The sequence below is a fragment of the Stegostoma tigrinum genome, chromosome 29, assembly GCF_030684315.1.
Source record: "Stegostoma tigrinum isolate sSteTig4 chromosome 29, sSteTig4.hap1, whole genome shotgun sequence".
Lineage (NCBI taxonomy): Eukaryota > Metazoa > Chordata > Chondrichthyes > Orectolobiformes > Stegostomatidae > Stegostoma > Stegostoma tigrinum.
This window is the reverse complement of record NC_081382.1, coordinates 33,534,659-34,027,626: the sequence shown is the minus strand read 5'-3', so window position 1 is coordinate 34,027,626 and position 492,968 is coordinate 33,534,659. Positions and strand designations below refer to the sequence as shown.

The 492,968-nt window shown below is 40.2% G+C and overlaps 8 protein-coding genes across 20 annotated transcripts; 5 read left to right on the top strand and 3 right to left on the bottom strand.

Moving 5' to 3' along the window:
• Positions 1 to 15,734: 15,734 nt before the first annotated feature.
• LOC125465599 (kynurenine--oxoglutarate transaminase 1-like) lies at positions 15,735 to 64,030 on the bottom strand. 7 transcript variants are annotated; one of them, XM_048559302.2, is made up of 13 exons: positions 63,710 to 64,023; positions 57,658 to 57,716; positions 55,614 to 55,755; positions 51,066 to 51,215; positions 50,446 to 50,532; positions 49,290 to 49,415; positions 38,685 to 38,805; positions 36,906 to 36,982; positions 28,976 to 29,065; positions 27,445 to 27,631; positions 26,878 to 26,954; positions 25,825 to 25,911; positions 15,740 to 17,434 (listed from the first exon to the last, which is right to left on the bottom strand). In XM_048559302.2, exons 2-13 carry the CDS (start codon positions 57,708 to 57,710, stop codon positions 17,363 to 17,365), a joined length of 1,269 nt encoding a protein of 422 aa, XP_048415259.1. In that variant the 5' UTR covers positions 57,711 to 57,716; positions 63,710 to 64,023; the 3' UTR covers positions 15,740 to 17,362. The 7 variants fall into 7 exon arrangements, 6 of the variants coding, with proteins under 6 accessions (XP_048415261.1, XP_048415260.1, XP_048415262.1 ...); XM_048559299.2 differs by having other exon boundaries at positions 15,741 to 17,434; positions 63,693 to 64,022; XM_048559301.2 differs by having other exon boundaries at positions 15,741 to 17,434; positions 63,732 to 64,021.
• On the top strand, positions 63,285 to 125,298 carry lrrc8aa (leucine rich repeat containing 8 VRAC subunit Aa). Of its 3 annotated transcripts, none has more exons than XM_048559295.2 (4): positions 63,285 to 64,000; positions 75,470 to 75,593; positions 110,631 to 112,779; positions 114,989 to 125,298. In XM_048559295.2, the coding sequence occupies exons 3-4, from the start codon at positions 110,635 to 110,637 to the stop codon at positions 115,262 to 115,264; spliced, it is 2,421 nt and encodes an 806-aa protein (XP_048415252.1). In that variant the 5' UTR covers positions 63,285 to 64,000; positions 75,470 to 75,593; positions 110,631 to 110,634; the 3' UTR covers positions 115,265 to 125,298. The 3 variants fall into 3 exon arrangements, with proteins under 3 accessions (XP_048415252.1, XP_048415251.1, XP_048415253.1); XM_048559294.2 differs by lacking the exon at positions 63,285 to 64,000 and adding an exon at positions 64,165 to 64,292; XM_048559296.2 differs by lacking the exons at positions 63,285 to 64,000; positions 75,470 to 75,593 and adding an exon at positions 88,340 to 88,541.
• A 6,510-nt stretch (positions 125,299 to 131,808) lies between these two features.
• On the top strand, positions 131,809 to 134,471 carry LOC132206042 (volume-regulated anion channel subunit LRRC8D-like). The gene has a single exon (XM_059638303.1). It carries the CDS (start codon positions 131,809 to 131,811, stop codon positions 134,296 to 134,298), a length of 2,490 nt encoding a protein of 829 aa, XP_059494286.1. The 3' UTR covers positions 134,299 to 134,471.
• A 7,211-nt stretch (positions 134,472 to 141,682) lies between these two features.
• LOC125465266 (volume-regulated anion channel subunit LRRC8D-like) lies at positions 141,683 to 144,097 on the top strand. Its single transcript, XM_048558546.2, has one exon. The coding sequence runs from the start codon at positions 141,683 to 141,685 to the stop codon at positions 144,095 to 144,097; it is 2,415 nt and encodes an 804-aa protein (XP_048414503.2).
• Positions 144,098 to 148,100: 4,003 nt separating this feature from the next.
• Positions 148,101 to 178,560, top strand: phyhd1 (phytanoyl-CoA dioxygenase domain containing 1). Of its 5 annotated transcripts, XR_007250287.2 has the most exons (14): positions 148,101 to 148,411; positions 149,868 to 150,235; positions 152,341 to 152,410; positions 157,258 to 157,416; positions 164,933 to 165,008; positions 166,635 to 166,682; positions 167,383 to 167,438; positions 169,687 to 169,749; positions 173,819 to 173,840; positions 174,858 to 174,986; positions 175,782 to 175,898; positions 177,020 to 177,146; positions 177,295 to 177,475; positions 178,236 to 178,560. XR_007250287.2 is itself a non-coding variant. In XM_048559307.2 (12 exons), exons 2-12 carry the CDS (start codon positions 150,209 to 150,211, stop codon positions 178,294 to 178,296), a joined length of 885 nt encoding a protein of 294 aa, XP_048415264.1. In that variant the 5' UTR covers positions 148,101 to 148,411; positions 149,868 to 150,208; the 3' UTR covers positions 178,297 to 178,555. The 5 variants fall into 5 exon arrangements, 2 of the variants coding, with proteins under 2 accessions (XP_048415264.1, XP_048415263.1); XR_007250286.2 differs by lacking the exon at positions 152,341 to 152,410 and having other exon boundaries at positions 150,027 to 150,235; XR_007250285.2 differs by lacking the exon at positions 152,341 to 152,410.
• On the bottom strand, positions 178,126 to 189,835 carry dolk (dolichol kinase). Its single transcript, XM_048559298.2, has 2 exons — positions 189,750 to 189,835; positions 178,126 to 185,325 (listed from the first exon to the last, which is right to left on the bottom strand). The coding sequence occupies exon 2, from the start codon at positions 185,146 to 185,148 to the stop codon at positions 183,577 to 183,579; it is 1,572 nt and encodes a 523-aa protein (XP_048415255.1). The 5' UTR covers positions 185,149 to 185,325; positions 189,750 to 189,835; the 3' UTR covers positions 178,126 to 183,576.
• Positions 189,836 to 189,849: 14 nt separating this feature from the next.
• Positions 189,850 to 285,410, top strand: nup188 (nucleoporin 188). The gene is made up of 45 exons (XM_048559293.1): positions 189,850 to 189,926; positions 197,854 to 197,908; positions 198,441 to 198,514; positions 199,591 to 199,675; positions 200,166 to 200,246; positions 201,392 to 201,436; positions 202,532 to 202,624; positions 202,887 to 203,006; positions 203,887 to 204,098; positions 209,965 to 210,079; positions 211,586 to 211,786; positions 212,507 to 212,596; positions 213,553 to 213,618; positions 214,622 to 214,741; positions 215,027 to 215,153; positions 216,095 to 216,250; positions 217,581 to 217,707; positions 218,076 to 218,163; positions 219,449 to 219,525; positions 225,043 to 225,157; positions 226,817 to 226,937; positions 231,125 to 231,191; positions 231,296 to 231,424; positions 235,008 to 235,141; positions 236,568 to 236,674; positions 240,624 to 240,713; positions 240,900 to 241,016; positions 241,131 to 241,300; positions 248,275 to 248,344; positions 255,822 to 255,889; positions 260,214 to 260,409; positions 261,590 to 261,667; positions 262,039 to 262,124; positions 262,505 to 262,650; positions 266,023 to 266,210; positions 266,316 to 266,516; positions 268,268 to 268,360; positions 270,259 to 270,417; positions 271,925 to 272,062; positions 272,237 to 272,311; positions 274,163 to 274,372; positions 275,180 to 275,311; positions 277,013 to 277,086; positions 281,215 to 281,344; positions 283,355 to 285,410. Exons 1-45 carry the CDS (start codon positions 189,898 to 189,900, stop codon positions 283,532 to 283,534), a joined length of 5,235 nt encoding a protein of 1,744 aa, XP_048415250.1. The 5' UTR covers positions 189,850 to 189,897; the 3' UTR covers positions 283,535 to 285,410.
• A 3,252-nt stretch (positions 285,411 to 288,662) lies between these two features.
• rapgef1a (Rap guanine nucleotide exchange factor (GEF) 1a) lies at positions 288,663 to 491,209 on the bottom strand. Its single transcript, XM_059638379.1, has 27 exons — positions 490,940 to 491,209; positions 413,329 to 413,471; positions 407,504 to 407,682; positions 389,525 to 389,672; positions 387,459 to 387,547; positions 386,012 to 386,164; positions 383,855 to 383,972; positions 382,431 to 382,617; positions 379,891 to 380,400; positions 361,727 to 361,929; positions 356,927 to 357,100; positions 345,218 to 345,472; positions 335,174 to 335,266; positions 332,903 to 332,926; positions 332,549 to 332,646; positions 329,204 to 329,312; positions 321,038 to 321,113; positions 319,416 to 319,510; positions 318,584 to 318,666; positions 315,609 to 315,794; positions 315,130 to 315,214; positions 314,384 to 314,478; positions 309,062 to 309,140; positions 308,518 to 308,619; positions 302,728 to 302,825; positions 296,028 to 296,156; positions 288,663 to 295,534 (listed from the first exon to the last, which is right to left on the bottom strand). The coding sequence occupies exons 1-27, from the start codon at positions 490,962 to 490,964 to the stop codon at positions 295,384 to 295,386; spliced, it is 3,687 nt and encodes a 1,228-aa protein (XP_059494362.1). The 5' UTR covers positions 490,965 to 491,209; the 3' UTR covers positions 288,663 to 295,383.
• Positions 491,210 to 492,968: the final 1,759 nt, after the last annotated feature.

Sequence of the window (492,968 nt, the reverse complement as noted above, 5' to 3'; positions counted from 1 at the left end):
TTAAGTACTTCAGTTTCATACTTACATGGATTTAAATTATTCATTAAAATAGTTGTGTAAAACAGTTATTTAAGTGAATTGTTGATCAAAATCTGTGGATTTAAAAAATATGTCAACTGAATTACTTCATGGATGCATTTTCATTGTCTGATTTCCAGCTTTAATACCTATCAATTCTGTCTCTTTTGCCCATCAGGCAACCACATCAATTCATTACTTAAGAAAATCTTTTATCTTTTTAAAAATAATTTATTACTAACTTACATCCATTTCTACGATTGCTAACCCTGCTCACATATATCTGGAAATAATTAAAACTACATGTTGAAGAATTTCTAAATTAATACAAATAATTTTGTAAGTTATTAAAAAGTAGTTATAGCAACAGAATATCTATTTCCCATTTTTAAAGTACTCCATTCATCACAAAATTGATTTCTCACACTTTTCCCAAACCAAGGTGCACACAGGAAATGGGCAGTTGTTTAAAATGGTGCATCCTGGCATGACTTATCTGGCATATGTTTGGTGCAAATTGTGAGTTATTTGAATAGAAATCAAGATAAAGTCATATTCGTTCAGCCTTTGGCCCAAACTGGTCTGTGCCAACCAAAATGTCCATCTACCTTAAACCCATTTCCCTGCACTTGGCCCATATCCTTTGAAACCTTTTCCATCCAATATTTGTTTAAATGCCTTTTAAATGTTGTTAATGTCCCTGCCTCAACCACTTCCGTTGGCAGCTCATCCCATGTGCACCACCCACTGTGTAAAAAAAATTGCCCCTCAGGTTCCCACATGTTCTTTCCCCCCTTACCTTAAACTGATGCCCTCTAGTCCTTGATTTCCCCAACCTGGGAAACCATCAACCTTCCTGGTCACTTTAAAGAACTCTGAACAAATTTGTGAGGTACATTCTCCCACGCACAAAGCCATACTGACTATTCCTAATCAAACCCTGTCTTTCCAAATGCATGTATATCTTATCCCTCAGAATTTTCTCAAATAACTTACCTACCATAGATGTTAAGCTTATTGGTTTGTAATTCCCAGGTTTTTCTTTGAAGCCCTTCTTGAATAAGGGTGCAACATTCGTGGCTAATGATGATACAAATATATCAGCCAGGGCCCCTGCAATTTCTTCTCTAGCCTCTTGCGGGTTCTTGGATATATTTGGACAGGACCAGGAGATTTATCCACCTTCATACATTCAACACGTCCTCCACTGTGATATGGGGGACATAACACCAGCACTTCATCAGAGGCTCACTGATGATGTTACCTAGAATGGTGACGAAACGTCTGAAAACTAACCTTCCAGCTCAGCGAGCAAACTCACATCCAGAAACTCAACCTGAGCTACTAATCTTCTCAAAACTCGCTGATCCTCCACCTGTTCAGGTTCTTCCTTTACTATTTCATCAAACAGGGTGTCAGCTAACTGGACCTCAACTCTTTTGTTTTTTTCTTTAGTTTTTCCTTCTTGCTTTAACTTATGCCTGTGGAATCTTGTCACCACATTGTCCAAGTGTCTAGGGTATTTTTCTTCTAACTCCTCAGTTCCCTGGTTTTCCTTCAGCTTCTCCACAACAAAGGGTATCACTCCCTGCTTTATCTGGCTAGGTCGTTTCCAAGAACAAACAGTATTCCTGGAACAGACACTCTTTCAATCACTTCCCCAGTCTTGATTGAACTTTCAAGCTTTATCTTACGCAGCGAAATGCTGAATCTCTCCCCATTTATTCCACAGGTTATCACTCTCTCGGGTAACATTTCAGGAGTGGAAATGCTGTCATCTCTTACTGTTAGAGACTGACCAGCTCCCATTTCTCTCAACATTTTAACTTCTTTAACTTCTCCCCCTGTTCTTCCTCAGTAAACCATACCAACAAGAGGTGAAGTCTTTTAAGAGATCAGGCACTATCTTACTATCCAGCCCATGACTAGTCTCGGCACTGTCCTGCAGCTCCTCAACTTCTCTCGGGATTTCTTTCACAGTCTCAACTAATCCCACTGGTTTAGCATCTTTTACCACATCCTTCTTCCCAGTGAAACTCTTAATACACCAGCACTGTGAACTTGTACGTCACCCTCTATTATAGTGGAAACACCTGAGGCCTTTCATCTCTTGACACTAGTTGATTCCAATTCTAGCCTGTTTGCTAAGTCTAAAATATATCCTTCCTCTGTCTTCCTAAACTTTCTTGGAAAATTTGGGAAGTATTTTTGACCTCCAGAAACTCTTTAACAATGTTAAGACCACTTCCCCACTTCTGCTTTAACCAACCACAAGTAACCAAAATTACACACATTTTCCACTTCTCACCTAAGTTTTATTTAAAGATCCAGGACACTAATCACTAATCCCCAAGTCTGGTTAAATCTACTGGAACCTTTCATATACCGAATCTGTCCAAATCCATTCAGATACTGGACATGAACTAGCTAGATCCTGGACTTGAGCCCCCAAGCTGTTGTGAAGCAGAGGTCAACCCCTCTCTGACAACTAAAACCACAACACCCAAACAGAATCACCTCATCTCATAATCTGTTAAAGGAAGCGCCTCTCACCTCAATATCTGTTATAAAGGAGCAGTTAAATAAAATAAAATAATTTTATTCACTCTATAATCAACAAGTAATAAGTTATTTATCTAATTCCATCAGTGAACAAATTAACAGAATTACTATAATACCAAACAACTCCCCCTGAACTACTAACCAATTCTGAATAAAACAAAATTCTAATGGTATGCTGTTCCAATAGATACAAGACCCACTTAAATAAAACAAATTGATTTTAAAAATTTAAACATAATCTCTCAAAAATTACACCCAGGGTACATCATCTGGAATGCTCCACACCCTCTCTACTGATCCTCAGTCTGGAACGCCTTTCCCCATCAAATTCTTTTGTCAGGAATGCCTCGATCCATTGAATTCTTATGTCAGGAGTTTAGCTAAGAGTGCCACTATGCCTTTATGAAGATAATGGTTAGTCTGAGAGCTAAGAGAATTCTGTCAGAGCCAGTGATTTTCTTTTTGGAGCTACTGATTGTTAACTCTAATAAATGGCAGTTGCTCTCTCACCAATTTTCAAATCCCCTCTTCTTTTATACCTTTGATGACCTATTGATTTCTTACAATAGGATTGGTCCTAGGTTGTCAAAACCATCATATATAAATTTAATTGCTTTTTAGTTTCTAAGCGCCTGGTTTAAATTAACAGGCTGATTTTCAAACTGGTTGCCTTAACAACAACACAAACAACTCCCCCAAGTTGTTAACCACATAGCCTTTTGATATAGTGTTTCAATTTCAGAAGATTTCTGTACACCTGCCCATTTCTTTTAATCTCCAAGCCTTAAAAAAAACCTTAAAGGGACCATGCACTCCTCCTATCATTTTACAAATATCAAATTCTATGTTCTGCCTTCCAATCTACAAATACTCTACCCAACTTCACAACACTTGGTGTGCTTTATGAAACCATAGCTGAATTAAGCACCTCTATTGCAAAATGGCTCAAAGTGGTCAGGCTCACCATATTATTCTGCTGCTAGGTCAGTATTGTACATATATGAATTTTTGGACTCCTCCATGAATACTCCCTAATTACCTATTGTAATGCACTATCAACATGCGCAATGCACATTGTCATAATTAAACATGGACTATCCATCTTGGTCTGTGTCTTCCTCTGCAAGTGCCTTCCACATTTCATTAACAAAATGAAAATAGATTGTGTCTCTGAAATTTGAGCAGAAGATCACCATGACTTTCACTGGATTGTGATGAACCTTTCTACTCCCAATGTTGTGTGGCCAGTCAGTCAAATGGCCTGCTGCAGAGTCCTAGTATCCATCTGATTCAGCTAATGACTAGACTGGCTTTGGGCAAGTTTCTTTTACATAGTAATACGGATGCTAAGTCAGCCTAACAGCTACAGTTAAAGTTCTATGTTAGTGTTGCATTTGAAACAGGACAATGTAATTACACTGAGGGGCTGGAAGTTCTGTCACAAGTATTTCACTTCCTGAATCCCCAAAATCTGTCTACCACCAACAAGACGTAAGTCAGGAATGTGGCTGAATACTCCTTACTTGTCTGGGTGAGTGCAATTTCAACAACATTCAATCTTGACAACATCTAAGACAAAGCAGCCCATTTGATTTACATCCCATCTAACATCTTCATCATTGTTTCCTTCCATCATTGATGCAGAATAGCAGAGGAGTGTACAATGTAAAAGATGCAAAGCAACAGCTATCCAAAACTCCTTAGGCAGTACCTTTCAAACCCAAGACCTCTACCATCTAGAAGAACAAGGTCAGTAGACACCACAAGTTTCCCTCCAAGCCACTCATCATCCTGACTTGGAACTGTAACGTTCATGAATTTTCTTATGCAAATGTCTAGTTCAGCTTTTATCAACCAGGAGGCTTCCATTAAGCCTGAAGAGGGGAGACCTGATCAGACAAGTTCTGATGATGGCAATTTAGTGATGTGTTATTGCTGTAAAACCAACCAGATGGCACAGTAAGTCAGAACAAAAATGTGTTAATTACCAAAAGAGAGACCACATTACAACTGCTTCCATGGCAATAATAAACAGCAACATTGCAAGAATGGAGTTCACAATCTTGAAGTGCATCCTGAATACTTAAGCAAGCGATTCCAGCTACTACCAATCACTCAACCTAGAGACTTTTGAACAAAGGTGTTGGTAAATCAACAGTAATTGAACATGCTGCAGATTATTTCATTGGGTGTTGAAACACAAATTATAACACATGCAGTGACATGCCTCCAACTGAGAGAATACTGAGGTGGTAGAATTGTGTGGACCCATGATGTCTAATACATGGTCAAGTTCCTCAGATTCTCCATTGTTGTAATTAGATATGTCAAAAAATAACCCCTCAGTAATGTTTAGGATGCATTTTGCATGCCAAAGAATGGAAGTACTTTTTCAAGTTGAGATGCTTCATGCAATTGAATAGTTACAACAACATTTTTGGGGACAGTTATGAAGGCATAATTGTTGTGACAGTACACCTCAGAATTAGTCTTGAAGCAAGCCCAGAAAATTGTGAGGCCAGACCAGTTCCTCTTGCTGATAACCCAGGTTGCAGAAGAAAAATACTAGAGAGAGATAGGATGCTCATGAAAACTAACTGCAGTCAACCTGAGTGGAAAAATACTGAAGTCAATGAAACAATGAAACAACAAAGAGACTATCTAATTACAACAAATCAGCTGATACAGGATGAGCAGAATCCTTCATTGGGGAGGCACGGTGGCTCAGTGGTTAGCATTGCAGCCTCTCAGCACCAGGGACCCGGGTTCGATTCCCACCTCAGGCAACTGTCTGTGTGGAGTTTGCACATTCTCCCTGTGTCTGTGTGAGTTTCCTCCGGGTGCTCCAGTTTCCTCCCACAGTCCAAAGATGTGCACGTTAGGTGGATCGGCCATGCAAAATTGCCTGTAATGTTCAGAGGTGTGTGGGTTATAGCGGGATGGGTGTAGGTGGGATGCTTCAGGGGGTGGTGTGGACTTGTTGGGCCAAAGGGCCTGTTTCCACACTGTAGGAAATCTAATCTAATCTAATCCAGCATAAACTCTCAACATTTCTGTATTGAGTTAGGAGAAGGCAAGATTTTCACAAATTTAATTTGTCTCAGACTTAAGCGCAGCTTAACATGAATTGACAGAGCCACCAGAATCTCATGATAAACAAATGCATAGAGTTATACTTTGACATGATGTCTTCTGATGATCTAAAGTCTTAACAAAACCTTTCAAACCTACAATATAATTTTGGCACAGTTCCACACCATTCATCCAATCAGGATGATCTGTTCATTGCAACTAAAAGAAGAGAATTTTCAAGGATTGGATGAAGTGCTAAAAAGACACAATTATCATAATGTGAAGAGAGAAAGGAGGAAGTATGCCACTGTCCAAAAGAAACACTGAAAACAGGAGCAAATGTAGACTATTCAGCATGACCATTGCTGATTCTCCATCTCTCCCCAAATTCTTTTGACACCAGTAGCCTCTGGAAATCTAGGTAACGCATCTCAACCTGAAAAACAAGTGTCCTATCAGTGAAAAAGAAGGTAAGGGCTACATTGGCTGTTCCAAGCCAAAAATGGATGACATTTTATTGGACCCTGAATGACGTGGGCTATGAAAAAACTGAGAGAATCACATGGGAAGTCAAGGGTCTTTCCTTGACATCAAGAGCAACAAGCTACATTTTCCAATCTAGGTGTTGAGAGAAATTCTCACTAGGGAACAATGTGAGGCCTATTAATGGGGATTATTAGTCATTTGCACTATTACAAACACCAAATGTCACTTCATCAGTATGTACATTCCTACTTAACCACATGCCAGATAGACACTAGACACACAGAATTTCCAAGCTGAAAGTCAGTGGTTATGTGCCAATTCCAGATCAGCATTTGGTCCTCTAGGGTGATATCCTGAACAACCAACACCAACATCTCAAGGTATGCACTAAGTCAGTGGCCACATGCACCCCATATACACAGACACTGACATCCAACATGTCAGCCTCATTGTATCATCCGTCCACTTACAGTACTCTCTGCATTGTAATAGTATACATTGGGGTGCAGACTATAAAGACACTTTCCGTGCTGGGACAAGCACACAGCTCACATATTTGACCAGACTGTATCTCAGGGCTGCTTGCTTTCTTAGCATTTACTCACTGAACACCTAACTGGATGCTTACTGCATCCCTGCCTGGCCTTGCTGTGACTTGTCTTTTCACACTTCGGCCAGAACTTTAAGGTTCAGAGCTGTTGCGCTGACAGGTAACTTGTCATCAGATATGAATCAAGGGGGTGTGTATCTTACATTATTGCTTGTCACTTCAGTAAGCTCACATGTGGTTCTGATATGGAGGAATTCAGGATGCAGCCTGTTTCACCGTGTGGAATTCTGGGTGGCTTAGTCACCTCAGAAAAGAAAAAAAATTGTTGAAGATGCAGAATAGCTTATACAGTCCAAATGTGTTAGTCTTCCTCTACATTCGAGAAGAGAAAAGTGCAATGTTGCTTCATCATTGGTGCCTCCAAACACTATAGGATTAATCCTGGCTTACATAGAAACATAGAAGATAGGAGCAGGTGGTGGCCATTTGGCCCTTCGAGCCTACTCTGCCATTCTTTATGATCATGGTTTATCAACTCAACAGTCTAATTCTGCTTTCTCACTATAACCTTTGTTCCCATTCACTCCAAGTGATATATCTATATCTAGACATCTCTTGGATATTGGTGATAATGGGAACTGCAGATGCTGGAGAATCCAAGCTAATAAAATGTGAGGCTGGATGAACACAGCAGCCCCAGCAGCATCTCAGGAGCACGAAAGCCGACGTTTCGGGCCGAGACCCTTCATCAGAGAGGGGGATGGGGTGAGGGTTCTGGAATAAATAGGGAGAGAGGGGGAGGCGGACCGAAGATGGAGAGAAAAGAAGATAGGTGGAGAGGAGAGTATAGGTGGGGAGGTAGGGAGGGGATAGGTCAGTCCAGGGAAGACGGACAGGTCAAGGAGATAGGATGAGGTTAGTAGGTAGGAGATGGAGGTGCGGCTTGGGGTGGGAGGAAGGGATGGGTGAGAGGAAGAACAGGTTAGGGAAGCAGAGACAGGTTGGACTGGTTTTGGGATGCAGTGGGTGGAGGGGAAGAGCTGGGCTGGTTGTGTGGTGCAGTGGGGGGAGGGGACGAACTGGGCTGGATTTGGGATGCGGTGGGGGAAGGGGAGATTTTGAAGCTGGTGAAGTCCACATTGATACCATTGGGCTGCAGGGTTCCCAAGCGGAATATGAGTTGCTGTTCCTGCAACCTTCGGGTGGCATCATTGTGGCAGTGCAGGAGGCCCATGATGGGCATGTCATCAAGAGAATGGGAGGGGGAGTGGAAATGGTTTGCGACTGTGAGGTGCAGTTGTTTATTGCGAACCGAGCAGAGGTGTTCTGCAAAGCGGTCCCCAAGCCTCCGCTTGGTTTCCCCAATGTCTTGGTTTCCTTGTTTGCTCCACACTGCCCTCCAGCCCCACCACACCCGGCACCTTCCCCTGCAACCGCAGGAAATGCTACACTTGCCCCCGCACCTCCTCCCTCACCCCTATCCCAGGCCCCAAGATGACTTTCTATATTAAGCAGAGGTTCACCCGCACATCTGCCAATGTGGTATACTGCATCCATTGTACCCGGTGTGGCTTCGTCTACATTGGGGAAAGCAAGTGGAGGCTTGGGGACCGCTTTGCAGAACACCTCCGCTCGGTTTGCAATAAACAACTGCACCTCCCAGTTGCAAACCATTTCCACTCCCCCTCCCATTCTTTAGATGACATGTCCATCATGGGCCTCCTGCAGTGCCACAATGATGCCACCCGAAGGTTGCAGGAACAGCAACTCATCTTCCGCTTGGGAACCCTGCAGCCCAATGGTATCAATGTGGACTTCACCAGCTTCAAAATCTCCCCTTCCCCCACCGCATCCCAAAACCAGCCCAGTTCGTCCCCTCCCCCCACTGCACCACACAACCAGCCCAGCTCTTCCCCTCCACCCACTGCATCCCAAAACCAGTCCAACCTGTCTCTGCTTCCCTAACCTGTTCTTCCTCTCACCCATCCCTTCCTCCCACCCCAAGCCGCTCCTCCATCTCCTACCTACTAACCTCATCCCACCTCCTTGACCTGTCTGTCTTCCCTGCACTGACCTATCCCCTCCCTACCTCCCCACCTATACTCTCCTCTCCACCTATCTTCTTTTCTCTCCATCTTCGGTCCGCACCCCTCCCCTCCCTATTTATTCCAGAACCCTCACCCCCATCCCTCTCTCTGAAGAAGGGTCTCGGCCCGAAACGTCAGCTTTCGTGCTCCTGAGATGCTGCTGGGCTTGCTGTGTTCATTCAGCCTCACATTTTATCTCTTGAATATTCACTGTTTCAGCAGTAACTACTTCCTGTGGTAATGAATTCCACTGGCTCACTACACTTTGGGTGAAGAAATGCCTCCTCATCTCTGTCATAAATTGTCTACCCCGAATCCTTATACTGTGACCGTTCGTTCTGGACACACCCACCATCAGGAAAATCGTGCCTGCATCTACTCTGTCCAGTCCTGTTAGAATTTTATAGGTCTCTATGAGATCTCCCCCCTCATTCATTTGAATTCAAGTGAAGACAATCCCAACCTAGTCAGTCAATCTCTCCTCATTCATCAGACTCACCATTCCTGGAATCAGTCTGGTAGGCCTTCGCTGCACTCCCTCAAGAGCAAGAGCATCCTTCCTCAGAAAAGGAGATCAACATTTACACAATATTCTATGTATGGCCTCACCAAGACCCTATATAACTGCAACAACACATTCCTGCTCCTGTACTCAAAAGCTCTCACAATAAAGGCCAATATACCATTTGTCTTCCTTACTACTTACTGCACCTGCATTCTTACTTTCAGCAACTGATGTGCAAGGACACCCAAGTCCTGCTGCACACACCCCTCTCCCAACTTACAGCAATTTAAGTAGTAATCTGCCTTCTTGTTTTTGTTTCTGAAGTAAATAACCTCACATTTATCTAAATTATACTGCATCTGCCATTGATTTGCCCACTCACCCAAACTATCGAGATTATGCTGAAGGATCTCTGCATCCTTGTCACAGTTCACCCTCTCATCCAATCTCGTATCATCTGCAAACTTGGAGATGTTACATTGTGTTCCCTCATCCAAATCATTAATATATAATCGTGAATAGCTGGGGTCCCAGCACCGAACCCTGTGGCAGTCCACTGGCTGCTGCCTGCCATTTGAAAAGGACCCATTAATTCCTACTCTTTGTTTTCTTTCTGCCAATCAGTTTCCTATCCGTCTCAATACACTTCCCCAATACCATGCAATTCAACCTCACACGTTAATCTCTTATGTAAAGACTTGGTCAAACACTTTCTGAAAGTCCAAATATACCACATCAACTAGCTCCTCCTTGTCAACTCTACCCATTACATCCTCATAGAATTCCAACAGATTCGTCAAGCATGATTTCTACTTCATAAATCCATGCTCTGTCTGATCGTGCTACTACTTTCTAAATGTTCTGCTATAAAATCCTTGACACTGGATTTGAGAATATTCCCCACTACTGATGTTGGGCTCACCAGTCTATAATTCCCTGTTTTATCTCTACCTCCCTTTTTGAATATTGGAGTGATATTAGCCAGTGTCGAATCTGCAGGGAACGTTCCAGAATCTATAGAATCCTGGAAGATGACCACCGATGCATCCACTATTTCTAGAGCTACCTGCTTATCAGGCCCTGGGATTTATCTGCCTTCAATCCCAACAACTTTCTCAGCACCATTTCTTTCTTAATATTGATCTGCCTCAGTTCTTCCCTCTCTCTAAATCTTGTGTCCTCCAACAATTCTGGTATCTGATTCGTATCCTCTTTTGTGAAGACAGAACCAAAGTATATATTCAGTTCCTCAGCCACTTCTTTGTCCCCTATTATACAGTCCCCTATTTCTCTTTACTGATGTTTCTGTACCTATAGAAATTCTTCGCATCAGCCTTCATCTTCCCTGCAAGCTTACTTTCGTACTGTGTTTTCCCCTTAATTAATCCCTCGAACCTTCGTTGCTGAATTCTAAACTGCTCCCAATCCTCAGATTTATTATTTTTCTTGCACAATCTGTAAGTTTCTTCCTTGGGTTGCATACTATCACTAATTTTCTTTGTAAGCCATTGTTGGCACTCTTAACTATTTTGCTTTTGCGACAGACAGGAATAAACATTTGTTGCAGTTCTCCCATGCGTTCCTTAAATGTTTGCCATTGCCTATCTACTGTCATCCCTTTAAGTAACTCTCCCTCATCTAACAAGGCCAACTCAAGCCTCATAACCTCTTGTTTCCTTTATTAAGGTTCAGCACCCTTGTCTCCAAAACAACAACCTCATTCTCCACCTTGATAAGAAACATTCTATCATGTTATGGTCACTCTTCCCCAAAAGGTCTCACACAGCTAGATTGGCAATGATTCCCTTCTCATTACACAGCAACAGTTTAAGATAGCCTGCTCTCTATTTGGTTCCTCCACATACTGGTCAAGAAAACCATCCTGTATACACTCCAGGAAATCCTCCTCAAAAGGCATTTGTCCAATTTGATTTGCCAAATCTATGTATAGATTAAAACCTCCCTTTATCACATGCATGTCTACTTTTCCTGGCCAGCTTGACAGCCATTTCCTCATAGAAGGTGGGGTGCAGAATCTTTATATAAGGCACATCCTTACTGGTGTTGGTTCTCTTGGCACAACTGTGGGCCTGCTGATCCTGCAAAGAGATAGTGTAAAGAATTCAAAGTGATGGGAATGGTACAAAGCAGTTATGAGTACGCATAATCATGCGAGATGGTGAGCCACCCCCAGTGAGTGAATAAGAAGTGCAGTGGGCAGCAAGAATAAGTCGTTACGTAGGATGAGGTAAGCATGAATCTTGGGTGCACATCATGATGTGATGCTGAGGCTTGCAGATAATGATGTGAGGTGCCAGTGAAGTCGACGAGTTAGGCTGAATGATGATTCTGTTTACTTCTTGGTGATGCAGAGACTCAGCAGGTCTGGCAGAACTCTTGCAGAAACACAATATACATTTTGCGTCCAATCTGACTCTTCTTCAGAACTGAAATTAAACATTAACTGCGTTCCTCTTTCCACAGGTCCAGCCAGGCCTGCAGGGTTTCTCCAGCATTTTCTATTTTTATTTGAGCCAATCACTGAGCTATTTTCATTCAGTATTTTATTTTGTAACTTCTAGTTGAATCCACAAAATCTGATTTTATTCTTTCAAAAAAACAAACTCAAAATCTAAGTTGAGACTCTAGCAACATTGGAAAGAATGTAAATAAATGAATATCTGATACGAAAAGGAGTGTCACAAAAATAAGTTAGGAATACATTTGCACTGAATTCACAAAAATGACGAAGAAAGGTAAGTGTGATAGCCCTTAATATCGTGGCTGGATTTGATACAGTGTAGCACCAAGGAGCCCATGCAAAACTGGATTCAATGGGAATCAGTAGAACACACTCCCCTGCTTGAAGTCCATAAGACCATAAGACATAGGAGTGGAAGTAAGGCCATTCAGCCCATCAAGTCCACACCACCATTTAAATCATGGCTGATGGGCATTTCAACTCCACTTTCCTGCACTCTCCCCGTAGCCCTTGATTCCTTCTGAGATCAAGAATTTGTCGATCTCTGCCTTGAAGGCATCCAACGTCCCAGCCTCCACTGCACTCCCAGGCAATGAATTCCACATACCTGATACAAAGGAAGATGGTTGTGGTTGTTGGAGGTCACTCACTTGAACTCCAGGACATCTCTGCAGGGGTTCAAGGTAGTGTCCTAGGCCCAAATATCTTCAGCTGTTTCATCAATGGTCTTCCCTCTATCATAAAGGTCAGAAGTGGGCATGTTCACCAATGATTGTGCAATGTGCAGTACCACTCAAGTCTTCAGATACTGAAGCAGTCAATGTCCAAATGGAGCAAGATCTGGACGATATCCAGACTTGGACTGAAAAGTGGCAAGTAATATTCAGGTCACACAAACACCAGGCATTGACCATCTCCAGTAAGACACAATTCTAACTACCACTCCTTGACATACAATGTGTAACCATCACTGAATGCACAACTATTAACACTTTGGAGTTTACAAATAACTAGAACCTGAACTGGACCAACCATATAAACAGTGGTTACAAGAGCACATCAGAGGATCGGAACACTGCACCGAGTAGCTCACCTCCTAACTCCCAAACGAAGTCCACCAAGGCACCAGTCAGGAGTATGGTGGAATACTTCCCACTTGGCTGGAAGTGTGGAGCTCCAACAATACTCAAGAAGTTTGACACAATCCAGAACAAGCAGCCCATTTAATCGGCATCACACCCATAAACATTCAGTCACTCTATCACTGGTGGTCTGTAGCAGCACCGTGTACTCTCTTCAAGGCATGCTGCAGAAATTCACCCAAGATCCTTATACAGCTGCTTCGAAACCCATGACCACTATCATCTAGAAAGATCAGCGTAGCAGATACAGGAAACACCACTGCCTGAAAATTAACCTCCAAGCCACTCATCATCCTGACTTGGAGATATTGCACCATTCCTCCAGAGATGTTGGGTCAAAATCCTAGAACTCCCTCCCTAACAGCATTATGGGTCACTGATACAGCATTATGGGTCCACATGGAGGACTTGGACTGCAGCAGTTCAAGAAGGCAGCACAACATCATCCTCTCAATGGAAAGTGGGGGACAGGCAATAAATGCTCATCAACACAACATTCACAATCAAGGATAAAAGAAGTTGTTTTGCAAAGTATCTAGCAGTACTTTATATTAAAAATTCATAGCATAAGATTTTACCTTAGAAGCTATTATTGATAAAACATCAACAAATGAAATGATGTTCAAAATTTGTTTGATACGGTCAAATTTTTTTTGTTTTATATCCAACAAAAATTAATATATATTCAACACTTTTTAAAATTTTCAATAAATTTTAAATTTCCTGCTTCACGGAGAATAGTAGCAAGAAAATTAGATTGATTCTCTACAGATTGATGCAAGTAGAAGTCTTAGCTGCTGTTTTTGTTGTTGTTGAGGACAGGATTACTACTTCTTGACATATTTTTCTCCCTTATCATTTCCTGAGTCCACCAACATTACTACCTATAATCATAGATTGAAAATTAACTCAGTTCTCTCCTACATTGCAGCCTCGATTTCATTTCTAAAGTGCATAATTGTTCTTAGTGTACTGACAGATGACCTAAGATGTTAAAAGGTCCTTTTTTAAATCCAATCTCTTTCTTTCCTTACATAATGCACAAAACCAAAACTGTTAACAATCTTAAGCAAAAACAGGAAGTGCTGAAAATACTCTTTGGTTCAATCAGCATCAGCATTTCACAATGACATGCTACATTTATCCACTGAATTGCTTTTACTGCATTTTAAAATTAAAAATCTTTTGTGAAGACTTCAGGCTGCCTGAGCTTGAACCTTGTGATGACACTTAACTGCAGAGATTTTGTGCAGTTTAAGCAGGTTTTGTAGTTTCTTCAACAACATTTGACAAACACTAGCCAAATGACAAGGCACTGTTTTTCATCTCAAGTAAAATCCAAATCAGTTACTTTTACAAAAATAATTACTGAAATTCTACAAGACAAGTTTTGAAACTATTCTTGGAAAATTGAATTCTGTGCTACAGCTCGGAGCTTCAACAACAGAAGCTAAAGTTTTTGTTTAATCAGTCCAGTAGAAGGGGGGCTTAGGAGACACTGCTGAGTGCCTTACATTTGGAACTAAACCATTCACCCAATCACATCCTCCCCCAAATACACACTTACCACTTTGCCAAGCACACTGGCTACAAGATGTAGTGTGGCGGCTCATCAATTCTTCAACATGAACTCACAAACACAAACCACACCCACCTTAAAGAACAAGGGCAGCAAATGTATGGGAATACCCTGATCTCCAAGGCACATTGCATGGGAATGAAGTAATGTATGACTTTGGTGGAAAGTAGACTTGAAGCCAAAGATCAGTCTCAATGTTGTTAATTGAGGGAGCAGCCTTAAGGGTCATCTAAACTACTCCAGCCTCTAATTCTTGTGTTTCTTTTGATGTGTTATTCCAGGATTCATTTTTTTCCAGCAGTCCAGATTTTCACTTTCTCAAGTCAAAATGTCAATCTGTTTAGGTGAAATAATAATTGTCCAAAAAGATGAAACCAAAATACTAGTGGCATCAACTGGGGATGATTTTGTTTATCTCCATCTTTAGGAGCATGAAATCAGGATCAACCACCAATATCCTGCAATCATTTGTCCTAGGCTCTGTGGAAAAAGGGGCAGTGAAACTGATTGGATGACACTTTCAACTTATTCTATGAGTGCAGTCTGGTATGCATCACAATTCACCCCTTTGTCACAATCAACATTTTTATGTGGAAGGAGCTGACAATAAACCTATAAAGTATCCTGAGCATTAAAACATTACTATGTCAGCATGTCCTCTCTAGCAGAGAAAGATGGCAACAAGTCTAAATGGGGCACGCTCTGAACAATTGTGTTCGGCAAGATAGGTTGAATTATCTTGGATTCCTTTTTATTTAAAATAGCAAAGGTGGCCAGGGAACTGTACAATTTCCCCTCTAGAACTTGGGTTCTGTCCTGAAAATTTTTTTGTTTGTTGGATATAATGCTATGTGGGAAAAAATTGTGGCATCTAAATGGCATAAAATCTCAACATTAGCTACTAGGTATTACTAAATTGATAATTATAAGAGACCATAAGAATAACAAGCATAGAGAATGTCAAACTAATACAATACAGCAAAGTAATTGGAATTTACCTCTCTGTGTTAAAACTTAGGAGTCTGATGAGATTGGTGACAAAAGTTTAAGTATTTTCAATTTCCTAACATGGAGATCCTTCAATTCAAAATGAACATAGAAAAGAACAAGAATATATATTAAAACATTTAGGAAACTAAATAATCAAACCCTTCAGTCACTGTTTCCTAGGAGACTGCTGGATGGGTGGATGGGTTGCCCCATTTTCCAGGTGTTAAAAAGTATTTCATGAACTATTCTCATAAATGAAGTCAATGATTTTGTTTTAAAATTACGTACAGGAAGAATATCCCGCGATTGCAACGTAGAAATTACTTATAAGCGTTGCCGCCAAAACTTTAGTGAAAAATAACAGATTTGAAATTAGTGATGACAAGACTAGGGAAACACACTGCAATGAAATTCATGCTCATTATCGTGTCTTATTACAATGCTTATTTCTGTATGTGGTATTCTGCAAAACATAAGCGGCAACTGCACTGTGTGCCTAAACATCAGTGACAGTCTCCTACTTAAGAGACAGAACCATCTTGGCACTGCTTCAGCCTCAGCTGAGATGTCTCACAGGGTTAACATATGATGTGGGTATTTGACCTGCTGATAAATTCATGAACAATGCAGACAGGTGTATGAACACTGTATTAGATCTGAAACGGTTAAAACAGAACAGTGCGATTCGCATATTATAGAGTTGCTGGCAGATCAGCTTTCAATATTGACAGCGTGAGACCAAACATCTGGTCTTCCTCAACATCTTTGTGACTAAGTACTAAACTGAAATAAACGATACCTTGTTAATTACAGGAGACTCTTTTAAATAGACCAGGAAGTCATTTTCCTATATTTATACAGAAGATGATAGTGGCAACATTCAATGTGAGCAGCAGCTCGTATAGCATATTAAGCTGACATGTCTATACAAAACAAAACTAAGCAGATACGTTAAAACATCAAAAACATTTTTAAAATACATGCATTGTTAAAACATAGTTAACATTTTTAATTCAAATTTATGTCCTCACATTAACACACAGCTGAATTTAAGCTAATCATGTAGAACAGTGAAAATAAAAACAATTTCCTATGCAGTAATGAGTTTCCTGCAGAACTCAGTGCAATCATCATCAATCTGCAAGTTGCACACACATAGCATTCTGCTCACTTACAAATGTGGAAACTAAGTTAGCTCAGTCTTAACCTACATAATCAAACTGCTGTTTAAAAAAAATGCACAGCAAGTAACAGCTATATGTAATCAATTATTTAACCAACCATTTTAAATCATTCCACAGGTGAGGCACCAAGTAAACACAGTGGTATGCCTACCTCTGGGTCATAAGAACATGTCCAACGGATCGATAAAAATTCATTTGAAGGGGTCTTGTGATGCAGTGATAGGATTTTTATCTCTGGACATGACAGTCCAGGTTCAAATACAATCTGTCCTGGAGTGCATAACATGACTGAACAGTTGATGAAAAATAATTAAATGATGCACTGTATTGAAATATACACCTGAAAAATTGAACATTTCAGTACTAATACACTAATAATTACACTAAGATCAAAACTCACACTGCTTTAATATTTGCAGCCACCGACTTGGTTTCAGATTTCACCAGTTTCTGCAACATTCCCTGGCAAAGGCACTCCAGTCTGTCAATATTGCTCAAGTTAGGCATGGGGCTGGCATTGGAGATCCCTTAACTGGAAGTTTAAGAGCTTCTGTCCATTTCATGTTTCATCCAGGCCTCAAAGCATGGCAAAAAAAAACCATCCTCAGCAGCATCTACGGTCATTTTCTGATCAAATTAGACTATGATGATGCATTTGTGCATAGATTTGAAAATCGTATCTTTTTTTAAGTAAGAGAAATACAACTAAAAATGGGTCAGCAATGTACTTTTCCACTCTTGAAGAATCTGTTCTGCCTTGCTTAAAGTTGAGTCCTCCTAGAGAATATAAAAGAGGAAAATGGTTTACAGATTTTATGCATTACATTCACTTAAACCTTCTCACACATGCTTCTACACCTGGGTTCAAATGTAATCCAAGTAGTTAAAGATTTTCACTCCTCTAAATGTCCTAAGAGAAATAAGTTTATATTTAACACAGGTTTAGCAGATACAAAGCAAATGTAGGGGTGCTTTCAAATTCAGTGTGATAAGCAGCATTGCAACTCTGGGCAACAAGTTAACACAGGGTAAGAGCTGATCTTCCAAAATTGAATCAGAAACAAAGTATGCATAAGGGAAAAGACATCCTCCATGTTGATTTAGCAGTGTCCTGCCATTGGGTATAGCTAGGAAACCATTTTCTAATTAGAGTATTCATAAGCAGGAGAAAAAGTCACACAAAAATAATTGAACAACACAACTTGGTAAGAAACCAAATTTGCAATAAAGCAAGGTTGCAATTATACGCAGCTTTTATAATTACAAAACATCCCAGCACTTCATAACTGAAAAAGGAGTTCTGAAATACAGTCAATTTACTCACAGCAAAGCTTCACAAACAGTATTGAAAAATGACAATTATTTTAAAAGTATATTGAGGAATATAAGCTGGCTGGGACACTAGAGCTCATCTGCTTTTGTTCAATTAGTACCATGGAATGAGTTGTGTCTAACTTAGGAAGCAGCTTAATCTTCTGTTCAACGTCTCATGTGTTAGAATCCTCACTGGTATTTCATTGTTTTTATTCTTATTTTGTTAGCTGGATTGGAGCTGTGAACTAGGAATCATGAGCCAAGGAACTTAGTGATACAGCAAATGGTAAAAGGAAAAGAACAGACCAAATAAGTTTTTGTTTATTGATGAGGCTAAGCTTAGAGGTTAATTGCAGGCTTACTCTTGATTAAAAGTGTCCTTACAGATACAGCAACACCAGGAAGAGCACTGTATTTAAACAGGTAGCAGAAGTAGGCCATTAATAAACTCATTACTTGAACATTGGTTCAGATAATTCTGGAAGAGACCCTATATTCATGCAGATGGCAAATGTTGAATGATAATTGAGGTCTTAGGAAAAGATGGTCAATCATCAGGGCAGAACCACGGCTGGTATTGAACTGCGCTTTTTGGTGACACAGCATGAATATTTGAAAATTCCCTGCCTAATCTCCCAAACCAGTTTCTGAAAGGCCAAAGAGTAAAAAGTTGAGTTACAAATATTACTATCTTTACCCGACTCAACTGAAAAAGTGACTCTGAACAATGTTTCAGAAAGGCAACCAAGGAATCCACAACAATGCTCATAAAACTACTTATTTCGAAAACTATTAAAGTAATCTGGCAAGTTTTATAATTTTCCTTTATCTATCCCTTAACTGTATTTGCCTGAGTTTTGTGTGATGGGAGCTGAAAAAAAATTCAGTTTTAAAATAAACACATTAATTAGGTTATCTTGTTACTTACTTTTATCTCTGGTAAAGTTACAGTAGGGAATCAGACACCAGGTTTGTACTCAGACTTAAGATGGCACTGGAAATTGTTCGAGTTTTTAAGCATGTTAGAAGTTTCCCTGGCACATTTGCAGAGTACAACTAAAGCTAAACTATCAGAGTTAGCCAGCAGATTAGAAATAAATTTGTTGAAGCATGTTAAGAAGGTAAACGGCATGGTGGCTCAGTGGTTAGCATTGCAGCCTCACAGTGCCAGTGACCTGGGTTTGATTCCTGCCTCAGGCGACTGTCTGTGTGGAGTTTGCACATTCTCCCTGTGTCTGCATGGATTTCCTCCGGGTGCTCCGGTTTCCCCCCGCAGTCCAAAGATGTGAAGGTTAGGTGGATTGGCCATTCTAAATTGCCCATAGTGTTCAGGGTGTGTGGGTCATAGGGTGGGATGCTGCAAGGGGCGGTATGGACTTGTTGGGCCGAAGGGCCTGTTTCCACACTGTAGGGAATCTAATCTAAACATTAGAGATTTATTAATGAAACACTGAGTTTAGTGGAAATAGAGAGGCCAGGTGGTATAGGCAGTACGTCAAAAATATCACTGAACACTGAGTTTCAGTTCAAGCAAGCAGAAATGAGAAAATTGAAAAAGGAATTCCAAAGTGCAGAAAAAGGAAGGGAATTCCAAAGAGAGTCCGAACTTAGAAAACTGGAATTCCAAAGGGAAGAAAGAGAGAAAGGGAGAGACAAGAGCAAAAAAGGGAGGAAAGAAGGAGAGAAAGAGATAGAACAAGAATTTAAATTCAATCCACTGCAGCTTTGACAAGTAAAACCAGAGATTTGGGAAAACATGGAAGATGACAGTTCTAGACATAATCCAAGTTCAGCCAGGAGATGTTAGAGATTGTGCAGGCTTTGCCAAAATTTGAAGAGAAGAATCTGGAGTGATTTTTCATGTCATTTGAGAAGGTATCAACACAAATGAGCAAAAGTAGATTGGATCCTGCCCCTCCAAAGTAAATTCACTGGTAAAGAATGAGAGATTTATGCATTCCTGTCAGAGGAAATAAATTCTAGGGATTCTGATGAGTGAAAGGGGACACTTGAAGTACGTAAGAGTTGGTGCCAGAAGCACACAGGCAAAGGTATCAGAAGTTAGAGAAACAGCCTAGACAAACCTATACTGAGCTTTAAAGGGTTAAATAAAATAATTTAACCCCCAGATTGTTGATAGTGATGGATTCAGTTATGGTAATGTCCCATTAAATGTCAAAGGGCAATGGTTAGATTTGTCTCTTATTAGAGATGGTCACTGCCAGACATTTGTATGGTGTGAGTATTATTTGCCACTTTTCAGCCCAAGGTTGGATATTGGCCAGGGTTTGCTGCATTTGCACAAGGCCGGCTTCACTATCTGAGGAATCATGAATGGTGCTGAACATTGTGTAATGATCAGCAAACATCCTCATTTCTGACCCTGTGATGGAAGGGAGGTCATTGATGAAATAGCTGAAGATAGTTGTGCCTAGGAATTCCTGTAAAGATGTCCTGGAGCTGAGAAAACTGATCTCAAGAATCATAACCATCTTCTTTTAGACCAGGTACAATTCCAATCAGAGCATTACAGACCAGTTAGCCTAAATCTGTGGTGGGGAAATTGTTGAGAGTCTAGAAATAAGTTTGGGGTAACTGAATACCTTGAAAATTTTATGTTAATCAGGAAAAGCAACCATAGATTCATGCCAGGTAGGAGGTGATTTAAGGTACTGGACAGGGCAATGTCTATGGAAAAACAAACAAAGGATTGCAGAGATTGTAGGAACTGCAGATGCTGGAAAATCTGAGATAACAAGGTGTAGAGCTGGATGAACACAGTAAGCCATGCAGCATCGGGGAGCGGGAAATCTGACATTTCAGGCCTTGACCATTCTTCTGAATTTGGGTCTAGGCCCAAAACATCAGCCTTCCTGCTCCTCTGATGCTGCATGGCCTGCTGTGTTCATCCAGCTCTACACCTTGTTATCAAAGAATTGCAGATGCTGGAAATCAGAAACAAGAACAGAAATTGCTAGAAAAACTCAACAAACATAGCAGCATCCTTGAAGAGAAAGAAAGTTAATGTTTTGGGTCCAGTGACCCCTGTTCAGAACTGACTGTAGCTGGGAAAATTTTGGTATTCATACTGAACATGGGATAGATGGAAGGAGAGGAGAAAATGGTAGGTGTAGATGGAGTCCAAAGAGAGAGAGAGACACAGAGGCGAATCAACAGTTGGGCAGACAAAGGAATAGGTAAAGGTCAGCCTGGGAGAATCAACAGCTGCTAATGGGAACTAGTAGTAGCTGACAATAGGTTGGTTGTGGTAGCAGCCTGTATAATGACAATGCCTGGTACATCAGGACATGGGAGAAGGTGCTCAGGCTCTAAAAGTATTGAACACGACATTGAGTCCAGAAACCTGCAGGGTCCCCAAGCAGAAAATGAGATGTTCTTTCAGCTTGCACTGAACTTCACTGTAGCAAGCCTGAGACAGACACGTTGGCTAGGTGTGTTAAAATGGCAGACAATAGGAAGCTCAGAGCCATTTTTGTGCACATGCCAATGGATATTGTTTATATGGACTTCCAGAAGGCATCTGATAAAGTCCCTCACAAGAGACTGCTAACTAAGGTTGAAGCCCATGTAACTGAGGGCAAATTACTGACAAGGCTGGGAAATTAGTTGAGTGGCAGACAACAGAACGTAAGGATAATGGAGAGGTACTCAAATTGGCAGAACATGACCAGAGGTGTCCCATAAGGATCAATGTTAAGTCCTCAATTACTCACTATTAATTAACAAGTTGGATGATGGCATAGAAAGTCATACATCCAAATTTGCTGTTGACAAAATTAGGCGGCATTGCAGACCGTGTAGATGATAGCTTAAAATTACAAATGGGCAGTGATAGACAAAAGAGAAGGGACAAAACTGTGGCAAATGGGAGTTCAATATAAGCATGTGCAAGGTTATCTATTTTGGACCTACAAAGGATGGACTGGGGAGTTAATAGATGGTATGAATTCAAATACAGTGGAGATCCAAAGGGACTTGAGAGTTCAGATAAATAGATCTTTAAAATGTCACAAACAGGTAAAAAAAAAAATCAAGAAAGCTAACAGAATGCTGGCCATTATACCTAGAGGACTGGAATACGGGAATGCAGAAGCTATGCTTCAGTTATACAAAACCTGGTGAGATCCTGCTTGGAGGTCTGTAAGTAGATTTGGGCACCACACCTGAGGAAGGATATGTTGGCATTGGAGGAAATACAGAGTAGGTTTACAAGAATGATACCTGGACTTCAAGGGGTAGGTTATGAGGGGATATTGTACAAATTAGACTTGTTTTCTCTAAACTTTAGAAGGACAAAGGGTGTTCAATATTCTATGACTTTGCCAGGAAAAGATAGGATGGATAAAGATAACTTATTTCCACTGTTTGGAAATTCTAAATCTAGGAAGCATAGTCTGAGAATTAGGGCCAGATCATTCAGGAGAGATGTTAGGAACAGTTCTACATACAAAGGGTGGTTGATATTTGAACTCTATTCCACAAACAATAGTGAATGCTGAATCAGTTGTTAAGTTTAAATTTTAGATGGATAAAGTTTCATTGAGCAAAGGTGTGAAGACATATGGGCCAAAGGCAGATACATCAAGTTAGGCCACAGATCGGCCATGATCTCATTGACTGATGGAAGAGGCTTGAGGGGCTGCATGGCCTCCTCCTGTTCCTATGTTCCTAAGCAGTGGAAAGATTTTCCTCTGATTCCTACTGACTCCAGTTTTGCTAGATCTCCTTGATGCTACACTTGGTCAAAAGCAGTCTTGATATCAAATGCAGTTCAGCATTTTTGCCCATGTTTGAACCAAGGAGCTGAGTGGGCCTGGCAGAACCCAAACTGCACATCAGTGAGCAGGTTGCTGCTGATATTGCTAATTATCAATTCCTTCACAATTATATACAATATCACTCCATAAGTTTTTTAAGTAAACAATACTGCAAAACATTTGTCTGTATAATTATATTTACCATATAATTACCTTATCTCTGCCCAAATATTTGACTTTATACCTTTAGTCAGACAATCTTGGTGGTATCACTATTCTCTTGGAATGTTCTCTTCAGACTTAGAAGAATAGTAGTTTTTAGTTCCCTGGGAATGTATTTCTGGTACTCCAAGTTCTCTTCTGAACTGCAGGTCCTTGAATCCCTTGCATCTCTTTATTGGAGGATGTGGTCTGTTCCAGAGCAGGCAATTTGTATTATTTTCTCTTCTTAATGATATCTTCCATGGAGCTGCAGGCATCATACCTTCAAATTATGTTAGTGGATTTTTGTTTTCAATTCACCTAAAGATATTTATTCTCACCAGTAGATGTGAGCTTAAATAGTTATATTTTTCACGTAAACTTGATTAGTTTGCCTCAGTGACTGAATTATGGGTGAAATCAAATTGTTCAATTTCTCAAATAAAACACAAAACTGCAGGTGTTGGAGATCTAAAACAAACAAAAACAGAAATTGCTGGAGAAACTCAGCAGAGCTGGCAGCATCAGTGAAGAGAAAATAGAACTCATATTTTGAGTCCGGTGACCTCTTTCAAAACTGATTCTTTCTGAAGGTGGTTTACTGGACTTGAAACATTAATTCTGATTTTTCTTCATTCACTGGTCAGATCTGTTAATTTTCTCCAGCAATTTCTTTCAATTCCTCAACTGTATTTCTTGAATGTTCCTGCTTATTTAATGTGATATTGGTTATTGAGGATTCTTCTTTGGGAAGCAGGGAGGTCAGAAATTCTACTTGAACTTGTCCCTCCCTAGTAACTTCAGCATCCAATATGGTGACATCACAATTAGCAGTTCACCCTGAAGTGTTACAATCTGACACAATTCAGTTGCCTCAACTGTTTGTTGATGCCTCTTTTTAGTCTTTCTTCTTGAAATGTGTTGGCACCTAGAATCTGTACACTTTTCGCTTTTGATACGAGTGGAAAAAATTTCTACCAAACTACTTTACCCTCGGCCAGACCAATTGTCTGTGTGAAGTCTGCACATTCTCTCCATATCTGCGTGGGTATCCTCCGGGTGCTCCGGTTTCCTCCCACACTCCAAAGATGTGCAGGTTAGGTGGGTTGGCCATGCTAAATTGCCCATAGTGTTCAGGGATGTGTAGGTTAGTTGGGTTATAGGGGATGGGTCAGGGTGGGATGCTCTGAGGGTCAGTGTGGATTTGTTGGGCCAAAGGGCTTGATTCCACACTTTAGGGATACTATGATCTATTACAGTAACGACTTTCCATCTCATAAATGATATAAAATAAATTTCTTATTCCAGTGTAATTAATTTCAGGAGATTCAGTTTTTTTAGATTCCACCATTAGCTTACAAAGTCTAGTGAAATCTTCTACCGTCTGTCCTTTCATCTTTTGATGTTTAACTCGCCTCCAGCTTTTGAATGGTATTCAGGGCAGTACATGCCTTTCAAATCAGGAATGAGTGACTATTCCTGAATATATATAGATTTTCAAGAATTTAGTGACCCTATGTTAATGACTTGAGATTTTCTTGTAGTATAACTTTAAGTACAATGCACTCTGTTTACTTCTTTAAACTGTCCAATGCTTATATGCTCTAACAAACTGGGTTCACAATTTCTCTTGCTTTTTGCTCCCAGATTGTCCAAACTGCTCTCTGTTCTTTTAGTTCCATTTTATTTTTCTTTCTAGTTGTCCCTCTTGGCATCCTCTATGGCAGTAACATCTGATCTGAGCTATCAACTAGTTTTTAAATTTATCATCCTCTCAGCCTGAATTACTATGCCATTTAAAGTTTCCCTTTTGTATCAGAACTTTTAGTTTTAACTCATGCAATTGACTGCCTGTTCAGTCACTGGCTAATCTTGGACCTGGAAACACTTCCACAGACCACCACCTTGTGATGCAGCTTATACATTAGCTTTGGAACTGCAGACTTCTTCTGTTCCAGAACATTCCTTACTGGGTTTGAAATGCGTTCAGTGATTTCTTGAAGTATTCTTCAGTGTGGGATAATTTCATGCGGTTTTTGTTCAGGTTTGCTTTCCTAACAAATCAGCAATATCTTCTCACTTGAAGTATTTGGGGTTGTCAGTTGGACCGGTGTTGCTGAATTCAATCTTCATCACGTGATGATTCACCAAATTGTGTACTGCTATCTATATTGTCTCAGCATGTGGGGTTTTTAGGTGTTTTCATGTTCTAATACACAAGAGTAATTATTTTCTGTTCTAATGGGAAGAGTCTTGTAGAGTAAATAAGGTGTAGTTTATTGCATCACTGCAAATATTTACAGGTTATAATAGGCATTACATTACCACAAGTACAGCTGGGAGGACCTGGCTTGAGGTATGTCTCCCACAAATTCCTATCTTATTCCCCATCATGCCTTATGACATCATTGCAGTGAGTGATGCTTATTGCACTCACTCATTCAGACCCTCATATAACAAGCACCTCAAACACTCCCACAGCACTGAGATCTTCTGACCAAAAGAGGAATCGGCTACCATTGAACCATAGCTGAGGAATAGCTTGGGCCACTGGAGTTGTATCTATCTGAAGTGTGAATGCTTCCTGAACAGATTACAGGAAAATGGAAAATAGTCAGTATTATGTGGCACAGGCCTGCATACTGCTCAGAACCTGAATGATGTAGGGAACAGAAGATGACAATGTAGCACAGAGAAAATTTAAAGTCGGGTAGAGTTCTGACAGTACACTGAACCAAGTTATGGGCCTCATTATTATTACAGCTTGCAAGACTTACATTCCCTTTTAAACAAATAAGAGTTGAATAATCTCTACATTACAGGTGTGTCTCGATTTGCTTAAAAACTTCAAAAGATGTTCAAATCATAGCTCACCTTAGCAAAGCAAAAGCGTATGAAGTTTTCAAAGCCCTTTTTGTGCTCAGAAGAGTAGAAAGCAGAAACTGGAATTGTGACCAAGCCCTGTGAACAGAAGTAACAGCAAAGAGTTAGAAGTTTTTTGTGCCAATTAATTTAGTGGGATTCCATTCACAATCCCTCCAGGTGGGAAAGGAAGTACACTGCCTCTAGCCAATCATGGGCTTTGCTGGAGCACTGCAGCAGGCCTAGGTCAGTACTGTTAGCATGTCTGAAAGATGGTTAATTGAAATTGCAAACAACTGGAAGGCTGGGTGATCGTATTTCCGAGCACCCTCACTGTATGTTCCATTTGTTCTTTGTTCCTTCTCCTTATTTATCAAAAATATTAAAAAAACATAATTTTCCCACCTACTTCTGTTCTGAAGATGGGTCAACTCTGTTTCTTGTTCTATCGATGCTGCCAGATCTGCTGTATTTCTTCAGCACTTTTCTATTTCAACTATGTTATCTACGCTTGTAATTTATCTTTGGGGAGTCCAGTTATCATTCTGGTAAATTGACACCACGCTCCCTTGAAGACAAGTTCACCTTTCATTAAATGTGATGCCCAGAACTGCTCACAGCATTCTAGGTGTAGTCTAAATGAGGGTTTTGTATAGCTGCAGCATAACTTTCACCCTCCTGCAATCTAGTTCTCCACCAACCTTTTCAATTATTTTTACACTGTTCATGACATTTTAATAATTTATGTACTTGAAAGATATCTTGAGACATCTCTTTCTAGATTGCCATCATGAAAATATGAATTATTCCAATATCCATTATGACCAGTGGCCAACATACCTGGTTATTAGCGCATGAAATAAAGGTTAACCTGGATGATCCACAAATGTTTGAAAATTTCCCAGACATACAGAACTTCGAGCCACAAATACAAAGTTGCTTCATGCATTTGATAAAGATTCTCCCAACTGGTTGTCCACGTTCAGAATCAGTGAACAACTACAAATTTTGGTCAGTTATATTCAACTTTACATGAGTTAGCCCCATCATTTCACACTTACCCACCTTATTAGTTATGAGCCACTTCACAAATCTATAATCATATGGCTGCTCAGTGTCGGTGGAGACTGGCAGATCAATCTCTGATTGAGGAAAGGTACAAAACAAGAAAGTCAGCTATTTCACACAGAATAATCCAGTCCAATCATATTATAGTTTACAGCTCAAATACACATCAGTGAAGGCCAGACATTTCCTATCTGATAAAGAAGAGAGAGAAAGAAAAACACCTAATTCCCAACCAGCACCATGTGCATCTTAACAGCCAGGTAAGTTCATGATTGCAATGGGCCAAGCACAGTTCATGGTTTGGGGATAATTATATCTTAAAATAACAAGAAATTTCATTCAAAGTTAAATGGAACCAACAAAATTAAATAGGAAACCAGGCATCTTTGTTTCTTCTCTCTACTTCGAAGACTGTATGATACATGGTCTCCAGAACCACATTACCCTGATTCCATACTACACATTGGCTAGACTTTAACGGGCCTAGAAAATCTCAATTTCCTATTAGAGCGCTTATATACAGTTAGTTGTACTTCACTTGTGATAACCAATCTGATTACTCACTGACTGCTGAGATGTCCACAATCAAGAAGTAACCACCCTCTGGCACAATTGGCTTTAGCCCCACAGAAGAGAGGCAGGCAGCAAGCTGGTCACGTTTCAATTGCAGTTCCTGACGCAAGTTGGTAAAATAACTGTCTGGTGCTCCTAAGCGTGCAAATTCTTTTACAAATCCTTCTGCTACAGCTTGCTGAGTAGAGAAAACCTTTGTTATTTAAATAGGTAATTTACTTCAATGACGATTCAGATTCAAAAGCCATTTTTGTACTGTATCATATACTTCAGTGCTGCAAATCTACAAAATGCTAAATTTCCACGGAGGGTGGCAGAGGAACAAAGAGGCAAAGGTGGGATGATAACAGGAAGTAACTAGAATGTCTTTGGTCCAAAGGTTGGGTCCAAGATGATCCTTCTATCAGTTATGATAGAAACTAATCCATGGGTGAAGCAGTAACTTTATGTCTCTGCCTGGCAAATCCACAGTATTTTAGACAGTTACTGATAAATGACTAGTGTGGCTCATTGTTAAGTCAAAAATTTGCTTCGATTTGTTCTGAAGGAAGAATGGCTTTGAATTTGGCTATGTTTATCATCAACATTATTGCCAGGTGGCAGAATTAGTGCAGGCACACATAGACATACGGCGTCACTGCCAAATGATGAATGGCAGCTGCTCTGCCCACATATTCACATGGCCTGGAGCTTTTAAACATGGTCTTGCTACAACAAATGGTCAACATTATTCCAGTCCAAACACAGTGTATTCCATGAGCGGAAACACGCTCAATATCATTCTCATGCACATATAGTTCCAACAGCTGATAATCACCTTTGTGCTGTTTCAGGGAATCTCCTGTTTTAAGACTGAAGTTGTAAGGCCACAACACACCCCACCCGCATCTCACACTTGCAGGCAGAGACAGCAAGATTCACCAAGTGTTAATGGCCAAGGGACAGGGATGCTGTGGGCGCTCTGACCCTTTGGGTTCAGATTTTAATATGTTGTACACTTTATATTTATTTGATTGACCCACCGCACTCTGCTGCTTTCTTGGTCTTTGCTGGTTAACTTGGTGTCTGCCTGCAGTTTGTCCACCTTTCTTTTGAGTGTCAGATTTCTGTGCTGTTGCTGCCTTCTTAGCAATCATCACTGTCATGACCTTTTTCAGCATTTCCCATGCATGTGTAAAGGCTTACTGGCACAACAGGTTCCTGTAATTTGCTGACTGATATAATGAGGGTCATCTGTATATGTACACACCAATTGCTATCTTTGGCATTGGGAATACATATTCTATTTGAATTCAGCTGTGGGTCTGAGAAATCACAAAAAGCCAGAAAAACTATGGTAAAGAATCATTAATGCTATAATAATTGGACAGGATGGAGCTTTTTCAATGAGAAACTTTGTACACTAAGAGGAAAATAGTAGGTGAGCTCCACACACTGCTCTTCATCTCACTGGGTATAAAACCAAATTTATTTCCCATTGTACAGCTTTGCTGTGAAAACCAGTCTCTTTGGTACTTCTCACCTGTGCTGCAGTGGCACAATGATAGTTTGAGTTCTGATGGACAGTCTGCAAATGCCTGATGATGTCCTTAGGTCCAATTGCCCAGCCAACCTACAATAAGCAGTTAGATTGAAAATCACAAAATCTTGTACCAGAAAATAGTTAGAACTTTGAATTTTATACTTATAACGAAGTGCAAACTGATTCTTGCAGGGAATTTTTTCTATTATAATCAGCGCATTTAACTCCTAAAGCGTGCAACTACAAATTAACACAAAATTACAAGCTTAAGTGCTGTTCTGAAGAAGGTCATACATGATTTGAAATGTCAATTCTGTTTCCCTCTCCACAGATGCAGTCTGATCTGGTGAGATGTCTTGAGCCACTCTTTTTTTATTGATAGCTTAAACTCTGGTTTCAGCTATAATGCACTCAGAAAACTGCACTGTTGCTATTACAGAGACTTAGTTAAGGGAGGGACAGGATTGGCAGCTTAACGTTCCAGGGTACAGATCTTTCAGGCAGGATAGAGGGGTATGTAAAAGGGATGGGGGAGGTGCACTACCCGTTAAGGAGAATATCACAGCTGTATTGCGGGAGGACATCTCAGATGGCTCCTACAGCAAGGTAATAGGAGTAGAGCTCAGGAACAGGAAGGGTGCAATCACAATGTTTGGGGTTTACTGTAGACCTGCCAACAGCCAGCAGGAGACAGAAGAACAGATATGTAGGCAGATTTTGGTAAGATGAAAAAATAACAGGTTATTGTGGCGGATGATTTTAAGTTCCCATATATTGATTGGGACTCACTTAGTGCTTGGGGTGCACATAGGGCAGAGTTTGTCTGGAATATCCAGTAGGGTTTCTTGAAACAGTATGCAATAGGAAAGGGGCCATATGGACCTAGTATTAGGGAATGAGTCTGGCCAGGTGGTCAACATCTCAATAGGGGGGCAGCTCGGGAACAGTGATCACAATTCAGTAAGCTTTAAGGTACTGATGGGTAAAGATAAGTATATTTGTCAGGTGGAAGTGCTAAATTGGGGGAAGGCAAATTATAACAATTTTAAGCAGGAACTGGAGGATATGGATTGCAGGCAGATGTTTGAGGGTCACATCTGGTATGTGAGAGGCTTTCAAGTGTAAGTTTCTGGGAACTAAGGACCGGCACGTTCCTGTAAGGTTGAAGGATAAGTGTGGCAAATTTAGGGAACCTTGGATAATGAGAGATATTGTGAGCCTAATTAAAAATAAAAAGAAAGCATTTATCAAGGAGGATGGGAACACATGAAGCAAGGGTGGAATACAAGGAAAGTCAAAAGAAACTTAAGCAAGGAGTCAAGAGGGCTAAAAAGGGTCATGAAAAGTCATTGGCCAACAGGATTAAGGAATATCCCAAGGCTTTTTCTACATATATAAAGAGAAAGAGGGTAGCCAGGTGAGAAGGTTGGCCCACTCAAGGACAGGAAAGGGAATTTTTGTGTGAAGCTAGAGGAAATGGCTGAAGTATTAAATAAGTAGTTTGTGTCAGTATTCACCAGAGAGAAGAACTTGGTGGATGATGAGTGTGGGGAAGGGTGTGTTGATATTGAGATCAAAAGGCAGGAGACATTAGGGGGTCTTGAAAAACATTAAGGTAGACAAGTCTCCAGGGCCTGATGTGGTATACCCCAGAATACTGAGACAGGCAAGGGAGGAAATTGCTGGGGCCTTGACGGAAATCTTTGTATCCTCACTGGCTATAAGGGAGGTCCAAGAAGATTGGAGAATAGCCAATGTTGTTCCTTTGTTTAAGAAAAGTGGCAAGGATAATCCAGCTAATTACAGACTGGTGAGCCTTACGTCAGTGGTAGGGAAATCATGGGAGAGGATTCTTCAAGACAGGCTTTACTCCCACTTGGAAATAAGTGGGCATATTAGCGAGAGGCAACATGGTTTTGTGAAGGGGAGGTCTATCTCACTAACTTGGTTGAGTTTTTTTGAGGAAGTGACAAAGACGATCGATGAGGGTAGGGCAGGGAATGTTGTCGACATAGACTTCAGTAAGGCCTTTGACAAGGTACGGCAGGCTACACAGAAGGTAAAGTCACACAGGGTCAGAGGTGAGCTTGCAAGATTGATAAAAAATACTGGTTCGGCCATAAACAACAGAGGATAGCAGTGGAAGGGTGCATTTCTGAATGGAGGGCTGTGAGTAGTGGTGTTCCTCTGGGATCAGTGTTGGAACCTTTGCTATCTGTAATATGTATAAATGATTTGGAGGAAAATTTCACTAGTCTGATTAGTAAGTTTTCCGATGGCACAAAGGTTGGTGGAATTGGGAGAGTGATGAGAACCGTCAAAGGATATAGCTGAATACAGAGTGGTTGGTGACTTGGGCAGAGAGATGGCAGACGGAGTTTAATCCGGAAAGATGTGAGGTGGTGTATTTTGGAAGGTCTAATCCAGATAGAAAATATACAGTAAACGGCAGAACCTTAAAGAGTGCTGATGGGTAGGGGGATCTGGGTGTACAGGTCCACAGGCCACTGAAAGTGGCAACACAGTTGGAGATTGTCGGCAACAAGGCATATGGCATACTTGCCTTCATCGGCTGGTGCAGTGAGTTTCAAAATTGGGAGGTAATATTGCAGCTTTATAGAACCTTAATTAGAAAAAAAATGAAAGAACTCCGAATGCTGTAAATCAGGAACGAAAACACAGTTGCTGATAAAGCTCAGCAGGTCTGGCAGCATCTGTGAAGGAAAAAACAGAGTTAATGTTTTGGCTCCAGTGACCCTTCCTCAGAACTGATGGTGGCTGGGAAAATGTCAGTTTATTTGCAGAAAAAAGGGGAGGGAGATATGGCAGGGAGTAAATGATAGGTTACAGCCTAAAGAGAGAGAACAGCAGTTAGACAGACAAAGAGTTGATAATAATCAGGCTGGGAGGGTGAATAGTTGTTGTGGGGTCTATTAGGGACTAATAACAGGTAGTGTGTAATGACAGGCTATGTGGTAACAAGGCCTGGTGTGTGGGGTAGGGGGCTGGGACATGGAATAGTTTAGGCCCTGATATTATTGAACTCGACATTGAGTCCGTAGGGCTGCAGGGTCCCCAAGCGGAAAATGAGGTGTTGTTCTTCTAGCTTGTGTTGAGCTGCGCTAGAACACTGCAGCAAGCCAGAGACTGACATGTTGGTCAGGGAGCAGGGTGGGGCATTAAAGTGGCAGGCAACGAGTAGTTCAGGGTCTTTTTTGCGAGCAGAATGTAGATGTTCTGCGAAGTGGTCAACTCGTCTACGCTTCGTTTCCCCAGTGTAGAGGAAACCACATTGTGAGCAGTGAATGCAGTAGACTAGATTCTGGGAAGTGCAGGTGAAGCATTGCTTTACCTGGAAGGTGTGGTTGGGCCCTTGGATACTGGGGAGGGAGGAGGTAAAAGGACAGGTGTTGCACCTTTGCCGGTTACAGGGGAAGGTGCTGTAGGGCTGACGGGGTTTGGTGTTGGGGGTGAAGGAAGTGTGGACCAGGGTATCCCTGAGGGAATGGTCCCTGTGGAAGGCAGCCAAGGGAGGGGAGGGGAATATGTGTCTGGTGGTGGTATCTTGCAGGAGGTGGTGGAAATGGCACCTGACGATCTTCTGAATGTGAATGTTGGTGGGATGATAGGTAAGGACAAGGGTAATCCTATCGCTGTTGTGGGAGGAAAGAGAAGGCATGAGGGCTTAAGTGCTGGAGAAGAGTTGGACCCAGTTCAGGGCCCCGTCGGCCACACAGCTGGGGAATCCTCAGTTGAGGAAGGAAGTGGCCATTTCGGATGCTCCCTTGTTGAAGCTGGCCTCATCTGAACATATACAATGGAGACAGATGAACTGAGAGAATGGGATGGAGTCTTTACAGCAAGTGGAGTGTGAGGATGTATCGTCCAGGTAGCTGTGGGAGTCAGTGGGTTTTAGTGGATATTAGTGGCCAGTCTATCCTGAAAAATGGAAACAGAAATGTTGAGGAAGGGAAGGGAGATGTCAGAGATAGACGAGGTGAATGTGAGGGCAGGGTGGAAATTGGAGGCGAAATTGATGAAGTTTTTCAATTCTGGATGAGAGAGGAAAGCAGCTCTGATGATATCATCAATGTATCGGCAAAACAGTTGTGGGTGGGGCTGGAATAAGATTGGAACAACGAATGTTCCACATAACTCACAAAGAGACAGGCATAACTAGGCCCCATGTGGGTATCCATGGCCACCCCTCTTTCCTGAAGAAAATGAAAGGAGTTAAAAGAGAAGTTGTTGAGGGTGAGGAAGAACGTGGCCAAGTGGAAGAGAGTGGTAGTGAGTGGGGATGGTTCAGGGCTTTGCTCCAGGAAGAACTGGAGAGCCCTAAGGCCCTCCTGATGGGGAATGGACATGTAAAGGGATTTCACATCCATGGTAGGGAGGAGGCAGCTGGAACCGGAAAACTGAAAGTTTTGAAACTGGTGAAAGCCGTCAGAGGAATCACGGATGTACATGGGTAGGGACTGGACCAGGGAGAGAAGACTGAGTCAAGGTAGGAAGAGATGAGTTCTGTGGGGCAGGAACAGGCTGAAACAACGGGTCTGCCCGGACAGTCCTGTTTGTGGATTTGTGGGAGGAGGTAGAAGCGAGCTGTGCGGGGCTGGAGGACTTGCTTGGAAGCAGAGGCAGGGAGATCACCGGATGAAATGAGATCAGTTACTGTAACAGATACAATGGCTTGATGTGTCATGGTGGAATCACAGTCCAGGGGAAGGTAGGAGGAGATATCTGAGAGTTGGATCTCAGCCTCTGCAAGGTAGAGGTCAGTACGCCAGACTCCAACAGCACCACCCTTATCGGCAGGCTTGATAACAAGTCAGGGTTAGATCTGCGTGCATGGAGTGCAGACGGTTTGGAGGGAGACAGGTTGGATTTGGTGAGGGGGCAGAGAAATTGAGGTGACTAAATCACCTTGACAGTTCTCAATGAACAGATCGAATGCAGGTCGAAGGCCGGAGAGTGGGGTCCAGGTGGAGGGAGAGTGTTGGAACTGGGCGAAGAGGTTTGTGGGACGGGGAGAGGACTCTTGTACAAAGAAATGAGCATGAAGGCAAAGATGGCGGAACAAGAGTTCGGCTTCATGTCATGCCCAAAATTCATTCAGGTGGGTCGCAAAGAAATAAAGCTGAGGCCTTTGCTGAGTACAGAACATTCAGCAGAGAGCGGAAGGTTGGGAGGGATGGTGAATGCCTTTCAGGAGGTGGAAGGCTTGGGGTGGGGATGGAGTCAAAGGGAAGGGGAAGAGAGGAAGGTTCCAAATGGCTGTGGGTATCTTTGAATTGTTGCATCTTGTGGGCCTTGTTGCCTGAAAGCAAAAGAAAAAGTTTCTTGTTAGCATGACGAATGAGCTGGAGTGTGAAGTTGAACTGCAGAGTGGTGCAACCCTGAGCCAGTGCGTTGCGATGCTGTTGGAGAGAAAGGTCAAGAGTGCGCATGTGGTGCTGCATGGCACTGAGTATAGATCTCAGGATGCAGCGAGAGCAGCTGTCGGTGGAATGTTGAACATTATGGAGGTATCTGTGATCCTCGGAGAATTCAAAGCACCAGGGTTGAAACTAAGTTGGAATCCATGTGGGGTGAGTCTGAGCCAGAGGCAGTCACTGAGGAATGTGATATGACTGTAGAAACGAGTTTTAGCAGATACTTGGTCAAACACGAGGAGTGACAGTGAAATTAACGTCAGTGGGCAAGAAGAAAGATTGAAACGGAAATCCCATCGGAGAGAGGGGCAGAACTTCTTCAAGGTGGGTATGCCTGAAAGAGACGTGGCAGTGAGTTAAATACCAAATTAAGAACAAAAGAACTGTGGTTGCTGTAAATCGGGAACAAAATCAAGGTTGCTGGAAAAGTTCAGCAGGTCTGGCAGCATCTGTGAAGAAATAAACAGCGTTAACATTGCAGGTCCAGTGACCCTTTCTCAGAACTGATGGTGGCTGGGAAAACATCAGTTTATATGCAGAAAACAGGGGAGGAGGATGGGGGAGGGAGTAAATGATAGAATAGAGCCAAAAGAGAGAAAAGAGCAAGATAATAAAATGTGAGGCTGGAAAAACACAGCAGGCCAAGCAGCATCTCAGGAGCACAAAAGCTGACATTTCGGGCCTAGACCCTTCATCAGAGAGGGGGATGGGGAGAGGGAACTGGAATAAATAGGGAGAGAGGGGGAGGCGGACCGAAGATGGAGAGAAAAGATACTCTCTCCACCTATCTTCTTTTCTCTCCATCTTCGGTCCGCCTCCCCCCCTCTCCCTATTTATTCCAGTTCCCTCTCCCCATCCCCCTCTCTGATGAAGGGTCTAGGCCCGAAATGTCAGCTTTTGTGCTCCTGAGATGCTGCTTGGCCTGCTGTGTTCATCCAGCCTCACATTTTATTGTCTTGGAATTCTCCAGCATCTGCAGTTCCCATTATCTCTGAGAGAAAAGAGCAGTTGGACAGATAAAAGAGTTGAAAACGATCAGGCTGGGAGGGTGATTAGTTGTAATGGGGACTATTGGTGACGAACAACAGGTAGTGTGTAATGGCAGGCTATGTGGTAACAAGGCCTGTGTGTGGGGTAAGGGGCTGGGAGTTGGGGGAGTTTAGGCCTTAAAATTATTGAACTCTATCTTGAGTCTGGAGGGCTGCAGGGTCCCCAAGCAGAGAATAAGTTGTTGTTCTTCTAGCTTGCGTTGAGCTTCGCTAGAACACTGCAGCAAGCCAGAGACAGATATATTGGTCAGGGAACAGAGTGGAGCACTAAAGTGGCAGGCAATGGGTAGTTCAGGGTCTTTTTTTGTGAGAAGAACATAGATGTTCTATGAAGCAGTCACCTAGTCTACGCTTCGTTTCCCCAATGTAGAGGAGACCACATTGTGATCTCCTTAATTAGGCTGCAATTGGAATATTATGTTCAATTATGGTCACCACACGACCAGAAGGATGTGGTGGCTTTGGAGAGGATACAGAAAAGATTTACCAGGATATTGCCTGGCACCGAGGGCATTAGCTATGAGGAGAGGTTGGAGAAACTTGGGTTGTTCTCACTGGAATGTCCGTGATTTAGGGGCGGCCTGATAGAGGTCTACAAGATTATGAAGGGCATGGACAGAGTGGACAGTCAGAAGTTTTTTCCCAGGGTGGAAGAGTCAGTTACTAGGGGCCATAGGTTTAAGGTGTGAGGGGCAAGTTTTAAAAGTATGAGGCAGGATTTTTACTCAGAGTGTGGTCAGTGCCTGGAACCCGCTGCCAAGAGAGGTAGTGGAAGCAGATACAATAGTGGCTTTTAAAGGGCATCTTGACAAATACATGAATAGAATGGGAATAGAGGGATACGGTCCTCAGAAGGATACAGGGTTTTAGTTGTAACAGGCAGCAAGTCAATGCAGGCTTGGAGGGCCGAAGTGCCTGTTCCTGTGTTGTAATTTTCTTTGTTCTTTTCTTTGTTAAAACTAGTTATTGAGTATCTGGGTGTAACATCACAACAACCGTCAATGTGTCAGGCATTGAGATTAACTTTGCGTCAACTCACATCTGTAGTTTCCAATGATCATTGCTAAAGTGCAGCGCAGTGTAGTGCATTGAAATAACATGACTCAGTATATTAGGTCTGAGAATCAACTTCATCATTCCATCACACTGCAGCTGGTCCCAAATCTTGCTGCAGCTCCAGTTCAACAGATAAGGGTTAAATCAGTTCAGCCATTGTAATCAAAAGCATGGGAAGAGTTTTCAAGTGGTCATAAATCCCAAATCATACTAGTTATTTATACAGCTATACCCTATTTTCCTTCTAGAATTTACTACTGCATATGCAGGGATTCAAGGTTTTATCTGTTGTCAGCAGACAGCCCACTATTATGTCCAACACAATTGAAGTTTACTATAATGGATGCGAGTCAAAGTTAGTAAAATTTTCTGACAACTTTCTCCACTCACCTTCCACCCTGTAGCACTAAAGGTTTTTCCTGCACTTCCAACAGTGATTGTTCGCTCCCACATCCCTGGCAGGCCAGCTAGGAATAGGAACACATGAACAGTAAATCATTACTGGGGATGTCTGAGAAATGGGGAGAAGAGAAATACTACAGGAGTAAATTTTGAAAATCCCCACACACTGGTGTGGAGCATGATTAGAAGGGTATGTCGAAAGCTACAGCTATAACTGCATGGTTCTCATTTCCCATATCGTGGTTGCTGATTAAGGCTCCATGCTGAAAAAGTTAAACCTCAAAAAGTACAAGCCCAGCAAATATATATGTTACTATTCATCTGTAAGAGTAATAATTGATTAAACTACAATATAAGTTAGCTAAATATTTACTATCTAAATTATTTCTCATCAGTCCACAATTGCTTCAAATAAAAGGTGTCACTAAGGGTATATACATTAGTTCTGGCAATGCATTCCTTATTGTCAGACATGTGAAATATTGTGTGTCTTGGACCTACTCAGACCCTCTCCATCACTTCATTTTGTGATATGTTAATGATGAATTTCCTTCTCTTGCCGTAAATGGAAATTTTCATTAACCTTGCATTCAATTGCCACTTGTTTCTAACCTTCAGGTCCATCTTTATCTCTTCCCTTCCTTCAATTCTCTGACTCAATTTCTGGGGATAGGTAATGCACCAATACTCAGTACAAGCTCAGAAACATTACAGCTTTTTAGACTGCTTTTCCTAATACCCTGTTTTTTCTAAGTTCTCAAGTCCAACCTCTAAGCTTCCCTGTTCCTTTCGCATCTGTTCTGAAGATGCATTTTCCTTTGCTGTGTTTCTAATAAGTCTTCATTTCTTCTGAAGAAAGGACTCCCACCCCAGATAATCCCTGTGGATGTGGGTGATAGGACCCTTCACTGGGTCGATCTTATATGTTGCACTTTTGCTCTCATCTCTTGCCCTCCCTCTCTGAACTCTAATTGAATTCCCCTTGCCCTCACCTTCCATCCATAAGACATAGCAGCAGTCAAATAATGTCTGCTCTGCCATTCAACGAGATCATTGCTGATCTGTGTATCCTTACTCCATTTTCCTGCCGTCCCGCCCCAATAACCCTTAATTCCCTTGCCAATTAGAATACTTTCTATCTCAGCCTTGAACTAATTAATGACCTAACTTTTACAGAACTCAGCAGCAAGGAATTCCACAGATTCAGTACAATCGTAGAAAAGAAATTCCTCCTCGCCTAACCCCACCACACCACTGAATTCGACAGATCATACTCTTACACTTCCGTCATCTCCAGTATGATGCTGCCAAACACATCTTGTCCCTCTCCCCCGATATCATTTTCCAAAGGGGCCATTCCCTCTGTAAAATCCTGATCCATGTCTCAGTTACTTCAACTAGGGCATTTCACAGTATCTTTCCATGCAAGTCAGAGAAATGCAACACTTGCCTTTTCACCTTGTGTCTCCTCACCACCCGAGACCCCAAATACATCTTGCACGTGAAACACAAGTTGATGGACTTCTTAAAAATATAGTCTACTTATTCAGTCCACAATTTGATTTACCCTACGTTGAGAATATTAAATGCAAATTAGGTTACTGTTTTAAGAACAGCTCTGATCAATTCCCAAGTGTAGCCCTCATCTTCAGGCCACCTGTTATTTTAATTCTCTGCCTTAACTGGTTGCTAAAATCAAGTTCTGCCATTCTAGAATTATTCATGTTCATGTATTTGACTAAGAACACATAGATGACGCTTTCTTACCAATCCGCACATGCCTGTTTGCATCATATACCAGCCATTCATACACCTCGTCACTAATGCACAACACATTGTGTTTCAGACACAGATCTGTGATCATCTGCAACTCTTCACGGTTGAAAACCTAAGAGGTAAAACAAAGAGAAATTGTTAAGTAATAACTTTGAAGTTAATGGAAATCAATCTAAACTTCCTTCTTTCTTTGTGCCATATCCGGCTAGATCAATTCTTCTTTCATCTTCCTTGTCGCTTCCTTTTCCAGTCAGGTCACAGAAATGACTCCATTCCTGTCTGCTCATTAGAGAGGAATGTCAGTCACAAGCCAGAATATTTGTTTCCACTCTCTGGGCTAAAGTAGACAGGACGGTTCAGCCATCCACAAACAATAGATGTCTTATCAAACACAATCTGCAACCTTCATTTTCATCTGGGATTTGTTTTTGAGTATTGTATTTTGTGACAAAGACAAACAAAATAAGTACACCATGTCACTGACTATTAAAAATAATTTACATTTGTACTAAATCTCATCATACTTCAAGGTCATCCCAAAGGACTTCCCATTAATTCTTGTTGAAATGCTTTGTGTTATGTCCAATTTAAAGACTTTGTTTCGTAAAATACTTAGTTCACCACTGTAGGCAGTAGTAAAGGCAGGAACAGAATACTGATTGTGGATGATCAGCCATGATCATAATGAATGGTGGTCCTGGCTTGAAGGGCCGAATGGTCTACTCCAGCACCTATTGTCTATTGTCTACCTTTAACCAGTTTTGTAAGAATTGTCGATAGATTGCAAATATTCAACCTGCCGAAAGGATTGTTTCAGATCGAGTGTCTCAACATTTCCTGCAGATGGCTTTGTAAAATGGATAGGAATTTTGATAGAGAAATTATTTTCTGGGAGGGGCAGGTGATCTAATGCAGCCAAAAGAAACAGATAAGCGTGGTAGGCAGGCAGGAACTCACATGGTCCTCTTGGTCTGCAAGCAGAGTTGCAAAGGCACTTACCTCTTCCACACAGCAGGCTCACTGCCCTTCAGCTGTCAGTCCACTGGGAATCTTAGAATCACAAAACTTTACAGCACAAAAGGAAGTCATTCATTTAATGTATGTGTCAGATCTTTGAAAGACCTGTCCAGTTTAGATCACATTCTATGATACTGTAAATTAAAACTCTTAAATATCAATATTAAGTCTTCCCTTAATCTCATCTGCTCTAAGAACTTACCAACTTTCTCCAATCTCTCTACATAACTAAAATCTCTCATCATTGGCATCATCCTGGTAATGTCCCCAGTTTTCTTTCCAAGACCTTGATATTCTTCTTGAAGACCATTATAGAGAACCGTACACACTATTCCACCTGAAGCACTATCTGAAAGGTTGGCATAACTATTTTGTTTTTGTATTTACTGTCCAACTTACATAGCCAAATACCATAAGCATTATCAATCACAATGCCAGAAGTCACACAACACAAGGTAATAGTCCAATAGGTTTATTTGAAATCACAAGCTTTCGGAGTACTGCTCCTTCCTGACAAAAGAGCAGCACTGAAAAAGCTTGTGATTTCTAATAAACCTGCAGCATTATAACTGGTGTCGTGTGGCTTCTGACTTTGTCCAGTCCACGTCATATTTATTAATCACCTCATCAGCTGCCACCTTCAAAGATTTATGTATACACACCATTTGATCCCTCTACTCTTTCTTTTAATATTTACTCATGGGACATGGACATCACTGGCTGGCCAGCATTTCATTGTCCGTCCCTTGTTGCTTTTGAAAAGGTAGCGAGGTGCTGGCTTCTTGAACTACTGCAATCCACATGCTGTAGGTTGACCCATAATGCCCTTATGGAGGGAATTCCAGGACTTAGATGCAGCGACAGTGAAGGAACAAGTGATATATATACACAAGTCAGAATGGTGTGTGTCTTGGAGGGGAACTTGCAGATGGTAGTATTCCCACATATCTACTGCACTTTCAAAGGACAAAGTGGTCATGAGTTTGGAAAGTGCTGTCTAGGATCTTTGGTGAATTTCTGCAGTACATCTTGTACATAGTACACACTGCGGCTTAGTGTCAGTGATGGAGGGAGAGGAAGCTTGTAGATGTGATGCCAATCAAGCAGGCTGCTTTGTTCTGGATTGTGCCAAACTTCTTCAATGTTGCTGGAGCTGCAACTATCCAGGCAAGTGGTGTATTCCACCACATGCCTGACTTGTGCTTTGTCAATGGTCGACAGACTTTGCGGAGTGAGGTGATGAGATATTCTTGTAGCCACTGTGCTTATGTGATAAGTCCAGTTTCTAGTCAGTCGTAAACCCCAAGAATGCTGATAGTGGGGGATTCAGTGGTGGTAATACTATTGAATGTCAAGGGGCGATAATTAAATTGTCTCTCATTGGAGATGGTCATTGCCTGGCATGTGTGGCACAAATGTTGCTTGCCACTTGTCAGCCCAAGCTGGATTTTGCCGAGATCGTATTACATTTGAACATGGACTGCTTAAGAACTGGATGAGTCATGAATGGTGCTGAACACTGTACAATCATTGGTGAACATCCCCACTTCTGACCTTATGATGGACGGAAGGTCATTGATGAAGCAGCTGGAAATGATTGGGTCTAGGACACTACCCTGTCCAGGGAGATGCCCTGGGGCTGAGATGGCCTACCTACAACAACCACAACCATCTTCCTATGTACCAGGTATTAGTTCAACTACTGAGGACTGCCTTCTGATACTCATTGATTACAGTTTTTCTAGAGTTCCTTGATGCCACTTTCAGTTGAAAGCAACTTTGATGTTGGGGTCTGCCACTCTCATCTCACCTCTGGAATTTCTCTCTTTTGTCCATGTTTGAACCAGGGCTGTAAAGAGGTCAGCAGCTGAGTGGCCCTGGCAGAACCCAAACTGGGCATCACTGAGCAGGTTATTGCTGAGCAGGTGCTGCATGATAGCACTATTGCTGACACACTTTACTGATGATCAACAGTAGACTAATGGGGCAGTAATTGGCTGGGTTGGGTTTGTCCTGCTTTTTGTGTACAGGACATAACTTGGTGACTTTCCACATTGTTGAATGGATGCCAGTGTTGTAACTGTACTCGCAATCCTCTTCCCTCAACATAGTACCATTTATACTGCCTCTGGATGTTGTTTCTCTCAAAGTTTATCACTTTATATTTATCCCCATTAAATCTGCTTCTGCCAGTGTCTGCTCCTTTCACCCATCTATGTCATGAGGTCTGCTGTTATTTATAGTGTTGCTAAACTTGTATCACCATGTGCCTAAGGCCATATCATCTCCGTATAATGAGCAAAGCAATAAACCTAGTTCTCTCCAGACAGATAACTGGATAGCATTAATTTCTTCACCTTTCTCTCTTTCTTACAATTTCTGTCGTTGTATAGCAGCAACTGCCTTTTTACATTCAGGTGATAAAGATAGGCAACTGTGTCAGAAGTTGTTGTGATGCCTTTCTATTTTTGAATCAGGCACTGAGTTGTCCTGAGTTTCATATTCTATTCTGGGTAACTAATGTGATGCACACTGCAGAACTTACAATTTTCTATCAAGTATCAACACATCAGCAATGTTTTGCAGAAAATGCAGTATTTCATTGCTCATTTGCTTCAGGAAAAATCAAAATCAGAGGAAGGATGTGAAAAAAAATTCATTCAAATGTTCTTATAATACCTGTAGGTGGTGCTATGATAAAGGTTTTGTTACTAACTGCTGCACTAAAACCCAGCTGCCAACAAGACACTAATACTGAGTTTATATGAGATAATGGGAACTGCAGATGCTGGAGAATTCCAAGATAATAAAATGTGAGGCTGGATGAACACAGAAGCGGAGGCTTGGGGACCGCTTTGCAGAAAAGCGGAGGCTTGGGGACCGCTTTGCAGAACACCTCCGCTCAGTTCGCAACAAACAACTGCACCTCCCAGTCGCAAAACATTTCCACTCCCCCTCCCATTCTCTTGATGACATGTCCATCATGGGCCTCCTGCACTGCCACAATGATGCCACCCTAAGGTTGCAGGAACAGCAACTCATATTCCACCTGGGAACCCTGCAGCCATATGGTATCAATGTGGACTTCACCAGTTTCAAAATCTCCCCTTCCCCTACTGCATCCCTAAACCAGCCCAGTTCGTCCCCTCCCCCCACTGCACCACACAACCAGCCCAGCTCTTCCCCCCCACCCACTGCATCCCAAAACCAGTCCAACCTGTCTCTGCCTCCCTAACCGGTTCTTCCTCTCACCCATCCCTTCCTCCCACCCCAAGCCGCACCCCCAGCTACCTACTAACCTCATCCCACCTCCTTGACCTGTCCGTCTTCCCTGGACTGACCTATCCCCTCCCTACCTCCCCACCTACACTCTCTCCACCTATCTTCTCTACTCTCCATCTTCGGTCCGCCTCCTCCTCTCTCCCTATTTATTCCAGTTCCCTCTCCCCATCCCCCTCTCTGATGAAGGGTCTAGGCCCGAAACGTCAGCTTTTGTGCTCCTGAGATGCTGCTTGGCCTGCTGTGTTCATCCAGCCTCACATTTTATTATCTGAGTTTATATGATTTGGGTTTTCCTTCAAAAAACCAGCTATTTACTTAACTTAAAAATACTAAACATAATAAAATGGGGTGGTAAGTGAAATAATTCCACAGTGACCCCTATCCTGTCACCAAGTCACCCTTTACTTGTGCATAATACTTGACATTTGTTTGACTTCCTCAGAGCCAGCTCTCAAGAGTGAACAGGTGTCTGACATGACTGTTAATGCCTGTCAGCCAGAGCTCCCTGGTTAACAGCCCCAATCAGGGAACTCGTATTCAATGAGGTGCATTTGGCTGACCTCGTAATAATCACTACATCCCTCCTCGTTTAAGTCCTGGGACATAGGCTTGTTCTTTATCTTATAGCCTCTCTTGGGGCATTTTTGTACTGGGTCCAGGTCCTCTAACTCAGCTTCAGATTCAGGCTGCATATACCTGACTGTCACCCGCCTCTTGGTCCTGGAGTGTTTCGGAAGAGACTTATCCTCTTTTTCAGACGGTAAAGGTCTCGCGGCTGCAATATCTGCCATGATCATCTCAGACTCTGAGGTTTCTTTGATGCTAGATGGAAGGAGAAAACCCATGGGCTCCTACAGCCTTTCTGACTGTTCTGAAGAGCAGGGTATGTTTTGCTTACCCATGCAGGGCCATTTCTCTGGGTTTGATGCCAAATTTCATCCCCTAAAGAAAACTGTCTCTTTTGCTTTGAGTCCTATGTCCAGCACTGATGTTCCTGATGCCGTTTCAGTCACTCCCACTCCCTTTCCTCCCCTTCCCCAGATACAGTTTGGTATTGAGTGATAGTGTAGGCTGTTTCTTTAAGCCTGCCTTCAAAGTTTGGAGACAAACCATTGGACAATGGATAGTATGGACCTGTCCTTCTATGCTGACTGCCATTTGACTTGAGGAAATACTCAAATTCCTGTAAATGACAGCCCATTATCTGTGACCAACACTTCCGGAAGCTGGTGTATGGCAAAAAATGATCACAGCTAATCTATCATTTTCCCTGTGTTTGACAAATTAGCTCTATGCACATCCAACCACTCTGAATGAGGGTCCAAGATGAATAAGAACATTGTGCCCGTGAAAAGGTTGGCACAGTCAATGTGTAAGCAAGTCCAAAGTTTATCCAGCAATTCCCATGAATGCGGGGAAGCTGCTGGCAGTAATCTTTGTCCTTGTTGGTACTCCCGGCACTGGCCCATCAACACAACTATGTCTACATCCAATACTGGCCAGCAGACATGACTTCTTTCCGACATCTTCAGTTTTGACACTCTTGGATGACCACGGTGGAGTTCAGCCAATATCTGGTATTGATCTTTGCTTGGTTCTTGGTCCCCACAATAAAATGTCATCCTCCACAGTGATCTGGTCTCGCCAGGTCCAGAACGGTTTCATTCTGGTTGTAATGGCCCTTTTGATCCCCCTCTCTCCACCATCAGCACCAGCTGTTTTAGTTTGTCAGATCAGCTCTTTTTGCATCCAGAGTCTGATATTGTCAGCAGTAACCAAAAGAGAGTGTCCAGAAAGTTTAAATAACTTTCTGGTGGTGTATCTGCTGGTGGGACGCAGTTCAAGGCATCCACATTTCCTACTTGGCATCCTGGATGTTGTTCCAACTTGTATTTATAAGCACTCAGAATGAGAAGCCACAGAATGAGAATCTGACCTGAAGCTATGGGTGGCACAGCCTTGTCCTCTTTGAGTTGCCCTAGCGGGGCTTCATGGTCTATTATTATTAGAAATTTACTTCCATAAAGGGGTATTGGTGAAACTTTCTCATGCCAAAGATGACTGCCAAACCTTCGTTCTGTGAGCACATCTGTGTTCTGCATCAGCCAGAATCTGAGAAGCATACCTTATTGCGGATGCTCTCCATTGGGCCGTCCATGAACCGAGAATACCCCAATATCATACAGGGGAGGCATAATATGTCAGCACCAGATCTCACTTGAATACCAACACCTTAGGTGATGACAAGTGCTTCTTCACTTCCCGATAGGCCGTATCTTGGCTGTGTGACTCTTTTCGAAGGTTGACTCTTTTTCAATAGCAGATATATGGGTGCCAGATTGGAAGCTAGGTTACATATGAACTTTCTGTAGTAATTCATCAATCCAAGGAAAGACCTAAGTCCAGTACAGACATGGGAGCTGGGGCACCTTTCATCACCATCACTTTATCTTCCAATAAGGGTAACCCAGCCTTGTCAACTCTGCAGCCCAAGTAGGTTATTTGGGGTGCTCGGAAAACACATTTTTCTCTCTAAGACGTACATCCACCTGGAACGTTTAAGGACTTTGCCCATGTTCTTGAACTGCTCTTTATTAGCCTTCCCTGTTATTAGTACATCATCCAGATAAGTTGCAATCTGGGGCAGACCTTGTAAAATGTTCTCCATTGTCCACTGAGAAATTCCTCTGGCTAACAATACCCCAAATGGCAGTGTCGTCTACTGCGACAAATTCTTATGGATATTAATTACAGCCAACTTCTATGAATCCTCAGCTAACCGCAGGCACATAGGGCTCATGGCTAGCTTCGTGAAGGACAGACTCCCACCAGCTTTACGTGTAAGCCCTCTACACAAGAGATTGGGTATTTATCCAGCTGCAAGAAGCTGGTTACTGTGTGTTTAAAATCCCCACAAAGGTGAACCAAGCCACTGGGCTTCACAATTGGTATGATCGATGCAGCTCATTCTGAAAACTGTATTGGTTTGATGATTCCTTTGCTTTCCAGCCTCCTAATTTCTGAATCTACTGTTGCCCATAATGTAATTGGCACTGGGTGGACCTTGCAGAGTCATGGAATTGCTTCCAGGTCAACATGCAAGATGGCCTTGGTTCCTTTGATAGTCCTTAGACCTTCCTGAAAAACCTCTGGGTATTTAATTAAGACTTCATTCAGGTAGCCATTTTATAATTGAAAAATGTTAAGCCAATCAAGGTGAATGTTTCTCAACCAGTTTCTCCCTTTCAGGCTTGGGCTCGAACCTTTCACTGCAATCAGTGGTAACTGAACTAGCTGCTTCTCATATGAGACCAGAACCGAAGTTGTACCCTTAATCTGTAAAAGTTCCCTGTTTAGCTGGTTTATTACATAAACATAAGGCTTGGAGTCCAGCGTAAATTTTGTGAAAGAGTGGTTCTGCAACCACTGGTGCAGCCATGCAGTGTTTTAGAGGGTAGTGTGTCCTCCTACTGTGTACAGGAATGAAACTAGCCACCAGAATACATGAACACCAGCTGGCAGCAAAACGGCACAACAAACTCTCCTTATGAACAGGGTGATCATATAACCAGATGTTTATTTTGATTTTTTTTCTGCAGGATGTTGGTAAGCAATTTAAAAGGTTCAAAGCCAGATGTAGGTGACCTTTCCAGGGTGTGCACTCACCTGGATACCAGCTTATGCGTTATCTTACTGAGTTCAGGCCTAGTTGGCCTTTTTTGCTGTCGAGTCCTCATAGCCTCAGTAACTACAACGGCTTCCCAAATAACAGCATGATGCCAGAAATGCTTACCCCAAACTCAAAGATGACTTCCGTGAGCAAAATCCTTCAGGAGTGCATTTTTTTCTTCACTGAATGAACTCCACAGAGACCCCTATCAAGTCACCTCGTCACCCCTTATTTACATATGCATACACTAATCCAGCTTCCTCAAAGCCAGCTCTGAGTCAACAAAACCTCTGACACTCCTGTTTGTATCGGTCAACCAGGGCTTTGTGATTGGAACCAGGTTAACAGCCCCAATCAAGGACCTGATATTCTATGAGATCTAGCTGACCTCACTGTAATTACCACAGTAAGCCTGCCACCGCAAATCTTCTCCAGAATGTTGTTCCCCAAATCTATAATTCTGCTTGAAAGTCCAATAACAATGTATCCTGCCTACTGAAGATAGAATTAGCTAAGCTTGGTTAACCCTCTGGCTACTTTGCCCCCCAAAATCCAGTCAAGCCTGACCCCAAGTAAAAGTGGCACTATATTATTGGTAGTGCTCCTGATATAAATACTGTTTGAACAGGACATTTTATTTCCTGACAGTAGAGGTTAATTGTTCTTTATCTAGAAATTGATTTCAGCCTGTTTACACTCTGGAGGTTTTGCAAACATGTTTTATGCCATATTTAGTCAATTTGGCAAAAATGACAATTTTAATCTGTGACTGTGGACTTCTCACTGGGAATCTCTCTATTTTAATGCTTTGAAGAGAAACAAGGTGAATAAGAGGGAGCTAAATTGAGAAATAAAAACAGAAATTGCTGGATAAACACAGTTCTGCCAGCATCTGCGAAGAGAAAGCAGAGTTAATGGTTCAGACCCAGTAACCCTTCTTCAGAACAGCCAAGTTGACACACAGCAGAGGATGTTTGTTTCTACGCATGTAAGCTATATACCCACTCAACGGAGTTGGCAGACCAAGAAAGTCTTATTCAGTTATCTATATGGTACCACTTCAGGAGAAAGCACTTCCCAAGCAGGCAATGGGGAAGATGTGTTAATTGCTTTCTGAAGCCCCCATCCAGCAGAATAATAACAATATCTGTTTCTAGAAATATCACAATTGCATGAGGTTGTTGACTTGCTCACCGAGCAGGCTTGTTTTTGTTCAGAAGTTTTGTCATCACGCTAGGCTACATCATCAGTGGAGCCTCCGATGAAGCAATGTTATTCTTCCTTTCTGTCTGTCCGACGTAATGTTTGTGGCAGTCTTTGTATGGTATTTTGTAAACCACGCTCGTTCTGTATGTTGGTGGGAATGGGGTCTTTAATCCTTGTGAGTGCTTGTCGTAGAGTGGCTGTGGGCTTGTGTGCTACAATGATTCCTAGTGGTCTTAAGAATCTTGTCACTTCTGGTATGTTCTTGATGTAGGGCAGTGTGGCCAGTGTTTTCAGGGGTACTGTGTCCTCCTACTGTGTACAGGAAGGAAACTAGCCATCAGAATACATGAACATCAGCTGGCAGCAAAACAGCACAACAAACTCTCCTTATTATCGGTACACACAGAGAGTGAAGGCCATCAGTTTAACTGGGACAAAGTAACCATTGTAGCACAAGCCAAACATAGACACACTTGAGAATTTCTAGAAGCATAGTTCTCCACCTGTAAAGCAATCAACAAACATATAGAATTGGACCCCATATACAAACGCATACAGATCAAAACTGGAAATGACACTACTCACCATGACGGATCAGACAGTATAAATTCCAAGTGGAGTAGAATAACATAGCGTCATTGGAGGTTCCACTGATGATTTTGCCTAGCATGGTGATGAGACATCCGAACAAAAACAAGCCAGCTCAGCGAGCAAGTCAACAACCTCACCAACAACCCGAGCTACAGATCTTCGCCAAAACTTTAATCGCAATTGCATTTTTGCAACCGGATCCTTCTCAACAGCATCAGGTAAAATTTGCCATGTTTCTTAGGGAACAACTTAATCTCTCCTCCTACACAGTTCCTGCATTCAGTTCTGGGGAAGGGTCACCAGGCCTAAACTGTTAACTCTGTTTTTTTTCTTTCACAGATGCTACCAGACCTGCTGAGCTTTTCCAGCAACTTTGTTTTTGTTCCTGATTTACAGCATCCGCAGATCTTTCAGTTTTTATTTAATCTCTCCACCTCCCTGCTCTATTTTCCTCTCCTGCCTTCCTTGGTCAAGTTATCCATCAACCTTTAATCTTGCTCAATCAAAATCAGCACTAAGTATTGTCTATGTGCAATTCCACATGTTTTTATGTTTAAAGACTATGTCATTGAACAAACATTACCAACAAATGAATCAAGCTTTCCGATTCAACACTTCTGTGAGCTACTCTTCAAATGTATCTACTTCGGACATTGATCAAATGAAGAGAAAAACGCACGTGATATTTTGTTCCTAGGTATCCTGAAAGTGAAAAGTTACATGTAGCAGGTGTACTCCAAGATATGGACTTGAATCAACAACACTAAACCTTAATTATTGGCAGTAGTCATAACACAGCCTATAACTGCACAAACACTCTTCATTCTTACCTTGCCAAGAGGGTTATTTGGAGTATTAACGACGATTGCTTTAGTACGCTTGTTAAACTTATTTGCTAGTTCAGCAGGATCCAATACCCAGTCAGCACTGGTCATCAATCTTCCAGATACAGGTTTCTGAAAGAACGTTAGGTAACCTTTTAACTTTGTAATCTGTGCGGAGTATTTATGTATAAGACAGTCAACAGGAATCCATTCCTGAGCTGGCCCTTTCATCCAAGGAATCTAATACTTAACTCCTACCCCTCTTTTGATGTTTAGCTTTGCTGCTTGAAAAAAAGGTTCTGTGAAGTTAAGCAAAATAAGCTAGTGCATCTAAAGATAAAAGTCCTAAATAGACTTTCAGTTACTAAATAAGGGACAGGAACTGGCAAATTCAGCCCCTTAAACCTACTCCACAGTTCAAGAAGCTTATGGCTGAACTGACTGGAACTTCAAACCATATTCTTACTTACCCCTAATATCCTTTCACCCCCTTGCTTAATATGAATCCATCGAATTTTACCTTAAAAATATTCAAGGACTCAGCTTCCACCACCTTTTCAGGAAGACAGCTCCAAAGACTCAAGATTCTCAAAGACTTTTTCTTTTGACTCTTCTCTATTTTAAATGTGCAATCCCTGATTTTTAAATTATGACACCCAAGTTCTTGGTTCCCCTGCAAGAGTCAATATCCTCCATTGTCCCTCCAGATTTTAAATGTTTCAACCAAGTCACTCCTTACTCATCTAAACCTGAGAAGATACAAGCCTAGGCTGTCTAACCTTCACACTCCATTTGAGAAAGCCTTATTTGAACTGCAGTGCACTTACATGCTTTTTTGAATAAGAACAATGCTGTGCACAATATGCCAGATTAGATCTCACCAGGCCCTGTACAACTGAACCATAATCGCTTAACTTTTGTATTCAGTTCCCCTCACAAAAAATAATATTCTCCTTTCCTAACTACTTGCTGTACCTGCATGTATGTCTTTTGCAATTCATACACTACAACACCCAGATACATCTGGGCACACTTTTAATGCGAAGCTAGGAATTAAAACACAAATGAATACTCCGTGAAACCTGAATTGTATTATCATTCTATTCAGTAAATTAAAAAACGTATAAGTTACCAATAGTTTAATTTGGCTGTGGAGACTTACTGGATGCAGTGGGATATATACAGGATGGCCACCTGCCATTCGCACCATTGACTCATAACAATCAAAGAACGGTTCAATGATAATGACCTGTATTGGAGTAGAGAAAATGGTTTCAATCATGGTTGGAATTTCTGACTGATTTCCCACTCCGTCCCTCATCTACCAACCAGACACTAATGGTAATGGTAGCAGACTACTCATAACCACAATTAAAGTGAGCTCATTTAACACAGATCATAACTATATTTTGTTCATATGACAGAGGTACACTTCCAATGTAGCCACTGAAGTAGCAGTCAGAGATGATTTTCAACAGAGGTTGATGCATATTCAATTTTGCACATTAGCAGTGGTGCTAAATGGGAACGTTTCCTTTATCTGTGGAGTCATTCAGCTCTACTTTTTCAGGTAGTTAATTATTTAAAGGATACCAATAAAGATAAATTTTATGAATTAACAATCCAAAAGTTAGAAACCTTTAATTTAAATGCTCTGACTGTCAGCTTAAAGATGATTCAACAGCAATCAAAATCTCTATAAAAGCTAATACTATCATTATCAGTTCTCTGCTTCAATACAATGAATCTAACATTTCTGGGACATTACCAAATACCACGTACTTCATCTTCATCATCAATCAGTGCCTGGAAGAAACAGAATAGGGCTTCATATGCCCCAACTGTCACTAGAACTTCAGTGAATGGTTCAATGTCTTGTTCCAATAATTTCCCAAAGAACTTTGCTAGGATGTTCACTAATGGTGGGTGACCCTGGGAAGGGGTGGAAGAAGTGAGAAAGAATAAAAGAGAACTGTGTGTGAGGACTGATGTAACACTTTTTTTACTGAATCTAATATGTAGAAGGTTTAATATCAGTTAATAAAAATAGGAAGTGCTGGAGAAACTTAACAAGTCTAGCAGCATCTGTGCAGACAGAAACTCAGTTAAAGTTTTAAGTCTAATTGGACTCAAAATTTCAAAGCTGTTTCTCTCTCCACAGAATTTGCTAAACCTGTTAAGTTTCTCCAGCATTATCTGTTTGTATTTCAAATCTCCAGCATCCAAAGTATTTTGCTTTTATTAACATTAGTTCAGTCAGGTGGTACAAGAAATGACCCATTAGTTTGCAAAAATATCTTTTTAGTCAATAAAGTCTTATAGAATAGTTTAAAATTCTAATTTATATAGCGTGATTAAAAATAAAACATACTTTAGTTATTCTTGTTGCATATAAAGGTCAATTTGTCAGTTTGCTCGCTGAGCTGGAAGGTTAGTTTTCAGACGTTTCGTCACCATTCTAGGTAACATCATCAGTGAGCCTCCGACGAAGCGCTGGTGTTATGTCCTGCTTTCTATTTATCTGGTTAGGTTTCCTTGGGTTGGTGATGTCATTTCCTGCGTTGGTGGTGTCATTTCCTGTTCTTTTTCTCAGGGGATGGTAGATGGGCTCCAAATCAATGTGTTTGTTGATGGAGTTCCGGCTGGAATGCCATGCTTCTAGGAATTCTCGTGCGTGTCTCTGTTTGGCTTGTCCTAGGATGGATGTGTTGTCCCAATCAAAGTGGTGTCCTTCCTCATCTGCATGTAAGGATACGAGTGATAGTGGGTCATGTCGTTTTGTGGCTAGTTGATGTTCATGTATCCTGGTGGCTAGCTTTCTGCCAGTTTGTCCAATGTAGTGTTTGTCACAGTTCTTGCAAGGTATTTTGTAGATGACGTTCGTTTTGTTTGTTGTCTGTATAGGGTCTTTTAAGTTCATTAGTTCATTAAGTTCATCATCTACAAAATACCTTGCAAGAACTGTGACAAACACTACATTGGACAAACTGGCAGAAAGCTAGCCACCAGGATACATGAACATCAACTAGCCACAAAACGACATGACCCACTATCACTCGTATCCTTACATACAGATGAAGAAGGACACCACTTTGATTGGGACAACACATCCATCCTAGGACAAGCCAAACAGAGACACGCACGAGAATTCCTAGAAGCATGGCATTCCAGCCGGAATTCCATCAACAAACACACTGATGTGGAACCAATCTACCATCCCCTGAGAAAAAGAACAGGAAATGACATCACCAACACAGGAAATGACATCACCAACCCAAGGAAACCTAACCAGATAAATAGAAAGTGGGACATAACACCAGCGCTTCGGAGGCTCACTGATGATGTTACCTAGAATGGTGACGAAACTTCTGAAAACTAACCTTCCAGCTCAGCGAGCAAACTCACATCCAAAACCTCAACCTGAGCTACAAATCGTCTCAAAACTCGCTAGTCAATTTGTCAGTTGTGTAAGCAGAAGTCAGAGTCAATTTTATTTAGGATATGGGCAACAGAAACAAAAAAACCTGTATTGCTCATATCACCAGATCCCTTTTATTTTACAACTTGTTAAGTCACTTTAGAGGGATTACAACTGAGTGACAGCTTCCCCTCCATGAAATTCATTAGTGAATTAGATAGGTTTTCTAGTAATCCATCTTCAAAGGTGATTTGTTCCTGATTGGGCTCCCAAGTGATCTTTTTCGCAACTGCTTGAAAATTGATCTCCCGTTTACTAGCCTATTACCATAAACACTACCATTTCTATTGTAACCATAACTCCTATACATTTTGACCATTGGCTGTCATAATATGGTCACTTGTACTTATGCCTCTCAGGTGGTCATGTGCCTTATGTCTGTGGGCATGAAATCACAAGCCAGTAGTTCTGAAGCATTGCCAGAACTAGAACAGCAACAGGAAAGAAAAAAATAAAAACATAAAAATAAACAAACAGTCGTTATTGAAAGACCAATGAGGCTGTTTCTTAAGCATGCCATCTATACCATAGTTATATCATGTTTTCAAAGTAGAAAAAAAAATGTTGAGATTCCTCAATTAGGCATAAAAGTAAAGGAGAGATTTGGAGCAGAAACCAAAAACTCAGTCAAGAGATGGTGTTTATTAAATGGCAACATGATTGTGCATGCACAGATTCACAGTGCTAAGTCACTGAAATGCGACAGGGGATGTCAGGAACCAAGATTGCACTGCCCATGTAACACAATGAGGATTGATGCTGCTTGGAACAGACGCCTGAGCAGTCAACCAGTGTAAATGTGGACTGCAGCCTGTAGATTGTTACAGAGACCGAGACACAGTGGGTGTCAATATAATTACAATGTCAGGGACACAACCAGTCAACCTGTGGCGGCATTTTAGACAAAAATATTAAAAATTATTTTGATTGTTTCGAAGCTGCCTTCAAAGCAGAAGAAGGTGACAGAAATGGGTAGAGCTGAGACAGTGGAGGTAATTAAACATAGGAAAAAATAGTTAGTGTGAAAACATATGTTGGGAAACCTGTGCAAGATATAGAATAAGATATAAAGAATCAAATATATGCATTTATGATTTGCTGACTGAAATTTTACATCACTTTTAAAATAAATAAGACACTTAGCTTTATTGATATATATTCATTGATCTGCAATAAATCAAGGTGTCTACACTTTAATGACTTTGATCTCATACTCAAGTTGTTATTGGGAAATCTACTCTGAGATACTTAAAACAAGATAAAAAGGATTTCCTACTAGTAAGCTGAATTTATGATTAGGGCATTTATGTTGTATCATCGCACCTGTATACTAAAAAAGCGCCTTTCCATTTTGGGATGGGAAAAAACATAGAGAACAGATCAGAAAAGAAAAAGAACATCATCCAAAGAGATGCGTGAGAAATGTGTATGGTCATTGATGAGGGAATTTTTAACCTGACTTGTTTTGTGGACAGAAGAGCTAGAACATGGGGCACGGCAACTGAAGGCACAGTCACCAAGGTGAAGCATTTAATATTGAATATGCACAAGACATCAAAATTAGAGCAGGGGAATGCATTTGAATAGTCACGTTTAGAAGTAAGAAATGCATGAATGTGGGTTTCAGCAACAGGTGAGCTGAGACAGAGGCTGTGCTATGAAGGTAGAAATAGGTAATTTTCATGATGGCACAACTATGAGGTTGGAAGCTCATTTTGAGATTAAATACGACACCAAGATTGCAAACAGGTTAACTTAATCTAAGATTGCTGTCAGGTAGAGGAATGGGGTCAGTAACTATAAGGTTAGAATTGAGACCAAAAACAATGGCTTCAGTCTTCCTAATAAAGAAATGGATGAAGTTTCTGTTCATCCAACATCGGATAATGGATGAGCGGTCTGATAATACCGCAACAATGGAGAAATCAAGAGACATGGCGGTGAAGTAGAACTGAATGTCATTAATGTTCCACACTGTAGGGAATCTAATCTAATCTAAAAATGGCATGACTTCAGATGATCTTGCTGAAGACAGCAAGTAAATAAGAAATAGGAGAGATAAAGGAATGATCCTTGATTAACACATGAAACAATAGTGCAGGGACAGCTAGAGAAGATTAGTTAAAACATTAGATTCTTTCCTCTTTAAAGATTTTTCTTTTAAACTTCATAGCCATCATTCCTATTAGTAATGACTCTTGTATGTATTGGCCACTTGCTGACCATCCTTCAATTGTGAATCTTAACAGTGAATGGCAGTAATTTATAGATGTGCAAAGCTTAATTCTGATGTGCAACTCAGTCACACCTTCCATTGAAAAGACAGCAGAAACAGGTGATTTTTACATCTCTTGAGCTCAATGTTGCACAGGCCGACTGTAATTGTGCACTAGATATACTCAAAACAGATTGTGAATCTTCTCGACATTATCCAGCAGAGTGCCATAATTGATTGGACAAGTGGTGGGGTGTACTTTCTTACCATTCATCATTACCACCTTGTCTGTTGGAGAACTCATAGCCAGTAGCCATTTCAAAATGTCGGGTATGAATGCTTGTCAATAACAACTGAAAAAGTCTGCAGAAGAGATTTTTAATCATTTGGCTCAATGAAAAAGTCAGAGGATTGTTAGAACTTACATTTAGGATTCCATAACCCTGCACATTTTGTTATCATAATGAACATTCAGCAGTGTTAACGACCAGTAATCTAGCAGGACAAACAAATGTCTTTTGGGAGTAGCCATTCAAGATATCAAAATACACTAAAATTGTTCTTCTAAGTTAATTCAATAACTGCTGTACATTGAATAATCCCATTCTTTGATATATTACTAAAAGTAAATACTTACAAAAGCCCTGGTATACTGGTTGAAGTCACCATTTATGGCCCTCGTGAAAGCATCTTTTAAAAAATTTGGAGGGGAGAAGTCAGGAAATCCTTGCCCTAGGTTGACAACTGCATGATCAGCAGCAAGCTGTGTAAATTCGACCCTGAAAATGTTGGAAATAAATACACATTAGAATTCTCTTTAGATGCTTCCACATCTCTTTCTCTGATACAATACAACACAACACAACACAACACAACTACCTTGCTCAGAGATAGTAAGAACTGCCGATGCTGGAGTCAGAGATAACATATAGTGTGGGGCTGGAGGAACACAGCAGGCCAGACAACATCAGAGGCAACACTTGAAGAAGGGTCCCAACCCGAAACATCAACTTTCCTGTTCCTTTGATGCTGCCTGGCCTGTTGTGTTCCTCCAGCTCCACACTGTTATTACAACTGCCTTGCTATAAAGGTAATAGGCATCACTAGCAATTCTGCTTAGCAGCTGACTGCCAACAGGTTCAAGAGCAGTCAAAGTAAACAAAATATCAGATTTTTCTCTGCTTTACAAAAATTGACAGAATCACTTCCTTTTGTATCTTGCCAAAGGCCACAACAATTGCAGCATCCTCTGTGATACTTGAAACTTACTGGGGATATTTCCCATGCATCACTGTTCAGAGATGTTATAACATATCTCTGGAGCAGGTGGGATTTGAACCTGGTCCTTCTAGTCCATAGGGATACTACCATTGTGCCACAACAACCCTTGAAGTATACTGGGAGCTAAATTAGGTAATGGCTGAAAAAAGGCACAATTTACCAGCATCCATTCAGTAGAAATACAGGCAGCATAGTATCACAGTGTTGGCTGGTTGCAAAGATCAATAGATCAAAGCTGATACATGTTAGCACTTCTTAAAGATATACTGCATTGTTTAAAGCCAGCCTGTTCTCTAAACTCGGAGGTACATTCTGGGTGGTGCAGGTACTGGGAATCTGGAAAGTAATGTGGGTGCAGTCAATGCAATACTGCAAAATGAAGAAAGCTGCAACCTGAGTAAATCAAGAGCTCATTCCACTTGTCTTTGATAAGAGAAAATGAAATTAACTCATTTTGAATAGACAGTCCCCTTAAAAACAATGAACAGCAAATTGTGAAGTTGTGCTACTATCTCCAGCACTAGCTTGGAAGAAGATATAGAAAAGTTTATTATCACAGGTGCCGTCACATTCACAGGCCACTTGGCCTTTGCCTCTGTGGCTGCAGTCATGGCACCTTGGCAGACTTCAGAGAATACTACCCTGGAGAAATGCAGATGTCCATACTGCTTCTGGCTGAGGATCAGGTAGGAAAATTGCTACCTATGGACGCTGTGAGGAAAGGCCACTTCCTGAGAGCCCATCACCCTATTCTAGCATCTTGTCCTGCTCCACATATCCTCTTCTCATTTTCCCAGTCATGCTCAATATCAAGGGGCGTTCCCATTCATGTGGCTATGCCTGGAGGAACAGGTTTACATAAAAGCCTTGAAATGGCAAAGGGTCGTCAGCTGTGAATGTTTGGTGATCCCTTTAAATAGTGCTGGTAGGGATCCTCCCTGCTGTTCAATGTATGTTCAACATGCAAACTTAAGTGAGAGCATGCAGTAGACCATTGAGCTATTTGCATCAGATCAACATGGAATACTGACTGATGCCACAATGTCCCATTCCCGTTCCTGCTGACATGTTTACCAGCATTTGTACAAAGAATGACTAAGGGCACTATGGTCAAAGAACAAGTGCTGAAAGTCCACTTTCATGCAAATTAAGACTTTTCTTTTGTAAAACAAATTTGAAGCAACTGTAAAGTTATTTTAACCAAAACTGAGATGTGAAATTGTAGGGGATTTCACAAATTCACCCTCACTTTATAAGTACTCAGAGTAGATAATGTGAAGAATCTTGCCATGGCCATGGCAAATTGTATCGAATCACAACTGATATCTAGCAATAGACAAGATTCCTCAATGCCTTCTTACAGTCAGTAAATTTCTCCTGTAGCCAAAACATTAATTTACCAAATATTCTTGTCTAATCCTTCAATTCTCCGCGAATGTATCTGCCGGGACATTGTTACCTAAACAGTGCAGATAACAGATTTTATTTACAATTGTCAAATTCAAGCACATAAATAATGAAAAACAATAAACTATAACAAATAAATGAAATTATATCTTGTACATGATCAAGGCATGAATCAAAACAAAAGTCTGAACATTCCTGCATGAAAGAAACAAAATTTCACAGGGCAATGGGATTCCTGTCTAAAGAACAAAATTCAAAAGTAATGAGGTAACATTAAACTTCAACAAATCCTTAGTTAGATCACAGGTGAAGGTCTGTCTGTACTAAGAAAAACAGATATAGAGACGTTGGAAAAAAGTGCCTAAAAATCATACAGATTCAATAACTAAGATGTTATAACTATTAGGATAAATAAAACAGGCAGGGCTCTTTTCACTATGACTGAGAGGTGAGTTTGATAGGGCTAATTTACAGATGTTTCCACTTGTAGCAAAGTTTAAAACTCGGGAACATAAATTTACTAATAAATCAAATAAGAAATGTAAATGATTTTTTTTAATGAAGGACGATAGTGGAGATGTAGAACTTGCCACCAACGAACAGCTCATGCATTTAAAGGAAAGCTAGTTAAGCACAAGGAAAAAATTAATAGGGTATTCTAATTGGCTGAAATGATGTCAAATGGGAGGAAACTGGATCAGTGGTCAGAATGGCCTGTTCCTGTGATGCAAAATTTTATGTAACACATGGCAGAGCTGGTATTGTGTTTGCTACACTGTTGCAGAAGTCAGCAGATCTAGTCAGCAATCCACATATCAGTTGAAATTGATTATTACAAAGTACAGAATACCTGCTATAAAATGGATACATAAGAGATATGAAAACACTGTGCCAATCCTTATTGACCACAGGTACTTCTGAAGCTGCTGCTGGAATGTCAATGAACCTGGCAGTAAATTTGCACAAACACACGCAATGATAAGAACTGGTTATTCCTTTCATATGGTGGTTTTTGAGGAATAGATTTTGATCAAGACATTGGCAAATCTCTCCAACTCTTTTCTGAAGAGTAATATAGGATCTCTAACATCCACTCAAATAGGCAGATGAAGTTCAGTTAATGACTCATCTAAAATTTGGCATTTCTTCACAATCTGTTCTCCCTCAGTTATACAATGAAGTGCCAGCTGGATTAGGTGTTCAGGTCAGGCAGAGGAGTCTAAACCAAAAACCTTCCTAGAAATGAAAGCATACTAATACTGAACCACGCTGGCACACACAAGTAATAAACAGACAGAACATTAGTGAATGAAAAATGAAGGTATAATGCAACAAAAAGCTGAAGAGAATGAACCCTATGTATTATATCATTAGTTGATATTGAATATCAAGAAGCGTTATTTCCTGAAAAGAGGAATGAATGCAGCCAGCTGATTTTTGGCCTCCAATAGGGAATAGCGCACACGTCAAACAGTTTTTCTACTTTAAAGACACAATATAAATACAAGCTGTTATTAACATATCATTTTAACCTTATGCAAAAATACCTTGTACTTAGTTATTTCAACACTTCTGCCGTTTACTATGACATGCAACAATGACCCAATTTCAAATAAAGTACCTGTGGATAGAAATTATACAGCTAAGTTTGTCAACCATCTCAACCACTGCAATAACCTGAATAATTTTTTTAGAACTTTACTTTCCATCCAACAAAATGGAGTCTTGTATCACTAAATTCTCCTCTGATGAAATCATGATTCTCAGTGTCATCAATCTTCACAATCAACAATGGTTTCTTTCTTCTTCTCCACTGACTGGATTGACAAATGACTTTGTTACATGAATGACCTCAAATAACTCAATCAGACTTTATAGCTGTTATCAGACTGAAGGCAACACAGGAAAAATATCACTATTTGTCTGTTATCTTTAGATGCTAACTGGAATCCTGAATATCTTTAATATTTTGTATCAGAGATAATGGGAACTGCAGATGCTGGAGAATCCAAAATAATAAAATGTGAGGCTGGATGAACACAGCAGGCCCAGCAGCATCTCAGCAGCACAAAAGCTGACGTTTCGGGCCGAGACCCTTCATCAGAGAGGGGGATGGGGTGAGGGTTCTGGAATAAATAGGGAGAGAGGGAGAGGCGGACCGAACATGGAGAGAAAAGAAGATAGGTGGAGAGGAGAGTATAGGTGGGGACGTAGGGAGGGGATAGGTCAGTCCAGGGAAGACGGACAGATCAAGGAGGTGGGATGAGGTTAGTAGGTAGATGGAGGTGCGGCTTGGGGTGGGAGGAAGGGATGGGTGAGAGGAAGAACAGGTTAGGCAAGCAGAGACAGGTTGGACTGGTTTTGGGATGCAGTGGGTGGAGGGGAAGAGCTGGGCTGGTTGTGTGGTGCAGTGGGGGGAGGGGACGAACTGGGCTGATTTTGGGATGCGGTGGGGGAAGGGGAGATTTTGAAGCTGGTGAAGTCCACATTGATACCATTGGGCTGCAGGGTTCCCAAGCGGAATATGAGTTGCTGTTCCTGCAACCTTCGGGTGGCATCATTGTGGCACTGCAGGAGGCCCATGATGGACATGTCATCTAAAGAATGGGAGGGGGAGTGGAAATAGTTCGCGACTGGGAGGTGCAGTTGTTTATCGCGAACCGAGCAGAGGTGTTCTGCAAAGCAGTCCCCAAGCCTCCGCTTGGTTTCCCCAATGTAGAGGAAGCCACACCGGGTACAATGGATACAGTATACCACATTGGCAGATGTGCAGGTGAACCTCTGCTTAATATGGAAAGTCATCTTGGAGCCTGGGATAGGGGTGAGGGAGGAGATGCGGGGGCAAGTGTAGCATTTCCTGCGGTTGCAGGGGAAGGTGCCGGGTGCGGTGGGGTTGGAGGGCAGTGTGGAGTGAACAAGGGAGTCACGGAGAGTGGTCTCTCCGGAAAGCAGACAAGGGTGGGGATGGAAAAATGTCTTGGGTGGTGGGGTCGGATTGTAGATGGCGAAAGTGTCGGAGGGTGATGCGTTGTATCCGGAGGTTGGTGGGGTGGTGTGTGAGAACGAGGGGGATCCTCTTTGGGCGGTTGTGGCGGGGGCGGGGTGTGAGGGATGTGTTGCGGGAAATGCAGGAGACGCGGTCAAGGGCGTTCTCGACCACTGTGGGGAGAAAGTTGCGTCCTTGAGGAACTTGGACATCTGGGATGTGCGGGAGTGCAATGCCTCATCGTGGGAGCAGATGTGGCAGAGGCGGAGGAATTGGGAATAGGGGATGGAATTTTTGCAGGAGGGTGGGTGGGAGGAGGTGTATTCTAGGTAGCTGTGGGAATCGGTGGGCTTGAAATGGACATCAGTTACAAGCTGGTTGCCTGAGATGGAGACTGAGAGGTCCAGGAGGGTGAGGGATGTGCTGGAGAGGTCACCCTCCCTCGACCTCTTCGTCTCCAACTGCCGTCGAGACATGAACCGCCTCAACCTCTCCACCCCCCTCACCCACTCCAACCTCTCCCCTGCAGAACGGGCAGGCCTCCGCTCCAACCCCAACCTCACCATCAAACCCGCAGACAAGGGTGGCGCAATGGTAGTATGGCACACTGACCTCTACATCGCCGAGGCCAAACGCCAACTCTCCGACACCTCCTCCTACCGCCCCCTCGATCATGTCCCCACCCCTGAGCCCCAAACCATCATCTCCAACACCATTCATGATCTCATCACCTCAGGGGACCTCCCACCCACAGCCTCCAACCTCTGTTCCCCAACCCCGCACGGCCCGCTTCTATCTCCTTCCCAAAATCCACAAACCTGCCTGCCCTGGTCGACCCATTGTCTCAGCCTGTTCCTGCCCCAACGAACTCATCTCCATCTATCTGGACTCCATTTCCTCCCCTTTGGTCCAGGAACTCCCTACCTATGTCCGTGACAGCACCCACACCCTCCACCTCCTCCAGAACTTCCAATTCCCTGGCCCCCAACACCTCATTTTCACCATGGACGTCCAGTCCCTAAACACCTGTATTCCGCATGCAGATGGCCTCAAGGCACTCCGCTTCTTCCTGTCCTGCAGGCCCGACCAGTCCCCCTCCACCGACACCCTCATCCACCTAGCCAAACCCGTCCTCACCCTCAACAACTTCTCCTTCAATTCCTCCCACTTCCTACAGACAAAGGGGGTGGCCATGGGTGCCTGCATGGGCCCCAGCTATGCCTGCCTGTTTGTAGGTTATGTGGAACAGTCCCTCTTCCACACATACACAGGCCCCAAACCCCACCTCTTCCTCCGTTACATTGATGACTGTATCGGCACCGCCTCTTGCTCCCCAGAGGAGCTCGAACAGTTCATCCACTTCACCAACCGGTTGTTTATTTCAAGCCCACCGACTCTCACAGCTACCTAAAATATACCTCCTCCCACCCACCCTCCTGCAAAAATTCCATCCCCTATTCCCAATTCCTCCGCCTCCGCTGCATCTGATCTGCTCCCACAATGAGGCATTCCACTCCCACACATCCCAGATGTCCAAGTTCCTCAAGGACACAACTTTTCCCCCCACAGTGGTCGAGAACGCCCTTGACCACGTCTCCTGCATTTCCCGCAACACATCCCTCACACCCCGCCCCCGCCACAACCGCCCAAAGAGGATCTCCCTCGTTCTCACACACCACCCTACCAACCTCCGGATACAACGCATCATTCTCCGACACTTCCGCCATCTACAATCCGACCCCACCACCCAAGACATTTTTCCATCCCCACCCCTGTCTGCTTTCTGGAGAGACCACTCTCTCCGTGACTCCCTTGTTCGCTCCACACTGCTCTCCAACCCCACCACACCCGGCACCTTCCCCTGCAACCGCAGGAAATGCTACACTTGCCCCCGCACCTCCTCTCTCACCCCTATCCCAGGCTCCAAGATGACTTTCCATATTAAGCAGAGGTTCACCTGCACATCTGCCAATGTGGTATACTGTATCCATTGTACCCGGTGTGGCTTCCTCTACATTGGGGAAACCAAGCGGAGGCTTGGGGACCGCTTTGCAGAACACCTCCGCTCAGTTCGTAATAAACAACTGCACCTCCCAGTCGCAAACCATTTCCACTCCCCCTCCCATTCTTTAGATGACATGTCCATCATGGGCCTCCTGCAGTGCCACAATGATGCCACCCGAAGGTTGCAGGAACAGCAACTCATATTCCGCTTGGGAACCCTGCGGCCCAATGGTATCAATGTGGACTTCACCAGCTTCAAAATCTCCCCTTCCCCCACCGCATCCCAAAACCAGCCCAGTTCGTCCCCTCCCCCCACTGCACCACACAACCAGCCCAGCTCTTCCCCTCCACCCACTGCATCCCAAAACCAGTCCAGCCTGTCTCTGCCTCCCTAACCTGTTCTTCCTCTCTCCCACCCCAAGCCGCACCTCCATCTCCTACCTACTAACCTCATCCCACCTCCTTGACCTGTCCGTCTTCCCTGGACTGACCTATCCCCTCCCTACGTCCCCACCTATACTCTCCTCTCCACCTATCTTCTTTTCTCTCCATGTTCGGTCCGCCTCTCCCTCTCTCCCTATTTATTCCAGAACCCTCACCCCATCCCCCTCTCTGATGAAGGGTCTCGGCCCGAAACGTCACAGTTTCTCCGCCAATTTGTTTTTGTTTCAGATTTCCAGCATCCGCAGTTCTTGGTTTTAATTACTCGAATGTTTAGGAGTGTTCTTTCACCGCAGATGCTGCCAAACATGTTACCCCAAAACTTATTCTCTCACGTTGTATCTCCTATCACAGGTGGCAGCTCCCACACTCTGCTATCGAAAGAAAAAGAAAATACTTTAAAAAGTATTAAAACCACTATTTAAAATAAAATCCCTTTAGACAAAAAAACCAACAACCGTGCCCGTTAGAGCGGTGGGTCTGACATCTAGAAACTTCAAGGCATTTACGTTATCAGTCAAACTGCCCTTCGGACTCTTAACTGTCTTCTATTTGTATTTTTTTCCTATTCTTCTCTCCTTTCAATTTTTCACGTACTGTCAATTGGGTCTCACTTCTTTTTTCTCTCTCACTCACTCAGGAAACTGAGACCAGCCGAATTGATTGATGTCAACGTCCCCAACTTCGCTGTCTTCTCGGTTGGGAGCCGCAGTATGACGCAGCTCGAAGGGCGGACCTTGCTCTCGGGGAACACATCAACTGGGCGGATCCTTCGTCCAGGACCCAACAGCGTGCGGCACACCGGACTCAAAGAGGTGTTACACACTCACTTTCGCTTCCCTTCCCCGCACCCGTTCGCGGACAAAACGGAGATGGCTTGCTGCTTTCCTGCGCGTTAAAAAAAGGTATCCGGTCAGGCTCGCGTGTGATTTTTGTTTCCCTCTGAGGAAAATGACGGAACCGAATAAGTTTATCAATTGGAATATGTACATTTTGGCGCAAATTCCCCAACCGGCGGATGTGCAGCTGGCGAGGTTGCGCGTGACGTCACTTCCGCCGGGTGGGGGAATGTTTGTTCCTGAGGGAGAGAACAGCCCCTGTACCCCCCTCCAAACTAAATAAACATATTAACTTCGAACAGGGACTGGCAATGTGGGTAAAGCCCGCGGATGTAGAGTGCGGCCCACTGCTCGGGAGGTGAGCTGGGATTGCGCGATGTGTTTGTGTTTCATTCAATGATCCGTCCTGGCTTAGTGTTAACCGGCATCAGCTTGGATTTTACACCTCAGAGTTTATGGGAATGGCTGGCATGCTGGGAATAATAGCGTGTGATCGGATAGGACTGGCCGGCACCCTGGGAGCAACTGGGAGTAATAACCTGGGAATGGCTGGTAGTATGGGATCTGTTGGGACTGGCAGGCTGTGTGGACTCTGGGCAATTGCAGGCAACGGGGCTCTGATAAGAATGGCACTCTGCAATTTACCTGAGAGTGACTAGCAGCTAGGACTCGGATGGGAATTCCTGCCTGACTAGGCTTATATGTGAATTGAAACCTGGAATCTGATGACAATGGCTAGAAACCTTGGAATGGCTGGGATTAACAAATGCAGTTCTAATGGGAATATATTGCTAGCCACATACATTGGTGATAGTCAGCTGGCTATTCTGGTAGCTGTGAGTCAGGAATTTGTACTTTAGTATCTTTGGCTAACAACCAGAGTTCTGATGTCCATGAGCTGACAGCTAGGGAATCAGTATACATCAGCCTGGTAACCAGATTATTGGTGCTTCTGCATTGGATTTGCATATTGATTGTAGTTGATAGCTCTGGGTCATAGACCCAGGGCTTGTAAGTGCTTGCAGTGTTTAGAAGCTAAAGTTTGGGGATCAGTGGATGTGGAATGATACTGCCATGATTGGGGCATCTGAATTGCAACACCTAGTAATTATTTTGACATTCAGCATCAGATGAGAATAATTAATCATGTTTTCTGCTTCTGAAAACGTGAGAATATTTTAAAACTTCCTTGCTCACGTCTCAAATCACAGCTGGCTTCATTCAAGTATCCTCGCTAATCTACGTTAACTCCTGTTTAAGCAGCATCTTGGCTCTCAAGTATGAGCTTTGATTTTGAATCTTTCCATATCTCTGCACCTCCATATCTTTCACTTCAATATCTCTGCACCATCCTCCAGGTGCATCCTCTAAGAAGTCTGTGTGTTTCTAACCCTGGCCTTTGTGCTTCCCCAGTTTTAATTTCTCCATGACTTTTCTTTCAGTTGACTAGATCCTAAGCTCTGGCATTCTCTTAAAACCCTTGCCACACCTCTTTGTCTCTACCTTGCTTTTGTCTTATTAAGGCAGTAGTTGAATCTCTTGCTTTGGCCAAATGTTTAGTCATCTGACATTTCTTTTTATATGTAGCACAGTGGCTTACTATGCCTTGTAATGTTCCTGTGAAGCATCTTGTGATACTTTGTTGCATAAAAACCATTAAATAAGTTGTTATTAAGGTGGCAATGAACCCAGAAATGATAGATAATCAAATTTAAATTGTACAAAATTTGGATGGTTTACAGTCACACAACTGAAAGGCACCAATGCCATAACTCAGTAGGAAATCTGTTGCGGTGGTCACTAACTAGCTTGCAGCATTATACTTCACTTCATTGTGACTAAATATGTAATACTTTACAATAAGCAGGTCTAAAATGTAGGCACATATTTTGTTGTTCATTGCTACCCAGCAGTCTGTGCTCCAAGTGCTTTTCTGTGTAGACATGTGATGAATACAGATCAAACATAACTGTTAATGCTGCTGTGATTGATTAAACTTCAGCTTGGTAATATGTCTATCTGCTACTCATCAGTGGGTTGCTATCCTCACATGCTATTCTCCATTGCAGACATTTATTTCTTCAACCGAAATATAGATGGGCTGTGCACATGGCTGCTGGAAAAAGAGTGTTTAGCAAGGCTGAAATATTCTTCATATTGGCAGGAGTTATTGTCAAGAAGCTATCTGGTGATTCAGTTGAGAACTGATTGAGCTCATAATTGAGTTGATAGACAGTTGGTATATTTACAGCCAGGGAGCCAAGGCACAGGGACTGAATGCAGGTGTTAGTTGTAGTTTTCTGGTTTATGGCCATTGCGAAAAAATGAGATTTGTTGTTGCAGGCAATTCATTCATAGACTCGATTTTCACAGCATAGAAGGGAGCCTTACGGCCCATTGTGCCTGTGCTGGATATCTCGTTACTGCCCAAATGTTACAAGTGTTTCTGACTCAGCCACTTTATTTTAGGCAGAGAAGTTAAACTCCCACCACACTACCCTGTGGGTGAAAACATTTGTCTTCAGTTCTCCTCTGGACTTTCTATTCCCACCTTAAATCTACACCCTCTGGATATTGACCCCTCTATAAATGTGAAAAGTGCTTTCCAATCCACCCAACTACATTTTCATAATCTTATAGACTAACCCAGGCAACAACCTGATAAGTACCCTGTGTACCTTCTCTAGTGCAATCTATAATGTGTTGCCCGGAATTACACACAATATTCCTGTTATGGCCCAGCCAGTTCCAATGTAACGTCCCTGCTCTTGTATACTATACCTCAGCTGCATACATATCCCATATACATTCTTAGCCATCTTATCGATTTTTCTATGTCACCTTCATGAATCTGTAGATGTGCACACCAAGATTCATCTGGTCTTCAGTACTCTCAGGTCCTGCATTCATTGTGAAATTCCCTGCTTTGTTAGCATCCCCAAGTCCTTTAACTCTCATTTTTTCAGAGTTCAAATTTGAGTTGCCACTGCTCTGCTCACCAGACCAGACCATTGATCTCCTACAGTTTATGGTTAGCCTCCTCACTAATTACCATACTACCAATTTTTGTGTCTACCATTAACCTCTTGATCATACCCTCCCCATTTAAGTGGAAATCATTAATGTATACCACAAATAGCAGTTGCTTGAATGTTCAACTATGTGGAACCCCACTGGAAATATTCTTCCAATCACAGAAATGTGCCTCTACCAACACTCTCTACTTCCTTCGTCAGCTAATTTGAAACCAGTGTCCCAGTTTGCCTGTGGGCTCTTACATTTTTGTCAAGTCTTGCTGAAGCCCATTAAGGCCAAATCAAATGCACTGCCCTCTTTATTAATACTTTGTGCCAGTCTTCACAATGCTAAAGGTATAGATATCAAGATAAAGGGCTGTGAAATATTAGAGGAAATTAACAGAGAGTGAGAAGATGCCAGCATGGTTAGCAGCCTCAAAAATGGAGAAATCCACAGGCTGGAATGAGATATGTCCCAGGCTACTTATTTTGATAACATACTGGCAATAGATTCCCTTCTTGAACGCATGATGAATAACCAGTGATGTTTTCAGCACTGTCTTTTGGATAAAACCAGATATAGGGAAGAGATCTTTGATTTAAGTGAGAGTCAGTGGAAGAAAATTACAGTTAACTGCTTCTGGTTGTAATTTGGGTCAGTCATACGTATTTTTCTTAAAAATAGTCTGTCACCATATGTGGGAACAGAAAAAGTTAGTGTTTCAAGTGAAATCTGACTTCTTCTGAAAAAGTCATCCGACTTGAATGAGAGACATATTCAACTCAACACATTAACTGAATTACTCTCTCCAAAGAAGCTGCCAAACCTGTTGATTGTTAGATAATAAAATGTGAGGCTGGATGAACACAGCAGGCCAAGCAGCATCTCAGGAGCACAAAAGCTGACGTTTCGGGCCTAGACCCTTCATCTGATGGTCTAGGCCCGAAACGTCAGCTTTTGTGCTCCTGAGATGCTGCTTGGCCTGCTGTGTTCATCCAGCCTCACATTTTATTATCTTGGAATTCTCCAGCATCTGCAGTTCCCATTATCTCTGTTGATCGTTACATCATTTGCTTGTTTTATTTTAATTTTAGATTTTTACTTTTATGTGAGTGTTTCACAGTTTGTCTTGTATGTTCTTTTCATGAGATGTACTCTAATATTTACACAGGTGCTTTTTTAAATGTGGTAACTGATGGAGATAGGAAAAATAATTGGAGATCTGTAAATTTGTGTCAATCATACTATTTAAAAATAGAAAATCAAGCTTGTACAACCTTTTCACAGTGGGTCGTGTGTGAATGGAATGAACTGTCAGAGGAAGTGGTAGATGCAGGGACAGATACCACATTTAGAATATGTTTTGACAGGTACATAGATAGAAAAGGTTTACAGGGATATGAGCCAAACAGAGACAAATGGGACTAGTTTAGTTTGGGAATCCTAGTCAACATAGGTGAGTTGGACCAAAGGGTTTGTTTCCATGGTGTTTAACTCTGTGACTCTTTGAGTCTGCTGAGGAAAGCAAGGGAGGAGATATCCAGACAAGCTCCATCCAAGCTCTGTGGCTGCACAGCCACTCTGAGGATCTGTGTACACCAATCAGTGTGTCAACTCATTGGTAATAACTTCCAAAACTGAATATCAGTCGGGAACCTCAGAGGACCATGCAGAAGGTTTTTAAAAAATGACAAAGAAAGGATGGACCAGGAAATTAGAGGCTATTAAATGCAACCTCAATGGTGGGGATATTAAAAAGACTTCCGAGACACCGAATGTATCTTCACTTGGAGACATGGATAGTCAGCATGGATATGTTAAGGGAATGTCACCTTTGACAAATTTGATTTTTTTGAGGTGTTCAAGAGACCCTAGCACCTCAGGCCCCAGATAGCTTAACCCCTGCCTCACTCAGTAACCTGGAATACACCCACACATTTATCCACTTTCTTAAAGGCTGCTAAACCTGCCTCTGTCCGTTAATTTCTTCAAATATTTCGCAGTCCTCCACCTGATCTCTGTACCCATGATGTCCATTTCCATTTTGAACATCATTGCAAAGAATTCATTGAGAACTGTTACCACGTATTCTGGGTCCATAGACAGCTTACCTCTATGATTGCTAGTGAACTGTACTCTTTCCATAGTTAGTCTGTTGCTCTTTGTATTTTAAAAAAAATCCTACCCATCTTTGCTTTCTCATGTCCTGTTAGCTTGCCCAATTTCCTCTTTTAAGTTTCTCCCTTGCATACCTAATATACACCTCTAGGTGCATTGCTGCATTGAGCCCTTAGCTTTTTCTTTCACTTAATCATGACTTTTATGTGTATTGATGTCCATAGTTCTCTAGTATTGAGTCCACTCTTTGTCTTTACAGGAATATACTTGCCCTAAACTTCCGCTGTTTCTTCCTTGAATGCATTCCACTGCCCTGACTCAGTTTTATTGCAAGTAGCTGCTCCTGGTCCACTTGGGCTGAATTGTATCTTATCTTAGTTGAATTAACCTTTGCCAGTTTAGAACACTTATTCCTGCCTCATCCTTATCCATAACAATCCTAAATGTTATTGACTTATGGTTACTGCTTTCCATTTGCCTGGATATAATTCTGAATATTAGGTCTAGACCTGCCCACTCTCTTATTGCTCCTGAATCCAGTTTAACAACTTTGCTCACACCTTAACTCGCATTATAAAACTATCCTAGTTAATATTTGGGTAGTTAAAAATTTCCTGTTATTATTGCCTTATTATTTTTCTGTTTCTCTGACATTTTGTTTGCATATTTTATCCTCTATCTCACTGTTTGGGGGAGGTGGGTCTATAATACATGCCCAATTGTGTGTTTGCCCCTTTTGTATTTTTAACTTTCACTCTGATGTAGTGATTGGAGCGAGGTTGACCAGGTGGATTTTGATGAGTGGGACCCCTAATTGGGCCTATTAACCTGTGCCAATCAGAGACCCTTAGCTGACATGTAAACAGGAGTCTGAGTCTCCTCACTCTCAGGTCTGGCTCTGAGCTAGCTGGTCAGACTCCATGTGCTATGCAAATGTAAATCAAGTGGATAGTGGACTCTGTGCAGTTATTTCACCAGATCATCTAAATACCCTTCAATCAGGATTGTTAAGCTGCCAGTTTGCCCATCATTTGTCCCAGTGTGAACCATGACCTCTGGCAGTTCACCCACTTCCTTCAGAATTCCCTGCAGTTGTTCTTTGACATCTGTGAACTGGCATTCAGGACGCAACATACTATCTTGGAGTCATGTTGACAGTTGCAGAGGTCGCTGACTAGTTTCCCAATTAACAAATCCCCAAATGTCATTAAAATCTGAAAGAACTGCAGATGCTGTAAATCAGGAACAAAAACAAAGTTGCTGGAAAAGCTCAGCAGGTCTGGCAGCATCAGTGAAGGAGAAAACAGAGTTACTGCATCACAAAACCAGCCCACCTCGTCCCTGCCTCCCTAACCTGTTCTTCCTCTCACCTATTCCCTCCTCCCACCTCAAGCCGCACCTGCATTTCCGACCTACCAACCTCATCCCGCTTCCTTGACGTGTCCGTCCTCCCCGGACTGACCTATCACCTCCCCACCTATACTCTCCTCTCCACCTATCTTCTCCTCTACCCATCTTTGGTCTGTCTCCCCCTCTCTCCCTATTTATTTCAGAACCCTCTCACCATCCCCCTCTCTGATGAAGGGTCTGGGCCCAAAATGTCAGCTTTTGTGCTCCTGAGATGCTGCTTGGCCTGCTGTGTTCATCCAGCTCCACACTTTTTGTTATCTAACATTTTGGGCCTGGTGGTTGGGAAAATGTCACATTATTTGCAGGAAACAGGGAGGTGGGTGGGGTTGGGAGTAAATGATAGGATAGAGCCCAAAGAGGGAGCTAGGCAGTTGGACAGACAAAGGAGTTGCTAATGATCAGGCTGGGAGGGTGAATAGTTGTTAATGGGGACTGTTGGTGACTAACAACAGGGGGTGTGTAATGGCAGGCTATGCGGTAACAAGGCATGGTTACCCATCGGGTTCTCGGGACCCTGCAGCCCTCTGGACTCCATATTGAATTCACTAATTCTAGGGCCTAAACTCTCCCATATCCCAGCCCCCTACCCCACACGCCAGGCCTTGTTACCACATAGTCTGCCATTTGCTATGTCTCACCCCTTTGTTCTTGAGAGTTTGCATTTGTGACAAAGGAGTGCATCTTTAGATGGGGTGAGATATTATTGCTCTCATATCTATGAGCAGTTGCAGTTTTTTGAAGTATGGACAAAATGTGTCGGCTTAACTTGTTATTCCTTTTTGTCTATTGGAACTAATTTGCTGAAAGCTACACTGAATTAGGACTCTGACGTCCCATTTTTCCTGATTAATATACAAATATTTAGACAACACATTTTATAAAAGAAAACTATTTTTAAACTCTAATATTTCCATTTTGGTGAGGCTGCAGACATGGAGGCCACAGTGCCTCTATTGTGCAAGAGATCCGAGAACAATAAGTTCAAGGTAAGGTTCACTGACATCCTTTTAAAATGTCCTTGTTCTGTATTGAAAGTCAAAATCTTGCTGTGCGTTGGGATTAAGAATATTCAAAAAATTGTGGAGTTTGGAGCCGTTTGGCAGTCATGCTGTCTGATGTGAAAGGAAGTTCTATTGAAAACTTCTCATCAACTGGCTGGACTCTTCCTATTGTGTTGCAGTCCATTGCCAAGATTTACACCTGCAATTGTTCTAAGATGTGTGTAGCAGTGAATCTGACGACAGACTTGGGAGCTGAGATCTAATAACATTTGAGGCGTAGCAAGTACCCATCCTGTCCTTTTACTTTGTATACAGTTTTTAATTTTATTATTTCAGCAGTAGAACTGGACTTTTGACTTGCTTTAAAATTCTTCTGGGTAGTTCAAAACACCACTGTTTTTAGCTTTGATTATTTTCTCCCTTTTGTATTCGGGATCCTTTCAATCTGTTTTTGTTGCAATATAGTTAAGGAGGTCTATCCGTTTTTGGCTCTTCATACAGTTGTTACTTTATTACCAGAATAGACCTATGACAGCCTCCTTGTGAGCATGTCCTTTTTAACAATGGTTTCATACAAATATAATTCACTGTGTGATGAGCAGTGGTGATAAGTGCACCATTGAGCCAAAAGCACCAGTTTTCTTTTCAGCAGTGTTTTCCAACACAGCATGTGGTGTTGGATAATACCAAAGCAACAGGAATGTGATGTAACTTGGTTGACATTGTGATTCCCATTGTGATTCGTCCTCGGTTTTTGTTATATCCTTTATAATGGAGCCTTTTCCACATCTTTTAAAGGAGCACCTCTGAGTGATGATTTGCCCAGAAGGCAATTTAAAAATAATGGAGGCTTGTGAACAACTCATTAGTTTATTTACCCATTTTGCAGGCTTAAAATGGAGATGCGAGATGCTTTAACACAAGTGCTACTTATTAATAGATGTGAATCTTTTGACTTATGATTATTTCTCTTTCTTTCTAAATTTGTAATTCTGTTTGTACTACTGCTGATGTGAAATTCTATGAACTTGCCAGGCATTTAAAAACTGCCAAATAACTGCCATTTCACAGATTTAGTGATTAAATCTATGAACCGTATAGAAAGAATGAGGAATAAACATGCACCTTCAATTATACTGTGCAACTTGGAAAAGGTACTTTTTGTTTTCCTCCAGGGTCAATAGTGGGAATGGCAGAAAAGAGGTTGAGAATTGTAATAGTGTAAAAATGCAACCACAAACTACCTACTCCCAAATATGTTACATTAGTCTGCCTATTTCAAATTTATAGGAGCCACTAAAGTTCTCTCTTTCTCCTTTTGTGTCCTAATGTAATTTTCAACTGATATGAAAAACTGGAGGAATGCACCTATTGACCAAACAATTATAAGTATATCCATCGCAGAATTTAATCTTTGTGGTTAAGATTGTTCAGTTTGAAATCTATATTGATTTAATATTCTCTTTAAAGTCTAATCATTGACTCCATTGTTAGTCAATCTTAATACCTAATTTATCCCCATTTCTGTTTCGTACGTTGAACTTGAAATTGTCAAAGGTCAGTGTTTCCTTGATTGAAAGTCTAGACTCTGATTATAAACCCAACACTGACACTGCGCAAAAAGTCTGTAAACAGAATGGTGCAGATTATAAATCTTACTGATATTGATGCATTAGCATAAAAGTGCTGTTTGTTGGAATCTCTTCCATTTCTGGCTATCTGAGGTTTTTTAAATCAACTGGATACCTGAAACAGGCATGAAACACAGTATGTAATTTTAAGTTTTCTAACAAAATTAGTGTAGAAAGTCTGAGTCTTTTGTTTTTGATATCGAGTTCATCCCAAGTACCCAATCTCAAAGTTTAGGCAACAGTTGTTTCGTGAGAATGTAGTCCTAAGTATGTTGATGAATCCTGCTGGTTTTCTTACTTGCGTACATTATTGCTTTACTTTACAATTTCTTTCCAAAGCACCACTCTTGAAAGTGTTGATTTGTGCAACTGGAGCACAATTCCCCAATCAGGAATTGTTTTATGGCAGAGATAGTAGAAACTGCAGATGCTGCAGAATCTGAGATAACAAAGTGTAGAACTGGATGAACACAGCAGGCCAAGCAGCGTCAGAGGAGCACGGAGGCTGACGTTTTGGGCCTAGACCCTCCTTCATTTTCTGAAGAAGTGTGTAGGCCCGAAACGTCAGCCTCCCTGCTCCTCTGATGCTGCTTGGCGTGCTGTGTTCATCCACCTCTACACCTTGTTATCTCGTTGTTTTATGGCAGTTTGTCCACATAGATGACACTTACATGTAAATCTTGACAGTGATTGTTCATTCAAGCAGATCTTGTCCACACCTGTTGCTGTCATAGTAACAGTCAGTGTACCTAGTAATGGTTGGATTTTTCTCCTCCTAATATCTTATCTTCGGTGGCCAAGTTCAGCACTGTTGCTGCGAGCAAACCAGCAGACCAGAGAACGATTTCCCAAAATGTGAACTCCCCAGCAGCAATGACTACCACAGAGATCTAAGCAACTCATAATCGTGACTTCATTTATATATGACCCCTCCCCTCCACTTTAGCCCATTCTGTCTTCACTAGTCTCACTTAGGGTTCTCAACTCTTTGCAAGCCTAAGTGGGATTCACTGTGGGCAAAGGAAACTTTTTGGGAAGCACTAGTTTAGAGATTGTCTGAGCTATAAAATCAGAATGCTCCTAGGGTCAGAGTCATTAAGTCTGTACCTTTGAAATAACGTGGAATTGTGAGTTTCTCTGAGATGTTTGCCATTTTAGTTTCTGGGGAGAAAGTTTAAAAAACTGACGGGGTTAAGCTGAATTCTGTTTCAGAGCTGATGTCTACAGGTGCAGTGCATGTTCTGCTTATCAACAGAATGAGAAGTTTATTATGAGGAGGCAGGCTATTGATTATTTCAGATACTTTTTTGCCTGTATGTTTGCTGAATATTATAGTTTTATTTTCGATGGAATGTGAGTATTTTTTCTTTCCAATCACTTAATTTCCATAATTTACCTGCTCCATTTAATTTTATGACTTTCAATGAACCTATACAATAGACAGTGACTCTGAAGAACTGAATGGGCCATTTTTCATTCTTGTCTTTTGTCAAGATCAGTTTTCGGGACAGAAGTTCATATAATGGCGAAATTTATGGAAATGACTATTGTAATTTAGCAGTTAATCCAAGGGGTAAAGCTTATCTTCGCATTTAATGACTTATGAGCTGGACAGTAGTTTGCATCACTGAAACCAATATTTTGGTACAATTCAGGATATTTTAGAACAGTCTCATGTGCATTAGAATTTATGAATTACTTCTATATTGTAAATAAAGTTGGGGGAGATCAAAATATCAGTAGAAAAATCTTAATGAATTTCAATGTGGAAACTTCACTAATGAAAGCATGGTACTCAGCAAGTCTGACAGCATCTATGGTGAGCGAATCGGAGTTAAAATTTCGAATATGGTACGATCCTTTAGATCCTTCCTCGGTTTCAGTATTGTCTACAAGTGGAAGCCGTTAATCAGTATGGTCCTTACATTGCCACTTACAGGTTTGCATTTCTCAAGTAGAAATAATCCTCTAGATATAAATTTTGAGATGGCCAGGTGATAGACATCTTGTTGTGAAGTACCTAATTGAGACGGGACTCAGTGTTGCTCCTGTGTTCTGTTTATATGGTGTCACACCAACTCTGTATACAATGTGGATGAATTTCAACTGATGCTAATCTATCATAGCAGTTCACAGTTATCACTATTTAAAATTATGTTATTGAAGAATCTAATAGAGAGCTTTAATGAACATGAATCAGGAATAAAATGCCAGAGTGGGGAGAGTTGCTTCAAGTGAGTATTGGAATAAAGTACAAATTTCTATGGCGGTCAACTGAAAGTCTTTGACCAATTGCTTTACATTCTACATTGTCAAGTAATTCAGCTTTCTAATTAATTCTGTCTGTAAAATTTCAGTACTGGCAATTGCTCCTATGGCACTGAGAGAGTACAACGTGCCCACAGTTGGTGGGGATCGAGCACCGAGGGCTGTCTGCCTGGTACACAGAGCATCAGAGTATAGATAACAGCCAGCAACACGGTAAGTGAGATGGAAGTGTAAATCATTCACTGAACAGAATGGGAGAAAAGATTAAAACTTTTAGAAAGCATGCAGCCATTTTTGTGTATTGCTGAACTAAAACTATCTAAGGATCAACGTCAGAATTTAGAAATAATTTCTGCTCACAAAGAAATTCTGAGAAATTCAATTTTTGCACAGAGAAAAATCCCCTGTTAAGCACAACAAGTATTTATATAGTTTTCCTTAACATGTAGATTGACGTAAGACTTTAAAACTACTTTTGCACGAGTCAAGAACAATGCATCAAGCATTAAACTGTGTTTCATTTAGGATTTTGAGCCATAAAAATACAACTTGAATGGTTTATGAATTCAGCTGAATCCTATTCCTGTACTCTGTGTTTGTGTGCTATTTTGTCTAAACACAGAACACTTGATCAACAAACATTAAAAGTGTGACTTGAGTCATTGCAAGTGATATAGGCTGAGGGAGCATGAGAAAAGATAATAAGTTATGGAACAAAACATACAGGCAGGGTTGATTTGTAGGATCAGTCAGCATCCTGCAAAGAACTAATCTCCATCTTCAGCCGCACCAACAAATCAAACTTCATATTGGATCTTCATTTTCAAAGTAGTGTCTGCTAGCTAGAATACTTGACAGACTGCTTAATAAAGCAAATGAGCTATATTTAGATGCAAGTACAAGTAACTATGTTGTCGGTTCAGATATTACACTTATCTGAAAAAGTTATGCTGAGATTTGTTGCTAGTTTTTTTAATGTGTTGTATCTTTAAAGCTAAAGTGATTTAATGTCCCTGAATGGTATGGATTTATGTAGTCCATTCAATTAAAAATATTGGATTTGGATGGCCTGGTATGTGACTTCCCTGCAATGTAAAGAAAAAGGTTGGACAGCTAGTCTGTTGGTCTGTTACTCCCTTAGTTTTTGAGGACGAGGCCAAAGTGAAGTCAACAGCCAAACCTGAGACAGTTACACTTCCTGTGAAAGAAAAGCTGTTGGAAATCAGAACCAATGAAATGTCGCTGGCCTGAAATATTAAATTCATTTTTTTAACACACATGCTGCCTAGTTACTGAGTATTTCCAGTATGTTTTTGTTTCTATTTCAAATTTCCAGAATTTGTGTTCTTTTGCTGTAGTAACAGATTCCCCCTCCGGTTTTAGTTGCATAAATTACCTCATAGTACTGAACAAGGCTGAAATTGGTGAGGGGGCAAACTGAAAGACTTCACAGAAGAATGTGCTTTGATCTGTTTGGAGTTCTTTTCGACATGTACATTAAACTGTGTTTCATTTAGGATTTTGAGATTTCAATTTTTTTTGCTGTTTCTATCCATCACGTTACTGGTATCATTATATTTTCTTAATGAGATCAATTAGAAATGTAAACGTGTTCACGTTATTAATTGTTGTTTCTGTCTCACTTCAATTATAATGTACAGCATCGACCTTCACCACAATAAATTTCAAATTTAAGTAAAATTTGACTTTGCCATATTTGGTAAGGTGTAATAGAGTGTAGAACTGAAGACAGTGCAAATAAACTAGCTGTTGTGTCATTTTATATTTGAACTGACAATTGAACCATAGTGGTCTTTACAATTCGATGCACTCCTAATTTGTTGAAGAAGTATTGTCAAGTTGGAAAATTACAATGCAAATTTGCCGCTTGGGTATTGTCAATGTTACCTTTATAAATAAATTATAGACCTGGTTGTGTGTCCAGACATGTGCATATAATATTTACATATAAAAAGATAGTAGGTCATCATCCCTATTATAAGACACTCTTTAAATTAGTACTGTACCTTCTGCACATTGATCTGATTGGTTGTCACTATACTTCCATGTATTTTTAAACTAAATGTTAAGCTTGATCATCAGTGAATGTCAGATTATTCACTTCAATATTTAATATTCTTTACATAGTAATCATTTCACTCTGAATGGGTAGTCCACATGTGACAATAAAATCTACTTCTAATTCTAAAGATCATGTTGTGTTAACCCATTGATAATTACTTATGAAGTGACCATTTCAGAGGTCGGTCAGAATCATTGCACTATTTATTTCACTTGACAACAATGAAAATTCTGAAGGTATAAATTTCGCCAGCACTGGAAACACATCCAATGCCTTTATATTCCTTTGACTCTGCAACCTTGCTTCCTCAGCCCAATGATTTGAAGTTGTGCCTTTAGTCAATTATGCTCCATGCTCTGGAATTTGCTAGATAAATCTTTCTAACTCAATGCACTTTTTTTAAAGACCTTGTCTAAAATCCATATCTTTGTTCAAACGTTTGATCATCATTTGTATATTCTCCTTTAACTCAGCCTTCATTTCTTTCCTTTTAACTGTCTGATTGAAGTACCTTTTGGAATTTTCTTCATTGTTAAAAGTGCCATATAGATAAAAGTTATTGTTGTAATATTGACCAAAGAAGAGCACCTACAGTAGAATGTATGGACCCTGTAGGAGATAACACTGTGATGTGCACAGGACAGATTTTTTTTCTAGTAATTCCATAAATGCTTAATATTTTATTAGGTTAAAAAAATTCATCTTGGCACAGACTGACTGACGAGGATATTGAGTCAGTCAAGATTACACATTTGCTTGAATCCAAGCTGTCAAAACATCCAATTCCTGCAGACATGTCCTGCACTAAATTTATGTGAGGTAATGTCATCTATTTATTCAGAACCAGTGTTAAGAGAAATCGATCTCCTACCATGTGAATGAAATATATTTTTGACTAGTCAATGTTACTTCATGCACTTTTGTGCAGCTGATGATCTCTGTTTGTAATATAAGGATCAGCCATCTGCTAGTTTTAGTGCAATCTGTAATGTATGATTTGTATACTTCAAATGCAACTGTCGAAAGAATTCTAAAATAGACAGGTGGCATGAAACAAGTATTTTGCACTTAGCAAAGTGAGGTTTAGCTCCATCTAGAATACAGTTTGGAGTTTTGGTTATCATTTTGCAGGAAGAAAAGGAAGCGAAGCATTTGAAGGGAAAAGTAAACAATAAACCATCTGTTTGACACCTGGAAATAGGACATTTAAGCTATGAGAAGAAACTGCAGACAGTAATTTTGGTTAAAGTAGAGGATAAGACTGAAAATTGATATGATTAACACGAGCTCAAATAAACTATTATGAGATAACAAAGTGTGGATCTGGATGAACACAGCAGGCCAAGCAGCATCTTAGGAGCTCAAAAGCTTTACCTTGATTTCACGAGTCAACTGTGATAACAAGGAGCAGAGGGAAAGATGTATAGAAAAATCAGACATAACTTCAAGCTGTGGTTTTTGGAAATGAGCAGTGAGAAAATTATTTGGATTTTTATAGTAAAGTCTAAGACGAATCATATGGACCAAATGGTCTTTTCTGATCCTCTGTCATCCATTCTTTCTAAATAATAGCTTTCAAAAGCATATAGAAGGTGACAGATTTTTCTAATGCAGTAATTACACTTGTGAAACAAAGCAGCTCCAAAAAACTTGCAGCTTGCAACTATATCATGCTTTACTATGACAGAGATTACATGTAGTAGTAAAACGCACCAAATTTGAAACTCCGATCACCTGATATGGCTTAGGAAAGGTGGTTACAAGAGCAGATCACAGGCTGGGAATCATCTAGTGAGTAACTCACCTTTTGCCTTGATACAGCCTGTCTGCCATCTGCAAGACACAATGCAAGCTTGTAATGAAATATCCTCAACTTGCCTGGCTGTATTCAGCTCCAACAACAGAAGAAGCTTGACACTATCCAGGACAAAGCTGTCCACTTGTTTTGCACACCCCTGTTCATCATCTTCAACACTCACTCCCTCCTCCTCTGGTACATCGTGATGGGCATTATGTACCATTTACAAGATGCACTGGAGCATTTTACATTGGCTCCTTTGAAAGCACCTCCCCAATCCCCAACTTCACTTTTTAAGACAATGGCAGTAAATACATGGAAATACCACCCACTTCAACTTGGACTGAGCATGGCTTTGTGTGAGGAAAGTCATGCCTCACAAACTTGATTCAATTTTTTGACGAAGTCACCAAAAAGATTGATGATGGCAGAGCAGTAGACATTTTTACTTGGACTTTGGTAGAGCCTTTGACAGGGTTCTGTGTGGCAGACTAACTTGTAAATTTAGGTCATATGGGATTCGGGGGAGTTTGCCAATTGGATTCATAATTGGCTTAACAGCAGGAGACAGTGTGTGGAGGAATGTTGTTTTTCAGGCTAGAGACCTGTGACCAACGGCATTCCACAGGGATCACTTCGGAGTCCTCTTTTGTTTGCCATTTTTACAAATGGCTTAGATGAGAATATAGAAGGCATGGTTAGTAAGTTTGTAGATGACGCCAAAATTGGTAGCAGAGCAGACAGTGAAGAAGGTTTCCTAAGATTACAAAGGGATCTTGATCAATCGGTTCAATGGACTGAAAAATGGCAGATGGAATTCAGCCTGGATAAATGTGGGATACTTCATTTTGGCACAACAACCAGAGTAGGGCTTATACAATTAACGGTAGGGCCTTCGGTAATGTTGTAGAACAGATGGACCTAGCGGTTCGGATACATAATTCTTTGAAGTTTGTGTCACATAAAGACAGGGTAGTTAAAAAGGCATTTAGCATGCTTGCCTTCATTGCTTATTCCTTTGAGTTTCAGAGTTGTGAAGTCATATTGAGGTTGTACAGGACATGGGTGAGGTCTGTTCTGGAGTACTATGTCTAATTCTGGCTGCCCAGTTATAGGAAGGTTATTATTAAACTGGAGAGGATTCAGAAGAGATTTACCAGTATGTTGCTGGGTATAGAAAGTTTGTGTTATAAAGAAAAGCTGGATAGGCATGGACTTTTTTCACTGGAGCTTAGGAGGTTGAGAGGTGAATTTATAGAAGTTTATAAAATTATGAGGGGTATAGAAAGGGTTAATTGTAGGTTTCTTTTCCCTAGGATGGGGGAATTTCAAAACTAGGGGACACATTTTCAAGGTGAGAGGAGAGAGATTTTTAAAAAGACTTGAGGGACAAATCTTTTTACACATAGGGTGGTTGGTGTGTGGAATGAACTTCCTGAGGAAGTGTTGGATATGGGTACAATTGCAACATTTATAAGATACTTGGATAAGTACATAAGTAGGAAGGGTTTGAAGGGATATGGGCCAGGAGAAGGCAGATAGGATGAGTTTAGCTTGGGATTATGCTTGGTGTGGACTGGTTGGATTGAACAGTGTTTCTGTGCTGCATGACTCTGACTGTCCTGTCATTGAAAACTATGCTATGGCTCCTTCAAAGTCACTGAGTCAAAATCCTAGAACTCTCTCCCTAATAGCACTGTGGATGTAACTGCACCTCAATGATGAAATCAATATCCTCCTTTAAGAGAATGTAGGAACTGCAGAATCTGAGATAACAAGGTGAAGAGCTGGATGAACACAGCAGGCCAAGCAGCATCGGAGGAGCGGGAAAGCTGACGTTTTGGGCCTAGACCCTTCTTCAGAAAGACTCTTCAGAAGAAGGGTCTAGGCCCGAAACGTCAGCTTTCCCGGTCCTCTGATGCTGCTTGGCCTATTGTGTTCATCCAGCTCTACACCTTGTTATCTCAGATCCTCCTTTAAGACCTTTTAAAATGTACATTTTTCGTCAATCATTTGATCTTTGTATCTATATTAACCTTTGACTTAGCTTTTGTCTCTTTCCCTGATCACTGTCTAAAATACTATTGGAACTTTCTACTTTGTAAAAGGTGCTGAATAGATACAACTGGTTGTGATTGTGGTTTTGCAGTTGATTATATTGACCAAACATGAAAGCCTACAGAAAAGTGTCAGAGCTCTGCTTGAAGAAACACACTTATGTGCTTGAGACATTTTCTTTTTCTGACAATATCATAAATGTTTAATTGAAAACAGTTCTTCAAGAAGGCAGCTCGCTACAACCTTCTCGAGGGTAATTAGGGATCTGGGTTCCAGCAGCACCCACACCCCTTGATCAAATATTTTAAAAATCCTCAGTCATGTTTTGTAATCTTTAGAAATCTTGCATCAGGTGATTGTCTAATTCAGTGAATCGTTCACAAGTCAGCTGATGTGATACATCTAGTTTCCTTTGTGCTTGCCAGATCTGTAATGCTTATAAGATTGTGCAAAGCTGACCCTACTCAACCATTTGTTTTACAGTTGTGGTTTTAAGATTACTACACTTGCAGATCATTTAACAAGAAAATCCAAAAGGCATAAAAACCGTTCAACCCATCATCCTACTCCATTCAATGCTCTTGTATGGTCTTTTATTTTATGACACCTATTGTTCCATTACTTTAGGAACATGAAGTTTCTTCGATCTTCCCTGAAACAAAAAGTAATTGAGCAATGGTATTATACTTAGAATATAATCTTAAGTAATTTCTAGACAAATCTTTAAAACTAACTTATCAATGAAATATTAACTCATCTAAGACCGTTTCCATATTATTTTTATTTATATTTCCAAGTCCTCAAAGCTGGAGTAGTGTTGGGGCAGTACAGTTTTGGGTGCAATACTTCAAGTATGATATCAGTGCATTAGATAGGGTGCAGAAAGGGTAACAAGGATAATTTCAGAGGTGAGTTAACTTCATTTATGAAGATAGACTGGAGGTTAGGACTCTTTTCGTTAGAGAGAAAAAGATTGAGGGGGATTTGATGGCTGATTTAAAATTTATGAAGGATGTAAACAGGGTATTTGGAGGAAACTGTTCCCTTTTAGGAATGCAGTTAGTTTATAGTGGCACAGTAATGGGTTAAGTAAGTTGGCAGAAAAGTTGGTAAAGGAGTATAATGTGGGAAAATGCAAAGCCTTTACTTTTGAAGGGAGAACAAAAGAACAGAGTAACATTTAGGTGGCGAAGAACTGCCAAAAGCTGCAACACAAAAGGGTGGTTAGTGAAGTTAGATCACATGGGATGCAGGTGGAGTTAGCCAATTGGTACAAAATGGTTTGAAGTTAGGAGACAGAGGGTGGTGGTAGAGCGTTGCTTTTTGGACTGGAGGCCTGTGACTAGCAGTATGCTGAAAGGACTGGTGCTAGGTTCAGTGCTATTTGTCATTTATGTAAATGATTTTAGATGTGAAAATAGGAGGTATGGTTGGTAAGTTTGCAGATGACACCAAAATATGTGGCATAGCGAACAGTGAAGATTTTCTTAGAGTGCAAAGGATTTTGATAAGCTGGGACTGGGCTGGGGAGTGGCAGGTGGAGTTCAGTTTAGACAAATGAGGCGTTGCATTTTGGTAAGGCAAATCAGGACAGGACTTGAAGAGTTAATAGCAGGGTCCTAGGGAGTGTTGCTGGACAAAGACCAAGGAGTGCTGGTGCATAGGTTATTGAAAGGTGGTTAGACCTGGTGGTGAAGAAGGCATCTGGCATGTTTGCCTTTATTGATCAGAACATTGAGTATAGAAGTTGGAAAGCCATGTTGCAGCTGTACACAGCATTGGTGAGGACACATTTTTTGGAATACTGTTCAATTCTGGTCACCCTTCCATAGGAGGGATGTTGTTAACTTAAAAGGGTGCAGCAAAGATTTAGAAGGATGTCGTCAGGACTGGAAGGTTTGAATTATAGGGAGAGGTGGAATAGGCTGGGGCCATTTTCCTGGACTGTCGGAGGTTCGGGGCGAGCTTACAGAGATTTATGAAATCATGAGGGACGTGGATAGGGTGAATAGCAAAGGTCTTTTTCCTAGAGTGGGCGAGTCCAAAACTAGAGGGCATAGCAGTAAGGTGAGAGTGGAAAGATTTAAAAAGGACCTGAGGGAGTAACTTTTTCACATAAATGGTGGTGTGTACAGGGAATGAACTAGCAGAGGAAGTGTTGGAGGTAGGTACAGTTACAACATTTAGAAGGTATCTGAATGGTATATGAATAGCACAGGTTTGGAGAGAAATGGGCCAAATGCCGGCAAATGTGACGAGGTCAGAGTAGGATGTCTGAGTTAGGTGTACTTGTGCATGAACATTAGAAGCAAAAGCACATGTGCAGCAAATAATCAGGAATGTTAATAGAACGTTGGCCCCTATTTCAAGAAGGTTGGAATGTAAGAACGAGTAAGTCTGAATGCAGTTCTACAAGGTGCTGGTGAGATGAGACAACACCTGAAGTACTGAGAGTAGTTTTGGACCTCTTAACTTAGGAAAATATGTTTTCTAATTGGAGGCAGTTCAGAGAACATTCACTTGGGTGATTCCTGATATGGAAAAAATGCCTTATAAGCAAAGATTAGGCAGGTTCCAACTCAACTCGTTGGAATACAGAAGAATGAGAGGTGATCTCACTGCAATATGTAGGGTTCTGTTGAATGGCAGAGCAGGCTTAAGGGGCCTAATGGCCGCCTACTGTTACCATTTATTTTCACCTTATGATAAAAGGATAGAGGATGAGGGGACACACATTTAAAGTAATTTGCAAAAGACGTAAGTGTGATTTGAGAAAAAAAATTTTCAGTGAATGGTTTGGGCCTGGAATACCTTGCCTGAAAATGTGGTGGAGTGAGACATTCAGAAGTACGTTGCATGATTATTTGTATGGAAGCAATATGCAGGGTTTTGGGGAATGCACAAAAATGGCACTGGTCATATTACTCGTTTGGAGAGCTGACACAGACGTGATGGGCCAAATGACCTCTTTCTGCTCCACTTCAATTTTGTGAAGTTTGGTCTTGTGACTTGTTTATTGTCATATAATACAGAAGTCCAATTGGAAACTGTTTTCTCCTGAGTTAAGATAGCATGTTTGTATGTGATGGGACCAATATTATTTGAGCAATGAAGTGTTTATTTCCTTGAAATTTGCTTGTTATGCTTTCAGCACCATTGAAAAAAATTATCCTTCCACTTATTAATCTTACTTCCTAACAAAATAGTCATTTAGGATTCAACTTTCATAGAAATATTGAGGGCAGTTTCCTTAAGTCTGTATAGGTGTGGTGGCATGCCCATTGGAGTTGGAACATATCGAAAATCTGGAGGATATAAAATGTTTTCGTCATTGTCCATAGATTCAACACTGATCTATTCTTTTAATTCACATAACATCTTTTCTAAAGCATTTTTCATTCAAATCCAGTGAGTCTTCATTTTGAGCAATTTATAGTATTTGAATAACAATTTGTATCAAATTGTCCCACAGCTTTCTGCCAAGCACTCAACTCTACCCTCTCACCAACCCCTCCAAGGCCATCCCTGTCACATGACATTCCACCCTGTTTTTTTCCATGGTATCTCCGTCCCACTTTTGTTATCCCTATCGTTTCCATCCCAAGCCTCGTGGAAACAATCTCTAACTAATGTAACTTGTTGGGTTCACCACTAAGTACTTCATTTGTCTACTTCTGTTCCATCTATAAGCAAGAACACTCCCAAGTGGTATTGTATATTTCTCTGATACAACATAACACATCTATACCACTTAATAGAACACACCCAATTATTTCTGCACGCAGAAATTCACCAAAGATCCTCAGACAACGCCTTCCAAACCCACGACCGCTTCCATCTTGAAGGACAAAGGCAGCAGATATATGGAACACCAGGACATTCAAATTCCCCTCCAAGCTTCTCACCATTCTGACTTGGAAGTGTATCACCATTCTTACACTGTCCTCGGGTCAAAATTCGGGAATTCTTTCCTCAGTGGCACTGTGGGTCAACCCACAGCGGGTGGACTGCAACAGTTGAAAAAAGGCAGCTCACCACCACCTTCGCAAGAGCAACTGGGGACAGGCAATAACTGCCATTGATGCCCATATCCCTCAAATGGGTAAAAAAAAATCTGGCAGATGTGTATTTTTTAAATTTAGCTTTATTTATTTTCTGGCCTGGTCATTATTTAATCATGTTAGAATCTGGGAAACAAATTCTACTCAAGGTTGTATTTTTACCCTAAGAATGCAAATTGAGTCCTGTCTAATTATGTTGTGTTCAGGTTAATAGTGCAGCAATGTAGACATTTAGTCTTTTTAATTTAAAAAGCTGAATCATCAAAAAATTGAGTTAATAGACTTTGAGGAATGGATTGTACTTGGACAAGAAATTATTTCCGGGTAACTTTGAATTAATGAATGCCTGAACAATCCTGGATTTTTTTGTATATTGGGACGGAAAGAAAGCAAGACACGGGCTTAGCGTGAATGGGTTTTTGGCAAAGGTGAAAAAGGATTCCAATATATTGTTCTCGATTGTCCATAAAGTCTTTAATTAATGTGAAGCAGATATCTGGCCTGCATCAAACAGTCATTTAATTCCAAATTAACAGACTATTCTAACCCAAGACCACTTCTTGATAGTCATATTTAGAATATTGTATGAAATACTAGATGCTTCAACTTGTTAAAAGAATGCCTTGAATGAAAAGAATAAGAAAATAAATTTTGGATATTTGAAACAACTGAAGACACGTAAGTGCACAGCTGGTCCTAAAAATATCTAAAGAGAAATGACAGATTAGCTTCTGGGGTGTTTTCTGCTTTTATCAAAAAGAACAAGAAAACACTGAAGAGTGCACAGAGGGATCATGGTGATAAGTAATTTGTAATTTAGACTCTCATTGTGAAGAGACCAGTTATTTAAATATGGGCTTTGGGAAAACTGAAGGGCGGTAGAACAGAATTAAAGGTTAAACAAGGTGTACTTTATAGAATTAGCTAATCAAATTTTCTGCAACCATGATTTCTGTGTACAGTAGAAAATGGACAACTGTGTATCACAGGAGTTTAATTACGTCATTGGTGAAATGTAATTCTAATAATTTAGGTGATGACTTTGGATTGATTCCTCGGCATTCTTCAGTTTTTTCCTATTCCTTGTGCTTTTCACTCCCAAAATATTATCTCGATTCATCCATGCTAAACTGTATCTTATACTTGTCTGAGTATTCCACCAGCTTATTATCTTGATATGGCATTGCTTTTTGCTCAGTAAACAGTTTCAGCTATCAAAAGGGGCAAGTTTAACTGTTTTGAGGAACAGGCATTCACCAACATGGGAAATTTTTCACGTTATCAACTTTGTGCCCACTGTGCTCTTGAAACTTGCCTCGAATATTTTCTGTGATTTGGGCTATCCATAATTATGTAATATTTAAAAACTGTAAACTTTAGGCTTGAGACTACACTGGGATGTAACTGAATTCGGAATGCTGGAAGGTAACACATTTCCTTTTTTATTTACCACCTGGGTCAGAGTTAACATTACAGTTGCAGCTGTCAGTGGGATGATGCTATTTCAAAGCCTTTTGAGGGTCCTGAATATTGACAAATGAATGTCCCAGATGTTATGCACCATGAAGATAGAGAGCTTGGGGATGTGTTGAAATGAGAACAACCTCTCTCTGTCAACGTCAGTAAAGCTGAAGAACGATCATTGACTTCAAAAAGAAGGGAGGAGACCATGCCCCCACTTACATAACAGAACTGAGGTTGAGAGGGTGGAGAGTGTCAAGTTCCTGGGAGTGATGATAACTGACAACCTGTCCTGGACTTCCCACATAGATGCAATTGTCAAGAAGGCACAACAGTGCCTTTTCTTCCAAAGGCAGCTCAGGAAATTCGGCGTGTCCTGAAGGGCCCTCACCAACTTTTACAGATGCACCATTGAAAGCATACTATCTGGGTGCATAACAGCCTGGTGTGGCAACAGCTGTGCCCTGGACCGTAAAATTACAGAAGGTAGTGTGCACAGCCCAGACCATTGTGGAAGCCAACTTTCCATCCGTTGACTTCAATTAGACAGCCTGCTGCTGCGGAAATGCTGCCAACATCATCAATGATCCATTGCACCCTAGCAGTGCTCTCCCACAACATCTTCTGTCGGGCAGAAGATACAGAAGTTTGAACACACACCTGCAGGTTCAAGAACGGCTTCTTCCCTGCTGGAATTAGACTGATGAACGGACTCTGTAACCTCAAATAATGCTGTCTTGCTAATGTTGATCTTGTCTCATGCACGGTCGGTGCGATGTAACTTGTATGCCTCCTAATTTTTTTTTTGACAGTATGCTCTGTATATCCTTGCTAACTATGATCTGCCTGTACTGCTCGTAAATGAAGTTTTTCACTGTATTTAGATACCCATGACAGTAAATCAAATCAGAAGTCATGATTTCATGTGCAATTATGTATTTGAGTAAGTGAAAACTGTTAATGATTATATATTTCTTGAGTAATGCCTTTTCAGTCACTATAATAAATAATTTCCTGATTAGTAAGTTGTGTTTACTTTGCCTTGAATGATTTTCCCTATAGCATGGATTTGTCGCTATTGATGTTTTGCTCTTGGAGCTGTAGTTGCTGCTATGCACACTTCTGGAATCTGCAATCTTTTGTATAGGTGGAAATGACTAAAACATAGTTGCTTACAAATATATGCCATTTTTAAAAAATGTACACCTATGCCTGTTGCATTGATTTAAGCACTGTGTATCGTATGAATAGCTGTGTATACATACTTAGCATGTAAAAGCTATTTCAAAGTTAAGAGAGTTTAAAAAATTAAATGTCATAGCGGTAAACTGCAAATCTAAATTCTGAATCTCAGTAGCTTGGGTGTGGAAGCAATATGTAGCAGTCATCCGACGTTAGAGAGGAAATGAAAATTGTAGAGTCAACACGGTCATGGTCATGCTCTTCAACAGCTGCAGTCGCAAAGATGTAGGAGTCAGTTGCGTGTCCCACTGAGAGAGAGATGCATGGTTCACAGAAACCAGTAGTAGAGAAAAAGACTTTCGGGTAGGAGAGAAAGCATAAAGAATAATACTGTGTCTTGTTTTATTTTTTTAAATTGGTTTAATAGTCATCAACTTCCATGTAATCAAAATGGAAACTATTGCATTCTTCAAGAAATGCCACCTGCTTCAAATTTAATAAGGACTTATCTGTGTCAGGTCAGTATTTTTAATATATACGTACTGTACATTGGGACAAAGACATCCTGTTCAGGTTCACAGCATGAAACTAAACTGTAGATTATCCATTGTTTCTAACCTGCTGCTGTTTTTGAGCACAGCATACTGGCTTTTGGTGACCTATATTGTTGTTAATGTATGTTAATATTGCCATACAGCTGCATTCACACAATGTTTTGTTTCCATAAAAGCTATTATCCTTAAAAATTATGTTTAAACTGATAATTGCAGCACAGTTTCTAAAGTATCCATTATCTTACATAGAACATAAACAGCTTCTAAATTGTCCTAGAATGGTGTGCAAGTAAGTCCTCCTCATCCAAAGAACTGGAAAAGTAGTAAAAAGGTACATGCCTGCACCAGTATCATCTGTGACTGAGGCTGTAAGCATCTACTTCTTTGGCTATCTTGATCCATGATAACTTTATGCTTTTGAGTTGGGTTGGGTGAGTTTTATAATAAAAGTTGCTAATTCTTTTAAACTTTGAATATGGTTTAGTTACCAATGGCGATTGAATATTTTTAAATGATTCCTGCAATTCTTTTCATGTTCACGTTACTTAGTAACTTGGACAGTATTGATGTGCATTATTTAAACTCTTCAGTTGTATTACGTACCTTGAAATTATAGCTGCATTTTTTCTTTTGCAGCCGAGTATGACAGACGCCATTAGTTTTGGGCTGGGGGTGTGTGAGGAGGTTAATGTATCCATTTCCATGTAATGAGCCAAAGCCAATGTAACACTACACAATAGCACGTTGTTAGTTGTACACTGAATCTTTGCTAGTCGCATTTAAACATTGTGTGGGAAAATCTGGCTCCGTTCGTTGAAGTAAAGTCTTGGCAGACAAACTTAAATTGAATTAGCAGAAGAATTGTTATAAGAACTTCAAGCCTCGATAAAGGAGAAGCTTATCCATCTGTGTGACTTTTTATTGCCAAGTTTAAAGGTGCATTATATAATAGTTTAATTAATTGTGAATGCTCATGTAGGGACTATTCAGTTGTACTTTTAACCATTAGCTTGGTTTTGATTTATAATGTCTATTTTTGGTATGCTTCCACAGCAATGCTTGTTATTGTCTGTCTGTTGCTGTAGAGTCTTAGGTTTCCTTGATTAATGCTGAGAGTTGAACCTTTTGAAAATATGATTATTTTTTCAACCACTAAAGGTTTCACTTACTCTGCAGCTGTTCATTGGACAGGAATGTTGTGCGTTGCTGGTTGTTGATAATGGGAATTTGCTGTGTAGAGAGAAACTAAATTTGTAGGGTGAAACTTCTCAGTTTTTAAATTCCTAAATTTTTTTATAAATGTTAGTTTCTTCTGCTTTTACACTTACTTCACTGTATGTATTACCTGAACGATCTCTGGCTTCAGATTCATGAGTGTATGAGAGGACTTTCAAAATCATTACTGTTGATCTCCACAGGAAAGTGGTAATTCCACATGCAGTTTGTCTTCAGTGTAAAAACAAAATGATATAAGATGTTGATCAGATATTTATACTACTTTAGTTTCATAATTCAAATTTACAAACAAGGTGTTGTTTCCTTTTCTACTTACTGTCAGAATAAAATCATGGCATCACCTAGATCGGAAATTTTATTTTCCATAAACCAGGCTAAAAAAGAGGACAGTGGAGCAGTTGACACCAAGCTGTACTTCCATCATGGGAAAATGTTGATGTTAGAATTGTTTTTTAGCTTGAAAAAGAATCTGAAGGCTTTTTGTTCTCATTGAAAAAAAATTGTGGTAAGTTTAAACTGAGTGCGTGTAAAGAAATCTGTTGTTTTGATTTGCATGCATTTGAACTTATTCCAGCCTCCAGGAGACCAGTGCAATGTGAGAGGGAGAAAAAAAACACTACTGACGTTCTCACCAGTTGAGAGATTCCTTCCTTGATTTTCTTACAAGTATGTGTATATTTTGAATGATAGATGCTGGAATATCAGAGCGATTGACCAGACTCTTTGCTTTTCCTCAAAAGGAAACATCTTGCCTATTATTTTGTTTAAAGCATTTATCTCAAAATTGACATTAACTGCACACATCAGATTAGTTTCTGTCCTCCAGTTTTCCATTTCCTAAACAGGTTGTGGCCTTCAACAATTTAATTTACAATTTTCTGGGTTGTTCTTTGGTATGCCAAACAGGAAGTGGTCTGCAACTGTCTAAACTTATTCCTCATGGGACAGTTGCAGCCGGCAGAGAGGAAATGTTCATCCTGTCAGCCAGGAGTGAATTTGTCCACGAGTTCTAAGGGGAAAAAATCCTCAATTTCATTAGGTTGACCACTTTCCCAAGAGCTTGTAAAACTCCAATTCTGAGATATTTTGACCAATGTCTCAACTATCTCTGCAGCCTGCTCCTTTGAAACCCTTCAATGCAGGCCAAAAGTCTGACTTTAGCTTTTTGTAAATTCACACACAGGATGTAGACATCTCTGGCTGGCCAACATTTATTGCCCATCCCTAATTGCCCTTGAGAAAATGGTGATGAGCTGCTGCCTTGAACAGCTACTGTCGATTTGGTCTAGCTATACCCACAATGCCATTAGGGAGGAAGTTTCATTAGTTTGTCAAATACTCATAATAGAGAGTGTTACATGATCTTTCCTTCCATTATCTCTTACGTTTGTTTACTATGTTGTCCACTATGCAGACCAATGTTAAATATTGTTTTAAATTATCAGCCATTTCCTTTTTCCCCATTATTAATTCCTCCTTGCAAAGAGTCACAGACTTACTTCAACTACTCTCTTTCTTGTACAGACCCATAGGAGCTCTTGTTTGGTTTTGTATTTCTTGCCAATTTATTTTTATAATTTTTTTTCCTTTATTATCTTTTTAGTTGTTTCTTAATTACGATAAAATAAATTCAAAATCCTACCTCTAGTTTTCACCATTTAGTATCCAATCAAAAAGTAAGGTATACACTGTTTAACCATCCCTGTAAACCACAGGTAGTTTGTCCTTCGCATCATGTCAGTTTGGACTGGAATAATGTTTTTCTGAACTTTAGTAAATATTCTGTTTAAATATCTGACACTGCTAATCTATTGAATTTCCCCTTAGCCTGTTTTCCTTGCCCATTTTTGACAACTCTTTCATCAAATGTCTGTAATTGCTCTTACTTAAGTTGCGGACACCAATTGCTGTCCCTAAAATTGAAGTTGAAATTCAACCACTTTGTGGTACTATAATAATTGTACATATAATCTGAGTTTAGAATTGGGGTACGAGAAGCTTAAGATGGAGATTTTTAGCAAGCTTAAGCAGAGCATTCAGAATTGCAGGAGCAAGAGGTTGAAGATCTTGCCTCTGAAGGCATAGTGGAAAGAGGTAGAAATGCACGGTAGAACAGGTTTAAAAGAGCGGTGGATGCAATTAAAAACATTGTATATTCTCATGCTATAGTATTTAACCAGCTAGCTGATGTCTTTCTCTGAAAGTTCACCAAAAATCTGGCCTGGGTACTGATTGTTTCCCGTGGTGCCAAATTTCATTCCTGCTTTTTGACAACTGATTTATCTGATATGATTTGAGAGTCTAGAAACACTTCCATTAAGCACCAAATATATACCTCATCAAATTAATAAGTTAAAATCAAAATTCTCAATTAATAAGCAATCATGTTTATGTTATTTCTTTTACTGAGAAATTTTAATTCATTATCAAAATTGGATCTTTTAGCTAACAATTTCAATAAAGTATTTTGAGTCTGTTTCAGCTTAAAAATTAATTTACCATCACAATTAGCCAATATTGAGTGGGAGTTCATTATGACTTAACATAACACAAGTTTTTCAAACTGAAGGTGAGAAACTTCCATTCTCACTTACACTTAGTAACCTTTTATGCAAAAACAGACCAGCAAATTCCATTAAATCAGTCAAGTGAACTGCATGATTCCCTCTTCACACTGTGATTAATCTTTTACATTCTGTAAAATTATTAGCCTGGATATTGTTGTGGTAATGACTAATAAACCTGTCAATGCTCACAATCATTGCTGCAATTAAACAACTTTGGGAGTGTGCACATTAGTAGAATAATGTGGAAATTAGGCGTTGTTATCACTGATTCTGTTTGACTCCAGCACATTTGTTGTAAAGGCTCCTAAAAACTGCAATCTCCATTTCAATTATGATTTGGCAAAAAAATCCATTCTTGCACTTTTAATCTCACTTTAAAATCCCTTACAACAGTTGCATCTTTTTGAGAGGGGTGTGACTAGGATCTAAGCGTAGCCTGTTCAAAATTAGGGCCAGCCAAGGTACTTAGCAGTTTAATAAAACCTAATTTTGTAATTTTGGAATATCAATCGCTATGATTTTTTAAAATTTGTTTATTTTGATTTTAGCTTCTATCTTAATACTATTGTAATCATTTAGTTTGCTATTTGAAAATCAAAACACTTCAAGGTGGAAGTAGGACTGGTTTAGTTTGGGAGCGTGGTCAGAGTGGACTAATTGTACTAAAGGGTCTGCTTCCATATCGTATGACTCTATTTAAAAGGAACCTGAGGGGCAACATTTTCCAAACAGGAAGGTGGTGCATGTGTAGAACGAGCTGCCAAAGAAAGTGGCAGCAGACATTTGGACAGGTACACAGATGGGAAAGGTGAAGAGGGATATGGGCCAAATGTAGGTAAATGAGACTAGTTCAGTTTAGGAAACACGTTTGGCAATGGACAAGTTGGGGCAAGGATCTGTTTCTGTTCTGTATGAGTCTGATGCTATGAATCTGAAAGACTCAGTAGTTTTAACTTCCTGGCTTGTTATGTGTTAATATTTCAAATCTGCCTACTTATTGTTGCTACCATACATGCCAAGGCATCTCCTTGACTTGGGCGAGGTTCAAACTGCTAGGTTAAACTGTCTGGAAATGGTTAACTGTAAAAGTGATCTTTCGATCTGTGAGCAACCTTCTTAGCATTTAGCAGCAAGTGCCTTTGCTTCACCACTGAACACACAATCTGTGACATTGCCCTTTAAGGGGCAGAGTACTCATGTGCTTAGCAAGGAATGAGCTGACAGCTGTGCAACATTATTTTCAGGTAAAATCAGAATGTTTGAGGATGCACACAAGTTAACTTTAAACTTGTTCTGGAACATCAAGGTTGGTTGCATGCCTGAAACTGTACTTTGTGCATCCTTTGTCCTGAAGACAGATTGTAAGACTGTCAAGATGCCTGTTGATTTCAGATAACGTTATCTGGATTGATTATAAAAGAGCCCATTGATTAAGAAAGCAGTGTTGGTGCTTCAGGATTTTGGCAAGCATTCATCCACTTCAAATTTATCAGTGCATCTCCTTCTGCAACCCTTTTCTATTTGCTCTCCTCTGGCAAGGATTCAACCTTGTTTTTAGTTGTTTAGTGACACATATATTAATTTAGTTTTGACTGTCCTCCTTGACAATGAATAGAGATCTGGGTGATGGAAGATTTTGGACCTATACCTAGCACAAAGCTTGTGGTTGTTGGAGGCCAATTATCTCTGCTCCAGGACATTGTTGCAGGAGTTCCACAGACTGTATTGTATACCTAGCTAGCCTCATCTGCTTCATCAGTAATCTTCCTTCCATCACAAAGTAAAATGTGGGGATACCCATTGGTGATTGCACTGTCTTCAGTTCCATTCAGAATTTTGTGTGAATGAATTGATCCTAGTCCATGCCGACATGGAGGAAAATAAGGACAGCATTCAGGCAGTGACCGAACAAAAACCATGTTGCAGCTTTAGTAATTCACTTACTGAACCAGGAATGTCTATAGCAATTCTACAACACGGTTGTCAATAGATCAGCCAGTCTGCCTTATTAGTGAGACTTGGCCACTGGGCTCTGGGATTCTTCCTAGTTGGCTTTAGAAAGTAGGGTGTTCCTGGTTGCACTAGTGATAGGAAGCCAATAAGCATTTTGAGTAGATAAGTGGAAGGGTGCTGAAACTCCAACATCTCAGAACACTTGCAGGCCCATGGGCACCTTATCAAATCTTTATGTACTTGGTAAACAGTACTTGCCCCTCTGTAGGAAGGGAGTGCAGTTAACATTGGCCAAATGGAACCTGTTTATGGATTGTTTTCAAGTTAATGCTTTGATGTTTTGGGCATGTCTGTAATTTGTTTGACCAGAAACAATCTGTTCCGATCAATATTAACTACAACAACTGTTTAATTGCATGTGCTAGGAAAGCAGTATAAATTAAAATATGTAGCACTTTTATATCACTTTTGTGCTGTACTATCAATGAGGAATTTGGTGTAATCCCTAGTATGTTCTAAGCAGACTTAGACATAGACTGCTATGTAGCTAAAGTACTGCTTCAGGAGACACTGCTGTGATTATTTGTCAGGGTAAGCTAAATGGCTATGCTGCAATTAGGACATCAAAAAGGAACATTGTGAAATACGTTGGAACTCTGAGCACAATTGTGGATTTATTGAAAGGCCTTTTGTGTGCGGGATAACATGGTGTGAAGCTGGATGAACACAGTAGGCCAAGCAGCATCAGAGGAGCAGGAAAGTTGATGTTTCGGGTCAAGACCCTTCTTAAAACTGTCCTGCTCCTCTGCTGCTTGGCCTGTGTTCATCCAGCTTCACACCGTGTTATCTCAGATTCTCCAGCATCAGCAGTTCCTACTATCTCTCTTGTGTGTGGAGCCGTTTTTCTTGAAATTTGTTGTTTTGTTTTGAACACAGCAAAGATTTAATCATCGGTTTGTTGGAATAGATTAATTGTGCTGCTGAGCACCTGATTGCACAGTGTGTACTAGCAAGACTCATTCTAGTTCATCTGTATATCATAATTTCCAGGAGTTTGTTCGAATAAGCAATTAGGATGTGTAAGAAGGAAATAAAAACAGTGTTGGAGGAACTCCTCAAAGAGGCATGTTGGACTCGAACTTTAACTTTGTTTCCCTCTCCACAGATGCTGCCAGATCTGTTGAGCTTCTCCAGCACTTTCTGTTATTGTTTCAGATATTCAGCATCTGCAGTATTTTCATTTTTTTTCCTGTAAAAAGGAAAATTGGATAGTGACTCATCCTGGTCTACTTTCCCATAGCTAGCTTGAGCAGCAGTGACAAAGGTCAAATTCCAATAACCTGTATGCAAGCCTTCTACAGTTGAAAATACTTGCTGTTGCAGCAATAAAATGCACAGGCGTATAGATCACATAACCTCATTCATGCATTTGATTATAAAGGATGAGCAACCCACTTTCTTTAGCTAAATGACTGGGCCATAGACGTGGGATGAAGCTTGAAGAGAAAGCATCAGAAATTTTAAAACCTATTTTAAAATGTGGAATTTATAATGGATCAATTTGACTTCCATAAATACAAAATTAGTTTTTAAAGGTCAAGTGAAGCTGTTCAGTATAATTATGATGCTACTAAAATCTTAGTTGCAACTGCATGAACAAAGTGTAACTTTTACCAAGGGTTTGTACAGCAAAAATCACAGCACACAAAAGCAAGTTCTCAATAACTTAGTGATTTCCAATTGATTGCAAACTGAAGAAATTTCAACAGGGTAACCATGGAGAGAAATTGAATTGCTAAAAGCGATTTTGGGATTTTTTTTCATATTTAATGATGCATATTTGAACTCTAGGAGGTGTTGTCCGTTTGAGAGGAGTCATAGTGATGAACGCTGACAGTTTTGCTGCATGATTAACAGAAAATCAGACCCATGTGGTTCATCATTTAGTACATTAACAGCTTCTCCCAGGTGAACTGGCCTGTACATGTCCCCTGATCAACGGCCACTTCTAACAGATTTTAACAACTTTTTGCAAATTGTTAATTGCTTACTACTTGGAGCCTAATCTCTCACCTCCCATTTGGAATAAGTCTTGACTGTTTTCAATTTCTGAGATACTAACAGCTTCTCTGTTGAATGTAATTAAAACTAGTGGATAATTAGTACACTTTACTCCCTGGTCTGCGCACTGTACTTGATAACATCATTGTTGCCCGATGCCTGCCAATCCCCTTGACTTGCTGGCAGATTTAAACTTGACACTGGAAAAGAGGACATGTATGCCAGAGGTACCACTAATATTTTTGTGCCACTTTCTTCGAGATTTGCCTCTATCAGACTGGGGCAAGTGAAGTGTGCATGAAGGTATCTCAGACATTAGCAGAGATACTTGATTGGACTGCAAGCCTGAAGTATCTACAGGTCTGAGTGCTACTAAATATACACAGTTGCAACGGGACAAATCTTTTCATAAGTTATTGGTATCTCTGAATTTTCAGCAGATCAAGTACATTCAAGTTTTAATGTGTCTCCTTTTAACCTAAAGTAAAATTGGAAATGCCAGAAGCACACCAGCTTGGAGGAATTCCCTTGAGGTCGAACTGTGGTGGTAATAAGCTACAAACAGCAACCTATTGAAATTAAATGATAGTTTTCATGCTAATACATAGTAACTCTTTATGAGCCACAGTGAAAAAGACAAAGCAGCCGCAGCTGTGAGGAGAAAAAACAGCTGCTGCTATAAAGGGAAGAGGATCGTTTTATGTCAACAAACAAGCAGGATATTTGAGAGTAACTTTTCTGTTCCAAGGGAAAAGAATAGAATGGACATGACTTTTGGAGATTGAAGGAACAAGGACTCACCAAGGTGAGCCTTGTTGTTAGAAGTCAAGTATGTGGACTCAGGCAGAGTGGAATGACTTGTGAAGTACATGAGAAGTCTTGACTTAGTGTGTTGGGAATCATTAAGCCTGCAGGAAAGCCAGGAATAACTTGCTAATTGTTTGTGTAGTACTACATATCTGACAGCGTGCAGTGCACAGCAAAAGGGATTGTAAGACATCTCACAATTGCATTACTTAATGTAGAGTTACCTTTAGTTTATCAGCTGATGGTACTACTGGACAAGTAAAATGGCTTGATAGATCATAAGCTTTATTCTCCTGTTGATTACTGTGGTAGTTAGTCACTGAACACATTTATGTGAGCCTCTTTTACCATAACTTTATTAGGCACAAAGGGAACAAAAACACAAAGCTTGTGGATATATAATAAATTTAATTTTAAAATATCTTAGCGTATATACTCAACTATTTCCCAATGATATCCTTTCAGTCACTCCAAACCCAGAGGAAGATCGCTCCAATTTTAACTGGTTAATCTTTCGCCTAACTTTTTTTTCTAAGAGATAATGGGAACTGGAGATGCCGGAGAATCCAAGATAATAAAGTGTGAAGCTGGAAGAACACAGCAGGCCAAGCAGCATCTCAGGAGCACAAAAGCTGACGTTTCAGGCCTAGACCCTTCATCAGAGAGGGGGTTGAGGAGAGGGTTCTGGAATAAATAGGGAGAGAGGGAGCGAGGGGGAGGCGAACCGAAGATGGAGAGAAAAGAAGATAGGTAGAGAGGAGAGTATAGGTGGGGAGGTAGGGCGTGGATAGGTCAGTCCAGGGAAGACGGACAGGTCAAGGAGGTGGGATGAGGTTAGTAGGTAGGAAATGGAGGTGCGGCTTGAGATGGGAGGAAGGGATGGGCGAGAGGAAGAACAGGCTAGGGAGGCAGAGACAGGCTGGGCTGGTTTTGGGATGCAGTGGGGGGAGGGGACGAACTGGGCTGGTTTTGGGATGCGGTGGGGGAAGAGGAGACTTTGAAGATGGTGAAGTCCACATTGATACCATTGGGCTGCAGGGTTCCCAAGCGGAATATGAGTTGCTGTTCCTGCAACCTTCGGGTGGCATCTTTGTGGCACTGCAGGAGGCCCATTATGGACATGTCGTCTAAAGAATGGGAGGGGGAGTTAAAATGGTTCGCGACTGGGAGGTGCAGTTGTTTATTGCGAACCAAGCAGAGGTGTTCTGTAAAGCGGTCCCCACGCCTCCGCTTGGTTTCCCCAATGTAGAGGAAGCCACACTGGGTACAATGGATACAGTATACCACATTAGCAGATGTGCGGGTGAACCTCTGCTTAATATGGAAAGTCATCTTGGGGCCTGGGATGGGGGTGAGAGAGGAGGTGTGGGGGCAAGTGTAGCATTTCCTGCAGTTGCAGGGGAAGGTGCCAGGTGTGGTGGGGTTGGAGGGGAGTGTGGAGCGAACAAGGGAGCCACGGAGAGAGTGGTCTCTCCGGAAGGCAGACAAGGGTGGGGATGGAAAAATGTCTTGGGTGGTGGGGTCGGATTGTAGATGGCAGAAGTGTCGGAGGATGATGCGTTGTATCTGGAGGTTGGTGGGGTGGTGTGTGAGGACGAGGGGGATCCTCTTGGAGCGGTTCTGCTGAAACAGATTTAAGACTCCTGTAGAGTTTTGATGGTCTGAATTCCTTCCAGTGTGACAACCAAGAGAATTCTACAAACTTACTCAAACTAGAACTTCTACAAACCTAACAAAACTACCTTGCTGCCAAGGTTAAACTGCTCTCCTGAACTGAAATCTTCCTGCTACTTCTCGGATAAAACTGAAGTCTGGTTCTTCTGAACTGAACCTGAGGTAAACTACCAGTGTCTTCTGATTACTTGTTTTTCTGCAAGTCACCAGCTCAGTAGTTTAAACACCTCTTCAATCAATGCCACTGGTATCTAACTAGCCACTTAGTCACATGCCTTATTTGGAAATGATGTATTTTTTAAAAAAAAGTTTATCTCCATGAAACTAAAGCCAAAACCCATCAATCTCCATTTAAAAATCAAAGTTTCCAAATGATGATAATATATTTTGCACCCTAATCACAATTAACTGCCCATTAATTGCTGTTTACTCCATATTGACCTTAGATTGCCTGTTACATTAAGGTCTTCAGATGTGAAATCCTGTCCTTTGGTCGTCTGGGAAATTCCTTTTTTTTAATTGATCTCTATGGAGGGTGTAACAGTTTTTAAAGGATCTTTATTTTATTTTGGTTATCTGTTTGCTTCTCACCGACATAGGTGAGGTAGATGAACATGCGATATGCAGTTTAAAAAGTTGCAAAGCATCCATAGTGCCTTTAGTTGATTGAAAAGCCTGCTTTGCCCAAAATTGCCATAATCCTACCGAAGGAACAGAAAAGCTAACTTGCTGCGCTTATTCCTAATTAAGGTAAGATATGTGTAGATTAACTAGCTTTATTCTATAACTAAGAACAAAGGTAATTTTTTTTAGAAAAAGGAATCAGTTTTAATTGTTGAGTGAAACTTCTAACTGCTGTACAAACAGTGGTGTTTTTAGCGGAGTGGTGGATTGTAGGTTTGAATACCTTTTCTAATATTTTTATTCATAGCTGATAGTAAGGCTGTCCTTGCATTGTCAGTCCTGCTGACCTCTAAATCAGTTATCTGAATTCTGTCCCAGCTCTTTTGTGAATAATAAGTTCATTCTAGGAGGAGGCAAGAGAAAGCATTTAAAGCTACCAATCTGTTTTCTCATATGATTCCAGTTTACATTCGCAAATTAATGTGGTCCCTGGTGAAAACGCAACCAAAGCAGAAATAAAGTAATGTAGTGACATTCAGCGCATGGTTATTAAAGTTGTCATATTGTAGATGAAAATGTACATCATAAATATGAAAATCTGTGTTTAATGTACTTTTAAGTGGTATTATTTTTATATACTTACGTGGGTTTCAATGAATCTCTCCATATTCTCCAACGGCAGAAGACTCAACCAAAGTTTTTTTTTGATGCCTGCTGCCCCAGATCATTATGCACACGTTACCTGTGGACTACCCTTCTGCACTTCGCCCCACGTAAACTTAGGAATCATATAAGCGACTGCTGCTCTTTGGCCTTGATAAAAGTGGTATCTACACATGTGACTGGCTACTCGGGTAGTGGCCATTTAAGTGAGGCTGTCACCAAAAGAATTCTTGCATCTGCCACACTTGGAAAGGAAAATGAGAGCAGTAGCTTCTTATTTGTGACTTAAGATCTTCACTGGGTATTTGTGAACCACGCCCCTACCCTCATGCCCTGTTCCAATCCTCCCCTTCGGAGAGAAAGTAAATACTTGGCTGGCCATCACTTCAGCTTCAGTACGATTTAGGACCTAGTCTTGGAGGTGGAACTCATGACCCCATATGTTGTTTCTGTGATCCTCACAGCATCTGCATTTTGGGAAATGCTGATTTAAAGCTTTTAAACAACAGTTTTGAAGGAATTGCAAGATTAATTGTAGTGAAATACAGAGGTAGCCATTCAGAATAGTTTGCAACAATTTTTTTTATCACATTTTGCTACATATAATGCACATTGATATTCATGTTCATTGTGTTCTTAATCCTGAATGGGTCGGCTGGTGGGCCATCCTATAGGGAGGGAATCATAAAGAAGTTGTTCAATTGGAAGTCTCTGTTTTGGACAATAAAAGACATGGCAAGGTTATTAGTTGGAAGAGGAGGGGAGACACTGGTCAAGAAAGAAAGTCACTGATATGCTCTTCTATAGCCAGAGGAGATGCATCGAAAGTCAGAATTTTCTTTAATTTTAAAGGCATTGAGCAAGCTTAAGTTTAACAGATTGACATAGAGTGACCTGGTAACAGCATGAAATGTCTGAAATTCTGGTGGTTTCTAGAAGTAGAAAATGGACCAATCTGAGCTTCTACTGATACACTTTTTATGTATTGTTTTGACTTTTGTACTACTCACAGGACTTACTATTGGTATTGTACGTGATGTTACTTTGCAACATGCAGTATGACTAATGTGGCTATGACTTTTGGTGTTTCATATTTGTGAAAGAATGCCACACACTTAGTTGAAGCTAAAAGTTGAGGATAAGGAATTCCATGTAGAGGCTATTGGAGGCAGGCAAAAGAAAGATATGGAAAATAGTCTTGTCTGCTTAGACTTGGAATACATGCTTCCTGATCTGCCAAAAAAATTGTCAACCATGGTATGCTATTTTCTTGCTCAAGGTGGTATGAAATCAACCTTAAACTCCACTTTGATACTAACCATGCCAACATTGAAAATAAACCACCAGATTATTTTGAATACAAGCTCTTTCAACTGAAGTAACAGAGGAAGGTAATCAAAGAAGTGCAGTCGTAAACTTATAGTTAAGTTTTGGTAAGAATCCATGATCTCGGAGACGAGAGCTGCATGGATTTTGACTGACTCTGAATCTCATTTCAATACCAGTTGCACAACTAACATTTCTTCTTTGTTTTGCTGGGCTACGTGACTGAAATATTTGATGAACTCTGTGTTCAATGCTTTTTTTGTAAAGTAAGAGCTGTAATTTTGGCATCATAGATGACAAAGTATTAAGTGTAACAAAAAATTTCAGTAGGGAGCAATTCCACGATGGAAAACAAATCTAGTTACCTTTCTGACATCATCTTTTCTGTTATGTGCACAACAAAATGCTGGTCCTAGACCCTTATGACATAATTCTGAGGCAACTGTCTCAACTTTATCCAAAATTCAGTGTTTGAAAGAGAAGTGAATAAACTGCTGTAATTAACATGGTTTTGAAATATGTTATTTTGTCACAAAAGAGAATTTGATTGATCGGTGATTGTGGTTAGTAACTCTGTTTTGAGTGCCAATTCTAAAGTTATGTATCTTGATCAGTTACATCTCTTAATTGAAAGAATTCCTGCATTGTCCCGAAGATACTTTGATGTTGCTTGTCCACTTTGTCTTAATGTATTGCTGTGAAATTGATTTTTCTTTGCAGATGCTTTTTGATGGAAGAAAACAATGTTGAAATTGAATTGTTTTTATGTAAAACTGAAGTTTAAGCAGAGCAGCTGCAAGTTGTGCACTAACAAATGAGCTCATTCTACTCCTTTAAGATAGAATTGAGTCATAGTGTCTTTCTATGTTCAAGTTTAGTAAATTATATACTGTTAGTACAGTATTATTTATGATACTTGTCTTAAGAAACATGTTATATTCATGGGAAAAAATTCCTTGTTCTCTTCTCTATACAAAGAGAGTTGAAATAGGTCATTGTCAGCAATACAGATCACTATCAATGAAAATTCTTGATGTAAAATAGGTTGCCACTGGTGTGTTGACGTATGGATGGTGCATAAGTTCACTTCTGTGAGATTTGCAGACTAGGTGATTGTCTTATTGTATAATTTCACAGCCATCTGCATTGATTGACTGTATGCTTCACTATAAACGGGATTGTTCATGCCATCCATTCATTTGGCTGATCAGTACTTTTTTTGTGACCCAGGCTTGAAGGTGTTAATGTTTTGATTTGATGTCAAATTAAATTCGTTATACCAGCCGTTATTATGGGTATACAAAGGGTACATTTTGACCCTGTCAAAACAAAAACTTCAATAGCACAGGTATACTCATGTATCATAGGAAAAGGTAGTGAAGACAACAGTTTTATTTGCTGCTCCAGTTATAGTTCAGGACCCTGCCTTACTTTTAAAATGATCTGGAATGTACTACCCCTAAGAGCATGCTTGAGACCGATACAATTGGAATTAGTGTGTGGTTGTTAAGGTCAATACTGGGTTGTTGACATTATAGTTAATGCATCAATTAAGATATTTTCACTTGTTATGGGGATTTGTACATTTCAGCCTTTAGTCATCTTAAATGCAACATACTTGCATGCACATAGTTGTAATGTGACACACTGGATATAGCACTGATATCTAGTAGATCCTCCAGTGAGTTAGGACTCTGGAACAAGTAAATTCTGAGAAGTGCTACAGGAAGTAAGCGTGTCTCCATATAACAACTGGGCAATTTCCTGTTGTACCATGATAATAAAGTGTGAAGCTGGATGAACACAGCAGGCCAAGCAGCATCTCAGGAGCACAAAAGCTGACATTTCGGGCCTAGACCCTTCATCAGGGAGGGGGATGGGGAGAGGGTTCTGGAATAAATAGGGAGAGGGGGGAGGCAGACCGAAGTGGGAGAGAAATTCCCTGAGGTTGGTCCAGAGGGAGGAGGGTTGTACCATGTTGTATCATGTAGTCTGTTATGTGAAATGGAGTTGTAGATTGAGGATAAATGGACATGCAAATGAACAGTCAGACATCACATTTATAACCATGCATTCTGTAGTTGGAATCTCATAGCAATCTAAGCGACGTGTGCTATGGTGAGATGTTGGGCAGATTCAGTTGAGAAGTCTGGCCAGATGCATATTGCATATCTTTTATTCTTTTGACAAGTGGCATGGCAAGTGTCTTGCTAGGCAGCAGTGAGTTGCCAATTGACAGTGATTAAAGCAGATTAAATGCCTTGTTGGTGGCCCAAATCATTTTGTTAATATTCAGCTTCCTAGTTACCAAACTTGCCAAACAGGCTAGACGAAAGTGCAACATAGAAAACCCACAGGTACTTTGCAGATTAAGTTTGCTGCTTGCTCCAAACAACCACCGTGTTAAATACCAGGCAGCAAAATCCACGGGCAGTGGCCACAGAGACATTGGCAGCTGACATGTGTTAGCCTCTAAGAATCCTAATGGCACATGTGTGATTCACTTTTTGGATGCTTCTGCACTTCACTGCTGCACCAGCATTTGGGTTGCACCAGAAACTATTATTGTAATGCTACAGTAAGGACACTTTGCGCTTAGAGATATGTATTTAGCTCATGGACTGCACCAGACTGCATCTCTCGGCTCTTCACTCACTGTAATTGTGTTCACTCACTCTGAAGATAGAGACTTATAGAATTTTACAGCATAGAAGGAAGTCACTTGACCCATCGTGTCTGTACCAACTCCCAAAAGAGCAATCCAGTTCTCGAGCCCTGTATCTGTAACCATCTAAGATAACAAAGTGTGAAGCTGGATGAACACAGCAGGCCAAGCAGCATCTCAGGAGCACAAAAGATGATGTTTCGGGCCTAGACCCTTCATCAGAGAGCCCGAAATGTCAGCTTTTATGCACCTGAGATGCTGCTTGACCTGCTGTGTTCATCCAGCTTCACACTTTGTTATCTTGGATTCTCCAGCATCAGCAGCTCCCATTATCTCTGTAACCATCTAAATTCATCACTATTAAATATATATCTAGCTCTCTTCTGAAACTTTTTATGGAGTCCGCCTCCACCACTCTACAGGCAGCATTCCAAATCCTATCAACTCCGAGTAAAGGAGTTTTTCCTCATCTTTCTTCTAGCTCTCTTGCTGATGGGATTACAATATCAAAAAACCTAGTTACTGACATGCCAACTAGTGGAAATAGAATATCTTCCTTTACCCTGTCAAAATTGTTAATAATTTTGAAACCTTAATAAGATCACTTGTTAGTCTTCTCTGCTTCAAGGAGAAAAAGCTCAATTTCTCCAATCTTTCCTTGCATCTAAAATCCCTCATTCCTAGTATCATTCTAGAAAATCTCTTTTGAACTCCAGGGTCTTAACATTCTTCCTTAAATAAGTGCCCAGAATTCAACAGAATACTTAGAAAGTGGTCTGACCAATGATTTGTAGAGATGTAACATCACTTCTGTTCTTTTGTACTCGGTGTCCTGCTTTCATTAAACCTAAGGATCCTGTAAGCCGCCTTAACAACAATTTCAACTTGCCTTGTCACCTTCAGGGAATTGTGTACATGAACCTCAAGTTCCCTCTACTTCTGTACCCCTCTCAAAGTTGTACCATTGAGCCTATATTCTTTGTGTTTCTTCTGCCAAAATGCATTGCTTCATATTTCTCTGCATTGAATTTCATCTGCCAGCTGTCTACCCATTTGGCCAATTTTGCCCATGTTTCTCTGAAGTCACTCAACTATTCCTCACAATTAACTTCTCCCCAGCTTTGTATCATCTACAAAGTTAAAGATTTTGCACTCAATACTCATCTCAAATGGTTTTATATAAATAAGAAAAAGCAAGGTCCCAATACTGATCCCTGCGGAACACCACTTTCAACTCGTCTCCAATCTAAGAAATACCCAACAATCCCAAACATTTCTGATTTGCCATGCGGCACTGAAGTGGATGCTTTCTGAAATTCAAAATAATCAACATCCTCAATACTATCCTCATCCACTGCCTGTGTCACCCTTTCAAAGAACATAATTAAATTTGTCAGAGATAGCCAAGCATTGATAAAGCCATGTTGACTCGAGTATTAACTTATTTTTCTCTATGTATATTTATCTATCTCATTTTATGGCCTTCCACCATTGATTTCAAGCTGACAGGTCTATAGTTTCCTGCGTTATCCTTTGCCGCTTTCTTAAACAATGGTGTCACGTTTGCAATCTTCAGTCCCCTGGATAGGCTTGGAAAATTTCTGTCAATGACTCTGCAATTTGTTTTCTTATCCCTGTCAGTAATCTAAGATGCATCCACGTGAACCTGGTGACTTCTGTACCTGGAGTGCTGCCTGCCTCTTTAGTACCTGTTCTTTATCTATCACTATAATGCTCACTTCCTCAAAAGTCAAATTTCCAACTGAGCCATTGTCACTGTCTTCTAATTTGGTAAAGACAAAAGCAAACTATTCATTTGGTACCTCACCCATATCCTTTTGCTTTAGTGAGCAGTTGACCCTGCTTGTTCTTTATGGTCTAGACTCTATCCTTCACTAATCTTTTACTGCTAATATGTTTGAAGAATATTTTACCATTTATTTTAGCGCAGGCTGCCATCCTTTCAACATGCCTCCTCTTAGTTTTCTTTATTCCAATCTTAATCTGTCTCCTGCGTTTGAGATATTCTTCCTGATTTGTATTGACATTAGTTTGGTATGCATCATATGCCTCCCTTTTCTTCCTTATTTTCTCATCAATATCATTAGTCATCCAAGGTCCTGTAGCTTTGGATACCCTATGTTGACTTCTCATGGGTATGTACCTAGCTCATACCCTATTCACCTCTCTTTTGAAATTTTCCCAATTCTCATCCACTGTTTTATCCACCAAAATGTGATTCCAATCAACCTGCGCCAGTTTAGATCCCTAAAATGTCCCCGTTCCAGTCTTGGATCTTACTCGTTGACTGATTTTTATTTTTTCTAACTTAATATTAAACCTTATTATATTATGATTGCTATTTCCCAAATGCTCCCCCACTCTGACATTCTCGACTTCACCTGCCTCATTTTGTAGGATCCAATCCAGCACTACTCCCTCCCTGATTGGACTGGTAATATACTGTTCCAGAAATTTCCCCTGTACACACTGTGGGGATTTCTTCCCTTCCGTACCCCATACACTGCCTCTTTCCCAGTCTACCTAGGGTATTGAAAGCACAAACTATCACAACCGTGCTTGTCCTGCAGATGATTGTTATCTGCCTACAAATGCTTTCTTCAACTTCTGACTATTTGGAGTCCATAATAAATACCTAAAAAGGTCATCACTCCCTTCCCTGTTTCTCACCTCCCAAGCATGTAAATTCTAGTTCCAGAATTGCCTTTCGCTGAAGGACATTGACACCATCTTTGACCAAGACTCGTGCACCAAATCTCCCTTTTTACCTGCTGTTCTTCTGGGTCCTCCATGATCCCGTTTGCAGTTGTGGTGACTGAACCAACATCTCCCAGAATCCTCCTTAGTCGTTTCTCACTGCCTCCCTCTGTTCTTCACAGCATCCCTGCTTTGCACCAACTTGTTTTGCCTTTTTATATGCCGCTCGCTCAGCGAGAGATAGACTCGTGTTATTTCTGTCTTGCCTTGCTATTTAGCACAGGAAGAAAGCTTGTCATAATTGCCAGTATGCCTTAATCAAGTCAAGGAGGATAGCAATTGCTCAAGAGATCCTGGCACATTAAGTCTAGAGTGGTCTCCAATATCAGTCCGTGACCTGCACAGCGCCCAACAGTTTTCACATTTTCTGCCCTGTTGTGAGTTGTTTCTCTCATTTAATGAGAGAGAGGCAGTTATTAAAGAAGGCGAAAGTTGGTGGTACAGCTGCTGTTTTTGGTGAAAATTGGAAGGTGTCTTGAGCAAGTGAGTAGGCAACACAGAGGGCACACAGGGCTCTTGCTGACAGAGATTGGGAAAAATGAAAGCAAGTGAGGGATGCTGTTGATAGTAGTGAGAGTAATAGGGCATGAGCCTGATAAGGAGGGTACAGTAGCAATGATTGTGTTAATGTGAGGTATTGGAGAAAAGATAGTGGCACTTATGCTGGCAGATTGATGCAGGTCATCAGCCTTTCCTACAATATGATGTATTCCTCCAGATAGCTTTAACTCTGGTGCTACCTCAGGCCAGAATGGTGTGGTCTGGTTTCAGGGAGTCCAATGCTGGTCCTGGAAGAGGAGATCCCATCTATGCACCACTGGTCTAGCAGGATCTCCAGAAATAAGTGGGTACCAATTTAACATTGAGATGAAGTTGGGGGGGGGGCAGTGGTTTCTTCTTTTAGAGGGTTCTGATTCTCTGGAACTCCTTGCCACAGAGAGCAGTGCAAGCAGAGTCCTTGTCTGTATTCAAGGCTGAGGTGGTTAGATTCTTGATCAATCGGGCAATGCGGAAAGGGCAGGTAATTAGATTTGAGGAATATTGGATCAGCCATGATACCATTGAATTGTAGAGCGTGCATGAAGGGCTGAATGGCCTACTCCTGATCCCCCCTCTCATAGTCTTATGATCTTATTTTAGGGGATTCAGCCTAATAGAAGAACAGCTCTTGCTTATTGTTTGACCCTGATCCCAAATGTTTCTTTTTCCTCCAGGAACTTCATTGATTAAATATTGACATACGTAAGCAGAGTACATGGTGTACTAAATGAAAACACATCAGGCAGCAGATAAAAGCTGTGCAAAGTTGGGAAGTAGAGTGCCCGCTGAAGTTGGGATGTGCAGCACAAAAAAAACTGAGGAAATAGAGCAGAAACATCCGAGCGAGCAATTTTAACTAATTTTATATGGGTTTAAATTCTTGTTTAAATGTATGAGTCGCAAATCCATTCCAAGATGACATTCCACATTAAGCAGAGGTTCACCTGCACATCTGCCAATGTGGTATACTGCATCCACTGTACCCGGTGCGGCTTTCTCTACATTGGGGAAACCAAGCGGAGGCTTGGGGACCGCTTTGCAGAACACCTCCGCTCAGTTTGCAACAAACAACTGCACCTCCCAGTCGCAAACCATTTCCACTCCCCCTCCCATTCTCTTGATGACATGTCCATCATGGGCCTCCTGCACTGCCACAATGATGCCACCCGAAGGTTGCAGGAACAGCAACTCATATTCCGCCTGGGAACCCTGCAGCCATATGGTATCAATGTGGACTTCACCAGTTTCAAAATCTCCCCTTCCCCCACTGCATCCCTAAACCAGCCCAGTTCATCCCCTCCCCCCACTGCACCACACAACCAGCCCAGCTCTTCCCCCCCACCCACTGCATCCCAAAACCAGTCCAACCTGTCTCTGCCTCCCTAACCGGTTCTTCCTCTCACCCATCCCTTCCTCCCACCCCAAGCCGCACCCCCAGCTACCTACTAACCTCATCCCACCTCCTTGACCTGTCCGTCTTCCCTGGACTGACCTATCCCCTCCCTACCTCCCCACCCACACCTTCTCCACCTATCTTCTTTACTCTCCATCTTCGGTCCGCCTCCCCCTCTCTCCCTATTTATTCCAGTTCCCTCTCCCCATCCCCCTCTCTGATGAAGGGTCTAGGCCCGAAACGTCAGCTTTTGTGCTCCTGAGATGCTGCTTGGCCTGCTGTGTTCATCCAGCCTCACATTTTATTATCTTGGAATCTCCAGCGTCTGCAGTTCCCATTATCTCTCCCTTACAGTCAGGCATCTGTCTTTTCAGTGTTGCTGTGAAAAAGATCCATTTTATCAAAGCTTTTTGTCTTAAACTCATCAGGCCAATACACATGGATTACCAACATAAAGAGAAAACACTGCATATGAGAGGAGACAATGGATTAGTTTGCAGTGGACTCTGTTGCCATGAATAATGCAATAAAGATGACTGACAGTTAATCACCAAACTTTATTTAAATTTTAAACAAGGTAGGTTGAATCAGATTGGCTAAGACTTTGCCTGGAGAAATGAACCAAAAAATGCTGTCATTTAGGGACAGTAGGAACTGCAGATGCTGGAGAATCCGAGATAACAAGGTGTGGAGCTGAATGAACACAGCAGGCCAAACAGCATTTTAGGAACAGGAAAGCTAACATTTTGGGCCTAGACCGTTCATCAGAAATGGGGGAGGGGAAGACTCAATGTATATACATGTTCTTTTTGTTTGCAAAGAAGAAGGTGTGTACTAATATATGTAACTTCTAGTGTAAGCAAGTTTGCCAATACAAAGTTTGCAATTCTAAATAATTTGGTCATTGTCATTCTTTGCATGCTCAGGATTATTTAGCCAATGCTGTCCAGACTCTGAATCACATCTAACATTGCGCATTATAGCAAGCGTGGCTTGTTCTCCATGGCAATGCCTCTGCCATCTAGAGTCCACCTGCCAATAACTCAGCACTGTCCTCTCATACAGTATAAAAGTTGTTTACTCTTTACATTGATATTTTTGTGAATTGTCCTAATCAGTGCAAGATAAAACGCTTCAAGTTCTGTACCACCAGATTACTATTTGTATGTCTTTTTATTATTGAGTGTCAGTAAGCACATTGAATACTTATGTTAACAGCTATAAATGCTGTGAATTTTAAAAGTACCATGTTTGATTTAAACAGTTTTTTGTTCTTTTTCATTTAACGTGGGAGTGCTTTTATCAAAATTATTATATTGCATTTGATATTTAATCATTGTGATGCTTGAGGAAGAAACATTTTCATCGTGTGAGCCATTCACTTGTGGTTTGTGGTCCTTGTACATAATCCACTGTAAAAAGTTGGCATTGAGGAGCATTCAGATTATGCACAATTTAGAAATAGTATAAACACATTGCATAATGGTTCTATCCTTACATAGTGGCATTTCCCCAGCTTTTATGAACAAACCTCAGTTCACTTTTATGCATTTACCTGTTCTTCATTCAACACCTTAATTTGTTTTTGCTTTGTTTTATATTATCTAAAATAATTTTTCCATGAAGACATAAACCAAGTTACGAAGAGTAAAATCTATAATTATGCACCTGTGTATGTGGTGTAAAGATTTACAATGCTTACTATTATCCTTGTGAGATCCTAGTTATTAAAGCTCTTTCTGTTACTTATTTCTTCTAATTTTCAGGTGCATGATGATTCCAGTAACGGAATTACGATATTTTGCTGACACTCAGCCTGCATACCGCATTTTGAAGCCATGGTGGGACGTGTTTACGGACTACATCTCCATTGTAATGCTAATGATAGCAGTATTTGGTGGCACACTGCAGGTCACGCAAGACAAAATGATCTGCTTACCTTGCAAGTGGGTTGCAAATGATACATGTCTTGAACCCTTTGATTACCCAAATGCAACACTCCCGTCATCTTCAGTCATTCCCCCGTTTTCCAGTGAACCCACAGGTATCCAGTATGACTTGGACCGCCACCAGTACAACTACGTAGATGCAGTATGCTATGAGAATAAACTTCATTGGTTTGCAAAATATTTTCCCTACCTTGTACTTCTACACACGCTGGTGTTCTTAGTATGTAGCAATTTCTGGTTCAAATATCCTCGAACCAGCTCAAAGCTGGAACACTTTGTATCGATCCTTCTGAAATGTTTTGACTCACCATGGACAACAAGGGCACTATCTGAAACTGTGGCAGAAGAAACTGACCCAAAGCAGTCTTTTGCTAAAATGAATGGTTCAATGGCAAAGAAATCCTCTACAGTGAGTGAGGATGTGGAGGCCAGTGTACCCATGCTGCAAAGAACAAAATCCCGCATTGAGCAGGGAATAGTCGATCACTCGGAAACAGGTGTATTGGATAAGAAGGAGGGAGAGCAAGCTAAAGCTCTGTTTGAAAAAGTAAAGAAATTCCGCACCCATGTAGAGGAAGGGGATATAGTTTACCAGCTCTATATGAGACAGACTATTATCAAAGTAATCAAATTTGCTCTTATTATTAGCTACTCACTTTATTATGTTGATGATATAAAATTTGATGTGTCCTGTATAGTGAACATTCAGAACCTCACAGGATACAATGTGTATCAATGTGCTCATCCATTAGCTACACTGTTCAAGATCCTTGCATCCTTTTACATTAGTTTAGTGATTGTCTATGGACTTATTTGCATGTACACACTCTGGTGGATGGTACGCCTTTCTTTGAAAAAGTATTCATTCGAGTCAATTCGAGAGGAGAGTAGCTACAGTGATATTCCTGATGTCAAGAATGATTTTGCTTTTATGTTGCATCTCATTGATCAGTATGATCCATTGTACTCCAAACGTTTTGCTGTCTTTCTGTCTGAAGTCAGTGAGAACAAATTACGACAGCTCAATCTGAATAATGAATGGACCCTAGAAAAACTCCGCCAGAGGATCATGAAAAACTCTCAGGACAAACTGGAACTCCACCTCTTCATGCTGAGTGGAATCCCAGACACCATCTTTGACCTGACTGAACTGGAAGTGCTCAAATTGGAGATGATCTTGGATGTCACCATTCCTCCAATTATTGCCCAACTTACTAACCTCAAAGAACTCTGGTTGTACCACACGCCAGCAAAGATTGAGGCACCAGCTCTTGCCTTCTTACGAGAGCACCTGAAGTCACTACATATCAAGTTTACAGACATCAAAGAGATTCCTCTGTGGATTTACAGCCTGAAGAACCTCGAAGAGCTTCACCTAACTGGGAACCTGAGTGCAGAGAATAATCGCTACATCGTGATTGATGGCTTACGGGAACTCAAATGCCTCAAAGTTTTGAGGTTGAAGAGCAACCTAACAAAGTTGCCACAGGTTGTCACAGATGTTGGAGTCCATCTGCAGAAATTGTCTATCAACAATGAGGGCACCAAGCTTATGGTCCTCAATAGCCTGAAGAAGATGGTTAATCTGACAGAATTGGAGTTAATCCGTTGTGATCTGGAACGAATCCCACACTCCATCTTCAGTCTCCATAACTTACAGGAAATCGATCTCAAAGACAACAACTTGAAGACAATCGAGGAAATTATCAGTTTCCAGCACCTACGGCGCCTAGTCTGCCTTAAGCTGTGGTATAACCATATTGCCTATATCCCCATTCAGGTTGGCACTTTGACCAACATGGAAAGGCTCTACCTGAACCGGAACAAAATTGAAAAGATTCCTGCTCAGCTGTTCTATTGTCGCAAGTTGCGGTACTTAGATTTGAGTCATAATAACCTGACATCTATACCACAGGACATCGGGTTCCTTCAGAATCTGCAGTATTTTGCAGTCACTGCAAACCGGGTGAGTGTGCACATTCAAGTCTTAATAAATATATGTTCACTATTAGACTAGATTTTCATCTCTTTTGCCCTCTTCCCAATTAAATGTTGGAAAATCTGAAGTCACTGCACCTTACTCTGTTTCCAAGCTGCTAACTCCATCCCACTGTTTGGCGGTAGTATGAGACTAATCCAGTCTGTTTGCAATCTGGTGTCACATTTGACCCTGAGATGAACTTCCTACCTGACATCAGTGCCATCCACCAAGATATCCACCTTCCATTTTTGTTACATTATTCTGTCGCACTCCTATCCCCGTGCATCAGCTGAAACCAAAATTTATGCCTTTCGTCGCTGTAGACTTGACTATTAAAATACAGACCTGCTGGTCTCCCATGTTCTACTGTTCAAAAAGTTGGAGTCATCCAAAACTCTGCTGCCCATGTCATGACTCTATCCAAGTCCCATTCAGCATGCCACTCTGTGTTCTTTGTTAGCTCTTAATCGAGCAATGTCTTGATTTTTAGAAATTCTTATCCTTCTTTTCCAATCCTTCCACATGCTGGTCTCTGAAATACCGTCCTGCCCAAAAAAACCTCTGCAATATCTGTGTTCTCCTATAATTCCTGCCTTTTTGGAGTCCCTGATTTTAGTCACTTAATCATTGCAGGCTGTGCCTTCAGTAGGCCTCAAACTCTGGAATTCTTTTGGTAAATCTCTCCCCTTTCTGCTCTTTCTTTATTTAAGTGACTCCTTAAATTCTGCCTCTTTGACCAAGCATTCTTCCAGCTACCCTTGTCTCTCTCGGCATAACTCATTATATAATTTGCCTCTTATTGTCTTTGTGAGGAGTCTTGGCTCACTTTTTATATTAAAGGCAGTACATAAATTAAAGTTGTTGTTCTGCCTATCGTGAATGCTGTCTTCTAATCATTATCATAGAACAATCTAAATATCTTATGTACATATATCACTAATATTATTGTTTGCTAACCCTGTAAAAATGTCTGCTAAGTAGACCTTGCCTCCACTACCATGAAGGTAACAAATTTTGAAGGAAACTTAACTGGGATCAAATCTCTTCAGCCTTGATAATGAAATGTGAGGCTGGATGAACACAGCAGGCCCAGCAGCATCTCAGGAGCACAAAAGCTGACGTTTCGGGCCTAGACCCTTCATCAGAGAGGGGGATGGGGTGAGGGTTCTGGAATAAATAGGGAGTGAGGGGGAGGCGGACCGAAGATGGAGAGAAAAGAGGATAGGAGGAGAGTTCTGGTTTTGATATCTAATATAAATGCTTATATGGTTTACAGTATGTTTTTTTTAATCTTACAATTTCCCTTTTTTAATTTATTCACCTTTTAGTTTCCAAGTAAGAACTGAATTATTTGTGTTTTCTTTAAGTGGTTGATGTTGAGGCCTTTTAGGCTTCCCCTCAACTACTTAGTGCTGTGGTTCCTTGAACCTTAAAAATAAGGCTGTTAGATTACTCTGGGCAGCATTTTTCTTGTAATTACAGCAGTTGAGATTTGCCCTTAGTATGACAATGATGAAAGCCTTTTTAAACATGGCTGTAACATGTTCTTGCACATGCTATAGGTGAAGTTGATTTTGTTTTTGTTTCTGTTTATTTTTAATTTTCAGTACATAATCTTAAGCCTGCTCATCAAAACAGTTCTAGGAAACAGATGAATGCTCACCCAGCTCCGCGCTCTCACCAGCAGAAAGATGGAATGACACCCGGCTGCCTAAAATGAAATAAGCATTAGAAATAATTACTTCCAAAGAAAAATTCTCTGAAGTTTACATTTTTCTAAATAAATCACCCAAGCCATTCAGTTTAAATCATACTATTCAAAAGTTATGTTGGACAACTGGGGATGTATGCTATAAAAGTGGATATCGTAAAAATATTACTTTAATTTTAGTTGGTATTCTGTGGATGCATAAAGCCCAAGAGCCAAATATAGGCATAAATTTGCAAATAATTTGCTGGAGGATACTGCATGTTTAATTGTATGTCTTCTGTAGCCAGTGTGAAAATTATTTCCTCCAAAATTCAAATGTTTATACTATAAATTAAAACTTGGAGAGTTCCCAAAATTGTCTTTGGTATTCTCTGAAATAACAAGCATTTTCTTGATAAATGCTACTTCAGCCAGCATGTGCAGCAGTTAAAATATTTAACATTATTGTTCTTTATCTCTTATTTTCCCTGTCATACCATGCAGATTGAAACTCTGCCACCTGAACTGTTTCAATGTCGTAAGCTCCGAACTCTAAACCTAGGGAATAACTGCCTGATATCACTGCCATCACGGGTCGGTGAACTGACGAGTTTAACGCAACTGGAGCTTCGAGGAAACAGATTGGAGTGTCTCCCTGTAGAACTGGGAGAATGCCGACTGCTGAAACGAAGTGGCCTCGTGGTGGAAGATGATCTCTTCAATACACTCCCATCTGAGGTTAAGGAGCAACTGTGGCGAGCAGACAAGGAACAAGCCTGAATTTTATCAATGTTGTAAGGAGGAAATACATATGTTGCCAAGTTTTCAGCAGATTTTGAGGCCTGCTGTACTGGAATGATTGAGCAGATCTCCTATTGGGTATAAACAGGAAATATATCTTGTTTTCTGTTCCGGCAACTGGTGCTGTCCAAGTGGAGCAGAGCAATAGACAAAAAGGAATGCCTGCCAGTAACTAAAAGAATCATTTAAAGAAGTAGCTGGGTTAAATATCTTAACACAATTAGTATTTCTGCTTTAATGAATCACAAAAAGCTAATATGTTCATAGCCATGGCCTGTCAACAGACCAAATTTGCCAATGCCTTGTTATTTATTAATTAAGCTGGTACAGTATGAGGGACCGGTACTGTAGCTGCCCCAAAGAGGCAGTACAATCTTTGCATGATACTTTTTTAAGAAAAAGAAGTCCCTTTTTGATCATCTTAGGCCAAATAAAATACTAATTTCTCATTAAGCTGATTTTTTTTGAAGCATGGTGACTGAACTGAATTCTCAATTTCACATCCCTGCCATCAATCCCTTCCAAGTAGAACAAAACACTACTCTTGAGTTTTGCTGGCAAAAGATTTGAGGAGAGGAGCTGTTTTCATGACCGCTCTTTTGCAGATATATGCAATATTCTGAGAGGAGTGAGTATTCAACTTTAGGGACTGTTTGGTCAGGTTTTTTTTATAAAAACTGTTAAATAGCAAAAGGTTAGTTTTTTTTTTAAAGAAAGGTTCAATTTAATTAAGTTGTTGGGGCACTTCCCTTCATTTAAAAATACTGAGGAAATAAAGCCTATTTTCCATGACACATAACTGTGCTTCAAAGATACTTCAAATTACAATACTTAAGATAAGGTATAAACATGAGAAATGCTCCTTTACTCATTTGAGGGAAGAGACCAGTTAGTTTCTAACTTTTATTGTAAATCATAAGCCATTTAACTTTGGGTAATGTGATACAGGTTCAGTACCTAGTTTGTGCTAAACACTGATTTCAACAGCTTATGTAAGGAAATGGGTAGGGGGTGGGAAGTGGGATTGCAGTGCAGAAGGCACTGTTGAAAGGGCAGAAGTGGTGAAATTGAGCTGAGGGTTCCTACTCTTGTTTACTCTTCAGTGACCCCTGCTGGAAATGTATTTGTATGAACCACAGTTACGAATGGAATCAGGCTTAGTTGGGATACTTCTACAGACATCCAGCCTGCAGTGATTGTCAAGGTTCACAGAGGAACAAAGGGTATTTGGCGATAATATCCAGAAATCATTGTACCCCAGCACTTGAACAGTAAAAATTTGAAATTGAACTGTTCACTTGAGGAACTTAAATATTTTTCTGTGCAAAATATTTCCCTCATCCATAGTGTTTTGTATCTTTTATGTTCTGTATATGCTCCAGTGGTTAACTTTTGTAACAGCAATGTATTGAACCTACATGCTGCACTCTGGCTACTGCCCATGAGAATTGCCCTTACTATCTGATTTCTTACCATTCCAACTTTTAATCCTATAATGTTTTTCTTCTGTGCCATTTCTCTTCTAAATCAGGTTCTGTGTTTTAGAGTCCTGGTTTTGCTGCCATACTTTTACTTACAGAACAGACATCTGTTCTGTGAGTGCTTTGTTGGCTTTCCTGCTCATTATCTGTCATCCTTGCACTTCTCTACACTTTGCCCTCATCCCGCCAGAATCTGAACAATCAAATGACTTTTTTTTTAGAAAAAGGCAATTTGAAAAAGATCAATTAAAGATGAAGATCAGAGTGAGAAAAGGGCAGAAGTAGTATTGAGAAGCAAGTAGGGATATCAAAGGCATGTAGGGAAAGGAATAATTTTTCTTCAAAAAATTCATAATCAGTCAGTAAAGTGAGAGCGGTTTGGGTGGGATCCATATAAACGTCCCTGAAATACTGTTCAGCAATTCGTGATTTTCCAGTATTTTCTGCTCCTTTTGCAAACATTCACCAAATTTTCTTATTTCCAATTCCTTGTGATTATGTGAGTTCTATGCTGGCGGGTACATGGATAATATGTGGATTATAAGAGTACTGTGTGGCATAATTTTTGGAAGAAATGGCATTTCGAATAGTGGTGGCCCTGGATCAGCATGTCTGTCATCTAAGGTACCTAGGTTCAAATCCAACCAGAAATGGTCAGACCAAAGTGTCTTTCATCTGCTTGCCCTTCAGACAGTTTCCAGTAGACTTGGGCTATCTGCACAAAATTACGTACATTTAATTGCATACTAATTGTCAATGTCACATTGATAGGCATGGGTTGAAAAAAAATTCACACCATTGAAGTCATACTGTTCTAACAAGGCTGGGGCAAACTAGAGGGAACTTTGATTTATCTAGATATGCCTGAATGCAGCAGTTTGATACTGATGCAACGATCCCTCAATCAGGGTAAAGGAAAGGTAGATTTCCATTGTTGGCTCTGTTTTAATGTTTTCTTAAGAAACTGTAATGCTAAGTTTCTATTTTTGTTAATGCTCAAATGACTAAAAAAAGTTGCAATTATCCTATTTACTCACTCAAGAAAGAAATAATTATTGCAGTGTGCTTTTAATGAGATTGGCCTGCCTTGTACCCACGTTGGATGCTGTATAAGATTTAATTATTTCTGAATTGTCATTGATGCTAAGACTTCAGTTCTGTGTCCTCAGGGGTCATTAAAACCTCAAACTAGTAGCAACACTTTTCTCAGGTTTGTTATTTTGATTGTTGAATTCTTACATGTGTAAGTGACTGTAATTATACTAGTGTGCTTACACATTTTTTCAAAGCAGTAGAAAGTATTACTCAATGCCGTGAAATAGGCTTTATTTACAATTTTCATGTTGAAAGCCTACTTTTATTTCTCTTTAAATGTAACCAGAAATGTTGTTAATTTCATGTCTTAACAGCCCTATTTTAAAGCTGCAGTGTTTTTCAATGGTCAGCATCTCAATCAAAATGTCATAAGATATCTTAATAATAAACCCATCCATTTGGAATTTACCTCTTGTCAGAACAGTAAAATCTGACATTTTTACCTAGAGCAGTTGAATTGCTAGGAATAAATTACAAAATTATTCATATTTTGTTGATTTGTAATTATTTGTGTGTTTTAATTGGACAGCTATTCAAATACAATTGGAAAGGGATTTAATTGGTCTCTTGCATTTGCTTTAGCATTGATTTCTCTCTTGCTCTCTCTCGCTCTCAGTCTCTCTCTGTCTCTCTCTCTCTCTCTCTCTCTCTCTTCCCCCCGCACCCACTTCTTTCTTCATCCCCATTTGTTTGCACAAAAGCAAATAGTAAACCATATTTATATATTGTGTCTTTTTTTTTTAAAAGAAAACATCAGTAAGGATTACTAATTAATGCTAAAATGACTTCCCGACCTTTTTGGCTCCCAAATCAAAGTATTAACAAACTTTACATTGAGTTTATACATTTTTAAAATGAAAGCGTGGATCTGCTATATGTTCTTAAATTTAACATGATGAAGAATTAAAAGATGAATTCCGACTATGCCACACTAACCTTACAAATATGTTTGTTAGTTACCTGTCCATTGCCATTGAAAATGAATAAATAAGCATCAAGAATGTACAAAATATGCAATTTCAGAATAGATATATTACAAATATGTATTATAAGTACCTATGTAAATCTGTGTGTAAATTATAAAGTTGTATAAAGTTATACATAAATCATTACATAGTGTGATTTTCACTGTAATCTTTTCTCCTTCTAGCATCTGTAGACTCGCCATTTACCTTAGTGATGTATTTTACTGCATATTACTGCTGCTCTGACTTTTAATGTCTTTGTTTCTGATGTTGCTTGCCTCCACACATAGTCATTTTGCCTGCTAAGTGAATAAGTTGACTTCCCTGCTCGTCCCACCCATCTCTGCAGTCAATAATATTTGGAAAAATGTCATTGACCTACAGATAACCAAGAATGTTAAGATTCTAAATACATAGTCAACTATGGAGAATTCACTCCACAAAGAAGAGAGAATTTATCTGATGTCTCAGCATCTCTTTAAAATGTCTAAACAAGCTTTATAATCGTTGGAACAGTAATTCAATTAAAGTGAAGTGAATGCAGGAGCCAAATTATGCACAGCATGAATGTCCAGTTAATGAGTGGAACTTTCAATTTCATGGGAGGGCCCAAGATTATTAATTGACCATAATATACCATTCTTTCTTTTTCCTCCTGTTGACTTCGTAGGATTATCTAAAATTCGGTATAAATCTTTACGTGTAAATGTAACTTTTTTTTCTACAATCACTCCACCATCATTTGACTGTCCCTCCGGTTTACCTGTTAATGATGCATATTAGTGCACATTGTCACAGCCGTATCTTCTGACATTTAATTTGGTGGGAGGGAAGATGTTGGCTAAATAAAGGAAATTTCCATGTTTTTTAAAATATGCTATGATTTATTTTTGTCAACTTAAATATTATTCATCAGACAATGTGCTTGCATCCATCATGGGACCTGAATCCACAGTCCCTGACTCAGATGCCAGCAGTGTAAATAACTAAGCCAGAACCGTATTTTTTTTTCTTTCCTGGTGTTTGACTTGCTGCATTTTTAAAAAAATTTTGGGATCGACAAGAAAATAGGCTGGAATTTTTTTTAACAATGGGAAAGTGTGTGGAGAAACAAATGTAAGATTAGAAAGCAGATAAATAAAATGAGACATACACTTGAGTAAATCCATAGTTAATGCCAGCTGTGTGATCAAGGAGACCCCCAACACAGTATGACAGACTAATAGAGTTACTCAGTAATTTATAATTTTAATCTTGTTATATCAACCACTGCTTGAGGCTATTTTAATGTGTGAAGACTTCAGGCAGCTGAATTATTAGAAGAGTGGTGACAGTTAAATAGGAGGGAACATGCAATGCATGACAAAGGATCGAATTCCATACTTCTGTCACCAAATTGTTTGGGCTGATTTGTTTCACTGGTGCTGTGAGACATGAACTAATGAAAAATAGAATAGTTCTTAAACCAACAATGAATACTCGAAAAACTCAGCAGTTCTGTCAGCATCTGTGCAGAGAGAAACAGCTCACCTTTCACGTCTGTTATGTCTCTTCTTTCGAACATCTTTACTCAAGTATAATAATTCTTGTTGATGTTAGCATTTTTGATTAACCAGGTCATTAATTGAAATCCTTTTTTCCATTCTAACATGGCAACATCATACAAATGAGGCATAATTTTCTCTCCTGCCATAAGTGATCTTTTTTTTTCTAAGATGTACATGTTTTCAAACCCAATATTATTTTAACTGATTCATCTTGCGTTGTACAATATTCATTGCAAAGCCAGTGGGAACACCATGGAGTTAGTTAGATAGAAATTGAAGTGCTATTTAAAGAAACTAAAATTTTAAGAATCTAGTTTTTTTCTTTAATTGGATACTAGTTTTGATTCACTATTCGTGCTGAGTTAGCTGATATCAGGACAACAGGCAGCATACACACTGCACTTGATTTTCCATGGGCTAGGGAGGGAAAATGTCAACCGATGCTTCTGAACCTGGTTATTATCTAGTGCTTTCGGTTGGAAAGTGGGTATGTATGGGCAAAGATTGGATTTAGCTGATGCCTGGCCTGTCTTCTGTAAACAAATGTCTCTACTACATCACTGTCTAGGTTTTCATTTTTGAAAAAGCCAGTGGGCTGCAGTGTTAGAAGGCTACCCACAGTCAGAGTTTTACTACCGTTGGCAGGAAAGATTTGGCAACAAAAGCAAATGTTGTGGGATATATGGTTAGTGATCAATGAGTTATGAATATACCAGTATGTATATATAGATTGGCTTTCAATTGACATATTTCTGATCAACTTTGTTTCCATTTCTTCTCCTCCTTACTGGCATTTGGTTTTACAATTGTTCACTCATTCTCTGGAACACTTCCCAAGTTGTCATTTATTTTAAAAATGTTCTGGGAAGTGTAGAAACGCTAACACATTCATAACTGTTTTCTAGTTCACTTGGGAAAAGTACTAGTGAATTATAGAGTCATAGAATCATACAGCTTGGAAACAACTGCTTCAGTCTAACTAGTTCACACTTAGCGTGTTCCCAAGCTAAGTTAGTCCTACTTGCCTGCCCTTATCTAAAAGTCTTTTAAATGTTGCAACTTTACCTGCATCCACTATTTTGTCTGGCAGTCATTCCACACGCTAGTTGCCTGTCATCCTTATTAAATCTTTCTTCTCTCATCTTAAGTATAAGCCTCCTCACATTGAAATCCCCTACCCGAGGAAAATGATCCTTGTCATTCATATTATCTATGCCCCTCATGATTTTATAAACCTCAGTAAGGTCACTTCTCAAACTTCTATACTCCACTGAAAAACATCCCAGTCTTTACAGTCTGTTTTTATGTCTCATGTACTGATACCCACACAATGTTGTTGGGTGGAGAATTCCAGAAATTTAGCCTAGCAATGATGGAAGGAACAGGAATGTATGTCCAAATTGATATCACGTGTGGATTGGCAAGGAACTTGGAGTGATGTTCCCATGGTTTGGTATGCTTCTCTCTTGTTTAGAGTTTGAGAGCCCAAGTCAAAATATGAGAATTCCCAATCTTTTATGTGTCATGAAAATGATCGTCTGCAGGCATTTCAACCAGTGCTGCAGCCAAGCCTGAACTTGTCTTGCATCTGGCACCTTCATGTACACACTTCCAACAAGAACTCTGTGTTGAGACTCCAGTTAACTTTTGCCTCCATAATTCAGGTTCTGAGGCACCTCCTCTGCCATCTTAATTGAGATGAACCAGATTAGTAGTAGCATGGAATTAAATTAGTAACTTTTCTGCTCTGAATATTTCAACTGAACAAGCACACCTCGATTGGCCACCCGATTTATCACAGTTGACAAGTTTAAAGCCTTTTTTGCTTTAAAATTTTGAATGAGAGGGGTTGACTTTCAAAGCAAATCCTGACAGGCTTCTTTTGTTCTTTTAGTCATTCGTCAGATGTGGGTGTGGCTGTCACTGGCTGGGTCAGCATATGTTGTCCTGGAGAAGGTCGTGCTGCGCTGCTCCAGTCCTTTGTGTGCAGGTACACCCACAGTGCTGTTCAGAGGAGAGTTTCAGGATTTTGACCCAACAACACTGAATGAACTAATTACTTAAAATTTGAATATACTGTTTACATCTGGAAAATAAATGAAAAAAGTTTCTTTTTAAATAATAATCAGAACCAAATGCAAGTCTGAAAGTAGGGAGCATTTTTAAATCCAAAAACCTCTGAAACAATTAGGCACATTTCTCAAAATAGTCAAAAAGCATTTCAAGTTGAATAGTTGTGAATGTTGATAAGATTTTACTTCATTGACTTTGTGTCAGTGAAAAGAGAACTTTTCCCTTCAATGTAAAACTCTTTGGTGGCATCTCTTACTCAGAAGCACCCCTAAAAATGCAAATATATGAAACTCAATAGCAAAATTGGGAGAAGAGATGGAGATAACTAAAGAAATAAAAAGTCAATGTTAAACAAAAGGAAATGCTTTTTAATTGTGGATAACATGAAGTCATCTAACTTGTGTGCAAAAATTTGTATTTAATTTAGTCTTTTGTATCTAAGTATTCCAATATCAAAAGTATTACTCTTCTGTTTTGGCAAACTGCAATCAATCTAGTTTCTCATTCATGCCTAAGGCACCTTGTTATAATATTGTACATCTTTTTAAAAATTACAAAAACAGATACAACATTTGAACATTTATGTGCAATAGTCTATGGTCCTATGATGACAGATATCTACCTGGAATGTGGATCTAATTCTCTTTCCAGATTTGCATACGTGCTTCCCTTTTACTCATCAATTTATAAATTCCCCGGGATCTTTCTTCCAACCTTTTTCAAATGTTGCTAGTGCTTAGACTACTTGCTTTGATTTGATTTGGTTTGAAACTGACAATATTCCATGGTATTGGAAGATTCAATACAAAAATTAAAAATTTACTACTGACCTCACTGCACTGCCTTAACACTAAGGAATGATTTGGCCGTAACTGTGAGAACTAAAGTCAAAATGCTGGCACTGTCCTCTCAAAAATATCTGTGTGAAATTATAAGACAATACTGCATCTGTGATGGATACATGTTGCTTTATTTATAGAAATCCTTCCAATTTCATCCCCAATTGTACATAACTAAATGCATATTGGTAGATTGCCATTGATGTCATATGCCTCCTCTAGCTCCCTTTCCACCACTGAAAATCTCCATTTGTGTGTTTACTAATTTTGAGTCTAATTTGCATTAACTCCCAATTCATTCCGAACTCAGTTGCCTGGATTCTAGCTCAAACTAAGTTCTGTCCATGTAATTGCTGAGCCTTGCTGACACATCATCCAAAAGCAGTTGTCCTCATCCATAAATCCTTTCATTAACTCAATGCACCCTGTCTTCAAAACCTTCTCCCCTCCATTTTAATCCTCTACAGTGGCAGATTGAAATTTTTTTATAGTAAGGTGAAGACGTAACTTGAGTAAGCTGTAGTATCAGAACACTATAAAGCATTTCCGGAAATTTAAGGCACAACTTAACTTTTTGTTTTCTGTCCTCAACTTAATATGTAGATGAATTTTAGGTGATATAATTTTGAAGTGTTTGAAAGGTTTCAGAGGGTGTATGAACCATGTTTCCACTTGCTGGCAATTTTTTAAAGTTTTGAATTATCATTAGAAGAATAAAATGGTAAATTAGGATAATTTCATACTGAGGGCCATTAATACAATAGAATATGAAGAATAGAAGCTACAATTAAATAGCAACAGTCAAAAAATTATTACTGCCACAGTCACACATTTTCATTAGTTGTTAGTTTGATAAGTCCTAAAACAGTATTGATTACGTCATTGTTTAAAAAGCAATGTATTTTGTGATTAAAGAAAAGTTAGACAATTATTAAGAGTCTTGCTCAAAGTGGAACTGTGCTAACTCAAGATTTCAGGATTGATGTTTTACTGCATAATGTAAATAATGTGTGCATTTACACAGGAACATTGTTTATTAAGGAGATTGGGAATTTTAAAGAACCTTTCAGTTCCATGTATATTTTGACAATACTGGCCAAAGCAGATTTTGCAAAGATCATTTCATTTTGTTATCTGAAATGGTGTTAAACTACCTTTATTGTTTGAATTGTTTTAACTGCTCAAGTCACATTTTTATATTAAAAATTATGCTATTATACAGGGGGGGAAAAAAGTGTGTTTATTTTTGACTTCTGCAACATATGTTCCCCTCATTATTTTTTGTCATTTTGGGAATCTCAAAGTCGAAAAGAAGAGGTGGTGGCCTGCTGGTATTATCGCTGGTCTGTTAATCCTGAGACCCAGATAACAGCCCAGGGACCCGGGTTCAAATCCTGCCATGTCAGATGGTGGAATTTGAATTCTATAATATATCTAGAATTAAGAATCTGTTGATGACCATGAATCTATTGTTGGCTGTTAGAAAAACCCATCTGGTTCACTAATGTCGTTTAGAAAAGGAAACTGCCATCCTTACCCGGCCTAGCCTACATGCGTAATTTGGTTGACTCATAACTTCCCTCTAGGCAGCTTAGAGATAGACAATAAATGCTGCCTTGCGGTGACACCCTTATTCCATTAATGAATAAAGGAAATCATTTAAGGCACAACTTAAATTTTTGTTTTCTGTCCTCAGCAAAATCATTCTTCGTGAGTCCAAGGCAGAAAGTGCCAGATCATAAATTTTTTTGAACAGTGTTCATGTTATCCATAGGCTGGCCCATGAGGAAACCACTTTGAGTATTGATTTTTTTTAAAAAAATGGACGCTTCCCTGTCTCATTATTCTGTTTCCAAAAACAGTACAGACAATCCCACCAGGAAGTGACTGGTTGTGTAAATGTCAATTACGAATGCCTATTCAAACTTTTACGTACTTGGTAGACCAATTAAGAATGAAATGTCTGACTGTACTTGAATCTAGTAATGCTTAATAAAAGTTGTTTTAATTTTTTTCAGAGGCATGAAAAGATTTGTAACATTACACTTTTCCTGACTATTTTACCCATTTGTTAGCATCATTTTACAATGCCATGAGTGTAACACTTCCTTTAATTTGTTACATCTTCTTGATATTACACTCCTACTGCACACTGTAGACTTTTCTCCCCATTTCCCACACTACTAATTTCATGTTGAATTAAGAGTGACTTCGAACTATAAGTCTCCGCCCATTATGAACTGTATTGAAATTATCAAAAACAAGCAACAGTGAAAGGAAGCTTTCGCCGTACAAACATGGGCTGTATTTGAACCTAGATTCCAGTAGTAAAAGGTCAGTATCTAACCTGTTCTGTCCTTCAATTAAGTTATAATTGTCAGTCACCTTTTAATTTTGAACTTTTTAGGAAATAAACCAGAATTACAACATTATCAGTATATAGAATCCCTACAGTACAGAAGCAGGCCATTTGGCCCAGCAATTCGATTCTCTCAGGCATTCCACCCACACTCACTCCTTCCCTTTAACACTACAGTTCCCACAGAAAAGCCACCTAGCCTGCACATCCCTGGACACTATGGGCAATTTGGCGTAGCCAATCCACCTAACCTGCACATCTATGAACTGTGGGAGCATGTGGACAAAACCCATGCAGATGGCCACCTAAGGCGGTGATCAAGGCAGCAGTGCTAATCCCTGATCCACTATACCACTTCATGCAAACTGGTAATAGTGTTATTTATGTTAAATTGTTAAAAGTGCAAAAAGTGGTACTGTTGAAATATTAGAAGCACTTCAATTGGTCTACAAAGCCACATTTGCATAATGAAGATCTCCGAATTGCCACAACAGTTCAGGAGCACTAAAAGCCAAAGGCATCAGAAGGCAATGATAAGAATTTTAATGTCAACTCTGGACAGTAATTAACCAAATCCCAACCAAAACCTAAAACAGGGAACTGATGGAGTGACACAAATTAGTATCAGGTATGGAATACATTACCCTGGAAATGTGATAGAGGCAGGTTCAATGCTCGTTTGAAGATCAGATATAGGAGCAATGGTCTGATTGGCCTCTTTCTGTGCCATCATTATTCTGTGATTCTGAGAATCCAGGACATAGGCCATTCTATTTTACATTCTGTATCTTTACCACGTAAGCTTGGTACATTGCAGAACATGGAAAAGTTATAGATGACAAAAGCCCATTGAGGTATATATCTTTTGTTGTCCAGCTCTCAAATGACAGCATCTTTCTGAATATCCCTAGTTTTCAGTCCTTAAATCTATGTCAGTCAGAGCTGTTGGATTTATGAGTGTACTATTGTAAAACAGTGATCAGAATACTCCCTTGGTTTTTGGTGTGAATGTCTGGCTTAACAGTGCTTTCACATAGAATAGAATTCCTACACTGTGGAAATAGGCCCTCTGGCCCAACAAGTCCACATGGACCCTTGCAGCATCTCACCCAGACCCATCCCCCTATAACCTATACACTCCTGAACAACTACAGGCAATTTAGCATAGCCAATCCACCTAGCCTGCATATCTTTGGACTGTGGGAAGAAACCAGAGCTCCCAGAGGAAACCCATGCAGACACAGGGAGCATGTGCAAACTCTGTACAGACAGTCACCTGAGGCTGGAATCAAACCTGGGTCCCTGGCACTGTGAAGCTGCAATGCTAACCACTCAGCCACCATGCCGCCCATTAGTGTTGGTTTAGCCGCCTTCTTCTGCCTAACTACTGTGAGGCATATGCATCACCTAGTCTACAAAAGCTTGGAGATCCCTGGTCCAAGCCAGTGGAGGGCTGATTTATCTGATCTCAGGCAAAACAACTCCATGGCATACTACAACTAGCTTCAAAGTTACTAGACTAGTGAGAGTAAAAATCAACCATTTTCATTCCTTAAGGGACCTTGTTGACAAACTGTATGTGTATGATCATCAGCTTAAGCTGGAAATAGAGACCTTTGATACTCCTCATGGTTCAACAGCTTGCTATGATACCATCTAGGCTGATGCTTGAAGAATGGACTTTTGGATAAGACTGGATGGCATTTGGCATTGACAGAACTACACCCCAAACTACACCAACATCCTCAAAATAAGGCAGAGAAAAATTACCTATGTCTATCAGACTCAATTATCATGCTGTGTTAATACTCCAGAAAGAAGTTTAATAAGGGGACGAAATACCACAGTGCAACACAGGAGGGCATTTGATCTGTTGTGTCTGCACTGGCTCTCTGAATGATTCCATTTCTTGCCTTTTGCCCTGTAACACTGCATTTTCCCTTTCATGAAAAGCAGGTGAAAGATCAAATGGAATTGTGTTAAGTGAATATCATGCATGTAATTTTATATCCAGTGAGCTAGGGGATCCTTTTGAAATAAAAAAGTGAGACAAATTGCTATTATAATTTTTGTTTCTGCAAATGTGAAGTTGTAAGACTATTGAAAATAGAATAGTAATCCTTAGGGGTAATGGAGGTCACCACCAAGTTTCCAATGGTTGGCCATACTGTTGAGAAAAAGACCGATGGGCATTGAGGCACTTCCCATGGGAAAGAATTAGGAAAAAGTAAACCTTCTAAGGACTGCTACAGATCAGTAAGGTTGGACCATGAAGGAAAAAGCAGGGCTCCCTCCCACCTGTGCTGTTGATCAGACATTGTATTAGTCCCAGCAAGTAACAAGTAAATAGGAAGACAATAACTTAAAACAGACTTGTACCTTCAGCAAGAAAGCAGAAAAATACACAAGAACATAAACATTGACAACTCTGGCTCATTCAACTCACGCTAAGATAAACATATTTCTGAACTACAAAAGACTCAAAGGTTATGGGAGATGGCCAGGTAATTAGAGATGAGACCAAGTTCAGATTAGCTATGATCTTGTTGAATGTTAGAGCAAGTTCAATGAACCAAATGACCTACTTCACTGAATCTTCAGGCCTAGACCCTCACCTCAGCTTTTGTGCTCCTGAGATGCTGCTTGGCCTGCTTTGTTCATCTAGTTCCACACTGTTATCTTGGATTCTCCAGCATTTGCAGTTCCCATTATCTCTGACCTACTTCATTTCCTGATTCTAATTTTCTTATGTCAATGTCATAAAAGGCATTCTAAATACAATAGGTTTGAGCATGTATGTAAAGTTCTTTGAATGCAGGCAGAATTCTTTAGATAGATAAGACCTTTTTCAGCTCAACAGTGCAATTAAGAGCAACTTATCATAATGCCCTTCACATAGATGAACACTTTACAAATATTTGGTTAGGAAAGAGGAATATACTGAGTTACAGAAACAGGAAATTTTAGGAGACCAGAAGTATGTTAAAACAATTTTGAAAAATTCACAAAAATAAGCAGTTTATTTGTATGGAAGAGGGTGAGTATTGGTCAAACTTGGTGATTCGACAAAAGGCAGACACAGGATGTGATACTGCCACAGTCAAATAGTCTACCAACATTCAATGTTGAGAAAGACCATATGGATGAGGTGCTAAAAGGTTGTAGACACCAATAGAATTGTACTTCCATGACAGTCAACATTCAGACAAAAACAGAGAAGTTAAAAAAAACAGAGACAAGAAGGTAATTATATTTCTAATTACAATGAATGTGCTGATAAATATTTACTTTTTCTTGTTTCACACTTTAGTCTGTATTTACTCAGCAATTTATGAAACCATACTTATCAGATGTTTTATTAGGGGGCAGGATTATCAACCTCAAATGTTTCCCTTTTCCTTATCATCACTGTTGATAATAGATATGATTTTAAAATACTTATATCAATCCAAAATTTACAAAGAATCCATATTTAGAGATTACATTGAAATTAATTGAGTCAAATGAATTAAGAACATGATGACTTTTATCAGATAAGGAACAGAAAATCTGAAGTTTAATGGTTTGAAAAGTGCAATAGGTGATACTGCTGTTGAATTATAAACACTAAAGGAAAAATAGGATGATTAAATATGGCTTACTGTACAATCAGTTACATTTCAGAACTTCAGTGTCAAAATGTGAAAAAGGTATGCACAAATACTTCAATATTTCAAAGTTATGTGATTTAAACAAGTTATTCAAATTGTGTCATTAAACAAGATCCATGTGGATGAATCGACATTGAACCCAAAAAATTAACTTAAAGAAATCAACTCTTTCTCCCAGTAGAAACTCTAAAAGCATATCAATACAAATTTGAGATAATAATGTGTAGAGCTGGATGAACACAGCAGGCCAAACAGCATCATAGGAGCAGGAAAGCTTACGTTTCGGGCCTAGACCCTTTCTGAAGAAGGGTCTAGACCCGAAACATCAGCTTTCCTGCTCCTATGATGCTGCTTGGTCTGCTGTGTTCATCCAGCTCTACACCTTGTTACCTCAGATTCTCCAGCATCTCCAGTTCCTGCTATCTTTCTCAATGCAAACTTGTATCTTTTAAGAGTGAGAAGAATTACTTTGTCTCATCTTCAAACAAAAACACTATGATGATGTCAATAATACATCCTGTCTTAGCTACTGCATAGTCAGTGGTATTTTCATATTTTAAGAACAGTCATCATCTTTGACCTCCACAACTAACCCTTATGCATTAGTCACTGACACCATCCGATCCCTTGGCACTGGTATTGAATCAAACGTTTGGTGTCTTCTTTGAACCTTAACTGAGCAACTGGGCCCATATTCTTCCCATGACCAAAACCACATATTTCCACTTCTATAGTTCCCATCTCTGCCCCTACCTCAGCTCATCTTCTGCTGAAACCCTCATCTATGTCTTTGTTTTAACACCTGTAGATTTGCCTAATTCAATGAGCTCCTAGGTGGCCTTCATTTTGCACTCAACATAATTTTCAGCTCATCTAAAATTCTGCTGCGCTATCATAATTCACATTAAGTCCCAGTTTCCCATGATCCCCATGTTAGTTGACCTATGATTGCTGCCTTCATTTTAAAATTCTCATTCTTGAGCCAGGTTTCTCCATGGCCCTTGCATGCCTCCCTAGTCATGTAACTTGCATCCTTGCAAGATCTTTACACTCTTCTAAGTCTGGCTGTCACGCTTTTCAGATTTTCATCAATTCATCATTGGTGTCTGTGTTTTCAGTTGCTGAGGTTGTAAGCTATGGAATTGTTTCCCTTCACTTCTATGCCTCTCTGTATCTTTGGCCTCATCTAAGATGCTCCTTGAAACCAATTTCTTTACCAAGATTTTGATCATCTTAGTAGCTCCTTATCAGGTTAGGTGATTGGTCAGCTCAGTTGCTGATTAGCTGGTTTGCAATGCAAAGTGACACCCAACATTGTGGGTGCGATTCCAGTACCAACTGCAGTTCACATGAAGGCCAACCTTGCCCCTCACTTGATGTGTGGTGACCCTCTGGTTAAACGACAAATTAAACATTCATTATGGAGTAGATAGGATGGATTACTGACATCCAGGTTAGTGTTTTTGGTTGAAAATGAGACAAAGTGATTCTTTTCATTCTTAAAAGATACAAATTTGTGTTGGTATGTTTCTAGCGTTTCTGCTGGGAGAAAGAGTTGATTTCTTTAACGTAATTTTTGAGACCAATGTTCTCTCAACCACACCGACCTCGTTCAGTGACAGAATCCAAATAACTTGTTCAAATCACATAACTCTGAAATATCAAAGTATCTATGCATAGCTTTTTCACTCTCTCTCTGTAATGAGAGAGAGAGCCACGCTATGGTCTGCTAAAACAATGGTGACTTTACCTTTACCTAGCAGGTTCAGTGTTGGCTTTTGTTTGGTAACCCTTCTTTGGACCACCCTAGTTTTTGTTTCTATTTTAAGACCCACTACATAAACATAATTATAAATTGTTATTGATAGCTGTATTAGCTTTTAAGAAAAATACTAGCCAAGCAAACTTTATAATTTGTAAAAAGCATCATATTTTAGGTATTGAAAAGAAGACTTGCATTTGTATAACCTTTCATAACCATGGGACATCTCAAAATGTTTTACAGCCAATGAAGAACTTTTGAACTGAAGTCACTTGTAATTTAGACAATGCAACAGCCAATTTGTATACCACAAACAAAATGTGAGAGTAACCAGATAATCTGTTTTTGTGCTGTTAGATTAGGGATAAAAATGGGTGTGGACACAGTGAAGAATTTATTTGCTCTTCTTTGAAATAATGCCTTTGAATCTTTTGCATTTGCTGGAGTTAGCAGATGGGACCTTTGTTTAATGCCACATCCAAAACGTAGCATCTCCAACAGTGCAGCACTCCTTCGGTACTGGCATACCAGTCTTGATTATTTTTGTGCTGAGGTTTTGCAGTGTTACTTAACTTTAGGACTCAGAACAGGGAAGAGTATCACCACAGCTGGGGCAACCTGGTTCTCATTTCTCCATTTCCTTGTGGTTGGTGACAGATTTGGTCCATTCCATTCTGTGTTTGACAATTTCCCTACCCAAATTCAAGAATGAATCCTAAGAATAATGTGCCTCTTCTTCTGTGTGTTCAGGTATGTTTTCCTTCGAGGAACTTTCTTCAGTGAGCAAAGCCCCTCCATCTTTCCGAATCTTCAAGCCCTGGTGGGACACTTTCATGGATTATCTGGCCATAATCATGTTGATGATTGCTGTGTTTGGAGGCACCACGCAGATATACAAGGACAAAACGGTTTGTCTGCCAATCGAGGATACTTCCTCAGACAACAGTAGCCAGTCATATCCCGAAGACAACTCAACCATGGAAGAGCAAGCTTTTGCTGCCTATAATGTTACAGGCATTCGCGATTTCGCTCGGCTCTCACATAGAGATGCTGTCTATGCAGTCACCGAGGGCAAAACCAACCTGGACATTCAGCAGTACCGTTATGTCAACCGGGCATGCTACTTTCACGCAGTACCCTGGTTTCCCAAATATTTCTCCTACTTCATTTTGGTGCACACAGTGGCCTTGATGATTTGCAGCAACTTCTGGTTTCGGTTTCCGAAGACCAGCTCCAAAATGGAGCATCTGATCTTCATCCTGGAGAAGTGTTTCGAGTCCCCATGGACCTCTGACGTACTGTCCCTCGCTGTGACCGAACACAGCAGCAATGTCAATGTCAAGACACAGGAGAAGCGCAAGAGCATGACGGCGAGCTTCAAGCCAGTGTCGCCGGGCATCAGGGACTCGAGCCGTGGCACCACCCGCAACATCCCAGTCATCCAGAGGCAGAACGAGCTGCTGGACAAGAAGGACTGGGAACGGGCCAAGGCTCTGTTCGAGAAGGTGAAGAAATTCCGGCTGCATGTGGAACAAGAGGACACCATCTACAAGCTGTACGTGGGCCAGCTGCTGTTGAAAACTCTGCAGTGTATGATCATCCTGTGCTATTTCGCCATCTTTGTGGAGGCAGTATCGTTTGACATCATCTGCCGGCCTGGCACCGAGATGGTCACCGGATATGGAGTCTTTATCTGTACATTCAGCATTGCCTTCCTACTCCGGAGGCTGTTGCTACTGTACCTATGCCTGGTGGCCATCTATGTCTTACTGTGTGTCCGCACTCTATTCTGGATCATCCGTACACCCCTCAAACAGTACTCCTTCGAGAAGCGCGAGAGTCAGTTCAGTGACATTCCCAACGTGAAGAATGACTTTGCTTTCCTGCTGCACCTCATTGACCAGTATGACCCCCTGTATTGTAAACACTTCTCCACCTTCCTGTCTGAGGCCAGTGAGAAGAAGCTCAAGCTGCTGAGCCTGAACAGCGACTGGACGGCGGAGAAGGTCAGGCAACAGCTCATCCGGGGCAGCAAGGTGGAACTGCACCTCTTCATGCTCACCGGCATCCCCGAGGCGGTCTACGATGTCACCGAGATCCAGGCCCTCAAGATGGAGCTCTGCACCGACATCAACATCAGCACCAAGGTGACCCAGCTCGTTCACCTGGAAGAGCTCCGCATTGTCAACTGCATCGTCACCATCAAACCCGCCGCCCTGTTCTTCCTCGGCAACCAGCTCCACCTGCTGTCCGTTACCTTCTCCGACCACGAGGAGGTGCCCGAGTGGATCGGCAAACTGACCCGCCTCCGAGCCCTCTCCCTGATCGGCAATGTCAACGCCGGCGACAAGAGGTTGGAGCTGGAATTCCTGAAGGAGCTGCGCTACCTGAAAACCTTCCATATCAACAGCAACCTCATGAAGGTGCCGTTCAACGTGCTGTACGTGGCGCCGCACTTGATCGAGCTGTGCATCCTCAACAACAAGAACAAGCTGGAGATGCTGCACAATTTGGGCAGCATGTTCAACCTGGCCCGCCTGGACCTGCAGAACTGTGACCTGGAGGCCATCCCGCACGGCGTCTTCGGCCTCTCCAACCTGCAGGAGCTGAACCTCCAGGGCAACGAGCTCACCGTAATCGAGGACATCGAAAGCCTGCAACGCCTGCGCAAGTTGTCAGCCCTCAACCTCAGCTTCAACAAAATCAAAGCCATTCCGGATTCCTTCAATTTCATCAGTAGCCTCGAACGCTTCAACGCGTCCAACAATCAGATTGCGACGTTGCCCAACAGTATGTTCACTATTCCAAAGTTGCAACATTTAGACATGAGTAATAATCGCCTGGTTGCCATTCCTTCGTCCATCAAGTATCTCAAAAACCTCAAATACCTCGACTTAAGCTCCAATCGATTGGAAACCTTGCCAGATGAGCTCTTCCAGTGCAAAAAGCTCAAGACCCTGAAGCTGAACAATAACCTGCTGTCGTCCCTCAGTGGGAAGATTCAGCAGTGTTCCCAACTGACCAGACTGGAACTGAAAGGAAATTCCCTAGACGAACTCCCAGTTGAGATAACCCAGTGTAGCAAGCTGAAACAGAGTGGTCTGATAATAGATGAATACTTGCTTGAGGCACTTCCCATGCAAATCAAAATAGGCATTAGTACTAATCCTGAACCCATGAGTGACATCAGGCTATTAACCCCCAACAAGATGTCACATGCTGAATTGGAGCACCTTGCATAAAACAAACAATGTGACTAACCAAATATTCTTTTTCCCATGGTAATCCAAAGAAAACAAAACCCACTTTAACTGTAGCAACAGCGACATATTCTGAAAATGTATCCGAACACAAGCAGACAGACTCAGCTAAGATTAAATATTAGTTCACAAGTTTGTGTTAGAACATAATTTAGTGTGGCCTATCCTGTCAAGACACTATTAATAAAATAAAAGAAGGATTTGCCATTTCTGTATGTTAAACAACTAATATGAGAGAAGATACAACCCAGTCGATGCAATATCCAACATTGGGATTCAATAGCTGTTGGTGAAATTCTGAACAAGATGCATCCTGAAACATTTTAGCTTATACAAGCTAGTCACAGTTGAACATAAATACAATTCAAATAAAATTTTAAAGAAGAAGAGTCCATTTTTCTGGTATTGAGGTATATTTTGTGTTTGAATTTTAATCAGTAATCCACATTTCACATTATCAGGAGTAGCATTAAGGTGTCTAGCTTCAAAGTAGAATGTATCTGCTTCACAGTGATATTATACTTGCTGGATAATTCAGAAATCAGATACTAACCTCACTGCTAAGGTGGATAATAGGACACCCCAGCAGAAGGTTTCTAACACCAAATAAGTTTCACCTGGTGTGGAGTACAACTCCAATCTGCAATGAATTCTATTTAAAAGGCTTTAAAGGACTTTTGTATTGCTTTCAAAACGTATAAATTAACAAAAAAAGTGCTGGAGAAACTCAGCAGGTCTGGCAGCATAATTTGAGACTGAGAATGAGTTTATGTTTGAGTCCAGTGTGACTCTTCTGGAGAAACCTTGATAGACACATTAATCACCTTAGTTAGTAAGCTGTAACCTACAGGCAGGGGTTAGCTCAGTTGTTCTGGATGGCTGATTTGCAATGCAGAGTGATGCTGATAGCCAGGGCTCAATTCCTGCATGGCCGAGGTTACCAGGAAGAACTCTTCTTCCCAATATCTCCCCTTACCTGACGTGTGGTGTCCCCCTATTTAAACCAGCAGCAGTCAATTCTCTCTCTAATGGAGTCAGCAGCCCTGTGCTCTAGTAAGACAATGGCAATGTTAGGAGTCAGTAGCTCGGCCTCTGGGACTATGGCAACTTTATCTAACCTGCAGCCAGGTACTCATTCCACCCCCTAACCAGCCTTTGTGAAAATGGCTTGTGAATGGGGTGATATGCACAAATCAACATGCTAATTTGAAATTGCAGGCCTGCTATCCTTTAATCTAGTTGCCCACTGGCCCTTGAAAATCCTGTCATCCTTCATTTCTTTCTATGTCTTACTAACCCTCCCTTTGGACTTGCACTTTTTGCAATTAAATCTCTACTGCCCTCTGTCCTATCACAGATCTTCCGTTTTGTCATATTCCCTCTTCCCTCCTTCACTTACATAAAACCCACATAATTTTCTAGTTCTGATGAAAGGACATGACATCTAAAACACAAACTTTATTTCTGTTTCCACAGAGGCTACCTGACCTGTTGTGTATTTCCAACATCTTCAGTGTTTATCTCATATTTCAAGAATCAGCAATATTTTGTTTTGTAGTATGAATTTGGTAATCTTGCCTTTTTGTCTCAGAAATAGAATCATAGAATCATAGAATCCCTACAGTGTGGAAACAGGCCCTTCGGCCCAACAAGTCCACACTCATTAATTCACAGAATCCCTGAAGTGTGGAAACAGGCCCTTCAGCCCAACAATTCCACACCTACACTTGAAGCATCCCACCCAGACCCATCCCCTACAAACCTCCTCATCTACACACCCTGAACACTATGGGCAATTAAGTACGGCCAATCCACTTAACCAGCACATCTTTGGACCGTGAGAGGAAACCAGAGTACCTGGAGGAAACCCACGCAGACACAGGAAGAATGTGCAAACTCCACACAGACAGTCGCCCCAGAACCCGGGTCCCTGGCACTGAGCCACCGTGCCACCCCAAATGTGTATGGAGACAGTCCAGCTTTTTATTAAACTCACAGCTCACAATCCATTCTACATTGTGAGCCACAGTCTGCACGAGGAGAACATTTGAAAAATAACATCAAAAGCTCCTCCTCAAGCCCCCCACATCCCAGCAATGTCTCCCCACTCCGATACTGAGTTATACCTGCCAACCACCCATTTTGGCCCTTCAAGAACCCTACCCCAGATGTTGGTATTTCCAAGCTCATTCAGCCACTATAGAGAAACATTTACCTACAGCGATTGCAGTTTTAGTAAGTAAAACTGTAGAAGAAGTTAATTATTTATTATTTTCCACCTTCTTAAAATAAACTGTTTAGATCAAATGCTAATAAATGCGTCCATCATCCAAAATAATTAATGTATAATAGCAGAAACTTCAAGCATTTTGAATCCTTTTAAACTTGTATCAATAAAATTGACAGAAAAGATCAGTGAGTCAGAGTTGTCAATCAGGTGATGATTTCCCTGGATCTCAGGTACTTCCAAAAAGTGATGGATGTTTGGCTTAGAGGCTGATTGTACAAATAGAATATAATGTGAGAAAACATGAAATTGTCCATTTTAGCAGGGAGAATAAGAAAGAATCATAATGAAGTGTCCTGACCTGAAACGTCGACTTTCCTGCTGCTGTGATGCTGCCTGACCTGCTGTGTTCCTCCAGCTCCACGCTGTATTGGCTGGTGAGACTGTGGCTGATGCAATCAGCACAGTATTGGTCACCTTATTCAAGGAAGGATGCAAATTCATTGTCATAGAGTCATTGAGCAGTACAGCATGGAAACAGACCCTTCAGTCCAACTCGTCCATGCTGACCAGATATCTTAAATTAATCTAGTCCCATTTGACCCATTTCCGCTAAACCCTTCCTATTAAATGTTGTGATTGTACCAGCTTCGATCACTTCCTCTGGTAGCTCATTTCATACATGTACTACCCTCTGAATGAAAATATTGCCTCTTAGCTGCCTTTTAAATCTTTCCCTTCTCACCCTAAAACTATTCCTCTAGATTTGGGCTCCCCCACCCTGGGAAAAGACCTTGGCTATTCACACTATCCATGCCCCTCATAATTTTATAAACCTATATAAGGTCAACCTTCAGCCTCCGATGCTCCAGACAAAATAGCCCAGGCTATTCAACCTCTCCCGATAGCTCAAACTCTCCAACCCTGGCAACATCCTTGTAAATTTTTTCTGGACCCTTTCAAGTTTTACAACAGCTTCCCTATAACAGGGAGTTCAGAACTGTGCACAGTATTCCAAAAGTGGCCTAACCAATGTCCTGTACAGCTGCAACATGACATCCTAATTCCTATACTCAATGCACTGGCCAATAAAGGCAAGTGTACGAAATACCTTCTTCACTGTCATGTCTACCTGGTATTCCACTTGCAAGGAACTATGAACCTGCACTCCAAGGTCTCTTTGTTCAGCAACACTGCCCAGGACACTACCATTAACTCTATAAGTCCTGCCCTGATTTGCCTTTCCAAAATGCCATACCTCGCATTTACCAAAATTAAACTCCATTTGTGACTCCTCAGCCCATTGACCCATCTGATTGAGGTTCCATTATATTCTGAGGTAACCTTCTTTGATGTCCACTACAAAATTTTGGTGTCATCTGCAGACTTACTAACCATTCTTCCTATATTCACATCCAGATTATTTATAGAAATGACAAAAAGCAATGAACCCAGCACCAATCAGGGATGAAGTTTAGCGAAGGTTTACTGGACTAGTACCCGAAATGGATATTGTCCTCTAAGGAAAAGCTAGTTGTAATTTACTAAGTTAAGAGTAAGAGAAACCTGATTAAAAATCCTGAAGGGTCTTGCCAGGATAGATGTGCAGAGGTTTTTTTATCCTTTTGAAGGATAGTTCAGAATTCGGGGTCACTATTTAAAAATCAGAAATTGCCCATTTAAAACAGAGATAAGGCAAAATCTTTTATTTACGTGTGTTATGAATTTTTGGAACTTCCCTTAAAAAATGTTGGAAGCAGAGTCCTTAAATATTTTTAAGGAGTAGTTAGATTCTATTTAAGCAAGAGGTGAAAAGTTATCAAGAATACACGAGATTTGAGGCTACTGAAAGGTCAGCCATCATCTTATTGAAAGTCAGGCAGGATCATAGGGCTGAATGGCCTACTCTTGTTCCTAGTTCAAATGTATGATTGATTATAATTTCTTTGTTTATAGGATATATGTGTTACTGGATAGGCCAACATTTATTGTCCATCCCTAGCTGCCCTTGAGAAGATGATGATCAATTGCCCCCCTGAACCAGTGCTGTTAAGAAGGGTATTCAGGATTTTGATCTCATGACTTGAAGAAATGGTGATATAATTTCAAGGCAGGATAGTGTGTAAGTTGGACTTTGTACAATGCTATGACTATTGATCTGTGCTTTAATTATCTGCAGTATGCTCTATTGCTTAGTAATATACCAAATGGGATATGTACCCACTATGGTATTTTAAAAAAAGAAAAATCTTCATGCCTTGAATTATGCAACACACTTTCTTTTAGCTGCATAAAATGATATTTCAAATAAACTGTTTTAAAGCCTGTTGTATTTTGTTAACCTAACAGCAGAGCTCCTCTGGCATTGCTTCCTGGTTTTCTGGATGTACAACGATATTAGTGCATTCACCAAGCCTGTCCATTTTAGATCATGATTTACTATTAATCAAATTAATTCTCCACAATGACGTAGTCCAAATATGCAAATATATCTGATCATAGGTACTCATAAATACAAGAGTTCCCTTAAATATTTCTTGCTTCAGGTCAGATCCAACAATAAATGCATGTTGGTCTCTCTTACCAGTCTTCCCACTTATTTTAAACTATTTTATACATTTAACAAAATAACAAAATATGTCAATTGGTTAATGACACCAGGGTATCTGCAATGTGAAATTCAGATCAGTCCTATGTTCAAAGGACAGATGACAATCAATAACCATCTGTTATTAATGTCAAAGTCTGATTTTTTTTATTCATTCATGTGATGAGGGCATTGTTAGCTAGGCCAGCCAAACGGAATTTAAAGAATTGGAATATTGAAAACAATCAAAAGTTCAAAATTCAACATTATCAATAGAAACATTCTAAGTCTATTCGTTAGAACATCATCTATTTTTCTGAGGTAGATATCACTCAAGTTTCAAAATGGTCTGAACATGTCTTACTCACTTTGCAATTTTAAGTTAACATATGTTGTTTTTTTTAAACCATTAGATTAAATTCTGATGTTTATTGAAAACACTAGCTTCAGTCTTTACATTTAGACAAATTCAAACGCCTGTCTTGAGTAAGTAAAAATATCTGCCACAATAGTTTCTTCCAGTATTGCATAAAGTTTCTGTGTATTCAGTATGTGGATGAACCAACTCGAGAAGGAGCAAAATTTAACCTTCTCTTGGGAAACAAGGCAGGACAAGTGATTGAAATGTTAGTGGGGGAGCATTTTGGGCCAAGTGATCATAATTCTATTTGTTTCAAAATAGTTATGGAAAAGGATAGATCTGATTTAAAAGTTGCAGTTCTAAATTGGAGTAGGGCCAGCGTTGATGGATTTAGACAGGAATTTTCAAATGTTGATTGGGGGAGACTGTTCACGGATAGAGGGATGTTTGGAAAGTGGGCAGTCTTTAAAAATATGAATTCAGAGACAGTATGTTCCTGTTCGTGTAAGAGGCAAGGCTGGTAGGTGTAGGAATGCAGGATGGCTAGAGAAATTGAGGCTCTGGTCAAGAAAAAGAAGAAGGCATATGTCAGATATAGACACCTGGAATCATGTAAATCCTTAGAGGACTATAAGGTCAGTAGGTGAAATCAGGAGGGCAAGAAAGGGGTCATGATACAGCTTTGGCAGATTGTTAAAGGAGAATCCAAAGAGATTCTACAGGTACTTTAAGGACAAAAGAGTAACTAGGGTAAGAATAGGGCCCCTTAAAGATCAATGGGGTCATCAATGTGCGGAACCACAGGAGATGGGAATGTTGATATTAGAGGATTCATCGATGTTAATGCCAGCGAATGTCAAGAGGAGATGGTGAGATTATCTCTTCTGCAGAAAGTCATTACCTGGTGTTTGTGTGGTGAATGTTTTACTTGTCACATGTCAACTAAAGCTAGACTACTTTAATGGACTGCTTCAAAATCTGTAGATTTCTGAATCATTCAAAGCATTGCACAACTCTCCACAAAGACCAGCATTCTTGACCTTAGGTCAGAGAAAACATTATTGACGAACAGCTGAAGATGTTTGGGCCTACCTGAAGAACTTCTGCAGAGATGTCCTGGGATTGAAATGATTAATGTTCGATGATTAGAACCACTTTCTTTCATATTAGATATACATCCAACTAGTAGAGATTTCCCTGATGTCCACTGCCGTCAATTTTCTAGCAGTCTTTCTAGGTATCACATTCATTCAAAAGTTGCTTTGATGCCAAGAGCAATCATTCTCAACTCACCTCTGGAATTCAGTTATTTTGTTCATGTTTGGAATAAAGCTTGTCAACTGAGACATCTGGAGGTGGGTGTATGTAAATTGAACATTGATGAGTAGGTTATTGCAAAATAGGTGCCACTTGATAGTATGGTTTATGAACCCTTCAATCACTTCTTTGACGATTGACAGTAGATTGATAGAGCAGTAATTGATTGAATTAGATTTGTTCTGCTTTTAGTAGGCACACCTGGGGCATTTCCAGTTTAGCATGCTTAGTCCCACGTTGCAGCTTCCACAGGTTGGCATCTAATCTTTAGCTGTGCTTAATGTTGATCCTGATATTCTCTCCCACAGTTCTCATTGAACCAGGGATGGACACCTTTTAAGTTTTTAGTTTTCGGTTACAATTTAAACTCAAATCCTAACATTCATTTGTTTGATCTCAGACTTTAATCGTTAGGCAACAAGAGACAGTATAACGCAGTAACTCAGGAAATTTCATTTAAGTTATGACATAATACTTATAAAAGCAGGTCAGTGACTTTACTGGTGTATTATAATCCTTGTTTCTCAGTTTGCCTTTGGGGTAGTGTTAACTTCAGTAATTCCATGATCCTCTTTATAAGATTGGCTCTTTAATTTCAGATTTATTAATTAATCACATTTAATTTAAATTCCCCCGGTTAGTGGTGGTAGGATTTTAATTAATATCTCTGGGCCTCTGCTTTGTAGTCATAGAGTCATACAGCCGGGAAACAGACCCTTCAGTCCAACCATAATCCGAAACTAAACTAGTCCCACCTGTACTAATAATTTTATTGCTACAGTCTTGTAATACCATTGCAAAGCTACCCTTCACTTAAATGTTTACAAAATGTACGTTTCAAATATTGTTTGAAATTTTTGCATTTATTTCAGGTATGTTTTCGTTCAGTGATGTTTCAATTTTGGAAGACAAGCAACCAGCTTACCGGGTCTTTAAACCTTGGTGGGACACTTTCATGGATTATCTGACGATTATCATGTTGCTTTTAGCAATCTTCGGATGTAGTATTCAACTTTATATGGATGAAACTTTCTGTTTGCCTCACAGTGAGAATGATGAAGCCAAACAAAACACACACCATGAGATAGTTTCAACCTTGCAAGATACTCCAAAAACATCTGATAATAGTGCCAATTCAGATATGCATACGAAATCTAATCCATCTATTTCTGTCCAAACTGGAAGGGTTACAAAATTGTATATTTGGCAGTACTGGTATGTCAATCAAATGTGCTATAGTCAAATCCCCTGGTTTACTCGGTTCTTCTCTTATCTGATTTTATTCCATACGGTTGTCTTAATTATCTGCAGTAACTTCTGCTTCACATATCCTAAAACAAGTTCCAAATTGCAACAATTTCTTGACATTCTTCAAAAATGTTTTCAGTCACCCTGGACAACCAAAGCACTATCCACAGCAGTCTGTGTAGATTCTGGAGAACAGGAAGAAGCTAAAATATCACAAAAAACGAGTGAAAATGACAATGATGAAATCAGTGTTAAAGGAGATTCATCTCTTGCTAAAATTCCCACACATATTCACTCCAATGTTTCAGTATCTGGCTCAAGTTTGGACAAAAAGGATGCAGAGCAAGCCAAAGCTTTGTTTGAGAAAGTAAGGAAATTTAGACTTCATGTTGAAGAGAAAGACACGATTTATAAATTATACGCTGGACAAACATTGTTCAAAACAATACATTGTTTAATTATCATTGGATACTTTCCAGCCTATATCTATGTTGTTGACTTCAATAATTTATGCGAACCTAATGCACTAAAGTTGGTTTATTATAAGGCTTTTGATTGTACCTATAGTACTGCTCGTTTTATTAGTAAAATGGCCCTGCTGTATCTAGGTTTAGTGATTATTTACTGGATTCTTTGCATCCACACAATATGTTGGGTTTTCAGAAATCCTTTGAGAAAGTACTCCTTTGAGAAAAAAGTTGAAAGCCAGTTCAGTGATATTCCTGATGTAACAAATGACTTTGCTTTCTTGTTGCATTTGATTGATCAATATGACACACTATACAGCAAACGTCTCACAGTATTCCTCTCAGAAGTGAGTGAGCAAAAACTAAAATTGCTAAGTTTAAATAATGATTGGACTGTGGAGAAAGTGAAACAAAATGTCACAAAAACTAAGAAGGACCAGTATGAGTTGTATCTCTTTATGTTATCAGGAATTCCTGAATCTGTCTATGAAGTTACGGAATTGCAGGTGTTAAGGTTGGAACTTTGCAGTAATGTTAAAATATCTAATAAAATAACTCAGCTGGAGCATTTGGAAGAAATCTGGCTCTCACATTGTGTGACTGAAGTTACACCATCTGCTTTGATGTGGCTGAAATATCAACTGAAGAAGGTGGGAGTTAAATATGTGAGTCGTGATGAAATCCCTGATTGGATCTACAAACTGATTGACCTCAAGGAGCTGTATCTCACTGGAAAGCTAGCCATTGAAAAAAAAGCTGTGGAACTGGAACCAATGAAGGGGCTTCGCTCTCTGAGAGTCCTTTACCTAAAATCAAGTCTCTCTAAAATACCCTCCGCCCTCATCGATGTTGCATTACACCTGCTGAAGCTGTGCATTCATAATGATAAGACCAAGCTCTCAAGTCTGAGTATCTTAAAGAAAATGATCAATCTGAACCAAATTGAACTTCACAACTGTGAATTGGATAAAATCCCAACTGCCACTTATGCTTTAACCAATCTTCAAGTCTTAGATCTTAAAGGTAACAACCTTACCAAAATTGAGGATGTTTCCAATTTACAATATTTGCAAAAGTTATCCTGTTTGAAATTCTGGTTCAATATGATCAAGACTATTCCCACAACTATTAGTTTAATTAAGAAGCTTGAGTATCTGTACTTAAATAACAACCACATTGAGGTTTTACCAAAAGTCCTTTTCACAATTGATAAACTGCGTTACTTGGATTTACACAACAATAATATTTCTGTGCTTCCAAATGATGTTGGAAATCTCAAAAACCTGTATAATTTGGATTTGGGATACAATAAAATAGAAACTTTACCAGATCAACTTTTCAAATGTAACAAGCTCATGACCCTGAAACTGAGCAACAACTTAATCTCGAACATCAGTGGGAAGATCTCAAAGCTCAGCCAACTATCTCAGCTGGAACTTCAAGGAAACTACATGGAAAAGCTTCCAGTGGAAATAGGACAATGCTCAATGTTGAAGTTAAATGGACTTGTGATAGAGCCTCATATTATCGAGTCACTTCCTTTAGAAGTAAGAGAAAAAATGGGTGGTAGTTAGAACAAGAAGCACCAGCTGTTGGTAGGTTAGTTGTAAAGAAGTTGTTATCTCATGAGTAAAGATTCTGGATGTAGAAAAAGCAATCAACCAATTTGAACTAAATCTAGCTTTTGTATCACAGAAAGATTTTGAATAAAACATATACCTCTCATTCAGCCTAATATTGTTACATGTTAAAGATTATTTTTGTTGGTTAGAAAGACATTGGTTCCTAAGTGGCATCAACATTATGTACCATTTGTCAAACGCTAGCCTGACTACTATCCAACTTCTGTTGTTGATTGGTATGGGTTAGCTAATTATTACAGGAGTAGTAAATGAAGCTGAACTAATTGTTGGGAAACAGACATTCTGACCTTGTGATAGAAAAGAAATCATCTATGAATACAGCAACCACCATTCTGTTTCCACTCTTTATCTTCAAATGCATTTTCCCAACATTATCAATAGAAGATGTATGTTTGAGTTTTCAATTTCACATCACAGCAGAACTGTGGTCAATTGTATAACATTCTGCCACATTGAGGTCAACATAAACCATCAATCAAGTCTTGTAGTTTGCTGATCTGCGCTAGCTCCTACTTGGTAACCTGACACCAACTGGTTTAAAACCAGGCACTAGGTGGAAAATTGTTGTAAGTGTATTAACTTTTTAGGATTTTGTTGGTTCACACTGACTGACTGCACCTATATTAACATAGCATGTGTCCTTTATTTATAATCATCACAGGGAACGTAAATGCAATGGGTCACAATTTATTCAAACTGCAACAAGTGATGTAAGAGTGGTTTCATGTTTCAAGAAGTTCCTCTAAAACCAAATTTTGACTGAGTTTAAAATGTTAGGGGACTGTTGTCCTCACTGTGTCATAGCAAGCGTACAATAAATTGTACAACTTACTGATACAGTTAATTGAACTAAAAATATTTTCCACGTTTCCCAGGATTATTCAGCGATTTTTTTTTAGCTTTACCTCCCTAAATTATGAATTGAATTGAATTAGCTTTATTGTCACATGTACTCAAATGGTTACAGTGGAAACATTTACAATCACCTTATTACATTGCCATCTCAGGTACAAATTTACCTAGGTACAGATACTTAAGATCAAATCCTTAGGAAACAAAAAAACAAATTAGAAAAGTAAAGAAATAAATTGTCCCACATTACAGCTCATAGGAATAAATTAGAAAAATAAATGTATTGCTTTACTCCTCTGTTTAGAACATGAATTGAAGGTCTATAGGAGTGATCTGGGAGAGGTGTAGCTTTAAGGATTAACAACGACATTAGTTTAATAAAAGAGACTGTGATCAGAGGAAAGCAGATAACAAAAACTTTATGGTATAGGATTGATAAACAGAAAAGGATTGAATATTGCAGTGATGTGGTAGAATGTCCAAATGCAGAGATTAGATAAATTTGTAACAAAGCAGAATAATTTCAAGGGCAGATTTTAATTTTTATAGAGATTGGAATAAGCAGAAAGATAGCCAATTTCTTGAATGTTTTGAAGGTTGTTGGAGAAAACTATGAGTCCTGAAATGCATAAGGTGTAGGTATCTAAATCGGAAAAGAGTAAGTATAGTAACTGGCAGACATGGAGATTGTTTTAGAATCAATGATTAAGGAAGTTATAACTGGGCACTTGGGAAAAAAAATCTCAAGATAATTCAAAAGAGTCAGCATTGGTTTGTGATTTGGAAATGGTGTTTAACTAATTATTGTAATTCTTAAGTAACATGTACTGCAGGTGGAAGGCAGCTTTTGATGTACTGTCATTGGATTCTCAGAAGGCCTTTGACAAGGCGTCACATACAAAGTTATTGCATAAACTAGGAGCTCATGGTGTAAGAGATAACATCACAATTTGTAGCAAAGATTGACAGGCTACCAGAAAACAGAGAATATACATAAATGTGGTAACACAGCGTAGAGTTGGAGGAACACAGCAGCCAGGCAGCATCAGAGGAACAGGAAAGTAGATGCTTCGAGTCGGGATTTTTTCCTGACCCAAAACATCAACCTTCATGCTCTTCTGATGCTGCCTGACCTGCTGTGTTCCTCCAGCTCCACACTGTTTTGTCTCTGACTCCAGCACCTGCAGCTCTTGCTATCTCTCATATACATAAACGTGTCTTTTTCAGATTGACAGCATTTAGCCAGTGGGGGCCACAGGAGTCTGTGATTTGTCCTCATCTTTAGACAGCCAACCTAGATTTGCAAACAGATAGGTTATCCCTGATAAACTTGATTGACATTTTTTAATAGGTGATTAAATTCATGGATGTTATTGTATGGACTTCAAGGGCGCATTTGATTTTCTGTTCTAATGAAAGATTGAGTGGGATGCCTGAAATATTAAAACAGGAATGTGAAAATATTAGAATACCTAAAATACTAATTCTATTTCTTCCTTCACAGATGCTAGCAGGCATGTTGGGCATTTTCTGGAATTTTCTATCTTTTTACCCCTTAGAAGAGACAGTGCGTTAGAAGCTAAAGCTCATGGTATTGACAACAAAACATTGGCCTGCTTCGGAAATTGGCAAGATGCAGAGAATGGGGATAAAGGGCAGGTCTTCTTAATTAGCAGGCTGTGATTAATGATGTCCTACAAAAGCTTGATGATGTTGACTTTTCATAGTATGTGTTCAAGATTTTGATGAAGAGATGGAGAGCCATATTTCCAAGTTTGCCATTGGCACAAAGATAGGCTGTGCTGTAAGTGGTCTAGAGGGAAGTATAAAATTACAAAAAGAAGGGTCTTGTAGTACAGTGGCAGTGTTCCTACTTTTGAACCAGGAGGCCCAGGTTCAAATCCTAAAGAAGGGACTAGGCCTGAAACATCAACCTTCCTGCTCTTCTGATGCTGCTTGGCCTGCTGTGTTCATCCTGCTCTACACCTTGTTATCTCTGCTTCAGAGGTGTTGTGATAACGTCTCTGAATATACAATGCCCTAGTGGAGTATTAGGTTTAGTTTGGGAACCACACCTTAGAAAGGACGTTGCCTATGGAGAGAATATAATGTAGACTTACCAGAATGATACCTGAACACCAGTGGCTAATTTACAGAGAAATATAACCCAAGCAAGGGTTGTATTTCTCGGAAAAAGGTTAATGTGCCAGTTTGTTTTTCAAGATATTGAGGAAAACATGAATATTAGACACTGAGAGACCATTTCCTTTGTTGGAGGTGGGCCTTTTCGAACACCCATAAAAAGAACCAGATCTTCAGAAGTGGAGTGAGGAGATGGTTCTACCTATAGGCAAAGGGTGATAGGAGTTCTACAAATGGCATTTGATGTCAGATATTAATTTTAATTCTGAAATTGATAAATGACTGTTTACCAAAGGTATTGAAAGAAATCAGATGAAAAGCAAGCCCAAAGGCGTGAAGTGGCCTACTACTGTTCTTTTTGTAGACTATATTTAAATTGTGGTCTGGGCAGAGTTCCTCTGTGCCTGGGTGTTTTGCTCGGTGGGTTTTCCAGTGCCATAGTGCTCCAAGGTCACTGCTGTCAGGTTCTGTTTTAGGCAGTGGCCTGTTCACTGTTCATATTCGCGTGCTACCTTCAGGCAGCAACAAATATATGGTCATTCTGTTAGAAGCTGGAGGTTCTTACTGTCGCTTGCTGGAAAAGCTGGGTGGGTCTGCTAGCATATACGGAGAGAAAGAGTTAATGGCTCGGGTCTGGTGACCCTTCCTTAGAACATGAAAACATTCGGCCTGACAGCATCAGATCACTTTTTGGAAAGCTGACTACTTCCCAAATTCGGCCTGAAACACGCTTGAAATCTGTCACATTACTGTCAGTGGATTTCCCCGCTTCGCGTTGTATCCCAAGGTTCAAAGGTTTCTTGCCTAGTTTTTGCAAAGGATTGACCTTTATTAATGACTAATCAGCTTAGATTTTTTTCTCTCTCAGTTAAATGTGTAACCTTTGTTTGGGTCATATGGTAACCACAATACCAGTTTAAATATCTGTTGTGGGATTGAATCGTTACAGCTATGAAGTGTTTATCTTTACACGCAAACATACAATCCCTTTGAAGGACATTAGTTGAAGCTAAGCGCAGGTTAATCCTCTCACTCAGCGTGACTTTGACTGAGTGCTGCAGCGTGGCTCATTCCAGAGGACCAGGGTGATGTACTGAGGAACGCACTAAAGCTTGGGGCAGCTGCCGCCAAAGCTCAGTGGGGAAAGACCCCCCGTCTAAGGAAGGTCTTTCTGCTGAAGTTAAATGGGGATCCATTCAGTTATCAAACTCTCCCAACACCTTAAATATGTGTAAATATATTCCTGTGCAAGTAAGTAATGCCTGTGATTTAACAAAGTATGGAGCTTTAGGAGCACAAAAGCTGACGTTTCGGGCCTAGACTCTTCATCAGAAAAGGGGGGTCGGGAGAGGATTCTGAAATAAATAGGAAGAGAGGGGGAGGCGGACCGAAGATGAATAGAGGAGAAGATAGGTGGAGAGGAGAGTATAGGTGGGGAGGTAGAGAAGGGATAGGTCAGTCCGGGGAGGACGGACAGGTCAAGGGGGCGGGATGAGGTTAGTAGGTAGGAAATGGAGGTGCGGCTTGAGGTGGGAGGAAGAAAAAGTTAGGCCGGCTGGGACCAGCTGGGTTGGTTTTGGGATGCAGTGGAGGGAGGGGGAGATTTTGAAGCTGGTGAAATCCACATTGATACCATTGGGCTGCAGGGTTCCCAAGCAGAATATGAGTTGCTGTTCCTGTAACCTACGGGTGGTATCATTATGGCACTGCAGGAGGCCCATGAGGGACATGTTGTCTAAGGAATGGGAGGGGGAGTTAAAATGGTTCGCGACTGGGAGCTGCAGTTGTTTATTGCGAACCAGCGGAGGTGTTCTGCACAGCGGTCCCCAAGCCTCCGCTTGGTTTCCCCACTGTAGAGGAAGCTACAACGGGTACAGTGGATGCAGTATGCCACATTGGCAGATGTGCAGGTGAACATCTGCTTGATGTGGAAAGTCATCTTGGGGTCTGGGATGGGGGTGAGGGAGGAGGTGTGGGGGCAAGTGTAGCACTTCCTGCGGTTGCAGGGGAAAGTTCCGGGTGTAGCGGGGTTGGAGAGGAGTGTGGAGTGGACAAGTGAGTCACGGAGAGAGTGGTCTCTCCAGAAGGCAGACAAGGGTGGGGATGGAAAAATGTCTTTAGTGGTGGGGTTGGATTGTAGATGGTGGAAGTGTTGGAGGATGATGTGTTATATCCGGAGGTTGGTGGGGTGGTATGTGAGGACTAGGGGGTTTCTCTTTTGGCCATTATTGTGGGGGCGGGGTGTGAGGGATGAGTTGCGGGAAATGCGGGAGACACGGCTGAGGGCGTTCTCGACCACCGCGGGAGGGAAGTTGCGGTCCTTGAAGAACTAGGACATCTGGGATGTACGGGAGTGGAATGCCTCATCTTGGGAACAAATGCAGCAGAGGTGAAGGAATTGGGAATAGGAGATGGAATTTTTGCAGGAAGGTGGGTGGGAGGAGGTGTATTCTAGGTAGCTGTGGGAGTCGATGGGCTTGAAATGGACATTGGTTTCTAGGTGGTCGCCTGAGATGGAGCCAGAGAGGTCGAGGAAGGTGAGGGATGTGTTGGGAGATGGTCCAGGTGAACTTGAGGTTGGGGAGGAAGGTGTTGGTGAAGTGGATGAACTGTTCGAGGTCCTCTTGGGAGCACGACGCGGCGCTCATAGAGTCATCAATGTTGTTTGTTGGATAGAATCAAACTCCAATGTTTGTTTCTTCATTAGCTGCTGTGCTGAATGGAACTGCTTCAGAGACTGTGTATGCATACAAAAATGTTTTTGGAACAAAAAGACGTGATGTGGCAGCAAGTTTGAGTGAGTGACTCCCTGTGGTAGGCGAGGCTGTTCAGCCGAACTCTATCCCTTTCGCCATTTCTTTCTCAGTTCGGTTCCTCGGCTCTGTGAAGCGAAACGATTTGAAGTAAAAGAGATAACAAGGTGCAGAGCTGGATGAACACAGCAGGTCAAGCAGCATCAGAGGAGCAGGAAAGCTGACATTTCGGGTCGAGACCCTTCTTCAGAAAATACCTTGAAGTATACCTTGTAGTAAACGATTTGACGTAAACATGGCCAGCGTCGATGTCAGCGCCGCGGTGAGTGACATTCACCCCGTCGAAAGGAATTCGCCAACTTTAGCAAGTCCCCTGGGAAAACTGTGTTGCCCTCGCGCGCTCTTTTTACTTTGTTACTAGAAATTGTGTCGAATCTTTTTTAATACCGCGACTTGTGGGATACAACGCGAAGCGGGAAAATCCACTGACAGTAATGTGACAGATTTCAAGCGTGTTTCAGGCCGAATTTGGGAAGTGGTCATCTTTCCGAAAAGTGATCTGATGGTGTCTGACCGAATATTTTCATGTTCTGAGGAAGGGTCACCAGACCCGAGCCGTTAACTCTTGCTCTCCGTATATGCTAGCCGACCCGCCCAGCTTTTCCAGCAAGTGATAGTAAGAACTGCCGATACTGCAGTCAGAGATAAGTGTGGAGCTGGAGGCACGCTGCAGGCCAGGCAGCATCAGAAGAGCAGGAAAGTTGAGACCCTTTTTCTTCATAAATGCTGTCTGGCCTGCTATGTTCCTCTAGCTCCACACAGCTTTTTCAGCAATCTGTTTCGAATATTTTAAGACTTTTACGATAACATCATGTTATATCAGATTTAAATATATCACTATTGAATCCACGTTTTACTGGTCTTAAATTACGTTAGATCAGATTAATTTTGCATTATTCCAGATTCAAACGACATAGATATATATTGAAAGCATGTTTCACTGAATTTAGTTCCTATTTTATATGGCACTACATCGCAAATCGTAATCTCAGTTGCAGTTTACAGCCACTTTGAACCAGAAGTGCTGAATGGATCTATCTTTTCATCCACCTGAGGTTGCCAGTATCACAGACTCTGGTTTTCACTCAGTTCGATTCACTCCATTGATAAAGAGCTGAAGGTGTTGGATATAGCAATGACAATGAACACTAACAAAGTTCTGGCGATAGTTGTACAGAAATTGTGTTCAGGAGCAAGCTGTATCACTAACTAAACTGTCCCAGGACAGTTACAGAGATAACAAAGTGTGGAGCTGGATGAACACAGCAGGCCAAGCAGCATCTTAGGAGCACAAAAGCTGACGTTTTGGGCCCATCAGCTTTTGTGCTCCTAAGATGCTGCTTGGCCTGCTGTGTTCATCCAGCTCCACACTTTATCTCAGATTGTCCAGCATCTGTAGTTCCCGTTATTCCAGGACAGTTACATCTAGCCAGCAATGTGAACAGTTGCTCAGGTATGTCATGTCCGATTAAAACAGGACAAATTCAACCTGGCCGATTACTGGTGTTGTCTAAAGTACCACCAAGTGACATTTACTGGCAATAACCAGCCTGCAGATGTTCACAAATAAAAACAGAAATTACTGGCAAAAAAGTTGATGAAACGTCACCAGACCCTGGTTTCCTCCCACAGAAACTGTTGGTAAAAAAAAGTTGATGAAGAATCACCAGACCTGTTGATTGTTGCCATCAGTTTCTGTTTTAGTTTCAGGTCGCAGGCATCCGCAGTTCTTTGTTTCATTTTAACAGCAGATGTTCAGTTTGATTTCCACCACAGCCACTCCACTCCTGACCTATTACAGCCTTGATCCAAAAATGGACAAAAGAGCTGAACTAGATACTGTGAGGAGCTGGAGGGACACAGCAGGTCAGGCAGCAGAGGTGCAGGAGAGTGGACGTTTTGGGCTCAAAATGTTGACTCTCCTGCTCATCTGATGCTGTCTGACCTGCTGTGTTCCTCCAGCTCCACACTGTATCGACACTGACTCCAGCAGCTGCAGTTCTTGCTATCTCCAAATGGGCTGAACTCATTTGATGATTTGAGAGTTACTACCCTAAACATTAAGGCGGCATTTGACCAAGTATGGTGTCAAGGAGCCCTAGCAAAATTGGAGGAAATGGAAATCAGAGAGAAAACTCTCCAATACCAATGGAGGGATGTCATTACCTAGCACAAAGTAAGATGTTAGTAAATGTTCAATATCAATCATCTCAGTTCTGGGACAATGACGCAGGTATTCCTCAGGCTAATGTCCTGGGTGCATCCATCTTCAGCTGCTTCATTAGTGTCTTCTCCTCCATTATAAGATCAGAAATAGGATGTTCTCTGATAATTGCACAATGTTCAGCACTGTTTGCAACTCCGCAGGTACTGAAGCACTCTGTGTCCATAAGTGTGAGCATTGAACAACATTCAGGTTTGGGTGGATAATTGGCAGGTAAGTTTTACACCACACAAGGTTCAGCAATAACCATCTCCAACAAAATATAACCTGAACACATATTGTTGACATTCAAAAACGTGACCATTACTAAATTCCCCCACTATCAACATCCTGGGGTTACCATTGACCTAGTCCAGCCAAATAATTACGACACTTAGACGTACGGGTTAGAAACTGAGAATTCTGCAGCAAATAACTCACCTGCTAACTCCACAAAACCTGTCCACCATGTACGAGGGACAAGGATTGTGATGCTATGCTCTGCACTTCCCTGAATCAGTACAATTCCAAACAACACTCAGAAGCTCAACACCTTTCAGGCCAAACCAGCCAGTTTTGATTGGCCCTCCATCCACCACATTTCGCATTCATACTCTGTATTACTGATATACAGAAGCAGTAGTGTGTACTATCTACATATCACAAAGGCTTATGTTTGCCTCCTTATGGGATATGTGGAGCATTCCTTATTCCAGTCTTACTTTAATCCCCCTAACTCCCCACAACTCTTTTTCTGTTACAAGATGACATGATTTTGCTGCTTCCCTCTCTCATCCAGAATTGGAAAAAAATGATCAACTTTACTTTCAATCTTCATCCTTTCCTCGCCTTCACCTGATTCATTTCCAACTCCTCCCTTCCCTTCCTTGACATCTGTTTCCATTTGCAGCATGGGGCTGGACAGTGATATCTGCTACAAACATACCAATTTTGCCTAGACTATATGTCCTCACAATCTGCTTGCTATAAGGACTCCATTCCATTCTCCCAGTTTCTTCATCTCTGTCACAATTGTTCTGATTATGCCCTTCCGCAGCGGGGGTGGGGACAGTGGGGAGAAGGAGAAGGAGAAGGAGAAGGGGGGGGTCTCCAGAATGTTCATAATTTTCTTCAACTGAAGATTCCTGATTGCTGCAGTTGACAATCCCCTCAGCCATATCCGACTCATTTCCTGCACTCCTACCCATACCCCTTCCCTTCCCTCACACAGCACAGATGGAGTTTCCTTCTTCTCACTTTGTACTTCACCAGCCTCTACATACAAAAGAACAATAGCTGCAATTTCCACTACCTCTAGGGGTGTGCCACCATCAGATAAATAGCCACCTCCCCCCCCCTTATCAGCATTCCACAGGGACCGTTGCCTCTGGGATAACCTGGTTCACTCCTCCTCTATACCCAAAACCTCCTGCGCCTCGACAACACTTCCCCATGCAATTACAGAAGATGCAGCATTTACCTGTTTAATCGCTTGATTCCTGACTATCCAAGGCCCAAGCACTCCTTCCCAGTGAATAAGCAATTTACCTGCACTTCATTCAATCAAGTGTACTGTATTTGTTGCTTACAATGTGATCCTCTCAACATTGGAAAGATGAAATGCTGACTGGGTAACTGCTTTGCTGGACACCACCGCTGTATCTGTAAAAATGACCCTGAGCTTCCAGTTGACTACCACTTCAACACACTGCCATGTTCCCATGCCAGCCCTATCTCAGGCCTACTGTAGTGCTCCCATGAAGTTGAGTGCGAGGAACAACACCCTCATCTTCCACCTCGGGTCCTTTTAGACCTCAGGACTAAACATCGAGTTTAATAATTTCAGGACGTAAACATCATCCTTAATGTTTATTAACCACTCCCCACACTCTCAGGTCCTGTTGTTTAAGGGCTGCTCCCAGCACAAACAACCCATTTTCAACTATTCACAATCCTCGTCAATATTGATTCAGCATTAACTTCTCTCTGACTTACTGTCAGCAATCCACATTTCTGTGTCCTTTCTTTCTCTCTCTATGGGTGTCATGTCCAACTATCTATCTCATTCCTTCACACTCTCATGTCCCATCAAAAGCATAAATACCGTCTTTTTCCAGCTGCTTTCAGTTCTGATGAATGGTTTGTGGCTTTGAAATGTTAACTCTTTTTTCTGTACACAGATACTGCCAAATCTGCTGAGTTTTTCTAGCACTTTCTGTTTTTGTTTCAGATCTCCAGCACCTGCGGTGCCTTGATTTGTATGCACAAAGCTTTATCTGACTGCGCCTTCCACGGCAATAGCTTCGACCATCCCAAAAGGGCAAAAGAAGCAGATGCATGGAAACTTGCATCTGCCTTGCATGTTTCCCTCCAAAACCACAAACCATCCTCATATGGAACGTTATCACTGTTCCTTCTGTGTTCATTTCCCATCTTCAAGCGATTATTGAATAAGAAGTTAGAGCAGAAAATGTAGTTAAATACATTCCCCTGCCCCAACCCACGAAAGTGCTGTTGCAAATTGTAGTTCCCTGCCACTGGTTGCACTGAAACCTGCAAACACTGTCATAGAGTCATATAGCATGGAAACAGGCCTTTTGATCCACTAGTCCATGCCAACCATATTCTCAAACTAAACTAGTCTCCACTTGCCTGTGTTTGGCCTGCATCCTTGTGAACCGTTCCCATTCATGTACCTGTCCAAATGTCTTTTAAATGTTGTAACTGTACCTGCACCCACTACTTCCTCTGGCAGTTATTTTGAAATATTAACCACGCTTTGTACAAAATTTGGCCCTTGTGCTTTTTAAAATTTTTTCCTCTCAGTGTAAATTTCTAAGCCAAGTTGCTATTAAAAAGGAAGAGGTATTGAGCATCTTGAAAAGTATTAAGATAGATAAGTCCCTGGATCCTGCTGGGGTCTATCCCAGAATATTGAGGGAGGCAAGAGAACAAATTGCTGGAGCTCTGACAGACATCTCTACATCCTCCTTGGCCATATGTGAGGCCCCAGCAGACTGGAGAATAGCCAATGTTGTCCCACTGTTTAAAAAGGGTAACAGGGATAATCCAGGAAAATGCAGGCCTGTGAGCCTCATGTTGGGGTAGGGATATTATTGGAACAAAAATATCAGGGACAAGATCTATAAGAATTTGGATGTAAATAGACTGCTTAATGATAAACTGCATGGTTTTGTGCAGGTGAGGTCGTGCCTCACTAACTTGATTGAGTTTTTCTTGAGGAGGTGATGAAGATGATTGATGAGGAAAAAGCGGTTGATGTTGTCTATGTGAACTTCAGTAAAGCCTTTGACAAGGTCCCTCATGACTGATTGGTACAAAAGGTGAAGTCACATGGTATCGGTGTGAGTTGGCAAGTTGGATATAGAACCGGGTCAGTCATAGGAGATAGAGGGTAGTGATGGAAGGATGCTTTTCAGAATGGAGGGTTGTGATCCTGTGCCTTGGATAGTCTGGGTTTGTTTTCACTGGAACGCAGGAAGTTAAGGGCTGGCCTGAAGTTTATAAGATTGTGAAAGGCATAGATAGGGAGGAAAGTATGCAGGTTTTTCCCAGGGTGGATCAGTCAATTACTAGGGGATGCAAGTTCAAGGTGCAAGAGGTAAAGTTCAAAAGAGATGTGCAAAGCAAATTTTTCTCAAAAAGGGTGGTGAGTGCCTGGAATGCGTTGTCAGAGGAGGTGGTGGCAGCATTCAAGAAGCAGCTTGAAAATACAAGAATAGGAAGGGAATAGAGGGATATGGATCCTGTAAGTGAAGACACTTTTAATATGGAAGGGCAAAATGTGTTGGTGCAGGCTTGGAAGCCAAAGGGCCTGTTCAAGTGCTGTATTGCACTTTATTCTTAAAAATATGTCCCCTTAGTTTTGAACTTTTCAGCCTGGTGAAAAGATCATTGCTATTTCCTTATCTATACCCCTCATGATTTTATAAATCTCTATAAGGTCACTCCTCAATCTCCTGTGCTTTAGTGAGAAAAGTTCCAGCTTATTTTTGTACTCAGATGTCCATTCCTGGCAACATCCTGGTAAATCTCCGCTGAAATCGCTCTAATTTAATAACACCCTTCCTGGAGTATAATATTAGAAAATATGAAGTTGGCAGGAAGAATAAAAAAAGCAGAAATTACTTAAATATAGAATGACTGCAGAATTCTGAGTGGAAGAAGGATTTAGGTGTTCTAGAGCATGATTTTTCAAATCATTTGTATGTAGGGACAGAAGCTAATTAGTAAGGCGAATGGAATGCTATCCATTATTATGGGAGGAATTGAACACACAAGTAACAATTTTGTTTCAGTTATGTAGGACACAGATGAAGTCATATCTCAAAAACAGTGTACATTTAAGGAAGAATGTATACATGTTGGAGTTCAGAGGATGTCTACTAGATTAATACCTGGAATGAGTGGTTGTCTTATATGGGTATTTTAGGCAGACTAGACTTGTTTCCTTTGATGTTTAGAAGAGTGCGGGGTGACTGTATATGATCCTTAATGGTTTTGACAAGGTAGATGTGGAAAGGATGTTTCCTGTTGTGTGTGTATCCAGAACAATAGGGCATGGTTTTAAAATTAGAGGTCACCCTTTTAGGACAGAGATGAGGCTAATACTTTCTCAGATGGTTCAGTGACTTTGCAATTCTACCTCAGAAAGTAGTGGAGGTAATATCATTAAATACTTTTAAAATAGAAATAGATAGATTCTTGTTCGGCCAAGGAATTAGAGGTTATTGGGCATATATGTGAATGTGGAATTCAAAACACAAACAGATCAGCAATGATCTTATTAAATGACAGAGTAGGTTCAAGGAGCTGATTGGCCTGCTTTGTGTCTGTCTCTGAGTGTGTAGCATTGCCTCAGTAATGCATTGATCTATAGGCAAGATAATGTGCTGAACTCTTCTGATTTGTCACTTAATCAGGTTTGTACCTGTAGCTATCTAACACAAAAATGTGAAGGTATTGTTAAGTTAAGCTGACCATTTATAAAGAGGTTAATAAGATCAAGTTCTGATCCCATTTGTCTGTTACACATTTGCTGTTTTTTTCCCCATCTTCAGCTCAGGAAAGATGGCTTTGTTAAAATCGATGGATTTCTCACAGAAGATGAATGTGACTCCCTGAGAAAGCGGATATTAGAGATTATTGATGAGATGGATGTCGCCAAAGAGCTTCGCACCGAATTCACAACGCAAGCATCGGAGCAGCTTAAAGCACAGGTTGGGACAGCAATGGGGAGGAGTGGGGGAGGTGCGTGTATGTGTTGCTTAAGAGTGACACAGAAATCTGGTTTTCTCTTGTATCTAAACATAGAACATAGAACATAGAACAGTACAGCACAGAACAGGCCCTTCAGCCCACAATGTTGTGCCGACCATTGATCCTCATGTATGCACCCTCAAATTTCTGTGACCATATACATGTCCAGCAGTCTCTTAAATGACCCCAATGACCTTGCTTCCACAACTGCTGCTGGCAACGCATTCCATGCTCTCACAACTCTCTGCGTAAAGAACCTGCCTCTGACATCCCCTCGATACTTTCCACCAACCAGCTTAAAACTATGACCCCTCGTGCTAGCCATTTCTGCCCTGGGAAATAGTCTCTGGCTATCAACTCTATCGATGCCTCTCATTATCTTGTATACCTCAATTAGGTCCCCTCTCCTCCTCCTTTTCTCCAATGAAAAGAGACCGAGCTCAGTCAACCTCTCTTCATAAGATAAGCCCTCCAGTCCAGGCAGCATCCTGGTAAACCTCCTCTGAACCCTCTCCAAAACAATCACATCTTTCCTATAATGGGGCGCCCAGAACTGGACGCAGTATTCCAAGTGCGGTCTAACCAAAGTTTTATAGAGCTGCAACAAGATCTCACGACTCTTAAACTCAATCCCCCTGTTAATCTGCTGCACAACTTGTATTTTCAACTTCTCCCTTTCAGTTGCAAGAACTGTTGGCTTGTTGGTTTTCAAGTTATGGAGTCATAGAGATGTACAGCACAGAAACATACCCTTTGGTCCAAATCATCCATGCTGCTCAGATATCCTAAATAAATCTAGTCCCATTTGCCAGCATTTGGCCCATATACCTCTAAACCTTTCCTATTCATTTACCCATCCAGATGCCTTTTAAATATTGTAACTGTACCAGGCTCCAGCATTTCCTCTGGCAGCTCAATCCATACACGCACCACTCACTGTGTGAAAAAAACTTGCCCCTTAGGTATCTTTTAAATATTCCCCCTCTCACCTCAAACCTATGCCCTCTAGTTTTGGACTCTCCCACCCTGGGGAAAAGACCTTGGCTTTTATGCTTGAAACCAAACAGCAGAGGCAGTCAACTGTGTAGTTCACTGCTCGGTCAGACAGCTGTGCAGGTTTACTTCTGTTTGTTTCACCTCCCATATGATCACTGCTTTGTCTCTCTTCCTCCTTCTTAAATTGCTACTGTTTGGGGGAAAAAAATCAGAAGTTCCAAAACAATGCAACAGCTTATAAATCAGGAAGTACTGCTCCTAGAATTCAAGGAAATCAGATCCAACACTGAAATTACCTCAAAGGAGCAGCTCTGACAGCTACGACATTTTCCCATCCTCCAATTTGGATTACCCAGAATCCTAATTAAGTGAGAAGAATGTAATGGAATATGACTCCACATCATCTCTTTCTGTTGAGGACTGCATGTAAATGGAAATGAGAAGACATTAATGCCTAAAAAGCATTGATTTGAAGATCTTAAGATATTTGTTCCTTCACTGATATGGATATGCTGACAAGACATAACCAATAGATCAGATCTAATCCTGCCACATCCAGTGTGGGCCTTCTGTGGTCCCCAGCATCACAGATACCAGTCTTCAGTCAATTTGATTCACTCATGTGATATCAAGAAATCGTTGTATACACATACTGCAAAGGCTAAGGGCCCTGACAACATTATGGCAATAATGCTGAAGATTTGTGCTCCAGAACTTGCTATTCCCCTGGCCAAGCCTCTTCCAGTACAGTTACACTGCTGGCATTTACCCAACAGTGTGGAAAATTGCCTAGGTATGTTCTGTACATTAAAAAAAAGGACAAATCCAACCCTGCCAGTTACTGCCCCATCAGTTTACTATTGATCACTGTAAAATGGTGGAAGGTGTCATCAAAAGTGCTATCAAGCAGTATCTGCTCAGCCATGACCTGCGCAGTGTCACCCAGTTTGGGTTCTGCCAAGGCCACTCCACTCCTGACTTCATTACATCCTTAGTTTAGACATGGACAAAAGAGCTGAATTCAAGAGGTGAGGTGAGAGTGACATGCAAGACTGCATTCACCCGAATGTGGCATCAAGGACCCCTAGCAAAACTGGAATCTATGGGTATCAGGGGTCAACTCTCCACGAGGAGTCATATCCAACACATAGGAAGATGGTTATGGTTGTTGGAGGTCAGAGATTTCACCTTCAGAACATCTCTGCATGAGTTCCTCAGGGTGGTGTCCTAGGCCCAACCATCTTCATGTGCTTCATCAATGATCTTTCTGCCACCAAGGTCAGAGGTGGGGTTGTTTCTCAATGATGGCAACATGTTCAGCACCGTTTGTGACATCTCAGATACTGAAGCAGTCCATGTTCAAGTGCAACAAGATCTGGACAATTCAGACTTAGGTTGACAAGTGGCAAGTAACAGTCATGCCACACAAATGACAGGCTATGACCCATTACCCAATAAGAATCAATCTAAACATCACCCCTTGACCTTCAAAGTGTTACCATCACTGAATCCCTCACTACCAACATCCTTGGATTTACCATTGACCAGAAACTCAACTGGCCTCACCACATAAACACTGGTTACAAGAGCAGATCAGATACAGCAGCGAGTAACTCACTGCCTGACTCCTCAAACCCTGTCCAGTATCTACAAGGCACATGTCAGGAGTGTGATGAATACTCCACACTTGCCTGGATGGGTTCAGTTTCAGCAACATTCAAGAAGCTTGATCTCATCCAGGACAAAACAGCATGCTTGATTGCCACTGAATCCAGTGAACACCCCCACTTCTAACCTTATAACAGAGAGAATCTCATCAATGAAGCAGCTGAATTTGGTTGGCATAGGACACTAGCTTGAGGAATCCTTGCTGAAATATCCTGGAGTTGAGATGATTGATGTCCAACAACCATAACCATTTTCCTTTGTGTAAGACAGGACTCCAACCAGTAGAGAATTTCCCCCACCCCGTACCTATGACTCAGTTTTTCTAGGGCTCCTTGATTCTACATTCGATGTTACCTTGATGTCAAGGGCTGTCACTCTCACGTCACCTCTGGAATTCAGCTCTTTTGTCCATGCATGAGCCAAGGTTGTAATGAGGTCAAGAGCTGAGAAGCCCTGTTAGAACACAAATTACAACTTTTCTACCTTGCAGATTATTCGAAAAGTCTATCACATTTTAAGTAAAGAACTTCTTCCCAGTAGTTGCTTTCAGGTTATTTTTCATGAATACATGTTGAAATAACTCCACAGAGGTTGGTATCCCGTTGCCAAGTCACCCTTTATATACACATGGTGAGTCCTTGACACTGACCCAGCTCCCTCAGAGCCTGCTCTGAGTGAACAGAACCTCCGACACGCCTATTCTTATCTGTCAGCCAGGGCTTCCTGAACAGACCAGATAAACAGCCCCAATCAGGGAACTCATATTCTGAGTCGGCCTCTTGGCTGACCTCATTACAGTCACTACATTCCTCCCACTCTGAGAGTAAAAACTTAGGCTTGTTCTTTATAGCTTCTCCTGGGGCGTTTTAGCACCGGGCCAGGTTCATCTAACTCTGCCTCTGATACGGACGGCACGTGATGCATGTTAGCTCACCTCTTGCACCCAGAGCATCTTTGAAGAAATTCATTCTCTTCTTCAAGCAGCGAAGGCATTGAGGTGGCGACATCTGCTGTGTCCATCTCAGATTCTGAGGTATCTTCAACTCTTGATGGAGTGTGAGAACCCATGCGTTCCAGAGCAGTTGGAAAGGCAGTCGAGGAGCTGGGCACATTTTGCACACACACCATATGTGAGGTTGCAACTTTCATATCGTCCACGTGCTTGTTCAGGATTGTTGCACCTATCTGAACTTTAGACGTCACTGCACCTGACCTACCATTGACCAAGCCTCATACCCATGCAAGGCCATTCCTGTGGTTCCTGCACAAACTTCACTCCTGAAATAAATAATCTCTCTCGCTTAGTGGAGTTTTGTGTCCAGCATTGGCATTTGTGATGCTGTTTCACCTTGCCCTTGTTGGCACTCTGGGCATTGCATCCAAGCTGGCCAACAGACATAACTTCTATCCAATATCTTCATTTGGGAAACCCCTGGATGAGTCTGGTGTATCTCAGCCAGTCTCTAATTGCAACCTGTGCTTGGGACAGTCACTCTTACTCACCATAATAATGTGCCATCCTGTTCTGTGATCTGATCTCTCTTGGTCCAAAAAGGTTTCAGTTTCCAGTTGTGATGGCCGTTTGATTTAGCTCATCACCACCAGCTGTTTCAGTTTTGCCAGGATCAGATCTTTTTGTGTCCAAAGTCTGATATTGTCAGCTGTGACTGGAAGTGCGTCCAGAAAATGTAAAACCATTACAGAGTCTTCGAGTGACAGTACCACCAGTAGTGTATCTGCCAGACTGAGGTGGCTGAATGCATCTGCATTTGCTACTTGGCCTCCCAGACAGTATTCTAACTTGCAATTACACATACTTGGCATTAGAGCTCACCACTGAATTCGGCCTAAAGCTATGAGTGGCACTGCTTTGTCCTCTTTAGGTAGACCTTGCCGGGTTTGTAATCTGTTATTATTACAAATATAGGTCTCTAAAGGTATGGGTGGAACTTCTTGACTTCAAATATGACTGCCAAACCTTCCTTCTCTATCTAGGTATATTTACACTCTGAAATAGCCAAAGTCCTGGATGCATATGCTATTGGATATTCCTCTCCATTAGGCCATCTATGAGCTAATACCACTCTGGTGCCTTATTGCATGTCAACACCAGGTCTTGCTTGGGATCATGGTGTGCTAATGCCTTAGATGATGATAGCTGCTTCTTCAACTCCCTGAAAGTTATGTCTTGGCTACGTGACCATTTCCGAGGCTGACCCTTTTTAAAGAGTTGATGCAAAAGTGCCAGGCTGGAGGCCAGGTTACATATGAATTTTCTGTAATAATTTGCTAACCCAAGGAAAGACCTAGGCTCTGGTACAGATGTAGTAGATGGGGCACCTTTGATTGCCCTCACATTATCTTGCAACAAGTGTAACACTTGGGGTGCCTGGAAGATACATTTTTCCCTTCTAAGGTATACACTTGATTGGGAGAAATGTCTAAGGACTATGTCCAAGTTCTTGAAGTGTTCCTTATTGGTCTTCCCTATTATTAGCCTGTCATTAACATTAACAACATTTAAAAGGCATTTGGACGAATACATGGATAGGAAAAGTTCAGACTGATATGGGCCAAATGCAGGGAAATGGGGGTGGGCATGGATGGACACTTTGCTTGGCATGGACCAATTTGGGCCGAAGAGCCTGTCTCTGTGCTGTAGGACTCTATGACTCAGTGACTCTAACTGGATAACTGGTAACCTGGGAAGTCCTTGTAAAATGTTCTCAGTCATCTGCTGAAAAATTGCACATGCTGACAATACTGCAAATGTCAGTCTCGTACATTGGTACAACCCCTTAAGGACATTAATTGTAGCATATTTCTGGAAATCCTTATTTAATTGCAATTGCAAGTATTCATGGCTCATTTCCAGCTGTGTGAGGGACAACAAAGTGGACTGGTTTGATGATTCTTTCTTTTTCAAGCCTCCTGATTTTTGCATCAATTTTTAATCGTAAGGCAAATGGCACTGGGTGGACCTTGCAGAGTCATGGAATTGTTTCCTGGTTAACATGCAAGGTGGCCTTGGATGCTTTGATAGTTTCTAGACCTTCCTGAAAATGTCCAGGTATTTAATTAGGGCTTCACTCAGGCAGCCGTTTTCTAATTGAAAAATGTTAATGTAATCTAGGTGAATCTTTCTCAACCAATTTTGCCCCATGAAGCTTGAGCCCAAGCATTTTACTACAATCAGGGGTAACTGAACTAGTTGCTTCTCATAAGAGACTGCAACTGAAGTTGTACCCTTAATTTGTAAAGGCTCCCCAGTAGAGGATCTCAGTCTAGCTGAGGTCTTGTCCAAACTTAAGGGTTGGAGTCCAGAGTGAATTTTGTTTAAGACTGATTTTGTGACCACTGAAACAGCTGCGTCAGTATGGACCTCCATTAGAACCAGGTGACTCTTTAACCAGACATTTATTTTGATGGCTATAATTTGGATGTTGCTGAGCAATTTAACTGTTCCAAACTGGATGTAGGTGAACTTTCCAGGATGTGCAGTCTCCTGGATACCAGCCTATGAATTCTCTTATTCAGTTTAGGCCTAGTGGGATGCTTTTGCTGCCTCAAGTCTGCATACTGTCATCAACTACAATGGCTTTCTGGCCCGGATCATGAAGAAAGCTGAGGCTTGGCTTTGTTTTGAGGTTTTGCTGTAGGGCTGACCTAGAGTCCCTCTGTCTGTTCATGTCCTGAGTGAGGCTGTGCAATTGCCTTCACTCAAGTAGTGTTCCCCAAGCTCAGTTGGCTGGTGAAGGTGTCCACTTCCATCGGCATAACATGCAACTCATGTGCTCCACTTGCCATGTTTTCCAGTGGTAAAGCCAGTTGTCGTGCCTGCTTGAAGTCCAGTTCAGCTTCAGCTTGTAGGCTGTTTTGCACAGTTACACCATTCAGCCCATATACGAAATGGTCTCTCAGCATCTCAATAAGGGTTAATCAAAGTCACACGTCTCTGCCAATCATCTTAACCTAATCAAAAATCCCAATACGGATTTCCCTAGTTCTCAAATTGCCAAGTTAATCCTATAGCATCTCACAAATAGAGGAAGCTTAGGTTCATAATATTCCTTCACTAAATCTAACAACTCTTGAAAGGTTTTAGTATCTGGTGCCTCAGGGAAAGTTAGGATCCTAATATTCAAAAAAATGCAAGTCCACAAGCAGTAAGGAGAATTACTTATTGATTTTCATCTGCCCCACTGTCATTTGCCCAGAAAAAATAATGCATTATTTTGACATACTGAGCCCAGTTTTTTGACAACAGAATTGAATGTGTGAAGCTTCCCAAATAATGGCACAATGATAGAAATACTTAACCTAACTCAGAGACAACTGTTGCAAGCTAATTTCTTAAGGAGCGTGCTTTTCTCCCTCCGCCATGGAAATAACTCTACAGAGGCCGGTATCCCGTCCCCATGTCATCCTTTGTTTACACATGGAGAGTCCTTGACACTGATCCAGCTCCCTCAGAGCCAGCTTTCAGAGTGAATAGGATGTCTACTACTCCTGTTCTTATCCGTCAGCCAGGGCTTCCTGCTTAGACCAGATTAATAGCCCCAATTAGGTAACCCATATTCAATGAGGCCCATTTATCTGACCTTGTTACAAATCATTACACATGTATTCTGACTCCCCGACTTTAAATGACCATGAGAGGTTGAAATTAACTAGTTTTTCTTCGTCTCATGATTCCTGGTTGGCCTAAAAAATGCGGGTAGCAAGTGTGTTGGAGTTTGGATAGTGGGTCATTCATAAGAATTTCTGCTTTGTTGAGCACTAAGTGTTAATTGTTGCCACATTTTATTTTAGGGGAGCAAAGAGTACTTCTTGACTAGTGGGGACAAAGTCCGATTCTTTTTTGAAGAAGGAGTGTTTGATAGCAAAGGTAAAGCCTAATGCCACTTGTATTTCACGTTAATTCATACGAGAAAAATTGCATGTATTTGGTCTTCACATTGAAACAAGTCACATAACAATAAACTGCAGTGACTACAATAATATTCCCAGGTGTATTGGTCATCAGTAACATCCTGGAAATAGTCGTGAAACATGTGGCTGGTTCATCCATCTTCAAGTGCTATTAGCTAAGAGTAAGACATTAACCAAGATGCAACTGTGTTTAAATCCTGAGATTCTTTTATCTTTAGACATCAAGATTATCTGCAGGAGAGAGGTCTCTATGTTTGTTCAATATTGATCTACTCATCACCACCACCACTAGATGATATGATTACTTTTCTCTGTTGTGTCATGTGAAAAGCACCTGCCACAACTTTAAGAGGAGAGAGAGCTGTTCAAGTCATGAATGGCTTTATTATGGTAGATAAAGAGAGATCCTTTCCTTTGGTCAAAGGATTGGTGCTGAGGATGCAATCTTAAACTGCATAGCAAAAGTCCTGGATGCAGCATGAGGAAGCTTATCGCTTACACATGCAAACTGCTATGATCTGGATTGTTCTGCCTGAAGGGATGCTGGTAGGAGATTAAACAATAACAGTCAGAAAAAAGTTAGTTAAGTATTTGAAAGGTAGAAAAAGAAATTACATGGCTTTGGGCAAATATTTGGAGAATGAGACCAACTAGATAAGGGGTTGAATGACCTCCTGTGCTATAACATTCTGTGATTCTATGGTTTGCTCACATCTGAGACTACACTGGCTGTTTAGTGGTTTAGAACATCGAAGGATTTGAAAGGTGCTAAATGCTAATTCATGCCTCTGATAATTTATAACATATCTCAGTATTATAGGGTGAAACAATGTGAAAAGATGGGTGGTTTATTTCCCCATTTTTATTTCTGCAGATGACTAGTTGGCAGATTTCCTCCTTACCTTAACCTGACATTCTGTAACTAGTGCCTCGATAGCAATGAGGACTGTAGAGCTATGACTTTCCCACTCCACATGGCCTCTACTTTGGTAACACTCTGAGATGTCAGGGCTGTGGTTAGGAATACAGTAAACTGTAACTGTCGACTCTTGTCAGTGTACTCTGGTGTATATTGCATCGGACCTCCAATGAGCCAGCATACGCATTTTGTTCTTTATGTCTCTGGCTTCAGGGAAAGAAAGAAAACTTTTTACACTGATTCCTTTTGGAATATTATTCAAAGAACACTGCTGTCCTCCTGCACCTTATGTACAATGATTTTTTATGCCTCTGTTTTGACAGTAAATAATACATGACATATAATGACAAGAATTCAATATGGCTATTTGTCGTCTTTTGATTCATCTGTTCACAGTATAATGTCAAATAGAAGTGATCACTTTAAATGGAGACTTAGCACATTTGTTTTCATTCTCTGCCTCCCTAATATGTGGAATGAAGTTATTTGTTAGCCCAGGCTAACAGCACAGGTATCATCTAAACTTGGGCTCTTGTGCATGTCCCAGCAGGAAGAGTCTTTACCAACTGAGAAACCAGCTAGTCAAAAATCCTTCCATAGAAAGATGTTCTTACTCAGCCAGTGGTCACAAAACTACAAGTTTTCATTTTTCTCTTCATTTAGGCAACTTTCTTATACCAAAGGAGAAGTCTTTGAATAAAATTGGCCATGGTAAGGTCACTGCTTTATATTTTTGGGTAATGTAGAGAATAATTCCTTTCTTTTCATTTTGAGTGCAAGAACATCCCGCTGAGGGGAATCGCAGCATTCACTAAAAGATTTAGTGAAGTTATTAGATTGCAAAGATCCAGCAAAACACTCACAAACCGGATTGAGGCGCTCAGTGAATTGCAAAGCTTTCCTGTCTGCTCAGTCAGGCTGGTTTTTAATTTGCTCACTGGGCTTTCTATTTATCTTGCAGCAATTGTTAGGGAATGGTTGATTGTTTTGCCACTTTTTAACCCAGGCAAACTGAGACCAATTTAAGTAACCACACTGCAGCAAACTTGAAATCAAATGCATTGAGTTCTTTTGTTATTGTAGGAACACACGTTCTTTATTTTGAATGTATGTCTTTCAAACCAGTTAGAAATATCAGTTAGGAAGCATTTAAATATTTTCCCAAGTAGCACACTGCTTTACAGTTTTATAATTCTGCCAATCTCTGCTTTCTAGGAAATCTGTACAAATTGGCTTCATATAAAACCTTATGTCAGTTGGGCCTTTGTCCTCTAATGAAATCTAATTGATGGCACAATAGAGTTTAGATTATATTCTAAATTTGAATGCTAATGATCCCTAATTCCCGTGTTTCACCTTAAGTAAGAGGGCTCACATAGACACTCACCGATAATGTGATTCTTCTCCACAGCTCTTCATGCCTTGGAGCCTGTATTCAAAAATATCACCCATTCACTGAAAGTGCAGGTGGGTCTTTCTTGAGTCTACCATTAATGTAGTGTCTGACAGTGGCTGGCAAGCGGAACTTGTGTATCAGTGAAGCTTGATATAGACTATTGTCAAGTCACCGAAATGCTTTCTGTTATTTTTTATGAGCTAGAAACCAGGTAGAAATAATCACAATGTTTGTTGAATCCAATTTTAGGAACATTTTCCCATCCCCAACCCAATGAATTGTTCTGTTTCAGGTTTAGAAACCTAGGAACCCAAGAAGGCCATTTGACCCGCGAGGCTGTTCCGCCATTCAATAAGATTATGGCTGATCATTGAGCTCAAAACCCTAACTCCATCCTCCCCCCATATCCAATCATCCTTCTAGCCACAAGAGCTATATTGAAAGAGCTTCTTGAAAACACCTAATGTTTTGGCCACAATCATGTTCTGTGGTAGTGAATTACATAGGCTTACCACTCACTGGGTGAAGAAATTTCTCATCATCTCATTCCTAAAAGGTTTACCCCTTACCCTTAAACTATGATCCCTTTAACTAAGACAACCCCACCATCAGGATCATTCTTCCTGTATCTAACATGTCTAGTCCTGTTAGAACTTTCTTTTTTCTCTGAGATCTCCTCTCATTCTTCTAAACTCCAGTGAATACTGGATGTGAGTTTGCTTGCTGAGCTGGAAGGTTAGTTTTCAGATGTTTCGTCACCATTCTAGGTGACATCATCAGTGAGCCTCCGACGAAGCGCTGGTGTTATATCAGCGAGCAAACTCACATCCAGAACCTCAACCTGAGCTACAAATCTTCTCAAAACTCTCCAGTGAATACAATCTTAACTAACTTAATCTCTCTCATAGGTTCTGTTATCCCATGAATCAACTTGGTTAACCTTTGCAGCACTCCCTCAAGAGCAAGAACATCCTTCTTCAGAGACCAAAACTACACACAATATTCCAGGTGTGGCCTCACGATGCCTTGTATAATTGCAGAAAGGCATCCTTGATCCTGTACTCGAATCCTCTTGTTATGAAGGCCAACACACAGTTTGTGTCCTTGACTGTGTTTTAAGTGTGCAACCCTGTATTTCGCAATTATGCGCTCTAGTCCTAAACTCTTCGACAAGTGGAAACAAACTTTCTGCTCCTACCTTTATGAGTCCCCTAAGAATCTTGAATGTAGATTGCCTTTGTTCCTCTGTAACCCAGCGGGTATAGGTGCAATCAATTCAACCTCCTCTCATAAGACAGCCCCTCTATACCCTGTATCAGTAATGGATCTTCACTGGACTTCCTCCAATGCTAGTATATCTTTCCTTAGATAATGGGTCTAAAACCACCTATAGTATTCCAGCTGAAGCTTTAGTATTTCGTTGTAAAGCTTTAACAAGACTTCAGTATTTTTATCGCTTTGAAATAAAGACCAGCATTCCACTCACCCTCTCTATTACCTGCTAGACTTGGATGCTGGTTTTTGTGATTCATCCATTACATTTAAATAATGCAACAGTTTTTGCTTCCTCTACATACTTGTGCTTCAACCTATGAATATCAAAGATTCCTGACTTTGCCAGTTTGAACATGAACCCTTTGGCCTATTGCCAATTTGACTTCATTGTCCAGATTTACTTATTCAATGCCATTACTATTTGTCTGTCTGTGCAAGAAGCAATTTAAGGTTTTCCAAGCCTTTAATCAGTGTTCTGCTCCTGCAGATCAGTCTCAAGTCTTGAAAGTCTTCTTTGTGCCTCAGTTGTATTCCTTTTAACCTCACTTGCTCCTCCATAGGGGAGAATGGACAAACTAACAAAGACTCCCTGTTGTTCTCACTTGTGAACTCCCTTTTGTGACTCACTCACAGGACGCAGGATCACTGGCTATGCCAGCATTTATTGTCGAGAGGTCAGTTCTGAGTCAGTCACATCACTGTGCATCATCTGTGAAGATTACTGTGTGAAGACCAGACCAGATAGGAATGGCAGGTTTTCCGTAAAAGGGTTATGAACCAGATGGGTTTTATTCCACCATCTGTCATGGCAGCATTTGAGCCCGGATCCCCAGAACATGATCTGGGTCTTTGGATGAATAGTGAAGCAATAATACCACCAGGCCAAGGCCTCCCCAGTTTATCTGAGTGTAGATTTAACATACATTTTGAGAACAGGTAGCTTGGCTGCCCTCATTGCTCAGGGAATCATTTGGATCCGACAGAATTAAAGAAGGACTGGAACATGTGCATCCATTGAAATGAATCTGTGTCTCTGTGTGACAGGAGATAGCCCAGAAGTTGGATCTAAAGGAACCGGTCATTGTGCAAAGCATGTACATCTTCAAGGTATGTGAGGAGGTTATTTCCCTGCACCTACTATTGGTGAAATGGTAGAGTTTGAAGTTGACATTTTAGACTTTTTGAAAGACACAATAAATCAAGCAGAGTCAACATGGTTTATGAAAGGAAAATTGTGTTTACAAGTTTTATTCGAGTTGCTCGAGGGCAAATTGAGCAGGGTAGGTGAAGGAGAATCAATATATATCATGTACTTGGATTTCAAAAGATGACATTCAAACATAGGAACAAGGAACAAGAATAGGTCATTCAGCCCTTTGAGCCTGATCCATAATTTAATGAGATCATGGCTGATATGATTTTAATCTCAATTCTACATTTATGATCTATTGTTCCCTGGCTTTTCCTTACCACCTTTCATAAATAGTGGCACCACATTAGCCAACCTCCGGCCTTCTGGCACTGCACCTGTGGCTATTGATGACAGATGCCTTTCCGCTCATTCCAGGTAAAGGTTTTGATAAAGTGTCACATAAAAAGCAACGCAAGATTAAGAGCTTAGAAGAATGAGGGTGATCTTACTAAAACATACAAGATTCAGAGGGGTTTGACAAGGTAGATGGTGAGAGGATGTTTCTCCTTGTGGGAGAATCTGGAACTAGGGGTTTCACAATAAGGGCTGTCCCATTTCCGACATACATGAGAAGGAATTTCTTCTCTGTGAGGGTCACTAATGTTTTAAATTTTCCACCCTGGAGAGCAGAGGAGGTTAGACTATTGACAGTACTCAAGGCTGAATTAAACACTTATTTGTTCGACAAGGGTTATGGGTTAAGCTACAGAGTAGAATTAAGGCCACAGACATATCAACTGTGATCTTCTTGAATTGCAGAGCAGACACTCGGAGCCAAATGGTTTACCTCTGCTTCAATTTCTTATGTTTTTATGAAAGATAAGAGAGGCCCTGATGCAAAACCTTTGCTAGAAATACATCTTTCAATCAATTGTTTCTGATGTACTTTTTGTTTTTAAAGCAGTTCTTAAGTGAGAAAGTATGCAATATTTGCATGCCTTGCTTAAACATAGTTGAAAATAAATGTTTGTTTGGTTTTGTGAGTGTTTTATAGTTTGGAGCTGCGAGTTATAGGCCACCTAGGAGTAGACAATGGACTTGAAATTTTCCCTGATGGCTCTGCTAGTAGCTTATCAGTAAGTGACTCTATCAGTAAATGACTGAGTCATACAAATCAGAACAGACTCTGTTCTCCCTGTGACTTGTGTTCATCGTCAGAAATCACACAACACCAGGTTATTGTCCGAGATAATAAAATGTGAGGCTGGATGAACACAGCAGGCCAAGCAGCATCTCAGGAGCACAAAAGCTGACGTTTCGGGCCTAGACCCTTCATCAGAGAGGGGGATGGGGGGAGGGAACTGGAATAAATAGGGAGAGAGGGGGAGGCGGACCGAAGATGGAGAGTAAAGAAGATAGGTGGAGAAGGTGTGGGTGGGGAGGTAGGGAGGGGATAGGTCAGTCCAGGGAAGACGGACAGGTCAAGGAGGTGGGATGAGGTTAGTAGGTAGCTGGGGGTGCGGCTTGGGGTGGGAGGAAGGGATGGGTGAGAGGAAGAACCGGTTAGGGAGGCAGAGACAGGTTGGACTGGTTTTGGGATGCAGTGGGTGGGGGGGAAGAGCTGGGCTGGTTGTGTGGTGCAGTGGGGGGAGGGGATGAACTGGGCTGGTTTAGGGATGCAGTGGGGGAAGGGGAGATTTTGAAACTGGTGAAGTCCACATTGATACCATATGGCTGCAGGGTTCCCAGGCGGAATATGAGTTGCTGTTCCTGCAACCTTCGGGTGGCATCATTGTGGCAGTGCAGGAGGCCCATGATGGACATGTCATCAAGAGAATGGGAGGGGGAGTGGAAATGGTTTGCGACTGGGAGGTGCAGTTGTTTGTTGCGAACTGAGCGGAGGTGTTCTGCAAAGCGGTCCCCAAGCCTCCGCTTGGTTTCCCCAATGTAGAGAAAGCCGCACCGGGTACAGTGGATGCAGTATACCACATTGGCAGATGTGGTTATTGTCCAACAGGTTTATTTGAAAACAAAGGCTTTTTGGCCATTGCTGCTTCTTCAGGTGTTTATGGAATCATAGGATGGTGGCACCACAGAAAGAGGTCATTTAGTTCATTGTATCTGTGTTGGCTGCCCACAAGAGCAATTCATCAAGTCCTACTCACCTGCCATTTCTTCATAACTCTGCATTTTTCCCCGTCTTGTGAAAATAGTCCAGTTCTATTTTGAAAGCCATGATTGAATCCACCTCCACCACACATTCAGGCAGTCATTTTCCAGATCCTTGTCATTCATTGTGTGAAAAGGTTTTTCCCCAATGACCTCTGGTCCAAATGAAAACAGTTTATCCTATTTGTTCTGTCCAGACTGCTCAGGATTTTGAATACCTCTGATCAGATCTTAATCTTTGTACCAAGAAAACTGCCCAGCTTCTCTAATATATCCATGTAAATGAAATTCCTTATCCCTGGAACTCTTCTCATGAATATTTTCTGCACTCAGTCCAATGCCTGCTGATGCTTCCTGAAGTGTGCCCAAAATTGGACACAATACTCCAGCAAACATCCATCTCACAGCTCCACTTCTTGCCTTCAAACAACCGCCAAACCTTAACCAGACCATCATTTACAGCAAAGTAACCAGCCTCCAGGACAACATTGACCACAACACCAGACAACCCTGCCAGAGCAATCTCTGCAAGACATGCCAGATTATCAACATGGACACTACCATCACATATGGGAACATACGCCCACCACGCACATGGCAGATACTCACATGTCTCGGCCAACGTTTTCTGCATCATACACTGTAGGCAAGGATGCCCTGAGGCACGGCATATTGGAAAGACATGCAGACTCCCTGGACTGCAGTGATACTGGCCCTTGATCTTGACCATCCCAAATGGATAACTGACTGTGCACAAGCTACTGAACTGTAACTGCCCATTACTGATGATACCGGGGCCACAGACTGTCAGCAACCCCCTTGACTCCACTGAAGACTGGACTCCTTATACTTGGGAGACATGGCCATTTGACTGAAGCACACGTAGTATATGTGCTGCGTAGGCACTAGGCATGTGCTATAGGTCTGAGATTCACATATAACTGTGCCATATAGTAACATGTTCACATTAGTGACAGCTGACAACCCAGCTGGCTTTGTGTCTGCTCTGACTAGCTAGGTAAGACAGAGTACTGTGAGCCTTGTCCAATCTATGAGATGGGTGCCTGTCCCTGCGCACAAACTGTCCTTCCAGTTGCATTGCAATGAGAGGTGTCAGTGTACTCCAAAGTGCAGGAGTGTACTGTGAGTGGACCAGAATGTCCCACGATAGTGCAAAGAGGCTGGCATATGTCAGTACGTGTGGGTGAGGAGCCTGGGTGGCCAGTGCCCATGCACCATATCCTGTGGTGTTCAAACCAGTTGTCCAAAATGGAGGTCTAGAGGAGCATTGGTGAGCTGGAGTCACCAGCCACCCGCTTCAACTCTCATGTCAAGAATTCTCATTATCTAGCTTCTATTCAATGCATGGCAAAATAGGAATCTGCATGTTAATGAGGTGAGATCAGATAATAATGGTGATAAAGATCAATAATCCCCATTAATAGGCCTCATCACACACGAGCAAGAATTTGGACTCTATGTGCAGAACTCAGTTAGAAAACTGTTACTCCATACATCAAGAAAGGCCTCACCCAACTTCTCCCATGATTCTTCTGAATTCCTTGCCTGAGCCCAGGTCGTTCCGGATCTGGGGAAATTCTGCGCTAAAGGTTTCCAGTGAACACATTCCGACATTTAATTCTGAGGTCACCTATTATCTTTTTGTAATGTTCTGAAACATTACCTCATGGGTGTATACTAACGTCTTGATCTACTTGATGATGCAGTGCATGAGATGACAGTGTATCTTTCATGGAAGTCTACAGGTTATGTCAGGTGGCTAAAGTTAATCACCTTAAGTGTCCTGTACTACTACTGTAGTGTAAGCTTGTACAAATGCTAACAATATGTTTCTCTTTTTTTCTCCTTCTTCAGCAACCACAAATTGGTGGTGAAGGTATGGCAAAATCATCTTCCCTGTAACATCACACACCTGCCACTCAGTTGTCCTTGTGTTTGCTCTGTCAATCCAACTGGATAACCATGAAGAGCATAATATTCCCAATGCAATAACTGTGACTGATTTTTTAAGATTATAATTTCATTTCTTCAACAATCATCACTTTACTAGATTGATTATTTTTCTTCCTCTATCACTTTTGTTTTAAACAGTGAGAGGGATGTGAGGGACCATTACTGATGTAGTGAAAGATAATCTTGCCAGAAATCAAAGAGGAAATGGAATGGTGTCCTCTCTTGATCAACTGAATTCACCTCAACAATGTTTGAATTCAGAAGTCCCAATACAGTTATATAGAGAATACCCCTGGAATGCTTTGTGCAATTTTGGTTTTCCTACCTGAGAAGGATATACTTGTCATAGAGGGAATGCAGTAGGGATTCATTAAGCTAATATGAAGAATGGCAGGATTGTCATATGAGGACACATTGGTTTGATTGGGTCGGTACTCAGTAGAGTTCAGAAGAGTGAGAAGGGATCTGATTGAAATATACACAAAACTAAGCAGGCTAGGCAGACTAGATGCAGAGAGAATGCTTTCCTTGATTGGGGTGTCTGGGACCAAGGGTCACAGGTTCGGGATATGGTGAAATTATTTAGGATTGTCTAGGGCTGAGATGAAACATTTCTGCAATCGGGGGTTGTCACCCTGTGGAATTCACTACCACAGAAGGCTATCAAATTCAGGTTGTTGGGTATATTTAAGAAAGAGATTGATAATTTTTTAGATGGTAAATGTATCAAGGAGTGTAGAAAGAAAGTGACGATACAGAGTTTGGATAGAAGATCAGTTATGATCGTATTAAATGTTGGAGCATGCTCGAAGGTTGAATGGTGTACTCCTGCTCTTAGTTTCTCAGAGTTTCTTTTGGCTGTAAATTGATGATCTGATTTTGATGACAATAAATTCATCCCTTATTTCACTCTGATCAATTTTGTTTTCACTGTCCCCAGTGACCCCTCATCAGGATGCCACATTTCTATGTACAGAACCTCTCGGGCGTATTATAGGGTTTTGGATTGCACTGGAGGATGCGACTGAGGAGAATAGCTGTCTTTGGTTCATTCCTGGTTCCCACACAGGTAGGACTCTCAGTGACTTGACATCTCTCATATATTTTAGTGATACCTGGATGCTATTTTAAACTAACTTTGCACGTTGACATTATCTGTTAGTTATGAAATGCAATCTCATCCATGCTGCTGGTGAAATTTTTGTTTTGAATTTGTTCAAGGGATTTGGGCATCACAGGCTGGGCCAGCATTTATTACCTATCTCTGGTTGCATTTTGAGAAGGTGGTAGTGAGCTATCTTCTTGAACTGCTGCAAACCATATGGTGTGGTGTACCCACATACTGTTACAAAGAGAGTTCCAAGGTTTTGACTGAGCAACCAGTGAAAGGATAGGGATATATTTCCAATCTGGGATGGTGTGTGACTTGAAGGGGAACTTATAGGTGGTGGTCCCATGCATCTGTTATTCTTGCCCTTCCTGGTAGTGGAGTTTATGGGATTGGAAGATGCTGTTGAAGGAATCTTATTGTTTTGCTGCAGTGCATTTGGTAGATGATACACACTGCTGTTGCTGTGCATTAGCAGTGGAGGGAATGAATATTTAAGGTGATGTATGGGGTGCTGATTAAGCACGCTGCTTTGTCCTGGACAGAAGTCATTCTATGGGCAGAGTGATGAGATAGGCAAAATAGGAGCCTCAAGTCATTCTTTGTGTTTTTCTCGAAACAAGCCTTCCTCAGCTGGGATATAGAAAGTAGATTTAAAAAAAGGTGTAACAGTAAAATTCACATACACAAAAACATTAATATCACAGTATGCTTCATACCCAATATACAATACTTTGTTTCTTTCTGACTTGACAGCTGGTATTACCCGGAGGATGTTACGTGCCCCTAAAGGAGAATATCCTTTGCTCAAATTTGTTGGAAAGCAACCTGATTATCGAGATGATCAATTTATCCCTGTTCCTGTTAAAAAAGGTAGATGCAAATTTAAGATTGTAATGAAGATTGATTGTAATGCTTCGTATTGTATAGTAACTCTATTATGTGGGGAGCAGGACAGAGTTACTGTTGCAAACTCTACTATGTAATATCAGGGAACATGACAAGCATTTGAGTGCCTCTGATGCCAAAAATACATGTGATCATCTGCATAACTGTGGGGATAAGTTACTACAATAGATTTGCTTCTCTAAATCTTGATATTATTTAATCAATGAGTGATGTAACTCTGTGTTGATTTTCACAGGAAAAGAGAAAAAAATTATAGCAGATAATTTTGAAAATACTGGTTAGAAATTATGTGCAATGACATGAAACTGACTTTAGCTCAACTGTAAAGCAATGCTCCACCCTATGGTAGGAAATGTTCTGGCATCCCTGATTTTTTGCACAATGGCTGTGCATACATAGGGATGAAAGGGGAAGCAGCAAGGCTGAACCAACCTGGAAGGAAGCAAAGATGAATTGACACCTGACTCCAGGACACTATCTGAGAGTTGGTGGAATGCATTTTCAGTGTAAATCTCGAAGCAGGCCTGGTGAGCATTTCTCAGCTGGTGTTTGCAAGTAAAGCAGGTGCATTATTAATAACACCATGAGTTATTGACTTCAACAGTGGCTGAACCTTCCAATTAGCCTGATGGGAGTGCTGCATTGTGCCCCTTTATTTGACGTTCAGTAGTTTACAAACTAAAATTACCTGGTGTTTTTGCAATGTGTGAGCATTGCTGGTGCTTTGAATTTCTCAATTATATCCAAAGGAAGGTTTTCAAATAGTATCTGTGGCTTTAAATTGCAGGGTTTCTTGCCCTGATGTTGGGAATGAGATAACTATCTGTAATATAGATGCCTAGATTTCTAGCCCATACAGGCAGCTGAAGCCTCAGCCTGAACAAATTTGGTGCATCTGGTGTCCGATACCACACCAGGAGCAGAAAATCCTTATGAGTCTCCGTGCTACTGGGATTATTTTTTATTTAATGGTAAACATGCTGCAATATAAATATATAAAGGCATGTATGTAAAACGTTTTTAACTTGAATGTTAATATGAATAGTGTCTAAACTATCTGATGCTGGATGTTTTGCTGTATGCAGGTGGTCTTATCCTTATTCATGGAGAAGTTGTGCACAGAAGTGCTCGAAACACATCAAATAAATCACGGCATGTTTATACCTTCCACCTGATGGAATCCCAGGATAGTCACTGGAGTGAGGAGAACTGGTGAGTGGAATTGCATTTACAAGATTTCAATGTTGATTTGATTATTTTAGCTTGGATATTCTCCTGCACTTAATAAAACCCTCCTGCTGAATATTTCTTGCATTGTCAAACAATGGTGGTCTTGTCCGAATGGTGAATTCCACTACAGTCAGTCTGTTACCAGCTTCTCAAAGGTCTATTCATCAAGATGGTACTTGGTCAATAGGAACAGAGTATGCTGCAGTGAAATGTGCCATCTCCTGCCTGGGTTGAGTTAGAAGACTCTTTCGGTGAATATTGAAGGGATGCATTCTCCCTCCTGGACTTCATTTTGATGATCCTAACAAGTGGTGAGGAATCTGGACAATTTACTTCTTTTATTCATTTCAGTTCATCCATCTATTTCATTTCAATACATTCATTCATTCAGTCAATCTATGCCACCGTGGGAAGGAAAGCCCAGGAGCGGTTTTTGCACATCAATACTTGGAAGTAAAGTTCAGAAAGCTATTCTTATAAAAAGAAAGTGTACCATTAGCTTAACAGAGGTGGGAATGTTATAAAAAGTGTCTACAAAACACTTTGTTACAGCCAACACAGGCTCATTATACCTATGTAACCTTATTGATAATTGTCTCACTACCCCTTTCTTTCCCCACTATTGACCTGTAATTCCTTACCCTTCCAAGTATTTCAGTTCTTTTTTCAAAGTTAATCTGCTTTCACTCCAAACAGTCTCCTCTTTTTGCCTCTGCATCTTCTGCCGATCAGCAAAAATATCCAGTCCAGAACTGGAACACAGTTTTAGTTAAGGGGAGACTTTTTCAAGTTGTTGCCACCTGGATTGCACTGCTTGAAATGGGAGTGAAAGCAGATTAACTTTGAAAAGAGAACTGAAATACTTGGAAGGGTAAGGAATTACAGGTCAATAATGGGGAAAGAAAGGGGTAGTGAGACCATTATCAATGAGGTCACATAGGTATAATGAGCCTGTGTGGGCTGTAACATTGCACGATTCCTTCATATGAAACAGTGTATGATTGAATAAAACTTGCTGATTGTTGTTTAGGTGCATGTGCTGAAATATGCTTTTGCTTTTCTTAATTCCAGGTTGCAGCCAACTCCAGAACTACCATTCCCATTTTTATACTCTTCACCTCCATCTTTTTAACCAGAGCCAGTGCAATACAGAAATACATTATGTGTTCAGGTGTAATGTATTCTGCTGTTAGCTGTAATGAATAATATTTTAGATTGTGATGACAATATATTTACAAAATAAATCTCATTATGATGAACTATTTTTCAGTGGCGTGCTCATGGATTTAAGTAAATTGTAACCCTCTGCAACTGTCTTTTTGCATCCTTCCTACTCTTACTGTGATTTGTATTGACCTCACATTTTACCTATTCTGGAATAAATTTGCAATTCATCTATCCTATGCTTTGCTTGATTCTCTTCTAAGAATTTGAATTATTTTAAAAAATACACATTTGTTCAGATGGAAATTTGTAATATGCAACCTCTAATAAAAGGTAGAAAGAGTTTGGAAGAAGATTTATATCAGACTCAAAACATTTTCCACAAATGCTGCTAGACCTGCTGAATTTTTCCAGCACTTTCTGTTTTTATTTCAGATTTTCAGCATCCATGGTATTTTACTTTTCTCATTGGAGCTAGTTCTTTCAGTATGTTGGAGTAAATTTGTCAGAAATTGAGTAAAGTCTTGCACCCTGCTTGGATGCCTGAGGATCTTGGCTCAAATACTCAAGTATTCATTAGAATTAGTAAGTTTTGGGTAACTTGTTTACAACTTTGACAGTATTTTGTTGATCCCCAAGATATGGAAATAGTAATGATAGAGAGCTAATAAGAATGAAAGAAAGAAAAGCAATAATGCAGGATGAATGATCAATAGATTCTGATTTTATTCTTGTTTGACATTTTATACTTCCAGTGAATACAGTCCAAAACTTCTGTACTTCACTACAGTACAGCTCAGCATAAGGATGCTGATTGGTGACCAATATATGATGAAGTGCAGCATGTTCAGAAATAGACTTTTGAACTGGCCATGCTTAAAGATGGGGTGGGAGAGAGAGAGAGAGAAAAAAAGAGAGGCTGGTGGATGAATTACACTGCAGTTTGTACTGTTAATATATGTTGCATCTGTGGAGGTATTGCTCATTGGGCGAGCATGCAAATGGAAGCTCTGAGAAAGGGTCTGTTTGCATGCTGTATGACTCTATCAGAGCTCAGTAGGCTTTGCTTAACCACTTTATTAGAAGTGTGCCCTAGAGTAGTTCAAACCTGAATGAAGGGGCTAAAATTATAAACTTTTTAAACTGGGAAGTTTAGGTGTCTGTGTGCATGGGTATTTCTGAAAATTTGTCACAGGATGTAGAAGTCACTGGCTAGACAAGCATTTATTGTCCGTTATTGTCCATCTCTAACTGCCTTCAGAAGATTAAGTCTGATTTTGAATTTTTTCTTGCTGCACTTTTGTTTCCTTTCCTGTTTTCCCACTTCTCCCCTTCTCATTCCAATAGTTCCTTAGAGATGATTTCAAAACCTTGATTCCTCTGTGGAATACAATAACAGTGATCAGCCTCTGATCGCTGATTGTTAATTGTGAAAACGCAGATACATAGCATAGACATCTCTTCTCATCACTGAAATAGATGGAATGGTGGTACTGGAAAGAGGCTACAAGCAAGAGACAGAGTGTAGGAGATGGTGTAGGAGGAAGCAGAGGTGATATTAAAATCAGCTAGAAGACAGAAAACGCTACAAAAACAATTACTCACGATTCATTACAACTAGTATGTGAAGACAAGAGCTATGTTAAAACAGATACACTATCGGTGCAACATTGTAAAAATAAAACTAATTTAGCTGTCAGGCACCATGCAGTTATGTGAAGGTTCTTTTACATATCAGAAGTTAACAAAGCATTTATTGAGTAATTGCAGCACATGGAATTTAACTATAGATTCATTTTTACATGGTTTATTACTATTTTCTAGCCTCACAGAATCTTCTGTTTGTAAATCTTTTGCCATTATAAACAGTTATGCATGCATCTTATCAAAGGTTTACAATCAAGACATTTAATTTTAGTAAATTTCTTAAAGTCAACAGTGTAGATCATAATTTAAGTCAAAGAAAAAGAAACCAACTTTGGGGAAATATTTAACTTGTGTTCAGCCGACGACAGTGCTTGAATTTATCTGTCTTCCAGCAAACTTAAGTAAGAAGAGACAATATCCATTTTGTTGTATTCAATGATGTGTGCTTATTTTTCTTGGAATGAAATACAAATTTGGGCGACTAGCCATAGGGAAAAACTACAGTATAAAATTATTGGTTTCCTGCCATCTCCACTGCGGGTATTCATTTGCTGCTCCTCTCATTCGACAACTATCCAGTGTATGGACCCATGATCATTCTTCATTTACAAGCCTACCTCACCATGAATACATCGTATCCAAGTTTGAACCAACTCTACGTTGATACAAACACTCCCATCTTTCTCACTAAAGTCACTAGGGTGTAACTAGGACCAAGATACCTAGCTTATTCCATGACCTGATAAAATATTATCTAATATAACTGTTTTCATATTCTCTATTCTTTCATGGGATGTGGGTTTTGCTGGCAAGCTCAGGATTTGCCTTGCCCAGCCCTAATTGATCTTGAACTGAATGGCTTATTTGAGAGAGCAGTTAAGAGTCAATCATGTTGTTGTGGGTCTGGGATCACATCTAGGTTACAACAGGTAAGAATGGCAGTTTTTCTTCCCTGAGGGCATTTGTGAGCCAGATGGGTTTTTACAACAAATTATTGATAGTTTCATGGTCACAATCACTGAGACTATCTTGGTATCGGATTTATTAATTAGTTTAAATTCCATTATCGACCACAGTGGGATGAACCCATGTCCCCAGACATTAGCCTGGGCCTTTAAATTATTAGTCTAGTGACATTATGAGTAAAACCACTGATTCCCCCATTTATGCATTATTTGAAAATAAGGTGAATAGTAACCATTTAAAGAGATGGTTGATCAGACAGCTCTGCTCATTTAAACGAATGTTTTGCAATAAGCAGCAATATTTCACTCCTCACAATCCCACCCCACCAAAAAAAAGTTTATTAAAAAGTTCACCAGCCAATTATTGAGTTAGTAATTTCTTTCATCCAGGAGATGGAATTTCTCTGGTGGGTATTAACTACTGTCCAATTAGAAAACATGGGATAAACTAACAACCAACCGAGTTGAAATAGTGAAATTTGGAATATGACACTCATATCACATATCAGCAAAAGACAAGCATAAATGTTTAAAAATAAGTTAGTGCAAAATGTGATGCAGTTGTGAATTTGTCCTTGAGCAACTAAAGATCATTGTAGGCATTTTTTTGTCGTGCATGTGTCTGACACATGGGTCTTTCTGTATTCTTTTTGCAACTTGCATTAAAAATTGATATTTAAATAGTGCATTTGACATAAGAAATGTATCCAAGGTGTTTAATAAGGGCATAATAAGTTAAAAATTTACACCAAACCAAAACCAGAGCTTTTAGAATCATGGACCTGACAGGGCAGACAATGAAGTTGTTTCTCCTGGTTGAGAAATCAAGAACATGGGCACAATCTCAGGTTATGGTGCGATTGTTTGGGACTGTGATGGGGAGAAATGTATTCACTCAAAGGGTAAAGGTTATGAATGCTCCCTCATTATTTACTTAAAGCTGAGATAGACAGGGAGCATGCAGGAAAATGGCATCGAGTCAGATGATCAGGTGTGATTTTATTGAAGGGCAGGGCAGGTTGAATTACTCTATCACTTAATTCTCTTCCTGCTTTTTCTGTAAGATTATATACTAATCACTGCTGAATGGTTGGCAACTGACTTCCAGTTTCTGTTATTTTCTGGATCAGTACCTGTAAGGTGGACAGAATGAACTCTATTGCCAAATCTTTACCCATCTAACCTTCTCTCCGCTCACACTGAGAAAAATCCTTCACTCCGTTCAGTGCTTCTTTTCCAAATGACAGATCACAATTTCCTTAAATTAATGAAGTATAAGAGATTAGGTACTATTTTGTGTATGTTCTGCATTGCTCCATGTTACTCTAGTAACAAACATACCTCTTTGTACCGTTGCTACTTGACGTGGTTTCATTAAGAATTAATGTTCACTCCATTTACCGATATGTACACTGTATAGGTTTTAGCCATGATCTTACACTGAACAAAATCTTAAGGTCCATCAGGCATAAGTCACATAATTAAGTTTGAGATGGTTGCGGTGTGATCTATCCATCTCAATCACCAATTATCAGCAACAAATCCTAAACACATTATTATCACAAGATTTTCTTGTTGAGACGACAGATAAAGATTATTTTCCCCCTCAATCTCCAGCATTTTTTGTTTTCAGTTTTGTAATTTGTTCCGCTCCATTCGGTAATGCCAGGTTGGGGAGGTGAAAGAACATTTTATATTGAGATTATGTCATCCTGGCCTAAAATCCACAAGGACGTATCATCATCACGATTTTCTGGATATGATCAGGAATGGTAATGGAGACTGGAGATGCTGGAAATCTGGAACAGAGACAGAGCATTTTGGAAGGACTCAAAATTTTGTCTGGCTAACTATCAAAGGTCAAAGGGTAACCCTTCCGCTTTCACGCTCAATCAGAACACTTAAAAGATTAGACCTTAAATATTAACTTTGTCTTTTTGTTATACTTTGCAGGTCAGACATTGAGTGTTTCCAGCAATGCGGATGTTTATCTCAGAATTCAGTAGTTGCACTATTTTAAAGCGAATTGTGACTTCCAACTGTGTGAAAAAATGTATGTCAGAAATATAGAGCATTGACATGATTGCATCAATGGTTGGGGTGCACAATTTCTGTTTCATTTTTGCTGAACAGAGAAAATACCACTCGACAAGAGTTCCCTCTTACTGATGACCTGTGTTGAGGTTCATGTGAGAGACAGCAGTTGTGGCCTTTACCATTCTGATGCTTAAGGCACAGTTCTTTGCTCATTGCTATAAACAAAAGGTACACCTTACGTTTCAAGATCTTCCTTTCTTTATAGATTCTGGATGCTCTGGCTGATTTATTTTAATTAATTTACCTAGCCAGGATGAGCTGGTTAAATCGATCTAGACTAGAGAACAAATAAGTGACGTTCCTGGAGTGTATGGCTTAATTTCACTTCGGAGAATGAATTCACTGTTGGGAAAAGCCTGGACACATTCTTTTATATTAGAGTTATCATTACTTTACAGTAATAATTTATCAATTAGATATTAATTTGTTTGGAATCACCTCCAAGTATAATGATTTCCTTTTTTTTGGGTAGTATCTGCCCTTGGACCAGCAAAAACAGATAATATGCTGCAATGTCAGTGTACATCCAATTCTCTCATTCAAACCATTAGCATAAGGAAAAGATACAAGGGCAGTAAAAGATTGTCTATTTGGTCAGTGTAAGCTTCTAGCAGGGAGACTATACCAAGAGACCCCACGATCCAGGTGTAGCTGCCATTCAGACTCACTGTTTTATCAAAGATCAGAATCAAAGCAACAGCAATGATTTGGGCAAAGACAGAGGTTGCTGTACCTTCAAAGGTTTTCTTTGTTGCAGGCCACCTAACTTCTCCCATTGTGCTTCCAATAGCAGAAGCCAAGGCGTCGCCAATGCCCACAGCCAGAACCCCAGCGTATGGAGCCAGTGCTACCTCTCCGGGAAAAAAACTCTGTGGAGCAAACATACCAGGGAAAAGCCATACAGGCAGGGTCAGTCCTAGCAGCAAGTAAATGTGTGTCAGGATCAAAGGACCACTATCACGGTCATCAAGGAACAGGGCTAGCATTGGTCTCAACATCATTCCGAGTGGTTTAATCCTAAAATGCCTTATATATTCCAACATCACAAATGCAGCAAAGCAAACAACAGCAGCAGCATAGAGTAGTGGACGATCATAGATGAGACCAGGGACATAGGTTGCCACTATGATGAAATGAAAGCTTTTCCGCATAGCAGTTGAAGCTTTGTACTCTTTAGACCCAGATGATTGCTTACTGTTCTGATGAAGGACAATGATAGAAGCAAGAAATGCCAATGTGACCCAGTAGCTCAGTAGGTAGATTCTGGTTCTGGTGGATGTAAGGAAGTTGAGAAGCCAAGAAAAAAGATGGTTTCTGGTCAGCCGGTAGAACCAGGGCACCATGATTCCCATTCCAAAAGCCACAGCGGTCACATGGAAAATCAGGGATGAAAGCCAGGTTTTAGAGTCCATAAAACAGTATAAGAGAGTAAAAACAAATCCCAGAACGGCCATTCCAACCACAGTCACCAAGAGGAATGATACGAGTGGATCACATCTACCATCTCCAAAAGTCAAAGACCGTTTAATGAGTTGGTTGGTGACTATACTCAAACCTGACAAAAACAACATAACTTCTCCTGGGGTGAAGCTCTGTGGCATAATATAAAGGACAATGAGAGAAAGATAAACAAAAATTAATAATATTTCCAGGATTTCGATGACCTCAGACACTGAAAGAGCGTGCTTAAGGGCATATATTATAGCACTGGCTACAAAACCATACAGAATGCTGGTATTCGTGGGTCGAGGCTTTGTGAGGCCTAAACCGAGTAATGAGATGAACAGAGCAATAGCCATTCCTGCAGCTGAACACACAATGCAGAACCGCTCGAACTGTACATTTCCAACAGTTTCCCACTGTTCCTTTAACACAATTCCTAGCAGAGGCAATACCACACTGGCTGGTAGCAGGCCACTACTAAAGGTCGATCTATATTGAAAAACTGCATTTCCGGACTTTAGTAACCTGTCCCACTTATGCTGAACATAATAAGCCTGAATCGCCAAGGCAAGCGTGCACCAGGTAAAGATGTTCCAGATCACAGCGTGGACAGACAACACGATGATGAAAACAATGAAGGACTCCACAAAGACAGGATTTTTCAACATTGCTGCAAGACTTTTCTTATGATGTACACCGTACTGAGGAAAGTTTTAATTATTGTAGAATCCCGAAAAGCGTTTGGGGTTCCATTTCATCTGGCAGAAATTATGTTGTTGAATGTTCCCTTTCATTGAATTTTCTTCCAACTTTTGCAACTGGGTAGATCTAACTGACTGCCAGACCTGGAATAGAGATTGTAACGTAAACTGTATTAGTTACAGTTAGATTATAACCTAAAAGTGCCAAATGTTATAGTGAGGCTTTTCATCCACTTGTGAATCAGCCGAAGGAGTCTCAGTAAATCAATTACAAGGGTGAAATTCAACAGTTTGTTAGACATGCCAAGTACTGCTTGGAAATGCCATCAGATTAGAATAGATTGAATGCAGGGAGCCACAAGTTAAGAAGCAACAAATACAAAAATTCTACTGAAAACAAGTAGTTACTGATGCAGAATCACTAACGTTATAGTACTACCGACAGCATCACTTTGCTGAATTAAGGGTACTTGGACTGAGCAGGCTTCAGCTGCCTGATGTATGTACCATCTATCTGATGTAACTAACTGGAAACAAACATTCTATTGACAAAGAGCATAGACGATGTGTGGTATCTGCCACTGCAGCAGATGCAGTGTACAAGTTCTGCCCTCATAAATTTAAGACAAGAATTGATTGTGCACTGTGTTTTGTGTTCTCTATTGTGACATAGGAACAGGAGTAGACCATTCAGCCTCTTGAGCTTCTCCTGTCACTCAATAAGATCATAATGGATCTGTATCTTAATTCCATATATGCCATTGCTAACAAAATCTATCAATCTCAGTTCTGAAACGTTCAACAGACCCAAAGTCAACAGCCTTTTGGGACAGAGTTCTGGACTTCTGTCAGCCATTATGTGAAGAATTGCTTGCAGACCTCACCTATGAACAGCTGAGCTCTATTTTTAAGGTTGTGTTCCCTAGTTCTGGGTTCTTTCACCACAGCACAGTGTGGTCTTACTAGCCTATTTTAATCATCTTCAAATGATCTTTAATCTTCCACTGATATTCTGAGTGCCTTTTGCTGGGTCCTAAATCAGAGCTTTGTTCAACTGTAACATTACTTGTACCTCTTTGTATTCCAGCTCTCTTGAGGTATAGAGACCAATATTCCATAGCCTTTTAAATCAGCTTCAATAAAGTTACACCAAATGTTTTTCTTTACTGAATTATTCAGACTTCCTACCCTTTGTGATTCTGGGCATTTTATTCTGTTCTTTCGTCAACTGTCTTTTTTCTCCCTGGTGACTAAACATTTTGATTTCAAGATCTCTGTCCAAATACAGTGCTACATGTGAAATTCACTCTTCTACCATCACCCACAGATAAGAATAACATATAATTCATAGATTAGTTTCCTATTTCTGCTGGTAAGGTTTTTGTTATATCTTTTGAGCTTGAAACAAAGCATGCGAATGAGCAACAAGATATTTGATTAGATATATGGAAGCAGGAAGTTTTCTTTCTTAGGAAAATTATGACAGATTTTAAATGCAGTAGCTGATTATTTTTTGTACATATGGATAAAACTAAACCTCTTCACAAAATACAATTCCTCTTATTGGAAGTGGAAACCTGGAGGGATGGCTGTTCAGTCATACAGCACAGAAACAGACTCTTCAGTCCAACTGGTCTGCGCCAACCAGACATCTCAATATGACCTAGTCCCATTTGCCAGCATTTGGCCCATGTCCCTCTAAATCCTTCCTACTCATATCAATGTTGTAATTTAAAGTCGCCTAAATGGCTTCCTCTGGCAGCTCATTCCATACATGCATCACCCTGTGCGTAAAAAAAAACCCCTCGGGTCCTTTTTAAAATCACTCACTTTAAACTCTTAATAATAAAATGTGAGGCTGGATGAACACAGCAGGCCCAGCAGCATCTCAGGAGCACCTGAGAAGCTGCTGGGCCTGCTGTGTTAATCCAGCCTCACATTTTATTATCTTGGATTCTCCAGCATCTGCAGTTCCCATTATCACTTTAAACCCTTTAAGTTTTGGACTTCCCCACCTTAGGGGAAAAGACCTGACTATTCACCCTATCCGTGCATCTCATTATTTTATAAACTTCTGTAAGGTCACCCCCTGGCCTCTGACACTCCAGGGAAAAAAGCCCTAGCCTATGCTGCCTCTCCCTGAAACTCAAATCCTCCAGACACCGCAACATCCTTGTAAATCTGCGCCTTCTCAAATTTAACAATGCCTTTGCTACAGAAAGATGTCCAGGATTGTGCATAGTATTCTAAAAGTGGCCTCCCCAGTGTCCTGTACAACCACAGCACAGCATCTCAATTGCTACACTCAATGTTATGGCCAGTAAAGACAAACATGCCAAATGCCGCCTTCATCATCCTGTCTACTTGTGACTCCACTTTAAAGGAGCTACAAATCTGTATCCCTAGGTCTCTTTGTTCAGCAACACTCACCAGGACACTACCATCAGTTCTCAAAGTTAGGATTTGTTTAAAAATGAAGCTTATAATTAATGTTCATTAAAACCAAGTTCTAACTGTAATTTGAAAACCTAGATTTTAATAAAAGGACAGAGAAAATGAGTTTGCAAACCTTGGACTGCAAAATACCAAGGCATATTGGAGAAAATCAGTAAACAAAAACTTTAAGTTTGAATATCACGAATTCAAGACAAGTAAAAATCATCAAAAACTGCTCATTCAGGACAAATGAGAAATCACAATTACCTAAAGTTTAGACAATTTTTTTTACATCTCATCATTAGTCTATTGTTTGAAAGAACTTGCATTTATTCAGCACCTTATGTAAACTCAGGGTGCCCTAAACTCTTTACAGTCAAGTAAATACTGAATGTAGTCACTGTGGCAACTTAGTAGGCAATTGGCAAACAGCAAGGCTACACAATCTTCGATGAAATAATGACTAGCTAATCTGTTTAGTGATAGTTGAAGGATAAACATTAGCCTTAACACTAAGGGGAACTTGTCCGTTCTTATTCCAAAAGATGTTATAAATCTTCAACATTCACCCAGTATATCAAATGGGGCCTTTTTTAAAACCTCCCTTCTGAAATAACAAACTTCCAGCAGTGTAGCATTCCTTTAGCATCACACTGATCTGGATACCTATTGTGTTTAATTTTCAACAGTGGGACTTGAACCAACAAACTGACTGATTAGTGAGGGATCTACCACTGAGTACAGACTGATTCAATTTTTCAGAAATGAGATTCAAGAATTGATGTTTATTGCTGTATCTGCAGCTACTTAACTACCATAATAGTGAAAGCTAAATGCATTTAACACACTACATATGACTTTAACCAGTGTTTTGTTGAAAAGCAAAATTTAAGTGAATGTCATTACAATGTATGTACTTCTCCTTCTTCACGAATAACAAATGAACGACCATCAGTGAATATAGTCCATTCATAAGAACAGAAACAAACCCAGCAATTTTTCATTGTTCTTCGAATTTTAGAGTCTAAAGATATGCTTGCAACTTGTGACGTCACCGTTATATACACACGTAGGATGTTAAGAGGGTATTAATACCTTGATTTGATTTTTAGTCAGGAATTTCATGGCTTTTTAAACACATTTGGGAGTAAATTTTGTTTTAAATTTAACCAGTGAGAGTGACTGGCCAATGTTGAAAACCCGATCTTTGATAATCCCTACGCAAAAAGTTTAATGTCAGCAAGTAATCAGTTTCAAAGACACCAACTCCTAGTTATTTTTCCAAGGGCACATCAAACAGTGGCATTTGAAACCAAATTTACAAAATTTCATTCTACTCGAATGAGACAAGGAAAGTTTGAGAGTGTATTTAGATGGAAACAGTTGACAGCAACCCATTGGCAACAGCGGGGTTCAGAAAACAGATTGCACATACTCAGTACAAAATGTCCAAGCAGGCAAAATAAAATTAACAATCAAGAGTTTAGTACTCAAATTTCAATTGTTATATTAGGGGTGTCAGTCAAATATAGCAAACCACTGGTAGATAACGTAAACTGATAGTCAAATAAGTCTTTCAGCACAGCAATGGTTTGATTAAGCTGTTCATTTAGTTCCAGATAGATAAGGTACACACCCTAACTGTCCAGTTAAAATTCAAACGAGAGGGAGGGGTCGGAATATCGTTTAAAAAAAAAAATCAGACGAACGGTTTACAAAACATGGATTTTAGCGGAGTCAAACAGTAAAAGAAATAATTTTCTCAGCCAGATCTCTATAGTGGCCTTCGATAAAGAATAATAGCAAGGGATAGCCATTTATAAGAATTCGCTGGTGCAAGAAAAGCGTTCGATTACTCGTAGAGAAATGAAAATAATGATAGAATGAATATTACCATCTAGCGGAAAAGAAATCTAGACTAAAACTAATGTGCATATTTTTTTAAGAAAAACCAATCTCACCAAACGCAAGAGAGGAGCAGGAAGGCTGAGGTTTCAGGGATAGACCCGAAACCTCAGCCTTCCTGCTCCTCTAATGCTACTTAGTATACTCTATTCATCCAGCCCTACACCTCATTATCTCAGATTCTCTAGCATCCACCTTTCCTACTATCTCTCACCAAATAGACTCACCTGTCACCTTCCAGGAGGCGGCCATAATGAAAGGCCAATCACGTGACACGAACAGTACCGTTGAAGTCACGTGCAGAGGGCCGTGGCACCCATGGATGGTCACGTGCAGTGGGTCGGCTTGGATGTTGGTCACGTGAGTGCGTTGGCAATGGCGGCGGCGGCGGGCCCTTACGTGAGGTAAAATGAAATATATGAAACTTTATTTTTTTCTTAAAAAACAAAATGGAAAGCACAGTTTGAGTTTGCGCCGATCAGTTCTGCGAAGCAAGTGTGTTTTCTCGGAAACAAGACCCGGTGGCCGGTATTTGTCTGTCTATCTGTGTGTGTGGTTCCTGTGGGAGCGCGGGGCTACAGTTGGTAAATGGATGAGAACGCGGTGAACACGAGTTTACGTTCAAACTCTATCGTGCCAGGAAAGGGTTTTGGTTCTTTTGGGATCATAATTTTAGATTTTTAACTTGTTCACTTCGTAGATAGACCATTGTACATTGTGGCTGTACCGGTAACTTATTTTCCCCTCGCTCCGTTAAGGGACACAAATTTACGAGAATCTGACAGGAAACTGTTTCTGTTCTCTCAACCCCCCACCCCCTTCCTGTCGCTCAATGATCTGAAAAGTTCTGCAGTATCTTCAAATAGCACCTGATACTCTCGGGTCGTTACCAACACTGAAAAGCAGTTCCAGCGTCTATAATTTAGAAGTCCATACATCTCCACAATTCAGTTTTAGTCTGCCCATCTAATCTGTGTCTGGCTATTCCAGTTCAAGATATAAGGAAAGTTTAGTGCAGTGCAATTTCTTTCCTATAATAGTGTCAATGAGACTGACTGGTTACTGGGATCGTACTTTTGTTTCAATTGACTGTATTTCAACATTAAAAATACAGTTTTCTTGTTTAAAAAAAACCTCTCCTTTTATTTTCTCCCTCATTTCACCCAGTGGAGACAGTATGAGGAGCTAGTACTGTTAACACAACTTTTGTAGTGCTTGGTGAGTTCTACAGTTAGCAGCCCACGCAGTTACAATAGTTTCTTGTCAGTGATGGTGGAGTAAACTTGTTATCATCTTGATATGAAGTTCAGATTTTTTTTATGGATACTTGATTAAATATGGCCAATATATCATGCAACCAGAATGTGGGGAGCAAAGAATAGTTGATGTTTTAAGTGCAAATATTAACTTTTTTGATTTTGTTCTTCAGTGACAGAACTTTAGGTCGTTTGATTTTGAAGTGTCCTTTTTCTGCTGAATGATGTTGGTGCTATCATTCAAGAGACATTCACTGAGCTAAATCGCCCATAGGGATGTGTAGATTAGGTGGTTTATAGAGGGATGGGTCTGTGTGGGCTGTTCTGAGGTTCGGTATGGACGTGGAGGGCCAAAGGGCCTGTTTCCACACTGTAGGGTTTCAATGATTCTGTGTCATCTTGACAATTGTGCAGGACAAATTTGTTTGTTCACAGGATAATTTTGACTTGCACGATTAAGTGGTACATCCAAGGTGTTTTTCCTCAACATTTCCTTTCTCTTCCTCTCTTTTTTCCCTTAAGATTTCCCTTTAAATCTTTTTTCTTTTGAAGTTTTTAGTTACCTGTTGTAATATTTATTTGGCTTGGTTTAATTTTATCCTGTTACCTTGTGTAGAGCTTTGGGATATTCTCCTGTGTTCATGCTCGTCATTCCAGCACTGCAGCTGGTTACTTGGCTCTTTGATTCCACTCTGAATTCTGTATAAATGCAACTTATTGTTAATGAGTCACATTTTGTGGTATGCACTTCGTGCCACCTGCTTGATGTATGGTATGTTTGGGCAGCACTAGCTTCTTTGGCCATCAAATAAAGGGTTTAGGGACTGCTATTTTGCCACTGGTCTACCAACTCCCTTTATGTATTATGTCTTTAAAGTTAATATCTGCAATTTTCTTTTGCTGCCCCAGTCCCTGGTGTAAAGTTTCTTTTTAAAAAAGCATTTGTTTGAAAATTATTTTCAATCTTAAAATATTTTCTAGGGATTAAAAGAAGTTTTGTTTCTCCTCAGACTGGAGCTGCTAGCTTCTATTGTAGAAATATCGAAGCCCCAGTGTGGAAAAAGGCCATTCAGCCAACAAGTCCATGCTGACTCTCCAAAGAGCATCCCACCCAAATTCACCACCCCACCCTATCTTTGTAAACTTGTATTTCCCATGGCTAGTTCACCTAACCTGCACGTCTTTGAACTGTGGAAGGAAACTTCTGGACAAAATCAGCACAGACACAGACACAGAGAACGCACACAGGCGCCTGAGGCTGGGATTGAGCCCAGGTCCCTGGCGCTGTGAGGTGTGCGTCCGCTTAAATTTAACAAGGAGTTTTTAATAGCTTTTGGGTCATGCAGGATTCATGTATCCTCTTTCAACATGATTTGAATCTGGGTCAGAATTCTTAAAATTCACTCATGGGATGTGGCAATGCTGACCTAGTCAGCAGTACCTCCACTAAATTCTCTGTAAGTGGTAAAGTACCTTCTTGAAGCACTGCAATCCACAGGGGTTAGATACACTGACAATGCTGCAAGGAGAGGAGTGTGCAGTATAGAATAGGGCCTCCATGTTCCAAACCTGAATAGCAAATTCCGATGAATTTTTGGCTCTGCTTTCTATATCAGAAAATATCTACTAAAATTTGGAGCTGGACGATAGCAGAATTAAACACAATGACATACAAATTTGTTAGTGTTAAATTTGGATTCAATAAAAACAAAACATTTTCAGTCTTTTTATCAAGACAAGTCATTAAAATTTAGAGATAATGCCATGGGCACCCGCATGGGCCCCAGCTATGCCTGCCTCTTTGTAGGTTACGTGGAACAGTCCCTCTTCCGCACCTACACAGGCCCCAAACCCCGCCTCTTCCTCCGGTACATTGATGACTGTATCGGCGCCGCCTCTTGCTCCCCAGAGGAGCTCGAACAGTTCATCCACTTCACCAACACCTTCCACCCCAACCTTCAGTTCACCTGGGCCATCTCCAGCACATCCCTCACCTTCCTGGACCTCTCAGTCTCCATCTCAGGCAACCAGCTTGTAACTGATGTCCATTTCCAGCCCACCGACTCCCACAGCTACCTAGAATACACCTCCTCCCACCCACCCTCCTGCAAAAATTCCATCCCCTATTCCCAATTCCTCTGCCTCCGCCGCATCTGCTCCCACGATAAGACATTCCACTCCTGCACATCCCAGATGTCCAAGTTGTTTAAGGACCGCAACTTTCCCCCCACAGTGATCGAGAACGCCCTTGACCGCGTCTCCCGTATTTCCCGCAACACATCCCTCACACCCCGCCCCCACCACAGCCGCCCAAAGAGGATCCCCCTCATTCTCACACACCACCCCACCAACCTCCGGATACAACGCATCATCCTCCAACACTTCCGCCATTTACAATCCGACCCCACCACCCAAGACATTTTTCCATCCCCTCCCATGTCTGCTTTCCGGAGAGACCACTCTCTCCGTGACTCCCTTGTTCGCTCCACACTGCCCTCCAACCCCACCACACCCGGCACCTTCCCCTGCAACTGCAGGAAATGCTACACTTGTCCCCACACCTCCTCCCTCACCCCTATCCCAGGCCCCAAGATGACATTCCACATTAAGCAGAGGTTCACCTGCGCATCTGCCAATGTGGTATACTGCATCCACTGTACCTGGTGCGGCTTCCTCTACATTGGGGAAACCAAGCGGAGGCTTGGGGACCGCTTTGCAGAACACCTCCGCTCAGTTCGCAACAAACAACTGCATCTCCCAGTCGCAAACCGTTTCCACTCCCCCTCCCATTCTCTAGACGACATGTCCATCATGGGCCTCCTGCACTGCCACAATGATGCCACCCGAAGGTTGCAGGAACAGCAACTCGTATTCCGCCTGGGAACCCTGCAGCCATATGGTATCAATGTGGACTTCACCAGCTTCAAAATCTCCCCTTCCCCTACTGCATCCCTAAACCAGCCTAGTTCGTCCCCTCCCCCGACTGCACCACACAACCAGCCCAGCTCTTTCTCTTCCCCACCCCCCCTCCCCACCCACCCACCCACCCACCGCATCCCAAAACCAGTCCAACCTGTCTCTGCCTCCCTAACCGGTTCTTCCTCTCACCCATCCCTTCCTCCCACCCCAAGCCGCACCCCCATCTACCTACTAACCTCATCCCACCTCCTTGACCTGTCTGTCTTCCCTGGACTGACCTATCCCCTCCCTACCTCCACACCTATACTCTCTCCACCTATCTTCTTTACTCTCCATCTTCGGTCCGCCTCCCCCTCTCTCCCTATTTATTCCAGTTCCCTCTCCCCATCCCCCTCTCTGATGAAGGGTCTAGGCCCGAAAGGTCAGCTTTTGTGCTCCTGAGATGCTGCTGGGCCTGCTGTGTTCATCCAGCCTCATATTTTATTATCATTAAAATTTAGCTTTAGTTGAGCAACTTAATGTTGTGGTTTTGTCTGAAATTGAATTTGAATGGGATTCACATCTCTGAGCAATAGCCAATGTACAGCAAGTAGCATAGCTGACTTTCACAACTTATTCTTATCACAGATATTCAGCAGTAAAAGAAAAACCGTAGGAAATGGAGTGATCTTGATTGTACTGCTGTGATGCTCAGTTTAGGTTCTGCCAGGGCCACTCAGCTCCTGAGCTCATTATAGCCTTGGCTCAAACATGACAAAAGAGCTATATTCCAGAGATGAGTGTGACAGCCCTTGACATCAAAGCTGCATTTGATTGAGTGTGGCATATAGGAGCCCCAGCAAAACCGAAATCACTGGGTATTGGGGCCAAACTCTTCACTGGTTGGATTCATACTTGGCATACAGGAAAATGGTTGTGATTGTTGGAAGTCATTCATCTAAGTCCAGCACATTGCTGTAGGAGGTGGCCCTTATAGAGGTTTATAAAATCAGAGGGATATAAATAAGGTGAATGGCAGATGTCTTTTCCCTAGGGTTGGGGATTTCAAGACTAGGGGATATATTTTTAAGGTGAGAGGAGGAGGATTTAAAAAAGACAAGCAATTTTTATTTGTGGTTTGTGTGCGCAGTGTACTTCCAGAGGAAGTCGTGGGTTTGGGTGCAGTTACAATGTTTAAAAGACATTTAGATAAGTACACGAATAAGAAATACTTGAAGGGTTATGGGCTAAGTCCAGGCAGGTCAGACTAATTTGATTTGACATTATGGTCAGCATTGATTTGTCAGACTGAAGGGTCTGTTTCCATGCTATATGACTGAGTTCCCCAGTGTAATATTCTACGCTGAGCCATCTTCAGCTACTTCATTGATGACCAGCCTTCCATCGTAAGTTCAGAAGTGAGGATGTTTGCTGATGATTGCTCAATGCTCAGCACCATTTGCAACCCCTTGATACTGAAGCAATCGATGTTCAGTTGCAGCAAGATCTGTACATTATCCAAGCTTGGACTAACAAGTGGCAAGTAACACTCATGCCACACAAATTCAAAGCAGTAATCATCTCCAATGACAGACAATCTTATCATTGCACCTTGACATTTAATGGCATTATCATCACTGAATCCTTCACTATCAACATCCTTGGGGTTACCAGTGACTAGAAACTCAACTGAACTTGCCACATAAACACACGGCTACAAGAGCAGGTCAGAAGCTATAAAAATACTGTGGCAAGTAACTTGACTCCTCAAAGTCTGTCCAGCATCTACAAGGCACAAGTCAGGAGTGTGATGGAATACTCCCCACTTGCTTGAATGGGTGCAGCTCCAACAACACTCAAGCTTACACCATCCAGGACAAAGCAGCCTGCTTGTTTTGTACCCCATCCACCACGGACACTCAGTAACAACACTGTATCATTTACGAGATGCACTGCAGAAATTCACTAAAGATGCTTAGACAGCACTTTGAAAACCACGACCACCATCATCTAGAAGGAAGAAGGCAGCAAATACATGAGAACACCACCACGTGTCAGTTCCCCTCCAAGGTATTGACCGTCTTGACTTGGAAGTATATTGCTGTTCCTTCCTAACCCTGTTGAAATCCTGGAATTTCCTCCCGAAGGGTGTTGTGGGTCAATCAATAATATGTGGACTGCAGTTCAAGAAGACAGCTCATCACCTTCTCAATGGCAAATAGGGATGGCAATAAATGCTGGCCATCCGCTGATACCTGTGTCTAATGAGTGAATAAAAATTGCTTTTCTGGAAGAAGTAACAAACATTTGTAACGTATCAAATATACATGAAATAAAAATAACCGGGGTAAAATTAAACTTAGTTGCGACTGAAGCCTAAATTGGCAATATGTGCTTCAGGATGATTACAGTGCTGAAATTGATAGTTATTTGTTAGAAGAATACCCAGACACCCCTCTCAGGTTTGCTGCATTGCTGCCGCGAAGCTCAGAGCAACCTGGAAGAGTAGCACCTCGTTTTACGCTTGGGGTCCCTGCAGCCCTCTGACTTGATATGGAGTTTGGGGCTTGACCTCTCCCATGTCCTTACTGCAACCATCCACCCCAGGCCTTGTTATCTCACTGTCTGCTATTACACGCAACTCATTGTTAGCCACTAACAGTCCGCATTAATAGCTATTAATCCTCCTATTCAGATTGATATCCAATTCTTTCTCTAACTACACTTCTCTCTCTTTGGGTTCTATTCTTACCTATTGTTTACTTCTCACCTCCTTCCCCCCCAACGCTAACTTCTATGTAAACCAGCTTTGCTCTAACCCGAAACATTGACTGCTCCTTTTCTCCAAATGCTGCCTGCCTTGCCATGTTCTTCCAACCTCCTGTTTGTCTACCTTGAATTCCAGCATCTGCAGTTTTTTGTCTCTAACCAGATTTCTTCACTGCAAAGTCTCTTCGAAGGATGTCCACTTTGAAGGACTTTCCTGCCTCCCTCAGATGTGAACTCAGTGAGTCCCTTTCTCACTGCCACACTGCTGTAACCTCTTCAGCCCACGAACTCTGAAGAAGGGTAATACCCGAAACATTGACTGCTCCTTTCCTCCACATATTGCCTGGCTTGCTGTGTTCTTCCAGCCTCCTGTTTTATCTGTCATTTTCCTGGCTACCATCAGCTCTGAGGAAGGGTCACACAGCCTGAAAAGTTAACTCTGATTTCTTCCCACAGATGTTGCCAGAACTACTGAGCTTTTCCAGCAATTTCATTTTTGTCTTTAATTTACGGTCAATCAGGACCGCACTTGAAAATGTTTGACTGAAGGTTTTGGGTCAAGGTGTCGGGTGAGCAATGTAGCTTTCAAGGAACAGTTTGCTTTTTCCATTTTGAGTTCAGAAATCATTTAATAAAGAGGGATGATCTTATTGTCTGCTGTTGGAGTATTGGCTTAGTGGGCAGTATTGACTGTTGGAACCCCTTTTCTCTTCTCTTAAATAGTGACACAGAATCTTTTGGTAGCTGGTTCCCCATTTGACAATGGAGCTTCCCTTGATACAACAGTGAGGATTATACATATGAAAGCATATTGGAGTTTGAAATCTGATCTAATTCAGAATGAGCTCAACCTGATATTACTGTTTCTAATAGTATTTTATTGTGTGCTTAATAAAATCAATGAAGAACATCTTCTCAAGCTTTCGTTGGGATTCTAAGTTGCAAAAGTTCTGACTTACCTAAATGACTTACTTAAAATTAATCTGAAATTAAAACATTTAAAGTATATCAAAATTATGTAGAAACAAAGATCTTGCAATAATGAAAAACAGTAGCATCAGTGTTCATTGTAATAGTCTGACTATGAAGATGAAAACTCCTTTCTCTGGCAACATGAAAGCCCTATCTGAAATTAATTTATCGTTTCAGTTCATATTGTGCATAATGCAGATATGATGAGCTGAATAATCTCTTCTGTGTTGATGGTTTCCAATGGTTCTATGCTAGAAATATTGTTTTATCATTACGATGTTGGTAAAGTTGGGATTGTGATTCTGTGGTAATTGGGTGAGTGTTCAGGTAAAAGTGACATTAGTGTTAACTTTTAACAATGTGATATATAAACCTTCTGTTAGTAAACACCATTTGTACTCTGGCTTATGTTTAACAAGTGTCAATTTATTCACAGAAGCAGTCGAGAACTATGGACAGTTTTACTGGGGAGGTCAGCACTAAGAGAGAATGTAAGTTCAACTCAGTCACTTTGTTATTTAAAGTTGGGTACTCCAGCTTTTTGTGGTTTGGTAATTTCCCATAGTTATCAGTAGAGGTAACACTGATTCAATGATGTAAATAACCCTTTGACGTGTGGCACCATTGGGTTAAAATAATTGGAAAGATTCTAATGGGGTGTACTTCATAACTATTGATACTAATATGTTGCCCTGTTTGTAGCAATAGTTCTCTATGCAGTTTGCAGATCTTTGAGGTATTCAAAAGCAAAATGATCCTTTGCATTTAGAAATATCAATGTGTAAATCAGTGTAACCTGTTAAAGCCTGGCTGTTGATCAGTATCAAGGCTGGTAGTAGCTTGTTGTAAATTGACACTATCAATAGAGGAAGATGGAATGATACAACAAATATTGAAGAAACACCTCCAAAAATCAATCAATCCGCATTGATTGTAGTTCTTAGGAAGGATCAGTGAGATTGATGTAAAATGTGATGATAAACAGTTATAACATTAAATTTGTATCACATTGTTTTCTTTCAGGATCAGATTGAAGCTGAGTTGGATCGGCATTGTGAGCGGTTACTAGCTGGCCTGTCGTATTACAAACCTCCTAGGTAATGACAACTTGTATTTTTATAACATCACAGTAAGACTTTTGTTGTAAGATTGATCTATTTAGTTTCCCCACATTTTGGAGTACTGTCTGTCCTTTGATAAAGTATTGTGTGTAGACATTAATGATCACAGAGAATAAGAACATAAAATGTAGAAGCCAAAAGGATGCCCCTCTCTGTATAGAACCTGCACCACCATTCAATGAGTTCTGGATGTTCTGATGAACCTGAGTCCACTTTCCTGCCTTTTCCCCATAACCTTGATTCCTTTACTGATTTAAAAATCTGTCTCTCGGTATTCCATATAATTCACAACCCAGCCTTTACAACCCATGGTGGTAAAGAATTACTGTACTTTGAGACAAAAAATTAGAACATAGAACATAACAGAACAGTACAGGCCCTTCGGCCCTCGATGTTGTGCCGACCTGTCATACCGATCTCGAGCCCATCTAAGCTACACTATTCCATGTACATCCAAATTCTCCGCCTTTTCAAAAATGGGACCCCTTATTCTGAGATTATGCCCTCTTATCTGACAGTCTCCCACAAAGGAAAACAACCTTTAAGCATTCACTGTCAAGTTCTGTAAGAATCTTGTTTCAGTAAGGTGATCTCTCATTCTTTTACTTTCCAATGAGTAAAGGTCTAATTTATGTAACCTCTCCTCAGAAGACATGTCCTTCCAAATTTCATGTCAGCCTAGTGAACCTTCCCTGGACTCCACAGTGCCACACTATCTTCCTGCATAAGCAGATACATTTCCTCAATAAATGTAAATGACTTCAAGGGTAGGCATTTTGGTTGAAAATAAAACATATGGCATAACCGTTATTGGTCATAAATCAACTTAATGAGGGTCATCAATGGGTTTGAAAAACCATAGGGGATATAGTCAAGTGCTGGGAGTACATCTGATTTTATTTGTGAAAATTAATAAATTGGCTCTAACAATTGCTTTTCAGATAGGACATCCTCCTGATCAATAGCTAATACCATTAAGTTTATCTACAGGTAATGCATTATGTAAATAAAGGGAGTCAAACTGAAGGAAAAGCTGTTTAATTCTCTTACAGTATGTCCTCTGAAGAGAAGCTAAAAACTGATAAAGAAGTTTTAGCACCTTTGAAGGAACTTGGGCTACGGATCAGCAAATTCCTGGTGCGTACTACTGTCATATTTTGGCTAATAGTGAGTGTGAATGCAGACCTACAATGGAATGTGTTTCTGACTGAGAAGAAATGGAAATCTCCATCAGGTGTAATTGGGCAAAATAAATGAGGTTACAGATATTTGAACCCATTTTCAAGAGCTTGGAAACTCTAATTCCACAATGACCTAAAATAAGGTTTTATTTTATTAGCAGGGGACTTTAGCTTTAGTATATATTTTCATTGCAAAGCTTTTATCATCATTCGTTTTTGTAAAGCCAGCAATTTGATTCAAAATGTTTTGATTGTTTTCTAACCCTCATACTTCATTCATGCAGCAATGCTCGTCTACTTCAAACCAGCAGTTTTGTAGTTAAATTCCATCACATTTGTTTTATCAGACAATGTGATATTTTAAAGAAAAGTGTGAAAAATGCACAGCTTTTTTTATTTCTCCACCATTCAGTTGTTCTAATTCTTGGTTTAATCTTGTTGGGCAGAGTTTGGACGAGCAGCAAAGTGTTCAAATATTACAGTCGTATCTACAAGAGGATTACAGAGGCACACAGAGCTCAATAAAGGTACAGCAGTTTTGACAGGGATGGCTAATAGATCAAGCATAGGTCGATAATCCTTTATTTTGTCCATACCCTGTTTATTATAATTTGTGGCTGTGCATGTGTGGACAGCTAGTGTGCAGACTGTATGATGTGCAATAGCGTAGCAACATGTATACTCTTCAGTAAAGTAAAACTTCATCAAGAATATGGTATCATATGAGAGAGGTTTTCTTAACTACAGTGATTTTCCCTTAGCATCGCTATAGAAAGTAGACAAATTATCGACTAGCTATTTCTTGTAACTTTAATTTATGTGACGATACTGTGGCTTTAAGGGTTTTTTTAAATGAAGAGGTGCTGAGTGGTCTGTTCCTAGCCAATAAACTAAACAGCTTGTGAGGCCTTGGGGTTTTTTTTTAAGAAGTTGGAATGATAGAAGCAGCGTGAATGGGTGGAGTCAGGCTCCTACAGAACCAGGGTTTTAGCTTAGTTTTCAGTATTTGTTGAGGTTTTGGAAGCTGGTTGTGGAACTTGCTACATCATTCTCTCTGGTACAGCTTTAAAAACTTGGGTTCTCTTCTCTCTTTCTATGAGAATCACATGAGAGACAATTTGTTACTGGATTTGCCTTTGCCAAGGGTGTGTTTGAGATGATACTTTTATTGGAATAGTTGTTGTTTAGTAGTTAAATAATCTATCATTTCTGTTAAGTTTTCCAATAGAGTAAACGTTGTATCAATGCTTCTTTCATTTGTTTGTATTTTTGGGCGTAAAAATAATGTATGTTTTGCTAAAAGCTGAGTAGCCTGACCAGTCGAATAACATCTGGAACATGGCATCTTACACTTGCCATGAAAATAGGTTAAAAGTTAGGGTCAGGGCTATCTCCTTGGTACGTTTGCAGTGGGTTTGGTCTCGCCCCATAACATTTGGTCCAGACCTGAAACAACCCCATTGATAATATATCTTCTATCATTAACTGTTTTGCCATGTAGACTGTAGACCAATAGTTGAAGGTTAGAATTAGTGTTTGATTTAGCCTTGAATTTCTGAAAGAAATACAGCCTTAAATTCACAGCTGCATGGTTTAATGAAAAAAAAACTTATTGGGAGGTTCACGTGGGATGTATTCCATATTTGCTTCATTTCTTTCTTGTGTTTTTCAGGCAGTTTTGCAGGATGAGAGACAGAGCCAGGCCCTGCAGCTGAAGGTATGTTATGTTTAAACTTAACAATAACAACACTTAGCTGCAGTCAATGAGAAGGCTATGATAATGAATATTTGAATTTGATCTCATTTACAAACTCCAGTGAGTTCTCAAACTTGTACTTCTTTGGGGAAATATTAAGTGGAAGTCGTTATTCCACACAAAAGGAGGTAAAAGAGGATCAGTGTTCCTGCATCAAAGGTTCATATTTCCTTACTGCATGCAGTATGTCCTGAAGTGGAAAAGATAAAACCAGTATTTAATACCTTCACTTGAAAGACACTTTTAAAACAAAAATCAACATATTTAAATGAAATATTTTCCCAGTTTGTAAGTTATTCTTCAGTGTTCTATTTTCCCTTAACCTGTGTATTTACATTAAAAAATAGACTTAACATCTTGTTTGATTTTTAAATGTTCATTTCTCAGATACTTAATTCACATTTGTTTTCTAAATCTGGAGCACTGACTGACATCTGGATATACTGTCTTGCCTAATTGAAGTACTGAAATAGGAGAAATTGTTTCCAATGGGACACAGCAAAGTAGAAATTAATGTATAGATGGTGTATGGTCACTGTCGTCTGATCCGAAGTTGTCTGAAATCAATAATTCGTTTCAGCTTCAAAACCAAGAGACATGAGGAAAAAAACGTTGTGTTGGTTTTCTTTGTAATAACCTTCTTTAGTTCTGGGGTTTTTTTTGATGACAGCTCTGGGCAGTTGTAGATCTCTTGATTACAATTACTTTAATTGATCTGCTTTTGGCATGATGACTTCTGTTAATTCTTTTGTGGTCGAAATCACAAAAGCCAAGCCACTGGACATTTGCAAGTGAAATCAATTCTTTTGTTTAAAAATCATGTTTAAAAATATTCAACTTAATTTTTCTGCCTGCTGATTGCAAAATACGTGGCTTGAATCTTTTAGTCTTTCATGAATTTGAGTCGGTCAGCAGTGAAATAGCAATACAAAAATACTTGTTTCAGAAAAATAAAACTTGATTATTTTTGATCAGCTTGAAATTGGCCAATATTTCTTGTAATCTCTATTTTCATTGCTTTTCTTAATTTTGTATTTCTTGCCTTCCTTTACTTAGATTGCCGAATACTATTACGAAGAAAGATTGTACACGCTACGCTGTGTTCTGTACTTACTTACATATTTCCAGGATGAAAGACACCCTTACAGAGTGAGTTGAATTAATCCAGAAATGGACTGTTCCAGTGAAATTTGAACTGCATAACTCGGTGAAAGATTATTGGGTAATGTTACAGAACCAACTGTAGATTTAGAGTTAAAAGTTTTGATAATCTGTGTTGTAGTTATGAGTGTGTAAGAAATCACTATAATTTTCATTGTACACAGAAAATCAATAATTGTAACAGAATTGCGTGAAGGTATTGGGTATATATTAATGGCTGCTGAGCTATTTCTATTGATTTATTCCTCAGGTAGAGTATTCAAAGTGTGTGGATAAGCTGGAGAAGGAACTGGTCGTGAATTATCGGAAACAGTTTGAAGAATTGTTCAGAACTGAAGCTCCAACTTGGGAATCGCACGGGAATCTTATGGTCTGTAAATCCCCCAATCTTGTATTTTAATGTTTGTATGCTGTTTACCTCCACTTTCCCAAACTATTAATTTCTGTTGCTTTATACTTTACATGATACAAGAAGTCAGAAACATTATAATTGTGTCTTTTGATTTGGCCATTGTTGATCAGTTAGCAGGGATCGTGTTGCTTCTGCTGTTTTTCTTCTCGTACTTTGAAGCTCATTGAAATTGGAAAACTGATTGTAATTCTAATATATGGTGCTTGTTTTATCACATTTGTCTATTTTGTTCTATGAAAATAATATCTGCAACAAAGAAATCTTGTGTAATTCTAATAGTTAAAATGAGTTTGTATTTCTCTTTAAATGTCATTGTTAAGTCATTTAATAAGATCATTATAAAATAAGTTAAAAGCCACATTGACTAAACACTATATTTTTGTAGGAAGCGCACGCTATAAACTACAGCACAGAACTTGCCTTTTACTGTTTCAAATGATTCAACAGTTTTTTTGCTTCACAGTTTTACATATGTTGTCTGAAGTGTTCAATCAATTCTTTTGGTACTTCTCTAAAGTGATTTTTTTAGCTCCGTGGGGTTTATTTCTGTACACATACTTTCCTAGCCTGATGTCTGGTCACCCAAAAGACGCGTTGTACCTTCTTCCCAATAAAACGATCAACCCAACCAGATTTACTGCCAACCGAATTCACAATGGGCCCAATGATCTCCCTTCAATCCCCAATTTTAACCTTTGTTAGAGAACCCAAAATAGTAATCTTGAGAAACCTCAATTAAAACTCAGTCACGCGTGCCAATGCTTCTGTTTCCTGATCAAGCTGCTGTCAAGTGGACCAGACCACTTGTAATATCCCTTTTTTTTGGTGTTTTCTGTAGACAGAGCGCCAAGTGTCTCGATGGTTTGTACAATGTCTAAAGGAGCAGGCACTAATTTTGGAGATAATCTTCCTATATTATGCCTATTTTGAGATGGGACCAGAAGACCTGCTGGCTTTTGCACGAATATTTAAAGAGCAAGGTTTTGGAAAAAGGCAAACAAACAGGCATCTTGTGGATGAAAGCATGGATGGACTGGTTGATCGTATTGGGTGAGTACATGTTGGATGAAAAGATTGATAAATGATTGATTAAATAGTTATATGTGATGTTGAAATACGATTATAAGAAGTAGGAGCAGAAGCAGGCCATTCAATCTGTTGACATCTTTGCTGTTCAATAAGATTGTGGCTGATCTGATGATTTCCCCAGAACTCCTGATTTATTTGCTGTTTTAAAAATGTCTATTTCAGCTTGCATTTGCTTAAAGCCCTGTACAGTAAAGAACTTCACAGATGCGCTACCCTCTGAAAGGCTACGTTTGACTGAGTGTGGTATTTCGGAACCAGAGCAAAACTGGAATCAGAGGGTATCAGAGGAAATGCTCCACTGTCTGGAGTTATACCTAGCACAAAGGAAGATGGTTATGGGTGCTGGAGGTCAGTCCTCTCGGCGCCAGGGCTTCCCTGCAGGAACTCTTCAGGGTAGTGTCCTAGGCCCAACTGTCATCAGCTGCTTCATCAATGACTTCTCTGTCGTAAGGTCAGAAGAAGGGATGTTTGCTTATTGAGCAATGTTCAGCACCTTTTGTGACTCCTCAGATGTTGAAGCTGTCCGTGTTTGAATGCAACAAGATCTGGACAATATCTAGGCTTGGCTGACAACTGGAAAGTAACATTTGCATCTCTCAAATGCCAGGCTATGATCTTCACCAGTAAGAGGAAATGTAACCACCAGCCATTGACATTTAATGGCATTACCAGCACTGAATCCCACACAATCAATATCCTTGGGGTTATCCTTGACCAGAAACTCAGTGGACTCACCACAAACACAGGGACGATAAGAGCAGGTCAGAGTCTAGGAGTACTGCAGCGAATAACTCATCTTCTATCTCCCCAAAGCCTGTCCAGCATTTAAAAGGTGCAAGCCAGGAGTGTGATGGAACATGCCCCATTTGCCTGGATGGATGCAGCTCCAACAGCATTCAAGAAGCTTGACACCATCCAGGACAAAGCACCCAGCTCAATTTGCACTGCAGTCATGAGCATCCACTCCCTCTACCACTGACACTCAGTACACACTGCTGCTACTATCTGTCAGATGTACTGCAAAAATTTACCAAAGATCCTTAGCCAGGACCTGCCAAACCCATGATCACTTCCATCTAGAAGGGCAAGGGCAGTAGATAAATGGGAACACCACTTCTTGTAGGTTATGCTCCAAGCCACTCACCATCCTGACTTGGAAATGTATTGCAGTTCCTTCACTGTTGCTGGGTCAAAATCCTGGAATTTCTTCCCTAAAGGCGTTTTGGGTCAGCACACAGCAGGTGGATTGCAGCAGTTGAAGAAGGCAGCTTATCGCCATCATCTCGAGACCAGCTAGGGATGGGCAATAAATGCTGGCCAGTCAGTGATGCCCACATCCTGTATATGATTTAAAAAAAAATTCTTCCTGATCTCTCTCATAAATATGTGACTGCTTATTTTGAGTTTCAACATAAGGAAATTCCTCCAACCTAGAATCAGCGTGGTGAGTTAAAATGGTACGTGACTGGGAGGTACCCGGTGTGGCTCCCTCTACATTGGGGAAACCAAGCGGAGGCTTGAGGACTGCTTTTCACAACACCTCCGCTCGGTTCGCAACAAACAACTGCACCTCCCAGTCACGAACCATTTCAACTCCCCCTCCCATTCTTCAGATGACATGTCCATCATGGGCCTCCTGCAGTGCCATAATGATGCCACTCGAAGGTTGCAGGAACAGCAACTCATGTTCCGCTTGGCAACCCTGCAGCTCAATGGTATCAATGTGGACTTCACCAGCTTCAAAATCTCCCCATCCCAAAACCAGCCCAGTTCGTCCCCTCCCCCCACTGCACCACACAACCAGCCCAGCTCTTCCCCTCCACCCACTGCATCCCAAAACCAGTGCAACCTGTCTCTGCTTCCCTCACCTGTTCTTCCTCTCACCCATCCCTTCCTCCCACCCCAAGCCGCACCTCCATCTCCTACCTACTAACCTCATCCCACCTCCTTGACCTGTCCGTCTTCCCTGGACTGACCTATCCCCTCCCTGCCTCCCCACCTATACTCTCCTCTCCACCTATCTTCTTCTCTCTCCATCTTCAGTCCGTCTCCCCCCCACCCTCCCTATTTAAGATGCTGCTTGGCCTGCTGTGTTCATCCAGCTTCACACTTTGTTATCCTACATGTTTATGGATGAGTCATATTCACAGCTGAGCAAGTTCTTTGAATGTGTAGCATGCATATTGTTTCAGCATGGTGCTTTACACACACATTCGTAAGGCCTGATCTGAAAAGATTTCTGATTGGTAGGATTATCAGAATTGGCTTTGTTTTGCAGATGAGATCAGGAAGCATTGATGGTTGAGAAGTCTGACTTGGTTGAGTAGTTTTAGTTCTCGTGGCAAATTGTATTCCATTTACTGTCTCTAGGTCGAGGAATTAATTGACAGCACTTTTCAAGGCCGCTAATATATTCAGCTTTTGAGCACTTCATGTACTCCTCTGCGCTGAAATAGGTGCATGATGAGAGTGACCTAATTTTATACAAATTTTTTTTAATCAGATGCTGGTCCAATTTTTCTTTGCTTGTAAACTCTAACTTAATGCTGTATTTGTTAATGTTGCGACTGTTTAAATTTTACTTTTTAAATAAATATATTTCTAAATTATTGACCAAGGTTGTGATAATCCCAATATGTGATGACTAGCTGGGCACAAGGAGGCTCCATTTTTAGTGAAAGCACTAAGCTAGTACTCTTCTTTACTGAGCAATGTTACTTTTGCCAATGATATTTTCCTGTTGCTTTGCTGGATGAGTATTAAGCAAATAAAGGGCGTGAGAAAAGGTTAGTTTTTGTGTAATTGTCACATGACATTAGACAAGTCTAGAAATCAAGTCTTAGGACAGATTTCAAATAGGAGACCAATATTGGAGTGCTGAATGGAGGTATTAGCTTTGTGCTGTGCTTATTTCTTCTATGAATGTGGGTACTGCTGAAATGGCCAGCATTTATTTTCATCCTTAATTGACCTTTGGTTCCCCTGGTGAAGAAGGAGAGTAGAGACAACCCTGGTAATTATAGACCAGTGAGCCTTACCTCAGTTGTTGGAAAAGGTTATGAGAGAGAGGATTTATAATTATCTAGAAAAGAATAATTTGATTAGGGATAGTCAGCACTGTTTTGTGAAAGGTAGGTTGTGCTTCACAAACCTTTATTGAGTTCTTTGAGAAGGTGACCAAACAGGTAGATGAGAGTAAACTGGTTGATGTGGTATATATGGATTTCAACAAGGCTTTCAATAAGGTTCCCCACAGTAGGCTATTGTACAAAATATGGAGGAATGGGATTGTGGGGGAGATAGCAGTTTGGATCGGAAATTGTCTTGCTGAAAGAAGACAGAGGGTGGTAGTTGATGGGAAATGTTTATCCTGGAGACCAGTTACTAGTGGTGTACCGCAAGGGTCGGTGTTGGGTCCACTGCTGTTTGTCATTTTTATAAATGACCTGGATGAGGGTGTAGAAGGATGGGTTAGTAAATTTGCAGACGACACTAAAGTCGGTGGAGTTGTGGATAGTGACGAAGCATGCTGTAGGTTGCAGAGAGACATAGATAAGCTGTAGAGCTGGGCTGAGAGGTGGCAAATGGAGTTTAATGCGGACAAGTGTGAGGTGATGCACTTTGGTAGGAGTAACTGGAATGTAAAGTACTGGGCTAATGGTAAGATTCTTGGTAGTGTAGATGAGCAGAGAGATCTCGGTGTCCATGTACACAGATCCTTGAAAGCTGCCGCCCAGGTTGACAGGGCTGTTAAGGCATATAGTGTTTGAGGTTATGCTGCAGCTGTACAAAACTCTGGTGTGGCCGCACTTGGAGAGTTGCATACAGTTCTGGTCACCGCATTATAAGAAGGATGTGGAAGCTTTGGAAAGGGTGCAGAGGAGATTTACTAGGATGTTGCCTGGTATGGAGGAAAGGTCTAACGAGGAAAGGCTGAGGGACTTGAGGCTGTTTTCGTTACAGAGAAGAAGGTTGAGAGGTGACTTAATTGAGACATATAAGATAATCAGAGGGTTAGATAGGGTGGATAGGGAGAGCCTTTTTCCTCGGATGGTGATGGCGAGCATGAGGGGCATAGCTTTAAATTGAGTGGTGAAAGATGTGGGACAGATGTCAGAGGTAGTTTCTTTACTCCGAGTAGTAAGCGAATGGAATGCTTTGTCTGCAACGGTAGTAGATTCGCGAACTTTAAGTACGTTTAAGTCGTCATTGGACAAGCATATGGATGTACATGGAATAGTGTAGGTTAGATGGGCTTGAGATCGGTATGACAGGTTGGCACAACATTGAGGGCCGAAGGGCCTGTACTGTTCTGTTATGTTGTATGAATTGAGCAGCTGGCTAAGCTGCTCAGAGGACATTTTAAAGTCAACCACATTGCTCTGGATTTGGACTCATGTATAGACTTGATAAAATGACAAAATTCTTTCCCTTGAGGACATTCATGAGCAAATAGCATTTTACAACAATTGCTGATAGTTGACATGGTCACCATTACGAAACCAGCTTTATACCAGATATATGAACTAAATTCAAATAATACCATCCGTCTAGTCCCAAGGCACTATCCCCAATCTCTGGATTACAAAACCAGTGGTACTGCCACTCTGCCTAGCTCCCTCGTGTCGTGAAGACATTTGACACTTTTTCTTCCAAATGTCCAAATTATTTGACGACAGAGATCCTCCATTTGGGTCTGTCATAGTTCTTTTTCCCATGTATTGAGATCTAAATTTGCACGGTTTGGGGTTGACTTTCAGATGGTGTTTTTACATCTCACTTGACTGTAACCTGTTGTGCCAGTTGCACTACTCAGCTCATTGTTGAGTATTGCCTTTGGTATCCTGAAATCTTCCATACAAGCTGAGCTATGAGCATGATGCTGATGTTAAGCACACAGCACTGCACAAGAACTTCGGTTATGGGAATTTCGTCCTCTCACTTGTATTGGCAAATTTCACTGATCATCGTTTCAAGGCAGCCATAGTTCTTTATTTAGTTTTTAAAATGTATTCATTTGTGGGATGTGGATGTCGCCACCTGGCCAGCATCTATCACTTGTCCCTAGTTGCCCTTGAGAAGGTGGTGGTGAGCTGCCTTCTTGAACTGCTGCAGTCCATCTGCTGTGGTTGACCCACAATGCCATTTGGGAGGGAATTCCAGTATTTTGACCCAACAATAGCGAAGGAAGGGTGATATATTTCCAAGTCAGGATAGTGACTGGCTTGGAGGGAAACTTGGAGATGGTGCTGACCTTGTCCTTCTAGATGGAAGTGATCAACGTTTGGAAGGTGGTGTTTGAGGATCTTTGAATTTCTGCAGTCCATCTTGTAGTACACACTACTACTACTGAACATTGGTGGTGGAAAAGCAGTTTACAAAGAACTGTCCTCAGACAGTTTCAAGTTTCAAAAGGTAATGTCAATTGCACCCTGTATAGGTCTTTATTTTTGCAGGAACGTTCTTGAATTTGGTGTGCTGCAAAAAGTCATGTCTACTGTTTTGTAATCTTTACTGAAACTACACTGATTCTGGAAAAGCACATTCTGAGAAAGGTGAGTGGCCATCCAGTTATAAATGATCCCATGCAACAATTTTTCCTACTGTTGACCAATTCCATGATGGCCACAAATGGACTTTCTCCCTTTCTATTTATAAAGTTGCGTTATTGAGGAACCTTTATAATCTTGGGAAACAGTATCCTATTTTAAAATTAGACTGAAGAAACTGGTGAGTGTGCTAACTGTGTGAATCACTCCATATTTAAATGCTTCAGATGCTATATCCATTCTTCATGACATACAAGCATAAATACTTCCTTCTTCAGGTATTTCAGCTCATTGATCCTTGTGGAAGGAATGGATATAGATTTCCTACATAAGTGTGCTCTAGAGGAGCGAGTAGAACAACATCAGTTTGCTAATGCTCGGGAAATTTGCCAGGTAATCTTTTCTTCCTTTCTGACTGAGGGGTTTCATGTTGAGTGCAGTGTAATTGAAGAGAAATAGAAAAGACCCAGCCAAATTATCTGTAGTCAGAATGGCTAATTTTAAGTTGATTAAGGCTCATTGTGGCATTGAATGCTGTAATTGCTTGCAGATTACAATCTAATATTTTAATATAGTTATATGTGGAGTCTGTGATTAGTGTTGCCTGCTTTAGTTTGCACTATTAGGACCTGGAGTCTCATTTAGCATCGTAAGAATAATTTTAACTGCATTTACTGCACTCGGTGCCCAGTCTCCAACTTGCAGTCTCTCCCTACTGTTCTTGGTCAGTACCTCCTGACTGATCAAGTGCTGGCCAAGTACCTATTGGGGAGAAAGGCCAAAGTCCTGCTGGTGGCCAAGAGGAGCAGCCCCCACCAAACTGTGGCCCGACCCGACCCTGAAGGTGATGGTAGTCAGCAAGAGGAGGGCTCAGATCCTTGCCAGAATCAAGCAATGGCCTCACTAGGTGACCTGGAGCTCAGTGAGCAACTCTGCTAGCTTGGACCCAGAGAACAGCGCCTTGAATGTACTGTTGGTTTTGTTGAGATGATTTGTGAGAAGAATGTTATGTGCTTCCAGATTGTTAAATTTTTATTTCAGGTATTTCATTTACCAATTTGAGTTAAAGGGCGCAAGTGTAATGTTTGTGTTTTTCTTTCTGCAAAGAAACCCAACTCCAGTACTATTACTGATTCCTGCAGGAATCAGTGCTTCACTGAAGATTGCAATTTTCAGGAGTGCATCCTGAGTTTTTGAGGACTTTCCTGTACTTGACAACTTTGACTTTCATTCAGATGATTGAACAATGAAAGTCAGTTTATGTTTGAAATGCTAGCTGTTGGTTTTGTGCAAAAATAATTTTTCTTGAAATGCTGTGAGTATGCTTTAATGGAACATGTGTGTATTTTTAAAGAAAACATTTTAAAGTAGTTGATGTGATTGTGAAGATAATTGTAAAGTTATCAATTAGATTTTCCAATGCATTTGTCTAAAGCTGACCAAACTGTATTAGAATTCTGTATTTTAAAAACATTTAGTTTTAGAATAGGTTTGCTGACTAACCATTTTGGTTGTAAATGATCAGTGGAAAATCATCTAAATCAGAATCAAACATTTTGCCAGAGATATAAAATCTATCTGTTCGTTTGTTCCAAAATTATTTGATTGCTTTTTTTATGATAGTTATATGACGACAGAGGAATAGCTTTTTTAGAAGATGTGAAAACCCTAATGTAATCAATCTCCCATGTTTTGTAATAGTTGAAAATTGTTTTTCAGTGGATTGATTTTCAATTTTCTAACATTGACCTGATTTATAAGCTGTAAATTGCATGTCATAATCACATGACAAATTCTGTATTTTGCTGCTGTTTTCAGCTTTGTGACACTCTGTGTTAATCCCCTTATTCATAATTAGTGTGATACAAATTTTATTGTGCAATTTATTTTTTATTGAAGGAAATGGACAAGTTGCTGTTGACATTAGGGGACATACCACATCATGCACCAGTGCTGTTGTCTTGGGCTTTGTTGCGCCATACGCTGAACCTGGATGAATCAACTCCTGTAATCAGGCGCTTGGGAAGTACTGCTATTCAGCAGAATGTGTTCCAGTTTATGACACAGATGCTGAAGGCACTCGGCAGTGGGGGAAACAATGTGAGTATGGTAGTGTGGGAAAGTAATCTAATACTATGTTTAACAAAGCTTGTCTGACCACTGTTTAAAACTGAGACCGTGATCAGTTCAGCGAATTGATCCAGAGGTTGTGGATTAATTTACTACCTGCCTTATCCTATTCAGCCAAAGAATCATGATTTTTGCATCATTCCTATCTCAGCCATGTAGATATGGGGCATATCCAATTGAAAGTAAGATTGCAGTACCAATCTGTAGAAAGAATGATGAATTGGAAAAACAGATCACTTGTGGTCCAAGTTGTCAGATGAAAGAAATCAAGGACATATTAAGAATTGGGGAAACACGAATAGTATAGGTGTTTTTCTGAACATGGTGCAAAGAAATAAGGATGATACAGTGAGAGAAATTTGTTTGGGAATGGATATTTTATTGTTTCTAAAATTAATCATGTTCGAGGTTAAATAAGGTAATTTAAGAGATATAGTTAACCATGTATGATGCTGCAGATGAAATTTGTTGTGTAAAGATGCTTGTTCTCTAGCAGGAGAGGTATTTACATGCATTATTTTAATTCTCGTGAAAGTTGGATGTTCAGTAAATTTTAACAGCAGAATAAAACTGCCATTATTTTCAAGGTCTTTTATTCTACTTTTTTTACCAGCTGAATTGTAGGATACTTGTGTCTGCCTCAGTTTTCATGCTTTAAAGATGCAGTGAGAGAACTCATGTGTTTTTCAGTGTACGGCGAGTACTGCACGGATGTGTATCTATGGACTGCTTTCATTTGTGTTGACATCGTTTGAAGAAGAAACTTTGGGAGATCAGCAGGTAGAAAATGTGACATTTGTGTTGACTATTAGCATATACCTGTAATAGCCTGGTTGAAAACTATACATAAAAATATTACCAGAAATATTAAATTAATTTTAATATTAAAACAAAGGCTGATACAACTTTAAATTTAAGAAATGCAAAATACTGCAGATGCTGAAAATCTGAAACAAGCATAGATGCTTGAGAAACTCAGTGGGTTGGGCAGCACTTGTAGAGAACAAAACAGTTAACGTTTGAAGTCCTGTATGGTTCCTGTTCTGAAGAAGTCATATGAGACTCAAAATTCCCTTCCTGTCTCGCGCACAGTGTTGTTGGTGTGCCTATACCAGATAGACTAGGATGGTTCAATACCACTACCTTTAGGACCATTAATGGGCAATTATTCCTGGCCTTGCTCACATCAAGAGCCAGGAGTAAAAATAAAAAAGCATATTGACTAATGTCTAGTAACTCTGTTAATTGTTGAACTTCATAGTATGCAGAAATGCTGTCTATGAGTCAGACCTGCAAGTAGTAATTAAAGAACAATTTTTCTATACACGAGTGTTTTATCTAAAAATTCCAGCAAGTTTATAAATAAATTTATTACTGGCATTAGCAAAGGGATTTCTTACTAAGTATACAAAGTTTAGCTGAGTTTTTTTTTAAGATTCAGTTCCTTTATACTAACTTTATGCAGTCCAGTCCAGCTTTGTTCATTAATGGCAAGATTATTTGAAATGTTTATTTCTAAATGAAAGGAAAGCAATCCAATTTCAATGTTGCAATTGTAAGAAACAATGATTTGTTCCTAGCAGCTGATCTTTTGGGCATGATTGGGAATTGGCACAATTCTCCATTCGGTTTATACTAATTCATAGTTGTTTGGATTTAACCTTGTATATTGGGTGCAGAGCTATTCTTTATTTTCAGAAGTACACTGATTTAATCCAGTTTTTCTTCTCTTCTAGCACTTGATTGATGTTGCCTGTGAGGTATTCACAGCCCCTAATCTGGCAGAACTTTTTTGGGATACTGTAAGTACATCAGGTTGTATCTATCTAAAGATTATAAAGATGATATGATATTGAAACCCCAGGCAGTTTCAAAAAAACTTATTGCAAGGTGTCAAATTCCTGCCAGCTGAATTGCTGTAATGGTCATCTTGGGAATAGCATCCCAAATTTAATTACAAATTCCACAGATGTTGAAGCAATTATTTTTCCTCTGCCCATCCATTGGGAAATGAAAATTATTATTCCTGATCCACTAATGAAGAGCTTTCTCTTACTGCCTTTGTGAAAGATGTTGGATGTATCTTCTGTAGTCTAACTTTTTTTTTCCGTTTTATTTAGCTGCATGACAACAGTGAGGCACAACTGATGAAACATGGTTCTCACAAGGTTTCTAACAAAAATTGAAACTTGGTTTCTGAAAATGGTTTAAATTGGCATCAGACATTCAATACGATATTGTTTTAGGCTTCACTTTCATTTAGTATAGTTGTACATTTTACAGTAACTGCATTTTTCTAGATTTGCCTGATATAGGTGATCTGGAAAAACGTGAACTGAAAATAAAGCATTAATCACTAGGAAAATAGTGTCTAGAAAATAGAGGAACTGGATTAATTGTGGTGACTGTCATTTTATCATGCAGCTACCTATTTTGCATGGGAATGTAGATAAATTTTATGTTTTTGCCAAGTTCCTGCATTCTTTCTTTTCCTATGGTCCTCGGGGGTCAGGTGAGGGGTGGTTCTGATTATTAAACCATCTGAGTATATTTTGGACGTTCCATATCTTTTCAAAATAAAACTTGAGTAAAGAGTTTCTTAATCTTATTGCACTCTATTTCCTTCACTCTTTGTACTTAAAACTTTTACAGCATTACGTGCTACAAGCATAAATACGAGGAATGGGAAAAGCCCAGGAACTTTAAGTGTTTCATTTGATGAAATTAAATTGAGATGAGTTTTACCTTCCTGACATTGTGTGAACTCTGATGCCCTTTTGCATTGTTTTCTTTTCTGATGTCAAGGAGCCCACAGCAGGTATTGCTATTTTGTTGGACAATAATTGTGGAATGTTCCCGCAGTCAATGGCACCACTGTTACAACTACTATCTGCACTGATATCCGATAAACCCACTGCTAAAAAGGTATGCGTAGGCTTACTGATCAGTTTTTAATGAGATTCAAGAAGGAAACTACTTTAAATTTATGCTCTTTATTTAGAATGGGTCTTAATTCAATGAATTTTCATAATTTTACTCTATTTGGGAATTACACAGCATTATTGACTGCAGTGTAAAAGAACTGGAACTAATAGAATTAAAACTCTTAGTCACATAAATTGTCTGTAGAATATTACCAGAATTCTTTATTTTCTTATTGCTGGCATGAGTGGGTTTGTGTCCTGTTGGTAATTTTTTTTTGTTTTGAAGGTTTACAGTTTTTTGGATAAAATGACGTGTTACACAGAGCCATATAAACATAAACCACACGATGTACTTTCCCATGAGGATGGGACCCGGTGGAGGAGGCAAATGCCAAAGCTGCTTTATCCTCTTGGTAAGGTGTTTTGTACTTCATTCAAATCTTGTACTTTTATTCTTTAAAAAAACAATTACAGCATTTAAAAAACACTTGGGCAGGCACATGAATAGGAAAGGTTTAGAGGGATATGGGCCAAATGCAGGCACATTGGACTAGTCAAGTTTGGGAAACTTGATCAACATAGACAAGTAAACTGAAGGGCCTGCTTCTGTGCTGTATGACTCTGATATGGATCATGGACTGAGATCTAAGACTTGTTGAATGAAGAAGCAAGCCTGAAGAACTGAACTTCTGTGATTGATGTTGTCAACTTCTTTTTCTCAGTGTTTGTGGTTGGATAATTATTAGAGCCGTGAATATAAACATATAAGTACCTTTTGCATATAATTGATGTTCTTATTTAGAATTGCAAGTGACATTTGTAAAATTCGTTTATGTACTCAGCAAAATACTTTTGATATAGCATCTTCAAGGAGGAGGGAGAGGGAATTATAGTAGAAAGGAGATCACTCAGCTTGAGAATAATTTGTGATCTGAGAAGGAAGCAGAAATAAATGAACAGCATTGAAACCTGATGCTTCTAAATGCTGAAGAAGTGTCCTTTTTTAACCTAAATTTCATATTTTCACTCTGGGATCCTGTTTCTTGGATAAATGACCCAGTAGTACTGTATTAACCAGGTCGAGTTCATAAACAAGTATTATCCTTGATGTGCTGAGTACATTATTTCACTAATGAACTGAAATAGCAGACTTCATGAACAGTCTTTTCAAATATAGCATAAATAATGGAACTAGAATATAAATTACAAGGAAAGCATTGGGGAAAATTTGCTATCATTGAGCTTCCATCAGTTAATATTGATATGTGGAACTATATTCTAAAAATAGACATTTATAAACCATTATTAAAAGTAGTAATGCCCATATGTAATTTGCATTTTTATCTAATCCCAGGCTCTGCTCAGGCTAATATACGCATGCCTCAGGGTACGTATGGACATGTAATTCCTGCAGTGCAGGGTTTTCTGGTACGTTGGGATTTCTCGTATAGCTCCTGGACAGTGTTCACTTGTGAGATTGAGATGCTGTTACATGTGGTTTCAACAGCAGGTGAGTTTGATTGCATTTGCCTTGTATCTGAAATATAACCACTTATTGCTGTTATACCCTGTAATTAATTTTGGAAGTAGTTATATATTGGTGAACGTCTGTGTTCAAAAGGAATTAAAAAAATCACATTCTGACAAAAAATTGGAATTAATGACCTGGATTTTGCAGTTAGTGCTAAAGCAGTGGTGTTCATTGCTGGTCTCTAAGAAAGCTGCGTGCTAAGGATCTTATGACCTCTGTGACATAGATTTCCTCTTTCTCCAATGTTAGTTTGAATTGAATCTGGAGCCAAGTTAAGGGGATCTCCAGGTGCCCAGTATCAGTGATTTCATCAAACAAGTAAGCGGGCATTCACCTTGAGAGATTCTCTCAGGCTACAAACCAGGAAGGAAAAATGCAGTGATTGACTTTACTCTAATTAATGTTTAGAAAGCAAGGTAAATTATTGGGTCATACTTGGGATTAAAGTAAAAGCTGAAACATGGAAAATATAGGTACGTTTGGTATTCTAAAAGTTAGCATTTGTGGGACCAGTGAGACCGTTCAGTGATGTTGAAGTTGTTATCTTCATTAACTAAAAGTTCAATTATACTTCAGTGTATAACTTTTAAGGGTTTTTAAAACACGACTAATAATCTAAAAGCCAAGTACTTGTCAATTCAGTGTATTCTCGGATCTTCCAATGATGCATCCTTTAGGAAAGTGTAGCGTTATTGATTGATACTTTTGATTTGTGTGTGTGTGCCGCGCACGTACCAGAGGTTACTAGTAGTTTTAGAGGAGTGACGACCATGAAGGCTGACAATTATGGTGTAATTACTTTTGCAAAATCTGGGCCAAAATGGTTTGTCACATTTCTTGATGAATGCCGTTTTCTTTAATCATTAAATGCTCACTTTTCTGTGTTAATTGTATAATTATAATAGTGATATCTCAAATTATTTAACCATTGTTGGTAGTAGTATTCAAAGTAAATTTGAAGGTGTTTTCAGGTGAAACAACTGTAATGTTCCGTATATGCCTTCAGCAAAAATTTTAACAGCTCATTTAGATTACATAATCATCATACTGATTTCCCAGGCAAAGGCATTTGGAACTCACCTGATAGCAGTTGACTTTTTGCCAATTACATCAAATTTAGTTAATACCTTGCAAAACATGACTTATGAAACCAGATCCATGAAAATAGCAATAATAAATTGTTAATTTTATCTATGGTATTATTTGACAACAGGCGTTTTGTTTGTTTAACATTACATTAATTCTTAAATGGTTAACTTACGGGTGTACTTTGGCAGATTTTATATATAGTGTTGTCTTTTTGTACCAGATGTTCTTCTTCATTGCCAAAAGGTCAAACCGATTATTGATTTAGTACACAAAATAATCAGCACGGATTGGTCTATTACGGATTATCTGCTGCCAATCACTTCTCGTCTGTACATGTTAATCCAAAGGTAAAATATTTTTATCTGTATTTTTATGAAACCAGAAGAGTAAAATATACAATATTGCATTTGTCAGTAAAACTGATATAGTACAACCGTAGTGTTGTCTGTATATGACTGGACTTTGGCATAGGTGAACAGAATTGACTACTAAATTGCTTCAGCATTGGGTTTTTCATTTTACCTAAAAACATCTTTATTCCTGAATCAAGTTTCCCATTTTGCAAAAGATGTTAAACACTTTGTCATTTAGTATCAGAGTTGTTCATGCAGCGCAATGATGTAGTGCTAAATTAATTACTCGTCAATTTTAATCTTTAGATTTATAATGGCAAGTGTGAGTTGGTTTATACTAATAGTTTTTCTGTTTGTTGCAGGCTTAGTTCTGTGCTAAATCCTCCAACAGATGTGATTGCTTCATGTGTAAATACCCTAACTGTTCTGGCCACACGGATGCCAGCCAAGGTAAAATGCTGTGGACGTAATGGGCAACGGTTTTGTGTTAGAGTACATACTTAAGGTCATCTGGAAGCCACGGAATTTTTATTTTCTCCCATCTTTTTAGGTTTTCTCTGTGCTAATGAACTCCTGCTGGTTGAGAGTGTGGGCAGGCTAACTGTTCCCAATCCTCTGCAGTTCCAATCTTAAGATAGCTGCTCAGAAGGGCATGGATTCAGCGGAGGTTGACTCGCTCTTTTTCTTTTTACCTTCTTCTGTTCTCTTTGAGGGAAAGCTCTAAGCTTCTATTTGGCAACCTCTTCCTGATACCACAGGTGAGATTAGCAACTCACCATGTGAAGAACTGTGGGTGTGACCTCATCTCCTATGTTATAGCTTCGATTCTTTTGCATTATTTTGTCATTCCATGACCAGATTGTTTCTGATGTGGACACTGTCCCTTCTGATCTGAAATCTACGCCTTTTTACTTTGGCCACTGCAGTGCAAGAACCTGCAAATTAACAATAATCTCAGCTGCAATTTGGCCACTGATTTCGGGATGCCCTCATGCTATATTTCGTATCATTTTAAGATGAAAAGAAATTGTGAAAATATAGGCCAGAGATTCAATAAGCTGAAAATTAATTTAATCTAGACCGACAAAATACACAAAAACTAATTTATATGCAAAACACCTATGCTTTATTACAGCATTTAATCTGAGCGCTCTTAACATTTATTTCAAGATTCAGACATTGTATATGAATAAAAATGAACCAAATGTTGAAAATTTATCAGCTGAGCCTTGTTGTTTCACCAGTGTGTTGTCTTGAGCTATAACCTTCAGAAAGGGATTTCGATGAAAAATGCACCACACATTGAAAGCTGCTTTATGAAAGCTTTGTCAGAATCCAGCAAAAACAAAAGAATCTGCGGAAATACCTTGCTTTTATCCACTTAATTTTTGACAGAATGTAGACAAATTTTGAAGATAACACCAAAAACTGAAAATAAATCGCAGCCCAAGGAGACCAAACAGTTGGATTTTTCACATAAGCATAACAAAGCCATACTTGAGTCAGAATTATGGAATAGAAGAAAGGACTTCATAAAGCAATTTATTTGAACTATTAATCTGTAGGTATTGTGCTATTAACTAATGACTTAGATTTTAAGAAATACTGTTTTTAAATTACTTTGCAGTCTTAAAACACTTTGCTTCGTTTGAGTGCATTCTTTGGTTAAATGCAGCTTATCTATTACATTATATACTTAACAAATGAACTGTCTTAACTTCTGTTCTCTACTTAGGTATGGGCAGATCTACAGCATACAGGCTTTTTACCATACTCTGTGACACAAGTCACTGGGATTGCTCAATCCCTCAGGTATTTGATTATATATTCTGCTACAAAGTCTAAGTGTAGGATCCAGATTACTTCAGATTAATGACTGAATTAGTTTTTGTAACTTTTAATTACTTTACTTCCTTATTCAAAGAACGGAAATTCAAGCTTCCAGTTAAAACTGAAAGGATGACACGAGATTTCATGTTTTATGCCTTTTTATTGCAGTAATCAAACTAAAAACACTATATTCACTAAATAATAATTCAGAAGGCAGCTAATACTTTAAATTACAGACCAAACATCTACCTTTGCACAACTCAAGAAACCCCTTCATAGGTAAACTTCACACTATCTCTAAGTAGTCTTTTGATTTTTCCCAGATCTAATGAAATGATTTTTTTGTTCAATTCCTTATGACCTCAACCTTGTAACTTTTCACCCTGCCACTGATCTTTATGGTGAGTATTTTCCATGCAGCTTCTTTCCATGGGTAAGGTTAGATGAATCTTCGCACATTGTTCCAAATGTTCATGAATTTGATCTTGTCAATTATAGTGAGAGTTACCATAACATTCTTGCCCAGTGAACAGAAACTTTTAGCCTTTTTAGTCATTTCACCTGAATTCAGGCACAAGCATCTTCTGGAGTTCAAAGCTATCTTTTAGAAACTTTCTTTTTTATTTGAATGGATCCGTCAGTCCTTTGAAAGCCCTTAATGGCAACATGAATCATGTGGGCCGTGAATCCAGGAAGAAATACTGATTAGTTGTCTTTCAGCTGAACTGTCTAAGGACTTAAATGGACAGTTTAAAGCATAAATATTTAAAACCTGACACGCTCAACATCTTGGTGTAAATATAGAGACTACCATTCTGACTGCAGTAGGCACGGCTGATACTGTTATCATCAAGTGTGCCGCCTTTCCAACAAAACAACTTGGGTCCTCAATCTTTAACAGCTATATCACTTTGACCTGTTGGCAGGGCCACATTCAGGATAAGGCACATAACTTTTTGTTTTTTTACTTAATTATTTGTAGTACACAGTCATCTTCTCCTATCCTTGCAGCTAACAAATTCTCTTATGATCAGTAATGTCATCTTTGCATGCCGATCTTGTATAATTTTAAACTGAAATTTACTGCTGACTGGGGAAATTGTATCATTAGTTCCAGTATTTACAAAATATTTAAAAATAACTTTAAGACCCTCATTATTTCCATGTTGGATCAATTGTTTGTTTTAAATTTAAAGGTTGGTAACTTTTTTATTAGCTAAAGCTATTAAATGTTGCAAGCAGCTCCTGGGCGAACTTCCTCAATTCGTTGTGGTTCCAGACATGATCTCCCAAAATTTTAAATTCCTGGATGAGGGCGGAACAACTGGCTCCCTTTTTTTTAGTTCACCCTAACTCTTAGCTTAGTTGAAACAAGATTAATTTTGAACCAATCCCTTCCCTTTCTACCACTCTCCCAGAACCAAATGGCCCGTTGTGTTATATGGAGCCAATATAGCTAGGTGTTTATTAATTACTACATGCAAAAAGAAATACTAAAGCAGCATTTATACATGTGGATTAGAAGGGAGATGAACCCAAAGAGTTATAAATAAAAGGTTTAAACTAATTCAGCAGGGGGATGGGAACCAAAATTGTAGTTCGAGTATAGAGAAGGTTGAGAATAGGGAGGTGCGAAATAGAGTTTCAGGGATGCAAGATGGCACTGGCAAGTAAGATGGTTAGTTTGAAGTGTGTCTACTTCAACGCCAGGAGCATCCGAAATAAGGTGGGTGAACTTGCAGCATCGGTTGGTACCTGGGACTTCAATGTTATGGCCATTTTGGAGGCATGGATAGAGGAGGGACAGAAATGGTTGTTGCAGGTTCTGGGATTTAGATGTTTCAGTAAGAACAGAGAAGATGGTAAAAGAGGGGGAGGTGTGGCATTGTTGGTCAAGAACAGTATTACAGTTGCAGAAAGGATGTTTGGGGACTTGTCAACTGAGGTAGTATGGGCGGAGTTTAGAAACAGGAAAGGAGAGGTCACCCGGTTGGGAGTTTTCTATAAGCCACCGAATAGTTCCAGAGATGTAGAGGAAAGGATAGCAAAGATGATTCTGGATAGGAGTGAGAGAGACAGGGTAGTTGTCATGGGGGACTTCAACTTTCCAAATATTGACTGGGAGCCACTACAGTTCGGGTACTATAGATCGGTCAGTTTTTGTCCAGTGTGTGCAGCAGGGCTTCCTCACACAGTATGTAGACAGGCCAACAAGGGGTGAAGCCACATTAGATTTGGTACTGCTGAATGAGCCCGGCCAGGTGTTAGATTTGGAAGTAGGTGAGCACTTTGGTGATAGCGATCACAATTCTGTTATGGTTACTTTAGTGATGGAAAGAGATAGGTGTATACCACTGGGCAAGAGTTCTAGCTGGGGGAAAGGCAATTACGATGAGATTAGGCAAGATTTAGGGAGCATAGAATGGGGAAGGAAACTGCAGGGAATGGGCACATTAGAAATGTGGAGCTTATTCAAGGAAAAGCTCCTGTGTGTCCTAGATAAGTATGTACCTGTCAGGCAGGGAAGAAGCTGTAGAGCACGGGAGCCGTGGTTTACGAAGGAAGTGGAATCTCTGGTCAAGAGGAAGAAGAAGGCTTATGTTAGGATGAGATGTGAAGGCTCAGTTAGGGTGCTTCAGGGTTACAAAGTAGCCAGGAAAGACCTAAAGAGAGAGCTCCGAAGAGCCAGGAGGAGACATGAGAAATTGTTGGTGGATAGGATCAGGGTAAACCCTAAAGCTTTCTATAGGTATTTAAGGAATAAGAGAATGACAAGAGTAAGATTAGGGCCAATCAAGGATAGTAGTGGGAAGTTGTGTGTGGAGTCAGAGGAGATAGGGGAAGCATTAAATGAATATTTTTCGACAGTATTCACTCTAGAAAATGACAATGTTGTCGAGAATACTGAGATACAGGCTACTAGACTAGGTGGGATTGAGGTTCACAAGGAAGAGGTATTAGAAATCCTACAGTGTGAAGATAGATAAGTCTCCTGGTCCGGATGGGATTTATCCTAGGATCCTCTGGGAAGCCAGGGGGGAGATTGCCGAGCCTTTGGCATTGATCTTTAACTTGTTGTCTACAGGAATAGTGCCAGATGACTGGAGGATAGCAAATGTGGTTCCCCTGTACAAGAAAGGGAGTAGAGACAACCCTGGTAATTATAGACCAGTGAGCCTTACTTCAGTTGTTGGTAAAGTGTTGGAAAAGGTTATAAGAGAGCATTTATAATCATCTAGAAAAGAATAATTTGATTAGGGATAGTCAGCATGGTTTTGTGAAGGGTAGATTGTGCCTCACAAACCTTATTGAGTTCTTTGAGAAGGTGACCAAATGGGTAGATGAGAGTAAACCGGTTGATGTGGTGTATATGGATTTCAGCAAGGCTTTCGATAAGGTTCCCCACAGTAGGCTATTTTGTACAAAATGCAGAGGAATGGGATTGTGGGAGATATAGCAGTTTGGATCAGAAATTGGCTTGCTGAAAGAAGACAGAGGGTGGTGGTTGATGGGAAATGTTCATCCTGGAGACCAGTTACTAGTGGTGTACCGCAAGTGTCGGTGTTGGGTGCACTGCTGTTTGTCATTTTTATAAACGACTTGGATGAGGGTGTAGAAGGATGGGTTAGTAAATTTGCAGACAACACTAAGGTCGGTGGAGTTGTGGATAGAGACGAAGGATGTTGTAGGTTAGAGAGACATAGATAAGCTGCAGAGCTGGGATGAGAGGTGGCAAATGGAGCTTAATGCAGACAAGTGTGAGGTGATGCACTTTGGTAGGAGTAACCAGAATGCAAAGTACTGGGCTAATGGTAAGATTCTTGGTAGTGTAGATGAGCAGAGAGATCTCGGTGTCCATGTACACAGATCCTTGAAAGTTGCCACCCTGGCTGACAGGGCTGTTAAGAGGGCATATATGGTGTTTTAGCTTTTATTAATAGAGGGATTGAGTTCCGGAACCATGAGGTTATGCTTGCAGCTGTACAAAACTCTGGTGCGGCCGCACTTGGAGTATTGCGTACAGTTCTGGTCACCGCATTATAAGAAGGATGTGGAAGCTTTGGAAAGGGTGCAGAGGAGATTTACTAGGATGTTGCCTGGTATGGAGGGAAGGTCTTACGAGGAAAGGCTGAGGGACTTGAGGCTGTTTTCGTTAGAGAGAAGAAGGTTAAGAGGTGGCTTAATTGAGATATATAAAATAATCAGAGGGTTAGATAGGATGGATAGGAAGAGCCTTTTTCCTCGGATGGTGATGGCGAGCACGAGGGGGCATAGCTTTAAATTGAGGGGTGAAAGATATAGGACAGATGTCAGAGGTAGTTTCTTTACTCAGAGAGTAGTAAGGGAATGGAACACTTTACCTGCAACGGGAGTAGATTCGCCAACTTTAGGTACATTTAAGTCGTCATTGGACAAGCATATGGACGTACATGGAATAGTGTGGGTTAGATGAGCTTCAGATTGGTATGACAGGTCGGCACAACATTGAGGGCCGAAGGGCCTGTACTGTGCTGTAATGTTCTATGTTAACGTGGTTTAGTGTAAATAGTTTGTGAAGAGCATGTTGGGTTGCACTGGCAGTGTTGCTTTTAGCAGTTGAACAGTTGATTTTCGAGATTTAGTTATGTAGCCTGATGGAAAGTCCTTTTGTCCTGATTGCTTTTATAAAACTGCATTGAAGCATTCTTAGTGAAAGGTCTTTGCTTGCTTCAGAGCATAACTTGGGGGTAGTTCTTTTGACTATGACACTTACAGCAAGCTAACGCATAAATCCCGGCTGGTACACGAGCATTCAATTCCACTAGGTTCATTTGAAAGTGATGTTGGTGTGTGAGAGGATCAAGTCACAACTATCGTTGGCTGGAGATCGTCTTAGGTAATGTAGACACCATTAGAGATGTGTGCAAGCTTGATTTCTTAAAGCACTGAACTAATTGTGCATGAAGGAAGAAACTTCAGAAATAAAGGTTACATGGAAACACCTTTTGTTTTACTACAGTTGCTCTCTTGGAGCCATCTATTCCAGTCATCCCTCTGCGTACACCCCCCAGAAAAAAATTGAACAAATTTTATTTTCAGTCCATTGAAATATGTTAAATTATCATGTGCAGCTTAATTTCATTTTTGTTGAAAATTTCTTTTAGTATGGGTGATGGCTGTGTACTGGCTTTGGAGATTTGTACCAAACTTTGCACCGTCTCTCCTCTGACTTTTGTCTTGATTCTAAATACTCCTTTCTTTCCCCTGCTCAATCTAATGAGGTTTTAAAATGCTTTCTGTCCCTCATTTGTTTTGCTTTTTTACTGTCCTCATGGGGGAAACTGATAAATTTTACATTCAGCAGGGCATGTCAAATGGAATTGGTTCCTACTAGCGTATTGACTCTTGACACTGCAGCTTTCTCTAAATTATTTCTGAGGATTGCTTCGCTGCATTGAATTTTGTTGTAATATTGATGGAGAAACTGGACATACAACAATCAACATTTATTTCTTGAAGGGCTGAAGGAATGCAAGCTGGTAGTTATGGTAACCTGCTGCTGAGCATTGAGAGACCTCAGGGCGAGTATAGTGTCACAATGGCCTTTCTCCGACTGGTTACAACACTTGTCAAGGTAAAGCTTCTGCTTAGAATGCCTGTGCTTAAATTGTTTTTGTTTTGTTCTGGCAATTAAGTAATCTCTCTAAACCAAGCTGTATTGGAGATAGCAAGAAGATTTTTTATTAGTTCATGATAAGTTAGAATGTTTTTCACTGTTGCCCCAAACCATGACTCAGATGATCACTTTAAATTATTTCAGAATAGTTGTGACTTATTTCCTGGGTCTGTCACCTTTCCAGTCTGAATCCCAGAATTCAATCCATGCACCCAAGGGAGGATGGAGAGAATTGAAAACTTAAAACGGTGTTTCATGCAAAATTATACTGCTGCAATTGGTTCACATAACCTTATCATTGTATGTAATCTGACACAAGTTTTTGTTTTAATCACCATTACCGTTCTCTTTGCTTCTTTTTCACCTGGATAGTGAAAATTGTTTTTGACATAGCCGAAAACTTCCAGTAATTCAGAAGACAGCATGTGCATAGAGCAATGTTTGAAGCATTTATGATGTTTTGTGTTACGTCTCTGAATACTGCAGTCTGTTGGATCAAAAATTATGGATATTTAATAGATCAGTGGATAGATTGATTCTATAGGTTCCTGTTAGAGAGCTTGGAACTCAAGTGCTGTATTTTTATTACTAGTGTTAGTAGGCGAAGTGCACTTAAGTGATGGTATCAGTTATTTTTGACTGGATCGTGGGTTGTCCAAACTAAAGTTAAAATAGTTCAAACTGAAATGTTATAGTAGATGTTATTATATATTAGAACCCTTACACTGTGGAAACAGGTCCTTCAGCCCAACAAGCCCACACTGACCCTTGGTGCATCCCATCCAGACCCATTTTGCTTGGGGTCTGATTGGAAATTGCTAAGCTACATACAGTAATGGTAATTACCTGTATCTAAGATTGCCCTTGTGGCTTTTGAATTTAGTTTGATTCTCAGTTCTATAGCTCGACCTTTGGCTGAGCGCATGCAGTTCTATTGCTGCGTTCAGACATGATCTGTGTGTACTTAGTGGAAATTTCATGAAGCAAGCAAATATAGAATCAAAATTCAATTTGAAAAGTATTGATGAGACACTCATGGTGTTTGTACTTGGACTGCTGAATTATTCTCATGTGTTATCCTTCTCACAGTAAACTGAAGTAATTATTGACATGAATCATTTGTTTTTATAGTTTGCAAGATCAGGGCCATGTGATGATATCTCCAGTCATTTTCAGTGCATACTGCAATTAGTACATGGTTGTGGTGGTGGTGTTGCTCAGCATGCTATTCCATATATCTGATTAATCCAGTCAAAATAGGGGATTGTGGAAAAGTGAGTTGGGTAATGTGTCAGCAAATGAAAATTGGAACTGCTTTGCATGTTATAAAAAACACAACAAAATTAATGCCACTGCTGGAACTACTAGGGTAGCCTGCAGTCCCCTCCATTCTTCTTAACTACATTATGGGTTGTACATATTAAATATAAAAAGTGGCGTGGTATTGGAAAAATGTTGCTTAAAATCGTAAGGTAGCATTCATGGTGTTAGCCTTTTACTTGGTTCAGTGTTTAGTGTCTTGTTTTGCTTTTGGCAGTACTGCAGTACAGTTGAATCTAGACAATCAATTTAGTGTGTGCTTTTCACATGCCGTTTTGTTTTTGTACTTTCTAACAGGGGCAGCTGGGGAGTACTCAAAGTCGAGGTCTTCTGCCTTGTGTGGTCTTTGTCTTAAAAGAGTTACTGCCAACTTACCATAAATGGCGCTACAATACCTATGGCATACGAGAGGAAATTGGTAAAAATTCTTGCACAAATGATGTAAACCTAATCTTCAATTAGAGTTCTAGACATATAGTTGAAAACAGACCCTCGGTCTAACCAGTCCAAGCCAACCATCTTCTCCAACTAAATTAGTCCCACTTGCCTGTGTGTTCTGATTTGAATGTCTTTTAAACGTTGTTACTGTCCCAGCATCCACCACTTCCTCTGGCGGTTATTCCACATGCTAACCATTGAGTTTTTACAAAAAAAAAGTTGCCCCTCATCCTTTTTAAATCTTTGTCACCTTGAAAAATGCCCACTAGTTTTGAAACCACCCCCCCCCCCCCCCCCCCGGCAAAAACTTAGGGAAAAGATCTTTGCTACTCACTTTATCTATGATAGTCATGGGTTTATAAACCTCAGTGAGGTCATCACTCAACCTCCTATGCTCCAGGGAATATAGCCCCAGTCTCCCTTTATAACTCAAATCCTCCTTTCTTGGCAACGTCCTGATAAATCTTTTCTTAACCCTAGCTAATTTAATAATATCTTGCCTAGAACAGGGTGACCAGAACTGGACAAAGTACTCCAGAAGAGGCCTAGTTAACATCTTGTGTATTGTCAACATGATGTCTCAACTCCGATACTTAAAGGTCTGAGCCATGAAGGCAAGCATGTTAAATGTCTTCTTAATGGCCCTGTCTACCTGTGACTCAAATTAACAAAGAATTATGTATCATCACCCCTCAGTCTCTGTTGACAACAATGCTCAGAGCCCTCCCCTTAATTATGTAACTCCTGTCCTTGTTTGTATTGCCAAAATGCATACCATTGTATTTATCAAAATTAAACTCCATCTGCCGCTCCTGAGCCCATTGGCCCAATTGATCAAGATCTGTTGGTAATTTTAGATCACTTTCTTCACTGTCCACTATACCACCAATTTTGGTGTCATCTGTAAATTTACAAACCATGCTTCCATTCTCATTGATATCATTTATATAAATGACAAGCAAAAGAGGACCCAGGTCGTTCAGGCCTCCAGTCCAAAAAACAACACACTACCACAACCTGAGATCGTAGGAACTGTCGATGCTGGAGAATGAGATAATAAGGTGTGTAGAGCTGGATGAATACAGCAGGCCAAGCAGCATCAGAGGAACAGGAAAGCTGTCATTTCGGGTCTGGACCCTTCGTCAGAAATTTTCTTTCATTAGAAATTTCTGAAGAAGGGTCCAGACCAGAAACGTCAGCTTTCTTGCTCCTCTGCTGCTTGGCCTGCTGTGTTCATCCAGCTCTACACCTTACTACCTCCACCATAACCTTCTGTCTCCTTCCACAAAGTCAATTTGGTATCCAGTTGGTGTGCTCTCCTTGAATCCCATGTGATCTGACTTTATTAATTAATCTACCATGCAAAACCTTGTTAAAGACTCTGTATCTACCACTCTGCCCTCATCAATCTTTTTGGTTACTTTCTCGACAACAATCAACTTTGTAAGGTATGATTTTGTTTGCAAAAAATCATGCTGACTATCCCTAATCATTCCTTGCCTCTCCAAATGGATGTACATCCTATCTTTTAGAATCACCTCCACCATTATACCTAACACTGATGTCAGATTCGAGTCTATAGATCCCAGGCTTCTCCTTACAATCTTCCTTAAATGCATGACACTAGCCACCCTGTATCCTCCAGCAGCTCACCTGTGATTATGGATGGTACAAATTAGGACAAAAAATTTGTATAACACCTTCATGTGCTGCTTAAACTTCCAATACACTTCGTATATAAAGAATTCAATTGTGTAATTATTGTTTAAGTAAACACAATTGCCATTTTGGTCCTCAACAAGCTTCCATTTAATGATTGTGAAGTGTTTTGGCAGTGGTAAATTGGGCAGCAATGTCAATCATCAGAAAACTAGGAGAACTACTTCTTATAATGACATGAATGCCGCAATGATGTCTTGAGCCATTTGAGCAGTCAAGCAAAGCCTTCTTTCAGTATCTTTGGTTTCTTTGTATACAGGCACTACGTTGTCAATGTTGTCAGATTAAAGCATAAAATTTGTGACGAGTGTAAATACTGCTATTTGAGAATACCTTTTATTACCTATTTAATCAACTAGTACCTAAAATTATTTATGTCTGCATTACCATAGCTACAACAGTATTCAAGCTGTCTATACAGCAAGCGTTATTGGATAAGAGAGGTTTGCAATGTTAGTGCTTTTTCAAGGAATAGTCTCCAAGTTTGTAAAACCCTGGAGTTGGAAATGATTTGGTTGTCAAGAAACTTGCATAAATTGTTCGCAGCAAACAACTGTGCTCTAATATTTTAATGATATGTAAGTTGTATTAAAAAACTAATTTCACAATTGTGTCTTCTGATGTTTCATAGCAATAATCTTTAACTGCTGCATATTATACCCCTGTAATGAGGCTTGCTTGCAATTCCATGCTTTGGCTCCTGTATGGCAACACCCATTAAGATAATCGCTTCCATTGGTGAACATCTCAAATTTTCATTTCTTCAGGCAACAGTGTGTTTGGAACAATTGTCTAATACTTTCACTGTCTGAAATGGCTTCACATTGTTCAATTAGCTAATTTAGTTTAGGCAAAATGTACGAATGGGCTTGATACTAACAATGTGAGAACAGGCAATATTAAATTTGAGCGCAGTTTGTGCCACTACTTTGAATTTTTAAAAATTTGAGTCTGCTTTCAAACCCTTTGATCAGAATCTTGCCCTGAGACTGAAAGTTTGTGTTTCCAGGAGCAAAACCATGGTTTACTAAGGTGAGAGAGCCTGCCAAATTTTCTAGCAGTCAGGCAGCTAATTGGCTGCTGGCAGACTTCCTGATGAAATTAGGACCCCAGACCAGAATGTCCTGGCTGCTAACAGTCAGCCAGTCAGACTGGTACATTGTAGCACTGCCAGCAGAATACCCTCTGGGCCTTAAGGGCATGTAATTACCTACTAGAAAGGTAACTGTGTCTTTGGGGTGTTGGTCAGTGGGAGAAGGAAGCAGTGGCAGAAGAAATCCTCTCAGCCAAACCCTAGCCCTCAGCCCAGTTCCTTGTAGATTAGTACAAATTGAAGACTCTGTCCCACCAACACTCAGCCTGCCAATATCTGATAACGGAGTAGGCTGACTTTGTTTTTTAAAAAAAAACAATGGATGCTGGAAATGCTAAACAAAGACATAAATTGCTGGAGAAACTCAGATCTAGCAGCATTTAGCAGCATTTGCAAATAGAAAAGTTACGTTTCGGGAACCAAAAACAGAAATTGCTGGAAAAGCTCAACAGGTCTAGCAGCATTTATGGAGAAAGATCAGAGTTAATGTTTCAAGTCAAGTGACCCTTCCTCAGAACTGGTTTTTAAAACTTCAGCGATAATGGGAACTGCAGATGCTGGAGAATCCAAGATAACAAAGTGTGAAGCTGGATGAACACAGCAGGCCAAGCAGCATTTCAGGAGCACAAAAACTGACCCCACAAAACCCCTTCAGGGTCTAGGCCTGAAACGTCAGCTTTTGTGCTCTTTTAACATTTCAGGCCCAGTTTCTCCAGCAGTTAGTTTTTGTTCAATAGTTTGTCCTTCTCTTCTCCCACCTGGAGTTGAAATAATTGCAGCCCAGATGGGATGACCCCTTAAGTGGTCATTAATTTTGGTTTACCACTGTTCTCTTTGATTGAAACCACTTCATACCTGCCACTTCTGTGCCTAAAGGTTTGCACTGTCTCAATGAGGTTCATTGAGACTTGTTAATACACTCCTTACTCCCAGGCACTGTTCTAGTTCAAAATGTACAGCCTCACATTGCTTCTTACTTCATATTCTGAAGTTGATCTTTCAGAAATGCAAGGGTTTGAGAAAATTCCAAAATCTTTGTCGCTTCGAAATCTATAGTAATTGTGCACCCAAAGTGAGGAAATACATACGGGACTCCCAGTCTCCAGTCGAGCATGGAAACTCTTTGCAGCTGCAAACCTCTGTGAACTTCCTTTTTTTTGTCATAGATGGCTGTTTTGTTGTAGACAAGTTAAGTATTAGAAATTATGGGTGAAATGATATTAATTTCTAGTTCTTCCTATTTTCTATTTTCTATTCTATTTGTCATTATTTAAGATGAGCAACATGTGTAAGTATAAACCTGCATGATGCAGTTTTATTGTTTATAATTTCATGTTTTTCAATTGATATTGTAGGTTGCCTAATTTTTGAACTTATTTATACCATCCTGCATCTGAATTCCTCAGAGGAATCACAAGGCAGGTACGTTACAAGAATGCAATTTTGTAATCTTTTGTTTTTGTGAGCTGCTGAGAAAGATGCAGTTGTATTACACAAAGCTTAACTTTTTCCTTTCCTCCATTTAGTAGTTCACTCAGTCTTCAGTCTTTGTGCACACATTGTTTGGCAAACACAGAAGCAGGGCAAGCCATCATAAATATTATGGCTGTTGGGGTGGACACCATTGATGCAGTATTGGCAGCACAGCCTAACAGGTAAGTTGTAATACAGAATTTGGTTAGGCAAGCTGTAGTTTATATCAAACTACTGTAGACTTTTAACAGTGACAAAGCTCTGATTGTAACTAGATAACTTAACTTAATACTGCTTAATACAAAATACATGAGTTTACAAACTTTGTAAAAACTTTTGTATATGAGGGGTATTGTACAATTTAATTGATATAGAAAAACATGCTAAACTTCAAATCTGCTATAAGCAGATGATTTAAATTTGTTTTTGTGCCTACATTTAATATGCCATGTATTTATAGAATAAATTTTGCCAAAGGTTATGGGGACAAAGCAGGATTAGGCTGTTGAGTTGGACGATCAGCCATGGTTGTGAAGAATGGTGGAGCAGGCTCGAGGGGCCGAATGGCTGCCGCCTCTTCCTGTCTTCTATGTTTTTATGTTTTACCCATTCTATTTTCTAATAGCCTCATGTACCATGAATGATACATGAATATCTCTGCAGGGAAATATATTTTCTCTTTTTCTCCTCAGCAGTGATCAGTATCTATTTTGCCAAGATACAATGTTTAGTTATGCAGTTCGGTCTTTTACAGTTATTGTTGTTTCGCTGAATGAAGTTACAATAATTTAGTGCTAAATGAGAGACCTTTTGTGTGATGAAGTGATGCTTGCTGGCACCTTTGAAACTACCCAAACTTGTTTCACATGAGTCTTATTTTTGACCAAGGAGAGAAATGTGTATTACAACTTTTGCTGTGTCTTTGGTTACTTAAAAAAGAACGCATGAGATCAAAGCATTACAAATAATGTGAAAAGCAGGACTTTGTGAGAGGGTTGGAAGACAGGTTTTATAGTGGGGAAGCTGTTCTTGCTGAAAGTGCTTCACCAAATGCTAGATATAGAGGATTTAGGTTGGGTGAGGAAAAGATTTTTTTTAAAAAAAGAGGAAAATGGCAAAAATCTAATAGTGCATTTGAGCAAAACCAGGTATTCATCATTAATAACTTCCATTTAACAAGAACATTGACAGCATGGGAGATGTCAAAGCACTTGAGAGCCATGGTACTGTTTTGAGTGTAGTAATGGTTCTGACCTAGGAAATGCAGTGGCTAATTTGCATGAAGTAAGTTCTGGCAGACAGCAGATTGTAAATGACCATATAATCATCTTGGTGTGATGTTAAATGAGGGTTAGCCAAGTGTCTGGAGACAACTCTCCTCTAATTTGAGACACTGCCATGGGTTTTGTTTTGGGCAGAAGGCAGAGGGACCCTTTGATTAATGTCTGATCAGAAAAATAGCATCTTGGACAGAGCTATGTTTCCTCAATAGACCAGTGAATTGTCAGCTTTGATAACTTTAAATGGTGTGAGTGTAACTATATTTTATGACTTGAAAAATAGACGCCACTTATGCTATAATGTTATTTGGTCAAACTGATTTGCCTTTGCTGCTGAAATAAGACAGGATGTGGCCAATGTAAACTGAGAACAGTTGCTTCTGGGTAAATCCACAGTGGCAGGTGTGATCAAAATGGAATTGCTGAGAATGTAGGCCAACATGGTCCCTTTAGGATAGGATCTGGGTACAACAAGCCCAAAGAACCGTGGATGCCTAGCAATATTTAAGACTAAATCAGGAAAAGAGAGGCTTTCAATTGATCCAAAAGGAGCAAATCCATGGAGTCCTTAAAGTACAGAAGGGCAAGGGTGAACTTGGGAATGCAATTAAGAAAGCAAAAGGGGCATGAAAAATGCTGATGGTTAAGATTAGGGGGAAAAGCCTAATATGTTCTGTAAGTATATTAAAGGGAAGAAGATAATCAGAAAGAGTAGGGCCAATGAGGAACTAAGAGGCAATCTGTTTGGAGCTGGAGAATGTTGGTAGGGTGCTAAACAAGTACTTCACATCTATCTTCACTTCGAAAGAGAAGGATGTAAGCACAGAATTCAAGAGGAGATACTGTGTGGTTCTTGAGCAGTTTGACATTAGAGAATGAGGTGGTATTGGAGGTTTTAGTGGATACATCCCCAGGTATGGATGAGTTTATCCTAGATTGCTGTGGTGGATGAGGGAGGAAATTACAGGGACTTTGACCCAAAATTTTAATTCCTTCTACAAGAAAGGTGCCAGAAGACTGGAGGGCAACTGAGAGGGTTACACTTTTCAAGAAATGTGGTAACAATTATACCAGAGAATTAAAGACCAGTTAGTCTCCCATCAGTGTATGTTAACTCCTAGAGAAAATTCTGAGGCAAAGAAATGACCTCCACTTGGAGAGACAAGATTTGTTCAGAATCGTCAGCATAGCTTTGCCAGAGGATAATTATGCCTAACAAATTTGATTGAATGTTTCAAGTAGGTGACCAGTTATGTAGATGAGGGTAGTGCATGCGAGCTGTTTTCAATGTATTTCAGCAAAACCTTTAACAAGGTCCCATGTGGGACACTGATAAAGAAAGTAAAAGCGCTTGGGATTCAGGGTAAATTGGCAAGTTGGCTTAGTAGCAGGAGATGGAAGGCGGTTGTGAAGCTGTTTGAGAGACTAGGGTCCAGTGGCGATAGCACAGGGATCAATACTGGATCCCTTCAATGTTCATGATATATAGAAGAAAATGTTGGCTGGAGATGAAAGGATTTAGGTAGTCGACAGTGAGGAAGAAGGTCCCAGGTTATACAAGAACATAGATGGGATTGGTTTGGTAGGCAGATCAGGGCAGATGAAATTTAACCCAGTGTGAGGTGATGGACTTTGGAAGAAGTAACAAGTCCAGTGAGTACTCAGAATGGCAGGACTAGGATGCTCAGAGGAAAACGGGGTATCTTGGGGTCCTGAATCAATAGGACAGATTATTAGTGTGGTTAAGATGGAATATGGGACACTTGCCTTTATCAGTTACGGCGTAGATTATAAGAGCAGGGAGATTGTTGGAACTGTACAGGACTCTGGGTAGGCCACAGCTGGAATACAGTGTGCCATTCTAGTTACTACATTGTAAAAAAGACATGATTACACTGGAGGGATATAGAGGAGATTCGCCAGGATAATGCCGAGGATGGAGTAGTTTAGCTATTGAAGAGAATCTGGACAAGCTTGGGTTGTTTTCTTTAGAGCTGAGAAAACTGAGGGATCTGATTGAGGATCATTGACAGGGTAGATAGTAAGCAGTTGTTCCCCTTAGTTGAAATTGAACAGAGTCATAGTCTTAAAATGAAAAGCAGAAGGTTTAATGAGGATTTGAAGAATATTTTTATGTTGAGAGGGTGGTGAGAATCTGGAATGCAGTACCTTGGGGAGGTAGTTGAATTGGGAAACCTCCAGTATCTGGATAAGCATTTGTAATATCATAATGTTCAAATCTAATGGCCGAAGTGAGACTAGTATAAGTTTAGAGTACAGACTTGTGTGTGCAGACTTGATGGGTTTAAGGACCTTTTGTGTGCTGTATAATTCTCTGATGCAATTAGATAAATTCTGAGGACTTTGTAAATATGAAATTTGCCTTATCTATCATGTTGAGTACTTGTGCAACTACTTGTATTGACAATGTAGAAATATAAATTTTATCCAGTTTTTCTATCTTTTCTTTTTCTCCTCCCTGCAGCTGTGGCTCTGAAGGATCAGGCCAGACGCTCATTCAGACAATCAAGTTAGCATTTTCTATAACTAACAATGTCATCAAACTGAAACCGTCATCAGAAGTAGTTTCGCCATTGGAGCAGGCCCTGACACAACATGGTATGTAGTAACAGGGATGCAATGAATAATTAGAAATACCATTTGAGAACAGGATGGGATAGTTACTACTGTTAATGTTATGCAGTAAATTTTAACTGGCAGTGTATTATTACAACATAACGGGTATCATTTACTGAAGTAGTAATTTCAAGAAGACGTTAAATACACATATAGCGATAACATGATGTGGAGCTGGAGGGAACACAGCAGGCCAGGCAGCATCAGAGGAGTAGGAAAGTTGATGTTTCAGGTTGGGACCCTTCTTCAGAACTACCATCTCTGAAGAATGGTCCCTACCCAAAACATCAGTTTTTCTGCTCTTCTAATGCTGCCTGGCCTGCTGTGTTCCTCCAGCTCCACAATGTGTTATCCCTGACTCCAGCATTGTCAGTTCTTACTATCTCTGATTAAATGACACCTTTTGGGTTTACAGAAAGAAAGACTGAAATTAACCACTTGCAAATCAGGAAAAAAACATGGAAGTTTATCTTGCTGTGTATGTGTTAATTGTACCTCAACTGTGTTCAATTCTATGGGGTTGGAGGGCATTAACTGAGTACATAGAGGCACTTACTGAAACAGTGGTATAGCTCAGTTAAGGTGTGTACACTTGTCATGTTCTGCTTTGTGAATAAAAGTTAAACTGAGTAAAGATTGCCTTTAGAATTATTCTTCAACTGTCTGTCCAGATTTAAAACAGTAGGTATTCCTCTAGTCTTAGTCACTCTGATTTGAAATGCACAAACGACTTCTGAATCTGGTGGGATTACTGAATATAATTTGTCCAGACAAATGTTATCTATGTTCTGAAGAAGAGTGCTATTAGACTTGAAACGTTAACTCGTTTCTCTCTCTACAGATACTGTCAGAGTGCTGAGTTTCTCCGATTGTTCTTGATTTTGATTTCTGTTAACCCTACACTGCTTCCACTGAATGTGGTCTCTGCTTTGGAGCAATGAGAGTGTAAATCAGTTTATATTAATTATATTTTCTGTTGCTTCAGTTGGATGGTTTTGCCATTTTCCATGCTATTTTTCAAGCTGGGTGAGAAACATTGCTTTTTCAAGTAGAATTAGACAAGTTTAAGTTTGTGAAAACAAATCTGGAAGGCAAAGACACAAATAATAAAGACACTGTCCGTTTCTTTGGGCAGACTGTGATGTAGAGGGAAACAGAAGGATTGTCCACAAAGTTTACATGTGTAGACTTGGTCTCAGTAGTGACATATCACATCACTTGCTCTTCACTCCCATCTATTCATCACTGACTTCCGAAAAATTAACAAATAGCAAAACTTTTGCTGTACCTTCTGTAAAGTCTGGTGGTATCAAATTGATATTCGGAAATAAGTTCTTGCAGCCAGATAATACTAAACTTGTTTTGCTTTGGTTTTGGTTTAATTTTACACTTATGTTAACTATTTCAGGTACCCATGGTAATAACTTAATAGCAGTTTTGGCAAAGTATATATACCACAGGCATGATCCTGCATTGCCACGCCTTGCTATCCAGCTCCTGAAGAGACTTGCAATGGTGGGTTACATTTTAAAGTTCTTGCGTCCTATAACATGTAGGAGTAGAAGTCAGTCATTTGGCCCATCTGGTCTGCTCTGTTACTGTGTGATTTTGGCTGATCTGATAATCTTCAAGTCTGCTTCCTTGCCTTATCCCATACCTCTTGATTCTCTCACTGATTAAAAATGTGTCTCTCAGCCTTGAATATACCAAATGACTCAGCCTTGCCAGCTGTCTGTGGTTAAGGAGTTTACAGGTTGACTACTCTTGGAGAATATGGGGAAGGGATTAGGTATCGTTATTATCACTGTAGAAGTGATTTTTGACAAACTAATGGGGCTAAAGACAGAAGTCCCCTGGTCCTGATAGCTAGTATCCTAGGATCCCTAAAAAAAAAAGCAAGAGATAGTGGATGTATTTGTTGTAATTTTCCAAAAATAGTCAGCTGCTGGCGAAGTATTAGCGGATTGGAAAACTGTTAATGTCATCGCTCTTCAAACAGGAAGGGATGCAAAAAGCAGGTCGATTAGCCAAATATCTGCTTGTTTTAAAAGTACTGGAATCAACCATTAAGGATGTAATAGCAGAATACTTGGAAAATCACAGTATCTGACTCATGAGTTTTTTTTGTGCAAGTCTACATTTGATTAGATAGAGGGGAACCAATAGATGAGTTGTACTTGGACTTCTAGAAGACGTTTGACAAGATACCTCACAAAATGTAAAGTCATAAGATTAGAGCCCATTATATTGGAGAGAGTGTGCTGACATGGATAGAGAATTGGCTCGTGGGGATACAGGGTTCGTTTTCACGTTGGCAACCTGTGACCAGTGGGATTCCACAGGGATCAGTGCTGGGCCCACAACTGTTCACCGTATATTTTAATACATTGGAAGAAAGCGAAAGTACTATAGTCAAGTTTGTACATTATACTAAAATAAATGAAAAGGTAGGTTGTCTGAAGGATACAAACAGTTTACAGAACAATATTGATAGGCTAAGTAAGTAGACAAAAAGTTGGCAAATGGAGTATAATGCAGCAAAATGTGAAGTTTGTTCATTTTGGAAGGGAGAAGAAAAGAACAGTATTAAATCTAAAGAAACTACAAAAAGCTACCTCACAAGGGGATATGGGGAGCTTGTGTATGAAACACAAAGCCAGCACACAAGTGCAGCATGTAATCAGGGAAGCTAATGGAGTCTTGGGCCTTATTTCAAGGGGCTTGAGAATGAGAGTAGGGAAAACTGTACAAGCTGCTGGTGAGACCACAACTGGAATACTGAAAGCAGTTTTGATCTCCTCATTTTAAGGAAGTATATTGTTTCCTTGGAGGCAATTCAGAGAAGGTTGACTAGGATGATCACTGATATGGAGAGTGTGTCTTATTAGCAAGGGCTAAACAGGTTGGGACTCTACTCACTGGAGTTTTGAAGAATGAGGTGATATCATTGAAATATATAGGATTCTTAAGGGGCTTGACACTGTAAATGCTGAGAGGATGCTCCCCCTTATGGGCGAGTCTAGGGCCAGAAGGGGCAGTCTCAGAATAAAAGGATGCCAATATAAGACTGAGAAGCAGAAGGATTTCTTCTGAAGGGTGAGTGTCTTTGGTATTCCTTGCAACAGAGAGTTGTGGGGGCCAAGTCCTTGTGTATATTAGAGGCTGAGATACAAAGAACAAAGAAAATTACAGCACAGGAACAGGCCCTTCGGCCCTCCAAGCCTGTGCCGATTAAGATCCTCTGTCTAACCTGTCATCTATTTTCTAACGGTCTGTGTCCATTTGCTCCCTGTCCATCCACGTACGTGTCCAAATATATCTTAAAAGACGCTAACATGTCTGCATCTACCACCTTTGCTGGCAACGTGTTCCAGGCACCCACCACCCTCTGTGTAAAGAACTTTCCGCGCATATCTCCCTTAAACTTTCCTCCTCTCACTTTGAACTCATGACCCCTAGTAATTGAGTCCCCCACTCTGGGGTGGGGGGGGGGGGGGTGGGTGCGGTGGGGGGGGGGGGGGGGGAAAGCTTTTTGCTATCTACCCTGTCAATACCCCTCATAATTTTGTAGACCTCAATCAGGTCCCCCCTCAATCTCCGTCTGTCTAATGAAAATAATCCTAATCTACTCAACCTCTCTTCGTAGCTAGCACCCTCCATACCAGGCAACATCCTGGTGAACCTCCTCTGCATCGTCTCCAAAGCATCCACATCCTTTTGGTAATGTGGCAACCAGAACTGTGCACAGTACTCCAAATGTGGCTGAACCAAAGTCCTATACAACTGCAACATGACCTGCCAACTCTTGTACTCAATACCCCGTCCAATGAAGGAAAGCATGCCATATGCCGCCTTGACCAGCCTATTGACGTGCGTTTTCACATTCAGGGAACAATGGACCTGAACACCCAGATCTCTCTGTTCATCAATTTTCCCTAGGACTTTTCCATTTACTGTATAGTTCGCCCTTGAATTTGATCGTCCAAAATGCATCACCTCGCATTTGCCCGGATTGAACTCCATCTGCCATTTATCTGCCCAACTCTCCAGTCTATCTATATTCTGCTGTAATCTCTGACAGTCCCCTTCACTATGTGCTACTCCATCAATCTTTGTGTCATCTGCAAACTTGCTGATCAGACCACCTACACCTTCCTCCAAATCATTGACATATATCACAAACAACAGTAGTCCCAGCACAGATCCCTGTGGAGCACCACTGGTCACAGGTCTCCAATTTGAGAAACTCCCTTCAACTAGTACTCTCCATCTCCTGTTGCCTAGCCAGTTTTTTGTCCATCTAGCTAGCACACCCTGGACCCCATGTGACTTCACTTCCTCCATCAGCCTGCCATCAAACGCCTTACTGAAGTCCATGTATATGACATCTACAACCTTTTCCTCATCAATCAACTTTGTCAAGTCCTCAGAGAATTCTATTAAGTTGGTAAGACATGACCTTCCCTGCACAAAACCATGTTGTCTATCACTGATAAGCCCATTTTCTTCCAAATGGGAATCGATCCTATCCCTCAGTATGTTCTCCAGTAGCTTCCTTACCACTGATGTCAGGCTCACCAGTCGATAATTACCTGGATTATCCTTGCTGCCCTTCTTAAACAAGGGGACAACATTAGCAAGTCTCCAGTCCTCCGGGAACTCACCCGTGTCTAAGGATGCTGCAAAGATATCTGTTAAGACCCTCGCTATTTCCTCTCTTGCTTCCCTCAGTACCCTGGGATAGATCCCATCCGGACCCGGGGACCTGTCCACCTTAATGCCTTTTAGGATACCCAACACTTCCTCCTTCCTTATGTCAGCTTGACCTAGAGTAAGCAAACATCTATCCCTAACTTCAACGTCTGTCAAGTCCCTCTCCTTGGTGAATGCCGATGCAAAGTACTCGTTAAGAATGTCACCCTTGAACAGAGAATCAAGGGTTATAACTAATGGGCTAGAAAGTGGATGCGAGGAATGTTGGATCAACTGTGATCCTATTGAATGGAGGGACTGAATGACTTACTCTAGTGCCTTTCTGTAATGGTTTTATGGTGTAGACAGTTGCTTCAAGCTGTGTTCAAATTATGTGATTGAGATTTGGCATTTCTGAAAGGCTAGATAATGTTTTATCATCACTCCCCAATATCCACCATTCTACTTTCGACCAGTTGATAACTAATTTCTGACATTGAGAGGATTAAAGGAATGAGTGGGGAGCTAGATGTGATGAGAAGCGGAGCAATACCTGATTAGTGTGGAAGGTCTGTTTACAGTTCCTTTGCCTGCTTCTGTTACCCCAGTGTGTTTGATTAGATGTTATCTCGCGAACCACGCCAAGTTGTTTTAGTCCTCTTTGTTGAGTGTTTAGATTTTGAGACTGAAGGAGACTAGGTGGTGACAAGACAAGTACTCCACAAAAGGAATGTGAATTTTTGCATTGAAACATTTCTTACTTATTTTCCAGGTGGCCCCGATGTCAGTGTATGCCTGCCTTGGAAGTGATGCTGCAGCAATACGTGATGCATTTCTTAATAGACTGCAGAGCAAGACAGAGGTTCCTGCTTTGTTATTTCACAAGATGTTAATGCTAGTGTTTTATGCTATTGGCTCTGATACCAGCAAATATACAATGCACGAGGCGCAGTTAGCATTCTGAAAGGAAGCTTAACGATGAGAACTCTGCGAGCATGTTCTTCCAGGTGTTTAAACAATTTTTTAAACATAAATTTCTGTGATTTAGGACATGCGGATTAAGGTGATGATCCTGGAGTTTTTAACAGTTGCTGTGGAGACGCAGCCTGGTTTGATTGAGCTCTTCCTCAACTTGGAAGTGAAAGATAATGCAGTTGGGTCAAAGGTGAGAAAAGAGACCAGTCTGTCTGTTGAGGGCCAATCTCCCAGTTGAACAAAAAGCTGAACAGTGTCAGTTTCTAATTTTCAGTTAAGTCAGTTTTATGGCGTATATTCACAGGAGTTTATCCTGGGGGAGTGGAGCTGTCTGCAAGTGATACTGGAATTCATCGACTCCAAGCAACAAGGAAAATATTGGTGTCCTCCTCTAATCCATCGTGCTGCCATTGCTTTTTTGCATGCACTCTGGCAGGATCGTAGGGACAGTGCGATGACCGTTTTGAGAGCCAAGTATGTTTTTCTTTCCTATAATTGCAAAGTATTTATTGTTTTATTCACAGCCTTGTATCTATATTTTTGTCCCCACGGCAGCTATGTTTCCTAAGAAAGTTATCCATGGCTAGAATCCAGATAATATCTAGAATTAGTTGCGTTAATCAGAAAGCTGTTGGATTACAATACAACTTGTTTTCTTGGGAACGATCAAAATAGTCCTTGTAATTGAGATTCGCAGTCTAGCTGGCTTTAAGTAAGCTCTTGTCAAACAGGAAGGGTGTTTTGCTGTAATAGGGTTAATAGTCATGAGTTATACTATGATGATAAGTTTTTCTGCTAGGAAAGTAGAATTGTCTGCACTTTACTGCAGATTAATCTAATCTACTCCAGACTCTGGATTTTTTACTTAATGGGCTCTGAGAACTGCTGGGATGGCCAGAATTTATTGCTCATTTTCAATTGCAATTGAGAAGTTGGAGGAAAAGCTGCACTCTTGATGGTCCTCTCACAATCCTGCTAGGGAAGGAGGTCAGGACTTTGTACCAGTGACAATGGAGGAGTTGATCTGTTTCTGACAGGTGCTGTTATGCTCAAGTACTTCCTTCTCCAGTGTTAGTATTTACCATTTGTTGTGCAGTGAGAAAAAGCTAATTTTTTTGGTTTTAAAAAAAATTCTTTATGGACGAGTGACCATATTATGGTGGGCTTTTCCATTAAGATTGAATGAATGTAATGAATTTTGATCTGAATCAGAGGTAACTAACTGTGCGGGGAAATTTGATTGTTTGGGGTAATACCTTTTGAAGATCTGATGGTATACAGGTGATGGCTAATAATTCAAAAGTTTGTGTGGTTTACAACAAGCATGCAATCCTTAAAGGCACAAAACCCAACAGGACAAGTGAGGCAACAGTAACAAACAAAGAATATTAAAACTTGTGTTAGATCAAAGGAGAAGACTTGTTTGCTTGTTGTATAATGATCCCAGCTGATGGCAGTACTGGATAAACCAGACCCCAAAGTGAAACTTGGTTTGATAGAAGATGAGGTTTATTGTTGCAACTTGGTTACAGTGGTCATTGGTAGCCTCTTGTAAATATGTGAATGTACTTTTAACAAAAGAGCACCAAAATGTAATACATGTTAGAAAATTACGACATATTTTGAAGCAGTTGTTACACATATGAGGGATTCAACCCTATTGCTCTCATCAACCTTACGGATACTCAGACTTCAGTGAACAGTCATCCTGTTTGCACTTCATGGTTTCTTAAATTGACATAGCTGTTCTTGATTTATTTCTGGCAAACTTCTGCATTTTCTCAATGCTGGTTTCTTTTGGTCATGTCTCTTCATGAGACCTTTGAACAGCTAATGTGGCTCACATACAGAACATAGAACATAGAACAATACAGTCCAGAACAGGCCTTTGGCCCTCGATGTTGCGCCGTCCTGTGACCTAATCTAAGCCTATCCCCCTACACTGTAACATCGTCATCCATATGCTTATCCAAGGACTGGTTAAATGCCCCTAACGTGGCTGAGTTAATTACATTGGCAGGCAGGGCATTCCACACCCTTACCACTCTCTGAGTAAAGAATCTGTCTTAAATCTATCACGCCTCAATTTGTAGCTATGCCCCCTTGCACAAGCTGACAACATCATCCTTGGGGGGAAAAAAATCTCACTGTCCGCCCTATCTAATCCTCTGATCATCTTGTATGTCTTTATTTAAAAAAAACCCTCTTAGCTTTCTTCTCTCCAACGAGAACAGACCTAAGTCCCTCGGCCTTTCTTCATTAGGCCTTTGCTCCAGACCTAGAAACATCCTGGTAAGTCTCCTCTGCACCTTTTCTAATGCTTCCTCATCCTTCCTGTAATGGGGCGACCAGAACTGCACGCAATATTCCAAGTGAGGCCGCACTAGCGTTTTGCACAGTTGCAGCATGACATCATGGCTCCGGAACTCAATCCCTGTACCAATAAATCCTAACACACTGTAAGCCGCCTTAACAGCACTATCGACGTGGGTGGCAACTTTAGGGATCTATGTATGTGGACACCAAGATCCCTCTGCACATCCACACTACCAAGAATCTTTCCATTGACCCAGTATTCTGCTTTCCTATTATTCTTCCCAAAGTGAATCACCTCACATTTAACTGCATTGAACTCCATTTGCCACCTTTCAGCCCAATTCTGCAGTTTATCCAAGTCTCCCTGCAACATTATTCCACACGGTCCACCACTCCACTGACTTTAGTGTCGTCTGCAAACTTACTAACCCATCCACCTATTCCTGCGTCCAAGTCCTTTATAAACATGACAAACAGCAGTGGTCCCAAAACAAATCCTTGAGGCACACCACTAGTAACCGGACTCCAGGCTGAATATTTTCCATCAACCACCACTCGTTGCCTTCTTACAGAAAGCCAGTTTCTATTCCAAACTGCCTAAATCTCCCTCAATCCCATGCCTCCGTATTTTCTCCAATAGCCTACCATGTGGAACCTTATCAAAGGCTTTACTGAAGTCCATGTACACCACGCCAATTGCCCTACCCTCATTCACATGATTGGTCACCTTCTCAAAAAACTCAGTTTGTGAGACACGACCGGCCCTCGACAAATCCATATTGACTATCTCCAATCAAATTGCTTGCTAGATGATTAAAAATCCTATCTCGTATAATCCTTTCCAAAACTTCTCCAACAACAGACGTAAGGCTCACTGGTCTATAATTACCTGGTTCATCTCTACTGCCCTTCTTGAACAAGGGCACAACATTTGCAATCCTCCAGTCCTCTGGTCTAAGCCCGCAGACAATGAGGACTTAAAGATCAAGGCCAAAGGCTCCGCCACCACCTCCCTCGCTTCCCAGAGAATCCTCAAAAATCCCATCTGTCCCAGGGGATTTACCTACCTTCACACCTTCTAGAATTGATAACACCTCCTCCTTACTAACCTCAATCCTTTCAATTCTAGTAGCATGTAACTCTGCCTTCTCCTCTACAATATTCTCCTTTTTCCTGAGTGAAAACATGAGAAATATTTGTTTAGCACCTCTCCAATCTCCACAGGGTCCACACACAACTTCCCATTTCTGTCTTTGACTGGCCCTATTCCTACCCTAGTCATCCCCTTATTCCTCACATACCTATACCTATGCTTAGTGTGGATTCCTTAAACATATTTTCCACAATGTGAATAGGAAATATTTAGAAGAATATGGGCCAAATGGGCCTAGTTTAGTTTGGGAAACTTGACTGGCATGGGTGAGTTGCACCAAAAGATCTGTTTCTATGCTACATGACTCCCTGACACAAGTTAATTTAATTAACGTGCTAAATTTAAATGCAATCCTGTTTAGTTATAGCCTCCATTCTCTTAAAGATCAACAAACTGGCACAATTAACAGATAAATCAATAGAGAAAAATAAATGAATTTGACTGGCCAGTTCACTTGAGCAAACTGCATAACCTGTAACATCAACAGCTTGTGGGATTATATCTTGCTTGGTTTCTGACACAGATCCATGCAGATAATTTGCAGTAGGGTCTAAGGAATATTCATTTAATTCTTGTAACTATTCTCTGAACCTTGATAGGCATCTAGAGCGCGATCAAACCTGTGTCCTGTAGCTTTTGCAGGCACAATCGTTCTGACCCAAACGCAGCCCAGAAATCAGTTCAAACTCTGGCCTGTCCGTTACAGACTAATCGTCTGCCCAAGAGGTCCCAGTTAACATTCAGCATGTGCCATCTGTTTGGGGCATAAGACCTGTCTGGGTTCAAAGCATCTATGGAGCACTTTCTAAATCGGAAGCAATCTGCAATTAACTTTCAAGCCTGGCCTCAAAAGCACATGTTTGTTCTCACTTGAAACCAGGCTGCTGCCTTCAGTATGAAGGTCGTACTTCAACACTCAACTCAAAATTCATAGCTCCTAATCAAAAATGATAAAAAAGATAATATAATTTGAAAAATTAGCAAGGCTTCTAACACCAGTTTTTTTAATCTGTCAAAATTCTATTGATTCTTGAACAATTTCTGCAAATTGGAAGGCTGCAGATGGCTTTCCTTCTGTTTAAGAAAGGTAGGAGAGAAAAGAGAAGAACGGTTAACCTGATTTCTGTAGTAAGGAATATCCTAGACATAGCAAAAAAAAACGTAATAACTGGATGCTTGGAAAATAATTTGAGCAGAGTCAATATGCATTTGTTTGACAAACCTGTTGCGTGTTTTTGAGGATATATGTAATAGGGTAGATAAGGAAGAACGTGTCGGATATTTGGATTTTGAGGCTTTTGGTAAAGTTACATAAAGGTGGTTAGTGATCAAAATGACAGAGCACAAAGGGCAGGGGTTAACATGTTGGCATGGATTGAGAATTGTTTAACATAAAACAGTAGAAATAAATAGGCAATTTCAGGTGGCTATTGGAATACTGTAATGATCGGTGCTTTGGCCGAGCTTTTTGCAATCAATATGAATGATTTGAATGTAGAGATAAAATGTATTTCCAAGTTTGTAGATGACGCAAAACTAGATGGTGATGTGACTTGTGACTTGTGAGGGTGATATAAAGAGCCTTCACAGGAATTTGGACAGGCTGAATGTGTGAGCAAGAACATAAAAGAGCGAGAGATAATGTGGAAAAATGTGAGTTTATCCTCTTTGGCAGGAGGAATGAAGGTGCAGAGTATAATTAAATGATGATAGATTGGGACGTATTTTTGTCCTGAATTGAGAATGCAAATATTATGTTATTCATGTCAAGAGGATTTGAGTACCGGAGTAAAAATGTCTTGCTTCACTTGTATAGAATGTTGATGAAACCACACTTAGAGTATTGTGAATAATATTTGTCCCTTTACCTGAAGAAGAATATGCTTTATAGCAGCATTCAAAATATATAGTTCATGAGCAAATCTGACACACAATCTCCTAGGGAAAACCATTCGTGAAGGTGACCAATCATTGGACAAGTCACACCTGCAATAGAATAAAAGGGAATTGTGAGGAATTGCTCCTCAATCACGTGCTGGTTTGCTATATCGGTTGCCGATAGGTTTGCAACAAATGCAGGAGGGAAACAGCCTGTTGTTGTAGGAGCAGTGAGGGAGTCTCTGTTGGATGGGAGTCTGGGAACTAGGATCTAGAATCAAGGTGGGGGTGTGTGATTGTGAGGCGCAGTTAAAGAAGCCTTGGTAAGCTGTTGCTGTGTGAAACAACAGCAAGAGATGAACATAAAGGCTTGGAAAGTAGTGAATATAGTCAATGAGGTGATCCACTATTAAGGGAGATCTTAGTTACTAAGAGTTATTTCAGAGGCTTTGGAGAAAATGCTTACAAAGGTGTTCCAACAAGGATTGAAAAATTGAAAGAAATTTGATTTATTGTCACATGAATCTTGTTACAAAATAGTGAAAAGTGTCGATAGTGTTGCCACTGCCAAGTGCTATTTTAAAATTCTGAAAAATAAACCAAAACACACATTACAGAGGCGGAAAAATGAAGAAATGGAGTAAGTATCCTATTAGGTCCTGACGATTTTTGTTAAGCGCTCCGTTATGAGTTCCCTTTGCTGCGCTACCGCTCCAGGAACGAAAGTTGCTACACTTCAACGCCATCTTGCCTCCACTAGTACCCTCACCACTGTTCTCTTGTGGTACCTTGCCAGTACTATCACCACTGATGTTGCTGGGTACTGCACCAGCCTAAGCTTGCCATTGCCACGAGTCTGCTTCCGGCCTAACTCGCTGATGCTGCCAGGTCTCGTACTAGGCCCAAACTCACCACCTCAGCCTCTACAAATCTGTACTGGACTTGGAAGCTACTGGGAACGCAAACTCACCTGTGCAGTAGCAGCCATGAATCAGTGCTAGGGTGTCCTCAATGATGCAGAAGCTGCCAGGAGCCCAAACTTGTGTCACCTGTCACTGCCACAATTCTGCACTGCTGGGCCCCCTTGCCACCGAGCTCTTCACCAAGAGCGAGGTAAAATCAAATAGAAGAGGGGGAAAAGAAAAGCAAGAAAACAGAGTAAGTGAAGAATTGAAACACAAAGATAAGCAGAGCGGATGAGCCCCGGGCTCAGGAGCCCTACTCCACTGCCAATGGAGTCTTTAAGATAAATGGGCAAGAACAAGATCCAAATATGGAGTGGATGTTCACTAGAAGTCCATTTCCAAAGAGGACAAGATGGGTGATCAGAAACTGTTGGGAATTAACTTGGGTTACATTTGGGTAATAGATGGTTTAAAACCTGAAATTAAGAAATTCACAGCAAAACAAACAATATCAATGCAGTTATCATTGGAAAAGAGAAAAGTTAGGGAGGGGACCGGAGTAGGATTAGAACAAAGCTTTTTCCTCGTGTCTTACAATACGTGGAAGTGCGTAACTGTGCTGAAGATAAAAATAATAAAGTAATTTGGAGTAATTCCTGTTTTATTTGCCTCTTGCAGTAAAGACATGGCGTCAGTAGGCACAAAGGAAAAATAAACTTTCTTTCAAATTGTTTATGTAGATAGCTGGTCTGTATTTAGCATTTTTGTTCAGCTAAATTATAAAGAAATGATTTTGAAGTTACATTGCGATCACTTTCATATTGCAGGATCCTAACATGTCCCTTTGCAAAATCCTATGTTGGGAGCTCAAAAAAAAGTGGCATTTAAATTCAGGCATGCACCAAGCTCCTGACACTGAATTGGAGCTTTCCTTCATTGGTGAATCAGTAGGCATTTTTGGATTGGTACATTGCTTAATTTTATCCTGTGAGAAAACTTGAGAATTGAGGCAAGTTGATGAAACTAAAACACTAAGTTGCTGTCTTAGTTGAAGCAAACAACAACAAAGGAGTACTTTAAAATCCTGGAATTTACTGGTCGATGTGCTTAAGTAGCGTTCCTATTATCAAAGCATTATTGTGGATACAGTATTTTGTTTGAAACTACTATTGTATGCAATGGATTTTGTTTTTCAGAGATCAATTCTGGGAAAATTTGACGTCTGTGCTTTTTGGAGAACTGCCAGCACCCTGTAACATTACAGAGGTATAACTTGGAACCATTTTTTAATAGCCTGATTTTCAGTAAGTTACTGCTACTTTCTCCAGGGAGCAGCATTTGTCTCCATTCTGATCGTCTGCATTTCAGTAGGAAGCTTTGGTTGCCAATTTCTGTAGCAATGTCACCACCTCAGCCTCTACAAATCTGTACTGGACTTGGAAGCTGCTGGGAACGCAAACTCACCTGTGCAGTAGCAGCCATGAATCAGTGCTAGGGTGTCCTCAATGATGCAGAAGCTGCCAGGAGCCCAAACTTGTGTCACCTGTCACTGCCACAATTCTGCACTGCTGGGCCCTCTTGCCACCGAGCTCTTCACCAAGAGCGAGGTAAAATCAAATAGAAGAGGGGGAAAAGAAAAGCAAGAAAACAGAGTAAGTGAAGAATTGAAACACAAAGAAAAGCAGAGCGGATGAGCCCCGGGCTCATGGTTGAGGGAGGGTCAGGACTGGCAATTCAGCATTCTGGGCTATAGAATGTTTAGGTGAGTCCTGGTGGGGTTTGGTGTAAAAGAGGAGGTGATTTTACAGTATTGATCGAGGAGTCAATTACTGCAATAAGGAAGGATGATATCTCAGAAGGATCTTCAATTGAGGCCAAGTGGGTGGAATTAAAGGGGACAAACACTTCTTAGGGCTGAACTACAAACCCCTAAACAGATAGGATGAGATTGAAAGACACATAGGCAAATTTCAAGTGTAAAACTAATGAGATTTCAACATCCACTATCTTAACTGGTTTACATAATGTGTAAGACTTAGGGCAGAATTCTTAACATTTGTTCAGGAGAGCTTTTTAAGCTAGCATGTGGAAAGCCCAAAAGTGAATTGCCTAATTTTAGGGAATGATAAATGTGGTAATAGGAGAACATTTTAGTGATAGTGACCCTAATTCAGTTGGATTTAAAGTAATTTAATGAATGGGGACAAAGAAGGACTGGAAATAAAGACTGTAAATTGGAGGTGCGATTGATTGGGGTGGGGTGGAGCCATTGCTGATCTTAAGACAGGATCTGGGTGCACATAAATCCACAGCATAGCAGTGGGTGACATTCAAGAGTTTTGGAAAGTGTGTGGCAAAATATGTTCTCATAAAAGTGAAAAGGTGGGACCCCACAAGTGCAGAGAATCCAGGATGTCAAGGATTGGATAAATAAAACCGAAGAAAGTTTGTGTTAAATACCGAAGGCTCCAAACAGCTGATGTCCTAGTGCAGTACAGGAAATGCAGGGATTTGCTTTAAATGAGAAATTGAGAGTGAAGAGGGATGTGAAGAAAAAACCAGGTAGCAGTTAAAGTCGGCATTTTATGTATTCATTAGGGGTGAGAGAAGAGACAGAGAAAGAAGGCAGCTCATTAGGGAGCCAGAAGACACAATTGAGGTTTTAAATGAATACTTTACATCTGTGTTCACAATAGTGAAGGACAGCATTGGTTGAGAAATCAGGAGTCTGTGATCTACTTGACCAAATTGGCATTGAGAGGGAGAAGGTTTTATTTGTTTCAGCAGGCATGAAAGTGGATAAATCCTTAGGCTCAGCTGAGGTGTATCCAAGACTGCTGAGAGAAGTAGGGAGGATGCTGACATTAATTCATGTCCTTGCTGGCCACAGGATGGGTCCCTTGGACTGGAGGACAGCTAATGTGATAGTTCTTAAAGAAGGGTGGTGGGCATAAACGAGGGAACTATAGCCAATGACATCTGTGGTAGGGAAATCCTTGGAAAAACTTTTGAGGAGTGGAATTAATCTTCACTTGGAGAGATAAGAATTAATTTTATGGAGGTGGCTAGATGTATATAAGTGGGTAATGTCGTTGTTGATGTCCATGTGGACTTCATAAGTCTTTTGATCAAGTCTCACATGGTGGACTTATTAAGAAAGCAAGGGCCCGAGGAATCCAGAGTAGAATGGCAGACTGGATCCAAAATTGACTTGCTTCTTTTTGTAACCAGAAACCTTTGTGCAGTGGCGTACCACAGAGTTCACTGCTGGATCCCATGCTGTGTGTTGTGTAGATTCATGTTCTGGATGTGAGTATAGGAGTAGTAAATGCACAGATGACACAAAATGTGGTGAGGTAAATACTGAGGAGGAAAGCCTTAGAATACAGGGTAATGTAGATGGGATTACCAGTGGCAGATGGAATTTAATTCTGAAAAGTACAAGGTGATGCATTTTGAAAAGACTAGCAAGGCAAGGGAATATGCTTCAAAAGGTAAAAACCCAAGACAGGATCAGAGAACCTGATGTGAATGTCCAGAAAGCTTTGACAGCAGGAGGCCAGGTAGATAAAGTGGTCAGGGCATGTGGGATACATGTCTTTATTAGTCAAGGCCTTGAATACAAGAGCAAGGAGGTTATGATGGAGCTGTATGTACCAGTAGTTAGAGCGCAGCCCTGGTCACCACACTACAGGAAAGATGTGATTGCACAACCGGAGGTGCAGATGTGATATACCAGGATGGGGTGGGGTGCGGGGAGAAGCAGACTTAAGACAAGGAGCAGGAGGTTGAGATGGCATTTGAGGAAATTGTTTTTCACCCAGAGGGCTTTGCGTGCCTGGAACTTACTGCCGAAAAGAATGGTGGATTAAGTCAAAAATTACACGACACTAGGTTTATTTGAAATCAGCAGCTTTTGGAGCGCAGGCCCCTCCTCGGGTGCAGTGAGAGGAGAGTATGCAAATACTTCATAGGCAGAGAGATCAAAGAATCATATAACTGGTGTGAGTGGAGTGAAGAAACCCAAATTGTCTGGCTGACTGCCTCCTGTTGAATCTTTAATCATTCATACGTTCCTGCATTCTAGAAATTGCACAAGTAGGAAACGGAGAACTGTTAGTTTCAATTGATGATATCTGTTTGAAGTCTGCTCCAAGATAAAAGTTTCATCAGTATCTGCCTAATTTTCCAAACTTCAAACAGACAGACCGATAAGAATATACAACAGGTGACATCTCAACTCAGGCACTGAGTTTTAAGTATGATGCTTTGTCCAGAGTCTGTCTCAGAGTTTTAACCTGGAATCAGGCTAGTTTTGTTCCTAAAGCAGAAATTTATAAAATGTCACACTGACTGTGACTACAAATTGTGCATTTCTTGAACAAAATAGAATAAACAAACATCTCTGAAATGATTCACCCATAGGTTTATATGTATGTATATATGTGCATGCGCGCTTGCTTGCTTGCTTGCTTGCGAGAGTGTGTGTCAGTGTTCAAAACTTTACAAACTACTTAAGGTAGAGAAATCATAAGTTATCAAGGTGATAGCATCAAAACAGGACAGTAAGGAAGATTTTACAGATATAAAACATTCTGATGGGGTCACTTGTAGTGTGACATGAACCCAAGATCACAGTTGGGGCTATTTTCATGGGTACGGAACCTTGGCTATCAGTCTCTGCTTTGTTGTCATTCTGCATTGTATTGCATCTTGGAGGACGTTTACCTGAATATCGGATGCTGAATGCCCTTGACTACGGAAGTGGCAATTGTGTAGCATTCATTCATCTGGTGGCTTGGCATAATCTTGCCAGTAAACCATGGCTTGGGGCATCCTTGCCTGCATTGCATGAGTTAGATAGCATTGGCCAAGTCCATTGATTGTCTCATTGGACTCGCTGTTGACATCTTGGGAATTGTTGAAGAATTCCCAGAGCCTCATTTGCCTGATGCATTCCTATGTCTGCCGCGAGACCAGTGGGGTCCGTTTTGGCAGTGGGGCAGAAATTGAGCCCTCGGCTGAGAACTCCGATTTCGTCCAGTGGAGGGTTTGGTCAGATAAGTTGATGCGTTTCGCTACACTAGTGCTGCTTTCAACTGTGGTATCAGGGGAGGCTCGGTTACTCCTGGTGGTGATGCCAAGGTTCTCCAGCTCCTTGTTCTTGGTGTGCATGTATTTGGTGTAGTTCCACTGGCTCATCTGCTTGGCAGTTCTTCTGTATCTTGAGCGTAAGCTGAGAATGTAGACCCTGTCTTGATTTCAAGGTTGTGGCGCCTGCTGTAGTGTTAGTGAATGTGATGATTAAGGAGTTTGTGAGATGTGTGATGGCAGAGTCTCAGCGTAATGTGTTGTATGTCAGCTTGGGTGGGTTTATGATCTGTAGTCCTTCAAGATCTTCTCAGCTTCCTTGCATTTCTGCAGAAATTTGTCTTGTTGACATGTGCGATCTTGGAGATCCTCTTCATTTTGAGCTGGCTGCTTGTGGTATTGATAGTAGCCATCATGTGGAGGTGCTGGTGTTGGATTGATTCCAGGTTAAAACTCTGAGACAGACTCTGGACGAGACTTCACACCTACAATTCAGTGTCTGACCTGAATGTCATCTATTGCATATTCTCATTGTTCTGCCTGTTTGAAGTTTGAAAAATTAGGCAGATGCTGATGAAACTTTAATTATCTTGGGGCAGTGACTAGAATCAGATTCCGGAATTTGCTGCTTAATGAATTGAAACTAGCTGAGTTCTCCATTTCCAACTTCTGCAATTTCTAGAATGCAAGAATGATTAAAGATTCAACTGAAGGCAGTCAGTCAGTCACTCTAGGTTTCACCAATGTCCTGTACAGCTGCGACATAACTTCCCATCTTCTAAACTCAATGCTCTGATTGTTAAAGCCAGTGCATCTAAAGCTGCCTTCACTGTGCTGTCTACCTGTGACTCCACTTTCAGAGAATCGTGCACCTAAACTCCAAGGTTCCTCTATTCCACTATGCTCGTTAAGGCCCTACCATTACCATGAAATTCCTACCTTGATTTGCCTTTCCAAAATGCAACATCTCACACTTATCTACATTAAACTCCATTTCCAGGTCTACTGCTCCAGCTGATAAGACCCTGCTGCTATTTCTGATAACCTTCCTCACTGTCCACGATACCACATATTTTAGTGTCACCTGCAAACTTACTTATCATGCCTTGTACACTCTCAGCCAAATCATTGCTATAGATAACAAACAACAATGGGCCCAGCACCGACCCCAGAGGCACACCACTATTCACAGGCCACCTGTCTGACAAGTATCCTTCCACTGTTACCCTCTGCTTCTTACCATCAAACCAATTTTGTAAACAGTTTGCCAGCTCTCCCTGGATTCCGTGTGATCTAACTGTCCAGAGCAACCTACCATGTGGAACCTTACCAAAGGCCTTACTGAAATCCATGTAGACTGCATCTACTGCCCTGCCCTCAGCAACCTTTCTGGTCACTTATTAAAGAACTGTAACAAATTTGTGAGGCATGATCTTCCTTTCACGAAGACACATGCTGACTACCCCTAATCAAATCCTGTCTTTCTAAATGCATGTGTATCTTATCCCTCAGAATCTTCTCAAGTAACTTACCTACCAGGGATGTTAGACTTACTGTTCTATGATTCTCACCTGTGGCTAGTGATGATGCACATGTATCAGCCAGGGCCCCCGCAATCTCTTCTGTAGCCTCTTGCAGGGTTCTTGGATATGTTTGGACATTTGTCCACCTTCATACATTCTAATACTTGCAACAGCACCTCTACTGTGATAAGGACTGTCCCCAAGACATCTCTGCTAACTTCCCCAAGTTCCCAAGTCTTCGTGTCTTTCTCCATGGTAAGCACAGGAGAAATATTCATTGAGGACCTCCCCTATCTCCTAGGGTTCCACATATACATGTCCACTTTGGTCCTTGAGGTGTGCTATTCTGTCTCTAGTTATTCTTATTCCTTTAATATTCTTAGAATCTCTTTGAATTCACCCTAATCTTCTCGGCTAAAGTTATCTCGTGCCCCCTTTTTCACCCTCCTGGTTTCCTTTTTCATTAAAACCCCCACGTACCTCCAGGGATTGCCTTGATCCAGCTGCCTGTACCTGAGCCATGCCTCTTCCTTTTTTCTGATCAAAACCTCATTATCTCTTGTCATCCATGGTTTCCTGCTCTTGCTAACCTTATCCTTCATCCTCACAGAAGTGTATAGATCTTGAACTCTAGCTATCACGCATTTAAAGCCATCCCACTTGCCAGAGGTCTCTGCCTGCAAACAAACTACTTCAATCAACCCCTGCAGGCTCCTGTCTAATTCCATTAAAATTCACCTTGCTCCAGTTTAAGACTTGAACCTGTGGATCAGTTTTGTTCTTCTCCATAACTATTTTAAAATTAATAGAACTGTGGTCATTAGTCCCAAAGTGCTCCCCCACTATCACCTCAGTCACCTGCCCTATTTCCCAAGAGTTGTTGAGTTTTGCCTCTTCCCGAATAGGATCCTCTATAATACTGCTTGAGGAAACTTTTCTGAACACTTCTAACAAATTCCTCCCCATGTGAGCCCCTAACACCGACAGTCTCAGTCTGTGTTGGGAAAAGTAAAACTCCCCTGCTATGACAACTTTCTTTCTCCTGCAGGTTTCCACAGTCTCCCTGCATATTTGTTCCTCTAATTCCTGTTGACTGTTTGGGGACTTAGTACGACCCCAAAAATGGCACCATCCTGTTCTTAGCTCCACTCACAATCTCACTGGATGATCTGTCAGTTATTTCATCTCTGACTACTGCTGTGATACTCCTGCTTAGCAAAAAATGCAACTCCTCCTTCCTTCTTTCCCCCACTTCTGTCTGTCTAAATCACCTGTGCCCAAGCACATTTAAGCTGCCAGTCCTGTCTCTACCTTAGCTATTACAGAAACATGGCAATGATGTCCCAGCTCCACGTACTTATCCATGCACTGAGTTTATTGGCCTTACCTGTCAGCTGTCTTGTATTGAAATTGACACAATTTAATCCAACAGGCATTCCTTGCTCCCTGTTATGTTCCAGTTTGACCTGTCTCTTCAACTTGCTATTTCTGATTACTGTATCTCCTTCTGGCTTCTCACTTGCCTCCCTGCCAATCTAGTTTAAACCTGTTAGACTATAACCTGGTGCCTTGTGAATTTTGACTTTATCCAACCCAATCCCAGCAGCTACACGTTAAAAGATGGTGAAGGTAAAAGCACTCGACATTGAAGATCTACGTAGATGAGCACTTGAAATGCCGTTAGCATATAAGACTACAGACCAAGATCTAGAAAACAGAATTAGAGTAAATGAGTGTTTGACTGAGACAACAAGATGGGCCGAAAGGCCTCTTTCCATATTGTAAAAATTCTGGCAATGAATAACACTGCTGAGGTATTATGTGGCTTCCCAATTATTTTTATCAACACCTTTCTTGAAGCTGCTATTTATGTCAGAACTGTACTGAGTTGGGTGGGCTTTCCTTATCATACAAGTACTATTGAGATCTATTTGCCAACCTTTTAAGCTCTTGCCATCACCTACCAAAATGATGACTGGTCCTTTGTTTCATTTCCCCCTTGCCTCCAAAATGCGTGGCAGTAAACTTCATAGTACCTAAAAGCAGATGAATATCTATAAGCGGATGTGAAGTTAATTCAACCTGGTCAGTATTAATGAATTTTGTAATAATAATATATTCTGATACAGAAGAGCGTATTGGAAACGTGTGCCTTCACCCTGAAGATCATCTGCTTGGAAATTTACTATGTTGTCAGGTACAATTCTTCTTTTTTTTGCTTCTTATTTCCAGGAGATGTGGGCCTTGTTGCTAAAGTCAGAATACCCTTGATCTGATTGGCTCGCAAGGCAATTTCAGAGGCCAGTTAAGAGTCAACAACCTTATTGTGGGTCTGGAATCACATGTAAGCTGTTGGATATGAGGATGACAGATATCCTTCCTTCAAGGATGTTAGCAAACCAAATGGGTTTTTACAACAATCAATTATAGTTGTCATGATAATTCCATTTATTGCCACTAGCTGTTGGGGTAGAGTTGAACCCATGACCCATCAACCCACATCTTTGCATTGCTAGCCCAGTTACATTATTATTCCACCACTTCCCTGATTCAGAAACAGTAACAGTTTTTTCAGCAGGGTTATTTATTAAATAATAATCTGTTCCTGTGTTGAGATACAGGTGGATTACATCATGATGCTGAAACATCCATGACCAAGAAATTCCACTGGCTTAAGTGAATTAGAGACTGAAAGTAATCCTATCTGGTGTACCTATGCTGCCTCCTGAGTTAGGAATTTTACACACTTCTGCACTTGAGGCACAAATACTGCTTAATTAGACAATATATACTGACCTATGTTGACTCCTGATCTTAAAACTTATCGCTGTTTTCAAATTCCTCTACTCTCCCTAAATCCTGCAGCCCTACTCTCCTTCATTCTCTGTATCATGTATTCCTCTTACCTTTTTGGTTGTGTGCTGTAAAAACTTATGTGGCAATGATGTGAAAATTGTTTTGAAGAAACTTTGGGCATCTTCCTATGCTTCATAAATACCCAGCTATTGTTAGACTGCAGCAGCAACTTCAGTGAGGTCTACTAGTTCTTTTTAATTTGTTCAAGTCAATTGTAGCAATGTCTGGAAAGTAAATAAAGCAGTCATCACCTGATGGGACTCCTCTTTGATTAGTTGGAACAAAATTTGGAGATTTAGGATTAATGTTGCAAGCTGCGCCAACATATGAAATAAGAGGTGATGTAGACCATTTGGCCCCCGCTCTACCAGTCAGTAATAATATGGTCAGAGATAATGGGAACTGCAGATGCTGGAGAATCCAAGATAATAAAGTGTGAAGCTGCATGAACACAGCAGGCCAAGCAGCATCTTAGGAGCACAATCTAGGCCCGAAATGTCAGCTTTTCTGCTCCTAAGATGCTGCTTGGCCTGCTGTGTTCATCCAGCTTCACACTTTGATACCTGTAATAATGTGGTTGATAGTTTGTGTTTTGAATTCCGCATTCCCACCTGCCCCTGAACCTTTGATTCCTTTCTAACAATAATCTGTCCACCATGCTTTAAAAAAAATTCACACTAGCCCCAATTCCACTGTCTTCTGAGGCAGAGGATTCCAAAGTGTGTCAACCCTTAGGGAGGAAAGGATATCTTTACCTCAGCCCTCAAGGGAAACTTATAACTTTAAAACTGGTTCTGCACGTACCATAAGAGCAAACATGCTTTCCATGTGCACCTTGTCAAGACCTTTCTGGATCTTGCATATTTCAACTGAGTCACCCCTCCTACTTCTAAACACTTGTGGAAACAATCCTAGTCTTTGCGATCTTTCCTCATTAGGCAACTTGTTCACTCCAGGTATCAATCTAGTAAACCTCTCCAGCACCTTTTGTCATCTCCTTTAAGTAAAACCAAATATTATTTGGAATATTGCGTGCAGTTCTGGTCGCCCCATTACAGGAAGGATGTGGAAGCATTGGAAAAGTGCAGAGCAGATTTACCTGGATGTTGCCTGGTCTGGAGCACAGGCCCTATGAAGAAAGACTGAGGGACTTGGGTCTGTTCTCATTGGAGAGAAGAAGGCTGAGAGGGGGATTTAATAGAGACATACAAGATGATCAGAGGATTAGATAGGGTGGACAGTGAGAGTCTTTTTCTGAGGATGATGACTTCAGCTTGTACAAGGGGGCATAGCTTCAAATTGAGGGGTGATAGATTTAAGACAGATACTTTACTCAGAGAGCGGTAAGGGCGTGGAATGCCCTGCCTGCCAATGTAGTTAACTTGGCCACATTAGGGGCATTTAAACAGTCCTTGGATAAGCATATGGATAATGATGGGATAGTGTAGGGGGAGGGGCTTAGATTAGTTCACAGGTCGGCGCAACATCGAGGGCCAAAGGGCTTGTTCTGCGCTGTATTGTTCTATGTTCTGCGTTAAAACTGCACACAGTATTTAAGATGTGATCCCACCTGTGCCCTGTATAACTGGAGCACAACAACCTTACTTTAATGTTCAATTCCTTTTAAAGAATAGCATTCCATTAGCTGCATTAACTACTTGCTGTACCTGCATGTTAATGTTTTAAGATTCATGCACTAGAACACCTAGATCCCTTGGAATTCTGCTGTCATTCTCTGCTAAAGTAATACTTTGTATTTTTTATTTTTCCTGCCAAAGTGAATAGCTTCACGTGTACTTTGCCAATTTTTTGCCCACACACTTAAGCTGTACTTATTTTGTGTAAACTCTCGTCTTCACAGCATTGTTATCTGTCGGTCTTTGTCATCTACAAATTTAGCTGCCATGCTTTCCCTCGACACCTCATTGATGTAACTTCTAAAATGTTGAGGCCCCAGTACAGACCCCTCCCACACTCAGCTCCTGCCAGTCAGTTGCAGACCTATTTATGTGCACTTTTCTGTTAGTCAGCCAAACTTCAGTTCCTGCTAATATGTTACCTTCTACACCATGCGCTTTTATTTTCTGCAATAACTATTGTGGCATCCTATCAAATGCCTTCTGGGAACCCAAATACATCTACAGTATCCCTCTTACCCACACTGTTCCTTCAGTGAGCCCTAATGAATTGACTATACATGTTTCCCTTTCATGAAACAGTGCTGAGTCTTCCCAATTCCCTTGTTTTTCGAAGTGGCCAGTTACAACCTCTACTCAATTCCATCACCTTCTCCATGATGGGTTTTGAGTTAACTGTCATACAGATTCCTGTTTTTTGCATCCCTCCCTTCTTGAATGAAGTGTTTTTTTTTTGCTATTTTCTAACCTGATGGAGCTTCTTTTGGATCTGGGAAATTTTTGAAATCTTAATCTCATGCATCTATTACTTCATTAATTGCCTTTTTGAAAACTATAGGATTAGTCACATCTAGACCAGAGCCTTCTCTGCCTGCAGCTACAGCAGTTTGCTTAGCACTCCTTACCGAGTGATTGTAGCTTTACTATGTTTATCTCTTCCCTCTTGCTCCCCCCCCACCTCCTGAAATATAGCTGTTACTAGACATTCTTTTATCCTCTACAATGAAGATTAAAGCAAAATATTTGTTCCTTTCACCCGATACTTCCTTATTTACTGCTAATACCCATTCTCCAATTGTAGAGCACCAGCAATCGTGAACATAGACCATTACAGCACAGTACAGGCCCTTCGGCCCTCGATGTTGTGCCGACCTGTCATAGTGATCTCAAGCCCATCTAACCTACACTATTCCATGTATGTCCATATGCAGAAACTCTTGTTATCTGCTTCCTATTTCTAACTAGCTTCCTCGTACTCCAATGTCTTCCTTCGGACAAAATGATTTTTAGTTGTTCTCTGCTGTACCTTTTTTGCTGTGACCAATTATTTGACCTGCCACACACCTTTTGTGCTTTTCCCTTAAGTTTAATGCTTTTCCCAATTGCATAAGATGACCATGGATGTGAATCCTCCCTTTATAATTTTTCATGGTAGTAATATACTTATTCTGAGCATTCTGAAATATTCCTTTAAACATCTGCCACTGCATCTGTATGGATCTGTCCTCTAACCTATTATACAAGTTCATTTCAGCTAGCTTTGATTTCAGGTGCACGTTGTTGACTTTAATGAAGTTTAAAATACCAGTATATTGCACCCAGTGTTTTCCCTTTCGAGCTGCTGCCGAGGAGATGTCTTTACTCTCGGTCACTAACCACTACTGTCTCAATATCAAGCCTAATTTAATGTGTTCGGTCCAGTTCGAGTGTGTGTATCTCTAAGAAACTCTCAAAAGCATTCTGTGATCTCCTTATGCAGACTACTATTGTCAGTATGATTTTTCCAGTTTATATGTGTTGAAATTACCAATGACTTTCACTGTCCCTTTACAACAAGGGCACAATATTTTTGTTTATCTTGCCCAGCATTGTGGTCACTGGTAAGAATCCTGTAGACCTCTCCCACTAGTGACTTGTTTCTGGTACTGTTACTTAGCAGTGGTACATTATTACGTTTCTGAAAGTATGAATTAGGAGCTGATGACTATTGTTTAAATAGTCATTGATTTGTATTTTTTTTTCTGTCAGGGGTTCTCTGGACCAATCTTTAAAGCATACACTGAAGATGTTCTTTGAGAAGAAGCGGTATGAATATTGGTCTCACTACATAAAATCTCTTGTTACGCATATGATGGAGACAGAAACTGAGGGGGTTGCTCCATTTCTGGAGTTCCAAATGATAATCTCTGCATGGAGAATGGTTCTCGTACTGGCTACCAACTACGTAAGGAAAAAATTCTATTTATTTTGAGGATTAATATCGTTTTAGGAAATTTGTCATCATTATATGGTAGTGACATGCAATCTTCTAATTTTTTACTTGGATTATCTCTGGACTTGACATGGACTTCAAGTTATAGCCCTTTGGTTTTTCTTTATATATTCTTTCATGGGATGTGAATGTCACTGCGCAGGCTACTATTTATTGCCTGTCTCCAATTGCCCAGCGGGCATTTGAAAGTCAATCGCGTTGCTTTGGGTGTAAATTCACATCGGCCAGACTGGTTAAGGATGGCAGATTTCCTTCTCTAAAGGACATTAGTGAACAGATGTGTTTTTCCTGTCAATTGGCAATGGTTCACGGTCATCATTAGACTCATAATCTCAGATTTTTATTGAATGCAACTTCCTGCCATGGTGGGACTTGAACCTAGGTCTCCAGGGCATTTACCTGAATCTCTAGATTAATAGTCAAGTAATAATACCATTAGGCCTTCACCTCCCCAATATTTTGAAGCAGTGTCAACCAAATTAGTGAAGTAGCCAATGCGGCAGTAGTCAGGGAGCACTTTATGAAAACAGGATTCTCATAGTGCTTGATGCGCAGCTGACATTTTAAAAATGTTTCTTGGACGTATGTAAAATGTGTAGATGGTATGCCTTGCTCTGAGAACATTGAGTTAACCATGTAGTGTGGAACAGGAGCACATAAGTAGGACAGACTATACATCACCCCATTTGGTTTTTAACTGTAATCTCACACAATTAAAATTTTCTGATATTTGCCAAATAATCACCAGTTTTTCCAATGCAATTCAACATTTGAACCCCGTTTGTTTGGATCGCTGCCTGGTTGCATAACTATTATTCTACTGCCCCCATGTGCTCAGTTATGCAAATTGCAATATGCTCTGGTGACCATGACCAAACTTCCCATTTTCAGTGAAAAGTTTGAACAATCTCTGAGCCAGTCTTTTTGTTACTCTTTCTTCAGGCATGTAAAAATGGCAGTAGCTGTATATGTAGCCAATTGAAGGCCATCGTCCCCTTTCTTTAAATTTCATACCCAATCTACAATGTTAATACTGCTGCAGATTAACCGTTACATTGAACCACTTACATTGTGAAATAACATGCAAATAGCAAAGAATAAAGCTCAATTTTTTGGCTATTTTCTTCCCCAGGTGGAGGTGATGCATCTGTGTGATAATTCACTGCGGCTACAGTTATTACAAGATGTTCTAGAGGGAACCAAAGTTTTGGTAAATTCTTTTGTAATTTCGATCAAATTCACAGTCTTAGTATTGCTGAAAAAGACTTTTTTAAAACTTGTTGTTTTGTACTCATCAGTACAATTTGTAAGAAGTACTGTTCTAAAAGGAAAACCACATATGTACTGAATGAGAGGAGAGCGCTGTTTGTCAGGTGGATTCTGGTCAAGATGTTGCTATGGATATTAATTCACAGTTTTAAATTGGGATTTGAGAACATGTTCAGCACACACAAACCCCTCTTACACATTTTCTGATAAGCAGTTCTGGATTTATATTTGTTGGAAGTGTGCAAATTAGTTTTAAGTCCACCCTTTTATACTGGACTCTTGCTTTCTAAAAAAAAACTTTCTTTTTGATAGCTTCTGGTGCCTTCATCTGCCTCATGTTTGCGAATGGGATCTATGTTGGCAACACTCCTCCTAATCTTGTTGAAACAGTGGAAAAGGTAGGAAGCAAAAATATGCAATTGAAGATGGTTTATCTGTTCAGGTTTTGAGTCACATCTTTTGCATTTTTTTTAGCATGCATTGTGCACTTTGGTTGGAATTGATGCAAAATGTCACCTGTCTATTGCCTGTTATTTACTAGAAATTGCTAAAAATTGCAAGAAAATACTGTGCTTCATGTATATTAAATATGTTCAAAAGGGCGATATTATTTTCACTTTCCAATTCCAGATCTGAGAGTATATGGACAGCATGTCTCTGGATGTTGCTTTGTTTCTTCTATTAATCTTATTTAAAGAAAAGTGTATAATGCAGTTCGTCCCATAATGATGTAATGGTGCAGAAGACTTTTTTTTCCCAATTTTCTTTCCCTTTTCAGCATCATTGTTCAAGTGTCTAAAATTCTGGACCCACTGGACCAAATTCTAGAGAGTCTGTCACAGAGTAACCAGTACTTTATGGAGAAGACAAAGGCAAAAATATTTTCAGCTATCATAACTACTCTTCAGATCAAACGGCTACGAGGTGAGATTATCATTTCTTTTCTCAGTACTTCCAGAGATTGTACCCTGCTACCTTAAATCAGTGTTCAAGGTATTGATTGCCATGAAAAATAAGTGTATGCCTAATGGCTAAAGGTTAGCATCCTTAAAAGAAAATAGAATGGGCTCCACTTGGAAGAGGATGATGCACATCTAAAGCTGAGATGCAGGGAGCATTGGAAGACATGTAATTTGTTCTTGTAAAATTGAGAGTGATGATCTGCTTTAGAAAATGGCCATGGTTAGTTTAATATGCTTATTGTCAATTACTCCAACATTGGTGCCATAGTCGATAAACCGGCAAAAATTATATACCTCCGATATCGAAAGCTTGCTGTTTTGTCATGGTCTCCACAATGTCCAAGTAGTCACTTGACGGTGTGAGTAAGAAAGCTTGCTACTGCTAAGTTTTATTTAAGGCAATAATGCATTATTTATTTATGCTGGAAATAAAATATGACAGAGCCTGTGCATTACATTTCTATTGCTTAGTGTGTTGTTTTAAATTGATGTAGACCTCTTGATCAACTAGTATACTCCTGGTCTCGTAGGTGCTGGTTAATAAAAGGTTTGCTGTACTTATAATCTCATAGCCCCTACCTTAGTACATGCCACATTCTAAAACTGACACTAGGCACACATCTGTTTGACTGCAAAAAAACCAACATGTAGCCTGGTAATTTCAGGATTTAGCCTTCCTGGAAAAATCTGAGTAGCTCCCAAACAGGATGGGCCAGAGAAGATATGGCCACATGCCGTGCGAGTTGAAATGAGGAGTAGTTTAAATTGTCACACTTAAGAGTATTGCCACACATACTGAACCTCTTCCCTGAGCAATTCATTCCCAGTGGCATAACAGCCATTCATACTGCAACAGCTGACAATTGAATTGATTGTTAATCTCCCCATTGAATGTAACTGCTTCCCGTACTCTGTGGATTTTAAATAAGTGGCATTGATAACATTGAATTATAATACTAAAAAGGTTTGTGAAACAAATACTTTTCAAGGTTTCACTGATTTTTATAGAAGAAAATTATTGTAGTTGGTAAAATTCTGAAACTTAAAGCGGAAAATCTGTCAATCTTTCAGATTTGGCAGTATCTATGGAAATAAAAGGTTAATGTGTCAGGACTGTAACTCTATATCTGAGTTTCTGAGCAATTGTTGCTCTCCAGGGAGTTGGTATTGGTCTGGAATCTGAGAGATGATAGTTGAATGAGATTTGTTGTGGGCAGAGGCACTCTGGATGACCTCAAGTTTATGTTGGTCAGCATGTGGGATGGTAAGTAGTTGTGTATTGGAATAGTCAAGTTTAGAGGGGGGGAGAAAAAGAAATGGAATGGAGGTTGCCACAACCGAAGAGCTGAGGTAGAGTGATGTTGGGTGTTGAAACAGAGTAGAAGTAGACTGTCTTAATGATGGCACAGTTGTGTGTTTGGAAGCTCATCTCAGGATTGGGTGTGGCATCAAGTTTGTGAGCAGTCTATTCACCCTTAGACTGTTACCAGGGAGAGGGGTAGAGTTTGTGAAGAAACAGAGTTTGTAATTGGATGGAAACAATGGCATCAGTAGTACCAATTTTTAATTAGAAATTTCAGTTCATTTCGTGTTTGATGTCAGCCTTACAATTTAGAGTCTATGGTAGGTCTGAGGGAAGTGGAGTGCTAGTGGATATTGTCAGTGCACACGTGGAACTTGATGTGCTTTTGGATATTATTGCTGAGGGGTAACCTGCAGATGAGGAAAAGCAGGCCGAGGATAGGTCCCTGGGGGTAAACCAGATGCAGCTTTGTAGCAGTGGAAAGAGCCAGTTGATTCTCTGGCTACAATTAGACATGAATGGAACTGAATGCAGTCCCATCAAGTTGGGTGATGGTGAGAAGTTTGAAGAGATGGTGTGACTAACTGCCACAAACTGGAAAAGGAATAGCTTACCTTCTCAGCCATTTGTGGCTAACAGCCATTTTTGTTCTATGGGAGAGACATTTTTAAGTACAAATTATGTTAAATTGTATGTTAGAGATCATCTGAACTGATTGAGTTCTGGGAAACATGATCATGACAATATATTTGCAGAATTTTCAGAAGTAAGGATGGTTGAAATAATATAACAAATTGCAAGAGCATTAAAGATCTGATGAAGGGTCTAGGCCCGAAATGTCAGCTTTTGTGCTCCTGGGATGCTGCTTGGCCTGCTGTGTTCATCCAGCTCCACACTTTGTTATCTTGGATTCTCCAGCATCTGCAGTTCCCATTATCTCTATTATGTAAGAGCATTAAGGTCAATTGCCTTTTGAGGAGAGAGGTGATGGTTAATGCATTTTTGGGAAATAACCTGAGGAGAGATCAATTAATATCAGCTGACATTGAATCCAGGAGGTGAGGTTTGATCAGAAAGTTGTTGGGAATGGTGCTAGGAAAGCAGGAGATGAGTCTCAGGCAAGATGAGTTTGGAGAAAGAATGAGTGTAAATAGGAGAAATACTAGGGAGAGAAACAACTGTAAAGTTAAGAGCATTAGGAAGCCTTGGCAGTGTTTTAGCCTGGTGGATCGGCATAGAGAAGGAAGTGAGAGACAGCAGATTGACCAATCTCAATCAGAGACATCCATGACCCTTTATCCTTGCTGGAGGTGGGTGGAAGAGACATGAGAAGAATTTAATACGCTGGCTTGCGATTGAGAAAAGAAGCAGAGGAAGGTAGGGAATGATGGTTACCTTTTGTATTCCAGCCTGATTATGGAATAAGGAACCATTTTCACAGATGAGAATATAAGCTGGTGCTGCTTTGAGCAATTTGCCCAGATCTGGCATGGAATGTCTAAACAGTTTTTTTTTAAAACCATATACATTAAAGGCTCCAACTCTGAATTTAATAACATGGAAATGAGGTTTAGTGCTGAGCAAATGGTAAGGTGAGAGATAGAAATATTTTTTTTTTGGTGTGAGAGCATTGAAAGTGGAGGTGAGTGTAATTGAGCAGACCAGTAAAAACGAGTTTTACAATATTTTCAATTGTGACAGGTATGTTATTTAGAGGAAGGGTCACCAGACCTGGAACGTTAACTCTGATTTTTCTTCACAAATGCGGCCAGATCTGCTGAGCTTTCTCAGCAACTTCTGTTTTTGTTCCTGACTTGCAGCATCACAGTTCTTTCGGTTTTTGTTGTTTAGAGGGGTTGATTTGCTAGAAGCAAGTATTTATGTTGAACACAAAATTTGTAAAATTGTTTTGTGTTTTATAATCTACATCTTATACACACTTCAGTTTTAAAACTTAGTCATCTTTCCTGTTTTTCAGTTTATTTGCAGTTACCTACCAGTGTACAGTTCATAACTTTTAATCTTTTTTAGTTTCTGACATCTCCCAGTATTCTCAAATGCTCCTTACTGTGTGTGAGACCATACATAACGAGGCGATTGTTCTGTTTGACCAAACACATCATGCACTGACAACAGGAGATGCTGGTCTGTCTGATGACAAGGATTGTATGGAGACAGATTGTCCACCACGGTTACAGCACAAGGACCAGAAAGATGGGGTAAGAGAGAAAACCATTCTGTGTTTAAATACCAAGGAGAGGGCTGACCCAAGTGTAATACCTTGACATTTAGGGCTGTGTTAAAATTAATTATCTTGTCTCTAGGTATGTGTGCTGGCTCTGCATTTGTCCAAAGAACTTTATGAAATGGATGAAAGTGGCAACAACTTATTTTTGATTACCCGGAAAGTTCCATTCCTTCCTGCCATGCTTAGTACCCTGGAACTTAGCCTTCGAGTCAAACAAAACCTACATTTTGCAGAGGCATCTCTGCACTTGCTTTTAGTACTATCCAGAACTCAGCAGGTATGTAGTGTTTTAATCCTAATAATAGTTTTAATGATATCCAGCTGTCTGTTAGGGTTCATAAAAATACAAAACCCTAGAAATTGTTGACAGATCATGCATTAGCTGGAGAGAGGCAGTTGACATTTCAGGTTGGTGACCTTCTATTGGAAAAAGTTTCGAAGGTCATCAACCCGAAATGTTAATTCTGTTTTGCTGTTGGACCTAAATTGTTCGGAGAATATGTCTTTATTTCAGATTTACAATATTTTGCTTTCGTATCTGTTAAAATTGATTTAATGTTTCAGAAATACAGTGCAAGTTAGAAAAACAACGTATCTACATTTATACAGTTCTTTTCCAGATACCCCAAAGTGCACCACACCACGGAAAACACTTCTGAATGTTATAATCACCATCGGAGAGAACTAAGTAGGGATGACCAAATTTCGCTAGGTTCCTCTATTCTGTTGGCTTAGGACTAATTAGCTTTTATTATTCTGTGGCCCAACAGAAGTGGATGGAAGAAACTTCAGAAAAACAGGATACTCCAAACCTGATAATGCTAGGTGTTCAATCTAGATTTGTCCATAAGCATGGACCACACTCTCGTCCTGTTGGTCTTGTTTCCATTTTCACCCAAATGAAAAGAAGGTGCGGCGATAGAACTGAGTATCATACAAGTGTAATTCTATGAATCTTAGTATGTGAAAGTAAAGTGAAACGCAACACCTCTGTTTGAGTGTGTATTGATCTTTCAAAGTTAAGTAGAAGTTGTCATTCCAAGCAACTGGTTAGTATCTAAATTTGTGTTCTCTCTTTATTATACTGTGATGTATAATTTACATTTCTTTGCTGACCTCTTGAACAATTGTAATCAAGTTGAGTTCTCATTTGAATCCAGAAATGCTGATGGTTATTCAGAATACCAGTGTGTGCTGGCCCCTTACTAGTCATGATAATGCTTATGGTTTCAATAAGTTTGCCTTTTCTTTGTATTTTTGATGATATTTAAGATCAGAAGATCAAATGGTGTATATGAAATCTGTGACACTGAAGGTGGTGCTGTTAAGAATGCTTTAAGTGAGATGTATGTACATTTTATAAATATGTCAATTATAAAGAATCCTTATGAATTTGTACGGTTGAACACTGAATTTTCAAGTAAAATATAAAATATATTCGGCACCTCACAGCAACAAGGTCACACAGCACATTTGTTATAAATTTCCCCAGGACGTTGCATAGATGCAATTTAAAGCAAAATAACACTCTGCCACATAAAGTAAATATTAGGCCAGATGACTGCAAGCTTAGTCACTGATGTAGGTTTGAAGGAGCGTCTAAAAGAAGGAAATGAAGCAAAAGGGTTTATGTGAGGGTATTTCAGAGCTTGGTGCTTTGGCAATGAAAATATGGCTATTATGGTTGGATCAATTAAAATTGGAGATGCCCAAGAGGCTGGAATTAGAAGACCGACATCTCAAGATTGTGGATCTGGAGGTGATTACATGGAAGGATTTGAGAACAAGGTTGTGAATTTTAAAATCAATCTATTTGCTTGACTGGGAGCTGGTATAGGTCAGTGAGCTTAGGAAAATAGGACTTGGTGTGGGTTGAAACATGGATGGTAGTATCTTGGATCATTTCATTTTGTTACTTGGCTGTTGACTGTGGTATAATATGAGCAATTACTTCAATGTTGTATATTTAGCTATAAATTAGTTCATGTGAAGAAATTGTTCTTTAATTTCAAGCTTTTGTGTTTTCAGGGAGCAGCCATAGTGGCAGGAGCTGGTGTCCTACCAAGCATTTGTCTGCCGCTGCTAAGTGTTTACCAGCTTAGTACCAATGGAACTGCCCAGGTAATGAGCACTGACATGCAGTACAAAAATGACAGGTGTTGTTTGGAGATCACTGTGGATTTCTGTGTATGGCGAACACTTTACACGTGATGTGCATACCTCTGTACACATCTCATTAAATTATGTTTAAATTAAATCTTGTGTCGTTGAAATTGTGTCTTGTATTGAGAGGTTGGATTCAAAGAATGATTACGGCTCACAAGTCCAGTTCATCCATTGTTTCTGTGCTGTTTCTTTTGAAGGAAGAATTCAATTAAAGCCACTCACTGTCGACTTGTAATGTTGAACATTCTTCCTTCTATAGTTAATTCAACTGTCTTAAATTTACAGCCTCCATATTCTCAGGCTGTGCATTCCAGCTCCTAACCACTAAATGTGAAGATGTTTTCCTCATGTTGTCATTCTTTCTTTAGCCAATTACTTTAATTCTGTACCCTTTGGTTTTAGATCAATGGATAGGACCAATAGGAATAGTTTCTATTTATTCTGTCCCACCTGTTTGCAATTATGATATCTCGATGAAATCTGATTTTGATCTTCTCTTCAGAGGTAACAGTCATAATTTGTCCAACCTAGCTATGTAACTGAAGTTCTCGTCCCTGGAACCATTCCTATAATCTTTTCTGCACCCCTCTTAAATCTTAAAAGTGGTTCCCAGAACTGAATGCAGAGTTCCAGTTGAGACCATGCCAGCATTTTGTACAGTCTTAATGTAACGTCCTTGCTTTTGATGCTTCTGTCATAACTAGGAGAAAAAGTACCTGAGTGAACCATTGGGATTAAAGGCAAACAGGTCCCCAGGGCCTGATGATCTACATCCTGGGTACTTAAAGGAGGTAGCAGGAAAGATATTGGATCCACTGGTTATAATATTCCAAAATTCCCTGGTTGCAGGGAAGGTTCTTGAATTGGAAAATTGATAAATGTATTACCCTTATTCAAAGATGGAGGGAGGCAGAAAATAGAACACAATAGACCACCTGTCATTGGGAAATCGTTAAAATTCAGTATTAAGAAGGTAATAGTAGGATGTTTGGCAAGTAAATACATCAGCATGATTTAATGAAGGGTAAATTTGTGTTTGACTCATTTGCTAGAGCTCTTTGAAGATGTAACAAGCAAAGCAATAACAGGGATCCTGTAGGTGCAGTATATCTGGACTTCCAGAATAAGTTTAAGGAGTTTTTTTTTTTACAAGTTGAAGTGTTATGGAGAGTGGGTAGAAAAGTAGAACTGAAGCTGAGATGAGGTCACCTGAGGCCTGATGAGCTGGGCTTGAATGGTTTTGATTTTTTTTAACATCCACAAAATTCGTATGTCCATAAGGTTCTTGATAAATCTGTTTTATATTACTGATTTTTTTTGTTTCAGCTTTGGTCCAATGTTTTGTGTTCCAATTGTTTAGAAACAAATGTTAATTTTGACAGTTTCTTAATTTTATTACTCTGCGTAGCTCATCTAGTTCTGAGTTGACTTGTGTTCCATATCTTTTTTCCTCAAGTAGTATGACTGTCCCTGTGTTGTTAAAGAAATTCTTCAACTTGAAATACCTCTTTAAAAAAAATGCAACTGCTGTCTTTGTCTGCTATTAAGATGTTGAAATATGCCTATAGCTCCATGCTTTTCAAACAATGTATAAGTTGTGCAGCTCATAGAATATTATATATTTCCATATTCTCCTGAATGCAGCACAAAGTCTTTTAAGTAACTGGAGGAGTTGTGCTTATAGCTTACCAGAAACTAATGTATTCATATTTGTCTATAGTTTCACTAATAAAGATGTCTTATTAATTTCTGTGTTAGTTAATTCAAATATTTAAAATGACCTAAAATAACACACTGCTTATCAGATGGTTAATGTCTTGACTCTTTTTTAAAAAAAAATTTCTGTAAATCAGACTTTGGGATCCTCACGCAAGTCTCTGGATGCCCCCTCCTGGCTAGGTGTTTATCGGCTCGCCATGTCACTCATGGAAAGACTTTTAAAATCACTCCGCTACAGCTTCCTTTCAGAAGCCTTAGACTTTGTTGGGGTTCATCAGGAGCGGATATTGCAGGTGGGGTCCAGTTTTTTTCTTAGAGTTTAAAACAGTGCTAAACTTGTAGAATTTCTTTGAACTAAAGATTCACTTTCTTAACATCTTTCCATAAATTCCAATTCTTTATTTTTACAATTATTTCTGTTTAGCATTATATTGAAGTGGAACATATTTCTGGGGTGTGGTATGTACAGCATTGTATTTATTGAAAATGCACAAAATGCTTTAAAAATGAAATTCATTGTTGCTGAACTGTTTTGCTGATTGTCCCTCTTGGGAAGTTTTCAAAATCATGAGCAGGCTGGATGGAGTAGATGGGGAGAAAACTATGTTCCAGCTTTAAAAGGAATGAGAGGATATAAAATTCAAGGGATTTACAAAAGAAGCAAGGGAACTTTAGGGGCATTTAAACGGTCATTGGATAAACATATGGATGATAATGGAGTAGTGTAGGTTAGATGGGCTTCAGATTGGTTTCACAGGTCGGCGCAACATTGAGGGCCGAAGTGCCTGTACTGAGCTGTTACGTTCTGTGTGGTAAACTTTTTCACTATGAATACTTAGGGTGTGGAATGCACTGTAAGTGTAGTGGAGGCACGTTCAATTGAGGCATTGAAGAGGGTATAGCATTATTATTTGAATTTTTAAAATGTGCACGTGTATTTTGGGAATTTGAAGTGGAGGTGCAAAGTGCTGAATGGCCTCCTATGTTGTAGAACTTTGTGATTCATTCAGGGCCTTATACTGTGGCTACAGTATAAATGCCATTTAACCTGCTGTTCTGACATAACCGTTGATCTGTCCATGCATAATCGCTTGCTATTCAACTAAAAAATGTAAGAAAGGGTGTGCTTGCCCTAGAGGGGGTGCAGCAAAAGTTCATCAGATTGATTCCTGAAATGGTCTTATTTTCAAATGATGTTGAGTAAGATTTAAAATTTTCAAGACTGAGATCAATAAATATTTTAGGTACTAAAGGGGATCAAGAAGTGGATGTAGGAGAAAGTCAAATTTCAGTCAAGACCTTTTTTGAATGATACAACAAATTTGAAGTATGACAGATAACGAAATGTGAGGCTGGATGAACACAGCAGGCCAAACAGCATCTCAGGAGCACAAAAGCTGACGTTTCGGGCCTAGACCCTTCTTCAGGTCGAGGCCCGAAATGTCAGCTTTTGTGCTCCTGAGATGCTGCTTGGCCTGCTGTGTTCATCCAGCCTCACATTTCGTTATCTTGGATTCTCCAGCATCTGCAGTTCCCATTATCACTGAAGTATGACAGATACTCAGTTTGGATGTTTAGATTAGATAGATACCTTCCAGGCCTCTAGGTGGTGCACTTTCTAGAATAATAATGTGGTCTCTGTGGCATATGTTGCCTCACCAACAATTGCTTTCTGTCTGTTAGTCCTGGGTTGACATGAATAGTTAGGTCACATTAAAATTATGAATAGATGGAGCTGTTAAGCACTATGTTGATTTTGTGCATCAATGTTCTGTCTTATCTTTAATTCTTCTTCCATAGTGCTTGGATGCAGTCCGCAAGGTGCAGAGTCTGGCTTGCCTTGATGAAGTTGATCACACAGTTGGGTTTATTCTTCAACTCTCCAACTTCATCAAAGAGTGGCGTTTTCATCTGCCACAGCTCCTTCGAGATGTACAGGTATGGTTTAGCTCAAATGCGGTTGATCTTGAATTTCAGCGATCACTTCCCCTTTTTGAATAATTGAAAGTTGAAATCCTGTCACTGCACTCTTTATCTTAATGCCTAGTGCAGGACAAATGAGATTTCTGGGGAAGAGTTGACGTAGTTAACCACCTTTTCTGTTTATTACAGGTGAACCTATGTTACTTATGTCAGACATGTACTTTTCTGCTTCACAGCCCCAAGGTGCTTCAACACTATTTGCAGGTCAGTACATACTATCTTTTAATTTGACTTTAACTGTGATTGTGAAATGTCAAGTACTTAATGCCTCAGTTTACCATATAGTGCTATCAGATGATATTTGTCTTCTAAATTTTGCTGATGGTATAAAGGTAGAAAAATAAATTGTGAAGAGAGAGCACAGTCTGCAAGTGGATATTACTGTCGATAGATTAAGTCAGTGGGCAAACATTTGATGGAATATGTGAATTTGTCAACTTTGGCAGGAAGATTAGAAAAGCAGCATATTATTAAAACAGAAAAAGATTGTGGAACTAGGAGGCACGAGGTATTTGGGAATCCTGACACATGAATCACACACAAATGTACGCAGGTACAGCAAATGTTTTGGAAACAAACAATGTTAGATTTATTGCAGGAGGAAAGGAATATAAAAGTAGGAATGTTTTTCTACAGTGGTGTAGAGTTTTGAGGCAACATTGAAGTGTTCTTCTCATCTGAGAAAGCATGTAAATGTAATGGAAACAATTCAGAGAAGGTTCACTTGACTGATACCTTGGATGGAGTTGCATTATCCTAATGAGGAAAGGTGGATGCTGGAAGGATGCTTTTCCTTGTGAGAAAGGGCTAGAATTAGAGGATACAATTTTAAAAATGAGAGGTCTCTCATTTGAGATTGATATGAGGAGGAAATTTTTCCTCTGTTGAGTATTTAGAATTCTCTTCCCCAGAGAGTAGTGGAAATTGGAGTCAGTGAATATTAAGACAGAGGTGGGTAGATTTCTGACTAATAAGGGAGTCTGTGGTTGTCAGGGCTCGACAAAAATGTGGCACTGATGATATCGTTGAACAGCAGGGCAAGCTTGATGGTCTGATTGTTCTAGTGTATGATTTGAGCCTTTATGTAAAAGCATTGTGGTTGTTTGAATCTTGGGCTGTGGGTTTTGGCATTGAATTGATATAACCATTCTTTTGGCAATCTGCTTGCTAACCATTTCCTGGTGGATCAGGTTTAGAAACAGCTGGCCAAAATAGAAAAAACATGTTCTTTAATTTGTCCTCCTAGTCTAGAGTTTACTTTCTGTCCCAGAGCCCTACAAGTGAAGAGGAACTGGGTTCTTTTGCTGGTCTGGCCAGAATCACAACAACAGGGTCCTACTCTTGATGCCTCTCCCTGAAAGTATATGGTGTTAGCTTACGATAGGGTCACCTTGGATAAAATGTTTCAAAATGAGTGCCAATCATACATGTACACACATGAATCATGGCCAAAGAGTGACTGACAGTGGAAGTCAGTGAGGGTGTTAAATTTCTGGAGGCAGGATGATTGAAGTTGGGCAGGGGGATATAATTTGGGGGTTTAAATAAAGACTTCTAAAATTTGATCTGGTATCAGAATTTCGGAGACTGAGTGAAATTTGTTGCAAACTCATTACAGAGATTTGAATTCTAGTAGTTTTATTTCTGGCAATTATAGATGTCTTTATTTGCTGATGAGGCAAATCTTGGAGAAGAAATTTGCCATTTTTAATAGTGGTCATGGAGGTTTCTCACAGATAAGTTGCCTTACATGGGGGGAAAAGTAAAAAATGTGGAAAAACAAATGTTTTTGTGTCTGCTGCATGTTTAAATCAAGTCATTTATATGTGAAAAGTGTTGTGATGAAGGATTGACAATTGTATAAAAATGAATTGAGAGAGTTTCAGTTCAGACTTCAATGACACTGGTGTACAGAAATGGGCAATGCAAGCTTACTTGTGTTGCAATTTTAATCAAGAAGGTGAAGCCAGTAATCAAGTCGAGTTTCAAAAGTTGAATATTTAATCCCTCTGAGAAAACGAACAATAGTTTTGTCAAATATAATTGCCTTCACAGGTGAAGAATGGTGATTCTATTCCGTCTGCAATTCTCCCTCGACAACCGAAATCCATTCAGACTCCATTGAAACAACAAAACACAGAAAAAGAGGAAATGGAGCAGCGTGCACTGCTGAAAGTACAATCTAGTTTGCTTAGGATTCTGAGTAAGACGTTGGCAGCCGTTCGACATTTTACTCCTGATCTCTCCCAGATATTGTTGGACCAGGTAAATAACTATTGTCTGTGAATTCCTGCCATAAACATAGTATGGCTGATTATTTAATAGAATTCTAGTTTGATGCTCTTGGTTACTGAGATTCTCAGTGTATATTTAGTATTATGCCTCACTGGCATAACATGCTGGAATCATGATCTATATAAATTTTTCATGCCGTTCTTGGAAGTCTGATCACGAAATGCAAATTTTGTTATGAATAGGAGTTTGTGAATGTCCGTTCAATATTAGGCTTTGAAATCACTTAAAATAGTTTACCAGTAGTGGTGATGGCCTAATGGTATTATCGCTAGACTGTTAATCCAGAAACTCAGCTCATGTTCTGGGGACCCGGGTTTGAATCCCACCATGGTAGTTGTTGGAGTTTGAATTCACTAAAATGAAGAATCTACTAATTACCATGAAAGTACTGTCGATTGTCAGAAAACCTCATCTGGCTTGCTTGAAGGAGGGAAATCTACCGCCCTCACCTGGTCTGACCTATGTGTGACTCCAGACCCTCAGTAGTGTGACTCTCAGCTGCCCTCTAAAGTGGTCTAGTAAGCCATTCAGTTCACGTGCAGCTAGGGATGGACATTAAGTGCCGTCCAGCCAGCAGCATCCATGACCCATAGTGAATAGAAAAGTTATCTAGTCAAGTGTTATATTGGAGCATCTATATAGGCATTTAGGCTTAAAAAAAAAACTGCAGGAATCTTGCCACCTGATGCCAGGACCCTATTTGCCAAATACATAAAGTAGAAAAATGCTAATGGACACCTTTCCTAAGTACTTAATTGAATTATTTCATTTGTGTAGTCACTGGATCTGGCTGAATATGATGTGCTCTTTGTCCTGAGCTTTACTACTCCGGCATTTGATTCTGATGTTGCTCCATCGTTTGGTACTCTACTAGCAACGGTGAATGTTGTCTTGAACATGCAGGGAGAGGTAAGAGGCTCAAGTGTCATAACCTTAATATGGCAGTCTGATGGCACACGCATAAATCAATGATGGCTGAAAATTTAGGCTACAGACATTCATTTTTGATTTTATTTTACAGTTTGCATTTCATCTTCAGAGGTTTCCAGCTGCTTTCTCAGAGTAATGAATCCATATCGCCTTTACTATATCTAATTTTCTCCATTATGAAATCAGTGACACTTGCTGGAGTTCCACAACTATTGGCAGCCTTCCAGTACATCGTGCTAAGATCATTTGTGTTTTGAGAGCCTTGACTGTGACCATTAGTTTGATTGAGGCTAGCAGATATCCTTACTATACTTTCAGAATTTCAGCAGATCTTACTTGTATACACTGAGCCAAACTGTGATGCCAACATTGCTATCTTGTCAAGATCTGGCAATTCCGTACAACTTTGGGAATCTAATGCACGTTGTTTATTTGAATGACGTAGTTTACTACCATGTAGTGCATTTACTGACTGAACTATTAGGAAATCTCAAGAATCAGCTTTGTTCAGCATTTTTTGACTGTTTCAACGTTTCAATGTAAACGGAATGCACTGTCAGTTTACTCATGGCCATTAATTGCTTACGGGATTAAGTGTCTATTCCATATGTATGGTATAAAATTTGTTATCATTTCTATGAGTTGCTGGACATAATAAAGGAGGAAAAGAATTTTGTGTTCGGGATTTTAATATATTTCCTGACACAGCTATTTATGGCCTAATTTACATCAGGATCTGCCTCCAAAAAATTGCTTTTAATTGATTTCAGGATTTGCTTATGTAGCAATTAGACATCTTGGTCTTGAATGTACCTCAATGATCGATACAAATTACTGGATTAATACATTGTATATTATGTGGGACACTGTTTTTGCCCTTTGTCAAGAGATGTGCTATCCTGTGCTATGAGCAATGATGTGGCATTTGTCCTAGCTTAATATTGTAACTATACCTGTAAGATTTGACTGTACATCCCCTGCAAATCACAAACCATTCTTCAACTTCTCTTACCAAAAGTTGTTTCTGCACCCTTGTAGGATGTTATTTGAATGGCATTTGGGAGACTAGGAGAAACATAATTAATTTGCCCTTTTGTTTCAAAACAATCATAACCACAAAGCAGTTTCAGGCAAAGCTTACTTTTCCATTATGTTTACATTTTACATTGTTTGCAAGTACTTTTTTTCTCATTATACTGAGAGCATCTGCAGCAACGATCAACCTCTTGTGATTTGTAGACAAAATGCATAACGGAGAAATATCTCTGGTATGTGAGCGTGTTTTGTTTTCCTTGTAGATTCTTTGAGTTTACTAAATTGAAGCTTCACTTCATCTGGAAGTCCCAGAAATGGTGAAGGATGCAAGGTTGTTGCTTCTAATGGTCATCAAGTGACCTCTGCTGGCACATCTGTGACTTGAGTGTTTTGGATTTGCTTAGTTGTTTAAACCCAAGTTGAATAGTCTGTACAAACTGGCTTACGAAGGATGATCAGCTGAGTGAGGTACCAGAAGGCAGCCACCACAAGTAGAACATGAAGGGGAAATAAAAGCAAAAACCTAAATGCACAAGTTTACAAACGGCAAATATATGCACACTAAAATGTTCGTTGTCTTGAATGAGAAGGTGGCATGAATGCTGTATTTCTGCATCTTTCTTAGATGTTTTTTGTTCTTTGTAGATTGATAAGAAGAAGGAGCCCTTATCTTTGAACGTGGGGCCACTGACTTCAACTGAAGAGGCAAAGTCATTAAAGTAAGTTTAAAGAGAGAAGCTGTTGCATTTTAACTTCAGCTACAATCTCAAAACAGTTTACTGCCAGTTGCAGTATCTCACCAGCATTGAATGAAGCTTGTTTGGGTGACAGACTACTAGAAAAACAAACGCAGTTAATTAAGTCTGTGGGAACAAACTAAGAAACATTTTTGCCATGAAATTTGGCAATGTACTTTGGGGAAAATCTGAGATAAATATCAATCAGACTCCATGCATTGCCTAGTCTTGGTTACAGCTGTCTATTGTATTCTTGTGTGATGGGATGTTTGTTGATCTGGCATGTGTAAATATTTATGACTGGATGATTATTCAAAGTGTTTGTTATGAATTCATAGAATGGCTTATGTACAGTTGACCATGAATAAACAAATTGTCTGACAAATTAACTTTTTTTCTAAAGATAGTAGTAGTATCAAATAACTAGTAAAATCAGTTCTGTTATCCATCTTTCCTTTTCCTGTGATGTAAATTAACTTAAGATAATAAAATGTGAGGCTGGATGAACACAGCAGGCCAAGCAGCATCTCAGGAGCACAAAAGCTGACGTTTCGGGCCTAGACCCTTCATCAGAGCTCTCTCTGATGAAGGGTCTAGGCCCGAAACGTCAGCTTTTGTGCTCCTGAGATGCTGCTTGGCCTGCTGTGTTCATCCAGCCTCACATTTTATTATCTTGGAATCTCCAGCATCTGCAGTTCCCATTATCTCATGTAAATTAACTTGCCTGGATTTCACTTGTGGTATAAAATAGCTGCCCATTCATCCCTAAAGAAAACTGTCCACTGTGGGCACATCTTTGATCTGAAATATTGTAAGCTTTTGTTATTTGCACCTCAATGATTTTGCCACTGACTGAAATACAGGTACTCGTTGACTCATGTGTAAAATATTAGCTTGGATTTTTGAGAACGAATGCTTTATATTTGTCCTTAAGCTGTATCCATTGCTGTCAAAACTGAACTTGTTGCTGGAATCTTCTCGTCTTCAGCTGCGTGCTGCTGAATGTCTTCCTGGGTCACTTCAGGTGGCACTAAAAGCTGCCATTATAGTGTGGATTAGAGTCACATATAGGCCAGATTAAATAGCAATGGCAATTTCCACTGACCTTTTGTGAATATTAGATTTTGTTTTACAACGATCCAGTATTTGTGTACATTTATTCCGGTGGTGCTTTTTGTTCATGGCCTGTGGCATTGCTGGGTAGACCAATATTTATTGCTAATCAATTTAAATACTGCAAACAACAGAACTGAAGGTTAAACTTTTGTCTTTAAGCTTCTTGTATTTCAGTCCTGATGAGTTCAAGTGATCAGTCAATGAAGGGCAGTGGAGACCCTCCAATCTCTGCTACATTCTCATGATAGCAGTATGACAAATCAGTTGTCTTGCTTGTTTGCTTTTAATTAGTTAACTAAAACAGTTCCTGTAGCATCTTCAGTGCTAATTATAGTCCAACCAATCAGCAGTCCCATATGTCATAGAGTCTAGTTATAGAGATGTAGGTGGTGTTCCCATGCCACCGCTACCCCACATTTCTTGATGGTTGAGGTTGTTGCAGTTTTGGAATTTGTTATTGCAGGATTCTGGGTGTATTGTTGCTGTGCATCTTATAGATGCTGCAGGATCTCACTGGTGAAGAAAGTGAAATGTTGAATGTTTGTGGGTCCCAATTAAGTGGGCTCCTTTATCCTAGATTGTGTCAGGCTGCTTCAGTGTTGTTGGAGCTACATCCATTCAGACGACTGTAGAATATTTCATAGCATGCTTGTGGACAAGCATTGGGGATATGAGAGGTGAATGACTCACCATAGAATTCATAGTGTAGGACTTTTTCATAGTGTAGGACTTTCTCATGTGGCCACTATTCATCTGGCTATTTCAGTTCAGCCTGTGGTCAGTGGTAACCTCAAGAATGATAGTAATGCTGCCATTGACCTTGATGTTCGATTGTTAGATTTTCTATTATTGGAGATGGTGATTGCCTCGCACTTGTGTGTTATGAGCGTTATTTGCTATTTATCAGTCTAAGCTTGGATGTTCCCCATGTCTTGCTGCCTCTGGGTATGGGCTGCTTCAATTTTGAGGAGTTGTGGATGTTGCTGCACAATACAGTCATCAGCTAACATTCCCATTTCTGATCTTGTCATGGATGATAGTTGGGCCTAAAATGTGACCCTGAAATGTTTCTTCAGTGATATCCTTAGAGTGTGATGATGGGACTTCCAACAATTACAGCAATCCTCCTTTTATGATAGTCATGAATCTAACTAGATGACAGATCCTGCATCCTTTCCCGGATTTGATTCCTACTTTGCTGTGGCTCCTTGACACTATTTGATCAAATGCTGCATTGATGCCAAGGGCAGTCACTCTCATAGCCTCTGGGTTTCAATGCATTTTTGTCCTTACTTGAACTGAGGTTGTAATGAGGTCAGGAGCTAGTTGGCCCTGACCAAACCTACATTGAGCTGCAACGAACAGACTATTGCTGAGCACATCGGGCTTAATAACACACTCAACACTTTCCATCACTTTGAGATTTGACTGATAGGATAGTAGTTAGCTTTCTCTGGACATACCTGGGTAATTTTCCACATTTCCAGTTGGATGCTTGTCCTGTAGCTGTATAGTGGGCTAGTTCTGAAACACCTCCTTTGTGAGCGTTGGAATGTTGAATCATGATGTGCTTAATTAACTGAATTTAATTTCAGACCTCACATTTTAGTATTTCTGGGTTCTGATATCAACAATAAATTTAGATAACCTCCAGTATGAACTATTTCAGAGTACTTTGATTTCTCCTTTTTATTTGAGGCATTCAATATTATCTTTTGAGGTTAATCTTTCATAAGGGATATTAATCTCTGCATTATTCCAATTTTATGTGTCATGGACTATGTAAATAATGTGGTATCTACTGATTCTACTTGGCATAGGTTCAGTAGTTAAGGCCCATTCCCATGTGTTTGCATGTCTCGGTACAGCATCCTTCCTACCTTCTAGTATGAGTTCTGCCTTTGTTCTACGGGATTATGTTGGCTCATTTTTATAAACACGCCGTTGCAATAACTAGCTGGGGGAGGGGGGTTTTATCAGCACAACTACACCCAAGGGGAGCAAAATACCTAAAAGTTTAAACTGCGTTGATGTTGGAAATTGGAAATGCTAGAAGTTCTGGTATGTGGGGCAACTGCATAATCTGCACTTCCTCAAATTAAGTCAGTTGTATTTCATATCATAAATGGAGGGATTTTGATTCTGTCACATTGCTGTCTGAAGTTACCACAAGTAAAATGTAATCTGGTGGATTTATTTCCACCATGAGCCTGGAGATTTGTTAAGAAAAAAATTCTTTGCAATTCCTAGACCATACGTGTTGTATAGCTTAAAATACTTGTCTAAGAGCCAAAGTTTTATGATCCAGGAGGGTAATTTAATACATAGCAGCTGTTCTTTGGTTTATTACATATTTGCTCAAAATTCAAAAATGTCATTTAGTCAGCTGTAATATTTTATATGGCTTTTAAGTAATCTTCACAAAAAAAAACAGACCACTGGTCAAACACTTATCAGAATCACGTCAGTAACTTTGAAGGTGCTTTGACCCAGTGATTGAACCTTGAGTTTTGCCTGAGTCCCAGGTTTTGGTTTGAAGCTCTACTCCAAAAACTGAAACATCAGCTTAGATAATGTGCTCGAATGTTGTACTGACTGGGTCTGAAGTCTGAGATGTTCAAATGAAACATAAGTTGCAACTCTGTGCTGTCAGGTAAAAGGTTTATGGCACCAGCTGAACAAGAATGGAGCTCTCCCAGCCTTCCTGGTGTTAACTAAAGTGTCTGCTATGCCTCTCCACCAATTACTTAGGCATATCTAAATGCATGTTCTATCATACTTTACGTGGTTAGTTACCATGCCTCAATAAATTGTCTTTCAATCTCATTTTTCTGATTTGCTACTTTTTCAAATTTATATCTTTAATCATGGCAAGTTGGAAAAGTGTTCAGATGCCTCCAGTGGCTGAATTCATGAGATTAAAGAGGGCTTAATAAGTGCAAGTTCCATTTTTCCCTTCCCTAAAGAGGCTAATCAAATCCTCTTGCATTGAAGGTCCCTTCTGATGTTCACGATGGAAAACTGTTTCTATGTGCTGATTTCACAAGCAGTCCGTTATCTGAAGGATCCATCTGTTCACTCACGTGATAAGCAGAGAATGAAACAGGAACTAAGTTCAGAACTGGTAACTTTTCAGTTTTACACTGCTCTAAACGGTTTAATAATTACAAATAATACTGTGTATTAGTTACTCTCTCTCAAAATGCAACTTGCTTGATATCTAACTTGTTTCCTCATTTCAACACATCCTGAAAAGTTTATAGGAAAATAACTTCACAAATTGTGATAAGAAACATTGAGGAAAAATTGTAAAAGCAATCTCCATTTCAATGTAATTTGCATTTACCAAAGTTGACTAAGTATAAATGAGATTCACATTGGCATTCTCTTTCGCCAACATCAACAAAAATAAATCAGCAGGAAAATATAGTGTGCATGCATGTGTATCCATAATACAGTATAGAAATTAATTGCAGATCGCTTCTTACCCTATCAGTTTAGAGAATTTCTTTTTCCAACCGCTTCCTGTGTTCTAATTCTTGAGTCTTTGTTTCCAATTCGGGACCTTATTCACACTGGTTTCTTTAGCATTTTTACTGCTCTGTTCTGTAATGGTAATTATCAATTTGCATAAAAAGTACTTCTGCCTAGGCCCTAGATTGCATTATAGAATTGGTGAGAGCTGGAATGTTCACACATCAGATATGATTATCAAACTATAGGTTGGAAATTTGTCTGGCTGCTTTAATTTTATCCCTTTATAGAAAATAAAATTTAAAGCCATACTGACATGAAATTGAGTTTATGGGTGCTTTATACAACAGAGGACATTAAAATATTTGGCATGTTATCAAACCTGCAAAGTGGTGAGTAATTTGAATACTTGAACACAATTCTGCTGTTCAGTCAGTTCTATTCAATTTGGAAATAAAGTGTAACAGAATAGCTGTGTGTACTAGAAGGTCCAGCTGGCTTGGGTAATTGGTCACAAGTAATTTCCCATTGTACTTTAAACATGAAATTTTTCGGGGACTTGACAGGGTAGATACAGAGGGGTTGTTTCTCTTTCTAAAGAGTCTTGGACCCAAGGACATAATCTAAGAGCAAGAGGGTCACACATTTAAGACCAGTGAAGAGAGATTTTTCCTGATGGTTGTGGAATTCTGTATGATCGACTATGAGGCTGGATCATTAAATGCAAAAATGCAACCTAGCGGTATTATCACTGGACTGTTAATCCGGAGACCCAGGATCAAATCCTGCCATGGAAGATAGTGGAATTTCAATTCAGTTTTTTTAAAAAACTGGAATTAAGACTTTAGTAATGACCAATAATGTACTGATTGTCGGAAAACCCCAACTGGTTCACTAATGTCCTTGTGAAGAAAACTGTCATCCTTATCTGATCTGGCCTGCATGATTCCAGACCCATGGCAAATTACCCACTCTCAATTACCCTTTGGGCAATAAATGCTGGCCAAGCCAGCAATGCCTTCATCCTGTGAATGAACAAACAAAGCAAATTCAAGGGCCTCTGGGGAAAAGGCAGGAAGGTGAAGTTGAGGATTATTGGATTATCAGATCTCCATTTAATAGCAGGGCACACTCAGTGGGCTGAACTGAATGGCTTACTCCTATGTCTTATGGTTAAGTCTCATGAACCTGGAACAAGGACATAAAACTGGTAAAATATCCCAGACTGATGTACAACTACAAATGAATCAATAAGCTTGTTTGTTTTGTTCTTTAGATGTTAAAGTTAATTCAAAAAATTGAGCAACTTTGTTGTAGAAAGTATGCTGAAGAATTTAGAGTTTTACTTAGATTTTTGTAATGTTTATTGTCTGTTCTAGATGTGAGTTTGCTCGCTGAGCTGGAAGGTTAGTTTTCAGACGTTTCGACACCATTCTAGGTAACATCATCAGTGAGCCTCCGATGAAGCGCTGGTGTTATGTCCCGCTTTCTATTTATCTAAATAGATAAATAGAAAGCGGGACATAACACCAGCGCTTCATCGGAGGCTCACTGATGATGTTACCTAGACTGGTGTCGAAACGTCTGAAAACTAACCATCCAGAACCTCAACCTAAGCTACAAATCTTCTCAACTTGTTTATTGTCTGTCACTGTTTCAGAGTACAGTTTTGTCCAGCATTTCTCGCTATTCACGTCGTGGCACACCATGTTCCCCTGCTGCGGCCTTACTGATGTCTCCTCCGAGCAAATCCAGCTGCTCCACATCCAAGTTGAGCCCTGAGAATCAGGAACCATTAATCCAGCTTGTCCAGGCCTTTGTGCGACAGATCCAGAGATAGAATAGGAGCAACCATTCTGTTAAACTTCAATGCTTTCTAGCTCTGGACTATGTACAACTTCATTTGCAGCAGTTTTTACTGACCAAAGTGCATGTGAACATGTCAGAATAGGACTGTGGTTATTTTAATTGAAACTGTTATTGAAAATGCTTATTTTTGGTAAACAATTTTCAGCTGTTCCACTTGTCTGTCTCAAAGTTAAAGAATAGAATTACATTACAAAATATAATCATGACATCTCATTTGAATAAATGGTAGCTGTATATAAACAATTGAAAAATTGTACAGTAGCATCTGCTATTAGTTTTGTGACAGTAAGGATGTACCTCAAGTCATTTGAGACTTATGTAGTATTGTAATGTTAATGAATAGGAAGGGTTCAAGGAAAAATCAGTCATTCTGAAGCAATGTCATGCTGTGTTAGATACATCTTTATAAGGCATCTTTAATTCCAGTTTTATAATAAATGTGAAAGCTATTCACCAGTGAAAGCTGCCATGGAAACGACACTCCCTGTTTGGGTTTGTGTGTTGCAAGCATCTCAGACTTATCAAGAAACAGCATTTCAGATTGGTTCGGAATGCCATGACAGTGTATATTCTTACTGCTACTCATTACTTGATATGACACAGTTCATCATTTGGACATTTCCTGCAAAACTTAATGAATTTTAGATGTGTAGTTGCAGCTACTTTTGTCATGGGTGAAAGTACTATTCATTACTGTTCAATTTTAGACCGATTGATTAGAGGAGCTGCTGCATCAAAAAAGAAGTACTGGTAGTTGTTTGATCAAGTACATTTTAGTTAAGTAATTTCCAAGGTTCAAGTAAACAAAATACTCTTGCTGAAAAGGTTAAAAGGCTAAAGAGCAGGTTTTTAAACAATCCTATGTGAACTAGCAGAAACATTTTATTTAATATTTGATTTTGACTGGATGCACTCATTTTTACTTGAGATTTTGCAATAACTACAGGCAACCTTGTGTGACTGTTTGGTCAGAAGTCATGGGGTTGGGGAAACCTAATTTCCCCTGGCTGTAAAGTGACCATAACTTACAGACCACAACTTTATACCTGTGATTATTTCTTCAGTGAAGAAAACAACTTTTTGAGAGGCCTTCTCCTCCAATAGCAGTTAAGAATTTAAAGCTTAATAGACCACCTGATGGAGACAATGTTACAACTCAAATGTTCAGCCTGGGTCCAAGTTTCACCGAACAACCCATTGACTTTGGTATCAAGTGTGGCAGGGAATTTTGTGAGACAGTGAGATATAGTGATAAAAGAATGATTTATTTTAAAACTATGATTATGGCCACTAATTTATTGTTAAACAGGGGAAAATAAAATCATAGAATAGGATTCTTAAACACTGGTTTAAAAAATGTATTCTGGTAATAAAGACACTAAATCAGGAGATTTAATGAGAAACAACCATTCCTCAAAATGTCAATGAAATTCTGAATCCTGTTGGAAAAAGTTGACGTTTCAGTTGCTGTAACTGTCCCAATGATTGTTGCGATAAACACAGACACCTTAATTGAAAGACTTAGCTTGCAGTCACTTTGTGAAACTGCCATTCATTTGTAATTTATTGTCGAGACACTTCTTTTATTCTACCATTGTACAATGTTGATTGTGATGGTTTTAAAGTTTATAAAAGCTTTTAAAAAGTTGAAGAATAAACTTCATCTTGTGATGGTTCCTGATTTTTCTGGTCTGATCAAAATCACATTGCCAGACCCATGCATTCAACTGCACTAAATTTCAAAAGCAGCTCCACAAGGTGTTTAAAAGCTAAAATGGCAATACTATCATAATTATGGGCTTGTTTTACCTATTCAGAAATAAAATATAACACCTCAGTTTACTTCATGTGCCACCAGTTGCAACTATGTGTTTTTTTAAATTTGCCTTTAAAGCATATGATAAATAAATGAGAGACTCTTCACTGTTAATATCCTACCTGATCAATGAATGTTCTTTTGGGTTCCCTCTGGTGCTGAACATTGTGCCACAAGAGTTTTATTAGCTATCACATGGTGGGATTTCAATAGAACCACTCAAGATTGCAACAGTTCATTTCTTAATAGCATTTTTTTCAACTTACTGCACCACCAAAGCTTGGCAAAATTAGTTGCATTTCAAAATGAAATTTAAATGATTTACTTAACTTCATCTGCACTCAGTTGGAAATGGCTGAGTAAAATTTGTTTATGCCATACATGTGGATTGATAGTAAAAGACTGCTCTCTTTGCCAAAGCATTATTTGCAATCAGGATTAGATTAGATTCTCTACAGTGTGGAAACAGGCAGTTTGGCCCAACAAGTCCACACCCCTGAACACTACGGGCAATTTAACATAGCCGATCCACCTAACCTGCACATCTTTGGACTGTGGGAGGAAACCAGAGCAAACCCACGCAGACACGGGGAGAATGTGCAAACTTCACACAGACAGTCGCCCAAGGCTGGAATCGAACCCGGGTCTGTGGTGCTGAGGCTGCAGTGCTAACCACCGTGCTGCCCCAAATGAGGGTTCACTTTATTTTAATAATAAGAGCTAGGTGCAACCTGAACAGAGCTGCCATTTCTTATGACAACTGAAAGATGACCTAAGAAATTGTATATTTTTCTCAGTTATTTATTTGTAACACATTTGATTTAAAACAAAAAACTTTAGGGATTTATTATGTATTTTTTAAAAGCCAACCAAAATTAGATTGCTTTTGAAGAACATTCCTGACAAATGTGCATGTTTTAGTTTTGCTTTACATATTACTGCATTGAAATTTTCAATGCTGTATTTAAAAATTAAGGCTAGTTTCCAGACTCTAAAGTGTGGTTGTTCTTGTTCCAACTTCACAACAGAAAATAAATAAACTTTATGCAAAGTTTTATACAGAAATAGTAATTTAGAAGTACAGTGGAAAAGTACTATAGTTCAAGTTGATTTATATCAAAGCAGTAAAGTTGGTCTGAACTGAGCTTTTTCTCAGACATACAGTACATTAGTTTTGGACAACAGCATTCAGCTATCCAGTTTGTAAGTAGTATTCATAACTCATCTTTGAGAAAATCACTGACCCTGTTGTACTCAGGTACTTACAGGCCAGTGAGTCAAGGGGAAACAATTTAAGAATGTTGCCATGGACTGAAGGGTTTGAGTTACAGGGAGAGACTGAATACGATGGGGCTTTTTTTTTCTTCCTGCTGGAGCATTGGGGGCTAGAGGGATGACCTCACATTTATAAAATCATGAGGCGGTACAGATAGGGTGAATAGTCAAGGTTCTTCCCCCCCACCAAAACTAGGGTGCCTAGGTTGAACACGAGAGAAGAAAGATTTAAAAGGGACCAGAGGAGTGATTTTTTCATGGAGGTTAGTGCTGGTATGGAACTCACTGCCAGAGGACGTAGTGGAGACAGGTACATTTACAATATATAGAAGGCATCTGGATAGGTATATAGACAGAAAGGATTGAGGGATTAGGGGCCAAATGCAACTAATTCATTTTATGACCTCTGGTGGGTGTGGATGAGTTGAACCAAAGGGTCTGCTTTCATGCTGTATGACTGTTGAGGTTTCATGACCTTATTTAGTATGTGTATTGTATTTGAAGTTTTGCTGCTTATTGATATTTTAAAGACATAAATATTCCATCAAGAATGAAGTACTTAAATAATTCTTAACACTACTTCATTTATTGTAATAACAAAAAAACTATTTTAGAGTGGTCCAGTGACCTGTTTGGCTTCTTCCAGACTGCTTATAGGGAAAACACCACTATGCAGTTCAGATGCAAGTTTATCATTTCTAGAAGTGACATAGATTGATGACCTGTTTCCATACTGTAGACAAACTGGTCTCCGCATTTATGCATCACATCAGCATATTCCGTCAAATGTATCAGTGCTCAAATGGTCTTTAACCTTGATTGCTCTTTTGGTTTAGTTAAATTTCTCGAACGACTATTTCAGGGCTTCCTAATTCTCATGGGAAGTTCCAGCTTGTTCATTGTTGCACTATTAATATCTGATACTTCTCAATAATTTGTCAAGCTTGAGGCGGTCAGTGAAATGACTGCTTTTCAGCTATGCTTGTGAGAGTGAGGCTACAATGAAGGATGAAAATGGTAGAGGTGGATCAACTTTGTAGGCTTTAGGTAATTTGCTGAATGACGTGCTGTTCTACATTTTCTCCCTACCTTTTCCAGTGCCTTTATTGAAGTCTTTGGTGTCAAAACATTTAATGGAAAGGGTTTACATTAAGGAAATTAATTTTTATACATCTCTCTTCCCTACAATGACTTTAGTTGCTTTGAAGCAGCAGATTATCACCTACCTTATTCATCTGATAGGTTGTACTAACTTCAGATGTAAGGAATTTAGTATTCCTATCATTCTACTGATAATTTAAAATCTCATGGGTTGTTAATGTATCTTTTAGTTTGTTTTAACCATCCCATTCGTGGTTTGGGGGTCTTTATTGAATCTTTAGTACAATATATGCATCTTCAGAAAATTCAAAATCAAATGATTTTAGAACATGAAATGCAATAACCAAGTAGGAATCCCATTTGCACTAAATCAAGAACAATTCTATACTTAATAAATAAGTTTCACTGAGTTACTAAAATATTACAAAGTAAACTTGAGCAAGATAGTCAATACTAAACTAGTTCTTTAATGTAAATGATGTGTGCTAAGGAAGTGTCAGTCAAGTTTAATAGTTACAATGTAGCAAAATGTTATGATTATTTACCTGTTTAGGTGGCTTTTGAAAACAGCAAGTCAAAAATCAGTCCAACTGCAATTTAGAATTCTTACAAATTTGGCCACTGCAAAGAATGGCTCTTTTATAGGATTTGATCCTGAATCAGAACAAGGATCTAAATATTTAGCTAACCTCTGTGGCTCCTTCATATTCATGTATTGTGCAATTTTTAATACAGCTTGAGAGAATTCAACTAATATTCAAGACTGTCTTTTTATGCCCAACTATGAGCCTTTGGGAAACTGTAGTTATGGTCTAGCTGAAAATCTGAACCAAATACTTACACAGTTCAACCCTGTGAAAATTAGCTGCAATTGCAGAGTTCTGCCTCTGCACTCTGAAATGAAGAGGCACCAGATTCCTACTGACTTTGTCTCTTTTAATCTGCAGTCTGCTGCATGCATTGTAAACATGAACTTAGCCTTTATTTATATAAAAAAGTTACACATTTGAAATGGCTGCAGGAACATGACATATTAGAATATACAATTAATTACTGAAGCAATGATGAGACCGGCATTAGCAGTGTTCGGGTGTGGCTCTGAGAGAATCCCTGCAAAGTTAGGGCACTTTCACAACTTAAACATTCAGGGTAAAACCTCAAATTTTAATTTCAAGAAATTAGTATGATACCATTTCAGTGAGACGACAACACAATTTCAGTTGAAACACTGCCTGAAGACCCAAAAAGTTTCATTTGAAATTGCATTAATCGACTTAGTTTAATTTAAATGGAACCCACACTCGCATTAAGAAGCCACTTGTTTGTGGACATTGAGACAAACAATTTAAAAATGAAAATAACATTTACTTAATAACCAAAAAATGTTGACAAATAGGTTCCAATGACATATGATTTTTAAGCATAATTACAAAAGTGACCAATTTCTGTGTCAAACCGTAGCAGGTGCAAGTTCCACACCACAAAAATATTATGTAAGGTGCTTCAGTGAGGTCTCTAATGGCCATGTGTAGCAATGCCCTGTACTCCCTTTTATTCAAAACTGAAGAAAAAAATAATCAAAAATGGTTCTTTGAGGTTACTTATTTTAATCTATATACATATAAAATGAAGTATATACACTGATGTATTTACTAAAGTTACTATTTTGGCAACACAAAATGAGCAAAAGTACTATTCAAACTGGTTCCAATATCTGACTGAGTGCAGTTAGATGGATATTTTTGTACAGTTGAGAATGCAGAGTCACCACAATAGTTAACTTCAGATTTAACACAACTTATGTTCTAAGTGCATTGTGCTTACTATTTAGCAAGATGATCTGTATCAATTCCATCTTATTTGTATAATGCACTTCAACTGCGAGATTTCAACCTTTCGATGGAGGTGGTTAAGCTATTGATCACTTCTAAGTCCAGCAATCAACTGATTATTATTTAATTGTAGTTCCAATTTGAATTAAAGAAACCAGGAGCACACCAAGCATCTTGTCAAAGAGACATTACATTCAACTGAAGTTCATAATGTTGGATCATTTGTTTTTGTAAGTTAACATTATGCTCTCAAAAATAACACTTACAGGCTTTAACAACTGTTTTTTTTAAAAAAAGGCTCTTACTGTAAATTTAATTTTTTTTTAAAAGGGCTGATCAATTAAGCATGTTGTTAATTCTACACTGCAATTAATAAAACACCTGATCATAAGCACAATTCACTCAAGACAGGCCAATCTGGATCAGTGAGCTTGAAAGTTGGAAGCCAAGACAGGTAAAAACGAAAATATATTATTTTAGCCACAATGCTAAATTTTACAAATTCAAAAACCTGTGTCTATGCAATGCAAGAACTCAAACAATCACAAATATCTGCAGTTTCTTTAACTCAGCAAACTATAATATAACTTGAACAATTTTCCATAGGAAATACCTTCATCTGACTGGACAGAAGAAATTTTTAAAAATGCAAGTGGAGTTTGTTGCTTGGTAAACACCTACCTCAGCTATCCTTTGAACTCTGCTCAACAGGAGGACATCACTTCCATCAAGGCTACATAACAAAGCATTGTATATTATCTCTTTGGAAAGAAGAAACTGGGAAATCTGGACTTCAAATGTTAATCTGTTCTATTCGTAGGACGGTGAAAATGGCTCCAAAACAGTACCAATAATCCTAGGTACACAGCTCAAAAGTCATGAATCTGGATTAAATACATTCCTAGCCGAGTCAGATTTGCGTCAATGCACCATTTTATACAAGGAACACTAGGTCACCAGCATATCCAAAGATATTAGAGTGGGAGACAGTAGATTGTCCCTTTAAGTTGGAAGTTTGGACTTCCAAAAACATCAGGAGGTGCAATTATGAACCATTGCATTATTTTTATGGGCACACGATCAAAATTATTTCACCTTTCAAACAGTAAATACCATAAAATGACTTTACTGATTAGTGATAATTTAACAGATGTGCAAAGTCTAGCTTAAAATAGTGCATTGGTACAGGTGGGAATTCAAAACAACAGGATTCCAAGATGTAATCATTAGCATGGAGTATTGACAATATAAGGCAAAGTACCTACTTGTCCTATACATTTTTGCGTGGGGGAGGTTGGAATTAGTCTTGGAGCAAATGTTAAGGCCATTTCTGACAGCATCACTGGATGAACAGATATCTTGGCAGAAAGTGGACCAGAAGTTAAGTAATCAGTCTTAAAGTGATAAAATTCCAATGACTGAGGTTAAAAACCTGCGTCATCATACTGGTGTATCAAAGTGATAGATCATTAAACTAAGTTAAACCAGTTTTGTCCTCTATTACCAGGAGACAGATCGGAGGCCTGTGACCAACAATGTTCCATGGGGATCAGGACTGGGTCCACTTTTGTTTATAGAAGTGACAATTTGGATAAGAATGGAGGAAGCAGCATTGGTAAGTTTGTGGATGACACCAAAATTAGTGCTATAGTGGACAGCAAAGGTGGTTATCCAAGATAACAAAGAGATCTTGGTCAATGGGCTGAGGAGTGGCAGATGGAGTTCAATTTGGATAGCTGAGGTATTGCATTTTGGTAAACCAAACAAGGGTAGGACTTGTCCAGTTAATGACAGGGCCCTGGGTATTGTTGCAGAACAGCAACCTAGAAGCTCAGGTACATAACTCTGAAATTTACGTGACAGGTACACAAGGCGGTGAAGGTGTTCAGCATGCTTGCCTTCATTGCTCAGATCTCTGAATTGAGATGGTGAGACATCAGCATCCCGTACAACCTCAATACGGTGAGCGTCTTCTGGGGTACTGCTGAAAGAAAGTATATTAAATTGGACAGAGTTCAGAAGTTTTACCAGGATGTTTCTGGGAGTGGAGGGTGTGTGTTATAAAAATAGGCTAGGGCTATTTTCACTGGAGTGCAAGAGGTTGAGGGGTGACCTTACAGTGGTTTAAGAGATCAGGAGGGGCACAGATAGAGTGAATGGCAGGAGCCTTTTCTCTAGGATGGGAGAGTTCAAAACCAGGCATATTTTAAAGGGAGAGGAGAAAGTTTTTTTAAAAAAGGACACAAGGGGAAGGTTTTTTTTGAAAAAAAAAGTGGTTGGTCTGTGGAATGAAGTGAGGAAGTGGTGGATGCGGATAGTTAATGTTTAAAAAATATTTGCACACAAATAGAAAATGTTTGGAGGGATTGGCTTAATATCGGATTTTAGTCAATGTGGACTATTTGGACCAGAAGGTCTGTTTCCACACTTTATGACTCTAACTGTGTTAGATGCGATCATGACCAGGTGTTGAATATCATGAATGAACTACAATTGTTGGCAGATAGTTTGTTCAGGCCATGACGTAAACTGATATGAGCAAGACCAATATTATGAAAATTTCTAGCTATGCAGGTGAAAGTGAGTAGCTTAAATTTTTTTAAAAAGTTCTTTCATGGAATGAAAGCATCACTGGCATTTGTCACCCATTGCTCATACCCTCAAATTAGGTCAAGAATACAAGCTAAATACGGAGAATGCAAAATGATAGCAGCTTCCATGTCTAGCATCTAAGATTCAAGGGGAAAACTGATACCTAACAAAGTACTATTGAAACTACTGAGAAAAGATCTGAGGAAAAAGGAAGCAATATGATTAAGAGGAAGCAACTGAAGACTGGGAAATTAAAAGATCAAAAGCGGAATAGAAGTGTTTTAGAGAAGCAAGAAGAGCATCTTAACTTTTCTGAAAAAGGCCACAAAGGATATTGACACACAGAATGGGTGATGATTAAATGTATGGTGTAAATTGACAGACAATACCCTAACATCACATTTTAATTTGAAGTACAGTTTCTAACTCACATCAGACATTTGGAGATTGGTTGCAAATCTGGTTACTACAGCTACTAATTTTCATGGCTGCAGATAGATCAATCTCAGAACTTCACTTTCACTGACAAACACAATTGAGAATTAGAATTTCAATAGAAAGCCCCAGAAACCCAAAACGTCTGTTTCTGCTCGTCTGGGATTAAAACTTTTTCCAAATTGAGGGCACTTAGCAGATCTAAAAGTAAGGTGAATACATCCAATTTTAAAAAAGTGTCCAAAAGTCTTATTTTGATCACCTATAACAAACTTTAAAACAATATAAAGTTATTGCTGCCAGCTCAGCAGATGGAGGCTAAAATATGGGGCATATTCACAGTTCTCAAGTGTTAAGAGTTTCTTTGTTTTAATAACCAATGGATAATGTGCCTCTTATCTGATAATCCAGTCCAGGCACACTAAGTGGATATTTAGTATACACAGTAGTTATCTTAACCAACTGCTTTCTGAGCTATTAGTAATTTGTTTTTTTGACACAATCAGCTTGCCATCATTTTGTAAAGAAACCAATTCTGAAACTAAACCCACTCTAAACCAAGATCAAGCTTGCTTAATCAGTTCATTTCTGCATGTTATAGTTCACCAAGTCGAGCGAAAGAAACCTTTTGGGCATGCATTAGAAGTGATATTCCTTTTCATTTAAAACAAAGTGGGCAGAAAAATGGACAGAAATTCTATTACATTGCTCTATGGTTGTGTCACGACATTAAAACATCATCTTCACACTTTCACAATTCTGAACAGGTTAATGGGCATATAAAAAAAACAAAAGAACTGCAGATGCTGTAAATCAGGAACAAAAAACAGAAGTTGCTGCAAAAACTCAGCAGGCCTGGAAGCATCTGCCAAGAAAAATCAGTTATCGTTTCTGGTCCGGTTCTGAGGAAGGGTCAGACTGGAAACGTTCACCCTGACTCTTCTTCAGAGATGCTGCCAAACCTGAAGTTATTGGGCACAATGTGCTCGTACAAATCAAGCTACTACTCCATGTCCTCACTACCAGGTAGGTATCACAAGTCCTGCATGCATCTAAAGTTAAAATCGGCAGCACAACAAATGGAGACCAGAACTTAAGAACGTGAAGTTGAGAGACTGGATTTAACCACTTTTCCAGGTCAGTGTTCATGTTAAAACAGTTCTTCCTGTACTAAATTCAATAATTTCATCATTCATAACTCGACTACGTTATGCTACATTTGAAATTTCTCAAACAATGCACTCGGATGACATGATAGTTTAAATTAAACTTGCTGTTGTAAAACAGGGTCACTTACAACACTCACTTAATTCACTCATCAAATGTGCCCTTAGTTTCTTTCATCCTGGCACTTGAGCCATCTACTGGAGAACAGGGACTGTGGTGAAAAGTGCTGAAATATAATTTTGAGAATCTGCATTAAAACAGTCCCGGTGAGAAAACCAAGAATGTTAATTTTTGACATTAATACATTTCAGGGCATCCACAGATCTTTGTCAACTATAAAGTGTTTCCTCACTATACTAAGTCCATGCTGGTGAAAGGGTTAAAAGTAATACTGCTAACTTCTTAAACCTATAATCATAATTTAGAGTCAACATGGCGACACCAAAAATAACCATTACGAATTTCAGCACATACAGATTTGTTATTACCTGAACTAATGCGTTATATCTTTAGGGAGGAATTTCAGGTCAAACAAATTATTGTTGCCAACTTATCAAAATGGTATCAGATTCCCTTTCTAGATGTGCAGACCTGGGCAATATTAATAACCTGAAAGTGTGCCTAAAAAACCTAAAGCAGCAAGGGCACCACTCTACCCAGCAGCATCCATCTTTCACAAGTTAATATGAAGACCTGGCATACACAGGTGAATTCACTGACTACTTTGATGGGTTGAAAAGTCAAACTCAGCACACAACCCATTGCTTTGAAAAGTTAATTTGTCAGCTATGTACAGAAACCTCCAGTTTCAACTTCAGAACATTCTCCCATTACTGAAAATGATCGACTGCAGCTTAATTAACAGTAAACAAAAGACAATCCTTTTGAAAAACATCTCTGCTTAACATTTTAAAATTCCATAATGCAGAGTCCATGCACAAAATGTACAACCATTTATGTTAACGCCTTATGAGAAGTCTGCTAATTGACGACGTTGAACAATGGTTAACAGCATCCCAGTCCTTTCAGTACCAGCCTGGCTAAAACACTTCTTTCAGTCTCTTATGTACAGTTAGTTTTTTTTTCCATCAAAACCTCAATTACTGGCATCCAGTATAACACATGCAAAATAAAAAACCCAACACAGCACATCAAATTAGCATTCTGGTATTTACAGTCTTTCTCCTACAGTACAGAATATTATTTTAAGGTTTCCTGTGCAATTGTTAGTACCACTATGAACAGAAGTCCACAACCAGTAAGTGAACTGTCGTACCTTTGTACTGAGCAACGTTAAACAGACTCCAAAGCAGAGTCTATCTGCAGGCCACATTTGACCATTTAAAGTGAGCTGTATGGATGGGTCCACCATTGGACGCTCGAAATCAGCTTGGCACGGGTGGTAGGAAAGGAAACTGAATGCAGGCAATGGCAAAATCTGGGACATTTCCCTAGTGTGATGCCACCTGTTTTACAGTCTTGTTTAAAAACAAACCTCCGAAGGTGAAGCACGAATTGACTTCTGCAGCTCAGGTAAATAAAGCAAGTAATTTAAAGGGGTTCATTAGCTGCCATCTAAGGTTTTGTTTTCACTGCTGAAATCTAAGTTTTCTCTTCACGCTCAGTTTTCCGTCTCTGAATGTTGCGTGGTTTGATTTTTAACGACAGTTCCCACAGTGCTTCCTCTGCTAGGTGGTCGCTGAAGTCATTGAAGAATATAACAATATCATCAATGCGCTTTAGTTCATAATGACTGAAAAGAAAAAGTAACCGACGTTATCTTCAGAGTCTTAATTATGTTACGTTTTGAGGGACAGGGCAAATGGAGATTGAAAGACTGACATTAAAAACTCATGCCTTTCTGAAGGTACCCCATAAATCGAGAATTAACATGTGGGCCTATTCATGACATACAGTACACAGATTTTTCTCTAAAGCAGGAACCTTGGCAATCACAAAATAAAACATCAATTTTCCCATAGGTAGAATACAAGTTATATTAGCCTATGCAATCAATTAAAATTTCAATTTGACAGAGAACTTGGAGAGAGTGTTTTGTTGGCCTCTCAGGAATCAAAAGCATTCAGCTAGTATAAAAATGAAAGAAAGCACAACAGTGCCAAAAGTGGATCTAAACCAGCAATGGCGGTGTAGCATTTAGCATGGACCCACAATGACTAGTTTTCTTCATATTCATTATCTCTTCAGAGCGAAGCTGCATGTTTTTGGGCTTCATGAATACTTACACTTGCTGGAAGCGTCGCATACTATCCAAGATATTAAATTGTTGCCACCGTTTAGAAAAATTGATTTTTCCATCAATTAGGTCTGGGTTGCCAAGATGCACAAAGGTCAGGTCCTGTAGAATGAGGCCCCTATAACAACAAGAGTAAAGATCCAAAACGTTTTTGGCAAACTATATTCACGAGTGTGGCTGTGGGCTAGAAGAAACTGAATATTAATCAATTCCTGATAGAGCTTACAATACATTTGCATTCAGCAGTGCATACTAAACTTAAACAATGAAGTATAAAGGTAAATAACAACAGGTGGTGATCATAAGAACAGCAGTTACTGGAGTCAGAGACAATTTTTTGGAGCTAGAGGAACACAGCAGGCCAGGCAGCAGAGGAACAGGAAAGTTGACGTTTTGGGTCAGGGCCCGTCTTCGGAAATGGGCAGGGGGAAGGGAGCTGGGAGATCGAGAGATGAGGGGTGGGGCTGGGTAAAGGTACATGACATAACCTGTCCATCGTCTCTCGCACCAAGCTGCCCCACCCATCCCAGTGACCAATCACCATCCCACTTACCTTACCCAGCCTGACCCCTCCTATTTATCTCCCAGCTCCCTTCCACCTGCCCACTCTGAAGAAGGATCCCGACCCGAAACATCAATTTTCCTGCTCCTCTAAATGTTGTCTGGCCTGATGTGATCCTCCAGTTCCAGTGATGTTAACAACAGTTAGTTGCTGTTCTTACTTTCGATTCACACTCTAGATTTGAGCTCATAATTTATTTGCCTCCACTAGGGAATGGAATAAAGCCAATGCAACTAACCATATGATTAATAGTTAGCACTGACCATTCAGAAAGCTGTAGAGTTAGACACATATTTATAGACCAAACCGCATACAGTACTCCAAGTGTGGCCTCCCAAGGCCCTGTACAATTGCAGCAAGACATCCTTGCTCTTGTACTCAAATCTCTCAACACTAAGACCAATATTCCATTTGCCTTATTCACCACCTGCAGGCTTACTTGCAGTAACTGGTGTACAAACTGACCCAGGTCCTGTTGCACCTCCTCCTTTATCAATCTAAATTGCCATTCAGAAAAGAATCTGCCTTCCTGTTTTTTGCTCTCAAAGTGGATAACCTCACATTTATCCACATTATACTTCATCAGGCATCCTTTTGCCCACTCTTTTAGAATCACAGAATCCCTACACCAAGGAAGAACATGCCCTTCAACCCAACAAATCCATATCGACCCTCAAAGTATCCCACCCAGATCCTTATGGGCAATTTAGCACGGCCAATTCACCTAGCCTGCACATTTTTGGATTGTGGGAGGAACCCGGAGCACCCAGAGGAAACCCATGAACAAACTCCAAAAGACTGTCGCCCATGGGTGAAATTGAACTCAAGTCCCTGGTGCTGTGAGGCAGCAGTGCTAGCCACTGAGCCACGGTGCCGCCCTAAACAAGTCTACACTGAGCCTCTGAAGAGCATTTCATCCACTGTACCAGCCTATTCCTGCAACCCCATGTTTCCCATGGTTAATCCAGATAGCCTATGCGCCCGTGTCACACTGTGGGCAATTTAGCATAGCAAGCTATGTAACCTGTGCATCTCACATCATTGAGCTGCAGGAGGAACACGGAGCAAGCACAGGGAGAATGTTCAAACTCCACACTTGCAGTTGCCCAAGGGTGAAATCCAAGCTGGGTTGCCTGGCGTTACAAGGTAAAACATGGCAATCACTGAGCCAGTGGCGCTGTCAAACACTAACAGCATTTCAGGACAGAATTCAACACACCCCAGTCGGGACTTGAACCCGCAATCTCTGGCTTAGGAGGACAGTGCCTTATCCATTTGGGCCTTGGGGCCAGGCACTTGCTTAGTCATACAGCGACATCTCTGCATCCTCCTTACAATTCACCCTCCCATCCAGCTTTACGGTCGGCAAACTCGGAGATATTATATTTAGTTCCCTCACCTAAATCATGAAGCTTCAATTCTGAAAAAGGACTTGTTTGTTGCTAATCTTGGTTTCCTGTCTGCCATCCGGTTCTCCATCTTCCATCTTCAGTACACTACCTCCAAACCTATTAACCTCGATGTTACATGCTGATCTTTTCTGGGGGACCTCATTGAAAGCCTTCTGAAAGTCCAAGTAAACCACAAACACTGGCTCTCCCTTACCAATGTAATTACAGTCATATAACATGGAAACTGCCCCTTTGGTCCAACTTGCTTATGCCGACTAGATTTTACAAATTTAGTAGATTTGTCAAACACTATTTCCATTTCACAAATTCATGCTAAATCTGTTTAGACATGGTTAGGATTCAGACAACACCAAGTTTATTTGGAATCACAACCTTTCAGACTGTTGTCCTTTTGTCAGGTGAAGTGAAGAGAAGCACACTGGCATAGAATTTATGGGCAGAGAGATCAAACGATTGGATAAATGGAGAGAGTGGAGTGTTGACAGACCGATAATAGGTCTCTATTGTTGATCAACAGCGTCAGATGGTATAAGTAAAGCTGAGTAACAAGTGTAGAATAGCCTATAATTCAATTAAATGAGGCAGAGTGTTAATTACAAAAAAAGAAAAGGAAAGTAGTGCTGGGGACAAATCAAATGACTGGAATAACATAATAGATTTAAGAGTGGCATACTGAGGGTCTAATCAAAGTAGCAAGCAATCCAAGACTGTACAAACTAATTAAGGTAGAGAGATTGTAAGTTATTAAGGTCATGATGTCAAAGCAGGACAGTAAGGAAGATTTTACAGAACAGCATGGTGGTGTCAAATGTCATGCAACATGGACCCAAGATCACGGGTGAGGCCATCTTCACGTGTACCGAACCTGGCTATCAGTTTGGGCTCAGTGATTCTGAGTTGTTGTGTATCATGAAGGCTGTCATGCAGGATGCTTACCTGACTATCAGAAGCAGAATGCCCTAACTGCTCTAGCTTAACCAACTGGTAGGGAACATTCCTGTCTGTTAATTGTTGCACTCTGTCCATTCATCTGTTGTCGTAGCGTCTGCATAGTCTTGCCAATATACCATGCCTTGGGGCATCCTCGCCTGCAGTGTATCAGATATAGAACGTTGGCTGAGTCGCATACCAGGTACATGGTGGGTGGTGTTTCATGTGTGATCTTAGTATCCATGTCGACGATCTGGCAGGTCCTGCAGTAGCTGCCGTAGTAGAGTTGTGTGGTGTTGTGGTTGATGCTGACCTGAAGTCTGGGTAGTTTGCTGTCAATGAAGGTCTGTTTAAGGTTTGGTGGTGGTTTGAAGGCAAGTAGAGGCATAGGGATGATTTTGAGAGATGCTTTTCATCATTAATGACACATTGAAGACTGCAAAGAACATGGCGTAGTTTCTCCGTTCCAATGAAGTACTCGCCGACAAAGAATACTCTATCGGTCATATCCTGTGCCTGTCTTCTGAGGAGGTCGTTAACAGTTTTTTGCAGTGGCACGTCGGAACTTGCGATCAATGAGTTGCCTAAACATGTCAGCCTTTTCTAAATGCTTTGCTATTAAATCTTTTATTGTGGATTCTAGCATTTTTCCCAAAACCAATGTCAGACAAACCTGGCCAAGTCCCTGTTTTCTCTCTACTTCCTTTTTCAAATAATGGAATTCATCCTCTATTCCTTAGGAACTGCTCTGCAGTCCACAGAATCTTGAAAGACGACCACCAACGCATTCACTATTTCCAGGGTCACTATCTTAGTGCTCTGGGATATAGATTATTGGGCCTGGGAATTTAAAAATCGGCCTTTAATCCCATCAATTTCCAACATCATTTCCTACTAACAGTGCCTCACTCTAGACGCTGCACTCCACAACAACTTTGGGACATTTGTGCCCTCCTTTGTGAAGGCGGAACCAAAATGTATTGTTCCACTGTTTGACCATCTCTTTGTCCCCATTGTAAATTCACTTGTTTTTGAATGCAAAGGACCTGCATTTGTCTTAACTAATCTTTTTCTCTAAAGCTTTTACATTGTTCCTCACAAGCTTAAACTCATACTCTATCTTCCCCCCCACTTAATCAATTATTTTGTCCTCTGCTGAAATCTAAACTGCGCCCAATCCTCAAGCCCGTTGCCCTGTTGACCAATTTGTACGCTCCTTCCTTGAATATAATGCTATCCCTAATTTCATTTGTTAGCCATAGTTGTGCCACCTTTCCCATTTGAGTTGTGGGTCAGGTAAAATGAAGTATAAATTTCAAGTTAAACAGGGATGGAGGGCAAAAAATGACAACAGGCAGAGCAATGCAGACTTTGCACAATGCAGACTGAATAGACACATATAATAATAAATGTAAATATGAACAAATACCTAAGACAATTTGAATTGAAAATATGGTCAATGTAAACTTCAAACACTGATTAAAATCCTCCTGCTGGAAGTGGTGCAGTTTCCTTATAGATTTAGGCACAGAAACATGATGTACATGAGCAACAATTTACACCATTAAAGCGATAAAATATCAAATATTTGGTCAAAGAATTTTTACAGAGCGTACTGAAGGAGAACAAGATGGAGAATCCAAAACCTGTAGGGAGTGTATTCCAGAGGCTAAGGCTTGAGCCAGCCACCAATGGTGAAGTGATTAAAATCAGGTGCCCAAGACACTAGAACTTGAGCAGCGCAGTTATCTCAGGTGGAAATGAAGGAGAGTATTTAAATTAAGACATTGCTTGACTGGGAGCTGCTATTAGTCAGTGAGCAGAGGTAAAATAAGGGAATAAGACATCTGGGTAGCAGAATTTTGAATAACCTCAAGCTCAAGGCAGTAGACATGCAAGACCAGTCAGGAGTGCATTGGAATAGTTGAGTCTAGAGGTAATGTACGCACAAAGAATAGTTTCAGCAAACATGCCGCATGGAGGATAAAGTCATGTAGGTAGAAATGGACAGTTATGACAGAATGATTAGGATGTCAGATCATTTTGAATTCATTGAAGCACAACCTTGGTGTCTCCTATCTCAAGAGTGGCACACTCAAGTGGTTTGCAGAGAGACAAATGGAGTCTAGTTAAACAAAATTTGGAACCATGTGTCACGAAAACAAAGGCTTCAGTCTTCCCAATGTTTAACTGGAGAAAATTTCTACTCATAGTACTGAATACTGGTTAAGCAATTTGATAAATTAGCAACTGTGGCTGTCCTATGATGATATGCTCTCTCACAGTAATGGCATGTTGTATTATTAAATGATACAAACTATTATTTTACAAGATGGTGGTACTTCTGTTTCAGGTGGTCAGGGGTTCAGATCTTACATACAAAACAGAAGTAGTTGACAGTTTGGCTCCTTCAGCTTGCTTTGCCATTCAAATCAGACAATAGCTAATACACATTTGTATTTTGAATTGCACATTCCCATCTACTTGTGCTAATGTTAACCCCTAAACCACAGCTTTTATTCTTCATACTAACACTTGGCGTGGCACCTTAATTCCTTCTGGAAATCCCGATTTATCATGTCTACAGGCTCCCCTTTTTCCATGGCACAAATTACTCGTTCAAAGAGCTCCAGTACATTGATTAAACATGATATCCCTTTCACAAAACTATGGTGACTCTTCTCAATTACATTAAGATTTTTTAAGTGCACGACTATGTTCTCAATTCAAACAAATTCCCTACAGCAGACAGCGAGAGTTTTCTGCCTCCATGCTTTCTTGAATAGAAGGACTTGAGCATGTAATCTGTTATTTCTAAAGTATAGTACTCCAAAAGGCAACATCTTTCAGATGAGATATTAACTTTGAATAATAGAATGGGATATTCTAAGAACATCTGGATGGAGGAAGTGGCTATTACCGGCCTTTCAGCTCAGGTCATGTCAGCATGAGCAAATATAGCAGGAAATATTGAGCAATGGCCTGCTAGCCACCATCACAAGTGCCATTGTCTGGATATTCATCATCTATCTTTGGTAAGTGACAATGAACACTATGTACAATAAAAGTACACTTGTGGGATGGTAAATAGAATGAGAGAAGCAAACATGACTTCCTTCAGGAATAAGCAGAGCACACAATTATATCTCTCTCTCACACACACTCATGCCCCCAAGAAGTTTCGCCCCACAGAGTTTCTGACTGGTCAGCACTACATTGAATTATCAGGCTCATGTTCAGCACTAAAGCATCAGCTGCTTGAATGAAGTACAGCAAACTTTTTATTAACCAGCACCTATGGGACCAGGGAGTTGATCAAATATTCCGCATAATCAAGAGGTGCATATAACCACAGGAAACCCTGAAAGAGCATAGGTTTGAGACATTAACATCCCTGAAAAAAAATCTATATAAAAACATTGACGCACCTCCTAAAATCAATGTAAAAACACCAAGTGATAGAAACAATGCAAGGGGTACACACATCATTGTTACTCTTTATTTGTAGCACAAATACTCAGACATCATGGTATTTGATCAGTTTTTTGCCAGTTGATCAAGAGTGCTGGTCAAGACAAAGTTTGCTATAATAAAGTTAATATTTTGGCCTACACTCCTTTCCTCCTTTGTGCTTTTTCCCGAAACAGCATTCCCCGAAACTTTTTTTTTTGAGTTATTATAGGTCAAATTTTGAAGAATCCAGACTCATTGTGGGTGACAGCTTGTTAAAGTTAAAAACTAAGTCCACAGTCATCCTTCAACATACAACTTGTTCTAATACTCACAGATAAGGTATACAAGGCGGTTCCACTTCTGCCAAAGCAGCTCGATATGCTCGAAATGAAGATGAACTATCAATAAGTGTACAGTACTCAGCCAAACCCTGAAAATAAAATGGTGAGAGTCAGTTTATCATATAACGTTACAGACATACATAAATACCAGATGAAATGCTGAAGCCATCTTCTGGCTTATGGCATATTACATAGAAAGATGTGACTTCATTGTAGGATATGATGCAAAATTTGAAAGTAGTATCAATTTTGTCAAGGAAAGCAACAGCAGAAAATAAAGGAACAAAGACAATGCTGTCTAAAATTTAGATGTGATTTAGTCAAGCGCTATACGGTCCTACAGAAACAGAGGACTCAGGCTTCAAGTTTCATCAAAAGAAGCCAATGATGATTTTCAAATGTTACCAATGAAAACCTGCAGTCACGTTTTATGCAAACAATACCTAGTTGCTTAGATTTCAAAGGATAGAGAGAGAAACCAGAAAGGGTGAAGTGATGGAGCAACTGGATTGAGGGGAACACTGTTGAAAACTGAAGAGGTTTCCAGCAGAGCTGAGAAGGTAGAGCGGTAATACAATTGCTGCACTTGATTCTAAAAGGCTAGATATTACAGATGTAATACACTTTTCCACTATATCAAGAACAACTGTACAAGACAATACAGCTTGCATGCAGGAGCAAGCAAAAGCAAAAAAATCTGCTCAAGAATCTTCAAATTAAGCAGCTGTAAAATCTACAGAATTATTTCTGCATCATTATTATGGAATAAGTGCATACACTCTCTTCTGCTTAGTTAGGTCAGTGAGCCCAGGTGGTTAAAGCTGAGGCTCAGTCTCTATTTCCCCCTCACTATTTTAAATCTGCAGCAGTAAAGCTAATATGAGCTAGTCAAAATCAAAAATCTTCACAGCACAAAATTCTAGGACCTTTGTTCAATTAGAACTACAACATGTTAAAGCTCTAGTTTACAGGAGTGGACAGAACTTTGGATTCAGGGGCTTAGAAAAGGTGTTGGTAACACCCAATCCACAGCCTTCGACATTCACTCCCATTAAACCAAATCAAATCAAAGTGGCAGTACATACTATGTAGGAGACACACTGCAGTAACTCCTCTGACAGCATCTTCTAAACCCATGACCTCCACCATCGGGAAGAAGGGCAAAGTCACCATCTGCAAAAGCTCCCTTTCAAGTTGCACACCATCCCAACCTTGAACTATATCATTCCACTTTCATTGTGCATAGGTCAAAGCTCTATAACTCCCTTCCTGAAAGCAATTCAGGTGTCTCTACATTGAAGACTGCAGTACCTCAAGTAGGTGGCTCATCAAGATGGCACTTTCTTGAGGACAACTAAGAATAGGCAATTAATGCTGATCTAGCTAATGATGCCCACATCCATGAATGAATATTAAAAGGATTTTAGTGTTTCTTCAGGTGTATTATCCTACAGGCAATTTGACAAGTGTCTCTTTTACATCCAACACTCCTCCCGTGTGGCATCTGCACCTAGGAGAATAGCTAGTTAGTTTTTAAAAGAACTGACAAACCAGGGACTGCATTGATGCTGTAATCAGTGTTGCTAGCTTGTAAGGCAAGGAGGGAAAAGAAACACAAGTTAAATGAATGCATAATTAGCTTACCTTAGCAGGAGTGTTTGCATTAATGTGCTGATTATAGGCTGCTCTACCCTCAATGAACCGTGCTTTCACATTTGCTGTTCAGCAATATATCGTGTCCCTACGATCCAATCATGGTTGGCACAGAGTCTTTGACAGGCAGCTGACAATTTAGGCAACATCATCCAGCAGCTGTCATGCCAACTCTCAACATACTGGAAGTATTCGCAAAAAATAGCTGGCTTTGTATCAACTGATCAAGTGGGTCAATGAGCTGAGAAGTGGCAGATAGAACATAGAACATAGAACATTACAGCACCGTACAGGCCCTTTGGCCCTCGATGTTGTGACGACCTGTCATATCAATCTCAAGCCCATCTAACCTACAATATTCCATGTACGTCCATATGCTTATCCAATGACCACTTAAATGTACCTAAAGTTGGCGAATCTACTACCGTTGCAGGCAAAGCGTTCCATTCCTTTACTACTCTGAGTAAAGAAACCACCTCTGACATCTGTCCTCTATCTTTCACCCCTCAATTTAAAGCTATGCCCCCTCGTGCTCGCCATCACCATCCTAGGAAAAAGGCTCTCCCTATCCACCCTATCTAACCCTCTGATTATTTTATATGTTTCAATTAAGTCACTTCTCAACCTTCTCTAATGAAAACAGCCTCAAGTCCCTCATCCTTTCCTCGTAAGACCTTCCCTCCATACCAGGCAACATCCTAGTAAATCTCCTCTGCACTCTTTCCAAAGCTTCCACATCCTTCTTATAATGCGGTGGCCAGAACTGTATGCAATACTCCAAGTGCGGCCACACCAGTTTGGTGTTTTGTACAGAGTTTTGTACAGCTTCACCATAACCTCTTGGTTCTGGAATTCAATCCCTCTATTAATAAAAGCTAAAACACTGTATGCCTTCTTAACAGCCCGGTCAACCTGGGTGGCAACTTTCAAGGATCTGTGTACATGGGCACCGAGATCTCTCTGCTCATCTACACTACCAAGAATCTTACCGTTAGCCCAGTACTTTGCATTCCGGTTACTACTACCAAAGTGCATCACCTCACACTTGTCCACATTAAACTCCATTTGCCACCTCTCAGCCCAGCTCTGCAGCTTATCTATGTGTCTCTACAACCTACAGCATCCTTCGTCACTATCCAGAACTCCACCAACCTTAGTGCCGTCTGCAAATTTACTAACCCATCCTTCTACGCCCTCATCCAGGTCATTTATAAAAATAACAAACAGCAGTGGACCCAACACCGACCCTTGCAGTACGCCACTAGTAACTGGTCTCCAGGATGAACATTTCCCATCAACTACTACCCTCTCTTCTTTCAGCAAGCCAATTTCCGATCCAAACTGCTATATCTCCCACAATCCCATTCCTCTGCAATTTGTACAATAGCCTATTGTGGGGAACCTTATCGAACACCTTGCTGAAATCCATATACACCACATCAACCGGTTTACTCTCATCTACCTGTTTGGTCACCTTCTCAAAGATGGTTTAACACAGCTAAGTGCAAGGTAGCACATTTTGGTAATACAAAGAAGGGCAGGACTTATGCAATTAATGGTAGGGTCCTGGGTAGTGTAGAACAGAGGCTGATTGGGTTTAGGTACGTAATTCTTTGAAATGTTTGTGACAGGTAGACAAGGTGGTTATGGCGGTGGTTAGCGTACTTGCCTTCATTGCTAAGACCTTTGAGCATAGGAGTTGGGATGTCATGTTGAGCATGTACAGGACATTGGTGAGGCCTCTTCCAGTGTACAATGTGTAGTTCTGGTCACCTTGTTATACTGGAGGGGGTACAGGAAAGATTTACCAGGACATTATTGGGAATTGAGGGGTGACCTTATAGGGGTTTATAAAATCATGAGGGGCATAGATAGGGTGAATAGCCAGGATCTTTTCCCTAGGGGGCATACTTTTGAGATGAGAGCAGAAGGATTAAAAGAAAGACATGAGGAACAACTGTTTTTTTTTACACAGTGGTTCAAGGGGAAGTGGTGGATGCAGGTACAGTTACAAAGTTTGAAAGACATTTGGATAAGTACATGAATAGAAAAGATTTGGAGGGATGTGGGCCAAGTGCAGGCAGATGGAACTAGTTTAGTTTGGGAACATGATCAGTGCGGACAAGTTGGACTGAAAGGGTCTGTTTCTATGCTGTATGACTCTATGCCTCAGAGTACTATGATTTTTCAGCTTCCAAGTTCATACTGCATAACCAGAATCACATCACTAGTCACTTATCTAGGTCTTCATGCAAGGCACCTCGTAATGTGATACTGCTATGAGGCTTTCTCCCCTCCACAGTACCAAGGCATCAAACAACATCTTTCTTCAACTTCTCTTAAGTGTATCTATTTTTGTTCAAATTTAATTTTCCATGATCTTCAACCTACTACCAAAGTTCTTTACCTGCTAGTTTTTCACATGTTCCTTTCTTCAAGTTTTTAATGCAGAATGGAGTTTACTATATTGACTCTAATCTAAGTGGATTTTAGTCCACCTCTGAACCCAAAAACAATCCTTAAAACCAGAAAGACAGCTGGAGAAATCTTGTGGGTCTAGTCACATCTATGGTACAGAAGAATCATTTTGTACTCTAAATGCTAACTTTACTTCTCTTGCCACAGATGCTACCAGTTTTTAAAATAAAAAATTGAAGGCTTGCAATTTCAGATGAAGACATGGTTACAGATTTATCACAAGGATCACATTTGCAGCTGCCTGCCGCACAGAAAACACCCATTTTAAACACATTCATATATTTAACGACATTAAATCAATTTCGCAGTTGCAATTTTTTGTGGCCTGATAAAAAACGGAAGTTCATCAGCAATTTTCTGATATAATTAGTTTTTCAGGGGCAGTTTGTATAAAAAAAACAAGAAATATCACCTCAATTTCCATCATTATTGCTAGCGCTTCCTTCTCAGATTCAGAATGGGGCTGCTGCACATGTAATATATTATTTGTATTCCTGATTGTCAGCATTCATGGCTTTTTGCAAACTTCAAAAAAGAGCTGCTTAATTTGGTGGCAGTGCAAAGCAGCATGACTAAGATTGAGACATAGTTGCATTTAGTGAACTAAACTCTGCTGAAAACATTACACTAACTTGCATGTATTTCAAGCTACGTACAACAGTGGCAGCAGATACAGATGTAACCATGTAGCTATATAGTGAACTAAGCTGGTATAGAAGGAGTAACCCTTTGATGAGAACACTGCATTTACTGAAAATATTCTTGTTATTATAAGAGAGCTCTGCCTCGCCCATTATTAGGTTTAATTTTTGCTGTATAATTTCTGTGTTCCTCAAGGGGAAGGATGACACTTCTTTGCCTCTCTGTAATCAGTGACTGATACGTATTAAGGGTTGAATGCAAATTAAATGCTAAAATACCATAACCTCATTGCGTGCATCAATTTTGACTCTGGTGTCAAAATCCATCCAGTTGACCTGACATTTTCATCATTAGCTATCCAGTGGGCACTGTAATTAGTAAAATAAAAAATCTTGTTTCTTGATTGAAACACACTTGAAACCACCACTCACTAAATGCCCATACAAGTATGATACTTCGGCAGTCACACAAAATTAGAATGACAACATATTGCTAAAATGTGAGGCTGGATGAACACAGCAGGCCAAGCAGCATCTCAGGAGCACAAAAGCTGACATTTCAGGCCTAGACCCTTCATCAGAGAGGGGGATGGGGAGAGGGAACTGGAATAAATAGGGAGAGAGGGGGAGGCGGACCGAAGATGGAGTGTAGCAGTTTTCTCCATCTTCGGTCCGCCTCCCCCTCTCTCCCTATTTATTCCAGTTCCCTCTCCCCATCCCCCTCTCTGATAAAGGGTCTAGGCCCGAAACGTCAGCTTTTGTGCTCCTGAGATGCTGCTTGGCCTGCTGTGTTCATCCAGCCTCACATTTTATTATCTTGGAATTCTCTAGCATCTGCAGTTCCCATTATCTCTGAACATATTGCTAAATATAGTTTACTGTTGGCCTAAAGGCATTTTGCTCAAGTTTATGGGCAAACTTCTCATTGCAAGCTGGACATTTTGTTGCATCCTCATTTGCTAAATTGAATTAAAGCACGAAAAAGCAAAAGGTGACAGGAAGGCCTCACCTCTGAAGTCTGCTTCTGCCATTCCAACCTACGGATGGGTGCCGAGTCTAATGCAGATAATATAGCCAGGTAAGAATTAAAATTATTCAGTTTGCGTAAGTGCTGAAAGAGAAAAGAATGTTCGAGTTGCAGTACGTAAAGAATTTGAAAGCTACACAATCAAAAATGGACATTTCTACAAATCACTAACTTGTCTTTCTCCCCCCTCTTAATGCAAAAGATACCCAGGCCTGATTTGTTTCAGGCACTCCCCATTGCTTGAAACTTACATTTGCAGAATTACTTAGTCTTCAAATCAAATAAATCAAAGACAACATGCATAACAAAAGATGCACAAAGGCTTCCTACACAATTTTAATTCAAATGTATAAAACTGCGTGGTGTATTTTGGACTAGTATTTTGAACTATATATCAAAGTTGCAAGATATTCTGATGTGTGCAGATACGATTGTTTATAAAGAGGCCTGTAATTCTCAGTACTAGTGACCTTGACATAGTGGGTTATTAGAATGAATCAGTTTTAAACTATACCAGTTTACAGACCTTCATAATTTTGATGAACTTTAGGAGTAGTCGTTCCCGATCTTGTGCTTTCTCCTGTTGAATAATTATTGACCGCACCCTGAAAGACATAATAGAATTTAAATGAAAATACAATATCAGAATTCAGCACAGAACAACAACTTTGGGTCCGGAACGCTGAGAAAAAGGTTACCAGACCCAAAACATTAACTCTGATTTTATCTTCACACATGCTGCTAGACTTTGTTTTTGTAGCCATATAAATTCTATGGCTGCAAGAGCAGGTTAGAGGCTAGGAATCCTGCAGTAAGCAACTCCCCTCATGACTCCCCAAAGACCATCTACCACCTACATGGCACAAGTCAGTAATGTGATGGAACTGGCCTGGATGAGTGCAGCTCCAACAACACTTAAGAAGCCTGACAGCATCCAGGACAAAGCAGTCTGCTTGACTGACACTCCAACCACAAACATTCAGTTCCTCCACGACCAATGCTAAGTAGCAGCAATGTGTACCATCTACAAGTCTACTACAGAAATTCAAGGCTCCTTAAACAGCACCTTCCAAACACAATCACTACTATAGAGAGCAGAAAAGGAGAAATGACTACACCAGCACCTGCAAATGCCCTCCAAGCCACAAAGCATTCCGACTTGGAAACATATTGTTGATGCTTCAGTGTTACTGCATCAAAATTATGGAACTTCCCCATAATGGCATTGTGAGTCAACCTATGCCACCTTCTCAAGGGCAACTATGATGGGTAATAAATGCTTTCCCAAACAGCAGCACCCACAATATAAAGTGACATAATTCCTCAGGAAAATAAATCATGTGATGCATCATCAATCTATACGAGCAGAACATTCTTCCTGGTGATCACTTATGACAATTGCAATCTCCCCACCAGCTTATCCAGAAAGTCGTCATGCCCTTGTAAAAAACATTAAGCAAAGAGATAGTCAATTGCAATGCCTTCTGGCTTGACAATGTCAGGGCAACCTCTAGCTGATCTAGGTAGTCACTAAGGCCTCCTTTTCGGGAAACTGTATTTGAAACTGGGTGTTTTGAACAAAATCAGTCCCATGATTTATCATCAGTTTTATGTGCGAGAAAGCAGACAGTGAGACAAATAAAAGGAGAATGAAATTATAGCTTGCATCACTGGGTTTTGCCACATGATGACATCACATCCAGCATGTATTGTCTGCCATGCAATCAAATTCAACACTGTTTAAACCAAGGGAAAGAAAGGACAATTCCAATTGGCTGGGATTTCAGCCGGCTGCTGCGGCATTTGAATATCACTAGTGAAATTTCAGGCACAAGTGTAAGCATTAGTCAGGTAGTGACGGAGATTCAGATCACTTCACTTTTAACAGGCCATTGATTTATTTGAGGCTATTTCATATATTTTCACATCATATCTATTCATGACCATATATACAAGTAAAATAGCAGAGCTTTAATACACAGACTGCTCACTGCTTGGATGTGATTACAGAGGAGAGAGCTTGAGTTTTCAATGAGGCAGCATCTGTTTCCTGTTCCACCACAGGACCAAAACATCCTTGACCATTGCTATACAACCATAAAAGATGCCACTGCTTCATTCCACGTCAGTAGTTCGGAAAATCAGATCACGACATTGTGCTGCTCCTCTCAGCTTACAAGTAGAAATTGAAGTTTAAGGACCCAGTACAGAAAGCAGTGCAGGGTTGGTGTGAGGCCATGGAAGGGCTTCTTCAGGACTGGCCTATATTCAAGAACTCAGCAGCCAAACTAAATGAATATATCACTACTATTGGAGACTTCATTAGTAAGTGTGCAGATGACTGTGTGCCAAAGAGGTCAATCCAAACGTTCCCCAACCTGAAACCATGGATGAACTACTGAAGTCCAGGTCTGAGGCAGTCAAGTCAGGCAACCTCACTTATACAGGAAATCCAAGTATGGCCTTTGCAAAACCATTAGGGATGCCAAAAGGCAATGCCAAACTAAGCTCGAGACCCAGGCTAACAACGTGGACACCTGTCATTTGTGGCAAGGCTTACACAACATGCAAGCTACAAAGCAAAGTCGAAGAGTATCACGGGCAACAGTATGCCCCGACCTGATGAGCTCTGTGCGTTCTACACTCGCTTTGAACCGAAGGGCAGTGAAATGATATCACCTGTCCCATTAGCTTCAGATACACCTGTACCCACAGTCACTGCTGCAGATGTTCGATTGGACTTCTTAAGACTGAACCCACGGAAAGCAACCGGCCTGGATTGAGTCCACGGCTCTGCACTCAGCTTGTGTGTGGACCAGCTGGCAGGAGTATTCACAGATATCTTCAATCTTTTTACTGTGATCTGAAGTCCCCACCGACTTCAAGAAGGCCATTTCCATCATTTCTTAGTGCCAAAAAAAAAATGCAATGTGCCTCAATAACTACCACCCAGTGGCTGACATCCATAATTATGAAGTCCTTCAAGAGACTGGCAATGGCTCCCAGCAACTCTAGTCTCCCAGATTGCCTTGAACCGCTGCGAATCGTCCACTGGCACACAGGTCTATGGCAGACGCCATCTCCCTGGCCCTACACTCATCCCTGAAACATCTGGATAACGAAGATATCTACATCAGGCTTCTACTTACTGAATACAGCTCTGTCTTCAACAGCGTAATTCCAAAAAAAAACTCATCTCCATGATGGATGCATCACAAAGTAGTATGGCAAATGCTCTTCTGAAACTGAAAGAAACTACAGGGAGATGTTAACACAGCCCAATACATCAGGCAAACCAGTCTCCCAACCACTGAGGAAGGGTCACTGGATCCATAACTTAAACTGATTTTTTTTCCTTCATTAATGCTGCCAGACCTGCTGAGCATTTCCAGCAACTTCTGTTTTTGTTCCCAACCACCAACTTCTTCATTACTTCCTGCTCTCTTGGGAAAGCAACCAACATAATCAAAGACCCCTCCCAATGTGGTAACACTCTCTTCCAGCGGGCAGATATAAAAGTTTGAGTACACAGATAAACAGATTCAAGAACCGCTTTTCTCTCCCACTGCTGTACCCCTAATGTTAATCTCTCTCTGCACCTTCTTGGCAGCTATAATATCGTTTACTGCACTCTGTTCTGTTACTCTGATGCGCTTGTATAGTGCAATCTGCCCATGAAGCACACAAGACAGCACTTTTCACTGTATCTCTGTACGTGAAAATAATAAATCAAATGAAATCCATCTTATCACTGATCAACATAATACAAATTCAGAGTATCAACTTCACTGCACTTAGGGATTTTTCAAAAAAGTTTTACAAAGTTGATACTCTTCCATCGGAAAGATTATAGAGACCATGTTGTAACATCATCTGTAAATTTGCTGAATCAAAATTCCTGGTAGATTTTCAGAAATACCAATTTCAAACAAAGTGGGTGCAGAAAAGGGAACATGTATTTAATGATGTACTGTAGCATTTGCCCGCTAAACCAAAAATGTATTTACATGCAACATGAAATTTACATAAAGCTGTGGGCAATGTATTTGTCACAATGTCTGCTTCCTAACACATAGATGTTTATATAATTAAAGTTCAATGAAATGTGTGGGTATTTGGCAAATATGCGGTAAAGAATTAAATATTTCACATGTATGCTTAGATAATTTGTTACAGACATGTTGTGCGCCTGGTCATTCAATGATTTCAATACAACTCAGACATTACATGAAATGCTGAACTATAACACATTTCGGTGGAAAGCACTAATAAAAATGTGGTTGAATGTTGTTTTTCAACTCAAGCTGATAATTTGCTAGCATGGCTAATACCCTCAAGCTACCAGTGCTAGTCAATGCTCAAATGCTTACAAGCATTAACAGTCAATTGAAAATCGACATGCACGAAACATCAGTCCATCAAGTGCTTCTGAATAAAATTGCAAGAGAGGAAAGTGTGTTCTGGTTAGTAATGTGACACTCCTAATGAGCAATGAGCAGTGCATGGGTTTGTGGTCATGGTTCTCGGAGTATAAATTCTTGATTCCAAACAATCCTGTTATTGGAAGTCAATGAATGTCATGCTTTTGGTTAGCACGGTGGCTCAACGGTTACCACTGCTGCTGCACAGTGCCAGGGACCTAGGTTCAATACTACTGTCAGGCAACCATGTGGAATTTGCACATTCTCTCTGTCTCTGCATGGGTTTCCTCCCACAATCCAAGAGATGTGCAGGTTAGCTGAATCAGCCATACTACATTGCCCAGTGTCCAGGGATGTGTAGGCTGGGTGGATTAGCCATGGGATATGCAGGATTACGGGGATAAGGTAGGGGGTTGGGTCTGGGTGGGATGTTCGAGTGTCGGTGTGGACTCGACGGGCCAAATGGTCTGCTGCTGTACTATGGGATTCTATGATTTCCACTCAAGAGGGAACAATAACAGCTCAGATCAATTACTACAAGTACCATTTCATTAATTATGTATATAAGCAATATAGTCTATTCAGTTTGTGATATCATATTTTCACCTTCATCTTATGCTCCCATTAGGCAAGACTCAAACATTACAGATTCTTCAAATTTTAAAGTACAGAGGAACCATTTGGCAACATAATGCATGTAAAAATTTAAAACAATAGGAAAGCGATAACAAGGTGTAAGGCTGGATGAACACAGCAGGCCAAGCAGCATTACAGGAGCAGGAAAGCTGACGTTTCGGGAGAAGAGTCTAGGCCAAAAACATCACCTTTCCTGCTCCTATGCTGCTGCTTGGCCTGTGTGTCCATCCAGGTCTACACCCTGTTATCTCAGATTCTCCAGCATCTGCAGTTCCTACCAGCTCTGAAAGGAAAGGGATACCAAGATTCAAAGCGAGGTTAAGTCAAAGTTCATGAATATACAATGATAATCAATTTTGATTTTGCAAGGTGACAGACTGCTGAAAACAAAATTTTCATGGGGGTCAGTTCAAACATTTAAATTCACTTAAAATCAATAATTTCCCTTAGAGTAAACATCAAAATTCAACCACTTCTGACACCAAAGAAATACTGCTTTCACAACTTAATTGAAGTAACACGAATACTTACCTTAATATGCATTAAGGTTAGCTTCCAATGCTGGTTCAATTAGGTGCATGCATCTCTGGTGAATGCGAGTTTAACACAGCAAACAGAGATGGTTCATGGCAATTTTGAATAAGCTAACATTTTACACTGCACAAATTGGATAATTTTACTACAGATCTCAAGAAACACTCATGCTACGAATCACTGCAATACAGCCACTCAGCTACCTTCAAGAAAATCATGGGTACATAAAGAACGAAAAAATAACATCTCAGACTCACCAATAAGACATGTTGTTGAAGTGCTCTGTAAACTCTGTTAGGTTTGGACTCTTCTCTTCATTCTGTTCTTTGGCCCAGAGCAAAACCTCAGGAATCTGCCATTAACAGAAATTATAGAAAATGAACGTGAAGGCAGCCAAGAGATTTGCTACGCTGGCAGCATACTTATTAGATCAGCACTGGGAAGTACCTGCGGTTCCAAAAATATGGAACAAACGAACCACTAGTGAAGGATTTACTTTTATTGCACTGATGTTGATAGACTTGGAGGGGGGTCTGGGCCCAAAACGTCAGCTTTCATGCTGCTTGGCCTGCTGTGTTCATCCAGCTCTACACCTTGTTATCTCACATTCTCCAGCATCTGCAGTTCCTATTATCTCTGGGTCAAAAGGCTTTTGGATTTCAGATTACAAGTGCCTCCCACTTGAAATACTCAAGAGTGTGGATTTCAACTTTATATCCTTTCAATGAATTTCAACCATAGCACAGTGATTATCTCTTCCAGTCAACAGTACAGCAATTCTCAACAGCAAAGACTCCTGCTGTTGTTGTCGTCAATTGTACAGGAACCTGACCCTACTCTTTTAATCGTGCAATTATCTCAAACAAGCTTGCTGTTTCTTCAGCAGTTTAGATAAACAGAACAACCTGTCTTTTACTTAACTGTTAACTTCATGTCAATGCAACCCATGAAAATGTACTAATCCATTGGACTGTCACAGAAACATTCCCCATCACATAATTACCTCAATTTTGTAGAACAACTCAGCATCCAACAGTGTCAACTGCTCAGCAATCTCATGACTATGAAAGTCATGAAGAGTTCCAGGCCTGCAGGAGGTTCAAAAATACATTAAGCCAAGGGTTACAGGATGTCACAGAAACAGAACAGATTCTGGTTTCACTCAACTCGGATTTCCCCACTCCCTAAACAAAAACTAATTCTGACAGCTCCTGTTTCTATCCGGTTATTTAATTTTTGCTAAACAGCTTACAAATATGCTTTTAAAAAGGGAGGCCTGTAACCCTTTTCTTTGCCAATTTGTTTTTTGATATGTCCTTTAAACATCTCAACTTTACACGTTTGCACATTACACACTACTCACTGAACAGATGCAGGCACTTATTTTTCATTAAAAAACACATTTACAACTCTCTTCAGTCTACCCAAGAAAACAGCACCAAATTCAGTTTGTTTTTATTACATATGTGTAACAAGTCTTACCTAGCTGCCACCCCTCGTGCAGCCAATGGCTTCATCAAACTTGCATACTTCACAGTTTTCTTCTGATCTACTTTGTCCAGAATATTTTTTCGCAAAACTCGGGCCAGGCTCAGCTCACCACTACACACTAAACGGAACACAAGTTCCGTCAGCAACTTCAGGATGTCATCTGATAGCTCCACCAAACTGGAAAATGATGTACCAAAATAAGGAATTGATCAGATCTTGACGCACAAGATAAAATGTCACATCAGCTTAGTAAGGCAAAAAATCTACTACAGATTAGGGACAGAGTATTTGTCATGTTTCAACACAGTTGGAAAGCAGACTTCTGAAGAAATGTACAGGAAAAATTAAGACACAAATACACAGTTATTAAAACAAGGATTTTGGGATACTTTCACATTATAAGTTTGCTATGCTAGTATCGAAGGTACATAGTAAATTACTCGAATCCATTCAAACATAAGGTCCCTTAACAGAGCTATTAAAGAGAAGTTTATTTTCATTTAATATCTTAAACATTAAGACAGTTATAGTGAAGTTAATATATGACTTTCTCCAAGGATGTGCAGATTAGGTGGATTGGCCATGGGAAATACAAGGTTGCAGGGATAGGGTACAGGGGTGGGTTGGAGTGCGATGATCAGAGGATCAGTACGGACTCAATGGGCTGAATGGCCCGCTTTCACATCATAGGGATTCTATGATTGCTCATCATTTCCTGAACTGGATAAACAGCAAGCACACCTTAAATTAAAGCATTGGTTACACTTTAAAATTACTTCATTGCTGTAAAGCACTTGACATCTGTCCCAATGTCACGAAAGATGCCATATAAACAGAAGTCTTATTTCTTTTCAAGAACAGAAAATTTCACTACGAACAACCCAAAAGGCAAGTAGGGGTAAGATCTGGATTTCAAAGTTCTACTTCCTCCTCCTACCTTCACTTCTCTTTGTACTATTAGTGGGAGGAAATTTTTTTCAAGTCAGAGTTGCTACCATCAGCTACTAACTGATTCAAGAATTAGTGACAAGAACAAAGGGAGCTAAAGAAAAAGGAAGATTTTAAAAATCAGGACGCAAATAGTATGCATGTCCATTTTCTATTACAATGCTGACATTTTCCATGCTAGCGTCCTGACATCGCTACACAGCGATCCAACAGGGAAAAGTAGAAGTTTAATGAATCAGAAGTGAATTTGAATTGCCAACATGTATACTTTGGTTCATTAATTTATTTCTCCCGCAAGCCATGCACAATAGCCTTCATCATATCGTTTAGTACTTCAGGACACTGCATGAAGTACTATGTAAATTTGCTTTCAAAACATAAATCTGCATCTAAAAGTTGTTTCCTGGGCCAGTATCTGCACATTTCCCCAAGTTTTGAAAATTGCACTCTGGCAAATATATTCTACAAAGTATGCATGCTTCAAAACATTCAGAATACAGAAATGCAAAAGCGTTTCACTGAGAAATAGGGCTCTGTTCTGTGCTATTGATATTGCTGAAGGTATGACATCAGAAACCACCAGAGATGTTTATGTGCTTTTATATAATGCATTCAAGACACAAATAAAACAGCACTAAGTACATTTAATCCATTAATACAAATATGCAATTTGAGCTGATGACATCAATGGTCATGAATGAAGCTTGCATACTTTGAGCGTGAGGCAGGCATGGGAGGAACACATCCTGTTGCTAAAATGTAGCACACAAAATTCAAGGCATTAATTATTTCTCCTTGTTTTTGGTGATTCATACAAGGTTCTAGGCCAACGTCATAACATCTACTTATTGTTACTTTACATTTTGAAAATGCCAGTCCAGTGAACAGACTGTTTTGGAACTCAAATACGGAGACAAATCTAGATCCTTGGCTATCAGAGTAATGCCCACATATCAAAGCTCAACAGCCTTAATTTCTACCTCACTAATTTAATACTGTAAAGTTCATTTCAATCAATTTAAAAGCTAGTGAAATTGCAAAATAGGTAGAGGGCTTACAAGACATCTGGACTTAAAAATTTTAGAAATTTGTGCATTTGAAAATAATTAGAGCAAATGGAATAAAATTTTCTGCAACAATTAGTCTTAAGTGACTAATGTATTTAGCAAGCAATGGGAACGTAAAATGAAATGTAATAAACCACAGGGCACAAGAGAGAAAGAACCTGGGGAGTAGCAGATAGCACATTTAAAGCATCAATACACAATATAGTAGCAGTAAATGTGTCAGAAGTCTTAATGTATGGCCAAATAGATGGTTCAAGTGTGTACAGCAATGTAGAACTTGCTCAGAAAATAGTAGCTCAGCCCATCTAAACGACCATGTATAATTCCAACTACGTTACTGTAACTTTCTAAAAATAAAAGGACTGGGCAAGGGAAATTAAATAAATACTGCCAAATTGATTACAATGTTTATAATTCTTGGAGCCCTTAACTTCAAAAAGGTCCAACCTGGGTCACTTTTACACCAGTGTAGGCATATTGAAGTCGAATAAGTTACAGGAAGCACAATTTCACATCTCAGGCCATTCTGGCTAAGTATTGCTGATCTTCGTCATCAATGGGGTAAAAATCATGCAATTTCCAATCTAATGCCATAGTGGAAGCAACATTGCAGTGGCTGAAGGTGACTGTCTAGGAAAGATGCTGGGGGGAGGGGGGGTGTGGAGGAGGAGGAGATGGAGGATGGAGGGAGGATATCAGAAGGGGTGCTAATATGTGCACATATTATTTATAAATAATGTACTGAATGGTATGAGGAGTCCTGTGAATCTTTGACATGGAAAATATTTATCTAAAGCAGAAAAAATAACAGCCCAAGGTATTTCAAGCAGAACTTTATCTTACACTGTTAAGAGATAACTGAATATGCAGTACTTTCAGACTTCCCTAAATTATGTTGTAGGAGAAATTCATCCGCAACATCGGTACACAGTGACTGTCGACAATGCTCACCAGAGTTCATCAACCACACGCACCAATACGAAGAATGTATTCTTGCTCACTCTTTTTTTGAACGTGTCTGGACAGTGGCAGAACTTCTCATAAGTAGTCATTAGTTAAGTTAACAAAACTCAAATGTTAAATTTTGTACAGTTAAAAGTTTATGGCCTACATTTCTTTCCAGCCCTAAAGGGTATGGAGGCTCACCGGAGAAGACAATCATGACTATATTGCTTTGTCTGCTACCTCATGCAGTCTTGCATCTATTAAATGAGTATAGACTCGAGGCCCAGGCTAACTGACTCACTGGGATTCAAACTCACCACTTGATGCACAAGTTATCCATATAAATTTGTATTTTCTTCAATGCAAAATTCAACTTTATCCTCATCCTTCAAAAAAACCCAACTCCTACAATCTAAAAACTTACAAATTTATATAAAATGGACAAAATTTGAGTTAGTAGCCTATCCATTGAGATGTTTTTCACTACTTTGCAGACAGAAACCACAGACCAGCAGTCCCATCATAAGTCATACTTTAAAGGCTTGTAATAAGGGAAAATAAATCAGATCATGAAGTCATTGCTTGTCAATGTAGTAACAGCCTCTTATCTGAGGACTGCACAACTCAATAGTTGATCAGGCCTCCCCAATCTAAACAGCTCACATGCTACGCATGAGCTGTTGCAACTCGAGGAGATTGGAAAACAGAAATTAAGGACAAACGAACATGTACATCAGCTTTACAAAACTAATGTCATTTCTGGATTACGTTACTTGTGTATCATGTTGATGCACTCTTTCATGCCAAGCTATAGGCAGCAATTCTGGGGGCAACAAACTGAAGGATATCGATAATGCAGCTTCTTGATGATTTCCTCAGGTGGAATAAATGTCCGGTAAGTAGTTAGGAACGCTTCACAGTAAAGGACAAGATCTAGAGAGCAAGACAAGTAAAGAGGAGTATAAGGCCAACTGTACAAAATATTGATGAACATTAGATACAATGACCTAACATCCAAAGCAGCAAACCCTGGACTTGAATTTGTGGTGTGTACTTGCACTTTTCAGAACTACTGTAGAAATACATGCTGTAATTGTCTGGGAAGCTTAAAGTCTTTGTGGGGTGATTTGTCTAGCCTTGAATCATGGACAATGTCTCCAACCTGAGCCCAGGGCTAAAGCTGGCTGAATAAAGGGGACATACATGGCCACTTAGGTGAGGAAAGTTACGTTCATTAACAACTGGTCTAACTCCAAGACCATAATAATTGAACTGAGTACCATAATCTAACAATGACACCCTCTTCCTCACTAACTCTCAGCCTCCCCCTCACCTCATTCCCAACCTGGCTACCTGTCCAACCTAAACCCCAGTCACCTACCTTACTTCACTCATTTAAAGATCTGAGATCATTAAAAGCACACCTGAATCGAGTAACACGTGTCATAAAAAAAGAACATGCTCTTCAACTCTTCTGCTATTGCTGGACTTAGACTGGAGAACCTTTGGTGTCTATTGTCATTTCTGAATGGTGCAATCAGTGGCCTAGTGGTATTATTGCTGGACTATTAATTCAGCCATGGGGACCGAGGTTTGAATCATGCCATGGCAAATGGTGGAAACTGAATCTAACCAAAAAAAAGACTGGAATTAGAAGACTAACTACAACCATGAACAACCACTGCCAACTGTCTGAAGAAAACCTGATGATTCACTGAAGTCTTTTAGGGAGGGAAAATGCAGTCCCTACCTAGTCTGGCCTACGTGTGACTCCAGATCCACAGCAATGTGGTTGACATTCTGGGCATTTATGGATGGGCAATAAATGCTGGTCTGGCCAGTGATGCCCACATTTCATGAATGAATAAAAAAAGAAGTTTCATCAGTGAACAGAAAACCCAATGGGCAGCAGCAACGTGCAGAACAATGCCAAGGACTAGAAGATATGGACCATCATCCAGTGTACAAGATTAGGCAGAATTTACAAAAACATAGCATACGTTACAAATAAAAGCAATACGTTAATAACTTTAAAACATAGTTTGAAATAGATGAAATAGTGTTCTAATAATCTAAACCCAGACTACATCAACAGGTCCACAAAATGACCACTGCTAAGAAAAAGGCAACATGTCAAAACATGCAATAAATAACTTTGGTAAATCTAACACAAATTTTCCAACTGGAATTAATCACTGAAAATAAATACTTTTGGTCTTAAGCATCTAATTTTGGCTCATTTCATATAATTTTAATGTAACATCAAAAAGGAATCAATTCAAATAAGCAACTAAAGAACAATTAACTTGTTTCCAATTTTCAAAATGTTGTAACGTTCCAACATGAAGAGCACAAATTAAATTGTAATTTCTACAAAAGGAAGATGGATCCACAAAGTTGCAAGAATATCATTCTTTAGAATTCAACTGCAGTAACATATCATGTGCCTCTTCAACTTACCTTTACGATCTGTTTCAGTCGCATGAACTATGAGAATATCTACAGAACCTCCTCGCACCTCAGGGCCATCCTCTCCCTAGGATAAAATTCAAGTGGAAAACACTCAATTTATTTGCATGAGAAAGAAAACTCACTTTAACAAAGTGCATCATTTACCACCATGGGCAGTCAAATTATTAAAGTCTGCTTCTATTTTTCATTCCAATACATTGCAATTGGAAAGCTCAATCAACGTAAAGGACAAAGCTCTACCTTCACAATTTAAGGACAATTTTACCTGATCTGACTCCATTATTTCAGCATTAAAAATGTCATTGGTTAAAGTGATTTTTTTTTAAACAAAGAGTTTGCGAATATTCCAGATAGATCTCCAAAAATAATGCAGTATGTTAATTTTAGTCTCTTACCAGCACAAGGGCCGACTGAATCAAGTTTCCAATGTACACTGAATTACTGGAGTAGGGAATCACTATATTTGTATAGTGTTTCTAAAAGGTCTCAAAATTTGTTCCTAATTAATCACAAATGGGAACATTTATGGTTAGCAAAATAGTTCAGATCAGTTTGATAAGTACAGAAGGCACATTCCACCTTAGATGCCATTTAAAGTAGGCATTTGAAAAGCAGGCGGTGGGACAGCAAAGAATTCACTCTTCTGGTCCCCACAAATGTTAAATGATCTCTGGAAAATTTTCAAATAAAGGAGCCCATTCGTCATACCTTCCCTCCAAGTGTAGGTACTGGGCTCAGGAGGAAAATGTTTCTCATTGGTATGAAAATTAAAGTTAAACAGTTCGAAGTTCAATATTTCATATAGATGTTTTGCATCTGTACAAAATGGTTCATTCCCACTGGGCAAACTGCAAATCCAGCACAGGCCTGAAAAGAGTAGCCTTAACCATTCAAGTCTAGAGGTTACAATGCATTGGAGCTGATCTTGCTCATACTCCAGGAAATTCTTTAGTGTTAAAGTTTTTATTAGCCATAACGAAGACAATGTGATACAGATATAAATGAAAGTCCTGCATTCCATAAATGAGAGTTTGCACACAGCAAACACCTTTCCCCATAATAAAGCTGTGCTGCAAATACAATTATCAAGGGAGAAAAAATAATCAGCAATTTTGATCATAAATGCAAACTACAAAAACAAAAATCTAAAGAACAATTAATATCTGGCTTTAAATTGGGGACAAAATCTGTAGCCTAGCCGTCTAACTACAGAGTTAACAGGTCTAATTACCGGAGGACACCACAGGGTTCTGATTTAGTGGGCCAGTTGATGCAATTTGCATGAGATGCAATGTAAGTTAGCAGCATCAAAAATATTTTCCTTTCAGCACTTTTACTTATTTTCAAAACAGGAAAACCGGTGAGAAACAGCTGCATATGGGAACACATGATGCACCACAAAAATTTGACCAGCTATGACAGAGAGCACTTTCCAAACCCATGACACCTACCACTTTAAGGTCAACAGCAGGCAAAGCATGGGAACACCACACCTACAAGCGCCCCTCAATGCCATACACCAGCCTGACTTAGAATTGCACTGCCATTCCTCCAAAGTTACAAATTCAGCACAGTACCCAAGAGTGAATAAGTATTTATAAATATGGTGCATCTTGAAACTGGCATGCTCCACTACTGGACTGAAGTCTTTTTCAAACAGAGTGTGGGTTGAAAGGTGGAAAGCAATGGAATAATTTCACAAACAACACCGGGTGAGCGAACAGGAGGTAGGATTCTCTTTGGAGATTCTTTGTGGGCTTGTTTCCACACTGCAGGGGTTTTGCGTCTCTATGAAATAGGGACAGTAAATTTTATTAACAGAAGACAGGATCTGGCCAAAGTTGATGTATCTGTGGATACATCTGGAGCTGAACAGTGCAGGGCATTCAAAATTATAAGGTGCAATTTTTTGAGCAATTAAACTAAGATGACTAATGGGCCATTCAGACTTCAGTTGTCCCACTTTGAATCTTCACAGGGAGGGTACAGACTTCTGGTACTTTCTTTCCAGAAACGAAGATAAACACAAGCATAACCTCTCAGAATCTCACAAATGTCACGGTGCAGGAGGCCATTCAGCCCATTGTGCCTGCACTAGTTCTACAAACAAGCATTACGAACTCATCCTAATCTTTTGCGTTTCCCCCCCACACCCTGCACGCTACTTCTATACAAATGATCATCTAATGCCCTCAAATGCCCCAACTGAACCTATCCCCTGGATATTTCCAGACAGAGCATTCCATATGCTAACTATTCATCGCGAGATAACTTTTTTTTCTTCCAGTCTACTCTATCGAGCCCATTCAAAATTTTGAAAATCCGTCTCAAAATTTCCTTTCAGCGTCCACAAGGAAAATAGTGGCAACTTCTTCAATCTACATTCTATTAAATCACTTTTGTACTCTGTCCACAATGTGGCATCCACAACTGTACACAATACTCCAGCTGATGTCTAACAAGTCTCAAACTATCAAGTGCTCAAAAGCAGGCACAGCAAATCACTCAAAAACTGAGAACAGAAAACAGGAAAGGCTGGAAATGAACATACTAGACACTACCTTTCAAGAAAATCAGCCATGATAGGATGGCAGTGCAGACTCGATGGGCCGAATGGCCTAATTTCTGCTGCTACGTCTTATGGTCTTAAAAAGGGTAGTTTGCCATGTCCTCAATGACCGCAATTCAAATATTCTATTGGATGTTCAATCAGCTATTTAATTAAACATTCAGTCTCTATCCAAAACAACATTGCTGCAGATATTGTGAAATCAACCTGTTTCAGAATGTTATTAAACAACCCTACAGCAAGTGCGACTTGAACCCAGTCTCACTGGCTCAGATGCTGGGGCACTAACACTGCATCAAAACAGCCCTACGACCCTGGTGTAAACTGTTCTGCTGCATACAGGCAGCTGTTCAACAGAAGTAATGAGGAAAAATTGGACACCTATGTCGTAGGTTTACATACCTGAGTAAATTTTATTGGGGTCTAGAAGCAGGAAGACAATGGCCTAGTGGTATTACTATTAGACTTTTAATCCAGAGACCCTGGTAATGTTCTGGGAACACAGGTTAAAATCCTGCCATGGCAAATGGTGGAATTTTAATTCAAATTTAATAAATATCTGGAATTAGGAGTCTAATGATGACCATAGACCACTGTCAATTGTCAGGAAAAAACAATCCAGTTCACAAAGGTCCTTTCGGGAAGGAAACTGCCATCTTTACCTGGGCCAATCTACATGCGAGTCCAGACTCTCAGCAATGTGGCTGACAATTAACTGCTGTCTGGCCAATTAGGGATTGGTGTCCTAGATGGTGATGCCCACATCCCATGAATGAACTAAGAAAGCTAAAGAGTTGCTACTATATTTTTGCTTCCTTCTATTATATTTAAGTACAATACAACTACATGTTTGCAGTGTACTTGCAAGGTACATACCTACAATTTACAAAATCAACCATGCAGGTAATAGAATTTTCATACAACCAGAATCTTACAGCGGAGATGGAAGCCATTTGGCCCGAGTCGACACCAACCCTCCAAGGAGAATCCCACCCAAACCCATCACCCCCACCTTATTCTCATAACCCCACAGCTACTGTGGCTTATCCACCTAGTGTACACATCTCCGAGAGAGAGAAGAGAGAGAGAAGAGAGAGTGTGAGTGAGTGAGGAGAGAGTGAGTGAGTGAGGAGAGAGTGAGTGAGTGAGGAGAGAGTGAGTGAGTGAGGAGAGAGTGAGTGAGTGAGGAGAGTGAGTGAGTGAGGAGAGTGTGAGTGAGTGAGGAGAGTGTGAGTGAGTGAGGAGAGTGTGAGTGAGTGAGGAGAGTGTGAGTGAGTGAGGAGAGTGTGAGTGAGTGAGTGAGTGAGTGAGTGAGTGAGTGAGTGAGTGAGTGAGGGAGTGAGTGAGTGAGGGAGTGAGTGAGGGAGTGAGGGAGTGAGGGAGTGAGGGAGTGAGGGAGTGAGGGAGTGAGGGAGTGAGGGAGTGAGGGAGTGAGGGAGTGAGGGAGTGTAGCAACCACCCAGCAGGAACCAATGCAGACATGGGGAGAACATACAAACTCAGCACGGACAGGCAACCTAAGCTGGAATCAAATCAGGTCCCTGACACTGAGGCAGCAGCGCTAACCTCTGTGCAGCCACACTGCCCTATTTTGTTTCAATGACATGTACCATTTGACCAAATTAGTCATAGTTCAGAACTACATTGCACGTGCACAGGTCCAGGGAAGATGGATAAGACACTCAGAGGAAACCATGGCAGATAGCAGAGAAAACAGGAGCAGCCAATAATACATCTAACCACAGCCAGCAGTTCCATAGTAGACAGGAGCACTCAGCCCTGCCAGGTCTTCACCATCATCCCAGAGCTCCCCCTCATTGAGGACAAATGGTCAGTCCTCAGTAAAGGGCTCATCTTTATCCCACTCCACCCTAACTCAATGAATACCGCTCACACTTGAACATTGAACAGTTTTTCCACTGCTGCCTCCATGCTTGCTTACTTTAATCGTGAGCCTAACCCTCCCTCTACTGACTCCACCTCCCGCCTTCAACACACCCCTTCCTCCTGGACACCACCCCAAGGCCCCTTAACCTCCCTTGACTTCCATCTCCAACTGTCACCAAGACATCAATCCCTCCCCCACAGAACATGCAGCCACACGCTCCCTCCACTCCAACCCCACTATAAAACCCAGGGATAAGAGAGGCAGTTGTAGTATGGTGCACTGACCCTTACATTGCCAAGGCCAGACATCAGCTCTCTGGCACCTCTGGCTACCGCCTGCTTGATCATGACCCCACTCCCAACCACCAAAACATCTCCCAAACCATCCACAACCTCATCACTTCAGGTGACCTCCCACCCACAGCCTTCAACCTCATCGTTCCCCATTTCTATCTCCTTCCCAAAATCCACAAACCTGATTGCCCTGGTTGACTCATTGGTGGGGCAGGAGCAGGCGGAGACAAAAACATCTCGTCTCCATTTTCTCCCCTTTTGTCCAAGAACTCGCTACGTATGTCCATGACACCACCCATGCTCCTCCAAAATTTCAGATTCCCTGGTCCCCAACACCTCATCTTTACCACAGGCATCCAGTCCCTACACACTTGCATTACCCACACAGACGGCCTAAAGGCCCTCCGCTTTTTCTTGTCCTGCCAGCCCAGCCAGTCCCCTTCCACTGACACCCTCATCCACTTAGCGGAACTCGTCAGCACCCTTAACTTCTCCTTCAATTCCTCTCACTTCCTAAAAACAAAGGGGATACCCATGGGCCCAAGCTATGCCTGCCTCTTTGTAGGATACGTGGAACAATCCCCCTTCCGAAGCTACACTGGCCCTATCCCCGACCTCTTGCTCCATTAAACTGATGACTGTATCGGCACTGCCTCATACTCCCACCAGGAGCTCAAACAGTTCATCCACTTCACTAACACCTTCCACCCCAACCTTAAGTTCACTTGGACCATCTCTCTGATACCTCTCTCTCCTTCCTGGAACCCTGTTTCCAACTCTGACAACCACCTAGAACAGATATCCACTTCAAGCCTGCAAACTCCCACGGCTACCTAGAAGACAACTTCTCACTCACCTCCCTGCAAAAACAAAAAATGCCATCCCCAATTGTCAATTCCTTTGCCTCCACCACATCTGCTCCCAAGATGAGGCATTCCACTCCCGGACATCCCGGAGGTCTTTTCAAGGATCACAACTTCCCCTCCACAGTGGTCAAAAATACCCTCCACCATGCCTCTCGCATTTCCTGCAACTCTCCCTCACACCCGCTCCCCGCAACAACCAAAACAGAATTCCCCCTCGCCCTCACATACCACCCCACCGACCTCAGGATCTAACGCATCATCCTCTGGCACTTCCACCATCCGCAATCTGACCCCACTACCATAGGAGTTTTTCCCTCCCCACCCTTATCTGCTTTCCAGAGGGTCCACTTTCTCCATGACTCCCTCGTCCGGTCCACACTCCCCACCAGCCCGACAACACCCAGCACTTTTCCATCTAACCGCAGGAAGTGCTACACCTGCCCCTACACCACCACCGCCACCCCATCCCAACACTCAACCATCCCAGGCCACACCACAAGACCACCTTTCACATCAAGCAGATATTCACCTGCACATCTGCTAATGTGGTGTACCATATCCACTGTTCCCGATGTGGCCTCCTCTACATTGCGGAAACCAAGCAGAGGTTTGGAGACTGCTTTGTGGAAAATCTACCCTCTTTGCAACAAATGACTGTACCTCCCAGGTGCAAACCATTTCAACTTCCCCTTGCACTCCTTGGACGACATGTCCATCCTAGGCCTTCTCCAGTGCCACAACGATGCCAACCAAATGTTGCACGAACACCACCTCATATTTTGCTTGGGAACCCCGCAGCCTGATGGTATCAATGTGGACTTCACAAGCTTCAAAATCTGCGCTTCCCGACCGTATCCCAACACCAGCACAGCTCGTACCTGCCTCCTTAACCTGTCTGTTCTTCCTCCCACCTGTCACCCCACCCCCACTTAACTACCAGCCTCATCCCACCTCCTTGACCTGTCCGTGCCCTGGGGACTGACCGATCACCATCCTAACTCCTCACCAACACTCACCTTTACTGGCTCCACCCCCGCCTCTGACCTGTCGGACTCCTCTCCACCTATCTGCTCCCTTAACCATCTTCCATCCACCTCCCCCCTCTCTATTTATTTCAGAATCCCCTTCTACTCTCCCATTTCTGAAAAAGGGTACAGGCCTGAAACGTCAGCTTTCCTGCTCCTCTGATGCTGCTGGGCCTGCAGTGTTCATCCGGCTCTACACCTGGTTATCTCAGATTCTCCAGCTTCAGCAGTTCCTACTATCTCTCCCCAATACATCTAATGCTCTATTTTGCTGAAACTTAATGTATTAGCTACTGGACAGCATTCAAAGTCAACTTGAAAACCCAGCTGCAACTAACTTTCTAGAGTTTTGCGACTTTGCATCCAAACCAGATTACAGAGCAGCAATGGTCACCCAATACACAGATAAAACTATCCAAATGATTTTACTAGTTAAGGATTTTTTTCTACTTCTTTATTCATTCACAAAATGAAGGTATCACAACTAAGCAGCATTTATTGCCCAGACAGCAGTTAACAGTCAGCCACATTGCTGTGGGTCTGGAGTAACATATGGCCAAACTAGGTAACGATGGCAGTTTCACTCCCTAAAGGACATTAGTGAATCACATGGGTTTTTCCAACAAACAACAATAGACTTACAGTCATCATTAGATTCTTAATTCCAGATATTTGAGTTCAAATTCCACCATCAGCCATGGCAAGATTTGAACCTGGGTCCCCAGAACATTTTCTGGGTTCCTGGATTAATAGCCCAGTGATAATACCACTAACCCATCGCCTCCATCACCAGCATACTGATTTCTGGTTCCTCCATAAAAGGTAGGCCTAGCCTGTTTATAATGTATAATGTCTAATCTCAAAATTGATAAGATTTGTGTTACCCCATTGCATTAAAGGGACTGGAAACAATATGAAATTAGGTTACAGATTAGTCTAGGTCTGCATGGCCTATTGCTGTTCTTAATGTCCCCTTGTGGCAAACTGCCAAATTTTGCCTCCTAATACTCCCATGAATTATATTGGCACATTTTGCTTTGTTAAAAGATACAGTATAAATAACTTTTATAATTTAGTTACATCCAAATCCTTGATCTTTAAACTTTCACTTAATATCAGCTCCTGGAGTTATTATGGCTAATTTGGCAAACTTTGATGCAGTGTCCTTTGAAAATTGCACACTGTGCACAGTGGTAGTATTATTGCTTATGTAGTTAAACCAAGGTATGATTATTGCTTATTGAAACCCAATGCTACAATGCCATAGAAGACTTCAGGAAACTGTGGAAAAAAACTATTTTTGACAATTTCAAAGTTTATTGTCTTATGACAGCACATGTTGTACACAACACAACAACAGATGTTGGCATTGTTATCTCACAGGAAATGAGAAATCAGTTCCTTTGCAGATAAATATTGTTCTGCTGGGAAATAGTATCAAGGGAATGAAAATCAAATTAGTCCAGTACTGGTGCATCAGTGTAAACAATTTTTGTGCTAAAGGATACAGTACCTCCTGTTTCAGTGTTAACCTAGCCACAATCTCTTCATGATCAATGAGTGATAATTCATCTGCTACTTCATGTTGGTCCAAATCTGGTGAATTTGGAGTTTCTCCTCGTCTAGGAAGAAGACAGTACAAATATAAAAAACTTTGAATTTTTGATGTTTTCCAACTAATAAGTCATTCTCAATTAACTGTAGGGAGTTGAAGTTTGTGGGTGAAAACAAATTAGCTGAGTATCTTCTCCCAAGCATTGCACAAGGTAGACTGTAAACAAAGATGGACAGCTGTAGACCTCTACATTTTCCAACTGCAACAAATGAAGAGTGACTGGATACACAGTATGGTCTCATTGCAATTTTGAAAAACTAAATTCTAAATACCGTCAAACTTACCATCTTTTCAATTCATAGTTTTCTGTTCAGATTCATTCCATTGGATTCTCTTCTCTTAGTGTACTATTCTCATCTACTGACTGTACCATCTCCTAGCTCCTTGATAGCCCTTGGCCCCCAACTCTCCCAATGCTCTCAATTTCAGTCTCTATCATATTCTATCCCAGCAACAGCATCAAGACACCTGTGATCAAAGTCACTGGTGCAAACTCCTTTGACAGATACATTTGTTTCTCAATATCTGTTCTGCAGCAATCCTTCCAATCATAGTATAACCTCCTCTCATTTTTTATGCCTGGAGATCTGTCTTCATTACATTTCTCTAAGGCTTCCTTCACAGATTCTAGAAATGGTACCGTGCAGGAGGCCATTCAGGATAACTCTCTATAATGAGCACCACACTGCTGTCTTTTCCTCATAACTCTGAAGACTGCTGCACTTTTGACTGCCTTGGCTGAACCTGCTTCGCCATACATCCACGTAATACGTGCCAGACCCAAAGCAGTCTTTTTCCTCACTTTTGCATTTGCTTCTTTTGCAAATCACTTTTAAATGTTTATCCTCAGTTTCAATCTTTTTGAGTGGGAGTAGTTTCTCCGTGTACTTTATCCACATTCTCTTGAATTTAAAAATTTTAGGCAAATTGTTTTCTCCTCTCCAAGGAGGACAGTTCAACTTCAAGCATCTAGCCTCATAGCTGAAATTCTTACCCCAAAGAACCATTCTCGTAAACTTCTCCACATTCACTGTAATTCAGTAAGAATGTAAATTATTGCATACACAATGCTGCAAATTAGGTCTAACTCATATCATATTCAAATTCAGCATAAACTCCTCGATCTTGCACTCTACGCATCAATTAACAATAAAACCTCAGAAATTGCATGAAAACAAAAGAATACTGGAAATCACAGCAGATCAAGCCACATTCATGGAGAGACATCAAACTAATGTTGAGTCTACATGGGTGCGGCCTGACCCACTGTAATTTCCAGTGCAGACTCTAGCATCTGCAGTAATTTGCTCCTACCTAGGAAACTGCATGCTTTATTAACTGCTCTCATCACTTGGCCTGACAGCTTTAATGACTTATGCAGATGTACACTCAGATCACTCTATTCTTGCGTACTTTTTAAAGAGTAATGCTCTTAATTTCTAAATGGTTTCTTCATATTCTTGCTAACGAAACATTTGACCTCATTACTCCACACAGCACTTTCATCTGCCACCTATTTGCCCACCATCTGGTCCCATGTTACAATTAATGTGGCTTCCAAAGCCAGCATAGAACTTTCAGCTATCTAAACCCTACTTTCCAAAGCTTTTTATACATCTCTAGATCACATTTTCGTTTAATGTAGTTTATTTCATAAACACAAACATACATGTCAACATTAAGTTAACTACAATGTCACAGTGAATCTTAAACCAACATGAAGCTAACACCTTGAAATATACTACTCACTGTAGAAATGGCAAAATTTGTTGGTTTTAGAATTATAAAGTAGATTCCAATTGATTTTCCGTAGCTTATATGAGCAAATCACTAACATAATGAAAGCAACTTTTATTCATTAAAATTCAACAAAATTCCTTCATTAATGAATATTACAACATTAGGACCAAATGTTTTGCACACACACAAGTGATAGTAGACAACCAAATGAGTATTATAACTCAGAATGAATTAAGTTCTGAAAGTATTTTTGATAATTTTTCAATCCTCACTAGACACAGGAAAGGTACCACAGGATTGGAGGTTTGCAGTGTGGTACTATTATCCAAGTAGGGTGCAAGAGATAAATCAAATAATTATACTGGTACGCCTGAACTAGTGATGGGCAATTTATTGGAATCAATATTTAGAGAGATAGGCTAAATCAGAGTTATCTGGAATGGTTTTGTTAAGGGAAAGCTGTGTCATTACTAATTTAATTTAATTTTGACAGGAAGTAACAAGGAGGGCTGATGAGGGTAGCAAAGTGGATGTTGTCTACATGGATTCTAGGAAGATATTTAATAAGATGCTAGATGGAAGACTGATCAAAAAAAACCCATTGGATACATGGGTATGTGATAAGTTGAATCCAAAATTGGCTCAGTGACAGAAAATAAAGGGTAATGGTTAATGGATAATTGTGTGAATGGAAAGTGGTTTCCAATAGTGTTCCACATATCAATGATTTAGACTTAAATGTGAGAAGCATGATTGGGAAGTAGTCCTAACCAGATAACTGACTGTGAAGAGGATCTCTGTTGACTGCAGGAAGGTCTTGATTTGGTGACGCAGGTAGAAAAGTGGCAAATGGAATTCAATCCAGAGAAGGGTGTGGTTATGCATGAGATGAGAACAAACTAAGCAAGGGAAAGTATGATGAATGGAACGGCATTGAGAAGAACAGAGCAAGTGAGACACTTTGGTGTGCATGTTCATAGGTTCCTAAAAGGTGGCAAAACAGGTAATGAAGGTGTTAGAGAGTAAGAATATGGAATGCCCTATTTAACACACATTTAAAGAAAGTGGAGATAGGCTACGGTCATTTTCCTTAGAACAGAGAAGGCTAAGGATCACTTAAATCAGTCTGTACAAACAAGGCCTGTCTCTCCTAGCAGAGAAGACAATTACTAGGAGTATAGATTTAAGGTGATTGATAGAAGGATAAGGAGTGACGGGAGGGAAAAAAATTCTCCACCCAGGAGTGTGGTGAGCGTCTGGAATCCATTGCTCAATTTTGTGGTTAAGATGGAAACCCTCAACTCATTTAAAACGAACATGGATCTGCTCCTGAAGTGCCAGTAACCTGCAAAACAACTGACCAGGTATTGGTTAGTGGCATTAGAATGAAATGGACAGCCAGCTTGTTCAACTGGAACAGACATGGCCAGTTGAATGGCCTCTCTGCATTTTAATGTTTCTGCAGTTCTAAATACGGTTGCAGGTTTTTGCTCACAATCCTACCTGTCATCTCTGTCTTGGTTTTGGTTTTCCTTATCGTTAGCTCCTTTTGGACAGTTATGATGATGGATCTCTTGTTCAGTCAGAGACCCTACAGAATCCTGAGGGAGGAAGGGAGGAGAAATGAAACTGTTAAAAAAAAATTACATACCATTATCTATCAAGCAACAACTGTTTGAATGAAGACAGTCCCAATTGGTACATCTATTACAAATTTTCAATGCTACAATATAATTACTGCCATTCTCAAGAATTGTCTACTACCGATGTTTATACTGCCCAAAAAAACTTTAAAAGTTGCTGGGTATATCTGTACTACGGTAATCTAATCCAAACATTAAAGATGGAATCACTTACAGTGTTGGTACACATCGGTATTTCCTGAATAGCCAGAAAGAAAGAAAGAATAAAATTGGTCGATGACTATCTAACACGATTTCTCCTTCCCAGGAAATATGAACCTTTTAAGATTTTAAATATCAGTTGGCTACTGTATGACATCCAAAAATGATGTTCTGCAAGTATCCAATACCAAATATTGTACAGAGAAATATAGACAACTATTCAACTGCCTCCAATCTTGAGTAAGCGAACTAATATATTCTGAACTTCTTCTAGATGTCAAGATTCTCCTGCAACAAATACGATTATCAATAAGTAGGTAACATGGTACAGTCTGTACGATTTTGCTAAACAGAGACTATTCCATAGCTCTGTAATTCAAAGAAACAGGCAGAAAATCATTTTTGGTAAATATTAGTTAACACAAGAACATAGTTTGAGCGGCAAGAGATTTTAGTACCCAAAATAGCTTTGTAAAGTTAGTGGAGTAGACTTTAATTACTGAATATTACGAAATAACAGTCAAATAGGTAACTCTGTAACATAGAGGATAATACACTCAATTTTTATGACAGCAAATTTTATACATAGCGTTACCAAAACTGTGGCAAATTCTCCAAACAGGGATCGGTGCTGTTTCTTCAAGATGCAAAGTGGGTATTTTATCCCCTAGTCAGCAGCTTTGTCAATTAAGGCATATTATATTTGTATTATGCAAAGGAATCACAATTCATAGTTAGAACAGACCCAGGCCAACCCAATCAATTATCACTCCAAATTCAATGGATAATTGTTTAGCCTTCAATCCGTACAAGTATTGTGCAACATCATTTAAGATTAAGGTAGTGCACAATACAAAAGAAACAATGATAAGCATAATTATGCAACTGGCGTCTATTGTTACATGTACATAAGAAAAATGTTCATCACGGATTACTTACTTGGTGTAACTAATAAATAATTAGTTACACACTTACTATTATTGAGAACCCTATATTTTAATATATTCTCATGCAGAAAGGTTGGAATAGAAAGCCAATCAAATCCATTTTCATTATTGCGGCCATGACAGAAAGCAGTCCAAATGACCATAGCCATTCTCCATGCAAGCAGTTATATATGTAGCATTATGTGGCATATTAGAGGCTCATTATCTACAAATGGCTACACCATCAATACCAACAACCAGAGACTTATGGACTATTTGTTTGGTCCATGACTGGAATACCATGAGGCAGTTCTGTGTTTTGTGTGCAAAGCAAACCAGTTATACAAGATGGTATTCTTTCATTGTTCCTTCCAGTGAACACACTTTATTCCCTGCTATAAATGTTGTAAGTCATGCAACATGGTTGATGACTTTCTTGTAGAGATGTTGGGTAGAAATGCAGATATTGACTATTTGCCTCTCAGTTTAATTGGACCATTGCACAGCAGAACAAATAAAACAGAACACACAGTCACTCTTCGCCTGTGTGCACCTCAAATTCAATGCTGGATACAATCATAGTCTAGATATCAAGACAGTGTTATGTCATCATGGTTGATGTAAGGCCAATGAAATTTTTTTTGGACCAGGAATTGAAGGCTGGGTGATGCCGTGTGATCCTATCCATGATGATGCTTTGAAGAGTTGTGCTGTGCTGTGTTTTTTAGTAGCACTTTTGGGTTTGCAGACTATTGCAGGATGGAGCTGTGAATCACATGTGCAGGCAATCTTAAAGGGTACTACACTGGGTTGTTTTTAAAACATTGCATATCAATTAGAAATTGGTCCTTGTTTGCTCCAAATGCCAACTGTCAAGTCAGATTTTTCCAATTATAAACTTAAACTAAAAGTAATCTAGGGAAAAATGCAGACAAATTTTTCATGTCACAAAAGCAGGAACTGCAGAAAAATGTCAGCAGTTCTGGCATCATCTGCAATAGAAAGTAGAGTTAATGTTTGGGGCCCAGCAACCCTTCAGGTTCTGAAGAACTGTCAGTGGATCTGAAATGTTAACCTTGTTGTTCTTGCTGGCAGAACTGAGTTTTTCCAGCAATTTCAGCTTTTGTTTCTGATTTCCAGCATCTGCATCTCTTTGGTTCTTTTCTTTCAATTTTAAGTGATACCAGTTAAGCAGGGCAAAAACAAAAACAAGAATGGGTCAATGGTTGGGGTGTTAATTTTAGTAATGATGAGTTGCACAGCACAATGAGATGAGAAGCACAATAAAAAACCATTCCTAGCATGCTTTCCTCAGCAGCCAAGCAGCAATGACTCAACATGCTTGTAAAGCTACTTACTGCTTCTGGGTGACAGAGGTCTCCATTGGTTTGGTTGGACGAATACAGATTGACGTATTCACCCTCACCAGCATCCTCACTATTGCTTTCGCTCTACAGGAGACAAGACCATAAGGTCTCAAGATACACAACCCCTGTTTCCATGCATAATGGTTTCCAAAGTTAAGATCATAATGCATAGATAAACTCCACTACTCAAATTTGAACCTTCAGTGTAAACTCCCAGATGTACTGAATTGCTATTTATTTCCAAGGATATTCAAAATGCTCTGCTACACAATTTATTTTTCTATTCACCCACATATTCATCATGCCTCTATTGATGTGTAGCAGTTCACTTGGTACAGCAAGACAGCCCAAGTAAAGGCTTTCACTTTTTCACCAACCCATAAATTTGTAGCTGAAACACACTAAAGTGATTTTTCCATTACTCTCCCTCTGTTGATTTTCTATGAGGAGCATCTCTCCAAGAGCATGAAGATTGGATTCATCCTTTTGTGCCTGTAATTAGACTTCAGATGAATAATCTCCACACAAAATGTTGGCCTGCTTTTTTTCTTTTATCTCTCATCCCTTCCACACTCCACCCCTCAAAAATCAACTAATTGAGAGGGCGCAACAGGCCCCAAAGTTAGAAGCTTCATCACACATCTCAGGTACTAAGTATCTGGCTCAACAAGCTGTATTTTATAAAACATAGTCCCAACTGATTTGTGGTGCATTTCTCACCAAAAAAAACGAGTTGAGAATTTTAACAAGTCTTAACCATGCTCTTTACCAATCTATTTTAACAAATTTAATCAATAAATCCATTTCCAATTCACACCTCAAACTTTACAGCTCTTAAAGGTTTTCAATAGGGACCAAAAAATTACTTGCTTTTGGTATGTAAATATCAAATGCAGTAAAATGCAAATCACCTAGATCAACCATGAACTCCGTAAATTAAGTAGTAAAGGAGACAGTAAGGGCTGCAGATGCTGGAAGCTAGAGTCAATAAACAGAGCTGGAAAAGCACAGCAGGACAGACAGCATCCAAGGATCAGTGAGGTCAACGTTTGCACCAAAACCCTTCATAGTAATGAGTGCAGAGATGAACGTGGGCTACAGGATAGTCTTATGGTGACTTGCTGATATTAAGATAAACTCCAATGGCCAAAAAAGCTGATAATCAACACTGTTATAAAGTAGTTATTGCTTCACACACAAGCATACATCTCAAATCAGTCTGAGCATGCCACTTTGTTCACCATTTCATAAATGGGCTTATTCATAATCAATTTTCTACCTTTGTGTTCTTTCTCTAATTGGCCTCGGACTTGCAAAAAAGTGAAAAAATGGCAAGTAAATGTACTGTTATATATGAAAACACAACTTGTGGAAAGTAAATGTGGTCTGGAAAATCAACCTAGGATATTCATTTAAATAGAAATGACATGGTACTATGAGCATCAACTCAACAAAAAAAGTATAACAAATGAATATTGTTATTGAGTCACAACATAAAATATTTACATACATGAATCAGCTGAGGATTGCACGTTTGAAGCAAATCTCTTTATACAAGTCTTCTAAACAGATAGGGCTTCAGGCACATTAATAGAATTGTTTCCACAGAATTACAGATCAGCGACATTTGGATGTGGTAACAGCCAGTCATGTGTGTGTAACTCATATGTGTGAAATGAAGGCAAGGGCAAACATTTACATTTCAAGAAAGTGCTCTACCCAGACGTAAAGGAATAATTAGTATTCCCCGTTTTCAGGTTCAACTGATCCATCAAAATTACAAAAGGATCCACTACAGTGAACTTCAGAAAAAAAAATGGTGAACTGAAATTGTTTGCTATTAGTTCAACCTGATTATGCCTGGAAATTTGTGACCATGAGATTCAACATACCTGCAGTGCCTTTCGTCTTACCAAACTGTGTGCTACATAGCACCTACTTTTACCAAATGAAAACAATTAAATTTGGTTAAACCAAATAATGAGCTAAAAAAATCAACATCACTCTCCCAATAAAATAAACATCAAAAACATTTTTAGAAACAAGGCAAGCTTTGACTACAGTACCATAAGTGTCTAATTGTTTAGCTTGCAAAGTAGAAAAATGCTAATTAATTGGAGATTGGGGTTAAGCATTCAACTCATCCAGACAACTTTCAAACAGTTTTTCTTTTGAAAAAGCCTCAAAAAAAAAAGAGTCTATGATACCCCTGGCTTTAAACGTGCAAATTAACTACTTCCTTTGGATAGTTTTAATTCCTGTATTATACACTTATCCACTAAGTTTTCCAGCATATTTGCTGAACTTTCCTTCAAAGAATATCTTTGTGCAGTGAACTACCATATCACCACACATCAGTAAAAGGTACATCAAAAACATAGCCAGTAGGCTGAGTCATTAAAAACCCATTTATTGAGAATCACTACTTAACAAAACTATTCCAGAAAATAATTGCTACCAAGTTATTTAATCATATTAAAGTGAGTGCCGACAGGTAGGTAAGGCAGTTTTTTGTTTCTCCCTGTACAAAAACTTACCTCGTGCAGCAAGCGGCCCTCTTGTTTTCAACAGCAGGTGTGTGGAGGGAATGCATGCTAGGAAGAAACAGATAAATTCGGGCATTGGCTAAACCTGAAACACAAGTGTAGTGTCCTCCTCTAACCAAAAAAGACTGGGGAGGTTCAGTAAGGTAAGGCTTTTTTTTTTAACTTCTTCATCTGGAAATCCAGAGTAGAGGGAATGGAAGTGAGGTCAGTTGCATGCTCCTCTTGCAGGATGTGGAGGTAAGGGTCACTGCTGGTGTCCCCTCTGACTTCACCTGTAAGAAGTGCACCCAACTCTAGCTCCTCAAAAACCGCGTTAGGGAACTAGAGCTGGATGAACTCTGGATCATTTGGGAGGCTGAGGTGGTGATAGGGAGGCAGTCACACCCAAAGTACAGGAAAAAGGTAGCTGGGTGACTGTCAGGAAGGGGAAAGGGAATAGGCAGACCATGTAGGGATCTCCTGTGGCCATTCGCTTCAATGATAAGTATACTGTTTTGGATACTATTTTTTTTTGGGGGGGGGAAGCGGCGAGAGAGAAACGACCTACCGAGGAAGGCCATGGCGGACAGGTCTCTGGCACTGAGCCTGACCTTGATGCAAAGGAGGGAAGGCGGGAGAACAGGAGAGCAATTGTAGTGGGAGATTCAATAATAAAGGAGGCACATACAGGTGATTCTGTGGACACAAACAAGATGAAAGGATGGTATGTTGCCTCCTAGGTGCCTGGGTCCGATGTCTCAGATCACGTCTTCAAGATCCTTAAGGGGAAGAGTGAGCAACCAGCAGTCATGGTGCATATCAGTACCAATGATAGAGGTAGAAAAAGGACAGAGAATGTGAAAAATGAGTGCAGGGAGTTAGGTTGGAAGTTGAAGTCCAGGACAAACAGGGTAGTTATCTCTGGATTACTACTAGCGTCATGTGACAACGAGTTAAGAAATAGGGAGAGTGTGCAGCTAAACACATGGCCACAGGGCTGGCGTAGGAGGGAGGGTTTTCATTATGTGGATAATTGGAGCACATTCTGGGGAAGGTGGGACGTGTACAGTAAGGACAGGTTGCACCCAAATATCCTGGGAGAGGAGTTTGCTAGAACTGTACGGGATGGTTTAAACTAGTGTCACAGTGAGTGAGGAACCGGATTTATAATTCAGTTGATGAGGTACATGGTGTTCCAACAGACACAACAGGGAGTGAGGTGGTTTATAAAGAAATGCAGTCAATAGAGCGTAATTGTGGACACCGAGATGGTTTGAGGTGTGTAACTTCGATGCTAGAAGTATCAGAAATAAAAGCAGATGAACTTAAAGCATGGGTCGGTACTTGGAACTACGAGGTTGTGGCCATTACAGAAACTTGGGTTACTCAGGGAGAGGAATGGTTGTTGGAAGTACCGGGATTTAGATGCTTTAAAGGAAATAGGGAGGGTGGAAAGAGAGGCGGGGAGTGGCATTGCTATTCAGGGCAAGTATAGCATCTACTGAAAGGCAGTTTGAGAATGATATGTCTACAGACTCAGGGTAACAAAGTGTGAAGTTGGATGAACACAGCAGGCCAAGCAGCATCTCAGGAGCACCGAAGCTGACGTTTCAGGCCTAGAACTTTCATCAGAAGGCTCTCTGACGAAGAGTTTAGGCCCAAAACGTCAGCTTTTGTGCTCCTGAGATGCTGCTTGGCCTGCAGTGTTCATCCAACTTCACACTTTGTTATCTTGGATTCTCCAGCATCTGCAGTTCCCATTATCTCTGTAGACAGAGTAGTTTGGGTTGAGGTCAGGAGCAAGAAAGGAGCAGTCACTTTGCAGAACCCTTAATAGTTGCAGTAAAATAGAGAAGCGGATTGGGTGGCAGATGCTGGAAAGGTGCAGAAGTCACAGGGTTGTAGTCATAGGTGACTTCAACTTTCCAAATATTGATTGGAAACATTTTAGTTGTAATAGTTTAGATGGAGCGGATTTTGCCCAGTGCGTTCAGGAAGGATTCCTGACACAGTATGCAGATGGACTAACACAAGGAGAGGCCACTTTGGATTTGGTCCTTGGCAATGAACCAGGCCAAGTGTTAAACCTGTTGATAGGAGAGCATTTTGGCAGTAGCGATCATAACTCTTTCTTTCACAATAGTCATGGATAAGGATAGGTACATACAGCAGGGCAAAGTTTACAATTGGGGGAAGGGTAATTACAATTCAGTTAGGCAAGAACTGGGTAACAAATTGGGGACAGATGCTGTCAGGGAAGAGCACCACAGAAATGTGGAGATTGTTTAAGGAATGCATACTGTATGTGCTCGATATGTTTGTCCCTAGCAGGCAGAGAAGATGTGGTCGACCGAGGGAGCCACGGTTCTCAAGAGAGGTTGAACAACTGGTTAAGAGGAAGGAGGAGTCTTATGTAAGGTTTAGGAAAAGAGGAATGAAAAAGGCACTAGGGGGACACAAGTTAGCCAGGAAGGAGCTGAAGAAAGGGCTTAGGAGAGCTATAAAGGGGGCATGAGAAAACCTTGGCAGGTACAATCAAAGAAAATTCCAAGGCCTTTTACACATATGTGCAGAAGAAGAGAATGACCAGAGAAAGGGTAAGGCCGATTAATGATTGTAAATAGAATTTGTGCACAGAGCCTAAAGAGATAGGACAGGTCCTTAATGAATACTGTTCTTCAGTATTCACAACTGAGAGGGACCTAGTTGTAGAGGACAACATTGTGAAACAGGCAGATAGACTAGAGGAGATTGATGTTAGTAAAGAAGATGCGCTAGGAATTCTGAGGAAGTTGAAGATAGATGAGTTCCCCTGGGCTGATGCAATTTATCCAAGGATTCTATGGGAAGCAAGGGACCAGATTGCAGGGCCGTTGGTGATGATCTTTTCATCCTCACTGTCCACAGGTATAGTGCCGGAAGATTGGAAAGAGGCAAACGTCATTCCCTTGATCAAAAAGGGAACAGGGACAACCACGGAAATTACAGGCAAATTAGTCTTAAGTCGGTGATGGGCAAATTACTGGAAAGGACTCAGAGATAGGATTTATGATACTTGGAAAGGGGCATGGACTTGTGACAGATAATCATGCCTCACAAACCTTACTGAATTCTTTGAAAAGGTGACCAAACATGTTGACGAAGGTGGAGCAGTGGATGTGGCATAAATGGATTTAAGTAAGGCGTTTGACAAGGTTCCCCATGGAAGGCTCGTGCAGAAGTTAAGGAGGCATGGGATGGGGGAAATGTGGCAGATTGGATTCAGAATTGGCTGACCCTTAGAAGGCAAAGGGTGGTAACGGATGGAAAATATTCAACATGGTGCTCAGTATGACTGATGTACCACAAGGATCTGTTGTGTCCTCTTCTATTTGTGATTTTTGTAAATGATTTGGATGAAGGAGTGAAGGGGGGATTAGCAAGTTCACGGATGATATGAAGGTGGGTCACGTTATCGACAGTGCCTAGGGCTGTTCCAGGTTACAAAGGGACACTGGCAGAATGCAGAGCCTGGCTGAGAAGATGGCAGATGGAGTTAACCCTGAAAGTGAGAGGTTCTTCCAAAATGCATCACAGGCTTGAAAGCAGAATATAGGGTTAACAGAAAGATTCTTGGCAGTGTGGAGGAGCAGAGGGATCTTGGGGTTCATGTTCCCAGTTCCCTGAAAGCTGCCACCCAGGTGCAGAGAGTTAAGGTGGTGTATGGCGTGTTAGCTTTCATTAATAGAGGGATCGAGTTTAAGAACCATGAAGTTATGCTCCAGCTGTACAAAAGCCTGGTTCGGCCACATCTGGGGTGCTGCATCCAGTTCCGGTCACCTCATTACAGGAAAGATGTGGAAGCGTTAGAAAAAGTGCAGGGGAGATTTACCAGGATGTTACTTGAAATGGCAGGAAGGCTGAGAGCGCAAGGGCTTTTCTCTTTAGAACGAAGGATGAGGGGTGACTTGATACAGGTGTACAAAATGATCAGAGGTATAGATAGACTGGACAGTCAGAGACTTTTCTCCTAGGGTGGGGGTAGCCTTTACGAGAGGACATAGTTTTAAAGTGAAAGGAGGTAGATTTTGGGGAGATGTCAGAGGGTAGGTTCTGTACTCAGTGGTAGGGGCATGGAATGCATTGCTGGAGAGGATGGTGGAGTCTGCCTCATAAGGGGCTTTTAAGTGGCTATTAGATAGGCATATGGATGATAGTATAAGGCAGCGGTGGAGGTTAGATAGACCTCAGGTTTAGGATAAAAGTTTGGCACATCATCGTGGGCCGAAGGGCCTGTACTATGCTATACTGTTCTACATGATGCCCCAGATGCTTCAAATATTCAATTATATTTATGTAAGCACTGCAGTGCTTACTAGTACAATATCTGAACTACTTGGGCTTGTACTACACAGCTGTATCACTCAAAATTAGGGAAACCACGAGTAGCTTTACCTAGCAACTTCTGATGTTTAGAAAATTTCAGTGCAAGAAATGAATCCATGAAAACATCAACTCTTCTCCTTGTGCATTTTTAGTACAAGCACATTCTACATTACAGGTTTTAATTATGTGAAGTCAGTTGAACAGCAGCTATGTCACTATTAAGAAACTATTCCTTCCATGTGGCCTTTTTACCAACACCAAATTATATCCCAGAGACAAGCAGCAATGAGGTCAGATTTATTGAACGTTTGACACGAACACCCAGTTTACTCAATTCAAAATTGCCTGATTTAACTAGTGTGAATCAACTTTTTTTACACCTAAATTCCCAGTTTATTTACATTGTTTAATTAAAATTCATGAATTTAAACACAAACAATTCAATCGTTAATGGATGACACTCCAAAAAAAGTGTTTAATAACTATTGAACATTTTGCATTTTTCTTGGGGATAAGAAGCTTGAACCAAAGGCTTCATTGTCATTCATTATATTGAAGATTTCCCAATAAATTAGCATTAACAGGTAGGGTATCTATTACCATTTACAGGCCAAGTTCAAATCAGCATTACTTCTAAATTTCTCAAAAAAAAGACAATAGAAATTAAAATAAACAGCGTCTTGGGGACAGAAGTATTGATTGGTACATTACCCTTTACCCCAGAGGTCTCCATTCACAATCAGCCTGCACTAATGGGATAAATGCCTGCCCGGTCAGTTATACAATGACAGAGATTACAGAACAGGAGAAGGCTTTCTATTCATCAGATCCATGCTGCTGATACCTTTTTAACTCAAGCTATTCATTTAAATCCCATTTCCTTACATTGTTCTAATGTTTTTCTACCCAATTTACTTTTGTTGTGATAGTTATTAAATGCTTTACTGCAATGGCCAAGTGAAAAGAATTCTAACTGCATCCCTTATTGTTCTACCCAGATTCTCAAGCTCGTATATGTATTACAGACCTGCTAAGGATGAAGCAATTGTTGACTGTGTATCCTCAAAAATATCCTCAGTAACCTCCCACAACTTTCACTGTGTAACTGAGAAAAACCACAAATTTGAATCTTTATAATTGCAATTCCTTGCATCATAGAAGTAGATCTTTCAAAATACCATCGAATGGACATTACAATTCATGTGATGCCAGATCTACACGCCAAACTACAACAGTGGCCCAAGCAACAGCTGTGCAGGTGTACAAATATTTACTTTCTTTGATTATATCAATATATTTACATTTCTCCACATTGAACTGCATTACCTCATCTTTCCTTTCCAAATTATCCCCTGCATTTAAGTTAGTCCTCAGGATGTAACACTGATTTGTTACAATTATTCAATAGAACTGAGGGGCTCATGTGCACCTTTAGAGATCAAATACATTATGATGAACCTTTATGAAACTCTGGTTTGTGAAAATGGGGTTCTTGAGGTGAAATGGTAGTGACCCTCTCTCTGAACTGGAAGGCCTGGGTTCAAATCCCACTTGCTTCAGGGGGTGTGTCATTGTACATTTGAACAAGTTGATTAAAAAAACAGGGCCCTCTTGTGGCACAGTGGCAGTGTCCCTAGCCCCGGACCAGGAGCCCCCGCAGGCCCAGCTTCAAATCCCATCTGCTTCAAAAGTGTGTAATAACATCTCTGAACAGGTTAATTGGAAAATTGGGTTAATGAAATAAACAAAACAAAAAACTCTAGTTTAACGAATATAGTGGATATACTTTAGGGACACTATAGTAAAGCATCACAAGAATGGGATAAGGAGCTTCAGTTACAAGGATGGACAGGTGAAATTGTTTCCCATTTCCTTAAAGAAAGCTAAACAGATTTGACGGAAGTATTCAAAAATCATGAAATCTCTAATCAGAATACATAGAGATAAAGTGCGCCCATTAACAGAAGACATGAGGATCAGACTAATGGCAATTTGCTAAAGAACAAATGACAACATGAGGAAAAGCATTTTAGCAAACTAGAAGTTAGGGTCTGGAATGTATTTGCTGTGTATGTGGAGGTTGGGGAATAGAACAGAAGCTTTCAAAATGAACTTGGAAATTATTGAAGCGAACAGATTGCAGGGTTACAGGGAAAGGGCAGAAACGTGGTACTGGTTAGGCTGTGCTCACAAAGAGCCAACAAGGACATTTATGGACCTAGTTCTATGCAGTAAACATTTGACAATTTGTGTGGGGCACTGTCAAAACTGATAAAGCAAAGCACATTTCAAACTCTTAAAAACAGAAAATTAGTTAAGTTTCTCCCTCATTGTATGCCTTGATCCAAATGTGGGCGATATTAGCAAAATTCAAGATTACTGCTCCGTTTGAATAATCTTTACAGATGGAAACTAGAAGTTTCAACACAGATCCCTAATATCGACTGTGACCATATCCTGCAAACTTGAGTGTTTAATTGCCTTGGCTACAAAATTCTCAACCTTAAACAGCTGAAACCACATTTCTATTAAAGCTACATCAGCCTGCATTCTAACTGGTGTTTCTAATTCCTTGTTCATATTTATTTTTTCATTAGTTGTTCTCAATTCCTCTGTCAAATGTTGTTAGGCAAATCATTCAATATTTGGTACTTTCTGTAGTGCCTAATGAGTATGGTCCTCTAGCATAACTGAACAACTTTAAAAGTTCCCAAGTCAAGTGTAGTTTCTACACTAAAAATAGTGATACCCTATGATTGGAGTTGTATTTAATATGGTAACAAATATACAGAATGTGCCCATTTAACTTACGCTTTACCCTTTGCAATTCTTCAACCAATTTCACAGGAAGGAACGTGAAACAATCTTAAAAGAATCCAAATCATAAATGGTGCTGAAGTTCTTAATAGTAAACCATTTGCTTTTGAATACAAAAAGGAGATCTTGCAAACATTCCACATTTTAATAAAAACGACTGCAGATTTTCACTTGAATGGACAGTGTAAAGGAAGCAAGCTTGAATGGTACAAGCGGAGTAACAAATATCAAGATATCAACCAAACTTCCTAACCCAATCACAGTTTAAGGGATATTTTAATAAGAATGCAGGACTTGTAAAGCAGTGAAGCATTTAAGTAGTTCTCACCGAGGAAGTTTGGAGAGAAGTGGGAAAAACAGTTTCAGGAGGGAGGCAGACAGGAACAGGCTTTGCACTGTCATGAGAGCATTCCAGCAGTTCCGTAGCTTTCAATATGCCAGTCGAGCCCGGTAAAGTTAGATCAGAGCTCCTCGATTGGTGTACAGCTGGAAAGTGGGAGGTGATAGTGCAGAGAGAAGGAGATGCAGAGGTGTGATGGTGAGGAACAAAGTCCTGCGAATAGGACCTAAAAACCGACTTGAACTGAGAAGAGAAAAAGGAGACGTTCACATGTCAAATATAAAAATCAGTTAAGTAATTAACTTAAAAGCAATTTATTTTCAAGAAAATTCTCTCCTCGAGCATTTATTCAGTCTTTCTGATGGCTTTTCTTTCTCCAGTATGAGCATGAAATACTGTAAAACAACAAGTGCCATTTCCCCCATCCAGCTGCAGAAAATTTAGACACTTATCCACTCAAACCATAGTTTGAACCAAGGTAAAATACTGTGGTGCAAGACAACTGGTTCAGTTTCAGCGTGGAAACCATAATATATTCTAAATTATCTATAGTCAGTTCAAGACAAGAATTATTGTTCAAATAAGACTGCTGCAGCATTCTGACAAAATTCTAAAACGTTGATTAATCCACGTTTTCTTTCATGGAAACAATTGAGAGATGCCTTTCAAACTCAAATCAAGCACCTACAAGAAAAGATACAGGCATTCAGATTTAACAAGATCACACACTATTGCAACTATGTCATTTTTATCGTTGACTTTATGCAATGTAAGTTCCAACAGTCATAAACCTACGTACACTTCTTTAAATTCTTCCCCTTTTGCCGAAGGCAGCGACCATTAACGTAGTTGGTGTCAATATATCTAGTCGGTCTTCAGATTATATTGGGTCCAGTGAAGAACCAATGGAAGGAAGCAGATGGCATTGCTGCACAGACCACAGGATTTGCAAGTACAGAGCAATCAACCAGCTAGTTAGGTCAAATCACACTGTTTATATATTATACCTTGACATTTAGTTCTACAGATAATAACTGCTTCCCACATAACTTTTAGCTTCTAAAAAGCAGAAAAATATGGTTGTTAATTCAACAAAATTGTTATTGCAAATAATTACCGATTACTTGTGTTTTGAATGCACCAGATTAATTCTGGAACAATCCTCACTGAATGCAATCACAAACCAAGATTACAGCCACCTCTTGCATTCACAAATCCACGTACACCTCACTTATCTGTTTTCATTACTACAAATATGGAAGCAACAAATTACTTTTTTATAGGTGTATAATAAATGTAATGAAACAGTTCAATCTGCTTATGAGCATTATTTAAAAAAGGCATAGCACCTAGCAAAGTAAGGAAGGTATTAGATTAGATGTCAAGACCGTCACTATTATCTTTTATTTTTCTCATGTAGCTTGGATCTGCGACCTGCAGAGAGAACTGAACTTTGAGCAGCAACTTTTTTAAAAATCAAGAGTGAACAGAAGATTGCAGGCCCCAGGCCAGTTCCCAATAGCAAATGCCAAAGATATTGGAACTTAATAATTGCTAAAAGAACACTGTAGACAATATGGCACGGAGATAGAATGGTATTCAAGAACTGAAAGCTGGTTGGTTGGCCAATTGGTCAATCAAGGGAGCTGGCCAGCCAACCAGAGAACTTCAAAAAAGGCGAGAGAAAATAAACATTGAATTAGTGCTGACTGGGCTTTTGGACAGATTTGCTTTAAAAACTACTGGACTTGGAAGTTGTGCATTTTTTTATGCAGCTGTCTCTAGTTATTGTCCAGGTGTCAACGGTGGCTCAGTGGTTAGCACTGCAGCCTCACAGCGCCAGGGACCCGGGTTAGATTCCTGCCTCGGGCGACTGTCCGTGTGGAGTTTGCACATTCTCCCCATGTCTGTGAGTGTTTCCTCCGGGTGCTCCGATTTCCTCCCACAGTCCAAAGATGTGCAGGTTAGGTGGATCGGCCATGCTAAATTGCCCGCAGTGTTCAGGGGTACGTGGGTTATAGGGGGATGGGTCTGGGTGGGATGCTTCAAGGGGCAGTGTGGGCTTGTTGGGCCGAAGGGCCCGTTTCCACACTGTAGGGAATCTAATCTAAAAAAAACCTTGTTCAAAGTTTTGAGAAAAGCATCACAGGCCGTAAGGAGTACAAGTCTCCAGTGGTCTGCAGGAACTGTTTGCATTGACTGGTAACTTTGGGATTCAAGCAAGTTATACATCCTTATGTGTCTATACTATGATCCATTGTTCAAAGGGGTTTCATGAAGGCATGGTATTCGTCACTGAAATGGTTATCAAACTGGCAAATTATTATTTTGTTTTCTTTTTTAATGTATCTCAACTGTGTCTGTCACAGAGGGAGGGTTTACATTGAAATCTGAATGGGCTTAGATCATATATATCATTTAGATTTCCTTATTGCTCATCTGTATACTCCCAAATTTACATTAATAATAAACTGTTCAGTTTTATTTATAACAAACTTGGTGTACAAGGTCTGTTATTTCTAAAGTCTGGTTAAGAACACCTAAGCAAATTTGAGGGACACAATGTTTTAATTTGTTACAATTCCAGTGATAGTGAGGCTGATTTGGTTCAGCTTGCTATCCCTGTGTTGTAGCAGATGATTAAAAGCTTGGGCAAAGAGGTATGTTTTAAGGAGTATAGTAATGAGTACAGTACAAAGATATAGGGAGGGAATTTTTTTGAAGTTGGAGCCTAGGCAATTAAAGGTATGACCACCAATAGTGGAGCAACTAAAGTGGGGATGCATGCAACAGTCCAGAATGCAACAAACACATCTTTGAAGGATGCAAAAATAAACTGGAGAGATAGGAAGGGGTGAAGCCCTGCAGGAATTTGGAAAGGAAAACTTGAAAAACAATGCTGAGGTGGCATGATGGCTCAGTGATGAGCACTTTTGCCTCAGTGTCAAGGACCTGGGTTGGATTCCATCCTTGGGCAATGGTGTGTGGAGTTTGCATGTTCTTCCCATGTTTGCAAGGGTTTCCTACAAGCACTCCAGTTTCCCCCCTACAATCCAAAGATGAGCAGGTTAACTGATAAAATTGCCCATAGCGTCCAGGGATGCGCAGGCTTGGTGGATTAGCCATGGGAAATGCAGGGTTACATGGATGGGTAGGAGGTGGGTCCGCATGGGATGCTCCTCAGAGGGTTGGTATGGACTCTACGGGCCAAATGGCCTGCTTCCACACTCTAGGAATTTGATGAATCTATGAATTCTATGATCAGAAGCCAGCAGAGGTCAAGAAACTAGTTCTCAATTTCTCTACATTTAAATATTTAAAATAGCATAACTGATTCGTAGGCAGCAAGGAGACAACTGCTGAAATCTGCAAAGCGTGTAACTGCTTGGTCCTAATCTGCTGTTTTTAATATTGCTTACTTGGCAGAGAATGTGCTTCGTCATTGTTTCCACATTACATGAATAATTTTACAACAGTATGCATCTGCAGACCCAATTATTTTGTCTAAAACTTAAGAATGTATGTGTGTATATTGATTTGTGCAACAAGTAGTTTTGATAACGGTGGCACTGATTTAATTGTGCACTCATCTACCATTCCACAATTTAGAAATGAATTGACGCTATAAACAGCAATACAGCCTGCAAAATTAACTTTGCAGACTAAAAAAATTAATTTATGCAGATCAGCATTTTCAAACCAGAGAAATTAAATATAATCAAATGAATGCCATAGATCATGCCTGCGCATAACAAATCTGAAGATTTCTTATTTATGCACAACCTACAATACAAGAAGTTTAATGTCTTACACAACAAAGTTATAATGAAGCACTCAGACTCGATAAACCAGAAATCAAACTGCAGGATTAAAAAGTTCATATATTTATCTTTGATTAATTTACTTGTTTTCAATCTCTAGCTAGTTCAGAGCTCCCATTCGAAATTGAAAGACTTAACGGTGAGAAAGTGACATTAGTCAGCCTCATTTCCAACCATGCATAAATTGAGCTAATCTAAAACTCTGTGGCCAGTATTCTAACTTGCACAAGTGCTGTTCACACATTAACCCTGTGCTAGTTAATCTACATGGACTTAAAAGTCCAGTAATTCCTCGATCTGAAAACGTTCGTACTGTAGCATAGAGCCCGTTGCACTCTTCCACAGCTCTGCAACCATCTCTAGCTCTGCAGTCCAAGATGGTCAAATCCCAAAATTCTGATGTCATGCATATTTCCAATTTTCATCATTTCAGTATTAGTAGCCAAGCCTGCAACTGCCTAAGCCCCAAACCCCTCTATCCTTCTCAATCCTCTTCCCTTCTCTCAAGATACTCTTTCAAATCAACATTTTCAGGGGTCTCAGTGCCAAATTTTGTTTGATGTCATTGGCTTTATGAAGCATATAAAAGATGTTTCACACTACTAAAGATGTTATACTCAGCAAACAGAAGTTGATATTTCCTCTTATTTCCACCCCCATCCTATCCCCCCTGCCTGGCACTCAAAGATGTGCAAGTGATTATGAAAGTATTATCTTAGGAAGAGGCTGGATTAGGAGAGGATTATTTCAATCAATCACAAATTTTAAAAACCATTATACATTATTGAAACAAACTTTAGATTTGCATTCATGTCAGTGAAAATGAAGCCATAGTGAATTAAAGATTCATATAGCTAGCTCTAAGAATGGTGAATACAACATTCAAAGCATGTCCAGATGCAGGTTTGGATACAACAATACTGCAAACTCATTATCATAAACTGTTTGAATATGTTCTGGAATAAGCATACTGAGCAAAAGGTAAATATTATAGGATGTTAAGGGGTGACAAATTAATGCCTGTTGTAGATGCTGAATCCAGTGGCTGTAAAAATGATGCTTTGATGAGAATGTCAGGTCACAACAGTAATTTGATCACTGATTCTCCAAATATCCGAAACTTCCAGCTCTCCCACAATCTAGGTTTAGACAAAGCTAACTGAAAATCATGAACTATTTCTTGCAGCAATGATGACATAGTTTATTTTGAGGACAACTGTCCACAAGTTTATTTGATCTGGGGATGTGTCAAACTTTGTACTTCTTATTGGCTGCTAGTTATGGTACTTTTAAATAATTTGAAACTTCTGAACATATCAGGTAAAAGAAAGATCAAATTTTAGTCAAATCAGGAAGGATTAAAATGCTGCTTCCTCTGCATTTCTATTCCAAATGTTGCTCAACAGGAAAATACACGATTTGGAAGCAAAGGATTTTCAGTTGGAATTACTAATTCCAAACAGTACACATTTGAACTTCTTCACTTTTTGAAACTTTAAAATTGAAGAATAGCTGAATTTGTGTTTCAAAATCTCAGTTTCAAAATCTCCCCTTCCCCAACTGCATCCCTAAACCAGCCCAGTTCGTCACCTCTCCCCACTGCACCACACAACCAGCCCAGCTCTTCCCCACCCCCCCCCACCCCCACCCCCCACCCACTGCATCCCAAAACCAGTCCAACCTGTCTCTGCCTCCCTAACCGGTTCTTCATCTCACCCATCCCTTGCTCCCACCCCAAGCTGCACCTCCATCTACCTACTAACCTCATCCCACCTCCTTGACCTGTCCGTCTTCCCTGGACTGACCTATCCCCTCCCTACCTCCCCACCTATACTCTCTCCACCTATCTTCTTTACTCTCCATCTTCGGTCCGCCTCCCCCCCCTCTCCCTATTTATTCCAGTTCCCTCTCCCCATCCCCCTCTCTGAAGAAGGGTCTAGGCCCGAAACGTCAGCTTTTGTGCTCCTGAGATGCTGCTTGGCCTGCTGTGTTCATCCAGCCTCACATTTTATTAGCTGAATTTGTGTGTTCAGCTTTTAGCTTGTGTACTGTATACATTTCTCTGCCTGCCCTAAATTTGGTCTGCAAGTGTCTTCAGAGAACAGTACAAAATTCCAACACAAGTACATCATTCTACAGAAGCTGCCAAATGCTCTGCTAGAATGTAAAATGGCTACATAAAAATACAGTTTATTGCATTCAAGTTTCTTTTTGTTGTACTTTACATTTTCTAATATAGGATCATCTGAATTGTTTCAAATTGGATTGAACTTTTCGACCCATTATGCTTGCCATTTTTGAGTATTAGAAAATAATGCAACCGATCAGTCACACTCACCTCTCCCAGGTGAGTGGTGCCAGCAGATTCCAATCTCCAAAACTCTCCTGAACCAACTTGTCAAAAGATCTGCTTGTGACCACTTGTAATTACGATATTTAACAGCTCCAGCTTCTTAAATTACACATTCTGTTCAATGTTCCGATTTAAGAAATTAAGTTTTCCAATGTTTCTAAATATTGTTGGCAATATCTGCCCATTTTAAAAGATATATAAGCAAAATAACTGACAAACTGTACAAATGCTGCTGATAATTATTCTCAAGATAGTAAAAGCATGCTCCTAACTTCCAAAGTTCACAAGTAGATAGAGGCAATTTGATCTGCATGACCTAGAAATTGCAAAGTATGAATAAATAAGCAACTTTGAACTAAATGGGCTCACTTAAAATAAAATGAACAAAAATGGGTAGAAAATTTTGGCTCTTAAGCTAGTAACTAAAAATAACTAACCAACAGGTAAAGACTTAAACAGGCTGTACCTACTATCTGCTCTTGGCAAGCAAGTTTTGAGGCTAATGGCCAGACAAATTAATTTGCAGTTTCTCATACACTACTTATCCCAAAGTGCAATGCATTTTACAGTCCATTCAACTTATTATTATGGGTTAATCACATTAATACTAGACTTAATAAAAACAAATTCTGTATCAGAACCAGCTTTAGCTAGCAGTAAGTCAAAACAGCTCAAACCTTCTGCTCCTATGTGAAGGTACTAGCTTTTACAGTTTAATGGCTCCATAGTTTGCTTGGCTTCAAGAAGTAAACAGGAGATAGACAGTTCTCCAATTCCTCACTGGCAGTCTTCTAATTTGAATGAGCAAAACAACTTTGGATGATTAATCTACACCGCCTTCAAATACTGAGTGCATAAACCACATTGATTAAGAGCTGGACAACGTTTATTACTTATGTTTCTCAGCTTTGAAAAGCAGAAAATACTACTTCATTTTTGGAGGGGACAGAGGAAAAAAAAAATCAGAGGCAAGAGGTTAAGCAACAAGGCGACAAATTCAGGACGTAATATTCCAAATTATCTCGACAAGCACCAGTGGCAAATACATGAAACCTTAAAAGAGTCAACTAAATAATACATAAACTAACTGCAATTGGCCATTCTTTAACAGTGGTGCCCCACACACCTTACTTTAAATATTAGTACCCAAAAATTAAATTTTAAATTCCTAACCTTATCACTACTAACATAGCAAAATATGAGTCAAAAATACAGAAAGCATAATGATTAAAACATAAATCAATGACGCTTCAGTTATGTGAAGTAAATATTTTCAAGAAAAAAAGCTTTTCAATAACCCTACCAATTCATAATTATTTTAGATTAAATCAGGAAGCTACATATTAATTTATTATCCACACCCATCCTCACTACAGTTTATGACAACATGATAACCTAAATCCAAAAAGAGCGACCAGCTTTGAGCTGCCTGCCTGACATGCCTAGAACGGCAGTGGAATGTAGCCACTTGCTGGGGCAAGAGCAAAATACGAATCACACAAATAAAACTTGTTAATTATCCTTCCAACTCCATACAGGTTATTGATTCGAGAGGGCCACGTCACTATGGACTGTGCTAGCAGGAATCCTTCTGATGCTGGATGCTTTGATTCTAATTACAAATGGTATGTGGCATTTTAACATTAGGATTTCCTCTTTGCTAAAACCTTTGGGTGTGTTGCTCGAATTTTAACTTCAGTTGCTTATACCACAATTTGTAAATGACAGACATTTCAAAATGAATGCAGTCTGTACACAATATAGCTGGTGGCATAAAGAATCAATAAAACATGCCCCATTTTCAGTTGCTGATTGAAGTTGTTACCAGCTGTCAACCTAATATGAATCTAAAATTTTCACATACAAGTTTTGAAGATTGTAAGACTAGTAGAGAAACTTTAACCCAATATGGCAGTCTTATAACAACTATATTTAAAAGAAGTGCTGAATTTTGCATAGTCAGTTAATTTAGTTTCAATCTGCATTTACAGACAGTTTCAACTACAAGTTGTTCAGATTCACAATACTTCTGGATTAATACATCAAATGGTTACTGCAGCATCGACTTAAGACCATAAGAAACAGCAACAGAAGTAATTCGTTCAGCACTTTGAGCCTGCTCTGCCATCCAATAGGGTCATGGCTGATCTGACATTTTTCTTGTCCACTTTCTCCATAAACCCTAGATTCCCCTACTGATCAAGAATCCATCTCATCCTTGAATATACGCCAGGGGTCTGCACCCACAGCTTTCTGTGGCAAGAGTTCCAAAGATGCATCCCACAGAGAAGAAATTTCTCCTCATCTCAGTCTTAAATTATTCTCCATTTATTCTGAGATTTTGCCCACTGGTCCTAGAATCTCCTGTGCAGAGAAACAGGTTCTTAGCATTTACGCTGTCAAGCTCCTTAAGAATTCTGTATGTTTCAATGAGGTCACCACTCATTTTTCTAAATTCCAAGTGCCAACCCTTTAAATTTTTGCTCACAAGACAAACTCTCTGTACCAGGGATCATCCTAGTGAACCTTCTCTGAACAGCCTCCAACAAAATGATACATTTCCTTCAACAAGGGGATCAAAACAAATGGAGTGTCATCAACTTGCACAGCTGCAGTAAGACTTTCCACTCTTACAGACCAACTCCCTTGAAATTAAGGCCAATATTCCATTACCCTTCCTGATTATCTTCTGCACCTGTGTGCTAGCTTTGAGTTTCATGAGTATGCCCAAGTCTCTTTATGTTGTAACTTTCTGCAGTTTTTCTGTTTATTACTTCTTTTCTTCTCCTTTGAAAAGGAACTTCACATTTTCCCATGTTATACTCTATTTGCCAACTTTTTGTCCACTCAAATGTATAAAGTATCTCTGAGCTGTTAATACCCATTTTTTAAACCTGCCCTTCCACCCATTTGTGTTGTCGACAAATTTGGCTATAGTACATTCACTTCCTTCCTCCAACCTATTGTCAACAGTTGTGAGCTAAACATCAATCCCTGTGGAACTCCACTGGTCACAGGCTGCCACCCTGAAAACGAATGTGTTATCCCTGCTCGAAGTTTCTTGCCCATTAGCCAATTCTCTATCCATGCCAACACAACCTCCAAAACCACGGGCTCTTATCTTAAGACTTAACCTTTTGTGACATACCTTGTAAAACACCTTCTGGAAGTCCAAACACATCTACTGGCTCCCCTCTATCCACTCTGGAGGAGACTTCCTCAAAACAACTCCAATTAGCCAGACATGATTTTCCGTTCATGAAACCATGCTAACACTGCTTGACTGGATTATAGTTTTCCAAATGTGTTGTTATTACTTCCTTAATATTTGATTCCAATACCATTCCAACAATAAACTGAAAACGCGCTGCCGTTTTTTTTTTAAACTTTCCTTTTTTAGGGTTTTCTTTTTGAGTAAGGGAGTCATTTGCAGTTTACTAATCCTAATACTTCTCCAGAATACTTTCACATTTGGAAAATTACGACCAACGCATCAACTATCTCTCAGAACAGGATTTCTCTTCACAGATGCTGCTAGGCCTGCTGAGTTTCTCCAGGAACTTCTGTTTTTGTTCCTGACTTGCAGCATCCACAGTTCTTTCTGCAGTTTTCAACTATCTCTGTTGGGACCTTACGATGCAAGCCCTGAGGGCCAGGGACTTCAGTCTTTAGCCCCAATAATTTGTCTATACTACCTAATTGATGATAGTGGCAGCATTTCAACCTTCCCTTGTATTCTTTAGTACTAATGGGATGCTCAAAATACGTTACACTATAAAGATGCAAAATATCTACTTAACTCATCTGCCATTTCCTTATTTCTCAAAACCATTTTCCCAGTTAGTTGATTGAGGATTTTTTTATTTTAACATGTACAATTTCTGACAAAGTGGAAGGGTAACTCAAGTAGTAAAAATATTCAGGCACTTCCACTAATTGGAGAGACTGTTTGAAAATGAATTTTTTAGAAATTAACTGGTTGAGTTGACCAGGCATTGGAGATTAAGATTTTCAGAAGGAATATGAAAGAGTGACTGCTAACATTCTGGAGGCCAATGCTTGAGGTGAACTGAGGGGATGCCGGAGCAAACAACAGAAAGCCACAAAAGAAATCAATTTTTTTTAGAAAAGTATTTTTTTTTTTTAAGAGAAGTATTTCCTTGAAACTTTTCAAAGAAAATCATAGAATAGTTACTCAGGAGCAGTTTCTCTTTACAGTAGTTCATTTATTGCATCTGGCTCATAGATGCAGCGCTTCTAAAAAGGCTGTGATAAACCTCATAATACAATAACTTCCTAACATCATTCGTGCCCTTGATAGCAGTCCACGCTGCAGTTCATTAGAATTTCTTTGCACGTTTAAGACAAATGAGACTTTAATAGAATAATAAGTAATTAACCAGTTTCACATGATTCAGTATCTCTACCAATAGTAGAGAATGGCAACTTGCAAATCCCATGTTTCAATCATATATCTATTTATCCAAATATGAGCTTGAGTATTGCTAAAAAGGATTGTCGAAACTTGCCAACTTGAATTCATTCAGGACAATTTGCAAGAAATACCAATGCAAAAAAGGAAAAAACACATTTATGCTGTATGGAAAGAAAGTGTTGATTGGTTGACAAGTTGGCCAACAGAATACACCCACTTGCCAACCAATCAGCACTCTCCACTCACTGTATACATATAGTTTTCCATTTACATTACTATTTCTTTGGAACTGTACTATTGAGGGAAAGGCAAAAGGATTTGGTAAAGTGTTTTCTTTCAGCAAACTCGAGCTCTGAATGACTAAACAACAATTATGAATTTAATGACAAAAGCAGGCAAACTTTTTATTTTAATTAGACTAAGTCAATTATTCAGAGACAGCATTAGATGAAAAAAATTAAGCAAATTGTATCCACAATTGTTACGTAATCTTGATAAAATGAGAAAACAAACATTCAGGATTTCTGATGAGGCCCAACAAAAATCTCTTACTCTCCCAGGTCTTGATCCCTAGAGACACAAAATTATGCTTTTCAGCAACAAAGATTCTCAAAAGGTAGCCTCATTTCATATGACACCTGCTTTATCTTGTACGGTTAACAAAGTTAGAGTCAGTGTCCATCGTTTTACATCTGAAACCCTTTTCCATCTCTTCAGTGACATGATGTATTGGTTGCTCACTTAGTAAGAAGTGCAATGAGAACTCTGTAGTTGTGAAAGGCACATAACTTAAACAAAGAACATTAGCTATCTGTATGGCTATGCAAAACAAAATTACCTTGATTAATCGTCTGATGCAAACTCCTCCCAAATTTTTGTTGTTTAGCTCTAATTCAGGAAGCACAAATCAAAGTTCTTGATCATAAGTTACATCACCCAAAACAGCCAATATGCAATGGATTTAATACTTTGCTCTCCAAAGCCAAACTATTTCAATCCAGTCTGACTTCCTTTTGGATCAGCTAAGGCAAATGGAGACATGCTCACACTGAAGATCACAAGACTTAAACTTTAGTCAGCACACTCACCGAAGATGAGGATAAGGAGTTGTGACGACTCAGGAAGGAATTGGAGATGGACATGCTGATACTGGTAGCAGCATTGGCGCCTTCAGGTAGGACAAGTACCTTCGACTGCTGAAGGTAGAAAGAGGAGGAAGAGAAGGAAGAGGAATAGGAAGGTGAAGCAGCAGCATAGGATGCCTGCTTGAAACAAGTGGAGAGACAGACACACACAAAGAAATAGAGACAGAAGTCAATAGTAAAGGGCGTAAGCTACAACATGGAGGACATTTTGTTTTACAGTCAATTGTTAAAGCTGAAATATTTACACCACCATACAAATCAGAAAAGGGTACTTTTTTGATGTTTGCTATAGTTCTAAAGAATGTCAAAAGGTACTATGCTGTAAATGCTTGCCAGTTGGTTTCACATGGGATTTATCAAAGCAAAAGTTTTAATGAAACATCACCTTGACTTTCTTTTTTGCCCTCTTCAAGAACAGAATGAATAGCTTTTACAAAGAACTCAGCTACAGAGCATAATTGACCATGTTGAACATTTTATTCTTGGAGCATAGTTATTCACATAATCAAAAAAGAAACTCAGTTTTAAGTTCTGGATTCTTCAAACAAGATAACTTTTCCTTCCCCATGTAACATTTAAATGGTTCATGTTTCATCTGCTCAAGGAAATAATAGTGCAAAGCTGTGTGAAGAAACGCAAAGACATGTATTTTCAAGGACATGTTTTCTTTTCAAAAATATGTGCCTACAGTTCTGATTTACTTCAATCACCTCCATTCTCACAAGCTCTTCCAAATTTAAAAGATAAAGATAATAACAATGACTCTCGATTTCTGCTAAGCATCCACTTTCTTTGGAGAAGTGATTCCACTCAGCAACTCCTCCAAACAAATTAGGAATTCATTGTTTATTCATCTTAATACAATTCTCTGGTGGCAAGACTACATTTGGCATGACTGCAATGGGCTCCAAACCAACCAAAATATGAAATGAATAAGAAAAAGGCATCAATTCAGAACATTTTGCAGTGCCTAGACACTCAACAAAAGAACAAGACATCTTGCTTTCAAAACAATTTTTGTAAACCACAAAATAATATCTGCATCACTAACAGTTTTCTGAAATCTTTCAATACTCAATGGACTTATTGTGCCTGTGCACCGAGGAACAGAGCTGCCAATTTTAACTGTGTAACTCTTGCATGGTAAGCTACAATGATGATCAGCTGCAGCTGTGTAGTATATTATTTTATTACACAGTGAAATCTATTCAATCATTGTTGATGCAGTATAAACAGCAATGTGGGTGCAATTGTAAGCACTTTCTTGGGTGAAAAATCGATTCCAAGTGAAAACATCTTATTGTAAATATATGAGTTTAGACAACCCAACTCAGTTATCAGATTAGAAAGTCTGAATCTTTCAGCACTGGAGGCAACCATTCAATCTATTCTACTTGAATTAACTTTATTGCATTTATCCAATTAGTTATAGTAGTCTGTTATTTCTCTCCAGTCCTGTAAATTACTTTATTTTATATCTAATGCCTTTTTGAAAGTTACTGTTCAATCTCCCTTCACTTTCCTTTCAGATATTGAATTCTCAATCCTATGATCCACTGTTTAAGAGTATTTCTCATCTCCTCTTGTTCACTGTATTAAACAGTGTCCTTTGCATCGTGTCAGCAGCTTTTATCCTCTAAAAAAAATTTCAGAATTTTGAGCATCTGTATTTCACCTCTACTCTGTTTGGAAAAGTCCTAGCTGTTTCTATCTCTCCAGATACTGTAACCGAATGTCCTCACCCCTGGGTCTAGCAAGTCTGCAGTACAGCAGAATACCGCTAATGATTGACTTTTCTGGGAACTAGAAGAGAACAACCATCACTGGTACTAAAAGTCTTCTGTTGCAACAACTAACTCAAATTCTCAGATGAGTACAATGATCCCCGGTGAACACATAGCTGGAAGCTTGCCTATGTGTGCCAGTAAGGTGGTTAAACCTGAGGAATACTACATGGAGAGTCCCACATGCATTACATAAACTATGGATTTTAGTTCAGTAATTTAGTTCAGATTGTGCACAGTTTCTACGTCAAACACTTCGTGTGATAGTAAAGTGAAATTCCTGTGAAAACAAACCAACTCCTAAAAAAAGGTGGTGTTCTATAAACAGTTTAAATGTATTTTGAAAAAAAAAAATCAGCTCACAATGACAATATTCAAAATGCACATTTCACAGTGGAAAAACGTCAAATTAAAGTTTTTGATTGGAACGGTGCCTCTACACTCCAAATTGACACAGTCTTCAGCCTTCTCAGATCTGTCTGCCATTGGAGGAATTTCAGTGTTCACAGAGAAGTCAAGTTCAAGATGGTATGGTCACTTCTCTGTATACTATTTCAATAAATGTACAATTTCAAAAAAAGTAGTCTACTTATGACACCACGCCCATTGCAGTCAAATATTTCAAGTCAACATATCTGAAGCACAATTTTTTCAATTACCTGTCAGAAATTGACACCATTCTTTTGTAAAGAATGTGAAGTGCCAGTACGACAGTGCAAAAAAATGCACTGCATGCTCAAACATGAATTACAGCACTTTAATTGAATACAGAACCATCATTTAAAGGTTTCTTTGTAAAATCCTCCATTTAAATTATTCACATTCCAAAATTATGGCCACAGGTTTGCTCTATTTCCCAATAGTATTCTAGTGCTGAATATCCTAAGGTTTTCATAAACTAGAAACTAGGGTGGACTACTATTACAAATTCAGCAATAGCAGTAAGAAATTGGAAACTCTGCAGCAAATAACTCATCTTCTGAGTGCAAACCATCCCCAGCACCCCACCAAAAATGTCATATAATGGAGTACCCTCCACTTATCCGGATGTGTGCAACTCTAACCACACAAAAAGCTCAAGACCACGCAAGGCAAAGTGGTCTGCTTGATCAGCATCACATCCACTATCCAATGCACAATGTCAGCAGTGTGTACCATCTACAAGATGCACTGCAGCAACTCAAGTTTTTTTTAATTAGCACCTTCCAAACCATGAAGTATCTGAATAAGAATGATAGGGCAGCAGATGCACCAGAATATCTTCAGTTACAAGTTTCCCTCTAAGCCACGTGTCATTCTAATGTGGAATAAAGGAACGCCTTTATTGCCACAGGGTCAATATCAATGAGTTCTTTTCCCAACAGTACCAATGGTTTAAAGAGGTAATCACCAGCATCTTCAACTATTAGGGATGAGCAACGAATCCTGTAGTTGCAGTTAACCCTTGCATTCCATAAAAGCAAATAAACAGAGCAGCATCTAAATGAAAAAAAGTGTGATTAAAAGATAAAATGACATCAAAGCAGTGCAAATGATAAGAAAAGGTCAAGTCTCCCAAAATGTTGTTATTAGTCCTTCCCACTCTAAGCTACAAGTAAATACCATTTCTCAGGTTTAAAATTAGAAAAGCTGCATCTTTCTTATATTTAAAAAAAAACTGTCCCAAATCTATAATATTTATGTTTGAAAGTGCAAAGAAAATGCAAAAATCCACAGACTAATCGTCCACAAAACTCATCCCGTCAATCCACATGTTCTATTCAAACTATGTTGAGTTTAAATGTTGCCTTAAGGCATATTTTTTGGCAAGAATATGTTTACATGTTACCATTCAGAACCTAAATGTAATTCTTTCAATGGTGTATTAAAAAGTAAAGGACAGTTACTGATACCATTCAATTGCTGAACAATAAATGCTTTCACACAAATCTGAATTCATGCCATGAGTTGTGTTAATCAAGTACTCCAGTTGTGATCTCATAAATCTTAACCATCAACTCAGCTCTGAATCTTGGCCATTTCTGGTATCTTATAGTAATATAGAAGCATAACATGACAGTCAGTGAACCAGACAAACCATGGTCATTTTCCACATAGCAGGTCCTACGTTTGTTTTCAGCAACACGACCCCTCTTAAATCTGTAAATACGACTTAGTTATAACATCTAAAAGACATACAGACAGGTTCATGAATAGGAAAGATTTAGAGCAACATGGGCCAAGCGCAGGAGAATCAGGCTGGTTTAGTTTGGGAAACCTGGTTGGTATGGATGAGTTGGATCGAAGGGCCTATTTCCATGCTGTTTGACTCTATGGCTCCATATAACTGAAGCAGCAGTAATAAGCTTGCATGTGCTTATCACTAAAAACATCAACTAGTGCTTTGACAGTATCAAACCAAAGACTTATGTTTACCTGCAGATGGCTTGAATTCAAAGATACACATACGCACAACAGCTACGGACCCCAATACACCCCCAAGTTTAAAAACAACACAAAAAATGGATTTGTATTGACTGGTGTGGAAATAATTTAGGACTTAATGACCAAGGGTGAGCTGATCATAGTATTTAAGACTGCACATGGCATTAATATTATTTTCCACAAGATGTGCAATTTAAAGGTAATAACCAATTACATGTTAACATAGAAAACTAAGCTCTATTAGTCAAATTTAATTTTTTTTAAATCACCGAATTAACTGAAGTATCAGAAATACTTAACTATCTTGAGACATTAAGCCAAATTATTACAAGCAAGAAATAACCATGTAAAGCAAAATTTATTATAAATTTTTAAAAATTAGTCAGGTACATCTATTCATTCCAACCAATAACTATAAAATTACCCCCAAAATGTTTAGTGAACTCCCTAAACCTGATATTTACAAGCTTTGTAACTAAACCCTAAGACATCTAGATTTCCTGCATTCCTGGCAAAATAATAAAGTCAATCTCACCAGTTGCCTTTGTTTGGGTGGGAGAACTGGAGGAGGCAGAATCTCAAGAGATGAATCAGTGCTGCTGAAAGAGTCATTGAATCCATAGACTTCCTGAAACCGTTTGTTTCTCTGCTCATAAATATGCTCATTCTGTGGTGTCTGGTAAAAAACATGAGGCTGCGGCTCAGAATAATCCTCCACAAACTGCATATATGCATGAACTAAAAAAAATTGGGGAGGGAAGAAAGGGAGAAAAACAAATCAGTAAGCTGTATCAAGATGAATTTATTTTAATCATCAGCAATAATGGGAACTTTACAACACAAGTTAGACAGCATAAAAACTGAGATAATGGTGAGATAATTGAGATAAAGTTCCAGGTAAGGTATCCAACACTGATGAAACACCCTACGTTTACAACATAGCAAAGCAAGTGTGGAGGTAGAAAGGAGGAAAGTAATAGGCAAGACAATAACACATAGGAGCACAATTAGGCCATTTGGCCTAGAAAGTCTGCTCCACCATCGATCACGGCTGATAAATGTTTCTCAGCCCCATTCCTCTACCTTCGCCCTGAGACCCTTGATTCCTGTGCTAATCAAAAAACTCATAAACACATGCATTGATTTGGCCTCCACTGCCTACTGCGGCAATGTGTTCCACAGATTAACTGCTCTCTGACTGACGGAATTCCATCTCATCTCAATTCTGAAGGTTCGACACTTCACTCTGAGGCGGTGTCAGAGTCTCTCCTACTAGTAAAATCCCCTTCTCAAAGTCCAGTCGATAAACTCAAAGTAAAGTTCCAATTGACATTGTCCCTGACCTGGGAGTGTTTGATGGGGATAAAGTGTTAAAATATACATTAAGGATTCCACCATTTGTTTGAACTCGAAGTAAACCAAACATTAAGCCCCCCACGACACTGTCTCCATTGAAAACTTCAGGGATAGGGTCAACAAGGGGTTAAAATACAGAATAAACCTCCCTTGATTCATTCAGGGAGTCCAAAAATAAATAGTAATGAGTAACCCCTGCAGGGCAACCATATCAAAATCAAGCAAATGAAAAAGTTGCACAGAAACTTTCTAAATCAAAATGACGTAATCCAGGCTGATGATGAACTCTAGCCCCTGCAGTGCCCACCGCCAACGCCCTCAAGAGCAGGGCTCGTCAGCAGCACAAGCTCCCTCTTCAGGGGCACCTGAGTGCATATGCAACTGTGAAATACAGGCAGACAGGCAAGAACAATGAGCACCTACACCACTGACTGGACCTGTTGGTCACCTTGGCAAGGGACAAAGCAGCCCCTTGACTTATCTGCCCCTCCCCATACCAGGTGCCTGCAGATCAGAAGCATGAAACTACAGTGCTACTAAAACTCAAGGAGCAGCCCTCTCAAAAACTAAACAGGGACTGCACATGGGAGCACTCAGTGCAAAAAAGTGTCTTCCAGGCTACAAAGACAATACATGGTCTAGCACCTGAAGTGACTCTAGCCATGGTTGCACAGGCTCACCATGTGCAGTACTCTCCACCCCAGAACCAGATGAAAAGTGGAGGATCTATTTCGAGACGGCCTTCCAGTGGGGATCTTCTATCGCCAGAGGGCAAAATGGCATGCCAAGACATATCCAAGCAGAGTGCAAAACTGCAGGAGTGGAAAGTGTGCAGCAGCAGCCCATACAGGAAACACCTCTTTACAATCTATCGGCAAGATCTCCCTGAAATGGCTCAGACAGTGGGGTGGCACATCACGGAGGAGGGAGGTCCGCATGGGGCTGATGTCAAATTCTGGACTGCCAAAGGTCAGTCCATTCAGAAGCCATTGCACGTCTGACCTGTCTTGACATTTAACATGTCAGGGCCAAGTTACTTGCTCCTCAGAACCTGGATGGTTCAGGGTTGCAAACTGGACGATGACTGACATGCTTGTGGCCAATTGCGCCAGCGTCATCCAGCCCACTCTTCCGCCATTCAGTGTGTCCCCAAATCTGGTCAGCCCAGCATCCCAAGTCCTCCTCTCCTTCAGCCAGCAGAGACCACACTGTCAGAGGAACCCATTCCTGAGCAGTGGCTCCCTTCCACATGCTGCACATTAATCTTAAAAGAATCCATAACTAGGACTCCCAAGTCCCTTTGTACTTCAGGCTTCTGAAGCTTTTTCTCCATTTACAAAATAGTCTACACCTCGAATCTTCCTACCAAAGTGCACAGCCTCACACTTTGCCACATTGTATTCCATCTGCTACTTCTTTGCCCATTCTCCCAGCCTGTCCAAGTCCTTCTATTGTCTTCTCACTTCCTCAACTTTGTCTTATCTGCAAAATGCCCTTAGTTCCTTGGTCCAGATCAATTAATTTTTAATGTAAATCATTGTGGTCCCAAATGGGCACCTGCAGGACTTCACTAGTCACTGGCTGCCATTTTTAAAAAGGACCGCTTTATCCCTACACTCCACCTTCTGCCAGTCAGCTAATCCTTATCCATGCCAGTACACTGCACCTAACACCACAGGCTCTCATTTAGCAGCCTCCTGTGTGGCACATTGTCAGATTTTCTGGTAATCTAAATAAATCACATTCACCGGTTCACCTTTGTCTAAATTGCTCCTTACCTTAAAGGGCTGTAATGGATTTGTCTGGCATGACCACCTCTCGATGAAGCTGTGCTGACTCAGTTCTATTTTATTGTACACTTCCAAATATCCTGCAATGTTATCCTTAATGTTGGATTCTAAAATCTTACCAACAATCAAAGGTCTAAGAGGCCTATTATTTCCTGTCTTCAGCATTCCTCCCTTCCTAAACAGGGGCGTTACATTAGCCATTTTCCAGTCATCTGGGACTCTCCCTGATTCCAGGTGATTCCTGAACAATCGCCTCCAAGGCCTCTACAATCTCCATCAGAACTCCAAATGTGTAGTCTATTGACTGGGTGGTTGATCCACCTTCAGGCCTTTCAACTTCCCCAGCGTCATCTTCCTTAGTGATGGACACTACACTCACATCTGCCCTACTCCCACCCTCACCCCCCAAATCACGAAGTTCGATATGCTGCTGGCGTCTTCTATTGTGAAAAACTCATGTAAAACATCTTTTTAGTTCCTGTGCCATTTCTTTGTTCTCCATTACTACTTCAGCCTCATTTTCCAGTGGTTCAATGTCTACACACTCTTACTTTTCAAATGACTTAAAAACAACTTTTGCAATCTTCTTTAATATTACTAGCTTACTCTCATATTTCTTCTTCTCCCTCCTTATTACATTTTAGTTATCCTCTGCTGGGTTTTAAAGGATTCCTACTAATCTTCACCACACTGCATACTTTTTCTTCTGCGTTTATGTTATCCTTGGTTCTCTCATCAGCCAGTTGCCTCATCCTTCCTTTAATATGTTTCTTCTTCTTTAGGACGGATTTCAGCTGTTTCCCACATTTCCGCAGAAACTCTGGCCGTTGCTGCTCCACTGTTTTCTTTATTACACGCCTCCAACCAGCTCCTCCCTTGTGTCTTCATAAGTACCTTTATTCAATTGTAATATTGTTACATCCGATTCCAGTTACTCCCCCTCAAGCTGCAGGATGAATTCTATCATAGCGGTCACTGCTCCCTAGGTTTTCTTCACTTTCAGCTCCCTAATCAAGGCTGCTTCATAGTACATCAAATCCAGAATCGCCTGTTCCCGAGTGGGCTCTAGCATAACTGCTCCAAAAAACCCTTCTTGTAGGCACACCACAAATTCCTTTTCTTAATGAAATTTGCTTGCTATTATGCTCTGGGGACTAATTTGTCTGTGCACCTTTTAAAGCGAATAAACACGGCATTTTGTTTTATTTTGTTTGGAACTAATTGTGGAATATTACATCTGTTAATTTTTGAGGGAGACAGAAAGATAACTAAGCAACATCCTTGTGATAAGTTGCAAGATTGTCAGTTTCTGATAGAAACAAATAGATGATTACTAAACTTGGCAATTTTACACAAGGCTTTTGCAGCCAGTTATGTTCTTTATTTTATTCTAAAGTAAGGTTCTCAAATGTGTCAGAATTTCATTATTTAAGTGCCTTTTCCAGTTTGACACACATGTAATACTGAACATACACTGCATTGCTGGAAACGCCATTATTTAAAATATGACATTCAAACTATAAGCTGAACCCTCTGCAAAACAAGCCTGAAGAACAGGCATATGTTTCCACTGCTCTGACGGATGTGCATTCAAATGTCATCAAGATGACTCTTTCCTTCACGTTAGGGACCTCTTTACATGTAAGCTGGCTACCATATTTGTGTACAAGACAAAGTAACCACACTTTAGAAGTAACTCAGCCTTGGAAATCTTGCCAACAGCCACAGTGACAATCATTGTAGAGACTTTCATTGTAATTGTAGGAAAATGTAAGTGATAGAACAATTTATTTTTGTATCCAAAATAATCTGCAAACCACACAGAAACAGCATTAACTGGATGAGAAAGCACCACAACCTTTCAAATATCCTGGGAGTTGGTTGATGAGCTGTATTGGAATTGTTGATTAATCGGAATAACTCATGCCAAATTTGAGGGGATATGGGCTTCACTATCAAGTCCACAATCTGTTGTCCATCCCTAACTGCCCTTGAACTGAGTGGCATTGCTCAGCCATTTCAGCTAGCAATCATGAGCCAACCAGTGCCATGGTTCTAGAGTAACATGCAAGCCAAACTTGGTAAAGATGGTTGATGTCTTGCGCTAAAGGGCATTAGCCAATCAAACAGCATTTTAAAATTTGATTGTTCTCCTGGTCAACATTACCGAGACAAGCTTTCTATTCCATATATGTATGAGCTGAATTTGAATACCACCAGCTCCCATGGAGCAATTTCAACTCGTGGCTTAGAGCATTAGCCTGAGTCTCTAGATTACTAGTCAAGGAACATCATCAGTGCGCTTTGATTATGCCACCATTCCTCTTGTTAGTAACAGCATCAGACACAACAGGGGAAAGCCCATCGTGGAAAGTTTTAAATAATATGTCCAAAGTCATCAGTCCACTCATGTGACACCACATGGTAGACAAAAGCACAGCAGAAATGTCACTGGTCAAGTAATTTACAGGCCAAGGCTAAAGGTCTGGAGAGACAATGTGGTAGCTGAAGGAATTTGAATCCAATTAAGTGATGCAGCATATATGCTTCAAATATATTTTAACATCATCTAAAGTTTGGATTTTGAACTAGTGGTCTGTGCCTATGAACAGGCTGTTAGTACCTATCTGATCAGCATTTCTGAAGCCCTAATTTTAAGAGGAATATGAGAGGGGTGTCCAAAGGATTACACTGTCTGCATTATTTGCATCTTTTAATGCAAATATGACTTTTTCTTTTCCATATTGATTATGCCATGTCACCAATATGCCTAATTCCCAGAGGAATTCAATTCATAGAATATACAGTATGGATACAGGCCCTTCAGCCTAAGAAGTCCACAATGACCCTTGGAGCATCCCACCCAGACCCATGCCCCTATAACCCACCTAATAAAACATCCCTGAACACTATGGGCAATTTAGTATGGCCAATCCACCTAGCCTGCACATCTTTGGACTGTGGGAGGAAACTGGAGCACCTGGAAGAAACCCACGCAGACATAGGGAGAATATGCAGTTGCCTGTAGGTGGAATTGAACACTGGTCTCTGGCATGAGGGGATGTAGTGCTAACCACTGAGCCACTGTGCAGCCCTAAATTCCTCCTGTTCCTTCGCCTGTTCAGCATTGGAACCTACCAACTTCATCTGTTTTGGAGCATTGGCTTAGTTATGACGTTTGTGACAACTTAGTCCAGGTCATTTATTAAGGATAGAATTCTTCAAATATTTTAATGGGTTTAATGCACTCTAATGCATCACCACCTGTTCTACTAGTGAACCAATTCAGTAACCGCTGTGGAATATTTCCTATTTCTGACATCAGCCTTTACACAAGAGCGGTATCAAAGCCTTTAAGAAAGCAAGCACACCACATTAACTTCATCACCCCAATTAAGAGACACTGCCACACAAACAAAACCCACTAAGTCAGTCTGACAAGGCTTTACCTTCAAAAACCCATATTTGACTCTATTTTCCCATCCAGATACTCATTATCTTACCACATTCCACATCTCTATTTACAGTGGACAGCAAACTCAGTGGTGTGCCATTTCTTGGCTCATTCAAAACTTGAGTGATTAGAATTTCTCCATTCACCAGTTCCCAGTTAGTGATTTATGGCAGTTTTCCTGCAAAGTCCTGTTACAGCACAGGCACCCACCAACCAAAAGGTTAGCTTCTTGGATTGTCAAACCCATGACATTTCCCTTCCGGTTGCACAACCATTCTAATTATTTAGGAACCACTCTGTGCAGCAAATATACTATATTTGAAAACATCCTACAAAATCAAATACACAAAAAAACGGATGACACAAAACAGCCAGATAACTTTCTAGGTTGAAAACCAGTTTTCCGGAAAGTCAGGAAGCATTTAGACTCAAATCGTTAGCTTGCTCTCTACACGGATGCTGCCCAACCTGCTAAGATTTCCAGTATTGTGTGTATTTTCGGTACAGATTCCAGCATCTACAATAATTTGCTCCTACCCGAGTTGCACAGAAGATACCCTTATGGATTATCCCTGACTAACAGCATGGCATACAGGAGGCTACCATACATCAGTCTATGATTACTATAATTATCTTAGCTACTCATATTGTGATACGCAAATACGAACAACATTTTAGCATTTATTAATTCTCATAGCTCCTACAAATGGTAACAAAGGTTATGTGCATTCAGCTTCCTTTTGTCTATGAACTTAGGAGACTTATTGTGCTGTGCTTTTTGACTCTCCATTTACAATCTCAATCTCATCAGCTGAACAAATTAAATAAAAGCCCTTCCAGCATGAGACAGTGTCCAGTAGATCATGGAAGAAATGAAAATTAAAAACTGAACTGCTATGTTGTACCTTCACTGAACTTTTTGATGTACATTGTGGTTGTATAACAAAAGGAACAAACTCTCAGCTAATCTTTCTTCCTTTTCGGCTCCTATACAGACAGAGGCACTGTTCCGGGACCAGTATTCATTCAATAGGAATGTATACATGATTTTGCAATTAACCACATTTATATCGTCTCAGTTCCATACAGATGGTGTCTGAATCACATCCTATTCAGTTCCTGTGTAAAATGGGTGCAATGTTTCATTGTAAACCAGGACAAAGCTTCAAGCTGTTGCATATAACATTAAGTGAAGAAAATCAAATTCTCCATGTTATCGTACTTTGAACAGATGTTCATTGACAAAGTGCCTTTTGGTGATGAGTGGAAAACTGAGAGCAGCTGTATCCAAATTCCAAGACTAAATCCACGTTCCATCTGTAGTATTGTTGCATTATATCACAGATGGAGATATAGAAGTTCATGAGAAACAAGACATACTTAAAAAGTATATACTATATCAATGATTACTCCTTCACTGTTACATGATACAGCTAGGGAAAAATTGCTTTTCTCTATATTAGATAGGCAAATATAGATTGTGCAATAACACAGTGTGAAGCTGGATGAACACAGCAGGCCAAGCAGCATCTGAGCAGCAGGAAAGTTTGACGTTTCGGGTCGAAACCCTTCCTCAGAAATGTGCACTGGACTGTGCACCAATAAGGAGTGGCAGATGGAGTTTAATTTAGATAAGTGGGAGGTGTTGCATTTTCCTAAGTCAAAACAGGGAGGACTTGTACAGTTCATAGTAGGGCCCTGGGGAATGTTGCCAAACAAAGATACCTGGAACTGCAGGTGCATAGCTCCTTGAAAGTGGAATTGCAGGTAGACAGGGTGAGAAAGGCAGTGCCTGGCATGCTTGCCTTCATTGGTTAGAAATCAGAGTATAGGAGTTGGGATGTCATGTCGTGGTTCTACAAGACACTGGTGAGGCCACTTTTCGAACACTGCACAAAATTCTGGTCACCTTTCCATAAGAAGGATTTTGTTAAACTTGTGAGGGTGCAGAAAAGATTTACGAAGATGCTGCTGGGACTGGAGGATTTCTGTTATAGGGAGAGGCTGAGTAGAATGGGGCATTTTCCCTCGGGGAGCATTGGAGGCTAAGGGGTGACCTGCCAGAAGTTTATAAAATCACGATGGGCATAGACTGAGTTAATTACCAAGATTTTTTTTCCTCAGGCAGTGGAGTCCAAAACTAAATGCTATGGGTTTAAGATGAGAGGGGAGAGATTTAAAAAGGATCTAAGAAGCAACTTTTTCACGGTGAGTGTATGGAATGGGCTGCCAGAGGCACTGGTGGAGTGAATACAACAACATTTAAAAGGTATCCAGATGGGCATATGAATAGGAAGGGTTTAGGAGGGATATGGGCCCAACGCTTGCAAATAGGACTGGGTCAGATTGAGATGTCTGGTCGGCATGGGAAGTTAGACTGAAGGGTCTGTTTCTGCACTGTATGATTATGACTCAGCAACTTCGTATGAACACATTTTTCAGTAACCAATGAAGGCGGCTGACAGCATGAATTATTTGTTTTACATCTAACTGGTGAACATTAGTCTAACCTGATTAAGTATTACCAAAGGGCCAGTCAAGTCTTAAAATCAGAGGCTGGACAATTCAAGTGGCCTAGAGAAAAGTAGTGGCGATTTTCAGGAACACTAAAAAATGGCCAAGTAACTATAGTCTGGAGAAAGACAAATGCTTCTTTAATTTTTAGAAAGAAAATATGAAAAAGCAACTCAGGAAATAGAGGATAAATTGAACAAGTTGGAACCATTCCTGCAAAGAGGACTGAGATGAGATTTGATAGAAGTTTCAAAAATCTCAAGCAGGCTCAAGAGCATATAGGTCGTAACTCCTGCTCATAAGAGGAACAAGAATGAGAGGACAAATTTAAAATTACATACAAAAGAAGCAAGAGTGGGGATAAAAAAAAACTTTCCATTCAGTGAGTATTTAGGGTCTGGAATGCACCGTTTGTCAATGCAGTGGAGGCAGGTTCAATTAAGGCATCCAAGAGGCTACTGGAAGATTATATGGATTGAAATGTTATATAAAGGGTATGGCAGAGAAATGGGAGTTAGCACTAAATAATAGGGTTGTGAAAAAGATTAGTGCACTTCTTAAAAAGCAAGTTATTTACCACTCAGATTAAGTACATTTACTCTGTGCTCAGCAGGGGAAGTAACTGCAGACAAGCTGGAGCCCAAGGGCATGCATAAAGGGAGATTCAGACAGCAACAAGGTCCCCTCGCCCTCACTTTCAACCCACCAGCCTCCGCATCATCCTCAAACACTTCCACCAACTCCAATTAGATCCCACCATCCGGAACATCTTCCACTCCCGTCCCCTCTCTGCCATCCACAAAGACCATTCCCTTCTTCACTCCTTAGTTCACACACACTTCCCACCAACCAGCCTAGTACCTTCCCCTGTAACTGTAAAAGATGCAATACCTGAAGGTCCTAAACAACCCATTCAAGTGAGACAGAGCTTCACCTACATCTCCTCCAACCCAGTCAATGTATCCATTGCTCCCGATGTAGTCTTCTCTACAATGGAGACACCAAATGTAGACTAGGTGACCATTTTGCCAAACATCCCTGCCTGGCCCATTACAGCCAACCTAATTCACTGCCTATTTCAACTCCCCATCCCTCTTGCCCCTACCCCCCAATATGTCCGTCCTTGGTTTCCTCCAGTGTAACAGCGACTTGGAAGGCAAATCTGAAGAACACCACCTTATTTTATGCTTGGGCACCCTACAGCCTGGAAGACTCAATGTTGAGCTCTCCAATTTCAAATAGCCCATTCCCCACCTCCTCCCATCCATTCCACCTTCTGATCCTCCCTTCCAGCCACCAACCAGACCCTTCCCTCCCATCAACCTATCAGGCTGTACCTACCACCAATACCCACCTATCGCCACATCCTGCCTCCACCCCTCTATCTGCAGTTCCCCTACCCCCACATCCAGTCCTGAAGGGCAATATCTGAAATGTTGACTGCTCCTTTCCTCCAGATGCTGGTTGCCCTGCCGTGTTCTTCTCGTCTCCTGTTTGTCTACCTTGGATTCCGGCATCTGCAGTTTTTTTGATCCTAAACAAATTGGGCTACGAAATGGTGACAAAGAACTTCTGGCTGCAAACAGCTGTGAGATTCACTCCCAGGCAGCTGAACAGCTAGGCAGAGGCCATTGAGCCTCCAAAGCAGACAGACTTGTCCACTTCATGCTGCATGAACATCGAAAACCAGATGCAGGCCAGTTTATTTCCCGTCATTAGATGCTGTAAACAGTTGTTTTTAACCAGGAAGTCAGAGACTGAGTGCAAGCCAATTTACCCAAGCTTCCTGCAAGCAAATGCAAGTACTTGGAGAAGGAAGATCAAGCAGCAAGTTCTAACACGTCAAAAGAAGCATCTCAGTGAACCCCGCTGACAGGGAACATTGGGAAGGCAGTTCAGTCTTTCCTTCCATCCACGACACCCATATTTTATGCCTGTCTACATCAAGCTTACCTGCGTCTGTCGGGGGAGTTTTAAAAAAAGGTTAAAGTTTTAGCTAAGTGTTGTATGTCAATGGTTCATAACTGATTACCTATAGATAGATTCTATTTATTCATAATAAATTATAAACCCAGACAAGTATTAAAACCCAGGTTTTAATGTTTTATTGGGGAAATGTAGTCTACTTTAATAAAACCTTCAACTTTTGTGACAACTTTTAAGAACAGCAGAGCTGGATTTCCTGCATGAACCCAGGAAAGTGTAACAATATGTAATGAGATTTAGACTTGAGGGTATAAAAGAATGCAGCACACACTCATGAAATCAAAACTATCTGGCAGATCTCAAACTGAAAAGGTGAGTGCACTCAGGAATAGGAACAACTTTCTTTCCATGCTGACATTATGTTCAGATATTTATTCAACTTTTACTGCTGGAACATTGCCAGTTGGGGCCAAAGTCATAATAACCATTAAGTTATGACTAGCTACAACAAACATTTTTTAACCTCAGTGGAGGTTTGAAACAAAGGTGGTATTACAAAAATATCTTAAAGTGAATACAAGAATGCAAAAACCATTTTTTGAATTTAAAACTTGGTCTCACTTAATATCTGAAAAATATGTATCCAGTGTACAACCCTCCAAGAGCTTAGAAATTTACTGACTCTAGCTTTATGTACATTTCACTCTGTCCCACTGTGAATCTAATGCTCATGCATAGTAGCCTAGGTGTTAAAACTATAAGCTTTTTAAATCCAGTCAGCTTGACCACTTCCCTCTCCTTTTGACCCTCCTTAAAATGGACCTGACTAAAGTTATCTTTCCCTAACAAGTGCTAAAACAAAGACAAAAACAGTTTTGAGAAGCATTTGAGAGACCTCTTCCACATTTATAGTTATTGTTTATCCATTTTCTAAAAGTAGCTGACAAGTATACAATCTTCATAAAGAAATGAATGTTTTACAACATATGAGGAACATCACAAGTTAGCAGAGATAATGGGAACTGCAGATGCTGGAGAATCCAAGATAACAGTGTGGAGCTGGATGAACACAGCAGGCCAAGCAGCATCTCAGGAGCACAAAAGCTGACATTTCGGTCCTAGACCCTTCATCACAGAGGGGGATGGGGAGGGGGTTCTGGAATAAATAGGGAGAGGGGGGGAGGTGGACCGAAGATGGAGAGAAAAGAAGATAGGTGGTGAGGAGAGTATGGTGGGGAAGTAGGGAGGGGATAGGTCAGTCCAGGGAAGACGGACAGGTCAAGGAGGTGGGATGAGGTTAGTAGGTAGGAAATGGAGGTACAGCTTGAAATAGGAGGAAGGGATGGGTGAGGGGAAGAACAGGTTAGGGAGGCAGAGACAGGCTGGGCTGGTTTTGGGATGCAGTGGGGGGAGGGGATGAGCTGGGCTGGTTGTGAGATGCCGTGGGGTGGGGGGAGGTAAGAACTGGGCTGGTTGTGGGATTCGGTGGGGGAAGGGGAGATTTTGAAGCTGGTGAAGTCCACATTGATACCATTGGGCTGCAGGGTTCCCAAGCGGAATATGAGTTGCTGTCCCTGCAACCTTCGGGTGGCATCTTTGTGGCACTGCAGGAGGCCCATGATGGGCATGTCATCTGAAGAATGGGAGGGGGAGTTAAAATGGTTCACAACTGGGAAGTGCAGTTGTTTGTTGCGAACCGAGCGGAGGTGTTCAGCAAAGCGATGCCCAAGCCTCCGCTTGGTTTCCCCAATGTAGAGGTAGCCACACCGGGTACCACGGATACAGTATACCACATTGGCAGACGTGCAGGTGACCCTCTGCTTAATATGGAAAGTCATCTTGGAGCCTGGGATGGGGGTGAGGAAGGAGGAGTGGGGGCAAGTGTAGCACTTCCTGCGGTTGCAGGGGAAGGTGCTGGGTGTGCTGGGGTTGGAGGGCAGTGTGGAGCGAACAAGGGAGTCACGGAGAGAGCGGTCTTTCCGGAAGCAAGACAAGGGTGGGGATGGAAAAATGTCTTGGGTGGTGGGGTTGGATTGTAGATGGCGGAAGTGTCAGAGGATGATGCATTGTATCCGGAGGTTGGTGGGGTTGTGTGAGAGAACGAGGGTGATCCTCTTTGGGCGGTTGTGGCGGGGACGGGGTGTGAGGGATGTGTTGCAGGAAATGTGGGAGACGTGGTCAAGGGCGTTCTCAACCACTGCGGGGGGGGGGGGGGGGGGGGGGGGGGGGGGGAGAGAGAGAGAAGAGTTGCGGTCCTTGAAGAACTTGGACATCCGGGATGTGCGGGAGTGGAATGCCTCAGCCTGGGAGCAGATGCGGAGGAATTGGGAATAGGGGATGGAATTTTTGCAGGAGGGTGGGTGGAAGGAGGTGTATTCTAGGTAGCTGTGGGAGTCAGTAGGCTTGAAATAGACATCAGTTAACTAGCTGGTTGCCTGAGATGGAGACTGAGGGGTCCAGGAAGGTGAGCGATGTGTTGGAGATGTCCCAGGTGAACTTGAGGTTGGGGTGGAAGGGGGAAACCAAGCGGAGGCTTGGGGACTGCTTTGCACAACACCTCCGCTCGGTTCGCAATAAACAACTGCACCTCCCATTCTTCAGGTGACGTGTCCATCATGGGCCTCCTGCAGTGCCACAAGGATGCCACCTGAAGGTTGCAGGAACAGCAACTCATATTCTGCTTGGGAACCCTGCAGCCCAATGGTATCAATGTGGACTTCACCAGCTTCAAAATCTCCCCTTCCCCCACCACATCCCATAACCAGCCCAGTTCGTCCCCCTCCCCCCCGAAGGCATCACACAACCAGCCCAGCCTGTCTCTGCCTTCCTAACCTGTTCTTCCTCTCACCCATCCCTTCCTCCCATCTCGCTGCACCTCCATTTCCTTCCTACTAAACTCATCCCACCTCCTTGACCTGTCCATCTTCCCTGGACCGACCTATCATCTCCCTACCTCCCCACCTATACTCTCCTCTCCACCTATCTTCTTTTCTCTCCATCTTCAGTCCACCTCCCCCTCTCTCCCTATGTATTCCAGAACCCTCTCCCCATCCCCCTCTCTGAAGAAGGGTCTAGGCCCAAACGTCAGCTTTTGTGCTCCAGAGATGCTGCTTGGCCTGCTGTGTTCATCCAGCTCCACACTATGTTATCACAAGTTAGCAGTTGCATTTCTTCGATTCACTTTGGAACTAATTCATATAGTGCACAATTGAATTAAAAAAAGACACTTGTTTTCCCCTTTGAATTGTTTATTTGTAAGACTAATAAGATAAGAAGAACAGAAATGCAAAGTTACCACTGGGAAAAAGCAGATCAGTGTTGTTTTCAAGTAAATTCATTGAATGTACTCCCTTTGTGATTAAATTTCTAATAATCTAAAATGATTTTACACTCCACCAAACACAATCTAAACTCCCAGGAGTCAAAAGCTTCCAGCTTTGGGGAGAATGGGCTGTGCTTACGGTTGTGATTTTATTGTGCTTTATTGAGTCATCAGGGAGACTACATCATTGCCCAGAAAGTGGCTTCATTCTTTAGCATTCACGACCTCAATGCATGTTCAAGTGAAGTCTTCAGATATTTTCATATAGTTATTTCATCAGCCTGCTTGAACCCATCATTATACATCTCCAGGGCAGATGGAACATGAACATGAGCCTGGACCTTCTTGCCCAGAGGTAGGGACATTACTGGTGCATTACAAGATATAAATCAATACGTTCAGACATATGACACACCTTTAGAACAGGAAGAACTAGAACAGGTGGGGCTTGAACATGGGCCTTGTAGCCTACTGGTAGAGGCACTATCACTGTGCCACAAGAGTCCTTCAAATACCTCCTTATATTTGGTTCTACGCCTATGATCAGTGATACCAGTGAATTCATGCATGCAAATTCTTGAGTAGTGCTCAAAACAAAGTAAACGATAAACTGAGATAACACGATGTGAGGCTGGATGAACACAGTAGGCCAAGCAGCATCAGAGGAGCAGGAAAGCTTGACGTTTCGGGTGTCAAGCTTTCCTGCTCCTCTGATGCTGCTTGGCCTGTGTTCATCCAGCCTCACACCATGTTATCTCAGATTCTCTGGCACGGTCAGTTCCTACTATCTCTAAATGATAAATTGACCTTTCTGATGCTCCTCATAACTTACTTTTTGAACCAACATTTGGCAACCTGTCCTAACTGCCCATTTAGCTCAGCACTGTTGTCTAATTTCATTCCTTCCCCCTATGGAGACTTGCCTTTAATTCAATATTTAGTCCAAATTTCAGATTTGCACAGAGGTTATAAAATTGAAACTCTGCATGAAGCAAACCATTTCAAAGTAAACAATCTCAAAACAGTTATGTTGCAGACTGGAGGCCATTTGGCCAATTGAGTTTGTGCCAGCTCATTATACTCATCAAATAGATAAAACAGCAGATATAATTGACTTGGTCAGACAACCAGACATAACTGAGTATCATCTACGTAATTTCTCTAGTTACAAATCACTTTGAAATAGTACCTTCCCATCCCCACCAACTGTAAATGAATTCCTTCAATACTCAGTTAACATGTAATATTCCTTCAAAGCCCTTTACAAAAATAAGCAGTCAATTAAGCTCATCTAAGATGCCAGCACCAGATGAAGTGCATTCAAGGGTACCGAAGGAGGACTGTGCAAATTGCAGAGGCACCAGTCAATCTTTCAGGCTTCTCTGGAACTGGCTGATGCTAGAGTATGGGAGGACTGCAGGCAACACACTTCTTCAAAAATGGTTGAAAGGATTAGCTAGCTATTACAAACCAGTTATTTATACTTCAGTTGTTGGGAAACTTGTAGAAACAATAATCTGAGTTAAAATTAACAGTCGCATGGGCAAATGGAGATTAACTATGGAAAGCCAGTGTGGAATTACAGAAAAATCTTTAATTAAATTGGGGATCTTTACTAAAGAGAGTGTAAATGAGGTGGTCTACATGGGCTTCTAAAATGGTTGAACACAACTCCACCCTATAGACTTGAGAGAACAGTTACAGTTCATAGAATAAAAGAACACGAGCAATATGGATACAAAATTAGTTGAGTGACAGGAAATGAAGTATGGCTAACAGATTTTGTTTAGCCTAGAGCAAGGTTTATAATGCAGCTTCATAACAGCTGGAGTCCAAAACAGATTTTGGTAAAGATTTTTTCTGCAATTACTGATACAGCCACAGTGGTTGTTACCTCCAGTAAAACTGGGTGTCCATTTAAACAGATGTTTATTTTAACTGGTTCTAACTTGGATGTTGGTAAGCAATTCAACTGTTCCAAACCAGATACAGGTGGACTTCCCAGGGTGTGCACTGTCCTGGATACCGGCCTACAAAGTTCTCTTACTCAATTTAGGTCTAGTGGGGCATTTTTCACTGTCGTGTCTGCACAGCAGCAGCAACTACAATGGCTTGACACTCGAATCCTAAAGAAAATTTTAACAGTTTGGCTGAGGCTTGGCTTTGTTTTGGGTTTTTGCTGTGGACTGACCAAGACTCCCTCTATTCAGGATATGTTGCGAGTCAGGCTACGCAACTGTCTTCACTCAAGTGTTCACCAAGCTCAGTCAGTGGCAAGGGTGTCCATTTCCATCAGAATACCCTGCCACTCATATGTTCCACTTGCAGTATTTTCCAATGATAAAGTCAGCTGCAGGGCCTGCGTGAAATCCCACTGGGCTTCAAGTTGGTACTTTTGCATGGTTACATTAATCCCAGTCTAGTCGCCACTGAAATAACTCCACAGAGACCAGCGTACCATCACCAAGTCAACCTTTATTTACACGTGGAGAGGCCTTGACATTGATCCAGCTCCCTCACAGCCAACTCGGAGTGAACAGAACCTCTGGCACTCCTGTTTATACTTGTCAGCCAGAGCTCCCTGATTGGACCAGATTAACAGCCTCAATCAGGGAACTCAACTTATGAGGTTCACCTTGCTGACCTCAATACAATCACTACATGTATGATTATTTTAAGGATTAAAATGGATTTATAAAGAAAGGGTATGTCTAATGGGAACATGGATGTTATAAAACTGCGATACTTTGATTTCCTTAAAATCCCCTGCTTTCCTTCCATCTTCCAAAATGCACTCAAAACTACTTCAACAGTGCCTATAAATCGGTTCTTAACTGTCTCTCAGTTTCTTCTCATATATGGAAGAGTTATTTATGAAGCACTGCATTATGCACTGCTCATTTTTTATCCATTTTTAATTTGGAAATCTTTAATATTTAAGATTCTGCACAGCTAAGAACAGTGTAAACTGAACACTACTCACCCAAGTCTTAGCAAAGCTACACATCACCGCAGGTGTGAAATTGAAGAATTTGGGAAATAAAGAATGATTGCAATGAAAGTAATTGATCAGTATCACAGAATTCTAACTGAAATAGACAAGATAAATGCAGATGAGGTTCCTGATGACTGGGGAGTCCAGAACTAGGGATCAGAGTCTCAGAATATAAGGCAGGTCATTTAGAACTGAGAGGAGCAAAAACGCCTTCACTCAGTGATGAGCCTGTGGAATTTTCTGCCAGAGAAGGCAGTTGAGGTTAAAACATAGAGAGTGTTTTCAAGTACAAGTTGGCTGCGAATCTTAAGGTTAAAAAGTGACCTAAAGGACATGGGCTGAATGCGGGAACGGTGCATTGAGTTGGGTGATCACCCATGATCATAATGAATGGTGGAGCAATCTTGAAGGGTTTACTCCTATTTTCTATGTTTCCAGTTGCATAAGAAAAGCAAAGTTGCTGATTCAATAATAAAAAATAATCTAGGATAATTTTTTCTTCAACACAGTCTCCTTTCACAAAAGCAAACATTGGGTAACTTGTGCAGGTAGCAGTTATTATAACCTTGCAATGCATTCTGAAGTTTGAAGATACATTTAGTAATATCACTGTTCTGCACTCAGTGTTTAAACAAAAATAATCAGGCATGAAATGCAAGTTATAGCTTGGGACACATACCCAAAATACTTTACATATGGTCTTCAGGAACAGGTTCCAAGTTTAAAAGTTCTGTCTTTAAATACCACAATGAATTCACTAACATTTTCACTGCAGCAGTCAACCATAGCTATTACAATAATTTCAACTTGTAGGATTTTGGTTAATTAGCAGTAATTTTTGAATAAAAGTTGGAGTTGCTATCCTAGCTGCAATCAGTAATAACACAGTAGAATGATTTCTGTCAGCTGGTGTTATACTATGACTGCTACTACTTGGACATCAAAAATTAATATTCAATGCCATCACCAAACCTTTCATACTCTATGGACTCAAACAAACGAAAAACTTCTTGGAATACAGCAGTAGACTTTATCCTTTCAAATGGGGCTCATATTTGTAGCTATTATTTTTAGCTTTAGAACTCTACATCCTTCAAATGGTGGTGGCAGTAATGAAAGCAATTTGTTGAGATAAATAAAAAAGGAGAATCATGCAGGACGCACTCACGAAAGCATATTCTTTACAAGGACCAATGTGAGGTCTTGAAGCTGGGAGTATAATTAACATTATTCTTATATCACAAATTCAATACTGCATATTCTATGAAAAAGCATTACTTTTAAACAAAATAGTTATATCGAATACACATTTCTTCACATGGTCACAAAGTTAAATACTCACTATTCCTTTTCTTCTTCTCTGGGAGTGGAGGGGGTTTTTCTGGTACTTCTGGTAATTCTGAAACATCAATATTTGGAAATCCCACTGGAATTGGTAACATTCCTTGTGGCCTTGGTGACACCACAGCAAAAGGAGGATGCTGAATTGCTGGTACAGCAGAATTCTGCATTTCTTCCTCGGAGATATTGTCATATTGCGATGGAAACCGCTCATAGGAGACTCTATATCCTGAATTGTCTGATGAGGCAGCACTTCGACGCTTCTTTTCTGGCAATGCAGGTGGCATTTGCAAAGGTTGAACATCAGTTTGTGGTACCTGCCTCCATTCAGGCACTGTCTGTGGGACACAAAGTGGTGAAGTAAACGTCTGTCCAGGAAGAGGTGAACTGGATTCTACTGCTGATTCTGGAAGTGGGCTTAGTGTGCCAGAAAGGTGCTGGGGAATCTGGTCAACAGTTGAAAGGTCCTGATGCAGGAAATCATAATCGGGATCATAGCTTTCTGGATTATCTGAAAAGGGGATCAAAAGAATAATTTATGAATGAAATGCAGCCAGTCACACATCTCATCCTTAAACACAATAGCACTTATTACGCACAAGTAAATAACTGAGCAGCAGTAATGTTAATTTAAAACAAAAAGCCATTCATCAGTTCAAAGAATTGAAACACTGGATTTCCAGCACAGGATACTTGCATGTCCAAACATTTCACTAATTCAAATTAATTTCTCATTTATAGATTCCGCATCGCTCCCCCCAACCCCACACCCCGCCCCATTCTTGGGTTACAATGCCCTTTTCTTCCCAAAATGAAGAAATTCATAGACATAGCTCACATTTAAATACTACTGATTTACTGACCAAATATGGATCAACACTGACCAAGAAACAAACACAGTAACCAGACATTTTCAAAGCGCATAAACACATCAAATGTTATTCAGCAGTGAATGTGCTTGTATACCTGACACTATTATTGCTCTTCTGTACTTATTTTACAAAGTATTAGCTAATACAAGAAAGATGCCAATGTATTTCTCACAAGTTACCAACAAATCATTTAGCCCAAAGATTCTGGTCAGTGTTCACAGTTCATACAAGTCGCTTTATAATCCATTTCATTTAACTCTATCAGCAGAGGTTCCAATTCCTTTCTACTCACATACATGCATCAATGCCACATGACTCAATTATGGCTTATGGTAGTATGTGCTCTTTCTAATCACTCCCATGATAAGAGGGGCTTCTGCTCAAACTCTTATTAGCTTTATTAACAATTCTTTTGGTTATACCTCAGTATTCTCTTTGCCACAGAACAAAGCCTGACCTTGTCCAGTACTTCCTGATGGTATACGATCTCAATTTGGATATTATTCTTTAAAACCTTTTGTACAATTTCTCCAGCACCTTGATGTGCCCCATTTTCTTTTTTTTAAAGAAAGGGAAACTCGCCAAGTTCCCACCTCACAATCACTGTTTCTTACAAGTTTAATACATTAAGCACTTTCAATTCTATTTCTCTAGAAATGCTTCCCAGTGCTGTATATGCATTCTTAATCTGTGAGACTACTTCTTGAGAACATGTGCCACTAGATGATTTGACTCTCCTACCCAATTTAGACTCACTTCTCTTTTTCTATGTATGTATTCCTTGTCAAAATGCATCACTGCAGACTCATCTACAAGTGAAACTACTTTCTCAGTATTCAGCGAGTTTATTTCTGCCTGTATTATGTCACAGAATTCCTTGGCATTATCCGTACCCCAATTTTGTGTGAACTGTTTTAGAACTACACAACTGTTTCAGAGAACCGATCGATAATGTAAATTAATAACAAAGGTCTCGGGATCAATCCCTGTGGAATAGCACTTGCCAACTTCAAGTGGATAAATACTCCTTTAACGATTTATTCTGTTTAATAACTAACCTGCTGTCCACTTTGCCAGCTGACTCAATAGCTATGACTCTGGAGCAATTCTTTTTCGATACATGCCTCTGATTACACTAATCCCAGAAGATCATAGGATGATGCAGTAGGGAATGAAAGGAGGTCATGTTAAGGGAGTGGCATCATAGGTTATGGGATGGATTCACTCAATTTCTAGCATTTTTCAGTGGTTAACAGTGGGACTTTATTCTGTATTCACAGGGACTTTCATGGTGTAGTGTAGCGTGCAAAAAATTGGGTCATCTTTTACTTCTACTTCTGGTGCTTTGCCAAGCACTTTAAATCCAACCTTTCTGGATACCAGTTGTCACTGATAATAGCTTTTCCTTATGAAAGCCAAAATTAAACAGTTCTTGAAGGAGTTACAGAGTGGGACAAGGTTACCTTTCAATTTACCTTCAAGCAGCCAACTTGAACAAATGCCAAAGACATATAAACAAATGAGATAATTAGAAACTGGTGCAAAGTTTACAGGATGAAAAGAGCAAGAGTAATTTGTTTCAAAATGGAAGAAAATATATTCAGAATGTTCAAAAGGATGAACTATCCTGCAAAAGAATAGTACGGTAATTTCTCAAAAAATATCTTACCAAGTGTTTCACAACTTGTATTTTGTGAACATTGCCCACTATCATTGTCTAACGATGATAGCTGTTCATCAGATTTGCTTAGCTTTCCCATGCTGTTACATGGAGATACCCTTGGTGATTCTCCACTATACGAGTGGCTGCCACCAGATAGCCGCCTTTGCAGATAGCAATCCAATCCTTCAAAGTCCTAAATATAACAAAAAACTTCTATAAAATTTTGATATTAGAGTGATGTTGTGATGCAAGAGAAATAAAACTTGCTCTCATATTTGCAACATTTACAAATAAAGGATAATTGAAGACTATACTGTAGCTAAGAATTCCAAAACTACAATACAAAGGAAAAGCTTAAGATGAAAATTCCGGTGAATGAATTAATATTTTCTACATCTGCTAGTATCTTTGGATTCAAAATACATGCAGCAACTCAGAACACAACAATGGAAGGTTAACAGAACAATGTGACAGAACCAGAGGTATGCTTTGAAAGCAAAACTATTATTAAATAGCAATTAGTTATTCACCCAATTTGCTTTTGCAAATTGTTACCGGGAGGTATATCTTTGGCATTGACTTTCTATCATCAGATAGAGACTACTGACACCACTCACCCCAACTTGCTTGCGCTGATTCTTTTAACAATTATAATAGTCTCTTGACTGAATAACTTCCTGTGGCAAAGCACTCCATGCTCTATTACAAGGAGGTTTCTTCCAAAGTCTTGCCATATTCTGTACTGTGACAATTTGCATCAATGCCCACCTCAAAACAGACTCCAAAGCAGGGGAAAACGCAAGTTTCTTGTTCATCAGCATTTATCAAAAAATCTCACCTTTGCTTCAATGAAAAATAATTTTATATTTCAAGCCTCTTCAACTAAAAATAGGTTCACATTTGTGCTGGTATCCTTTACATCATGTAGCATCCAGGGGAATGATATGTAATGAGGACCAATATAGTACTTACAGTACAACTGTACAGTTACATATCAGTTCCTTCAGAAGGAATGATAGCGTATTATCAGCGTTAGGTAGTTTAAGCAACTGGAATATTTGCTGTAACGTGCATTTAACATGATCAAGTGCTTTCATTTTTGTCCACAGCATCGCTAGCGTTAAAAGATGGTCAAGCATAGTTTGCAAGCAGCTTGTTTCTAAATTTTTCATTTGTAGTCAGGAAATGTGATATTTATGTGTTCTCACCCATCTAGCAAAGACTGGGAAACTATTCAAAATGACCCTGCTTCAACAGGAGAATCGAATATCCCACCATACATATAGCTGTGCTTATACCCAACTTGCATTTGTTTCCATCAAATGGTAATAAACTGACTTTTGTTTAGTAATTGCAAACCTTAATCAATGTATTTATCCTATTGTGTTTATTCCTCTCGTACCCAAACAATGAAAAATATTTCTCCATACCTGTTTGGTATTGGGTAAACTAGAACCACTAGCAGCTCGACTTATGGGAGATACTACTGCCACTCTTGTTGGGGAGGGTGCAGACGTCCTCTTCTTGGGTGGTAGGGGTGGAACATTACTGTTGTGGGCAAAGCACGTAATGATTACAACTGCATAATATTCTGGCTTGCAAACAAATCTATGTAGATTTTGCAACAGGGCAGTTAAAAAGTTAACTAGAAACAGAAACATCATGGCATGATACCAGTAATAGCATTTTATACCACAATTTTAAAAAAATGTTCAATGCCCATACTTTGGCTTTGACTCAACACCATTAATCAATACGCAACAAAATTCCTGTCAGGATTGAACAGATGACCAAAATGCAGAATAGAAAAGGAATCAAACTGGTGAGAATCTACATCTCTGCAGATGTAGAGATCACTTCCACAATGTGACATGCAAAATAACCAGCAATTGTACCACTTCCCATTCAGATGCAACCTGAAACATGTACATATTAAAAGCATAATACACTAAAGACAGGCAAGGCTCTATTTCCTCAAACTGTACTTGGTTCAAAATCCCCATCATGGCTCCTAACCTTTAATTTTTCCAGAGAGCAAATGCCCGGTTGAGTTGAACATGGTCAATAATTCAGCACCAGACACAATCCAATTCCAAAAATACACACCCCTCAGTGAAGAAATTTCTCATCTCAGTCATAAATGAGCAATATTTACCCTGAACTGATACCCTGGATTTTGGATGCTGTCAGATATGCTGAGCTTTTCCAGCAACTTTGCTTTTGTCCCTGGATTCCTAGATTTTGCAGGTGGAGAAATAATCTCCTAGTGTTCAGTTTATCATGCCTCTTCAGAATCTGGCATGGTAAAAAGAGAGCAATCTCTATTCTAAGCTGCCAATGTAATCAACCTCCCATCATCAACCAATGATTAAACCAAGGAACATCTCTGGTGAGCCTTCAGGTACATCCTTCTTCAGATATGGAGATCAAAAGTGTACACAATACTTGAGGCGGAATCTCACAAAAGACCTTTATGCATTGTAGCAAGGCCTTTTTCAGTCCTTGGAAACCAAACTCCTTGTAAAGACTAACATACCATTTACTTTCTTAACTGCTCTCTGTATCCACATGTCAACCTTATAACGCACATGCTGCCTCTTGGAACATTAACATATGAAAATTTAACACCTATTAAAAAGAAAATATTACGCTTTTTTAATTCAGACTGTCAAAGTGAATCATGTAAAACTCACCCACATTATTAATGTGCATTGTTAAGATATCTTTAACAGATTTCCAGCATATCCCCACGACAGCTGATGTTAGCTAACTTAACTGACCCGTAGTTTTCTATTTTCTCTCACCATCTGTTTTATGAACAGCATAGCTGCCTTTACCAACTTTCAAACCTCAAGGGCTGCAGCAGAGCCTACGGAACTTTGGAAAATCATGAACAGCGTATCCACTATCTTCACCACTTTTGGAACCCTAGGATGAAGGCCATCAGCTCCTGGCTGAGCAGCTTTTGGATTTTTATGGGTCTTAAATTATAACCTCAAGTTCCTTACTCTTACCAGTCCCTTGATTACCCTTGTTTTGTATTTTCTACTGTGAAGGCAGACAAAATATTTAAATGTCTCTGCCAGCTCCTCATTTGCTATGATAGGTCTCTTACAAACAGGAGAAACTACGCTCACTTCAACTACTTAATGTACTTTGAAAAGCTCTTGAAACCCTATTTTTGTTTTCCTCACTACTTCATTCTCATTTTAGTTTTTGCTTTAAAATCAAATTTTGGTAATCCTTTCTAGATTACTCCTAATTCTTTTATCACTTTTCTTGATAACATTTTAATCCTCGTTATTTATTCTAATGCTATACTTAATTCCCTAGTAAACCACAAATGCCAAGCTTTTTAGATTTTTGGTCCATAAGTCATATCATTGCAAAACATACTATGGGCAATAATACGAGATACATTACTTCAATATCAAGATAAATTAGAGAAAAAAGTCATTTATGGTGAACAGCATCATTCACTCATTTCAGGCATTGCTTATTTGGTAATAATACCTTTAACGATCAATGTTTCATTGAAGAAATAAATACATGTAATATCAAGGAGGATTGCATCTTTAATCCATTACCTGTGGTCCATAATGCGAATACCAGGCAGTGGTGGTTTTGGTGGAGCACATTCTCCATCCAGAGAGTCTGGAATTATCTCCAGTGATCTTGTCATTGGAGTAGTTTTAGTAAGAATTTCCTTCTCCCTGTCAGTCAGTGGAAGCTCTGTTGCACTGTAAGAGTTAAGCATCAGATTAACATAATTAGATAAAAGCCATCTACTACAGTCTGTAGTCTAGTAGCTGAGATATTGGACTCTCAATCAAGTTTGAGGTTGAGAATTTGCATCCCAATGCACTTGAAATAGAACTGAAAGGAACCTCTAATCTGCAGGCTAATGACAGAAGATCATGATCAATAAACTCACTAACGCTATTCAACGCCTAGTCTGGCCTACGTGCAATAACTCAGTGTAAATGGGATTGCCATTCCCAGCCAGAGGAAGTATTAAATTTAAAAAAACACAAAAAACGTTATCGCAGAATAAGGAAAAATACACATCCAAGATCAAAAGTACCTTGGATTTTACTACTATAACATTGAGCAGCATTCTCAACTTTTTCCATTGATCATTTCTCAAATCTAGATTTTTTTTGAAACTGGTACTTCTTAAACATCTTAGAATGCCGGAAATCTTATAACGCCTACAGAGTGCAGAAACAGGCCCTTTGGCCCAACAAGTCCACACTGACCCTCAGAGCAGCCAAACCAGACCCATCCCCCTATAGCCCACCTAATCTACATATCCCTGAGCACTACGGGCAGTTTAGCATGACCAATCCACCTAGCCCGCACATCTTTGGACTGTGGGATGAAACCGGAACACCTGGAAGAGACCCATGCAGACATGGGGAGTTTGCGCAAACTCCAGAGTTGCTGGAGAGTGGAGTCAAACCCAGGGCCGTGGCACTGTGAAGCAGCAATCTTAACCACCGGGCCACCGTGCCACCCTCTAGATGAAAAATGCTTCATTGAAGCATATGGATGGAAAAAACTTGCAACCCAATCTTCAGATACTTAATTGTATAGGGAAGCAACGGCCGAGTGATATTATTGCTGGACTATTAATCCAGAGGCTCAAGTAATGTTCTAGGGACCTGGGTTCAAATTTTGCCATGGCAGATAGTGGAATTTGAATTCAATAAATATCCAAATTGAGAGCCATGAACCCATTACAAATTGTCAAAAAAAAAAAGAACACCATGTAGGTCACAAATGTTCTTTAGAGAAGGAAACTGCCATGGTCTCGTCAACATGTTACTCCAGACCCACAGCAATGTGGTTGACTCATAACTGCCCTCTGGGCAGTTTGCGATGAGCAATAAATGCTGGCCTAGACAGCAATACCCTCATCCCGTGAACGAATAAAGAGAAAAAAAATCAATTGAAATTATCTTTCTGGTTTCAATGCAGGTCAAGCAAATATTTGGTTGATTAGCCATGCTTATACAGGGAAGCAACTCTTACCTGTCAGTTTTAGATGTTGGTGGGCTGGGTTTCATAGGAGAGGTAGGGGATGGCTGTTCTTGCTTCTCTATTGTCAGTTTCACAAGCTCCTAAACATAAGCATCAGAAGGTAATAGAACTGATTATTTGATCTAACAACATTTGGAAAATAATGTAGCTTCAAGGTGCATAAAAATAAAAGATATTCTTCAGGAACTGAATCAGCTGATAGTTGGCTAGGAAGCCAAACTCAGGATCATATGGCTGTTACACTCAATATAAATGTGCACGTGGATTGGAAGAGCAAGATTAACACAATATGCTGACGTCAGTACTCACTATAGTTTTAAGGGTGCAATGCCAAAAGCCCAACAGTGAAAGAAACAAGGACGTCAAGGAAGTCAACGACAATCATGACTGGTGACTTTGTTTCTTCTAAGTCCAAATTATGCTCTATAACAATTTGATCAAATTGATTTCCCAGCAAACATTTACATAAGACTTGATCATGAAAATTTATAATTGCCTTCGTAAAGGAGAATGTTAAAAAGGTACTAGTATGCATCATTTTCTGCATTTTTAATTCTTCATGGGAAATGAGATTCTATTTAGCCATGGTAAAAGCAATTGACAAGACTTTCTGCAGTGAACAGGAAATCAGGTTACACTGGAACTTCAGATTGTATAATACTATTTTCAGGTTTTAATCCGGTATATGCAATTTTCAAATTTCCACTGCACTAGGGAAATATGATTTTACCAATTTTAACTTCAAAATCAGCATGATTAGTTTTCTCTAGGATAAATATCTCAAATAAAATTAAAAGAGTCCATATACTGTAAAATAGTTGGTAGCACAAACGCAAAAAAGACTACAGCAAGCAATAGAAAATGACGACTCTGGAAATTGACTGAAATATGACAGCTGAGGTGAGATGCTGGGATTTAACCTACAATTAAGTGGCACGAGGATCAGGCCATCTTCAACAATAACTATCAATTCAGAAAAATACTTAAATTAGTGGATTTTACCAAAACCAAAGTGCTTGTATGTTTTGTGCTGTCTTATTTATAAAGGTTATTGCACTAGTTATTTTTCATTTGATATCATAACTGGGATATCAATTGTTTGAGTGAATTTCAATCTTTCCGTAATTAGAATGACTAGATGAACTTTAAAACAAAGCCTATTCCTAAAAATGTATACCGTCAGTTCATACAACTTTAAAAATAATCATTCTAAAGTTCCATCTGTTTGTCACCTTGATTTTGTCACATCTGATTATAAAAATATGTTCATTTTCTTGGCTGACTAGAATATGGAATTTCTCCATTACGAGAGGAACAGTTACTGCAAAAGCAACAAATACTCGTTCCTAGCAGCAAACCATTTGCAATATTAGTCGCCTGTTAGTAATTTATTAAAACATTAGAACTCAAAATCAGTAGAAAGATAAACTGGAATTCTAATTAACAGATTTTCAGTACAACAGCATTTACTCATTCTAACAGAGTCTTCAACTGTTCCAAATTCATGCTTCTCATTTTCCATCACTGCCTTGAAGATTTAGTCAGTTCACTTTGTTAATTACATTTTCATTAAGAGAGCACATCTAACATATTGGAAGGAAATAAACAAAATAACTCCCTTGTACCAATTTAAAATTAAGTTTATACTGCAAAATCTGATTAAATAGGAAACCTAACCTCTTTGGAAAAGAATCTTTACTTCAAGTCGCATCAAACAGCAATCACAAACTTGCCTAAGGAAGAAACAGGACTGAGTGGTCTTCCACACTGAATTTATACAATGAACAACTGTTTTTAAAATGGCTGTTGTGGGTATTGTCAATCTGGTATCAAGTGCTGCTCCACGAGGAAACAGTTAAGAATGACATAACCTTGGGTAGATTAGGAAGTCTGGGAATATCCTGGCAAGTAGTTTAGTGGCATGCAGATTCAAATCATTCAGACTAGAAAAACAATTTCTCTCTGTCACCTGACATCCCATTCCCATAGCTCAATAAAAGAGGATGTTGACGAATGCAGAAGTTTCAGGTATTCCTGTTTTAAAAACTAAAACTTACTTTTATTCCATCAAGCACTGCTTTAATCATCGCCATGACCCTTTCCTTGTCATCTAGATTCACATTTTCTAAGATCACTTGATCAGACCAGCGAATTAGATTGGCCAGGCTCTGGTATACCTGGTTTAAACAGGATGAGATGGCTGAGCTGAAAACAAAAGAGAAAGAAAGAAAGAAAACTAGTAAACTTGGTGTCTACTTTATATTAAAGCTCCAATCCCAGGTGATTCAAAAGAGCCAGCTGGCAGATTAGAAAGCAGAGAAAAACTGCAAGAGCTCAAATTCAGAATAAAACCAGGAATTGCACATTGGGCCAGTCAGTATCTATGGAGAGAAAAGCAAAATAAGCCATACATCCATTTATCAGAAGCAGTTTACATGAAAGATTGTACACCAGAAGTATGAACTCTCCACAGGTTTTGGCTGGCCTGATGTGCCATTTCCAAATAGGTCACCAATCTGAGCCCTTCACCAACAGTCACCTATTGAGAAATTTAAACCAAACACCTGCACAGGAAAGAAGCCATTTTAATTTTTTTTTACGCAAGAAGAATAAAGCAGCAGACCTACATTCACGTTATCCTAAAAAAAGGTGCAGCATAAACAGCTACATAGTGTACACTTTGTATTATTTCTACTTATTCATCAACTCAGTTGAGTACTTCTTCCAAACTTCAGCTGACAGTGCAGCATGTCCTCTGCTACACAAAACCTCACAAATAACTGCCTAGTCCCAGCTATACCCGATTCCACGTGCCACATCTAATTGTTGTCTAGATTTTGTATTGGTTTTAAAATTTGATTCCATACCTCTCTAATCTTCAAGAAATCACATCCACTGAAATGTCACAGGTCATGGTCTTTGTTGTCTCATGAGACTAGATGTGGACAGCCAGCATTTACTGCCTGTTCCCACTTGTCTCCCCAAAGCCTACTGAAGGTGAATACTCACTGCGGGATTCATAGCTTCTGACCTGCTCTTGCAGCCATTGTGTTTATACAGTGAGTCCAGTTTAGTTTCTGGTCAATGGTTGTCAACACACTGGGCATTAATGGGGGATTTGGTGATGATGGTGTAGTTGTTAGATTGTCTCTTATTAGAGGTGGCATTGCCGGACATTTGTAGAGTACAAATGTTATCAGACACTTGCCAGTCCAAGTCTGGGTATTGTTCAGGTCTTGTTACATTTGAATGTGGACTGCTTCAGCATCTGAAGAGAGTTAGGAATGGTACCAAACATTAGTGAACAGCCGTATTTCTAACAAAAAGGGAAGGACTCTAGTTATGAGCACAATAATTAAAACGAGGAATTGAGATGTACAGTCTTTCAAGTTACGTCACTGTTGACTAAGGTCACAGATGATGGTCCACTTCTGTACCACTTTGTCCTATCCTGGATCACTTGATTCCTTTACTGTTCAAAAATCAGTCTTGAATGCTTAGTCATTCAAAATATTCAAGTCTTTCGGAAGTCAAAATTTCAGATTCAGAACCCCAAGTGAAGACGTTTCTCACCTCAGTCTGAAAGGATGATCTCTTATCCTGAGTCTATAACCCTTTGTGCTAAATCCCTCAGCCAAGGAAAAATAATCTTAGCACCTAATTTATCAGGTACTCAACAATTTTAGTTTATTAGTTTTGCTAAATTAATTAACAAAATCAAACCAAAAGCATCTGGTTGCATCAATAATGCAAATATATTGTCTGTATAGCTGTATACATTACAGTATAGCATGATACATTATATATTGATCATTAGCTAACTACATACAAACTTTTATGCCTCCAACATAGTTAAAAATGAACTATTCATACAAAGCAACCACTTTAAACATTTTCAGTATTGCAAGAACCAGTGTTACATAGGAACTCCTGAACTGGATAAATTTCCAAAAAAGACAAATGTATGAGCCTACCACAAATACATCACTTGGTTTCCGCTGGTTAGCATCCTGTAATTAGCACAACAGAGTATTTATTGTTATTTGTTTTACTTAAATTAGGGTTGATGGTATTCACACACACACACACACACACACACACACACACACACACACACAGTGGAACGTGAGATAAAAGTGCAACCAAGTACAGCATTATATGGCAAATAAACAAACACCTCTTTACTAACCCAGTAATATCTTCTTCCAGTGTTTAAAATCCAACACTATTTTCATTTCCCACATCAATGGTCCCTCTCACACATTGACGTGCTCAAAGAAATTCATGGAACATTAAAAGTTACATAGGGAAACCACTAGTCAGGATTTCATTAAAATACTAATTCCAATAGCAAAAGGACAGTTCCAAAGATTCCACAATCTTGTCCGTTTTGGATACTTTAAACATAATCACGTCACAAGCAGACCTCAGACCTTTCAAATCTGAGTTCACCGCTTATAACAGAAATGCACTTGCTTTTAAATAAATGTTGCAAGTGAATTAGGCATTTATTTCAGTGAGCATTACAAGAATTAAAAACAGTTACAGATCAGCATTGCTCTATTTCCTTCTGCAGTTTCATTCATCAAAATGAAGGATAGGTTTTCCAAAAGATTGATGTTGATAAAAGTTTACAAAATCAACTTCTCATTAGATCAAAGTTAAATAACCAATGCTTGACTAGCAGCATTTTTAAAAAAACTTTGATGCTTAGCTATCTATGCTTGCAATTTTATACACAAGCTAATATAAACACAATGTAATATTTCTAAACTGGATGCTTTTAAATAAGTACAAAATATTTACAAACGTTATCCACAGAAAAATGGAATAAGTTATAGGTGCCTGCTGAATTAATAAACAAGTGGAATAGCTTTTCAAGATACTTTAGAGGCAACACAAACACTGCCACAAACCTGCCTTTCTATTGTGATGTGCAAAGTCCACAGATGCCTCAAAAGGTTAACACCATGTCTAAGATGTTACCTGGAGGGCTGACTATAAAGTTGGCCGAAGATGCAGGTTTCAACACAGTCTAAAAAGGGAGGGCAGATGGAGACCATGTTCAACCTGTGCGGATGATCTCAGGCATATCGTGTGCAAGAACAACAAAAGGAACCATACCGGTGTGATGATACTGTGGGCTTTAACGGGTGTATTTTGTGCTCATTTATTTTGAGAGAGAGAGAGATTGAATGAGCAGTGGCAAGCATTCTATGGTAATGTTAACAGACTGAGGGGCCTTGGGCTTCCCCCCACCTCCCCCCGCAAAGGAGTTGAAATAATAGAAGCAGCCTGAATGGTGTGGCCAGCTCGCAGACTGGAATTTCCAGTTTTATTTAGGCTTTTAGGTTCAGAAGCTCCCAGAGTTTAAGAGGTAACAACTATTTTTCCCCCCTCTCTCAGTTACAGCTAGAAGCTGGGGTTTCTCCCTGATGCTGTGCATCTGTAAGAAAAATCAATTATCTGAGTTTTAACAAGGGTGTGTTTATTGGATTTTACTATCGTGTAATAGTTAATTAATATTAGTTACTGTATCTATTATTCTAGTTTCCTAATAGCGTTAAATTATTCTAAGTTCTTTCTTTTGTTGTATTTTAGTGTTTGAATAAATTGTGTTTTGCTTAACAGTGAGTAGTATGACTAGTCAAATTGCATCTAGAACACAGTACTTACATTTGCCTTTAAAATAAGAAAAAGTTACGGTCCAGGCTACCTTTGTAAAATTTTTCAAGAGTGAGTGGTCTGGTTCATAACACTGCAAGACTAAAGTTACCATGTATGTAAAAGAGACTTAAGGGGTAATGAGGAGATGGGAGGTTTGTTTAATATCCCATTTCACAGTTAAAGTTTTTCTGTACAAAGCCACTCAGTCAGGAAGAACAACACATTGTGTAAAGATTATTACATAACCAATATAAACTAAACTAACATCTTTAAATCTCTACATCAGAAAATACCTTATAAACCAAGATCACTAATTATGTCCTCTGATTATGACAGTTGAGATATCCAGGAAGAGTTTGTTACCTTTGTAGGATTTTTCAAAGACACCACCACAAAATTCAAGACTTCATTAACAGAAATAGAAAATCTCAGCTTTTGCTTTAATAGCACTAAATAAAAAGAAACGGGAGCAGGTTTAAGAAGTTAAAGCAGAAGTTCCACTGCATTTGAAGAAAATGTGGTACTATTTCATTCCGTTCATCATGGACATCAGTACATTTGCCAAACCTTCTAAATATTAAAATGTAACACTGATTGCAACATACATCAGCTACATACCAAAATATTTTCCTTCACAAAGTCACATTCTGATCTAGGAGAGTCAAGTTTGATCATGAAACAGGAAGTGTGAAAGGATTATAAACTCAAGCCAACTACTGAAACTTAAACCCCATGTTTTCTCAGGTCCTATGGTGGTGATATCACATCTTTGGACAAACAACATTTTGGGTAATCTGCAATTTTTCATGAGCATCTATTTATCAAATTTATCAACAGCAAAGTCAGATTCAAATACTGGTTGAAATCAAGGTATCACCTCATATTCGCAAAAATATACTCATTTGTAGCTTGCTTAGAAAGCTTTGTGCTAATTTATTATTTCCCCACAAGTCAGCTGCAGTTGAAAGCCATGTGTTAAAACTTAGAAATAACCTAACAGTAAGAATTGAATTCCTAATATAATGTTCAAAAGTGAGATCAATTTGTTTTATTTGAACAACTGAGACCCACTAGTTCAAATGTGCAATAAAAGACATCGACTGGTTAAGAATTTGGTATGGTTAAACATTTAACTCTAGAATCAAAAACATTTTTCTGTTATGACAAATGGCACAGTAGTTTAATTTCAGTCTTGCACAGTGGAAGTGAGTTATAGTAATCCTGATCACAGGAACAAGGACATCATTCAGTTCAAGACTGCTCCACCATGTTATTATATAATAGGCTGATTGTTATCTCAAATAAATTTGCCTTGCTTTGCTTCACATTCTTTAATACTCCTCCCTAAAATTTCAATTGGTTCAGCATCCACAATGTTGGCACAGCAGAGTTTAAATTTTGGCTATCCTAAGCAAGGAAAGAAAAAATTTCTAATTTCACTCTTAAATGCCACAACTTAAATTTAAGATTACTCCCTCAAATGTGGATTTCATTGCACTGCTCCCAGGATCAAACAGCTTGTTTTCTGGTTATTCCTCAACATCTTGGTCTAAAAATAATAATCTAGTACACATACCAGTAAATCCTCCTCCACAATATCACTGCAAGTTTGGTCCAATTGATACATACATTGAAGTCACCCATGATTACCACCGTACCCCATTATTTGAGATCTTATTTAACGCTTTCACTTATACCTTCACTATTGTTTGGGGGCCTATCAACAACCCCAATGTTCTGTGCTCGTTAATGTTTCTTTCTTCCATCCAAAACAGATTCTACATTGTGATTTTCTGAGCCAAATTTTTCCTTGCCATTGTTCAATGTTACTCCTATAATAACAATGCTACTTACCTACTTTCCATTTTGGCCCAACCTGTGTAAATAACGAATAGCCCAGGTGTTCAGTTCCCATCCTTGGTAACACTAGTTCATGTCTCTGCAATCGCAATTATATCAAACTGCTCATATCTACTTGTGCTACTAACGCATCTGATTGTGAATGCTCTGCACATAAAAAGACAAAATCCTTAAGTTGTACCTTGTTAAAACTTTGTGAATCATCTTGGCTTCAGTTTGGACTATGGCTCTGTTTGTTTATTGCTCATTTATTTCTCCCTTCCGCTTTTGTTACTTACCTTTATCTTTCATTCCACCCTGCTACCACCCAATCACCATAAAGACATTGGGCCTGTTCCTGCCCAGATGCAATATGTCCTGTTTGAACCAGTTCCACCTTCCCTAGAACTGGTCCCACAGTAACAAGAATCTGAATCTTTTCTTATCTGATCAATTTTCCATTCCTCCCACAAAGCTGCTGGCTTCTGGCCATTTTATATTTCTACAAATGTCACTATCCTCCATTTAGTCAGTAGTAAATAAAGGTTAAAGACAATTTCAACACAGGTGCATCAAGCCAAGCCTAAAAATCTGCCCTCACTTGATGACAAAACAGATGCGGATCTGAAAATTGAGCAGTTGGTGATTCGGGTGGCACCAGTTGTCAACAAATTAAGAAAGTTAGACATGCCATCTTATTTATTGCCTCAATCCAAACCTTGCTGAATATGCTCTTTTAGTCAAATGTGAAAGATAGCAAATTCCATATTATCAGGTTCATGCAGACCAATAACAGAGCACTAACTGAGGGTAGAACTACACTTGTACATTTATTCAGCATTTAGATAGGAAAATTAATCCATTGATAGAGGAAAATGTCAGGACATAAAATTGCATTAATCTAATACAACAGAAATTGCAACATACAAGAACAAAAGCATTTACAACCTCATACCAATGAATCAAGAGGTAAAAAAATCTGGTGAAATTTATATCTGAACCTTAAACTGCTCATGTTAGACAGTGGAATGCAGTTATTGAACATTAGTTAACATCAGCAGATCGTTATGTCAGGAAAAAAATATTTTGAACCGGTATCAGCACTAAAGTCTCATCAAATACGTACATCATAGACATAGCACTGTTCTCTACCCAGGAACAATGAAATATTCATTCAAATCCCCAAACAATATACTGCTTTCCAGTTAGAAAGACTAATTCCATATGTTGCCTGCAACAAGGCAATAAGTTATACCAATGTCCTAAATATACCTATTACAGGTAGATCTACTCATAGCCACTAGCAATTGAAGAGATTATTTCATATTGTGATATTAGCCTAAAAAGATGCTCGATTTCTCTAACTATCACATTATACCATTTCAGCTTAAAATAGTTCAATACTTTCCTTAAAATTGCAAGAGGAATTGTATAGACTTTAATACTAATACCACACAGTTTAATTCCACCTCCAAGGTTGTAAATGTGCTACACTCAGGATCATTACCGCGTGTTTAAAGAGACTTTAGTTCAAACAATTTACTGGATACGAATCCTATTCCTAGGACTGAAATTATTCAAGCACAAGTTCACCATTCTCGCTTTAAAATTTGGATCTAAAACATGTTGTAATAGAGGGTGTACTTTGCAAGTCAGCATACTGTATTCAAACAAGCTTTGGCTCAACTACTAGATACTGGTACCAAGGTACTTCTGTTAGAAGCCAGAAAAACAAAATACACCAAGATATACATGAAGATATTAGAGCTTGCACAAGGTCATCACAAAATGAAAAGTCCAAATGAAATGAAGAAAACATTTCTAATCTTGCAAACGTTTTAATTTTGTCATTCAGTATGCCTATGCAACAAACATTTAGGAAGGCAAACGGAATGCCATTTACTGCTATGGACACGGAATAAGGGAGGAAAGTAGGGAGGTTTTGTTACAGTTGTACTGGGCATTGATGAGATCACATTTGGAGTAGTGTATAAAGTTTTACTCTCATTTTAGAAAAGGACACAATTACGATGAATGCAGGCACTGTAGGTGGTTTGTTAAGCAATAAAGTATTGCTTTTCTTCAGAAATGTGCCCATTACTGGACCAAACAGGATGAAGCATTCAACTGTTTGGATCATCTTTTTGCAACTGAGCTAATAAAAGATTAAACTTATACAACTGTCTTTTTCTGCGATGATCAAAAAACCCACAAAACCTGATTTCAGAAAGAGCCATTGGGAAAATATCAGACAGCTGTAGTGAATAGTTAAACGAGTTAGATTATGAGGGCAAAAAAAATGAAACTTGGGTTTTAGGAATTAGGGTGAACTAATTTAAAGAACTTGTTTAGCCTCAATTCAAAAAATCTTAAGATTTCAAGCTCAGCTCTAGGTCAAGCAACAGACTCCTGTTGTGCCCAAGGTCAACAGTCAGACCGAAATTGTGGGAAGGCATGGTGGCACAGTGGATAGCACTGCTGCCTCTCAGCGCCAGGAACCCAGGTTCAATTCCACCCTCGGGCAACTGTCTGTGTGGAGTTTGCACATTCTCCCCGTGCCTGCATGGGTTTCCTCCAGGTGCTCCGGTTTCCTCCCACAGCCCAAAGATGTGCAGATTAGGCGGATTAGCCATGCTAAATTGCCTGTAATGTTCAAGGATGTGTAGATTAGGTGAGTTATAGGATCTAGGTGGGATACTCTAAAGTTCGGTGTGGACTTGTTGGGCCAAAAGGCCTGTTCCCACACTGTAGGGATTCTAATGATTCTATGATTTAATGGCAACTTTTGGTGACAGCTGTGCACCATGGCTCCAGGCTTATCAAGTGTTCATTTAAAAGGGGATCAGATGCAGTTTAACAGAACAAGGTAACTGAAATCAGGAGAAGCACTTAAGCTGAGCAGCAGGAATCTTACTGAGTCCTACGAAGACACCACTGGTTCAGAATTGAGGATGGAGACAATGTGCTTTGCTGTTATCTCCAAGGTTCTATAAGGCAGAGGTGGAAGCTTGCTTTGTCTCTTTCCAAAAGTTAGCACAGCTATTCAAGTGGTCAGCTCAACTTTATTCATTATTACTGCAGAGTAAGCTTTCAGGAAAACCTCATTAGGTTTACAACTTTTCCCCAGGGCAGGAGTGACTGCCACGAGGGGTCATAGTTTTAAGGTGTTAGGCGGAAGGTATAGAGGAGACGTCAGAGAGAGGTTCTTCACTCAGAGAGTTGTGAGCGCATGGAATAGTTTACCAGTGGTAGTCGTGGAAGCAGAGTCATTAGTGACATTTAAGCGACTGCTGGACATGCACATGGCCAGCAGTGAATTGAGGGGAATGTAGGTTAGGTTATTTTATTTTTGGATTAGGATTATTCCACAGCACAACATCGTGGGCCAAAGGGCCTGTACTGTGCTGTACTTTTCTATGTTCTATGTTCTAACCTCTTGCCTAAAGAAGGTGCAAATGAACAATATTCTACGTCCACACAAGTTAGTTCTAAGTATTTGCCAAAAAATGTACATCCTCAGAAAATGGCACAACTAGACATACCTGGAATTTGAAAGGCTTTAAGCAACTTTTTAAAAAAAAAAATCAGTGGGTACAGACACAAAGCTGGAAACATTTATGAAACCTGCATGAAACAATTATCCTTGAGGAGTTTAAAAACTCCCAACACTTTCACGATGACAACACATCAGCAGGAACAGAGGTTGATTGGATCTGGACAGGCAGCCAGATTGACTGATCACTGATTTGATCCACAAGCCAGTTTCTTGAAAAAAATCTTCCTCTGGTCACTATAGTCAACTAGAAAGGATAGAGGTGGTAATAGTGATAGGAGCTTGAGACCCATGGGACAGATGAAAATTCTGGACACCCTCCTCAGGGCAGAAAGGCTGATACTGAGATGAGGTGAGGCCAAGACGCCTGTGTTTGAACTGCGCCAAAACGAGTGGGATTTATTATGGTACATACACTCTAGGTTTAAAAAGAGACAGCATAGCAGATCAGGCTAGGGATTTAACTGCAGATGTGAAATTCCGTAAAGACACACCCAGGTGTTGATTGGGTGAAACAAATCTCAATGTAAATTGGGGTTTTATATATAAAGGAGCGGCCACATTTCCCCAGGGGAGGCAAGCAATTCTGTCATGGTAACTGAGGGATACCAGGGTTAGTTAAACTCTACTCCTGGGAAACGGGAGTGAAGGGCCTTTAATGGGTGCATTTGGAATGCTACCACATTTTGGGATCAGGGACCATGAAAGTCATCCCAACTCTGTCTCTTAGACAGGGTTGACTGCTCTTTAGGATTAAGGTAAAAGTATCCCCAGGGGTCTCCAAGGCTGGAGAGGGCTGACCTACTGCAGGAGAAAACATGTGGCATTTTCCCCTCACTGTGTGACAACATAGTCTATAAACACCCAAGGTTAGCAAACAGGCACTGAGGTAGAATTGCAAACAGAAGATGCTGTTGTTATCTGAAACCTTCTTTAGTGATGGCACAAATGTGAGGCTCGAACCTCAACTCAGGTTCAACCATAGTTGCATGTGGTCTAATTCAGCTTTAACAACTGTCAAGGATTGGGATAGAAGTGGTGGCTCAGAGGCAGAGCTTGTATTGGTAACTTAAGTCTTGTCAATGTTTAATTGGAGAAAATTCTGTTCATGTGTAGTGTCTGACCAGAGGTAGTGATGCATCGCGAGAGAACAGTGAGTGAAATTTGGATGCCACTAACTTACGTATGAAAATTGAATTTTTTCCCCCCTAGATGATGCCTCGAGGGGGAGAATGCAGGTGAGGGACATGAAGGGAACAATAACTGTGCAGGAATTGAGATTCTCTGGTTACCATTAGGTAGACAGGGATGAAATCAACAACAAAAATGTCTTTCCATAGACAGCCAAGAGTCTGTGGCATTCACTTCAGGGTTAATGGCTTAAGAAGAAATCATCAGCATTCAAGACTAAGTTGGAAGCTGAAATGTGACAAAGAGGATATGGTGATGTGGGAACAAGGCAGCAAAATGTATTTAGAATAATGCTCATATGGCAAGTGAACACTGACTGGATTAAGTCAGATAACTGATCTGTAGGTTAAACGCAAGATTTCTATTCTATTCTATTAATATCTACACAAGAATGGATTGACCTGGTTGAAATAGCCTGTGGAATTTCTAATCAAAGCAGCAAACTTAGATAAAAATAGAACATGGGGAAGACCAAAGATGACTGTACAGAGGAGGATAAGTATTGTTAGACATACAGAGCTTGCACTGGAAGAACTAGAAATGAAAGATAAGTGATTAACCAAAGCATAAACAAGACTGAACTGCTGAATTAGAAACTCTGCACAATAAAACACAATTTCACACTGAAATCAGCTTTATCTTTTAAAATGAAATACAAAAAAAGGAATCACATCAGCCAAGCTTGTGGATCATCACTAATTAAGAGTCATAGAACTATACAAAATGGAAATAGAACCTTCAGTCCAATTTGTCCATGCTAACTTGACATCCTAATCTGACCTAGTCCCATTTTCTTGCATTTGGCCCATATCCCTCTAAACCCTTCCTATTCCTAGTAGGAAGTATTTTGATCCATATAAAATATTGTAATTGTAACTGCCTGCACCACTTCCTTTAGCAGCTCATTCCACACATGCACGACCCTCTGCATGATTAAAGGTTACTCTTTTTAACTACTTCTATTCTCACCTTAAAACTATGCAAAAATCAGGAGGGTATTCACCCAGGAGACTTTGGCTATTCGCCCAATGCATATCCCTCATGATTTTATAAATCTTCCAAGGTGATTTCTCAGTCTCCGACGGTCCACAGAAAAAAGGCCACAGCCTATTCATCCTCTTCCTCTAACTCAAACCCTCCAATCCTGGCAACATCCTTGTAAATCTCTTCTGAGTCCCCTCAAGTTTAACAATATCCTTCCTATAGAAGGGGAACAAGAATCACATGCAGTATTCTAAAAGTGGCCTCAATGTCCTGGACAGCCACAGCATGATTTCCCAACTGCTATATCCAGTGTTCTGACCAATGAAGGGAAGCCTTTTTCACTTCCCTGTCTACCTGCAACTCCGATTTCAAGGAATTACGCATCTGCACCCCTAGGTCTCTTAGTTTATCAACACACCAAGGTCTTACCGCTAATTCCTGCCCTAGTTTGCCTTATTGCCTTATCAAATGCAACATCTCACATTTATCTAAATTACAAATGAATGAACGAGGAGAAGCTGCAATGGGAATAAACTGGAGAGAAAAAGACATGCCAGAGCATTGTTGCCTGATGGAGAAGAAGGCATTGACTATTATGGGAGGCAGTCGACATTGACACTGCTGAATCTACTGAAGATGTCAATATCTTTATTCCTGACCCACTGAACAACTTCATCCCCATCTTACTTCTCATATTGACTGCACCTGATGTAAGCAATTCCTGCTTTCTCCTTGCATCTCAACCTGACATTTGTGCATTTTGATTCCAAATACTTGAGCTCTAACCTACCCAAACAGTGAAGGGACAGTATTAAGATATTGATAATAAGTACATCATCACTCAATTTCACATTTGTAGCAACCAGCTAAGATCCTCACATACCCGAGATCTTGTGGTTATCATAGAAGCTGGTATAAAGGCAGGATCTTCATGGGCTGAGGAGTAGCAGATGGTGTTTCATTTAGATAAATGTGAGGTTTTTCATTTTAGTAAGGCAAACTAGGGCAGGACTTATACAGTTAATGGTAGGACCCTGGGGAGTGTTGCTGAACAAAGAGACCTAGTAGTGCTGATGCATCGTTCCTTAAAAGTGGAGTTGCAGGTCGACAGGGTGGAGAAGGTGGTGTTTGGCATGCTTGCCTTCATTGATCAGAGCATAGAGTATAAGAGTTGGGATGTCATGGTGTGGCTGTACAGGACATTGGTGAGGCCACTTTTAGAATACTGTGTACAATTCTGGTCACCCTTCTATAGGGAAGATGTTGTTAAACTTGATAGGGTACAGAAAAGACTCAAGCATGTTGCTGGGACTGAACATTTGAGTTACAGGGAAAGGCTGAACAGGCTGGGACTTTTTAATCCCCTGGAGCATCGGAAGCTGAGGGGTGACCTTATGGAGGTTTTTTAACTCATAAGAGGCATGAATGGGGTGAATAACTAAGGTCTTTTTTTCCTAGGGTGAGGTAATCCAAAACTTTGGCATAGGTTTAAGTTGTGAAGGAAAAGATTTGGACTTGAGGGATAACTATTTCACGCAGAGGGTGGTATGTCTATGGAATGAGCTGCCAGAGGAAGTGGTGGAGGTGGGTATAATTACAGTGTTTAAAAGGCATCTGGGTGGGTATACGAACGGTTTAGAGGGATATGGGCCAAATTCTGGCAAATGGGACTAGATCAGATTGGGACGTCTGGATGGCACGCATGAGTTAAGTTGCGGATGAGAGCACTGTAGCGAGACTACGAAGACAAGGGAGTATTAGTGTGAACTGGGTAGGAGCGCGATATCAAAGGTTTTCTCCAGAACTACTCAGATAAAGGATTTCCATGGACTGGGGAGTGAGAAGGCTATTAGATATACAGTTTATAAAAGTAATAATACTCAAAATAAACATAAAAACATTATTACACATACAGCTTCCTTCCGGCTCAGGTGATGCCGGGACCCTGTATCTGTTCAGGAGATTGGAATGGGTTGAGTTTGGTAAGTCTGAATTTCAACATGTCATCATGTTAATGTTAAAATGGATTTCCAGGGTAGCAATGTAGTCCGGTGACCTGTCTTCCAACAAATTACTGGAATCAGCTTTACTTGTTCAGCGCAAACCTAAATGCCTTTTAGGTTTGCTGTTGCCGTTTAGCCAGCAAGGCGAAGCTGCTGCTGGCCACGTTCCACTGAAAGTTAGCAGCCTTCCACCACCAATCGTGCACTGACTGGGTAACACCTATTAGAAAGGTGGGAATAAATAAAGGCACAGGAAAACAGGACTTGAATGGGAATGCACAAGGATAACTAATTTACTTTTGCATGCAATGTGTCATATATAATTTATAAATTTGGATTGGAATGTCTATTTTATGTTGGCTTCTGTTTTTGCATTGTGGCAAAGAAGGCACTATGATGATGAGTGACAGAGTGAAAAGTAAGGACTACGAGCTTATTCATAATCAATGGGGGAAATTGGTGATGTGGTTACCAGTATCACACTTGAATTATTTCTTTCAATACATTTCGGGCAGAAAGGGGCTGCCTGAATTCTAACCTCCCTTCCCATACCCCTTCCACATCTTCTCATTTGAAACTAGTCACAGGGAAAGTAATGCTGTCATGATGACAAGATTCTGCTGCATGCAGCAGATCGCCACAAATTTCAAGATTCATGAACAGAAAGATCTATGCAATGGAATTGTTACTTCAGGATACTAATTGTCATATCTGTGAGATTCCTTGTGATGCACTTCATCATATTCATACTGCACACACAAACATGATGTGGGCTGTAGAACAGAGTTATGAACCATTTCATCAGTGGAGAGCCTTGATTCCAAGTAGCCAGCCTATGGTTTGCCATAGAAACGTGACTGATTCTGAAGAAAAGGGTTACGTTGCTTTGGGATGGGGGCTGGAAAAGCCTTTAGAGTGGAATTGGCAGGTCAAGTTGTTCGGGGCTCTGGAAAATCTATTGCAATGTAACAAAGGATTGCTGGACAATCAGAGAGTGAGACTAGGTGTTTGCTGGGCAAACTATCAAAGCAGGGTGGGAGTTGAGGTGTGGCAGGAGAATGTTGGAAAACCTGTGAAAGTTGGGTGGTATGTTGTTGACCTGATACAGATGATTTGCAGACAAACCTGAGCGCTGGGGTGGGCAGGTGTTGGGGGTACCAGAGAAGCAGAGAGCAGACTGAGGGTGTCACTGGCCATCCTATGCTCGCTCTTTATAACAACTGGAGGCCAATTTCAGTTTGCAGTTCTCTGAATGAAGGTGCAAACTGTGGGTTTTGCAGGGAAAGCTTAAAAGTGCTCTTTTCTCTCCCCTCTCTTCACAGAACTTGTTCCAATTCTGATACTGCCATTTAACAGTTCCATACTCTGCCCACTCTGTCCACGCACAGGACAGCCCCAAACAAAAGCCAGACACCTGCTACAACCAGTGCATGTGCAAAAAAGGCCTGAAGAGACACTGAAAACCTGGGGCAAAAGCCACCTCAAAGTGAGCCTGATCCAGGATCTGGGCAAATAGCCAAAATACGTGTGATGGTTGCAGAGAATTCACGGTAGTTGGTCACTTGGCCATAGAGGCTGCATTACAGCTGTCGCAGTGTATTGGAGGAATGCATCTTGTCTGGGTCAGTATATTGGATATTTACCTGCATGATGCCTTGCCTATGGTCACACAACAACTACACATTGAAGGGGTGGAAGCCTTTGTTGTCAGTACTGCTCAATTTCCTGAGCACAATCAAGGAAAATGAAGTAAAAAGTGTTGTGCATCACTCACACTAGATTACTGTCTCTCAAATTTCATGTCACCAGTGGCTAAGTGGTAGAACTCTTGCTTCTGAGTTAGTAACTTATCGGTTCAACCCCCACTGCAGAGGTACTGCAATCTGTCACATCTGTGATGTATGGACTCTGAATACTGACCACTGGCAGCTGATCCACCTTTCAATGCTAAGTCTAAGAGCCTAGCTAATTATCAGTGGCACAGGATAGACCATTGCAGAGTCTTAACAGGAAGAGGCACTTACTGTACATGACAAGGTATAGTTTTTTTATTGCATGATAGTGGGTATAATTAACATTAACTAGGTAGGCATAGTCACAACTATCAAGAGCCAGGTATGTCATAAATGTTTCCAGTGGGGCCCAGTGCAAAACTAATTGTTTCTTCGTTACAAAGATTGAAATATCATGAGGTTGGATGATGCAAATACAACTTCAATGTTAACACTTTCAGAAACAGTACAGTATACAAGATCTCCCCTAAGCCTTATTCTCTACAATAAATATCTACACATTCATATGATGTACGTAATCAGATTTATATTTATCACTACCCATCCCCTTCAAGTCTCTGACATTATCATCAGGTTGTGTGAAGCCAATGTAACTTCAACATTAATGCTTTCAGAATGTTATAGAACATAAATATTTAGGCAGTGTTAAAGGTGCCATGTTTGAGTAAGATGTGCATTGATTTTGTAATATAGTACAAGATGTTAATCTAAGGTCCCTTTTGAGTTGGATGCAAAACAAATCCCACAGCGCTATTCAACGAACTCTCCCAGCGACCTTACCGATATTTATCCATCAACTAGATTAAGCAGATTATCTATAAAACTATGAAACGTGGTAATAGTCAGCCATTCAGTCCATCACCTCACTGTGGTGGCACACTGGAATTATTAATGGAGTCATCACAAAGGTTAAAATATTGTCAAAGTACACAAAGTCACCAATTTACCTGTTTGATGGTCTTAGTCTCAAATCTGATTCCTGTACCTAACAAGGACTGTTATTCATTATAACTAAGTAGATTTCAACCATAGGTTAAACTAGAGCTGCTAACATATAACTGTATCCCCCTTCTAAAGCCCTCTACACATACAGAGACAAAAATAACTGATACTAATGTTTGGATTGAAAGAACATACCGACAAAACAGTTCAATGGCATCAGTCCTCAGGATTCAATGGAGGGTTCCTTTTATTTGCCAAATTCTTTAGCTCTGTGAGCTTCACTTCTTCACAGGAAGCACAGAGTGACTGGCTCACAAATTGTAAAGTCTCTGACTTATTGTTTGAAAGCCACAGCTTATAGTAAGCAGTGGAAGAAAACAACTTGCTTTGTTTAGCTACAGGTATTTTCCTGGAGAGAGAGACACCACCCCTCCAAGGCTTCTTCCTGTAAAATTTACAACCACAAGGTACCCAGGAACCAGAGAGTTGCCATTAGGTAGATGACACTTGGATCTACAACTTGTCACAATTGCACAAACTAATCAGCTACGTATTGCTCTCTCTCTCTCTCTCTGATGGGGGGTCTGGGCCCGGGGCGTCGGCTTTTGTGCTCCCGGGGTGCTGCTTGGCCTGCTGTGTTCATCCAGCTTCACACTTTGTTAGCCATGTATTGCTGGCTGAATTTCACTTTGTATATATGCTCCAGTATCATGCCAATAATTTGCACCTTTCTCCACTTCTTGTAAAGCAACAGTGTAAACATGACTTATGAGTTTTAGTAACTTGCTTTTAAAAAGTACAGCAATTCCTTCTTCAACCCTTGTAAAACAGCCTTTTCTCAATTCAGTCCACAATCAAAATAAAGTTAGAAGATACAGTCTTTATATGACATTTCAAAAATATTTTAGCACAAGATTATGGAATACAAACAACAAAACATGAGACTCATATCCATTCATCCTTCCTCTCCCTTTTACAATCTCAGCATTTCTTAAATTTTGATCTTATTTGATCATTTTCCACACAGGAGAATGCTGAAAACTATTTAACAATTGTAAAAGCAAGGTTACCATCATCCCAGAGGACCATAGTGTTACTGTCGCATTACAGACAGATGATTGGTGGTGTTTTAACCTAAGGGTCACCATGCCTCAGGTGAGGGGAGAGGTTAAGAGAGTCCTTCATGGTAACCTCAGCCGGTGCAGGAATTGAATCCTTCATGTACCTTCACTGTGCATCACAAACAAGGCATCCAGCCTGAATATACATTATACATTTATACAAGATAAATGAGAAGCATAGATAGAGGTGATAGCCAGAGATTATTTCCCAGGGCAGAAATGGCTAGCACGAGGGGTCATAGTTTTAAGCTGGTTGGAGGAAAGTATAGAGGGGATATCAGAGGCGGGTTCTTTACACAGAGTTGTGAGAGCATGGAATGCATTGCCAGCAGCTGTTGTGGAAGCAAGGTCACTGGGGACATTTAAGAGACTGCTGGACATGGATATGGTCACAGAAATTTGAGGGTGCATACATGAGGATCAATGGTCGGCACAACATCGTGGGCTGAAGGGCCTGTTCTGTGCTGTACTGTTCTATGTTCTATGTTCTACACTTCATCTGTCACCTCTCAGCCCACCAGCCTATCCAATCAAGGTTCCACTGTACTCTTGATGATCTTCTTCATTGGCAACCGCACCTATTTTGGGGTCATCTGCAAATTTGCCTCCTATATTCACATCCAGATCATTTATGAAAATGACAAAAAGTAATGGACCCAGCACCATTCCCTGTGGCACACTGCTAGTCACAGGCGTCCAGTCTGAAAAGCAACCCTCTACCACTTTCAAGTGGATTGGCTAGTTGAATGTTTTGTTGAAGTTCATTTGACAACGTCTATCACTGCCTTCAAGCTTCTTTTCACCTCTTCAAAACACTCAAATCAAGTCGGAGGGACGTGATTTCCCACTCACAAAGCCATGCTGATGATCCCTTCCTTGCCTTTCCAACTTCTGACTACCCAGCTAACAGAATCTTCTGAGTCACAGAACACTATTCACTCACCTTTGCTGTATGCGTGGATCCACTTGTACTAATGGCAAGATGGCCTCCAGGACTTTACTGGCTGATCCTGGCAACATCTCTAGTACTTTTTTGTCAATCACCATTTTATCCACAATGGTTTTGAAATACCGCAGCGCACTCACCACTTCCTTTTCCTGTTCTTCCAGCCGGTTTAACGTCTGCATCAAGCAAATTAGAAAGGAAATCAGGTGTAATTTAGAACAGTTATCATTTGTGAATAATTTGGACACAAACATATATAAATTATGACAAAATATTTGTAAAGGATTGAAAGATTGTTAATTTTCCATTAAAATGTCTTGCATTTCATAATCCTGCTCACATTACCGTATTAAAACAATTAACGAAAAACTACAAACAGTGCAATTCAAGTACATAAAGGGATGCTATCCCCCAGTATATGAACACAGATGCAAATTGATGCAAAGCCTAAAAAAGAAAACCCTTGGGGTTTTTTTTGACACTTCTAATCTGAATTTATTTTCTGCATTTCAGAGATTAGATTATTTTGCCATTAAATGACTGACAATTGTTATGATGATTCAGTCTTATTTTCAAATATGGTCAAAAGCAAGCTGGAAAATGAAGGGTATAAAGCAGTTGCAAGTGAAACGTTCAATTTTGTTGTAAAATTTAAGTACCAGTTTTCTGGAAATCCATAATCCAAAAAGGTACCAGATAGTTTAATAACTGTGTCACATTTATTGACAATACTGGTGCATGGAAGTTGAATTACCCACATTCATTAAACAGAATAACAATTTCTAAAACATAAAAGACTAAAACAGACCTCAAAACGTGACAACTTCCAAACAACGATGAGTATAAAAGTAACTTTTGAATGAAGAAACTGCATGCTGATTGTATACCCTAATTCATGTACAAATTATCTTGCTTGCCTGTTTCCATTCACAGGTACTTTGTTATTTCACTTGGTTCCAATATGCTTCAATTACAAGTTTACATATTAAATTCACCTCAAGTAGCCTACAGAACTGACTTTACGCAAGACATGGCAGGGCTTACAACGTTCAGTAAACCAATGATCAGTACATTTAAGACAGCAGAGAGCTGGAACTTATCTGTTAGATGTGTGAAAGGAAAATTAAGAACAAGATTCCATTTCCATTTGCACACAAATGGTCAAGAATGCCTTTCTAAAGAGCCTGTTTCTGTGCTGTACAACTCTATGACTATGACTTTACAACTACTATACAAACATCAAACAAGTAGACACTACAACTGAGGGACAGAGAGAATGAGTCAAACAAGATTAAAAACAGGAAAAGTATCTGAACACAGTGAATACCTCAGACATTATGCAACTATTTTTAGCAGTCTAGCAGACAAAAAAAAGCTTACTGGTGCAAACTGCTCTTTGAAGCAGTACCAATACTAAACCGGAACAGGGTTACAACAGACCAGACCAAATTTCAGGCTTGAATACACTTAACCATCCAGCGCTACAGCCCTGTGTGTGAAAGAATTTCTACAGATTCACCACATTGAAGAAATTCCTCTTCATCTCTACTTTAATTAGAATCCCTAATGCTGAAATTACGCCTTGTCCAACACACTCGCATGAGGGGAAAACTAGCTCTCTGCATCTACCCTGCCAATTCTCAAGTATACATTTCAGTAAGGTGTCTAACATTCTTCTGAAGCTTTGTGACTGCTCCTTAACCTCCCTTGATTAAAAAAAAGTTCCATACCTTGAATCAACCTAGTGAACCTCCTGTGGTCAGTTAAAAACTGAATTTTCTTAATACTTACTACATAGCATGATTTTTGACTTTTCATTTATTACAAGCGTAATTAGTGTTCCCAACATCTAGCTTGGGGAAACAAAAAGAAAGAATGAGAAACAGATGTCACAAAGCGCTTTGAACCAGTATCAACTGGTGCCAAATATACCATTATCAGTGTGTCATTTGATAAAATTGGGCTTTTTTCATAGAAGGAATGAAAATTTACCTCCAAAACAGAGGTGGACAAAGGAGAATGGGCATCTTATGCCATTTGTGTTTGCCTCATGCCCATTTGCCAAAAGGACTCAGACAATTATTTGACACAGAAAATAACCTGCCCCTTGAAATAACGTAACAATAAGTGTGAGGGCAGAAGTGAATTCTTTTTGGGGGTAGTCCTCTCAAGCAGACCTTACAGGCAGTTCTCACTTGGTGGTCCCCAGGCAATCTTCATCAAGCAATCCTCATCAGGCAGATGGAAGACTCACTCCAAGTGGAAGGCCACCTAGGGAAGAGTTCCCCAACAAGGCTGTGAACACAGGTGGGATCGTTAGTAAGTTTGCAAATGACACCAAAACTGGAAATATAATGAATAGTGAAGAAGGTTACTCCAGAGTACAATGTGGTCTTGATCAGGTGGGCCAATGGGCCAAGGCGTAGAGATAGAGTGCAATTTAGATAATTGGGAGATGTTGCATTTTGGAACGGCGAATCAGGGCAGGGCTTATACACTTAATGGTAAGGTCCTGGGGAGTGTTGCTGAACAAAGACCTTGGAATATAGGTTCAAAGTGCCTTGAAAGTGGAGTCATGGGTAGACAGGATAGTGAAGGCAACGTTTGGTACGCATGCCCTTATTGATCTGTGCACAGAGTATAGGAGTTAGAGGTTCATATTGCGGATGTATGGGATATTGATTTGGCCACGTTTGTATATCGTGTGCAGTTCTGGCACGATGCTGCCTCCACCAGACCAAACCATCCTATGCTGACAGCCTGTTTGTCTTCTGGTAACAGTGACCTATTCCCAGTTGTCAGCGTTCTACCGCTTCTTTATCCAATTGAAGGACGTATCACATCGACACCTTTCCCTGCAACCGTGCTACCACATACCCCTACATCTCCCCTCTCACCTCCATCCAAGGCACAAGGCAAACTTTCCTTATCCAACAGGGGTTCACCTGTATTTGTTGCTCCCAGTATGGCCTTTTCAACGTCAGTGAGACCAAACTTAGACTGTGACAGATTTGCGAAGCACCTGCACTTCATTCATTATAAATCAACACCATCTCCAGTTGATAACCATTTTAACACTCCCACCTCCCACTCCCTTGGTGACATGTCCATCCTGAGCCTCCCGCCAGTGCCACAATGACAAATGCAAACTGGAGGAACATCAATTTCAAAATTTCCCCACCCCCCAGCCTCATTCCAAGTCCAAACCTCCCTCTTTCCCCGATTGCTGGACCTGACACTACCTGTCCATCCTCTCTGCCGCCTATCAGTCCCACTTTCCTGCTGACCAATCCCCACTACCCCACCAGCATCAACCTATTGCCACCTCGCCTGCCTTTACCCAGCCGCACCCCTCTTCCCCCATTTATTTACCAGCTCCCTTACCCCTCCCCAGTCCTGTTGAAGGATCCAAGCCCGAAATGTCGACTCTCCTGCTCCTCTGATGCTGCCTGACCTGTGTTCCTCCAGCTCCACACTGTATTGACCCATATCTACATTGGTGCTTCTTAAACTCAATAAGATATCAGATACTTGCTTACAAATCGTCAACTACCTAAAAGTGATCACTCGTTCCCTAAAATTAACAACTACTTTCAATGTCAGTATATCTGAACCTTGGATAAAGGGACCCAAAACTGTTCACAGTATTCCACGTGCTTTTAGTTTTAGCAACACGCCCCTATTTCATACTCTACTCCATTTGAATGAAAAAGCAGACCATTTTCCTCCCATTACCCACTGAAATTGAATGCTTGCCTTTTGATTCATGCACGAGGACCATAAAATCTCCACGTTGCAGTTTTCAACAGCCTCTCTCTAGGTCATTGATGCTTTATTCTTTCGAAGTGCACAACTTTATATTTTCCAACACTTTATTCCACCAAGATTTTACCCATTTACTGGGCCTGTCCACATCCAACTGTAGACATCATTCTTACTACTTGCCTTCTCATTTATTTGTATATTTTCCACAAGCTCTGTGACCGTCCATTCATTTATCGTCCAATCATCTAGAAATTGCAAAGAAAAAACTCTGCAGTCCCAGCATTTATCGCCATCTTGAAACTGCCCTATTTACCCAACTCTATCTTCTATTAGTTTGTCAGTCCTCTGTTCATGCTAATATACAACACCACCATGGACTCTTACCTTATCGTGCAGTACCTTGTTGAATGCATTCTCGAAATGCGAATATATTACATGAACTGATTCCCCTTCAACTATCTTGCTTGTTAAGCTGTGTTTTTGTCTCCTTTCATTTTTAAATACATGTCCTAAACTGGAGGTTTTCACATCCACTGGGTCCTTTTCCAGAATATAAGAATCATTGGAAGATTACTGCCTGTGCCTCCCTTCCTTAATATGCAAGAATGCAGTCCATGAAGTCCAGAGGGTCTATTAAGTCTTTAGACCCATTAGTTTCTCTAGAATTTTATCATCCGGTTACACTTACTTCTTTATTTCCTTCCCCCACTTTAAATCTTGATTATTTTGCACTTTTTGAATCCCAATGTCTTCTACCGATGCAAGTTATTTATTCAACTCCTCTGCCATTTCCTGGCATTCCATTGTTATTTCCCCAGCTTCATTCTCTAAGGACCTATCACTTTTGTCCCCCTCATTTTGTGTTAAAAGGAGTTCTTACTGTCCATAGTGATATTGCCTGCTAGCTTACTCAGTTTACTTTTTGCTCTTTTGGTGGCTTTCAAAACTTCCCCAATCCTCTGCCACTAAATTTTGCCACATTGTATGTTTTCTATCTCAATTTGATAATACTCTTAACTTTCTTGGTTAACCATGGCTAGTTTATTCCTTTTTAAGAACCGTTCCTCCACACTGGGATAAATCTTTGCTGTGGGTGATGCACTATTTTCTTAAACATCTACCATGACTTCTCAGCTATCTTTTCTGTAAAACCTCTTTCCTTGACCATGCCAGCCAAACCCTGTCTTCAGCCTGATGTAATTTCCCTTAGTGAAGTTTAGTAGTTATTTGTACACAAATTTTTTTCACTCAAACGGAATGCTAAAATTATAGCATTGGCAAAAAAAAACACCCTTACCTTTAGAGGTGCTGCCCCGCCTACCTCCAATTTCAACAATGACTGCTGCTTGAAATTACTAGCTCATTAACAGCCCCACTGATGCATAAGCAAAGTGGATCATTATGGTTACTTAGAGACATTTTAATTACTGACATGATAATTTCTCCAACTATCAAGTACAATTTTATTTTTTTGACATATCTTTTGCAGGAAGCCATCAACATACTCTTCTCCTGCCATCCTCTCAATTCTACCTTCACATTAGTCATATTTATGTGCTCATTAATTTAAAAGGTGAAGTTTTCAAAACAAAGTGATTACTGCAATGACAATATGTCTTCATTCCACTTCTTTGAACCAATTAGCTGACTTCTCTTTGTGGTTAGCCTTGGCTAGACTTTAAATCAGTTGTTATGAATATCAAATGCTCTTGCTTCATAAAGAGCAATGTTTCCAAAGACACTGGATGCAACAGTCAGGTCCATCAGTAACCTTGCTGCTCACCAAAGAAAACAGCAGTAATTCAAACTTTGATATTACTAAGTGGGAAAACTAATAACAAGACTATTAAACATTTGGCCATGGAGGACAAAAATTAAAAGACTAAAAGGTAAACTCAATTACAGCATGATTATTTGCGAAGCATTTTGTTTGATGATTGAACTGTGACAAGAAAAATGAAAATATTCTTTAATTGGTGCATTTTGTACCTGCAAGTCAAGGTAAACAAAGTTGTTGACACACTTTCTTTGCCTAATGCACAGATGGAGGAACAAACCTTGTTTGGAGGTTTTTCTGGGTTAGTTTTGATAGTTATTTCCACTGGTTTTCCCTTTTTTGACGGTGTTCGTTTTATTTTCGGTGAGTGAAATTTGTCCATCAACTTCATGGTGAACGAGGTCAGGTGGGAGCGTTGGGAATCTGGAACAGTGAAGGTGCACACAGTAACTAATAAGGCACTACTCCAAAAAAAGTTAAAACAATTGATTTTGTGTGAATTCAACATGAACAAGACATTGAGCAAGTAAAAGAATAAAGACAGAATACAACTTGCTCTATAACATTATAGAAAATTACTACACTAATTAGTCAGAACACGTAGCAACAAGACAGGATGTTCAGTCCAACCAATCCATGTATGTATTTATATTCCATGTGAATCTCCTCCCATCTTCTGTCACCAGTTTTGTTTTCGTGCTCACATGGCTCTCTTCCATACAGCAAATTTGGATGTCTCCACTCATGTTATTAGTAGTGTTATATGCTCATTAGTCATTGGGTGAAGATATTTCTATTGATTTGCTTACCTAATTTATTAACAGGTCTGTCATACTAGGGTTCCTGGTTTTGGTATGCCCACAAGAGAAAACGTCCACCTTGTGATGCAATTTCATAAAGCAGTCTTTGTGTTAAGTGCAATTTACACTTAATACAACAAAACAGATTACTAAACAAATAATAGCCTTCTGTTACAAAAATGCTTTACGTTACCAACAAAGTCTTGTGCCACCCAGGTGGATAGAGTTGTTAAGAAGGCATATGGTGTGTTAGCTTTCATCAATACAGGGACTGAGTTCAAGAGCTGGGATGTTATGCTCCACCTATACAAAAGCCTGTTTCGGCAACATCTGGAGGATTGTGTGCAGTTCTGGTTACCTCATTACAGGAAAGATGTAGAAGCATTAGAAAAGGTGCAGAGGGGATTTACCAGGATGTTGCCTGGAATGGAGGGAAGGTCTTACGAAGAAAAAGTTGAAAGAGCGAGGGCTCTTCTTTTTAGAATGAAGGATGAGAGGTGACTTGACACAGGTGTATAAAATGATCAGAGGTATAGAGAGTGTGTGGATAGCCAGAGACTTTTTCCTAGGGTGGAGGTAGCTATTACGAGGGGGCATAGTTTTAAAGTGAGTGGAGGTAGATATAGGTAGGTTCTTTACTCACAATTGTTGGGGTGTGGAATGCATTGCCAGACAGGGTAGTCGAGTCAACCTCATTAGGCACATTTAAGCAGCTATTCCATAGGCATATGGATGATAGCATAAGTTAGGGGTGGAGATTAGACAGACTTTAGGATTAGGGCAAAAGTTTGGCAAAACATGGTGGGCCGAAGGGCCTGCTCTGTTCTATAATGCCACAAAATTAGTTAACGGGACTTGAAGCCAATATAAACATGTAGATTGTATTATATGTTACAAAATTGTTTGATCTGTGCAGTAGTTTGTAACTCACAATACACTGGTACATTAAAGGTTATGGAACATTACATATCACAAATTTTTAAATGGATAGATTTAGAAGTGAATAATCAAAAGGGAGGGGCATTGTTTAATATTAATCTGCAATTAACTCTAAACATGTTATTATAAAAAAGTTACTTCACTGACAGAATTTTTGAAAGTTTGCCTGACAGTCATCAGCAATTGTTTACCTTATTGTTTGATACTTGTAATGGTGCTGTCCTGGAATATGAGCAGGGCAGTTTTTGCCATCTTATCAAGGTTCAGAATACATCAAGTTAGACATCAAGCTTTCCCCCATTGCATCCATGGTGTCTGCTCTTGCTTGAGTGCATGACTCAGCGCGTAATCCTATACCTTGTTATGTGCCAGAGCTCAGCACTAATTTGAGGACAAGTCTTTTCACTGGAAGACCAGCAGGTTATACATAGAGCTTCACTGAGATCACAGTCCTTCAGCCAGTCAATGTTCACCTCAAAGCATATCCTTAGGAACTAACTGATCGCAGAGCGCAGTCCTCAATCACAAAGCTACTCTGGATGAACCTGTAAAAAGCCATCCGATTCCTCTCCAGACATTCTAAGCAAAAGGAGGTTCTACAAAGTAGACAGTAGTCTTTCTCTATTGCTGACTTGACAGCAGCAGGCAGAGGGTGTTAAGTATGTGCGTGCGCTGGTAAGATCTAACAGGATGGGATTTTCTCACCACCAGCCAAGCTATGTCTTGTTTGTAAGTTCTGGAACTCCATAACTGATATGCAGCCCAAGAAAATATCCAACAAGATCTATCATAAGATAATAAAATGTGAGGCTGGATGAACACAGCAGGCCAAGCAGCATCTCAGGAGCACAAAAGCTGACGTTTCGGGTCTAGACCCTTCATCAGAGAGGGGGATAGGGGGAGGGAACTGGAATAAATAGGGAGAGAGGGGGAGGCGGACCGAAGATGGAGAGTAAAGAAGATAGGTGGAGAGAGTGTAGGTGGGGAGGTAGGGAGGGGATAGGTCAGTCCAGGGAAGACGGACAGGTCAAGGAGGTGGGATGAGGTTAGTAGGTAGCTGGGGGTGCGGCTTGGGGTGGGAGGAAGGGATGGGTGAGAGGAAGAACAGGTTAGGGAGGCAGAGACAGGTTGGACTGGTTTTGGGATGCAGTGGGTGGGGGGGGGGGGGGAAGAGCTGGGCTGGTTGTGTGGTGCAGTGGGGGGGAGGGGATGCACTGGGCTGGTTTAGGGATGCAGTAGGGGAAGGGGAGATTTTGAAACTGGTGAAGATCAACAAGATCTATCATCTCTTTTCCCATGCGGGGCTTTTAGGATGGTGCACGCAGATCACTACCTAAAAGATCCAGGGCCAATACCTCTCACAACCCCTAGCACCTACCCACACACCTTCTGCGATTGCAACACTTGCCCCTTTAATGCCCTCCCTCAAGATCTACCTGTCACTATCCAAAGCTCCAGACAAACCTTCAAGGTGAAGCAATTTACCAGCAGTTCATTCAATCTAGTCTACTATATTTGCTACTCAAAGTAAACAATTCAGTAGAAATATCTTCATTCAAGGAGTGATGAACGTATGACATGACCACTCACATGCATAGCATCAGACTGGCAACAGGACACATATCATGTCACCCCTATCCATGCTCGTATGATGGCAGTGACAAGTGCAAGGTGTAAAATTTCCACTTCTAGTATCCTTTCATCAATGCTCTGTACTTCTAAGCATTTAGAGTCTATTCTAAAGCATGGAATAGCAGAGCATTTAGATTTGGGAAGATATTGGGTTCGGTGGTTTGGCAGGATGAAGACAGAGCCAAATATTGTATACATGAGAAAAATTGCAGAAGTATGCAGTACTGAGTGATTTGACGTTTCTCACCCATAAATCACAAGAATCTAGCATCCACATTCATCAGATAATAAGGAAGGCAAATAGAATAGAATTGAGTCATACAGTCAAAGTAATACAAGCATGGAAACAGACCCTTCAGACCAAACTGGACCATGGCACCCACTCAGCTAGTTCCAACTGCCTGCATTTGGTCTATGTCCTTCAACTCTTCCCACCCAAGTACCTATCCAAAAGGATTTTTTTTCTTAAAGAGTCTTGTTATTGTACAGGCTTCAACCATTTTCTTTGGCAGCCCATCCCATAAACACACCACTGTGTGAAGGATTTGTCCTCAGGTCCCCTCTCATCTTAAACCTAGGCCCTCTAAGTTTGCAATTCACCATCCCTAGGAAAAGACTATATGGATTCATCTTATCTACGTCCCTCATGATTTCACACACCTCAGTAAGGTCACCCCTCATTCTCATACGTTCCAAGGAATAAAGTCCTATCCTGGCAATCCTCTCCCTATAACTCAGGCCTACTTGTCCTGGCATCATCCTCGTAAATCATCTTTGCACGCTTTCTAGTTTAACTGTATATCTTTCTTATAACTGGGTGACCAAAACTGTACACAATACTTCAAGTGCGACCTCACCAACAACTTGGACAACTGTAACATAATGTCCAAACGCCAGTACTCCAGCCTCAACTAATAAAGGCCAACTAATAAAGGCCAACACACTAAATGCCTTCTTCACCACCCTGTCCACTTGTGACACTGCTTTCAATGAATCATGTACTTGTACTCCTAGGTCCCTCTGTTCCACAACATTCCTTAGGACCTGTTTACTGTACAAGTTCTACCTTGGTTTGACTGCCCAAAGTGCAACACCTCACACTTACCTGTATTGAATTGCATTTGCCAATCCTCAGCCCAATTTCCCATCTGATCAAGATCCCTCCATAATTTTTGATAACTTTCCCTACTGTCAATGAGAGCCCCTAACTCACCCGCAAACCTACAAATTATGCCTTCTACGTTCACATCCAGATCACTTATGTAAATAACAAAGGTCCCAGTATCAACCTAATGTGGCACACGACTAGACACAGGCCTCCAGTCTGAGAAACAGCCTTCAACCATCACTCTTTGCTTCTGACCACTGAGCCAATTTTGAATCCAATTAGCTAGCTCTCCCTAGATCCCATGCAACCTAACCTTATTTACTAGCCTACCGTGTGGGACCTTCTCAAAGGTCTTATTAAAGGGAAATGTAGCACAAAAGTAGAAATATCTTGCTAAAACTAAAGAATTAGCTAGATTACACTTAAATATTCTGAAGAATTTTGGTCTCCTTATAATCGGCAGAAGGTTCACTAGGTTGATCTGGAGTGTAGAAAGATTTTGAGAGGAGACTAACTAGGTTGTGCTTGTATGTAGTTAAGTTCAGAAGAATGAAAAGGAGACCTTATTGAAGCTTGTTTGAGGGCTTGAGAGGGTAAATGCCAAGAGGTAATTTCTCTTCATCGTCGAGTCTAAGACAAAACTGCATAATCTGAGCAAGGGGTTGACCAGTTAGGGTAGAGATGAGGAGGAATTTCTTTTTAGACAGTGCATCTGTGAATTTATTCACAAAGAGAGCTATAGAGATTGGTTTGTTGAACATATTCAAGACTGAGATGTTTTTAAAGTCATTCAGGCAGTCTAGGGTTATGGGAAAAAGGCAGGACTGTCAAAAATCAGGAGATGTCCTTGAACAACAGAGCAGACTCAAGGGGCTAAATGTACCACTTTTGCTCCTACATCTTATGATCTAGGGATCTTGTACAGTGCGGACAGAATGTGTTACTTGCTTCCAAGAGGAATAAGTAGGGATCTCACATTGATGCTTTCAAAGTGGCATGCTAATTCACCATCAGGAGAAATAAATTAGTTGAATGTTAAGAGTTAGGAGAAAGGCAGGAGGAAGTTTAAATGGAGCGCAGGCACTGATCTGAACCTATCATGCTGTGAATTTTTTCAATGCTATAAATGTTTGAATAGCCTAAAATTGTAACATAATTCCATCCTTGTATCAAGTTATTAATACACTTTAATTAGGGACAGCTGTAATTTAGACTAATGCTTGTCAAGTAACAGGGCTTAAAATGTGAGCGTACAAAATGTAAATCCTGTTGTTGAGTCACAGTTACACATCAGCTATAAAAAGGTATTCAAGCAATTCTTACAGATACCACAAAAATAATGAGTACTGACTGATCATCCATCTGTGTTGAAATCTTTAAAGATCAGCTCAAATTTAACTTCACCATTTTGAAGCAGTTTCAGCATCCATCATATATTTTGCAGGAATAATAAAACAAACAAACAAGTTGTACACCTTGCCTAAACTGCCAGGTGACAGGAAAAAGCTCAATGTTTTGGCAAGTCCACCTAACTAAACTGAGATGTACAACATATATACAGCTTTCCTTGCTCAACGTTCTGCACAACAGCTAACTGAAACTGCAGACTTGGCTAGACCTACCACAATGTGGAATATTGTGTGACAACTATCATCAACAATTGCAACTAAAACTTTGTCTGTGGCCTGGTTAACTAAACAACTGTGTGTAGCACACCCAAACCAACTACTGGATGTTTTAAACTTTTGTCATCAGCTGCCACGACAGCTGACATAAGCATTCATGACATTGAGATCTTTGCACAGGGTATTGTAATACCTTTAAACGTTCAAATTTTTCATTCCGCATTTGATTTTTTTTAAAAAACAAAGGCTATCCAAAATATCACAGCAGACAGAGACATGATTCTCAGAGCAGTTTTGCATCATTCTTTCACTTCAGCACCACGCAAGATCAGGCAATAAGCATTTACAACGTTTCTGCCAGAATGGCTCCTGGGACAGAAGAAATTCTGTATTAGTGGCAATAACAATTATAAGAACACATTGAATATACAGCCAAACAATCCTAAAAGAATCCAGCTAATTTTTATGCAAACAGACATCTTCCATATACAGCAAATTAACTTTAATGAAAATTGAACCTTACGGAGCTAAAGTTGTGTGAAGAACCCCACCACAAAGCATAAATTCATCCCAGGTACTCAGAATATTAATGCAACATCCTCTCAACTCAACAACTTCTATTTATATAGTCTACTAACCTAGTTAAAACATTCAAGTGTGATGTAATCCTCTTCTTGCATCCATTTTGTACAGTGCAAACCACCAACCTGAACAGTATAACATTCAGGGAACAGACAGCTCCAAAAAAAAAGTTGCTTCATTCGACTGTTCCAAAATATTTTAGAACCTTCAAAACAAGATTAGAGTGATGAAGCAGCAGTACCAACTTAGTATATTAGCTGCCTGCATACACAGTCTGAATTTGTGCCACAGCTGGGGCATAGTTTTCGGAATCCAAGAATCAGCACAGTCCCAAATGGGAGACTGAACCTCCAAAATGGACTGTCACAATGACTGCTCTCATGAAAGACTAGTTTTTGAGGGAGTTCTGAAGCTAGATCTTCAACAGTGAAGAACTGGAATTCCCTTTAAAAATTTTAAATAAAGATTTAATTAACCCTGCCGTGTATGTTTGGAAGGGCTGCTGAGAAATCCATGGGATCTGTTTCAACTACTTTTATTATTTGATCTGTGGGGCACGTAACCACAACCGTGTGCCTGTTAACCATATTTCCCTTACATTAATTCTGGATGCGAGAATAAAAGTTGCATATTGGAGATTTTATTTCTGTAACTTTACTACACAAAATTTGACATTTGTTCACAACCACAGAATCTTGCAGCTTTACTTTCTTAGTGAATACTGAGTCACATACTGTCTACTTTTTAAAAAGTTTGGTGTTGATCCTAGCAAGATCATAACTTTGGCTGGTGGATTCAGGACCATAATAAAAAAGGTGCTTATTAGAACAGTCTCAATAAAATACATTTCTGCAATTTTTTCCCCACTAATCCACAATGAGGAAGAATCAGGACAGATGCCCAAAACTTTGATTAAAGAGGTTATTTAAGTTGCTCCTTAAAAGTTAACAGAAGCAGAAGGTTTAGGGAGGGAATTCCAGAACTTAGGATCAGGACAGCTAAAAGCATGTCTACCAATGATGGAGCAAATAAAACCAGACAGTGATCAAAGGCTTGCAGACCAACAAGTGTAAAATAACCTCAAATATGGTTGCAAAAGTAAACTTCAGCAGTGTTTCCTTTCCTCACCTTCTCCACTCAAAATTCAACATTAGGTGAATAACTTATATGAGCAATGAATGAAATTCAGTGAAACTAATCACTGAATTCTTACAATGCAGAAGGAGCCATTCGGCCCTTGATATCTACATTGACTCTGAATGTTTTAAACTTAGTGTCATCTCCTGTCTTTTCCCTGGAACTCTACAGTGCTCCTGTTTAAATATTCATTCAATGCTGTCTTTAGAGCTTCAATTAAGAACATTAGAACTAGGAGGAGTATGAGTAGGCCATCTGGCCCCTCGAGCCTGCCCCACAATTTAACAAGATCTTGGCTGATCTTTGAGACTCAGATCCACTTACCCGCCCACTCACCATAACCCTTAATTCCTTTACTGTTCAAAAATTTATCTAGCCTTGCCTTAAAAATATTCAGCGATGTAACTTCAACCGCTTCACTGGGCAGGGATTTCCACAGGCTCACAACCCTTTAGGTGAAGAAGTTCCTCCTGACCCGAGTCCTCCATCTGCTTCCCTTCATTTTGAGGTGATGCCCTCTAGTCCTAGTTTCACTTGCTAGCGCGAAACAACCTCCCTGCCTCCACTATCTATTCTTTTCATAATCTTTTATGTTTCTATAAGATCTCCCTTCATTCTCCTGAATTCCAATGAGTATAATCCCAGCCTACTCATTCTCTCTTCAGAATCCAACCCTCTCAACTGTGGAATCAACGGAGTGAATCTTCTCTGCACCCCCTCCAGTGCTAGTATATCCCTTCTCAAGTAAGGAGACCAAAACTGCACAGAGTACTCCAGGTGTGGCCTCACCAGGACCCTATACAGCTGCAGCATTGCGTCCTTGTTTTTAAACTCCATCCCTCAAGCAATGGCAGACAAAATCCATTTGCCTTTTTAATTAACTGCTGCACCTACATCCCTCCTTCAGTGATTCTGGACACCCAAGTCTCTCTGCACAGCTGTGTGCTGTAATTTTTTACCATTTAAAAGACATGGTTCATTTTGCTGTCATTCCTGTCATTTGCTTCTTTTGCAAAACACTTCCAAACACGTGCCTCTTGATGCTTTTGTGGGTTGGGACAGTTTCTCCCAATCAACTTTGTCCATACCTTTGCGATTTTCAAAACTTCTAATCAAGTTTCCTCTTAGCCTTTTCCTCACTAAGAAAGGAACGGTCCAAAGTTCCAAGATTTCCTTATATCTGAACCATTCTCATAAGGCTCTTCTGCACTTTCACCAATGCATCACATCCTCCCTATAAAATGGCAACCAGAATTGCACATGACATTCAAGTGGAGGTCTAACTGGAGTCCCATACAATATTCATCACAAATGCCCTGCTCTTGTACTCTGCCTATATTCATGAATCTTTCATGAGTGTAGACTTTAATAACAGCCCTCTCAACCTGTCAAGCCAGTCTGAATGGCTTACATACATACCCAAGGGTCTCTGTTCCTGCACACCCTTTAGAATAGTACCTTTTATAAGACCATATGAACCTAAGAAATACAAACAGCAGTTGGCCATTTGACCCCACAAGCCTGCTCCACCATTCAATAGGTTCATGGCTGATCCAATTGGCCTCATATCCACTTTCCTGACTTTACCTCATAACCCTAGATTCTTGATCAATATGGGAAATCAATTTATCTACCGATCTCAGCCTCAAATGTGCACAAGGATTCTGCACTCTCCGCTCTCAGAGGCAAGGAGTTCCAAAAAGAATTTCTCCTCCAAGGGCTCTTTCTACCACAGTCCTATATTGGCATGCCTTAATTTTGACATTACAGCCTCTGGTCCTAGATGCTCCCATGAGGGTAAACAGCCTCTCATCATACCCTGGCCAAGCAGCAGAGAAGCAGGAAGGCTGACATTTCGGGCCTCGACCCTTCTTCAGAAATTTCAGCATTTCTGAAGAAGGGTAGAGGCCCGAAACGTCAGCCTTCCTGCTCCTCTGATGCTGCTTGGCCTGTGTTATCTCAATCTCCAGCACCTGCAGTTCCTACTATCTCTCATCATACTCTGTCAAGGCCCTTAAGAATCCCACATGCCTCAGTGAGGTCACCCCTCATTGTTCTAAATTCTGATGAATAGAGTACCATCCTGTTTAACCTTTACTCGTGACGCAATCCCTCCATATTGGAGATCATCCCAGTCATCCTTTTCTGAACTTCCTCCTAGAATAATATCTTTCCTTAAATAAGGGGACCACAACTGCTCACAGTTCAAATGTGGTAGCACCAGCATCTTGTACAGCTGCAGTAAGACTTCCCTATTCTCATATTTCAACTCCCTCGAAAGATTCAAGCTTCCATTAGTTTTCCAGATTGTCTCCTGTACCTCCGTGCTAGCTTTGTGTTTCATGCCCAAGCCCTTTGTGTTGCAACTTTATGTAGTTTTTCCTCCATTTAAATGTTTCTGTATGTCTTTGCACCAAAGTATCATTTGCACTTCTCTGTCCCGTACTTCATTTGCCACCTATCCGACGAAAGCATCAATGCCCTTTTGAAGTTCTACACTGTTCTCTTCAGTTTACAAGTCTCTCAAGTACAATTCTACAGAATACAAATCTAAAGAAAAAGGGGTAAGAAATATTATAGAGTTACAAGAGGAAGTTAGTTAGAGAAACTGGATAATTCTGAGAAAGTAGTTTTCTGTATGAAGGCAAAGGGGCACTCCAAATCGGACAAAACGAGCACAAAAGGCAGCAGTGGACACGGGAAAGGAAGAGGCCAGAAGCCTGGATGTAGGCTTTTTCAATTTGGATCGTGGACATCTGATTCCAAGTAGGCAAGCCCCAGTATGTGATGTTTACCTAACTTGCGTCTAGTTTGAAGATAAGTAGTTTATTGCTTTAAATGGTAACTTGCAAAAGTGGCACTTGACAGAAAACGGGGAAGAAAGGTTTAAATATGTTTGACTTTTTAAAATCAACACAACAAATTTTTCAAATATTCAAATTCATACAAGTTTGTCCATCAGAATGTCCGAGTACAAAACTCTGTGCATCCCTTGTTTTTATTTGCACTTTGGCATGGGAGCAACCCAACCCTAGATCTCTCCCAAGTATTTAAATCAGCTGCTGACAGGCAGAGCACAAATCTAGGATTGTGTTCCCTCCAAATTTTCCTTTTCATTAAATAAGATAAAACAATACTTGCTTTTTTTTTTAAAAGCATGCACTGTTACATTGCAGATTGGGAATTATGGTCTTATATGGCTAAATGCCCATTTCAATTTAGCAGTGCAATTACATTTCAGCAACATGAATAAGAAAAACCACCTATTTCTTCAAAATGCTATTTTATGGCTGCTTACATTTTTTTAAAAAAGTGCTCATACTTTACACCATTCCAGTAAAATCATCTGTTTCAGAGATGAAGAAAAATTGCACTATTTTTAAAAGACCATACCATCCAATAAACAAAGGATTAAAGGACTTTAATTCTGCACACAACTATGGTATAGTGTCCCTTAGGTAAGCTGCAGCAATCGTTTTTCCAACAAGTTTTTACCTGCCTTCTTGCACAAGGGAGTAGTTTGTTTTTCCCCTCCCTGGTGAGCAGACTTAATTGTCTCTAGTAAATCATTATTGCCAATTTGGTGCAAAAATATGTGAAAAAGCTTTTACATCTTTGAATGCTCTGCTTGGCTTGGGTTTCAAAAGTCACGATACATTTCTACATCAAATCATGTTTTCTTTCCTATTATATCCTACATTCCAAATAGACCATCATCTTTATCAAAATAGCATCATTCATTAATGATTAAATTACGACAATAAGTGCAGCAGGCAAAAGGCAATACTTAAAAAGGTGAACAAACTGCATAGTAGATTGGAGAACAAAGATAACATTTTGCACTATGAACATCGTAACGCCATCTGAGAGTAGTTATTTGTATGTGGAAATTGCTTATATATATGGCATTACTTTGCCATACCAAAAAAAACTATAAACCCTCAGAAGCAATGATTATTTTGCTATTTTAATTTATTTTGTTTACTGGCAAAATAAAAACTTAAAAATACCGTTGATCATAATTAATAAAGGAGCAGCATAACTCCCTATCCATACAAAAATTTCTAACCTGTAAAATCAGAGTAGAGCTTACAAGCCAGGAATGCAGAACCAGAATAAAACAGCAAAGTAGAAATGAAAAAAAAAATCACAGAAGGAATAAGGCATTTACAGCCCAGTCATTGCTGACCTAGCAAGTCTTTGATCCTTTGTATTCTGATTAAATTTTGTCCTCATCTCACATTTTTAATTGCTCCAACATACAATAACTACCTCAGTAATATTTCACTTTCCTATCTGATCACTGGTCATATTAAGCACATCCCTTGTCTGCATCCACCAATCCTCATACTCAATCCCCAGCCAGATGACAGACATCTTGATTCAAAACTCTCCCCATAAACTCGATCACCTTAAAAAATCTTCACAAAACTTGCCTTCCAATAAATCTTTGGCACAGCTCATCTATTTATTTCTTCAAAGTGTTTGTACTTCAAAACTTTACTGTATAACAAATGCTCTTTATGAATTTGTTGCCATAGCTGCCCTTTCCATCTTGATTAACCTAGTAATCACAAAGATTAAAGTCACCCTTAATTATTGCTCAATGCTTTTCACATGTTCCTATTAATGATTTATAACCTGAAGCAAGGGCTAGTAACTTGGAAATGCACTGCCAAAGAGAGAAAATCTTGGAGTTTCCTCTCAAATGGCATGAGAAGAGAATCCCACTTGTGTGAAAACAGGCCATTTGGCCCAACTAACCCACACCAACTTACCAAAGAGCATCCCACCCAGTTCACCCCCCTACCCTATCCTAGTAATGTTATCCTTCCCATGCCTCATTCACATACTGTCCAGGGATGTGCAGGTTATGAGCAAGTTAGCAATGGCTAATCCACCTAACCTGCATATCTTTGGACTGAGGGGGGAAACTGGAGCACCGAGGAAGCCCGCTCAGACACTGGAAAAAGGTCCATGTGGCGTTTACACAATCGCCCGAGGCTGAAATTGAACCTGGGCCCCCGGCACTGTGAGGTCGCAGAGAATTCTGGGTTTATGAACAGCACGTAGGCTGCAGCGGCTCAACGAGACAGTTCACCACTTTCATAAGGGCAATAAAAGGGACAGGCAATAAACGTTGGCCCAGCCAAGGTCCTTCGAGTGAATTAAAAACGTGACCAATTATGATCCAAATATATCAGAGAAACCACTGCACCCATCAATTAAGTACCAAAGTAAATTCAGTTCTGAGACACACTGCTGCAACATGGTAACAGATTTCTCAACTGTAATTTTTTTCACCAGTATTCTATTTTAATATAGAATTGCATCAGGCAATATTATAACTGATTCAGTATTAGAATCTTAACACTTGATCAATTCTGATAACAGGGTAGTTATCAGTACTTTATTATTTAATACAATAACTTCCTGCAGTTATAGGTATCAATTTAAATCTTCAAAATTCAGTTAATATTCATATTTTGCACAATGATTTTTCCATGGGAATTGAATTTGTCAGTACTGACTTTAATTGATGAAATACAATCCAGTTCATTTCTTGGAAATTTGACATACAACTGAAATAAATTTACAGTTTACTTTGAAATTTACAACCGATTGCCCCGAACTACTAAGAGTCATTCCTACACCTGAGAAAAATATTTTCCTTTTGATTTACTATGATAACACAACCAACTTTCAAAAGTAGCCAAGGTGCCCAACATAAATGTTTCAGTTTCAGACAACTGAATCTGAGAATATAAACCTCAACTGTGACTTACAAAAATAGTTATTCTGAGAATTAAATAAGACAGAATCTCTCTGCCCTGACTGCAACTCCGTACACTTCATATGCTTAATGTGCCTGCATGTGAAGTACAGTACATGGTCAAAAACAATACAGCTATTTAGCATAAACTTGTCAGTGTTATGTGCACTTTTGTAAACATAAAGTTGATAATTAGCACAAAATACTTAAGCAGAAGGAGACATTTATAAAGCCACTAAAGTTTCAATTTAATTCTCACCAAGTTGTGAAATGACCAATTTCGGTGAAAGTCAGTTTTAGTTAAGTGAAACTTCACCCAGACAACTTTTCTTTTAAAGCTGAACAGGACACAAATTAAAGTTGCAAACTCCTTTTTACACTATTTTAAAAGGAACTTCCCTCAATCTTTGGTTGCACTATGCTCTCGATCTTTGACCATCCAGTGTAGAGTGATAGGAGTAACTCAACCGACCTCTGCACGGGTCTTCTCCAGGGTATGGCCAAGTTGATCACGAACTTATTTGGTCAAAAAGCTGTGAAACTGGTCATTAGCTCAGACTGTCTGCCTGTTTCCACAGCTACATCCACACCAGGGTCTCCCATGGAGAGGGAATTGTCTGAACTGCTCGAGTCCTTGCACAAACAATGGATACCACAAGGGCTGGAGTGCATTATCAGCCCCAAAGGCTCACATAAAGTTCACAAGTTTCTGCTAGTGTCTTATTTTTGATATACTGTCTTTTCAAAAAAGCCTGAGCATTCCTTCATTTGTTTATTAGCTTTATTTGTATACTCAAGGGAGTATAAAAATGTATAAGCTGCATTAAGTTGCTTTCCCCCAAATGTTCCTTCTATCTTACCCTTGTTTTTTGGTCTATGTCCCTTCGAAATGGCAAAAGATAGCTCACGTCTACCAGCAGCAATAAGGTTGTGATGGAAGTGGGAAATCACACAACAAATTTGATGGGGAATCAGTATCAAAATTCCTGATGTCTATGCTGACTAGATAACATTGGTTATTTTTATTTCTGCTGTACTCTAGCACAGTGCCAAACTGCTGCGGTGAAACTTAAGCAGAGAGTTGGGAACTCGTATACACTACATTATTTAAATGTATTTGGGAATTTCGGTCATTGGGTTAAGTCAAACTTTGAAATAATGAAGGAAGGTCAACTGCCAAGCACCCAATATTTTACAAAAACACAACAGATGTCAAGAAAAATTAGAAAACAATGAGGCCATTTTGTTGTGTTTGAGAGGCTCCTTAAAAGCCTTTTTTTTAAATAAAGGGGGTGTGGGTAGAAAAGAAAGGGGGAAAATTTAAAGCATTGGGAAGATGATACAATTGTTTGGAAAGCATGGTGTGGAGAGTATGGGATTCTGCTCCTCACCCCGCAGCCAATTCTAGCCAGTTTCTTCCAAAAAGTGCCAAGATAAAAATGCATCAAGTAATTCTATCAAGATAACATCACTGTGATTCACCCATTATTCTAGTCAGCTCAAGTGAGGGAAACAACAATTGAACAATCTCCTAGTCACACTAACTTGACTTGCATACATTAAGGCTCATTTCTGTGTCATTAGGGCCTATGCTACACATCCAACATCACAAACCAAGCCATAATAATAAGCCAAACCCAACTAGCATTCATCTGCAGATGGACCCAGAAATTCAAATCTTACTCCTTGTTAAACAAGGTAACATTTTTAAAAAGTGGGTGGTGAAGTAACTTCTTTCAGCAATTTCCGGTGGAGGAAGTGCAAAGCTGGGGGTGTGGCTAATATTAAAACTTGAGCACAGCTATTTAGGAGTGAACCCTGAAAGCACAACCCCTCCTACAGACAGGTTGGGGAATTTGATGATGGGGGAATTGAAGGCTTCACATTTTCAATTCAATAGATGATTTTTGTTTGGTAAGAGCTTGAAATGAAAACTTGATTGTAGCTTGTCTTTAACACAGCTCTCCGCACTATAAAGCCCAGACGGCTCAAGGCACAATGCCAATACTGCTAAGAAAGAAGTAGGACCATAGTTGGACAAATGGCAAGCTCAGAGGACTGTAAGATGTTACAGAGATAAGGGGGGCAAGGTATGAAGGGATTTGAACAGGAAGATGATAATTTGCAATGATCTAATTAAAGTAGGTTAGAGCACATAGATAGTGGCTGAGCAATCTGCATCCCTTAGCCTCAAACCAAAACAGGTGCTGTTGCAAAGTTACCAACGGGGTCTGTGTGTAAGGGGTGAAAAAGAGTGACTTAGCAGGTAAGTCACCTGTTAGCTGAAGCATCAGTGAATGGGGGACTGAATGCTGTACAATAACAGATACAAACAATTAAGTCTGTCACAATTGGGACAGTGAGATGAAAGTGTGATAAAAAGGGCAAAGAATTGGCTGTGAATACAGGAGAGAACTTACATGTGGGCAAATGACAACTTCAGAAGATAAGAGATTGGGGGAGTTAAGCTGGAATTTTAAACAGCTGAATTTAAAGTCACTCCCTGCAGAAAGCTGAAGTAGGGGACTACTTGGTTTTTAAAAAAAAACTCATGTACAACTTGAAAGTGGGGAGAGGGTGAAGAGAACCAGCATTTGAAGGGAAAGGTTGGAAATGTGAAACAAGATCAGGTGTACAACACAGAAAATGCCAGTTTAAGAGGACTCAAAAATGAAATGAGATCTGAGCCACACCACGATTGTAACAATTTGAACAGTATTAGAACGTACTACCAAGCAAAAAAGGCTTTCATGGTAAAATCACACACAAAAGTTTCAGTTGGGCATACAATGTCAATATATACAATTTCAATACGGTCATAAGTGACAAGGGCTTCAATCACCATTGAGCAGACATCTTAAACACTGGTGTAGACACCTTTAGATCTGCTAGCTAACATGGACACCTGTCATTTGTGGCAAGGCTTACACATCAATAACATGCTACAAAGTGAAGTCGAACAGAATCATGGGCAACAATACATCACTACCCAATGAGCTCAGTGCATTCCACACTTGCTTTGAACAGAAGGTCAGCGAAACAATGTCACTCGTCCCAACAGCTTCAGAAGCACCTGTATACATAGTCACCGCAAAGCCTATGGAAAGTGACTTGCCCTGATGGAGTCTCTAGCCATGCACACAGATCCTATGTGTACCAGCTGTCCAGAGTATTCGCTGACGCCTTTAATCTCTCCCTATGATTTGAAGTCTCCACCTGCTTCAAGGTGGTCATCATCCTGGTGTCAAAGACAAATCATGCAGCATGCCTTAAATGACTACCGCCCTATTAGTCTGACCTCCATAATTATGCAAGGCTTCAAGTTAGTCAGTCATGGGTCACATCAACTCCAGCGTACCCTTGCATTGATCTTTTGCAGCTTGGCTCCTGTCACAACAGGGCCACTGCAGACACCATTTCCTTGTCCCTACACATCTCTATGAGCATCTGGTTAAGAAGGATACCTACATCAGGCTCTTAATCAGATTTCAGCTCCGCCTTCAAATACCATAATTCCAAGCAAACTCATGACCTAGGTCTCACCTCACTGACTGGATTCTTGACTTACTGACCCTGGACCGAATAAGTGACAATACCTCCTCCACAATCCTCAACACCAGTGCCCTGCAAGGCTACATATTTTGTCCCTACTATACACCTTAAACACTCATGACTGTGTAGGTAAATTCCAGTCTAACTCCATTTAGGAGTAGAATGACACCACCATTGAAGATTAGATCTCAAAACAATAATAAGACAAAAGTACAAGAAAGAGACTGATAGCTTAGTGGCATGGTGTAAAGACAACAATTTTTCCATCGTCAACAAAATGAGAAAGCAGTTCAATTGACTTTAGGAAGCAGAGTGGAGGGCATGTTCCTCTCTTCACAATAGTGCAGAAATGGAGATGGTTGACAGCGTCAAGTTCATGGCAGTGATGATCAACAATCTGTCCTGGTCCACCCCATGGGCATGACAGTCAAGAAAGCACAACAATGTCTCTACTTCCTCAGGAGACTAAGGAAATTTTATATGTCCACAAAAACACATCAATTTTTGTACATCCACAGAAAGCATCCTACCTGGATGCATGACAGCATGGTTTGGCAGCTGCTCTTCCCAAGACTGCAAGAAACTACAAAGTCGTGTACACAGCCCAGTCCATCATAGAAACCAGCCTTCCATCCACTGGATCCATCTATACTTCCCACTGCTTCGGGAATGCAACCACCACATTCAAAGACTCCTCCTACCCCAGTTATACTCTCGTCCATTAGGCAGATATAAAAGCTCAAAAAACATGTACGAACAGATTCTTCCCTGCCATTAGCAGACTTTCGAATGGACCTCTTTAATGTTAATGTTGATCTCTCTCTGCACCTTCTCAGCATCTGAAACAGTACACTCTTCTGTTACCCCAACACACTTAGTATACATGATCTGCCTGTGCAGCCCACAAAATAACACTTTTCATTGTATCTCCATTCCTGTGACAATAAAACAAAATCAAAATCTTTTACATCTTCAATCTGATATGGTGTCAGTAAGCAATTGATGAGTTTGACAAAATTGACAAAAGTTTGACATGAAAAGGCTTTTTAATTAATTTTAGCAGTCAAGCTGATGTGGAGGGAGGTCAAAAACCAGGTATGAGTTTAATCAAACTATGACGCAAGCCAGAATCTTCTAAGGTTTACTCACGCTCCTATTTTGTATGGGGTCAACAGGAGAGGAGTGTGGTCAGGAAAGCAGTTAACAAAATCAACTATTGGGAAAGCAGGTGAAAGAGGACAATATCCAAGTAGAATTGACATATTAAACATCCTTGATCTAAATAAATGAGAAATAGCTTGAGTGGTGCCTTGGTCTATTCCTGTTGTTTTATTCTTGTAAATGATATCATGAAGTCTGCAACAGTCAGAGGAATGATGTCTCAAATAGTTCACTTAGCACAACTGGTAAAGTAGCCATAGTCTTATCAGGCCAAAGGGCTTCTCTCTCGTTAGGGAGAACGGGTGGTAGTTCAACCTGAAGATCACCAGGTCTCAGGCAAGGGGAGACGTTGATATGGAGGATCCTTTATGGTAACCTCAGTCAGCAACTAAACTCACACTGTTGGCACCACTCTGCAATCCAACTCGCCATCCAACCAACTGAGCTAACCATAATATCTCAGAATAAAAACATTGTACTGTACTGAAAACACCCAGACTGAACAAGTATACCAGAAAATTGCTGACAGTTCATTTCCAGGATAGAAGGACTATTGGTACTCATGTTGAATTATATTAGATATATCTCAAAACAGATTTTGTCAACTGTGACAGCAGACAGGCACCCCAATAGATCTCCTCGAATATGCTTTAAAGATTAAAGCCATGCAGCCTTGCATATAAGGCAGCTTTTCCATTCAAGGGCCAGAGCCCACATAGAACAATAACAAGGAACGATGGAGTGATGATAATGGCAAGATACATGAAATTCTAACAAACATTGACTAATGTAACTGAATCATTTTCAGTCATAAGAAATATACAGCATGGAAACAGAGCCTTCAGTCCAACTCATTCATGTCAACCAGATGTCCTAAATAAATATAATCATATTTGCCAGCATGTGACCCATATCCTTCTAAACCCTTCCCTATTTCATATACCCATCCAGATGCCTTTTAAATGTTGTAAATGCACCAGCTTCCTACACTTCCTCTGGTACCTCATTCCATTCATGCACTACCCACTGTTTTAAAAAGTTGCCCATTAGCTCCTTTTTAATCTTTCCCCTCTCACCTTAAACCTATGCCTTCTGGTTCTGGACTTCCCCCACCCTGGGTAAAAGACCTTGTCTATTTACTCTATCCATGCCTTGTGGTTTTATAAACCTCAAAAAGGTTGCCCTCAGCCTCTGATGCTCCAGAGAAAATAGCCCCAGCCTATTCAGTCTCTCTCTATAACACAAACCCTCCAACACCTGGGCAATAACTTAAATCTTTTCTGAACCCTTTCTGGTCTTTCTGCCATAGGGTGGATGTTGAGATTTGAATTACATGCAGTTTTCTAAAAGTGATCTAACCAATGTCCTGTACAGCTGCAATATGATCTCACAACCTCTATACTCAATGCACTGACCAATAAAAGCAAGCATACCAAACATCCTCTTCACTATCCTATCTACCTGGGACTCCACTTTCAAAGGAGCTATGGAGCTGAACTCCAAGGTCTTTGATCAGTAACGCCCCCCACAGTCTTACCATTAATTACGTCAGTCCTGCCCTGATTTGCCTTTCCAAAACACAGCACTTTACATTTATCTAAATTACACTCCATCTGTCACTTCTCGGCCCATTGCCTCAGATCAAGATCCTATTGTACTCTGAGGTAACCTTCTTTGCTGTCCACTACACCTCCAATTTTGATGTAGAAATTTACTGTATTTACCCACAAGAGTGCATGGCTCAATCTTGCTAAATCTTCCTGCTCGACTGAAGGAGGTTGATTTTCTGGGGTAATCTTAAAAATATGCATAAACAAAACAAAATCAAAAGCTAACAATTAAACTGAAAAACAAAGATCCACACAGGACAGCCACTTTGCACTTTCCAGCAGTGTTGCATCCACACTAGTCCCAACAAGAAGTCCAATGGTTTTAAAGATTATCACAATGCAGTTAATCAGCCTTTAGAGAAGGCTGTTGGAGTAGAACAATGCGGTTAATTTTGGCTGGCAAACTCAAGACCGGTAACCCCACTGCAAAGAGGAAATTAGATCACCATCTCACCATTGATTCACACGTATTCTGCTGAGTTTTTTGATGGCTTTTAGTGCTTTTAAGGTACAGATATCTTGTGGTACAGATATCAATTTATTCAGCGCTTTGTCGGAGGCTCACTGATGTTACCTAGAATGGTGACAAAACGTCTGAAAATGAACCTTCCAGCTCAGCGAGCAATCTCACATCCAGAACCTCAACCTGAGCTACAAATCTTCTCAAAACTCACTATCAATTTACTCAGCCTTAACCCCTTTTGTTTTGAAGTGGATTGTAGACCTAGAACCCAGTCTGGAAGTTTCAATACAGAGAGTTTAGTTTTAGAAATCTTAGCAAGATTGTAACAGCTAATAATGGTTAAGTTCAGGAAAAACAAGTACAATGACAGCCTTTTGTTATTTTTAAAAACTGCCCAAACTATCATTTTATCTAAGACAAAACAGAAAACTCTCAGCAACTCCTATAGTGAAACAAAAATTGTCTTGCTCTGGTCTAGTTAGTTCGGAAATTGTGTGCACTTTTCAAATAATTAAAAACTGCAAAAAAAAGTTGAGAAAAATCAGTTATGCATCTTTAATCGGGGCTACAATTAGAGATAACGAGCATTTTACTTTAATGGCTAACAGGGGCAAATATGGGATGAACAAAGCTTCTGATGCAACTGTGCATGACTGAAACTATTTAAACAACGAGGAAGTAACAGCAAATTGTCTTTGTGGTTTCATTTCTCATCTGAAAGTGTGCATTTTAGACAACCCCCATGTCAAGTGTACTAAAGCCAGATAAAAAGGATGTTACTTGATAAAAGTGGGACCTTGATCAGATGGGCCAAGGGGCTGAAGAGTGACAGATGAAGTTTAATTTAGTCAAATAGGAGGTGTTGCATTTTAGTAAGGCAAACCAGGGCAGGACGTGTACAGTAAACGGTTGGGTTCTGGGGCGAGATGCCCAAAGAGACCTAGATGTGCACATGTATGGCTCCTTGAAAGTAGAATCATATGTACACAGGATGGTGGAGGCAGCATTTGGTACCCTTGCCTTCAGTGGTCAGAACAGTGAGTACACAAGTTGGAGCGTCATATTTGTGGCTCTACAGGATATTGTTGAGGCCACTTTAGAATACTTCAGAGTGTTCAGAAAAGACTTGCAAGGATCTTACTGACACTGGAAGGTTTGAGTAATAGGGAAGAAGCTGAATAGGTTGGGGCTTTTTGCCCCTGGTGTTTCAGAGATTGCGGGGTGACCTTGTAGAGGGTTATAGGGTGAGGGGCATGGTTAAGTAGGAGACAGAGGTGGTGACACAGGGTTGCTTTTAGGGCAAGAGGCCTGCAACTAGCAGTGTGCCGCAGAGATCAGTGCTGGGTCCATTGCTTTTTATCACTTATATAAGTCATCATCATAGAATCCCTAAGTGTGGAAACAGGCCCTTCGGCCCAACCAGTCCACACAGACCTTCACAGCATCCAAACCAGACCCATCCCCCTAAGCTACAAATCCTTGAATACTGTGGGCAATTACGCATGGCCAATCCACCTAGCCTGCACATCTTTGGACTGTGGAGGAAACCAGGAGACCTGGAAGAAACCCATGCAGACAAGGGGAGACTGTGCAAACTCCACACAGATATCCACCCAAGGGCGGAATCAAACCCGGGTGCCTGACGCTGACGGGCAGTGCTAACCACTGAGCCACCGTGCCGTCCCCCCCAGTGATTGATTGGATGCAATACAGTACATATGATTAGCAAGTTTTCAGAACACACCAAATTGGTGGTACAGTGAGCAGTGAAGAAGGTTACCACACTGTACAACAGGGCCTCGATCAGATGGACAAATGGGCCGAACAGTAGCAGATGTTGTTTAATTTAGATAAATGTGAGGTGCTGCATTTTGGTAGGGCAAATCAAGGCAGGATTTATACACTTAATGGTAAAGGTCCTGGGGAGTGTTGCTGAACAAAGAGTCCTAGGGGTGCACACAATTCCTTGGAAGTGGAATCACAGGTAGAAAGTGAAGGTGGTGTTGGCATGCTTGTCTTTAATTGGTCAGCGCATTGAGCATAGGGGTTGGGAAGCCATGCTGCAAATGTACAGGTTATTGGTTTGGCTACTTTTGAAATACTGCATTCAGTTCTGACCTCCCCGCTATAGGAAGTATGTTGTGAAATTCAAAAGGGTTGAGAAAAGATTTGAGGATGTTGCCAGGTTTGGCGGGTTTGAGCTACAAGGAGAGACTGAATAAGGTTGGGACTATTATCCCGGGAGTGTCGGAGGCTGAGGGGTGAACATACGTAAGTTTGTAATATCATGAGGTGCATGGATATGGTGAACAGCCAAGGTATCTTCCCCAGGGTAGGGGATTCCAAAACTAGAGGGCACAGGTTTAGAGAGAGGGGAAAGACACAGAAGGGACATCATTTTCCACACAAGAGGGTGGTACATGTATGGAATGAGCTACCACAGGAGAGGGCAGAGGCTAGTATAACATTTAAACGGCCTCTGGATGGTTTTAATAACTAGGGTGGGTTTAGAGGGCTAAATACTGGCAAACAGAACTCAAATTTATTTAGGATATCTCATCAGAATGGATGAGTTCAATTGAAAGATCTGTTTCTGTGCAGTATGTCTCGATGACCCTATGTGGCCCTGCATAATTGAAGTAGAGCCTCCCTACATTTGTGGCATTCATGGAGAGAGAGGAAGTAACAATGAGATGACTTCCAAAAACATTAGCTTGCTCTCTCTCCATGGATACTGTCTGACCCATTGTGATCTCCAGCATTTGTTTTCAGTACGGATTTCAGCATCTGCAGTAATTTGTTCCTACTTTTGTATTCAATTCCCTTGGCAACCAAAGAATAACTATCATTAGTTTTCCTAAATATGCACTATAGCTGTATAAAAACCTCTTGAAATTCTTACAGTATGTTTCCCAGATCTCTATCTCAAGAGCTCTGCAATCTCTGTCCATTGATGTAGAATGCTTCTTTTATTTTTTTTAAATCTCCAAAATGGAGAAGTTCATATGCTCCCACATTATACTCCATTTGCCAGATCTTGTCCCGCTCACTAAACCTATCACATTGTAGCCCTATCTTCTCTTATTAACTTAGTTTAGTCAATTCCCACTGATGGGCAAGTCAGATCCCAAAATGAGATCAGGCCTGACAGTGGTCATTTCGCGGCACATTGTCACAGAAGGCTGCAGTGTGTCTTTAACAACAGAAAAAGGTTCAAAGACAAAAAGCTATCTAGATACAAAACAGATTTTTTTTGGGGGGGTGGGAAACAAAATAAACAGCAAAACAAAGTTTTAATCTATTCCCAAATACCATCACTAAATAGCAAGTCACAAATGTGACACAAATCACACATCTATGTCCAATCTTTAAATTTAAACTTACTGGATCCTACCCAGTTTCTTACCTATGAACTATGGAATCTTCTTACATTAATACCCACAAAAACTGAGCACTAGACTCAGTGATAATGGGAGCTGCAGATGCTGGAGAGTCCAAGATAACAAAATGTGAAGCTGTATGAACACAGCAGGCCAAGCAGCATCTCAGGAGCACAAAGGCTGACGTTTCGGGCCTAGACCCTTCATCAGGAGAGGAGCACTAGACTCTCTCAGTTTCAACTATTCTATCCACATCCAACGAATCAACTCCAAAGATGTGCTCTTTACACAAAAGAGAACAGCTCGTTTTTTTACACTCAACTAGTCAGAGGGAAGGAAATGGGAATTTCTGAAACAAAAAAAAAATGCAAACTTGCATTCGTATGCCTTTACAGCATTCCTAAGTGTTTCATAATGAAGTGGTCACTTGTTTACGGTAACACCAATACACTATGGAGTAAGAAACTACCCAAAGTGGAAGGCTTGGTGGAAGAAGTGCTGGTATGATAAGAAAGATGATAGAATAGTCAAGAGTCATATCTCGCGTCAACATAGGAAGAACAAAATCTGATTTTTGCAACAAAAAAAGACATGCAGAGTGGTGGGAACACCAAACAAGGCCTCAAAGCCAATAACTCTCTATCAGCCATTGAGGAAATGGCCAAATGAGAGATGGCATCGTAGGGTGGAAGCATGCATAACAGGAAAAAGTTCAGATTCTTGCAAGTTGAGACCAGTTCAGATCGCAAAGTATGGCAACATCATCCTCCGAATTGGGTGTAAATAGTACGACGAGGCATATTTATTATCTAATACAGGAGTGCTGTTTGACGCATTCTCTTCTAGAAACAGATTCAGGGTTAAGGTTAACCATAACTCTATCACTGGCAACAGCAAACAAAATCAGTGGACACCTTCACCAGCAGTTTTGAAACACTACACAAAAATGGTAAATAAGGATGGCAAATTAACATACAAGAGAATCTCGGCACAGTGGATAAGCAAATTTGGACTTTTTGGCTACATATTGTAGCTCAAACAGAGTAGATAAATGTTAAAAGGAAATTATGTATTTTTGAGTAACAAGGCAGGGTGGAGGTAGGTAGTGGCCAAAATTACTAAATGAAGATTAAAAACATCAGATACCAGAACGGCAAAACAGCCTGTTCCTGTATTGTAACCTGGAGATACTTTTCTTTAAAGTGAAAAATAAAACAGCCTACAATCTAGCAGACCACTTACCACAGACTGGACACCATGGCCAGAAACAAAAACACAGTCTCTAATCCTAGATCCTGTTTCTCAACTCTTTAAGGGGTGTAGTAGTAATCTCGAACTGCAAGCTAATGCTCTGGGAACATGGATTTGAATCCCAACCGTTGCAGATGGTGAAGTCGGAATTCAATTTTAAGCATAAGTAATATAAATACATTTAACAGCACCAAGTAACCATTGTCAATTGTAGTAAAAATCCACTTATTTGCTGGTATCCTTAAGTGAAGAAAATCTACCATCTTTACCTGGTCTGGTCTACATGAGGGTTCAGATCCACAGCAGCATGGTACCCAGTTCTCAGAGCCCAGTTCTGAGAAACAGTCACCAGCCCTGAAACGTTACCCTTATTTTTCCCCCCACATCACAGATGCTGCCAGGCCTGCTGAGCTTTTCCAGCAACTTTGTTTTTGTTCCTGATTTACAGCATCTGCAGTTCTTTCAGTTTTTATCTAAGCATTTAGGATAGGCAATAAATTCTAGCCTAGCAAGCAAAGCCCATATTCCAATGGATTTTTTAAAAACAAACTTTCAAAGTGTCCAGGATTCAGAGGAGGAAAAAGCAAACATTTTAAAAGGTCACTTGACATTCAGTTAATGGTGGCAGAATGACATTATAACATGGAAGCATTTTTCTACTGATCATTCAGAATGATCTAGTGTGCCCATCAAGCTCAATCATACACCCTCATCCTGTGAGTGAGAACAGCAGAACAGAAGAAAAGAAAACTAAACAAGTTCAGAATTCCGTATCTCACTACCTCATAGGGAGATTCTGTTCCATGTGACCAAAGACTTGCAGCCAAGAATCAGCCTATTCAGTTACAAGGTGGTGATCCATGACAGAAACTCATAGCCCACACTATACTTCTTCCTCAAACCTTGGGTCAGCAGACAAGCTGCCATCTTGCAGCTAAGACTACATCTCTATAACCTGATAAATTGACACATTCTCTTCCTAGTTTGGGTTGGCTGAATTGGGTAGATGTAACAAAGGAGCCAAATTGTAAACAAAGTAATTATAGTTCAGAAGACAGCCATTACATCCATTTTTATTTCCAACCTCCCACTTCTGGCTCTACAGCCCTATTGGAATATTTGCTTCAAGCGTCAATACAATTTTCTTTTAGATTCATTGATAGTGGAAAAGAATACTACTATCTCCAAACAATAATGTTACAATTTTGTTTTTTTTTTATATAAAAAAATCACTCACTGCATAAAGAGACCGTGATGTCATGATGCAGTTGTACAAAATGCTAGTGCCTCATTTGGTATATTGCATGCAGTTCTGGTTGCCCCATTACAGGAAGGATGTGGAAGCATTGGAAAAGGTGCAGAGGAGATTTACCTGGATGTTGCCTGGTCTGGAGCACAGGCCCTATGAAGAAAGACTGAGGGACTTGGGTCTGTTCTCATTGGAGAGAAGGAGGCTAAGAGGGGATTTAATAGAGACATACAAGATGATCAGAGGATTAGATGGGGTGGACATTGAGAGTCTTTTTCTGAGGATGATGACTTCAGCTTGTACAAGGGGGCATAGCTACAAATTGAGGAGTGATAGATTTAAGACAGATGTCAGAGGCAGGTTCTTTACTCAGAGAGGTAAGTGCATGGAACGCCTTGCCTGCCAATGTAGATAACTCAACCACATTAGGGGCATTTAAACAATCCTTGTATAAGAATATGGATAATGATGGGATAGTGTAGGGGTGGGGGTGGGGGGGGGGTCTTAGATTAGTTCACAGGTCAGTGCAACAGAGGGTCGAAGGGCCTGATGTTCTATGTTCTATGTACATCCCTTATCCAGTTTCGCTTGCCCAAAATTTTAAATTGGTGATCACTAATATTTGGACCATCAGCCAACAGGATCAGCTTTTTTTTAAGCCTACTTAAGCCTGTTTTGTGCTTTCAGCAAATCTGTCACTCAATCCCCTTGATTCTGAAGGTGAATAATCTTCATCATAATGAGAAACTTTGCAGTTTCCAAAACTAAATTAGCCAACTCCATTTAGATATCCAGTTTCAGTATCCCTGGGCTAAGCAGAGAACAAAAAAACAAAATCTAAATTCCTGCAGACTTCAAATGACAGCAGGCCCAAATGTAGTAGCAGCAGCTCCCCTCCCAGGAAAATATTCCATTTGTACTATCTAGGCTCAAAGTGTGACAATTTAGCCAAACATGAGTCACTACTTTCACTAGAGGAGGGTTAATAGGAAACAAAACAAATTTTAAAACAGTACATACAATTATGAACTTGACTTTTAAACGTCTTCACAATAGCACTACAGCAACAGTAAGCCATTTAGCCCTACAAGTCTGTTCCACCAGTGAGATCGTGCAGATCTTGGGGCTGACTTCATGTATTCAATATGGCTAAATATTCTTCACACCTACTGGTTAACAAAAATCTTATTAATCACAGGTTCAATATTAAACAACTAACACGTCATCTGATATTCACTGACCTGTTCCAATTGTCTACATTCTTCTGCATACATGTATTTCCTAGCCATTGCTAAAGATCTGTTTCTAACATTCAATACACGCCCGCGCATCTGAAGCATGCAGTCTACTCTATTATCCAGAAAGCAATCACTGCTCACAGATGCTTCTGTGAACTTCATTGAGATGGGAATTTGTTCTTTGGTTTCTTATAAGGAAGAAAACAGAAGGAAACAACTTAAAAAGACAGATAGCAAAAACTGCAGATGTTGGAATCAGAGACAATACAGTGTGTGGAGCTGGAGGAAAGGACAAAGCAATTTTAGTTTCAGTTTAAATTTTGAGTTTTGACAAACCTGCTGCATTGTCTGGAATTTATTCACATGCATTTAAATGCGGCCTTTTTTTAAAAAACAGAGAGAGTCCAAGCTGAATAAGCTATTTGGGATTTCTAGAAAGCCTCTGACAAGATGCCACAACTAAGGCTACTAAATAAGACCCCATGGTCTTAAAGGAAAGGCAATGGCATGGATATTGGATTGGCTGACTGGCAGAGGCAGCGGCTGGGGTTAAAGGGGTCTTTTTCAGAGTGGCAGCTAGTGGAGGTCTGCACAAATATTCATGATATACATTAACGGTCTGGATGAAGGAACTAAGGGCTTTGTTGCTATGTTTGTAGATGACAAAGATAGGTGGAGGGATAGGTAGTGTTAAGGAGGGAAGGAAGCTACAGAAAGCTTTAGGCAGACTAAGAGTGTGGACAAAAGTGGCAGATGGAATAAACTAAAATCGGGAAGAATGCAAGATTACACACTTAGGTATGATGAATCAAGGCACAGACTATTGCCTGAATGGGAGAATGCTTTGGAAATCTGAAGCACAAAGGTTTAAAAGGGACCCCTGAACTAGGTCTCCTAAAGTCCAGTTGGCAATTAGAATGACAAATGCAATATTAGCTTCATTTTAAGGGGACTAGAAAAGAACAGCAGGGATGTTACTTTCACGGGTGACCTGGATGTGAAATGTGTTAAGCATGATTAGTAAGTTTACGGATGATACAAAATTAGGGACACTCATGAACAGCAAGCAAGGTTATCAAAACTTAGAGGGATCTTGATCAGATGGGGAAAGTGGGCTGAGGATTGGTGAATGCAATCCAATACAGCTGTGTGAGGTGTTGCATTTTGGACAGTCAAACCAAGGCAGGACTTGATGGTAAGGTCCTAAGGAGTGTTGTGGAACAGAGGGACCTAGGAGTACAAGCACATGATTCATTGAAAGCAGTGTCACAGGTGGACAGGGTGGTGAAGAAGGCATTTAGTGTGTTGGCCTTTATTAGTTGAGGCTGGAGTACAGGCGTTTGGACATTATGTTACAGTTGTCCAAGTTGTTGGTGAGGTCGCACTTGAAGTATTGTGTACAGTTTTGGTCACCCAGTTATAGGAAAGATATATAGTTAAACTAGAAAGCGTGCAAAGATGATTTATGAGGATGATGCCAGAACTAGGAGGCCTGTGTTATTTGGGGGGGGAATTGCCAGGATAGGACTTTATTCCTTGGAACATGTGAGAATGAGGGGTGACCTTACTGAGGTGTATGAAATCATGAGGGACGTACATAAGGTGACTGCATGTAGCCTTTTTCCTAGGGATGGTGAATTGAAAACTAGAGGGGGCATAGGTTTATGTTGACGCAGGACCCAAAGGGCAACTTCTTCACGCAGAGAGAGTGATGCGTACATGAGCGGGCTGCCAAAGTGATTGAAACATGTACAATAGCAGCATTTAAAAACATTCTGATAGGAGTCGTCGAGGGGGACATTGTCCAAATGCGGGCGAACAGAACTAGCTCAGTGGGCACTATGGATTTGTTTGGGCTGAAGAGCCTGTTTCCATTCTGTATTACGCTATGTATTGCTCAGGTTGTACAAGGCTCTAATCGGACTGCATTTGGACCATTATGAGCAATTTTGAGCTCCTTACCCAAGAAAGGATGGACTGGCTTTAGAAGGAGTCCAGAGGTTTGTTTGAAAGGGTTTGTCATAGGAGGAACAACTGAGAACTCTTGGAAGGACTGCCGGGGGATCTCATGGAAAAATGCAGAATACTGGAAGGCCTAAAGATGATGTTTCCACTAGTTGGACTGACTGCAACCCGAAGCCACGGTGTCAGAGTGAAAACATGACCATTTAGAATTGAGATGAGGAGAATTTCTTCACCCAGTCAAGGCTGACTCTGGAAATATTTGCTGCAGAAATCAAGTCATTGAATGTGCCTAAGATAGAAAATAGATGGGTTATTAATAACCAAAGAGTTCACAAAGAAAGCAGAATGGGGTTGAGAAACATATCAGTCATCAGCAAATCGCCTAATTCTGCACCCATATCTTAGTTCAGTGCTTTAGAATGCAAGGACAGAAGAGAGGGGCAAAAGTCGTTGCCAACAAGCTATTCCAACACACAGAGACAAACAAGATTCCTTTTAGAAAGAGATTCAGAAGCATCCAGTTAGTCTGCAAGTTCATTTGCGAGAAAATCTCAAGGAGCAGCAGCACAGTTTAGTACTTTCCAAAACAGTTAAGGCAGAAGTAAAGTCCTGAGTGTATTAGAAGTCAGCAAGAAAACAAAAATACTCGAGAGAAAGAAGTCTTAAAAAGATGTCCGAAAAGGTCATCTAACAAACCAAGGAACCAGTTCTGAAGAACAGTCACCGGATTCAAAACGTTCTCTGATTACTCTTCAGAGACACTGCCAGACCTGCTGAGCTTTTCCAGAAGCTTCTGTTTTTGTTCCTGATTTACAGCATACACAGTTCTTTCAGTTTTAAAAATCAAGCATTCAAATGCTTTTTCAAAAACATCAACCTGCTCAGAGATGGCTTTTCACAACTCAGAAGCAAGGGGTCTTGAACCTAGGTCTCTTGGCTCAGAGATAGGGACAATACCACTGTACCGAAAGACCTCTATCAACAGTCTTAAGAAAGATGCGTTAAAGCATAAATGAGCTATTTCTTTAAGGGTCTCTTGAAGGTATATTAAACTAAAAACAGCATCAAATGAAAGCAGATGTTTGCCAGAAAGAAACCAAAGTACAGTTGAGCCCATTGAACAAGGAACTTTTAGCATAGCAGCAGGGTGACCCTTCATTGAGTCACCAATTTGAACTTTTCAGGACTAGTTTCTTAAATACCTCAAAAGATTTTTATGGAAATATTAGTGTTTTTAATCATTTTCTAACTTGTCAAAACTAAGCTCATCTTTGAGTGAAAGGGTACATACACACTTTGATGACAGATTTTAAATGTCCTTTGTCCAGCAAAAAGAAATGCAGAAACAAAAAAAAAAATCTCAAAGGTGAAGTTTAGTCTAAAGATTTTAGAGGCAGTTGAGCTTTTCACAAATTGTAGACTTTGACAATGGAGTAATGACATGAATCAGAAAAGGGAGCATCATATTACAACAAGAGAAAAAAATACGATCAGTGCCTGCTTTTAAGAGGGTAGTCTCACAACGCACTTGCAGCAACCTTACCAATACTCAGCAAACTGCAGTGAAATGGTTTTGGTCGAACTAGTTTATGATTAAAACAAGGGAGCAAAACTTTTAAAGTTATATCAAATATATTGAGGCAAGTGTTACAGTTGCAAGACCAAACACTAGAAATTCAGTTGATTATTAGGTAGGTATATTAAAACTTTGCTCTGATCAATGAACATCAGATAAAAATCTCTACGTCAAATTTTCCCAAATATTCTTGCAGTCTGAGGCAGCCAACTTATTTCCAAATATGTAGAGGCAGCATTTCTCAGGTGAATAAGCATACTTAGCGCTACATTACTGAGCACAAGACAACGAACAGAACTGTGCTGTAGTGTCCCTATCTTTTTGACAGGTTCTCAAATCCCACCTGTTTCTAAGGAGTCATAACTTCTCTCAACATGCTGATTAAAACCACCTCCAAGACACCAAAAAGCACACTGTTGTCCCTTCACACTAAAACAACTTTGATTGCAGCCTTGAAAATGTCATTCTGATCCCCTCATTATTTGCCTATAATTGTTTAGCTATAATTTATTTATAAGTATTGCACTTTGCTTTATTATTTTGAAGGTGGAAGGCAGGACTGTTGCTCAGATCTCACAATTTTACTTCAATCTTGCAGTTGCTTAACCAAAAAGCTGCAGGACAGGATCTAAACTGAAATCACTAAATTAAAATAACAGGCATATGTTGCAAAAAAAAAAATCAGCACAGCCAATGCAGTGCCATTAGATCCACATTTACAATACTTGTCTACATTTACAGCTATTTAAATATTTACTGATGTTAGATCTGCAGAAGCACAAACTCTCCAAGTGCAACCTGTGGACAGTGGTTGACTGAGGAATATAAAGACTCTGATGAACACGCATGCATAGAGCACAACTTTCCACAAGCCACTTGCTTGACTGATTTCATATCCTTCCTCTTCCCAATATGGCCTGATCAATTCAATGACACAACCATCCTCAAATAAGGACTACTTTAACTTATTGGATCACAAATCTGAATAAAGCATTAAAGTACCAAAAATTGAGAATTTTAAATTTTGTTCATAAAGAGAAACATGAAACACTTAGCAAACACATTTATAGATACGAGTGAGAAATGTAGACAGGATGTTTCCATCAAGATACAAATACTTAACGAACTAAGACAAAACTTTTCATGTGGTCCACCTTTATAATGCTTAAAACAAAGGAGGAATGACAAGAAAGATTAAGACAGAGATGCTGAATGGTCTGCTGAAAGCCAATGAAAAACAGATCAACAGCCTTAGTCTTTTCTTAAAGAAAGTTAGAACGCTAGAAGCAGCATGAAAGGATGGAGTGAAGCTCCCACAGAACAATGATTTTTAGTTACTGCTTTCAGCAGTTGCTGGGGTCTTAAAGCTGTACGTGGAAAGCCTTATTCCCCTCTGACAGCTAAAACAAGGGGTTCTCTTCCTGCCTAGACCATTCATCAGAGAGGGGGATGGGGGGAGGGAACTGGAATAAATAGGGAGAGAGGGGGAGGCGGACCGAAGATGGAGAGTAAAGAAGATAGGTGGAGAGAGTGTAGGTGGGGAGGTAGGGAGGGGATAGGTCAGTCCAGGGAAGACGGACAGGTCAAGGAGGTGGGATGAGGTTAGTAGGTAGCTGGGGGTGCGGCTTGGGGTGGGAGGAAGGGATGGGTGAGAGGAAGAACCGGTTAGGGAGGCAGAGACAGGTTGGACTGGTTTTGGGATGCAGTGGGTGGGGGGGGGGGGGGGGGGGGGGGGAGAGAGAGAGAGAGAGAGAGCTGGGCTGGTTGTGTGGTGCAGTTGGGGGGAGGGGATGAACTGGGCTGGGCCTCCTGCACTGCCACAATGATGCCACCCGAAGGTTGCAGGAACAGCAACTCATATTCCGCCTGGGAACCCTGCTGCCATATGGTATCAATGTGGACTTCACCAGTTTCAAAATCTCCCCTTCCCCTACTGCATCCCTAAACCAGCCCAGTGCATCCCCTCCCCCCACTGCACCACACAACCAGCCCAGCTCTTCCCCCCCACCCACTGCATCCCAAAACCAGTCCAACCTGTCTCTGCCTCCCTAACCGGTTCTTCCTCTCACCCATCCCTTCCTCCCACCCCAAGCCGCACCCCCAGCTACCTACTAACCTCATCCCACCTCCTTGACCTGTCCGTCTTCCCTGGACTGACCTACCCCCTCCCTACCTACACTCTCTCCACCTGTCTTCTTTACTCTCCATCTTCGGTCCGCCTCCCCCTCTCTCCCTATTTATTCCAGTTCCCTCCCCCCATCCCCCTCTCTGATGAAGGGTCTAGGCCCGAAACGTCAGCTTTTGTGCTCCTGAGATGCTGCTTGGCCTGCTGTGTTCATCCAGCCTCACATTTTATTATCTTGGAATCTCCAGCATCTGCAGTTCCCATTATCTCGTTCTCTTCCTGCTTCCAGATTTGAATCAGAGGTAATCTATTTCACTGAATTTACCTTTGCCAAGGGTGTTTATGGGATGTTATTGTACTGGAAAAGTTAATTAGTAGTGAATACACATTATTTTGTTATACATTTCAATAAAGTTAGAATTAAGCCCATCCCTTTATGTTTATTTTGTCTGTATTTTTACATTACAGTTAAAATAAAGTGTGTTCTGTCGAGCAGTTTGGTCAAACTGCATCCGGAATGCAACAACTTACACTTACCTTTAAAATAAGAAAATATAGGTCCTATATTAAAAAGGGAGAGTTTGTCTTAATATATTCCAAGGGGGGTTTGGTCTGGTCCATAACGCACTCGGTTATTTGTTTGAAGAAATCACCAAATCAACATAACAAGGAAGATAAAAGCAGCCAAGATAGTTTCTCTGACACTTCTACCTTGTCTGTATTGTTAGTGCAAGGTTCCTTACACTGCTGGATTCAGCAACCTTTTCAAGTAGTATAAGTAATGTCCTCTTGTATTACTGTACTGGTCTTGTTTTTTCATCAGGTATTAAACATGATCCCATTCCATATTTAGGTAGATTCCTGACCAGTACGTTGATCAAAGATAAGGACACAAAAGAGGACGTGACGAATATTGGATCAGCCATAATGCTATTGAATGACAGTAGTCTCGAGGGATCAAATGGACTGCTCCTGTTCCTGTTTGATTTTATAGTCAAAAGAATTGGGGGGAAAAACTTCCATGTTATTCAAATAGGAGAGCTCTTTTGCTACTCTAGCGATTATTTTTGTGATGTTGTTGGAGGGATAAATAAGTCAACTGGTAATTATTTTCGATGCTGTTTTTAGAATATTGCCAAGCACAAAATGATTGCTGCAATTTCCTCAATGGTCACACTTTACTTGTCCTTAATTGGCGGTGAACTGTTTTAGGATGCTGTATGGACATATATGGTGTTTATACATTTAAAAAAGGGTTCATGCAATAGCTCAAGCAATTTTTAAAAAATGAGTAATTGAAAGATTCCCCAATGACTTATTACATCCTTAAGAGAAATAGGAAGTAAAAGTACATAGAACATAACAGCACAGTACAGGCCCTTTGGCCCTCGATGTTGCGCCGACCTGTCATACCGATCTCAAGCCCATCTAACCTACACTATTCCATGTACGTCCATAAGTAGTTCAGACTAGCTAATATCTTCAAAAATCAAAGATTCATTGGCCCAAAACTGGCTTCTCCATGACATCAAATTCACTATCTGAATGCAAGTTAGTCTTCAACTAAAAAAAAAGTGAATCACTAGTTCACACATGAAGCTTAACTGCTTTTAGGAATATACGTATTTCAAAAAAGTGAAAAAGAAATTTATTTTTTCACAAGACAGAATTAAACATTATTTATGCTGTTAGTGACAGCTAAGTACCAAAAGACTCTTCATTGAAGAAAGTATGATTAGTCAGCAAGGCTACAGAACTGAAATAAATGTTAACTGTACCCTAAATAGATTCATGACTAACATACTTGAAAGGAAATTAGAATGCAAGAATCATGACTGGCAATGTTCCAAAGCTAACATTAAGAAATTGTTTTGTAGCCAACTTTCATTGCTAAAGGTATGGGCCAATATCTTAAAGAATAAAATTGTAGGTCTCTGCAAAAAAATAAGTTTGTGACACCCAAGGCAAGTGTCAACAGCAGAAACAACCCTAAAAGCCAACAGTTATAATTACTGCAAGAGCAAACATGCACAGATGACAGAATCAACAGCAATCTGCTTGATTACTGAACCAGTAGCAATCATGATTTTTGTAATTTGCTTTAAGATCTGATAAAAACAAAATCCTGAAGGCCAGGCCAGTAATCAATGTGGTCCATAGGATTTTGAAATCATACATAAACTACATTGAATTTTTGACTGGTGTATTTCAATTAATTTCCACCCTTCAATAAGGATATCACTTCATGAAGTAATTATGACTTTCAGTACTTAAGTGTCCAATAAAAATAACCAAACTAAAATCAGCCATAAGGCCCAGCGTTTACCTCAGAATCTGAATCATGATGAAAGTGCATGAATATTCTAACACTGTACACAGATAGGGAGAAATATGTAGATTCAGTGATTGTTAAATTTGGAGCACAATGAATTCTGTGGAAATACTTTCCTGCTCCATTAAGATCAAGCATGTTTCTGACTAAAATATTGTTGCCAAGAAGCTGGCAAATGATCCATCTCCATCAGATTTTAGTCTGAAAGATGGCCAGTATATTCAATGCTATCACCAGGTTTATTTAATGCACTGCATTCCCAATACATTGCACACTAACCAGTTTTACACTTGTGTCATGTTCATTCAGAACATCAAATTTCTACAGCTTTCAATGACAGACATTGCTAAAACTAGGAATGAAATTAAAGCCTTTCATCTCACCTCAGAATTAGGAAAGAAACATCTTATACAGCATGAGAAGATGGTGCTGATTGATTGAGCCATTGAGATGGAAAAACAACAAGAACAATTACCTGTCAATTTTAATTCTTCGGTTCAGCAGGTAGATTCGGACTAGTTGTCATGTGGATGTAGCAGAGTTCAGCTCAGTTTCCACACCCCCCACCCCCCAAAAAACTCCTTTTGCAACAGGATCTTGTGTATGTATATACACAGCTTCTACCATACGCAATGCACCTCGTTGCGAGCCCAGCTGACTGTCTTAAGTCGTTTTCTGGTGTATCTATTATCGCAGTCTGGATTTTTAATAAATAATTTCCAATTACAGAATCATGCACTTGAGGTCTTCAAGGTCAGGCTGGTACAACATGATTGGATGTTTCTAACTGCAGCATGCCATTGAGATTTGTCGTCTGAACAGGTCCACTACTCACTGAGACATATAGCCGACATAATTAGCAAAACACTGACAAATGCACATTACTCACTTGTGTGCTGGGTTAAACATCATTTTACCCAGACAACTGCATCCTTTTAGTGCAAATAACCACCCATGGATTTACTGCATAATAGTAGTGAGAGCTGCTAAGTTTGCAAATTTATGATTACAAATGCCACATCTAGATTGCGATGATATAGTGAGCTAGTGCAAATTTCGATGGCTTCATTGAATGTTTTGTCAGTATGTAGCAATGTCAAAAGAATGCATGTCCATGCTATTTACTCTCAATAAATAGATCTTGTGCTGTCTTATTGAAGATGAAAGAATCTTTCACAGTGCATGTGGAAACACATTTATGATTGCTTGTAGCAGCTCATAACCATTTGGTTAATTCATGGTCATGAGCACCTGCTGTACTTCCATGGCTACACAGGCCAATTGGAATCTACCTGCCTGGTCTGAAAATTAAGATAAACAAGTTCTTGTGACATCGTCAAGCCAGTGATGGCCCAATCAGCACCTTCATCGCATACTGTATAAAATGGTCTCTCTTTGTTCAAGTCTATTTCTTGCAAAACTTCAAATAATTATTAGAAGTCTTCAAAATTTGATGATGCATTAATAGCATGACAACATTTTAATATCACAGTTCAAAATTCCTTCTTTGCACAAATGACTAGAACTTCCACAAGAAAAAAATTGCAATTAAGGCAATATTTTAAAACAGCTCAAATCCACACAAAATGAACATCTGATACAAAACTTTATTTTCAGTGAAACTAATGACATAATTACATCTTATCCAGTATAAATGACATGCAAAATTCCACAAGAGAATTCAAAACATGAACCTGCAGGAATTGTTTGATTTGTAGAAAATATCACATTGTGGGGACCACAAATGCCACAGTAATAGCTATTTAAATATTATAATTTTGAGGTCAATCTTGCCACTCTTCAACCAACAGAACATTAAAGCTCAAGGCTTATTGATTGCCATGGATTTAGTAAAACCTTCCCATTTAGTAGGAAACGTATAGGCTGCACAAGTTCATAAAAGGCATATGAACTTCAGAATCTGGCTGGTGTCAACATGACCAAGTCCAGACACTGGAAAAGGAATCCTGAGCATTTTTGGTACCAAGTATCCTGTGGTACAGCTCACAGTGAGATGAAGAAAAAATCACAAGTTGGTAAAAATGAGGCTTATCTCATTGATAGGCTACAGAAACAAAATACTGCAGATGCTGGGAATCAAACAAGAAGAAAATCTCAGACAAGGTCAGCAGAAAATACAGTGCCAAAGATGACAAATAATTAACATTTTGGATAATAAGCATTCCTCAAGCATGACAGGTTAGTGATAAAAACAGGCTTTAAACTAATAGAGGTAGTAAAAGGGATGAAGGGGAAGAGCAAACAAATCCGTGATAGTAAAAAACGCAAGATAGAATAAGTGACAAAATATTGACATTTTTAGGCAAGAGGAGGAGATGGGTCAGAAAACCAAAAAGGTGGGTTTAGAGAGGAAATAGAAACAGCAAAAATTGAACAGCTGCCATTCTAAAATTGGGCCGTAATCTTTGTGCCCAGTATCATGGAAATACATGTTGAGTCATTGGTACATCTGATTTTTGTCAGTGGTACGGGGAGGAGAATCCCACATGTAACAGCATTGATCTATGACCTTTAATTAAACTTTGTAAACAGTAATCTCAAAGTACATCTGACAGTTGTAAAACAATCTGTTTTGATCGTTAATATAAAGCCGAGTTAAAGACTCAAGTCTCGTTGACAATTAAAGTGCTTTTATTTTCAAAATATTTCATTCATTCCTTCATTCATTCACTCTTGGAATGTGGGGCAAGCTGGAACAGCAGGATAGGCCACGAATAATTGCTCCCAAGGTGATGTTAGCAAACCCTCTTGATGAACTGCTGTAGGCCACGCAGTCCAGAGTAATATTGTGACAGGCGACATTCAGGTAATAAATGTTAACTTGTTTCTTCAAAACAGCTTTTGTTTGAAAATGACTGATAGATGGATAAATATTACAACCACACCTCAGATCTCAACAAACTGATGACAGAAAATCTATCTTGAAGCAATTTCCTTTAAATACAAAGCAACTGTCACATTGTCCTCAAAAGTTGAGAAAGGAGCTCTCCTTACATTGCTAGTCCCATATCCAGTCGCTAGCAACACTTCTAAACAGATGAATATGAAGAAAATTGTGCTAATTTCATGACCACGTACTGCACAGAAGTTAAGCTTTTTAAAAACATTAGCAATGTAATGGAATGTTACAAGTTCAATTTCACACTTCTATAATTACATAGCCTGTACTTCCTCTGTGTATGAGCAACTGGGAGTGGCACCTTACAGAGAAACACATGACTTCAGGACAGATGCTCCAGGCACAATAATCACTCTTAAAATAAGCATTTTAGATTGACTCTTAAATGTTCCTTAGCAAGATTCATCATTGTTCAAGATCGAACATTTGTACATTACTGGTTTTAGATTACTTTTTAAAAGAACAAAACAAAACATTAGTGGCCTGGATTTTATGGTCAGTGGCAAAATAACAATGCTCACCATTCACATCGCTGAAAGCCATCCAGAGTCAACAGACAGTTGAGGAGAGACAGGTCTTCATTGGGTACTCGATCCAAAACTACACCTTCTACACAGGATACATTAGTGCCTGACTAGGGCAAACTACAGTCTCTCTTCGAGAAAGTAGACTGAAATACATCATAGATAAACACGTCATTTAAAGCCAGAATGCAAAAGCAGGGTATTAGAAATAAGAAATTAAAATGGAAAATGTTGGAAACAATTGACAGGTGAAACAGAGGAAAACAGATGAAATGTTTCAATGAAAGGTTATTAACCAGTAAACTGCTTCTCCATAATCTTCTGCTTTATCAGACTAATAATGAAGGCAAACTAAAGACTGGGACAAGACGACTGAATTGACAGCAAGAGATTTAAAGACAGACAAAGTAATACAAACTAGAAGTCTGAATGATGACAATTCACGCCTATAAAATGAAACTTTCAGGGCCAGACAAATCCTTTATAAATAATTCTGGTCACCCAGTTAAAAATTCTGTTCACATGGTGCGCTAGCCATGACTTTATCTGATGTGTTTACTGGGCAAGTACTGCAATTTCTTACCCTTTGACTGATTTCATTACCAAGTCTATGGTGAATGTAGCACAGTCTGCAGACACGTAATTCAGGCAACAGCGATAATAGGAACGGCAGATGCTGGAGAATAAGAGATAACAAGGGTAGAGCTGGATGAACACAGCAGGCCAAGCAGCATCTAAGATGCTGCATCATCCAGCTCTACACCTTATTATCTCAGGCCGTGTTTGGATTTTCACATATAACTGCACTTGTTCAGACTCGGTTATGGAGTAAATCACTGCATAATTACAATTGACATCAACAGCTTTACCATTACTCTCATCTCAAAGTCCAAAACAAAGGCTCTGCGTTTTTGAGGGTGACATCGTAAAAAATGACAAGGTTGTTTTTTTAATGTAACAGAAAATACAAACTGTCTGAAACAGTTTAGCAACAAAGTACAGATTTCAGCTTGACAAGACCTCCTAAACCATTATCTAAAAATTATCCGCCACTGAACAGCTGGAATGTTAAACTGTCTCAAATAAATTTCAACATTGAATATTTGTACAATTAGTGCAATTCTAATGCTAGAATTTGTTTCAAATATCTGTACACAATTAGGTTTCAGTTTCGTGATTTCTTTTAAGACCTTTCCTCAATGTGAGTGGAGTTAATTCCTTTGAGTCATTTCCAGAATACCCACTAACAAAAAAATTGATTTATCCAATTTCAAAAAAATAGACTAACTTATCTAACAATTAGAAAATTTAAAGAACAGTTACAGTATGTGATAAATGATTCACTAGTAAGGTAAAGATGGACTGGACACCACTGTATAAGAGGGTGAGTGCATGGGTGATATGGACCATTTGGAACAAATCTTCTGTTCTCAGATCACTGAATTTATAAAGTAGCTTTAATGTTTTGAAGAAAATTTAAGGATTTTTCCTCACATAACATCAGCATTCAGTAGACAGCTAAAAACATCTGTCTGATGAGGCTAAAACAAGTTGGAGAGGTAGTTGCACAGAAGACACAATCCTGCCAGTCAGGTCAGCAGTTCACCATACTGAAGTTCAGAAAATGATGTTAAATACAATTATAGAAGTATTCAATTTAAAATATCTTGAATACTTTTTTTGAACTAAAAATAGATGGCAATATCACTAATACAAGCTTTGCACAAATAAATGTCATATCCCCAAAACAAAGGATTTCTAATTTTTTTTGCTGTATTATAGAATCTAATAATCAAGCATAGCAATCAATTCAAAAACATTTCAACACAAAATAATGGAAAAGGAAAGTCAGATTTTACGCATCGCAAAAATATTTCACTCAAACTGAAAGACTTTGTCATATACAAAACAATTATAATTCTTGTAAAGCAAGTCTAAATATTAAGACAAATAGATTTCCAACATCACAGCTCATGTAAGAATATGATTTTTAATTCTTCAGTATTATACATGCTTTAGAAAATGCAGAACTCTGGTTCACTGTTCTATTTCATAAAGCAGTCAAGAGCTTCAACCACAACTTGTCAACATATTTGAGTAAACAACAGCCTTACAGCTTTAATGACATATTCTGTACAGAAGAGACATTCAATTTTAAGACTCATTAGATCTACAGTCTCAGGGTGGCTGTAACCCATGTCTTAATTCCTTCTCCATAACCCAGGAGACACTGCTACTCAGCCAGCAAGCAGCTGGTGACACTGTCACTGATCGATTTGTTTAGAAGTCATTAAGTAACCTTTCATAGAAAGAACAAGACCATTTCATACTTGCAAAGCTGCCATTTACATTCACAGATTTAAAACCAAGTTGCACCTGTTTGCAATTTAACACAAACTACAATGCTCCCCATTTTAAGGCTACAATCAAGGCTGTTATCATATCTTCCCATCCCCAAGTGTCACTCTGTATGCTTAATACTCCTCAATATATCACAATGATGAAATAATTATCACTGCCCACTTAGGTTTCTGTCCTGAGGTTATGAAATATGTTATTCCTCAGTCCTACTTTCTTTTTATAAACTTCAAGATTTTAAATCACCTCCTAATCAGTACAGACATATTAGTCTTAAAACCGATGAAACCATTCTGACATGTGAAATCACCCTGTTTAACATCCTCCTCCTCAAACAAGTATGAAATCTACACCAATAAAATGTTTGTCTACCTTATGATTTCACTTGAACACTTAATTTTTCAATGCCTAAAGGGAAGTGAAATTAATGGACACCAAGTGAACATTAGATACTGCTAAAAATCTGAATTAACACAACATACCAATAACAGCACATGATAGGTTTCCAAAAGGTCTGTCTAAAAGGACCCAAGGCTTAGGTTAGCCATCAGTTTTAACTGAAGCTTTTTGGTTAAAATCACAGGCCAATTAGCAGGGCTCCATTAGTGCACAAGGCTATTTGGTCAATATCCTGGGGAGGTAGTGCAACGTTACTAAGTGCATGATGATGCAACTTATCCCTCATAGGGCATTCATTCGTTATACAATATTGTAGAATAGAGCAAAAGCACAAATTGCTGGCAAAACTCTGCAGGTCTGGCTGCATATACAGGGAGAAAGTAGAGTTAACGTTTGAAGTCTGGTGACTCTTCATCAAAACTGATAACTGCAAGGAAAAGTAGTAATACTTAGGCTGAAGTCGAGGTTGGGCTTGGGAGAGGGAGAAGAGGTAAGCATTTAGGTGAAGACAGAGTCCAGAGCAAGAGCTGAAAGGGATAGACAGCTAAGAGACTATAAACAGAGTCTTAGCTAGATGAATGCCTGATACCTGGAATTTAATGCTTACTAAATATAATATGTCTGCTCAATACAAACTAGGCCTTCCCAAACTAGCTGTACAATTTTTCCGAGTCCCTCACACCACTAGATAATTACATTCTTCTAAACTATGCAGACTTAAGTTGCCCCACTGTTGTTGGCCATACCTTCAGGTCTCCATGTTCTGATCTCTGGAATTGCCATTAAAAACTTTCTCTACAGCTTTAAGATGTTCCTTAAAAAAAATTACACTTTGACCAAGCTATTCATCATTATCTGCTCATTTGGCCAGATGGGAAACTGCACTTCATAATCAAAACCAAAGGAACTGCAGATGCTATAAAAACTGTAGTTGCTGGAAAAGCTCAGCAGGTCTGGCAGCATCTGTGAAGAAAATTTTAAAAATCAGTTAGTGTTTCGGTCTGGTGGCCCTTCCTCAAAATTGATAGAAGCTGGGAAAACATCAGTTTATTTGCAGAAAACAGGGAGAAGAATGGGGAAGAGAGTAAACAATAGGATAGAACCTGAAGTGACAGTAGAGCAAAAACAAAGTTGCTGGAAAAGCCCAGTAGGTTTGGCAACACCTGTGAAGGAAAATACAGAGATAATAGGAACTGCAGATGCTGGAGAATCCAAGATAACAAAGTGTGGAGCTGGATGAACACAGCAGGCCAAGCAGTATCTTAGGAGCACAAAAGCTGACGTTTCAGGCCTAGATCCTTCATCAGAAATGATCCTTCGTGATGCAAGGAAAAATACAGTTATGTTTCGGGTCCAGTAACCTTTCCTCAGAGTAGAGCAGTTGGTTAGACAAAGGAATTGATAACGATCTGGCTGGACGGTAAATAGCTGTTAATCGGGGCTGTTAGTAACTAACAATTGGTAGTGTGTAATGGCAGGCCAGGTGATAAGGCCTGGTGTGTGGGGTAGGAGGCTAGGACATAGGAGACTTTGGGGCTAAAATTATTGAATGCAACATGGAGTCTGGAGGGCTGCAGAGTCCCCAAGCCAAAAATGAGGTGTTGCTCTTCCATCTTGGGTTGAGCTTCATGGGATCACTGAAGCAAGCCTGAGACAGAGATACTGGCCAGGGAACCGGGTGGTGTGTTAAAGTGGCAGGTAACAGGTAGCTCAGGGTCTTTTTCTGTGAGCAGAATGTAGATGTGCTGTGAAGCAGTCACGCAGTCTACGCTTCGTTTCCTTAATCTAACGGAGAGGAGACAACATAGTGAGTAGCGAATGCAGAAGACTAGACTCTGGGAGGTACAGGAGAAGTGTCTGTTCACCTGGAAGGTATGTTTGTGCCCTTGGATACTGGGGAGAGAGAGGAGGTAAATGAGCAGGTGTTGCACCTTCACTGGTTGCAGAGGAAGATGCCATGGGAAGTTGTTGGGGTGAAGGAAGAGTGGACCAGGATGTCCTGGAAGGAACAGTTCCTATGAAAGGCAGACAAGAGAGGGGAGGAGAAGGGAAGAAAATGTGCGTATCTGGTGGTGGCATCTTGCTGGAGATAGCAGAAATGGCATCCGGATGCGAAATGATGTCTGTGGACAAGAAGAATGGTTAGAACAGAAATCCTGTTGGAGAGAGGAGCAGAACTTCAAGGTGGAATACCTAGAAGAGATGTGGCACTGAGTTAAATACTAAATAAAAACCAAAAGAACTGCAGATGCTGTAAATCAGAAACAAAAACAGAAGTTGCTGGAAAAGCTCAGCAGGTCGAGCAGCATCTGTGAACAGAAAATCAGAGTTAACATTTCAGGTCCAGTGACCCTTCTTCAGAACTAATGGTAGCCTGGATTTCTGTTCCAACCTTTCTTCTTGTCCACTGACATTAATTTCACTGTCAGTCCTGGTGCTTGACCAAGTATTTGCTATCCTGCAGTCCTCTGGACTCAATATTGAGTTCAATAATTTTAGGGTACTTTCCCATGTCCCAGTCCCCCACCAGACCTTATTGTCACATAGCCAGCCGTTACACACGACCTATTGTTAGTCACTAACAATCCCCACCTAGAACTATTTACCCTCCTAGCCAGATCATTATCAAATCCTTTGTCTATCCAACTGCTCTTCTCTCTTCAGGGTCTATCCTATCATTTAGACCCTACCACACCCCCTCCCTATTTTCTGCTTATAATCCAATGTTTCCCAGCTACCATCAGTTCTGAGGAAGGGTCACCAGACCTGAAATGTTCACCGATTTTCTCTTCAGATGCTGCCAGACCTGCTGAGCTTTTCCAGCAACTTGTTTTTCTTCCTGGATGGTGACAAGCTTCTTATTATTGGAGATACACTCATCCAGGCAAGTGGGGCATATTCCATCAGATCATTCACTTGTGTCTTGTAGATGGACAGGCTTTGGGGAGTCAGGGGGAAGAGTTAACTCGCTGCAGTATTCCTAACCTCTGGCGTGCTTTCATAGCACATGTTTACGTAGCGAGTCCAGTTGAGTTTCTGGTCAATGCTGACCCCAAGCATGTTAATAGCAGGGGATTCAGTGATGGTAATGTCACTCAATGTCAAGGGGCAGTGGTTAGATTGTGTCTTATTGGACAGAGTTGTCAACCCAAGCTTGGATATTGTCCAGATCTTGTTGCATTTGAACATGGACTGCTTCAATATCTGAGGATTATGAATGGTGCTGAACATCATGCAATTATTGGCAAACATCCTCACTTCCGACCTTGATGGAAGAATGACATTAAGAAGCAGCTGAAGATGGTTGGGCCTAAGCAGCTACCCTGTGGGAGTCCTGTAGAGATGTCCTGGAGCTGAAGCAACTGATCTCCAACAACCACAACCCTCTTCCTATGCATCAGATATGACTCCAAATCACCCAAGAGTTTGCACCCAACACCCACTGATTGCAGTTTTGCCAGGGCTCCTTAATGCCACATTCGCTTGAATGCAGTCTTAACGTCAAGGGTTGTCACTCACCACACCTCTGTAATTCAACTCTTTCATCCATGTTTGAACCAAGGTTATAAGAAGCCAAAAGCAGAGTGGCCCTGGCAGAACCAAAACTGGGAGTTATTGAACTGTTTACTGCTAAGCAGGTGTTGCTGAATGGCACTGTTGAGGACACCTTCCGTCACTTTACGGATAAACTAGAATACATGGAGGGGGTTGTAATTGAGTTGGATTTGTCCTACTGTGTGTACAGGACATATATGGGCAATTTTCCACATTATCAGGTGGATGCCAGTGTAGTAACTGTACTGGAAGAACATGGCGCCAGCAATGGCAAGTTCTGGTGCTCAAGTCTTTCATACTATTGCTGGAACAGAGAGAATATCCCGGTGGAGGGGTGTTTAAGTTGGTGGATGAGATACCAAATCAACCAGGTTTGCCTTGTTCTGGATAGTGTCAAGCTTTGAGTGCTGTCAAAGTTCTGGTCATCCAGGCCAATGGATAGCACTCAATCACACCACTCACTTACATTTAATAATCTGAGTAAGCTTTGGACAGTCAGAAATGAGTCAATCAATATAGGATCCCCAGTTTCTGACCTGCTCTTGCAGCTATAGTACTTGTACAGCTAGTCAAGTTCAGTTTTTGGCAATTCTAACTTCCAGGATGTTAATTGTAGGTAATGGTGATGGCCAATTGATGGTCATTGGCACTTAGTCTATCATAATTTGTTGCTACCAGGGATTCAAGTGGCAAATAACATTTGCACAACATTTCAACTGAAGTCTGATGTCGTTTAAGCATCTGCGGAATCATGAATTGCAGGAAATGTTAATGATTGCACACTGACACCCTCACTTCTGACCTTATAATGGGAGGTCATTGTTAAACATTTAATGATGCTTGTGTCAACAACACTTTTCTGAAGAACTCAGTGATGTCCTAGAAATGAGATTACTGACACTCAATAACCAACTTCCCTCATGGCTTCTACCAGATTCTGACCAATGGAGAAGTTTCCACTGAAATCCTATTTACTCAATATTTTGCTAGGGCTCCTTGTTGCCATATTCAGTAAATGCTGCCTTGACATCACGTCATTCTCAGCTCAGCTCCAGAGTTCAGAGTTCAGTTTCTCTGTTCATGCTCGGACCAAGGCTGTAATTAGATCTGGAGTCAAATGTCTGCAAAGGCCAGTCAAAACTTGACTAAATCTCACTTCAGGAGCAGCGCATACATAATCCAGACTGAAATTTCAATACACGAGACCCCTCTGGAAACGTTGGTTTGGATGCTAAATTGAGGCTGTATTTAGCCCTTCAGGTGGATGCAAATTATCCCACGGTAGTTTCCAAAGAGGAGCCGGAAGCTCTCCAGGATTCTGGCCTATATTTAGCCCTTGACCAAATCAAACATTCACAGGTCGTTACTATATAGTTACTCATGCACGCTATTGGTTGAGTTTCCTGATGACACCTCAAAAATACTTCACTTGCTATGAAGTAATTTAGGACATCCTGAGGCTGTGAAAGGCATTACGGCAATGCCAGTCTTTCATATCTAGCTAATGGAATGGAAGGCTTGCAATGCTATTGGTCAGATCTAGAGTCTCTTAGTAATGTTACAGGATGTATGCAAGGAAACAGTCTAATTCACCTAAAAAAATCCAAAACACTCAGTCACACCATAACAAAACATTTGCCAATGCACAGCTTCCATGGTAGGCAGAAAAATAAAAGTAACATCGCAGTTTCAACTTTTATCTATAAACTGCTATTGCTTCACTTTTATGTTTCTGCATATTTTCAAAAACCATATACTGTATACTTGTAACAATTCTTTTGCAAGTGTATCATGGATTAGCTAGGAATTGATATAAACAAATAGTGGAGGGTGGAACAACATTTTTTCCCCAACTTCAGAACGTCAAGCTTGCAGTGATGCAATTTTTAAGTTTTATATACAAGACAGATTCAAAGTAAATCCTCCTACTTAATTCAATGATTCTAATCCGATCACAGTAAATGTTAATCAGTTTATCTGTTGAAGCCATGGTTGGCAAGATCATGTTCAGCTTTACAAGCAGTTTCAAAAAAAAACAGAATTAATTGGACTTTGTCCAGACATTGATATCATATTTCATCAAGAATCACACCTAGCTTAAGATTTAAAGAGGTCTACAAAAATGAGTAGAGTAGAGGAAAATCTAGCAAAAAACAAAAAAACTGAAATGATTAAACTGTATTTTGGGCATACAAAAACAGAACCAATTAGATTAGATTCCCTACAGTGTGGAAACAGGCCTTCGGCCCAACAAGACCACACTGGCCCTTGGCACATCCCACCCAGACCCATTGCCCCCTATAATCCACACACCCCTTAACACTACAGGCAATTTAGCATGGCCAATCCGCCTAGCCTGCACATCTTGACTGTGGGAGGAAACCCGCACAGACAGTCGCCCGAGACTGGAATCGAACCCAGATCCCTGGTGCCGAGAGGACCGGGACCAAAACTCTTTCAAACTAACACCATTGAAGGTTTTAATTGTGGTCGTGGAAAAATTAATCTGTCAAAATAAATACCAAACTACATAGTTACATTAAAGTACATCTTTAATATGTGCCCACTCCATTCCAGTCCAACATATGGCCTAATTGTATCCAGAAATCTGAGACCAGAGACGATCAAAGTTCAAACAAAAACAAAGTGCTGGAGAAACTCAGGAGATCTGGCAACGTCTGTGGAGAGTCAGTTAATATTGAGTCCAATTAGACAGTGTGCACAAAGTTCAGAGGGAGACAGGTTAGAATGTTTGAAGGAAGTAGACAATTAAAAAAAAGGTGCCCAAAGTCACATTGAGAGTTCTCAGTAAAGGTAAAATACCAGAGGGAGGGAGCATGTTGGATGTGGGTGAAGGTGTTTATGGGATGAGGACAGGACGCCAATCCAAAGAAATGAGCACAAGCAAAGGCAACAGAAGAATCTGATGTTTTGTCATGCCTTATATTCAAGGTGGGGGCATAGCAGGGGATAAAACGAATTCCCTGGAGTACAGATTGATCAGCATAAGAGTCAGAAGGTAGCAACCTACACAACATTTCTCTCTCTTCTGAGCAGTGAATCTTTTGCTTGCCTATGCTTTTTTCTCTTCCATCCCTCTCTCCCAAAGCAGCATCTCCACATAGATGATGCACTGTCTCTACCCTATTATCAGCATAAATAGCACTCTAAGCCAGCAAATTTTAGTTTTGGCAGAACATTACTAGAGACTCAAAACATCAACTGTTTCTTTCTCTCCGGATATGCCAGAGTTGCTGAGTTGCTCCAGCACTTTGTTTTTGTTTCTGATTTCCAACATGCATAGTTCTTCAATTTTATTTAAGACTGGAATTCAAATGCGAAGGATTCATTTTCTAGCTCAAATAAGAATGCATCAACCCCCTTTGTTTTTGTTGGGTCTACACACAATGCAATTTGTGCAATGTTAATGCCACACTTTTAATTCTGCAACATTCGGTTTTAGAAATCTAATTTAATTGAAAGTAGACAGCTACTGTAATATATTGATTTGATTTAAAAAGGAGTTCAGCTAACTCAGTGGAAACCAAGTAACAATGAGCAGAAGGCACCTGCTTAAGCTGATTCAAAAAAGAACAATTCACCAAGTAAATATACATTGAAGCTATTAAAATAGTCTACCTGGATAGAATTACTAAACAAGTTGCCATTCTTCAGTGTTGCACCATCTGGAAATCCATCAACAGATCCACTGTTCAATTTGCATATTCCAGTCAGTGATCTTCAAATTGATCACCATGTAATTAACATAGCTCCAAGTGGACAACTTGAATTTACAAAGCATATTCCTGCAAAGGGCAATCTTTAATCTTAGTACTTGGATTAATATCAAGACGTCATGTAGGATGTTTGCCCTAGATTCTAAACTGAATAAAGATAACTGCAAAAGTCGTTGATAGATACAAACTTTACTGTTCTTAAAACAAGAGGATAAAAGGATATACAATAAGGTATGGGAAACAATTTACGCAGACAACCTTTTAGCTCAAGTTAAAAAAAATCACTTGAAAGATCAAAGCTAAAGAATTCTATGACATTCATTTCAAATTAAAATGAAAATATTAACTTCAAGTTCTGCTGGCAGAGACTGCACACTGGTTCTGGTACTATGGAAGAGAAAAGTTTAGTGCTACCTTTCAGTGCTTAATTTTTGTTTTATTGTTGGTATTTCATGAATAAAGATGGCAATAATTCTCTCTGTAGCACTGTAACTGTCAGTGCTTAATTTTTGTTTTATTGTTGGTATTTCATGAATAAAGATGGCAATAATTCTCTCTGTAGCACTGTAACTGTCACTTTCCTTATCCATCACACCAGTCAAGGACCACTGTCTTCCATAGCTGGTTGTAGCCTGGTGCATGCCTGCCAACTGATCAGAGATGTTAAAAATCCACAATGAAACATTCAATGTAACATAAGACAAACCTGTAATCATGGAGAAAGCTCAGAAAGTTCAAAGGCTTGAAGTTAGCAATGAACTGACAGTGGTTAGTTATTTGTTGGCTTAGGTCGCCTACAGAATTTCTATGGGCTTTGAATGCAATTTATAATATTACAGAGAGTTGACACTGCACAATGCTTTCCTCACAGGGTTCTGGAAAGAGAATGCACAGGATGAGCATCGGACCTACTAAAATCAAATCAGATACAAGGATCCTTATAAAGATATGCAAAGTTTAAACCAGAAAGCAGAAGTTTAATAGTTTAATTCAAATTTAAAATCATGTCAAGAAAAAAAATGAAAAAGCAAAACGAATAGAGATGAGCCAGAAAAATAATGTCTAACAATTAAACCTGAAGGAGTGTAAGTGGAAACATTAAGTTAGATTTTCAGTACCAGAGAGATTGCTAGACAATAATTAATATTAAATATACTATTCACAATTCATTTACATGTGAACAGCCAAGTATTAACATTTTCCCCCTTCCTCTGTTCAGTAGGTATCTAATGGACAAGTACAAATTCATACATTACAATCCCAATACAGTCAAATTCTAAAGTCATTAAACCTGATGAACTTGGACAGAAACATCCATATTTTTACATTAAACTAAGCATCTGCCAACATTAAAACAGCACTTGACTTACTCAAGAATGGCGAGTGTCCATACCTGCACCAGAAGTCAGAACAAACAACAGGTCATTGGTTACACCACAGTACTATGGCTTGTGCAAAGTGGAAGGAGGTACAGGAAAAAAAAGCATTGACTGAGGACCCACATTGTAACCACATGTAGACAAAAATCTACTTACTTCACACATGCTCATCAAGAACCATTTGCCGAACCGAAGAATGTACTGTCTTAAAATGAGGGTGTGGCTTTAGTTTACACAATTTGAAAGAAAATATGCCAACTTCTATATCAACTTCCACAAATTAATTGACTGTGTAGCATGTTGGATGCTCTGAAGTGCTTTTGAAGTTTAGTCAGCATCATCATTTGCGTCAACATAGCATTACTGAAAGGTCCTGCAATCCTAATGATGTTGGTCAGTGGCAAAAATGTTACTTCAATCTTTGTAGAATATTGTTGTGAAAGCCTTTATGCCCACCAAAAGGACGTTATAGGTCCTCTATTTCATTTCGCCAAAATGACAGCAGGTTCAACAGTAAAGCTTTCCTTCAACGTTGCAATTAAGTCAGCCAAAGTTGCATGTTAAAGTATGAGGTGACCACAAGCTTGCAACTCAGTATTCTATATCACTGAATTTAAGCTAATGTTAAATCTGTCTTACTTCATTGTAGCTCACCTGTTTTCTTAATGATGTAAATTTTAAAAATATTATTCATGGGAGTTGCTGGCCGGGCCAGCATTTATTGCCCTTTCCTTGTGGCCCTTACAAGGAAGGTGGTGAGCTGCTACCTCGAACTGCTGCAATCCAAATGCCAAAATGTAAAATTGCAATGCCATTAGAGGGGGAATTCCACGACTGACCCCACAACAGTGAAAGAATGGCAATATATTTGAGTCAGTGGCCAGTCTGCAGGAAAGGCTGGATAGAGAATTAGCTAGCAAGCAGAAAACAGGAAATGGTGATCAGGGTCTTTTTCAAATTGGCAGACTGTAACTAGTGGGGCTCCACTGAGATCAGTGTTGGGACCACAACTGCTTATAACATATTTTGATAACTTGTGGTAAGGAAGCAAATATAATGTGGCTTAACTTGCAAACAACACAAGTAGATGGTAGGCAAGTTAAGAGGGGAATAAAACCAGTTCATACACAGTTATTGATAGGTTAAGTAAGTGGGCAAAAAGCTGCAAACGAAGCATAACGTGGGAAAATGAAGTTGTTCATTTTGGAAGGAAAACAAAAGATAGTCTTTTTTTAAAGTGGAGAAAATCTGCAGAAAGCTGCAACACAAAAGGGACTTGGGAGTACTTGTGCACAAAACAAAGCTAGCGCACACGTGTAAGTGAGTAATCAGGACAGTTAATGGAACGTTGGCTCTTATTTCAAGGGAGTTGTATAGTAATACTAGTAAGTTTGCTGCAATTGTACAAGGTGCTGGTGAAACAAACTGCCCACAGTACTCCAGATGTGACTGCCACATTTAAAGGAAGATATAATTTCATCGGAGGCTTTTCAGGAAGGTTCACTAGGATGATCCCCAATATGGAGGGATTTTCTTATGAGTAAAGGTTAAGCAGGTTGAAGCTCTACGCACTGGAATTTAGAAGGAGTGGTGATCTCATTTAAGACATAGCAAATTACAAAAAGGGCTTGACAGTTTGAGAAGATGTTTCCGTCAAGGGAGAGTCTAGGACCGCAGGACAGTATCAGAATTAAGAGGTGCCAATTTAAGACTGCAGTAAGAAGGAATGTCTCCTCTCAGAGGGATCTCTCTCTTTGGAACTCCTCGCCACAGGGTGCTGTTGTAGCAAAGTCCTTTATATACTTAAGGCTGAGGTAAAAAGATTCTTCAGTAGGGAAATCAAAAGTAATGGGGAAAGGCAGGAAAGTGAACATGGAGTGTTGTATCAGCCATAATCCCACTGAATGGTACAACAGGCCACACAACCCAAATCATCTTTCTGTTACTTATAGTCTTAAAAGCGAGTGGCTTGGAGGGGAACTTGCAGACGGCGGTGCGCCCATGTACCTGCTGCCCCAGTCCTACTGGATGGAAGTGGTCTTAGGTTTTGAAGGTGCTATCTAAGGAACTTCAGTGAATTTTTGAAGTGCATCTCATAGATAATACACATTGCTGCTACTGAACAGCAGTTGAGTGACCAAATGTTTATGTTTGTGGTGCCAGTCATGCAGACTTTTTCTTGGGTGGTGTCAAACTGAGTGTTCTCGGAGCTGGACTCATCCAGGCAACTGGAGTGTGTGTTCCATCACACTGCTGACTTGTGCCTCGTAGGCAATGAATGGGCTTTGGGGAGTCAGGTGGTGAGTTACCTGAAGTATTCCTAGCCGCTGACTCCATTGTCTTTATATTTTTTTTTCTTTATTCATTTACAGGATGAGGGCATTGCTTTTAGGCAGAATTTACTGCCTGCCCCAATAGCCTAGAGAGCAGTTGAGCGTCAACCAAATTGCTGTGGGACTGGAGCCACATATAGGCCAGACCAGGTAAAGATGGCAGTTTCCTTCCCTGAAGAACCAGATGGGTTTTTCTGGCAATCAGCAATGAATTCCTGGTTATTATTAGATTTTTGAATTCCACCATTTGCAATGGCAGGATTTGAACCCAACATGTTATCTTGGTCTCTGGATTAACAGTCCAATGATAATACCACTAGGCCATTGCTGCCCCTTGAAGTGGCTAAACTAGTTCAGTTTCTGGTCAATGGCAATTCCAAGGCTATTGGCAGTGGGGGATTCAATGATAATGCTAATGAATGTAAGGCGGCAATGGTTAGATTCTCTTATTGTACATTACTTGCCACTTTGCAGTCCAAGCTTGGATATTACACAATTTTTGTTGCATTTGGACATGAACGACATCAGTGTGAGGGGTCGCGAACGGTGAACGTTGTGCAATCCCCACTTCTGACTTTACCTCTATCATAAAGTCATTGAAGCAGCAACCGAAGATGAGCGAGCCTAATACAGTACCCTGAGGAGCGCCAGAGATGTCCAGGAGCTGAGATGACAGACCTCCCGACATTTTCAAAAGCAATCAGCTTTAGTCTAAATAATGGCTAGTTGATAGCAGCTCTTAAATTTGAGGATATTTGCTCAGGCTTGCTCTATTATGTCATGAGACTTTAAATGACAGGGCATAAGGGGCAAGTCCCATTAAGTAGTGGGATCTGGAGTGCAGAAGTTGCTCTTTTCTATTCTCCTCTGCTGCCACTCCGTCCAACTTGGGCATGATGCAGCTTGACGGACAAGTTGTCGCCATTATGAACAACTGGCAGCAAGGTACATCCAGTTATTAGCGTCACTACTGCTGTGCTTCAAAGAGACTGGGTGACACTAAAGCATCTCACCGACCAGATCCTGTTTTCTTGAATCTTAAGTGATCGAGGTTCCTGCCTGTGATTTTATACAGAAAAAAAAGTCAAATGGAATCAGATTATCTTTAAATCTGGATTCCAAACAGAGGGAGTTTTCATTCACAGGACACGCAAATAACATTCTGCATTGAAGCGTATCAATAAATCATTTGTCATAAACAACTTCACTCACCCTAGACTCAATCTACTTTAGGACTGAAGGGATTCTTGTCACACAGTGGTAGTGGCTCTACCTCTGAATCTAAAAAGCCCACATTCTGGTCCTGCTGCCACTGGCATGTCAAATATTTCCAAGCAGCCCGACTGAAAATTTTACTTTGCAACTGACAACAAGTGCTACCCAACGTTATACCTTCGAAAGTAAACAGCAGGATGGAAGGACAACCCTAAAATAACAAAGAACTAGACAAGGAAGCCAAGGACACCCCTAAAATAACAAAAGAGCTAGTCAAAAATAGTCACAACCCCACCTCCATAGGAGGCCTGATAATAACCATCATTTCAATGTTGTCTAAATTGAACAGTAGCAAATCAAAAAATCATTAGCAGGGGTTAAAAATGTTCTGAAACAATGACTGACTACCATTTAAGACATTCAAAAACAAAAAGTAGTCATTGCAGTCATTGAACATTCTTTTAGTCATTTTCAAATGGGAACCATCTACTTCGATTTAGCAAAGACAAAGAGAAAGAACAAACTGCCTCATAGAAAAAGGCTTGGCAACCCAAGTGCTTGGGCTGCAGCATACACTCTGGCTTTAAGACTTGATTACCTTACGTGCACACACTTCCATTTGACATTCCAGTCACAAATTCCACCCGTGAGCAGTACTGGATCCACTTTGTCATTCATCTAACTGACTTGGATGGAGATTATAGGAGGCATAGTTAGTAAGTTAACAGATGACAAATTGGTGGTATAGTGGATAGTGAAGAACGTTATCTAAGATTACAAAAAGTGCCTTGATCAATTGGGTCAATGGGCTGAGGAGTTTAATTTAGACAAAACGTGAGGCATTGCATTTTGGTAAAACAAGCACAAGACTTAAATGGTTAATGGCAGTGCCCTGGCTGGTTTTGTAAACTCATAGGATCCCTACAGTGGGGAAACAGGCCCTTCAGCCCAAGTCCACACCAATCCTCAGGGCATCCCACTCAGACCCATCCACTTTTAACCCCTCTTAATCTACGCACCTCCTGAACACTGCCGGCAATTTAGCATTAGCAATCCACCTAACCTGCACATCTTTGGACTGTAGGAGGAAACTGGAACACCAGTAGGAAACCCACACAGACACAGGGAGAATGTGCAAACTCCACACAGACAGTCGCCCAAGGGTGGAATTGAACCTGGGTCGCTAGCACTGTGAGGCAGCAGTGCTAGCCACTGAGCCACTGCGCTGCCCCAACAGTTGGCAATGGTGGGATGAGAGAGATCTTGGGGTTCAGGTACATTATTCTTTGAAATTTGCAACATAAGTAGATAGGGTGGTTAAGGCAGCATCTAGCATGCTTGCCTTCATTGCTCAGACCTTTTTCAGCGTAGAAGTTGGGACATCATGTTGAGGTTGTACAGGATATTGATGAGGTCTCTTCTAGAATACTGTGTACAGTTCTGGTCATCTTGTTATAGGAAGGATATTATTAAGTGGAAAGGGTTCAGAAGAGATTCCATTCCCAGCAACATCCTGGTGTATAGAAAATAGGCTGGGCCCTCTTTTCCCTGGAGTGTAGGTGGTTAAGGGTGACTTTACAGAGGTTTATAAAATCATGAGGAGCATAGATTAGATCAATAGCAAGTGTCTTTTCTCTATGGTGGGGGAAGTTCAAAACTAGGGGGCATATTTTTAGGGTGAGAGGAGAGTGTTTTAAAACAAGGACCTGAAGGTCAACTTTTTTTTTGAAAAGCAGAGTGGTTCACGTATGGAATGAACTGCTAGAAGATATGGATGCAGGTACAACATTTAAAATACATTTTAGATAAGTACATGAGCAGGCAAGCTTTGGAAGGATATGGAGCAAACACAGGCAGATGGGATTAGTTTAGTTTGGGAACAATTTTGGCATGGACTAGTTGGACCAAAGGATCTGTTTCCAAGCTGAATGACTGACTCCAGATTTCACACTTCTTCCAAAATGGCAGAAAATGGAGAAAGACAAACAGCAAGAGGAAGAAAAAAGCAAGCTTTTAAAAAAAAATCTCTGTACGCTTCTTTTGCTCATTCCCATCACAGATGAGTTGTTCCAATGAGGACTTTCCCCTTGTTGTGCAACTTCCTCAGCACTTTGCTCCAAAATGCTTATTAAAAGAGTTTTCTGCTGGGCCTTGTCACTGCTACTAGCTCACAATACTTGAGAAGTGGCTCATAACCAATAGCAACTCCAAAATAAATTTGCAGCATTCACTAAAGTCAGGTGCTATGCAAAATCCTTTTTAAACCTTAACAGCAAAGATTTGCAGTAAATTGAGCATGCAAAACCACTTCCTCCAAGTGAATGGCAAAATGCACCAGATGATACTCTCTGCCCCTCACCCCTTTTTACAAGCACGAAGTGTAACTGGACAATTTATCTAGATTGCTTTGCAGAACAAAATTCACTTAAAGCACCACCTAATTTAACTAGTGTAATGTCCCCAGGCTATTTAAGTTCTATACACATAGATCACTACAATATAGACGCAGTACTCTAAGCAATAAGAAATATAGCTCAAATAACATTACTGACATTTTCATGTTGTCAAAAATTTCTAAACAAAATCACAAATTTTGCAAATAAAGAGTTTTCAATTTGCTAGGCAGTTGGGACACCAAAAGAAGCAATGTATGCCATTGCAGATAGCACACGCTGGTTCAAATATATTTCAATCACAAAAGGTACTTTCCGAATACATATTAATAACTGGAAATCACGGGACAGTCAATACAAATATAGGTTACCTACAAAAACAATAATGCCCCAAATCTTCCATCTGGGTCAGATTCCTTATTTCCAATCCAGATCAGATATCAAGACTTGATGCCCAATGCAAGGTCAATCTCAACAGACACCATGCAACAAGCCAAGCAGGGAGCATTGGAGAGAATCTTCATGGAGGTTATGTGGCTTTTAGAGTAATAACTGCTGTATTCCACTATGTAAATATAACTGACAGGTGCCAAAGGCCTTTGGCAGCTAACGGAAGATGGGTAGTTGGGGTGGGGGGGCAAGGTGAGAGCTGCTGCTGAGGATGGCAGGTAGACATAGGGGTAGGATAGCAGATGCCAAATGTAATGGTAAAGAGGTAGGGTAACCAGATGGTAGGGGAATATAATTAACAGGCACATGTTGTTGGAGCTGCACTTATCCAAACCAGCGAGGAGTATTCCATCAAACTCTGAGCTTGTGTCAGATAGACAGTAGCCGGGCTTTAGGGAGTGACAAAACAGCCACTGAAAGTCAAAGGGTGGTTTCTTACCAGAGATGTTTCTTACCGGAGATGATTCTTGCCCGACACAAATGTTACTTCCCAGTTTTCAGCCCAAATCCGGACACTGTACAAGTCTTAGAGATAATAGGAACTGCAGATGCTGGAGAATCCAAGATAATAAAATGTGAGGCTGGATGAACACAGCAGGCCAAGCAGCATCTCAGGAGCACAAAAGCTGACGTTTCAGAGATGAAGGGTCTAGGCCCGAAACGTCAGCTTTTGTGATCCTGAGATGCTGCTTGGCCTGCTGTGTTCATCCAGCCTCACATTTTATTACATTGTACAAGTCTTGTTGCATTTGGCCATCGATTACTTTAGTGTGAGGAATTGTAAATGGTGCTGAACATTATGCAACCACCAGTCAACATTACCATTTATGACCTTAGGATGGAGGGAAGAAAATTGATAAAGGAACTGAAGATAGTTGGGCCTAGGGCTGTATCCTGAGGAGCTCCTGCAGAGGTGTTCTGAAACCTAGATGACTAATCTCTTTAAAAAAAAACACAAGTCTTACATGCCACGTATGTCTCCAATCAGAGCGGTTCCCGATTCCCAGAGACTCCAAATTTTCCTAGGCTTCTTAATGACACACTCAGTCAAATGTAGCCTTGATAGCAAGGGCTGTCACTCACTTCTTGGACAAGGACTCTCAAGTCATTTCCCTGCTTTTGCAGTGTTTCTCTACTTAAATAACATTCAGCTGCCCTATTTTTCTGGCTTTCCCCACATTATATTCCATCTAAGTTTTGCCTATCACTTAGCCACTCTATTTCCCTCTGCAGACTGTCATCCTCACCCCTTGCCTTCCCACCTATTTTTAGAATCATCCTCAAACTTGGTTGTAGTACACTTGCTTTCCTCATCCAAGTCATTAACATTGATTGTAAATAACTGTGGTCTTAGCATTGATCTCTGTGACACATAACCTGTTGCAGGATGCCATCCAGAAAATGCTCTTATTCCATTTCTGTCTTTCATTAATTAGCTCATCCTCTATCCATGCTAATATTGAACCTCCAACACCTTGAGCTCTTATCTTACAAACTGACGTAATGTCTGGAACCTTGTGGAATATTTTGTGAAAATCTAGTTATATTACATTCATTGCTTCCCCTTTCTCTAGCCTGCTTGTTACTTCACTCAAAAGAATTCTAGTTTATTTGACAGGCATGATTTTCCTTTCATAATGCCATGCGGACTCTATTTCTAAATGCTCCGCCATTACATTCTTTATAATAGAGTCTAACTTTATCCCCTAATAACAGATATTAAGATAACCAGCCTCTAGTTACCTTTTTGTTGTTGACTTCTCTCTTTACTTAAAAAATGATCATATTGCTTTCTTTCCCAAATATCTGGGCCTTTTCCATCATCTAAGGATTCCTAGGAGATCACTAAAAGTGCATCCACTATCACTGTAGCTATTTCCTTATTATTCTAGGATACATCTCATCACATCCAACACATTAGTCTTTAGCCCATTAATTTCCCTAGCACTTTTCCCTCCAGTCATAGTTATTGTATTCACTTTGTTGCCTTCTTCTTGTCTCTTGACTATTTAGCAGTCCAAAATTCTGTGTAGTCAACCGTGGAAACTGATGTAAAGTATTTTTTCAACTTCACTGCCATTTCCTGGCTCCCCATTATTTCTTCTGCAGCCTTGTTCTCCTTTGGTTTCTCTCTTCCATTTTGATACTACTTGCAAATTTACCCTCAGTTTATTTTTGCTCATTTTTTTTCCAGATGATATTTTTGTTGGTTTCTAAAAAGCTTTTCCTACCCTCTGGTTTATCATTATTCTTCAGAAGAAATAGTTAAAGAAATAACAAGGCAATGTTATGCTGTGCCTAACATCCCTGGCTAACCACGGTTTGGCTTATCCACTTTCTGGAATCCTCCTTCCTCACTGGAATAGGTCTTTGCTGCAAGCCATGAACTATTTTCTTAAAGTCCGCCATTGCTCCTCAACCACTCATGCTGCTAAACTCCTTTCCCAGTCCACTCTAGCCAGCTTTGCCCTCATTCCATTGTAATTACCCATTTCAATCTTAGCACAGTTGTTTCTGTGCAGGTTTCTCCCTCTCTGATAGAATGCTAAAAGTCTACCACGATATTGTCTCTATTGCGGAGAAGATCTTTTACTCCGACGTCATTTGTTAAACCTGCCGTATTACATGTTACCAGATCCAAACTAGACAGATCCCTGGTGGATCTGCAACATACTGTTCTAGGAAACTGCCCTGAGTACGTTACAAATTCAGGGCAATGGTGCCAATACCCAACAAATTCCATCTACACCAACCTTCAACTTTATTTACCCAGTTTACTGATGGCTAAATCGGTCTAGTTTATAGCTGGAAATGTAATGTGATAGGTTGTCAATTACCTCTTCCTAATATCGTGTACGTATGTACACATGAACTGAAAAACAGTTCTACAAGGCAGTTCACCCCGACCTTTAAGGGTTGGGGAACATATGCTGGCCTAACCAGTAATGCCCATTTTCTGTGAAATTGTCTTTTTAAAAAGACAGAACGATCACATGACAGCACAAGTTATGTTACAGAAAACCAGTGCAAATAGACCACATTTCTCTGTTCAACTCATGGGCTTCCAGGTATGAGATAGGCAAAAGCATTTGGAGGGAACATGTCAAGAGATACTGAATCCAAGTTACTATCAGAATTAAAGCTAACGTAAAGAAACTTAAAGTTATCCTTTCCAAAATGCCCACTCCACAAACAGTGTGACTGGAAAGGAAATTCCCATACTTAGTCGCAACAACAATGCAGGAACTGTGATATAGTTCCATGACAGGATGGTATGTGGCTTGAAAAGAGGCTTGCAGGTAGTAGCACACTGTGTTACCCTTGCCCTCTGGGTGGAAGAGGTCATAAACTGAGGAGACGCTGATAGAGAAGCCCTGATTGAGTGCTGCTGCACATCCTGTATGCAGTTCATATTACTACAGCTGCGCAGGAGGTGGGGAGTATAAATCTGAGGGTGAGGGAGGTGTGAAAATCAAGCAGACTGCTTTATTCTGGATGGTTGTTGCTGAAGTTACACTCATCCAGACAAGAACATTCCACCACATTCATACTTGCGCCTCATAAATGACAGAACTTTTGGGAAGTAAAGGGGCAGATTGTGCAGAGAGTAATTTCTAGCACCTAACAGCTTTATTTATTTATAAAAATGTCATCTGGTGCAGTTTAGTTTTAGACTCAGTTACTAATATTGGGAGGTTCGGTGATGGTAATGTCATTCATTTTAGAAAATCTCTCAAACTTTTCCAATCGTGCAATAGGTGGTTACCTGGATTTTGTGCAACATAAACATTCCTCAACTTACCAGCCCAAGCCTGAATGTTATCCCAGCATTGTCACATGCAAATGTTTGCAACTCCTCATTGATACTGAACACTTGGCAATCATCAGGAACACCCTCAATTTAACTTCACGATGGAGTGATCATTGACGAAAGAGAAGATGATCTTTAACACGACTTCTAACGATGTCCTAGCTGGAACTGAGATAACCATCCAGCAACCATAACAATCTTGCTGTCCGAGGTATGACTCTTTCTAGTGATTCCCATCAAATTTGGTTTTGCTAGAGTTCCAAGGTCAAACGTTGCCTCCATGTCAACAACAACCACAAGAATTTACAAGCTTTAGAAATCCTGGCGGTATATAAATCAACTCTTCTGTTTTACAGTTGTCTTTCAAGCTTTTAAAAAAATGAGTTGTGCTCTACACCGCTAGCCTCAACAAATCTCCCAAGGTTCCTGATTTAGAGAAAAGTATCCTCATTGCACACAAACACCAACTTCCAATTTGCAGAAGTATTTTACTGATTCATATTGAAGTTTGCTTTTGAACTTAGTCATTCACAGGACATTCCTGAATTCCAACAGAGCAAGTCAATGATGCATTAGAATCGATTTTTGACCAGCACATATCCAAACATTTAGTTCAGACTCTGACAGGGAAAGCATGCCCACCAATTCACCCAGACATAACTCCAAGGAAGTAATCAAAATCACAAAACACTGCCAAGATCATAACTGAATGTGGAATAGAGTTGAGTATTAGTCATTGCATTTTTGCATGTGAAGACACTAAAAGGGGCTAAATTGACTTAGGTGATCTTCAGCAAGGAGTAGAGAAAAATTGAAAAACACCTTTCTGATCATTATTGTACAAATTCCACATACAAACGCTAGCTACAGAAGGACTGGATTTGAGCTAGCACTCCCACCAGGTCAGCAGCTTACTGACAATTTTCTAAACTCTCATGTTGTGAATGCTTAGCTCAGTTGGCCTTGCAGAATGACACCAAAAGCATAGGTTCAATTCCGACTACAGTTGAGGTTACCATGAAGGACTTGTGTTCTCAACCTCACCTGAGGTATGGTAACCGAAATAACTCCACAAAAGCTGGTATCCCATCACCAAGTCACCCTTTATTTACAGGTGCACAGTGTAAGACACTGACCCAGGTAGCTCAGAACCAGATCCTAAGTGAACAGAACCTTTGACACTCCTGTTTATATCTGTCAGACAGGACTCCATGATTGGGGTTGTTAACCTGGCCCAATCGAAGAACTCATTTTATAGAGGTCTACCTGGCTGACCTCGCTCCAATTGCTACATTGTTCCCCCTCCAAGTCCTGAAGTCTTAAACCCATTTTTTTTCCTGTAGCTTCTCCTAGGTTTTTACCCAGGTCCAGATACTGGCAATGTATTCCGGACAGTAGCACACCTCTTGCACCTGTGGCATCTCAGCTGAAATTCACCTTCCAGATGGTAGCCGCAGAGGCTGTGACATCTGCCATAACCACCTCATCTTCAGAACTTCCTTCGATGCTAGGCAGAGGGAGAGAACTCATGGGATCTGACAGCCTTGCCTCATGTTCTGAGGCACCGGGTATGTTTTGCTCCTGGTCGTTTGCAATATTGCAGCTTTCCACGTGGTCCACGTGCTTGTTTATGACCAACTACTGAAATTACATGTGTCACAAGACCTGGCCTTTTGGTGACCACGCCTCTTACCCATGCAGGGCCATTCCTGTGGTTTTGACACCAAAAACTTTGTCCCCGAAGTAAACCGCTTCTCATGGTCAGAGCAGTCTTGCATCCAGCAGCAGCATTCCTGATGCCATTTCATCATCCTCCCCTAAGTCCAGGGAGATCAGGTTTAACCTCGTTTGCAGTCTTCTCTTCATTAGCAATTCTGCTGGAGCTGTGTCTGTAGTTGCTTGAGGGGAGGTCCTACAAGAAAACAAGAACTGGGGCAGTTTGGTTATCAAGTGAGACTGTAAGCTGTTACCTAGCTTGCCTTCAAAGTTTGGACTGCTCTTTCTACCAGACCATTGGTCAATGGATGGTATGGAGCTGCTCTTACATATAAAATGCTATTCGACTTTAGGTAATAGATGAATTCTCTGCTGGTAAATGGCCCATTGATTGTGACTGATGTCTCTAGAAATCAATGTATAGCAAAAAAATACTTACAACTTTTCAATAATCACCAAGTTTGATGAATGAATTCCATGATACTCCCAATCACTCTTGAATGGGCAACCACAATTGCCAAGAACAAAGCCCACAGAAGAACTGATGTAGTCAAAATGAGGAGCTGCTGGCAGTAATTTTTGTACTTGTTGGCAGTGTGGGCACTGCCCCACCAACATGGCTGTGTCAGCATCCAATCCAGGCCACTGTACATAATATCTCACCAACATCCCCATTTTGGAAACTTCAGGGTGACCCCGGTGAAGCTCATCTGGTGTGATCTTTGATCGGAACAATCACTCTTGCCCTCATAATAATATGCCATCCTCTATGGTGACCTGGTCTCACGAGATTCAAAGGTTTCAATTCTTGTTGTAAAGGCCCTTTTGTTTCCCTCATCACCACCAGCTGTTTCGTTTTACCAGGACAGGATATTTTCATGTCCACAGTCGGATATTGTCAGCAGTGACTGAAAAGATGTCAGTTCTGGTTTAAAACTTTCTGGACACTTCTCCAATGAGAGGTGGCTCAAAGCACACGCATTTGCCACTTGGCCTCCCAGACAGTGTTCCAACTTGTACATACTCTGAATAAGAGCACACCGCTGAATTCGACCTAAAACTATGGGTGGTACAGCCCCGTCCTCCAAGTAGCCCTAGCAGAGGACTATGGCCCATTACTATCACAACTTTATATCCGTAAAAAGGTATTGATGGAACTTTCTCCCACCAAAGATGACCACCAAACCTTCCTTCTCCATATAGTCGTACCTCTGGTCACTATCAGCCAAAGTCTGTGAAGCATACACGTTCAGGCGTTCCTCTCCATGGATCAGTAGTGAGCCAACACGATCCAATACCATTTGGGGAGGCATCATACGTCAGTACATTTCACTTGGGATGGTAGTGCACCAACATCTTAGATGATGACAGGTGCTTTTTCACTTCACTAAAGGCTACAACTTGGTTACGAGACCATTCTAAAAAGGCTGACCCTTTAACAATAACAGTTGTAAAGGTGCCAGAATGGGGCTAACATGCATGCGAATTTTCCATTGTAATTCACCAACGGAGGGACAGACCAAAGCTTCAGTACAGATGTGTGTGATGGGGGACTTTTGATCGCCCTTGCTTTACCTTCCAATGAGTGAAAGCGGTCTTGTTGACTCTAGGACAAGTGGGTCACTTAGGATGCCTTGAACACATTCTTCCCTTTTAAGGTGTACAACCATCTTGGAGAAATGTTTTGAAAGCTATGTCCAAGTCATCTTAATACTCCTTGCTGGGCTTCCGGGTTATTAGCATATCATCCAGCTAAATGGCAACCTGAGGCAGACCTTGTTAAAAGTTTTCCATTATCCACTACAAAATGGCACAGGCTGTGGATACCGCAAAAGGCAGTCACCTATATTGGTACAAACCCTAATGGGTATTAATTGTAGCATACTTCTGAGAATCTTCCGCTAATCGCAATTGCAGGCACACATGACTCATGTTCGACTTCGTGAAGGATATGAAGTATTAACCTCATCAAAAATCCAGACATGGATGGGGCTGTTAACCTGGTCCAATCAAGGAACTCGCGCTATAAAGTTCACCTGGCTAACCTCAATCCAACCACTGCAGTGATCTTCACCACCAATTGCCCAGTCTCAATTTTACAGCTGCCAAGCTGTGGTGGGACCCTGGTGACTTTACCTTATAATTAACTTTGTAGTTTGTTTTCTGCTCCCCCCCCACCCCTTTTCTCCCGCAATTCTTTTTGATTTGATTTATTTACTGTCACATGTATTTTGTAACAACAAAGTCTGGTTTAGTGTCACCAGCCTTTGCTGCCATCCTAAAGCACAGCAAAATAAACCAAAACAGAAGTTTTTGTTGTCTTTTAAAACTTTCCCTACCCTCTGGTTTACCACCAGTCTCAGACAAATTATGTTTTTTTCTCCTCCCCCCCCCCTTTTCAAATTGATGCTATCCTTAATTTTCTTGGTTAAGCATAGCTGGTTTATTATCTTCCTAATATTCTTCCTCACTGAGATTTATCTTTGTGACTCATGAACTTTCCCAGTCCACTCCAGCCAACTCTGCCCTCATTCCCATATAGGTACCCTTATTTATTTAAACTTAGCACAGTTGTTTCGGAGACAAACTTCTTAGTCTGAAACGGAATGCTAAATAATGTTACATCCAACATTAATACAGTGATCACCACCTTTATTGCTCCCCAGTCTCTGGGTGGCTGGGCGTAATAACCTATATGCATGTTTTCTCCATTGAATTAATTATAAAGCACCAGCAAGCACTTTGTGGCATGAAAATGGAGGCACACATCTAATGAGACCATTGCATGAAGTGTCGGAAACGGAGGTCCATTTATAAGCTGGTTTGACTTAAATGCCTTGTAAACAGGGCAGTGTACACTTGGTCATTTTTTTTTGTCAGAAGCATTATAGAAGTCTGTAAAGTTCTAATGAGGCAGGATAAACACAGAAAGGATGCTCCTGATGAACCAGGTGTCCAGAACCAGGAGTCACACTCTAAGGATATGGAATAAGGCATTTAAGAATGACATGAGCAATTTCTTCAGCCAGAGAGAGATGAACTTATGGAATTCCCTGCCATAAAAAACGCTGGAGGTCAAAACATTGAATGTTTTCAACAGGAATTGGATACACATGGTACCGAGTTGGATGGGGTAGGTGATTAGTCTGGGACTGCACATGTCTAAGGGATGAGAATGTGTTCAGAGTTTTCCACATCTTTTCTTCCATCAACAATACTTTTGTCCATGTAACAGGCCTGCCTGGCAAGGAAACCATCTGCCGAGTCACTGACAGAATTAGGTGAAGGTTGATAGAAATGAGTTTCTTCTGTATGCTGTCACGTTGGCTGGTCAAGACCTGTTCCAGAGATGCAAGGAGCTGGATATCACCTAGGTACCAAGCTGCATGCCACTGGAGGCAACATGACCAAAATCTCTGGACCTGTTGCCTAATCAACTTTGAGACCCCTGATGTGATCCGGATTGAAAATAGTTCAGATTGGGAACGTTACCCACAATCCATCAGGCAGCACAGCCTCAGGAGGTTACCATTTAGAAGCATTTTCTGCATGTGTCAACGTAAGAGTGCTACTGAGAAAAAAAAGAGACAGCTTGTCCGCTCCAAACTCCCCTCCAGGCCCACCACACCCAGCACTTTCCCCTGCAGGAAGTGTTACACCTGCCCCTACACCTCCCCCCTCACCCCCATCCCAGGCCCCAAGACTTTCCACATCAAGTAGAGGTTCACCTGCACATCTGTTAATGTGGTATATTGTATCCACTATTTCCATTGTGGCCTCCTCTATGTAGGGGAAACCAAGCGGAGGCTTGGGGACTGCCTTGCAGAACGCCTACACTCAGTTTGCACAAAACAACTGCACCTCCCTGTCACGAACCATTTCAACACCCCCTCCCATTCCTCAGACGACATGTCCATCCTGGGCCTCCTGCAGTGCCACAACGATGCCACCCAAAGGTTGCAGGAACAGCACCTCATATTCCGTTTGGGAACCCTGCAGCCCGATGTTATCAATGCGGACTTCACAAGCTTCAAAATCACCACTCCCACTACCACATCCCAAAAGCAGCCCAGCTTGTGCCCACCTCCCTAACCTGCCCTTCCTCCTATCTATCTCCTCCTCCCACCTCAAGCCCTACCCTAATCTCCTACCTACTAACCTCATCACGCCCCCTTGACCTGTGTCTGTCTGTCCGTCCGTCCGTCCTCCCTGGACTGACCTATATCCTCCCTAACTCCCCACCTACACTCAACTTTACTGGCTCCATCCCCGCCTCTTTGCCCTGTCAGTCTCCTCTCCAACTATCTTCTCCTCTACCCATCTTCTATCTGCCTCCCCCTCTCTCCCTATTTATTTCAGAATCCTCTTCCCCTTCCTGCCGCCCTCTGATACTGCTGGCCTGCTGCGTTCATCCAGCTCTACATCTGGCTATATTAAATGGTGAAGCAGGCTCAAAGGGCCAAATGGCCTATACCAGTTCTTATTCTCTGTTTCTATTTTGTGTCCCATTTGCTCGTGCCAAGATACATTAAAATAAAGTTAAATGCTTAAATGTTTTTACTGCCCTCCTTTAAGGTTAACCTTCGTAAGCACATCGAAGTAGACAATGGAAAATCAAATATTATTTCAGAACTCTCTGCAGGTAGTCAATTAAAACTAAGAATCCGTGAAGGAGCATTTCTTGCAATTCACAGTATCAGTCTCACAAATCAACTGAACTCATGATTGTTACTGCAGGCAGATTAAAGACAGTCTAAAGGCCGAGAAGCTCAACTTCCCCAAAGTGTATTACGCATAATTAGTTATAGGCCTAATGAATCTCGACAGAGTTCTTATTCATGCTGGGCAGAAATTGGCTGCAAGACACACAGAGGACGGGAACAGACGCTTCGCTCCATCTTGCCCATGCTGATCAGATATCCTAAATTAATCTTGGCCCACGTCCCTGTAAACCCTTTCCATTCATATACCCAGCCAGAGTCGTTTAAATGTTGTAATTGTATCAGCCTCCACGCTCCCCTCTGGTAGCTCATTCCATACATACACCACCCTCTGCAAGAAAATATTGCTTCTTAGATCCTTAGTAAGTCTTTCCCCTCTCGTTTTGGATTCCCCCATGCTGGGGAAAAGACCTCGTCTATTTACATCGTCCATGCCCCTCATGATTTTATAAACTTCTATAAAGGTCTCCTCACAGCCTCCAACGCTCCAGAGAAAATAGTCCAGTCTATTCAGCTAGCCCGTACAGCTCAAACTCTTCAACCATGGCAACATTCTTCTGAAACCTTTCAGATTTCACACCATCCTTCCTAAAGCACGGAGACCAGAACTGCACGCAGTCTTCCAAAACTGGCTACACCAATGTCCTGTAAAACTGCAACATGACCTCCCAACACCTATACTCAACGCACTGACCAATAAAGGCAAGCATACCAAACACCTTCACTATCCTATCTACCTGCCATTCCAAGATCTCTTCATTCAGCAAAACTCCCCAGAACCTTACCATTAAGTGTACAAGTCCTGCCCTGATTTGCCTTTCCAAAACACAGCACCTCACATTTATCCAAATTAAACTCCATCTGTTCTCCTCAGCCCATTGGTCCATCTGATCAAGGTCCCATTGTACTCCAAAGTAATCTTCTTCGCTGTCCACCACACCTGCAATTTTGATGTAATCTGCAAACTTACTAACCATACCTCCTGCATTCAAATCCAAATCATTCCTAGAGATGTCAAAAGGCACTGATCCTTGTGGCACACTGGTGGTCACAGGCCTCCAGTCTGAAAAGCAATGCTCCAACACCACCCTCTGTCTTCTACCTTCGAGCCAGTTCTCCCTCTACTCTATGTGATTAACCTTGCTAGCCAGTCTATCATGAGAAACCTTGTCAAAAACCTTACTGAAGTCCATATAGACCATGTCCACCGCTCTGCCCTCAATTCTCTTTGTTACTTCTTCAAACAACTCAATAAAGTTCATCAAATAATTTTCCACACAAAGCCACATCAACACCCCTCATCAGTCCTTGCCTTTCAAAAGGCATGTAAATCCTGTCCCTCAGGATTCCCTCCAACAACTACCCACCACCGACATCAGGCTCACCAGTTTATAGTTCCCTGCCCTTTTCTTACCACATTTCTTAAATAGTGGCACCACATTAGCTAGCCTCCAGATCTCACCCATGGCTACTGATGGTACAAATATCTCAGCAAGGGGTTCAGCAATCAGGAACAAAACTAGAAGTTGTTGGAAAAGATCAGCAGGTCTGGCAGCATCTGAAGGGGGAAAAATAAAATCAGAGTTAATGTTTCAGGTCCAGTGACCCTTCCTCAGAACTCTAGTTTTTTTTCCCTTCTTCACTGATGCTGCCAGACCTGCTGAGCTTTTCCAGCAACTTCTGGTATTGTACTTGATTTACAACATCCACAGTTTTTTCGGTTCTTATTAGGGCTCACCAATCACTTCTCTAGTTTCCCCACAGAATTCTTAGGATACATCCGAGGGACAGAACCTCCTTTTTAACAAAAAAAAATTGCTACACTGGGCAATCACCAGGTTCCACTCAACCACTCCGTATGTGGTAACAGAGTAAATGAAGCAAATTAAATATGCCTGCAATTTTTAAAAAAATTGACAGTGCATAAGCAGTAAAGGTAATGGTGCAATGGCAATTTTACTGGACTGACAATCAAGAACCCCAGGCAAATGGATAGGTGTTTGAATCCCACCAGGGAAGGTGACGAAACCTCCTTATTGAGATCATGCAACCACAGCCAATTGTCATAAAAAACCCGATCTAGTTCACTAACGTATTTAGGAAATCTATCGTCCATACCCAGTTTGGTCTACTTATAATTCTGGGCCCACAGAAATATAGTTGACTCTTAAATACCCACTGAGCAATTTGGGATGGGCAATAAATGCTGGTCTAGGCAATGATGCAGACATCTCATGATGAAATTTTAAAAATGGATAATGGGAAGTGTAGAAAAGTGGAGGAAAAGTTAAAATAAATTGAAAATATGGAATAAGGTTTGGAGCTGCCAAAAATCTGAACGACAACCAATTTATGCTATATTTTGGAGTTGAGCAATTCAAAAAAAACACATCCCAGATTACACAGTACAAAACACTGACACAATTCTTCAGTTATATGTCAGAAAACATGAGGTTAGATTACATCCCTGCAGCTACATCTCAAACATATCAACCCATCAACCAATACTTTAATAATCTTAAGAACAAAGTGCCAGAGAAACTCAGCAGGTCTGACAGCTTCTTTAGAGAGAAACAGTTGATGTTTTAAATTCAGTATGACTCTTCCGATATTTTAAAAGTTGAGCAGAAGTAAGTGAACTGTCAGCAGTAATTTTACCAAGAAATTAGTGATTTTGTTGAAAACCCCTACTTTGCACTGAGAGGGCATTCTTCATTACTTCTTGCCAATGCAAAAGGCGGCATTAAATATTGATCAGAAAAGCAATTTTCTGCTATAATGGGAGTATCTGAATAATAACGTTGCGACTATTAGGATACAGATGACAGTCTAAAACATGAATACAAATTGGGAAGTTCGGAAAGTTCAATAAAGCGGAAATTCTGAGTTGCAGAAGGAAGTGGAAATTCTGACATTGCTAAAAAGGAAACAAATAAGTCATGAACATTTTGACAACTGACGCATGAGCTTTAGCTGTAAAGTCAGGAACATAAACTATCCTGGTTTTGTTAACTTGAATTCTTCAGCTGATTGTTAACTGAAGAGGATCAAACACCAAAAGAAAGAATCAGAGCATTAACATTTCCATCAGGTAGTAGTAACGGGACTCGAACCGCTGCCAGAAAGAGATGTTATTAAGTCATCTGCAATATTAATTCAACAGCTGCCTTGCACAGATTGTCAGTTTAGAACAGACTTTAATGATAATTTTTGATCACCTCTACTTACAGCCAGAGAATATTTGACAGAGAAGAAAGATTGGTTGGTTGGCACCTAATCACGAACATCAAGAATCAGTGACAGATTTATTCAAGTTAACTCTGATTTTGAACATGGACTTTTGGCAATTATTTGCTAAATGCAAGTGATCATTAGTGTGTGAAATTAAAATCCAAACAAGTTTAGCATGATCCTCAATTACATAAACTACGCCATTTCTGAACTGAGGTCTGAATGTCAACTGTCTCCACAAAAATAAACGTACCATTGCACATCTTTCTGACCAATGTGAATTGTCCAATCGGTTTACAATAAGCACATTTCAGCAAACATGATGAGTCAGACAATCTCCTCAATGACAGGCACCTTTTACAGTATACCAGTTATGTGACCATTTCACCCCAACTCAAAAGTTTCATATGCACCAAGAAAAAGGAACTGTAATTAAAGAATCAGATGTTTTGATAAGGACAAGATGCTAATATATGGGTGAATTCTGTAAACACATACAGCACTCAACCAATGGATAATTTAGGTATGAACTGGACGAGTTCATGGAAAAATCTGTTAGCACACCTCGTTGGCTCTAACGCAGTACTGCAATTATTTGCTTGATTTCAACTTTTCTTCCAGTTTGGGATGTGAAAAAATATGATAAGCCCAGTAACACACTTCTCCAAATTTACAAACTGTTTCCGTAGCACAACTAAAGCACTAGATGAAGCTAAACGTCAAAGATTGCATTCCCACATTAGTTTAACACTGAACTTACAAGAAGAAAAATGTCTGTAAAAGATCCAACTGCTATTTTAAGAAAGTTTAAATTAATGGTTCTGATTAACCACACATTATTACTTGAAGTCTATTACTGTAAAATACGATTTCACCTATTATACTTGTTTTAAACTATCATGTTAAAAGTCTACCAAGCAACCACTAAGGCTACGCTACAATTGGATAAACATTAACACCAAGTCACAAAAAGTCTTATCCCTGAAAACATAGGGTGCACTGATCACATACGCTAAAGTAAGAAAAAATATAGGGGGTGTAACATAAACAGAGCAGCAGAATGTGCTCTGGGTTACTTCAAAAAGTAGATTTTTATTTGAATAGGTCAAATGACTACACCTAAGCATTCAAAGTTCTAATCCTACAATGCCAACATTCATACTGCAACAATTTCATTGTTACAACAATTGCAAAGGTTTATGGGAACTTGATAACATTTCTTTAAGGAGTACAACATACTTTTCAAAATTATACAGATTTAGTGCATCAAATCTTATTTTCTAAGAGGACAGCTGGTGTGGCAACAATATATAATCTCCATAGAGGGGTTTCCTGTGGCATAGTGATACTGTTCCTGATCCTGAGCCCGAAGGCCCAGATTCAAGACCCACCTGCTCTCGAGGTATGTTATTTTAACCAATCTGTCCAGACATGTTACAATGCCCATGAAGAAACTCAGATTTCATTTCAACAGGAATGCACAGCTATGGAGGGCTGCCAAATTAGTGGGGGGCTAAATTTTAATTCAAATGTGTCACTACTAGAATTCTATTATCAATTATATCATCGAATTAGCTTGAAAACATTAAGAATACACTAGATCAAATAGTGAAGAGCTGTACTGCATTATAGAAAAACATATCTAAATAAAACCAAATATTCATCATATAATTTTTGCAGAATAAAGGAATGCAACTGACACCTACAATGGAACACAGGGAAATTGCAGCATATTTTAAGACACATCAAACAGATCTACAGTAGCTTGAAAATTTGCCGTCAATGTTCTTGATGCAGCCCTGATGCAACTGTAACTGACTTGGAAACATCACCATTCCTTTACCACCATTGACCCACAATCCTGCAATTCCTTTCCCTACAGCATTGAAAGACTCAGACTGCAGCAATTTAACAGCAATTAGGAATGGGAAATAAATATTGGCAAAACCGTTATTCCATTAGAAAATAATAAAAAGCCATTTTTCATCCATTCTGGAATCCTGGCTACCAGATTCTTAAAAAGCAGTACATTTTACAGTTAAAAGTCACATGACACCAGGTTATGATCCAACAGGTTTATTTGTAGACACAAGCTTTTGGAGTCTCGCTCTTTCTTCAGGTGTCAGTGACAGTGAATTATACTTGCCAAGACGCCACAGTGGCTCAGTGGTTAGCACTGCTGCCTCACAGCACCAGGACCCCAGGTTTGATTCCATCCTTGGGCAATTGTCTGTTTGCACATTTTCCTCATGTCTTCGTGGGTTTCCTCCAGGTGCTCTGGTTTCCTCCCACAGACTAAAGTTAGGTGGATTGGCCGTGCTAAATTTCCTGCAGTGTTCAGGGATGTGTAGATTAAGTGGGATGAGAGATGGGTCTGGGTGGGATGCTCCGAGGGGCTGTGTGGACTTGTTGGGCTGAAGGGTCTGTCTCCACACTTTAAGGATTCTATGATTCTATGATCTATGATCAGACCTGGGTCAAAAGGAAATAAACAGAGGCAATAACCAGAGCATGATGCCATATAAAAAAAAACTTTAAAAACACAGAAGGTCCCTCAGACCATTGCTTCTATCCCAGCACTTTAGTACAGCAAACCAATCCCACTTCCCTACCTTTCCCAATAATGTGGTATCTACCTCTGCTGCAACATCATGCACAATTTTCCTTTAAAAGATGCAACAATGTCGCAAACACTCACCATGACAAACCATCCCACGCTTGAATAATACTTCATCTAAATAAATGCATTCCTCTCCCCACTCTCAAAGAGGGTTTTAAATTAGCAGCATAGGAAGTAGAAGTATAGGCCATTTGGCCCAATGAGCCTCTATGCCACTTTTCCCTACAATCCCCCTATCCCTTGAGGTCATCAGGATCTAGAAATCTATCAATTCCTCTCAAACATGCTCAAGATTTTTGCATTCACAGGCTATGATACAGAATTCTAAAGATTCATCACGTTGAGTGAAAACATTCCTCCTACTGTCAAATCCTACTTGTGCCCTGGATGAATTCTGTAAGTTTCCATGAGATCACTCCTCATTCAAAATTCTGTTTCTTCAATCACTTTTTACAAGGTAGTAGACTAATCCCAAAGTTAGTCAGAATGAAATCCCATTACAGTACCTCTGTGACGAGTACACCCTCCCTAGATAAAGGTAGCCAAAACCATAGACAATACTCCAAGTGCTCCAAACTGACACACTAACATCACAACCTTCCCAACTAGTGGAAGTCCTTTACTGTTTGCCATAAACTTATATTAAAGTTTCTCTACGCAGTCTGCGCTTGCATGAAAAAGCATTCAGGAACACGAATCTCCTCTCATAACCTTCCACCCCAATCATTATGGTGAACCTAGGCTGCATTCTTTACATTGCTGCTCTGCAAGTGGCAAACCAAAACTGAACAAAATAATTTAGTCTCACATATTTATCATACTACCTGCTTGTAATTTTAATCAATGGACTCTTAGTTCTCATTTACCTCAAAATCTGGAGGAGAGATTACACATGAAGATGCGTTTTGTATCCATCTGCCCACCTTTCTAATCTTGTGCCTTCCTGAAGTCTTCCATTATGTTCATCACTGGTTACCAACCTTTCAATCCTCCTTCAGATCAAACAGCATGCAATTCCTGGAACAATCTGGTTGTCAGCCAACTTTTGATCTAAGCTGCTGCATTTCCTTTCATACCACATATCTTTTGTTTGAAATGGCTGTAAATACGATATTAGTGATTATTTTACATCTGCGGCAGATATTTGATTTTCTTTTAAAAGTTTATTTATTTTCAAATCCTGGCGTGAAATTCAATGGCTTTCTTTTCTCTCCCCTCATCTACCATCCACCTTCACTCCAGGATACAAAAAAAACTGCCCATTTTTAACTGCTGCCTTTGTAGTTGGATAAATTTTATTTCCATGCATAGATGGGGTGTGTCTTTTATTTAAGGCTGCAATGCACAACTTTACGACAAGTAAACTAATCAATACAGTGTACTAAAATTCAAGCAGATAGAAGACCACAGCTTCTGCCCACTGACAGGAATTCTACACAAAGCACTGAAAACACACCAAAGTAAAATACAGCAAGTCTGACTACAAAGAAGGAATCTGAAACATTCTCAGACAGAAAACAACTTGTGTGTACAGACAACCATTGCGAAAGAATCAGACTGTCATTTTTAGGAAATCAGAACAAGTATATTATTTAAAATCAACTACACTCACCCTCTGCAAACAAAAGACGTGGCGAGAGACTGAAATCAAATTCACATTCTAACAGAACCATGTTTTGATGCTGATTAATATTTTTCATAAATCATTACATGCAGTGCGATGGAACCCTGACAATGGAAATGGGTTGGTCACATTATCTTCAATGGACACAGCCACTGCATTTGCCAAATCATTTAACTAGAGTGGTTCTCAGCTTAACTTGAATAATTAAGTAAAACTACATACAAAGTCTGAACTGCCTGACCTCAGTTATCCGTTCTGGAACATTACAAACGTACTGCACTGCAGAGATCAATAAAATGATAGAACGGCTCAGCATTCTCACCATTTTTGAAATATAGCTTGACGGCACTACACAGTCAGAGAGAATTATGCAGCACGGAATCAGATTTTTCAGTCCAACTAGTCCATGCGGACAAAGTTCCAAAACTAAGCTAATCCCACTTACCTGCCTTTTGCCTATATCCCTCCAAACGTTTCCCATTTATATACTTGTCAAAATGTCTTTTAAACATTGTAACTGTACCTGAATTCACCACTTCCTCTGGCATTTCATTCCAGATAAGAACCACTCTCCATGTAAAAAAGTTGCTCCCTAATTTCCTTTTTAAAAACAACTTTCTCCTCTCATCATAAAGAGATGTCCCCTAGTTTTGAACTCCCTCATGTAGGGAAAAGACCCTTGCTATTCACCTTATCTATGCTCATGATTTTATAAACCTCTAGAAGGGCACCCCTCAGCCTTCTCTGCTCCAGTGGAGAAAGTCCCTGCCTATCCAACCTATTTTCTTTTCTAATTCAAATCCTCCATTTCTGGCAAATCCTGTTTTTTTTTTAAACATGAGCCCTCTAATTTAATAACATTCTTCCTATAGCACAGCAACCAGAACTCCAGAAAAAGCCTCACCAACATCCTGCAGAACATGATATTCCTACTCAAAGGTCTGAATGATGAAGGCATTCATGCTAAATGACTTCTTAATCACCCTGTCTACCTGTGATGCAAATTTCAGCTAAGTATGTACATGAACCAGAAGGTATCTCTGTTCTACAACACTACCCAGGGTCCTACTAAGTCCTGCTCTTGTTTGTTTTACAAAAATGCAGGACCTATCATTTATCCAAATTAAACTCCACCTGCCACTCCTCAGCCCATTGACCCAACTGGTCAAATTGTCACTGCCCACTACACCAATCTTACTAACTATCCCTCCTATGTTCCCATCCAAATTGTTTACACTAAAGACAAGAGTGGGCCCAGCACCAATCCCCTTGGAACACCGCTGGCCACAGGCCTCCAGTCCAAAACAAACAACCGTCCAACACCACCCTGTCTCCTACCAGCAATCCAATGTTGTATCCAATTGGCAACATATCCTTAGGTATCTTTATCCAACAATTATCCCCAGAGCCATACCATGAACTGTATGAGTCCAACTTTGCGTATGGAGTTTGCAACTTTTTAAATCTTTCATACACCCATCTGAAACAGAGAATTATACTACAGGTGTGCTTCTTGAAACCGGCCTACTTAGCCTGCAAACATTTACTAAAACTTTATTTTCTAAATGGGGAAAGGCTTTGCAAATATGACACACAAACTGAGTCGTCGTAGTTCAGAATTCGAAGGTTAACATGCAGGTTCAATCAGCAGTCAGGAAGGCAAATGCAATGTTGGGATTCATTTCACAACGGCTGGAATACAAGAGCAGACACGTACTGCTGAGGCTGTATAAGTCTCTGGTCGACCACATTTGGAGTAGTGACCATAGTTTTGGGCCCCAGGAATAGTATGCAGATGCTGACATTCAGAGGAGATTTGCAAGAATGATCCTGAGGATGAAGAATTTGTCATATGAAAAGTGATTGAGGATCCCAGCGCAGCCTAAATTTACTTTTCCCCCCCACTCTTTCCACCCTATAAAGTACAACATATGAACCAAAAAGAGTTAGTCATAAAAAGTAACAAGATGCAGAACAGACAGCTACGATGGGTCAAATGGCTTCCTTCTGTTCCATATCATTCAATGGTTCTTGACTGAACCAGATGAAGAATTCAATGTCACATTTAGCATCATTACTAAATTGAGCTATTTCTATCAAGTAGCACTGTTTGCCTCTACCCTTATTTCAGCTTACTGCTCAACTGTACTCCTTTGATACCTCTAGATTATTCCAACACAACCTGGCCAACTTCAAAATTCTATCCTTCGTAACCTGATGTCCTCTAAAACTCATCAAGTCCTATTTGCAGATTATCCCTGTACTGGGCAGGCAGTGCTTTGATTTTAATATTCTCATTCTTTTTCCAATTTCTGCTGTAGCCCTAATGACTTCCAACCCCTTCCAGATTCATAACCCTCCATGATCAATGTGCTCCTCCAATTGTGTGCACAAGAATCCACAATTTTGACTCCTCCCACCATTGGTAGCTATTACCTTCAGCTGCCAAAGCCCTGAGCTCTAGAAGCCCCCTACATAAACTTCATGGCCCATCATTCCTCCTTTAAAATGCTCCTTAAAATCTACCTCTGGCTAAGACTTTGGTAATCTGTTTCAACATCTCATGTGCCTCAGTGTCAAATTTTGTTTACAAATGTTGTGAAGCACCAGGGGGCTTTTAACTACAAAGATGGTTGATAAATAAATTGTTGTTGACACATGGATATCGGTAGGGTCAGTAACCTCACACCAAAATTAGAGGTCACCAAATCCTCTTCCCAGAGGGCTGAACGTTACATCTGTACATGGCAAGACGACAAAACTGGACAGCAATGCATCAACATTTGCCTTAAAATGAGAAGTCTGGACCCAGTTCTCCATACAGTAGATTTAACGAAGCCAAGCAAAGCAAGAGAAGGCACCCATGGGGATTGTAAAGGGTACGAGTTGAAGCTGTGCCCATTCCCTGCGAAACCCCTCCTCCTTAATCTCCGGTGCCTCCTGGCGATAATCAGAAAAGGGGGCGTGTAAGAGAATTAGTGAAGGCAGACTCTAGCTGGAACAAATACAAACCGATTGAATGAGCAAGCGGGTCTTGGCGCCTCCTGTTTGAAGTGAGCAGCACATCGCCGTTAGCGACCACCCCGGCGCCTCCCAGCGCAAAATACCCCTTCGGTCAACTCCCTCCTCGCAACGTATTAATTTTTCGACAAAACAACTCGGTGGTTGGGGGCGATGGTGCGTTGCTCTTTCCATTTCTGAAATAATCTACCGGGGAGGGTTGAAGCAGAAGTGAATAAAAAGTGACGGGAACGGTAAAAACGCGGTCTGAGGCCTGCCCGTGCAGTGAAGCCTCGGGCTTTCCAGAGGGGTGGCGGCAGCCAGGCTCTGGTCGGCGACTCCATGACCTTCAGCCTCTTCTTGCCCCTTCTCCCCACCCGACAAACAACCCTTCGGTGTTGCCTCACCTGGTTTCTCCAGCTTCCCGGACATTTCCTGACGCCGGCCCCCGCGGACTTGGCTCTCGCTTTTTCTTGATTTTTTTTCCCCCCTCCTCTCCTCCTCTTGACGTGGAGAAATCCCGTTCACTCGGTCCCCATGGTGCCACCTCCGGCTACAGCCATGTACCCACAGGGCTGTGTGTGTCTCCCTGGGTGTCTATCTCCGAGCTGACTCACTTGACCGATTCCGGCCGCAAGAGGACGGCACCCACGGCGAAGGACTTTAAAAAAAAAGACAACCCACCAGCCCCCTCCCCTTCCCCCAGCGATAACAAGAGGAAACCCTCCCTGCCCAACCGCTCAAAACAAAAACCTTCCTCTCCATCCCTCAGCACCACCACCTCTCGGCCGGAGGGCTGCATTACTAGTCGATGTCCTCCCACTCCAAAAACATATCTACTTCGTCTGAGGGACGGTCAAGGCCTGAAACGTCAGCTTTTGTGCTCTTAAGATTGGCCTGCTGTGTTCATCCAGCTCCACACTTTGTTGTCTCGGATTCTCCAGCATCTGCAGTTCCCATTATCTCTATTTCACCAGGCAACCCGTTGGCTCAGTTGACTGCCGTGATTGGTTTTGTGATTATATTGTGTTGCCAGTATTGTGGGCTCAATTCTCACACTGGACTCTTCTTCTCAACCTCTTCCCCTCACCTGAGGTATGCAGACCTTTGGTTAAACTTGCTATCAGTCAACTCTCACCAACAAGACAGCTGCCCTATGATCTGGTAGGATATGTGCGTTAGGTGGATTGACCCTGCTAGATTGCCTGTAGTGCCAAGGGACATGCATGCTAGGTGGATCAGCCGCGAGACCTTTCTGAGGAAGGATCACTGGACCCGAAACATTAACTCTGTTTTTTCCTTCACAAATACTGCCAGACCCTCCTGAGCATTTCCAGCAACTTTGTTTTTGTGATGGGAAATACAGTGTTAGGGTGGGTGTGTCTGGGTGAGATATTCTTTGAAGAGTCAGTGTGGATTTGATGGAGTGAATAGCCTGCTTCCACATTGTAGGGATTCTATGATTATGGTGACTTTATATTGCCATTGCTTCCTTAGGGATGGAAAACGGTCATCCATTCCTCTTCCAATCCTGCTATATTTAAATCTCTTGCCATGGCACCATTTTCACAGATTCACAAAATTAATACAGTGGAGAAGGAGGCTGTTTGGCCCATCATGACTGCACCTGACTTTTATCTAGTTTTAAACCTGGAAGTCCTACCTTCATCACTCTTATCATCACAGGAGCCCCCTTCCCCATGCACAAATGATGTGCAATATTACCAGACTCAAAACATTACCACTGTTTCTCTTTCCATAGACACTGCCAGATTTACTAAGTTTCTCCAGCATTCTCTGTTTGTTTGCACGTTTTATTGGGATTATAGGATATAGTTTAGCTGGCTAGGCAGCTATTTGGATCAATTTCACATGACAGATTTCACTGAATACATGCCATTAGTGAACCAGGTAGGTTTTAATGACAATTGACAATGGATACATGGCTGCCATTAGGCTAGTTTTATGTTTATTGGTTTCAAATTTTACTATGTTCCATGGTGGGGACCCATGTACCCAGAACATTTGCCTGGAGTTCTAGACTAATTGTTCAGTAACATTCCCACTCTGCTACTGCCTCCCTGTAATTCTACAACAACAATTTACACCTCATAAGCAAAGATCCTGCACCTGCTGAAAGCCTGAACTAAAAACAGAAGTTGTCAGCAGTTGTGGAGAGAAAGAGAGAGAGAGAGCAAAAGGCTTGTGTTGTTTTAGCTTCTCTTACTTTACCTTGGGTCTTCCACAATGCTGTTTTGATCACCCTTCCCTTTCACCTTCTGTCGATCATTCACTCCTCTCTCAATAGTGTCATGTTTAAATCTCTCATCACAACATCCTTTTATCAAATCTTAAGCCTTCTCTGTGTACTTTTTTTCTGGCAGTCCCATCTCCATTACTTGTATCATTGCTTCTCCAATAGATGACCAATGGGCA

What these genes read in the sequence shown, in the direction of transcription:
- lrrc8aa (XM_048559295.2), top strand. Translation starts at nt 110,635, where the DNA reads ATGATGATTCCAGTAACGGAATTACGATATTTTGCTGACACTCAGCCT. An exon ending in TTGCAGTCACTGCAAACCGG is followed by an intron (nt 112,780 to 114,988) that starts GTGAGTGTGCAC and finishes CATACCATGCAG; the next exon opens with ATTGAAACTCTGCCACCTGA.
- rapgef1a (XM_059638379.1), bottom strand. Translation starts at nt 490,964, where the DNA reads ATGTCCGGGAAGCTGGAGAAACCAG. An exon ending in CCAACATCTAAAACTGACAG is followed by an intron (nt 386,165 to 387,458) that starts GTAAGAGTTGCT and finishes TAACTCTTACAG; the next exon opens with TGCAACAGAGCTTCCACTGA. An exon ending in AGTTCATCAAAATTATGAAG is followed by an intron (nt 308,620 to 309,061) that starts GTCTGTAAACTG and finishes TTTCTCTTTCAG; the next exon opens with CACTTACGCAAACTGAATAA.
- nup188 (XM_048559293.1), top strand. Translation starts at nt 189,898, where the DNA reads ATGGCGGCGGCGGCGGGCCCTTACGTGAG. An exon ending in AAAGCTGCTTTATCCTCTTG is followed by an intron (nt 215,154 to 216,094) that starts GTAAGGTGTTTT and finishes ATCTAATCCCAG; the next exon opens with GCTCTGCTCAGGCTAATATA. An exon ending in TCCTGAAGAGACTTGCAATG is followed by an intron (nt 236,675 to 240,623) that starts GTGGGTTACATT and finishes CTTATTTTCCAG; the next exon opens with GTGGCCCCGATGTCAGTGTA.
- dolk (XM_048559298.2), bottom strand. Translation starts at nt 185,148, where the DNA reads ATGTTGAAAAATCCTGTCTTTGTGGAGTCCTTCATTGTTTTCATCATC.
- LOC132206042 (XM_059638303.1), top strand. Translation starts at nt 131,809, where the DNA reads ATGTTTTCCTTCGAGGAACTTTCTTCAGTGAGCAAAGCCCCTCCATCT.
- phyhd1 (XM_048559306.2), top strand. Translation starts at nt 150,209, where the DNA reads ATGGCCAGCGTCGATGTCAGCGCCGCG. An exon ending in CCCATTCACTGAAAGTGCAG is followed by an intron (nt 167,439 to 169,686) that starts GTGGGTCTTTCT and finishes TCTGTGTGACAG; the next exon opens with GAGATAGCCCAGAAGTTGGA. An exon ending in ACCACAAATTGGTGGTGAAG is followed by an intron (nt 173,841 to 174,857) that starts GTATGGCAAAAT and finishes CACTGTCCCCAG; the next exon opens with TGACCCCTCATCAGGATGCC.
- LOC125465266 (XM_048558546.2), top strand. Translation starts at nt 141,683, where the DNA reads ATGTTTTCGTTCAGTGATGTTTCAATTTTGGAAGACAAGCAACCAGCT.
- LOC125465599 (XM_048559302.2), bottom strand. Translation starts at nt 57,710, where the DNA reads ATGTCCCGGCAGATACATTCGCGGAGAATTGAAGGATTAGACAAGAAT. An exon ending in TGATTGATGATGAAGATGAA is followed by an intron (nt 50,533 to 51,065) that starts GTACGTGGTATT and finishes ACTCCAATACAG; the next exon opens with GTCATTATCATTGAACCGTT. An exon ending in TACGCTTTTGCTTTGCTAAG is followed by an intron (nt 17,435 to 25,824) that starts GTGAGCTATGAT and finishes TATATTCTCTAG; the next exon opens with GAGGACTCAACTTTAAGCAA.